Raw genomic sequence first — 576716 nt, forward strand, 5'->3', positions numbered from 1 at the left:
CATCCTCACAAGAAGGAGCTGCTGGTGACTGTGATGACAGTAATCAGGTCTGTGTGAGTCAGGACACTTCCTGGTGGGGGATGGAGGGGGGAAAAGACAGGGAAGGGAGGCAGATAGGTGATTGAAGCATATTACAGAGTTATATAACTTTGTAATGTGCTTCAATTACTGGGAAAAAGTTTTTCATGGCACTTGTCCTTTAAAGTTCAGACATAAATTTTCAGTATGTATAAAATTCATTGAAAAGCAAATGTGGCTATAAAATACTAAAGTAAGGGTGATAATAATGCTGATCAAATGGGGTTATAGGGGAATTGCTGAACAAAATGTTGGTATAATTAAAGAGCTGAGGTATTGTGTTTCTGAAGCAAATAGACAGCTATATGATGAATTATTTTGGTAATCTGATTAGGCATAGTATGATACATTTTCCCCTTAACTCAGCAGAACTAATTGGCTAAATGGTCATGATTATAATTTTGATTCCTAGAAAAATTGAAGCAATGTGAACCTGCATATTTAATCTGCAAATTTATCAAAGATGCAGATTATCGACTCTCAAACGCAATACAGCATGACTTTAGTATGCAGATGAATACACTCTTTCCCCTTGTCAATGACTTCTCTCTGCTGCAGATAGCAGCTTCTAAAAACCAAACCTACTGCCTACTGTACGTCACACTGTCTTCTTACATAACAGAGTAATCCTTGGAACTATCTATAGCAGGGGTGTCAAGCTCAAATACGCAGTGGGACAAAATTAAAAACTTGGACAAAGTCGCCTGCCAACCTTGATATTTTTTGAAAGAAAGTGCGCTATGAAACGCATTGCTGGTTGGTCTAGAGAAAGGAGGTCCTTCCTGCAAGATCAGTGGATGGATTTATATATATTTAACCCCTTAAGGACCCATGACGGACTGGTACTCTATCAAGCCCTGCAGCTCTATAAAATGAGCTCACAGATCAGTGCTATGCAATAATTTTGCAATGACCAGTATAAGCAATATAGTGATGGCTTGTAATTATTGGATCAAATTCATGTCCACATCCACTTATTTGAGTAACGAACGGACACCTGAACAGTCACGTCTCTTTGTGTGTCTGTTTGCTGTTCTTCAATAAAGTTTGTTGCACTGTCGGCAATCAGCAAGCTTGTATGCCTCACTGTTGCCCTGGATGGGATTGGTAAGGGGAGACATGTGAACCTGGTGTATAATAGTGCCGTTCATGGGTCCCACTACCATTCTGCCATTGGTGGTGCAGCAGCTATGCTAAGAGGATGAGGAGGTGGCAGGGGAGGAAGATTGGTAGGAGAAGGCAGGAGGAGGCAACAGGAGGCAACGATTAATGTCTAGCAATCCAGGGTGGTGATGGGACAAGCACAAAAATGCTTTAAGCTTGAGGCCCAGCCACCAGTACATTAACTATATGGTTGATTAGGGAGATGTAACGTCCCTGCCCGGACTAACTGGACCTTGCCAATGATGTTGTTGCACAGCGCACACCTTAACTTCTCCTCAATTTGTTGATGCCAGGCAAGGATGGCACACCTAGAAAAGTAGTGGCAGCTCAGAATTACCTAAAATAGTAAAGTGCTGTGGAGTATGTCAGCGCTGCGTAAGTAAAAATTAGTCATTAAAACAGGGCTTGTGGGTGTGAATAGGGGTACTTTTTGTTCCAATTGGGGATGGAAAGCTGAACATTTCCCTAGGATGGTGTGGAGATACTTGTTGCTGCTACTGTCACACCAGTGCCACATCCCTTATTTGCTGTGGTCTTAATTTTTTTTTTTATTATTTTGATATTCTATTTTGGTTTTGGTGTTAATATTTTAACTAATTTCTCTCATTTGCTAATTTGCTAATTTTTGCTAATTTTCCACATTTGCCACCTATTCCTACCCTAGTTGTCACCTATGTATATCTCTGCTGTTACCTTCATTTTACTCCACTTTTTCAGCCCTCGTGGTGGCACAACCTGCAGAACCAACAGTGTCTTGTTGTCACTTTGCCAGGGGAGATGCCAAGCCAGGGAGCTCCTCTGAACTTTTGTAAACTCAGGGGCTAGTACCAGCCAACCAACTGGCTACTGGCCGCTGAGTAGGGCCTGGTTGTCCATCACCGCTTCCTCAGTACTGTCATGGGCTTCAGTACATGATCGGTCTAGGATCTTGTCATCATTGTTTTGCCTCTAGTACCAGTCAACCCCTCACTTTATCTGATAAAATTGCACGGATTTTATTGTGTGTTGTTACTTTATTTTATTGTGTATTGTTACAGATCCTTACCCCAGTTGTTACCTAGCATGACCCTAGTTGTTACCTTTTCCTACCCCAGTTGCTATATATCCGTATTCCTGTGTTTTTAACCTCTTTTTATAAAAAAAATCTGTAAATCTTTACAAATATTTAGAAAACTAGAGATCATGGCGCAAAAAATATGCCCGAAAACAGCCCCATAGGTGGAAAAATGAAAACGCTATGGCTCTTAGAAGGGGAGGATGCAAAAATGAAAATTGACCTGGTCCTTAGGCCAGAATCAATTCTGCCCTTAAGAGGTTAAAACATGATTTGGGGGACTTCTACGAGACTGCTGGGGAACTTCTATGAGACTGCTGGAGGTAGGGTGAAACAATTGCTGAGTTAGGTAGCCACAGGAGGCCTAGAAGAAACCTCAGGCTGCACTGACAATGCATTGACTCCCCATGTTCTTGTTGCAGGGAGCTGAACCGAACCACTTGTACACCAATGATGCGCTGTTGTGTCTTTTAAATGCATCTAGATGGTTTAAGGAGTATACTAAGGGCTTATTCCCACGTGCCGTATTTTACTGATGCTATGGACTGGGAAGCCCTGTAGTGGAGTGTTTCCCTGCCCGACATGATGTATTGATATCATGCTGAGAGCAGGGAGAGTATGAATTTCTGCGGCACTGCAATCATAGAGCAGCGTGGCTGCTTCATTACAGTGCTGCACATATTTATACAGTTTCCCTGCTCCCAACATCATATTGGAGATGCTGCCGTGTGTGTGTGGGGTTTGGATTCTACTACAGGCCTTCCATGTCCGTGTCATCAGTGAAACGCGAATTGTGGGAATAAGGCCTTCCAAGGACACTCACGGCATATCCACAGGAGGGTCCCCCTCTCTTAGGATTGAACACTTCACGTCTCCCACTGGCCTGTGGGTGCTGCTGGATATGGTTGCTAGAGGGGCTTTGTTATAAAGTGCCCTACAAAGAATATTGCTGTACAAATGTAGGCACTCTATAGGGACTTGTATTGATATTAACATACTGCCATATTTCTATCTTTATATGATGTAGTGTATATTTTGTCCATATGAAACCATATTTTAGTAGATGTAAAGTTTGTTGAAGGTCTGTGAATTTTAAACTGAATTATTATTATAGACCATTGACTAATGACTACCCATTCCTAGCGTTTATACCTGCGCCATGCATTCTAGAGGATCACCTTTGGCTCCTAAAGTCTTTTAAGGATCCTGCTCTCTTCGTGTACTTCACTCCATACGCTGTATGGATGATCCTGTGCTGAGCTGCGGTGTTGGATTTATGTGTGATATAGTGTTGTGCCTATAATTATCGCACAACGCAATAAGATGAGTGCATTGAGGGATATTCTCTCCACGTCTTTTATTTATTTACTACAATATTGCACTAGGAAGCGCCCTTCCCCCTTTTCTCTTTTTAAACGAAATTATTAACAGAAATATACAGTAGAAATGTGATACTTTAGTAAATTATCATTCGGAGTCCACATAAAGTGCAAACTCACATCTGGATAGTTCTTCATTAGACATGTAATATGCTTGCCCTTGTTTTCAAGATCATTTCATGGAACTTGTAGCTTCTGCCACATAAAATCATTCCTGAAGCTGTGAATTGATGCTTTACACCAAGAACAGGAAGTACAAACAGAAATCAGATTTTGCTCCAGGCTGAGGACATGTCTACTGCTTTGGCATTTTCTATTTGACTCATTCACTGTACTTTGTGATCTTTACCCCTCACTTGATGAGTCATTTGACAAAAAGACTCTTGATAAAGAACTTAAATATCTCTCTTTCTTACTCAAGAAATAGCTTTTTAAACTTCTTATCAAAATGACAATTTTTAAAAGTGCTATTGTCTCTCAAATGTCTGAAAGAGACCTTACTTTATGCAAGGAACACATTTTGTCTAGTACATGATGAAATAGTTTGTTATGAGCATGTACTGTAGGTTATTTCTGTAGTCTTGATAAAACAATTTTCTTTTATATTTTATATTTTTCTGAAGGTCTCACGTTAAAAGCATCATAATTATCATAATTATTGCCGACAATTGCTAAGCAATCAGAAAAAAATTAAAAATGTCTATAATAAATCAAATTATATATCAGTGGATTATCATTCCACAAACTTTAATTACTGTAGTATGGGAGAATAAGAGAAAGAAAATGTATTATTTTTCTCAAAGAACATACAGTATGAAATATGGATGAAAATCTCAACAGTTTGTCCCACACTTTGAAATTGTCTTTAGTGTTAGATCAATATATTTTATACATACAGATGTGTCCATTCTTACCTTTCCATGAATTTAGTTAAGAACTCCAATTTTTCATTATATGAATTCAATACAATAGCGCAACCTGCTAGAAAACCCTCAACAAGCTGCTAGTCACATTACAAACACTGAATGGCTAAACTTATAAATCCAAGATGAGCAAACCCCCCAAGATTCATTTTGGAAGGTTTTGCTCAAATTGGCCATCAAATTTGTTTATGAGGGCCAATTTGGATTGAGGACTACACCTGCTTAGCGATGTGCATAGAATTGCCCCTTGCCTCCTTAGGCCAGACCATAAGTAACAATGCATATGGCTGCTGTGTCCCAGACCCCACATTCTGTGCTGCTGTACTATTGTAGGACCTGCCAAAAGTCTCCTCATTCCCCTGAGCCAATGGGTGCTCAACTTACCTGAGGCCCCTCTCCAGCAATAGCAAACTCTCCCTGTAGCATAAATATGATGGTTAGAGTAGGCCTGATGTTCTACTCTAGTTCTTCATTGTAGCCTTAACAGAGCTGTGGCTGTATCATAACCTGAGAATGAGTCTTCTTTTCAGCAGCATGGACTCTGGCTAGTGCTCATACTGTTCCTGTGCAGCTATACTACTGCATTCCAATATTCCTTAGCCATGCTGTGCCAAACACCTAAGGTGAAACTGTCGCTCAGGTTTTGCCAGTCCATGCTGTGAGGTCAATTCATCTTGTAATAACTTTACCCAGAGTGAATAACAAAAAAATTAGATTCAAACAAATGAGATTGATAGGGTACTGACACCTAAGCCCCACCAATCAGTTAGAGCCATGGTGCCATATACACAGAGAACAAAGCCAGAAGCAGACAGTTCTGTACATTCACTTAAGTGGGAGCCAAGCTGTGGTAATCCAGCACATCTTTTGCATTGAGTATAGAGGATATGATTCTGTTTTTGTTTTCTGTATATGTGTGCCCTTTGGCTCTGGCAAACAGCTTATTGGCAGGGTGCTGGGGGTTGGCATCCTACCAGTCTTATTTTGATAACATACTGAGTATCCTGAGTATACTGTGTTTCAGCAATACATATAGTGCAGGCAGCTCAGAAAAGCCCCTGAAAGAAATCCTGACCAGCCCAAGATAAAAGAGTTGAGTTTACCTCAACCATTAAATCATGGGAACCTGTCAATGAAAGGGTTATTCCAACTAAAAACTTGTTTCTGTTGTTAAATAGCCCACCCATAGGTCAACATATTGTTCAAGGTGAGTGATTATGTGTTTTGATCTGTTTTCAGGCTAAGCATGTGCCTGGTACCCTCTTCCCACAGCGTCAGCTTTTTAAATTCAACACCATGTGAAGCAATGAATGATCCATTGTGGCAGAGAGAGGCAGGAGTGGCTGGCACTAAAGTAAAAAAGATGGCGCTGTGGCAGAGGCGAGGCCCATACCAGGCACAGGCTTCCCACCCATGGGCACCGGGCGTGAATCCAGTGGATGAGTGGGGTCGGCAGCGCACACATCCTCCAGCTGCCACTGCTGTCTTTCCCCGCCACTGGGAAAAATGCCACCATTCTCTCCAAGCTCTGGGATTCCTCTTCAGGCTGCCGCTCCTGCTTCTCTTTCCGCCACAGAGGAACACTACCGCCATTTTCCTCAAGCTCTGGGGACCCCTCTGAAGGTTGCTGCTCCTGCCTCTCCCAGCCGTGTTGGATCACCTCTGCGACTGGCCCTAATTATAAAAAGTGGGCGCTAAGGTTATAGACACCACTCCTGGCTCTCTCTTTACTGCATCAGCTCTGCTACATAATGTGCACATCATCAGCTCTGCTACATAATGTGCACATCAGCTCTGACACATCATGTGTGCATCAGTTCTGCTACATCAGGCACTCATCAGCACAGCTACATTATGCTGGGATCAGCTCTACTACATCATGTACGCATCAGCTCTGCTACATCATGCACACATAAGCACTGCTAAATTGTGCAGGGATCAGCCCTGCTACATGATGGATGCTTCATCATGCATTCATCAGCTTTGCTACATCATGCTGCTACATTAGGCACGCATCAGCACAGCTACATTATGCTGGGATCAGCTCTGCTACATCATGTACGCATCAGCTCTGCTACATCATGTACGCATCAGCTCTGCTACATCATGTACGCATCAGCTCTGCCACATCATGCACACATAAGCACTGCTAAATTATGCAGGGATCAGCCCTGCTACATGATGGATGCTTCATCATGCATTCATCAGCTCTGCTACATCATGCTGGGATCAGCTCTGCTAAATCATGCGCACATCAGCACTGCTACATCAAGCGTAGATGAGCTCAGCTACATCATGTGCTCATCAGTTCTACTACATCATGTGTGCATCAGCTCTGCTACATCATCAGCTAGTATGGCATACATATTGAGGTGATGTCATGCAGCAGTGGGCAGGAAAGAAGGCTAAGGGGGTGGGTACGCAAATGGACCAATCAGGGAGTTGCATGATGAGAAATGTGGTTTACTGGCCGGCACCATCTTGGATATAGACCGCTTTTAGAAAAACTTGTAACTCAGGAATGGCAGCAGCTAGAAAGATGGAAGAAGGCACAAAATACTTAGGGGGGTGGGGGGCTTGGTGAGTAAGACCAGCTAGGTTTGGGAGCAATAAACTTTTTAGCTCTTAGCATGAGTGTCAAACTCAAATATCACAGTGGGACAAAATTAAAAACTTGGACAAAGTTGCAGAACAACCATTGAAAAATCACCTGGTGTGTCATTATGTGCACGATTAATTGTATTGCTGGCTGGTCTAGAGAAAAGGGGAATTTTATGTGAGATTAGGGGGGAGATTAAAACTTTAATTATTGGATGGATTTATGTATATTTAAAAGGACAACTCCGGCGTCAGCCAAAAAAAAAAAAAAACACTAACAGACACAGACCCTATACTCACCATCCCTCCTAAGTCGATCGCCATTCAAAAATCCAGTCGGCCGCGGTCCCGTCAACCCCGTCACATCTGGGGTCCCACGGCATGAATGAGAGCGAGAAGGCTGCCGATGAGCGTGCGCCCCGCAGCCTTTTCATTGGTTGGATCGCATCACATGGCTTCCAGCTTGCTTAGCCAATCACCAGCAGCCTTTTCGCTTTTTTATTCATTATAAAGGAAGACGCCGTAGAAGAGGATGATCAGACCCACCCCTTGCTTGTGACGACATCATCACAAAATGGGAGAAGAGGACGGGGTCGACAGTAAATGCGTAAGTATGTTTTTTTTAACTTCTGGGGGGGGGGGGGGGAAGATGCGGAACAACGGCTCCAGGCAGGTGATTAACACACATTACAAAGTTATATAACTTTGTAATTTGTGTTAGTTAAGAGAAAAAAAAGACGTGAGTTGTCCTTCAATAACAAGAATTCAAGAAAGCATATTGCCCACGCTTTAATGACTTTTATGTGCTTATCATTGCATTAACCAGCAAGGATTGAGCTGATCACAGTGTAGCATTACTTTTCACCTCTCTCCTCACTACAAGCATTCAACTTCTTGCCACTTTAAGTAGCATGGCACAGGACATGGCACAGGACATGGGTCATATTCTGCCAGCTTAATGACAAGCTGACCTTTAATACCTCTCAGGTACAGATGTCTCTTGACCAGGTTTCTCTGCAGCAAAGAGGCAAAGTACAGAAGGGTTTACAATTATGTCTTCCTATGAATTCTAATAAAACAAAGTGTTATATGAAAATGTGCAGGATAACATCTTTAATGCAGGTGCTGGCCCTGCAAATTGAGTGGCCTTCTCTATTTGTCTGGGCTTTTTGAAGAGGATAATAGACATTACTGATTTTTAGAGGCACATTGCCTATCAATCTGTGTGAGACAACAATCGGACACAGTCCATGTAAGCTGGGGTGTGATTGGTTGCTACTTGTTTCAGACAAAAATGTCAGATTTTTGAGTCAGTGTGTGTTTTGCTGCAGGTGGTAGGTATAGGCAGCTTATATCTGTTCATACAGCCTGAAGAACATGCAATCGAAGAACATATGGATCCTGGATAAGGAGTATAATATAACAAATTATGATGAAAGTTCAGATGCACAGTACAGACACTGCTAAAATATGAACTTACTCTTCTGAACATTGACAGCACATTTTTTTATTCCTAAAACACTGCACTACTTAACTGATCACCAAGGTCAATTTGCCTCAACATAGGGCAACTATTTTGTTGTTGTCACTCACAACATTGTCTACGGGAAGGCAAAGGGAAAGCCAGTTGTCTACTGTTCTCTATGTATAGTTTTTATGACCATGAATGAAAGACAATGAATGTGCAGTCTTTTAGTAGTACAATACTCTTTGGTATAATAGATAAATCTTTACATGGACTTTAGTGCTTCAACTTGTTTGTGCTAGCGGAGGTGCTTGAAGAAGTAGATTAGAGACGTAGTTGCAGTGGTGCTTGTAAAGTTAAGAGTAGAGTAGAGGAGAAGATTTTGTTGAGGGAGTCCTAACCCAATGTAGCAATGTACTCTGCTGGAACTTGAGAGAATACTTTAGAGTGAGAAGTTACTTGAACCTGTGTATAGACTTTGGTCTGACCCTCTTGTGCCCTACAGTGTCCTGTCCTAATAGGGTAATACAAGAGCCATTCGTCCCAGCTACCTGCACTGTGAGATAGGATACGTAGACCTTGGTAGCTTTGTCCTATCCAGGCTAGTTCCTCTTGTATATCAGGATACTGCCCTGCACTTTTTAGACTGGTTCATGACATGGGCTAGGATGTTCCTAGATTCTTCTCCCTTTTGTAGTGTTTAGCCCTGAATAGTAGATATAGTAGAAATACTGAAAGAAGTGGTTGTCTCTAGCTGCATCTGTACACACTTGCGTCTTAGACTAGACCAGACTGCACTGAACTGGTTGTCCCGGACGAAGGTCTTGGCATAAGCCAGACCCTAGCATGGCTGCAGCAGGGACGTTTGCTCTGAGTGTCCTTCCATGAGAATCTGGGTAAGACGGAAGCTACACCCTCCTCCACTTAGTGACTACTTGCTACAGGGGCTAAGTAATCTGCCCTGTGAGTGGTGGAAAGGAGTGTGTGCAAGAGAAAGAAGAAAGATAATATATTAGGAAAGAGCACCTCCTATAGGCTAGGACTGAACACATGGTACACATAAAACATTAATCCATTAACCTTCTCAGCTGTGCAATACACAGCAAAACACATAAAATGCAAAAAAAAATGACATTCAGTGCTGAAACTTTAAAAATACCTTCATCACCAACTGGAGCAAGAAGCTTTTTTGAGAGATGCAAAGGAGAGACCCAAAACACCTGTAGTGGGACACCACACTAGTGACAGAGAAGCTGAACATAATAATGTATCACTTACATTGTATTGTGCAGCTAATTGGGAGATATCCTCCTGAATGGACAATAAGTAGTCCTCTCCATTATGTCCATGTTCTTAGAAGTCCTGGATATTCATGAACAGCAGGAAGCTCCGCCCACCAGATGCTCATTGGCAGTTATCTATCCATGCTGTGTGCAGTGAGTTAAATGTCAATATGGAGGGCGGGGGGAGGGGTGTTAATTATATATATAAGTTATAATATATAAGTTATACATTGTTCTGTCCAGCATCTTTGCCATTAGTTTATACTGCCCTCATTTAAGGCAGCATAAACCTAGTGACAGATTTCCTTTAAATAGTCACAGGTAAATTAGTGTTCAGATTAGTGTTCAGAGTGGAATTCTAAAATAATGTTAAAAACTGTTGTATTGTTTACAAACATGCCACTACACATTGAGACTTAATTCCTTTGTATAAGTTTTATCATTAAATCCTAAAACAAATAATGTGTATCCAATACCTCATTAGTGGAACAGTAACTTCCAAAATTTTTTTAACCTTTCTGATATTCTAGTACCAAGAGAGTATTGCCAGTTCTTTTGCTTCCTGCTTTATGTGGAGGGCACCTCCACAATCATTGGCCGTTCTGTCCAGCAGCTCTGTACTTCTCAGCTCGACACTCTGCTGTTGTGGGTAGGGCTCTGCCATGCCAAGTCAGTGTAAAGAAGAATTACTGATTGCTGTTAGTTGAAAGATAGATTACTGCAGATAAGGTGGTCAGAGCAGTGAGGGAGCGAATCATCAGCGCGGCCACTTATAACAAAGAGAGGTGGTCAGGAACCTAGACAAGCAGGTGTAAATATGACAGACAGCTCAGAGTGCCTAGCAGGGAGACACAGCTAAAATAGAAAATAGAACCAATTGCAACATTTCTTAACTTTCAAAGAAATTTGTGATGAGAATGTCCCTTTAAGAATTCCAGTAAATCTAATGTACATAATGAATGTAATTACAATGTTTTCATGAAGACCCCAAAATACAGCACCTAACAGTGTGAAGAGCTAGGGTAAGACACTGTTCAGTGCATACATAAGACTGATTGATTGAAAGGGGCCTGGCCCTAGCAGTAAAAGACCCTTACCTAGCTCTAATTCCCATACCATAAGCCTAAGGTGACACTGGGACGTTGTTCATTGCTCCAGAAGCATGCAGCAGTGAGCTATATCATGACCAGTGGGTAGAGGCACAGGGCTATGCACTTCACTCCCCAGTCTTCTGCAATATCCATTGAGTTGCAGTAGATTTGCTTCAGAAGTCCATGTGACCCTCTCCTGCAGCTGAGTTTGCAATGAACTTGGGTGTAAAGGGCACACGCTTATGGTTCTCCTTGATCCCTGATTTAAACACTGTGACCCTAACCAAGCAAACCTTCGGCATCATGCAGTTGCATCTCTCCACTCCCGATGTCAGAACAGGTAGGAGAGTATCCCTATAGGATAGAGGATCTAGGAAAATACAAAAAGTTTGCTAGATCTTTGTTAAAAAAATGACATTTCTGGAAAGTTTGAATGGACCGTGCTATCTCATTTAGTTATCAGGCATTTAGTTATTGTACTGTAGTTTTGATAACTATATTATTGCATGTATGTTATTTTACACTACATGAATAGAAAATAGGAAATAACCAAACAGCAGCATGCGATAGAGACAAGTGCCTGAAATCTCTGGAGTGAATTTAAATCACTCCATGTTTTCACTTGGCACAGATTTCTAATTTACCAGCCTAATTCAATGAAATTTAACGCAGCTCCCTTCAATGTGTGACAAATCTGTCTTTGTGTAGAGTAGCGAAGCAGTGAAAAACACAGCCTCCCTAGAGACCAGTAATATTTAGAGCATTCAGATATGTATAATTGTATACAGTATAGCGTACAGTAGAAGCCATGCGGCAATGCAAGTCACCAGCTATTCTGTTGTACTTGTGCAGATAATTGTCTTCTATTGCGGTTGTTTCCTTTACTGCTTGCTATAATCTGCTTAGTAACTGGGGTTTGGTCTTCTTCTCAGTAACTGTATAAGAACGGCAATATACATTTGGTACAGAACTAAATCTATTGTTCTCTGGAAGCAGCCATGAGGAGAGCTTGGTTATACTGTTCTCCAATATAAAATGCATTACCTTTTGCCTATTACTAGATTTGTTGTCTCCCTATTTGCTATAATGAGCTGCATGAATACCATACAAGACAATGTAGGCTGAAATGCTAGAATACAGATCTGTTTTTCACCCTCCATTGTATTCTCTACTGCAAATATGGCTTGTGATAAAAATGTATCAGCTGATTTTTCATAATACTGTTAGTCCCTTTTATCAGCCTTGTATTGCTAAGCTGTGCAGCTAAGGTTTAGTCCTCCTTTAAAAACCTCTGAAGTTTTTTCCCCTTGTTCCCTTATAGTACAATGCACATTCCAAGATGCTGCAGATGCTCAGTGCTGCAGTAACTGAACGTGGATGAGAAAGGTGATTATTTCCCATCCAGCTCCTGCTCGCATTGGTTTCTCACAGACCTTGCCCACCCCTGACTGATTGGGCTCCATTAGCCATCAGTGCATTTTTCATTGGCGTCTGCATTGTAGGAGTCTATCTACTCCCTGTTTACATTTTCTATTGGTTGAAGATACCATCTGGTTTATTCCCAGCAGAAGTCTGTGATTGGATATGAGAACTGAGACATCAGTTTGCTATTGGCTTTGTGTGTATTAGAAATTCTAGCATTCTGAGAAGCAGACGGCGAGGGTTTTCTGTGTGCAAGCAGTATAAGAAGACAGCTAAGAATGCTGTGTGACACCTGGCTCCTTCACGTGTCCTCCTCACACTTCTAACTTCTCCACCGCATTGAACTTATTGTATAAGGCAGTGACTGCGCTCTCTCCTTGAGATAAGGCTGTCGTAGGACATTTCCTCTAGAGATGGGCACAGTAAAGAAGCAAGTTACAACATTGGAATCTAAAGACAAGATCACTTATGTTACTTGATGTCATTCCATAGAATAAAGGTGCTGTCATCCTTCTTTATTCATGAGAAAAGGATTCTTGGAAGCATGGATGACAGAGCCAACAAGTTGATCTTGGCCCCAGTTCTTGCTGTACTCTTTGTGATGATTGTCTACCAGTATATATGCCCCACTGGGACCAACTCATGGCGTTTTCGGGCAGGAGACTCTTTGAGAGGGGCAGACCAGTCCGCAGAGCTTCCTGCTATGGCAGAGGCTCAGTGGCAGGGGGAGGATGATGATAGTGAAGTTCCTGAGGACAACATTCCTCAGAAATTCCAGCCGACCTTCAATTTTATGGCCAAAGACCTCTATAGGTTTGTGGATTTTAACATCAAAGGGGATGATGTGATTGTGTTCCTGCATATACAGAAAACAGGAGGCACTACTTTTGGGAGGCATTTGGTGAGGAATATCCATCTGGAGCAGCCCTGTGATTGCAAGCCAGGGCAAAAGAAATGCACCTGCCACCGTCCTGGGAGAAAAGAGACCTGGTTGTTCTCTCGCTTTTCTACAGGCTGGAGTTGCGGATTGCATGCAGACTGGACTGAGCTCACCAACTGTGTACCGGCTATCATGGAGAAAAAGGACAGCCTAAAGAACCACAGGTCAGTGCACTCCCCATTATCCAAGTATCAGTCTGGGCTAAGGGGAGCAAAGTGTCCTTTACTTTATTCCCTTGCAATAAGCACGTAAATTGTATGTGTGTAGTGCACACTATAATGTACAGTTGTTTATATGTTGCCTTATAGACTAGATGGCTATATGTTGCTGTACATTGTGTGGGTTACATGTAAACTATTATCTACCATGACTGCTATTACACCACTGTAGTTGTATACAGTGCTGAAGCTGGACAACATTCTGTAATGTGGATGTAGATTTCAGCACCATGGACAGTAGCGCTGCTCGCCTGCCAGCTCTAGCTAAGGGGCTGCACTGCATTCAGTGGAGCAGAGGCAAAGGAAAGAAAACAAAATACAGCATACATGCCTTGTACAGTTTATTTGCAGATTGTGCCAGCAAACAGCTCTGACCCACTGAGGCTTTGACTCTTATATAGTTCTATAAAGGTGCCTTGGGGCATGTGGCACCAAGAAGTTAGCAGCATATCCTTTAAGTCCTATAAGTTGTGAGGTGGGGCCTCCATGGATATGACTTTTTTCCCCAGCACATATCCCATAGATACTCGGTTGAATTAAGATATGGGACTTTGAAGTCAACCCTTTTTTCCTCCAATCATGCCAGAACAAGTGTGGCTGGAGCGTTATCCCGCTGAAAATGACCACTGCCAAAGAGAGTGTACTTCTTGGTCTGTACCAATGTTTGCTTTGTTGCTTCACGGGCTGTCCTGCCTGTTTGTAGGAACCAATACTGGGAACTCCCCACAAAATATGCCATTTTGGACATCTGACCAGGCCGTCTGGTCATCACAATTTGACCCTTGTTAAAGTTTCTCCAATATCTACACTTGCTAATTTTTCTGCTTCCAACACTTCAACTTCAAGAAAGATCTGTTTACTTGCTGCCTAATATACTGTACGCCACCCCTTGAGAGGTGTTATTATTTTTCGCTTCGCCAATCACACTTGGTTTTAATGTTATGGCTGATTAGTATGTACACACACACACATTAGAGAATGGATTTTATTGGTGTCTATATCAAATATTATACCGTTTGAAATGCGCTTGTACAGTATAAATGTGTTTGTAATAGAAAGTTTTATAAAACTTACTACTGTCCCTTAATCACTTGGCTGTAACCAGTAAAATATACAGCTATATTGGGGTATCAGATATTGCTCATTAAATTGTCTACACACTTTCTAGAATGTGCATTACAGATAGAGATACAGATGGATTTTCTTTTTATTAGTGTCTGCCCTTCATGGCTACTTGGTCTAGTAGCCAATTGTGAGACAGCATCTCTGCTCCTCTATGGGAGATCATGGTGCACGTGGAATGCTTTTCCTCTGTTTCTCTGGCTGATGATGAAGATTAGCAGGGACTGTGCAGCAATGTTCAGCCACCCCCCCCCCACTGTATGTGCACTAAGCACCACAATAGCCATAGCTGTGGGTTGTAAAGTGGCTTCAAAGTCTTTCATTCAGCTATAGACTCTTGTCATAAGCTGTGTGTGCGCTCAGCACGATAATGATGATGACTGTGGGCTGTGAAGCGGCGTTTGGCTGCAGTCTTTCGTTCAGCTACAGGATCGCCTGTCTCTCGCTGGCATTGGCTATGTCTGCACTCAGCATGATAATGATGATGACTGAGGCAGGGAAGCTTGCTTGTTTCTTCCTCCTCTGTACTTATTGGTGTTTGCCCAGTATTATTTGTATGCAATGCTTTCCTGATTAGATAGATGCTAAAGTAAATGCCCCAGTATTCTTTATCCCTTACACCTCTCTTCTTCAGTGAAAATACATTTACATGTACAGTACAATGGTTTTTCTTTACGAGTTTCAAGCCTGGACTGGATTTTTATTACTGGATTTTTATTTCATTTTTTAATCATATTGATCCTATTATAACACTCTTTTAATCCTAAAGCCTAGTTTTGAAACTGTTTGGTACTCTACATCTGTATTCACACAATACATATTTACAGTATGCATATTCATAAACTTGTCACGTTTGTAAGGAAAGTTGAAGAAACCACACCTACATTCGTTATGTGTTTGATGTAAACCTCTGTAGTCAGTGCCCTAATGAACCTTTGTTGCTTGTCTTTTCTTCAAGTATCCTGAAGTGTCTTGTAGCATGTTCCACCAAGATGCCAGCAGCAGATACTTTAAGTCCTGTAAGTTGTGCGCTAGAGCCTTCATGGATGTTTTTCCACCACATTTCGCAAAGATACTTGGTTGAATTAAAATTTAGGACTTTAGAGTCCAAGTCAATCCCTTATTCCTCAAATCATTGTTCCTGCTTTCTTTCCTGCTATCACTTATGGGTGGAGATCTTTTACTTTTGTAGAATCTAAAGAATATTGGTTTCTGCTGATTGATGGTGTTCATTCTATTACTTTGCATTGGGAGAAAGCTGTCAATCAGTGGTGAGTAGATGGGAAGGCCTGCATCCCATGAGTACATCTCCTGCCTTACAGTCCTTACTCATAGCCACTAATACTTCTAGAAAGATTATAGATTCTAGAAAGTGAGAAAATGTACACGTTTATGTTAGGCACCACAGAAATCAGCATGTCTCTCACTACTTTATGCTAACTCCAGACAGGACAAGTTTGCAACAACGGCTGTTGTTTAATCACAGTGGCCAATCGCATTAACTTCTATGGAATCCCGGCTGAGTGTGGCCGAACAGAAAACTGACATGTCTATTTCGTGAGTCCGCTATTCATTGAATAGTGGCTGCACAAAATAGACTGTGCAATGTAAAGTACAGCTCCAGATGTACTTTACATTATCTGCTATAGCTAATTGGAGTGCGGGCAGTACCGGCTGGGTTGAACATCTCAGACTGCGGCCGTTCTGTGACAGGGCGGTGTCACAAAACAGCCGCTGTCTTGCCATGTGTGAACATGGCCTTAATGCTCTAAAACTGGGTAAAACTAAAAAAGCTATTATTTTAATTACATGAGAACATGGACCATCAGTCAAGAGTTTGGGAGAAAAATGTGAAGATACATGAGTAAGGGGATGGTCAAATTGTCAAAGCTAACACTGTATTCAAAGTCAATGGTACAAAGTATATGATATATTGGAATGCATTGGAATAGTATTGCTGGAGTCCCTCACTGTCTATGTATGTGACTGTGTGCCTTTTGTCCTATCACAGCTATTAATGTACCATACTATGTCACCTACACATTTTTAGTCCATATTGGTGGAAACGGGTTCTGGTAACTTGGGGCTATTTGTGCAAATGTGTTATTTTAAAACATGTAAACAAACTTAGACTTAGTACTGGTCCCACAAGTACTGAGTTTTAGAATGTAATGTTTGTGCCATTCAACTTTTTACTTAAATGTAAATGCTTCCTCTCCACCATGCAACCATTTCAGATAAATATAATTTCTAAGGACTTGCATCGCAGTGTTGTAAAAAAAAGTTGCAACCAGGTGCAAGTTAATGAGACTACTACCTGGCTCAAAGAGACTTTAAGCGTGTATAAGACAGCATGTTGTTACATACAAGTTAAAGGGGTTGTCCATCAAAAATCTTTTTCTTTCAAATCAACTGGTGTCAGAAAGTTATATAGATTTGTAATTTACTTCTATTAAAAAATCTCAAGTCTTCCCATACTTATTAGCTGCTAAATGTCATGCAGGAAATGCAGTGTTCTCTGCTGACATCTCTGGCCGAGACAGGAACTGTCCAGAGCAGGAGAAGTTTTCTATGGGGAGTCATATAAAACTGAGACAGAATTCCTGTCTCGACCAAAGATGTCAGCAGAGAGCACTGTGTCTGAATGGAAATAAAACATTTCCTGCAGGACATACAGCAGCTGATAAGTATGGGAATGCTTGAGATTTTTTAACAGAAGTAAATTACAAATCTATGTAACTTTCTGATATCAGTTTATCTAAAAGAAAAAGATATTCACTAGACAACCCCTTTAATGTGCAGCCACATGTCTTTTCCCCCAAATATCTTTTCATCTGATTGCCCACAGTAGAATAATAATCCCTTAATTTATATAGCACTTACTTATTCTACAGCACTTTACACTCAAATCCGTCCCTGCCCCCATTAGGGCACCCATTCAAAATCCACCTATCTGTATGTTTTGGGTGTGGGGGGAAACCAGTGTACCTTGAGGAAACCCACACAACCACAGGGAGAAGAGGGGGGTATTTTTTTTATATTATAAATATACTACATAAAGATACTCTTATCACGCTCAGATAGAAAGCCAAGCAGTCTGGGCTCAGTATCATGTTTGCTTTGTTTGCAGTGATTTCAGTTTATCATCATCTGCATTAAATCTCCAAAACATATTTACTTCACAGAGTATGAGTAGTAGTAGATTTCAAGTATCACTGACATGTAATTCTGTTTCTGTGTCCATTAGCCTTGAAGGGGTGGTGTCACAATGAAAATTAGGTCTATACTGATGTATTATGTTATATGTAACATATTTCACAATTACAAGCATTTCTTAAAATTTATGGCTTAAGAGATATAGACTCACTAATCCCCCCATGTGCTGCTTTGTTGGATAACCTGTTGCCCCTGGTAACGGCCCACCAGGCATCCATATTCATGGGTCACTCATGCTCAGTTCAATCCCAGTCACATGATCTGGCTGATTTTCACTCCACATGCAAGCAGGAGGGATTGTGGGAAAATGTCTGCACTGTTGCATGGCAGTAGCAGGGTCACAGTTTGGAGAGGAAACTAGGAAAAATCACATTCATAAGGAAGAAAATGGAACAGTGATGTGAGCTTTCTTACTGAAAACAGCCCATTTGTTCTCCTTTACATACATGTATGTGGTCCACATCTGTGGTTTTCATCCCAGTCCAGGGACTTGCAAGCAAAATAGAGGTTTTGAATAGAGTCTAGAAATAGACTGACCATATTGTATAGTGCTATTGACAAACGTAAGGCTAAAGAGTTAATTTAATAAGGAGCAAAGGAAACATGTCTCTCACTTAGCGGCTTATATTCAGGCTTTATTAGATGTGTGGGGACTGGGGGTCCCAATCGTTTCCCCTATCTGCCGGAGGTGTCATACTTACCTCCTTGAAGTCAGCTTCATGATCTTCTCATAGAGTCTGAGGCAGACTCTGGGAAGATCGCAGATCACACTGACACATTGATCAGTGCAAGCAATCTAATGGTTTCTTTTAATTATGATATAGCCCCTCCCCCAATAAAAGTTTAACTTTCCCCCATTTCCCATTTTAAAAATAAAACATTTTTTTTGTCACATTTTCTATTAGAAAAAAATAATAAAAAGCAATTTAAATATCTCATTTACACAAATATGATACTAATAAATAGAGATTGTGGAGCAAAGAGACTTGTAGTTGGAAAAAAAAGCCCTATCGCTCTTAGAAGGTGAAGAGAAAAACATGAAAATGCATAAATTATAATTTGCCTGGTCATTAAGGACAAAATCAACAGTGTCCTTAACCCTTAGGCGACCCTGGACGTACCCGTATGTCCAGGGTCGCCTCCATGTGTTCAGAGCGGGGCCGCGCGGCGTCCGTGCTCTGAACCGCCGCGGTCCCAGGTGCCACTCGTAGCCCAGGACCGCGGCTATTATCGGGCACGGTCCGATTGCCGTGCTCGCTAATAAAGTAATCAGATGCAGCTGTCAAAGTTGACAGCTGCATCCGATTACCAAAGGACCATAGACCAAAGGATAAAAGCGCTATAAGCAAGGGAATGGAGCAATATTTGTTAACAATGGTTTGAATTTTTTACAGGCCATCAGATACTATGAAAGTTATATATGTTACATATCGTTGTAATCATAACAACTTGAGGAACATATGTAACAAGTCAGTTTTACCCCAGGGTGAACGGCGTAAAAACGAAATACCCCCAAATAAAAGAAATGCATTTTTTTTTTTCAATTTCACCACACATTGAATTTTTTTTCTGGTTTTGCAGTGTACTTTATGAAAAAATTCAGCCTGTCATTGCAAAGTACAATTAGTGACGCAAAAAATAAAGGCTCATGTGGGTTTCTAGGTGAAAAAAATGCAAGTGCTATGGCCTTTTAAGCACAAGGAGGGAAAAACAAAAATGCTAAATTTGAAATTGGCCCGGTCCTTTAAGGGTTAAAGAGTTAAAGAGTAATTTTAAGGTCCATTTACACAAAAAGATGTTCTGACAGATTATCTGCCAAAGATTTGAAGCCAAAGCCAGGAACAGACTATAAACAAAGATCAGTTCATAAAGGGAAGCCTTAAATTTCTCCTCTTTTAAAACCCATTCCTGGTTTTGGCTTCAAATCATTGGCAGATAATCTTTCTGAGTAAATGGACCCTTAGACAGCAGACATGTCAAAACCTATTTTTAGGTGAGAGGTACTCTTTAGGGGTACATTCACATGAATAGTGTTTTCAACTGCACGTTTTTGGTGCTGTGTGTGTTGTCTTTAGTTCAAAGCACAACAATAAGCAAGTGTAAAGCCAAATATATACAGCATCACACATGCTATAAACACCTAATATGTGAATGTACCCTAAAGCTACTTGTAAATTAGCTTTCTATTTGCTTTAAGTACTAATTGAGAAGTAGCTAGTTAAGTGTACCTTCTTATAAGTGTTATTGGATTTCCAATAAATGCTAACATCAAGTTTACATAAAAATGATAGAGTAAATTTATAACATAAATCATGTATTTGCCTTTGATGGTGCATTGTAAGGTGTGCTGTGAACATGTCATAAATAGAAACACCTCTGGGATTCTCATGATTTTATTGAAATTGAGCTACCATTCAATTATCAATGACTCAAAATAGGCCACTGATGATTTGACGCTAGGGAGTGCAATGGAATGAGCTCATTTGCATAGCAATCCATTGCCAGGCAATTTACAAAGCTTTGGAATCAGTCTTGGCCAGCATCCATATGACTCTGTGCTATGATTAATTCACACTATTATGAAGGCATATGAGGATATAACTTATTATTAGGTAGATGTACCTAATAAAACTAATGTTCTAAAAGTTTTAAAAAGCAAATTATATTATAAGCCAAAATGTGATGTCTATGACGCTGTGATATTATTCTACATTTAACTAATCAGCTCATGCTGTCTTATCTCTTCAATTATTATTGTTTTGAATTAAGAGTCAAGAATTCAATATTGAGCAACCAGACTAATAGATAGATTTCAGTTAGACAGACCTATTTTATAGTAATATCTTGTGTTTTTTTCAGGAGTAAAACATTTAGCAGATAGTTTTTTTGATAGGCCAGTTATGTTTGATTATGTATCTTATTTAGGCTATGTTCAAACCTAGCATTACATAGTTACATAGTTACATAGTTAATACGGTTGAAAAAAGACACATGTCCATCAAGTTCAACCAAGGAGGGGATGGATACAGGGAAGGGGGAGGGGTGATAGGTTCTATACATATGCATCTATATTATTTTGGTCTAAGAACTTGTCTAGCCCTGTTTTGAAGCCCTCTACTGTTTTTGCTGTGACCAGATCCTGTGGTAGACTGTTCCACAGATTCACAGTTCTCATTGTAAAGAAGGCTTGTCGCCTCCGGAGATTGAACCTTTTTTTCTCCAGGCGGAGGCAGTGCCCTCTTGTCCTTTGAGGGGGTTTTACCTGGAACATCTTTTCCCCATATCTCTTGTAGGGGCCATTTATATATTTAAATAAGTTAATCATATCTCCCCTTAAACGTCTCTTCTCCAGACTAAACAAATGTAATTCTTTTAATCTCTCCTCATAACTAAGATGCTCCATTCCCCTTATTAGTTTAGTTGCCCGTCTTTGTACCCTCTCCAGCTCTAGAACATCCTTTTTATGAATCAGGTTCCAAAACTGGACGGCATACTCCAGATGGGGCCGCACCAAAGCTTTATAGAGCGGTAATATTATATCCCTGTCCCGAGAGTCCATGCCTGTTTTAATGCATGACAATATCCTGCTGGCCTTAGAAGCAGCTGACTGACATTGTGTGCTCTTCTGTAGTCTATTATCTACAAGTACACCCAGATCCTTCTCCATCAGCGACTCTCCCAGAGTAACTCCCCCCAGGACATATGATGCATACAGGTTATTAGTACCCAGGTGCATAACTTTACATTTATCCACATTTAACCTCATTTGCCAAGTGGACGCCCAAACACTCAGTGTGTCTAAGTCATCCTGTAACATCTGCACATCCTCCATAGACTGTACTGTACTACAAAGCTTGGTGTCATCTGCAAAGATAGAAACATTGCTGTTAATTCCATTCTCAATATCATTAATAAACAAGTTAAACAGAAGAGGGCCCAGTACTGACCCTTGGGGTACACCACTTATTACCGGGGACCTTTATTTAGCACTAAGTAAAATAGTGATATTTTGATGAAATTGCAGCAAAAATATCTATATTTTATCGTGAATTGCGCACTTCACTGCAAAATAGCGATAATTAATGCAAATTAAATGCAATGTGTGATGAACATAGCCTCAAGGGACCCTTCCTGATCACAATTCACTTGAATAAACTTTAGAACCAGGCTCAACTGTTGGCTATAAATTGAAGCTGCCAGCAATGAGTTCCTTTGTTCCCTTTATTATTTTGTAAACTTGATAGCTGGTTGGGTCACAAGGACCCAAGGGATTGGTCATCAGTGTTCTTCCTCTAGAATGTTCTTCAAATATATTGTTGAGCACATGAATCATGGGCCCCATGAATCCTGTATGGGTTCTCCCCCCATACCCACCTAGCTTGGTGCAGTCCCCCAGCATTCCTTTATTCTCCTAGCTCAATGTTGCATAAGTGACATCACTCATGTGTCAGGGAGCTGGGAGAATGAATTCCAGGGGACTGCTTCAGGCCAGGTGAGTATGTATATGGGGGAAGGGGCTCTTGTGGCTGGAGGTGCAATGCTGCTGGTGGCCACAAGAGAGTGCAGCAGCATGTAAACTGGGAGCGTTCACCTTGAATGCTCACAGTTAAAAGGCCAATGGCCTGTGGACTGCCTTAGTGCATGGGCCCCATAGGAGTGGCATGGTCTGCCTTTATGGTAGCTACAACACTGGTTGAGCATACTGTACTTTACTTTAAAATGTGCCTGTCGCTATGGCTGCTGACAGATCAGCAGTGAATTCAATTCTGTAGACAGAAGTTTGGTTATCCATAGCTACCAACATAGCTACCAACAAGCTATAATGGAAATGCACACAACCCTAAGGGGATTGTGCGTGCGCAATTCTGTCACAGTGTGTTTGATACCTGAACTTCCACCTGCAGAGTTGAATTAACTACTGATCTTGCAGCAGGTGTAGAGACACGTATGCTTAAGTTCCTAAGGCTACAAAAAACTTTGGTGTAATTTATCAATAGCATCAAAATGTACAAGTACAGGATTTACAAAATAGCAAGAAGTCCCAGATTTCTCCACATTTGGCTAAACACACTAGAAAGTTAGTCATTGTTCTCTTTATAATCACTGGAATACTTTTACTTTGTGGATAAAATTGACACACATTGTTATTTACACGTTATACATTCATTCTCTTAGTCATACCCCACATTTTGTTCAAAGCTGTCAAGGGATGTATAATAAGTATATAAAATAATTCATAATTTTGGTGCAAGGATTTGCACTTTGCAAAGTTCCAGTGTGTTTAATAACTAGCACAATTGAAACCCATCATAGTTTGGGGAGTCCAGGTTCACAAAATGTAAAAGTCTCTGAGTAATACCATCAGAGTTACACTGATAGGCTTAATAACTTCTTCTTCTTTTGGCTGTCGGAAAATATGTGATTTGGAAACTAATCAAGCAACCTATTCTATACTGTAATTGCTGAGGAGCAGATGATTTGATGCTCCATTAGTTGTCTTCACTTATATCAGGCTTCAGCAGTATACTTTATTTGTTCTGCTAATGATACAATTTGTTTCTTATTTTTCGAACAATGAATGCAACTTATATAGTCTATAATAAACGTAGCAGTGAGGTAAATTTCATTCTAAGAAACTTTGGAGAAAGTGGAACAGATTCTCCAGCACTATCTTTGAAAGTGTCACTATGAAAATCCTAATATACAGTAATTAGGGAAAAGTAGTTGTCTACTAGCTTTCTGCCTAAAAGTGTTGACATTTGTGTAGTGAAAACCATTCACATAAGATTGTTTTTGTAAAGAGGAAGTCCTATCAAACAAAAAAATGGCAGGGAGGTAGGAGAGTGCGGGAAAATAATAAAAAATAAACTCACCCATCCTTGTGTCTCTGTTGCACCGTTCCGGAGTCCTGTTGACAGCTGCCGGATGTCTTCTTTAGCTTTCAACCGGATACATCACATACCCACCTCTCCTTGCCGTGACATTACATCCTGGCTGAGCAACTGCCTGCTCAGCCTCTCAGTGTGGGCATTGTCCCACCCCAGTCACTGATTGGCTGAGCGGGCAATCACTTAGCCCGATACATGATGTTGCAGCTAGGAAATTTGTGGGTTGGGCCAACAATGTTCAATGTGTGTCATCATCTCACTGCACTGTCATCATCTCCTTCATTGTCTCAGCTCTGCTACTTCACCATCATCAGGCAGAAGCATTGCATGATGGGAAATGTAGTTTTCTATCTTGGATATAGATCGGCTTTTAGAAAAACTTGTAACTTGAGAACGGCAGCAGCTAGAAAGATGGGAGATGGCTCAAAATACTCAGGGGGACTTGGTGAGTAAGGCCAGCTAGGTTTGGGAGCATTTCATTTTTTTAGCTCTTGGGGGGAATACCCCTTTAAGACTGTATATGTGAGTGTGTATGTGTATGTGTATGACCATCAATTTCTTTAGTAACAAATGTCAAAAGAATTATAATGTTCTGTTAGAAAATTCAACATATACTGCGTAAGAGCTACTAGCATCTGAAAAGACTACAACATTGACAATATTGTGGAAATTGGTACCTAATGCTCTAATGTGAGTTAGTTTGCAGCAATCTAGTATGATTTTCCTTTTATTTTTCTGTTGAAATGTAAGTAACTCATAACTGTGTTCACAAGATGCCTTGATGTATTTTTTATCAGCTATCATGTCAGCACTTGTACAAATTGTACTATTGTCAAACATCTTAAAAAGAGAAATATTATGATGGATATACCAGAGGATGTTGTGCTTTAGATAAATTAGACAGTGATTGCAGACATTCTCCATGTAGGAGTATTGACACCTGCTGTTACTCCTCTACAAAGCGTACATTATCTTGAATAAACTTTGTGTAGGACTCAATCAGCTCCTGTTAAAATAGTTGAATGTGCTGATATATAGGGTTTGGTTCTTACATGTGACTAAAACATTAAGTATTTCTGTCAATTAATTACATGCCTTGTAGTGAAGCAATCATATTTTCTGTATGACTTTTCTTGTCCAAGTTGTTCACAGACCAAAGGATGACTAAACCTTAAATATGTTTTGGATCATACAGCAGAAATACTTAAAGGGAATGTATCACTTAGATTTTCTTAAACTGATTAGAGGCATGTTTTTTTTCTCCATAATTTTTTCTATTTTCTGTGTAATTTTTTGTACATTGTTATGGGGGCTACCATTTTGCCTGAGCTGTTTTTAGCAGCATTTAAAGATATGCTTTACAATAAGCCCCATAGACATAGACAACAATAGACAGGACCTGTCCCACTGAGATCAATGTGGAACATTAATGAGCTGTAATATGTTATTTTACACTATTTTTATTGTGTTCAATTAAATCATTCATATTATTGGAAACACTAAAGGAACTGCCATGAAAGCAGCCAATTGATTTCACATGGTGAGATACAAAGGTCACCTAGCCGTACATGGGATATTACCTACTTTGTAATGAGACAGTATTATAAAACATAATTTGCTTATTGAGTAGGTCAACTAGCGTCATGTCCCATTACCCTGATTTAATGGCCATTAGTGGACCCAGTCTAGTGTTTGTAATGGCTGGTGGATAGATTAAATGTACTGTAAGATAAGACACGCCACTTTACACTTTCACACTTTCTCATTTTTTAAATGAAGACTAAAGATTCAGTTTCAGCCCTATAATATGCATTAACCTTAATAATAGTTCTTGAAAATATTAATATAAAATCTAAAGAAGGTATATTATAATAAAATATAATATTTAATAATACTAATTATATCCAAAGAGGCTCTCCCTACAAGGGCTAAATTTATAGAAAGGCAAAATAGATCTGTTATGTAGGTCTATTTTTAATGTGGCATTCTCTGAAAGTGATTATCTAGGCTAGGTTCACACCTGTATGAATTCTTTCAGAAAAACATAAATCAAGATAAACAGGATTTATTATGCAGTAGACAGCAGTGCCATCTCACAGATTCCCATGCTTTAAAAATGTTTTTTATGTCAATGTCTATGCACAAGCACCTTAGAAAACCTGCCCTAAATGTGACTACATATAGACCCCTTTCATGCTAATCTATGGGGAACGAGCATGATGATTTCCGGCAAATTTGCTCTGTTCCATGCTCACAACTTATAAGAGATATTTGTTTTTACCAGATGCTGTCCTTGTTAGGGTGACAATAGTTACATTTTTAGAAATAGACAAAATGAAAACTATATGTGAGTCTACATAAGCTAATGGGTACAGCTGATAGCTTCATTTGTGTACAACAGCTATAAATTGGCCTATAACAATCCTTTCCCATATGCTATTTGAGTACTTTCTACTAAGCTTTAATGTTAACCTCATTCTAAATCCCTTTATGTTTAAATCATATTTATATATGCCCTATGCAGAGTATAAACAGCAAATCAAACCAGGCATATTTGAGAAGCTAGAAAAGCAATGTTTTATCAGAGAATATCTTGCTTGACATTTACTGCTCACAGGGACCTTTATCACTTTTATTGCTTTTCAAATAAATGTAGCTATGATCTTGTGCTTTTGTAGTTTCTTTATTGGCTGGCCAGCCTCGCCTCACATGAAAGCTCTGTGATATTACATTTGAATAAGAAGCATGCATATGTTATATTAGTGCCCTGCTTTCACAGAGATAATCAACATGTTGCAGGGAATCATTTCCTCTGTTTAACATTAGATAAAACATAATAAAATGTAACTAATAGTGTTTTAGAGCACTTCCACATACATTTTTTAAACACCCCTGCAGTTTTGTATGCTGTTTTTTAAAGCCAAAGCCAGAATTCCCTCTCTTATATTCTCCTTACCCCTTTTCAACTTTTTCCTGGCTTTCCCTTGCCTTTGTAATAAATCATTTGCAGCTATTTTCCCCCAAATTTTTATCCTGGAATTTTTTTTATGTCCTGTAGCAAAGTCTATAAGAAAATACCTGAAAGGAAACTTTATCTCTAGAGCATGCAGCATGCAGCATTAAATAAAACAAAAACACAAGGACCCCAAAAAATGCACTGAAAATCTACAAAAAAATAACTTGTGACCTGAGACATGTAGACCAAAAAGATGAGTGGGCACCACAAATAAACTCGCAAATGCAATAATCAATGTGTTAGGTGCATAAGACCTACTGGGTTCACTGAAATACACATGATAGGGAGAAAGGAAAGAAGATGTGTAAATACAAAGAAGTCTGCGCTCTCCATATAGAGTAGTTTATTAAACACAATGAAAATCAAACAGATATAAAGCTAATAACACTTAAAAACCAAGAACCATGGAGGGGACCGAAAGCAATACCCACCCCGGACCCCCCCCCCATAATCCACACTCTGGTATCAATAGTAAATCTAAGATACAATATATCTAACCATACAGCATAAATAAATGTGCAAAGCCGAGTAAAGTGCAATGAATGTAATCCAAAATATGCTATGTTAATTCAAGAAGAAATGTGCAAAAATGCATGTCTAAGTAAAGTGCAGTGGGACACGGAAAGTGCAAGTCACTCAATGTGTGGTAACTTCCACAGAGTGGGGTCCCAGAATTCCACGCGTTCCGTCACTCATGGTAAAGGGACGCTGGTTGACCTCAGGGAGATCAACCAAAACACCGCAGAGACACCATCACGTGTCTCAACGTCAGTGTATTCTAGAACATTGCCCCCTGGGAAATCGAATATGCAAAAGAACATTGCAGAGACACCATCACATGTCTCGACGTCAGTGAACTAGCCAGACCTTCCCTCCGGGAAGGAACAACCAAGCCAAAGCGTTCTCCAGTCAAGGAAACCACCTCAGCAAGGTATCCATCCACAGACAGCTGTTTCGGGGTTTTTGCCCCTCATCAGTGTGGAGTAGGTTTCTGGCTAGTGGGAGCAATGACTAGTATGTGCATGCAAAAGGACGCTGGTTGACCTCAGGGAGATCAACCAAAACACCGCAGAGACACCATCACGTGTCTCAACGTCAGTGTATTCTAGAACATTGCCCCCTGGGAAATCGAATATGCAAAAGAACACTGCAGAGACACCATCACATGTCTCGACGTCAGTGAACTAGCCAGACCTTCCCTCCGGGAAGGAACAACCAAGCCAAAGCGTTCTCCAGTCAAGGAAACCACCTCAGCAAGGTATCCATCCACAGACAGCTGCCAGAAACCTACTCCACACTGATGAGGGGCAAATACCCCGAAACAGCTGTCTGTGGATGGATACCTTGCTGAGGTGGTTTCCTTGACTGGAGAACGCTTTGGCTTGGTTGTTCCTTCCCAGAGGGAAGGTCTGGCTAGTTCACTGACGTCGAGACATGTGATGGTGTCTCTGCAGTGTTCTTTTGCATATTCGATTTCCCAGGGGGCAATGTTCTAGAATACACTGACGTTGAGACACGTGATGGTGTCTCTGCGGTGTTTTGGTTGATCTCCCTGAGGTCAACCAGCGTCCTTTTGCATGCACATACTAGTCATTGCTCCCACTAGCCAGAAACCTACTCCACACTGATGAGGGGCAAAAACCCCGAAACAGCTGTCTGTGGATGGATACCTTGCTGAGGTGGTTTCCTTGACTGAAGAACGCTTTGGCTTGGTTGTTCCTTCCCGGAGGGAAGGTCTGGCTAGTTCACTGACGTCGAGACATGTGATGGTGTCTCTGCAGTGTTCTTTTGCACCGTCACTCATGGTGACTTCATCAGGAATGACACATTGACATAATCGTGAGTCATTCTGAGTGACGGAACGCGTGGAATTATGGAACCCCACTCTGGGGAAGTTACCACACATTGGGTGACTGCCACTTTCTGTGTCCTACTGCATTTTACTTAGACATGCATTTTTGCACATTTCTTCTTGTTGAATTAAGCACATTTTGGATTACATTTATTGCACTGTTTACTTCGTTTTGCACATTTATTTATTCTGTAGGGTTGGATGTATCGTATCTTATCTTTACTATTAATACCAGAGTGTGGATTCTTGGGGGGATCCTGGGTATTGCTTTGGGTCCCCTCCCTGTGGTTCTTGATTTTTAAGCTTTTTTTTTAGCTTGTATTCTGGTCTGTTTTATTTTCATTGTTTTTAATAAACAGATTGTATTACTTTATATGGATAGTGCAGCCTTCTTTATAGGTACACATCTTGTTTCCTTTTTCCTTATCATGTCATTAGACATGTTAAAAGTTATTGATCCCATTGGGTCTCACGGTGATTAGGAGATAAAGCCAAGGAGCGAACGTGGTAGCAGCGCGATCCACTCCCATGCCACCTGTTCTGTCCGTCTAGAAAGTCTTATATATACTTCCATTGAGGGACTCAATTGAGGGAATGAATGGCATGGCTGTCGTGGTCTCTCCCCTGCTGTATCTCCTGACACCCTCTGTGATCAATAACTTTTGACCTGTCTATGGACAGTTAATTTTTTTGACAGGTACTCTAGTGTAGTGTGTTTTATCTTTCACTACTGACTGTTAATGCAGTGTTTTTGGCAACAAGCATGAAAATGCTTTTTCAATCACTGAGTGAACACTTGATGAGTATGCAGCTTGAAAATGGAACAATATGAGAACAGAAGGTTTAGTTTTCTAAAAATGAATCTGTCAGTTGTAATTTATGTTCCAAACAGCTGACAATGTTAGATATCTGTTAGGTCAACTAAATACATGGTACTGCACAGGGCCTTGGGAAAGTCACTTTCAGACATATAGACAGATATACAAATGTCACCATGCGTCTCCTTGACCTAACCGCAGCTGGCAGATCCACTTTAAAGCATATTTAAAGCGCAACTATAATTTCAGTAGCCAAAAAAAGAAAATTCCTCAAATAAAAAGCCCTCATGTTACCTTTTAAAAAGAGCCCTAAACTGCGTTGATAGCATGTACGCTCGCTGAGATATCCCCAGTTGTTTGGCTCAGAAGAATAAATGAATTTTTCTCCTGGCTGAGACAAAGTGGGCGTGGCCTATCCCTCATCTCCCTGGCTGCGTCCTTCCATTCACTGAGCAGCACCTCAGCAGATGTACCACACATAGCAGGATCAGATAGAGCCCAAGCATACAGTATCACAATGTAAGATTAGATACAGAGCCCCAGCAGATGGTATCACACACAGTGGGATTAGATACAGTCATCTGCTCTCATAACACTGTAGGATAATGTCAGCCATGGAGGTGGGGGCACCTGCTGCAGATATCTGATAATGAGTGTTATATGTACTATGGAAGGACTACAGCTGTGTTGTGCTGGGACTTGTAGTCCTTCCCTCAGTGACTCACCCACTCTCCCTCATGCAGTACATTGGAGTCATGGTGGTACTGGATACACTTGTCCCTTCATCCAGCTCTTCCCCTGCGCTGCTCCTCACACACAACACCCTCAGCTCTGCTATGTGATATCTGTGAGGGGAGGGGGGGAGAACATGCTGCTAGGAGGGGGGAGGAGGGTTTGTTTATGTCTCTCTCTGAGTCAGGACTGTTATCTGATCCTCCTGTCAGAATCCGTACACTCAGGACGGATCTGCTGGGAGGGGGCGTGTCCAGCAGGAATGCAGAAATAAGTCACAGCCAGAGAGGGCTGTAAGGGCATAATCAGCCTCAAGTATTTAAAAAACTGTTCATTTTAGGTTATTAATGTATATTGCAAAAATTCTTATCATCACCTAAGCTAACTAAAACTGAATGGTCAAAATATTTTATAGTTGCGCTTTAAATTTTCCCAAAATTTTAAAGGGCCTTGTCTTAATTGGTTTTCAGCTATAGAACAGATAGCAGAATGGAAGTTATAATTAGGCTATAAGGGACAACAGCGAAGTAAAGTCTGAGTGTTACAAGTCAGTAGATAGGACCAGGTAGAACATAGGAGCGGTCAGCATCAGAACCAAGAAATGAGCAGAAGGTTCAAATCAATAGCAGGAGTAGAACATATGATAAGAAAAAAGTTTTTGAATGTAGCACTCAAAAACTCAAAGATGGGCTGAAGAGACAGAAGATAGAACAAATCTATACTAACAGACACAATGCACTGGAATAATCTCAGGTTACTAGCTGACTTATATAATTAAAGTGACTGTTGGTAAGGTGGTGACAAGAACACAAAATTAGAGATAGGGAAACACACACAAAAAGAGGCACATAATTCCCGGAGCTAACATATATTCTGGTGACTCGGCTTCTAAAAATCAAAGGGCATGAGTTCAGTGTAGAAATCCAGAGAATAATTTATCTGTAAAATCCACATCACTTCCTAGGTTCTAGAAATACAAATGAAATCTTTTAATGTTTGATGAACATTGTGAATAATTTATCAAATTGTATTAATGTCAGTACAATACATTACAATACACCTCGGGTTGTGATTTCATCAATCTAAAATACCAATATGAAATACTGTAACCTTTCCAAACATGGCAGACAGAGTCGATCAACAAAAACAACGGCTCAGGGCTTGGCAAAAAAACATGATAGAAATAGTTAGATATAAAGTAGACAACACCACCATGAAAGTAATTGGCTGATTATTATGTGGATCTGTCGATTTGTGTGAACTCTCTATTTTGCAAACTTTTTTGTTTTTGTCACAATTAGATGCAGGTAAATATAAACTTTTACTTGAAAAACTAGTAGATCCTTTGTCCTTTGTGTTTCACTGGTTTTACTATAAAGAGAAAGTGAGATACCTGGCTAAAAATGGAAATTTTGAAAAAAAAAAATTATTCATTTAGATGGCCTTTTATGTTTTTCATAGAATTGCTGTAAAACATGTTATTCCTGGAATATGTGGAATATGTGTATTGTGACACAACAAACTTTTCAAAACATTTATTATTCTTATATTCTTTGGCAAGTGTTTCTTCTCCATTTCTATAAAGCAATAAGACTATATTGTATTACTTTATATAATGCTAGCCAACTGTTCATTGCTTTTTTGCAGCTACAATTTCAGTAAGATCTGTCAGACTGACGTCTTGATGCTGTACTACCACTTTGTTAGGATAACTACTTATTACCATAGTAACTTCTTTCCTAGCTGATCATGTAATTTTAAAGATTGCGTTAATTAGCAACATAAGTTTAGGTTACAAAGGTGTGATATAGATCTAAACACCAGCTGTTTACCATAGTATAGAAATAATTCCACCCAAATGTTCTATATTATTCTAAACATTTTCTTAGCTTAGCAAACTTTTCTCTTTCTTAGCAAACCTTAGCACTGTCCCACATCTCCTAGTCACCATATCGTACCCAAAAACAAACATTTGGTAGGCATCTAAAGGAAGGTGAGGACGTCAGATTCAACTACCTCCAGTGCTCCAATGGGCACTTGGAAGCCTATTCCAGCACCAAATTCAAAATAGATGTACTTTACAAAATTGCTATGTTGCACAATGCTGCACGATAGTCCTATCTGATGAAAGTACTTTAGGTACACTTTACAAGTTTAAGGGGGGTTTCCAGGCAAATGATTTTAATGAATTATGTTCAGCATACGGTACCAATATAAGATTCTTGGAGTGTCAACACCTGGCACCCTCTGCAGAGGCCAGAGTCTCTGTGAAAGCATGCACAGTGAAACAGAACTGGAAGCGGAGACCTCTGTAGATGGTATAGTAGCTTAGCCTCCATTTTATTCAATGAGAACCAACTGCACCAAGCAGAGTTTTCTGCTTCCAACTCTGTTTCACTGTGTAAGCTGGTGCCATGGCAAATCAGGTGTCAAGAATCAGCAACCCACCCACAATCTGATATCAACAGCCTATTCTGAGGATAGGTCATCTATAGATTTTGCCTGGAATACCCCTTTAACTGTTATCTTACAACATTTAGCAATTCAAGCTATCTCAGCTAACAAAGACTTTTTCCCTTAGTTGTCCCTTTGTTGAATAAAATGTTTGTCAGTGCTCTACTAGAGCGATTAATCATTGCCCGGAGACGGTATGTCAATGGCAATTAATTAAAGTGATAATAGAAGCACATTCTTTAAGAAAGTCCTATAATATAGTTAAAGACCTGTTTATATATACTGCTGTGTCTTCATTTTGTTTCTGTACTGGGCCTGTTTGCAAAAATGTACCGTAAGTATAGCTTTTTATGTGTGAAAATCAAACAGATGTACTTTACTTTCACAATTCCAAGGTATTAATGAATGAGATGAACAGCATGCATTACCCGTGAATATAGCATAAATGTCAGTGATTTTTAATAATTGTAAGCATAAGGTCATGTTCACACAACGTATGTTTAGTATAAACCACGTCCGTTGTTGCAATTTGGAACAACAGCCATAATTTATGCTAAACATACGCTGTATTGGAATGCATGGAATCACAGCTGGAGCATATATACACAGTATACGCTTCAGCCGGGGTTTCCGTCTGGCTACACGAAAAACTGACTTGTCAGTTTTCTGCGTCCGCTATTTATTAAATAGTGGCCGCACAGAACATTGTGTGCAGTGGTGAATTGGGGTGCCGGCACACACGGGTGTGCCCACATCCGAATTTACTAGAAATGCAGTACCCGCCGGGATGATCTTCACTAACACAGGCCGTTCTGTGACCTGGCTGGGTCACAGAACGGCCGGTGTTATATGCCATGTGAACATTGCCTAATACTGTATATTATTCTTGGTGGGGGGTTAAATTTACCAATGCCTACACCAGAAAACTGGCATAATAAAGTTGAAAATTTTTGCACAATGCTTGCATTTTTTTGCACAAAGCACAGAAAAGTTTTACATTTTTGTGAAATATGGGGCTTGGATGAAAATAGCATGCAAGTTATGATAAATCAATGTTCTTTTTTAAATTTGACATATCTACACATTAAAAATAACATGGGTTAAACATCATGTATTATTGTACTGCCTTCCAAGACCCCTCTATAGGATGGCTTAAAATGATGACATGGCTGTATACAAGCATACTTGTGGCAGGCCTGTGTTCTTTGTGGGACTACCCCTTCAGGGTATTGATGTAGATGAAAAGATATAAAATTACTACTGATGTCTCCCTATATTCATTTCTGATTTTCCCTTTAAAAACTGGACCAAAAACTACCACAAAAACTCTATTTCAGTTTGCAAAGTTGCACCCTTCACCCATCAATTCCCACTTCTGTTAAGAAAAACTGTAAGAAGAAAATAGCTTTCAAAATGCTCTTGAGCAAGCCCATAGTAATACAAACAATAAAACCATACACCTGCACATTCAATGTGTGTAAAAAGGAAGATATAGAAACTAAATATAGCACAGAGCTTTACAGCTTCTCTGTAATTCTTCCATTTTGTTTAATCTGATGATTATCCATGAAATTCTGGAATTTCTCTTCCTTTTTTGATTCTTTTTATAGCCATTTTATCTTATTTTTTACTGTGTACATCGTTCATGTTATACTTATTGCGAAGGAAGAGCAATTAACCATTCTTTCATGACACTTAAATTATACATTATCTTAGAATTTTAACAATTGTTCAACTCTGTGCTGCAATTTGTTTCTATGAACGCATCTACTTGTCTTCTAGAAGGAAAGTGCAGGCGTTTTAAACTTGATTGGGTTTTAAACAATGGTTCTTTGTATCCTTCTTTTCTAATATATAGAGTATACAAAAACATGACAATAATAAAGAAGAAAATAAGAAATAGCATGTAGACAATGTAGCGCATTGCCAAAAAAGTAATATTATCAGCAATTCCACTATTTATAAAAGTCCATCCACAAAACAACTCTATCATGTTATTTGGATTCTAATCTTGTGACATTTATCATTTAATTATGCTCTGGGGGAATTTTATGCTTATGTAGTGCAGCTTAGTATCTGCAGTCTAAACACTAAAGAAGACTACATGACAATCATGTTCACACTAATTGAAAGAAAAAGAGAAAAGGCATCTGCTTTTACGTTTTAAAATGACACCCATTATTACCACTTTTCTATTGACCTCAATGGAATACATTGAAGTCAATGGAATGACGGCCGCCCAATGCACATAGTGGTACATTTATGAAGTCTGGTGTTTTTTCCCCAGGCTTACAAATGTCCCTGGAGCTCAGGGGATTTATGTAGAGGCGCATTGCCGTACGTGCAAAAATTTTGAAACCTACGCCAGCTCAGAGCTGGCGTAGGTTTCAGTGTCATTTTTCCGCCGGAAAAATGATAAATGCGGCGCACGCAGAGGCCGCGCCCCCTTTGCATGCTACCACACCCCCCATGACACCCCCTCTCCGCCCCACTGGTGAAAGTGGCACAGATGGGGCAAAAATATTTGTGAATACCATCTGCCCCATCTGCACCTAAAAAGGCATTTAAGCCTTTTCATACATTTCCCCCATAGTGTATTAAATAATGGACAATGTTTAAGTGGGTGTCAAAATAATGATCATGGCAATTATTCCCTGATAAGTCTTTAGGCACAATCTGAAGACAAATTCTTGAAAAACAAGAAAAAAATAAACCTGGTACTTATGTGAAAAACACATAATCGAGAAAAACATTGTCGAAACATTGGGGAAATTTATCAAGGGCTTTTTGCCTATTTTTAGATTTTTCACCCATTTTTGGTCTAAGTTCTATTTATAAACCAGTATTGGATGGGTGAATAGTTTTTAGATGCGACTTTTTTTTAATCTGCCGGTTTTGAGTATTCACCCAAAAGTTTGGATAATCCAGGATTAGCGTCTAATTTATCATTTGTGACTTTTTTAAAAGTCGCAAAAACAGGGGCAAGACTACATCTTGGCGGTACCAGGTGAATATGCTTGCGCAGTTTTTGAGTTATTGCGCCTTTTTTGCGCCTTTTTACTTGGATACATTCTCAATGGCAGTGCTACATTTTAATAAATCAGTCACAAAATATTGGACCAAAATATACACCAATCCCAATTAGAAGAGTCCCACAAATTAGTCTCCTTAGTAAATGTCCCCCATTGAGTTTGTAATATTTGCTGGTACATAAAATTCTTGTTTTGCTTCTATTTAACTTTTCTAATTTTTCCAATGACTGGAGCCACAATTATTACACTGAGCTGAATAAATGTGGTATATGTGTATCCAGCTTCAGTTAGTAAATCCGTTTTGTTTTAAATGAAAGAAATAGAATATTCACACAAATACAAAATTCATTTTGCAAAGTTTGTGAATATTTGCATGAATTCGCGAACATTCGTGAATTGCATACAAACAAATTTCATAAAAAAGACAGTGGCGAGCGAACATGTTTGTACGAAAATGTCGCTAATTGTTCGTGTTTGCCGATACAAACAATTTGTTTGAAGATCGGGATGGTTATAACAATCATTTTTGAACATGTGAGCGTTTATCGTGATGTACGCAACTGCATAATGTTGACAACTGCGTAATGTACGCAAATGCGTAAGTATAAGCTAACATGTGCGGTTGCTATTGTGGCCAATAAAGACATACAGGACATGCACAACCCAATATATGAACACTAATTAGGGTGCTATAACTGGCATATAAGACCACAGGGAAGACCAAAAATAAAGAAAAAGCTATGCCATATAGTAAATATTAAATATAATATAGTAAAGCTATTGCGGCTGCCATTTTTTGCAAATCTGGCAAATTTCCGAATCACAATGAGGCGAATTAAACGCCCCATTCACTGCGAATCGAAATTCATCAGATTCGCTTTGCTTATCTCTATATAGTATGTTACACATCTTTGCTCTTAGACTTAGGTAAACTTAAGCTGTGTAGCATATGGTCTAGGCTAGCTCATGTAATAGTTTCAGTATCAAACTAAAATCATGGTCACGCTAAAGCCATCTATATAATAAAAGTGAATGTCTGCGTGCACATCTGCCTGTCTGTCCTCTATAGATTTTTGAACACTTGAACCATTTGACCCCAAATTTGACATGCAAATACATTGGGTGCCCGGGAAGAACAGAGCAAAGGTCCCGTTCTTGCCAGATTTACAGAAGATTAAGGGGATGGTGAACACCGCCCCATAGAAATGACTGGGAGAATCTCCACACTGCACACACTTTCTTTAAGAGAAAATAATAATGAACCCCGTTTCGCCCCCTCCACACCCCCTCCCCGCCCCCCAAGCGTACCCGGTGTAAAGTGCCGATTTGCAATTATTTAATTTGCAAAACGGCCATTTGCAAATAAAATCATTTGCAAATGGGCACTTTTTGCCAAAAAAATTAAATTCGCACCTTGATACATGTCCCCCATAGTATACACTCTGGCCGGGATCCCAAGCGACGCCACTGCAAAGAACTCAATCTACGATATGGGGGAGCTCACCATACTATTGCATAGCAAAAAAGGGGTGCAGCTAAGTGTCCACAAGGACAGCCTAATAAACAAAAGAAGAGAAAGCTGGACACTATGATACAGCGCACACCACTAGATCCAAAGATATACAAAGTTTTTATTGGAACAAACACAAAAAAAAAGGACACCACAAGAAGCAACAATAAAATCAATTAAAAAACCACAAAGGTATATGAAAAAACTAAGCAAGAGGACAATATACTCTCTTACTTTACCAAGGAAACAAACATATTAGTAATACTCCACATGGTTAGATATGAAATTCATAAAGTGCATAAAGCTGGCCGGCAATGTGAAGTGAAAATGAATATATATATACATCCAACTAAGTATACCATGTAAAAGATCCAAAGTGCTGTAGTGTAAGTGAGTAACTAAATTACATGATTATTATAAACACCAATATGAACCTCTGATATAACAAAAAATGCCCAACCAAATAAGCCACATAAAATAAATTACATGGGAGCAGAGACCCTGGTATAGACCCAACGCGTGTCGTCACACATGGTGACTTCGTCAGGGGTAAAGCTGCAAGGAGAATGATGCCCTTTTATAGCTAGAATAAATTACATAACACATGATTACTAGATATTATAATTACCTGTGGGGCCCCTGAGTGCGGAGAGAGCACCTGAGTGTGGACATTGGTACATGCAAAATGGCGTCGCCGGCGTCTATCATGCCTCACTGCGCATGCGCCAGTGGAACCCGTCATATACTTCTAATGCGCATGCGCGGATGAAGCGCATCACGTGACCACAGGACGCGCACATTAATTGGTACATGCAAGATGGCGTCGCCGGCGTCTATCATACCACACTGCGCATGCGCTAATAAAGCCCGTCATATACTTGTAACACGCGTGCGCGGATGAGGCGCATCACGTGACCACAGTACGCGCATATTACACAACCCTGTACGTCCCACACAGTATGTCGTCAGATCACATGATACACATCATGTGACCATATGCGTTCCACATTGCGTGTCATCCACATCATCTTAGTATAGCGCAATTGGCACACATCACGTGACCATGTGCGTTCCACTGCGTGTCACAGGATGCCAGTACCCTCAAAAGTCACATGATGTGGTGTAAGTACATCATGTGACTATATGTGTTCCATATCAAAAATCAAATTATATATTGTATATTATAAGGATATAAGAACATCCGAAAGGTAACACGAAACAGTCACATTCAATGTTAAAACGCATATAAAGTATTATCAGATCTCGAGCAACAGCTGGCATATATGTACTCCCAGACACTCATATTATCTCCGTAGATCAGAGCGCATACTCTAAGGTATATTTTATATATACTAAAAGGTATATCAGTATATATTCGTCCCCGTTAATATAGTATAATATAGACACATCCATACACCCCAGAGCATGCATAATATCACTCATCATATATGGAGTATAGGTATGGAATCATAGCTCCAAAGCATGTCTAAACATGAAATCATGGCCTCGGCGCATATCTATAGTCATAGCATATAAAATACAGGTAGAATAAATTCCTTATCCGTAAATCTACTGTTCATATTATATATATCACGTTATCAATTATGACGACCACACGCGAGCATTTGATCACAATAAGTCGATATATGCCACAATACGGGTCATGACAGATGTACGCAAGCACTCAATCATAGTAGATGTACCCTGTTACGGGTTATAGCGACTCCACACTAACATTTCATCCCAATGGGTAATTATATACCATAATACAGGCTATAACAACTATACACGGGCACCCAGTCAACTTAGGTTTGAATATGCATACCTCATTTATCTCCCAAGATGTTATTAGCAGATGCATTACTCACAAAGCATACGTATAAATATACACCGTATACACCATAATGTGAGACCACCACCTAAGCATTCCTGACATGCGTATATGTGTAGAATGCGCGCATGCATGTATAGCGATAAACAAGGCAGGATCATCCGCAGTCCAATGCGCACATGTACACTCTCCACACTCCATGGCCATATCTGGCCCCTTCCCTGTAAATGGTCCTAGCTCTAGTGAGATATTGACATGCTCTCTCCACACAAAGGCCCCACAAGGCCCTGAATGTAATGTGTTGTCCCAATAGAAAATATAAACTTAATTATACATACTTGTTAATACACAAACAAATTATTACGCATTTTATTAGTATATACATCTCTAAAAGTCAAGGAAGTCCACAAATAAGGCTTCCAAATTAAGCCAAAAGGCCAACGGAGGTTACCAGAAGCCGACAGAAGCATCCGTCGCGCCCGGGCCAAACAAGTCCCACCCAGATCCAGAACAGGGGGGGAGCAGGACAATCTTTTCCTTATCATCTTCATATCTTCTTCTCCTCTTCTCATTTCCATTTCCTCTTCTTATCACGTCCAGTCGTGCAAGTGTCCATAATCACACAATGTATCCGGGAATAATCCCTTCTTTTTCCATATAATGTCCAGAGATACAAATACTCATAGTCAGACCATCTGACCGGGAATCTAGATTCAGGCTCACGGATCCACTATCAAAGTCTGTGGTCAAACTCACAGAACCATTGGTTTGCAGAAAAATCATCAACAAAATAATATTAGAAACCTACCTAAAGAGAAAATAAAATAAAATTAAGAACAAAAACAAATCATGATCATGTATAATTACACCAAACTACCCCATTCCAGACAAAAAAAAAAAAAAAACAAAAAAAAAAAAAAACAAACCAATACAATATGTCTAAATAGTGATTATCTGTGAATTAGTGATAATACATATTAGCTAAATTAGTGGAAAAATATATATGTACTAAATACTATATAGTGTCTATGTCATAAATAAAAATGGTGTCAAGTATATATGAATGTAAGTTAAAGTCCAAATATGTGAAAAATGAATCATGTGATATGTATATATATATATATATAGTGAAAAAAAAAAAAAAAAAAAAAACCCATTAGGAAAAGTAATAAAAAATAATAAAGATAAAAATAAAAATAAAAATAAATATTAAATAAATAATAATATATAAATAAATAAATGAATAAATAAATCGGTTATTAAATATATTATACTACTCACCAATGAATCCTGTAAACAAAAGTTCCTCGTTCAGACCTCGTGGGAAAACCGTCTTCAGATCAAAGATCCATTTGGACTCCAGTCTCAACAAAGCATTTTTCATCTCGCCTCCACGTATGTCGGTGTGGAGTCGTTCTAGTCCACAGATTTTTAGGCCATCTGGTCTTCCTCCATGTTCCTTTAGAAAGTGAGCAGCCACCGAGGTGAGCATCTTGCCTTGCCTCTGATCCCTTTGTGCCAAGGTAATAGTGGAAAGATGTTTTTGTATTCTCTTGCGAAGTTGTTGACTCGTTTGACCCACATAAATCTTCCCACAAGGACATGTAATGGCATATACCACGTTCCGAGTTTTACAATTAATCCTGTCTCTCAAGGCCCAGTGTTCTCCGCTCTCAGGATGCATAAATTTAGTTCTAGCCGGCATAAAGGAACATATAGAGCAGTCTCCACATGAAAAAGATCCTTGGTGTCCAATGCCTCTATTTAGCCTTCGTTTTGATCTTTGGTAATGGCTCCTGGTAAGATTATCTTTCAGGGTAGGGGCCTTTTTGGCAACCAATTTTGGATAAGGGGGGAGGAAGGATGAAACTCTCCTATCCGCAAGTAAAACATGCCAATTCTTCTTTAACACCTGTCGCAGTTCGGACCATTGGTTATTGTAGGTAGAAATGAATCTAATTTCATCTTTTCTGTTGTTGATCTCTTTCGATTTCGTCTGTAGGAGTACCCATCTCTCTTGTTCACATGTCCTCCGATAGGCTTTAGAGATCACCTTTTTCGGGTATCCTCTATCCCAAAAGCGTTTAGTCAGATGTCGTGCCTGTCTTTGAAAATCAATTTCATCAGTACAATTTCTTTTAGCTCTATAAAATTGTCCCACCGGGATGCCTGTGAGCGTATGTCTGGGATGAAAGGAGCTGAAGTGTAAGAGATTATTCGTGGCCGTTTTCTTACGATGAAGGTCTGTCACAATATGATTCTCCACGAGACGTATCTTCAGGTCAAGGAATTCAACTGAGGAGGTAGAGAAAGATGATGTTAGGTGAATGTTAAGATCATTACGGTTCAAAAATCCAATAAATTCTCTACATTCCTCCTCAGTCCCCGACCACAGAAACAGCACATCATCAATGTACCTGTACCACTGAAAAACCTTTTTGAACATGGTACACGGGTACACGTGTGCCCCCTCCCACCACCCCAAAAAGAGGTTGGCGTAAGAGGGGGCACAACGAGCACCCATGGCCGTTCCAGACACCTGCAAATAAAATTGGTTGTCAAAGACAAAAAAATTATGTCTCAATACAAAATTCAGCAGAGTGAAGATAAATGAATTGAAATTTTCATCTACCTCCCTTCCCTGTTGTAAAAAGCATTTGACTGCTTCCGTACCGTGATTGTGTCCGATATTCGAGTACAACGACTCAACGTCACAGGTTACCAATATGGTGCCATCTGGGATAAATTTGTCCTCCAGGAGCTGTATCAGGTGACTGGAGTCTCTCACGTAAGATGGTAGTTTATTGACCAATGGCTGTAAAAAATGGTCGATGAAGGTACAAGCTTTCTCACACAGCCCCCCGATCCCGGAGATGATAGGTCTCCCTGGTGGCTCAACCTTGTTTTTGTGCACCTTCGGTAACATATAGAAAGTTGGTGTTCGGGGGTCTGTGGTTTGCATAAATCTAAACTCGCTTCGCGTGATGACTCCTTCCTCCAAAGCTGTGTCCAAAAGATCATGTAATCGCCTGGAAAAAACCACAGTGGGATCAGATGGTAATTTCTGGTAATACTGGTTATTATTCAATTGCCTCAAGGCTTCACGAACATACATCTCACGTGGCCACAGGACGATATTCCCCCCTTTATCCGCTTCTTTGATAATAAACAAATCATTGTTCTTTAATTTCTTTAAGGCATTTCTTTCTGGTAAGCTTAAATTTTGCCCTGAAATTGAATTTTTAGGCAAGGTTTCAATATCCTTTTTCACTAGTTCAAAGAAGAATTGGACAGCTGGGAAGAGAGAGAATGGTGGCGCAGTTTTGGATTTGGCTTTACCTGGGAAGCGTGCTCTTCTAGTTTCATCTTCATTTTCTTCAAGTAAGGACAGAAGATCCGACAATATCCGACGATCATTTTCTTCCAGGGAGTCGGCAGAGGAGGGCTGCAGATGTAATAGCTTGAGGGTCAATCTCCTGCAAAAAAGGTATAGGTCTTTAACAACTTCAAACTTATTCATGGTGCACATGGGGGAAAACGATAAGCCACGTCTTAACACTCTTATTTCCATTTCTGATAATACATACGTGGATAAGTTGATAATCTGTAGATCTTGACCCAAAATCCCCTCCTCCTCAGGGCCCAATATAGGAGTCCCACTTAATTGGATTTCTTCGAGCGACTGGGAGGCCCCCGATGTTGTGGGGATCTTTTCTTTGGGTTTCTTCGTTCCACGTTTTCCCCTTCTGTGCCTCCGTCGGTGTCGCTGGTACCCGACGTTAAAAAATCACTCGTACTTGAGTACTCCCTCCTTTGATCCTGATGTGATGTTGTTTGTTTACCTTTTCTCAGTCCTCCTCTCCGATTCCCCTGATGTTTCCATCTATAAGCATTTTGTTTGTCGTAGTCCTGTCTGTCCCTATTGAATTTCCATTTTTTACCATCCATTACCTCTTTTTCAAATTTGTCAATGACTCCCTTTAATTTCTCCTGAAACGGTTTAACCAGTCTCTCTTTATCAAAACTATGCAATCGTAGCTCAAGGTTCTTCAGTTTTTCTTTTGTTTCTATCAACAAACCTTTATCATGTGTCAACAACATATCCACAATTATATGGGCGCATTTAGCCAAACCTGATTCCCACGTCTCCTTAAAATCAGAGTTAACCTCCCACGAGGGAAAAATCTGGACACGTAAACCTCTTGGAAAAATCTTACATTTCACATACTCTTCAAGACTTTTTATATTCCACCACAAACGAGTGATATACTTATGTGTATCAATAATCTCTTTACACAACTGGGAAAATTCCTGGTCCCCCCCTATTTCCTGAGTGGAGCTGAAGACCTCAGACACCTGGCTACTCCACGCAGCCTCTCTAACCTCCATGGTTAAGACAGTAATCACAAAAGAAATTTATTATTATTTAATTATATGGGAACTCAACCCCCAGAAAAAACATCCAATAAGAATGTCTATACCAACCAAATCCAATCTACGATATGGGGGAGCTCACCATACTATTGCATAGCAAAAAAGGGGTGCAGCTAAGTGTCCACAAGGACAGCCTAATAAACAAAAGAAGAGAAAGCTGGACACTATGATACAGCGCACACCACTAGATCCAAAGATATACAAAGTTTTTATTGGAACAAACACAAAAAAAAAGGACACCACAAGAAGCAACAATAAAATCAATTAAAAAACCACAAAGGTATATGAAAAAACTAAGCAAGAGGACAATATACTCTCTTACTTTACCAAGGAAACAAACATATTAGTAATACTCCACATGGTTAGATATGAAATTCATAAAGTGCATAAAGCTGGCCGGCAATGTGAAGTGAAAATGAATATATATATACATCCAACTAAGTATACCATGTAAAAGATCCAAAGTGCTGTAGTGTAAGTGAGTAACTAAATTACATGATTATTATAAACACCAATATGAACCTCTGATATAACAAAAAATGCCCAACCAAATAAGCCACATAAAATAAATTACATGGGAGCAGAGACCCTGGTATAGACCCAACGCGTGTCGTCACACATGGTGACTTCGTCAGGGGTAAAGCTGCAAGGAGAATGATGCCCTTTTATAGCTAGAATAAATTACATAACACATGATTACTAGATATTATAATTACCTGTGGGGCCCCTGAGTGCGGAGAGAGCACCTGAGTGTGGACATTGGTACATGCAAAATGGCGTCGCCGGCGTCTATCATGCCTCACTGCGCATGCGCCAGTGGAACCCGTCATATACTTCTAATGCGCATGCGCGGATGAAGCGCATCACGTGACCACAGGACGCGCACATTAATTGGTACATGCAAGATGGCGTCGCCGGCGTCTATCATACCACACTGCGCATGCGCTAATAAAGCCCGTCATATACTTGTAACACGCGTGCGCGGATGAGGCGCATCACGTGACCACAGTACGCGCATATTACACAACCCTGTACGTCCCACACAGTATGTCGTCAGATCACATGATACACATCATGTGACCATATGCGTTCCACATTGCGTGTCATCCACATCATCTTAGTATAGCGCAATTGGCACACATCACGTGACCATGTGCGTTCCACTGCGTGTCACAGGATGCCAGTACCCTCAAAAGTCACATGATGTGGTGTAAGTACATCATGTGACTATATGTGTTCCATATCAAAAATCAAATTATATATTGTATATTATAAGGATATAAGAACATCCGAAAGGTAACACGAAACAGTCACATTCAATGTTAAAACGCATATAAAGTATTATCACTGCAAAGAACTGACATGTCAGTTTTCTGCGGCCGCTATTCATTCAATAGCGGCCATAGGAAACCATGTCATCGCACACTATGGAGCGAGTGGCTCCAGCAGCTTGCTTCACAGTGCGTTATGGGAAGTTCTGATGCTGGTGTGCACCGATGCGCCAGCATTAGAACTCTACGGCCATGAAGATCATTTCGGCAGTACCGGCCGGGATGATCTTTGCAGAGACTAACCGTTCCATGACCTGTCTGGGTCACGGAACAGTTGGTACAATACGCCATGTGAACATGGCCTTAAAATGTAGTGGATGGTCACCATTAGGGATGGTCCGAACCTGCCGAGGTTCGTGTTCGTATGAACCCGAACGCTCAGCAGCAGATTCCCGCTGTCTGCCCGCTCCGTGGAGCGGGCGGATCCAGCGGGAGTAACGCCCTGAAAACTAGGATACAGCCTATATCGTCTGTTTTGAAATACCAGCCTTTATTTGCCATTAAATGGCGGCCATCCACTACATTTTAATAGTGTGTGAACACAGCCTTTCTGTGTTTTCATCTACTCCTGGTTTTGGTTGCAAAATACTGACCAAAATACTAACTTAAATATACTGTGTGGGAACATTGCTTAAGGGTTTGTTCACACAATGTTTTTGAGGCTGAATTTCTGGATGGCCTCATTTTGAGATGAAAATACGTAAATAAAGGGCATTATTTTACTGCTGTTATTCCGGGCGTGTGCACTGATGGCCAAATTCTCATGGAATTCAATGTAGCTCATTATTTTGCCCTTATTTTTATTTTGCAGGAACATGGCCTTAAAGGGGTAGTCCACCAAAAAAAAAATTCTTTCAAATCAACTGGTGCCATAAGGTGCCAGAGATTTGTAATTCACTTCTATTAAAAAATCTTAAGTCTTCCAGTACTTATCAGCTGCGGTGTGTACAGCAGGAAGTGGTGTTTTCTTTCCTGTCTGACTCAGTGCTCTCTGTTGCCTCCTCTGTCCATGTCAGGAACTGTCCAAAGCAGGAGCAAATCCCCATAGAAAATCTCTCCTGCTCTCCAGACTGGAAATAATACAACTTCCTGTTGGGCATACAGCAGCTGATAAGTACTGGAAGGCTTGAGATTTTTTAATAGAAGTAAATTACAAATCTCTGGCACTTCATGGCAGCAGTTGATTTGAAAGAAATTTTTTTTTGGTGAACTACCCTTTTAAGGTATCTAAAATAAGAAACATAGAAGAATGTTGGCAGAAAAGACCACTGGGTCCACCTAGTCCACATTGACTTCAATGCAATGCTGCCACTGAAGTAAAGAACGGACGCTGATTCCATTGCAATCAGAGTCCGTTCTTTACATAACAACAACGTTGTGTGAACATAGCCTCACACACTATGTTATTATGTTACATTAGCACTACAGTGACATATTAATTGAGGCTTTCCACTTTTTATAATTCATTTTTAATTAAACATTTATTAAGCTGAAAACTGTTTCTTAGAAGTCACAGTAAGCTCTAAATTGTAGAGGGAGCTGAAGACAGCTTTTGAATTTACCTATAGTGCCACCACAGGAACAATGAGGTATTACATGATACCCACATACAGAGTTGGCTCTCTGCTCCAACAAATCGACTGAAGTCTTGAAATGGGGATCCCTCAATCCCTTATTTTTAATAAAGTGAAGCAGAAGAGGAATAATGGCTTTGTATTAAATGGAAAGTTTATGAGAGTGTGTGCTTGTTACAGAAAAAAATAAATATAAACTTACTTACACCCATAGTGGGAATATTAGTGTCCAACGAGGAGCGCTGTAGACCGCACAACAGCAAAAGAACCAAGAAAAACAATGTTATACCAGACAGTGTATACAAAATACAGTCATTTGCAAAATGTACAAGGAAATGTCAAACACTTTATATTCATCAGCATAAAGAGGAATGCTGATCCAGCAAGCACACATAGAATATTAATGATGTCTAATGATATAGACTCTATCCTCTTTTTGTCCAGTAAGATAGTTTAGTGGAGGGTTCCTCTCCATTCTTCCTACTTGCTAGTCTTTGCTAGAAATAAAATGCTTTTTCAATATTAATAACAATGGAATTGAAACTTCAATAAATCTTTGGAGACAGGAGTTGGGTAAAGTGATCAGGATGGTCGGATGGAAAACTCTGCTGAGCTGTCATATATCTTTCTGTAACTGTCAGTTGCTTAATAAACTTGGAAAGATAAAAGCATAATAGTGACCTCTTGGTGTACTGGCAATGATAACAGAACTGCAGCTACAAAAAGCACAAAAGTACTAACATTCTGATTTCATTGATGGCCTTGGTCTAGACCTTACATCTTGTAGAGGTGTAAGCTGCAGTTCTATGGTCTGTATGGGCTGTTAAAACATAATGGGTGAGATTTATCAAACCTTGTGCAAAGGAACAGTGGAGCAGTTGCCTAGTACAACCAACCAGATGTTACCTTTAAACCTATAAAAGCAAATGGATTGGTTTGATAAATTTCCTCCAAAAAGTAGAGGCTTGTGAGAGGTTATGAAGCAAAGAATGTAAAGTTAGATGTGTAATCTATCTATCTATCTATCTATCTATCTATCTATCTATCTATCTATCTATCTATCTATCTTCTATCTATCATCTATCTATCTATCTATCTATCTATCTATCTATCTATCTCCTATCTATCTATCGATCTATCTCCTATCTATCTATCTATCTATCTATCTATCTATCTATCTATCTATCTATCCTGTATATATGAATAAATGTGCTGTTTGTGGTAAAGTACCTTACATCACTGTACTGCTTTTCTTTCCCATGATCATTAAATGGGTACTCAGGCGGGGGGGCTTTTTTTCCGATCTGGCCGGGGAGGAGGTGGCTGAGGGCAGTGACGTCCACTCACCTCCCCGCTTCCAGCAGCAGGTCCTGTATCGCGGCGCTCCGGTCCCCGCTGCCAGGCCGCTTCCTGGTCTCTGACGCGGGCTTGACACGTGATGCTTCAAGTCCGCTCAGCCAGTCAGTGACGGAGGTGGGATCCACGTCAGAGACCAGGAAGCGGCCGGGCAGCAGAGACCGGAGCGCCGCGATACGGGACCTGCCGTTGGAACCAGGGAGGTGAGTGGACGTCGCTGCCCTCAGCCACCTCCTCCCCAGCCAGATAAAAAAAAGCCCCCCCCCCTGCCAGAGTACCCCTTTAACTCCCTGGTTTTCTCTCTAAACTGTGACCCTGCTGCTGCCATGCAACAGTGCATTCACTTTCCCACAATCCCCCTTCCTTGCTTGTGAATTGAAAACCAACTACTATTTGTAATGGGACAGATCAGGAGACTGCAAGTAAAGTGAGCATGAGGGACCCAACTTAGGCTGGTTTCACACTGTGTTTTTGTCTGTTTAGCATATCCGGGGCTTGTCTGTTGTCCACATAAGCCTAGTAAAACTCTGTCCAGCATGGTGTGGGGAGCAGATTGGGCACTGAGACAGAGGCCCCAACACCAGTGTGAAGCCTGATACATTTTCAGCAGTTATGTGTCCTAATTGGAAGGTGGGTGGTGGTGGGGGGGGGTGTTAGGGTAATCCACTACATTGGCCTTAGTTTATCTTCCCAAAAACAAAAGTATTTGAGGGTTAAAAATTATGGTAACAGATCCTTTACACAATGCTACAACAAGTCATGAAAACAGCATTTTTCTTAACTAAGTTATAGTATTAACTTTTTCTTTGCATTTACAGTGGTGCCTTGGATTACGAGCATAATTCATCCCGGGACTGTGCTTGTAATCCAAATCCACTCTTAAACCAAAGCAAATTTTCCCATAAGAAATCATAGAAATCAGACAAGTGGTTACACACCCCAAAAATAATAATTTATTATTCTGAATAACATGTAAAACAGATGAAACAAACATTTAGAAATATGTGATATTATAGGTTACTGTACAGTAATGGAGAGGAAGGGAAACACAAGGGCTGACAGAGACTGCAGGGAGCAAGAAGGAATGAGCAGGACATATGTGGGCACAGTATAGCATCACTTTCTGTCTGAAGTGGATCTGCCATGATTTAGAAGGGGAGGAAGACTTCCTGGGTCAGAGTACAGTGCTGTAGACCACGCTATGCAGACCATGCCCCTCCCCCACTCGCCATCCCACGCAGTACAGGGAGCTCTTAAACCAAAGCAATGCTCTTAAACCAAGTCACAATTTTGAAAAACTGAGCTCTTAAACCAAAACGCTCTTAAACCAAGTTACTCTTAAACCAAGGTACCACTGTATTGTATTTATGGAAGGCAAATAAAAAAAGTACCGTACATATGCTTTAGTGCATACAAACCTGTTATATTGCAATGTTTATTTTGTCCCCAATATATGACCATGTTTTTATTGCATGGCTGTCATTTAAAATTAAATAATGTCCATTATTTTGTTAGTGTAATGACGTCTGTTTTTATAAAATAAGCTCTATCCAATAAAAAACGTGCGTCATTTCAACAGTGTGTGAACATAGACTTTATCTGTATTTTTTGTCACAGTCAGTGTTATTACAGCATACTGTATTTATCAAGACATTTCACAAGTATATATTTTACTTCTATAGAATTATGGCTTGCACTGTTATCATGTGTATTACTACATCTATTTTAAGACAAGGTGAGAGGAGGACATTAGGATAACTGCGGGAGGCTTGCTAGAGGTTCAGTCAGACCAAAGCGAATGAAATCTACTGTCTATGGTTATATTAAAAGGAATTCCATGGCATGCAACATTTTTGTTGATTAATCCAAAATTTACGCCTGGCTTCATCCTGCCTTAAAATCCTGAAAAAACACTGATAAAACACCATGCCGTTTTTTTTTTGTTTTTTTTTTAATGCCAGCGGCCAGATGTTAGCTGGAAGTCAATGGACGTTTATGATATACCTTACACACATGACACTTTTTGGGGTGGCATTTTTCTCTTCTCTCTGCCCTTTTTGAGGCTCTGAGGCAGTTTTGTCAAAATGCAGTATGCTAAGGGGGTGGTAATTTTTTTGCAAACAGTGGTGTTTTTTTCTTTCATGCACTTCAATGGAATTGTTCTGGTTGCATTAATAACGCCACTGCTGTGTGTATGGCGTTTTTTCCTGGTGTTTTTGTCACCTTTTGTGGTCCAGCAGCTAGGTCATGGGATGGCAGAGGAAAAAAGTTCAGCACACAAAAACGCCTAAACCACAAACAAGATCATTCACACATAAAGTAAAAAACACTAGAAAAAGTGCCAGGAAAAAAAACGCAACTGCATGAAAAAACTCCATGCACAGCATTGGCAGGTTTTTTATTGGTCCCGAAAAACACGAGACAAAATGTGTGCGTGAGGTTACCCTACATCAACACACAGTGGAAAAGGTGAATTTATATAGGGCATACATCTATTGCATTTACTAGATAATGGATATATTTAGTTACATTCATTGTAAATAATGGACCATGCTTCCACATTCTTAAAGGGAACCTGTCATCACTTTCATGCTGTGTGAACCACAAGTCATCGGGGAGGTCCCTGGTGGCTTCTTCTTGCCTAACCAACCTTTACTGATAAATTTCTCCCTGTATTTAAACAGGGAGAGATCTTTCATTGGTGGGCAGGGAGAAAAAACATTTTATGTTTACTATATTATTTGCAATTCTAGTATTCTAACAGATTATCAGAAATTAGGCCTCCATATACATTATTTATTTCTCTTGTTTGAAATACATTTTTTGACAAAAACGTTGAATGCAGTGGAATCACTTATAGGAGGACATTTACTAAGGAGTCTAATTTGTGTGATCCTTCTAATAAAGATTGCTGTATATTTTGTATCAATATCTTGTGACTGATTTATTAAAATGTAGCACTGCCATAGTTAATGTATCTAAGTAAAAATTTGCAGAAAAAATTGCAAAAATGCAATAATTGCACAAGCACATTTACCTGATACTGACCAGACGTAAGCCTGCACCTGTTTGTGTAACTTTTTAAAAAGTCACAAATGATAGATTGCCCACTAATCCCAGATCATGCTAACTTTTAAGTGAATACTGAAAACAGGCAGATAAAAAAAGTTGCATCTAAAAAATAATCACCTGTCAAATACTGGTTAATAAATAGAACTTAGAAAGAAAATAGGTGAAGAATCCAATTATTCACCTAAAAATAGGCGCAAAGCCCTTGATACATTTCCCCCATAGTGTTACATAGGCCTTCACTAGGTCTTCCTTTGGTACTGATTTAGGCCATAATTCCACTTTCTGTGCACAGTCTGTATTTAAGGACGGTATGCTATTGAATGGATTATCGGATATTGATGCATAGAAACAGTACAAAGCTATGTTCACACAACATAAGCTCCATACTAATCATGGTCGTTGTTGCAACTGCCGCGATTAGTACAGAACTTACATTGTGCTATGGGCTGAGGGAATCCCGGCTGGAGTGTATACACATAGGGGGACATTTATTAAAGGACAAGTGCCATGAAAAACTTTTTCCCAGTAATTGAAGCACATTACAAAGTTATATAACTCTGTAATGTGCTTCAATCACCTATCTGCCTCCCTTCCCTGTCTTTTCCCCCCTCCACCCCCCACCAGGAAGTGTCCTGACTCACACAGACCTAATGACTGTCGTCACCGTCACCAAGCTCTTCTCTCAGCTCCTTCTCCTGTTACACTAGCCTCCCCCCTCCCCTGCCTTGTCAGGTGACAGGCTTGCTCACCTCCCATTGGCTGAACAACTGCAAGCCATCACTTGTCACATCTCACTTGCTTATCTTCCCTCAGACTGACTCTGGCACATAGGCATCTCTCCCCTCCCCTCATACCCTCTCTCCTGCTGCCGTGGACTCAGTGAAGGAGTCATGTCATTAGAGAAGATAAGCTGAGGAAGCAGAGTCACCTGACAAGGAGGGGAGGGGGGGGGGGCTGGTGTAACAGGACCTAGAGCAGCCCTCCTGCTGATGACTCATCCTCACAAGAAGGAGCTGCCTGGTGACGGTGGCAGTAATTAGGTGTGTGTGAGTCAGGACACTTCCTGGTAGGGGGTGGAGGGGGGAAAAGACAGGGAAGGGAGGCAGATAGGTGATTGAAGCATATTACACAGTTATATAACTTTGTAATGTGCTTCAATTACTGGGAAAAAGTTTTTTTATGGCACTTGTCTTTAAGTCTGGCGTTTTCTGTGCTGGACTCAAAAATGCCCCCGCAGCTCCGGCGCTATGGAGATTTATGTAGAGGCGGACTGCCTCTACATAAATCCTGTGCGCGCCGGTGCGCAAGGCAGAAAACCTACGCCAGCTGAGAGCAGGAGTAGGTTTTCTGCGTATCTTTTGGCGGAACGAATGGTGAATCATACAGACTCTGAGTCCGTGCCCTCCGTTCCGCCCCCTCCCCGCCCCCCGGCATACCCCACGGAGAGTCCTGATTTGCGAATATTTTATTCGCAAATCGGCCATTTGCGAATAAAATTATTCGCAAATCGGCACTTTCCGCCGAAAAAACACTGTACGCCAGTTGATAGATGTCCCCCATAGTGTACACTTCCGCTGGGATCCCTAGCGGCACCCCAAGAAACTCACATTTAAGTTTTCTGTGGCCGCTATTCAATGAATAGTGGGCGCAGAAAACCCTGTCAGTTCACACTGCACTGCAGTACCGAACGAGATGAACTTTTCTGACACCGGCCGTTCCATGACCCGGTTGGGTCACGGAACGGCCGGTGTCTCACGTTGGGTGAACATAGCCTAAATCTTGGCAGTACTGTACTGACACAGCCACGTGGCTATATGTTCTCCGTGATTTGGTAATGGTGTTCTGAGTAAGTACTGAATCATCACTTGGAACCAGCTTACTTTCTCTCTCTCTCTCTCTCTCTCTTCACTGCAGAACACCTACTGTTGTATATTATTATGAGCTATACTTACAATAAATCCACTCATATGGGTTGTGTATTAAATACAGTCCAATACCTGTCATACATTTTTTTTATAGCACTTTGCATTTGGGCATACAAAAATATCCAGGTTTCTTTCTATGTAAAAGTCAGTTCACACAGATTAAAAGAAATGGAACTCTGCCGCGGAATCCCGCCAGCCTTTCTATGGGAGGGCTTGTACGCCTCCGCTCTCTGCACCTCTCCTCTCAAACAATTGACATGTCAATTCGTTGAGTGGTGAGGCACGGAGAGAGGAGGTGCGCGAGCCCTCCCATTGACAGCCTGTATGACACTGAGGCTGGCGGGATTATCTTTGCAGCTCTTCGTATCCTAACCTCACATTTTTTCAGTGCAGATGTTCCTCATACAATTTTACTGGATTTATGTTCCAAATAAAAATGAAATATTTTAATCATATTAGTCTTTTGTGTGGTATGGCATAGGGACACAGGACTATTATACCACTGATAGGGGATTAAATTGGTATAATGAGTCTGGCTATGTAGTCAGGACTACCCTGTACAACATCAGTATGGCTGTGTAATATGTACTATTCTTTATAACACCATACTGGCTGTGTAGTCTGGAAAACAATATCTATAACAAGTCTTGCTGTATAGTCTGGTTGTATGGTCCAGACCCTGCAATCTAGTAGTATGGTTCTATAACAGCATTCTTACTGCCTAGCTGACAGTACTTCCAATAACATCAGTCTGACTTTGTAGTTCACACCTCTATACCCTCTATATCAGTACAGTATACAATTATGTCTGGACCAGGTTTCCATAAAAGCAGTCTAGTTTAAAAGGCTGGCGTAGTCTAGCAGAAATCTGACTTTTCGGTCTATTTTATCTGCAATAATAGAAATCTAGCAGTGTAATCTGGACTAGCGTCTGCAAGTCTGAGTATGAGTGAGTGCTCTATAGCGTTCCCTATAATTCCAGTTAGATCATTTTGTAGATTATATGGCCAAACTAGAGTTGTAGGGACCAGTTCAGATTACATAAGGCAGACTGCAGTTATAGAAAGTGGTGTAGACTAAACAGGGAAACTTTGACACAGCAGCCATCAAATTTCCATTATTTTAGTTCTGACCAAAGGAAGATGCTACAGGAGACTAAATAGAAATACTAATAAAATCAGGTGCAAATGTTAATTATTGGTGTTACCAGCTAGTAACAACAGTTTCTGTAAAAAAATGTGAATGGGACATCAATACATTAGTATTTAAGCGATCGCTATAGTTTCAAACAACTTTCCTCCATGTGATAGTCTAAAAGATTAATTTTCATAGCATCTGTGTATATCACTTTGTTTGCCATTTACTACCATAATTTACACCTATTAAAAGAGCTCTGATTTTTTGGCCGCTAGAAGTATTCCTTCCCTGCTTCTGTTATTTATTTAATTCCTGTTCATATGGTATCTTGAAAAGCTGATCATCAGTAACCCCTTTTCCTCCCACATGCCATCCATGGTAATGTACTCTATAATGTGTAAGTGCATAATAAGTGCAAGTCTTTTCAGTGCTTTTTCACCAGCACTTTTTTATGGCATAGCAAGGACTAGTATGTGATTTGTTGTGTGATTGCCCAGTAATGGAGATGATGAAATAAATGTTTTCATTTTTCTTTAAATCACACTTTTAGTTTAGTGTACAATATATTTAATGTAAAATTCCACACTGGGATTGGCTAGGAGATCCAACAAACCATGTTTTTTTTCTTAATAGTGTCTCTCTACAGTCCAACAGAACCTTTAGTCCTCACATAGTGTCTGATGAGTTGGATGCAAGCAGGAGGCCCCAATTCCAGGCTAGGTGACCCATAAATCATAGTTAGTAGGAATCCAACAGCATCAATATTCTCAAATTTATTGCATGTCCAAGTATTAATATGACTCTTTGACTGCTAGGGTCTTGATATAGTTTATAAGCTGATACAGGGTCTTTACACCATTGATGCTATTGGTGTTGTCTATGTCATGTGCCACATGTCATGCAGTTCCATACAGAGAGGGTGCAAGTTATTGGTGTTTAGATATGGCTGTATCCATTTTTTCCAGTGTTTGGATGAACCCCAACATGCTTGAGGTTTGCTCATTTCTAATGGTGTTTTTTTCTACTTCCATAGATAAAATGGTCTAATTATACATTAGTTTTAATGGATGATTTAGTAGAATTGCAGCGACACAACATTGTGATGAATGCAGAATAAATCTTCAGATTGGTTAACCAGGTGTAGAACAATTTGTGCGATTATTTGGTATTGTTGACAGAATGAATAACAAACAAATGGTTTAATCATGTAGAGATTTCTTCCTGACCTCGGCGCAGCTCTCATTTACCTCTCAAATATCTTGCTTGGGTTTTTCTGTCTGCACTAAATCATATTCATTTGAGAGTTATTTTCCTGCTGATATGCTGTAACCGGAGCAAAACTCAAAGACAAGATGGATGGCTTCTCTTCCTTTTATGAATGGTTTAGAGAGCTATCCCTTTCATGAATATTGATTACAGTGAAGTGGTGCGCCTTGTTTGGTATGCACTGTGGCCTTTGGTTTATATAGCAGTGTAAACTGGGCAAACTGAAGGGAAATGTAAAGGTCACTTGTGTCACTGCTCATCAGTGATATACGGCTACAGCAAAGCAGCTAATAGTGACATAATGCAGCACATTACAGCATAAAACAAGGCGGAAATCTAGGGCTGCTTATGGTGTAAATAATAAATACAATATACCAAGCAGGAATGATTATCTAGAGATTCCCCTTTTATAAAAATAACACAAACCATGTAAATATAAATCCTGTAATTCCTCATGATTACAGATATTTGGTGACAACCACTTATGGCAGTCTTTAAAATACTCTCTTCTCTGTAAATCATGCTTCTATTTTAGAGTAAAGGAACCGGAAAGCTTAGGGTGAACAAGTCCTTATATCCAACCTAAATAAGGGAGTGACTTCTGTGAAAAAAATAAAAGTGAATTTAAATATATATATATATATATATATATATATTCTTTTTTTTTTTTTTAAATAAAATTTGTGGTTATCTTCAGTAAGGAATGATACACCTGCACCTAAATTGATGCACATTGGATTTCCCCCTGCTAATCAACGGGTTATGTCCAGTATACCTCTAAGACATCAACACCTCTATAATATTATATAGTATATATAATACTCTATATATGTTGCAGTGAAATGATAGAATTAAAGGATTTGATCGAATACCGGGAAACTATGAAATGGCCAAGCCCTTCCATCATTTCCCTGAAGAAAGTCAGTGATTTGATCAAATCACTGACCCCTTTCTGGGAAATGATGAAATGAACAAGTCAGGAGTCGCCCCGCTTTATATTTATTAAGTAACGTGACAGTAGTCATTGAAACGAAAATTATGTATTCGAAACTAATTAACAAAGGAAACAGGGACCTGAAACAGATAGCTAAGCTGATAATTTTTAGGGAGCAGGAGGCATCATCAAACAGCACACATGACCGGAGGCAGACAGGGGAGATGAGCAGGAGGTATTGTCACACAGCACACGGGACTGGAGGCCGACAGGGGAGCAGAGCCGGGAGCAGGAGGCATCATCACACAGCACACAGGACCGGAGGTGGACAGGGGAGCAGAGCCGGGAGCAGGAGGCATCATCACACAGCACACGGGACTGGAGGCCGACAGGGCAGCAGAGCCGGAAGCAGGAGGCATCATCACAAAGCACACAGGACCGGAGGTGGACAGGGGAGCAGAGCCGGGAGCAGGAGGCATCATCACACTGCACACAGGACCGGAGGCGGACAGAAGAGCATAGCCGGGAGCAGGAGGCATCATCACACAGCACACGGGACCGGAGGCCGACAAGGGGAGCAGAGCCCGGAGCAGGAGGCATCATCACACAGCACACAGGACCGGAGGTGGACAGGGGAGCAGAGCCGGGAGCAGGAGGCATCATCACACAGCACACGGGACTGGAGGCCGACAGGGCAGCAGAGCCGGAAGCAGGAGGCATCATCACAAAGCACACAGGACCGGAGGTGGACAGGGGAGCAGAGCCGGGAGCAGGAGGCATCATCACACTGCACACAGGACCGGAGGCGGACAGAAGAGCATAGCCGGGAGCAGGAGGCATCATCACACAGCACACGGGACCGGAGGCCGACAAGGGGAGCAGAGCCCGGAGCAGGAGGCATCATCACAAAGCACACAGGACCGGAGGCGGACAGAAGAGCAGAGCCGGGAGCAGGAGGCATCATCACACTGCACACAGGACCGGAGGTGGACAGAAGAGCAGAGCCGGGAGCAGGAGGCATCATCACACAGCACACAGGACTGGAGGCGGATAGAGGAGCAGAGCCTAGAGCAGGAGGCATCATCAAACAGCACACGGGACCAGAGGCAGACAGAGGAGCAGAGCTAGGAGCAGGAGGCATCATCACACAGCACACGGGACCGGAAGCGGACAGGGGAGCAGAGCCAGGAGCAGGAGGTATCATCACACAGCACACTGGACCGGAGGTGGACAGGGGAGCAGAGCCAGGAGCAGAAGGCAGCATCAAACAGCACATGGGACCGGAGGCAGACAGGGGAGCAGAGCCGGGAGCAGGAGGTATCATCACACAGCACACAGGACCGGAGGCGGACAGGGGAGCAGAAGGCATCATCACACAGCACACAGGACCGGAGGCGAACAGGGGAGCAGAGCCGGGAGCAGGAGGTATCATCACACAGCACAGGGTACTGGAGGGGGACAGGGGAGCAGAGTCAGGAGCAGGAGGCAGCATCAAACAGCACATGGGACCAGAGGCAGACGGTGGAGCAGAGCCGGGAGCAGGAGGCATCATCAAACAGCACATGGAACCAGAGGCGGACAGGGGAGCAGAGACGGGAGCAGGCGGCATCATCACACAGCACACAGGACCGGAGGCGGACAGGGGAGCAGAGCCAGGAGCAAGAGGCAGCATCAAACAGCACAGGGACCGGAGGCGGACAGAGGAGCAGAGCCGGGAGCAGGAGGCATCATCACACAGCACATGGGACTGGAGGGTGACAGGGGAGCAGGAGGCAGCATCACACAGCACAGGGGACTGGAGGGTGACAGAGGAGCAGAGTCAGGAGCAGGAGGCAGCATCACACAGCACAGGGGACTGAAGGCGGACAGGGAAGCAGATCCGGGAGCAGGAGGCAGCATCAAACAGCACATGGGACCTGAGGCGGACAGGGAAGCAGAGCCAGGAGCAGGAGGCATCACCACACAGCACAAGGGACCGGAGGCGGACAGGGAAGCAGAGCCAGGAGCAGGAGGCATCAGCACACAGCACAAGGGACCGGAGGTGGACAGGGAAGCAGAACGGGAGCAGGAGGCATCATCAGCAGCATCACACAGCAAGCGGGGAGCAGGAGGTATGTTGCAGGGGAAATGATAAAATTTGATCAAATTACTGACTTTCTTCAGGGAAATGATAGAAGGGCTTGGCCATTTCATAATTTCCTGGGATTTGATCAAATCCCTTAGTGATTTGATCAAATCCCTTAGTGATTTGATCAAATCCCTGATTCTATCATTTCACTGCAACATATATACTAAAAACTCCTAAGTGCTATTCTTAACATTTGTGAAAGATCCACTTTATCATTTATTACTAAAAGCACTTTGCGTTTCAAGGTAGTACTGGCCTCTTCAAAAATACCTGTTACAGTCGTGTGGAGGTTTGTGGACTTGCATTTACCCCTTAGAGTAGGAGGGGGAGCAGAGAGCAGACAAAATGGTGGACCCAGTAGTGGATTATAATAGGTCAGTTTTGGGCGGTAGCCCAGGGCCCTTAGCTCCTGGGGGGGCCCATGGTCACCCAAAAAGATTTATACTTTCAGTAGTGTATTGTCTCCTGGCTACAGTTCTGCACGATTTAAAAAAAAAAAAATTTTTTACAGCAATTTTGCACAAATCAGGGCATCATGACATTATTTATTCTGTACTATAAACATCACGCTAGTGTTGCTATAATTACAGTGGGATGGGGGGCCCAGACTTGGTGAACAGCCCGGGCCTATGGTAAAGTCAATCTGCCCCTGGGTGGACCAGATGCCAGGGCATTCATATTGCTGGACTGGGGATATGCAGGCTGATTGTAGGGAAGGCAGAGTACTTTACAGGTTTATATTACTTTCACTAATGTTTTTTGGTGCTAGGTTTTTCCTAACCAGAATTCCCTTTAAATAGGATCATTTTTTCAAATAAATAATTTACTAAATCCTATACTTTTGACTTGTCTGTTTTAATTTGGTTCTCCTTATCTACTTCCACCTCCCTTCTACTCCTCTGTTATTTTCTGACAGAGTAAGTGACCTCCCATTGCCACCCTTAATTTCCCCCAAAAAATCAAATCTTAGTGTTAACGTTGGCAGCAGGATGGGATTGTACAATGCAGCAGTCAAGGATCAATGGGATTGAACACACTCCCTGATTAGCTTACTTACCTGTCATTGTTCTATTATTCTTCATCATCTAAAGCCTGACTCTGGAAAGTATAAAAGAGAACTGTTTATAAGCTATTGGGTGACAAATAATTCATATTCCTAAATGATGTTCTACAGGGTATGTTTTGCTTTGTTTAACTGAAAAATCCTTATAAATGCAGGTGATCACATTATAATTTATAAGACAGGGAATCAAACACAGAATGAAAAATGCCTTTTCTTTCCCTGAAATACAGTATAAAGTGCTTCAATCTCTGACACCTTGTTTAATAATGTAATTAGTCTTTTCATGTAAAGAGATTGATAGATTAAAAAGGCCTTTGAACTTGACAATAAAGCAATTACGATGAACAATATTGATTGTTTAGAAGAACCTCTCTGTGGTATGACATTTATGTCTGACGAATAGATAAGGGGAAGACAGCTGCAGAGGAAATTTTCAATGCAAATATCACATAATCTGAAACATTAGTCTAGACAGATGGCGCAGAGCTGTTTAGTCCCAATTCTAGGACCATTTCTGCTACTCAGAGTTTTGTGCTGACTCCAGGCTACTACCATGTTTCTCCAAAAATAAGACAGGGTTTTATATTATTTTATTTTCCAAAAAAAAACAAAAAACGGCTAGGGCTACAGAAACACTGTATGCCTCAAAACTGTAGCCTCACTCTATACAGTAGTTAGCCACCATACTGTATGTCCCACTGTTATTAGGCTACTATGCTGTAAGCTCCCCGGGAGTTAGGCGCGTATTAGCCCCTTGTGTATTCCCCATACTTTATACCTCCGTCCCACCACTTTACTTCTTCCCCATACTGTATACATCCCCCCTCTGCAGTAAGACCCCCTATATTATATACCTCCCCCTCTGTAGTTGTTCCCCCATTCTATATACCTCCCTCTCCCTCTGTAGTTGTTCCTTCATACTATATACCTCCTTTGCAGTAAGCACCCCCATTCTATATCCCTCCTCCCCTCTCTGTAGTTCTTCCCCATACTGTATACATCCCCCCTCTGCAGTAAAACCCCCAATATTATATACCTCCCCCTCTGTAGTTGTTCCCCCATACTATATACCTCATTTGCAGTAAGCACCCCCATTCTATATTCCTCCTTCCCCTCTTTGTAGTTCTCCCCCGATACTATATACATCCCTCCTTTGCAGTAAACCCTCCATACTGTATACCCCCCTCTGTAGTTGTTCCCCCATACTGTATACATCCCCACTCTGCAGGTATTCTCCATACTGTATACCTCCCTCCCCTCTCTAGTTGTTCCCCCATACTATATACATCCCTTCTTTGCAGTAAGCACCCCCATTCTATATCCCTTCTTTCCCTCTCTGTAGTTCTCCCCCATATTGTATACATCCCTACTTTGCAGTAAGCCCTCCATACTGTATACCCCCCTCTGTAGTTGTCCCCCCATACTGTATACATCCCCATTCTGCTGGTATTCTCCATACTGTATACCTCCCTCCGCCCCATTTAGTTGTCCCAGGTACACCCCCTCCCCCATATTCAATGTTCCCTACTGTGCATCTTACCATTCCTGCCTCCCTGCAGCTTATGTTGAGCAGGTAGGGGCGGAGCATGACAAGTCTGGCACTGATTGGCTGCTGCTCAGCCACCCAGTGTCAGGGATCTTGTAAACTAGCTTGAACCAGGTCTTATTTTTGGACTAGGGCTTATATTTCAAACCTACTTCAAAAAGCCTGCAAATTGAAGCTAGGTCTTATTTTCAGTGTAGGGCTTATTTATGGAGAAACACAGTGACTATATCAGTTTGTATAAGTGTTGCACTATTTTACAAACCACCTATAGAAAAGAATTGTTATTACATATGGAAGCTAGGCTGTAGAATTTGTTTCTACTTAATGAATATCTATCATTTTACAACCATCTGACTTGTCATAATCAATTAGTAAAACAAATGGTCAAAAACATTTAGCTAGGTGATTTGCTACTTTGTTTCTGCCTGGCTCTTCTCAGCTTTCCTTGTTGAGTGGAGCAAGTGGTACATAGATTCACAGAAAATCTGTAAGACTATCTATAAATCTGTACACTGCATTCTAAGGTTTTAGTTAGGGAGAAGCCAAATAAAAACAAAGATGTGCACGCTTTGGTGATCTGGGGGAAATGTAATGGGGAAAACATCTATGTATATTTTTTCCAATTTGAATGGACACTGCTACTTAAAAAAGTTTGACATGGTATAGAGACCTTTCCAAAGTCTCAGTTTTCAGAGTAAGCTGGGACAAGCACTTGGCTAAGTGCTTCTCACCTGGCATTGCTTACTCCCATTTTGCTGTAGGAAATGTCTCCATACGCTTACAATAGATCTCCTGCCGTGCGATGGAGATTGAAATAAGCCAGGGGAAGAAATATACTACAGAATTATAACCATATAGTATGAGATGTATCACCATATTGTTACTGAACAAAATAGATAACAAGGCAAGTATTACAATAAATTTCACTATACAAGGGATAATAATACCCCCACACCATGACCACGTATTGCCACTACACAGTGACTGAATAAGACCATCAAGGTATTACTGAATAAAAGCACCACACTAGGATCATTGGGGTGGGGTGGGGGACTTAATATTTCTATAACTCCCATTGACTTTAGTAGGAGTTATGCAGAAGGTACAGCCCTGCAAGCTACGTACATTATTTTATGTAGCTTCTGGAGTTCCCTTTAAGACATTGTTCTTCGCTGCACTTTAGCCCAATCTGCGGTGACAGACCAATCACAGCGATCTCCAGCAGAGGCGAGTGGTGATATAGTAGGTCCCTGGCTGCTTGGCGGGGCCTGTCACCTGTTGCAGACTTCACTTAAGGTTAAACTCTCCAATAAAACTGTGTGATTTTGCATGTATGTAGAGTAGGGCAGCAACCCCAGATGTACATGGCATATAAATTTGCGTCAAGGGGTTAAAAGATGATACTGCTATTAGTAAAGCAAATATAGTTATAGATGTAAAGAATAGTCATGAGCGAATAGTGAAATATTCAAATATTCGATATTCGTACAAATATCTCCCGAATATTCGAATATTCGATCCCATTAAAGTCTATGGGAACAAGTATTCGATTATTGAATAACATCTATTCGACCACTTGGAGGTAAAAACCGGAAGCTGGGGGATTTGAACGCTTATCGAATATTTATCGAATATTCGGCGAACTATTCGATAATATTCGATAGATATAGAATATCTATTCGTTTGAACAGTATTCGCTCATCACTAGTAAAAAAGTAACAACACTGCTGTATTCTTGTTGTGAGGTTCGCTGTCTGTATACTAATTATGCTCTTGCGTTAACAGTTTATTTGATGTTTTGCAAGCCTAGGTTATTTGGTTTATTTGTTTACATGATTGCTATGTTATAACATCTGTCTAATGTAATTGTCACCTCTCTTTGTTATTTCTATATTTGTTTGTTTAAGTGTACACATTCATTTATGACTGTAATTAGCTGTTTTGTTTATCTACCCTGTTTATAGTTAACATCACTTCAACGTCTAGATAAAACTTGTTTGTGGTTCATTTTACATTCATAGAATGTTATTCCATGTTTTTCTGGGATTTCTATTTGCAGAAACATTTCAATAGCTTTATTGAAATAATAAGCTCCCTGGGTATTTAGATATACTAACTGGTATGGTTGGGTCTAAATGTATTTGGACAGTGAAAAACCTTTCATAACTCAGCCTCTGTAAACCACCACAATGGACCTGTAACAAAGCAATCAAAAACTGATTGAAGTGTAGACTTCGCCATAGACAGAGTTTGAGAAACTTTGCAAAGTTTTTACTATAGCTTCCTTCAGTTGCTGTGTGTGTGTTTGTATCTTTCTGCTTACAGTTTTGTCTTTAGCAAGTGATAAACATGTTATATGAGAAAATAACAAGAAATGTGCTTTGTAAATGTGTGATATATACATGAATATGAATTTATATATTGATATAATATTTAATATGTATGCATTTTGTTAGAGATATGGGGGAGATTTATCAAACTGGTGTAAAAGTGGAATTGTCTTAGTTGCCCCTAGCAACCAATCAGATTCCACTTTTCATTCATCACTGGTCCCTTGGAAAATGAAAGGTGGAATCTGATTGGTTGCTAGGGGCAGCTAAGACAATTCTACTTTTACACCAGTTTGATAAATCTCCCCCATGATGTTTATATACATATATATATACTGTAAGAATTCTAGATAGCCGGTTATTTTTTTTTAAATTCCCTACCTTATTCCCTATCTCTAACAATTGCACTCAACCTTTCATTCGTTATCATTATTTGGGTTATTGGTCAGCTATCTGCACATTTGTTAGCACCATGATCTGCCAGGTGGAGGTGAGATGACTGACTCATTGTAGAATTATTCTATCCAAAGACTTGGGGTTACTTTTTGCTATGGTTTAGATTATTATCTATCTATACTGGAAATCAGTCGAATCATTTTTGCAGCATTTGACTGAATCAGTCCACAGTCACATTGTCAATAAAAACCAGTGACCTAGTTGGATTGGTAGCCATACAAACCCAAGACATAGCACTCCCTCTGCTATGATTGACGGATGATATGCCCTCCATCTGTCATCATAGGCCCTTCCTTTCCTTCCTGATACTGTTATTATCTCAACATTCTGTTACAACTTCATTTTGTTATCTCTCCATATTATCTTTTTCCAGACCTGGGCACCTCATATTTACATTTTCGAGGAAATCTCTTGATTGCGGATTTTCACAATGGTATGCTTAGCTTCTTAAAAGTCTTTCTGACTCAGCTAGGTATTTATGAAGAGGGTTTTCTTTACCAAGGAAATAATTCAGCAATCACTGACTTTAGTTGTCTTCTGTGGTCTCCCATGCCTTTTGGTCCAGGCATTTTACCTCCTTAGGGTGCGTTCACACCTACAGGATCTGCAGCAGATCTGCAGCAGATTTGATGCTGTGTTCAGTTATTTAAATGAAATCTGCTGCAGAAAATCAGCTGCAGATCCTGTAGGTGTGAACGCACCATTAAAGGGCCAATTAAGTATTAAAACTTACCTGCTGCGGTCTCCCATAGGTCCATTTGTGGCTCCTTCTAGTCCCCTGCTGCTTGTCTCTTCTCTCATATCTCTGCCTGGTTAGCCAATCACTGGCCAAGGTTGTACAACACTGCAGCCAGTGATTGACTATGGGTGCCTTTACACAGAGAGATTTATCTGATAGATTTTTGAAGCCAAAGCCAGGAATGTATTTTAGAAGAATAGAAATCTCAGTCTTTCCCTTATAACCTGTTCTCTGTTTGTAGTCTGTTCCTGGTTTTAGCTTCAAAAATCTGTCAGATAAATCTCTCTGTGTAAAGGCCCCCTTAAATGGCCAAAACAAGGGCCTCAAGGGACTGGGGTTGATAAGTATGACTTGTTCTTTAGCTTTAACAGACAATGAAACTTCTTATCAGTCCATGTAAGATGGGGGACTATGAAATTTTGTGATGTGATGATACAGAACATAGAGTGATCTTCTTGTAAAGTAAGGGCCGGACAGTATTACACAGCCCGATCACTATGGTAAACGATCTAACAAATCGGTGTTCATTTACTGAGCCTATTTAACGACTTGATTATCGTGCAGCAAGAACTGCATGGACATCATTAGTTATGTTTGTGTAGCCCTTGGTTTAAAAGTGAAGTTCATAGTGAAGCTCTCTATGATCCAACGTGTTTTCTTCACTTCTGCCCACAGCCTCCAGTGAAACTTCGGAGACTGTGTCTGCTCAGCCAATCACTGGTCGTGGTGGCCCCATCCCAGCCAATGATTGGCTCAGCAGCCTGTCACTTCAGAGACTGGCTCTGAAGTTGCATCGGTGGCTGTGGGGAATGGGGAGAAGCCAGGAAGACACCGACCAGGGAACAAGGGCAGGTATTTTATTTGCAGATTCTCTAGCCATTGGGCGCACATGACTATGACACACAGCGTTGCTTTGATTTTAGGTCAGGACCTAAATACACGATCAGCCAATGATTGTTGTGATCTGCTGATTGATGATTTTATAACCTGGAGCAATAATCTGTCTAGTTGGCCTTATTCGGCAGATTATCGCTCCATGTAATAGAGTGTAAATATATGATGCCAATGATTTGAATGTGATAAGTTTACCATAGCAAGAACCACAATTATGGAACGTCTCTCCATTTTGGCTAATAGTGCTGGGGTACGAGTGTGGGGGCACCCCTAATTGTGTATTAACAGTAATGCATACAATTTACAGTATAAGGAAGAATCCTTAGCTGTGTTTAATTAAATACTCTGTGGTTACACCCCCCACACAATGTTTGGGATACGCGCACCATTCCCAGAGGTTACCGCCAGGGACAAACCCCTTTACCTCAAAAGCAATAGAAAATAATGTGCAACACCAAATTGAAGCGCTCATTTAAAGTGCTTAGTGATGACAAAGTAGTTCAAAACATATATGAAAGCTGTGCATCAAATCTCATTGTGCAGGGGATCTGTCTCGTTCACAGAATTTGTGTGCTTCTCTAGATCACTTATCATCCAGCAAATCACTATGTCATTTAATATCTGTCTGCTCTGGTAATAACTGCTAAATATTGTAATATTTGCTAAAATAAACTAAACAAAGAAAAACAAAACAAAAACAAAACTATGTTGGTTTAGCAGTAAAGTCTACCATTTGAAATACAATAGATTTTCATTATTACTTAGTCATCTCAATAGTCAAAAACTATTGCTTCGGAAACTAAAACAAGAAGTAAAGTACAGTATTTCTGATTTATCTAAGTATTTTCATTATGGTGTGTCTTTTTTGGCAGTACTTTTTTTTTGAGAAGATGTGTATGGTGCATTAACCAGATGAGGCTTAATGAGGTCACCTAACCCTAATTCCCAAGGATAATTCTGCCGTTGATTGAGGTGCTGGCATGTCACTCCTGTTTTACCTGACCACCATTATGAAGTTCATAGTTTTCTGTAATAGCAGATGGCCTGAGAAGCAGTCTAGCTAGTTTTCCTAGCATTATGTATATCACCAGACAGGCTAAAGGCTTCTTTAATTATAGTTTTGTAATATTTCTGCATTAAATAACACCACCTTGCTGACATTACACAAAGATAATTCAACCAACATTTAAAGTAAACTTCAACATCAATATATCTAAGTTCCAATGTTCTGTACTATTTTTTTTCCATTGAAAACATACAGAGTGCTGTATCAGATACTGTACATGTGAGATGTTTTGATAAATTGAGGCTGAACAATGTTGAAACTTTTCTTCTTCTGTGATGTGATAAATGAAGCATAGTTCCTTGTATATAAGTAGTAGAATTATTCAGAACTCATTTCTGTAGTTCAATGAATAGAAAAAATGATGATGGCTCAAAACAGAGGTCCACAAATTGCAACTATTTCTGAGAGAAAAGTAATTGTACGGTCTTAAGGCCCTATTAGGCTGCAAACACACAGAGCGGATTCTGCAGCGGATTTAACCTAATAAGGATTAAACTTAGTTAAAGGGGTACCCCAGTGTCACTAATAGTACTGGCTTCAGCACAATTTTTTCTTTTTTACTTCATTTAGCCCTGACAGAAAGTTGAAAATGAAAGAACTGCACAATGTAATATTGTCTCAGCAGCTCCCTTACTCTTCTTTTTCTCCAGAAACAATGTATCCTTCTCTGCTTTTTCAGAAGGCTTGGCTTGCGGCTTAAAGCGTAACTGTCTTTTTTTTTTTTATTGCAGAAATCAGTAGTATAAGTGATTTTAAGAAACTCTGTAATAGGTTTTATCAGCCAAAAAAGCCTTTTTCTGTACTCAAGAAGCAATTTCCCATCCTCCCCCCTGACTTCTTATCTGTGCATTATCAGGTAAACTTCTTTATTACAAAGAAGCCAGTGAAGACGGGTTCTGCTCTCTCCATTCTATCCTTATGGAGGGGGGAGGGGCTGAGGGAGATGAGGAAGCAGGAAGAGGTGACATAAAGGTCAGCTGTTTGTAGACTGTATGGGCGCCTAAACCGCTGGATTCTGGGGTCAGAAAGGTCAGTGCTTATCTATGAACTTACTGAGAGAAGATTGCATGGTGTTGTGCTTTGCAAGACTGCTCCGTGCTCAGTCACTCCTAACAGCCCCTCCCCTCTCCATAGCCACATAATGGAGACAGAAATCCTGCTTCTTCTGAAGTGAGCGGGGAGGCTGGGAGATTGCTTTTTCAGTACAGAAGGAAACTCTTTTGGTTTATAAAACCTATTACAAAGTTTCTTAAAATCGCTTGAACTGTTGATATTTAATGTTTTCAAAAAAATGACCCTGAAATGACAGTTACGCTTTAAGTACAGACAAAAAACAAAAGGTGCAACAGCAACCCACAGGTGCAAGGGCTTGCGGTATATACTCCTCCCAGCGTACACACGGTAAACACCTGCTCTGTAGATATTAAAAATTAAAATATAATTTTTTTTTGCTAAGTTTGCTAAGATCCTCACTTTTCTAAAAAATAATAATAATTATTTTTAATATCTACAGGTAGCACAATGATTATAGCAAGAGACCCACAAACACAAACAGATTTTTGATTGTGTCAAAACTGGGACACACGGGTAAGCAATGCTGTATGCTATAGTATTTATTTCTTACCTGACATCAGAGTACCCCTTTAAATTACTGTGCTGGATTACTTTATTACCAACATTAACCCTGGATGCCCTGGCACATAACTTTTCCAGCTTACTGCATTATTCTTGTGAGAACAAATTGAGAAACAGCAAGATGAACCCTTTCTACCATGTATGTTAGCTATGTTTATTAATGACAAGAAGACTGATTTATTGTTACCATGGAAATGTAAAAAGTTTGTCTGAAATGATGTTGTCACTTAAAGTAATGTGAGCTGTGAAAGAAATCTACATTCCGCTAAAGTACATTTACAGGCAATAAAGATGTGAAGCATATATCATTTAATGATCCTCTAAGAGGATAAACACATTAATCAGATCCCAGGAATACACATTTCAGCTGGCATGACTACTCTAGTTAACTCACAAAGTATGACAAAAGAGACTGAGTATCTGCAGATGTCATCCTGCAAACAAGTAACAGGACAAGGGGTCAGTTCTGGTTCCCCTTTTATTCAACATATTTAAATATATATTTTTTAATATAGATGATGGGATTTGCAAATAGCACCAAACTTTACACATTACAGTCTATAGCTATGCTCACACACCATCATTTAATAACAAAAAACAGCCTTTATTTGTAACAATGGCCGTTATATGAATAATGGCCGTTTTTTTAAAATAAAATGATGGCTGTTATTTGCTGTTAAATGAGGGCTGTCCTCCATAACGTCCGTCTTCTTGACACTGTGTGGACGTAACCTGGAGATTATATTTGGACACACTCAAAGGAACATATCAACAGTGTAGTCTTGGGGTTTTGTGTGAAAAAAAAAATCACTCCATTTCTCCAAAGTTTGTGACTTTTGGTTCCTAGTCTACCTTTTATATGAGAAATGAGTGTGGTAGCATGAAGGCAAGTTTAATTTGTTATGTGTTACTTTAAACTTTTCTTTTTGCAGTCTTAGGCTATGTTCACACTACATAATATTTCAGTAAAAAAACAGATGGTGATTGCAAAGGAATCAGCGTCCGTTCTTTACTGCAGGGGCGGCATTGCATTGAAGTCATACATTGTTATGTTAACGCTTGTTCTTTAGAACGTTAAAGGGTCGTTAAAATAATGTACCTGCCTATTATTTCCAGATGTGAGTCTGAAAATTACATTGAAGTGAATGGCTAATTGATATGCGGGCACACCCGACGGTGCCTGCAAGTCAATGTTAAAATAAGAATGTTCCTGCAGCCAATACAGAGGTATCGGCTGCAGGAACGTCCTGAATCCAGACCTGTGGCCAGCAGTTTAACAGCGTCCGTTGTTATGCAATGGACACTGTTAAACATAGTGTAAAGGTAGCCTTACTTGTATGGTTTCAGTGTGGCTTTGAGTAGATTTGGTCTGATTTTTTACATGTGACTTTTTGTACATTATGCACAAGCTACGCAAAAATCTATTTGCAAAAGCAAGGTATGCCTGAAGTCAGACTGAGGCTGTGTTCCAACAATGTAAAAATAAGGGCAAATAATGGTCGTTGTTGCAAAACATGAATAACGGCTGTTGCTTTGCATTAATAGCCTTTATTTTCCCTTATTTTTACACAGTGGGAAAATAGTCCATAAAGCACATTAATATATTGAAAATATATTAAAAATTGTTGAGGTCAAATTAAATTTTCATATTAAATATTTATATTAAAACCATATTTTAGTTCATTTTAGGGTATATGAACATAGGCATAATGTGGATAAATGTATTGTTAAGCATCTGACTACTAATAACCTGCATGCATCCTATGTACTTAAGAAAAAAAAATAGAGTCACTGGTAGAAAGAGATCTTTGTGTACTTGAATGTAGAGGGCTCCAAAAATCAGCTTAGACAACTAAACTGTTAATATTTGTGATTTATAGATTGTAAGACCTCGTGGGTAGGGTCCTCTCCCCCATGTACCAGTCTGCCATTTGCCTTCATGTAATATGTTTTTGATCTTGTATTGTTCCTGTTTGTTACCCCCTATCTGTTGTATAGAGGGAAAAAAAGAGATATAACAATGTCATCTGAAAACACAATAACAATGGGGACATGTAGGTCCCAATATCAATGTATCGATTACAAAGCTATCAAGACGTCCTTTGCAGTAACCAAGGATCATCCATTTTATAACTTTTTGTGCTAATATTAATTCGAATAATAAAGCCTTAGATAAACAAAGAAAAATAGAGATTGTAAATTTCACAATCTCATACAAGAAGGAGACATACAATCTGGAAAAGAGAGCATTTAGTTCTTTTGTAAAGTCACCCATTTTTTTTCTTAAGTTTCATTCACATGCCTTTTTTCAGCTTCTCTACAGATGTATCATTAACATCATCCCCGACAAAATAATTGTGTCAGGAAGTGTATGTGACTATATGTAAAGAAAAATGTCATATTTCAAATTTTCGGAGAAAGAAGTGTTTTTAAATTCACTGGTATCAGAAAGTTATGTAGATTTGTAAATTACTTCTATTTAAAGATCTCAAGCTGTCAGGTAGGGGGTCTGGGATGACAAAGACGAGTGCAATCCTAGAACTGACACCTGCCCCAGCTGGCCCTACCTACTTGCCACAAACGCTCTAAGCAGCTGAGGGCAACTGGGTGGCATTCCCTAACCTGATGCAAGTGAAATACACAAAACAGAGACAAGACGTACAACAGGCAAAAGGGGAGGTCAGAGGCCCGAACCAGTAACAGATGGTCAATAACAGTACAGAATCCTGATTCAAAGAATAGTCGGGGTCCAAGCCAAAAGGTCAGGTAAACAGAAGTGCAAAGTCAGAGTAACGCTAGGTCAAGATACACAGGAGGAGCCAGGTTCTATCGCAGGCAAAGAATGAGAGCTCAGGGCTGATACTTATGGAGCCTGGAGTCCCAGCCCCAGACTTTATTAGAGCTGAGGCTCCAGGTCCTGTCCAGATACAGACAGCTAACTGGTGAGTCAGCTGTCAGTCAACAATCAGCACACACACAACACCTATGCTGATCAGCCAGGGGAGTGAAACCCTGGCCTCCGCTACATCACGCAATAACAAAGCAGAGTCGGTAAAAACATGAGAAGCATTATGGCTGCTATGGACGCCGAGCTGAACGCACGGCCCGAGTCCTAACACAAGCCTTCCACTACTTATCAGCTGCTGTATGTTCTACAAGAAGTGGTGTATTCTTTCCAATCTGACACAGTGCTCTCCGCTGCCACCTCTGTCACTGTCAGGAACTGTCCAGAGCAGTAGCAAATCCCCATAGAAAACCTCCCCTGCTCTGAACAGTTCCTGTCCCTATTTCATAAGGGGACAGGTAATAGCTCACTTTTATAACACTGCCTCAATGAGTCTACAATTTAGGCTAGGTGCACATAATGTTTGGGCTGTATACGGCTGGTATCAGCACCAGCAAGATGCTTCCTTGGGGGCATGGAGGAAACATCTTATGCATAACGTGTGTTTGTGTAGAAGGCAGTGCACGCATACACCATGGGTGATTTTACACTAGAATATAAATGATTGTGTTATAATCTGGCATATGTAATGTGACCTATGTTTCTGCGACTTACATGTATATGTTTTTTTTCCTTCTGTTTATGACAGTACGATAGATGATTATTTTATGCATCAGATTGTGGTGATACCACTGTTTCTGTCAAAAGGGAACCTTTGTGTGTAACCCGACTCACTGACAGCCTGTTCAGCCAATCACTGCACTGTCCTACAAAACCCAATGATTGTCTAAGCAGACGGACAGTGAGCCAGGTCAGAGAAACGGAAGCCAGTAGGCATGGTGTCTTTATTATTTTTATTATGTTGCTGTCATATTATGTTGCAACATGTAAACCAGCATAATGCCAATCACAGGAAAGCTACTTTTAGATAAGCGGCAACCAAAACATGGATAGCAATGTCTTACTGCCTCAGAGTTATTTAATATCTTGCAGTTTCCAAAGAAAATTTTTACTTTATTGTAATAACCAGAACACCTAAACCAGTCATGTAAAACTCTGGCCCGCAGTGCCATTATTTTTTGCCCGCCAACCAATTCACAAATTGAGTTGCATCTGGCTTGCCGACATCGCAATAGAATATGATATAGGGGAGGGCTGGCTACTATATAAGAGACTATGGGGGAGGGCTGGCTACTATAGGAAAGCATTGGGGAGGGCTGGCTACGATATGGGACACTTGGGGGGCTGGCTACTATTTGGGCACTATTGGGAGGGCTGGCTAATATGTGGGGCAGTTTTGGTTGGGTTGCTTACTACATGGGGCAATAATGGGGGGGTTGGCTGTTACATGGGATGGGTTTAATCATATCATAGCAATTTATCATGTCATTTATCATTGTGCACAGCGCTGAGAGATGCACACCACTGACAGTGCCAGGAACACCGCACACTGCTCTGACAATGCCAGGACAGCCGCATTCGCGCTGCAATAATTATCAAGGTTGGCCTGCGACTTTGTCCAGTTTTTAAATTTTGGCCTACTGTGTATTTGAGTTTGACACCCCTGACCTAAACAATGACCTTTACCTTACATTAGTCTACAGTATAACAGAGCATCTTAAAATGAATCTAAAGTAAAGAATATGATCTTTTTTTTCCCACACAATTGCCCTTACCTGAGTGTATACATAAAATGCTTGTGATCAAGTCTTGTAATAAAAAGAGATAATTAAAATCATTATATCAGCTGTAAATGGTAATTGTTAATGGAATATCTTGGATGAAAGTCACAAAACATATGTCATTTGCTGGTAATAAGAAATCTGGCCTGGTTTACTGTTCTTTCCTACAAAGAATTGGACGACAGAACCGAATTCTATTTATGGATTGATGTCAAAGCAATTGGAATTCTGTAAACAATGAAAAGGAAAAAAAACCTAAGACGCATGCAGAGAATTTCTCAGGGAGATGTTTTACACAATGAACTAGTGAAGGTAGCCTTAGTAGTTAGGTGGTTAAGCTGTTTTCTAAAAGTCTGTAAAAAAAACATTTATTTTTTTCTCTAGGGTTCAGAATATGTACCACAATTTTCCCTTTGCTTAGGCTGTCTTCACTGTGCCTTAAAATCCCTTCTTTGCTGGGATGGGTAAAGTATGAGATCAGTCTAGCCCCCAGGGCGTTAAGTGTGGATGCCATGCATCCTCACTTAACCCCTTGTGTGCCAGACTGTAAGCAACATCTGGCAAGATGCTGCATACTGTAAGGTGCAGAACACCTGTCAAAATGATGGGTATTCTGCCACTGCTTTTTTTGTGTGTTTTTCCCTATTGTTTTTAAAACCGCGGCATCCTGAGAATTGCGGGGTAGATTTGGTGGACTACGTCGATGACCAGCATTGTGTTTTTTTTTTGTAAATGGTGAACTAGGGGTGTGGGGGCGTTATTTTTTTAATAAAACACTTTTTTTCCCTAATTGTCTTGTGTGTTTATTTCTTTTTTTTTACAGGCTTAGTAGTGGTAGTAGTGGAAACTGTCTGATAGACAGCATCCAGTCAATCAGCGGCTGAAGAAGTGTCCCTACTCAGCGGCTGATTGCAAGAAGACAGGGAGAAGAAGGGGGGTAAGTTCACCATCCCAGTCACCCCTTCTGACACTCCCCAAGTGAAAACTTTGTGTACTGGTTTTAGCACCCTCTCCAGCAAGGAAATGGTCACTTAACCCCTTTCTTTCTGAAGCGGGTGCATTTGGGTCGGCATTTTGACCTCAACATGGACTTCAGCAGTAAAGTCCATGTTCAGATACAAATGCCGACCCGACAAAGGCCAAAAGTAAAAAAAAAAAATACATTCACACATAAAGTCAAAAACACCAGAATAAATGCCAAAAACCACAAATGCATGGAAAAAAAAAAACATGCGCTGCATTGGAGTTTTTGTAGCTTTTTTGGCTTTAAAAACGCCAGTAAATAAATAATAAGAATTTGTGAGGGCACCCTTAAAGTTTTAGTTCAGACAGATTTGTTACATGACATTTACATTTCTGCCAGTGCTTCTCACCTTTTCCTTAGCAACAGACATTGAAATGCCAGTTAGCATTTACTGTAAAAGTGATGGTTTCTAGTATGTTTCTAGTGAGTGAATGAGGAACCGACAATATTTGAATAGCATTCAGCAGATCTCTGCATGACTTATAAAAAGGTTGTTTAAAAAAAAAGGAAATTATAAAATCTTAAAATATATTGTTGTTCACCAAAAATCTATTTCTTTCAAATCAACTGGTGCCAGAAAGTACCAGAGATTTGTAATTTACTTCTTTTAAAAAATCTCAAGTCTTCCAGCACGTATCAGCTGCTGTATGTCCTGCAGGAAGTGGTGTATTCTTTGCAGTCTGACAGTGCTCTCTGCTGCCACCTCTTTCCATGAAACTGTCCAGAGCTGTAGAAAATCCCCATGGAAAACCCATCTTGCTCTCCAGACTGGAAAAATACAACTTCCTACAGGACATACAGCAGCTAATAGGTACTGGAAGACTTGACATTTTGTTATTAGAAGTAAATTACAAATTTCTGATGCTTTTTGGCACCAGTTGATTTAAAAGATAAATATTTTGGTGAACAACCCCTTTAAGGCATTCTGAAATAATAGATTTGACTCATTATGATGCTTTAAAAGAGAGTTGTGTTAAAAGACCAGACATGTCAATATATACATAGACCCCCTTTAGTTTTCAGTTGGGAGCAAGAAAAACTTTATTTGCCTTGCTAGGAGATTTGTTACTTGTTTTTAGGTCCCAGCAAACAATCTAACCACTTAGATTTATAAGGGCCCCTTTAAGAAAAGTCTGCCATCCACAATATACAATAGCTTTTCAATACTCAAGGGCTTTAGGAATGCTGTCTTAGATAAAAAATTACTGTTATAAAGTGCTAACTTTATTTGTCAACTGCAATAACATATGTTGATATAAAACAAGCTATTGAAGTAGAATTCCGCTGAAAAGGTTTTTGTACATATAACATGTAATCTCCTAGATACCTCACTTTGTAATATACACTAAGAACTCTGCACTGTTCCAGCTGCTTTTCTGGCCACTCATTCCCCAGAAATGGCAAAAAGTCTTCTCCTGGGCGTCCACTCTGTCTTGCTCCTTTAATTTTTCCCTTCCTCTCTGAGACATGGGACACATGGTCTTCTCCGTTTCAGAGGTAGGCCAGGCCTTGTATGAGAAAGCCAAGCCCATCTCTGATGTCCTATGTCCGTGCATTCAGTATTGCCACACATGTGCAGCCAGCATCACATTGAATCCTAATGACAAGAAGGCGTTTTGGGTGCTTGTAGATGTACAGTAGTTTCCTGGCTGGTGCCATCTTCAAAATAGTCACGATTTTGGGAAAAAATTCAATGGAGAAATGGAACATCTTACAAGCGCTGGAGAGGTATCTAGGAAATAATGGGGGTTTAGTGAGCAAGCCCTGTGGGTTTGGGACAATTTGGTCTGGGAGGGCATGAATGAAATACCCCTTTAAAGTAGAAGTCCAGTCTTATTTAAAAAAAAGGGAGCAAGACAGAAAGGTGCAGGAAAACAAGAAACACCCACCCATGCCCATGCCTCTGTTGTGCTGTTCTCTGGTCCCACTGACTGCCCCCAGAAGTGGTTTTTGGCTGGAAACCAGGTACATTATGTACCCAGTTCTTCCAGCTGCAATGTCAATTGCTTGCTCAGCCAGTCAGTTACTGTAATGGCGTCCCGCCCCAGTCTCTGATTGGCTGAGCGGGAAATCACTCAACCGGGTACATGACTTGGCAACTGAAAAAGATGCAAGTCACAGCGGCTGTCAACAGGACCCAGGAGTGGCGCTATGGGGCAAGAGGCATGATTAAGCGCATACTGTATGTGCGCCAAACAAGTTGATTATCTACAGCAGCATCAGCAATTTCATGCTTTTTGATATGCAATAAAAAGCTCAACTTTTAATACTTTGAAGTGCTGGGATTATCACTTGTATCTTTGTATAGTTTGTTTATTATTTTCCAGCACCATCCCATGCCCCACCCCTAGCTTATTGACTTTTTTTTTTTTTGGTGGGACTTCTGGTGGAATATGTAAAAAAACCCAATATGTATGGTAGCAAGAACACAAATAAGTTCCATTTACCCCATGCATACCTGCTAGAAATTACTTTAAAGTTATTTGTAGTAACTTTTGCTTCATAGACTTAAGAAGAAGTGAAGGAGTTGGATTTATGTTGACCTCCTGGGAGAGATGTTCACAGCCTTAAAGTTTTCATAAATACAAAACCAGAATATTCCATCTTTGCATGTTTATACTACTATATGTACAGAGAAATGTCTATAGCTGAATGCAGAAAATGACTGTCCGTCACAGTACATACCAGAGAGTAGGTCAGAAAAGCCAACAATAGACTGAATATGAAGGATGAATAGGAGTGGAATGAAGTCAATTAAAATAATGGAAATGTAGATTCAACTAGATGGTTTATATTAGCAGGAATCTTAACATTAAATTAACACTGGTACAGTTCATCGCTAACCTTCAAACAATAGCTTTGACAATGAGAAAAGCATTCCTTTAATGTGCCCTAAGTGTTATCATTTTTCTGTCTCCAATTAAAATATAAACTAGGGCAAAACTGAAGTTACAAAGTGATACATCTCAAAGCTTCAGTATTAGTCATAGCAATAAAAATAAACCTTTCATGCATTTCATAGTGTTGATTAGACAATGAAAGGAGTGGAGTAACCTATAGAAAATGTATAGTAACTGAACAATAAAGGAGAGAAATAAAACAAAACCTTTCCCCAGTCCTGTAGTATGAAGCACCCTAACCTTTGTACACAGTGCCTAGATATATGCATTCGTATACCTATAGAGTATAAGGAAAATAAAATGACATCCTGTACATTGTTTATTTTATTACACACTGAAAAGTGTGGTCGGGTCAGCTATTCAGTTCTGTTGAAATAAAGCTATTTTGACTAATACTGCTAAAACATATACCAAAGGCCCCTCTCGCTTTTTTTTTCTTCTTTTTTTCTGGGTAATAGAAGTTTTTGGACACATTACTGTAGAGGGATATATTGAGAGCATGATGCACAAGCACAATATAATGTTTTCCTGATTATTATAATATAATAATAATAATAATAATAATATGATATTATTATTATTATTATTATTATTATTATTAGTAGTAGTAGTAGTAGTATTATATATTATAATTTTAGCTTGGTAGGCACTACTGGCTGATTTGTTTGGGTTGCTTATCATAGAGTCAGACTTTTGCATATAGTAGATGTGCAGGCAGCTGAAAGGATGTTGAAGTTAGGGCCGCATGATTATGTCACCATGTCTAGCTTTTACAGTATGAGTCTTCGTTCACACACTGTCAAAATGGCGGCAGTTTTTATTGGACGGGCTTTGATGGAAAGTAACGGCTATTATTTGCCATAAAATGACATCATTCTGAAAATGTGTGAACATAGCCATAGGCTCCCTTTATATAGTGTTTTTAGCATTTTGTAACACATGTAAAAATAGCAGCAGCTTGATTTTGATTTTTTTTTTATTGCATTCTTTATTTAAAAAATGCTGCTAAATGTTGTATGTGAAACCAGCAGAAAGAATGAAAAAATTTAATATGTGTTAAATTCTATTAAAATTAATAAATAACATACTTCTAATTTCTCAATCCAAGTGGGATAAAAATTATCATAATTTTATAGGACAGTCTGCTATTCATTCTTTGTAATAATCTAGGGCTTTATTGGGAAATAGTTTTTTTTCACTTTATTATTACTATTTTTTTTTTCATTAAATTTTTTACCTTTTTTTCCTCCATTTAGGTGACTTGACGCTACAATCATCTGATCGGTAGCATAGTACACAGCAGTATATACTAACAGTTAGCCTGTGATACCCAGCCTGTGGCAGACCCAGGGGCCTTGATTTAGCCTCTAACTTCCATGGCAACTGGCACAACCCCACAATCGCAGGGTTGCTCATGATTGACAGGGATGGGAGCTCAGAGGCAGAAGCAATGCTGTTACTAACAGCTTGCTTACATCACCGATTCATTGAAGCAGAGCCATGATATACAGGTACATCATGGTGCACCCAAGGGTTAAAAACCAAAACTGGTGTTAAGGAATAAAGGTATAAAGGAAAGATCTGTACCCCTTTTCTGTGCAATTCAGGCCACTTTTGATGAATGTCTGTGGAAGTAATCCAGTAACACGTGTATTGAGTAGGGATGGTCCGAACCGAGTTCGGATCGGGTTCGTACGAACCCGAACCCTCGGTAATGATTCCCGCTGTCTGCCCGCTAGGAGGTCCAGCGGGAGGACCGCCTGGAAAAATGGGATACAGCCATAGCCATAGGCTGTATCCCATTTTTCCAGGCGGTCTTCCCGCTGGATACGCCCGCTGCACGGAGCGAGCAGACAGCGGGAATCTGATGCCAAGCGTTCGGGTTCATCCGAACCCGAACCTCGGCGGGTTCGGACCATCCCTAGTATTGAGCTGTTTTACTCTTTTAATTAAAGTGTTCTTATAAGAAATGACTTAAATGTTAAGTGTTACATAACTAAGAATATTAATACACTGGCCCAGATTTACTAATGGTTATCCTATGCTGTCTCCCAGGCAGGGTTCCGGACCTAGTTATAGCAGTGTCTGCAGTGGCACAGCATTTTTTGTCCAAGAAACAGAACAGATGTAGGCCTGCGCCAGTAGGTGCAAATTTTAAATTTTTATGCATGAGTGCATTTGCTTATCACATTTGCCTGCTGTCCGAAAATTTGCCAAGCACAAGGAGATATACAAACTAGATAAACCAACAAATGGGCCAAACCAGCACTTATTCTCTGAAAAATAGCCACAATGGGTGATAAATGTCCCTTATTGTGTTTAAATTGTTGGAAAATACTCCCCCTATCTAATTTGTAGTTATATCGTCATGCAATGAGGCAAATTGGAATACAACTGATTATATGGACTTATCATAGTGGCACTTACTAGCACAGCAGCACAGTAATTCAAGGTAAGCCCCTTCATCCTGCAGGATGGTATCCAGAAACACCATTGTTAGTGCCATCAAACAATACAGCAGAGACAATGGTTTACCAGCTCCTACTCTACACTCTAGGGCTGTCCATTCTATACAGCAATTAACAATAACAATGCAGTACATTGTTTAAACAATATAGGGGGCAAATATGAAAGTTGCAGATTGCCACCCTTAGTTTATTGCTTCCATCCTTTCCAGGTACATTTGCAGTCTTTCTTACTGATACAATAAATGTTTTCTATTAGATAAAGCGGCTAGGACTTCAGCTTTTATGTTTCTGCTATATCACACATGTACAGGTACAGTATGTCTTTCTGTATATACATTTTTACAATAACTAAATCAGAATTCAATCTTTGACATTTTCAGCATGCAGTCTGACATCGTTCCTAGTTTAAAAAGCATCATGTGGAGAGATGTTCACTAGTATATCAAGCCAATGAACAGAGAGAAAAGACTATGTGGAACAAGACATTCTTGTCAGCAAGTAGAGATAACAATAAGCCATATCTGTTAGGGCAAGGATAACAGTTATTGCAAAAGTTTTGGATCTTTGTAGAAACTGAAGTTATAGATGAGTTACTGCCTATATTATAATAATTAATAATAATAATTTTTATTTATATAGCGCCAACAGATTCCGCAGCACTTTACAATTCTGGGGGTACATACATAGACAAAAAATAGACATTACAGATATATACATATAATTATCCATACATGAGGAGTGAGGGCCCTGCTCGCATGCATGAGCTTACATACTATCATACGATCTGTATGATAGCATAAAGCAAACTAATATGTAAATCCCATTTTATTCAGTTCATACACTTCTCTCACAAAATTTGACTTACATTTTGTCAATTTTTTTTATTTATTTTGTTCCACCTTTTTAATTTTCAAGGCAAATTTTTTGAGTTTTCTATCCTGGTTCTCTGATGTCTTGAATTGTTTTCCTGTGGCTATGTTCACACAACGTCGAAGAACAAAAAAAAGAGAAAAGTCATCAACTTTTTCTATTTAAAACGTCCATTATATGGCTATGTTCACACAACGTCCAAAAAAGGAAAAAAGCGTCCTCTTTTTGTGTTTAAAAAGACATCCATTATTGCATCATTTTAATTGGCTTGACTAAAATGCATTGAAGTCTATGGAATAATGGACGTCTTTATCACACATTGTGCTTAAAGCGTCCACCTCAAAAGACGTCCGTCATTCAACACAATATGTGAAAAAGACATTCGTTATTCCTTTGACTTGAATGCATTTTAGTCAAGTCACTTAAAACGATGTCTTTTTTAACACAAAAAACGTATGTCTTTTATCTTTTTTGGACGTTGTGTGAACATAGCCTATCAGTGATGCAATTGACATCAATGCAATACATTGAAGTCAATGGGATGAACGACGTCCAATGCACACAGTGTGTAAAATTATAGACATTGTCTGCACAGACGTCAAAATAATGATCATGACAATTATTTTAGGACGTCTGCAAATACCAGACTTTATTTTTTAGTTTTTCACACACAGTTTTTCTTTTTTTACTATCCTTTGACAGTTTTTACTATTAACCCCTTAAGGTCAAAGCCAATTTTCGTTTTTGCACTTTTGCTTTTTCCATTTTATGTTTAAAAGGCCATAGCACTTGCATTTTTTCACCTAGAGACCCACATGAGCCCTTATTTTTTGCAACACCAATTGTACTTTGCAATGACAGACTTTATTTTCCCATAAAATATGCTGCAAAACCGGAAAAAAATCATTTGCGGTGTCAAATTGAAAAAAAAAAGGAATTTGTTTTTTTTTAAGGAGTTTCAACCTGGGGTAAAACTGACTTATTATGCAAGTTCCTCAAGTCGTTACGATTACAACGATATATAACATGTATAACTTTTCTTTTATCTGATGGCCTGTAAAAAATTCAAACCATTGTTAACAAATATATGTTCCTTAAAATCGCTCTATTCCCAGGCTTTTAGCACTTTTATCCTTTGGTCTATGGGGCTGTGTGAGGTGGCATTTATTGCGCCATGACATGGTACTTTCTATCGGTACCTTGATTGCACTTATGCGACTTTTTGATCACTTTTTATTACATTTTTGTGGATTTGATGCGACCAAAAATGCAAAATTTTGCAATTTGGATTTTTTTTGCGCTGACGCCGTTTACCGTGCGAGATCGGGAATGTGATAATTTAATAGTTCCAGCAATTACGCGTGTGGCAATACTTAATATGTTTATTTATTTGTTTATTTATTTATGGGAGGGGATTTTTTATTAATAAAAGAACATTTTTACTTTTATTTTTACATTAACTAAAATTCCCCCTGGGGGACTTGTATATACACAGCACTGATTTCTCATAGAGATTAATGCTGTGTATATACACAGCAAAGATCCATCAGATCGATCCCGGCCCGGCCAGAAGAATGGATCTCCCCCCCTTTGATCGCATTGCGTGGGGGAGATCCTTCCCACTAGACACCATGGACGTGCAAGCAAAGTGTCTAAATGCAGCTGTCAGCTTCATATAGAAATTTTGCATGCTGATTTAATGGGCTGAAAATGGCACAAAACTGCCAAATAACTTCAGTTTTTCCTGATTTTTTTTTGTGTTTTTTGTGCATTTTACCTTTTTGACCCTGCAGTTTTTCCTTAGGCTGGAAAGACACACAGCAGTTTTTTTTTTTGGAATTTTTATTGCCATTATTTTATTAAACGCCTACTTTAATTTCACCCTTATGATCAATTCCATTGTTTAATTTACTACCCTCTCTTTAGGACCATGTTTTTTAAGTTTCCTTTTTTAAACCCCTTCAGGCTTGAAACACACACAGCAGGGTTTTTAGATAACTGCCACTGCAGTTTTTTTGTGCCAAAATCTGAAGAGGATCCAAAAGAGAAGAGAAGTACAATTCATCCCTTTATATCGTCCTTCCCATTTAAATCCACCTCTGCTTTTGGCACAAAAATGGCAGTGACAGTTTTCCAAAAAACTGCAGTGGGTTTCCAGTCTAAGGATCAGGCCAATTTTGTTTTTTTTCATTTTTTTTTAATTTTATATATTTTTTTTATTTCCACAATCCAATACAGCATAGTAAAATACAAAAGATGCAAATTTTACACATCTTCCACATATTTCATACATTACAATCCCTCTATCCCTCTACCCTTCCCACCCACTCCCTTATTCCCCCTATCCCCCCACCCCCAGAGGAGAAGGAGAGCAAAGAAGAAAAAAAAAAAGTCCAGTACTGATATAGGCCGTAGGAGCATATTAGGACCAAAGCAAGCAAAATTCCAGCAGGATTCTCAATCCAATCGCTCCAAAGCTTATTCTACCTCTCTCTCCCTGCTGAACTATTGGCCGTACCTATTTGTTCATATCTATTGATTTTCCTTACCAAATTCTCCCACTCCCTTATGTGTGGTATCTGTGGGGATAGCCACAGCCTTAATATTATTACCTTAGCCACCATCTTCAATTTCAGGGTGATCTTGCTAAAAGTGTCCACCCCTGTGATCATCCCCAAAATCACCACTTTAGGGTCTCTCTCTGTATTTTGTTCCCCAACTTAATTTCTATTTTATCTAATACTTCTTGCCAGAAGTTCTGAATCCTAGGGCAATTCCATAATAAGTGTAAATTGGCAGCATTTTCCCGATCGCATTTGGGGCATTTTGAATGGTTCAGGTAGCCCATCTTTTGCAACCGAAGTGGCGAGTAATACAAACAATGTAAAATTTTAAATTGCATAAGCCTATGATTCGGATTTACAGATTCCAATTTAGTGCTTTTAACAATATTATACCATTCTTCTCCTGCAATATCTCCAATTTCGTGCTCCCATTTCCGTTTTATCCCTATTGGTGCGTGCTCCTTCATAATCTTAATTAATATTTTATAAATTTTGCCTATTTCCCCTTTTTTGTGTCCACTAATATTTGCCAATACATCCATAACAACACATGGATGCATGAGCAAGCACCTTTTGTCCTGTGTGTTTTTTAATGCATGTGTTAGTTGCCTGTAATAAATATTAAGTGCTTGTCTTGTACATTTTACTGTGTTTGAATTTGTGAAAATGATTGTATATTCCCATTCTCTATTATTTGTGACACTGCAATTACCCCACTATTCCTCCAGAATCCTTTATAATTTATTTTAGCGAGTTCGGGCAAATTATCATTCCCCCATAGTGGTGTGTAGCGAGTACTATTCTTATTCTTATTCTAACCTTACTTATCCTTTTAATTGTATCTTGTCCCTTTTGATCTAGCATAATCTGTAAACCAATCCCCACTGTTCTGTTTCTGCATATATTCGTTAACTGCATAGAATAGAAATACATCTCGATATCTGGCATTTGTAGTCCCCCCTGTATCTGAGTCGTTGTAAAGTATTTATATCATATCCTATTGCTCTTTCCCTTCCAAATTAGTCTATTGAACAATGATTCAATCCGTCTGAACCATTTACTAGGGATCCAGCATGGGGCAACTCTCAGTAAATACATAAGTTGGGGTAAGACTATAATTTTTATTAGTGCCATCCGATCCATCATTGATAATGGTAGGCCTTGCCAGATCTTAATTTTCTTTTCTAACTTGGATAATAGTGGATTAAGATTCAGCTCAATAAATCTTTCCACCTTTGCTGATATTAGAATGCCCAAGTAAGAAAAGGGTTCGTCAGAGGCTAGAATCTTCATGCCTAATTTGGGAAATGTTCTAAATAGTTGCATTACTCTAGAGATATTCTCCACCGGATCTCTCAAAAACAATAAAAGATCATCGGCATACAAAACAATTTTATCCTTCTCGCCTTTTAATCCGAACCCTCTAATACCTGGATCTTTATTAACTGCAATAGCTTCGTAAGTCTGTAGAAACGCCGGAAGGGGCGTGAAACAGCTGTAACCGGCAACACAGCGTGGCTAACACTGGCAATTTATGCTTTGCTATTTTTTCAATAAAGAAACGATGGAACTGGTGAGAAACTAAGGTGAAGTGGTGAGTGCCGCTAATTTCCTTTTTACTATATTGCCAATTGAGAGACTGTATACTATAGCTGAGCACCCCACAAAGTATACATTTGTTTTATCTACCTGCAAAAACTAGCTTCGTAGAGAGCAAATTATATGGGATGATTACATTGCTGTGCCGGTGCTGTGTCTTGTTATACTAAGCTTCATACTGAGCAGCTCAATACACTCAGCCATTACCATGCAAAAACCCCTTCCTGGTTGCAGAGGAGAGTAGAGTAGAAAAGCTTAGTCTGTGAAAAATTACCAGCACATATGGTAAACCTCCTTTTTTTATATCTAGACTAATGCTAAACCATGAGCCCAACTAGACAAATGAGATAAGCGTTAATGCATACTGTAGGCAATACTGTATGCAACATTGTCCTTGAACCTTAGAAGTGTAACTTGCAACAGAAATGGAGTAGCATGCCTCTGATAAGAATGGCAGCTGCCACAGCTGTGCAAACCGTCATTTTAAACAGACCTGAAAAAATGTTGTGTGAACATAGCCTATATCGCATCTACACCGGTATAAAGGTGAATACAAACTGTGGCTGTTTACTCCTAAAGTAACTGCTGAATGAGGAGGCAGTACACCTTCTTCTAATGGTCTAAAGATGGATGTTTGTTGGAGGATCAGTTAAAATTTGGTAAAATGAAAAGACTTAAGTTAATGTTTCTCAGCTCCACAGTGAGGTCTGAAACAAGATCCCCACTTGTATAACACTGGTATTTTCTTATGTGGCAGAGGTGCTTTTAGGGCAACCTTGGACACAAGTGCCTCATTGTAACTGATACCTCTGCACCCCCACTAGCTACAGGACTGAATTTCCAGAAAATGGCAGGACTTAAAAGGGCACTGGCACCAGTAAGAGGAGGTAAAAGGCTATCCGGAACACTTAGCAGGTTTGTATGCACAAACCTGCTGGTAGTCTTCCTTTAATTTGAAGTGGATGTTTTATATTTTCTATTTAGAAAAAAAAAGTTACTTTATTTTACACTTCAATGAAGTCATGTTCCGGATGAAACAATTTTCAATAAAACCAATTAAATTTTTATACCTGCCTGGCACTACTAGTTCATCGATATTACAGAACATGTCTTTTTCTGAAATACGTTTTTTGTAAGACAAAGTGTTGATTTAAAAGCAACCAGGTTAAGTATTACTCATACATAATCATACATAATTGGGCATGGCCGGTAAAGATAATTGGCATTGTTACATAGTTAAAATACAGTTAAAAAAAAGAAACATGTCCATCAAGTTCAACTAAGGAGGGGATGGATGCAGGAAAGGGGGATATACAAGGAGGGGATGGATGCAGGGAAAGGGGGATATACAAGGAGGGGATGGATGCAGGGAAAGGGGGATATACAAGGAGGGGATGGATGCAGGGAAAGGGGGGGCAGATGATGATAGATAGTTCTATACATATGCATTTATGTTATTTTGTTCTAAGAACTTGTCTAGGCCGGTTTTGAAGCCCTCTACTGTTTTTGCTGTGTCCAGATCCTGTGGTAGACTGTTCCACAGAATCACAGTTCTCATGGTAAAGAAGGCTTGTCGCCTCCGGAGATTGAACCTTTTTTCTCCAGGCGGAGGCAGTGCCCGCTTGTCCTTTAAGGGGGTTTTACCTGGAACATCTTTTCCTCATATTTCTTGAAGGGGCCATTTATATATTTAAATAAATTAATCATATCTCCCCTTAAACGTCTCTTCTCGAGACAAAACAAATTTAATTCTTTTAATCTCTCCTCATAACTAAGATGCTCCTCTTCCAGAGTAACTCCCCCTAGGACATATGATGCGTGTGGGTTATTAGTACCCAGGTGCATAACTTTACATTTATCCACATTAATCATTAATCATCCACTCATTAAGTCTTAATCATCCTGTAACATCTGCACATCTTCCACAGACTGTACTGTACTACAAAGCTTGGTGTCATCGGCAAAGATAGAAACATTGCTGTTAATTCCATCCTCAATATCATTAATAAACAAGTTAAACAGAAGAGGGCCCAATACTGGCCCTTGGGGTACACCACTTATGACCGGGGACCATTCTGAGTAAGAATCTTTCACCAGCACTCTCTGGGTATGATTATTAAGCCAGTTTTCAATCCAGTTATAGACTAAACTTTCCAAACCTATAGACCTTAACTTACCCATCAGAGGTTTATGAGGGACTGTGTCAAATGCTTTTCAAAAATCCAGATACTGCACATTATTTCTACAGCTGCCCCCTATCCAGGCTTCTATTCACCTCTTCATAAAAATATATTAGGTTAGTTTGACAGCTTCTATGCTTAGTAAAACCATGTTGATTATCACTTATAATACTATTACCCCCTATGTATTCCTGGATGTAGTACGTTATAAGCGCCTCAAATAGTTTCCCTACAATGGACGTTAAGCTTAGGGGTCTATAGTTACCTGGGGAAGGGCTAGAACCCTTTTTGAAGATTAACGCTACATTTGCCTTACTCCAGTCCCTTGGCACAATACCAGTCACCAAAGAATCACTGAATATTTCATACAAGGGTTTAGAAATTACAGAACTGAGTTCCCTAAGAACATTTGGGTGTAATCCATCAGGCCCTGGAGCTTTGGTTACATTGAGTTTAATTTACCGTGGACCATATCTATAGTGAGACAGTTTAGAACATTACACATGTTAGCAGCACTGGCCCTGCCCACCTCATAACTGGCCCCGCCCACCTCAGCTCAATCCTCTTCTTTTGTGCTGCTGTCATTATTGTTGCCAAGTGGCCATAGATAAGTATGTGAATCTTAATATATATGCAGGAACAGGGTCATTCTTCTTAGGCTACATTTACACATCCATTGTTCTATGCACAATTGCGGACAGAACATAGGACCAATGTTATTCAATGGCCCCTTTCACACGTCCGTACGTGTGTACGGGGCCACTGACCACTATGCTAATGAAGCGGCAATGTAGTGCTCCAAGAAGCACGGTGCACTACAGATGCACATTCATTATGTGGGCCGCAGGTGCAGGCTGCACTACGGGTGTCTGAATGAAGCCTTAGGGCCCTATTACACGGGACGATTATTATGCGAAAAATCATTATATCGTTCGAATTTAAACGATAATCGTTCTGTGTGATTGCAGGCAACAATCAAAAAAATCGTTCGTATGTCGTTGATCGTTGATTTAAATATAGACCCAAAATTATTGTTAATCGTTCGTTGTAATTCCACATTCGTTTGCTCAAGTTCCGCATTTTTTCACTAATTGTTCAGTGTAATTGCACATTGTCCATTGTTTTGCTGAGATCAGAAGTAATAAACGATCATAGTAATGATCAGAATAACGATCGGAATAACGATCGTGTCTAACGACCAACGCTCTGGGTAATGTGGTGAACGATTTCAGGTTAACGATAAACAATCTTGTTTGCGATAGTTTAGCGTTAGTTGTTAAAAATCGCTCAGTGTAATAGGACCCTTAGCTTCCTGTATTATCCTTTTATCTGCTTTGTATCTGTTATCACTTCTTGTTTCTGAGTGCTAAAATATAGTTATGTAATGATTCAGATACCACTAATGTGTTTATAGTAACATGTTATTGCTCATTGCTTTCAAGAAATCTTGCCTTGATCAGTAATTTGTGTGGGCTTTGTAAAGCAAAAAAAGATTGAGCAATCACTTATGTTGATAAGAAGGGGAGAACAATGATACATGGGAAAACTGTACGCTTCACTTAGAGTAATTAAGAGTGAAGCTTGAATCTTCAACCTTCCAATGCCGAATGTGTAAATTGGAGAGAGAGCTGGAGGAAGATGACAGCTGGGATAGCAGCTTGTGCACCATTTTGACAGGGTCTGGCATTGCCCTAGAATAGAGATCACTAGGCAGAAAATCTTGTGAATAGAACATTAACTTCTCAACACTTTACATAAATGTTATAGCGAAGAGAAGAGGTATATAGATGAAACAGAGACATGAATCTATCTATCTATCTATCTTTTAGAATATTTAGAATTTTATAAAATATGCAAAAACTGATAGCTCTGCAGTTGAGATCCTTTCAAAGTGACTTTTCTTGACACCCTCCAGTTGAAAAAAAATTAACAGGGTTACGTTCACAGTGTGTTTTTGCTGACCACTTAAAGGATCTGTTTAATGGGGAAAAAAAGATTAAAAACTTTGTTTGTATTTGTGTGCATCCATTTTGATCTGTTTTTCAATTGACTTCCTTTATTAAAAAAGGAATAAAAGAATTGATCAAAATGCATCAGTTTCTCTAGCGTGAAAAAAAACACGGTCAGTCACATTTTTGTATATGCTAAAAAATAGACAAGTTTTCTTTAACCTGTTGTCTAGAGAAGTACCCTCAAATACTTAAGAAAATATAATGTCATAGCTAGAGATCAGAGAGCATGCTCTATCAAGTTTAATATTTGCTCAAGTATGGGGCTTCCTGAAAGAACTTGATACTTGAGCAAGTTCTACATCAGGGGTGTCAAATTCAAATACACAGTGGGCCAAAATAAAAAAATTGTACAAAGTCGAGGGCTAACCTTGATAATTATTAAAGCATGAATTCGGTGGTCCTGGCACCGAGTGGTGTGAGTCTTCCAGCGCTGTGCACTATGATAAATGACATGATAAATTGCCATGATATGATTGAACCTAAACCCATGTGATAGCCAACCCCCCCCCAATATTGCCCCATGTTGTAGCCAACCCAACCCAAATTGCCCCACATATTAGCCAGCCCTCCCCATAATCCTTTATAAAGGAGCCAGCCCTCCCCCAAAGTCTCTTATATAGTAGTCAGCCCTCCATAATAGTCTCTTTTATAGTAGCTGTCCCACCCTGTAGTCTCATATAGTAGCCAGCCTTCCCAATAGTGCACAAATATTAGCCAGCTCCTCAAGTGTTCCTTATAGTAGCCATCCCTCCCCAATAGTCTCATATAGTAGCCAGCCCTCCCCAATAGTCTCTTTTATAATAGCCAGCCCTCCCCTGTAGTCTCATATAGTAGCCATCCCTCCCCCCATAGTCTCTCATATAGTAGCCATCCCTCCCTAGTAGTCTCATATAGTAGCCAGCCCTCCACCATAGTCTATTATATAGTAGCCAGCCCTACCACATAGTCTCTTATATAGTAGTCGGCCCTCCCCATAGTCTCTTATATAGTAGCCAGCCCTCCCCAGTAGTCTCATATAGTAGCTAGGCCTCCCCCATAGTCTCATATAGTAGCCATCCCTCCCCCATAGTCTCTTATATAGTAGCCATGGCGGGCCAGATGTAATTCAGACTCTGAATTGCCTGGCGGGCAAAAATAATGCATTTCCACAGTTTTAATCTAGTGTATCTGGTGTATCCGGATCTGTGGTGAGATTCTCTGCTAATTCGGAATGTTGGGTCTACATGGATAAAGAGATGCAATCAGATGGTAATGCATTATCATTTGACTGCATTTCTGTATTCATGGATATACGACCCCCTGGATTAGCAGAGGATCTCCACTGATCTGAAAGGTCTGATCAAAACACTTTAAAACACATGGAGGAAGGAGAGTCAGAAAAGTATACTTACCATTTGTCTTCACTATCACAGCTCAGCAAATGAGTGGCTGAAGTGATGTCCCGCCTTAGCTGCTGATTGGCTGAGCGGCAATATTGAAGATAGCTGGAAGACTGATTAGTAAGTATAATTTCCTTGCTACCCTTCCCACCAACAAGGTGCAGTCTGGCCCCTTAAGGGTTAACTGAAGCCCCAAGGGACTAGACTGTCACTTTCAAATCAACCAGATACCCTCCACTCTGCCTAACGGGGGCACCTGGTTAACTACTCGAGTCTCCCATGGTTTTTTAATGGGGCTCAAGTATTAAAAAATTCTGTGCTTGAGTAACAAGCATTTGAGTATTTTGATGCTCGCTCATTTCTAGTCATAGCTGTGGTTTAAAAAAAAGAAGCACCAAACTGAAATTACTGCCCATTTACAGTAGGTGGCAAGAAGAGTAATTCTCCTCTGCTTATTGGCTTCAACACAGTAATAGTGCACCTTTTTGTACCCCTATAAATAGCAATGCCCCAAACACATTTTACACTTATACACAGTAATAATTTTCCAGTACTGCCCTTACACTGTAACAGCATCTGTAATTTACCCTAGTCAAAATGTCACTAACACAGTGATTTTGCCCCTCACTAGTTAAAATTTCTGTAAAATACACCTTCCAAGATTAAATGTCCCCATAGCCCTCTTCCTGCCTTGCCGTGCCCCCCCTCCCATCGGGCAAGTTAGGAATATGGCAGGCATATGCCAGGGGGAAGAGGCGAATCTCCGCCTTCTCCCTGGCGTATGCCAGGGGCATAATAGTAGCAAATGTACCTCCTTGTTTTTTTTGACACCCTTAAATTTTTGCTTTATTGTCACCTAATTAAGCTTTAACACAATAAAAGTGTCCTCCCAAATATTACTTTTCTAGCTGTGTTTCCATGATGTAAGGCCAAGTCACAAGGAACTACTCCTTGCTTATTCTCCTGGATCTCTCAGCAGTGTTTGACACTGTGGACCACCAACTTCTCCTTTCCATGCTCAGCTCTCTTGGTCTTAAGGACTCTCCTGGTTTTCTTCCTACCTCTCTGACCGCTCCTTCAGCGTATCCTCCCTTACCTCTTTCTGTTGGGGTTCCCCAATGATCAGTCCTTGGTCCCTTACTCTTTTCCCTCTATTCAGCCCCCAACTGACAGACCATAAGCAGGTTTGGCATGCAATACCATCTCTATGCCGATGACCCACAGCTATATACTTCTTCTCGTGACATCACCCCTGCATTCCTACAAAATACTAGTGACTGTCTATCTGCTATCTCTAACACTATGACCTCTCTATTTTTTCAAACTTAATCTCTCTAAAACTGAACTTCTGGTAATCCCTCCCTCTAACCATCCTAAACCCAACAACTCACTCTCAGTCTGTGGTACTAGCATAACTCCTGTGCATCAAGCTTAATCTATCCTTCACTCTCTATATCCAAGCTCATGAACGCTCCTGCCATCTACATCTCAAAAACATATCCAGAATCAGCCCATTTCTCACCATTGACACAGCTCAGACTCTGACTGTCGCCCTAATCCATTCTCGTCTAGACTACTGTAATCCCTACTGATCGGTCTCCCTTTTTCTAAGCTCTCCCCTCTCCAGTCTATCCTGAATGCAGCAGCCAGACTAATCTTCCTCTCCAGCGGTTATACTGATGTCTCCCCCTGTGCCAGTCACTGCACTGGTTACTCATTAAATACAGTATACAGTTTAAACTCCTCTCTTAAGCTCTTCTACAAATCTGCCCCTCTGTACATCTCCTCCCTCATCTCCACCTACCATCCTTCCCGTGCTCTGCGTTCTGCTAATGACTTTACACTAATATCTTCCATAATCCGAACCTCACACTCCCGCCTCCAAGACTTCTCTCGTGCTGCACCAGTTCTCTGGAATGCTTTACCAAAAGATATTAGATTTATCTTCAACTCCCATAGTTTCAAGCGTGCCATGAAGACTCATCTCTTCAGGTGCGCTTACAACATTCCCTAATTTTGTTTTTCTCTCTGCTATCTCTTTTCCATCCACTCTGTATCCTCCTTGGTGCCATGTGCCTTCTTCCTGAAACAAGACAACGGCTTGTAACTGGCTCGTCCAATTACCTATGGGCACTTTGCGACTATGTACAATGACTGGAAGATTGGCAAAATAAAGCACTTACTGCTTCTTGTGTCACCTCCAGTCATCCTAGTCTGTAAACTCTTGCGAGCAGGTCTCTAACTGTTTGTATTATTTTATTCTTTTTTTTTATTTATTGTATAATGTATTATAAATATTACCTGTTTTGTACTTATATATTCTTTTATAAAAGCGCTGCAGAATCCATTGGCGCTATGCAATTAAATATTATTTATTATTATAGATTTCATTTTCTGTACTATTGCCCAAAAGAGGTGACAAATTGATTCACGCACCTTTTAAAACATTTGGTGCAATTTACTCTAATAAACTGTAGTTTTAGCATATGAAACTCCAGTCTTAACAAGTGTGTGGCCATGTTTTTTTTTTTTTAAGTGAAGGAATGAATTCATGATCTGTTATAAGGGAGCCTTTTTTCTTGGAATGGGATATATTCCAGATTATTAAGACTGTCTGTTAGTAGATTTACAAAAAAATCAGCTTTTTTATTTTGCAAATGAAACAAAATAAATAAAAGATATGAAGAAAATCACTGCAGTTTCCTTTCCTTTATAAATAATGAAAAATGTAAGGACAGACAGCAACTGGGGCTCCTGTTGAGATAGAGCTATTTATTTTTTCTGACCTTCCAGAAAGCAGCATGTAACTGTGGATCACACACCTAAGCCATATAATAATATATTCAGATTATGCTAAGAAAAATAAACAACATTGATAATACTGATATCTCAGTCAGTGTTCATGTTCTTATTGATATTGCCTTAACTTTGGTGGATAATACCTATGCTAAAAATATTAAAGAATTTATAAATCCCTTATCTGTAACATAACTTTCGACTTTGACACAGATTCATCAAACTGCGTAAAATAGAACCTGGAGTAACTTGCCCATTGCAACCAATCACAGCTTAGCTTTCATTTGCCCAGAAGAGTTGAGTTGTGGTTGATTGTTATGGGTATTTTAATTTGATATACTTTGCCTTAAGATAGTCTAAAGCTATTGCTCAGCTTCCTTTTGTTGCCTATTACAAGCAATTACAGATAACTAACAAACTAGACAACCACTAAATATATCCAATTTGTAATCAACTATTTAACAGAAGGAATAATAACAAGATCTGGGCGAGCATGCTCGTCCGAGCTTGGTACTCGTTCGAGTATTAGGGTACTTGATGGTGCTCGTTACTCGGATGAGCATCAAGCGATACACGAGTCTGGCATCATCCTCTTCCTGCATGTTTGGCGGCTTTTTCTCAGCCAATCATCATGCAGGAGACTCTTTGGGAGCTTGTAGCATCGCGTAGGAACCCTACATGTCGATAGCGGCGATTGGCTGGCCAGATCAGATGACCTAGACATATAAGAATCAAGGTCCCGCGATGCTTGCTTCAGACGCAGGCTGGATGAGCATAGGGAGAGAGCTGCTGTCTGTCAGGGAGAGTGTTACGGTTAATTAGTGTGCGGTTAGGCAGGAATCCGACATGAAGAACCCAACAGTCCTAAGGGCTTAAAATTTTTAAAACTACTAAATTTTTTTGCTACTCTTGGCTACTGACTTGGACTTGTAGTGCAGCTGTCAGTAGTCAATTTGTCCTGTTGCTGACATTCTCTTGGCTGGCTGGAATCTGTAGTTCAGCTATCCCTATCCTCACTGTGCAGTGTCCTGTGCAAGGGGTGCCTTTAAAAAAAAGAAAACAGCACCAGTTACACACATACTCTATACGACTACTCCCAAATCTGCTGTCAGTAGTCAATTTGTCCTGTTGCTGACACTCTCTTGGCTGGCTGGGATCTGTAGTTCAGCTATACCTATCCTCACTGTGCTATGTTCTGTGCACGTGGTGCCTTAAAAGAAAAAAAAAACAAAAAAACACCAGTTACACATATATTCTATACGTCTAGCCCCAACACTGCTGTCAGTAGTCAATTTGTCCTGTTACTGACATTCTCTTGGCTGGCTGGGATCTGTAGTTCAGCTATACTGGGATCTGTAGTGCACTGGGCCGTGTTCTGTGCACGTGGTGCCTTAAAAAAGCGAGGGAGGAGGTACAGGAACATGGGGGAGAGAGCTGGGAGCCCATAACTTGGCGTAATGTTGTGATTAGGCAGCCCCAGAGGCATCCATGCATGCTGCCCCTGCTGTTTCCTGTCCATTTCCGTGGTGTTTCCATCATTTTCTGAGGTTTCCAGGTTTTCACACAACCTTCCCTGTGCAGAGCTTTGGTCCCCCGCAAAAATGCTCAAGTTTTGCATTGACTTCAATGGGGTTTGTTACTCGAAACTAGCACCCGAGCATCGGGAAATATTCGTCTTGAGTATCGAACATCCGAGCATTTTAGTATTCGCTCATCTCTAATATTAACCCCTTAAGGACCAAGCCAGTTTTCGCTTTTGTGCTTTCGTTTTTCCTCTTCCTTTTAGGTCATGTTCACACAACGTAAGTTCTGTGGCAATCACGGCTGTTGGTATACACTCCTGCTGGGATCCCTAGCGGCGCTATAAAAAACCCTGTCAGTGCACATAGTGGAGCGAGCGGCTACGGCCGCTCGCTCCATTGTGTGCAGTGGGGACTTCTGATGCAGGCGCACACGGATGCGCCCGCATCAGAACTTAGCGGCACTAAAGATTATCCGGTCACGGAACGGCAGGTCTCATACGTAGTGTGAACATAGCCTTACTGTGATAGTTCGGATTAATATGCATGCGGTGATACCAAATATGTTTTTTTATTTATTTTTATTTATAAAATGGGAAAAGGGGGTAATTCAAACTTTTATTAGGGGAGGTAAATTTTTATTAATAAAAAAAACTTTTTTTTTTTTTTTTTTACACATATTAATTTGAAGTCCCCTTGAGCAACTCCTAATACAACTGCACTGATCTCTCATAAAGATCACTGCAGTTGCGTTATACAGCACTGATTCATGAGATCAGTGCGGTATTACTCTGGGCTGCAGATCTATGGAGCGTCATTGCAATGCTGAGCCCTGACTCGGGCAGAAGAACGGATCACCCCTTCATGATCCTGTGTGTGTGTGTGTGGTGGGGGGTTAAAAGGGGGAATCCGTCCACTAGACACTAGGGATGGGGCACTATAAGGCACTTAACTGTCTTAATTAGCGGGCGCAGTGATTGGACCATGTCCACTAATAGCTGTGGCCCCCAGCTGCTAATGAAATAATGAGCCCTCCAGAAAGAGCTTACATAAACAGTGGTTGCTAAAACACAATAGATCTCAATGCATTACTATCCCATTAGGGAATTTTTTAGGGGATATAAAACTGTACATCCAGTATTACTGCACGAAGGAGAGAGTGAATGTATGGTATTACCAGCAGGTATGATGTCCCCTACAAACAATTACAGCTCAGCTCTCATTTTACCAGAGCTCACTTTACATTTTGTTCTGCTATAATAAATATCTCAGGACAAAGTCTAAATAGTTTTGAAAGTGAGACCATCTGGAAAACTGTCCTTTGTAAATCCAGTCTTAGGTCCATTTATAGACTGTTTCTGCATGCACGGACATTGAATGGGAAGTGTACTACAGACACTTAGACACTCCAAGTGCTTACATATGGTACCTCTGAAAGGAATATTATTTTTGTAACCATAAAAAAAATAATAAATTTTTGTAAATTTTTGTAAGTTGTTTAACCCCTAGACGACCTAGGTCGTACCGATACGCCTTGGAATTCTGTGCCCAGACGACCCTGGACGTAACGGTACGTCCTGAGCTATGAAGCGTGCTCCTGGCGCAGCCGACACCTCACCGTTAATGACACGCTGCAGCGATCGTGCTGCAGCGTGACATTAACTCCTTAAACGCCGCGGCATTTAAGTGTAAGTGACAGGGGGAGTCCCCTGTCACTTACCAATCGGTAAGACGAAAAGAGGGGAAAAAATGCGCGGATTACCGATTTTATGTTACATTTTATATATATATATATATATATATATAAATTTTTTTTATAAAAAGTGATCAAAACGTCCGATCTTCACAAACATGATATTAATAAAAACTAGAGATCATGGCGGAAAAAATGACACCCCACACAGTTGCGTAGGTAAAAAAAATAAAACTGTTATAGGCGTCACAATAGGCCAATTTTATTAATAATTAATTGCCAAAAAAAAGGATTTCATTAAAAAAAATATATAACATTAGAGAATCTGTGTAAACCTGCATATGGTTGTGTTCGGGTTGACCTATAGAGTCAACCTCATGTCGCTTTTACCACATAGTGCATTACGTAGACACAGGAACCCCCAAACGTTACCAAATTGCATTCTTTTTTACTATTTCACCTATTTATATCTTCATAAATAATATATTTGGGATTCTGTCATACATGTTATGGTAAAATGAAATTTGCCATTACAAAGTACAACTATTCCTGTAACAAACAAGCCATTACATGGTCCTGTAGATAGAAAACTGAAAGTGCTAGAGCTCTTAGAAGGGGAGGAGGGAAAAACGAAAGCGCAAAGATCAAAATTTGGGCGGTCCATTGGGTCATTTTGGGCCTGGTCCTCAAAGGGTTAAAAACATCTGATGGTTTTTTTTTAGTTTATTATAGCAGATTTTATAATTTTGCCCATTTTTTTAAAAAAATGACAAAAATTGCGAACATGCTAATTAATTTAACAGCCCTTGAAATATATGCCATTTATTTCCCTCATTTGTGCATTAATGTCTGAATTTCCAATGACATATTATAAGAACAACTACAGATTTATAATTGAGAACATGGCCTGTCTCTGCATATAATCTGAGACACATTATGGGTCCATAGCGAGTCATGGGCACATCATTTTGTACTTGTATGCCATGGATCCGTAATATGGCCATGTCTTGCCACCAGACAACCTCTTGAATTTTAAAGCATTTGTATGATGTATTTGATGCCACTTAATGCCATCTCTCACTTAGGAAGCCAAAATATTATTCCCTAAGAAGACTTAAATAGTTAATATGTGAGCCTATTAAATCACCTTCCAGATTCTCTGGACTTAAGAATATTAAAGATGTTTGACAATAAAAGATTCTGTCTGGTGACAGATGCTTTTTGGTACAAATTATCCAATTCTTTTATTTCAGTAATGATATTTACTTAAGAATTTAAATTAATTTACAATATTTTTCCATAAAAACATTTTTATATTTTCTATAAATTTCAGTCAAACAAAACTTGGGAATAAAAGATATAATTGAGATTTCACTGTATAGAGTGTTATGCTCAAACCTCAAACAATTGACTGGAGTAATAATCTCTACCAATTGTTCAGTCTCTTGAACTAATGATGTTACAAGTTGTGTGCTGCTAAGTTACTCCCCTGCTTTTATTGCTGCCTAGTCGCCTGGAACTCGACTGAGTGAAGTAAGATAAAGCATTACGCTGGTCTTACATAATGAAGGTCACAAATTAAATTATGTTCTGATGAGGAATTGTGAGAAAGGAAATTACCTAGATCACACTTATTTCATTAAGTTCCAGCATTTAGCTAAGGAGTATATGTCACAGGGTCTTTCATTTTCTGCACATGGTCTTATTATGCATGAGTGTATTTAAATAAAGGACGGCTTATGCTTGGATTATTGTCGTTAGCTAGACATACTGCCGTTCAATAAATATCACCTATTTGAGGCTCTTCTGCTAGGATGATGACAACACAAACCTTTCTGTTTTCATTATTAAACAGCAACTATCCATTTGGAAAATGTCAATGGAAGTTTATGGTAATTAAAGTGAGTTACATCTCATCATAACATGTACAAGCGACATTACTGGAGGAAGGAAGGTGTCAAGCAACTTCCTACCTGTCATTACTATTTGTATTTAAAACAAAGGACTTGTCTCATATGCAGGAAAGTTATTAGGTAAAAACAATGGCGGGAATAACAGACATTGTATTACCGGCTGCTGGAGCAATGTTAGCATGGCTGTTGTTTTCATTTCATGAAAGAGCTTGTTACATGTTAAAACGCAAGCTTTAAAGTGTCCATCTACCCAAATACAAAGCTAATGCAGCAATATCTAAATCATGAGGAGTCTCATACTGTGTAGTAGGAGTAAACACAGTCTGCAGTAGCTGTGTTTTATTACAATATCGCTCACTCCATTTACTTAAAGTGCAGCTGTCGTTATAACTTTCAAAATCCAAATCAACAGAAAATGTGATATAAAGCAGGTTTACAATTTACATTCATAATTTTTTTTTAGTTATTAGGGAAAACACGGCACTTCCTGTTTTCTGTCTCTTTTTTTTCTTAAAAAACAGGAAACAGTCAGAAAACAAGAAGTCCTGTGTATCCCAGGCCATCTGAGTGCTCACAGAGAAAAGGCAGTCATGTGATTGATGGACACATTGAGATGTGACTCTCTGTACTGGCCGGATTTCTCGTGTTTAATTTTTTTTTTTAACAAAAAATCTGCCTTCAGGAGACTGGACCTGGATTTCTGGTAAGTTCAGCTTTGTTTTACAGCATGATAACAACAACAAAAAAAGAATGTATATTGCAAACTTGCTTTATTTCACATCTACTGTTGATTTAGATTTAAAAAGTTATAATGGAACTGAATTGCAACTAAACTTCACACCCAAACTCAGGACAGGTGATGTTTTTGGAAGAAAGCAACAATGTCTGGATATTCTCATTAAAGATGCAGACAATTTTTAGCATGGCTATGACTAGAGATAAATTAATTGTATAGACAGGAATTAAATTTATTCAGAATTTTCAAACATTTTTGGACAGGATGCCCCTAGATGCCTCTCTTATAATGGCAGGGCTCACACAGGTTATCAAATGGAGGAAGTAATTGTAGCACTTGCTTACCACTTTGTAATGCCTGACTTGGGAGGGAGGCTTTATGACTCAGTCCATAGGGGCCAGATGAACAGTGCATTTGCTTTTCTCTTCCTCTTTACGTCAGGCTGGTAAAACTGAGTTTTACTAGCTAGGTTGTTAGGGTAAAATACTCTTAAGTGTTCTTTTAGTGTTGTTCTTGGCTTGTAAAAAAATCATGAATTTAATTAGTTTGTTGATGCATTTTTTACTAGAATGTACAAAAGCAACTAAAGCCTCACAAACAAAGTCATACTGTAGCTTGTAGTGTATTTTATACACAGCATTTTTAGGTTATATCAATATAAAGCATGTACATGGTAGGAAAACAGTGAATGGGGAGATTGAGGTTACAACTAGAACACAATGAATATATATAAGCACACTGAACAAAATGTATCAAATTGAAACGTTCACTTGGCAGTTCAACATATTTGCTACAATGAAATAATGTGTCAGTTCATCGTAGCTAGAGTGCGTTGTGCTAACACAGGAAGGCACTCAGCTCATCTCTCTCATTGAGTCCCCCTGCAGCATCCATTCTCTATTTAGCTTCTTTGCGTAGCAACGGCTTGTGTCTGTCAGCTCTTGGCATCCATGAATTAACTCTCTCAATGCCAGAAATTGATAGAGACTATTGTGATGTGTTGTTATGTGGCTCATAAGCTGGTAGCCACCCACTCCTGTGCGGATCAACTGCAGATGTTCTTGGAATTTTTTTTGTAAAACTTAAGGTAAAGGTAATGTAGAATCTGTTACATGGACAGAATATGTCATGTAACTTTAAGTTTGTAATACCATGCTTTTACTGTGAATTATGGGTGACCAAACATTGCCATGGAACATAAAGATGTACTTCAACATAAGTTAAAAAAACAAAGAAAGAAACTCTGTAGAAACATATAGCATTGTTTTACCTGTCTGCCCCAATTCTTAAACCACTAAAAGTTCATTTGTTTTGGAGGTCTTAGTTCTTAATCAGTTATTCAGTTCAACAGTTCCAAGAATGCATTGCTTTCCTCAACTCTCTATTACAGTCCCCTAACCCTGCCTATTCCCCTCTCCCAGCACTTTTGCCAGTTCCCCGCCCAATGCTGTTGGAGGCCATGTGTTCCCGACCTTAAGTTGAAGCATTACTGGGTTATAGGATGATCCGAAAAACACCAGCAAGCCCACCTCGGAATGGCTTAAGAAAAACATTTTTAGGACTAGGGATGGTCCGAACCTGCCGAGATTCGGGTTCGTATGAACCCGAACGCTCGGCAGCAGATTCCCGCTGTCTGCCCGCTCCGTGGAGTGGGAGGATCAAGCGGGAGTAACGCCCTAAAAACTGGGATACAGCCTATGGTTATGGCTGTAGCCCAGTTTTCCAGGTGGTCCTCCTGCTGGATCCGCCCGCTCCGCGGAGCGGGCAGACAGCGGGAATCATTACCGAGGGTTCAGGTTTGTACGAACCCGAACCGAACTCGATTCAGACCATCCCTAATTAGGACTTTGAAGTGGCCTAGTCAAAGTCCTGACCTCAATTCGATTGAAATGCTGTGTCATCACTTTAAAAAAGTGGTTCATGCTTGGAAACCCTCCAATGTAGTATACTCATTATGCCGCCCTTAGGGGGAAGCAGAGAGGGCTCACGGTGTCGTCTTTTCTGACTTGCGCTGGTTGAAAAAAAGAGACTAAACACAAGAACTCTGGCCAGTACAGAGAGTCACGGCTCAATGTGTCCATTAATCGCATGACTGCCTTCTCTCTGTGAGCGCTCAGATGGTCTGGGATACACAGGACTTCTTGTTTTCTGACTCTTTCCTGTTTTTTGAAAAAAAAAAGAGTCAAAAAACAGGAGAAGCCGTGTTAACTAAAAAAATTAAAATAAATGTAAATTGCAAACTTGCTTTATGTCACATCTACTTTTCGTTTAGATTTTGAAAGTTATAACGACAGGTACACTTTAAAGATGTATCCCAGCCTACTGTTATAGATAGGATACATCTGGGGCAGGGGAAAATTAGAATAAAAACCCTCAGCCCCTTACTGCTTCCCTGTAGCCCCTCTTCTTTCTGTTCCCCAATTTTCTCTTTCTTCTTCCTGCTGCTGTGTGGAGCAGGACATGCCCATTCAGCCAATCAGTGGCCCAGTTGTGCTGTGGCCAGTGATTATCTAATTGTTTTTTAAGCAGAATGAAGAAACAAGATTGGGGGACCTGATGGAGAACAATTCAAGCTGTGGGAGGACTAGTGCTAGGTAAGTGTAGGTTTTTACTCTATTTCTCCCTGTGGCCCAGGAGTATTTATTATTATTATTATTATTATTATTATTATTATTTATTTCACAGCAGATTTGAATAGCTCATTAAAGGGAAAGTGCACCAAGTGCAACATTGTGTCTTAAATACCTAACCTGTAGTAACTAGATGCAAAAAAGTAAAATATTTTTCACTAGATTAATCAATTACTGACTGTCTTACAGGGTAGTATAGCGTAAATACTTTAAAGCATGATATATAATCCAGAACATCTTCAACGCCCACATACAGTTAGACCTGTGGTCTGGTTAGAGGTTAATAACATGATCAATACATAAAATCTCAACTGATCAATTACATTATTCATCTGCATGATTTCAATTATACTTTCACATTCCGAATAAATTGTACTTTATGACACTTAAGCAGAAGGTAATAAAGTCACGGAAGGTAATGATTAGAGGTGACAATGAGGCATTAAACACCATAAAATGGTATCACATCATATGTATTATTAGGCTAAAAGATCTAATTACAAAAATGCATAAAAATTAAAAATCACTCTATTATTAATCCAGGAGTCAAGCTGCCATACATGATGACAAGCAGAAGGTAATGATTAGAGGTGACAATGAGACATTAAACACCATAAAATTGTATCATATCATATATATTAGGCTAAAAGTTGTAATTACTTGTATGTCAAATACGAAAAACTAAAACCCAGTCTGTTATACATCAAGTAGTCAAGTTGCCATACAGCAAATCATATATTACAGCCAGTAGAAAACATATATCCTGAAAAGTGGGTAGAACAATATAAAATATTCTCCTCCTATTTAATTTTACTTCAAAGAAAGTGCCAATACATAAAAGAATAACTACTGGTATTAACTTATGTTGGCGTTCGGTTTATAGAATATATTAAGATTCAAATCATGTCACGAAGAAAGAAAAGCTTAAGAAAGTAGAGGAACTTGTCTAGATGACTCACAGGAGATTCTCTACAGATATTTAAATGCTGAAAGACCCACAATTTAAATGTGTTTTTTTTTTGTGCTATATAAAAAGTCTTTTTTAAGGTTTAAATAGCATTTTATGATGTGTGCTCTGTAAAGTCATCACTCGAATCATTTCCTGTTTAGTTGTGTTCCTTAAAAAATATAGGGTCAAAAGTGTGTATTCCTAGCTCTAATGCTTTAAATCATTTGTGATAGTTGTCTTGATGGCTCACAGCGCAATAGCAATGTTATATGCGGATAGGTAAATGTAATAATTCTCTGGAATAGTATTTTATGACTAGTTAAAGCGTGGTTTCCATTGAGAAATTAAGCAATATACACATTCTACACAATATTTTATTGTATTTTGTTTGTCTAAATATTTGTGCTTGGGCACCTGGCAGAGATGTGACAGGTGCGCACCTGTCAGTAACCACCTAAATGCCGCAATCACTGTTGATTGGCATTTAGGGGGTTAAATGACTAGCATTGACAGGATCACTGGTGTCAGCCATTAGCAGTCAGTGTCTGCTACAGATAGCAGCAGACATCTGCTATGTATGGAGTATGCTTAGCTCCTTAGCCTGTTCCATACTCCCCTTTCTGTGCTTGTCACAAGAATTTACTTGGGGTACTCAGAAATATTTTAAGCAGACTGATAGTATATACTTAGAATAGACATCTTCAGATGCAAGAGATTTAGCAAACAACAAAAGGTATAGTTTATTACTATTATTTAGTGTATTTGGGCCACTGTGTATGAATCTTACAATTTATATTATTATCCTTTAAAAACAAAAATGAAAAAAAAAACCAAAAAAAAAACCAAACAAACAAAAAACTAAATATCCTTTCATAGTATGACAGCTGATATGCCATTGGGTTTCCAAGACTTCATGCCAGCAATACCTTAAAGCGACTCTGTACCCACAATCTGACACCCCCAAACCGCTTGTACCTTCGGATAGCTACTTTTAATCCAAGATCTGTCCTGGGGTCCGTTCGGCAGGTGATGCAGTTATTGTCCTAAAAAACAACTTTTAAACTTGCAGCCCTGTGCCCAATGGGCATGGCTTAGAATATCTGTGCCCTAACTTTGCACCACCCCTCCGTCCCTCCACCCCACCCTCTTCATCATTAGGAATGCCACTGTAACATTTTCTCCATGCTGAACATTTCACAGGTGCCTTAACGATCCAGCCCATGTGTCGGGCTGACACAGGTGGGGAATAGTAGACAGAGAGGTTGTGCAAAGTTAGGGCACAGATACTCCCGTTTGGCACAGGGCTACAAGTTTAAAAGTTGTTTTTTTAGGACAATAACTGCATCACCTGCCAAACGGACCCCAGGACAGATCTTGGATTAAAAGCAGCTATCCGAAGGTACAAGTGGTTTGGGGGGGTCAGACTGTGGGTACAGAGTCGCTTTAAGGGGTGACACTGAAATTGTGGCTATATGTTTACTGTGACTATGTCATTGTGTTAGAGTACTTGCTGGGAAAGTTCAGCTGAGCTTTACTGTACAGCAAGACACCACAACAAAACTTACTTTTAACACTATGTTTACTACCATATAAGTATGTGATGGAATACGGAAATATCCCTGGGGCATACCAGTCATGGGGAGCTATGACATAGTTTTATAACCAAATTTTGTTACACAAAACTTTAACTCGTTTTAATTATTTGAAGGGCAAAGAAAGTGTATTTTTTATGTATTCTAATCTATAACTGAATACACTAGTATCTGGTGGCTTTTATTTACTCTTAAAGGGGAACTATCAGCAGGTAAGACTAATCTAACCTGCTGATAGTTCACTATTGTGCAGGAGGTGCTGAGGATGAAGGGAAGTCTTTTACTTTCATCCTTGGCGCCGTTCCAGTGCAATTAGTCTTTTACTTCTTGGTCCGGTAAGACTGTTTGGAGCACTGGTGCACAGTTAGGAGCATTGACCCATCCTCATAGTGCTGATCTGGCCCCAGCTAGTCCACACTTTCTAATGATTATCAATGGAGCTGGCCAGCTGGTGCCGGGCTGGATCAGCACTATGGAAGCAGGGCGGTCCCCCTAATGGTCTTACTGGACCAAGGAGTAAACTACTAACTGCATAGGAACGAAACGGAAAGGATGATTGTAAGAGACATAACTTCATCCTCTGTGCCTCCTGTGAAATAGGGGGCTATCAGCAAATTACATTTGTCTATCCTGCTGATACTTCCCCTTTAAACCTAAATCAGTCCTAAGAATCATTTTTTTTGCCATTTATAGTCTCACGGTAGGTCACAGTTCTTTTTTGCTTTGGGTGAAAAAACTTTTATGCAGGATAGGTGACGAGCATCTAATCATTGGGGGTCTGACTGCTGTGGACATGTGACGGGAAAAGTGCTCGAGGGGATGTACATCTCACCCAGGTTAATACATAGCGTGAGATGGTGAGTCCAGGAGGCATCGGTGCTCAGCAGTGTTATGCTGCTGAGCTATTATTTATTATTGCCGGGCCTGGACTTACATGGAATGGCAGATAGGTTTTGGTAGTGGGACTTGCCATTCCCTTCCCCCGATCCAGTATGGGTTTTGGGATCAGGTGAGCTCTGATCCCAATCAGCCTGAGAAGGCAAAAGGTGGGCTCAGTGTACAGGTCCTTGCTCTCAGACAGGAGTAAACAGCCTGCGTGGTCTGTTTGGTGAGAGCTGGGAAGACAGCCGCTGCTGGGGCCTGTTCACACCCTGCAATACTGCCGACTGAAGTGCCAGAGAGGTAACCTGCTTTGTTAGTTAGCGCCCAGACGGGCAAGACCTTTTGTTTTGTTCTTAAAGCACAGTGTTGCTATATTTCTGTTATGGACTGTTTATGCTGCAAATAAACGCCAAGCTGTTATTTTTAAGTCCAAGTCTGTTGTGAACTGTGTCCAAACACACCATCCCCCGGGAAGATCCCTACAATTGGTGCTGCGGAGCGGGCAAAACGGTTGCTAGGGGCAACGGTGTGCATCAACTTGGCTACAGCTGCTTATGTCCTGGGTGAAGGCTGCGGCTTCACTCCAAAAACAGACAAGCAACATGGAGGAGATGATGAAGCAGTTAATGCAAGTGAGTTTGCAACAACAACAGGCATTGGCCGCACAACAACAGGCTCAGGCAGCCGCTAAACAGGATCAGGCAGCCGCTAACCTGCGCCATGAGCAAGCGATGGCTCAACAACAGAGACTTATTGAGCACCTGATAGCAAAGCAAGAGGCGTCTGCAGGTGCTAATCCCCAGCTGGTGGCAGCAGCCGCGCCAGAGACTTTGTCTGTGAGAAGAGCTGTGCAGCGTGCGCTGCAAAAGATGACTGCTGATGACGATATTGAGGCCTACTTAACTGTCTTTGAGCGTGTGGCTGAGCGAGAAAAGTTACCCTCCACTGAGTGGGCAGAAGTCATTGCTCCCTATTTAACAGGCGAACCTCAAAAGGTGGACCAACCCCTCTCCTTCATACATGTAGCACACGAGAGACCCTATGGCCTGAGGAAGGTCCAGGTTGGACCGAAACGTTGCACAATACATTACTGGTCTCATCTCATGTACTTTCTGTCTATGGTCGGAGTATATACCTTGTATCACACTGTTCAATAAAACCTTCACCTATTCTTGCATGTAAAACGAGTGCCGTGGTCTCTACTGCACATTGTTTAGCTTACAGACCACCACTCTGCTCTAAAAACAGTGGTCTGGCTGGTGTATATATAGATATAGTGTACATATATATTTATTATACATTTTATGTACACTATATCTCAATACAAATAGGATATATATATATATATATATATATATATATATATATATACACACACACACACACCAGCCGGACCACTGTTTTTAGAGCAGAGTGGTGGTCTGTAACCTAGATAATGAGATGTGAACAATAAGAGAGAAAAAGTAGCAAATCAAGAGAAGAGAAGGGGAAAAGTTTGCTGAATGAATGTATTTGTAAAAATAGTTAACTTGATGTAGCTTTCAAGATAGGGAGGTAAAGATAAGACAAGACAGTGGACCCTGATGCTGAACCCACCCACTGTCCCTACCTACTTGCCTCAATCGCCCCTAGGCAGCCGCAGACAACCACAAAGCCGTTCCCTGTACTGGATATGTGCAACACAGAACAATACAGACAGACAAACACAATAAAGGGGAGTCAGGGAGCAAAGTCAGAACCAAACGAGCAACGCGGTACAAAGTCGGAGATAAAACGGATAGTCAAAGGTCAGGCGAGAGGTCAGGTAACAGGTAAATAGATCAAAGGAATTAGGTACAGGGATCGCAGGAATAGACAGAGGGAGCTGGGATCAGGGTATGTACCTTAATAGCCAGCAGGGAAGGACTGGCTCTGCTTTCATTTATGAGGATCAAGAGCCCGGTCCAGATCCCCATTGGACCGGCACTCTGATCCTCAAGGTTGCGGACAGGCAGAGGTATGTGTCCATCAAACAACACTGCTTAGCTGCAGCAATCAAGGCTGGCAGTGAGCAGTGTAACTCCTGCATTGCTAAGAGGCTGCAAAGCAAGCGGGTGTGTCACACAAAAAGTGAAAACAGGCCCAGTTCACACCAGGCTACTAAACATTCCTGACATATGTTAGTGGAGATGAAAATACTCTTTAACTAATAAATAAGGGCCTTGGACATGCACTTTTTGTGGCAGATATCGATGCAGTTTTTGAATAAAACTATAAAAAGAGTAGAAACTGGCTCAATACCTGCATTGAAAATTGTCAAAAAAACTGGTGTGATTCCAGCTTTATTATTCATCCTGGGTTTTATGTTTAATTATATTAAACAGACAATGTTCTTATGAGTGCAATACTAATACTAATTATGGACTGAATTTTACAGTTTACTTAGTGAGTTTATTAAAGACATATCCATTATTGTAATTAAGATCGTCTTAACAGTCCAGCCAGCAGTCGTCTGTATATCTATATCCAGCGCTAATGTCAGTAATTACTAACAAGTGTTTCCTGGCTTCTGTTACCAACTGCCTGAATTGTTTCCTATAATACCTTTTAATAGGTTATATTAGCTGCGCTAAAGCAATGCCACTTCCTATAAATGTAACAGTATAGCATCCTTTGCCTAATGCACCTTAATGAACATCTAATGTGTTTATAATTGGTCTACCAAGAAAGCTTCTGCAAGGTGGCACACCAAAGGTTTCCCTTTGTAACAGTTAGGTATGTAGCAAAATGATGCGCCTGTCATTATTTCCCCATTATCGTAATAAAACTGCCCTGTTCAGACAAATTGTGATAAAGAGCTATGTCTATATGGAAATGGATTATGTATTATTTTCAATCTTTGTGAATTTTATATGACTGACTCACTTCATTCGGTAATAGAAATAATTCAGAGGGAAACTTCAATGTTATCATGTAGTGATGGTGTTCCATGAAGCATTAATAGTTACCGTGTTCATAATTTAATTACTAAGTTAAACCATAAAGCATTGCAGAGCAAAATCATATTATAGAACCTTTCTGGTGATCTGGTCAAAAGAGCATCCAGGCTCTGTAATTGTGTCTACAGTAAAATTGTGTGTAGTTGTTTAATCCTCTATTCAGGTTCTAATGCACATTGCTCAGCAACAGGGATGTCGTTTATTGGGGGGTGCTGAATACTGTATATGTGGAGAAGTTTTAAAGTGAACCAATCATTTAAATTTTTTGGGTAAGACTACTGGCAGTTCCCGGGGGATGTGCTTAAATGCTGCCTGACCATGTGTTCTAGGTGTTGTCTGTTGTTCTGCTAAAACAAAGCCTTTTATTCCAGCATGTGAGACAGGGAAAGAGACGGGAACTAGTCATCTGGGTTGCAACTGGTCACCTCTCTCTGCCTGTCAGCGCACTCTGCAGAATGATGATTGACAGGAAAAGAGGCCAGTTAGGAGTCTCTTTTCCTGTCAATCATCCACACAGAATTCACTGACAGGCAAAGAGCCATAACTAGTTACAGACCAGAAGACTAGTTCCCATTTCTTTCCCTGTTTCACATGCTGGAATAAAAGGCTTTGTTTCCGCAGCTAAAGTGACAACAGAAGACACAGAACACATGGTAAAGCAGCGTTTTAGCACCTCTCTTGAGTGATTGGTTTGCATTAAATACATCCAAATACCGACTAGGACTGCTTAACAAGTGAGGCATAATATGAGTGAACTGAAGTAACTTCATTTTGTGTGAAGAATTAAATTAGTATTAGCATTGAGCAGTTACTCTTTATATAAGACTTCCCTCTTCTTGTCGCTATCTCTGAAAGTCCCCATGCACTTTAAGGTCCTTTTAGACGTAAAGATGCCGTAATGGGGACCAGTCAGCGAGATCGGCGCTTGTTTGCGGTGCCTTTACACGACCCGAGAAATTGAGTGGCTGGTTTGCTTGTATCCTTGTATGCAGCCCTGGAAACTGACAGCACAGATATACATCTACAGATGTAACCATGGTTAACATGATCTCTAAAGCAACAATAGTGTTAGAGAGGTATGTTAAGTCAATTAGAACTAAAAGTTAAAGTGCAATGCATCAATGTAATAAAGTTAACACAGGCAATATATATATATATATATATATTTATATATATATATTCTGTGCTGTGAGTTGCTAGATCACAGGCAGGGTATATTTAACATTTGTGCTGCTTAAGATCCGGCATTCAGCTCTACCAGCTTTCTAGTCCTATATCTTCAGACCCCGCCGCCTCTGAAGACTGACAGGCCAGATATATACACGCCTGTGCTGTCAGTTTCCCTTTATCGTTATTGACCACACATAACCCTGTTTACATAGGAAAATGTGCGGCCGAAGATCATAAATTTTTACATTAGGCACAATAGATTTAAATTAAATTTAAATTAGCCAATTATAAGGGTCTGTTATCGGGTGCAGGAGTGCTCCTGGCTGATAACCAGCCTTTGTAAAATCCCCTATAGTGACAACTTGGCAGAACCTGCCATTTTCAGTGGGAGTTGCTGCCCATCTAACATATATGGGGCCTGACGTAAGGCATACTGTATATGCACCCTAACACTAGGGCAAGGGAAGGGCATCAGACACACACACAGCTCTGATAATTTTTTTTTTTTTTTTTTTTTTTAGGAGAGATAGCTAAAATGGTAAGACATTTTTAATAAAGAATAAAGATGTGCGCAAATGCTGAACAATCGGACTCGAGTCATCTCTAATGAAGTCTATTGAGAAGGTTTCTTAATATTGCCTCCAAGAAACAAATGAAAAGTGACAGTGAACAAACATAAGACTAGATCAATACAAAGGTCTCAATAGCATGTAGGTTCATAAAAAGGAACCCTTTGTCATTGACCCTCATCAAGTAGCCAAGCCCCTTAAACTGCAGGGTAATTGATTGCTTGCAGTCCTCTATAGTCAAATTGTTTTCTGGGGATCCTTCTACTGAAAAAAAAAAATATATATATATATTGTCCAAAGGTAACTTCCTCTTTTAAGGGGTTATAAAGGATTGGAAAAAGCACTGCTACTTTATTGCAAAAACAGCACCATACCTGTCCTCAGATTGTATGTGCTATTCAATTCACCTCCATTGTCTTCAATTGAACTGCAAAACACCCAAACTGAGGACAAGCATGGTGCTGTGTCTAGAAGAAAGGGACAATGTTTTTGTAATCCTGAATAACCCCTTTAAATTTATCAGAAGGCATTAATTCAGTAAAATTAGACAACAGCAAAAATAGACATTGGCAAGGGAAATGTGTGGCCAAACTCCTCAGTCCCTTGCCTCAGTGATCAGCTGATGAACAATGATGAAATGATATATCTATTTAGCTCTGCATCTCTTGGTTGTTAGAACCCCTGGGAATGAAATTGATCCATCAACATGAAGGCGAAAAAATGTGTCTCTTGTTGGAACAACTCTTAAAGTACTTACTGCTAGCCATATTGTAAAAGAATTCAAATGAAGAACGCCGTACTGTCTCCTGCTTCCGTGTATCCTGCTTTCTGAGGCTATAAGATCATAATTTAATTTCCATAAGCTTAAAATGATCTTTTCAGTGTGTTCTTGGGTCTTATATTAGGTTTCTTTGCAACAATTTTACCTAAAATCAATGAAATCACTAAACCTTCCTCTGCTCTCCACAGTGACCTTGGCCTTTCTATCCTCATTAAATTAATTAGAAGAGCTCTTCTTAGCATGAAAAAAAGAGTCATAGGAGGATTTGGAACACTGCAATTTGGTCTGCTCACATCCAGAAGCAGAATTATAAGCACAATCTGGCTGTTCTTTTATTATTTTCAGGAAGTACATTTGACAATAATCCTCATTTTGGGAAAATTCAATGTTTTTGCAGCATGTGTTGTTTTTAAATACCATAACTGATTGTGATGGATTAAGCCCTGTTTATTGCTAAATAAACCAAGATAATTTAAAAGTGCATTCATTACTTTCATTTTAGGCATACACAGAGGCAAGGGGGACTTGAAGCAAAGGTAAAAATAGGGACTCTGGCATTACCACACTCTGAACAACTCAAGATAGGAAGAAGTAATATGGTTTAATTTCTCACACCATTACCACATGGTATAACTTTTTACTATTCATTAAAGAAGGGTAAACAGTTATTGTTGACTGGTAGCTGCATGGTCTTACTTAATTGTACATATTCTCTTGACATTACCATGATTACTTTACTGTATTTGCAAGATCTATCACTATCAATGTATTTAAAGGGTCTATCGTGGTTCATTGCCAAGTTAGATGGGGCATTATCAGTTTGTTTACAGAATTAGGCCACATTCAAACTTTGTGTCATAGAACGGCTGTTGTCTGTGTAGTTCACCCCGGCCGGTACACTGCAGTACCGGCCTGATGAGCATCACTTCTTTGGAATTGAAATGCGAGCACATTCGAGTGTGCCCGCATTCCAATTGCAGACAATGTAGAGTCTGGCCGGAGCCGTCAATTTGGTACAGTCGCTTTTCTATGAATAGGGGCCGCACAAAATAAACATGTCAGTTTTTTGTGCGGCCACATGGAATCCTGACCGGAGTGTATACTTAGTATATACACTCCGGCCGGGATTCTATAGTAATTAAAGTGACTGGCCGCTATCATTAAATATGGTAAGTAAGGGCAATTCTAGCCTCAGATATTGTTACTTCAGACACAGATGATTCTGTGGGATCCCACCACATACCTAGTGGAGAAGAGAAAGAAGCAAAGTAGCCTTAAAGATTATTCCAAGATTACAATATATCATCTATCTAAACCTTGGGATCTCTATTGATCATAAGAACAGGGGTCCCTTGCCCCTTCCATATTATTGAGTGTCAGTCAAACATGTGCATTGTTGCTGAATTCATTCACTATGGGATGTTGCAAAGTTGCAAACTTGGGATAACCCTTTTATACCATTGTTTTCTGGCATCTAAGTGATCTGACACTAACATTCAATTTCAGGTTTCTTTTCCTATGGCAGAACAGAAAACCAGAAAAATGGAGCAGAAATGAATATAGCCTAAGAAGTTTATTTACTCTGCAAATGCCATCATGATCAGTGTGTTTACAGAATCAGTCATGGAAATTATTGTCATTTTGTCAAAACAAAAATACACACACCCAAGTATTTGGGGATCCTTAGCAGAAGAAGCAAAATTACTATTGTCTATTGACCAACGATTATACTGCATCCTCATTGTTATAGTGTGCAGGTATACAATTTATAGAAAGAGGCTTTTGATTATATAATAGCTCAAATTAGACAGATAGGAACATTTTACACCTATCTTGTACTGTAAAAGGTTCTGTGCAATGTATGTTCATATTCAGGTTTAAAATGTTCACTTCTCCTGCGTAGCTTAAAGCAATGGTTAATGGTCTAGCACTGAAGCAGCTACTCTGAAAATGCTAAATTAACTTGACAGGATGGTATTTCCAATTTCTTTTTAATCAACACATTAGATCTGTTGAGTTCCTACAGGAAGAATTCTATTAAATATTAATTACCAGGAGTGACTGTGGTTTGTTGTCGTGTTTATAATCCCAGACAGCGTGTAGCGCTGCAACACTGATAACAACAAGGCCTCCAAGGAATAGCCACTTCTATATATTGACATGGATCTATTTCTCTTCCATACTACTTTTATTTGCTGTAGCATTGAAGAAAATTGCACATTAGTCAAACAAGTACAGCTATCTTTTTTTTCTATCTTCGATTTAACTGAGGTATAATACAGTATATAGGCATTAAAGTACATAGAAAAGCTAATGCATTTAACAAAATGAAGTTCATAAATGTCTAAAACTAAAAATAATTGTTGAATGTTTTTGGGATCAGAAGTTCAATTTTTATATCATTTTCTGTTTTTATCAAATGTTGGGTTGCTCAGATATACTGCATGCCTTAGCAACCACAGAAACACAACATTAACATCCCAAACCAATACTGTTTCAAGCTAGCTTATATTTAGAAATGATTTGTACCAAGGAGTCCAATGTACAATCACCCCGGACTTGCCACGCAGTTAGAGTTTGGGTCTCAGTTCCGCCTACCCCCTGGTGACAAATAATATCCAAATGGACTCACATAGGTTTGCAGTGTGTAATATCTTTATTCCACCATCAGATAACCATATAGACATACATACAGGGTCGGCAACTATTCAGCAAAAACATCCTATATGCACATTTGTATTGTTGTTCAATGATGAAATAAAGACAATGCTTTTAGGCTATGTTCACACAGAGTATTTTGCTCAGTATTTTTTCAACCAAAACAAGGAGTAGGTTGAAAACACAAAAACTGTGCACGTCTTTCCATTATATTTTTTCTCTGTTGGTTCTACTCCTGATTTTGTCTACACATTATGACAGAAAAACTGGGCAAAATACTATGGGGGACATGTATCATCCGGCGTACGGATGATTTTCGGCGGAAAGTGCCGATTTGCGTACTATTTTATTCGCAAATGGCCGATTTGCAAATAAAATATTCGCAAATCGGCACTTTCCGCCGAGTACGCCGTGGGGCGGGGAGGGGGTGCGAAGGGGGCGGAACGGAGGGCGCGGACTCAGAGTCCGCGCGATTCACCATCCGTTCCGCCAAAAGATACGCCGAAAACCTACTCCACTCCTCAGCTGGCATAGGTGCGCCGAGCGCACGGGATTTATGTAGAGGCAGTCCGCCTCTACATAAATCCCCGTAGCGCTGGAGATGCGGGACATTTTTAAGTCCGGCGTAAAAGACGCCGGACTTAATAAATGTCCCCCTATGTGTGAACATAGCCTAAGAACCCTATTACATGGCCTGATATTAAGCAAGTGAGCGCTGACTTTTCATCACTCGCTGTCTGTGCTATTGCATGCACAAACATGAAGTAGGAGGGAGCAGGGAGGAGTGGGGGGGCATGGGGAGCAGAGGGAGGGGCTTCCTGGATGATCTTTATATCGTCCGGGTGACCCATAGAAGATAGCGGCGGCAGACCATTTGTCATGATCATGCCTGAAAAGGCATCAGTGCCACCCTCTGCGGTGAAGATCCGACCGCTGCGCCAAAGATTGCGCTTTTGGCATTAAGTCCGTGCCTGGTTTTGTTATGTTCTCTGCTTGTCTTTTGTTATCCAGTCCATGTTTTCTCAGTTTTCCATGCACTTTCCTTGTTGTGGTCTGTTCACTAATTGTGTCTGCTGTGGTGTGATTGACAGGTCTCTTCACCTCTGGATTTCTTGTGTGTTTCTCCTGCTCCACCTATCCGCTTGGAGTCCGGGACTTCTGTTCCCTTATAAGCTTCTCCCTCCCTTCACTCAGGGCTCTTGATAGTTTTGCAGCTTGTCTGTCTGCTAGATCCTGCCTTTGTGGTTTTGTCTGTATTCCTAGTTCCTGATCCCTTGCTTGTTTATTAGCTTCTTTGTCTTTTGGTTCAGTGTTCTCCTTAGTCCTCAGTTTCCCTTGTTTAGTGCTCAGTTCTTCTTGCTTTATCTCTGGCTTTGGCTTCACTGTTCTGGCTTTGGCTTCACCGTTACCTGGTTGCATTTCTGGCTTTCGTCCTCCGTTCCTTGCTGCTTTCTTGGTCCTGTCCTTCTGTGTGTCTTTGTGCCTTTGCCTTGTCTGCTGTCATTGTACCTTGTTCGTCTGTACTGTGTCTAGTCTGTGTTCACACTTATTTAAGTGAAGGGAACGTCGCCCAGTTGCGGACGGTCGTTTAGGGCCTGCTCTGCAAGCAGGTAGGGAAAGTGTGGGGGGTGTTAGCTATTGGGCCCACTTGTCCTGTGTCTCTGTGTTCCCGGGGGCCCTAACATTCCCACTTGTCCTGTGTCTCTATGTTCCCGGGGGCCCTAACACCATTGCTATCATTTTAATAGAACATGTTTTAAGACGTACATCGTAAATGTCAGCCAATCGTTGCTTTTTAACATGACTTATTACACCAAACTTTTATTGTCCGGAACGGTTGATAATCGTATGGTGTGATAGGGCCCTTAGGCTGCATTCACACGTTCTGTGTTCTGGGTGAGTCAGTTACATGCATTCCACGTCCGTGCTCCGTGCAGAACATGTGAATGCGGCCATAGCCTGTGTTCATACTATGTAATAGACTGGCCGTTCCATGACCCGGGTCACAGAACGACCAGTCTCTGAAAAGATCCTCCCGGTCACTAATGCAATACCGGCCGGATGATCTTTCGGGCGGCAGAGTTCTGATGCGGGCACATCCGTGCACGCCGCATCAGAACTCCCCTCTGCACACTATGGAGCAAGCGGCCGGAGCCGCTCGTTCCATAGTGTGCACTGACCGGGATTTCTGCGGCTGCTATTGAATAGCAGCCACAGACAACTGACATGTCAGTTGTTTGCGGCGCCGCTAGGGATCACGGCCAGAGCTTATACCATGTGGATACGCTCCAGCCAGGATCCCATAGACGGCATGGTAACATATTTTTCCGTAATAATCATGCCCGTTGTTGCACTGTGCAACAACGGCCATAGTTTTACGAAAAAATACGTAGTGAGAACATAGCCTTAGACTACATAGTAACTACCGTGAATATCGTGCTGGTAGTCTGCTTTAAATACTAATAGTTAAATTCAATGTATATGAATATAGTCCCATGCAAATGGGTAAATGAACAGAGATATATTATATAAACATATAACATCAATATGGCACAATCCTGTGAATATTAATAGACGAATCTCAATCTCCAGACATACCTGCTGGTGATAACCACAATCTGCCTGTACTAGGTCAGACAGACTGCAGTGATTACCCACAGGTACATCTCGCACACAGCAGGGACAGGGATCTGCCAGATGGTTGTGTATTCGGTGTGCATTGCAATCACTGACACTAACCTAAGTGTGGTGTAGTAAAAATTCCGATGTCCAAGTAATTGCAAGCCCTTGTTCACATAGTCCAGGTAATTGCAGGAAACTGATCTGGATAACTGCAGTTAGATGGTTGCAAGGTCATTGTCAGAAGTCCAAGGGTTATGGGGAAAAAAAGGATCCAATTGCGGGTTTTCCCTGGCCGGCAGCAACACTACTACGCCTGCCATCTAAAACTTTCTCTGCAGTTTGTGGCCTCACCAATTAAAGGGGTTATCCAGCGCTACAAAAACATGGCCACTTTCCTCCAGAGACAGCCCCACTCTTCTCTCCAGCTTGGGCGGGGTTTTGCTGCTCAGTTTCATTGAAGTGAATGGAGCTTAATTGCATACTGCACCTGAACTGGAGACAAGAGTCGTGTTGTCTCTGAAAGAAAGTGGCCATGTTTTTGTAACACTGGATAACCCCTTTAAAGGGGTTATCCAGCACTACAAAAACATGGCCACTTTTGCCCCACTCTTGTCTCCAGTTTGGGTGGAGTTTTGAAACTAAGTTCTATTGAAGAAAATTGAGCTTAATTGCAAACCTCACCTGAACTGGAGACAAGAGAGGGGGAAAGTGGCCATGTTTTTCTAACGCTGGATAACCCCTTTAAGCTACGGAGGCTCCTACAGTCTAAAAATTCCAAAACTTTCTGATATTGTGCTATGTTGGTGTTATATATTTATATAATTTATATAATATTTATATAATACATATCTGTTCATTTGTGTGTTCACTTGCCTGACTAGGGGTAAATAATAATAATAATTAATGATAATAATAAATCCTGATGGTTGGCACATCATAAAAGTCTAACCCAGAATAGGATAATAGAATGGGTTTGAATCTAGCTTCAGCCAGATTTATTCTTAAAAATACAGCAACCAGTTCACAGTTCATATAACTTTTGCAAAATAAATTCTGCCCATCTGGCCTCTTACATACAGCGTCCCTAGCCAGCAGCTCCTGAGCCTGTACGCTACATTACCACACCTGTTACAGATTTTGTATTGAGGCCCAGAAGCTTTAAATTACACCTCTGACTCTCCCTTTCATGTCTTATGCTGCGTTTACACGGAACGATTATCGTTCGAATTTGCACGATAACGATCGAATTCGAACAATAATTGTACGTGTAAAAGCAGGGAACGATCAAACGACAAGCAATAAATCGGCTTAAGCGATAGCAAAACAATTTTTTCGTACGATATATTGTTCCGTCTAAACGCTGATCGTTATAAAAAAACAAAAACGTTACTTCGTAATCGTTAATTGTATGATCGGGCGAATTATTGTAAACGCAGCATTAAGCATACAATCTGAGGACCATATTAGATTAGGTTTAGGACTTTGCGATTACTGAGTAGGCTTATGAATGCGTTTACACGGAACAATATAGTTCGAATTTTAGCATAAATGATCACATTTGAGCGATAATCTTACCGTGTAAACACAGCAAACAATCAAACGACGAGCGAGAAATCGTTCATTTTGATCTTTCAATATGTTCTTAAATCGTTGTTCGTTGTTCGCTAAAAATTCGCAGATCGCTTCGGTAAACAGTCTTTCACCGATTTACCATATGTAAAAGATGGGCTTAAGCGATCTTAAAAACGATCGCAATAACGATTTTTCTTACAAATTTTCAAATGATTTTTCTAACGATTTATTCGTCTAAACACTGATCATTATAAAAACCAAATTGTTGCTTCAAAATCGTTAAACGATTGATCGGGCGAATTAGGTTTCCCTATAGGGGGAGAAAAATTTCACACATATAAAATCAGTAATATGCAGCTGTTAATGTACATGTACATTTTGTTTGCATTTCAGTTGCAAAGTTGACTTTTGGTGCAATATTTGTTTTTAACTACAGATGAGCGAACATGCTCATCCGAGCTTGGTGCTCGTTTGAGTATTAGGATACTTGATGGTAGTCTTTACGCGGACGAGCTTCTCGTGATACTCGAGAAAATGGCATCATCCTTTTCCTAAGTGAAAATAAAACAGAAAAAACTTGCCAAACTCCTAAGGTGGCCAGCGCTGCCGCGAAAGATCACTGGCACGAAGAATTATATAATGAGGATTTATTGAATATAAGCACAGATGTAACGCGTTTCAAAAGCTACCGCTTTCTTCATCAGACAAAGTGCACTTTGCACTTTGTCTGATGAAGAAAGCGGTAGCTTTTGAAACGCGTTACATCTGTGCTTATATTCAATAAATCCTCATTATATAATTCTTCGTGCCAGTGGTCTTTTGCGGCAGCGCTGGCCACCTTAGGAGTTTGGCAAGTTTTTTCTGTTTTATTTTCACTTGTGTTCACACGGGCCCCATCCTTGGGAGTATCCCGGAGCGCCACTCCTGGCTAGCTTTTCCTGCAGCCTGCAAGCACACACTACAGTCACGTCAGAACCCTGTACAAATACCCCAGAGTAGGGGTGATACGCACAAAGCCCAAGGGGCTTCAAGGTGAGCCTTTAATCGTTACTACCATCTCTCTACCAAGCACCAAAGGTATTACACGAGGCGCCGCCTCCTGCTTTTTTCTCTCTCCATTATCTATCATCCTTTTCCTGTAAGTTTGGGCGAAATTTGTTAGCCATTCAACATGCAGGAGACTCTTTGGTACAACCTGCGATGACGTGGGACCCATACATGTCCATAGCAGCGATTGGTTGGCCAGATCAGATGACCCTGGCATATAAAAATCTGGGGCGGCGGTGCTCGCCTCACATGCATGTTGAAGAGATCAGGGACAGAGTTGCTGATTGTCAGGGAGAGCATTAGGGACAGAATTAACATTCCTGTAGGCAGGGCTACTAGAGAAAGAACTCAAAAGCCCTTGTAAGGGCTTAAAATCTTTTTTTTTTTTTTGATTACTCCAGACTGCTGGCTGTGACTTGCAGTGCAGCTACCACGATTTTAGCAGCACACTGTGGTGATCGACTGCTGGCAGAAAGGGGATAGCTGGTGTTGCACACAGACCCCAAAGAAGTCCTCAGTACTATTATATTTTTTGTGGCTGCTGCTGTACATTGTATTGCCGTGATTTGTAGTACAGCTGCATAGAACCTCACATAGAACCTGGCCAACCAATCGCTGCTATGCACATCTATGGGTCCCACGTCATCACAGGATGTACCAAAGAGTCTCCTGCATGTTGATTGGCTGAGAAATTTCACCCAAACTTACAGTAAAAGGATGATGCCATTTTCTCGAGTATCACGAGAAGCTCGTCCGAGTAACGAGTACCATCAAGTATCCTAATACTCAAACAAGTACCAAGCTCGGACAAGCATGTTCGCTTATCTGCAGCCAGTCATCCGGGTTGCTTTATTATTTCATAGTGCAGCCATATCCAAGCTCACTGCTGATTGTCCTGTGTAAGAGGGTGGCATACACCATATAGCAGCACTTACACACAGACTCTATACGACAACCTCCAAAAACTAGTGTGACCAGTATATTTTCTCATCTACAGTCCGTCTTCAGGGTTGCTTTATTATTTCTTAGTGCAGCCTTTAGGGAGGCTCACCTGCTACCGCTTCTACCTTGGTCACTCTGTCCTCACTGCCATAATTTTTGGAAGGCTCACTAGCTACCTCCGTTTTAATGGTTCCCTGTGTTCTCACTGCCATGCTGTGTCAGGCTAAATTTTGGGGTGGTTCATATGCTACCTCTGTTTTAATGGTTCACTGTTTTCTCACTGCCATGCTGTGCCAGGATAAATTTTGGGGTGGCTCATATGCTACCTCTGTTTTATTGGTTCCCTGTGTTCTCACTGCCATGCTTTGTCAGGCTAAATTTTGGAGTGGTTCATATGCTACCTCTGTTTTAATGGTTCCCTGTGTTTTCACTGTAATGCTGTGTCAGGCTAAATTTTGGGGTGGTTCATATGCTACCTCTGTTTTAATGGTTCCCGGTGTTCTCACTGCCATGCTGTTGCCCAGAATTTGGCATAATGGTACGATTAGGCAGCCTCAGAGGTATCCATGCATGCTGCCCCTGCTGTTTCCTGTCCATTTCCGTGGTGTTTCCATCATTTTCGGAGGTTGACAGGTTTTTAAACAACCTTCCCTGGGCCAAGCTTGGGTCCCCTGCTAAAATGCTCGAGTTTCCCATTAACTACAATGGGGTTTGTTACTCGAAACGAGCACCTGGAAATATTCGTCTCGAGTAACGCGCACCCAAGCATTTAAGTACTCGCTCATCACTATTTATAAACATTATTGGATGTATGGAGGTTTTTGTGTTTATAAATTATTAAGTTGTATTTTTGTGCACAGTATGCTGTATTTAAGGCCATGTTCACACTATAACACTGGCCGTTCGGTGACGCGGCCGGATCACAAAACAACTGGTGTTACTGATGTGATCATCCCAGCCGGTACTGTAGAACCGGCTGGATGATCTTTACTACTAACAAATTCATATGCAGGCACACTTGTGTGCATCCACATCTGAATTCACTGCTGCACGCAATGGAGCGTGCAGCCAGAGTCGCACACTCCATTGTGTGAACTGACAGGTTCTCTGCAACCGTTTTTCAATGAATAGCGGCCACAGTAAACTGACATGCATACATTACCTGATCGGTGCCGCAGATGTGTGTGAGGCTCTCGGCTTTCCTCGCTCCCCATAAGCATGGCAGCACTGATTGGCTAATGGGGAGCGAGGGGAGCTGGGAACTTTCCTGCAGCCGTGGTGCCGAGCAAGTAATGTATGCTTGGCGCCAGGGCTGCTGGCAGGGGATTAAAGGGGCTGGCGTACTGTACATATCCGCAATGAAATGAAAATTCCACAGCGGATATGTAACCCCCATAGACCTTCACAGTACATGGATCTGCAAGGGATTCGCTGTAAACTCGCAGCGTGAAATCTGCGGATCCGGTACGTGTGAAGGTACCATTAAAATGTAATTTTTGTAGCATAGCTGCTGTTTGAGGTATGTAGTATATATTTTTAACACCTGTGTGGATGCCCAAATATTAAATTACCTCTTTTCATAAATTTTTAATGCACAAGCTCTAGTTGAAGTACATATGAACTTTGCACACCTTTGTCTATTATTTTACTTGTTTGTGTGTGTGTAAGGCACAGTATGTTTTTTGTATAAAGTACACAGTGTATAAAATGACGGACGTTGGATGTCTAAATAATAATGTCAATTATTTTTGGAAGTTTTTCATCAAACAGTGGATGTTATTTTTTTTAGTTGTTCACACACAGTTTTTCTTTTCTCACTGTTCTTTCTCGGTTTTTACTATTAAATTCATTGGACTTTTCAATTAAAGACAAATCCAAAGGCCAAATACTTCACCTAAACTAGAACAATGTACCAGCAGCTATTCTTGCACTGATGGGCAGCCAATCCTCAAAATAACGGACGTCATTCTGGGCTCAAAATGACGGACGTCATTTTAAAAATTATAAACGGACAAGAAAAAGGTTGTGTGAACATAGCCATACTCTTAATCTTGGACAGTTTTGGTTGTACTTTACAGGCAGAGCACTGCACTGAGGTCTGAACAGGCGCAGACATAACATTTAAGGCTATGTTCACACACAGTATTTTTGCTCAGTATTTTGGTCCTCATATTGCAACCCAAACCAGGAGTGAATTGAAAACAAAGAAAGGCTATGTTCACACTCTGTTGAAATTTAGTGGATGGCTGCCATTTAATGGCAAATAATTGGCGTTATTTTAAAACATTGGCTGTTATGAAATAACAGCAAATATTTGTCATAAAATGACGATCATCCACTAAATTTCCACAGTGTGTGAACATAGCCTTTCTGTGTTTTCAATCCACTCCCGGTTTTGGTTGCAATATGAGGACCAAAATAAAGAGCAAAAATACTGCAGTATCGGCCAGATGATCTTTCCGGCCGCAGTGTTCTGATGTGGGCGCATCAGCGCGTGCCCGCATCAGAACTCTCATAGCGCACAATGAAGCAAGCAACCGGAGCCACTCGCTTCATTGTGTGAACTGACAGGTCTTTCTGCGGCCGCAATTCAGTGAATTGATCCCGGCCAGAGCGTATACTATGTGTATAAGCTGCGGCCGGGATCCCATAGAACAATAGGCAGTGTTCCACAGCGTACAAAGTACGTCCGTTGTTGACGATCTTTCACGTAGTGTGAACATGGCCTTAGGCTGAGTTCACACGCAGTATATTTCAGTCAGTATTGTGGTCCTCATATTGCAACCAAAACCAGGAGTGGATTGAAAACACAGAAAGGCTATGTTCACACAATGTTGAAATTGAGTGAACGGCCGCCATATAACGGTAAATAACTGCCATTATTTAAATACAACAGCCGTTGTTTTAAAATAACAGCAAAAATTTGACATCAAATGGCGGCCATCCACTCAATTTCAACATTGTGTGAACAGAGCCTTTCTGTGTTTACAATCAACTCCTGGTTTTGGTTGCAATATGAGGACCAAAATACTGACTGTACAACGGCCGTGATTATTACGAAAATATAAGTTGCATTGTTGTCTATGTGATCCCGGCCTCGTATCACATCGTATACGCTCTGGCCAGGATTCCCAGTGGCGCCGCAAACAACTGACATGTCAGTTTTCTGTGTCCGTAATTCAATGAAAACCATGTCAGTGCACACCGTAGAGCGAGCGGCTCCGGCCAATCGCTCCATAGTGTGCTGTGGGGAGTTCTGATGCTGGTGTGCATAAATGCGCCCGCATCAGAAATCTGTGGCTATAGAGATCATTATGCAGTACCAGCCGGGATGATCTTTACAGAGACCGGCCGGGTCACGGAACGGCCCGTTTCTTACGGCGTGTGAACATGGCCTAAGACTGTGTAATATTTTCTTCTTTTTTCTGTCAAGCAGAATGACTTTGAATTTCACATACAAATTATGTCCCTTTACGGCGATTTAAAAAATAATTATAGTTTTCCTGAAAACATTACACTAGACCTGCAAATTAAACTCAATGGATAAACAGAATTGCTTTTTTTGTGCCCAAAAATCAATATGCATTTAATTACCTATCTTCTTCTAATGGGGTTTGAAATCCATAAAATGACTTTAAACATTTAGTAGAGAAAAGTCAAAGCAAATATATTTCTCCTAAAGCCATTTCCCACCAAGATAAATGAATCTCATGTAGTAAGCTCAGTAAGGATACTGGCCTGGGATTCTATTTTCTGTATAAGGCATATCACAAGATTTTTAAAAGTTATTTCTTAGATTTTTTCCTGTTTATTTATAATAATTTGCGAAATGTCTAGCTCAACCAATTTTTTTATTTAATTATAGTAAGGGTTTTATAACAATCAGGTGTTGGATTCTAGATGCTGCTTCACAGCCATCCATCTGGAAAGTCTGAAAGACAGTGGGGTGTTAATGATTTAAATAGCAGAATTGGATTGTTTAGTAGCAGGTTTAGGCGATACAATGCTGTCTGAACAGCCCATTCCAATTTCAAGATTTTTTTTAAATTAGAGATGAACAAATTTACAGTAATAATGAAGTGAATCGCTTATCTTGGAAATCTGCTCGTCAGCCTGCTGCCTTCTAACTCACTGCTCCTCCCCGGGTGCTGGAAAAAGTTGGATCCAGACCTGGGAAACTTCGGAGTGGAATGGCACTGAGCGGTAGTGAGTTATAATGCAGCAGGTTGACAAGCATATTTCACTTCATTATTACTGTAAATTCACTCATATCATGTAAATTTTTGACTCATGAAGGTTGTTCATTAAGTATGCTAAATATGAATTGGAGATGTTTCTACAGGATGTAACCTTATTTGCAAATGCTTAATGTGTGTATAGAAGTTTGTAACTTGTATTTATGACACACGTTATATTTAAAGTAAAAATCCTATTTTGCCCTCCTAGTATAAGGCTGGTGAAGGTATCACGCTTATCGTATCACGCATTCTCTGAAACCTTAATACTGATTACACAGTGCTTGCTTTTTGGAACAAATGTTACTTTTCTAATGTAACCCTATGAGATGTTCATGCAGTAATATTAACATGCAAAGCCATGCATCATCCATACAGTATGTGCATCCGTGCCTGGTAATATAGCTCAGACTTGACTCAGCTTTGCCTTCGTTCCAACTTCTGGGGAATAGACCATCAGCATATTAAAGCTCAAATAACAGCATTGACCATAGGTTGAATTATAGTTAACATTAATAAACAATTATAATAGTAAGACTAGGTTCACATTGCATAGCACAGAAAGTACACAAAAATGTGATTGACTACGTTTTTCTGTATATTAAAATTAAATGAACTGAAATGGACTCTATGCACAGATCACTGAACCGACAGGATGGCGGTAAGAGGCTTACACCCACCCATGTACATGCGATCGGGACCACCGCAGCATGTCTGTGGGGGTCCAGATCACTCAGTGACAGTTCTGTCACTGAGTACCTTAAAACGGTAAAGATTGCGGCTTTTAAGAGGTTAATGAGACGCAGCTCTCATTAACTCTGGCCTCGGACACACTAATGTGTGCGGGACTGCTCTCTCTGCAGCGCTCCCGCACACATCAGGAAGCCCCTCAGTCACCAACTTATATATACATTCCTACTGCACAGGGTATGTGCAGTAGAAATTTATATATACTGTACAGATTACTGATGGGAAGGGGTTAAAGAAATAACAATTAGAATCTTTTAAAGGTCTTAATACAAGAATTTGACTGGTCAGGACCCATGTTTACTAAATCATTAACAACAGTTCTTGACTTGAGAATATAAACAGACTTTTCCCGCTGTGCAATATGCCACTTCCACAAGCTTTTGCCATGCTTCTAGTAACAGCAGTCCAGCATTTCTTTTTTACACAAGCCATACGCTGTTATCTGTTCAATAACAATGTGGATAACATAATAAGGGCAATATTTGTGTATAGTTGACACATTTTAAATTGGCTGGTTTAAGGGTTGTTTTAGTTTTGTACAGAAATGAAATTGATATGCTAGGTGTGATTGGTGGGATGTTAAAAGGGATGTATTGCCTAAATTGTTTGTTTTTTTTAAACTAATGAGTGCCAGGTACCAAAGAATGTTCTTTTATATTAATCTCTTCATATTCTCTGATTGTAAATTGTTCAATTAAATATTTAAATTGTTTTTAACAGCTCTTAGAGGTATACTTCATAGCAACTTTAATAGTTCATGATTATTTCAAAATATAGTTGGTAAAAAAAGACAAGGATGGTCATAGAGCAATTTTAAGGAACATTTAGATTTTTTCAAAAGGTTTTAATTTTTAAAAGCCATCAAATAAAATAAAGGTCATGCAAGTTACATATCATTATAATCATACTGACTTAGGCTATGTTCACACTATGTATGTGTGCGGCTGTATTTTTATGCGGCTGTAAATGTGCGGCTGAAACTACGGCCGTGGGAAAAAAATAGACATGCGGCTGAAAACATACGGTCATTTACTTGGAAATCTGGTTCAACTAAAAATAACAAATAAAATCTTAAGAAAGTGATGCAAACACCTCTGGATGCATCTGGGAAAGCAGGGAAACAGTTTACATGAATTGCTATTACCGGGGTTTGCGATCCTCTGCAGTATAGCCGATGTCTCTCATGGTTAATATATTGAATTAATAAAACACATTTTCTTTGTAATAAAGTCCCTTTCATTGTTCAATAATTAAATTTAAACGATTCCATCATTTTGCAATTAAATATACTGTTAAAATAAATATATATATAAATAAATGTATATTTATATATATATTTATTTTTTGACAGCATATTTAATTGCACAATGATGGATTCATTTAAATTAAATTATTGAACAACGAAACTGATTTTATTTCAACGAAAATGTGTTTTATTAATTAAATATTAATTAGTACAGGAAGCTCCATGAAGCCGTTAATTCATATTGCCGGCAATAGAGCATTCTGTACTAATCATCACTTTAATTAAAACGTCAAATGTTTCTTCTAATTATGTTATCACAATAGCATTATTAGAAGAAACATTTAGAATTATATGTGCGCTCAGCTGATTGGCTGATCGGCTGAGCGCACGTATAATTAGCGGGTCCGCAGCACAGTGACTTCATTGTGCTGCGGACCAGCGAAGAGGACACATCGGGGTGAGTATACAGCTCTCCCCACCCCCTCCCCAGCACTGCACCCCTCCCAGCAAGGAAGGGGGTCACTTAACCCCTTCCTTGCTGGGATGGGTGCAGTCTGACATCAGTCTGGCCCCCAAGGGGTTAAGGGGGATACAATACATCCTCCCTTAACCCCTTGGGGGCCAGACTGTAAGCAGCGATCTGTAAAGCTGCTGCATACTGTAAGGAGCACAACACCGCTCACAATGATGGGTGTTGTGCTCCTGTCTGTGTGTTTTTTGTGTGTTTCTCCCTTTTTGTTTTTCAGATCTCAGTATCCTGGGGATTACGTCGGATTCCATGGACTACGTCGATGACCATCAGTTGTTTTTTTTTTTTTTTTTTTTATAAAATGGTCAATGAGGGGTGTGGGGGTGTTTTTATTTGAATAAAAAATTTTTTGAACTTGTCTTGTCTTTATTTTATTTTTTATTTATTTTTATTTTTTTTTAACCCGGCTGGTTATAAAAATAGGGTGGACCCTATGCGTTTTTTTTTAAATAAATAAATAATTTTAAAAAAACGCATAGGGTCCCCCCTATTTTTATAACCAGCCGGGTTAAAAACCAAACGACAGCAGCCTGGTAACACCAGGGTGGGAAGAGCCATTGTTTTAGGCCCTCCCCAGCCTAAATCTTACCAGCCTGCTGCCGCCCGGTCCAGGAGCGCCAATTTTGACGCTCCTGGACCACTGGCACCCGGCTCTTCCCAGTACCCCTGGTGGCATTGGGTACTGGGGTAATAATTGGGGGTTACTGTTAGCCATTTTATACCGGCTAACACTAGGCCCCGACTTAGTAATGGATTCCGTCTATTAGATGGCTTCCACTACTAAGTCTATAAAGTAAAGAAATAAAGACAAGACACAAGTTAAAAAATTTTTTTCTTCAAATAAAAACAACCCCACACCCCTCATTGACCATTTTATTAAAAAAAAAAAAAACAAACAACCGCTGGTCATCGACGTAGTCCACGAAATCCGACGTAATCCACAGGATACCGATATCTGAAAAACAAAAAGGGAGAAACACACAAACAGGAGCACAACACCCATCATTGTGAGCGGTGTTGTGCACCTTACAGTATGCAGCATCTTTACAGATCGCTGCTTACAGTCTGGCCCCCAAGGGGTTAAGGGAGGATGTATTGTATCCCCCTTAACCCCTTGGGGGCCAGACTGATGTCAGACTGCACCCATCCCAGCAAGAAAGGGGTTAAGTGACCCCCCCTTCCTTGCTGGGAGGGGTGCAGTGCTGGGGAGGGGGTGGGGAGAGCTGTATACTCACCCCGATGTGTCCTCTTCGCTGGTCCGCAGCACAATGAAGTCACTGTGCTGCGGACCCGCTAATTATACGTGCGCTCAGCCGATCAGCCAATCAGCTGAGCGCACATATAATTCTAAATGTTTCTTCTAATAATGCTATTGTGATAACATAATTAGAAGAAACATTTGATGCTTTAATTCAATTAAAGTGATGATTAGTACAGAATGCTCTATTGCCGGCAATATGAATTAACGGCTTCCTGGAGCTTCCTGTACTAATTAATATTTAATTAATAAAACACATTTTCGTTGAAATAAAATCAGTTTCGTTGTTCAATAATTTAATTTAAATGAATCCATCATTGTGCAATTAAATATGCTGTCAAAAAATAAATATATATATAAATATACATTTATTTATATATATATTTATTTTAACAGTATATTTAATTGCACAATGATGGATTTGTTAGAATTAAATTATTGAACAACGAAAGGGACTTTATTACAAAGAAAATGTGTTTTATTAATTTAATATATTAACTATTAGAGGCATCGGCATTTTGCATCATTGCCGGCTATTTTTGAAGTACTCCGTACGGACCGCCTGTCAATCCACGGCCGCATTTCCAGCCACAAACAATGGTCTTGTTCATTTTTTACGGGTCCGTTTACGATCGGGCCATAGATTCATACATAGTGTGCACTGTGCAGCCGTAAATCCGGCCGATGATTTACCGCCCGCAATACAGCCGCACAGATACAGAGTGTGAACCTAGCCTTAAGGAACATAGATAACATGTCAGTTGTACCATAGGGCAAAAGGTGTAAACAGAAAATCCCCCAAATAAAAAATTTCACTGCTCAAATATTTTCCGGTTTTGCAGCATATTTTATGGAAAAATTTAGTCTGACATTGCAAAGTGCAATTAGTGGCACAAAAAATAAGGGTTCGTGTGAGTCTGTAGGTAAAAAAAAAGTTTGTGCTACGGCCCTTTAAACGCGAAGAGGAAAAGGGGTTAATTCCCTTTTAATATATATGGTGATATATATGACAAGTGATTATGAAAATTATGAGGGGAGTGTTGTATTGAGAATTAGGAGCAGTTTACTTTTGCAGTTTTGCAATAAGCTGTAATATGAATGTCATAGATGTGCATCTGTACTGTGTGTGTGAGCCATAAGTTGATAAAGAAAATAATACAAGCTATTGGGATTTGGTCTTATTAAAACTGCTGAGTGTAAATGACTTTCATGTCAGGTAGATGCCAAATGACAATAGATGACTTCAGCCACCCTTAATTTGCAGATGTCAGAATTGATTAATTAGGGAAAGTAATCTCAGCAGCACAGAGAAAGGTATGAGCAACAAAGTCATGCAGTACTTGCCCACATGCAGAAAGCCGACTGTCACAAAGAACCGGAGTTCTAAAAAAATGTTTTGATTAGAATGATTTATCATAAATGGCAACATTGATGCATCAGTTTACATATACCAAAGTCCCATTGTTCTTATTGTTACACCAGGAAGAGCATTGTGTTCTAGACTTAGTTGCAGCTTTTTCTTTCACTCATCCATGTTCTGTGAAAGAAAAATGAATTGAAATAAAGGGAAACCTCCCAGTGATTGTCTAGAATTACAGTACATTGTTAAGATGAAGGCAATGTTGTAAATGCAGAGATGCTATAACACTTTAATGAAAGCCATGGCTATTCTATTATAAATACAAAACTACAATGGATCACAGCATATACAACAGTAACTGTAAACCGTAACCTAAGAAATAATAATATATCGTAACCTAACCTAACATTACGGTATATACACAAATAGAACAGAGCATCCCAGATAACTAGTTATACTATTACTTCTATAATGCAAACATTTTAGGCAGTCTTACAGTTCTTGTAAATTGCTTATGCTTGTCTTTTAGGTGTATGATTTTCTATAAGCACTCATCAAAAGGGTTTTTACTGTAGAAAGTTATAAACGTTTAGAAACGTTTACTTGGAAAAATAGCACACCTTTTCCATGGGTTAAAGGGAAACGGTCACATTGACTATGCAGTGCAATCTGCAGACATCATGTTATAGAGCAGAAGGAGCTGAGCAGAATGATGTATTGTTTTATAGGAAAAGTGTCAGGAGAACTTGTCATTTATTTCTGTAAATATCTGCTCATTCTAGGCTAAGGAGTCAAGTGGGCAGCCCTTATTCAGTGACTGACAGCTCTCTCTCTATGAACACCACTCGACTACTTAAAGCGACTCTGTATCCACAATCTGACCCCCCCAAACCACTTCTACCTTCAGATAGCAGCTTTTAATCCAAGATCTGTCCTGTGGTCCGTTCGGCAGGTGATGCAGTTATTGTCATAAAACATTACTTTTAAAATTGCAGCCCCATGCCCCACGGGCGTATCTGTGCCCTAATTTTGCACCACTCCTCTGTCCTTTTTCCCCGCCCTCCTCATCATTAGGAATGCCACTAGAACATTTACTTCTGTTTGAACATTGCACAGGTGTCTTAGCGATCCAGAACATGTGCTGTGGTAACACAGGTGGGGAATAGGAGACAATCATTCCTAATGATGAGGAGGGTGGGGAGGAGGGACGAAGGGGTGGTGCAAAGTTAGGGCACAGATACGCCCGTAGGGCATGGGGCTGCAATTTTAAAAGTAAAGCAGAATACACCACTTCCCGTAGGGCATACAGTAGTTGATAAGTTCTGGAAGACTTGGGATTTTTAGATAGAAATAAAATACAAATCTATATAAATTTCTGACACCAGTTGATTTGAAAGAATTTTTTTCCACTGGAGTACCCCTTTAAGCCACAGGTGTCTGACCATCTTTAGTGTTCTATTCAATAGGCCAGCTGATGTTCCTTGTGTAACCACACAAGCAGCTTATAAGATGATAACTCTGAATCTTGAAAATCATAGGCTATGCTCAACAATCCATCAGGTAGGAGTTGTTTCATTACGGTGAGTATATGTACTAGTCAGGATGCCAACTGCTTTTTTTAATCTTTCAGGGTAATGCTCATCTTCTTCAGCAGAAACATGTTTTACTTCTTGTAGCTGAATCCAGAACCTTTTACTGAGGTTCATAACAGTAACTTAGTTTTGCTCCATACAGATAAGCTTTTGATTTATACTGAAATATATTTGCTTTTACTGAAAGCAACATTTTCACAACTTAGGAGTTATCTCCAGCTTTTGAAAGCATAGCTTGAGCTGGTGGAGATATGAAATATAAGCAATGTGAACAGAATGAAAATAATCTACACCAGGAGCACTGAATCATTTCTAAACACTTTTTATGGCCAAATGAAACAGGAATGTCCTTATTTGTTCTATTGTGGGCATCATCATCATCATCCTCCTTACAGCAAAGTGTATATCACCTTTTTATGTTATATATGTAGAGCTTGATGATATTTGCCAGAGATCAATTTCCTCTCCATTTCCTTATGAGTGAAGATCATTTAAATTTACCATCTTCCAAAGGCCTAGTCTCTGCGGCCAAAATCAGCAAATATACCGGAAATTAAATTCTGAAAAATCATAAAAGAGATTATGCACTTACTTAACAGATATAGTGGTGCTGAAATTATTACTTAACTATCCGTTTTAGATTTTTCAAGCATTATAATAACTAAGAAGGAAGACAATTGAATAGGTTTACTTGCAGCTCAGCCATAGACCAAAGATAACACACAACATTGTTAGGCCACATCCACACATCCGGTAGGTAGCTGCAGCCATTTGCAGCTTGTCTAAATAGGCCTGGATCATTTAACACAGGGGATCTGTACCACAAACGCAGGCCGTATTATGGCTCCCCAGTATTTTTGGGGGGCGCATATCCCAACCCTAACATGAAGCTATAGAAATGAATGGGTCTGCATCTGTCTGCATTTTCAGGTGCTTAGAGTTGTGTTAACTAAAAAAAGAATCCTCTCTGCTACATCTGACAAGCTTGATCATGCAGTATCTTTATATAATCTAGATAATTTAGGCTTTGGATAAGGGGAGATAACATCTATAATGGTAAATACCATATACATATATAATAATTTGCCACACAGCCAGTTTAGCAGAGTGCCATGTAAAGCATTGAAGATTCCCCTGCTCTGCCTGCAGATAGGATGAACATCATATTTAAGCTTTGTACAGTGCTGCACAAAATGTTGGTGCCAAATAAAGACCTCCTACCTGGCCTGCTTATCCTTCTCCTCCCCTTCCTCTTCTTTCCCCCACTCCTCCTCCTGCTTCTTCCTCTTGTTATGTTCAACCTGATAGGATATCTTTCAGGAGGCAGAGCTCAACAAGTTGCATGAATATGATGATATTTTACATTCTAATTTGCTGGCATATGTGCATTAGTTCCTCCTTGGCGGCCTTGTTTCTACATTGCAAGACAGAACTGCTCAATCCAGACCTATCCCGCCACTAGATCCTCTATGAAATCCCAAGCACAGGTGAGTGGTTACCACAACCAGTGATAGACGAAGTAGAGATGGGCCATCAATTCAGGAGCACAAATACATTATTAACCCTTTGAGGACCAGGCCCAAAATGACCCAGTGGACCGCGCAAATTTTGATCTTAGTGTTTCCGTTTTTCCCTCCTCCCCTTCTAAGAGCTCTAGCACTCTCAGTTTTCTATCTACAAGCCATGTAAGTGCTTGTTTTTTACAGGAATAGTTGTACTTTGTAATGGCGTCATTCATTTTACCATAACATGTACGATGGAATTCCAAATATATTATTTATGAAGATATAAATTGGTGAAATCCAAAAAAGAATGCAATATGGTAACGTTTGGGGGGTTCCTGTGTCTACGTAATGCACTATATGGTAACAGCGACATGATACTATTAGTCTATAGGTCAGTCCGAACACAACCATCTGCAGGTTTACGCAGATTCTCTAATGTTATATATTTTTTTTAAATGAAATCCTTTTTTTTGGCAATTAATTATAAATAAAATGGGACTATTGTGACGCTTATAACGGTTTTATTTTTTCACCTACGGGGCTGTATGGGGTGTCATTTTTTCCGCCATGATCTCTAGTTTTTATTAATACCATATTTGTGAAGATCGGACGTTTTGATCACTTTTTATTAATTTTTTTATATATATAATGTAACATAAAATCGGTAATCCGCGCACTTTTTTCCCTCTTTTCGTGTACGCCGTTTACCGTTCGCAATGACGCTTGTTATATTTTAATAGATCGGACAATTACGCACGCTACGGTATATTATATGTTTATCTATTTATTTATTTTTATATGTTTTATTTATATAATGGGAAAGGGGGGTGATTTCAACTTTTATTGGGGGAGGGGCTTTGGGGTAGTGTGTTAGTGTTTTTAACTTTTTTTTTTTTACACTTTTGAAGTCCCTTTGGGGGACTTTTACATTCACTACTTGGATTTTTACACTGATGAATGCTATGCCATAGGCATAGCATTGATCAGTGTTATCGGCGCTCTGCTCATTGAGCCTGCCTGTGCAGGCTCAGTGACCAGAGCGCCGATCGGACCGCACGGAGGCAGGTGAGAGACCTCCGGCGGCCCGTTTTACCGATCGGGACCCCCGCAGTCACACTGCGGGGGTCCCGATCGGTAGGTGACAGGGGACTCCCCCTGTCACTTACACTTAAACGCCGCGGTCGCGCCGTTTAAGGTGTTAATGACACGCGGCAGCGCGATCGCTGCAGCGTGTCATTACCGGTGAGGTCCCGGCTGCTGATTGCAGCCGGCCCCCACCTGCTATGAAGCGCGCTCCGCTCCGGAGCGCGCTTCATAGCGGGAGAAACAACCAGGGCGTACAGTTACGCCCTAGGTCGTCTGGGGACAGACTTCCATGGCGTAACTATACGCCCTGGGTCGTCTAAGGGTTAATAAAGTACTTAATAATAAACTATTTGAGGTCCATCTCTACTGCGTCTTTCACGGACTGTGGTAACCACTCACCTGCGCTTGGGATTTCATAGAGGATTAAGTGGCACGATAGGTCTGGATCGAGCAGTTGTCGTACGTATTCCTGACACCAGTGGACATGGGTTGTGATCCCCTCCCTTTGAGATGTGGTGATTTGTGTATACCACAACATGCTTCTATAGAGTTGTGCCTATTTCTGCACAACTCAACTAGATGAGTTCATTTCAATATAATTTTGTGTGCTCACCTTTGCTGATTGCACTAGGAAGTGCCCTCTTGTTTGTTTCTATTGTTTCTACTTTAGCAGATTAAAGCATGTTATAGTTATGTGATTTCAGTAAATGTGTTTATTGCATCTTATTCTAATGCCTGTTCATAAAGGGGTGTTCTTATACAAAACATTTATGGCATATCCTCCTCCCCATTCACAGCAGCTGTAAAAATAGAGCAGCCGAAGCACTCCTAAAAGGTATGTTCACGCTGAGGAATGAACAAGAAATTTTAAGTGAAATCCATGCCTAAGTCTATGCGTATTCCGCTTGAAATACCACCCATAAATATTACCAGAGTGCTGACCCATTGTGTTCAACGGGATTTCCGCTCTGCTGTTCACATGGTGAAATTTACGTGCAGAATTTTCCACCCTGGAAGTGAGAGTAGGTTGCAGCAGGCAGTTAAAGGGGAACTCCGGATGAGAAAAACTTGTTTTCTATTACAAGTACATTAAAAGTTAAATATGCACAAGCCAAACAGACAGAAATGGCTGCACATCGCACCCATGGCTGACACGAAAGCTTATTCAGCTACATTTAAAACCAACATCAGAAGTTAGTATATAATTTGGCCAAACCATATTGCCTCATGTACCACGTGCAGGTCTTCTGATACACATGAGTCCCTAACCAAAAAACATCACTGTGCCGGTCAGCGACCACAATCCCCGCAAAGCGTGCGCAAGCAGAGAAGGGGGGCCACGGAATGGCCCCGCAACCCCATTGTCACAGGACCAGACCCCAAAGGGCCCCCCCAGACCCCGCAGGCGCCACCGGCGGAAAAAGTGGACGCCAAGCAACACAAGTGTGAACAAGCTCTTACCTCTCTCCATTCCTCTGCAGGTAGAATGGGAGAAAACTAGGAGATCCTCCCCTTATGTACACAGGTGCTTCCTGCTAATTTGGATCACATGGGTCTTACAAAGCACGAGTGCAAGCCACAATGAAAAAAGGGACAGAATACCTAAAATATGCACAAGCCAAAAAGACAGAAATGGCTGCACATCGCACCCATGGCTGACACGAAAGCTTATTCAGCTACATTTAAAACCAACATCAGAAGTTAGTATATAATTTGGCCAAACCATATTGCCTCATGTACCACGTGCAGGTCTTCTGATACATCTGAGTCCCTAACCAAAAAACATCACTGTGCCGGTCAGCGACCATAATCCCCGCAAAGCGTGCGCAAGCAGAGAAGGGGGGCCACGGAATGGCCCCGCAACCCCATTGTCACAGGACCAGACCCCAAAGGGCCCCCCCAGACCCCGCAGGCGCCACCGGCGGAAAAAGTGGACGCCAAGCAACACAAGTGTGAACAAGCTCTTACCTCTCTCCATTCCTCTGCAGGTAGAATGGGAGAAAACTAGGAGATCCTCCCCTTATGTACACAGGTGCTTCCTGCTAATTTGGATCACATGGGTCTTACAAAGCACGAGTGCAAGCCACAATGAAAAAAGGGACAGAATACCTAAAATATGCACAAGCCAAAAAGACAGAAATGGCTGCACATCGCACCCATGGCTGACACGAAAGCTTATTCAGCTACATTTAAAACCAACATCAGAAGTTAGTATATAATTTGGCCAAACCATATTGCCTCATGTACCACGTGCAGGTCTTCTGATACACATGAGTCCCTAACCAAAAAACATCACTGTGCCGGTCAGCGACCACAATCCCCGCAAAGCGTGCGCAAGCAGAGAAGGGGGGCCACGGAATGGCCCCGCAACCCCATTGTCATAGGACCAGACCCCAAAGGGCCCCCCCAGACCCCGCAGGCGCCACCGGCGGAAAAAGTGGACGCCAAGCAACACAAGTGTGAACAAGCTCTTACCTCTCTCCATTCCTCTGCAGGTAGAATGGGAGAAAACTAGGAGATCCTCCCCTTATGTACACAGGTGCTTCATGCTAATTTGGATCACATGGGTCTTACAAAGCACGAGTGCAAGCCACAATGAAAAAAGGGACAGAATACCTAAAATATGCACAAGCCAAAAAGACAGAAATGGCTGCACATCGCACCCATGGCTGACACGAAAGCTTATTCAGCTACATTTAAAACCAACATCAGAAGTTAGTATATAATTTGGCCAAACCATATTGCCTCATGTACCACGTGCAGGTCTTCTGATACATCTGAGTCCCTAACCAAAAAACATCACTGTGCCGGTCAGCGACCACAATCCCCGCAAAGCGTGCGCAAGTAGAGAAGGGGGGCCACGGAATGGCCCCGCAACCCCATTGTCACAGGACCAGACCCCAAAGGGCCCCCCCAGACCCCGCAGGCGCCACCGGCGGAAAAAGTGGACGCCAAGCAACACAAGTGTGAACAAGCTCTTACCTCTCTCCATTCCTCTGCAGGTAGAATGGGAGAAAACTAGGAGATCCTCCCCTTATGTACACAGGTGCTTCCTGCTAATTTGGATCACATGGGTCTTACAAAGCACGAGTGCAAGCCACAATGAAAAAAGGGACAGAATACCTAAAATATGCACAAGCCAAAAAGACAGAAATGGCTGCACATCGCACCCATGGCTGACACGAAAGCTTATTCAGCTACATTTAAAACCAACATCAGAAGTTAGTATATAATTTGGCCAAACCATATTGCCTCATGTACCACGTGCAGGTCTTCTGATACACATGAGTCCCTAACCAAAAAACATCACTGTGCCGGTCAGCGACCACAATCCCCGCAAAGCGTGCGCAAGCAGAGAAGGGGGGCCACGGAATGGCCCCGCAACCCCATTGTCACAGGACCAGACCCTAAAGGGCCCCCCCCAGACCCCGCAGGCGCCACCGGCGGAAAAAGTGGACGCCAAGCAACACAAGTGTGAACAAGCTCTTACCTCTCTCCATTCCTCTGCAGGTAGAATGGGAGAAAACTAGGAGATCCTCCCCTTATGTACACAGGTGCTTCCTGCTAATTTGGATCACATGGGTCTTACAAAGCACGAGTGCAAGCCACAATGAAAAAAGGGACAGAATACCTAAAATATGCACAAGCCAAAAAGACAGAAATGGCTGCACATCGCACCCATGGCTGACACGAAAGCTTATTCAGCTACATTTAAAACCAACATCAGAAGTTAGTATATAATTTGGCCAAACCATATTGCCTCATGTACCACGTGCAGGTCTTCTGATACACATGAGTCCCTAACCAAAAAACATCACTGTGCCGGTCAGCGACCACAATCCCCGCAAAGCGTGCGCAAGCAGAGAAGGGGGGCCACGGAATGGCCCCGCAACCCCATTGTCACAGGACCAGACCCCAAAGGGCCCCCCCAGACCCCGCAGGCGCCACCGGCGGAAAAAGTGGACGCCAAGCAACACAAGTGTGAACAAGCTCTTACCTCTCTCCATTCCTCTGCAGGTAGAATAGGAGAAAACTAGGAGATCCTCCCCTTATGTACACAGGTGCTTCCTGCTAATTTGGATCACATGGGTCTTACAAAGCACGAGTGCAAGCCACAATGAAAAAAGGGACAGAATACCTAAAATATGCACAAGCCAAAAAGACAGAAATGGCTGCACATCGCACCCATGGCTGACACGAAAGCTTATTCAGCTACATTTAAAACCAACATCAGAAGTTAGTATATAATTTGGCCAAACCATATTGCCTCATGTACCACGTGCAGGTCTTCTGATACACATGAGTCCCTAACCAAAAAACATCACTGTGCCGGTCAGCGACCACAATCCCCGCAAAGCGTGCGCAAGCAGAGAAGGGGGGCCACGGAATGGCCCCGCAACCCCATTGTCACAGGACCAGACCCCAAAGGGCCCCCCCAGACCCCGCAGGCGCCACCGGCGGAAAAAGTGGACGCCAAGCAACACAAGTGTGAACAAGCTCTTACCTCTCTCCATTCCTCTGCAGGTAGAATGGGAGAAAACTAGGAGATCCTCCCCTTATGTACACAGGTGCTTCCTGCTAATTTGGATCACATGGGTCTTACAAAGCACGAGTGCAAGCCACAATGAAAAAAGGGACAGAATACCTAAAATATGCACAAGCCAAAAAGACAGAAATGGCTGCACATCGCACCCATGGCTGACACGAAAGCTTATTCAGCTACATTTAAAACCAGCATCAGAAGTTAGTATATAATTTGGCCAAACCATATTGCCTCATGTACCACGTGCAGGTCTTCTGATACACATGAGTCCCTAACCAAAAAACATCACTGTGCCGGTCAGCGACCACAATCCCCGCAAAGCGTGCGCAAGCAGAGAAGGGGGGCCACGGAATGGCCCCGCAACCCCATTGTCACAGGACCAGACCCCAAAGGGCCCCCCCAGACCCCGCAGGCGCCACCGGCGGAAAAAGTGGACGCCAAGCAACACAAGTGTGAACAAGCTCTTACCTCTCTCCATTCCTCTGCAGGTAGAATGGGAGAAAACTAGGAGATCCTCCCCTTATGTACACAGGTGCTTCCTGCTAATTTGGATCACATGGGTCTTACAAAGCACGAGTGCAAGCCACAATGAAAAAAGGGACAGAATACCTAAAATATGCACAAGCCAAAAAGACAGAAATGGCTGCACATCGCACCCATGGCTGACACGAAAGCTTATTCAGCTACATTTAAAACCAGCATCAGAAGTTAGTATATAATTTGGCCAAACCATATTGCCTCATGTACCACGTGCAGGTCTTCTGATACACATGAGTCCCTAACCAAAAAACATCACTGTGCCGGTCAGCGACCACAATCCCCGCAAAGCGTGCGCAAGTAGAGAAGGGGGGCCACGGAATGGCCCCGCAACCCCATTGTCACAGGACCAGACCCCAAAGGGCCCCCCCAGACCCCGCAGGCGCCACCGGCGGAAAAAGTGGACGCCAAGCAACACAAGTGTGAACAAGCTCTTACCTCTCTCCATTCCTCTGCAGGTAGAATGGGAGAAAACTAGGAGATCCTCCCCTTATGTACACAGGTGCTTCCTGCTAATTTGGATCACATGGGTCTTACAAAGCACGAGTGCAAGCCACAATGAAAAAAGGGACAGAATACCTAAAATATGCACAAGCCAAAAAGACAGAAATGGCTGCACATCGCACCCATGGCTGACACGAAAGCTTATTCAGCTACATTTAAAACCAACATCAGAAGTTAGTATATAATTTGGCCAAACCATATTGCCTCATGTACCACGTGCAGGTCTTCTGATACACATGAGTCCCTAACCAAAAAACATCACTGTGCCGGTCAGCGACCACAATCCCCGCAAAGCGTGCGCAAGCAGAGAAGGGGGGCCACGGAATGGCCCCGCAACCCCATTGTCACAGGACCAGACCCCAAAGGGCCCCCCCAGACCCCGCAGGCGCCACCGGCGGAAAAAGTGGACGCCAAGCAACACAAGTGTGAACAAGCTCTTACCTCTCTCCATTCCTCTGCAGGTAGAATGGGAGAAAACTAGGAGATCCTCCCCTTATGTACACAGGTGCTTCCTGCTAATTTGGATCACATGGGTCTTACAAAGCACGAGTGCAAGCCACAATGAAAAAAGGGACAGAATACCTAAAATATGCACAAGCCAAAAAGACAGAAATGGCTGCACATCGCACCCATGGCTGACACGAAAGCTTATTCAGCTACATTTAAAACCAACATCAGAAGTTAGTATATAATTTGGCCAACATTAAAAGTTAAATATATGTTTCTATACAATGTATTACTGTATCTGTACGGTTCTGCCACACTGGTAGCTGAAAGAAATCCTGGAAGTGAAAAAAATGGCCCCTGTGCAAATCCACATTGTCTCCTGCTCCTTCTGCTCTCCCCTCCTTAGGAGACAAATCTTCCATGCCTCTGTCTCACATTGTGTGTGTGTTTGCTGAGATCAGGCTAATGATTCAGACAGGAGACAGGGCGTGATGTCCCAGGAGGCTTGGCTGACCATCTCTGACCAGCCAGAAGCAGTTGCAGAACTGATTTCTCTAATTGTGCAAAAGTGTGCAGTGAAATTAGGGCTGCGTTCACACATTTTGGAGTGTCATTGCAGTACTGCAGCATATTCACAAAAATGATGCAGTTATGCTACGTTTACATGGAATGATAATTCGCCCGATCTTACGATTAACGACTTCATAGTAACGATTTATAACGATCAGCGTTTAGGCGGAACGATATATCGTATGGAAAATTCGTTTTGCAATCGCTTAAGTCTATCTCGCACATAGGTAAAATAGGTGAACGACTGTTTACACGGAACTATCTGCGTAATTTTTGCGAACGACGAACATGTTCAAAGATCAAAATGAACGATTTCTTGCTCATTGTTCGTTGCGTTTACACGTACGATTATCATTCAAATTCAATCGTTTTCGTCTAAATTAGCACGTTCTGTGTAAACGCAGCATAACACAAGTAAATTATGCTAAGCGGCAGAGAAGATCAGAGCCTTATTGTGGGGCTCAACTTCAAAGATAACAGATGCTTGATCATAATATGTGCGTGGAAATGAAAAGAAAAAAAATATCAAAAAGTTCTTTACTTTATTTCAATATCAGCGTTACAGGTAGAGAATACAGCGTGCTGTGCAGTGTTACAGGTAGAGAATACAGCGTGCTGTGTGGTGTTACAGGTGGAGAATACAGCGTGCTGTGCAGTGTTACAGGTAGACAATACAGCGTGCTGTGTGGTGTTACAGGTAGAGAATACAGCGTGCTGTGTGGTGTTACAGGTAGAGAATACAGTGTGCTGTGTGGTGTTACAGGTAGAGAATACAGTGTGCTGTGTGGTGTTACAGGTAGAGAATACAGCGTGCTGTGTGGTGTTACAGGTAGAGAATACAGCGTGCTGTGTGGTGTTACAGGTAGAGAAAACAGCGTGCTGTGTGGTGTTACAGGTAGAGAATACAGCGTGCTGAGTGGTGTTAAAGGTAGAGAATACAGCGTGCTGTGTGGTGTCACAGGTAGAGAATACAGCGTGCTGTGTGGTGTTACAGATAGTAACAGTGTGCTGTGTGGTGTTACAGGTAGAGAATACAGCGTGCTGTGTGGTGTTACAGGTAGAGAATACAGCGTGCTCTGTGGTGTTACAGGTAGAGAATACAGCGTGCTGTGTGGTTTTACAGGTAGAGAATACAGCAAGCTGTGTGGTGTTACAGGTAGAAAATACAGCAAGCTTTGTGGTGTTACAGGTAGAGAATACAGTGCTGTGTGGTGTTACAGGTAGAGAATACAGTGCTGTGTGGTGTTACAGGTAGAGAATACAGTGTACTGTGTGGTGTCACTAGGGCAGAACAAGTGGCTGGGTACTGTGAACACAGTGTTTCACCTAATAAATCATTGGGAGCTGTGAATACATTTGCATCACAATTTTTTTTTTTTAAATGTTTCCTTCAAAAATAAATACACAATGTCCAAGCATGCCAAAAAATCTGGCCCTCATCAGGGTGTGGCCAGTGTTACAGAAGGTGGTCCCAGTAAAAGATAGACTCATGGGAGTGTTGATTGGGTGTCTGAGTCCCAATTGGAATTGCCAGAGCCGTCAGCAAGAGAGCTCCTGCTGAGCCTACCAGCTTCCCTAGACCCGAAGACACTGGATTTGGAGAACGTTTTTGAGGATTCTCCTGAGAGGCAACAAGTTGAATGAAACGTTGAGGCTCGCGGGGTTGACACATCCCAGACTGGTTAGGAAAGCTAGGCAGGGGCAGCTTCTGACTGCAGGACGAGATCATACTGCATGGCTATGGAGAATGAAAGCTTAGGAGAAGACAAGTTTATCCCAGATTAGGAAGATGATGACATTGCAGACCCCACGTGGAATCCATGTCCACAAATGACATCCTCAGCATCATCATCAGAGGATGAAGCTGTGTCTCTGCTACCGACCCAGCATCAGATCCCATCCCAAAGATTCTGAGTCAGGAGTAAAAAGGGGTAGGAGTAGTGCATCAGCCAAAAGACGCCTGAAAGGCCTTGGCACTTAACGGGTACCACAAGGAGGTAGCAGTGGAAGTCCAGAAGAGACTACCAGTGTGCCTGCTCGGAGGAATTATCCACTGGCATCAATTCTTCTGTCTTGGTGACGGAAAAGACTGTTCAGCCATCTGTAACATCTGTAACTATAAAGTGGGTCGGGTTTGAGTCCAAACCCAGGCACCACTTCTATGCATCAGCATATGGAGTGCCACCACCCAACTGACTGGAAGAAATGGAACCCCCAGGGCATGTGCCAGTCTCCATCAAAATAAAGCCCCCAATAAAATAGTCCCTTACCTTAAGTAATCTTTTTTTTTTTTTTTTTAACATGCCAAGTAATTTTACCCCTTACACCATAAACCATCATGTCTGACAGCTGCATTTAAATGCTCTTATATGCAGGCGCGGCAATCACCCGCACCCGCTAACAGCCACGGTTCTGGGCTGCAGAAAGCAGCCTGGATCGCGTTGGTTCAGAGGGGGGTCTCTGAACCCCCCTAACGGCACCATGACATATGAGATATGTCATGGGTCGTTAAGGGGTTAATCAGGCCAGTTTCTTTTGAACTACTTTGTAAGTAGAAAAGGAAACAAACAGTGCTGCAAATATGTACATTTATATGTTTACCTTCAATGATTTCTGCAGCATTTGGTGCAGCTATTAGGTGGAGCATGTTGGAGGTACAAACTGACAAGAAACTAATCACTAATAGGTTCATAGATTATTGATGAAGATTTATCGCTGCTAGCAAAGTTTAATGCACTTCTTTGTCATAAGTTAATGGAGGGGACTTGCTTTCATAAGGCACCAATGTTTGTTGTTTTGGCCATGTTAGCCCCAGCAGGAATGACATCAGACAACAAGCTAGTGGCCACATGAGTCCACCAGTACTGGGTAATAACCAGATTGAGTGCTGAGATTACCTCTGTACTGTAGAAAGTGAAAGAATATGTGTGCAGATAATGTGAAAACATGGATCTGGAAGCTTACAGGGTATTTCATAAAACATATATTTATATATATTTTTTTTATTCTAAAGGTATTTCCAACAGCAGGTATAATTGAATGGTGTGTATTATTGCCAAGACCCTGCTGCAGTAAATGTTGTCATCTTGTACATAATACAGCACCTGCATCTCAATAGAAATAATTTTTTCAAACTGTTAAATAGATTGTGTTTTATGTAGATATCTTTTTTTTTACTTCTTTTCTTTTTTTGGTAGTGTATAATAAAATGAGATGTTATTATAGATAATACATTTTAATCTCTCAAAGTGGTTGCCCAGGGAACAGAAAGGGTCTTTTTTTTCTTCCTACCCAGTGCTCCATTTCTCTATTTATGTATCTGCCCTGTCTTGGCAGTATAACTTTAGAGATGGAGGGGGGGGCTTCACCCTATTCTGACCAAAAAGAAAACACCAAAACAGACATGTTTAAAAGCAATTAAAACACTGCATGGGTGTATGGTAGCCTAAGAAAGGGGATATAATAATCCCCCACTTCACCAGGATATTAGACAATAATTTTACTCCACATGATCCAATACACATGTCGTCATACACATGTCATCACACACAGTGACTTCGTCAGGGGTAAAAGTTTTAGGGGTGTCGTGACCCCTGATGAAGTCACTATGTGTGACGACACTCATTTGGTCTACACCAGGCTATTAGCTCCCATGACTGTAGGGTGACTATATATTTATTTTATGCAAATGGTTAGGCATTTCTTTACATTCTTTGTGTAATAGTTTGTTGTTTACAGGTTTTTTCTAGCACCTTTTTTTTAGCACCATTAGCACTTTATATGTGAAAGTGTTCGTGGATTGATTTTGATTATTTGCTTTCATTAGGGTGTATTTGCTTTGTTTGTTATAATACCGCATTTGTGGGTCTATTACAAATTGTTATCATGTTTAATGCCAACTTTTCTTTGTTTGAATAATACAATGATTACAAGTAGGAACTTACCACTCCCCATGCCCGTGTTGAGTGGCTGGACCGGCCTTGGGACCCCCGCTGGAAGGCATTTTCCCCTGAGTGTTGACAAAATTCCGGTCCTGGCTGATGGACTGGCTGAGTGGCCAGTCCAACAGCAGTGTCATGACATGTCAGTGCCGGAGATCCCAGAGCCCGGCTGGGGTCCCGAAGCGGCTCTTGACACTCACCGGAGAGGGAAGTTCCTACTTCTAAACAACTTCACCCCCGCCAGCTGCCACATTTTAGAAATCACCAGACTTTTCCATTAAAGCCTCTTAGGCTACGCTTTAATCAGTAATGTGGCTTCTTTTTGCTGTCTTAAAAGATCCCATTAAATTACTTTGTGATTAGATGGGAGCACCACAAAATGGCCATTGCCTACTTCTTCTTTGGAAATCTTCTGCCCAGCTGCTTTTTTTGAAGTTGTAATAAAGGAAGCTTTTTGCTCTTTTGCATTGGGTTGTGTTGTGTTTCTGTTGTGGTTTTTCTCATTTGATGAAAAGAACAGTGCTGGCTGCTACATACTACCGATGGAGACTTGTAAAATGGGGAAATACTGCCCATCTCTTGTAAAAGGAGATGACTGACCAGCTTAAGAAATGTTTGAATAAGTATACAAAATGTAGTGGGCAAAACATCAGAACTAACTGCCCCTAGTGGGAAAGTTAAGTAGTGTTAGTGGTGAAGCTAAATATCAGCTAAAACTTTAGAAATAAAGACAACACTCAAAATCTACTGAATATATATACAGTAATTATATAGATAGGGGAGATACCCTTCATAGCTCCTAAAATTGTTTGGGGTTAAATGTAAACTGTGCATCTACTAGGTATGAAACATAAAAAATCTTGTTTGTTATGTAGCAATTGTCTTGCCATATTGCTGTTAAATCTGTCAGAATACAGTGAATACTAAGAATGATATATTCATTATATAATATCTGCCAATAAAACAGCAGGTGCTTTGTCACAGTGAAACAACGTTCTTTTTGTAACAAGTTAGGTGCATATGCTGAAAGACTCACGAGGTGCAACTGGCTTAATTTGCCGCTGAACTCCCACATGAGAAATCTCATTGGAGCTGTCTCATTAGTCAATACATGGAAGAATGTATTCTTTGATTATGTAAAACTACTCACAAATTTTTTACTATTGTTATAATTTGTTACGGGTCACAATCTTCATTTCTATTTCAATCATGAAGTGTACAAATATGACTTTCATTTGACAGAAACTTAGAAACATAGAAGATTGATGGCAGAAAAAGACCATCTGTACCACCCAATTTCCCCCTTATATTATTTTCATTTTATCTTAGGATACATATATTTTTATCCCAAGAATGCTTAAAGGGGCTATCCAGACACAGTATATTGATTACCTATTCTTAGACTAGTAAGCAAATTTCCTTTGTTTAAGGGTTACCCCCTTCTAGAATTTTCTATTGTGTTATGGTTAGTGTATATACAACCTCTGGAACCCCTGCTGAGCCCACTAATACACAGTAGCCCTTTTGGCACCTTCTTAGTATATTTTTCTTTGGTTGCTAAGTGGGAGAAGGTATTCGTTTTTTTTAAAGCAAAACAAAAAATTAAAAAGAACATAAAGTCAAGTTAAGTTTCTAAAAATAACTTTAGAAATGCAAAAAATGTGAGATTTGTATAATACGTATTCCTTTTCAGTATTATTTTTTTAATATCTAGTATATTGTGTATTCTTTATAAAAGACAGCTTTGGTTAGAGATGTGTTATTGTGACATTGTGTCCTGGATATTACAACATTTGCTTCTTCTTTACAGGTAATGCATATTGTGTTTTTATGTCAAAGAAAAGTATAGAAAGTACAGTTACTGAAGCTAATTGCAGTAAGCTTGTTAACCCCTGTGATCAATGATTACTGGTGTGGAAATCCATTTTCTCAGTGAACTGTCAAACAGGCTGTAATGGAAGTCTTACCATAGCAGTAATGGAGGCCTTTAGAAGGCTCCTGGTTGAAATGGCAACCAATCACCACCCCATATTGTGTGGGGTCAGAATGGACCCGGTTAAATGTCTGGTGTTGCCGTGGACTGTGGCTAGATGGTTTAATGTCCAGCAATGGAGCTATCTCCAGAGCTAGCTGCTCACTGACTTTGGTTGTCAGCTGCAGGGTATGGAGAAGGCATGGCTCCCAAGACCTCTCCATACAGTATTAACACTTCTGTGCCAAAGGTGTAGTGCAGAACATTATAGAGTATCTGTCATTATGTAGGTTTTCATGATCGGCGTGCTATTGCTCCTGCCATTAAAAGATCGGGTAACCATGGATACACCCATGTCAAGTGAACTCAACTGGCATGGATGTATCCATGGTTACATGATGTTATAAGGCAGGAGCGACTGCACACCGATTGTAAAAACCTACATAATGACATAAGGGTGCCTTCACACCTACCGGATCCACAGCGGATCTCACTTCTGCGGATTCGAAGCGAGAACCGCTGCGGATCTGATATCAATTCACCCCTATGATAGCACATATTCGCAGCGGGATTGACATCCCACTGTGAATATGTGCTTTAACTCCCTGGTGCCCACAGCCCCGCCGTCGCATCCCCCATCCCCGGCGGCGGCACATCCCCAACATCCCGGCCACATCCCCCCCATCAGCCCATCTCCGGCCCGCCGCCGCGAGCATACATTACCTGCTCAGCGGCGCGGCTGCAGTGTGGCTCTCGGCTCCGGTCCCGCTCAGCTGATCTGAGCGGGACCGGAGCCGTCAGCCTCACTGCAGCCCCGCCGCTGAGCAGGTACTGCATGCTCTCGGCGGTGGGATGCGGGCAGCGGCGGGCTGGGGGTGGGCCGATGGGGGGATGTGGCCGGGATGGGGGGGATGCGCCGGGGATGCGACGGCGGTCCTGCAGGCACCAGGAAGTTAAAGCACATATTCACAGCGGGATGTCAATCCCGCTGTGAATATGTGCTATCATAGGGGTGAATGGTACCGGATCTGCAGTGGTTCTCGTTGCGAATCCGCAGAAGTGAGATCCGCTGTGGATCCGGTAGGTGTGAAGGCACCCTAAGGAATCAAAATGAGTCTTCATTCAAGGAACTATGGCTGACCAATGTAATCTTTGAAAAATCTAAATCAAATATAAGAAGATTTGAATAAACTTGATACATTAAAGGAGAAGTGCGGTGTTTTATAAAAGCCAGCAGCCTGCAGGTGGAGGTGGGAAATTGATATCAAGTAACAACTTACCTCTCCTTGTGCCTCCAAAATGAGCGGCGGAAGTGAGTGGTGGGAGCAACCGGGGGACTCCTACCAGGCTCTGGGATCTCCAGGGTGTCCACGACTCAACCCGGCTGATGCACCGGCCACACTGAGGAATTTTCTAGGAATTGTAGAGGAATGTTTTCTGCTTCAAATTCCTCATCTATTCAGCTCCTCATTCCTCAGCTATTCAAGCAGAATTCAAGCAGAAGGCAAGCAGAATTCAAGCGGAATTTGAGCAGAATTTCAAGCAGAAAGATTGGGGGGGGGGGAGATTGTGGGTACAGAGTCGCTTTAATGAAATCTTTAACAATATCATCTTATAGACAAGCATGTCTCATGAGCGCCAAGCATTAAAAGTAAACAGAAGGTTGAAGTTAAAACAGTTGTTCCCATTGAACAGATATTTTAGTTTTGGGGTGCAGGTCGGGGGAGACAAACTTATTGAGCATTAAAACTACTTTGAAGAGAATGGCTATATTCCCACTATGTTGGTTTTTAGAAAAGAAAGCAATTAAATCAGCATCCGTTCTTTTCTGCAGAGGCGGCATTACATTGAATTCAACGCAATCCCGAACGCTTTGTCCCCACGTCATTATTATAATGTCCGTTCTTTAGAACGGACTTTAAAATAATGAACTTGCCTAGCACAATTCACATAATATAAAGTACGGTGGCTGTACTTTACATTGTAGTCAATGGTTTATTGAATTGTGGGCACACCCAATGGTGCCTGCAATTAAATTGTTAAAAGATAGTGTTCCTGTAGCCATACAGAAGCGTCCGGCAGTATAACACCGTCTATTACTATGCAACGGACAGTGTTATACTTCATGTGAACATAGCCTATCCTGGTTACAGTGACAATGTGAGCCAATGTAAATGAGGTTAAATGTCTGATCAGACCATTGTATAGGATTTCTAATGCCAGTGAGCGGTATCCATGTGCCATGTATCCATATTGCATGCTATAGTTTCAAATATTCTGAGGCATGAATATTGCACCTACATGGACAGGCACCATGTACTGATATGAGAATTTTTACTGCATAGTTTTTAGTGGTGAAGTACATCACTTTAATCCTGTATACCTGAAAGCGTTTAATTAGGATTAAAGCAGTGTTTTGTTCTACTATATACGGATCCATTTTTATTCATGTGTTCATCTTTAACGTTAATACAACTTGAACCATAAAAACATATCTGAAGTTGAATTAGTGGCACAACCCTATGCTTATGAAATAAAACTATTTTAGATTGATTTTGGCATGTACTGTAGAGATGTAATATATTGGATATGCAGCATTGGACATATGGCAACAGTGTAAAAAACACTGTAATAGAATATCGCTTTTGCTGTGCTTCATAGCATATTATCTATTGATTGAACACAACCAGTTCAACATTTTTCAAGCACAGTAATTTTTCTAACAACGTGATTTCTGATAATAAATGGGTATTTACACAGTCATCAGCAAAGAAAACCTTGGCAGGTCTTGAATCAATAGAATATGTGGACGTTCTCCAGGCTTTCCACTGGGAGATGTGAGATATGTTCATAAGAATGGAAAAGTTGAGTTATAAACAGAACAGGGTGGATATTATTTTAATTCTTTACATATCTAAATTTATCCTGAAAGAGCAATTCAAATAAAACTATTTTCCTATATGTTATATACACCAAAGAAGATCACATTTGAGGCTATGTTCACACAACAACAATGATCTCCATCATTTTTCTGTTTGGCCGACTGTCAGTGCAATGATGGCTGTTGGTACGTTTTAATAGTTTGGGTTTAGTAATTGGCCTATGGATGTGTATTTAATTGAAAACTCCATTGAATTTATTAATATAAAACGTTGAAAGGATGGTGAAAAAAGAAAAACGGTGTGTGAACAACTAAAAAATAACATCCAGTGTTTGCAAAAAATGTCCGCAAATAATTCCAATGATCATTATTTTGACGTCCGCACAGACAAATTCTGTCATTTTATACACTGTGTGCATTGGACGTCTGTCATCCCATAGACTTCAATGCATTGCACTGTAGTCAATAAAGTCGCGGCAATAACGGATGTAATTTTAAATAGAAAAGGCTGTTTATCTTTTTTTTGGCATTGTGTAAACATAGCCTTATGCTGTCCATTGATATTCTGAAATAATTTGAATAAAAAGGATCTATAGAAAGATTTATCTATTTGAGTACATAACATGTTGTGCTTTTGGAAGTTTATTCATTCTAAGCAAACAGTCATTATTTGACTGCTCATTTACTCAGAGTGCCATGGTAACGTAAGCATAGGGAATGTAAAGGAGAAAGTAGTGCCAATTCTTCATAGAAGTTGATTTCATTGGTGAATGTTATTTCTTAAACGTTTCTGAACACTATAAAAAAAGAAAACTTGCCATATCATAAGCACCATATATTTTGTTTTGTCAAACAGCATGCCAATATAATTCTCTTTCATTATTTTTTTTATTTTTTTGTGCCCTTGATTCGAGGATGCTGTTCAAATGATAAGGGGTTAATATACAGAATTCACACATGCAGAACGTAACATAAAACCAGGAAAAGAACTACATAGGGATAGAGGACCTTGACGGTACATAAGGATTGCTTTGAAAGGGCAGCTCGTAACAGTATGGTGCAGAGTTCACATTGTAAAGAATGAAGGCAGATTGCAATGGAATCAGCGTTTATTCTTTACTGCAGGGGCGGCATTGCATTGAAGTCAATGCAATGCCACCTGCTGTGTTCACACATCATTATTTTAACGCCTGTTCTTTAAAATGGACATTAAAATAATGTACATGCCTATAATTTCAGGACACTGTTCAATAAACAGAGTCTGGAAATAATAGCTGTTCACTCAATGTAATATGCAGCAGCGGGCGCATATTACATTAAAATGAATGGTTAATTGATTTGCGGACATACCCGATGGTGCCCGCAAGTTAATGTTAAAGAAGAATGTTGAATGATGCAGAGGTATTTGCTGCAGGAATGTCCTGAATGCAGCCCGGCGGTCGGCAGTTTAACTGCTTCTGTTGCTATGTCTTAGCAGCCTTAATGTAGCTTGTAGCCTAATCTTAAGAAGTGGGTTTCCAAGTTGCACTTTAAGATCTTGATGGTGGATGAGAGCCAGGATGTTTTGGGGGTAGTAAGTTCCAGAATATGGGGGAAGCTCAGGCAAAATATTTGAGGTGTTTGTATGAGAAGCAAAGGGGGTGCACAAGTGAAGGTCTTGTGAGGATCGGAGGTTTGTTAGGGAAAGAAGTTTGATATCAAGTAAGAGATGTACTGTAATGAGAAGATTGGATAACCTTGTATGTAATGGTTGAAAATTTAAAATGAATTTACCTTGAAGCCCCCAAGCTCCACAAAATCTTCAACAAGTCCACCATCCACCCTTTATACTTTTTCTGTTTCTTATGGGCCCCTTAAGCACAGGGTTCAGGTTTCCTTTGCATTCCCCTACAGCTATGCCCTCTATATAGACAGTATAGAGCTGCATTTTCATACTTACAAATATTTAACAATAGTGGAGTAAAAAAGCTCTAACTTAGAAGAACAAAGCAAATCATTGAACTGATGAATATGACTTAATAAACGGAGGGAACAGGCTGCTTGTCTTTCTTAACTGGCTTTGTTTATATCCATGTGAAATGCTTTCCTAAATCATACAAATTACTACTGAATACTAAACAATACATGTTTTAACAAAGCTATAAAAAAACAATCCCACATTTATCCACAGAGGTGTCATAATAGTCACATGGATGTGTGCTTGGAGAACAATCACTGAATTATTTGGTTCTCTAAAGCTTTACCAACATCAATAAGTATAGGAATTGTGTCACAATCATTAATGATTTCATTTAAGGCTAGGCAAAAAAACATCAATTTTCCACAATGAATGAGCATGAAAATGAACAATAAAAGATTTGCTTATTTAGATATTTTGTTTTAAATCCACTTTGGTAATATTGCTGACACTAAGATGTTCTTGCAAGATACGATCAGTGGGGCCTTAGAGATTGTGAAATAGTTTGTAAAGCCAGGTATTTTAGAAGCTAAATAATGATTGCAACACGTAGTGGGAAGGAAGGACACCTTATTTTTACATATTTTTGTTATTAAGTACATTTATTATGGCTGCCTTACAATGATGTTTTTCTTTAGTGAGCCTTAAAACACTGGCTTACATCAATGCCCCTGCTAGACTCTTAAAGGGGTATTTTTTTCTAAGAGTGTGCTCAGCCAGGGGAAAACATTAAAAATATAAAAAAAGTAGGTTCCTTTTTCCTGCTGTTCTACTGGAAACATAGAAACATAGAAAATTGTCAGCAGAAAAAGACCACTAGGTTCATCTAGTCTGCCCTTTAAGTATTCAATTCTTCTTATCTTAGAATAGATATATGTTTATCCCTGGCATGTCTGGAAGTTTGTTCTAAGTATCCACTACTCTTTCAGTAAAGTAATATTTTCTCACGTTGCTTCTGATCTTTCCCCCAACTAACCTCATGCTGTGTCCTCTTGTTCTTAAGTTCAGTTTTTTTTTCCCTAAAAAGCACTTCCCTCCTGAACCCTGTTATTTAGTCCTTTAATATACTTAACCCTTAGGCGACCCTGGACATACCTGTACATCCAGGGCCGCCTCCATGTGTTCAGAGCGGGGCCGCGCGGCGGCCGCACTCTGAACCGCCGCGGTCCCAGATGCCACTCGTAACCCGAGTTACGAGTCCAATCGCCGTGCCCGCTAATACAGTAATCGGATGCAGCTGTCAAAATTGACAGCTGCATCCGTTCCCTGGTGTCTAGTGGGGAGGATCGCTCCTCTGGGACATTGTCCCGGAGGAGCGATCCACACATCTTACCCCGTCCAGGGTCAGCGCCGTAGTGGCGCTGATCCTGGCTCGGCACTCGATTGCTTACGGCTGCAGCAGCCGGAAGCAATCAATGTTTCTATCTCATCTCATCAATGAGAGATCAGAGTACTTATTCTAGAAGTCTGTAAGTGTAAAAGTAAAAATAAAACAGTTTGAATCACCCCCCTTTTCCCATGTTATAAATAAAAATAAATAAATAAATAAATAAACAAACATGCTTGGTATAGCCGCGTGCTTAATTGCCAAAACTATTAATTAATCACATTCCTGATTTCGCACGGTAAATGGGGTAAGCGCAAAAAAATCCCAAAGTGCAAAATTGCGCATTTTTGATCGCATCAAATCCAGAAAAATTGTAATAAAAAGCGATCAAAAAGTCGCATATGCGAAATCAAGGTACCGATAGAAAGTAAACATCATGGCACAAAAAATGACACCTCACACAGTTCCATAGACCAAAGGATAAAAGCGCTATAAGCCTGGGAATGGAGCGATTTTAAGAAACATATATTTGATATCAATGGTTTGAATTTTTTACAGGCCATCAGATACAATGAAAGTTATACATGTTACATATCGTTGTAATCGTAACGACTTGAGGAACATGTATAAGAAGTCAGTTTTACCCCAGGGTGAACGGCGTAAAAACGAAAAAAAAAAAAGGTTTCAATCATGTCCCCCCTTCTTTCCTCCAGAGTTTAGCCATGATTAATCCTGCTTGCCGGCATAAGTTATCATAAATAAGATGCAGGAGGAGGCTATTAAGGCATACACTGAAAGTGTTGTGCAACAGGACTTGCTCCAGGAGAATAGCAATGGCAGGGAGAATGAGAAAGGTAATTGCAGGTTTTATGTTTACTTCTAGACTTTACACCTTTTAAAGAAGAAAACAAAATAAAATTTGCACTACCCTCATAGCCAAGAACCAAATGGACACCCTCCACCACTATGATGCTATGTTTTGCTACCTCAGAAGGACTCCCCCCCCCTTATTTACTTTTCAATACTCATGGGTCATTTCCCCACACCTATTATTGCTTATAATAAAGATCCTCTGGAGATTTATGTTGTCAAAAAGTAGCAGCAAATTTGCATTAAACCATTAAACATGCCTTGGACAGAGGTGATAAACATCATGTTCAAAAAACATTTGTTATGTAAAACAACGCCACAAATGTCATCTATATATAAAATGATCCTCATCAATGGTGTAGCATTTCATTTTCTAAAGAAAGACAAATGCATATAATAATGCATAATATAATGTTAGTACTTAATTAAAAGCCTGTGAAAAGATACCCTAATTCTAGTTTTACCATTACAGTCCATTGGTATACATGTTATTGAAATGCTGTATGCTGCTGTTTTCCTTTCATTTGGGATTTGTTTTCAAGTAATTCATGGTGACAGAATAATTACAGGCACAATCTGTGTGATATTTAGGTTTCTGACTAGCAGGCAAAGTGATTGTAATGGCAGCCACATTAAGAGCTTTATACCAAGTTCTTCAAAATAAAAAAGGGAGGATGTCAAGTGCTATAAAGGATTGAATCTCTCATGCAACATAACATATCATAACACTTAAGTTAGAGTTACATGTCCATCCAAAAAAAAGTATATTTAGCTATACTGTAAATAAGTATTTATTTTCTAGTAAAGGTTTCTTGCTGCTTAAACACCCAAATTACTGCAAAGAAACCTTTTTATAGTCACCATTGAGGGGTCTTGTTCCGACACAATGTTTTACAGCAGTGTACAATAAGCTCTGTGTGGGCCTTAAAGGAGTTATCCACCTAAGAGCTAAAAATGAAATGCTAGCTGACCTTACTCACCAAGTTCCCATGAGTATTTTGAGCCATTTCCTGTCTTTCTAGCTGCTGCCATTCCTGAGTTTTTCTAAAAGCCGATCTATAGCCAAGATGGTGTCGGCCAGGAAACTACATTTCCCATCATGCATCTCCCTGTTTGGTCCACATCCGTACTCGCCCCTTAGCTTTCTTTCCTGCCCACTGTTGTCATTAATACTGCACAATAAACACAGGACTATTTTCTTCAATGATTTTGAATCACATGACCCCAGTATGTATTCCATACTAGCTGATGTAGCAGAGCATGCATGAAGTAGCTATGTGCTGCATAACAGGCATCTGTTTGCTGGGGGGTGTAGTGTAGTTTTAGTAATCGAGTGCCAAATCGGGATCAGAATCATTGCCCACTGGACTCCTAATTTCAGAATGAGCAGAGGTTGAAATGAAAATTACTAGATGTATTAATTTTTCTCTTATTAAATACTTCCCACAGACTGGACTGACTACATTATTAAAGTGCAAAAGAACAAGGAGACATTCCTTGGCTTGGTTGTTCCTTCCCGGAGGAAGGTCTGGCTAGCTCACTATGTTGAGACTCTAGAGTGTCTCTGCAGTGTTCTTTTGCATATTAGATTTTTCCTAGAATACACTGACGTTGAGACACATGATGGCTGTGTTTTGGTTGATCACCCAGTGTCCTTTTGCATGCACTTACTAGCATTGCTCCCACTAGCCAGAATCCTTCTCCACACTGATGAGGGGCAAATACCCCGAAACAGCTGTCTGTGGATGGATACCTTGCTTTGTCGGTTTCTTTGAATGGAGACATTCCTTAGCTTGGTTGTTCCTTCCCGGAGGAAGGTCTGGCTAGCTCACTACATTGAGACTCTGATGGTGTCTCTGGAGTGTTCTTTTGCATATTTGATTTCCCAGGGGGCCTAGAATGTCCTAGAATACACTGACGTTGAGACACATGATGGTTTCTCTATGGTGGTTTTGGTTGATCTCACTGAGGTCACCCAGTGTCCTTTTGCATACATTATTAATGTGAGTGGTGCCCTTCAAAAGCATACTAGCATACATACTGTAGAGCTAAAGTGCCTCGTCAATGCCATGTTATACCATTGTCTTATAGATCAGCTGTCTCTAATGCATAAGTGTATTTTTTCTATTTATGACAGTGAGGAGAACTAATATCTTGGGGTTTGGGCCCCTGGCTTTTAGGAACTTAAAGAGAATCTGTCACTAAGACAATGCTATCTAATCTATCGCTATCATGTTACAGAGCAGAAAGAACTGAGAAGATTGGTGTATACCTTTGCGGGAGAAGAGATTCATTATAACTTATTCGGTTTTAAGGAGTCCAGTGGGCGGTGTCACTCAATGGACTGGACTCTAGCATAGAAACAACAGAGATTTCAATCAATAAATTACAAGTCATACTGAATCTTTTCCCTCTAAAGATATATATCAATCTTCTCAGCATCTTCTGCTCTATAACATGATGCCAACATCTTAGGTAGTATTTTCAAGTATTTTCACAGGTTTCTAATAACATCACCCCTGGCTTCAAGTGCTGCTTCAGTGGGTTATATAAGAGACCAAGACTGGTGCATTATGATCTTGAAAACACAAATTTACTAAACTATCACTCTCACTTTTTATACCACAAATGAACTAACTACATGATATGTTCTATACAAATTATTATACCCTGTGCTATGTGATGGAAACTATTAAAGTCTAAATTGTATACCAGTCTATGCCAGTCTGTTTACAGTCACAATTCTGTTGGAGGCTCAGTTCAGAGGAGCAATCTTGCCATCAAAACAATTGAAAAGACAATTATAAGTCAATGGGGCTTATTGTTGCCATTTGTCCTGTGTCCTGGAGTCTGTTATCAATGGACATCACTGAAGGAGAATGTGGCCAATGGCACCACAGTTGCATTAGGGATATTCCCCAGCATAGCACAAATGCTGTGAATGGCAGCCCACCCTGTGGAACAATGTCTGGTCTAATCTGTTATTTATCATCACTTTTTAAAGGCAAAATATACCAGAGAACGTTTAGTAAGATTCTCACCTTCTTTTCCTGACATAAACAGTATGTATTGCTTAAAATGGCCAGGAGCTTCATACATATGTTCTTGTATCCCTGCCTTATGCACTTTTCTGAAAGCATTAAATCAGATAATTTGCATGACTGCGGTAATAATTAACCCCATTGTATCAAATGTAGATAATATAAAGCAATAAATATGCAGAGAACTTTTAAGTTGATATTTTTTTTATAAAAAAATATTTTATCAAAACCTGTGACATCATCCATTTGTATTATACATTATTTACCTGCTTTACATGTGCTGCAGAACAATTCAAATTAAGGATTAAGTTATTTAATGACCCTATGTTTCCAGAGAATATAGCAGTGACAGCAAATCAGGCTGTTCTAAAATTGCACCTAGACAAGTCACATACAAAATTGTCAAGCTTCTAGTATCTGCAAAATAATGAGCTCAGATTATTGAAGCTCATAATGACAGCCCATCTTATTATGGAACAGCCTACAATACATGGAGGTAAGAACTGGCTCTTGTCTGTTTCGTCTTCTAGGAAAGAAGACTTTTTTTTTATTCCTTCATTCAGGTTTTCTTGATCTTTTTTAGAGTTAGCTCTGTAGAAAGTAGAGGGTGAGAGGACTTCACATTTTTATGGTGTTCATTTACATACTTTTATAAAGATATCATATAGCTTCCTCCTTTTCTATCCTTTTCTCTAGGATAAATAAAGTTACATTTGACAATCTTTCTTCATAACTGACATCTTATTTATTTGCTTGTCCTTTTTTGGACTTTTTTTTATGGATTATAAGCCTTTTTGCCCCTAACTCCCAACCCAGATGCCTACATAGAAGTGATTTGTGTACCCCGCATGCAGGATTAACACTCTTTTTCCTGCATCTGCGCTTCTCATTTCCAAAAACTAAGATATAGTAGGAAACATTATTAAACACCTATTGCATACTGCTGTTGGTTTTACAACTTCCATCCTGGTGACTGGTTCCCTTTAGGCTACATTCACACAACGTTTTTTCAGCCCCGTTTAAAATGTCTTCCGGAATTTTAAGTCTAAAATAACGAACGTCATTTAGCTGCCTAGCCATCCCTTAGTGCAATGACGGCTGTTGGTACATCATTCTAGCTTGGGTTACTAATTGGCCTTTGGGTGTGGCTTAATTGAAGAGTCCATTGAATTTAATAGTAAAAACGGAGAAAGAACGGTGGCAAAACAAGAACTGAACTAATAAAAAATGTCAGCTGTTTGCAAAAGACGTCCGAAAATAATGATCATCATCATTATTTTGGCGTCCACGGTAAAAACGTCCATTATTCAATACATTGTGTGCATTGGACGTCCTTCTTACCGTTGACGTCAATGAATTACCAATAACGGACTTTATTTTAAATAGCAAAATTGTCCGCCTTTTCTCTGTATTTGACGTTGCGTAAACATAGCCTTGGACACGAGTAATGACAGTTCTAGAAAAAAGCAGGACAACCTGAACAACCAATTTAATGCCAAATTTTTGGGCAGTCGAAGTTTTTGCTCCTCCTTCCTCAGGAGACAGAGTAACCCATTGGTGACCTTACAAGCTCTCTAAAACAAAAGGGTACATAGCCTATACTGTAGCTTGCTAATTATAGTGTCTAATAGGATCTACACAAATGGCAACTATTGCAGACATCCTTGCTCCATATTAAGATTTTTCTGGCTGGCTGTGAGATCAGGTTATCTTGAAACAGGTAGATAGGCACTATCATTTCAACAAACTTTGCATAGAACAATAGTATGGCTTTTGAGTCTAAAATAACAGACGTCATTTAGCTGTCTGGCCGTCCCTTAGTGCAATGACTGGTGTTTGCACATTATTTTAGTTTGGGTTTACTAATTGGCCATTGGGTGTGGCTAAATTAAAAAGTCTATTGAATTTGATAGTAAAGACAGAAAGAACGGTGACAAAAGAAAAACTGTGTGTGAACAACTAATAAAATACATCGAATGTTGGCAAAAGATGTCTGAAAATAATTGTCATAATCATTATTTTGACGTCCACTGCGATACCGTCCGTTATTCAATACATTATGTGCATTGGACGTCTGTCTTCCCATTGACTAGTTAAATCACGGCAATAATTGACATTTTTTTTTAAATGCAAAATCGCCCACCTTTTCTCTATTTTTGACATTGTGTAAACTTAGCTTAAAAGTGAATATAATTACCTTTGTATTATATCTTTAAAAAATACAATATCTGTTCTTTGATTAAGCAAAAATCATTGAATTACTGCTTTGTATGGTTGCTAATATGTTGTGTAAGGTGGCACCAGTTATAAATACATCCCCATGGTTTAGTAGAGGTTTACTTAAAATCTGACCATTTTTTTTTTGTTCTCTTATAAACAGGTCAGTAAGGGATAATGAGCTAGCGAAGAGCCACAATAAGCATTACACTGGTTTCCTAGATCATATGTCCCTCTGAAATAATATTTGCTAATTGGCCTTGAAACAAACATATCTAAGGCTCTTACATTCATGAGCATTTGCTCTCCTAAATGGTTGCTCATTATTAAATCTCAACAGTTAGTAATTGCAGTGACAGACATCAGGTTACTAAAGCAACAGCAAAACAACCAAAACGAATGTATTTACTCAGATTTACTCTTGGTGAATTTTACATGGATAATTACGTGGAATTAGAATTACTGCTATTTTAGCTCCTCTATTAATATCATCAATAGACATATTTCTTCTGAATTTTCTGCCACTAATCTTGCACAAGTGTTTCAGTTTGACAAACGCAAACATTTAAGTGTTAATATGTTTTTACAGATAGAATTACTTGTCGACAGTCTATACAGTTTGATATTACTGATTAAATAGCAGTCAAACATTATTGCAATGGTTATTGTTATTATCGGTGATAGAAGAAAGGACTTTGCTTTACATATATCTGCTGTAAAATTGGGTTTGAACTTAGAGAGTGGACAATGCCAGACTGGGGTGCCAAGAACTTACCAGTGGAATATATTCTGGGGGACTGACTACCCCACATTTACTTTACATTACCTAATGACTTTTAGGCCTGATGCACATAAATGCATGATCTTACTGTCATAATGAAGAGCATCAAGATTTAGGCTATGTGCACACTATGTAAGAGACCGGCCGTTTCGTGACCCGGTCGGGTCTAGGAACGACCGGTCTCTGAAAAGATCATCCCGGCCGGTACTGCAGTGTAAGTGTCTGCAGTGCCGGCCGGGATGATCTTTTCAGCCACAGGGTTCTGAAGCAGGCACATCCGTGCGCGCCCGCATCAGAACTCCCTACGGCAGCCTAACTCTAAACGGCCTAACTCTAAACACCCTAGCTGCCAGGAACGGCTCCAGGTTTTTGTGGGCCCTTGGGAGACAGAGCGTCAGCGGGCCCCTCATCCATCCATCTACTATGCACAATCACTTGAGACACCACTAACATACACACGCACACACACACACACACACACACACACACACACACATTACTGACACTGACTGACTGACAATGACAAACTCAGGCACTGACACACACAACAGTTACAGTTCAGTCTTCTCCCTTTTCCTTTCTGTTGGGCCGCTCCACACTGTAAGGTTGAGAACCCTCAGGTCATGTGATCAGATTCTTTAACCTGTTCTCTCTCTGTGCAGGTCCTGCTTGTGTCTTCTGATGTTCAGCCCCTGACCCTGCACTACATTGAGCGGGCTGAACATTAGAACACCGGATCCCTGGAGGCACTGGGACCCCGGCACTTGCCTAGGTAAGCCTTATGCTGACGCCAGCCCTGCTAGCTGCCCTACTGTTTGGCGGAGTCTGAGGCACTAATAATAAGGTATAAAAACCTGGATAACCCCTTAGGTTCCATACAGTGCTGTCTTTTAAATTTTATGGTATGTAAGATTGTTTATCATTCAACTTAGTAACCGAAAATAACTACTCTGAAATAGTCTGAGTTCAGAATGTACTGAGCAAAAGCTTGAGCAGCATAATTGACAGTCAGATCACACTCAGCTAAGCTGTAATCTCTAGCAGTTGCCGATACAGTATGTGTGTGTTTGAGTTTAGAAAACATCACCAAGATGAATGAATGGTTAGAAGTATGTTATGCAGGAAATCATGACAATACATAATGGTATTGTCCATAATTGCACAGATTATCCTGCCTTTTATGAGGGTAGAGAGCCTAACCACATGCTGCAATAAGAAACAGCTGTAGGTGCTGAGGACAAAAAACCCTTTACGAACACTGTACATAGTAATAAGATGGGGATGTCTGATTTTTCTTTTTGAATATTCAAATGCTGAAACTTACAATAGAGCATCTACAGTACAGTATGTGTTCTCTTTATGCTTCAAATAGAATGAACATATGGAAAAAACACAAAGATAATGCATAACTTGAAGCCACATATTGCTTTTCATGCACGAGTATAGACAATTACACACGTTAAATTGATTTGGTTTGCAGTGAAGCTCCACCTCGAGTTTGGATCGACTTTGCTTTAATACATTAGATAATCTCATAATAGCAGCGTCCTATTGGCTCCCTATAGACCCATTCTTAGCCTGGTTTAGGGAATATCGAATCTCCAAGTAGATTTTACTGGCACTATCCTTTCTAAATTACTGTGATCTGATCCAGCATAAAATTATTAGTATTGGTGTTTTCTAAAATCTGTATCATTATTACCCTTCTAAAATGCTTGTACTATTATTTAAATAGTGAGCTTTTGTTATCTTCCATTTTTTTAAACTATGTGCTTCGCAATACATTAAAGTGTCACTGTCGTGAATTTTTTTTTTGCAGAAATCAATAGTCCAGACGATTTTAAGAAACTTTGTAATTGGGTTTTTTAGCCGAAAAATTTATTTTTATCATGAAAAAGCAGTTTGAAGCTCTCCCCCCCGTCTTCATTGTTCTCCTATGGAGAGAGCTAAATAAAAGACCAAACAGGACAACAAAGAGTTAATCTACAAATACCTCACCCATTATCTCCTCTGACAGTCACCACTAACCTCTCTGAGCTCTGATTACAGCATTCACCCAGCTCAGTGCCTCTAATCCTCTGTTAACTGCTTTCTGCTGACGGCTAACTCCCTCCTTCCTCCTCCCCCCTCTCCTCTCCCTAGAACAGACTGGGTATGTCTGATGCAACAAGTCACAATTTCCTGATTTTTCACAGTGGATGGAAAAGAGGAAGGAGGGGGGGGGCTGGGAAAAGGCTTTTTAAATGCAGATAATGGCATATTTGGCTAATAAACCCAATTACAAAGTTTCTTAAAATCGCCTGGACTATTCATTTCTGAAAAAAAAAAAAAAAAAAAAGAGAAATACGACAGTGAGTCTTTAACCCTTTGAGGACCAGGCCCAAAATGACCCAGTGGACCACGCAAATTTTGATCTTAGTGTTTCCGTTTTTCCCTCCTCCCCTTCTAAGAGCTCCAACACTTTCAGTTTTTTATCTACAAGGCCATGTAAGGGCTTATTTGTTACAGGAATAGTTGTACTTTGTAATGGCGTCATTCATTTTACCATAACATGTATTATGGAATTCCAAATATATTATTTATGAAGATATAAATAGGTGAAATCGTAAAAAAGAATGCAATATGGTAACGTTTGGGGGGTTCCTGTGTCTACGTAATGCACTATATGGTAAAAGCGACATGATACTATTACTCTATAAGTCAGTCCAAACACAACCATATGCAGGTTTACACAGATTCTCTAATGTTCTATATTTTTTTTAAATGAAATCCTTTTTTTTGGCAATTAATTATAAATAAAATGGGACTATTGTGACGCTAATAACGGTTTTATTTTTTCACCTACAGGGCTGTATGGGGTGTCATTTTTTCCGCCATGATCTCTAGTTTTTATTAATACCATATTTGTGAAGATCGGACGTTTTGATCACTTTTTATTAATTTTTTTATATATAATGTAACATAAAATCGGTAATCCGCACACTTTTTTCCCTCTTTTCGTGTACGCTGCTCACTGTTCGCAATGACGCTTGTTATATTTTAATAGATCGGACAATTACGCACGCTACGGTATATTATATGTTTATTTGTTTATTTATTTTTATATGTTTTATTTATATAATGGGAAAGGGGGGTGATTTCAACTTTTATTGGGGAGGGGTTTTGGGCTAGTGTAATAGTGTTTTTAACTTTTTTTTTTTACACATTTGAAGTCCCTTTGGGGGACTTTTACATACATTAGTTTGATTTCTACACTGATGAATGCTATGCCATAGGCACAGCATTGATCAGTGTTATCGGCGATCTGCTCATTGAGCCTGCCTGTGCAGGCTCAGTGTAGCAGATCGCCGATCGGACCGCACGGAGGCAGGTGAGAGACCTCCGGCAGTCCGTTTTACCGATCGGGACCCCCGCAGTCACACTGCGGGGGTCCCGATCGGTAAGTGACAGGGGACTCTCCCTGTCACTTACACTTAAACGCCGCGATCGCGGCGTTTAAGGAGTTAATGACACGCGGCAGCGCGATCGCTGCAGCGTGTCATAGCCGGTGAGGTCCCGGCTGCTGATTGCAGCTGGCCCCCACCTGCTATGAAGCGCGCTCCGCTCCGGAGCACGCTTCATAGCGGGAGAAACACCCAGGGCGTACAGTTACGCCCTAGGTCGTCTGGGGACAGACTTCCATGGCGTAACTATACGCCCTGGGTCGTCTAAGGGTTAAGGGTGCGTTCACACCTACAGGATCCGCAGCATATCTGCAGCAGTGACTGAAATGGAATAACTTGCCTCATTCCCAGGTCCCCGAATTCCAGCTCTGCTTACCCAACCCAATAGCTTTCTCCCCACTTGAAGACACAAGACATTTGGCACGTATTAAGTTGTGACTACCATGTGCAGATTGCAGCATCTTGGTGGCACCCTAGTACAGATCAATAGTACTTAAAGATAGATACATTATTATTGTAAAGCTTTTTGTGAATGTATAGGAAAGGGCTGCTGGGAATCATTGTTTTATGTGAAAATACAAATGTTTTTTCAAAGGATGCACTAACAAATTTATTAAAGCAACATATTTTATGTTGTAAAAAAAAGCATTCTTCTGATTAGACAATGCCATTACCAGCCATATGGGGAGATTAACTTATTAAGTGTAACATGAATACAATTTTATTCCATTCCCCAGATCCTTCAACTGATGGTAAAAGGACCCAGACTTTTATTTTTATGGAGAACTGTTAGAAATATACAATGTTACATTTTATCATCAGGCTCATAAAATATTAACTAATCCCTTGCTATTTATAAGTAAGTAGCACACTCAGATTTTAGTTTGTTTTTCTCTATACAAATTCTTTAACTTTACACCATTTACAACTTTACAACATACATTTGTACACTTCCTTTAATGGATTATAACTTACTAATTGAACTTCAACATATTACAATAGATACACAGAAATATATTGATTGTGGGCTGGAATGGTCTGCCGTTGTGTTATATTTCCCTTCTTATTATCTTAGCATAGATACATGTTTATTCCAGGCAGGTTTACATTCTGTTATTGTAGATTTACCAACCACATCTGCTGGAAGTTCATTTCAAGCATCTACCACTCTTTCAGTAAAGTAATATTTTCCCATGTTTCTTCTGATCTTTCCCCCAAGTAACCTAATATTGTGTCCCATTGTTCTTTTGTTCAGTTTCTTATTAAAAACCATTTCTCTCATGAACCTTATTTAGTCTTTTAAAATATAATTTTTTTTTATCATGTTCCCCCTTTACCTTCCTTCCTTCAGAATATACATATTTAGAGCCTTAAGTCTTTCCTGATATGTTTTATGCCTGACACCCTCCACCATTTTTGTAGCCAGTCTTTGGACCCATTCTATTTATCAATATCCTTTTTTAGGTGAGGTCTCCAGAACTGGACACAGTATTCCAGATGTGGCCTCACCAGAGCTCTATACAGTTGGATCACATCTCCCTCTTCCTACTGGTTATACCTCTAGCTATACAGCCCAGCATACGATTAATTCACATTTGTGTAATAAATAATGCCTTTTAACAACCCTCTTTATTTCAAGCCTCTGGGAGAGCATCAAAAAAGGAAAGCTTGTTTATGTTAGTTATCAGCAAAGCATGTTCCATTCACATACCTGAGTCTTGACAGTCACATTTGACATTATTCAATAGCTGCTCATCAGATTAGTTATTTAATATCCTGTAAACATAAGTATCTTCTGTCAACTTTTCTTAATTTGTTTCATACTTGTATCTGTCAAAACTTGAGTGTGACAGCCAAGGAATGTTGTTTCTTAAGCCTGTTAGTGGGTGACAACTGAAGGACCTATTTAGTGTTTTATGATTTCTTCTACTTTAGTGTAAATGCACTTTAATTTCTATTAATATTTTTCCAATTACCTTTTTATAGATTTTTCGATAAAGAAAAAGCGAACAAAAGACAATCTAAGCATATGAGTGCAGACAACGTGGAATGTCAAATAATAGGGTCATAAACATTCTCCAAAAAACATTGCAAAAATATAGTTTAAAATCAGAACCCTAAAATGCTGGAAAGATGCAGGTATCAGGTTCATTATCTGCACGTGTTACATTGCATAGATTAGGTAAGTGTATATAGAACTGGGATATTGGATAACTATGTGGCCTTCTCCACTGCCAATATTCCACTGCATATTTCTCCTTATTTGCAGACATTATTAAGTGCTTTACTACATGATTTAGTAAAGTCTTTTTACCTGTTGCTTTACTCAAATGACCATGGAAAGTAGAGATGAGCGAGTGTACAGTAAAAACGAAGTGAATCCCTTCTTTATCTTGGCAGTCTGCTTATCAGCCTGCTGCCTTTGAAGTAAGAGCTGTTCTTGTAGCGCTGGATAACCCCTTTAAGAAAGGACCTATTTGCTTTACATCTTAAAAGCAAAATGATACATGAACACACCTAATTAGGTTAAGATAGGATTAGCATGGGACATAATTTCAATATAGTCAATAGAAATAAAAGCTTTGATTTATTTAATTGTAATAAATACGGCAATTAAATATTTTTTGTGTTTATGGGGATAATACTTATATCAACTAGAGCAAAAACATGCATATGTTAATTTTCCCCTACGGCTATGTTTAGATATAGTATTCTGATCAGCAATTTTAGCCAGAATCAAGTGTGGGACGAATAGAGAAAAATTATAATAGAAAGATTTGCAGTTTTTCTGTGGGTTTTTGACCCACTCTCGCTTTCTTGCACTCTGGCAAGCACAATGTTAAAGTCATCTTGATTGACAAAGTCAAATATGGTTTCTGTATTTTTATACACTACCGTTCAAAAGTTTGGGGTCACCAAAACAATTTTGTGTTTTCCATGAAAAGTCACACTTATTCACCACCATACGTCGTGAAATGAATAGAAAATAGAGTCAAGACATTGACAAGGTTAGAAATAATGATTTGTATTTGAAATAACATTGTTTTTACATCAAACTTTGCTTTCGTCAAAGAATCCTCCTTTTGCAGCAATTACAGCATTGCACACCTTTGGCATTCTAGCTATTAATCTGTTGAGGTAAGCTGGAGAAATTGCACCCTACGCTTCTAGAAGCAGCTCCCATAAGTTGAATTGGTTTGATGGGCACTTCTGGCGTACCATACGGTCAAGTTGCTCCCACAACAGCTCAATGGGGTTCAGATCTGGTGACTGCGCTGGCCACTCCATTACCGATAGAATACCAGCTGCCTGCTTCTGCTGTAAATAGTTCTTGCACAATTTGGAGGTGTGTTTAGGGTTATTGTCCTGTTGTAGGGTGAAATTGGCTCCAATCGAGCGCTGTCCACTGGGTATGGCATGGCGTTGCAAAATTGAATGATAGCCTTCCTTATTCAGAATCCCTTTTACCCTGTACAAATCTCCCACCTTACCAGCTCCAAAGCAACCCCAGACCATCACATTACCTGCACCATGCTTAACAGATGGCATCAGGCATTCTTCCAGCATCTTTTCATTTGTTCTGCGTCTCACAAACGTTCTTCTTTGTGATTCAAACACCTCAAACTTGGATTCATCCGTCCACAACACTTTTTTCCAGTCTTCCTCTGTCCAATGTCTGTGTTCTTTTGCCCATCTTATTCTTTTTCTTTTATTGGCCAGTCTCAGATATGGCTTTTTCTTTGCCACTCTGCCCTGAAGCCCAAAATCCCACAGCCGCCTCTTCACTGTAGATGTGGACACTGGTGTTTTGCAGGTACTATTTAATGAAGATGCCAGTTGAAGACCTGTGAGGCGTCTGTTTCTCAAACTAGAGACTCTAATGTGCTTATCTTCTTGCTTAGTTGTGCAACGCGGCCTCCCACTTCTTTTTCTACTCTGGTTAGAGCCTGTTTGTGCTGTTCTCTGAAGGGAGTAGTACACACCGTTGTAGGAAATCTTCAGTTTCTTAGCAATTTCTCGCATGGAATAGCCTTCATTTCTAAGAACAAGAATAGACTGTCGAGTTTCAGATGAAAGCTCTTTTTTTCTGGCCATTTTGAGCGTTTAATTGACCCCACAAATGTGATGCCCCAGAAACACAATCTGCTCAAAGGGAGGTCAGTTTTGTAGCTTCTGTAACGAGCTAGACTGTTTTCAGATGTGTCAACATGATTGCACAAGGGTTTTCTAATCATCAATTAGCCTTCTGAGCCAATGAGCAAACACATTGTACCATTAGAACACTGGAGTGATAGTTGCTGGAAATGGGCCTCTATACACCTATGTAGATATTGCACCAAAAACCAGACATTTGCAGCTAGAATAGTCATTTACCACATTAGCAATGTGTAGAGTGTATTTGTTTAAAGTAAGGACTAGTTTAAAGTTATCTTCATTGAAAAGTACAGTGCTTTTCCTTAAAAAATAAGGACATTTCAACGTGACCCCAAACTTTTGAACGGTAGTGTACGTCAATAAGATCTCCTAACAGCTATGTGGAAAACAGAGATTCAACTTTATAATATATAATTTTAATTTCCTTTTGTTAAAATAATTTTACATTTGCAGATAATGCATACTATACCATCACCAGTGATAATTTGTAAAGATTTTGCATAAATGATTCTTTCAGGATGATACATGTGCTTTTGAAACAACCTTTTTGACTCCTGTCTGTACTGTAGGTGTTAATTGCTTCATTGACATTGTCCAAACCAACAGTACATATGTTGTGTTATTCTAGCAATGTTATCTTATAATAACCTGTATATAGTAGATTTGGAATTTTTAGTTTCAATACAATTTCATACTCTGTATCTCATTTAATTGTATAGTATTTTACAGTAAGTTTTATAAAGTTTATATTTATATTTTATAAAGTTGCCTCTTTATTTTGCAGCATAAGGTTTTTTTTTTTTTTTTTAAACAAGAGGTAACTAATAAATATATATACTGGGTACTATAGAGCAGTATATGCTTCATAGTGTCCTGGTGGCATAGGCAGGTATGTGCTGGCACATTGTTTTCACAAAGGTGTTATCTAGGCACCAAAAGAGTTTATATTTGGCTAGGGTTGGTATGAAAATAATACAAAAAAGACATACCTACCTGGATCCCCTGCAGCTCCCACTGTGACCTTGTCTGGTCCCCTCAGTATGTCACTCTACATGCTTTGTTAGTGTTGCCTGCTCAGCCAATCGCTGAATGATGCAGAACATTGCAACATGCAATGGTTGGTTAAGTGGGCTGTACATGCCAAGACAAGTTGGTCTTAGAAGTAGGAGGCAAGAGCTTCAAGTGAAGGTATGGCTGACGTAACAGCAGGAGCTGCAGAGAACCCTGGTATGTTTTTGTTTTTCTTTCCATGTCGCCCCTAGCCTAATGTAAACTTTTACTGGTGCCCAGACAACTGCTTTACTTGTAGTGGAAAATACTGTATAGTCAATTACCCCAGTGACTACAAGGAAATAGAGTAGTAGAAGTAGTAGGAAATGGAGTGTAGAAAAGATATGTTTATACAATAGGAGTCTATAAGTCATTTGCAACTTTTTAAACTAAGTACATTAAATGTAACAAAGTGAACTTTCACCAAACTAGCTACTTATTTGTCTCCCCAATATATGTTATGGATGTGTATGATTAATCTACAGATATTTGTCATTAAACTAAGGTAAATTTAAGCAATATTCCTTCTGTTTCAATAGGCCATATTCATTCTATTCAATATTAATGGCTTATTCAATATCCATTAAATAGGATCACTGTAATTTATGCTAATTCAGTTAAATGGACTTTTTTTTAAAAAATTATTATTTATTTATGACCTATCTTCAGGATAGGGCATCAGTATCTAATTGGTGAAGGTCCAATATCCAGCACTCCTGCCAATCACTCTTTGGGAGAGCCCAGGTATGCATGTATACAGAGAAAAGACCCGGAAGCAGATAGCTTTGTAGACTGTGTAATGGCTATGCTTGGCTACTGCAGCTTAGTTCAGTATTTAAATGCAGGGTTAGGGGATAAATTTTTTGCAAGTCTTTGTCACAGATGGGGGCAGTGTAGCTATGATTCAAGATACAAAATTGTAACATAAAACCTAACATATGGAATGCAGTTAATATATACAGTATTTATGGCTTAACTATGCATTATGATAATAAATAGTCATAATAAAGTTTAGTTCAAGAACAGAATTGTTTTAGCCAATCTCTAAAAATAGCTAAAAGAATAATGAGATCCTACATGACAACACTAAACATCTGGTTATAGTCATATAAAGCAGGTGCTGTTTTGATAAATTTTACTAATTAAGCAGAGATTTGAAGAAGAAAACTTATTGAGATTTCGATTTGGCACATATATGCTATTAGATGGGAACAGATGTGCCAGACAGTAATGCTGTGCTGTGTCTTTAGCTTAGTCATCTGATTATAAGATGACTGCGGTCAGGTAATGATTATGTAGATTTGGTTACTGAAGAAAACAGCTGCATTGTTTGTAGAATACTCTGTGGTAGGAACAATACCTTATACAATTCTGCTCACTACAATTTCTTGCATCCTGCTGAGAAACAGCAATAGAAATGATTCATTGTATTATAAAACTTGTCTCTTATTTCTATGAAGAACCTTGTGATACAAAATAATGAACATTTCTCTACATACTTGTGCCTTTCATGTCCTTAAAATGAACATCAATTAAACAAATGTGTAAGTTTAGACTGTATAGTGCATTATTACAGTTCTAACTGAACAAATCTTTGCCATGCTGGTATATATTTCTGTACTCTATGATCTGTATTAGTTCATTGTAGTTTGTGCAGTACACTAGATAAATGGAATGCAAGCCATCGTAAACCACATTGTCGCTGCTGACAGACCCGCAGGAGACGCATTGGAGATTGAAATTCCCCTGCCTTGCAAGTTCTTATATGAATATTAATATGGCTGGTGGTATTGTTGTACATGATATTATACTATGGGAATTAAATATAATGATATTTATTGGTGGCATTTCTGGTGTTCTATGCTATGTATAACCAATGGGATGTTTTACACATAACATTTTTTTTTTTAAACTCCTCTGAGGTTTATAATTCATTTATTTTTATCTAGTCAGAATTGGATTTAAAAGGAAGGAAGAGTTTATAGAATAGATGTATACTAGAGATGACAGAAGTGGGCTTTGCTAACCATCACACAAAGCTGAACCATCAGCTTTTGAATCCCACTGTCTGTCCGCTCTGTAGAGAAGGTGGATACATCCCAAGGACCAACTCTAAAACATGGCTACAGCCATATATCATAGACTGTATCCATGTTTTCCAGGCAGACCTTGGAATGTATTCACTTTCTCCATGGAGAGGGCAGACAGCGGGATTTAAAAAGCTGATTGTTCGGCTTTGTACAAACCTTAAATTGTCACTGTCGTTATAACTTTCAAAAACAGACTAAACACAGGAATTATGGCCACTACAATGTGTCCATCAGTCAAATGGCTGCCTTCTCTCTGTGAGCACTCACATGGTCTGGGATACACAGGACTTCCTGTTTTCTGACTGTTTCCTGTTTTTTTTTTTTTTTTTGAGGAAAAAAAAGTCAGAAAACAGGAAGTGCCATGTTTTCCATGATAACAAAAAAAAAAAAATCAATGTAAATAGCAAACTTGCTTTATATCACATCTACTGTTGATTCAGATTTTGAAAGTTGTAATTACAGTGACACTTTAACAAAGCTTACTTCGCTCATCTCCAATTTATACTTCTCCACTTTACATGTGGCTTAAGGATTTATTTTGAAGAGCTGAGGTACAATATGCCAACACGCAGAAGCCTATAAGAGAAAAAACACCACTATTTCTTGGGGGGAAAAACACCAAATTCAGAGCATGCTGTGATTTTGCAAAACCACCAATAGGCTATGTTCACATAACGTTTTTTTCAGCTCCGTTTAAAATGACGTCCATTATTTTGAGTCTAAAATAACAGACGTTATTTAGCAGCCTGACCTCCCCTTAGTGCCATGACGGCTGTTGGTACATTATTTTAGTTTGGGTCACTAATTGAACTTTGGGCGTGTCTTAATTGAAAAGTCCATTAAATTAAATAGTAAAGACGGAGAAAGAACGGTGACAAAAAGAAAACTGTATGTGAACTACTAATAAAAAACGTCCGCTTTTTGCAAAAGACGTCCGAAAATACTCATCATGTTCATTATTTTGATGTCCGCAGCAAAATTGTCTGTTATTCAATACATTGTGTGCATTGGACGTCTGTCTTCTCATTGACTTCAATGCATTTTCATTGTAGTCAGTTAAACCACGGCAAAAATAGACGTTTTTTTTTTTTTTTATGAAAATCGTCCGCCTTTTCTATTTTTGACGTTGTGTGAACATAGCCATAAGCACAAAAATTTCAAAATGCCTTGGAAAAAAATGTCAAACACAAAAGTGCTATGTGAGTATGGTAATTCATATTTTCATATTGATTCACAGCTATCTGGCCAGAAAAAATACACTATGCACCAATTTTGGAATTTTTTTTGCAACATGCCCTAGTATGGTTATAACCTCAGGCTATGTTCCCATGACGGGATTCTAAAGGCGTCCGTTTATTAATAATGGATGCAAAAAATTATCATTATTCTTGCAAAAGAGTGTATAAAGCTGCCATCAAGGCAAGAAGGAACTACTTTGAAGAATGTAAAATATAAAACATGTTTAACACTTTTTGTTTGCTTATTAATTACATGTATGTTACTGCTCAGTTTTCTAGTGTTCAATATGAATCTATAAAAGTAGAAAAAAAAGTAAAACATAAAAAATGCTGTATCCAAATGTTTGCATGGTATTGTATGTCTCTGAAAGCAAAGCACCTTGGGGTTTTACTTGGGTATTTGTTGAATTATCAAGTTACTAATGTTAGTTGTTGGGGTCTTTTCACCTGCAACAATCATCCACCTACAATATATGGTATCTATTATAAAATATAATTAATTAAGGTCTAAGTTGTTTAAGGGTACGTTTGCACATGTTAAAGCAATGAAGGGCGGCTGGATGGATTAATGACTGCCTGCAGCACTGCAATGAAATGACCAATTACTGCAATGAATTTATGCATTCACGTTGCATTTTCATTGTGTTATTGCATGTGTGAACACAGCCTTACTGGATTTTCTGATGAAAGTGGCTCCCACAATCCTGTGTACCGTCACAGAGCTGGACGATAGCAGAAGTTTGTATATTGAGAGATGGCATTTTATGATGTGCACCTGTCAAGAGTCTTCGAGTGACACTTATCCTATGCACTATGTGAAACATAATAATATACAAGGACCTGCTTCAACTCTTGCAAATTAGCTCCACTGGGCGTCATTTAGTAACTTACAAAAATGTTTGTATTTGTATTTCTAGCCAATAGCTTATTTGACCTTCCTATTCATCGGCATATAGATATTCCTACTTATGAATTATTTGATATGATTGTAGGAGGTTTTAGGGATAAAACATGTTTTGCCAATTTGCTAATGTTCCCTCATTTTAAATGGTACAGATTTGCCAAATGTAAGACCGTGTACTGCCGGTCTCAGGAGCTCCAGGAATGCAGCTGGAGTCTCAATAAAATCTGATTGCAATTGTGAAAAGAGTTCTGCAACAGAGGTTACAAGCTGCATTAAAATGAACTATTTGAAAATAAAAAGTTATATCTAGAGAAGATACAATATATGATTTTGCCAAGTATTTTATAGCCACACATTAAACATTCATACGCTGTCTGTAAAGCTAGAGAGAAACACACAGCTCTGGCATTAACACAATGTTTATTTTTGAGGATATCTAAGCATCTAACTTCATACACAGTTCTTGGTTTTGCCTACTTCAACTCTCTATAATATGAAGGACAAAGGCAGGTAAAAATAATGACTATTAACTTCTGTTAATAGTATCAAATATAAAAAGATATAGAATCCTATCCAGGGTAGATAAATTTGGATGTTATAGCATGAACTTTGATTTGTCATCCTGCTTCTATATACTGTTTTGTAAGCCATACACATTGAAAACACTGACCATTTGTAGTGCGACATTCAACTTTACACAGGCACTCAAAACAGCTTCTAACAGTGCCGCATCTGTCTATGGGTTTTATTTTGTATTGCTGCCTAGTTCCATTGAGGTGAATGGGTCTGAGTTGCAATACTACACAAAACCCGTGGACAGGTAAAGAAGCCATTGTTTTTAAAATAATGATCGTGAACAATATTTATGGCCGCCAATACCAAACATTGATAACGTTGTTTTGCCTAAAAAAGACATTGAGCGAATATAGCCTTAGTGAGACCCAGTTTTATTTTTATCACTTTCTTACAGCAGTATATAGTTCTTGTTCACTATAGTATTTTTTTTTTACTTTCCAGCAGGAGTTGTATTTTCCACAGTAAGAATAAGGTAATCTTCTACACTATTATTATTATTATTATTATTATTATTATTATTATTATAACAATGAAAACCTGACAAACCCTGTTATAAGCCAACAGGATCAATCATGACTTCAAGAATATATCTATTATAGACTCTGTAAGGGCTCTATAAGGTTACTGTAAACAAGCATATAAAATGTGAAATGCCCAGCTTACTTTTCTGATGCCTCTGCTCAGAATCTTTACTCCAACGGGGTGGGCAGACAATGTAGAAAGGATGACACGGCTCCAGTAATTTCTGAAAGAAAGCTTATTTAGTTTATTAAAGCATCATCAAATGTGTACATGCAACACTCCAGACCCTAGAAAATGCTGATGGTTTTTTTTATGGAGCACCCTTACTCATGGCTAACTACTACATGAATAAGCCTGGTGTAAATATACGCATGGCCTGATGGGTAAAACTTCATCATTAAAACTACCATTTATACTCCTAGGTAGAATTACCCTCTCTTATCCAAATAACATGTGTACCCTTCACATAATGGATCATGATCATTATTAGCATCCGTCTATGTTACAAGATGGCCGCCGGCTTTTCCAATATTATTATGCACTGGGAACATAGTCTTATAAAGAACTGTAACATAACATTTATCATTTTCAGTCTGCAATATATATTCATACATTATATACATTTACATCTGTTTAAATGCATTGACGTCACAGAGAAAATAGCCAACATTATTTTAAAGATGATATGCTTATGTAGATTTGGTACTGCAGAATGAATATTAATTGTTCTTTTCGATGTCAGATGAGCACTCACTGTGTGTTGGAACTGGTCCAAGAGGATAAGCATTAATAAAGTGATTCCTTCTTGTCAAGCCATCGACTAGATTTACAGTAGTTATAGAGCAGTGTGATAAAGAAATACTCTACTTAATACCCTCGTACAGACCCAGAGCAGCGTGCGCACTTCTCAGTATTATAATAAAAATACACTCCTATCACTTTGGGGTGTATTAAATCTGCCAGCCAATTTTTCTTGCCCTTTTTGAGGGCAGCATGAATAGTCACAGGCCCATCATTTATTGATGACTATAACAGTTTGTTAGTTGTACTGTGACCTAAGATTCCAGTATATTTATGGATTGTAGGCAATTCTCACTTTCCCATCAGTCATTGAGAGCCTTCTCTATAAACAGAGCCTGTATGAAACACTGCAACCCACCATCCTTAGCAGCAAGTCTCTCTAGCCTTGTCTCACAAGCAGTCACCTTATAGATCACTGACTGCTCCTGTCACAACATAGCAGCCAAACCATCCTTCTGTAGTAACATACATTACACAAGAGAAGATCCTCCGTGCAGCTTTCCCTAAATCATGCCTCTAACTTCCAGTCCATCTCCAATCTCTCCAACGAATTAGCGTCTCACTATTTTCACACTACCAATACTTCTGATGTCCAAGCCAGATTGACTTTACCATACACCATACATTTCCAGGCAGAACAGACCGTGGTCACCAGTCCCTTTTTTAGACACCACTCATAGACCATTCACACACCTTCCGTTCCGTGCCAAATGTCCACCTTATCTTCTACTAACTGTTCTTTCCAGCAGCTACTTGTCACAGTGAGGTGAACCTGACTAAAAGTATCTTCCCAGCAATGCCTAGATTCTTCAAGGCCTGCTAGCAGTGCTAGCACAGTATTGCAACCGCCAGGGGCGTAGCTAGGATTCATGGGGCCCCATAGCAAAAAACTGTATGGGGCCCCATGAATCCTGTATGCCCACCATTTATGGCCAACTCCCAAACACACACAATGACGCACATATATACACACAGAGGCACCATTAACATATATACAGATACACCACTGACAAACACACATTCACACTAGAATGTGATTACACTAGTGCAGATGTATACACCATGAGTAGTCTGTACACAGGGAAATCATCTTAGTGTTATAAGAAATACTGAACTAGAAATATCTGCTGTATTTTCTTTTAATGGTGGGTTCTTTTATTAGAGCCCAGCATTAATAAAGGCTGCTGCAGAACATCTTTGGGAGCAAACCTGTCAATAAATTGAGACACTACTGACATACACAAACACACACATATACACCAGTGTTACAGACATTACTTACATATACACACATATACACCAGTGTTACAGACACTACTGACATACACACATATATACACAACTGTCACAGACACTACTGACATATAGACACCTGTAACACACTACTGACATATACACCACTGTCACAGATACTATTGACATATACACCCCTGTCACAGACACTACTGACATATACACCCCTGTCACAGATACTATTGACATATACACCCCTGTCACAGATACTACTGACATATACACCCCTGTCACAGACACTACTGACATATACACGCCTGTCACAGACACTACTGACATATACACACATATACATCCCTGTCACAGACACTACTGACATATACACCACTGTCACAGATACTACTGACATATACACACATATACACCCCTGTCACAGACACTACTGACATATACACCAGTCACAGACACTACTGACATATACACACAAAAATACATAGCTATAGTAGATACACTCACTAACATATACATATATAGCTACAGATACATGCATACAAACACTCACTGATACACATACATGCACAGACTCAGCACTTACATCTCCCAGGCTTCCCCCTCCTCCTCCTGTAGTCGGCTGATCTTCACACAGAAGTATTGAGGACCTTTGGGTCATGTGATAAGGTCCTTCATCCTCTCCTTCTGTGCCGTGCAGGACCTGGCAGGTCCTGCTCCTCTTTTCCTCTCCTGATGTGTAGCCTGCTCGCCCGTCACTACAGTGAGCGGGCTGAAGAGTACAATGCCGGATCCCTCTTAATCTCCGGGCCCCTGGGGGATGCGGTAGGCGGCTCTCTGTGGCATAACTACCATGAAGGCAGAGCAGGCTATTTGGGGCCCCTTTCCTGCAAGGGCCCCATAGTAGTCGCCTTCCTTGCCTTCATGGTAGCTACGCCACTGGCAACCGCTATTAAAAGGTACTGTACGAGAGAAGTAAAGGCATCATATGTACAATATATACAGTCACATATATAGACACAGATGGTAAAAAAAGCTTTGGAGCTACTTTGTGGTAGCTCAGATAACTAATTATTTAATTTAAAGAAACAGATAAGATAATAACACATCCATAGTCCATGTCCTGCAACAAGGGAAAATATAGCTTTCACTGCCTTAAAAGCTGTCAGTCACAGGTGGATTGGTGTGGAACGTCAGCTCATGATTACAGCAGACTCCTAGGATGCAGAAATCCCATTTTTTGCAACTGTTAAACGTTAAGTTTCACAAAGACTACTGTAGAAATATGGAGCTAGTATAAACATGGTGACAGTTCCTCTTGAAAAGAGTAAGCTGCATGATAAAATACAACGTAAAAAGAGGGCAGGCACTCTTTCATGTCAGCACCCATTCTGGTTTAACAGAATCCTAAAGCCCTTGCCCACATTCACCTCTTCTGATCTTTTGAAATATTGTTGCATTTTTCCTAGTAAAAGTCTGTAAAACACACAATATTACAACTCACTCTTTAATTAACATATCTTCAAGATATAAGCGTGCCTTTATAGGGTTTGCCAATACCCCTCAGCCATTCAATACAAATCAGATAATGTTTACTTATTTCATGCGTAAATTTCCCTGTGTGAATTTGCAACAGCATTGCATCAACCATTTGCAAAGCAAACATTTGCAAAACACAACAATTTGTAAAGCAAAGTTACTGAGTGACAAAAAGGGTCATGCACCAAACCTTTGCAGGAAACAGGTGGTGACTAGCTATGAGTGGACTATGCCAACTATGAGTGGACTTGCCAAACTCTGAGTTTAGCAACATTATCCAAACCTGAATGCTCTGCATTTAACTCCCAATGGCTGGAGAAGTTGGATGTCATCCTAAGGAGTCCTGGAAAACATGGATTCAGCCATAGGCTGTATCCATGTTTTCCTGGAAGCCCTAGGGCAGCACCAAACTTCTCCAACCACCAGGAGTCATATGCTGCAAGCTCAGGTTTGGAAAACATTGCTGAACCTGTACAGTTTTAAGTCTGCTGAACACTAGTGGTGACATATGTTCCCTCTCTTGTCTGGGTTATCAAGGTTGTCTGTTTATTGAGTGAATATGCTTTTTCAAGTGTTGTAGGGTGAAAGTGTGTAAAAGGGTGTGAAATTTAGACTGGTGCAACCAATCACAGCTCAGCTTTTCGCTTTGGTAAAATGAAAGCTGAGCTGTGATTGGTTGCTGTTGGCATTTTGCACCAGCCAAAATTTTACACTCTTTGATAAATCCCCCCCTATGTGTCTGATTTTTCTAGTGAAAGCTCCAGAATGACCACATCATAGGGAGTTTTGACCAATCAGCAGGCTGTGTCTATATGTACACCACAGTGAAGTGTGGTATGTGCACCAATAACATAGGGGGTATAAAAACATTTTTAATGGCAAAATAAGTGAACATAACTATATTAAGTAGTACTTACTGGTAAATCAATTTGTTGATAATCTCACAGATAATAGGCCTGCACCAGCTATCATTCCTTCACTTAACCTGATGTGATGAAATCTGAAAGAAGTAAGACAATAAATGCCACATTGTCACATTCGCCGTGTAGCTAAAAATACAACAAAACAACAATTTGAAATGTCATAGAAACATCACAAGTTTTTATTGGTCAGGATATGGGCATGGTGATCTCCACCGATTGCTAAAATTATTAGAGAAAAGTGCTCAGATAAGAGATTCTCTCCCCACTGTCTTCTGGTTGCAAGAAATGGATTCTATGGTATGCATCTTCCGAAAGATTAAACATTTTGACATGTCTCTATGTCAAGTTTTTTTTATTTTATTGAAAGTAACATTATAATTTCAAGAAGTAAATTTTTCAAATATATAATTGTAATGCTTCAAAACAAATATTATATCACTGTGCCACAGAAATCATTCATACAAATGTTAGAAAAACAATATTTATGGGGAAAGCATTCTAGTATTTTCCTTTTTCATCTTTTCATATCTCATACATATAAAATGCCACATCTGCCTTTTTGCTGTTTGTGCAGAGCTTTTTATATATTACATTCATGTGTCATAAAACAGAACAAAAATAAAACTCCATGAAAAATTGTGTAGTCACATTTTTGCACTCTTGCTATTAGAATAAGCCATTGTTAGCTCCCAGCGTCTGAAATGATAAATGAATTGTCAGTTACGTAAAGTTAAGCATGGAAACAACAAAGTCACAGTGAAGGAGAAAACAACTAAACAAAATGCCTAAAATAAAGCAATGTAAAGAATGCTAAATCCTTTCCTCTGTTTAGGAGAGCTAGGATCATTTTGGATGGGGATTGGATTCTTACATGATAGGATGACAGGTACAGTATATGATGAAAATTACATTATGATGCTTTTATAAACAACATTTATTTTTTTTTAAAAAAGACGCATATTCTGCATTCTTCTTGGCAGCTTTTCAGCAATGTATGCCCCCCCCCCCTGAAAAATACATAACATAACAAACAAACAAAAGTGTGTGTGAAGGAAGCCTTATAGTTGCAAGACATGTCCTTTTGTTTTGATTTTTTTTTCATTTGTGTTCCAGCAGTTACATGGAATGTACAATCAGAAAAGGACCTATCGTTTAAATTAAGTTTTATCTTAAGACGTGGTAAATATATACTAAATGTATATAGTACACGGCGCTGTATCAATTTGGCTCTTAGTATGCTGCTATATTGATGCAGAGCGGGGATCCCCGTAGTTCCCCGTATTGGTAATAGCAAAGTAAAGAATAATTGCATCAAGCTCTACTAAAAAGAACTCATAAATTACTCACGAAAATTCTTCTGTAAAAATGTTTTTCTTAATGGTGAAGTGTTTCAGTCCTCCAGATTCGGGTTCCAACAAGTAGTTGTAATCCACGCTGGGAGTGCGCCCCGGCCGGTAGCGCGACTTTCAACCAGCTAGCGGTGTTTCGGTACAAGTTCAGTGTGACGTCACAGAGTGTGTTACAGGGTGTAGTAAGGACCAAAGTTCCTCCAACGCATTTCAGCGTTCCTAACGCCTTCCTCAGTAAAGCAATTATGTATGGACAAAAACACGGCCAAAAGCCGCAACTGCAACGAAACCTCAGCAGCACTCCCAGCGTGGATTACAACTACTTGTTGGAACCCGAATCTGGAGGACTGAAACACTTCACCATTAAGAAAAACATTTTTACAGAAGAATTTTCGTGAGTAATTTATGAGTTCTTTTTAGTAGCGCTTGATGCAATTATTCTTTAAGTTTTATCTTAAACTGATTTTTTTAAGTCCATTTTTATACAGTGATCTTTATGCTTATTGTCATTTTGTCTTTTATTTGCATTTGCATTTCTTCTTTTCTTTCTTTATCTGCATCACTGCATGCATTTCACTAGCTTATAATCCATACAAATTCAACATGCCGGATCCTCACAGTTGCTGTAAGAAGACCCAGATATAAATTAAATCATTGGCTATTCCTTCAAATAGCAGAGAGATCTTAGCAAAGTTTTGGCTAAAGTTTATGAACACATAAAAGTTGAAACTGTCACCAGGTTTATATTGTCCTATCTGAGGATAACATAAACTAGTGACAGAGACCCTGATCCTAATGATGTTTTACTTACATCCATTTGAACAGTGGATGTCATAAAACCGTTGCTTTCTATCCAGAACAACATGCATAGAGTCCAATGATGTAGTGCTTCCCCAGTGGTTGCAGATTAACAATGCATATAGTGTGTACAGAAAGACCGTTGTCAATCAATGGCAGGGTAGAAGAGGGAGCAATGGTGCACTTGGCGCTCTGTGAATGAATAGACAGTGATTTTAGGACCTCAGCCACACGAAATAAGTAACACATCCCTGTCACCAGCATTGCTCTAATTAATTATGCTGGATAGTACAGGAGACCGGATAGCATAAACCTAATGATAGATTAATGTCTCTTTCAGATGGGACTAAGATGCAATCTACATTAAGTTCAATTGAAATGCAGTGTATTCAGGTACAACTGGCCACAGGGCCAGCAAGGCTTCAGCAATACATTTTACTCCAGCAGAATTCAAAATTAAGGTTTGGATGTACAGTAAATGGATAAGAAAATAACATGGTAAATGCCCTATTTGGTACGAAATTAACTCCTTCACGACAAACATATGACTATATACATCGGCCGTTTAGAAGGAGTATATAAAGGACTTAGGATTGCTGCTTGTCTTTCTATTTTTTGTCTGGATTAGTTGGCATCCTTGAAGTCAGATGTCTGGTAGCAATGCACCAAACAGTGTTTCCACCACTGCACTGCCCTAAGGGTGCATTCACATGTACAGAATCTGCAGCAGATTTGATGGCGCTGATTTGATGTTGCAGAGTCACAGCAAATCTACCCTTATACTGGATTTCTATGTTTGGCCAAATGAATATAGCTTCCATTAGGGTAAAACACATAAGGCTGCATTGCAGTTTTAAAATACATTATATCAAAATCCAATCGTAAGTAATGGAAGTGTTTAAAACTGCATTACAACTACAATACAACCTGATTGTGTTTTTTCACCCTTCCAGCACCCAAAGGGTTTAAGGGAAATGTTGTTACAAAGCTTGCAGATTGCTATTCAGAACTCTAGATGTTGGGTGAAAATCCCTATGAAAACCGTATAGGGGGAGTTCATGTACCCTCACACTTGGCTAATTTCTAACACTAAATTAAAATACAATGTAGGAATGTACACTCACCGGCCACTTTATTAGGTACACCATGCTAGTAACGGGTGGTCTTCTGCTGTTGTAGCCCATCTGCCTCAAAGTTCGATGTACTGTGCGTTGAGAGATGCTCTTCTGCCTACCTTGGTTGTAACGGTTGGCTATTTGAGTCACTGTTGCCTTTCTATCAGCTCAAACTAGTCTGTCCATTCTCCTCTGACCTCTGGCATCAACAAGGCATTTCTGCCCACAGAACTGCCGCTCACTGGATGTTTTTTCTTTTTCGGACCTTTCTCTGTAAACCCTAGAGATGGTTGTGCGTGAAAATCCCAGTAGATCAGCAGTTTCTGAAATACTCAGACCAGGCACTCAAATCACCTTTCTTCCCCATACTGATGCTCGGTTTGAACTTCAGGAGATTGTCTTGACCATGTCTACATGCCTAAATGCACTGAGTTGCCGCCATGTGATTGGCTGATTAGAAATTAAGTGGTAACGTGCAGTTGGACAGGTGTACCTAATAAAGTGGCCTGTGAGTGTATTAAACTGGGTGATCTTAACTAAGCCTTCCTCCCATGTCCCACCATAGATTTATTGAGAGGCCTCCAATAAATCCAGTGAATTTGAGACTGCCATGCTCTAGCCTCAGATATTTTTTACATGATTTATGCCTGCTTGGGTGCCTTGGAAGACAGTGTCACCTCTGTTCCTTTACATATCCCTCTGCCTGCCCTTCAGACATGCAGGGTTTACATCAGCAAAAAGTTGCACTTTTTTTTTTTTTTTTTTGCTAACCAGTGAAGTTGTGTGAACAATTGCAACTTTTTGCCAATATAAGCCAGGTGCAGGAACGATACCCCCTACACACTGTGGCAGAGTTATAAAAACTGATTAAAAGGAAAACTGCCTTAGTTGCCCAGATCAAAAAATCACAGTGCATCTTTCACTATAAGAGTGGAGACAGAGTGAACCAGGAAGTGAGGATTCTTAGCAGCTTTAGGAGTCAGTAAGGAAGTGCTGCAGACAAACGGACCAATTCATGAAATAGAAGCCTATTACAAACAAGCTTAGATCATGAATGGGGATTGAACAAGGTTAAAGAGGTTGTCCGACCATTTTTTTCTTATTGGAATAGAGAACCATTTGTAATCTGTCCTTTTACCTTAGTTATATCCTCCAACTTGTTTCACCTCTGTGTCTTTAGGCATCCTCTGATGCCAATTTTTAGATTTGTTTATTTACATGAATAACTTCCAGGTCACAGGGGTCATCAACTTGCATGTGGTTTTGGTTTCAGTGGGCGAGGCTTAATTGAGTTAAGATTCTGTTACCTCAACAATAAATAGGTAGAATGGTGACTGACATGAGGTGAAGTGGCCTCTCTCCTCTCCATATTACACTGCCCTAACACTATAACAATATTTTTACATAGCTCCAACCTATTCTACAATGCTGTCCAGAGATAGTAGTCACTGATATTGGTCCCACAATGTTTTGGATCCCAGGTCTCCAATACTACAAAGCAAAATGACTAACCGCTGTTCCATTTAAAACATGACTATAAGCTCCTGGTTTCCTCCATGTCATACTGCCTTTACTGCCGCAGTTTCTACTGGGCTCAGATGTTAGCTCCTCCTACAGGGGTAGGGCTAAATCAGTGTGGATGCATAACCCCACCCACCTAATGACTGTTCCTTCACTGAACAGACAGGGAGCGTGACATCACAGGAAGTAATGAAAAAACACAGGCAAAGAGGTCATGTGACTGAGCATGAGAACACAATAAATACTCTAAATACAAAATAAAAGTGTATATTGAACATACAGTACCCAAAGAAGTCAATGCAATTCTAGGTTTATTAAAAAATAATCCTGGAAACCCCTTTAAATCTTCCCTTACCAGAGTACCAGTTTAAAAAAGGACACATCTGTATTATCTGTAAATGTAAATATAGTAGAAACACATTACTTGGGGCACATTGTCCTCCAGTGTAAGAATAAAAGACACAGGCACCTGTAAGATTATTTAAAAGTACAGTATGCTCCATAATGCTGGTGGCATTGCAGATGTGTCATATAGGCTCCAGTCAGTATTAGAAGCATTTTAACAAGCTGTTCCTGTAGAGAGCTGAAAATAATGAAACAGATATCAAAATAATGTAACCTCTGCCATATCCTGCTGACAGGGATCTTCTAATATGACCAGTGGCAGTGTATTGTGACACATGGTAAGAAAGTTTATAATCATTCCTGAATTTTTTTTTAATGTCTGGTTACAATATACTGTACATTTTGCTTCACAATTGCTTTATCATTTAAAATAATCAAGATGGTAATAAGTAGAGACGAGCAAATTTACAATACAATTGAAGTGAATTGCTTTATTAGCTTTGCAATCTGCGTATCAGCCTTCTGCCTTTGAAGTCCATGTCCTTAGTGGCTGGAAAAGCTGGATCCAGTCCAGCTTGATAAAGACCAATAGGTCAAAAAGTTGCATTTTCTCTGTAGCCTGATGTGGGAATAAACACACTTGTTTCTTCCTTGGATGCTGTGGGAATCCTTTTCTTCTAAAGTCTACAGTGTGCAGATCCATACTGATCATAAGCTCCCTGCTCTGTGTCACGTGCTGTCAGGTGATATCATGTGACACAGAGCCATAGAGTATCACGCTTAGCACGGTCTTCTCTCGGCTTGTTCTCATGATCGGTCTGAACACTCAGACCAATGATGCTTCTATGACATGTCATATGTTTTTCAAAACAAAAAGGTACACCTCTTCCTACCCCTATCAGGAATGTTTGACCATTGTGTATCTCTATGTATAGATTTAGCTCTATCAATATCTAGTGCTCCCTTATGAAGTATGGGGCAACGGTATTGTAACCAATTCTCTCAATAATGGCCTCAACATTTAGTGTCATTTGGGGTAATAGGATAATGGAATTTTTTTATGTTTCATTTAACCATAAAATCAATTATGATTTATGTGTCATCAATGTAAGACACATATCAAGAGTGACCAGCTAAAAAACATTTTAGACTTTTTCAGAATTGTCTGAATTGACTCTTAATGTATATTTATAACTTTAATGTTTAAATTGCAGTTTTACTAGGTTTAACTAGGTGTTACCGGTGTTACGAAAGGTTCAGTTTGGATGGAATGGCCCATATGTTAAATGAAAAACTTGATTTCTATATAAATGCTGATATAGTCGAAACTCAAGGCAAGACTTCACGGTCTGTTTTTGACTTAAAACACTGACAAGAGCACTTAGCTCACGTTGCTAAAGTCACAGAAGAAACAGTTAAAATAAAAAGAGAACTTTTTCAGTTGACAAATCACGTAATAGAATCTATGATTTAAATATGCAAAGCCCCAGAGATGTGAGTACTCCAAAACAGCAGCTAAACCAGTTATCATTTGTAAAAGGAGTACGAGAGCCACAGCGAGGCTATGACAAAGCTCTAATATACAGAATTTATTCAATCTCACTAAAGTAGAAGATAATGTACCGACTTCCAGGACTCTTGTAATACTCATGCTCATTTTGTGGCTTCAGCAGTTACTATAAATGAGAGAAAAATTGCAGTAACATTTTATTTTTTCAATATTTTTGTTAGTTTAAACCACAAAGCATAAACCAGATTACGATAGACTAAGAAATTATGCCAGTGCTGGATAGACAGAGCTGCTCTTGTGTTTTTTCATGTAACCCCTTAAGGACCGGGCCAATTTCGATTTATGCATTTTCGTTTTTTCCTCCTTGTGCTTAAAAGGCAATAGCACTTGCATTTTTCCACCTACAGACCCACATGAGCCCTTATTTTTTGCGCAACTAATTGTACTTTGCAATGACAGGCTGAATTTTTTCATAAAGTACACTGGAAAACCAGAAAAAAAATAAACGTATGGTAAAATTGAAAAAACAACAACAAAACAACGCATTTTGTTTATTTGGGGGGTATTTGTTTTTACGCCATTCTCCCTGGGGTAAAACTGACTTATTATATATGTTCCTCAAGTCGTTACAATTAAAACAATATGTAACATGTATAACTTTTAGATTATGTGATGGCCTGTAAAAAATGCAAACCATTGTTAACAAAGATATGTTCCTTAAAATCGCTCCATTCCCAGGCTTATAGCGCTTTTATCCTTTCGTCTATGGGGCTGTATGAGGTGTCATTTTTTGCGCCATGATGTTTTCTTTCTATCTGTATCTTGATTGTGCATATTCGACTTGATCACTTTTTATTACAATTTTTCTGGATTTGATGCGCCCAAAAATGCACAATTTTGCACTTTGTTTTTTTTTTGCGCTTATGCTGTTTACCGTGCAAGATCAGGAATATGATAAATTAATAGTATGGGTGATTACGCACACGGCAATAGCAAACATGTTTATTTATTTATATGTTTACTTTTATTTATAACATGGGAAAAGGGGGGTGATTCAGACTTTTATTAGGGGAGGGGGCTTTTTATTGACAACATCACTTTTTTTTTAACTTTTACACTTATACTAGAAGCCCCCCTGGGGGACTTCTAGTATAAACACTCTGATCTCTCATTGAGATCTATGCTGTAAAGTTATACAGTATAGATCAATGAGATCGGCACTCGTTTGCTTTCAGCTGCTGCAGCCGAAAGCATCCGAGTGCCGAGTCGGGATCAGCGCCATTACGGCGCAGACCCCGGCAGGTAACAGTCACGGAGATCGCTCCTCCAGGACAACGTCCCGCGTGGGCGATCTCTGCCTCTAGACACCAGGGATCGGCTGCAGCACGTATTCGGATGAAACTGTCAACTTTGACAGCTGCATATGATTACTTGATTAGCGGGCACGGCGATCGGACCGTGTCTGCTAATAGCCGCGGTCCCGGGCTACATGCGGCACCCAGGCCTGCGGCGGTTCAGAGTGAGGCCTCGCTCTGAACTCCCTTACCGACCGCAGGGCGTAAATATACCCCCGTGGTCGTTAAGGGGCGTATAAACAAGGGGCGTTCTATGTGAATGGCCGTTGTTTAACGCTACCTATGGCCAGAATTAATGATCATGTTCATTAGGTAGGTAACAATGTCTATTTATGCGGAGCAGGCGTTTATACAGCGAGGGAACATAGCCGAAAGGAGTCAAATTCAAATAACTTATCCCTACCCACAGAATAGAGGATGTGTCAGACTGTAGAGGGGTCTAGCAGCTGGAACCCAGAACAGATCCGCAGCATTTGTCACACATGGAGCATTGAATCAAGCATTATGTGTGCTGCTGCTCCATTTATTTTCTATGAATATGCAAAAAAGAGCGCGTGGAGCCTCAAAGAGTCTCCAAACAGAGGACTAGCCAGATATCCCTCTGGGAAGGACCCAGCCAAGGGGTGACTCCTGTAAGGAAACCACCAAAACCACCATATTAAGTGGCCCTTTAAGTCAATGTAATGACAAGGGATAAACCAAGGCTTAGTAACCATACACATACAGATGTTTTGGGTTGTTGCCCCTCATCACTGTGGAGCAAGATTTTGGCTAGGTGGGAGCAATGCCTAGTAGAGCCCTAAGAGGAACAGATCGCTGATCTCAGGGAGACCAGCCAAACGACATTCCCGGCTGCTAGTGAAAGTGCTCAAAGCAGCCAAGTTCTAGGTGCATTGCCCCCTGGGAAACATGAATATGTAAAAGAATAGCCCGTGGATCCTCAAAGAGTCTCGAAACACAGGACTAGCCAGATATCCCTCCGGGAAGGACCCACCTATTTTCTATGAAGCTGCCAGAGATAGCCAGTTACAATGCTCAGCTATCTTTGGCAGTTCAATGGTCAAAGAATGGACCAGTGGCATATATGTGTAGTCAAAGTTTTCTTCATAAAATAAGTTGTCGTCCCATTTTGGAGGTCCTGAGGGGTCAGAACAGTTGAAACAACCCCCCCCCCCCAACATTGTGACACTTATCATCCCCTCCTGTGAATAGGGGATACGTTATAAAGCTCCCATGGTTTAGAACAAGTTGGAAGAAGTGCTTAGATGATTGCTTCTCTCCCTATCTCTCTCCTGTCTACAGATGATGGGCCCTTATAGGCTTTCTGTGGAACCCATCTCCTGCTGCGAGGGAAAGGATGGGGAGAGAACTGCTAATTGTTTCTCCCTGCTTATTTTAGTGATTGGCATGGGTCTGAACTCAAACTCCTGAGATCAAAACTTTTGATATGTCTCCATAACATATCAAAAGTATATAAATAAATTATATTATATATGTATATATATATATATATATATATATATATATATATATATATATACATACACACACACACACACACACACACACACGTTGTGTGTGTGCAAAATACAGCCTAGGTAGCTTCCTTGTCTGTCTACTAATGCTTTTGGTAGTTTCTATGTTTTCTACTGGTACAAAACAAATAAGCGTATTTGTATTCCCAATGGAACATTTCATAGAGTGATTACTAGTGATGAGCGAGTACTAAAATGCTCAGGTGCTCGTTACTCGAGACACATCTCACGATACTTTAGTGCTCGTTTCGAGTAACGAACCCCATTGAAGTCAATGGAAAACTCGAGCATTTTTGCAGGGGACCCAAGTTTGGTAGAGGGAAGGTTGTGTGAAAACCTGTCAACCTCAGAAAATGATGGAAACACAACGGAAATGGACAGGAAACAGCAGGGGCAGCATGTATGGATGCCTTTGTGGCTACCTAATAGCACCATTATGCCTAATTCTTGTCAACAGCCTGGTTAAAACAGAGGTAGGCATATGAACCACCCAAAAACTCATCCTGACACAGCATGGCAGTGAGAACAAAGGGAACCATTTAAACAGAGGTAGCATATGAACTACCCCAAAATTTAGCCTGACACAGCATGGCGGGGAGGAAAGAGTGACCAAGGTAGAAGCGATAGCCAGTGAGCCTCTCAAAAATTAAACCACCCACAGCATGGCAGTGAGGACACAGAGAACCATTAAAAGTGAGTGAGGAAGCAAGTGAGCCTCCCACAAAATAGGAGTGAAGCCAGGGGCTGGGATTTATAGTTAACATGAACCTAGGTGCTGACAGCTAACTGGCTAGGCCAGCTGTCAGTCACCATCAAGGGTACACCTGATGCCGATCGACCGGGGGTGGGGAGAAGAGACGAGTGAACCTATGGCTGTATCCCAGTTTTCCAGGCGGTCCTCAGGCTGTATTCACCCTCTCCACGGAGCGGACAGACAGCGAATTTGAATTTGACTTTGACTTTAGCAGTTGGAGTAACATTCCTTGCATCATGTGATATTCATGGGGTATGGCTGTCTCAGCACAATACTCAACATAACTGCAAAACTGATGTGGCTCAGGCATCCTGTTTTTAATTCCTTGAGGATCTGGCAATTGTCTCATGCAAAGGGATCATCACTTGAAGTCCTGCCTTACTAATTATGTGCTGCCCAACAACTAGAATTGTTATTTGTTTCTTTAGTTTGAGCAGGGTCAGATTTTTTTTTCCTTTTTCCTCTTTTGTTTTTTATCATTTTATGCCAGCAGACAGACACAGGTCTGTATACAGACACACACAGGTCTGTATACAGACACACACTTAAGAACAGAATACTGACAAAGTTTACCACTCGGTTTAACAGCATCTCTTCACGCTGCAACGGTTTCAATAGTGATGTACCCCGTAAGTTGCGAGAAGAAGCTAGGGATTGAATGTCTGCGGTGTGCCACTGCTCCCTCTTCAACGGGTGCTGCTGTGTCACCCTGCTCAGAATCACGGCCTCTGTCCACTGCATCGCTTGGAACCCCAATGCCCTCGTCTTTAACCCTTACCCCTGGGTTTCACCATTTTATGCACTGCACACTGCACTGGCAAGACTGAGATAGCTGCGCTACAGATCACAGGAAGCCAAGAAAATATTTAACTCAGACTACTTTTGGAGGTAGTTGTATAGAGTCTGTGTGTGTAAGTGCTGCTATATGGTGTATAGCAGCACTTACACAGAGCAATTAGCAGTGAGCTTGGATATGCCCACAGTAAGAAATACAGAAATAAGAAAATTTACTGGTGGCCAGGTCCCACTAGTTTTTAAGGGTCTGTGAGATACAATCTAGTGGTGGCTGCACCAATACACTCTCTGACACCCCCGTTACACTGTGCAAGCCAAGCAGTAGTGAACTTAGATATGCCTTGTGTAAGAAATACAGAAATTTGAAAATATAGTAGAGGGCCCACTAGTTTTTAAGGTGCTGTGAGATACAATCCGATTGTGGCTGCACCAATACACTCTGTGACATCCCCTTTACACTGTGGAAGCAGTAGTGAACTTAGATATGCCTTGTGTAAGAATTAGAGAAATCAGAAAATATAGTAGAGGGCCCAATAAAATAGTACTGAGCACTTCTTAGGGGTCTAATGTCTAAGGGGACCTAATTTCCCCTTTCTGCCAGCAGCCGATCACCACAGTGTGCTGCTAAAATCGTGGTAGCTGCACTGCAAGTCCCAGCCAGCAGTCTGTAGTAATACAATTTAATAACGATTTGAAGCCCTTCCAAGGGCTGTGTGGCTGTTTTGCTAGTATTCCCTGCCTACTGGAACGCTAATTCCCTCCCTAACGCTCTCCCTGACAAGCAGCAGCTCTGTCCCTAATCGCTTCCAGCACACGTCTGAAGCAAGCACTACCGGCCGCGATTTTTATATGGCAGGGTCATCTAATCTGGCCAACCAATCGCTGCTATCGACATGTATGGGTCCCACGTGATCGCAGGATGTACCAAAGAGTCACCTGCATGTTTATTGGCTGAGAAATAGCGCCCAAACTAACAGGAAACAGATGATTAGATTCTCCAGTATCGCAAGATGCTCGTCCGATCCATCGAGTACCATCGAGTACCTTAATACTCGAATGAGTACCAAACTCGTATGAGCATGCACGCTCATCACTAGTGATTACATGTTAGATGTGCATAGAGCAGCATTAGTCTCTATTGCATGAACTTTTATGAACATTGCAGGAATGCTATGAGACTAGCTTTGAAATCTTATTTTTCTTAATGGATTTACAAATCCAAATGTCTTTATCACACACAGTAATGTGAAGACTCAGAAATAAAGCAAGTTGTAGGGATTGCTTACTAGTTATCTTATAAGTGACTGAGAACTATATAATTGTAACAGAAGCAATTTACTCAGAATGATTACAGGAATGCTTTAATTCACTGCTTCAAATCTACAGTAATTGTTTTATTGAAAATGGATCTCTAAAGAGTGAAGACATTCCCGGCATTGTATACAAATTAAGACAGATGATACACATTTATTTTATATTGATATTTTTTCTTTTCTTGATAAAATGATCAATGTGGCAAGACTTTCATAAAAGAATGATTAAAGAAAGTTTCCAGAAGAAAAGTTTTGTTTAATTGTTTAGTTTGAGACTATATGATTATAATGTATTGCAATAGCAATGAAGTTTAACACAGCATTATATTATAAAGAACAGACTGCATGATTACAATGTAAAATTGGACTAGAATGGATCTTTGATGGGTCTTTAACAAATACTGTAGGAAAACAATATGCAATTATGATATCTATAAAATATTTATATTATTCAGAATGGCTAGGGTAAGGAACAGAGTAAGTATGCAGCTTACTAGGGTGCATGGGGAGGCTGTACAATTCCTTATTGAAGTAATGTCACTTATGGTTGGAACAAGGGATGTCATATTAGAATTAGAATTTAGTTGTAGATTCTGAGGATGGAGGCGGGCAGTTGGAGAGCTTGACCTGTGTCTCCTATAGCATTGCTGCTTACCTCTGGGCTGGTGTGCAGGAACCAGGACTTCTTTGACAGGATACCCTGCTCCTGTACATACTTTCCAAGGCATCTTACACTATGTAAATGGTTAGCATACAAGAGCAGGGACTCCTGACTTTGACAGAAGAAAAAAAAGGACCTGAAAAAAAAAGGAATTAGTATTCAAAAGGCAAATCAAAGATCTATAGAGAGGGCTTGTATTATCTAGTGGTACCAAGTCATATTTTGCAACCCAATCCCATTGCCATAGAGACACTGTATGTGAGTAATGTGAAAGTCATTTACAGACCTCTCTCACTACAGAAATAAACTCTTTCATTACATATTGTATAACCTAACCAATACAAAATGATCTTATCACACAGTGGAATTTAAAGTTACTTGCACATTAAGTGTCCCCAAACTAGGTAATGCTATAAGCAGTGGCTCTGGTAATGTATATAATATTTTTGTATAGTAAAAGTTTCAAGATTTTCTATGAAATAAGTCTGTCTTTTTTTGCCACCCTAGTGGGAAGCTTTTAGAGCAGACAGATGAAATATATTTGATTTTGCTTCATGTTGTTTCATGGTGTTTGATGTATGCACAGTACAGACCTGTGTAAAGAAGCTAAGTACTATGTAACTTTTAGGTGACAGCTATATGCGATGGTCCACAGCTATAAAACATGTACGAAATATTTAAGAGAACATTACGAATGTGTTCTTTTCATTTCTAAATCTCAACAGAATTACCTCCAGAGCTGGCTGTGTTGAAAATAGTATGTGTGAGTTTTCAGTGTGGCATAAACATAAAGGCCCTATTACACGAAACAATTAATGCCCGTATTTGGCTGATATCTGCCGTTACGGCTGTTAATCGTCTTGTGTAATAGAAGACAATGTCAGCTGATCGTTGTCTGTCGTTTGTCTTTCAACATGTTGAAAGACAAACAACTAAGCAACAATCTGTTGCCGTCGCTCAGGGGAACAGGAGTGGTGGCAGCAGACCGCTGCTATCTTCTATGGGCTGTCTAGATGATCTAGCGATCACCCTGGCTGCCCGCCCCCCCGACTCTCACCCGCTCGCAGCTGATGTGTGTAATAGTGTCGGCACTGAGCGGGGAATAAGGAGCAAGTGAGCACTGACAGCGCTCTTTTGCTTCTTAACATTGCACTGTGAAATAGGAGTTTAAGTAATAGGCAATCGTCCTGGTTTATGTAGTTAGTGATATAGTTGGGTAAATTGTAATCCAAAACAAAACAAAGAATGCTTGAGGAAGGCTTTACCTGACTATTGAGCCATAATGGGGTTGCTTTTTATTAATAAACACCTTTAGTATTAGTACATTTATTGCGCTCCAGTGTATTGCGTTACATCTGCGGCACTGACTTGTATTTGCTTAAATTGGTCATCTGACCTTGCTGTTGAATAGGAATCCCATATGTTAGCCTGGTCCTGACTAGCCCCACTGTCTACATATGATCTATGCCTCAGGACTTTACCACTGGTGGTTCTTGATGAGGAGCATTGAACTTTATCTAAACCTTAGTACTGTTGTGCCTATCATCTGCACAACCCGAGTGGACATGCACATTGTAGAGGGAACTAAAGAGCCATAGAAAATACTACACTAGAAGGCACACTTTGTGAATTTTTTTTAGCAATTAGCTCCCCTCCCTGGCTTCCCTCGCTCTCCATCAGACACTGATTGGCTGATGGGGAGCATCACACATGGCCATTGTGCCGAGCAGGTAATGTATGCTCGGGGCTGCAGGCTGTGGGCGGCAGGGGGATTAAAGGGGCCGGGTCCCATACAAGCAGCGGATCCGCTGCATGTATGGGACCCATTAAGCTTCACAGTACAGGATCCGCAGTGGATTTCGCTGCAAACTCGCAGCGTGAAATCCGCTGCGGATCCGGTAAGTGTGAACGTACCCTAAAGGCATGCATTCAAGCTTATAAGAAGCCCAGTTCTATGCCTTGAGTTTTGACAAATGGAAAGTCGAGAGGCAGCCTTAAGTTCTTAGGATTTATGTTAATTCTGATAAGCCCTTTATGATGACCTTTGATTTGCACACTGCATCAGTGGAATACAGGGACATCAGCAACAAACAAGAAACAGGGTTTTACATTAGACTTCAAAAAAGTCCAGATCTGTCCTACTTAGGGAGTGTATTTTAACAGAATTTGCTAAACATTTGTGTTCACCTTGTAACAGAAGTAGTTTGTATAAAGGTCTATTTCTTCTGAGGTAGTTTTTTTTTTTCTTCTTCCAAATAAAATTGTAAGCTACTGTATAGTGTGCCAACTGGTGTTTCAGCAGAATTCATTTGATTCTCTTGTCTAGAGGACCCTAGAGTGCTCATTAAGGCCATTTTTATAGTCTCCTGGCACAATGATGGTCATGGTATGTAGCTGGAGCTATGCTTTCAACATAAAGTATTGGTAAAAATTAATTTTGATTATAGTTTTCTGCTATGCCTTTCCTTATCTTTAAAGGGCTATGTATAGGAAGAAACAATAATAATGGAATATTATGATTATCATCATCTCAGGATAGATCTATATTTATCTCAGCAGTTTATCTCATTCAGCTACTATAAATTTATCTACCACACCTGCTGGAAGTTTGTTCTAAGCATCTACTACTACTACTTCTACTACTCTTCTTCAGTAAAGTAATATTCTCATGTTGCTTCTTATCTTTTCCCCAACTAACCTCAGATTGTGTCCCCTTGTTCTTGTGTTCAGTCTCTAATTAGGTTCAGATGGTAAGTGTTTTAAATTAGCCCTTTTGACATATTTAATTTGGGAGAGGTTTCCCAGGAATGGATCCAGCTTTTCCCAGCACCCAGGGAGGAGTGGCATGAAGCAGCACTGAGTAGAGGAACAGCAGGCTGATGAGCGGATTGCACAGATAGGGAAGGGCTACACTTTGTTATTACTGTAAATTCACTAATCTCTGATCGTAACTCAGCATAGCAACATACAATGCTACAGACAGTCAAAATCTGCAGCACGTGTGAATAAGTAGATGATCGACCTATAAAAGTGGCCATTTTAGTAGTAAAACTCCAGTGTTAGTTAAGTGCCTGCAGTGACTGGCTGTCTAGTATCTCCTCCCTACAGTACAATGTGATACACATGTCCCATGCTGCTCTTTACCAGTGCCAGATTGAGTTATTCTTTCGGGCACCAGGTGAGGGTCCAGTCTTCTACATAGAAACTACAGTACTTGACAGCTTCAAATAGCTCTTTATGACTGTTTTACATGTATGTAAGGCCTTGCTTTATCCATAGTTATCTGATTATTTTTCTTTAAAGTGCCCTGTCATTTCAATAAACTGACTCCTTAACTGCATTAACCCCTTCACTGCCTTAGAATACCAGGGAAGTATAGTAACATGAAATATTTTTTTTCCTGTTTTCAATTGTCTAAACCAGCAGTGTGTCTTTTAGCCAGGTGCCTCTTATAACATAAAAAAAATTCCTATGTATGCTTACAATGTAAATATTTATTTAGTTGTGTATTGCTACAATAATATTGTATATCCTTTTAGAAATATCTTTACATTTTAGTCTGTGTATAAAATATTTGACAAAATATTTAACTGATAAAAGATTTTAAAAAAAATCAAATGTATCCGTTTAGCAAAATCGAGAAAATCTCTCTCCTAACAATGTAATCCAATCTATAATCCATAATTCAGCCTTGTAAACACAGACAAAATAATAGTAGTTGGATGAGCTTCAAGCACCAAACCGCCTAGACAGACTGAAAAGGAAGAGAATGTTCTATAGGTTTTGTGGCTTAGATCTGATATTGCACAGAAATAGTACTATTTTTGTCACTGTAAAAATTTGTCTCCAAAATGTGGCTTCTTATAAATGTGCCCAGCTTTCTCAGTAGACTGGTAGAATAAATAATAAAATGGATAGAATAGGTAATGAAATGAAGCAAGCCTTAATTTAGCAGATGTTACAGGTTGGTTGCTGGAGACTTCTGGTGTATTGCATCCTTTTGTGCAGGAAAGAGCTCCTCTTCTTCGCATTAACACAAGCTAAGTCAATAACACCAACTATTAACATCATTTTTAGATAATTTAAAGTTCAAGACTGGAGCATGACTAGAGCCCTTTACAAAGCCAATTATAAAAGTCAGTGAGAAACCCCACGTAGCAGAAGGCAGGAAACATTAACTTTATGTCATTAGAACATTATGTACAAAAACTGACAGATATTGATGAGCTGGAGGAGTGAAATACAGGTCAGAAGGATTCTCAAATACATGGAAGGCATTCAAACTCTTATTTAATTATGGTCAGCTTATCTATAGCCATTAATTGAAAACAGCAGAATGAAAAAGACTTTATTTTCTGATGGAGCAATAAGCAGAAATGTACATTTTTTTACCAAAATTAAGAAGGTTTTTAGGATTACTGTATTATCAAAAAGTATTGAAAAATCTTGCTTACATCCAAAAGGTAAAGACCTGTCCTGATCATGTTCAATTGGCATATTAGTGCATTACTTGAGAGAGTTTTATGACCTGTTCCCCAATGTGAACAGCACATGATCAAGACAGGTTTTCAGCCTCTAAGCCTCTTACAGCATAAATGATTGGCCCTGCACACATTACTGTCCCCAGACCCAGGCATAATGGCACCAATATGATACCAATATAAACTAGAGATCCTGGCGCAAAAAATGACACCCCAACCAGCCCTGTAGGTGTAAATATACAATACACAATCTTTCAGAGAAGTATCTTATTGACAAATGGAACCAAGAGCAAAATTCACAGATGATGAAAGTGAGCATACCTGTCCTTTGGAAAAACTCTTGACATGTCATAGAGACCACAAAGAAATCCAAGATCCAACAGCATCCAAAGTGAAAAAGTTCCAAAGCTTATTCACCCAAGTGCCATACAAAGTTCTGACTAATCCAGGTCTTTTTCAAGTACTTTATAGGTCAAAACTTTGTACGGCATTTGGCTGAATAAACTCTGGAATTCTTTCACTTTGGATGCTGTTGGATCTTGCCTTTCTTTGATGTTTTGGTTCACTATATGGGATTGTAAACCCACTTGCGATTCTACTAACCTACTGGTGCTGCTGGAACCCTACAATCTCCTTGTAAGTCATAGAAACATGTTAAAAAGTTTAGATTGATCCATGTTTGAGTGTTCAGACCCATATCAATCGTGAAAACAAGCAGTAAAAGGGTCTGCGTCACTCCCCGCTCTGTGTTAGAGACAGAGTTAGGCGCCATAGACTAATATGAGTAGCACAACTCATGTTATATAGAGCTGGGAGAGGACTGACCACTCAAAACTTTCTTTATGTCTTTATGACAGTGATACTAAGCTTAAAATGAAGCATATCTCGCAGACTAAATGTGTGCTCAAAGACTGTTGTGGTATTTAGCATTCTGGGATAGTTACCAGGCTCTATAGTAATCTAAGGGCCAGTTCACAAGGTGTAATTCCGCGGCGGAGAGGAATCCTGCCATGCTCAGTGTCCTGCTGTAAGTGAATGAGAGGGTGCGTGCTTGCCCCCTCCCTCTCCTCTCTGCTCAAAGTAGTAACATTTTACTTCTTTGAGCGGAGAGCGGCGGCAGTGGACGAGCGCGCGCCCTCTCATTCACTTACAGCAGGACACTGAGCACGGCAGGATTCCGCGGCAGAGAGGTCCGCCACAGAATTATGCTTATTCAGTGTGAACTGGCCCTAATGCAGCAAAACCTTAACATAACTGACTGCCCCACTACATTCTGGGGCTCTACTAAACAGTTTACAGTGATGAGCAGCTGAATTTTGAATGCAGTTTTGGACTTTTGGACTATTACACCAGGCTTGGAGATAGATACGGGTGTTATGCAGCTGTGCAATTTTGTTTGTGCAGTTTAATGTTAAGAACAGGAGGCTTAAACTTGCCTAAGTGACTAATGCAAAACTTTGCCCGACTAATGGCAATTGGACTCCGATTCTGATCAAACATCTATGGTAATTGATTTAGGCTGCAGGAGCTGCACACTACAAAAGATTTGCTTCATAGAATGTATACTGAGGTATGAAAATGAATTATTGATTTCTAAGGGGAAATAGCTCTGCTCTTTTTATTGTCTAACCAAAACCAATATATACTGAGGCTGTTGAATAGAATAAATAAAAAAGCCTACTGTGTTTTTCTTTCAAAATATTGTGATCTGAAAGCATATACAAAATCTCATTCTAAAGTTCTTCAAAATACTTGCTTGGTAGCCTGTGTTTTGGAGCTCCTTCAAGTATTCTGTAAAGTATCTCAAAAACACAAGAGAAAAATTGCCAAGAGAAAAGAGTGATATCTTACCATCTATATATTACTTTGCTTCCATGAAAATAAAACATGTAGGCCTCTCTTTTCTATATATTTACAAGTAGTAATCTGTTATACAGATTACCAGATGGTGTATAAGTATCAGCTGACAGAAGCACACCAGACATGTTGGATTTCAACATGCCCGGTTGTTTGCTCCACTAAGAGAAAAAGAATCTACCACAGGATTACTGGTAGCAGCTTATTCCACATTTAAAAAGAAACATGCATACTCATCTGAACCAAGCATGAATGTTTATGGGATGCAGGGTTGGAGAAGATTCATTTGTCTGAGAGCTGTGCTCATTTGAGTAAATCATTTAACTGTAAATTTATGTCTGTAATAAAACCAGACTTTTGGGAAGGTTGTTTTTTTAAATATTGCTGAGGACCGTAAAAAAAAAACAAAAAAACAACAACTTCCATCAACGTCTGACACGTATACCCATGTCCACTTCCAAAGGAATGTCTATTTACAAAGTGTTAGTGTCCAGCAGGGGGCGCACACTATATGTAGAAGTCTATGGCACTGTATTGCTTCTATGGATGTCTATGTAAAGTAATGTAATGTACAGTATGCTTTGTTGATTGAATACATTTATGGAATACTTTGGGGAGCAAGTGTCCTTACTCCCCAAAGTATTTCATATATGTATTCAAGCAATACATTTGGAGGGCACTGAACAGGGAGGGAGAGAGTATCCTCCAAACTTGCTCCCCAAAGTATTCCATAAATGTATTCAAACAATAAAGCATACTGTACATTATTTTACATAGACATCCATAGAAACAATACAGTGCCATAGACTTCTACATATAGTGCGCCCACTGCTGGACACTCCATAGGAATTACAGGTTTTTCACAGAATCTGAAGACTGTCTGATCTACTAAATTAAGGGAAATATCAGTATATGTGCATTTCCCATAATTCTTGTACATAAGAAATTTTTCTAACTTTCCATAAGTAATAACATATTAAAAAATACTTTCAGCCAAACTTCTCCTTTAATTTAAACTAGCTTCAAATGCATGAACTAGAAATAGAGAATATACAGACCGTCACCAGTTACTTTGCATTGCTATCAAAATATTTACAACTGTATGGATTTTATTTTTACTGTAGTTTGCCCTGTCTTTGTCTATAGATCCATAAGAGCCACAAAAGGTGTAACAATACACAGCAGAAAGCAAATTACATGTCGGTTGTGTTAGGAATGTGACTTTGCGCTCCTCGGTCTGTGCCGGGCGGCCGAGGAAGCGCTAAATTTCTGTCTGTGTTTGCATATGAATTGTGTCTGAACTGTGTTTTACTTTTCAGCCACACCTGCCTTGCCTGTTAGACTTCTGGCAGTGCAGGGGTTACTGCACTGCTAGGTCTGTTCAGCTGAGCTTGGTGCTGGGATCATCGCTGCTCCAATCAGCTGCTGGACCTAAGCTCTGATCCTGGATAAAAAGCAGTCAGCTCCTCATTTCCCTGCTGGTTATTAGTTGTTCTGATCCCAGCTCCCCAGTTCCCTGTATTCTGCATTCTGCTCTATTCTTCTATTTTGTCTTACCTGGATTCTGACCTTTTGCCTGCCCTCTGACTAACCGCTTCTTCCTGATTTGGTACTGCGTTGCTAGTTCGGTTTCTGACTCGGCTAGTTGACCTTTCCGCATTGTGTTTGTCTGTCTGTCTGCGTTTTATGTTTTGCACGTATTCAGCATAGGGATTGTCTTCGTGGTTGTCCGCGACCGCCTAGGGTCGACCGAGGCAAGTAGGCAGGTGACAGTGGGTGGGGTCAGATTCAGGGCCCACTGTCTAGTGTCTTGTCTACGCCTGACAGAATAACCAGCCCTAAAAAAAAAAAAAAAAAAAAAATTTTTTTTTTTTTTTTTTTGCAGTCACCTTGCATCATGGACGCCATGAAGGCTCTGGTTAACCAGATGCAAGGTCTGAACACGCTGGTTCAGAACCTTGCTGAGCGCGTCCAGGAGCAAGAGACTGCACCGCGACAGGTGACTATGACCACCCATCTACCTCTAGAACCTCCTGTGCAGCTCCCTGAAAAGTTTAAGGGAGACAGGAGGAGTTTTCGAACATTTAGAGAGAGCTGCAAGTTGTTTTTTCGTTTGCGCCCCTGCTCCTCTGGAGGCGAGGACCAAAGGGTGGGCATGATTATGTCCCTCTTGCAGGGTCCTCCTCAGGAGTGGGCTTTTTCATTGTCCCCTGGATCCATGGAGTTGACCTCCGTGAATCAATTTTTTGCTGCCCTAGGGCTATTATATGATGACCCAGACCAGGCTGCAGTAGCAGAGCATCAGCTTACTTCTCTGAGACAGGGTAAGAGACCTGTAGAAGAATATTGTGCTGAGTTCCGCCAGTGGTGTGTACCATCCGGCTGGAACGATCCAGCTCTGCGTTGCCAGTTCCGGATGGGGTTGTCGGATCAGCTTAAAGATCTATTGGTAGTGTACCCTACCCCTGATACTTTAGAGGGGACCATGACATTAGCCATACGGGTGGACAGACGACTCAGAGACAGACGCAGAGAGAAAGACACCCCTGAATCTTCTAAAACCCTGTCCTCTGCTGTTTCTCCTCCTAAGTTAAGTCCTTCTGTTCCCCGATTGCAAGATGAACCCATGCAACTCGGGGTTGCGGATGCCAAGATTAGACGGGCTTACCGCCTACAACATAATCTCTGCTTGTACTGTGGACAGGCCGGACACTGGGTGAGGGAATGTACCTCCAGACCAGAACCACCTCCGGAAAAACTCCAGCGCCTGAGTGACGATCGAGGGGGTCACTCAGGTGCCCAGGTACCTCTTGAAAAGAAAAACAAATTAATGTTGCCTATTTCTTTGTTTTTGGGAGACAAATCTGTTTCTGGTTACGCTAATGTGGATTCGGGGGCCTCGGCCAACTTCATTAACTCTCCATTCTGGTCAGCTCTGGGAATATGCCTGCTTCAGCTTAGATGTCCATTGACTATTACTGGTGCTGATTTTACACCCCTGGCCCAGGGTAAAGTCAGGTACATTACTCCTTCTATGGAGGTGCAGGTTGGGTCAGTACACAAGGAGATTCTTGATTTTCTGGTCATGGATAACTTGTCTTCTGACATAATTTGGGGTTTGCCCTGGTTGGAACAACATAATCCTGTATTTGATTGGTCCACTAAGGAGTTGATTAAATGGGGTTCTAAGTGTTCTTCTCACTGTATTGCATTAAATGTCACAGACTGCTCTGCTTTGGAGGGAGAGATTCCTGAGTTTGTAGCTGACTTTGCCGATGTGTTTGATGAGAAATCTGTGGAAGTTCTGCCACCGCACCGTCCGTACGATTGTGCTATTGATTTGATTCCAGGGTCCAAGTATCCTAAGGGGAGAATTTTTAATTTGTCCAGACCCGAGAGGGAGGCCATGCGAGAATACATCCAGGATAGTCTTCGCAAAGGTCATATTCGTCCCTCTTGCTCTCCATTAGGTGCTGGTTTCATTTTTGTGGGGAAGAAAGATTGTGGACTTAGACCCTGCATAGATTACCGTGAACTTAATAAGATCACCATTAAGAACCAGCACCCCCTTCCTCTTATTCCGGATCTGTTTAATCAGATTGTGGGTGCTCAGTGGTTCTCCAAGATTGATCTTCGTGGGGCCTACAATCTGATTCGAATAAGAGAAGGGGATGAATGGAAAACTGCCTTCAATACCCCTGAAGGCCATTTTGAATACCTAGTCATGCCCTTTGGGTTAAGTAACGCGCCGGCAGTTTTTCAGCACTTTGTAAATGATGTATTTCGTAAATATCTTGGTCAGTTCCTGGTAGTATACCTGGACGACATCTTAATTTTTTCACCAGATTGGTCCTCTCATGTTTGTCATGTCCGTAAGGTATTGGAGTTACTCCGACAGAATCAACTCTATGCTAAATTGTCCAAGTGCCAGTTCGGGATCCAGAAAGTCTCTTTTCTTGGTTATATTATCACCCCTAACTCTTTTTGTATGGACCCCCTTAAAGTGACCGCTATTGAGAAATGGGAACGCCCAACTAACCTCAAGGCCCTGCAACGGTTTTTGGGGTTTGCCAATTACTATAGAAAATTTATTAAGGGGTTCTCTGTCATTGCTAAACCATTAACTGATTTGACCAGAAAAGGGGCAGATCTGGTGAACTGGAGCCCCGAAGCCGTACAGGCATTTGGACAGTTGAAGAGGTGTTTCTCTGAAGCTCCAATCCTTATTCAGCCTGATCCTGAGCAACCATTTATCATTGAGGTGGATGCTTCGGAGGTAGGGGTTGGAGCAGTTCTCTCACAGGGTCCTGTGACACTGACTAACTTAAGCCCTGTAGCCTACATTTCAAGAAAATTCTCTAAAACAGAGTGTAATTATGACATCGGCAACAGAGAACTACTGGCCATTAAGTGGGCCTTTGATGAATGGAGACATTTTCTTGAAGGGGCTAAGCATAAGATTAAGGTTTTAACTGACCATAAGAACCTATTATACCTGGACAAGGCTAAACGCCTTACCCCCCAGCAAGCCAGGTGGGCATTATTCTGTACTCGGTTTAATTTTGAGATTACCTTTCGTCCTGGTTCTAAAAATGTCCGAGCAGATGCCCTGTCTCGCAGCTTTGATGTCAGCAGTGCCCCCAGGGAAGAACCTGAGACTATTTTAACACCAGGAGTGGTCATTGCCACTCTCCAACCTGAACTTGCAGCTCAGGTGGTAAACTCACAGTCCCTAGCACCCAGGAATACTCCAGATGGGAAACTCTTTGTACCTCCTAATCTTAGACTCAGGGTTCTTGAAGAGACCCATTGTTCTGTATTAGCAGGTCACCCGGGCATTGCTGGCACAAAGTATTTGCTCTCACGTTGTTATTGGTGGCCTACTTGGGCCAGAGATGTTAAACTGTTTGTTGGGGCCTGCGAGGTCTGTGCCAAGTCCAAGGTCCCTCGCAGATTACCCGAAGGTCTTCTACATCCTCTACCTTTACATGAGAGACCTTGGACCCACCTTTCAATGGACTTCATCACTGACTTGCCGCCATCAAAAGGAAAGACTGTCATCTGGGTTGTTGTTGATAGATTCTCCAAAATGTGCCATCTCATTCCCCTTATGAAACTCTCTAATGCACGTACTTTAGCATCTTTGTTTATCAATCATATTCTATGGCTACATGGGGTGCCAGAGAACATTGTGTCTGATAGAGGGGTGCAGTTTGTGTCTAAGTTCTGGAGGGAGTTCTGTGGTCGATTGGGCACTTTATTATCATTTTCATCTGCCTTTCACCCTCAGAGCAATGGGCAGACTGAAAGAGTGAACCAGTCATTGGAACAATTTCTCAGATGCTTTGTTTCTGGTGCCCAGGACAAATGGAAGGAGTATTTGTCCTTGGCGGAATTTGCCCTCAATAATAGGGAAAATCAATCTATCAAAATATCGCCGTTTTTCTGTAATTATGGTTTTCATCCAAGGTATTCATCTGCGCATGCTTCTGAATCTGTTAACCCGTCAGCTGAAAAGACCTATAGTAGACTGTGCACAGTCTGGGCTCGAGCTCTTGAGAGCTTGGTTAAAGCCCAAGAATCTTCTAAAAGACAAGCCAACAAAAGACGCATATCTGGCCCAGAGTATTGTGTGGGTGACAAAGTGTGGCTTTCCACCAAAAACTTGAAGCTTAGGGTTCCGTCCGGAAAGCTAGCACCTAAATATATTGGTCCATATGCCATTACTGAAATCATTAACCCTGTTTCTTTCAGGTTACAACTGCCAAGAACCATGCGCATTCATAATGTGTTTCACAAATCTTTATTAAAGATGTATGTTACTCCGGTGTTGCCATCTACTCCCCCTGCCCCTCTGGTCGTTCAGGGGGATCTTGAGTTTGAAGTGGAAAAGATTCTGGACTCTCGTTGGGTGCAGAACTCTGTCCAATACCTCATCCATTGGAAGGGGTTCGGCCCAGAAGAGCGAACTTGGGTGGCGAGCAAAGATATTCATGCTCCTCGTCTCATACGCCAGTTCCATGCTCGCAATCCCTCTAAGCCGAGTCCTTTGAAAGAGGGTCCGGAGGCCCCTCATAAGAGGGGGGGGGTACTGTTAGGAATGTGACTTTGCGCTCCTCGGTCTGTGCCGGGCGGCCGAGGAAGCGCTAAATTTCTGTCTGTGTTTGCATATGAATTGTGTCTGAACTGTGTTTTACTTTTCAGCCACACCTGCCTTGCCTGTTAGACTTCTGGCAGTGCAGGGGTTACTGCACTGCTAGGTCTGTTCAGCTGAGCTTGGTGCTGGGATCAGGGCTGCTCCAATCAGCTGCTGGACCTAAGCTCTGATCCTGGATAAAAAGCAGTCAGCTCCTCATTTCCCTGCTGGTTATTAGTTGTTCTGATCCCAGCTCCCCAGTTCCCTGTATTCTGCTCTATTCTTCTATTTTGTCTTACCTGGATTCTGACCTTTTGCCTGCCCTCTGACTACCCGCTTCTTCCTGATTTGGTACTGCGTTGCTCGTTCGGTTTCTGACTCGGCTAGTTGACCTTTCCGCATTGTGTTTGTCTGTCTGTCTGCGTTTTATGTTTTGCACGTATTCAGCATAGGGATTGTCTTCGTGGTTGTCCGCGACCGCCTAGGGTCGACCGAGGCAAGTAGGCAGGTGACAGTGGGTGGGGTCAGATTCAGGGCCCACTGTCTAGTGTCTTGTCTACGCCTGACAGGTTGCTAATTTTTTTTTACTGTCGTTTAATGTAAATTATGTTAATAATCAGGTTTTGACACTAGTAGTTAATTTACCAGCAACTCAAAAGTACAAATGTACATTACAAAAATAGTCACACACATCCCAACAGATTTGGTAACTTTTTTTCAGTATCAGTGTACTCTACTAAGATCTGGCACACACATAAATACCACATTTTGTTACAAATTACAACATAATTCTGGTGCAATGTGCTTAGTTATATTGTCCCGGAATGTTCTTTTCATTACAGAAGACTACAAGTAGACTCACTACTGTAATAGTTTAACTGCAATAAATTATGATGAGACAAGATGCTAAACTTTATGCATTTATAACATGCAATTTATAATATGCAATCATAATACAGCCATATTTCACTATGGCGCTGAAGGGAACGCTATGTCAATGCCTAGTCAGTAAAGATTGCAGAGGGCTGCACTCTGGCTACGTTATTTGGCCTTCAATGGTCACATAGGCATAATTTAAAATATTCCAACATGGCTTTATATTATGCAATGCAATAGGAAGCTTGGGTCTACAGCATTCTACTTTCTGTTAAAGATCAGCAGTGCATAAAGAAGAACAGAGAGGTACCTAACAGTACATCTCACATTCCCATTTTCTTTAATTGTGTGTATAACTCAGAAGCTTGGTGATATAATTTAGACAACTTAATATGGCTGCAGTAACAACGTACAATGAAAACTCCGTCTTCATTTATCCCAGTTTATTTTGCCCTCTATAAATAAATCGTATCTTTTATGTTATTAACAAAGCCTGTGTTTGGAAACCCTAAAACAAGCTGTGATACAGTATGTGATATCCATTTCCTCTTTAAAATGGTATAGTATGATTTAGAAGATTGTTAAGAAATGCACGTTATATCTTGTCAGAGAAAGATTTACAAGGCTTTTGTGCAGAAAGTACACTATTAGGCTATGTTCACACTACGTATATTTGAGGCTGTATGTTTGAGCCTGTATAGCAACCAAAACAAGGAGTGGATTGAAAACACAGAAAGGCTCTGTTCACATAATGTTGTAATTGAGTGGATGGCCGTCATTTAATGGCAAATATGTGCTGTTATTTTAAAACAACGGCTGTTGTATTGAAATAATGGAAGTTCTTTACCGTTATATGGCGGCCATTCACTCAATTTCAACATTGTGTGGACAGAGCCTTTCTGTGTTTTCAATCCACTCCTGGTTTTGGTTGCTATGAGGACCAAATACAGCCTCAAATATACATAGTGTGAACCCAGCCTTAGGGTATACTGAATCGATTTACATTCATGTGGCCTCCAGCTAAAAAGAGGAATAGAAGAAACTGTAAACCTTACCCAGCATGGGAACAAGACATGTAAATATTAGTGATGAGCGAATAGTGAGATATTAGAATATTCAATATTCATACGAATATCGCGTGAATATTCGAATATTTGATCCCATTAAAGTCTATGGGAACAAGTATTCGATCAGTGAAAAGCATCTTTTTGACTATTTGGAAGATAAAACCGGAAGCTGGGGGATTTGAACACTTATCGAATATTTATCAAATATGCGCAGGATATTCGTACGAATATCGAATATTCGAATATCTCACTATTTGATAGAATATCTATTCGATCGAACAGTATTCGCTCATCACTAGTAAATATGTTTTTGAATAGGTCACATTTTGCTGGTGCAATATCCTAGAAAACATTCTGTTCCAAGGCAGTTCTGTTTGAAGGTCTTCCTTCAGGTGGCACCAATCAAGTTGCTTGTTCTAGCCCTGTGTCTGGGTTGGAAATCTGGAGTCAGAGTAAGTGGCTTGATAGGTGCCTCTTCATATCCTTACAACTACTTTTTCTTTATTGTTCATTATTGCCATGTCTTTGTTTATTGTTTTTTCATTCCACTATTTTGTGCCCAGATTAATCCAGCACCTCTCAGGGAAACACATTGTGACTGAATACATTAATGTTTGCATAGGGGATGCACTGCTTTGCTAAAATCCATATAGGTAATATCCATGACACCACCTTCATTCAACCTTTTTATGACATAGTCAAAGACATCAATGGGATTTGTTTGACCTAACCTACCCTCAGCAAAGCTGTCCCAACGCTCCACAGTGACGTTGGCAGAAGATTTAAACAGGCAGCTAAGGTCCCATAGCTGCCCATGATAGTTTGTGGTTCTGCCCTGCTACACTAGCATTTTTCTGCTTGTATTCCATCTATGTCTACTGATATTGGATTTGATGCGAATTGCTCTATCAATGCGCTTTGTTTTGGAAAGTGAATTCCACACAATTTGCCAAATCCGCGAAGGTGCCAAATTCGCTGAATCCACAATGGTGCATGCGCATGTTTAGTTACAGTACTGTCATTTGGTGGGAGCAAGGGATTATGGATAGGTCCAATCAGCTGCAAGCCCCACTGTTATATTAGCACCTTCCCCTCACCCTGTAGATAGTGTGATCCACTTCCTGGAGGTGGGCAGTGGGCTGTGTGTGCAGAGGAGAGAAGGATTGCAGCAGGTATTTATGGCAAGGCAGGGAGAAAAACAAAGAGAGATAGGGAGAGTGAGAGCAGAGTCCAATGCAGGTGGCTGTCTGTGTGTGCTGTGGTTGAAGTTCTCAGTGTGTGGGAGAAGTGGTCAGTGTTTATTGAATACAGTCTGTGGGTGCTGTAAAGCCAGTGTCCATTCAAACCAGTGTGTTGGTGCTTTGAAGCCAGAGTCCATTCAAATCGGATTAGTGGATAGTCATTTTATGTTTAATCTTTACTGAACTTTACTGTAAAACACACTTGACAAAAATATTACAAAACTAGTCATGAGCGAGTACTAAAATGCTTGGGTGCTCGGTACTCGAGACGCATATTTCCCGTTGCTCGGGTGCTTGTTTCGCGTAACGAACCCCATTGAAGTCAACGGGAAAACCTGTCAAACTTAGAAAATGATGGAAACTCCACGGAAATGGACAGGAAACAGCAGGGGCAGCATGCATGGATGCCTTGAAGGCTGTCTAATCACACTATTACGCCAAATTCTGGGCAAAAGCCTGGTGATCAACCTCTATAGCTGCACTAAAAAAGAAAGCAACCCTGCAGACTGGCTTCAAATGACAAAAAATACTGGTTAGACTAGTTTTTGGAGGTTGTCGTATAGAGTCTGTGTCTAAGTGGTGCTATATGGTGTATGCCACCTCTTACACAGGACAATGAGCAGTGAGGTGCTATGCAGCTGTACTAGAAATTGCAGCAATACAATATACACCAGCAGCAGCAGCCACAAGGAAAATAAATAATAGTACTGAGGACTTCTTTGGGGGTCTGTATGCACCACCTGCTGTCCCCTTTCTGCCAGCAGTCTATCACCACAGTGTGCAGTTAAGATCATGGTAGCTGCACTGCAAGTCCCAGCCAGCAGTCTGGAGTATTAAAAAAAAAAAATAAATTAAGCCTTTACAAGGGCTGTTGGGTTCTTTTACTAGGTTCCCTGCCTACAGGAACGCTAATTCCCTCCCTAATGCTCTCCCTGATTTTTATATATCCCGGTGTGTTGTATTTTCTTTTATTACTTTACAGACTTAGTAATGGATTCCATCTATCAGACAGCTTCCACTACTAAGTCAGGGCTTAGTGTTAGCCGGTATAAAATGGCTAACACTACCCCCCCCCCCCCCACATTACTACCCCAGTACCCAATGCCACCAGGTGTACTGGGAAGAGCCGGGTGCCAGTGGTCCCAGAGCGTCAAAATTGGCGCTCCTGGACTCAGCGGCAGCAGGCTAGTAATATTAAGGCTGGGGAGGGGCTACAACAATGGCTCTTCCCACCCTGGTGTTACTAGGCTGCTGTTGCTTGGTTTTTAACCCGGATGGTTATGGAAAGGGGGGGGGAACTCAAGGAATTTTTTTTTTTTAATAAATAATTTAAAAAAACGCATAGGATCCCCCCCCTCCTTTCCATAACCAGCCAGGTTAAAAACCAAACAGCAGCCTAGTAACACCAGGGTGGGAAGGGCCATTGATTTAGGCCCTCCCCAGCCTTAATATTACCAGCCTGCTGCGACCGAGTCCAGGAGCGCCAATTTTGAAGCTCCAGGACCACTTGCACCCGGCTCTTCCCAGTACCCCTTGTGGCATCGGGTACTGGGGTAATAATGGGGGGGTTAGTGTTAGCCATTTTATACCGGCTAGCACTAGGCCCTTACTTAGTAACGGATTCCGTCTATCAGACAGCTTCCACTACTAAGCCTGTAAAGTAATGAAAGAAAACACAATACACCTAAAAAAAAATTTTTATTCAAATAAAAACACCCCCACACCCCTCGTTGAACATTTTATTGTACATTAAAGTCCACTGGTCATCGACGTAGTCCAAACGAATCCGACGTAATCCTCTGCATGCCGGTATGTGGGGGGGAAAAAAAACACAAGCAAAAACAGCTTTCCCAGCATCCTGTAAGGTTAACCCTTGCAGGATCCTGGGAAAGCTGGGTGACCTTCAGCATGGGAAATACAGTCTGGCTCCCAGGGACTTAATCCCCAGGGGACCAGACTGTTGTGGCACTGCACCAGCAAGGAAGGGGGTTAAGTGCCCCCCCTTCCTTGGAGGGGCAGATGCAGTGCGCTCTGGGGAGGGGGGGTGATGGTGGGGGTTACCTGCTGCTGCTTCCTCCATTGTTGCTAGCTGTCCCAGGATGTCCCGGTAAGCCCCGCCCCCGCGACGATAAGCCCAGCTCCTGCATCGGACGTGGTCATATAGGGGCGGAGGTTATCAGGACATCAAGGTACATTTATCAAAATGTAGGAAGAAGCAGCAGCAGGTAACACCCCTCATGGAGATCGCACTACATCTACCCCAGCAAGGAAGGGGGGCACTTAACCCCATTCCTTGCTGGTGCAGGTGCAGGTGCAGTGCCAGAACAGTCTGGTTCCCAGGGGGTTAAGCGCCTGGGAACCAGACTGTAGCTTCTCTGCCGGGAATTTAAATTTCCCTCCCAAAAGCAGACCGCTTTCTGCTTCTGGGTGGGAAACTCCGCAGGCAGGGAATCCCGGCTTAATGAGGGGATTCCCTGCTCCTGTACTGTAAGGAGGGGTGCGCTATGCACCCCTCCTTACTGTACAGCCACAGAGGGTTAGTAGTGATGCTGCTGCATCACTACTTAACCCTTTACACTCTGTGGACCGGGTGCACAGCAGCCGACCCACGGAGCAAACTGGCTCCACATTATAGGTGGTGAAATACACCACCTCTAATGTGGAGTGAGTTTGTGACACATGTGTGACTGTTTTAGATAGTCACACATGATAAATCATGCCTACTTTCAGCGTAAGCTGAAGTAGGCATGATCAGTCTAAGTAGGTGAACGGTCGCAAAATTAATAAATATATCCGATTCAAACCAGTGTGTTGGTGCTGTGAAGCCAGAGTCCATTCAAATTGGATTACTGGATAGTCATTTTATGTAAATCTTTACTGAACTTTACAAAAATATTACAAAATCCATTCAAATCCCCGTCAAGCCCTTCCAACCCCTGTACAATAAACTGTATGTACAGTGTTAGTGTCCGAGGTGGCACACAAGGTGGTTCAAGGGGAACACAGGCTCGTGGGGTGTTGATCCCAACTGGATTGGAGGTAGGTTGAAGCTCCCTATAACATCTAGTAGGAAAGGGAATACCAGCAAGGCGGGAATTATTGACTTCATCCAGCAAGTGTAAAGGGGAAAGATAACTTGATATTTTTAAAAAATGGTGGGCAAATATTTTCATAAGGGACTTTTCTTGGAGAGACACAGACATCCTTAACATCTGGCACAGGAGGTGGTCCTATCTAGACTTGGTTCAATTTGATAAAAGTCAGCCTCTTCACACTGGGGAAGGACAGCCTCGTCCTCCTGAGTTTCCCAATGGCCCCTGCCGTACACAACACCCTCTCAGATGCCACACTACTGACTGGGCAGGACAGCAGGGTCAAAGCAAGCTCTGCCAGATGCAACCAGATTTGGACCCTCTGCCCAGAACAGCACCAGGTCAAAATATTAAGGGGCAAGGGTGACTCCAAGTACGACTCAACTTTTTTTTTTTTTTTTTTTTTTAACATTGCTGTTTTTCTTCTTTTTGTCACTAATATACATTACCTGAACAAAACATCTTGTCCCCCCCCCCCTTTGTCCATTTTTCCTTTTTTTAAACTTTAGCACCATTTATAATGTGCTTTGCCTACTACTGTCTAATTTTTTACACCCCTGTCAGCTACCAGTCTCATGATACCACCCAGGCTTCTTACTTTTATTACAGCTCTTACCTCTCTAGTTAAACCCCAGTGATTTCTACAAGAGTTATGATAACATCGATTTGAACTTTCGACTACTTTTAAAGTGAACCCTTAACCCCTTAAGGACAGAGCCAATTTCGATTTTTGCGTTTTCGTTTTTTCCTTAAAAGGCCATAGCACTTGCATTTTTCCACTTAGAAACCCACATGAGCCCTTATCTCTTGCGTCACTAATTGTACTTTGCAATGACAGGCTGAATTTTTGCATAAAGTACACTGCGAATCCAGAAAAAAATAAATGTTTGGTGAAATTGAAAAAAAACAAACGTATTTTTGTTTATTTGGGGGAAATGTGTTTTTACGCCATTCGCCCTAGGGTAAAACTGACATGTTATATATGTTCCGTAAGTCGTTGCGATTAAAACGATATATAAAATGTATAACTTATATTGTATCTGATGGCCTGTAAAAAATTCAAACCATTGTCAACAAATATACGTCACTTAAAACCGCTCCGTTCCCAGGCTTATAGCACTTTTATCCTTTGGTCTATGGGGCTGTGTGAGGTGTCATTTTTTTGCGCCATGATGTGATCTTTCTATCAGTACCTTGATTGCGCATATAAGACTTTTTGATCGCTTTTTATTACTATTTTTCTGGATTTGATGAGACCAAAAATGTGCAATTTTGCACTTTGGGATTTTTTTGCGCTGACGCCGTTTACCGTGCGAGATCAGGAATGTGATTAATTAATAGTTTGGGCGATTACGCACGCGGCGATAGCAAACATGTTTGTTTATTTATTTATTTACTTTTATTTATAACCTGGGAAAAGGGGGGTGATTCAGACTTTTATTAGGGGAGGGGGCTTTTTACTAATAACAATACTTTTTTTTTACTTTTACACTTATACTAGAAGCCCCCCTGGGGGACTTCTAGTATAAGTGCACTGATCTGTCATTGAGATCTCTGCAGCATAGATATGCTGCAGAGATCCATGAGATAGGCACTCGTTTACTTCCGGCTGCTGCAGCCGGAAGTAAACGAGTGCCGAGCCGGGGACGGCGCCATCTTGGATCGGTCCCCGGCCGGCTTCAGTTACAGAGATCGCTCCTCCGGGATAACATCACGGAGGAGTGATCTCCCCACTAGACACCAGGGATGACGCTGCGTCCGGTAATCGGATGCAGCTGTCATGTTTGACAGCTGCATCTGATTACTGTATTAGCGGGCACGGCGATCGGACCGTGCCCGCTAATACCGGCGGTCCCGGGCTACAAGCGGCACCCGGGACCGCCGCGGTTCAGAGCGGGCTCGCCGCGCGGCCCCACTCTGAACGTCCTTAATGGCATCAGGGCGTAAATATACGCCCTATGTCGTTAAGGGGTTAAGTTGCTATATACAAAATAGTGGTACGATTTGTTATAATAATGACTCCAAAACATTATAAGTGCCATTAACGGTACTCACTATTTCTATAAAGCAAACGAAAAAGATATATTAAATATTTAATAGGAAAACATCCCTACATGTAAATAACGTTCATTGTCATACTTTAATTTTACGATTTGCTATTGTATATTATGAGACTAAAATATTGTGCAGTAAAGCCGTTTGGATCATTCTATGTTTGTTATGATCTCTTGTGATACTTCCGTGATTGTTAAAGATAAACGCAGTGGCCCACAGTTACTAAAACTGTCTTAGTGCAAACTAGACTAGACAATCTGTAAATGTGCCAGAATTATCAGGTAGTTTGATAAATCTGTTACACTCAAAGACTGTCCAATTTTAAATGGCAGGATATAGCATCCAATACTGCTAAAGTCTCCATTAACATGGCTTTGGTGGAGGCCAATTATAAAGTTCTACTCCGTTGGTATTTGGTCCCGGCTCGTATTGCTAAAATGGTTCCTAACTATTCACCACTCTGTTTTAGACAATGTGGTGGAGTTGGTAACATGAGCCATATTTGGTGGGACTGCCCAAAGGTCAAACGGTTCTGGAGAAGAATTTTCAATTTATTATTCTCATTGACACAGTGTAATGTGCGCATGTCTCCTTCTTTTGCCTTGCTAAATGTTAGGGTCCTGGGGGCATCCAAGGCCGTACAACAGTTTGCCTCATTTCTGTTCCTGGCAGCCAAGATAGCGATTGCCACCTCCTGGAAAAAAGGGGTTGTCCCCCTGGAATTGGTGAGAGTTAAACTTAACTTGATTATGGTCAATGATCGCCTGCATGCTCTTCTCCACGATAGGGAAGAAAAATTTCAAAGGGTCTGGCAGCCCTGGATTTCTTATTTATCATCCTCTACGTAGGGTTGTTGGCCTTGGACGCCCCTGCTGTTGCACGGGCTTGGGCGGTGCGAGGGTCTTATACTACCTCCTTTCCCCCCTTCCCTCCCCCTCTTCTCCCTACTCCCTTTCCTATTTTTCATGGTATGTCTTTTCTCTCTCTCTTTTCTGTGTCTCCCCTATTGCTTTCTCGGCCCCGGTCCCACTGGACGTTGGAATCCGGGGTCTTTGTTTAGTTGAATTTAGCAGACGACGTTTGGTCTGCCCATTAGTTCTGCCACTGGGCTATGGTTAAGAATGGAGTGATCTATGTTACACCTTTTATAGAGTCAAGGATAGCTTTAACTTTGTACTGTTGGATGTATTTTATTTGATGTTTGGTTATACATTGCCGATTATGGGCTAATTTGTACACTCTATGTTCCTTCATTTGCAATTGTTTGCAGACAAAAACTAAAAAAACTGAATAAAACTTTTTGGAAACCAAAGACTGTCCAATTTTGGACAAATTTTGCACTTTGGTGGTCTTTTGCGAATACGCCATTTATCACACCATCTATTACTTGGTTTGAAGTCTGCCAGAATTTTCAGCCAAATTCAGGTGCATTATTTGTTACAAACTAGACCACACCGCATTTTTGCATAAAAGTGGTGGGAAAATGTCTAAAATGCATAATAAATGTGGAGAAAAGTCTGTTGCGCAACCTTTTTAGCCATAATTCTGGAAGAGACATCTGGGCCAGTTTACTTAGGTGTAGAGCTCAAATAGTCAAGAATATAGGAGGGGCTACCAAGGTACTTTTTGTGATGGAGTGATCGAGCAAACCATCTAATAACTGCACATATGATACATGTGATTAGTCGTAGAGCGTTTAGCCGATCACAGAAATGCTGCGAACGAGAAGCCCTCATTCAACCTATCCGGGCTCTGGCTATGCGGGTAATACATCCATCTCACCTCCTCTCTGAGAAGCATGCGATCAATATCACCCTTTCTAGAGCCATGTTTCAACTGGCATAGTCCCTAAAAGGAGAGGTCTTTCAGATTACCTCTATGTACATATTTAATATTTCTCGCTAGAGGAGTATCAGTCCAAATGGTACTAACATGTTTGGAGATGCGGCGACACAACTCCAGTTTATATAGTTTTGCTAGCACAGACACATTAGTAAATGTAAGAGCCATTGTGCTAACTGCAGAGGCCAATTGACATGACTTATTGCTAATAATTTAGACAAGAAGAATACAAATATTTGTAATGTACAGTTTTACTATGGGGATTATTGCTATTTAAATTGCAGAAGCACATGAAATGTATAGAGAGATAATAGTTCTTGGAAAATATTTCTGTCAGTAAAAAAGAAAACATATAGTAATAGTCAGTGTAATAAATATATAATAAGCCAATCTTACATAGGAAAAAATGTGCAATCTAATTAAGTGATCCGGTACCTAAATAACTTAGACACCAAATAATCTTTAGGGTCAATATTGCAGCAGATTTTTCACATTTTGCTGCGCTTCATTTACCAAGAACAGTTAATGATTTGCTTTTATTGTTACCCATTTTTAGAATTAGGTGCACGCCTTATAGAAGGCAACAGATACTTGTTATTAAAAAATCAATTTCATGCATGACTAGTCGATCTGCTAACTCTCCTGCTACATGTTACTCTGAACTCATTTGTATTTACCCAGCTGGATGGTAAAGATTTGCTCAAAGTGGACCCTCATGTGCCACTAGAAGAGGAGAATTCTAGATTTGTCTTATTATTTCTCCCTAGAACATCTGGTATTTTTAAGCCACAAGGGATAATGAAATTCCACATGCAATAAACATTCCCTGCATTTATTTATACTTATTGCATTTTAATAAAGACTGCTTCCAATAATATGCACTGCAGAATTACCTTCTTTATTAAAATATATGAAAACAAAGAACTAATACGAAATTCCAATAATACATTTTTTTTGCGATAATACTTGATTTTAAAGAGATAACGGGAGTCAGTATTGTAAAAAAAAAAAACTTTTGATTTTTTTTTACAGGTCTTAAAATGGCCATAGCGCTTTTCTTTTTTATCTACAGACCCATATGAGATCTTATTTTTTGCAACACAAATTGTTCTCTGTAATGACATGCTTAATTTTTTCATATTTTGCTAAATAGTAAAATAATAATTTGTGCTGTGCAATTAAAGAAAAAAACATTTTTTTTCATATGGGGGGTTCGTCTTTATGTCATGTATCATGTGATGAAACTTAGATGTTATATAGTCAGTATGATTACAGTGATACCCAATTTATATATATTTTATTTTATTATTTTTTTAAAAATGATAACTTAAGAAAATAAACGTGTTGAAATTTGCTCCATTCTGACTCTGACTTTATTTTAGGCTCTATACGTCTCATTTTTTGCACCATGCTCTGTAGTTTTTGTTACCACAATTGTGTACTGTACAGTTTATGCGACTTTTTATGCAATCACTTTTTATAAACTTTTTCTGGGATGTAAAGTGACCAAAAATCAGCAATTTTGCAAATTTACGCCATTTACCATGCAATATTAGGAATGTGACAGTGACAACAGGAATGTAACAGTTCGGGCAATTCCGCATGTTAACATGTAACAATTAAAAAATTATTTTTTTTTTATTTAAAGTTGGGTGATTCAAACTTTTATTATGGGATTTTTTTTTATAAATTAAAAAAGTTTTCTTTTAACACATTTTTATAGTCCTTCTTGTAGACTTCTATGAGCAATACATTGATTGCTCATAGGGATCAATGCAGTACATATGTACTGCATTCATCCATTATCTTGGCACTCGATTGCTACAGGCTGCTGAATACAGGAAGCCTGTATCAATTGCTGAATACAGGCAGCCCTGAAAGTTAAGCTCAGCCATGACAGGTATATCCATCAGAAGAAGTTAAAAAAAAATGCAGGTTAAATCACATTTCATCTTTGCAAAAATGCCACAGTAAAATGAAAGACAAAATGTTCTATTTAAGTAAATGACAAGGAACATATTGTTTTTCAAATGAAACTTCAAGATAAAATAGTTTTGCAGGCAAATCTTAGTGAAAAACATGAATGAAACACCTGCTGTGGTGAGACATATAAAGGACACAAGTAAGGTACACCGAGCACAAATGTCAAACGCTTCTGCAAAGCATTTGAAATCTGTATCATTAACTGAACAAAAAAAAAAAAACTTTGAGGTTGCAAATATTGTGGACTATATTGTGGACTATATGAACCATATTTAAGGGCAGAATCCCACCTAATAGACTTTCTCAGCACTTTCACAGTATAGGTATCGGTTATCAGTCACCTAAATGGGGGAAAAAACCACCTGGCTCTGTTCACTGTGTACTGGTTGGATCAGTTTACTGCAGCTCATCTGCCATTCAGTTGAGTAGGAACTCAGCTACAGTTATGCAACTGCTTCCATCCTCTTTCACTGTGTAGTTTGGGTGCATAGGGTCATTCAAGAATACAATGGATATCAAGGAAATTAAACAAGCATAACTTTGACCATGTCAAGGCTCACCTATTACCTGGAACCTAAAAAGGGGTATTCCGGTCAGAACCCCTTTTAGGAATGCCAGGAAGGGAGTGGTTTTACCCACCCACAGACACACAGGCACTGTGCTTGAAGGGTTAGCACTAGGTTTGGGTGAAGGTGCGACGAAAAAAATAGGCCAGCACTTCAACAAAGTGCAATACAGGTAACAATACTCAGAACAGGTACAGGTGACAGCAGTGACTAGAGAAGTATTAGAGAGAGGTAGAAGTGCTACTTGAGTTAGAAGTATGTATGGGGACCGTCTTGGGGGCCTTGTCCAATAAAGTAGTGTACTCTGCCAGGATTAGCATGGAGAATAGTAAAGAAGAAGAAGAATTGTACTCATGTATATCTGACTGCCTTCTGCCAAACCAGTTCAAAGAATGCCAGGTTGGATAATATGAGCCCCAGGACTTTACAACTGTGCGTAGCAGACTTCCCAAGGCTTCCCAGAATAGCTGTGCAAAACCAGTGAGATACTTCGGCTTGCTGTTCTTTGTTTTACTGAGGATCAGTCCCTTAAATCTGGTAATTGTCCTGACTTGTAACAAAGAATCCCTGGCATTGGCCAAGGGAGTCCCTAGAGGATGGCTACCCCTCCTTTGGATGTAGCAGTGCATCATACCTTGAATGTTTTGCTGAGGAAGATCTTAGCTGTGTCTCTATCCACCATCTGCTAACAAAAAGACTTCCCTCCAGGAACTAAGTACACTTTTATAGGTGTGGCCAGGTCTAACCTTCTATTGGTGGTGCTGTTTACAGAGAGGGAGAAAGAAGAAGCATGGTTATTTAAGAGCAGTGTATGGTACCTGCACCTGTGATGGTCAGAACAGTGAACAAACAGTGGCATAGTTAACCCTTTGTCCTACAGCTGTGCTTATACCATACAGGAAGTGCACACATCAGCTTCATCCCCTTCTGTGTGACACCTTGCAGAGTTACAGTACCTTGTCCACAGTGAAACAACACTTGGTGGACCACCTGTACAGGGACAATACAACTTATTCTGCATTCCAACTTAAATGGCAATCCTTTGCTGGCATCATGAAATTCCTGCATAAAGTACTGCGCCATGCAGAGGCTGTCATCAATTTATTCACAAAGGGGCACGATTATTCTCTGCGCATTTTTGTATAAAGGTATTTGCGGTACTTTTGAGCAGTTTGAGCCAGCTGTACCATTTAAAAAAAAAATTTTACACTCTGAGAGGACATGGCTTCATATTAGCTACTCTATTAGTCATATTTATTATGTGCATTTTTTAAGTTTTTGCGCAGCAGTACTCCACTCCTACCCTGGCGTAGTACTTTAGCCAAGCTGTTTTAGCCAAAAAATTGCACACAAAAAGTGTGCATGACTCCTCAAGGCCAGTGCACCTTTGATAAATTTTGCGCATGGTCTGGGTTTTTTGCATAGCACAGAGAAAAAAAAAAAAGTCTGTGCAAATTGCACAGACAAAACATCTGTCCCTTGGAGCTAATACTTTAAAGAGACTGTAAGCAGGTTTATGCCGTCCTATCTCAGGGCATAAACTAATGACAGAAAAGCTGAACAGAATGAGGGATCACTTAAAATTGTTCTGTGCAGCTGATCCAGGGATAACAAGTAGTCCTCTCCATTATGTGCATAAGCCCAGTAGTCCTCATTATTCATGAGAAGCAGAAAACTCCGCCCTCCAGCTGCTGATTGGCAGTTACCTATCCATGCTGTGTACAGGCAGTCAACTGTCATCCAGCAGCTAGAGGGCGGGTGGAGGGGTGTGGCAAGAATCCTATTCACCTGCATTTTAGGGGACGGCTGAACAGAATAATATAAGTAACACACTGATGTGTTCATTATTTCTGTCCTTGTTTAAGGCTTCATACATGAAGTGACAGATTTCCTTTAAGCTTTCAGGCAATATATTGCTGATATTTACTACAAACATGGATAACAAACATATCATAGTAATAACGTTTTTTTAAAGGAGAAGTCCGGCGAAATTTTTTCTTAAATTATTGCATTGCCCCCCAGAAGTTATACAAATGCTTACAAAGTGCTTTTTCCCTGCACTTACTACTGTATCAAGGCTTCACTTCCTGGATAAAATGGTGATGTCACGACCCAACTCCCAGAGCTGTGCGGGCTGTGGCTGCTGGAGAGGATGATGGCAGAGGGATGCTCAGTGTTCCTCCAGTGCCCTGTGTCCCCCTGTCACCACCCTCTCCAGCAGCCACAGCCCACACAGCTTTGGGAGTCGGGCAGGGCAGTCGTCAGCACCCGGCCAACTAGGGCAAGTGCCGAGGCCACAGCGCCTATAGGGCCCAGTCCTGTCTGTTGCTTTTTTTTTCTCTGTCAGGGAAAAAAAAGTGTAGTAACAGAGGGGACTGGGCCACTAGAGGTCGCATGGGACAGTAAGGGGGGCGTCCATACATACTGGAGTCCCAGGCACTTGTCTCTTTGCACAAAACTTCCGAGTGGCTGCTGCAACTATGGTGGATGAAGGACCTTTCATGATGTCACTGGTCATGTGATCGGACACGTGATGGAGGGCAGGTAGGCTATGGAAACTGTTTTGTATGTACTGGGGCTTCTAGTTTTCTGTGTACAGGCCCAGCTGTGATACTGTATATATAACAAGAACATGCTGAGACCTCTAGACCAGAGGGCTCAGCATGTCCATGTGTGTGTGTGTATATATATATATCAATCACTCCAGGAGCTGTATACAAGAGAACTAAAAGCCCCAGCATGTCCATGTTGTGTATATATATATACACTGTATATCACTGTGGGAGCTGTATGCAAGAGAACTAAAAGCCCCAGCATGTCCATGTTAAATACACATAGCAGGAGCTGTATACAGGATAACTAGAGGCTCTAGTTCTCCTGTATACAGCTCCTGCAGATATATTGTAGGGATCTTCCCGGGGGATGGTGTGTTTGGACACAGTTCACAGCAGACTTGGACTTGTAAAATCCCAGCTTGGTGTTTATTTGCAGCATAAACAGTCCATCAAACAAAACACAGCAGCACCGTGCTTTAAGAATAAAACAAACAAAAAGGTCTTGCCCGTCTGGGCGCTTACTAACAGGTTTCTTCACCTATCTGACACTAGACAAACAGTGCGTCTTTCACCTAGATACCGCAGGGTATATATATGCTCCAGCAGCGTCTGTATTCCTTGCTCCCAGGAGAATCAGCATGCAGGCTGTTCACCCCTGGCTGAGAGCCAACACTGGATCCTCTGCAGGGCTTTTACCTTGTCAGGCTGATTAGGGTCAGAAACACCTGACCCCAAAACCTGACCTGGATCGGGGGGAAGGGAATGGCAAGTCCCACTACCAAAAACCTACCTGCCATTCCATGTAAGTCCAGGCCCGGCAATAATAAATAATAGCTCAGCAGCATAACACTGCTGAGCACAGATGCCTCCTGGACTCACCATCTCACGCTATGTATTAACCTGGGTGAGATGTACATCCCCTCGAGCACTTTACCAGTGACATGTCCACATATCCCCCCCCCCCTCTTTTTCAGACCGGAGGGCTGAGCGTATTGTCCCCACAGGCAGTGTACTCTTGATAGGGCGTCAGCATTTGCCTGTAATTTCCCTGGCCTGTGTCCCACCATGAAATTAAAGTTTTGGAGGGACAGAAACCATCTAGTCACCCTCGCATTTTTCTCCTTGTTTAATTTCATCCATGTTAGGGGGGCATGGTCTGTCACTAACTTGAATCTCCTGCCTAGTAAGTAGTACCTCAGGGATTCTAGGGCCCACTTCACTGCCAGACATTCTCGCTCCACAATGGCGTAGTTTTTCTCGGCCGGGGATAGCTTCCTACTCAAGTACATCACCGGGTGCTCCTCGCCATTCACGACCTGTGAGAGGACGGCACCTAACCCTGTATTAGAGGCGTCTGTCTGTACTAGAAACTCTCGCCTAAAGTCAGGGGTAACTAGCACAGGTTGTTGGCACAGGGCAGACTTAAGACTTTGAAAAGCCTTCTCAGCCTCTGGAGTCCATGTCACCATTGCGGACTTACCTCCCTTTGTCAGGTCAGTTAGTGGGGCTGCAACTGAAGCAAAATTTGGCACAAACCTTCGGTAATAGCCCGTAATACCCAGGAAAGCTCTGACCTGTTTCTTTGTGAGGGGTTGAGGCCAATTCTGTATTGCCTCAATTTTATTTAGTTGTGGTTTCACTAACCCCCTTCCAATAATGTAGCCCAAGTATTTGGCCTCCTCTAAGGCTAGTGCACACTTCTCTGCATTGATGGTTAACCCTGCATCACTTATGGCATCTAACACCGCCTGGACCTTACAGAGGTGACTTTCCCAATCAGGGCTAAAAATGACCACATCATCGAGGTAGGCAGTGGAGTAATCACAATGTGGTCGCAGAATCAAGTCCATCAATCTCTGAAAAGTGGCAGGGGCTCCATGTAACCCGAATGGCATCACTACGTATTGGAAGAGCCCATCAGGGGTGGAGAATGCAGTCTTCTCTCTAGCCTCAGGAGTGAGTGGGATCTGCCAGTAGCCCTTAGTGAGATCGAGGGTAGTTATGTACCTGGCATTACCCATCTTTTCTATCAACTCATCTACCCTGGGCATGGGGTAGGCATCGAACTTGGAGATCTCATTTAACTTTCTAAAATCATTACAGAACCTCCAAGTTCCATTGGGCTTTGGGATTAGCACAATCGGGCTGGACCACTCGCTCTGGGACACCTCAATGACTCCTAGGTCAAGCATACGTTTTACCTCGGATGATACCGCCTCCCTCCGTGCTTCTGGTATCCTATAGGGCTTAAGGTTTACTCTGCTTCTAGGCTCAGTTTCAATATGATGACTAATGAGATGCGTACGCCCTGGTAGGTCAGAAAACTTGTCTTTATTTTTCTGCAGGAACTCCTTAGCTTCCTGCTTCTGGGACACTGATAGGGTGTCACCAATCTTGACCGGAGGGATTGGTGGTGACAGATGACCAACAGGCTTTGTCGCCACCAAGGATTCCCTGTCTTTCCAGGGCTTGATCAAGTTTATGTGATACACTTGGAAAGGCTTCCTTCTACCGGGTTGGTGCACCTTGTAGTTGACCTCACTGATCTTCTCTACAATTTTTCATAGGGACCCTGCCACTTTGCTAAGAATTTGCTTTCTACCGTGGGAACAAGTATGAGTACCCGGTCACCTGGGCTAAATGTCCTGATTCTTGCAGAACGATTGTAAATTCTGCTTTGGCCCTCTTGCGCCCTCTGGAGGTGTTCCCTTACTAGGGGCATTACAGTGGCTATACGGTCCTGCATTCGTGCTACATGCTCTATAACACTCTTGTATGGGGTGGACTCACTTTCCCATGTCTCTTTCGCTATATCCAACAAACCCCTAGGGTGACGACCATAGACTAATTCGAAGGGAGAGAATCCTGTGGATGCTTGGGGTACTTCCCTAATAGAAAACATCAGGTAAGGTAGTAAGTGATCCCAATCACGACCATCCTTTTCCACCACTTTTTTTAACATATGTTTCAGGGTTTTATTAAACTTCTCCACTAACCCGTCTGTCTGGGGATGATATACAGAGGTACGTAGGTGTGAGATTTTAAACAGTTTGCATAGCTCTTTCATCACCTTTGACACAAATGGGGTACCTTGGTCAGTCAAGATTTCCTTGGGGATCCCCACCCTGGAAAACATATAAAACAATTCCCGTGCAATTGTTTTAGAGGCAGTGTTTCTTAGGGGTACAGCCTCAGGATAGCGGGTCGCGTAGTCTAACACAACTAGAATGTACTGGTGTCCCCTAGCCGACTTTACAATGGGACCCACCAAGTCCATTGCGATCCGGTCAAAAGGTACCTCTATGATGGGGAGTGGGACCAAAGGACTGCGGAAATGCGACACTGGAGCGCTAAGCTGACATGTGGGGCACGACTCACAGTATTTTTTTTATGTCAGCATAAATCGCAGGCCAATAAAACCTCTGGAGGACTCTCTCCTGCGTTTTATCTGTCCCCAAGTGGCCCCCAAGGACATGATTATGGGCCATGTCGAGTACCTGACGCCGGTACGACTTAGGCACCAGAAGCTGTTCCACAACCTCATCATTAATCTTAGTGACTCTATAGAAGAGATCATTAGTCATAGAAAAATGTGGAAACTTTTTCTCAGCTTCTGGTTCCTGAGGTACCCCATTTATAACAGTGACCTGCTCTCTCGCATTTTTGAGAGTGGGGTCCTGTAATTGTGCAGTACCAAAATTATCCCTAGACACCTCTAAGTCTGGAACATTCTGCTCAGTGGGAGGAGCCTCTTCCTCACCAGCCAGCACCTGCAAAGGAAAAGCATCATTTTCATCCTGTACATTTTTATCATTTACCGTGGGTAATGCAATAGACTTAGGGGTCTCCTCACTTCTTTCAGGGGATTGTTGTTTTCCCCATAGAGCCCAGAACAATGGAAAATCACGCCCCAATATCACATTATGTATAAGGTTTTTAACCACACCCACTTCATATTGTACAGTGCCTAGTTCAGTCCCGACATTAACCAGTACTATAGGGTAAACCTTTGTATCACCATGTATGCATACCACGCTCATATGTCTTTCTGGCACAAAGTCCCCAGTCACCAGGCTGGCATGCACCAAGGTGACAAGGCTTCCTGAACAGGGAAGTTATTGACAGTAATGTGGCAGACTTGCGGTTCAGTCTCTAGTCCAGTGACCGCAACAAAAGACGGTTCCGCAAATAGCGACTGACGCCGGCTAGCGTCACACTCCATGGGCTCAGTGGTGAGAGGGCAATGGGCAGACACATGTCCCGTCTCATGGCATCTCCAGCACTGGATAGGGCCTGGTCTCCTTGTCAGGGAGTCCTTTTTAGGGCCACTTAGCCACCGGGGACCCTCACCAGTCTTTTGCCCCTGAGCGCTCTTTCCTCTATCAGCACCCCTCCACACTCCCCCAATAGATGGAAGTCTCTTACCAGCTGACGGCACAGGTCTGGCACTCCGGGGAGGTGAAGGTGCTGCAGGAACATCACAAAGGTAGTCCTCGGTCGCCTGGAACCTCTCGACAAGGTTGACAAGTTCGTCGGCACTCCTAGGGTCACCTTGTCCCACCCAGCGTTGCAGATCAGCAGGGAGTGCTCGTAGGTAGCGATCCATCACGACCCTCTCTAGGATCTGTGCAGGAGTAGAGGTGTCTGGCTCCAACCACTTTCTTGCCAAATGGATCAGGTTGTACATCTGGGACCTCGCTGACTTGTCCAGACTGTAGCTCCAGTTGCGGACCCTCCGGGCACGGACAGCAGCAGTAACTCCTAGTCGGGCAAGTATCTCTGCTCTTAGCCGAGGATAGTCTTTGACCTCTTGCTCACTGAGGTCATAGTAGGCCTTTTGAGGTTCGCCTGTTAAATAGGGAGCAATGACTTCTGCCCATTCAGTGGATGGTAACTTCTCCCGCTCAGCCACACGCTCAAAGACAGTTAAGTAGGCCTCAACATCGTCATCAGCAGTCATCTTTTGCAGCGCACGCTGCACAGCTCTTCTCACAGACAAAGTCTCTAGGGCGGCTGCGGCCACCGGCTGTGGATTAGCACCTGCAGGCGCCTCTTGCTTTGCTATTAGGTGTTCAATAAGTTTCTGTTGTTGAGCCATTGCTTGCTCGTGGCGCAGGTTAGCGTCTATCAGAGCCTGTTGTTGCTGCCGATTAGCCTGTTCATGGCGCAGGTTAGCGTCTGTCAGAGCCTGTTGTTGCTGCTTATTAGCCTGCTGGTGTGCGGCCAATGCCTGTTCATGGCGCAGACTCACTTGCATTAGCTGCTTCATCATCTCCTCCATGTTGCTTGACTGTTTTTGGAGTGAAGCCGCAGCCTTCACCCAGGACATAAGCAGCTGTAGCCAAGTTGATGCACACTGTTGCCCCTAGCAACCGTTTTGCCCGCTCCGCAGCACCAATTGTAGGGATCTTCCCGGGGGATGGTGTGTTTGGACACAGTTCACAGCAGACTTGGACTTGTAAAATCCCAGCTTGGCGTTTATTTGCAGCATAAACAGTCCATCAAACAAAACACAGCAGCACCGTGCTTTAAGAATAAAACAAACAAAAAGGTCTTGCCCGTCTGGGCGCTTACTAACAGGTTTCTTCACCTATCTGACAGGAGGAGGAGAAAGATATGCAGCAGCCACATGTTTCTTCTGCTGCAAATCTTTCCTCGCCTGTATCTCCATGATTTGCACCTCAAAGGGGCCCGCTAAGGCTCTGTCGCCCAAGGGCCCACAAAAACCTGGAGCCGGCCCTGGAGTCAGGTCGTGAAATTACCATTTTATCCAGGAAGGGAAGCCTTGATGCAGTAGTAAAAGAGCAGAGAAAAAAAGCACTTTATGTTAATTTCCCGTACTATGTTTTTTATTGGGGATTTGTATAACTTTGAGGGGTGGGGGGGGGGGAATACAATAATTTAATTAAAAAATTTGCCGGACTTCTCCTTTAAGTATGATAAGTTAAATTTTAGCACTATACTGAATGACAATAACATTGTCCTTAGGAGAATATCAGTAAGAAATATCACGACCTAATAATAGACACTAATTGAATATTCCTATCAAGGTCATAGAGTTTACAATAAACATCCAGCTTCCATTAGTATTACTTGTTTAGCAGAGCTCAGCACAAAGTCTCTTAAACTATCTATACTAATTTACTGAGGTATAGTTTGCTGTAAGTCAATGACCCTCTGGAGAGCCAGGTGATTTCTAACATAAAGTCTGCATAATTCTGAGATGTCTTCCAAGAGAATACATCTTTTAACTGTAATACCGCGTGCTGCTAAAATTGATTCCTTCATTTCTCTGAGGCATAATCCAAGTAGGTAAGCACAGGAGATATGCGGCATAAACCGCAAGTTACCCATGTGATACACTGTATTATACAGGGTATAAGTACTTATTGGGTAAATATAAGATGCTTAAATATTTTAACTTTTGCGGGCAATACAATAATTTAATAAATTTTTGGGCTAACTTCTCCTTTAATGCTAGTACTTCTATTGTGTATTCCAAAAACCGTAAAACAATGTCAACTGCGTATACTAGCTATATACCAGTACACTGTACCACAATCAATATACTGTATAATACTGGTATATTGTTTGTATTATAGTTTTTTGTGTCCCACTGCAAGACGTGTTAGCCCCTTCCCCACGTTTCTTGGCTAATTTAAAGTGATACTGTCCCGCCCCCCTGTTCTGTATGAGTACCTCTCTACACAGCTGTAAAGCCTAAATTCTGCCGTTTTCATACCTTTTTGCAGAGGGGCAGAGCCTAGACGCTGGTGGAGCCACAGAGGGGCATGACCTATGGTGACAATGTGGGCAAGGCCAAGTGGCACTGCGGATGTGAAGCCCCGCCCAGATAGCATAAACCTCCAATGATAAAAAGCATTTTTCACTGGACCAAGCACCAAGAAATCTTTAATAGAGTATGGTATAAAAACTGCTGAATTTAGGCTTTACAGCTGTGTAGACAAGTCCTCATACAAAAATGGGGTGACAGTATCACTTTAAGCCACCAAAAATGCAGGGAGGAGACTTGGTATTTTACATGTGGTACTCAAGTACTTTCAAGCACCCGGTTACTTGTGCGAATAGTAAACTCAAAGTATACTTGCTCATCTCTAGTGAGAGCAGCTATTAGTAAACCGTAAATATTATATACATCGTCTTCATTTAAAAACATTAGCAAAACAAAACTTGGATGTTGAGGGCTATGTTTAACTACATGGTTGTTATGACTACTTGTTGGGACCTTTGCGCAAAATACAACCAAGACTTTGCGTTTGGCCATGAATGTACCCTTGCTCTGTCTCTTGTTTACATTCTGAGCTCAGTCTGAACGCTGACCATTTAGTTTAGGTCCCCTAGCAAGCTGTGTTCCATATGTTCATTCTCTGGCTTTTCTAACCTCTGCTTCGTTACTCTGACTATCACGGTTTTCCACCTGCCCTGTCGCTTTGGCTTGTTACTCGACTTCTCTTTAGACTACGTTTTGGTACATCTGCTGCCCACTCATTGTGACCTCGGCCTGGTTGACCATGCCTATATGTTTGACTGTTCTGACTGCACCTGTTTGGACCTTGGCTCATAAGATATGACCAAGACCACACTTTTTTCCATGAATTTGCACTTGTTCTGTATTTTGTTTACATTCTGTGCTGGCATATACCTCAGATCAGAGACTGTTGCCCAGTTGTCCACAGCTGTCTAGGGATGATTGTGGCAAGTAGGCAGGGACAGTGGGCGGGAACAAGTGCAGGCTATACTGTCTCTGTTTTTCCATCAGGCAGTCAATAGGAATGTACAAAACGCCATACTTACATGGCTTTTTGTGGTATTTTTGGGTAGAAGCAGTTTGTGTCCCTAATAGAGATGAGCAAACCGGGTTCAAGTTCGAGTCCATCCGAACCCAAACTTTCGGCATTTAATTAGCGGAGGCTGCTGAACTTGGATAAATATTAACAAACAATAAAGCGTTGTCCCAGGTGGATATATATCATAGATGATTGTTGTCCCCACTTATCATATAGAAGCAGAACAGTATTATATAGGGGTAGAATATGTGGTGGACTCAACACTGGAAGTTGGAGTGTAACAAATATTTATTTGATGAAGGGTGGTGTTCCATATATACAGTGAAAATTATTATACAAATATACACATGATTCGCAATTAAGTTGTGCGATGCACACTGAAGGTGGGTATAAGTCTAGATAGGCTATTTCACCCTACCTTACTCTTAGGGAACCGCTTGGATTGAGCGTCCCCAGTACCAAGCGGTGGACTTACCTTACCAATAGATAGGAGAGACAGTCAAGTGAGGTAAGTATTGCCGTCACTCTGAAGATGTAGGGGAATGTCATAAAGTATATGCTTGGTTGTTGGTGAACAAGTATCTGCAAGGTTATGCAGTAAGTACTCTTCTATTGACCGGTAGATAGGCTGTTGTTTAGAACAAAGTTATGGTGATTCCACTAGTCATCCGACGCGTTTCCCCCTTCTTCCTGGTAAGGATATCTGGGTTCATCAGGGATGCGTGTGGTTTTTCAGCCAAGAGTCTAGTGAAGGTAAGTATGGATAGTGTCAGTCACATCAAATTAGCATAAAGAGCGCCAGTCATGTGATGTATGGTCCAAAAAATAGAATTAGTCTTACCGGTAAGACTGTTTCTTCGAACCTTCACAACGGCACCATAGGAGGATGGGTTGTACCCTAGGGACAGGAAAAAGCACGAGAAGTTAAAAGCCCCTCCCTTTCCTCCCAGCACCAGTGCCTTTATAACAACAACCAATAGCACCACGTGAGTATTATATTAATCATACAATACTAGGGAGGGATACTGGTGCCGTCGTGAAGGTTTGAAGAAACAGTCTTACCGGTAAGACTAATTCTATTTTCTCTCCTCACCTTCACGACGGCACCATAGGAGCAATACCAACCATTACTCTTAGGGGTGGGGGGGACCACAGCCTGCAGGACCTTCCTGCCGAAGGTCAGTTCTTCTCTTGACTGCAGAAGTAGTCTATAGTGTTTTGTGAACGTGTGGGGAGACGACCATGTCGCGGCTCTGCAGATTTGTTCCAGAGAGGCCGAAGCCTTCTCGGCCCATGATGTAGATACTGCTCTTGTAGAGTGGGCTCTGATATTAATAGGAGAAGGAAGATCTTGAGCTTTATATGCTTCTGATATTGAGTTCTTTATCCATCTAGCGATGGTACTTTTTGGCACCTTCTTCCCTTTATTTTTTCCTTGAAACTGAATGAATAGGTTCTGGTCGATTCGCCAGGGGGCTGTAGTTTCCATATACTGTAGAACTGCCCTTCTGACGTCTAGAGTATGGAATTTTTCTTCTAATGGATTTTTTGGATTTGGACAGAATGATGGGAGAATAATGTCCTGATTTTTATGAAATTCCGTAACTACTTTGGGTAGGAACGAAGGATCTGTTTTTAGGGTAATGCAGTCTTCTGAGATCGTACAATAAGGTTTACGAATAGTCAAGGCCTGGATTTCGCTTACCCTCCTGGCGGAACATATCGCAACCAAAGAGACAGTTTTGTATGAGAGAAGTTTTATGTTGATGTTTAATATAGGCTCAAAGGTGGGCTTTGTCAAGCCCTCTAGGACCATATTAAGGTCCCAAGACGGAGGAATAGTCTGAGGTTTAGGATTAATCCTAGATGCAGCTCTTATAAATCTTTTAATCCATCTATGGTCTGCCAAATTTGTGTCATATATTGCTGACAGGGCAGAAACTTGCACTTTTAGGGTGGCCGGTCTGAGGCCCTTAGATAATCCAGCCTGCAAGAAGTCCAGTATCTGGGCTATATTTGGTTCAGCCGGAAAAGGTGGTGGGGATCTACACCATGAGGAGAACACCTTCCAGACCTTTAAGTAGATGGAAGCTGTTACCTTCTTTCTGCTTTTCATGAGTGTGAATATCACATCCCCTGATAATCCTCGACTCCTTAGCATTGTCTCTTCAGGATCCATGCAGACAGATGTAGTTTCTCTGGTTCTGGATGGAGAATCGGACCCTGAAAGAGAAGGTCTGTTAATTGGGGAAGCAGAACTGGATCTTCCAGTGCTAACGTTTTGAGGAGGCCGAACCAGCTTCTCTTTGGCCAATACGGAACCACAAGAATAACTGTTGTTCCCTGGTCCCTGATCTTCTGGAGCACCTTTGGTATCAATGGAATGGGTGGAAACGCGTAAGCTAGTTTTACTTCCCAATTCTGCGTCAGGGTGTCTACTGCTGCAGGATGGTCTGACGGATTTAGGGAGTAGAAATTTGTCACTTTCCATTTTCTTTTTGTGGCAAACAGATCTATGTCGGGGTACCCCCAGCGATCCGCTAGTTGACGGAAGACTTTGTCTTTGAGACACCATTCCCCTGGATGAACCTGGTGACGGCTGAGAAAGTCTGCCTGAATGTTTTCCGTTCCCTTCAGGTGAGTTGCTGAGAGGGACAGATGGTGGGACTCTGCCCAAGAGAATATCTGTTTTGATACTGACCACAGGTGATTGTGTCTTGCACTGCCCTGATGTCTTAGGTGAGCCACTGTAGTGACGTTGTCCGATAGAACATGTACGTGGGTCTTTTTTAAGATGTTCTGAGCTGCCAGTAACGAATTTTGAACTGCCATGAGTTCCTTGAGGTTTGAGGAGTCTCTTAAATTTTTTGGGTTCCAAACTCCCTGGAAGAATTGGGTCCCTATCTGGGCTCCCCAACCTATCTGGCTTGCGTCTGTCTTTAGAATCACTTTGGGTTGAGGATTCCACTGTACCCCTTTTTGTAAGTTTTCCCTTTTTTGCCACCAGCGGAGTGATAATTTTGTCTGAGGGGTGAGGGAAAATTTTTAGTCCAAGCCTGAGGGTTTCTTGTTCCAGGTTTTTAGAATCTGAGCCTGAAACACCCGGGAATGGGCCTGACTCCATGGTACCGCCGGGATGGATGAGGTCATTGAGCCCAGCACTGACATAGCTTCTCTCACCGACGTCAGTGAACTGTTTTTTACTTTCCTGACCTTTGTGAGGATTTTTTGTATCTTTTCTTCTGGAAGAAAAGACATTTGAAGAGTCGAATCTAGGAGGATTCCCAGGAACACCTTCCTGGGTGATGGTATCAGGTCGGATTTGTCGACATTGATGATCCAACCTAGGTTTGTTATAAGGTTGCGAGTTGTTTCCAAATCCTGTAGCAGTTTTGTCTGAGAATCTGCTATCATGAGAAGATCGTCCAGGTAGGCCACTATATTTATCCCCTGGAGATGAAGGTAGGATACGACCTCTGACATCACATTGGTGAAAATTCTCGGGGCTGATGAGATCCCGAATGGGAGAGCTCTGAATTGATAGTGACATACCTCCTTCCCTATGAGTATCGCAAACCTTAGGTATTTTTGGGAATCCTGATGTATCGGGTTGTGATTGTAGGCGTCCTGGAGATCTATGGAGGCCATGTATGCATTGGACGCTATTAGCGGTGTCGTCGTTTTTATGGACTCCATCTTGAATTTTTGATAACATGGAAAATATAAAAAGAAGAGATACAGCTCACCATGAAGTAGATGGAGTGACAGCAGGCAGGATTTGGCAGAGGAGGGTGCTCGATCTTCAGGGCGTTGGCCAGACGCCGCATGCAAAGTATAGCTGGAAGGAAGTAGTGTGGAAGACGGCACTCCTGGACGTAGATACTAAAATATAACTTTTATTCGTGCATATTAAAACATTAAGGTGAGCATAGCAGGACCTACGCGTTTCGCGCTACTGCGCTTAATCATGGACCATGATTAAGCGCAGTAGCGCGAAACGCGTAGGTCCTGCTATGCTCACCTTAATGTTTTAATATGCACGAATAAAAGTTATATTTTAGTATCTACGTCCAGGAGTGCCGTCTTCCACACTACTTCCTTCCAGCTATACTTTGAATTTTTGATACCTGACATATTGGTTCAATGGTTTTAGGTTTATAATTAAACGGAAGGTGCCGTTGTTTTTTTTTTACTAGAAACAGGTTCGAGTAATGACCCGATCCTTTTTCTTTTGATGGAACTAGGGAGATTACTTTCATACGATGTAGTTTTTTTTTTAACGCTCCCTACTAACTGAAGACTGACGTGAGATGGTGAATTTGTGTGGAGGAGGGTGAGTAAGTTCTATCTGATAATCCCTCTGAAGATATTTGTTACCCAGCTGTTGTTGGTAATAGATGCCCACACACCTGAAAAGCCCTGCAGTCTTCCCCCTACAGGACCAGCGTCACTGTTTGTCCTAGGAGGTTTTGGGGTTGAAAAAAATATTTCTCCCTTTACCTCCCTTGGAATAACTCTAGCGGCCTCCTTTCCCTTTGCCGCGATAGTTGTCCTGAAACTTAGGTCGCTTAAACTGTTGTTTCTTTTGGGGGGGGGGTCTTTTCTTCTGGTAAGGCCTTCTTTTTATCTGCTGACTTTTCAATAATTTTGTCCAGGTTAGCCCCGAACACGTACTGACCTTCAAAGGGTATGCCGCATAGATTTGATTTGGCGGTATTATCCCCGGTCCAGTTTTTTTAACCAAAGCGCCCGACTGGCAGCATTGGTTAAGGCGCCATCCCTGGCCGCAAATCTGATAGACTCAGCTGTAGCGTCAGCTAAGAAGGCAGTGGCGTCCTTTAGCAGGGGTAAGGAGTCCACTATCTTCTCTCTTGGACACTTATTATTTAAATGCCCCTCTAGTTGTTCTATCCAGAGATGAAGAGCTCTGGCTACGCAAGTGGCAGCGATGTTATTCTTTAATGAGTAGGATACAGTCTACCAGGATTTCCTGAGAAGGCTTTCCGCCTTGCGGTCCATGGGCTCTTTGAGTTGAGATGAGTTCTCAAAGGGTAACAGGGATTTTTTTGTGGTCTTAGCTACTTGTGCGTCAATTATGGGAATGTCTCCCCACCTGGACGTGTCCTCTTCCCCGAAGGGTAGGTGTCTTCTAATCTCACTGGGCACCTGCAGTCTTTTCTCTGGTTCTGCCCACTCAGATTAGTTGTTGTAAAGTTTCATGAACCGGAAAAACCAATTTTTTTCTAGGTTTTCAAGCCCTGAAACATTTTATCTTTAGGAGCGACTTGCTCCTGAACTTCTTCCACACTCAGAGCATCTCTGACAGCTTTAAGTAAGGCAGAGGTGTGATCTGAAGAAAATAAATATTTCCTTATTTCCTCCTTCTATTCCGTCTCATTGTCACTAATTTCTACTGTTTCTGGAATTTGACCAGACTCACAAGAAGAGGCGGATGAGTGTCTCCTACGTTTCCTGGATGAGGTTGATCCCTCTGAGGCTGCTACTGAAGCTGAATAATTAGAGATAGTATCTGCCGGTGCGTCATTAGTCACCACCTGATGACCCGGAGAAACTTGAGGAGGATCCTGATCTATAGGAGCAGGAAGAGGAGGAGGAGGTAGTAGGGCTATAGAAGTAGCGATTTCATCCTTCGTCATTTTTCTGATATCCTCCAGGAAGGATGTCCTGTCCTCTTTTATGAAGTCCCCAATGCATGATGGACAGATGTTTTTCTTGCAGCTAAAAGATAGTTTAGCATTGCAGGATACACATCTCCTCTCTGGAATTCTAGGTTTTTCCCTCTTAGGATTAGGCTCTTTAGTCTCCTAAGGAGGATAGAGTAATCTATATGAGATCAAATATGTGTATTTATTAACACACATGTATGTAGATATATATTTACACACACACACACATCAGTATATATATATCTATCCATACATACATATACATAGACTAATCTCCCGCACCCATGCATATATAATGTGAGTGGTAGGGAACCCCCCTGTGAAATTGCCTGGCTGCATATTCAGTGTGGGGAAGACAGTAGCACCCTCAGTGGAAGACATGTCATGAATCCAGAGAGAGACAGACAACAAATGCAGAGCTTGCATTGGAAGCGTACTGATTGCAGAGTTACGCATGCGGAAGTGGCTGATGCCGGATCACTACTCACAGTTACCGCCAGAGCAGTCTTGTCGGACATGGAGGGATCCATCATCGGACAGCGAGACGAACCGACCAGTTCGCGCTGCAGTTTTTGACTGATGGTGCAGTCCCGGAAGCGCGACGCAACCTGCGGCCTGCTTCCGGTATCCGACGGCGGGGTGGAGTAGTAGTACCGCTCCCCCGCTACTCACCGCGCGCCTGGAGACGGTACGAGGTTCCCAGAACGACGGAACCGCTCCTGCCCTGAGGCCGGCTGTCTGACTGGGAGGAAGGAAGCCAAGGCCCCGATCGATCCCTACAGCCACCATGGTAATTCTTTATCTTCTAGAGGGGATCTCTCCTCGCCTTCACGCGGATCCCCTCCCTCTCGTGCCTGCCCTAATGGGACAGGAAAAAGCACTGGTGCTGGGAGGAGAGGGAGGGGCTTTTAACCTCTCGTGCTTTTTCCTGTCCCTAGGGTACAACCCATCCTCCTATGGTGCCGTCGTGAAGGTGAGGAGAGAAAAACCGTTACCTCTCAGATAGGTCTATCTGAGAGGTAAGGTTTTTTTGGACCATACATCACATGACTGGCGCTCTTTATGCTAATTTGATGTGACTGACACTATCCATACTTACCTTCACTAGACTCTTATGACGTATAAACTCTTGGCTGAAAAACCACACGCATCCCTGATGAACCCAGATATCCTTACCAGGAAGAAGGGGGAAATGCATCAGGTGACTAGTGGAATCACCATAACTTTGTTCTAAACAAAAGCCTATCTACCGGTCAATAGAAGAGTACTTACTGCATAACCTTGCAGATACTTGTTCACCAACAACCAAGCATATACTTTATGACATTCCCCTACATCTTCAGAGTGACGGCAATACTTACCTCACTTGACTGTCTCTCCTATCTATTGGTAGGGTAAGTCCACCGCTTGGTACTGGGGATGCTCAATCCAAGCGGTTCCCTAAGAGTAAGGTAGGGTGAAATAGCCTATCTAGACTTATACCCACCTTCAGTGTGCATCGCACAACTCAATTGCGAATCGTGTATATTTTTATAATAATTTTTCACTGTATATATGGAACACCACCCTTCATCAAATAAATATCTTTGTTACACTCCAACTTCCAGTGTTGAGTCCACCACTTATTCTACCCCTATATAATACTGTTGAACTTGGATAAAGCTCTAAGGTTGTCTGGAAAACATGGATACAGCCAATGACTATATCCATGTTTTCCCACATAGCCTTAGGGCTTTATCCAACTTCAGCAGCCACTGCTAATCAAATGCCAAAAGTTCGGGTTCGGATGGACTCGAGCATGCTCGAGGTTCGCTCATCTCTAGTCCCTAACAGTTTAAGATCCCAGCATACTCTGGCATTTATTCTGATTTAGTTTTTTTCTCAATCTTGCATAGATTATACTGTATGTACTGTACATGTATGTGGTAGGTTTTTTCTGGCATTCCGCCCCCCCCACCATAGTTTTCTATAGAAATCATTGAATCACATGATGAAAGAAACACATGCCTTGTAGTGAGAAAAAATACAGGGGAAAAACTAAAAATGCTAAATAACACTACTGAAGGACACCTAATGCCTTTGAATACCTCCTATGTTAATGTCTGCCAAATCCACCTAGGTAAAGGGTGGTTTACACTACGTTTTTCCGCATGTTTAACTTGCTTAATAAGTTATTACAGTTTAAATGGATTTAGTAAAAAATAAATGTTTTTCTGTAAAACATGAAAATATGTTATGTCCATTTGTACCTTTTATCGGGGGAAAATTTGGGATTTCATAAAAAGGGTTGCTCTTTTTTATTGTAGATGGTGGGAAAGAAATGTATTTAAAAAAAATGTTGATGTATGAGATATATATATATATATATATATTAGCCTGGGTGACGTAGACAGGGGGTGTTAAGGAGTAGCTTCACAGGTTACACAGTCCAAGAACTCAGGTTGTGTCTTATGCTGGGTTTACACGGAACGATTATTGTTCAAATTAGCACGATAACGATCAAATTCGAATGATAATCGTACGTGTAAACGCAGCGAACGATCAAACGATGAGCGAGAAATCGTTCATTTTGATCTTTTATCTTGTTCTTAAATAGTCGTTCTCAAAAAATCCGCCGATCGTTCCATGTAAACAGTCGTCGCGCGAAAGTCCGGCCGCTCGCAGCCCGGCCCCCCGCTCATCCGCAGCCCCGTGCGCTGGGTTGATCGCCACCCCCGCCGCCCCTCCGATCGCCACTGAAGAGGTGAACTGATTGGCTGAAGAGGAGCCGTTTGAAATTCCCGGCTCTCCTCTTCAGCCAATCAATGCGCTGAAGAGGGGAGTCGGGGATTTTGAAGACCTGCTGCGCGGAGCATGTAACGTATGCTCGTGGCGGGGGTGATCGGAGCGGCAGCGGGGAGGGCGATCGGAGTGTCGGCGGCGGGGGTGGTGATCGGGGCGGCGCAGGGGGCTGCGAATGATCGGGGGGCTGGGCTGCGGGCGGCGGGCCTGCATGCGCGCGATCACAAAACGATTTTTCCGTACGATATATTGTACCGTCTTAACGCTGATCGTTATGAAAAAAAAAACATTACTCCGACATCGTTAATTGTACAATCGGGCCAATTATCGTTTCGTGTAAACCCAGCATCACCCCAAGGACAGTCACTTATCTGGCAGGACTTTTTCCTTTCTCCTGGAGAGCCCAGCACACTCAGACCTCCAGCATCTAGCAGCTCACACACTAGAAGACATGCTGCACCCTCCCAAACTAGCTGCTCTCCTTTTATTTCACACAGATCCCCACCTGTGCTAAAAATCAGATAGGGATAAAAACCCCAATAAGAACACCCCAATAGGAGTTACCCCTCAGTAATATTTGTTTGGAGCACTACAGCACTGAGAGGAGCAGTGTCAGTGGCACATACCTCCCATTTACCACTTTGCCTGTGGGTTGGTTACAATATATATATCTCAATGGGTACATGAATGCATATATTTTCAGGCTAGGTTCACATTATGTAAAAACAACGGCTATACTGCATAAAAACGGCTGTAGTTGTGCAAACAATGGCCGTTATTTGTGAAATAACGGGCGTTGTTTGTACAACAGCTGTTGTTACGAAATATGGCCGTTGTTTTTGCATAGTGTGAACATAGCCTCATAATGTATGTTTATTGAGGATGAAAATGTGTATATTAAATACATAAATAATGCAGTAGGTACAAAGAAAGTGATTCTTAAAGTGACTGTACCATCAGGCCCAGGCTGAAGCACTGGAGGTGGGCCGACCCACCCCGAGTGTGAAGAAACCCCAGCCCCTCCATGACGTGACTCCATTAGAATCAATGGAACCCTATCATAGAGGGGCGGGGGTTTGCTCCCACTAAGGGTGGGTCGGCCCGCCTCCAGTGCTTCAGCCTGGGCCTGGTGGTACAGTCACTTTAAATATATTAAAATAATTATATTAAACATTTTTTTTTTATTTGATACTTTTCTTTAAAGTTGTAGTTTGGTACATGTTTAATTAATTTTAACTGTTACAAAATATGGTTATGAGTTGAGAAAGAATTAATAGCTCTAAAACTGCAGCTACATCTTTTGGAATAATAATTATTGCTTTAGCTTAAAGAGGAAGTACATCCTCTTTAATCTGACCCAGGGATAGAACGATGCCGTCACAGGGAAGCCGGTGCTGCAGTCCGTTTTTCGAACTGCGGCCCGGTTTCTGTGTACGGCGCCGTTCTATCCACGGGTCCTGGGTCGGAGCTGAAGCACAGGAAGCGGGCCGGCCCGCCCCCAAAGAAAGAATACCCCGGCGCTCTATGACGCAGCTCTATTGATTCTAATGAAGCCGCATCATAGAGTGAGGGGAATTCCCTCCCACTGGGGGCAGGCCAGCCCGCCTCCTGTGCTTCAGCTCTGGCCTGTGGATAGAACAGCGCCATACAAGGGTACCAGACTACGGTTCAAAAAAAATGGACCACAGCACCAGCTTCCCCGTGATGGCGACGTTCTATCTCTGGGTCAGATTAATGTACTTCTCTTCTCCTCTTTAAAATATGAAAAATATACCCTTTAGTGTAAGTAGGAAAAAAAAAAAAAAAGCATTAGGCTGGGTTCACACTATGTACAACACCGGCCTTTCTGTGACCCACCTTGGTCACAGAACAGCCGATGTTACTGAAGATCATTCTGTACTACAGTACCGGATGGATGATCTTCATTTCTGGTGAATTTGGATGCGGGCACATCTGTGTGCGCCCACGTCCCAATTCAGAGCTGCACACAATGGAGAGTGCGGCCGGAGCTGCACGCTCCACTGTATGAACTGACATGTTCTCTGCAGCCACTATTCAATGAGTGGCGGCCGCAGAAAACTGACGTGTCAGTTTTTTATGCGGCCGGATGGAATCCCGGCCAGAGTGTATACTATGGGGGAAAGTTATCAAACAAGAAAGTTGTACATTTTGGCGTAAAATGGCCTGATGCAAATTAATTTATTCGCAAATGGATGTTTTGCAAATAAAATATTTGCATCATGCCATTTTACGCTACCTTCGCGAGTGGGGCGAGGAGGGGGTAGATGGCGGACTCACGGTCCGCTTCATTTATCATAACAAGCTGGTGCAGGTTTTCTTGCGCACACACACGGTATTTATGTAGAGGCAATGCACTTCTACATAAATCTCCGTAGTGTCGGACCTGCGATGACATTTTTACGCCCGGTGCAAAAAAACACGACTTAATAATGTCCCCCTATGTGTATATGCTCTGGCCGGGATTTCATTTATTCACATACAACTTTTGTTTTGTATAAATCATGGCCATTGTTGCTAATTGCAACAATGGCTTGATATATACAAAACATATGTTGATTTTTGTGTGTGAATTGAGCCACTATAATAAGAGAATACAGCTAAACTCAAACATCTGCAGCATAAAATGGTAAGATATCTGTTAGGATAGGGACAGGGAGACACAAGGACAGGTGAGCCCTGAAGCTGGCACCCGCCCCGCTGCCCCTACCTGCTTTCCTCAGATGCTCTAGGTGGCAAACGGACAACTGGACAGCAGTCCCTAATCTACTAAAGTGCAACACTAAACGAAACCAGACAGAAAAAACACAATGAGAGCAAGGTCAGGAATCCAGGTCAGTAACAGTCGAGCAGTGCAGTACAAAATGTGTCCAAGGGGTAGTCGATAAGTCAGAAGTCAAGTTACCAGAAATACAAACCAGGGAAACCACTTGATCCAGATACACTAGCGAACTAGGCACTTTCACAGGCACAAGGGGTAGAAGACAGAGGAGGATACTTATGCAACCTGTAGTCCCAGCCCCCAGGCGTGATAGGGGCTGAGGCTCCAGGTCCTGCCCAGGTACTGACAGCAATCAGTGAAACCTACTACAGCTTATGATGATGGGCCAGAGCACCCTGGCCACTGCTTCAACAAGCAGTAGCAGAGCAGAGTTAGTGAAAAACATGCACAGCACTCCGGCTGCTATGGACAGCGTCGTTGCACCCCCAGCAACCGGCCTGAGCGTTTATTCCTAGTCCTAACAATATCAGAGTATTTAACCACGGTAATTTTTTTTCTTTTAAATTGTATTTATATCGACTGGTTGTCTTAAAAGTACATGCTGTTCGTTTGAACAGAAATTACGGATTGTATTACTGCTATGAAATCCTTTGTGCCACTAGTGCAACATTTTACCTGTAGCTGCCAACTGCTGGGCAGCCACATACAGTGTTCTCGAAATCCACTGGTTGGGGATCAATGCTACAATCTGTCTCATGTAAAACCTTTGGTATACAGATTAATTCACTAGAATTAATTCTAGCGACGATACAGTCCTTTAACCCTTAGGGGACACAGCCAGTTTTCATTTTTGCGTTTTCGTTTTTCCCTCCTCGTGTATATAAGGCCATAGCGCCTGCATTTTTCCACCTAGAGACCCAAATGAGCCCTTATTTTTTGCGCAACTAATTGTACTTTGCTATGGCAGATGTAATTTTTGCCTAAAATGTGCCGGGAAACCAGAAAAAAATTATATGTGTGGTGAAATTGAAAAAAAAAACGCATTTCTTTTATTTGGGGGAAATGTGTTTTTACGCCATTCGCCCTGGGGTAAAACTGACTTGTTATGCATGTTCCTCAAGTCGTTACGATTAAAACGATATGTAACATGTATAACTTATATTGTATCTGATGGCCTGTATAAAATTCAAACCGTTGTTAACCAATATACGTTCCTTAAAATCGCTCCATTCCCGGGCTTATAGCGCTTTTATCCTTTGGTCTATGGGTCTGTGTGAGGTGTCATTTTTTGCGCCATGATGTGATCTTTCTATCGGTACCTTGATTGCGCATATATGACTTTTTGATCGCTTTTTATTACAATTATTCTGGATTTGATGCGACCAAAAATGCGCAATTTTGCACTTTGGGATTTTTTTGTGCTGACGCCGTTTACCGTGTGAGATCAGGAATGTGATTAATTAATAGTTCGGGCGATTACGCACGCGGCGATAGCAAACATGTTTGTTTATTAATTAATTTATTTATTTTTATTTATAAAATGGGGAAAGGGGGGTGATTCAGACTTTTATTAGGGGAGGGGATTTTGTGTTATTAAAAATACTTTTTTCTTTTACTTTAGACATATACTAGAAGCCCCCCTGGGGGGCTTCTAGTATATGCACTCTGATCTCTCATAGAGATCCATGCAGTATAGTTATACTGCATGAATCCATGAGATCGGTGTTCTATTACTTTTGGCTGCTGCAGCCAAAAGCAATAGAATGCCGAGCCGGGATCAGCGCCATTACAGAGCAGACCCCGGCCCGGTATGGATGCAGGGATCGCCCCCCCGCAATCGCGCCGCAGGGGGGCGATCCCCCCACTAGACCACCAGGGATGTATAACCGCAAGTATTTAGAAGCAGCTGTCAACTTTGACAGCTGCTTCTAAGTACTTAATTAGCGGGCACGGCGATCGGACCGTGCCCGCTAATAGCCGCGAGCCCGGGCTACACGCGGCACCCGGGATCGCGGCAGTTCAGAGGGTGGTCGCCGCGCGACCCCCCTCTGAACTCCCATAGCGGCACGAGGACGTTAAATAACGTCCTGGTGCAGCTATGGGTTAAAGAAGATGCTGCAGTGCTGCATGAAAAATGTATCATTACATGCCTGTCAGTAGTGGTGAACAAACTTGCTGAATGTTCTGCTTTGGCCGAACCCGAATGCTCAGAATTTGACGGGAGATGTTGGATGCAGACCTAGGGAGTCCAGAAAAACATGGATACAGCCAAAGGCTATGTTCACAAGCAATATTTTTGCTCAGTATTTTGGTAAGTATTTTGCAACCAAAACCAGGCGTGGGTTGAAAACACAGAAACGCTATGTTCACACACTGTTTAACAAAACAAGGGCCATTGTTTTAAAATAACGGCAATTATTTGCCATTTAATAGCGGACATTCACTCAATTTCAACAGTGTGTGAACATAGCCTTTCTGTGTTTTCAATCCACTCCTGGTTTTGGTTGCAAAATAATGGGGAAAAATACTGTGTGAGAACATAGCCATAGGCTGGATCAATGTCTTTTTGCCCTAGGGTTGTATCCAACTTCTCCAGCCACCAGGAGTTGAATGATGAATATTCAGCAAGTTCAGCAAGTTAGCATCCCGTTGTTTGATTCGGATGCCGAACACGATTATAAAAGGAAATTATCGTAATCGGTTTGTGTTTGCCGAACATTCACAAATAGCGAACATACAGTAGAAGCGTACGTTTCGGTCTACGTACATGTGCACAGAATATTAGGAGAAAAGCGTACATTACGTAGTTGCGTACAGATTATCAGGTGCAAATCGTAAATTACGCCGTTATGTATGTCCGCAAGTTTGAATATGTTCGAAAATGATTGTTAGAACCATTCTTAACATTAAACAAATTGTTCGTAATTGGCAGACACGAACAATTATAGTCATGTTTGTACCAACATATGAACATGTTCGCTAATCACTAATCACTAGTTCTCAGGACTACTAAAAGTAGAGCTGCTTTTTGTTGTTCACTCTCCACTCTGTTCTAAAAACGTGGGGCCAAAACAAGGCCAGCTTTACTGAATTTCTGATATTTTAGCCACACGCAGTACGTAAAATCCAGCACACAGCCACACAATTGTCATAGGCAAACAGAAAAAAAAAGGAAAAAATTGGTCAGCTCTCCTAGAACACTGTTCACACTAGGCAGGAGCACGTTGCCATGGCTGAAATAGCAAACACAGAAAAATGCAACAGCTCACCGTAACAGCAAGATACAGACCCACCATAGACATGAAAATAATTAAAAGCAGCCCCCCCAACTGCCCAAAAAATTCCCACAAAAATAATGAGTCTCTTGGTTACTATTTGCAAACAGCGTAAACTGCCTCACCATGATAAGGTGGACTCCACCATCGTGGTGAGGCAGTTTACGCTGTTTGCAAATAGTAACCAAGAGACTCATTATTTTTGTGGGAATTTTTTGGGCAGTTGGGGGGGCTGCTTTTAATTATTTTCATGTCTATGGTGGGTCTGTATCTTGCTGTTGCGGTGAGCTGTTGCATTTTTCTGTGTTTTTGTGTGTTTGTCATAGGCAAACACTGGTACTATTATGGGTCCTGCTAAGGACCACATTTGCAATATGTCTCTTCACAGAGGGGGGCAACTGAATACTAAAGCATATGGAGCCAAAAATTGCCTAGCTTCTGTTGCATGACTCAGTACACGTGTCAAGCTGCCTATAGAAGTAACATTAGACCAAAGCTATGGTCTTCTGAAATGCATTATACCTACCATAAACGGTTATGAACAGATGGTTTAGTGCTGCTTAACCTTAAGGCTTCATTCACACAACGAATGACACCGGCCATTCTGTAACCTGGCCGTGTCACAGAACGGCCAGTTTCTGTGAAGATCATTCTGGCTGGTACTGCATTACCGGCTGAGATAAACTTCATTTCTATTAAATTAGGATACGGGTGCATCCAGGTGCGTCCGTATCCCAAATATACCAATGCACACAATGGAAAGTGCAGCTGGAACTGCACTCTCCATTGTGTGACCTGTTGTGCGGCCACTATTCAATGAATAGTAGCCGCACAAAACTGACATGTCAGGGATCCCGGCTTGAGTGTATACTATGTTTATACACTCCGGCCGTGATTCCATAGACTGCAGCACAATGTAAATTTTCTATTAATCACAGCCGTTGTTGCCGATGTGTTATAATACATTTCCCTGTGGTAGGAGATGTGCCAATCACATTTGCCACAGTTCATCAGGGATCTAACTGGATATTAGAGTGTTTTAACATACTAGATTCTTATATCTAGTTTAATTATATGGAGTAGTATACACACATTTATCACACTACAGACAACTGTGCAAGATCTAGACCAAGATCTGTGCAACTTTAATAGCCCTTTTCAAGGCATTACATTACAGGTGGCTACTGGTCTTATTTTGCTTCATCATAAGTACACTAGCCATGGGTGTTAATGGTGTTACATTTATCTTAACATTACAAGATGTTTGCCATGGGGCTTTCAGAAATGCTAATTAGGCTTTCTAAGAAATGCATGATATTAAAACTCCTAAATATATTCCAATTATCACTAATATTACTTGCAAATGAGAGAATGAGAATAATGATTTTCTGTATCATTGATGGTTAACAATGACTTTGACATACAACAGTAGCTATAATATGCAATAATTTTCATTAAGCACATTATTCCTTCTCACTGCATTAATCTCCTTAACTATATTATAATTACATTTATAATGAAAGCTTTTTTTTGTATACAAGTAATTTAATATGCAGTATAAATAAAAAAAGCTGCATTTTGTTAATGGAGCAAAACAATTTCAAGGTAACTTGAATTGGCACCTGTAAATCATTGTATTAAAATTAGAAAGGTCAAAGTTTAAAGGGGTTATCCAGCGTTTTTCCTATTTAGGCTCTGTGTCATAAAACAATCTATGGGAGGCTTGCGTGCCTCCTCTCTCTGCATCTCTCCATGCTGAAGACTGGACATGTCCACACAGAGCGATAATCATCCGAATTGGCATGATTCAGCCGAATATCATTCAGTGTATTCGAGGCAACGATTAACCTAAAAACAGAATACATTACCCATCCATGCTCCAGGGCTCCTCCTGCGGTCTGCTTCCTACCCTGTCCTGCGCGCTGCAGCTTCAAAGCGGCCTGTCTGAGCCGAGAAGCCACTCAGCTAATCACTGACCGCGTCAGCTTAGGCAGGACACTCTGAAGCTGCACCACACGGGACCTGGGAGGAAGCAGAGCGCAGGAGGAGCCTTGGAGCGTGGATGGATAATGTATGGGGGCTCGATGAATACTGTAAACGAGCGCTGATCTGCTAGCCCACTATACCCAGTTAAATTACATAGGGAAAGACTTATATGGGCTAGTCTGCTTTCTAGGTCACTGTTTCCAGGGCAAACAGTCAACCTTCCTGCTGGATGTGGGCACAAACCTAGGGGCATAGTAGGATCTACGCATTACTTTAACCCTTCGAACCAACTAATTTCTTACATTTTAATCATTTTATCCTTAAAGGAGTTATCCAGTGCTACAAAAACATGGTCACTTTTCCCCCTACTGTTGTCTCTTGTTCAGGTGCGGTTTGCAATTAAGCTCCATTTACTTCAATGGAACTGAGTTTCAAAACCCCACCCAAACTGGAGACAACAGTAGGGGGAAAGTGGCCATGTTTTTGTAGCACTGGATAACCCCTTTAATTCTAAAAAAGAGTTAGGTTTACTGTATTTTTCTTTTAGTGAATGTAGTTGATTTTAAACTGAAAACATTGACCCAAGACCTGCTCCAGGCTTTAGTGGGCTCTACAAAGTCTTTAACTGGCAGTAATCAAGCAGAAACTGTTGAAACTAAATCTATTCATAGCAAGGGGTACAATTAAAATATAACCTTTAATGATACTGCTATATAAAATACATAATAATTTGGGATGAGCGAACCGGCTGAGGTTCGGGTTCGTATGAACCTGAACTATCGCCTTCTGATTCCTGCTGTTTGCCTGCTCCGTAGAGAGGGTGGATACAACCTTGAGAAACGCCTGGAAAACTTGGATACAGCCATAGCCATACTGTAGGCTGTATCCCAGTTTTCTGGGCGGTCCTCAAGCTGTATCCACCCTCTCCACTGAGTGGGCAGACAGCGGGAATTAGAAGCCGATAGTTCAGGTTCATACGAAACCGAACCTCAGACGGTTCACTCATCCCTAATAATAATCCCCACAAAAAACAAACTACAAATATTGGTCACTCTGGACCTGCACATTTAGGGTTATAAATAGACCAAACAGAAGCACATGTAAATAAGCACTCGGCTGTGCCAACTTTAAGAAAAATATGATAACCGATGTGCTTACATTACCATATGATGTGCTGCATGTTTTCTTTGCCCGGTGCAATTAAAAAATCAGTACCCAGCTTTCCAAGGTTCTGAACGGTAATAAGGAGGAAATTAATCCCTATTGCGCCCTGGTGTGTAAGTAGGCAGGCTCTCTCTACTTGCACAGGGTCTGACAGGGCACTCGTCCTAAAAAGGATGACCGCCTAGCCCCGAGCTACCCCTTTGAGAATACCGTATGCTATGAAATGAAAACACACAATTACAAGGCCCCTACAAAAGTCCTACTCCGACGTACGTTTCAAACCAAGTTGTTGGTATCATCAGGGAGGGAAACTAGTATGGGGTAAATATACAAACATAAATAATAGGGTCTAATGTAAGTTACCTCCTTGCAATGGCTAAGGAGAGTAACCACTCACAGACAGCTGTCTGGAGCTAACTACCAGTGAGCGAGTATAAATCATGTCACAGCTACAGTGGTAGAGGGACCCCATTCCTGGTGCAGATGGGGGGCAGTGGCTCCTTAGTCTGCAGTCCAGATGCAGGGATGCAAATAGACAGGAAGCTGCTATTCCTCCTCGTAGTCCAGTGATGTCACTTCCTGTGATAGCAGAGTTTCCTGTGTTGCTAAGCAGCCCGTTCAGGGTCTGTCTAGCATTCTGTGTAGGGCTATAGGCATTGTATACTTGGGACAGAGCTTGCAATACATAAATGGTGGAGGCCTTGATTATAAGAACAAAAGATAGCAACAATATAATCCATGCTGCCATGGTAATGAATAAGATGGTTGTCATTAATAATAATAATGATGTTATAAAAAGTATACAGGGAAATAGAGGAAGAATATGATGGGGGATGTATTTCAAATAAATATGTAATAAGTAAAAGGAATGTAGGGACTCCTTTAGTGGGGACTAGTGTTCCTGGTTCATCATAGACGGGTAATACAGTCGTCCCCTATATATCTAAGTATTCAGGACAGGGGGGTTAGGTTGAGTATGAGACATGTATTTACAAGAAGCATGAAAAATTAAGCTGCTCATTCAACCCATGTGGTGTTACTGTACCTAAACGGTAGATCCACTGAGTTTTCTTCCTCAGTATCAACTTGTCCCAATTTCCTCCCCTTATAGGTTGTTTGACCAATTCAAGCCCCACAAATCATAGTGAGAAAGTGTCTCCCTCATGTTGCTCATTTATGTGTCTCAGAATAGGTGTGTCCACTTTGTGTGCGATGTCTCTAAGGTGTTCTCCTATCCTTCTCCTGATACTCCATGCCACAGCTGCATGGCGCCTTATAGACAACCCCTCTTCAGCGACAGTTAATAAAATCACGGATCGTGTCTGTATGTCCTGTTCTTATGCTACTTAAAGGGGTTGTCCGGGATTTTTCAATAATCTAGCATTGCATTGACCTCTGTGGGTGTTACATATTCTACATACACTTCTACTTTTTATTTAGAGCGCTTACTGTGTTCTCAGACTTAGTCATTTGACCACTCTGCCTGTGTTTTCTTTACTTCCTGTGATATCCTATTCCCTTTCTGTTTCCTGTTCCTGCCAGTGAGAGAACAGTGAGTCATCAGGTGGGCGGAGTTATGCCTCCACATTTCTTTAGCCACACCCCTAACATCTGAGCCCAGAAGAAACTGCAGCAGCAAGGACAGCATGATAGACTACAATCTCTGTACAGCACTGCAGCATAGGTTGGAGCTATAAACAGTAAATAAAGGAACTATGAGGGGTGATTTATCAAAACTTGTGCAGAGCAACCAGTCAGATTCTAGGTTTCTATTTCCAAGCTCTTTTTAAAAATAAAAGAAGCAATCTTATTGGTTGCTATGTGTAAATGCTCCCCTGCACAGGATTTGCTAAATCTTCCCCTATATTGTTACTATTGTAGTGTAAGGATGTACAGTGTTAGGGCAGTGCTGCTGCTGTCCATAATATGGAGAGGAGAGAGAGGAGACTTCACCTCATGGCAGTCACCATTCTATTTCTTGCTGAGGTAAACCTGCAGCAGAATCCTGCCTCATTGAGAACCCCCCCACCACCAGTAGGATGGCTACTGTAGTGTATATGTAATCCAGGACTTCAACTCCTATCATGTACATGTGTGATCAAAGAGTGAAAAAAACTAGTTGATTTGATAACATAAGTAATTGGCAGACGCTGAGCCACCATGCTGCTCCAAAGACACTTGTAGTAATACAGACATTTCCCTGCCTATGGGTAGAATAGGAGGAGCTATATTCAGCAAGGAGGGGGTGGAGCTATAGGCGTGCAGAGCTGTGATGTCACTGCTGACCCCTGTGACCTAGAAGTTCTTTATGTAAACAAACACAAATCCAAAAAGCTGCAACAGAGGAGGAGGCCTGGGGCCACAGAGGAGAAAAAAGGTTAGAGAAAACCACTAAGGGAAAGGGACAGGTTACATATTCACATTTCCTATAAGAAAAAAATGTTGGACAACCTCTTTTAGGACTTCCCCACTTGCATGTATTTACGGCTATACACTTACTGCATCTGTAACAACCAGTGGTGTGTAGCCATGTATAAGAGCTTGATTTTGTCTCAAAATGGCTCTTGAGAAGTAGTTCATGTAGACTCCGTCCTTTAGTAAAGGAGATCTGTGGTCTAGAGACAATCTTGTCCCTGATGTCTGGGTCGAAGAGTAAGACGTTCCAGTGTTTCTGGAGTATGTCTTTAACCCCTTAAGGTCAAAGCCAATTTTAGTTTTTGCACTTTTGCTTTTTCCACTTTATGTTTAAAAGTCCATAGCGCTTGCATTTTTTCACCAAGAGACCCATATGAGCCCTTATTTTTTGCAAAACCAATTGTATTTTGCAATGACAGGCATTATTTTTCCATAAAATATGCAGCGAAACCGGAAAAAAATTATTTGCCCTGTCAAATTGAAAAAAAAAAAACAACGGAATTTGTTTGGATTTCGTGGAGTTTTTCATCTATGCCGTTTTCCCTATGGTAAAACTGACTTGTTATGCATGTTTCTCAAGTCATTACGATTACAACGATATGTAACATGTATAACTTTTATTGTATCTGATGGCCTGTAAAAAATTCAAACCATTGTTAACAAATATATGTTCCTTAAAGCGACTCTGTACCCACAATCTGACCCCCCCAAACCATTTGTACCTTCAGATAGTTGCTTTTAATCCAAGATCTGTCCTGGGGTCCGTTCGGCAGGGGGTGCAGTTATTGTCATAAAAACAACTTTTAATCTGGCAACGCTGTGTCTAACGGCCGGGGCTTACATTTGTATATGCATTAGGCTGGCACCACCTCTCCGTCCTTCCTCCCCACCCTCCATCATTAGGAATGCTCCAGGCAGATTGCTTCCTATTCCCCACCTGTGTGTATAATGAACATGGGCTGGATCATTAAGACACCTGTGCAAAGCTCAAACAGCAGTAAATGTTCCTGGATCATTCCTAATGATGAGGAGGGTGGGGTGGAAGGACGGAGAGGTGGTGCCAGCCTAATGCATATACGTTAGACACAGTGCTGCAGGATTAAAAGTTGTTTTTAGGACAATAACTGCATCCCCTGCAGAACGGACCACAGGACAGATCTTGGATTAAAAGCAGCTATCCGAAGGTACAAGTGGTCTGGGGCGAACAGATTGTGGGTACAGAGTCGCTTTTGCAATTGCCCTATTCCCATGCTAAAAGCGCTTTTATGCTTTGGTCTATGGGGCTTTGTGAGACATTCGATCCCATTAAAGTCTATGGGAACAAGTATTCGATTATTGAAAAACATCTATTCGACCACTTAGAGGTTCACCATGTCCACAATGACACCTCAGAAAAAGGGAAGAGGGATTTGAACGCTTATTGAATTTATATCGAATATTCGGCGTACTATTCGATAATATTCGATACTATCGATTACCTTACTATTCGATCGAATATCTATTCGATCGAACAGTATTCGCTAATCACTATTAATTTATATTTATAAAATGGGAAAAGGGGGGTGATTTGGACTTTTATTAGGGGAGGGGATTTTTTTATTAATAAAAACACTTTTTTTTCTTTACATTAACTAGAAGTCCCCCTGGGGGACTTATATATACACAGCACTAATCTCTCATAGAGATCAATGCTGTGTATATACACAGCAAAGATCCATTAGATCGGTGATACATTGCACTGGCATTGCGACGCTGAGGCCCGGCACGGGTAGAAGAACGGATCTTTCCCCCTCGCGGGGGGGAGATCCGTCCCACTAGACACCAGGGATATGAAGTATAAAGCACTGGTTTGACAGTTGCATTGAAGTGCTTAATTAGCCGGCACGGCAACGGGACCCGCGCCGGCTAATAGAGGCGCTCCCCGGCTGCAGATCACAGCCGGGAGCGGCGGCGTTCAGAGCGGGGTCCCAGTAGGACCCCTCTCTGAACGCCCCCTGCGCCACCATGACATACCAGGTACGTCATGGGACGCTAAGGGGTTAATATATGGGGCCCCTGTGTCATATGTCCCCACAATCCTCGTCAGTTCATCCTTTGTTGTGGTCTACCGGGGTACTAGTAAGGTCATTTTCTCTTTCACTTTCGCTTTGTGGTATGCCGTCCGTAATACCTCGTCAGGGTATCCTCTGACCAGGAATCGCTCTCTCAAAATGTCAGCTTGTTTTTTAAATTCCTGATTTGTGGAGCAGTTCCTTTTCATACGAAGATATTGGCCAGTTGGGATACCTGTAGGGGTCTAGGATGATGACTATGCCATGACAAGAGGGAGTTTGTAGCAGTTCTTTTATGGTAGACTGTAGTCTCCAAACTCCCTACTGCATTATTTGTGATTTAAGGTATCCAAAAGCGCCAGATGTGTCTCATGCATCTCAAAAGTGAATTTGAGACTGATAAGGTTGTTTAGGACCTTGACAAATTCTTCGAAGGTCGACCTGGTGCCATTCCAGACAATGAATATATCATCAATGTATCTTGACCACGGGCCGACCCTCTCAGTAAATCTGCCGTTTGTATCACTAAATACTGGTGACTCCTCCCACCAGCCTAGAAAGAGATTTGCCACTGTGGGGGCACAAGGGCTCCCTCTAAGCCTAGTTACTCTTCAGGATAAATTTGAGAAAAGATACTAAAAAATCATTGTGTCTGCGACACTGACATTCCCTACTCCTTCGAAAATATTCCACCGCCTTGATCCCCAGATCATGATCTATGGAGGTATAAAGAGACTCCACGTCAATGCTCACTAATATGGAGTTTCTTTCCACAGTAATCTCTTCAAATTTTAGAAATAGGTCGGTGGTATCTCTTACATAGGAGGGTAAACTAACCACAAAAGGTTTAAGAATCTGATTGATATAAATTCCGGTGTTCTGGGTTATGTTATTAATGGCCAAGACAATCGGTCTACCTTTTAAAGGGACCGTGCCTTTGTGTATTTTCAGAAGGACATAAAATGGACATAATGGGATGTGTGGGTACCAGAAAGACTGCCTCATCTGGACTGATGATTTTGTCTGTCAAGTCATCCGCTACCAACGTTTTTAATGTAGCGAGATATTGACTTGTTGGATTGTTCCGAAGAACCTTATAATTCTGTTGGTACAGTAATAGACATAAGCACATTGTTTTATATTGTTCTGCTCTCATCACGACCACATTGCCCCCTTTGTCAGACAATTATATTACAATGGATGTGTCTTTTTCTAGATCCATGATGGCCCTCATTTCTGCTGAAATGAGGCCTTAGATTTTCCAAATCCCTAACTACCAGGTCTAGAAATACTTCTAGACATGACACATCACTGTTAGGGGGCATCTTATCACTTTTCTTTTTTAGTGTAGTGAAAGGTCCTTCTCCGGGGTATTCTCTCCTTCCTCCAATAGGTCAACCAGTAGATGTGCCCCTTGTAGCACATCCCTGGGGATCCCTTATTCCAAACACCTCCTTTTCTCCACCTGAGCAAAATGTTTGTGCCATATAAGTTTACGAATTAAAAGATGCACATCCTTCACCCAGTTAAATTGGGTATAGGTATTAGTTGATACAAATCCCAACCCCTTCCTTAGAACATACATCTCATCAGCTGTAAGTTGTTTTTTTGAGAGATTGATGACCTGAAAATTATTTTGGGGGGTTACATTCGGTTTCTCAGTGGGTAGGAAGAGATTGCTCTATCTAAAAAAGGCTGATCCGATGTTACTCTTCCCCTATCAGGTCTCCTGTCCCTTGCTCTGCCTCTTCCCCTGCCCCTGTTGTCTCTGTCAGAGTCTGAGGCTTCTGTGTCAGTGGTGGATTGTTCAAAGTCTGATTCCTTGTTTTGTCCTCTTGCTGCAAACACGTAGGCCCTATTGTCTTTAAAATCTTGTAGGTCCCATATGAACTGTTTGTGTTTTCTATCTTTTAGATGGAACTGGAATCGTTCAGTGTTGCTTTTGAGTTGTGTCTCTTGTGTGGTGTATTCTGTTTCTTAAGAAAAAGCCTTTGTCTCCAGTAGTGTTGGTGTCCTTGCACTGCGGATTTAAGTCACACCACATAATAGACATTTCTTACAATTTTATCCACTTTGCTACTACTGTATATACCATGACTAGTATTACCAATAATACCAGTATACAAGAAACAAATAATACCCCCACACCCTAATGGTCCTTTTAGACGGAGCGATAATTCGCCTGATCACACGATTAACTATTTTGAATTAACAATGTGTTGGTTTTTTTTATAACGATCAGCGTTTAGACGGAATGATATATCGTACGGAAAAATCGTTTTGCGATCGCTTAAGCCTATCTCACACATAGGTGAAATCGTTGAAAGACTGTTTACACTGAACGATCTGCGAACAATCAACGACAATTTGAGAACATGTTGAAAGATCAAAATGAACGATTATCGCTCAAATGCGATTGTTATTGTGCAAATTTGAACGATAATCGTTCCTGCTAAAAGGACCATAACTACTGCCATTACTACTATACTAAATGAAATCCTGTACTATACTTAGATCAATATTTCTCTATACAATGACCATACATTAGTAGATACCAGTTCTACACAGGTTCTACAGACCCTACAAATGAGGACAGTACACGTACATCCAGTGTCTGACAGGGGGGCTTTATCCCCCATTACATCATTTATATGTGAGCATTCATTACAAGCATTTACAGATAAAGGGCCAGGTAGGCCCCTAGACTAAACATCTTTAGAGACCCTAAATGTTCCCATTTCATAAGAATCCTGCACAGCCATGAGTTATATTTTGCTGTAAAGGAGAATGATTACAATTGACTGAAAAACTCCATAAAAGAGTTTACACTGTTGACATGCTAGATATGAAAATTATTAGATAGATGTTAATGACTCTGACATTAATGATGAAATCAAAAGAGATGTCTGTGGCAAAGATTTCTGGGAGATGTTTCTAGGTGATATGTTGTTGTGCATATTGTGCCCTCTGTATGTACACCTGCCACTTCTATCATAGTTAGATACAAAATGAAAGTCTACTTCAATGAAATGTGGGAATTCTGTCAGCAATTACTGTAGCAGTTTTACTTTGAAGTAAAAGACCTGCTGTTAACTTATCACAGATTGTTTTTCTCAAATTCTTGCAATTTAACTTGATTTTGGAAGGCAGCCAGTATATATATACACCACATTTACTATCTTAAACATAGAGTATAAACTTTTATCTTAAAGGTACACTCATATCTATTATTATTATTATTATTATTATTATTATTATTATTATTAATTTATTTACATCAGAATGTACTAAAAAAGTTGATTCCTGTTTTCCCTTTTGGATAGTAGTAGATGAGGTGAGCGATCACGCTATTGTATATTAACCCCTTAAACACCACAATCTATAGTGATCACAGCATCTAAGTGTGTCAGTGTGACTGTGGGAGTGCCAATCATTTTTCCTGACTACCAGAGGGCTCATACTTTCCTCCATGCTGTCCAATTGGCGATCTGCAAGTAAAGTCAACTAAATCCCATCTATGCCAAAGTTGTACTATTTAAACCTACAGGTGATGGTGCAAAAAACGAGCATTCAGACAGCTGAATTGATGGAAAATGTGTATCATTGTATTTAAACTGACCTACAGAATTAAGATAATATTTTCTCGATTATAATCTTGCATATATCTCAATTATCCTTTGCAGTTCTGATGAGTGGACTGGTGCACAATTCACTATTACTTCATTTGCATAATTGTTGTGTTTTTCATCACATTACATATAAACCACAGGCAAGGATATGAAAACTCATGCAAATTGTGAATTTATTTACAGTGCAGATATTTACACTTATGTATGTACCAAAGACAGCAATTTGTATATTGGTGACAGTATATAGCACTTATATAGTGAGAAATCTGGATCCCCTACACAATGCCTAACTCTTTGTACACTCCCTGTCCGTGTTCAGAGAACTTGTTCCTCATGGACATAATAAGGCAAAGAGGTTTCCATCTGCGCTCTTTCCATTGGCTCAACTCAACACGTTTCCTGTGTAGTCACATTCATCAGGAGCTGGTGAGGACAGTGAGTAAGGTACGTCTGTGGGACTCTGATGTCGGCCGTCACTCTCCTCACTCACCATCCTCACCAGCTCCTGATGAATGTGACTACACAGGAAACGTGTTGAGCTGGGACAATGGAGAGAGTGCGGCCTTCCGCTGAAAGTCTTAGCACGAGGAACTAGGCACTGTAAACAAATTCACAATTTGCATGAGTTTTCATATATTTGTATTTGATCTATATGGACTGGTGCACAAGCCTATTCATCTTTATTAATAGCCCATGGCATATTGTGTAATGAAACCCAAAGTAGTAATCCATTTATAACTCGCCATACTTTGGGTTTCTTTTACAAATTTCACAATGAATATAATGGCAGGTTTCCACAGTTAGTCAATTTACACTTGGCAAAATAATTTTACCTCCATACTAACTGTGAACCTATATAAAATTAACTCTCCTAGTTGAGCAACCCCAATGTCCAACCTCACCCTGAGTACACCTGTTACTGCCCTAAAGTGTGGTATATTAGGGTATACCCAGCTACTGTAGGTAAAGAACATCCTAACTAGAAGGCAAATCAGGCAGTTTGGCATCAAGTTATTGCCAATTAGGTAAGGACAGATATTTTAGGGTTTTTTAGGGTAAGTTTAGGGTGGTGCACTTTTTGATGTATATTAATAAAACAGTTTTAAGTGATCTCTTTTCTGTGATTTACATTTAAAAATAATAACAAAAATACAAACCCTACTTTCAGATTATAGTGAGAAAATTTAGTGAGAAAAAATGTTGGCAAAAAGTGTCTGTGTCTTATGTTCAACAGCTGGGAAAGCCCAACAAGTCTCCGCTGACTGCTTCTCTAATGACCTGTCAGGACTGGCAGTCATGGCGTCCGTGCCGTTGGTCCTGCCTCTGACTCTGCAGGTGATGTGGATGCTCGCTCGCATTCTCAATCATTAGATGCACTCCGGAGAAAGCGAGCATTGTAGTCTATCGCCATGTTGTATGGACCTGGTCACCCAAGGGTTAATTGTTCTCTGGAGTTTCTCCTCCTCTCACCTGTGGGGGTGGGGATTCCAGGCTGATTTTAAGGTCTGCAAACAGGCTGCTGGTTGCCAGTGTTTGAATCTCTCTGCACTAGCTAGTTTGGTGGTTTGTTCTCTGCAGTGCGGACCTTGCTCTGTGTTTCTGACCATCGCCTTTGCCTGATCCCTTTGTACTTTGTTACCGGTTGGTTTTTGACTTCGGCTTGTTTTTGACTATTCTTAGCTTTGTGATTTTGTCCTGACGCACCTTCCTGGTTTTGACTCTGCCTATTTGACCATTCTTCTGTGTTTGTTTGTCTGTCTCTTGTCTCCCATCCTCTACACCCTAGTCAGTGTATATTGCAGTCATCGTGGTTGTCGCCCCATGGTCTAGCGTGGGTGGGGCAATAGGCAGGGACAGAGGTTGGAGTAAGCTCAGGGCTCACGTTCCTTTGTCTGTTAATGCCAGCCCTGACATGATCTGGGCGAGAACCTTTAAAGCTCAGACTAATAATTAGGGTCAGGATCATACTTTTTTTTAAATTAAAGATATCAAGGTTATAGTGGTTGGTAAGGGGCGTGAGACATTTAATGCAGATAGATGCAAATCACTCTTAATTAACACTTTTAAGTCAAAACTACAAAAATTAGAAGCCAACTGCCTCCCCCCCCCAAGCAAAGTATGTATTTAAGCAGGGAGAACTGTGAGACTTTTATATTTACCATCTGTCGTTTTTCATAGTTTTACAATGTTGCAAACATTTTCATATGAGAATGTAATATTGCGAAATTGATTTGTATGTTACAATATTTCTAAATACTTTTATTACTTCAATGCCAAGTAACATTATGTAATAAAATCTAGCATTTTACAGTATGAAACTGATCTAGACTTGATTTGCTTTCTCAACCATGTGTTCAAATATTAAAATGTATGCACTTTTCTTGAGAAAGAACATTCTTCTCTGCTACTTCAAATGACATGATTAGCTGTTTCGCTTGTTCAATGTGTCATCTTATTGCTTTTCAGAATGATAGAATCACATTTTTTTTTCTCTCTAATGTGTTTGAAATCTCAGATTTATGTTATTTTTTGGATAAAAATGTTTTAGCTTCTTGTCAAATTTACAGCACTTCAATGATTTCAGATAGCTTCTAAAAATGTTCTTTCATAACTCATACCTTATTTCCACTGCAACCCAATTTCTCTCTTTTACATACACAGTGGTTATTAACCCCTTAAGGACAAAGCCCAAAATGACCCTAAGGGCCCTATTCCACCGGACGATTATCGTTCAGATTATCGTTAAATCGTTCGAATCTAAACGATAATCGTTCGGTTGAAATGCAGTAACGATTAACGACCGAACGAGAAATCGTTGATCGCTTTATAAGACCTGGACCTATTTTTATCGTTGCTCGTTCGCAAAACGTTCGCAAATCGTTCGCATTGAATAAGACATCGTTCGGTCGTTCGCAATAGATACGAACGCAATAGCGAATAAATACGGAAGAAGAAACGATCGCAATTACGATCATAAGTAACGATTATCGTTCCATGGAAATGAGTGAACGTTTTCAGGTCTTTCGCAATAGCGGTCGTTTGAGATCGTTAATCGTTAACGATTATGCTAACGATAATCGTCCGGTGGAATAGGGCCCTAAGGACTGAGCCAATTTTTAGTATTGCATTTTTGTTTTTTTCCTCCTAGCCTTTTTCAATCTACAGGGCCATGTAAGGGTTTGTTTTTTCTGGAACAGATGTACTTTGTATAGCCCCCTTCCAATCCACAATTAAATAATGCCAACCCCCCCCCCAAAACATAATGTATGAGTTTAATTTGGAAAAAAAATGATACAATCCTGAATTTATTTATCTATTTTTTTTTTTTTTGGGGGGGGGGGTCTGTGATTATGTAATGCACCTTATGTTAAATCCGACATGATAACATTATTCTATAGGAAAGTATGAATACAGCTATATGCAATTTATATAGCTTTTTAAATGTTTTACTGTTTTTTAACAGTAACAATTCTTTTTTTTTTTTTTTTTTGCAAATAGGTATGATTACAATGGCTCTATTGTGACTCCTATACCGATTTTATTTTCTCACCTATGGGGCCGTAATTAAAAAACAATTATCAATCCTGGTGGTTTTTACCGCTTTTTGTTTACTCTGTTCACCATGCGAGATTAATATTGTTTTATTTTAATATGTGAGACAATTACGTATGCTACGGTATAAAATACATTTATTTATTTTTATATGTTCTATTTATAAAATGGGGGTGATATAAACTTTTATTGGGAAAGGGGCTATGGCATGTTTTTTAAAACTTTTTTTAATTTTACACTTTTTAAGTCTCCCTAGGGGACTTTTCCATTTTTAAACTACATTACTTACACTGATCTATTCTATGCCATAGCATAGCATTGATGAGTGTTATCTGCATTCATTGCATAGAGCCTGTCTGTAGCAGAGCACTGACAAAACGCTAAAATGTAATATGACAAGAGTTTTCCAATAACAGCTGCCGCAGGTTAGTGGTTAAGGGAGGAGGCAGAGATGGCTTATAATTAGAGATGAGCGAGCACTAAAATGCTTGGGTGCTCGATACTCAAGATGAATATTTCCCGATGCTCTGGTGCTCGTTTCAAGTAACAAACCCCATTGAAGTTAACGTCAAACTCAAGCATTTTTGCAGGGGACCAAATCTCTGCATAGGGACAGTTGCGTGAAAACCTGGAAACCACAGAAAATGATCGAAACAACACGGAAATAGACAGGAAACAGCAGGGGCAGCATGCACAGTGAGGATATGTATAACTGAACTACAGATCCCAGCCAGCCAAGAGAATGTCAGCAACAGGACAAATTGACTACTGACAGCTGCACTACAAGTCAGCAGCCAAGCGTAGCAAAAAAAAAAGTTTTAAAAAATGTTAAGCCCTTAGAAGAACTGTTGGGTTCTTCATGTCGGATTCCTGCCTAACCGCACACTAATTCCCTGCCTAACACTCTCCCTGACAGACAGCAGCTCTCTCCCTATGCTCATCCAGCCTGTGTCTGAAGCGAGCATAGCGGGACCTTATTCTTATATGCCCAGGTCATCTGATCTGGCCAACCAATCGCCGCTATCGACATGTAGGGTTCCCATGTGATGCTAAGAGTTCCCAAAGGCTCTCCTGCAGGATGATTGACTGGAAAAAAGCCGCCACACATGCAGTAACATGCAGAGTAATAAGCACCATTGAGTACCCTAATACTCGAACGAGTACCAAGCTCGGACGAGCATGCTTGCTTATCACTACTTATAATACATACAAGTACATACAAGTATACAAGTATTAGACTGGATATCAGTAACCCTGCATCTAGGGACAGTAGATTTCCTTTTCCATTGTGGATTTTGTCCTAATTTTGCCCCAAAGTTAGATGCAATTTTGCTGCCGATTTCAAGTTTTTCATTGTAAATAAGCCACATTATAAGCACCATGGGGACCAGTGTACTTGTACGTCACTGCTGTATCTACTAAGAGATGTACACCGCTTAGTAAACCAGGTGCAGCTGCTATGATTTACTCCTGTTTGTAGGTGTAAACCATAATGAATCGGGTGTAAACCATAATGATCAGGATTAAACCATAATGAATCAACCTTACTACGCCCTCCTGCTTCGCCTATCAGGCCATCCGATCACTTTTTTCAGCAGGGAATCCACACTAAAAATCCTCAAAGGGATACTGTGGAAAAATAACAATTTTGGAAAATTTTGCAGTCAGATACTACAATTGGAACCCCTGCAGTCACACTGCAGGGGTCCAGATCAGACAGTGAAAGGAGCACAGCTCCTGTTACTGTTGTAAGTGCCGCTAGCGTGGCACTGCAGGGGTTTATTAACATTGAGGACTCGGCTGCATATAGCAACCGGTCCCCATGTGATATGATGTGAGCTCAACTCCTGAGCTCACTACAGAACGCCGTAGGACCCACTGGTGTACTGGTACGTCAAGGGTCCTTAAGGGGTTAAACAGAAATGTGAAGAGGGTGTTCTTCGCCCATTTTACTATCTCCAAGCTTATAGTTATATCAGTAAAACACTGCACAGTTTTTCAGATAAGGATTGGACAGACCCCTTTTTAACTCTGAATACCACTACACAATTAGAAGATAAACAGATTACCAAGTACTACTGATGGCTGGCCTCCAAATATCCCAATAAAATTGTAAACTCTGGCAGTTCATATTTGACATTGGTTCGTTTAATGTCAGGGATAACTAATCTCATGAGGGCCCTTCCCTTATCATTTTACTGGGAAATGTTTTATAAAATTGTTTACAGAGCCTACATCTTTCCTTACATAGGTTCACTTATACATTCTTGAATTTGTCCACACTTGGGCACTATGGCCCGCTTATAAAGCCAAGCAAACTTCCAGTTTGCCCTAGTTCCCCATTTTCTTTCAAAAACCTTAACCTTTACCTCCAATCAGCCCCCTCTCCCCCCCCCCCCCAAAAAAAAAAAGTATTTTCAAATTACATTGACACTTTAAAGCCGGTTGTAGATGATAGCTCGGCAGTCAGCTTGTCAGCTGCTGCTCTGTTCCAGATGGCGGGAAATCTGGATCCACTCCTGGGAAATTAGGATATGTTTCCCAGGACTGGATCCAGCTTTTCCTGGCACCCGGGAAGGAGCTGGACAGAGTGGCACTGAGTTAAAAGGCAGCTGGCTTATAAGTCGACTGCAGAGCTAACAAACCCGATTTGTTTTATTACTGTATTTTTGCTCACCTCTACTCATATCATTGTAGCACAATTATGAACATAATGACTTTTTGCTAGTATATTAGGATGTGTAAAAAAGGTATAGGATATCAAACTGCTAATATTATTTTAAAATTGTACTCAAAAGGGATTTTGCTTTTTTCAGTCAGGATATTCTTTGGTTGGGTACATTTTACTTGACTGTGTTCAGATTTGTGATACTCCCCGGGTCGTCATTCCTTTGGCTGTCTTATAAGACTCTGTAAACATTAAGCTGGAAAAGGCTCAGCACAGATGACACGCAGAGATATGCTGACCTGTGCATGAAGCCTTGGACTGAGTTCTAAGAAATTCTACTATGAGATCAGATGTGTAAATGAACAGCAACATTTCTAAAAAACAGCAAGAGATAAAAATATATATATATATATATATATATATATATATATATATATATATATATAAATTTTGAAACATAGAAGATTGTCGGCAGAAAAAGACCACTGGGTCCATCTAGTCTGCCCTATTTTCTTTCTTATCATTTTAGGATAGATGTATGTTTATCCCAGGCGTTTTTAAATTCTGTTATCGAGATTTACCAACCACCTCTGCTTGAAGTTTGTTCCAGGTATCTACTACTCTTAAAGTAAAATAATATTTTCTCACATTGCTTCTGATCTTTCCCCCAACTAACCTCTCACTGTGTCCTCTTGTTCTTGAGCTCAGTTTTTTTTTTTTACCTAAAAACACTCCCCTCTTGACCCTTATTTAGTCCTTTAACATACTTAAAGGTTTCAATCATGTCCCCCCCTTTCTATTCTTTCCTCCAGACTATGCAGATTCAAATCCTTAAGTCTTTCCTGATATGGTTTATGCCTCATTTGAAGGATTATGTCATGATTTTAAGGGAGATAAAAAAGTAAAAATTCTAGGACTGTGTTTTGAGACTCTTCAATGAGGCTCCACGGGCTCCTCTTTTGCATATTCATGTTTCCCAGGGGGCAATGCACCTGGGACTTCACTGCATTGAGCGCTTTCACTAGCAGCCGGCAGTGTTGTCGTTTGGCTGGTCTCACTGAGTTCAGCAATCTGTTTCTCTTATTTCTCTACTAGGCATTGCTCCCACCTAGCCAGAATCCTGCTCCAGACTGATGAGAAGCAACACCACGAAACAGCTGTATGTGGATGGTTACCTAGCCTTGCTTTATCCCTTGTCATTACATTGACTTATAGGGCCACTTTATGGTGGTTTTGGTGGTTTCCTAACAGAAGCTGCCACTTAGCTGGGTCCTTCCCGGAGGGATATCTGGCTAGTCCTATGTTTTGAGACTCTTCAATGAGGCTCCATGGGCTCCTCTTTTGCATATAAATGTATAATGGCATTGGACTGATATAATTGCAAATCAAAGAATAATATGCTCTACTGTGCGATTCTCCCATTTTGTTCTCCTTCTGAGACATCACACTGATCAAAACCCTTTTATACATCCCTAATACATGTCAAAAGTTTTTTTTTTTTTTTTTATTTATGACAGCTCCTATTTAAAATTAGAATTGAATCTTCTGTCACTGGCTTTGTAGCCTTTGGATAAGTATATGCAGTTATTGTTTCTGTAATGGTAAATAGTAAAATATAGTAGTTGCTTTTGTTAGATAAAATACATTGTGATAATATATTAGTCGCAGGTTGGTTCGCTCAGTTAAGCTAATGTCATCAAAAAGTTTTATTTGGACTGAATTAGTTAGAACCTTAAGAGACTGTGTCAGTAGGTTTATGCCGTTGTATCTCAGTGTAGCATAAACTAGTGACTTACATTGTTCTATGCAGCTGATACAGGAATATCCTCCTGAATAACATGGACAATAAGTAGTCCTCTCCATTATGTGCATGAGCTCAGTAGTCCTGGATATTCTTGAGAAGCAGAAAACTATACCCACCAGCTACTGATTGGCAGTTATCTATCCATGCTGTATACAGGCAGTCAACAGTGAATCAGCAGCTGGAGGGCGGAGGAGGGGTGTGGCAAGAATCCTATTCTCCTATATATTAGGACAATGGCTGAAAAAAAATGATGCAGGTAATACACAGATCTGTGCAGCATTTCTGTCACTAGTTTTTTTTCGTGTTTACCTAAGTACCGGCCGGGATGATCCGGGCAGAGACCCGCCGTTCCGTGTCCCGACCGGCGTCATGGAATGGCCAGTCTGTTACGTTGTGTGAACATAGCCTTAAATAGTATGGAATATACAGTTTACTATGTCTTTAACACAAAGCAGCAGGCTTAAAACTGGCGGAAGGAGACAGATATGGCAATAACAATGACATGTATGGAATGAATTTTTAGTCTCCAGGAGAGGGGATGATTCAACATGTGACAGAATCGGAGCAGATTTCACACTGCGAGTTCATAGTAAAATCTGCTATGATTTCCCTTCTATCAATTTCAACAGAACTACATACTCACAGCGCAATTGTCATCCCACTGCGGCAGGACAGCGCACTGATTAGCTGAGTGGGACGTCCAGACACTGGGAGCTACAGAACAAGCTCGAGCGTGGACCGGTTAATGTATGCAACGGGCCACGGGGGGTGAAGGTAGCTGCTGCTTATATACTCGCAGCAGGATGACAATGCCACTGCGAGTATGTAATCCTATTTAAATTGACTGCTATTCTGTTACCTGTGACCCCACCCTTAATCTTTTTACAGTTGTTACATACAATAATTATTTTCAATGCTTAAACAGAAATTGATTAAAAATATAGGGGTAGTAAAGGGTAGTAAATTCTTGGTGTACATTACAATGTAAGCTTAAACTTCATGACAAGTTTTTCCTCGTCTCTTCAAAGTATTCTCATAAATGTAACATTTAATGTAAATGAACTAGGAATCTACTTGAAATACCGAGATGCTAAATATGGGTAAAATTGTGAGCTGCTAGATAAAAAACTGTCAGCTCTATAAATAGCATCATTCTCCTATCACTATGTTGGCAATTCTGTCAGGAAGACAACACTTGGCAAGTTGTAGAAATTTCTGCTCTTTTAAAGATATGTGATATGAACTGTTATTAGCTTCTCAAGGACATGGGTTTAAAAACTTTTTTTCCTATTGGTGCTTACACTGAAATAAATTCCACTTATTCAAGAGATAATATTTTTGTACACTAGGAGGGTACTTATTAAATTGTAAAAAAAAATATATTTTTCTAAGTTTTTAGATCTAAATGAACATGCATATAACTAAAATAAAGGTCACATCCTAAGTACTACTCAGTAGAAATTTACTTAGGAAAGAGACTTTTAGGTTCACATGCTAATTAATGTACTTGTTAATCTTTACTAATGTTATTAATCAATAAAATGTTATCTATGTTGATTAGTGATTAATGAAAGGAGCAATGAATGACATTGACTTTCTCGCTTTAATGGCAATCGAATACATTAGGTAACAAGGAAAATTAATACGAAGTGGTAATGACTATATAAGGTATAAAATATAACTTTTATTTACTCATTAAAATTGTAGCCCTAACAACAATCAAAAATAACTAATGTGACAAAAAACTGTGACAACTAAATCCCGTGATAGATAGATGGGTGATGGATATAGGGACCTGTAGCCATATTAAAAGTTAGGGGAGGGAAAAGTGCACACTGCACTAGATAAAATAAATAAGTTCTCCCTACCTTTTGGGGTGATCACCTCCTTAATAGGGTGGCCCCAACCACGATGACGGTCCCTACCCTCAAATAAGTGCACGGGAAAAAAAATAACAAAGACCTAGTGTCACCCTACAAGTCCCAATCCAAACCAAAACAAATTAAACCGTGTACACACTGTGAACTATATACATTACAGACGAATTAAAAAATGCATGTTCCTACGCGTTTCCCCCGTCTATTTATTACGGGTTCATCAGGGAACCAACGGACATTAATCATTTAAATATGGGATGTAGATAAACACTTATTTCTATTGCACAAGATATGGGATGTAAACAATTATTTATATTGCACCAAATATGGGATGTAAACAATTAGCTATATTGCACTATACCAATAGATCTGCTATATAAGATGAATATATTACAAAAAGGGGTGTCACTGTGTAAACACTTACAAATTATGGATGAAGTTGCTGTAACTATGTTTCACATCGACATGAGGAGTATGCAACAGACTTATGTGCTTTACAAAGATCCGATAAAGACACCTAGGCCCCCCCGTTCTCTTATATTTAACAATGTCCCATAACAGGGATACAGACAAGCCTCTAGGATTGAAGATACATCCCAGGTATATCAATCACTAATACGCAGTATAGATATACTCATCTAGATAATGCTGTTCCACCTTCCATTCGCGGGGAGGTAACATGTCCGATAAACATAGGGGTCTCGGCCGTGCTTTCCAGAGGAGCACCCGAAATGGTATACCGATAGGTCGGGTATCGATATGGCTACTGCCTCTCACTACAAGTCATACCTTAAGTAGTCTATTCCAGCAGTGGCGCTTCTCCACGTGTGTCCCATTGAGTAAACTTCCACTTCCGCTGGGTGGAACGCAGGCGTGCGTTTCACCATGCCATTTCTCCCGGAAGTTCCGATTTTCAATGGTTCCGCCCATTGGAACGCATTTTGCGTCTCACCGGGCTGATCTAACTAGTGTCACATGATCCGGTGACCACATTGGATTGCGCAGACCTCCGTCAGATCTATGTATTCTGACCAAGCTTAGCCCTATACAAGGACCATATTGAACAGTACCGGCTTGCATAGTTTTAATAAAATAATGAAAACTATATTTAAATTGTGATAAAATGATAGATAATCCGACGGAGTGAAAATGTGAGCAACCAAAATTGCAATACGGAGATCAGAGTTGCAGGTAATTAATGAAAGCACAGAATATAAAGAATGGCCATCGGGTTATTAATGCAACAAACGAATATTCGCATCCCTATACTGGTGCATATATTTTCACCTAGATGTTGCCACAACTATGAGTATTGTATCTGATAGTTTTTGGTGACCAATGGACACCTATAGATGATGGCAGGTAGAAGGAGGTATATACAAATATTTATAGTTCATACTTATATCAGAGTTAGTATTTTAATTTTGTATTATATAAACGAGGCAAACGATAATGCCTCATTCAGGCCAGAGGGAGACACCGTTTTGAGACGGTATATCCATCTGGCCTCTTTTTGAAGCAGAACCCTGTCTGTGTCTCCACCACGCTGGGGGACTTTTACCACCTCAATGGCCTGGAATAGGATTGCAAAGGGTGTCAGTGGATGTTGTAAGCGCATGTGGGTGGCCACAGGCTTATCTCTGGAGTGAGTGATATCTCCAACATGCTCCAAAATGCGCCGGCGAAACTCACGTTTGGTCTTCCCCACATAAGATAGGCCACATGGACATGTGGCTAAATAAATTACATGGGTACTACTACAATTCGCAAATTCCCTGTTAGAGAAAACCCTATCGACATTTTGAGTCGAGAAGGTTTTCGAGACTCTTATGTGGTCACAGGCCTTACATCTGCCACATTTAAAGGTACCTGTAGGAACGTTCTTGTTTAGCCATCCAGATGGTTGTGGGGGTGGTGTAAAATGTGAATGTACTAGACGATCCCCCAGATTTTTGCTCCTCCTGTACGTGATACTAGGATTTTTATCTACCATTCTCGATACAATGGGATCAGAGGTAAGTATAGGCCAAAATCTGTTAATTACATCTCTAATCTCCTTGTGGCACGAGTCAAAGGTGCCAATTATACGAGATTTACCTTTCTCCTCTGTGCTCCTGTGTGGGATAAGAAGATCCCGTCTATCCCTTTGAGCCGCCACTTGGTATGCCTGTTTAAGGACCGATTTGGGATAGCCCCTTTTAGAGAACCGTTCTCTCAAGATCGAGGCTTCCTTTTTAAAGGATGCATTAGTGGAGCAATTCCTCCTAGCCCTCAGGTACTGCCCTTTGGGAATACCTTTTTTGAGGGCTAGTGGGTGGTGGCTATCCCAACAGAGGAGACTGTTACCTGCCGTCGGTTTTCTGTATACACTGGTTTGAATAGAATTATCTGTACCCCTTTCCAGTAGTACATCAAGGAAACATAGACTATCTTTCTGAATTTCAGATGTGAAGTGAAGGCCAATTTGGTTAATGTTCAATTCCTTAATGAACCCAGTAAATTCCAATTCCGTGCCTGCCCAAAGGATGATCACATCATCTATAAAGCGGCCCCAGTATACAATAGATTCTTGGTAGTGCCGGTACTGGTCAGAAAAGACGATGGTCTCCTCCCACCAGCCCAGGAGCAAATTGGCATAAGTGGGCGCCACAGGGGCGCCCATTGCCGTGCCCCTGAGCTGGTGGTATATCCGATTGGCGAAGACAAAATAATTATGGGTCAAGACGAACTCAAGTAGCTGTATAACAACTTCATTATGTGGCCGATGATAAACACTTCGACTTTTTAAAAAATGTGCGACAGCAGAAAGTCCTCGGTCATGTGGTATTGAACTATACAGGGCTTCAACATCAATAGAGCAAAACCAGTGATTAGAGTCCAATGTAAAATCCTGTAATTTCAAAAGCAAATCAGTAGTGTCACGTAAGTAGGAGGGTAACGAGGTGACAAAACTTCTTAATATTTGATCAAGGTAAATCCCAACATTTTGTGTTAAATTATTTATGCCCGATACTATTGGGCGACACTTCAGGGGTGATAGGCCCTTATGTATTTTCGGCAACCCATAGAAGGTTGCCAATTGAGGTGTTGAATTATACATGAACGCCCATTCATTTTGGTCTATAAGACCATTCATTTTTGCTGCGTCCAAGATTTCTTTCAGGTCTCTTTGGAAGGTTATCGTGGGATCCGATTTGAGGACTCTGTAAGTAGTGTCATCAGACAAAGTTTGTGTACATATACGTTTGTAATCTGCCTGATCCATCAGTACCAAATTTCCTCCTTTATCCGACGCTTTTATTATCAATGATTTGTCACGTTCCAACTCCTCCAAAGCTTTACGTTCAGCCCATGTTAGATTTGAATTGAATCCTTGTTTCCCATCTATGTTCTCTAATGCCTGTACCACTACTTTAACAAAGGTGTCAATTGAATCATTGTCTCCTAGTGGTGGTGTCTTAGTGCTTTTAGGTTTACAAGATGAGAATGGTCCCTGACCCACAGGTCTGCTACTTTCTTCATATAGGGAATCTAGAATGTCAATGCCTATTAAATCCTGTTCTGTAAAGGACAGATCCTCATAGCATCTCTGATTTCTCAGATAGAAGAACTTTTTCCACTTTATAGATCTCGCAAATAAATGAATGTCTTTTACCCATCCAAAGATGTCTGGGCGATTAGTCGGTATAAATGATAATCCTCTTTCTAGTAACGAGATTTCAGCATCATTGAGGATGTGGTTTGACAAGTTCACAATCTGGTTATTTGGGTGTTCTAATGGAGTCTGATTTATCACCCTATCTGTGGTCCCTTGGCTAAAAAAGAGGTGGTTGTTGAGGAGGATGATGAGGCTGCTGATGAGGAAGGTATAGATGTAGGGGGGTGTGTGGTTGGCCGATCCATATGTTGTTGTGGGGGATTGTCGTAACTTGGGTATTTGGCTCGGGGCCTGGCTCTTCCTCCTGGTGCGTTCCATGGTCCCCTCCAATTCCCTCTATATCTAGTACTGTAGGGGGATCTACCTCTAGGGGCTCTTCTATTGTAAGTTCTACCCCTCGGTTGCTCAATATCCGATTGTTCTGTATCTGATGATGATATCTCAGTGTCAGTACCCCCCTGTGATGGATTATCAGTAAATGAATAGGCTCTATTTTCCTTAAATTCCCCCAGATCCTTCACAAATTGTCGGTGCTTCCTGTCCTTTAGTGTAAGTTTAAACTTTTCAATTTTAGTCTGAAGCTCTGTTTCTTTCCTGAGAAAATCTGGTTCTTCTTTGAATTTTATTGCCGTGTCAATCGTTTCTTGTAGTTTTTTAGTTGTATTCGATAAGGTAATCTTTTCCTCATCTAATAACAGATTCATGAATCTCATGGAGCTACATGTAGCTTCCTGTTCCCATTTTTTAATTAATTGGACATTTCTTGAGCGTTCAGCTGGCACAATGTTAATGCGTAGTCCACGTGGTACTATGTTATTAGTAATGTAGCTCTCTAGGGAGCGTACTTCCCACCACGACTTAACATTGTCCTTATAGCTTTGTTCTAATTCTTTGAAGGTGGAGTGTATTGTAGGGGCCGCCTTATTGATAAATGTAATCTGTTTATCAGAAAAAACCTCCTTTGCTTCTTCCACCCAACCATCTATATTGATGGAAGTGGAAAGAAAACCTGCCATTACAGAGATACCAATATTAGGTCAAAATACTGGTTTAACGACCAGTGTATAACAACTTTGGTTCAATTACTGCAGGTACAAGGTACAGGGTCTCCTGCCGACCAAGAATAGGGTAACCCTATAGTCACAATAATCAATTTAATACGAAGTGGTAATGACTATATAAGGTATAAAATATAACTTTTATTTACTCATTAAAATTGTAGCCCTAACAACAATCAAAAATAACTAATGTGACAAAAAACTGTGACAACTAAATCCCGTGATAGATAGATGGGTGATGGATATAGGGACCTGTAGCCATATTAAAAGTTAGGGGAGGGAAAAGTGCACACTGCACTAGATAAAATAAATAAGTTCTCCCTACCTTTTGGGGTGATCACCTCCTTAATAGGGTGGCCCCAACCACGATGACGGTCCCTACCCTCAAATAAGTGCACGGGAAAAAAAATAACAAAGACCTAGTGTCACCCTACAAGTCCCAATCCAAACCAAAACAAATTAAACCGTGTACACACTGTGAACTATATACATTACAGACGAATTAAAAAATGCATGTTCCTACGCGTTTCCCCCGTCTATTTATTACGGGTTCATCAGGGAACCAACGGACATTAATCATTTAAATATGGGATGTAGATAAACACTTATTTCTATTGCACAAGATATGGGATGTAAACAATTATTTATATTGCACCAAATATGGGATGTAAACAATTAGCTATATTGCACTATACCAATAGATCTGCTATATAAGATGAATATATTACAAAAAGGGGTGTCACTGTGTAAACACTTACAAATTATGGATGAAGTTGCTGTAACTGTGTTTCACATCGACATGAGGAGTATGCAACAGACTTATGTGCTTTACAAAAATCCGATAAAGACACCTAGGCCCCCCCGTTCTCTTATATTTAACAATGTCCCATAACAGGGATACAGACAAGCCTCTAGGATTGAAGATACATCCCAGGTATATCAATCACTAATACGCAGTATAGATATACTCATCTAGATAATGCTGTTCCACCTTCCATTCGCGGGGAGGTAACATGTCCCATAAACATAGGGGTCTCGGCCGTGCTTTCCAGAGGAGCACCCGAAATGGTATACCGATAGGTCGGGTATCGATATGGCTACTGCCTCTCACTACAAGTCATACCTTAAGTAGTCTATTCCAGCAGTGGCGCTTCTCCACGTGTGTCCCATTGAGTAAACTTCCACTTCCGCTGGGTGGAACGCAGGCGTGCGTTTCACCATGCCATTTCTCCCGGAAGTTCCGATTTTCAATGGTTCCGCCCATTGGAACGCATTTTGCGTCTCACCGGGCTGATCTAACTAGTGTCACATGACACATGTCTTTATCGGATCTTTGTAAAGCACATAAGTCTGTTGCATACTCCTCATGTCGATGTGAAACATAGTTACAGCAACTTCATCCATAATTTGTAAGTGTTTACACAGTGACACCCCTTTTTGTAATATATTCATCTTATATAGCAGATCTATTGGTATAGTGCAATATAGCTAATTGTTTACATCCCATATTTGGTGCAATATAAATAATTGTTTACATCCCATATCTTGTGCAATAGAAATAAGTGTTTATCTACATCCCATATTTAAATGATTAATGTCCGTTGGTTCCCTGATGAACCCGTAATAAATAGACGGGGGAAACGCGTAGGAACATGCATTTTTTAATTCGTCTGTAATGTATATAGTTCACAGTGTGTACACGGTTTAATTTGTTTTGGTTTGGATTGGGACTTGTAGGGTGACACTAGGTCTTTGTTATTTTTTTTCCCGTGCACTTATTTGAGGGTAGGGACCGTCATCGTGGTTGGGGCCACCCTATTAAGGAGGTGATCACCCCAAAAGGTAGGGAGAACTTATTTATTTTATCTAGTGCAGTGTGCACTTTTCCCTCCCCTAACTTTTAATATGGCTACAGGTCCCTATATCCATCACCCATCTATCTATCACGGGATTTAGTTGTCACAGTTTTTTGTCACATTAGTTATTTTTGATTGTTGTTAGGGCTACAATTTTAATGAGTAAATAAAAGTTATATTTTATACCTTATATAGTCATTACCACTTCGTATTAAATTGATTATTGTGACTATAGGGTTACCCTATTCTTGGTCGGCAGGAGACCCTGTACCTTGTACCTGCAGTAATTGAAACAAGGAAAATTAGCCAAATCTGAGCAACTTGTGAGTGTTAAACATTTGGGTTTGGGTTGGAGATAGAAAAGAATAGGAGAGAGGAGAGGTAGAAAAGAATAGGAGAGAGGAGAGGTACAGAGAAACTTCTGTTATACCATATAAGTTATAACATAGAATCAATAATTATAAATATTTAATAGTGATGAGCGAATAGTATTTGATCAAGTAGCTATTCGATTGAATAGTACGCTATTCACGCTATTCGCTTGGGTTAGAATATTTGAACGATAACGCAGTAAAAATTTTGTTCGCCCTCCCACCCCCTGGCACTTTTTTTTTTCCAGCTAATAAACATGCTGGGGGGAGGGATAGGTACTAGGAATAGGCAGGACTTAAAAAAAAAAACTGTGATCGGCCGGCTAAACTATGTAACCTCCTGTGTATACGAATAGTTGATTTCAGATTCATGTCACTTGCTGGTTGGAACTAGAGAGGGACAGACTGTATACTAGGGAGAGAAAGCTTTTAGGTGAAGTTAGGTAGGAAGGGTTCCCCTAAAAGCCCTCGTTAGGGCTTTAAGTATAAAAAAAAACATATATTTAGAAGCTGTTTTGAGACAGGCAGTGTGTTCAGATATCTACTGATATCTACTGTACGCTTCTACTTTACATTTTTAATTTGATCGTGAATGTTCGTCGAACATGAACACTAACCGATCACGAACATTTTTTCTTGTTCGTGTTTGGGATCCGACCCAAAAATTGGGATGTTCGCTCATCACTAGTGTTAGATGCACCCAGGCACACTTCCGCTGGTATCCCATATGCATTCCAGAGGTGTTGCCATCATTTCCTGAGGTTTCATTGTGCACTTGGTGACCTCCTAGTGGTTGAATATTGATTTCTAGGTCCCAAGTATTTTTCTCCCATAGACTATAATGGGACTTGATTTTCATTCGAATATACGAATATCGGGAGCTATTCTAATCGAATTTCAAATTATTGAATATTTCACTATTCGCTTATCTCTAATATTTAACTCTAGGGACAATTCAGGTCAGTGGCGTAGCTACCATAGAGGCAGCGTAGGCAGTTGCTATGGGGCCCATGCAGGAAGGGGGCCCTGGGGGAGAAGATAAGAGTGTCCTGTGTCCTTCTGCTTTACCCTTTATGTACTGCAGTGTGTAAGTGACCCAATGCTTTCTCACATGCTGCAACACAAAAAAAGGGTTAACAAGCAAAAGACAGGGGCCTCTGCTTAACTGCACTGATAACCTCCGACCTATGTTCTCCAGCTGCGCCATCAAGTAGGAAAATGTGCAGAGCTCCTTACAAAGGTCATGGTTTATCAGTGCACCAGCAGTAAAGCAGATATCTCATTGTCTTCGGAACGTTGGGTCACTTACATACTGCAGTACATAAAGGGTTAAACAGAAGGCAGTCTGCTCCTGCACCTATGTATTTAACCCTTTCGCGACCCTGGACGTACCTGTATGTCCAGGGCCGCCTACGTGTGTTGAGAGCGGGGGCGCTCTGAACCGCGGCAGTCCCGGTTGCAGCATGTAGCCCAGGACCGCGGCTATTAGCGGGCATGGTCTGATCGCCATGCTCGCTAATAAAGTAATCGGATGCAGCTGTCAAAGTTAACAGCTGCATCCGATTACTTGAATGCAGCCATCCCTAATGTCTAGTGGGGTGGATCGCTCCTCCGGGACGTTGTCCCGGAGGAGCGATCCACACATCCTACTCCTGCAGCAGCAGGAAGCAATCAAAGTGCCTATCTCATTGATCTATCCTGTATTAGTATACAGGATAGATCTCAATGAGAGATCAGAGTGCTTATACTAGAAGTCCCCCAGGGGGGCTTCTAGTATAAGTGTAAAAGTAAAAAGAAAAATTGTTATTAACCCCTTAGTGACCGCCGTGCTGCCTTTTCAGGGCGGCCACTAATGGACTTTATTCCGATGCGTACGCCTTTTAACGGCGTACGCATCGGAATGAATTGCCGGAATGAATTGTACTGCAGAAGCAGTACAGTGTTTTGTGTAATGTAATCTAAGTATTACACTAGTGTACTGTAATGTACACTAGTGTAAAAAAAAGTGCAACAAACACAATCCCCCCAGCTCCCCCTCCCCATAATAAAAATGCATTACATTCACCATATATAATAAACCATTACATAAAAGTGATCAAAAACACAAATCATATACATATTTGGTATAGCTACATCCGTAAGGACCCAGTCTATAAAACGATATCAATAATTATATCGCACGACACACGCTGTAAAAAAATAAATAAAAAAACTGTACCAGAATAGCTGTATTTTATCAATCTGCTTTAGAAAATACATCATAAAAGAGATCAAAAAGTCATGTACATATAAAACTTGGTATCAGTAGAAACTACAGATCTTCCCGCATAAAATAAGCCCAAAACCAGCTCTGTCGCGCAAAAGATAGGAACGCTATTGATCTTGCAATGTGGCGACAGTTTTTGTGGGTTTTGGCTAGGAAGATAGTTTCTATTGCGCCAAAGTAGTAATAGTTGAAAAAACTTACACAAATGTGGTATCACCGTAACCGTAGTGACCCAGAGAATACATGTATTATGTTATTAGTGACCGCCGATATGAATTTTTACGGCGATCACTAATGGCCTCTATTCTGATGGCAGCAGAATAGTGCAGCAACGCTGGTAATGCCCGCAGCCCTCCTCTCAGCTACCAGAGGTCGCTGAGAAGTTGGGGCAGAGTGTGGGCTCAGTCCCGGCCAGTCCCCGCACCGACGATCGCCGTTATTACCAGTATAACGGCGGCCACCAGTACCGGGCACTGCATGCTTTCATCTCCTCCCTCCGTTAATCCGCAGTGAGAGGCGATGAATACATGTCCCCCCCCCACCCCCGTCCCCCCCAGAATAATCTTAGTGTTCACAGTGATTAATTCCTTAGGGTACAAACACTCTTGCCGCATTGGCAGCGAGTTTCTCGCTGAGGATCCCGGCCCTGTGTACTCAATGGCAGATAAACTCGCAGCAGGGATGTATATCCCTGCTGCGAGTTTGTCCAAAGGCCGACCCGTTAACCCCCCGGCCGCCGGAGACCATACATCACCTGGTCCCGACTATACATCACCTGGTCCCGACTATACATCACCTGGTCCTTCGCTGATTCCCAGCACGTCCCGCTCGGCCAATCAGTGCGCTGCCCCACCCATTGGCTGAACGGGCCGTGAAGACGTCGGGAGCCCCGTAGCCGGGATAAGGTGATGTATAGTCTCCGGCAGCCAGGGAGTTAACGGGGCGAGCTGTGGACAAACTCGCAGCAGGGATGTACTTTCCTGCTGCGAGTTTGTCTGCCATTGAGTACACATGGCCGGGATCCTCAGCGAGTCTCACTGCGAATACGCAGCCAAAAACTTGCTGAGGGTACAGCAAGTGTGTTTGTACCCTTAAAAAAGATCAAACTCTCATTCTCTCCACTACCAGAGGTGGCGGAGAGCATGGGGCAATGATCAGGGACTAGCCGATGTGGTCCTTTTACAAGTGATCAGCAGTATATACTATATACCCTTGTGGATAGTGAGGAAAAGAAGCCTGCACCGCTCCAAAACTGTGCACTGTCTGGGTGGAAGCCAGGGAACAGTCCTATATATATATGACTATATACTATATACCACTGATCACTTGTTCCAAATGCTGCCGGCACTTTTTGTCCCCTGTCACCAAAAATCATTGGTGACGGGATAAAAAGTCAAGTGCCCCGGATTACCTGTAACCACCTCGCATTACCTGTAACCACCCCAGATTACCTGTAACCACTCCGCATTACCTGTAACCAGGGCCGGATTAAGGTTGGCGGAGGCCCTGGGTGACAAGGTTGGTGGAGGCCCCACCAAACCCCCAACCCCCCCCCCCCCCCCCCGGCTTTCCAAAAAAATAAAGTATACAGCGATCTATAAAAATGATTGCGTACTGTAGGTAGCCCTCCTCGCTCCTGGCTATATGGCTCAGCATCCTCCTCTGTTCTGCATGTGTTGGTCACTGGAGGAAGATGCCAAGCTTAGAGACAGGAGCTGGAAGGTCTGAGTATAAGAGTGTGTTCTCACATTGTGTTTGTGTTGTTAACTCTATGTGAGAACATAGCACTTTCTGTGTGCTCTTACCCACTGCATTAGGGCCATATTACACAGCCTGATATCCTGGGTAAGTGGCGTCATTCTGCTAGATTGGCGCTCGCTTACAGAGCCTATTATAAGACTTGATTATCTTGCTGCACAGACATCAGCCAGCGGTCGCACATCACTATTACACGTAGCGATGCACGGCCGGTGGCCAATGAATTTTGAACACATTGAAAGACATCAGTTCCTTGGCTGATTGTTGTCTTTACTACACAGAGCGATATCTGCCAAAATCAGCAGATAATGGCTCCATATAAAAGGGCCCTTAGCCACTACAGCTAGCATATGCAGTTTTAAATCGCATCTTGAATCTAGACTTGCTATTCTAGGTCCCATCTGCAGTTACTAACCATATACACTAGCTGAAGCAGGAAAGAGCACCCACAGAGTACTTAAAGGCTGTGTAAAATCCAGCCCTTGCTAAACGATTATCAAGCTGTGTAAGGGTCCATTTACACAGAAAGATTATCTTACAGATTATCTACCAAAGATTTGAAGCCAAAGCCAGGAACAAACTATAAACAGAGATCAGGTACTAAAAGGAAAGCCTGAAATTTCTCCTCTTTTCAAATCCATTCCTGGCTTTGGCTTTAAATCTTTGGCAGATAATCTGTCAGATAATATTTCTGTGTAAATGGAATGGAGTGCCAATCTAGCAAATTAGCACTCGTTTACATTATTGATCGGGCCATCATCGGCCCATGTAATAAGACCCTAAGGGTCCATTTACACATAAAGATTATCTGACAGATTATCTGCCAAAGATTTAAAGCCAAAGCCAGGAACAGACTATAAACAGAGATCAGGTCATAAAGGAAAGCCTGAGATTTCTCCTCTTTTTAAATCCATTCCTGGCTTTGGCTTCAAACCTTTGGCAGATAATCTTTCTGTGTAAATGGACCCTTACTCAGCCTGTGCATCTAGGGGGGAGTGGATTTTGCTAGGAAGAAGCAGTGGGTTTACAGTATTATGGCTTAGAGCAGTATTGGCAAACCTGTAATACACCCCTACCTACAAAATAAAAAAAAAAACATCATTCATTGACTCACAGGGGACGTCTTTTTTGGTCTGAAGCATCACTTTCCTTTTTATCTTCCTCGGGCCCAGACCACTGTGATGATTTCTTGCGGCTACAATTCATCTCTACGGAACCTGCCAGACAAACATTTTAGGCTCCACAAATTTTCAGCAACTTCCTTCCCTTTTTCCCACCCATAAGGTTCCAAATAGTAGTAATTTAACTTTTTGGTGTCATGTCTAGTAAAGTCAGTAAACACAATTTCAGATGGCACTCTGGATAACGAAATCCACTGTGACACTCTGTACTGTTATGGCCACTGCCTATTTAACTAGTTAGCTGCCAGGCCTTATACAGCTCATGCTTACCAGTCCGCACTCCTACCTGCTTCTCAGTCTCGCGGGTCATTGACAGCCTGCTTATCCAATCAATGGCTGCAGGAGGACAGTGCACTGAGCAGGCCGTCAGAGAGCCCCCATATACCCCCATATAGTAGTAATACCCCCTACTTTGCCTCCATATAGTAATAATGACCCCTGCTCTGCTCTCACCTGCTATGTTTCCATAGTAAATGCCCCCTGCTCTGCTGTGCCCCCATAATACTGCCCCCCTATGCCCCATAGCAAAGCCCACCATTCCACTCCCCCCACTCAAACACAAAGAAAAGTCATACTCACCTAATCTGGGCATGGAGCGGGTCTTCCTCTCTTCTCTAGCCTCTGAGCCCCAGGAAAAATCACGTCCAAGCACGGCGCTGCAGAGTGAGGTCAGAGGGGGACAGAGGGGGCAGAGAAGGAAAGAGGGGGGAAGAGGGGGGGGGGAGGAAGTGAAGGGGGAAAGGAAGAGAGAGGAGGTAAAAAGGGGGGTAGGAAAGAGAAGGTAATAGGGGAAAGGAGGAGAGAGGGGGTAAGGGGGAGAGGAAGAGAGAGGAGGTAAAGGGGGTGAGAGGATGTAAAGGGGAGATGAAGAGAAAAGAAGTTTAGGGGGTGAGGGGGAGAGGAGGGAAAGAGGAGGTGATGGGGAGAGGACAAGAGAGAGGGTGAGGGGGGAGAGGGAAGAGTGAAATAGGAGGTGATGGTACAGAGGACACAAGAGAGGTGAGAGGAAGAGAGAGGAGGAGAGAGGGATAGATGAGGTCATGGGGGAGAGAGAGGAGGAGAGAGGGGTGAGGGTGAAGAGAGGGGAGGTAAAGGGGGGAGAGAGGAGGAGGAAAAGAGGTGATGAGGGAGAGAGGGGAGGTAAGGGGGATATGAAGAGAGAGGAGGTGAGGGGGGAGAGGAAGAGAGATGTGGAGGGGGCAGAGAGGAGGAGGTGATGGCAGAGAGGAGGAGGTGATGGCAGAGAGGAGGAGGTGATGGCAGAGATGAGGAGGTGATGGCAGAGAGGAGGAGGTGATGGCAGAGAGGAGGTGGAGGGGGCAGAGAGGAGGTGATAGAGAGGAGATGATGGCAGAGAGGAGGAGGTGATGGCAGAGAGGAGGTGGAGGGGGCAGAGAGGAGGTGATAGAGAGGAGATGAACGCAGAGAGGAGGTGGAGGTGGGAGAGAGCAGGTGATGTGGGAGAAACATGTGCTATTTGGGGGGGGGAGGTCTGACCAGCTCCCGGATAGGGAACCACATCAGCGAGAAGGTTGTGGTGCGCGGGGCTACCTGCAGCAGTGTATTGTGGACCGGGAGATGGGGCCCCCACGCCCACCAGCTGCCGCCCCCTCTTCTCTGGGATGCTGAGAGGCGTGACACAAAGCAGCAGCAGCTTCCGGTGCACGCTCTTCCCCAGCATGACCCGCGCAGGAAGAGAGGAGAAGCGGCGACGGCAACTGGTGAACACGAGGGGAGGTGCCACATCTCCCGGTCCACAACCCAATGCTTCAGGAGCCCCGTGCACCGCGACCCCCTCGCCGCCGCCACCTGCGCGAACATCAGCCTGCCGCCGCATCTCTTCTCTGTTTAACCACGCGGGGGAAGAGCGTGCATGTGAAGCTGCAGCTGTTGCTCAGTGTCCTGTGACTCCATCCTTCCCCCAGCAGCCTCACCAAGCCCGTTCCCCCACAGAATGCTGTTGAGCAGCTGCTGGGGGAAGGAAGGAGAGGACTGCCGCCGTGATTGGTCCCGTCACGGCGACACCGAAGGAAAAAGTTTATTCCCGCCCCCACCTCCCTGCGTACCCCCTCAACCTGCGGCGTGTACCCCCCGGGGTACGCGTTCCGCAGGTTGAGAAACCCTGCTATAGATAAACCAGTCTGAACCCGGAGACCTGCTTCCGGGTTCGGGCTGGTGGAGGCCCCCCTGTGGTGGGGGCCCCGGGGCACGTGCCCCTGGTGCCCCCTCCTTAATCCGGCCCTGCCTGTAACCACACCAGATTACCTGTAACCACTCCGCATTACCTGTAACCACCCCACATTACCTGTAACCACCCCACATTACCTGTATCCACTCTGCATTACCTGTAACCACCCCAGATTACCTGTAACCACCCCAGATTATTCATAACCACTCCAGTTTACCTGTAACCGCTCAGATTACCCGTAACCACCCCAGATTGCCTGTAACCACCCCAGATTGCCACAGGCTACCCATAACCACCCCAGATTGCCCATAACCACCCCAGATTGCCCATACCCACCCCAGATTGCCTGTCTCTCCTCCCCCAGATTGACCGTCACCACCCCAGTTTGCCTGTGACCTTCCCCCCAGGTTTCCCGTCACCAACTCAGATAGTCAGTAAACACCCCCAGATTGTCCGTTACCACCACATATAGGCAGTAAACACCCCCAGATTGTCCGTTAACACCCCTAGATAGTCGGTAAATACCCCCAGATTGTCTGTTACCACCCCAGATAGCCAGTAAACACCTCCACATAGCCAGTAAACACCCCCAGATTGCCCGTAACCAACCCAGATTGCCACAGACTGCTCGTACCACCCCGAATTGCCCGTCACCACCCCAGATAGCAAGCAAACACTCCCAGGTTGCCCGTCACCACCCCAGATTACCTGTAATCTCATTTAAAAAAAAATTTTAAGCAACTGCGCTATTCTAATAACTGATACTAGCTGCGGTTTTGCACCAGCAAAATTACACTCCTTCCCTTCTGAGCCCTGCTGCGTGCCCATACAGTGGTTTATGCCCACTTATGAGGTACTGTTGTACTCAGGAATACTTCTCTCCTGTTTCTCATGATATTGAGAAATTTTAAACACTAAACAAACATATTATTGAAAAAATTCTTTTTTTTTTTCATTTTTACTTTCTAATTTTGAATCCTTTCCTCTAACACCTGTGGGGTCAAAATGCTCACTGCACCCCAAGAAGACTTCTTTGAGGGGTGACCTTTCCAAAATGGGGTGACTTTTGGGGGGTTTCTCTTCTGCAGGCACTACAGGGGCTCTGCAAAAGCACCTGGCGCTTGGAAACTTCTTCAGAAAAATCTGCACTGCAAATGCTAATTGGCGCTCTTTCCGTTCTGAGCCCGGCTGTGTGCCCATACAGTGGTTTATGCCCATATATGGGGTACCGTTGTACTCAGGAGAACCTGCATTACAGATTTTGGGGTGTGCTTTCTCTCCCTTTCCTTGTGAAATTGAGAAATTTCAAACTAAACAAACATATTATTGGAAAAATTCTAGTTTTTCATTTTTACTGTCTAATTTTAAATACTTTCCTCTAATACATGTGGGGTCAAAATGCTCACCGCACACCAATATGTATTCTTTGAGGGGTGCACTTTCCAAAATGGGGTGATTTATGGGGGGTTTCACTCTGCTGGCATTACAGGGGCACTGCAAACGCACCTGGCGCTCAGAAACTTCTACAGCAAAATCTGCACTGAAAATGCTAATTGGCGCTCCCTTCCTTCTGAGGCCTGCTGTGTGCCCATACAGTGGTTTATGCCCACATATGGGGTGCTTTTATACTCAGAAGAACCTGCATTACAGATTTTGTGGTGCCTTTTCTCTCCTGTTCCTTGTGAAATTGAGAAATTTCAAACTAAACATACATATTATTAGAAAAATTCTAGTTTTTCATTTTTACTGTCTAATTTTGAATACTTTCCTCTAATACCTGTTGGGTCAAAATGCTCACTGCACCCCAAGACGTATTCTTTCAGGGGTAAACTTTCCAAAATGGGGTGACTTATGGGGGGGTTTCACTCTGCTGGCATTACAGGGGCACTGCAAACGCACCTGGAGCCTGAAAACTTGTACAGCAAAATCTGCACTGAAAATGCTAATTGGCGCTCCTTCCCTTCTGAGCCCCGCTGTGTGCCCATACAGTGGTTTATGCCCCCATATAGGGTACCATTGTACTAAGGAGGACCTTCTTATCAAATTTTGGGGTGCTTTTTCTCTCCTGTTGCTTGTGAAAATGAGATACTTTAATCTGAACGAACATATTATTTGAAAATGTCTATTTTCCATTTTTTTCCGGCCTAATTGTGAATACTTTCCTCCAGCCCCTGTAGGGTTAAAATGCTCATTATACCCCTAGATTAATTTCTTAGGGTGTGTAGTTTCCAAAATGGGGTACAAGCCTCCTAAACACACTTAAAAAAGAACTGGTCCCTAAAAAAATTAGTTTTGGAAATTTCATGAAAAATTTATAATTTGCTGATACATTTCTAAGCCCGGTAACACCCAAGAAAAGTAAAATATGTTAACAAAATTATGCCAGAATAAAGAGCACATATTGGTAATGTGACTTAGTAATTAATTTATGTGCTATGACTTTCTTTTTTTAGAAGCAGAGAATTTCAAAGTTTGTAAAGTGCAAAATTTTCTAATTTTTCATGATATTTTTATGTTTTTCACAAAAAACACAAAAGATAGTGACCAAATTTTGCCACTAATATAATGTACCATATGTTACAAAAAAACAATCTTAGAATTGCTAGCATATGTTAAAGCATCACTGAGCTATAAGCGCATAAAGTGAGACAGGTCAGATTTTGAAAAATGAGCCTGGTCATTAAGGCTCAAATAGGCTTGGTCCCTAAGGGGTTAATAAAAAGCCCCCTCCCCTAATAAAAGTTTGAATCACCTCCCTTTTCCCATGTTATAAATAATAATAAATAAACATGTTTGTTATCGCCGCATGCGTAATCGCCCTAACTATTAGTTTCTCATATTCCTGATCTCGCATGGTAAGTGGCGGAAGCGTAAAAAATCCCAAAGTGCAAAATTGCTCATTTTTGATCGCATCAAATCCAGAAAATTGTAATAAAAAGCGATTTAAAAAGTTGCATATGCGCAATCAAGGTACCAATAGAAAGAACACATCATGGCGCAAAGTATGACACCTCACACATCCCCATAGACCAAAGGATAAAAGCGCTATAAGCCTGGGAATAGAGCGATTTTAAGGAACATATATTTGTTAACAATGGTTTGAATTTTTTACAGGCCATCAGATACAGTAAAAGTTATACATGTTACATATCGTTGTAATTGTAACAACTTGTAACAAGCGACGAAAAAACGAAAAATAAAAATAAAAATAAAAGAAATGCGTTTTTTTTTAATTTATTTAATTTCACCACACAATGAATTTTTTCTGGTTTTGTAGTGTCCTTTATGAAAAAATTCAGCCTGTCATTGCAAAGTACAATTAGTGGCACAAAAGATATGGGCTCATTTGGGTTTCTAGGCGAAAAAATGCAAGTGCTATGGCCTTCTAAGCACAAGGAGGAAGAAACAAAAATGCTAAAATTTTAATTGGCCTGGTCCTCTAAGGGTTCCTAATGGGACCTTATAGGCAAAACTATTGGTTTGTCATAGCAAGCAGCCGTTAGCTCTCTGCTCTGCCAACCACTCTTGTGGCTGCAGCCAGGATTCTGCCTCTGGCCACAAGTGATTTTATTTTATGGCCACATCACAGTGTATATACTGTAAACATATATATAAACATATACATACACACACATGGATATAGTCATTGGCTGTATCCATGTTTTCCAGACAACCTTAGAGAGCTTTATCTAACTTCAGCAGCCCCCACTAATCAAATGCCGACCGTTCGGGTTTGGATGAACTCGAGCATGCTCGAGGTTCGCTCAACTCTAATATATATATATATATATATATATATATATATATATATATATATACACATGCGTAGTGCTTTGTGTTGTCTGTAGGGGAGGGGAGCCCCTAGCTTCGCCCCTGATTCAGGTGTCAGCCTCACAACGTATAGTACAATATACCCGCATAGTCAAAAGTTGGTCAAAGTATTCAGTAGGTGCTCAGAATAAACTAGCCTTTACATGTTTCAAAGGCAAATGTAACTTAGCACATATAAAACCCAAAGGCAGCAAAAAATAAGTTTTGACCCTTTTCCACTATAGGCTGACATTTAGTTACTCTATAGAAATGTTAGTCTCTTTTTATTTTGAAAGATGAAGTTTTGCCTTTTTTCTTCTCTTGCAGCTATAAGGAATAAAAAGTAAAACTCGCAGTCAAATGACATACATTGTTTTTTGCACATGGAGAAAGTCTTTTATCTACTTTATTCTAGTATTTAATCTAGCTGTCAGTTCAGATATTTTTGTCAACTCGTTTATTTGTAAATGTGCAGAAGGAAAAATCTTACCAACTGTCTATGTCTAATTCAAGATGTTGTTCAATACATTGTGTGAATCAATGTCTGTTGTTTGCATTGACCTCAATGCAAATCATTGCATTATGAAAAGAACGACCGTTATTTTAATAGAAAACAACAGCCATTTTTTTCATAAAAATACAGTGTGTGAACATAGCCTTAAAGTGTCACTGTTGTTATAACTTTCAAAATCTAAATCAACAGTATATGCGATATAAAGCAAGTTTGCAATTTACATACAATTTTACTCTTACTGGGCTGGGCCTCAGCATCACACTTATGCTGCCAGATCAAAGATAAGTGCAGGGAGAACTAAAAAAACAGAGCAGACAACTGAGAAGACAATTGCAAAGGACACAGAAAAACCTGGAGCGAATATTAAGGCCAAAAATGTAATCCCTGGTGAAGAGGTTGTAACCTCAACCTAGAAGATAGCACTGATATCTTATCAGCCACAGACATGACAATATTACACACCCTTTGATAAATTTAAGCCCTTATTCTTACCTCACCACACTCCCCTGTGGCATCTTCTGGTCCCCATGAACACTGCTGCCACCATTTGCAGGTGGAACTTTTCTCAGCAGTGGCAGCCTGCCAAACCAATAACTCACCGTGGCACGGTCCCTTTTTAGTCAGTGATTGGCTGAGCGGGCTGTCACTGTCGAAATGAACTTGTCTTGGAAATGGTGGAGGCAGCGCACAGCAGGGGACCCAAAGCAGGAGGAGGATCCTGGGGAGTGTGGTGAGGTAAGAATAAAATGTTTATCATGTTATATTTATATAATGTTTATTTTTACAATGTTTGCAAACATTATTCTGTAATTAATATTATAATATGTTATTTTATGTGTGATATAATTCTGGTGGCTTGTGTATGTATTTACCTATCTTTTCATTTTGTCGCGTTTTGCTACCTCCCAACCTTGATTTAACCCTTTGAGGACCAAGTCCAAAATTACCCAGTGGTAAAGGATGATCCCTGCACTCACCAATTCTTAGTGTTCTTTTATTGAAGTGTCACATAGTACAGGTACAAACAGGAGGACGAGGAGTTTTGGCTTGGGCCTTCATCAGCTGATAAAGGCCTCGAGCCAAAACGCCGCGTCCTCCTGTTTGTACCTGTACTATGTGACACTTCAATAAAAGAACACTAAGAATTGGTGAGTGCCGGGATCATCCTTTACTACTTTATGGGACCACTTCCGACCACGAGCACCACCCCATTACAGTGTGCCGTCTTGTTCCAGTAACATAAAATGACCCAGTGGACTGTGCAAATTTTCATTTTTGCGTTTTCATTTTTTCCTCCTCTTCTTCTAAGAGCTCTAGCACTTTTGTTTCTCTATCTACAGGGCCATGTGAGGCCTTTTTTTCAGTAACAGGTGTACTTTGTAATGGCATATTTCATTCTACCATAACATGTATGATGGAACACCCAAAATATTATCGGTCAAATTGAAAAAAAGCAAAAATGCAATATGGTAACTTTTGGGGGGTTTCTGTAGCTACGTAATGCACTATACGGTAAAAGTGACATGAAACCATTATTCAGTCAGAACACTACCATATGTAGGTTTACACAGATTTTTTTATGTTATATATATTTTTTTATTAAATCCTTTTTTTGTGTGTCATGGTCTCTAGTTTTTGGTAATACCATATTTGTTTAGATCGGATGTTTTGATCACTTTTTTTTAATTATTTTTTTTATATATATTGTAACAAAAAATCGGTAATCCTGGCTCTCTTTCCTGATTGGTAAGTGACAGGAGCTGCTCCTGTCACTTAACACTTAACGCAGTGTTTAAGGGTTTAATGACAGGCTGCAGTACGATCAGTGCAGCCTGTCATTAACAGTAAGGGCCCGGCTGCTGACTGCAGCCGGCCCCCACCTACTCTGCAATGTTTCGCTCATACAATTAGAGCTTTCTCAAGCAGTCTGCTTGAGGAAGCTCTAATTGTATGAGCAAAACGTTGCACCAGTGGGAGGAATAAACCTGTTTGTTTGATTTCATCTGGAGTGGTGCGGTGGTTAACCTTGTCTACACAGCTGTGCACAAGTGGTTCCACAGTGCACACTGCTGGCACCCCCCACAAGAACTTATCCGCATGAGTGCTGCTGCCACTATACACACACATATATATATATATATATATATATATATATATATATATATATATATATATATATAATTATTATTATTTTTTTTTTTCACCAACTTCAGCTACAGCACGCACAATTCAGATTTTAAAAGAAAATTAAATACAGGTTGTAATGTAACAAAATAGGTAAAAAGCCAAGGGGTGAATACTTTTGAAAGTTACTTGTTTTATTTATTTATTTCATTTATTATTATTTATTTTATTTTAAGTAAAGATTTGTTTAAACTCCATCACTTTCTTGGTTTTCGTTGCATTTTGCTAAGATACTTAGTGGGATCTAGCCCAAAAGTCTTTGTTCTAAAGATTGATTGTCACTTTTTAAAGTTTATTTTTTAAGTTCTTAACAGTGAAACACTGTAACCCAGATTCTTTCTTTTGAGTTTTAAAATCTGAACAGAAATCTGATTTGTGTTAAAAACAAGTTGCACATTACAAAAGTAATACTATTACGGTTGACATTAATTACAGTCTAGCACAGCTGATGGCTGAACACTGAAATCAGATAAGTGACAATATAGAACTGTTATCAATGTGTCACATTTTGGATGTCTTGTATTACTTTTAAATACAAGGCCTAACTACCCACGTAATGGCTGTAATTAGTCTTAACACAAGCTTTTTCTTTGTGTTATTACATGCAGACTGGAAGGTACAATGACAAATTACAATTGAACTATTCTTTAATATATGTTAAAATTGAGAAGATAAATTAAATAAATTTAAATGGAAACATGTCATGTCCTATGTTTACATAAATCATCTCCCCATGCAGCAATGGTAAAGCATTATATGGAAATAAGTTAACCTCATTCTTCCAACTGATCTTGCTACATCTGTATTGGGGAAAATATTTTAGAGTCTATTGCAAATGAGGGATACATTTTTTTAAATAAAGGGATTTTAGATGTTTATGGACTTTACTCCAGGAAAAGAGGGCAATGGCTTATTGCAGTTCAATTAAAAATGGAGGTAAAGAATTGGCCGCATGTGTGGCACTATTTTTCTACATTTAACCCTTGGAGGACCAGGCCCAAAATGACCCAGTGGACCGCGTAAATTTTGATCTTTGCGCTTTCGTTTTTCCCTCCTCCCCTTCTAAGAGCTCTAGCACTTTCAGTTTTCTATCCAAAAGGCCATGTAAGGGCTTTTTTGTTACAGGAATAGTTGTACTTCGTAATGGCGTCTTTCATTCTACCATAACATATATGACAGAATCCCAAATATATTATTTATGAAGATATAAATAGGTGAAATCGTAAAAAAGAATGCAATATGGTAACGTTTGGGGGGTTCCTGTGTCTATGTAATGCACTATATGGTAAAAGCGACATGATACTATTACTCTATAGGTCAGCCCGAACACAACCATATGCAGGTTTACACAGATTCTCTAATGTTATATATATTTTTTTAATGAAATCCTTTTTTTTGGGGGGGCAATTAATTATAAATAAAATGGGCCTATTGTGACGCTTATAACAGTTTTATTTTTTCACCTACGGGGCTGTATGGGGGGACATTTTTTCTGCCATGATCTCTAGTTTTTATTAATACCATATTTGTGAAGATCGGACGTTTTGATTACTTTTTATTAATTTTTTAAATATATAATGTAACATAAAATCGGTAATCAGCGCACTCTTTTCCCTCTTTTCGACTATGCCGTTCACCGTTCGCAATGACGCTTGTTATATTTTAGTAGATCGGACAATTACGCACGCTACAGTATATTATATGTTTATTTGTTTATTTATTTTTATATGTTTTATTTATATAATGGGTAAGGGGGGTGATCTAAACTTTTATTGGGGGAGGGGGTTGGGGGTAGTGTGTTAGTGATTTTAACTTTTTTTTTATACATACATTAATTTCACTTTCTACACTGATCATTGCTATGCTATAGGCATAGCATTGATCAGTGTTATCAGCGCTCTGCTCATTGAGCCTGCCTGTGCAGGCTCAGTGAGCAGATCGCCAATCGGACCGCGCGGAGGCAGGTGAGAGACCTCCGGCGGTCCGTTTTAACTATCGGGACCCCCGCAGTCACACTGCAGGGGTCCCGATCGGTAAGTGACAGGGGACTCCCCCTGTCACTTACACTTAAACGCCGCAGCGTTTAAGGAGTCAGTGTCCTGCTGCAGCACGATTGCTGCAGCGTGTCATTAACGGTGAGATGCCGCCTGCTGACTGCAGCCGGCCCCCGCCTGCTACGAAGCGCGCTCGGGACGTACCGGTACGTCCAGGGTCGTCTGGGCACAGACTTCCAGGACGTATCGGTCAGTGTTGTGAAATTTTTTTTCCAGAAATCAATAGTACAGGCGATTTTAGGAAACTTTGTAATTGGGTTTATTATATGCAAATATGCCATTATCTGCATTTAAAAAGGCTTTTCTCAGGTCCCCCCTCTCCTTTCTGTCATCCACTGCTCAGAAAAAGGAAATCTCAATCAGACATGTCCAGTCTGTTCTATGAAGAGGGAAGGGGGGAAAAGAGACAGAGGAGAAGCAGCGGTAAACAGAGAACAAGGGATCAGCAGGAGCTATTCAGAGTGCTATTAAGAGGTCACATAGGTCAGTGGTGACATCAGAGGAGAGAGGACAGAGGATAATGTAGCTTTTAATTAACTCTTTTTTGTCCTGTTTTGGTGTCTCTTTTCTCTCTCTCCATAGGAGAACAATGAAGACAGGAGGGAGAGCTTCAAACTGCTTTTTCATGATAAAAATTCATTTTTTGGCTAATAAACCCAATTACAACGTTTTTTTTTTTTAAATCGCCTGGACCATTGATTTCTGCAAAAAAAAAAAAAATTCACGACAGTGACTCTTTAAGTGAGTTTGGCAGCTTGACTCTATAACTTCCAAAGACTTCTGGTGAGAAGGCTTTGCCTATATGCAGCCATCTTTCCTAAAAATGGATATCGTAAGGATTTAGTGTATGTAACAGAGTAAGGCTATGTTCACACAGCGTTGCAGTCAGCAACAACGGCCATACTTTGTACAAAAAGACATGCTGCAGGTTCTTCTATGGGATCCCAGTTGGAGCGTATGCACATAGTATGCGCTCCGGCCGGGATCCCAAGCGGCGCTGCAAACAACTGACATGTCAGTTTTCTGCGGCCGCTGTTCATTGAATAGCGGCCATAGAAAACCATGTCAGTGCACACTATGAAGCGAGTGGCTCCGGCCGCTTGCTTCATAGTGTGCTATGGGGAGTTTTGATGCAGGCATGCGCTGATGCGCCCACATCAGAACTCTACGGCCATAAAGATCATCCAGCCGCTACTGCAGTAGCGGCCGGGATAATCTTTGCAGAGACTGGCCGCTCCGGTCTTAGGATGAGTGTGCCCAACAAATCTTTTGCCTAGTGGCTTCTACCAATCGTAACTTAGCTCTGTTTTAAGTAGTGACTTAACTCCTCAGGAATTGACAGAATATTTGCTCTGAATTTTCAATGAATAACAAAGCTTTTTTTTTTTTCCTAAATAGCTTTTGATAATGGTTAGACTTTTGATTTACTAAATTATGGCAACTTTTATGTTTTTGACAGAAATCCATTTTAAGATTGATCAAAAGCACATAGCCCAGTTAAAGGAGATAGTCCAGTCAGAAATATTTTAACCAGTGAAATTAAATAAATGTGAAAAAGTAAATAAATTAGTACATTTTGTGTGCATAGACTATGAGGTACTGTAGGTGTATGACACCTGGATTGCAATAACACTAGTGTAGCTGCGGAAGGAAAGTCAATCTCTGCTGTGGTTGCACAACAACAGAAATTAGCATTAACTTTTTTTACTTAAAAATTAAAATTTTTAGTATCTCTTACTTCTTTATGCCTTTGCAACCTGAAGGAGAAGGGATGAAAAAACTGAGGGCTGCTGGAAAAAGTGCAGGAAAGGGAGAAGACAATTTAATCTTCAGGGGAGAAATGCTGTGTGTCCATTGCAGAGTGCAGAGAATCTAACACTATGATGAAAAATGGACTAAAAAACTGGCATTGACCCCAGCTTCCCTCCCCCATGTCAATGCATCATCCTCTGATGTCACAGGAGGCTTTGCTGGATCTCCCACCCCCTTGAGTAAATCACCATCTCTGACCAGCCCCTCCAGACTACACCTGGGCAAAGAACTGAAAGAAAAAGAACGGCCAGTGACAGTAAAGTTCATCCTAGCCGGTACTGCAGTACTGGCAGGATGAACCTAATTTCTTTTTATTTGGAATGCAGGCGCGTTCCGGTATGCCCGCATTTCAAATCACTATAGCCAAAAATGTAGTGCGTCCAGAGCCGAACTTTACATTGTCTGCTTCGTCTGTCTTGTGCAGTATAGCACCTGCTAAAAACTGACATGTCAGTTTTTTATGCGGCTGCTTGGAATCACGTCCGTAGTGTATACATAGTTTATACACTCCGGACAGTATTCCATAGACTTTAATGTGATCTGCAATTTCACTAAATAACGTCCGTGGTTGCAAGAAGTAGTGTGAACTTAGCCTTAAGGGGTAATGGAATGTATTTCTCAGCCCAATGCAATGTAAACTGCGGATTTCTAGGAACCTTGAAATCTGGGCCCAGGACATTGACTACCATCGTGTGAGGGTCACGGGTTATAGAAATTCTTTTCAATAGATCTTGCCTTTCAGTACCTGGGAAAGTAAGGTGAATGTTGTTGTTGTGGTGCCCAAGAATAATACAGCTTAGGCACCCTAGTAGATACCCAGCTTTCCCAGGACCCTGAACAATGATCTGTTGAGTTCCTGCCTTCGTTTTGGAGTCCTGGACCCTTTAAAGAGTTTTAGGGAATAGTTCTCATCTTAAGCTGAGTCTGTTCACCAGTTTAAAAAAAGACGCATTTGTTAAATTAGACAGGACCCTGAAAATTTATGAGCAAATAATACTATTCTGAGAACAGATGTAAGTGGTGTAAAACAAAAATAATTAACTTTTCAACATCAAAAGACATACAGTATGTAAAATGATGATAAATTCCTCATTTTATCTATAGCTAAGAAGAAAATAAATGCTAAATTGTTATATGTATAGCACCTGCAAGTATGTACTAAGCTTAGGTAGTGATTTCCCTTACTGAATTCCCACACAATTTCTAGCAATATTTGGGGAAAAGCTGCACACCTTAGTGGTCATCTCTCCACCCTGTACTAGACTCAACACAGTGAATCAGTTTCTCCTCCTGAAAGCTGCTTTTAATCAAAGATCTGTGCAGTCTGTTTGGCAGGTGATGCAGTTATTGTCATAAAAAAAATATTTTAAAATTGCAGCCCCGTGCCCTACGGGCGTATCTGTGCCCTAACTTTGCACCACCCCCTCCATCCTTCCTCCCCACTCTCTTCATCATTAGGAATGCCACTGGAACATTTACTTCTGTTTGAACATTGCACAGGTGTCTTAATGATCCAGCCCATGTGCTGTGGTAACACAGGTGGTGAATAATAGGCAATCTGCCTGGAGCATTCCTAATGATGAAGAGGGCAGGAAGGAGGGACGGAGGGGTGGTGCAAAATTAGGGCACAGATACGCCCGTAGGGCATGGAGCTGCAATTTTAAAAGTAATTTTTTATGACAATAACTGCATCACCTGGCAAATGGACCGCAGGACAGATCTTGGATTAAAAGCAGATTGTGGGTCAGATTGTGCAGGGGTCAGATTGTGGGTACAGAGTCGCTTTAAACATTAATTCCTACTCTATTCTCTAGAAATCTTCGACAATTAGGTCATATAGTCTAGAACTATACTGCATTCATTTAATTAATTTTGTATAAATTGTTTACATTTGCTATTTTTATACTACACTCTGAAAGAAATGTATTCTTTTCTGACACCACATATTTCTTCATTAGTTGGACTGGTCAGATTTATTAACATTAAATGAATTGATTTCATCTTCCTAGCTGCTGATATTACCATTACCAAATGCTTCATTTGGTGCCTAATTGTCAATAAAATGATTAGCTCTGTACCATAAACTAACCACGATCTGTGAAGTGGAACATATTTTTCTGAGGATACTTTTATTGTCTGCTTCTAAATGCTCTATACAGTTTTTCTGAATATGAAAACAATAGTAAGCAGCTGTAACTTTCGCTTTTAGAAACTGTGCAGTCTGTTAAATAAACATAAACGTGTAATAAAAGGGACATATTTTCATTAAGCCATTTGATTAAGCATTCAGCAATGTACAGTTTTACAGTATCTAAATCAGACATGTCAAACTCGGGCCCTCCAGCTGTTACAAAACTACAATTCCCATCATGCCTGGACAGCCAAAGCTTTAGCTTTGGCTGTCCAGGCATGATGGGAATTGTAGTTCTGAAACAGCTGGAGGGCCTGATTTTGACACCCCTGATCTAAATTATCGTTTTAATGATTGGGGTAAAGTATAAAGTAATATTAAAAATGGATCATGGGCATGTATATGTTTTTTTTAAATTGACAAAATTAAGGCAATTTTAAAAGGAAACTATCAGCAGTTTAGAAGCATCTAAACTGCTGCTATATCTTTAAAGTCAGGGCTGTATTAGCTGCTGCTGGCTTAGGCACAAAATCTGAAGACGCCCCATCTTGGGGAGCGTGGGGGGTTTCGGCCACATGCAATTTTCTACGTGAAGAAACAATGTCTGAATTTTTTTTTTTATGCACATTGTCTGAAGAGGGTGCTGCCCTTGGCACTGGGCCACGAGTGCCTAGTAGTAAATACAGCCCTGCTTATAGTGCATGGGGCGCTAAAGATGTACTGTAGGTACATTTCTTACCTTCACCCTGGCTGCTTTTTTGCTTTGTGTATTTTGTACTTTAACCCATATGCTAATGAGGTAGTTTGATGCACTGGGGGCGGGACTATCTGGCACTTAGCAGTGATGAGCGCTAGAGTGACAACACTGCAAAGCTCCCCAGAATATTTATTGGAAGGGGTGGATCAGTGCACTGAGAGTGTTGATTTACCTTTAAGAAATGTTTAAATATATTTTATTAATGGCTTTGGTCCTCTAATTGAATTTAAAAAAAAAATAGCTTAATAGTTCAAGCAATTAAACACACAACAATACCAAATATATTGTAACGGTGGCAGGGTGCCTTGGCTGCCACCTCCCATCTGTGGTGAGCATAATCCAAGCTCTCTGCCACTGCCCTGCTCTCTTCTGCTATTCCTTTTATGGAGTAGCACTTGTCCTCTCCTCATGCAATATAGATCTGGTCACTAGAGGGGACGCATGCACACCCTTCCCTAATGTAAAGGCTCAGTGCATTAAATATCCCCACCTGTGGCTTAGGTATATGAGGAGGCTTCCTGCACATGTGCCGTGCCTGATCATCCAGGTCATTTGGACGTGCTAAGGTCTGTTCCTTACCAATATTGCAATAGCCTTCTGTACGCGTATTACCCCACTACAGTGTTCCTGCACTTTCCTTCATGGTCCCCATGTCCTAGTGTCCTAGGGCTTTCTTGCCCTGCACTTCCAGTTGGCTCCAATATTCCTGCATGTTTACATCCTGACTGTGAACCTGACCCAGCTTCTCAAGAGGTAGTGACCTGGAGTATCCTCTGGGAAAGCCTATGTCCACCATCAGGAGTATCTTGTGAAGAATGAAGGATAGGCTTAGATAATGCCCTTAGGGATAGACGGTCACGTCGGCTCAAAGCTAACATCCACACTGATCCCATTTGTTTAAAGAATTTTTTCTTAAAAATAGGAAAAGGGGGGTGATTTAAACTTTTATAATGGGATAGATTTATATATATATTTAAAATAAACTTTTAGTTTTTCATTTTTTTTACACATTTTTATAGTCCCCCTAGAGAACATCTATAAGCAGGACACTTTGACTGCTCTTAGGAATCAATGCAGTTTATATGTACTGCATTGATCCATCATTCTATGTTTGATTGCTATAGGTTGCTGAAGGCCCCGGGTTCTGCTAACAATGCATCAACTTCCTGTAATGTTGCAGCCTAAGGCCGTTAGGGGCACTGGGGCACCGTTAGAAGTATTGCCCTGCCCCCATAGCGACGATCCACCCCTGGCCAGCCCACACCTTTCTTATGATAATCAATAGAGCAGGCTGACCAGATGATCGATATGGGGGTGGAGCAGTGCTCCTAACGGTCCCCTAGTGTTCCTAACAGTCTTACCGGACAATGGAACAATCGTCTTACTTCACTGGAACGGCCCTGTTATCTGTTTTGTTTTGTTTTTGGCACTGGGTATAGCATAGGGTAAAGATATTTAGACAGAGCACCAGAAATAATAAGGGACAGTTCAGCTATAAAACTTATACCTTTAACAACTACTGTGTATGGGCAGCAAATAGCAATGGCTGGTTAGGAGACTAGAGATGTGAGGGGAATAGTGCCTGTTCAAGCTAATTTTTTTTATTTAAAAAAGCTATTAATAAAGTAAAAACACTTCAAAAAGTTACCAATGCTAAAAAGGAAGATTGGAATCCTACTTTATACCACTTATAATCATGTTTCTAGAATGTCAAAATTGAAAATATTACTGGGCAGAAACAAATTGGTTTTGCAGTTTTGTTTACAGTCCTGCACTAACAGGACTGTAGTCAGTTTGTGAATCCCAGCTCGTACAATAAGACAGACAGAGCAGCAATCCAGGCAGAGACATGCTCTGCCATACTCTTCTCCCAGCTGTATCTAGCAGTCGCTGAAGATCTTAACACCAAGACCCAACTTATCACTAATTTTGGCATGTCTGTAGGACATGTGAAAATGTTTTTAAGGTTACAGTAATGCTTTAAACATTGGGTAAGAACAGTAAAGACACGCATAGCACAGCCACCAGGGGGTATCATGGATTTTTCATAGAAGATTATGGGGGGACTGTATCATCTGTGTATTCATCTGTGTATTTCTTTTTTTTTTCCGCAGGTGTCAATTTTTATGTATTATGCATATTCTGGCTTCTTATTCATTGCACAAAATGTCCTATTAGGTACACATGCATTGATAGTTCTTGTATAATTCTTTGCATAATTACTACCTAAAACAGCTAAAAATATGCTAGGGCAGTGGTAGAGTACTACAGTGCAACGTTTTCACAAGAATGTTCAAAATTGCACATGATAAATCATCCATAACAGAAACCACACCCCTGGCGCAAAAACTAACAAATAGTGAACGTACCATAAACTGGAGAAATCTAGCTAGCTTCAAAATGACACCCTTTTCTTGGAGTTTTTTTGAATGTTCATGAACATTATTTGTTGCCGTCATTAACGAAATATGACACTTTTGCTGTCATTTTGACGGTTGTCCGAAAAGAAGGCATCAAAATGACATCATGTGAACAAAGTAATAGTAATAATAATGCTTTCATTTGTATAGAGCCAACCGATTCCGCAGCACTTTACGTAGTTTGTTTACATAGTTGAAATAGCCTAACAGATGCTTTGGTTTAGCAATCTATACATGGATCTTGTAGATCCTGTCTGGTTTGTGATTATGGGGAAGATTTATCTTGTTTAACCCTTTGAGGACCAGGCCCAAAATGACCCAGTGGACCGCGCAAATTTTGATCTTAGTGCTTTCGTTTTTCCCTCCTCCCCTTCTAAGAGCTCTAGCACTCTCAGTTTTCTATCTACAAGCCATGTAAGTGCTTGTTTTTTACAGGAATAGTTGTACTTTGTAATGGCGTCATTCATTTTACCATAACATGTATGATGGAATTCCAAATATATTATTTATGAAGATATAAATAGGTGAAATCGTAAGAAAGAATGCAATATGGTAACGTTTGGGGGGTTCCTGTGTCTACGTAATGCACTATATGGTAACAGCGACATGACACTATTATTCTATAGGTCAGTCCGAACACAACCATATGCAGTTTACACAGATTCTCTAATGTTATATATGTATTTTTTTTATGAAATCCTTTTTTTTTGGCAATTAAATATTAATAAAATGGGCCTATTGTGACGCTTATAACGGTTTTATTTTTTCACCTACGGGGCTGTATGGGGTGTCATTTTTTCCGACATGATCTCTAGTTTTTATTAATACCATATTTGTGAAGATCTGACGTTTTGATCACTTTTTATTGATTTTTTTAAATATATAATGTAACATAAAATCGGTAATCTGCGCACTTTTTCCCCTCTTTTCGTGTACGCCGTTTACCGGTCGCAATGACGCTTGTTATATTTTAATAGATCGGACAATTACGCACGCTACGGTATATTATATGTTTATCTATTTATTTATTTTTATATGTTTTATTTATATAATGGGAAAGGGGGGTGATTTAGACTTTTATTGGGGGAGGGGTTTTGGGGTAGTGTGTTAGTGTTTTGAACTTTTTTTTTTTACACTTTTGAAGTCTCTTTGGGCGACTTCTACATACAGTACTTTGATTTCTACACTGATGAATGCTATGCCATAGGCATAGCATTGATCAGTGTTATCGGCGATCTGCTCATTGAGCCTGCCTGTGCAGGCTCAGTGTAGCAGATCGCCGATCGGACCGCACGGAGGCAGGTAAGAGACCTCCGACAGTCCGTTTCAACGATCGGGACCCCCGCAGTCACACTGCGGGGGTCCCGATCGGTAAGTGACAGGGGATTCCCCCTGTCACTTACACTTAAACGCCGCGGTCATTAAGGGGTTAATGACACGCGGCAGCGCGATCGCTGCAGCGTGTCATTACCGGTGAGGTCCCGGCTGCTGATTGCAGCCGGCCCCCACCTGCTATGAAGCGCGCTCCGCTCCGGAGCGCGCTTCATAGCGGGAAAAACACCCAGGACGTTAGGTTACGTCATGGGTCGTCTGGGGACAGACTTCCATGACGTAACCCTATGTCCAGGGTCTTCTAGGGGTTAAAGTAACTTGTGTAAACTAAAACTGGCTCAGTTGCCCCTAGCAACCAATCAGATTCCACCTCTCATTTTTCAAAGAGTCTGTGGGGAAGGTGGAATGAAAGGTGGAATCTGATTGGTTGCTAGGGGCAACTGAGCTAGTTTCACTTTACAACATGTTTGATAAGTCTCCCCCTATGTTTTTATGTTGCTAGTTATTGATTTACAATATGGAGTATATTACACCAAGTGAAAAATACATGTCTGTGTGGAATAAAGGGATTAATTTGCTGAAGTGCTAGCTAAATCTTTTGTTTGCTAATATTACAGGGACTCTGGACCCAGGGCTTGGAGGGCATGCATTCTATACATTAAACTTACACTTGTGCTGTTTTTAACTTGTGCTTTTCCAAGTATATGTCTAATTCATCTGAATATATAATGGTTGACTTTTTATCATCCTTGGGCTATGTTTCCACAGTGGGATCTTAGCACAAACTAACATACATCTATTTATAATTACAGCAGCAAATAATATTTATTATTATTATTTACTGCTATCATTATTAATAAACGGATCTTATTTCATGCTAAAATCCCATAGTGGGAACATAGCTGGGAAATGGTATAGAGGTTTTTTTTTCCTTCCATCTAATTAAGTATAAATTATTATTTGATGAAGGGCAGAATCTACTGTGCAACTTCAAGAAAGTAGCATTCCATTTTTATATCAAATCTATTGAGAATTTCATTTAAGTCCAACATGTGTGACACTATAAATGCCCTACTATGGACTGTGGGGGATTACCAATTATGTGGCAGGTGCATAGAGCCCTTTGAAGTGCAAGCAATCCACAAATCACTGAACACTGTACCATGTTAAGTCAGATTTTCTAAAGCAAAACTGTGGAAAAAAAATCTGCTTTGTAAAATGCTACAAAATGACCCCCGTTGATAGCAATTCACTGAAGTGTTCACAGTCAATGTCTAAATCTTGAATTTTATAACAATTATTTTTCACATTGAAGGCAAGTCATTCAGTCTCTGCAAGTGTTGTCAGAAGTAGATTAACACTAAAAGCTAAATCAACATCCGCTGTAATAATGGTAACGGCAGAATATTACTTTATATGTTCCCGGCATGAATCCCTGTTGTGCCATTTTACTCAAGTCAACTAAAATGTCTTTTCAAAAGAGATAAATATTCATATTTATTAAATATATAAATATGTATGGATTTCTTTTTCTTAAAAAGCAATTCTTCGAAATAGACAACCATGTGTGACAAGAATACAATTGGAAGATATTTTAAACTAATGCTGCATTTACACGAAGCGATAATTCACCCAATTGATCGTTTAACAATTTTGAAGAAAAGATTTGGTTTTTATAACGATCAGTGTTTAGACGAATAAATCGTTCGAAAAATCTTTAGAAAATTCGTAAGAAAAACATTATTGCGATTGTTTTTAAGATTGCTTAACTATATTTCACATAGGGTGAATCTTTGAAAGACTGTTTACACAAAGCGATCTGCGAATTTTTAGCGAACGACGATTTGAGAACATGTTGAAAGATCAAAATGAACGATTTCTCCCTCGTCGCCTGATCGTTTGCTGTGTTTACACGGAATGATTAAGGCTCAAATGTGATCATTATTGCGAAAATTCGAACGATAATAGTTCCGTGTAAACGCAGCATAAGCATTATTAGTTTGGAATTGTGTATATGTTTTGCTGAAATACCTTGTTTGTATGTGAACTTGAAATACATTAGTTAATATTTACCTTTAATGACCAACATCAGTAATCATGCTGAAACCTGGTATTTAACCCTTTTTACTCCTCAGCCAATCTTCACTTATATGTTATCACTTGAGGAGATGAGCGAGTACTAAAATGCTTGGGTGCTCGATACTCTAGACAAATATTTCCCGATGCTTGGTTGCTCGTTTCGAGTAACGAACCCCATTGAAGTCAATGTAGAACTGGAGCATTTTTGCAGGGGACCAAAGCTCTGCACAGGGAAGATTGCATGAAAACCTGGAAACCTCAGAAAATGATGGAAACAACACGGAAATGGACAGGAAACAGCAGGGGCAGAATGCACAGTGAGATAGGTAAAGCTGAACTACAGATCCCAGACAGCCAAGAGAATGTCAGCTTCAGGACAAATTGACTACTGACAGCAGTTTTGGGGGTAAACGTATTGAGTATGTGTGTAACTGGTGCTGTTTTTTTTTTTTTTAAGGCACCCGTTGCACAGGACACAGCACAGTGAGGATAGGTATAGCTGAACTACAGATCCCAGCTGCACTATAAATCTAATCCAGCAGCCAAAAGTAGCAAAAAAAATATATGTTTTAAAAATTTTAAGCCCTTAGTGTGCGGTTAGGCAGGAATCCGACACAAAGAACCCAACAGTCCTTCTAATTCCCTGCCTAACACTCTCCCTGACAGACAGCAGCTCTTTTGATTGTTAACGAGCACCATTGAGTACCCTAATAGGCGAACGAGTACCAAGCTCGGATGAGCATGCTCGCTTATCACTAGTTATCAGTTTTTCTTCCTTGCCTTCTAAAAGCCATAACAAATTTGCTGTTTTCGAAGGAAGGGGGGTTGGAGAGAAAAGGTCACACCATTTTTTGTGTCTTCAGCAAAAAGCAGCAGCTCAGAAGCAGGGGAAGGAGACTGAATAGATAATAACAAATCTGGTATGAATTGGATTAGAGAAAACACAGCTAGTTTCTTGCAAAAACAACAACAAAAAGAACTGAACAAAACAAAAACATTGCTAAACCTGTCAGGTTGTGTGTAGTATTACAATTCTGCTCCATCCACTTTAATAGAAGTGAGCTGTTGTTCCTAAAAGAAAGTGTTCAAGTTTTTGTGAACCTTGATAAACCTCTTAAAACAACAATTACAGGACTGTAACTGCCAGTTTTTCACTAAGCTTTATAGTTTTGTAGAAGTGGAAATCTAGAGGTCATTTAATGTTGACTAATATGATTGTACATCAATATTCTGTTTTGCATTCTGCCCAAAGCAAAACATATGTCGTTTTAGTGTTCACTATTGCATGTCAAAATTAAACGCAATATAAATAAATAAGCAAAAAAAATGGTAGAAATATGTATTTGACTGAAAAGGCATTTACAAAGCTTGTAATATAAAGTTACAAATCTTTAAAACTTGTATAACCTCAAACATCCTTGTCTTAATAGACTGCGTTCACACTGCTATTTGTTTCTGTTTTACATATGCGTTTTTTACACTTGAAAAAAAAAAAAAATATATATATATATATATATATATATATTTTTTTTTTTAATGGATGCTAAAAATGGATGTTGCTATATGTCATACTGCAGAATCTTTTTCACCCTAGCTTACATTATAAAAAAAAAAAAAAACACCAAAGTGTGGTTGACCACTTTTTTGTGTACATCAAAATCAAACATATAGTAAATGGTAAATAAGAACTATACAGCATGTAGGAATGCTATTTATCAAGATTAGCCTACTCGTGTGTTGGCCTTCAATAAATCCCCGCCCCCATGCAGTTCGCAAGATTTACTAAGAGTCGTAAGCCTCTTATTAAATCTGACGGGTCAACTACATTTGGTCTGCTTCATGTTGGTTTACTTGTCCCATTTACACAGCCTTTGGCTATGTTCTCACTTAGTATAACACCTCCTGTTGCATAGCACACCTGTTGGGTTTGCCACAAATCAATTAACCATTAACTACAATGTAAAGTATGGTTGTCGGACATACTTTACATTTTGTAAACAGCTATTGTTTCCACACTGTTTGCCGAACAGCGTCCGAAAGTCTAAAGAACGGATGTTAAAATAACGAACTTGGAACACAGCAAGTGGCATTCCATTGAATTCAATGCAATGCTGCAGCAGCAGAAAGAAACTATTGCTGATTTCATTGCAATTAGCGTCCATTCTTTTCTTGGGAAAAACAAAACAAATGGCCTTTTACACATTGGTCTGCCTTTTTATCTTAGGGTACTTTAACACAGGCTGATTATCGCCAAGAGTGTTACTAGCAATGCTGCTACATCCAATAATTATCCCTTGTACAAGTGACAGCGATCAGCTGAAGACTGGGCAAATGCCAGATTATTGGCTGATCTTTTCTTTTGAGCCTGCTTTAAAATTTGTCTTTATTAGTTGCGCATCTTCCTGTGTAAACAGGTTCGTGTGGCCGAGAAAGATAAAGGTAAACTGACAGCACAGATATGTACATATCCACATTGTCAGTTTCCAGATTACAAGCAGCAGTCTATACCTACCACCCACATTGCTTGTGCTCCGACATCTGTTTCTCTGTTCCTCGGACTGCTGTAAGTTCAGGCTGCCACTAGAGATGAGCGAACCGGTTCAGCCGGTATGGGATCCGGTTCAGATTTTTCCAAAAATCAGAGTCCAATTGGATTCGGACTTTTGGAAATCCGCTCCGATTTTTTTTTTTTGCTTGCTTTCTAAAATGGCAGCCGCCATTCTAGAAAGCAGGAAGTGTTTTGGGTGGGAAAAGCGCTTTCCCATGATGCCCTGAACACATCCAATCAGCAGGGATCTTGCACTAGCCCATCCCCTGTGTGACGTTGGTATTGCTTTAAGAGGAGTGGTCACATGACCGCACCACACAGTCTGCACAGAGAGAGGAAGGAGGTTGTTACTGGCTGCAGTGCACACAGCACACAGTAGGAAAGGAAAGATTAGGAAAGCGTAGAGGAGAAACATCTAGTGATTGAGTGAGAAATATAGAGAGGGCGAAAGATAGATAGATTAGGCATAGGACAGTAAAGGGTGCACGGAACAAAAACGTGCTCTACAGATATACAAGTCCTATACTTCTGATCACATCCGTCTTATCCAGAGAGACAAAAATACCTGGTGCAGGTGTATAGCATAAAAGTCTTTAAAAAAGTGCTATACATGTTGGCCTACATATTGAATACTGTTGCTGATGCCTGTCCTCCATGTTGGCTACTGCTGCTCCTGCCTGGCCTCCATGTTGACTACTGTTGCTGATGCCTGTCCTCCATGTTGACTACTGCTGCTCCGGTACTGGCCTCAAATGACTATGGCTGAACCTCCACTGGCCTCTAATGACTACTGCTGCTTCTTCACTGAATTTGTAAGCTTTTTCCTGCATAGACCCAGTAATGGTGAATTTCCTGCATAGACCCTGTAATGGTGAATAAAAGTAAAAAAAAAATTTACTTTGAGATATCGAAAAGATAATGATGTTACTGACATGTAGAGCCCTAAAGTCAACCAAATACACTACGCCAGTATCATATAGATGCTTTAAACTATGAAATCCTAAGAAATCCGAAATTCGGTCGAACTGAAACACCTGGAGAAGCTGGGGCCTGAAGATACAACTGATGCGAGGAAGGGGGAGCCAGATACTAGATCACAAGCAGCGTAGCTGGTATACAGTATATAAACTGCTTGTGATCTGGAAACAGCACAGATATCAATCTAGCAACAAGGAAAATGCAGCACTTCCTTAGGCTATTCACACTACGTAAAAGTACGGCCGTTGTTGCCGTTGTAACAGCAGTCAGCACACTTATGAGTACAGCTCTAGGCTATAATACATGATATCTCTAAAGATTTGCACTACTAAAGTAAAAATATTGAAATTGTTACTGAAAGTTTAAGTAGATAAAACTGAAATAAACTGAAGCACTGTATGATGTTCCAGTGGGATATTTCGCTCTAAAGTGATACTGTGACCCCCTTTCTGTATGAGGACTTCTCTACACAGCTGTAAAGCCTAAATTCTGCAATATTCTAACCTTACTTCATTATATATTCCTTGGTGCTTGGTCAGTGAAAAATGCTTTTAATTGTTGTTGGCTTGTGCCACTTGGAAGGGGCTTCACATCCACTGAACCACTTAGCCCCCCCCCCCACAACTGCTCTGTAGGCTATGCGCCTCCATGATGTAATCACCACCTAGGCCCCGCCCCCTCAACTGCCATTTGAAAGGGCCGACCTAGAGGGGGTGGGGCCTAGACCTCTACGCTGGCCCTTCCCAAGGGCTTACACTGTAATCACAGAGGGGAGGGATCCATGGCAACAATGTAGGTTAGGCTAAATGGTCCTGCAAAAAAAGCATTTTAAACTGGACCAAGCACCAAGAAATCTATAAAAAAAAAAGTTAGGTATGAAAACTACAGAATGTAGGCTTTACAGCTGTGTAGAGAAGTCCTCATACAGAAAAGGGGTGACAGTATCACTTTAAGGGTATATGCACACTAAGTAAATCACATGGATAACTTGTCACGGATTCCGTCGCTTGTCCCCGCACGCTCCCGCACCGCATCTATGGTCAGGCAGATTCTGCCATCCGCCCAAAGAATTGACATGACAATTGTTTGGTTGGATGGAAGAATCTGCCTGTACATAGAATGGAGCCTATGGGACCGGCAAAACTTCAAGCTGGAGTGCGCGCGGGGGAGGGTGGTGGTTATCCTTGTGATTTCCATAGTGTGCATATACCCTAAGGCTATTTTACCCCACCATTAAAATAAGACCATTTTTATTGGAAGCCCATCATTTAATGTCAAATTATAGACATTATTTTAAAACAACTGCAGTTATTCTTGATATAAGGGGCTGTTGTTATAAAATAATGGCAGTTATTTGTTGTTAAATGATGGCTATCCAATAAAATCAGCCATCATTTTGACAGTGTTCTAACATAGCCTAAGGGAAGGATTACACAACAGGGCAACTTTTTGTCTCAAAAACAAAATGACACCTGTGCACACATTTATCAAAGGGTGTAAAACATACACTGGTGTAAACTGGCCTTAGCGACCAATTCCAGCTCAGCCTCCAGCTATGGTAAAATGAAAGCTGAGCTGTGATTGGTTGCTGTGGCCAGTTTACACCAGTGAATATTTTACACCCTTTGATTAATTTGGGCCATTGTGTGTGGTATAGTAGATTATTATTATTATTATTATTATTATTATTATTATTATTATTATTATTATTATTATTATTATTATTATTATTATTCCATTAACAGACAGGGCACTGTTTTTGAAAGATAGCAGCCATGTTTAAGTCATTTCTTAGTAAGTTACTAAAATATATAGAAAAATACAACCTGTTTAATGTAAACCTTCCACAGATTCACTTTAACAGGCCACTTACTGTATATAAAATATTACAGATGTGTTAGGAATCATCAGCTAAAAAGTAGAGTGCCCTAAACTGGCACCCAGACCTTTATCTCTGTCTACTTACTACACTCTGCCCTAAATGTTTGTCATTGTTCTCTCCATAAGTTAACCTTACTAGTGATGAGCGAATACTGTTCGATCGAATAGATATTCGATCGAATAGTGAAATATTCGAGTATTCGATATTGGTACGAATATCCCGCGAATATTTGACAAATATTCGATAAGCGTTCAAATCCCCCAGCTTCCGGTTTTACCATCCAAATGGTCAAATAGATGTTTTTCACTATTAGAATACTTGTTCCCGTTGACTTTAATGGGATCGAATATTCGAATATTTGCGGGATATTCGTACGAATATCGAATATTCGAATATCTCACTATTTGCTCATCACTAAACCTTACCCTTTTATTGCAGATGGTCTTTTCCTCTACAGCTTCTCACACTTAATTACAATGTTGTCATAGTCACAGTTTATTTTACCCATAAATATTTTCATACAGTGTGCTCATGGACAAATAATGAGCACTGTTCACAGTAGTTCAACTTCTGTTGTAATTGCAAACAATACCTTTAAATATGTTAACCCGCATTTCTTCTCGGTTATTTTCAAAACCCATTGTGTTTAGGTTCGTGACACCTATTATAATGAAAGCTCTTTATCTCACTCTATTTACCCATTACATCAATTAACGTCACTTCATGGAATGTTAGAGGACTTAACACCCCCCAAAAAAGAAGTCAGATTTTTTTCATTGCTAAGACGAGACTCCCCTGATATATTATTCTTACAAGAATCACACTTTAGAACAAACCATATCCCGAAACTCCACAACTACCCCAATACCCAGTGGGTACATAGCACCCAGACGTCAGCCTCCAGAGGAGTTAGCATAGCTATACATAAGACCACCCCTTTCCACATTACCAATAGCCTGGTAAATCCAGCAGCCGGATATATTTTTCCATTCATAATAACCCGATTTACCCTTGCTAATGTGTATGCTACCAATGCGAATCAAGCAGCTTGGTTCAAGACTGTTTTAGCCGAATTAAGCATCTTTGCCAGTGGTACGTTAATTCTAGGGGGAGATTTTAACTGCACCCTTGAACCTGAATTAAATACTACATCTAAGGTACAAAACCTGTCGTCCAAGGCGAGAGGTAGCATAAAAACTGCCCTCACAAATCTTCATGTGGTAGATAGTTGGAGAATCTTAAACTTTGACTCCAAAGATTTTTCTTTTTATTCCCCTGTTCATGGTTCTTACCATCGAATAGACCACATTTTCGTCACAGATCGGAAATTACAAGATATTACCTCGGCCCACATAGGCACCATAACGTATTCAGACCATGCTCCAATCTCAGTACATCTGAAAGTCAATAATTCACTAAAAAAAAGAGTGTACTTGGTCCCTAAACGAGACCCTGCTGGGTGACCCTTCAAACCTTTCTATAATTAGAAACAGATTAGAAGAATACCTTTAAATTCAACGCTATTCCTGAAACATCCACCCCTATAGTTTGGGAGGCTCATAAGTCTTTCATCAGAGGGGAACTAATAGCCATAGGTTCCAGAGTGAAGAAACTGAAGGTAGCCCGAGTAAACAACCTAGTAAATAAAATAACTACATTAGAGAACCAACGTAAAGCACAAATGATGATGAACTGAAAGACAAACTTTTTAAGTTGCGGATGGAACTTAAAGATCTTTTTAACTCACAAGCTGCTAAAGCCCTACAAAGATGTAGGTTTAAACATTATGCTCACGGAGACAAGGGCTAAAAAGTAATGTCTTATTAAACAAAAAAAGGATAAATCCTATATTCACAAAATTACCACTGATAATGGCAATACTTTTAGGGACACCCCTAACATAGCTAAAACTTTCAGATCCTTCTATGAAAATCTTTACAATATCCCAATAGACCAAAATATGAACCTTAACCACAAATCGGAACTCTTAAATACATTTTTACATCAAATAAACCTCCCTTCTCTATCAGAGGCCGATAAACTCTCTTTATTATCCCCAATTACCGCAGACGAAGTATCCAAAGTTCTCACCACCATACCAATAGGAAAAGCCCAGGCCCAGATGGTCTACCTATACTGTATTACAGAAAATTTTAAGATATTTTAATCCCACACTTTACGGATTTATGCAACTGCTTATTGAAAGGAGGTAAACTCCCAAAGCAAATGTTGGAAGCATATATGACAATTATACCCAAAGAAGGGTAGGACCCTTCTAAATGCGGAAGCTATAGACCCCTTTCGCTTCTAAACACTGACCTGAAATGGTAGGCTAAGCTTTTAGCTTTACGGATGAAAAACCTTATACCCAATCTCATAACAGAAGAACAGACAGGCTTCGTTATGAATAGAGAGGGAAAATGTAACACTTCTAGGGTCCTTCATTGTGTTCACTATGCCAAAAGATCCAACACCCCCCTAATCCTTCTCGGCACAGATGCCGAGAAGGCTTTCGACAGGGTAGCCTGGGACTTCCTACTGAATACCTTGCATAAATTTGGATTCCTCCAACAATTCGCTGAAGCTATAATGTCTTTATATACTGAATCCTCAGCTAGAATTAAAGTTAATGATACTCTCTCATATTCGTTACGAATACGTAACGAGACAGGGATGCCCACTCTCGCCTACCCTCTTCATATTAACCATACAAAATTCTCTTACAAAAAATCATCCAATCCTCTAACATTAAAGGTCTCCGAGTAGGTTCCTTAATCCATAAAACAGCAGCTTTTGCTGCTCCTATTTATCACTAACTCCAAACAAGCCCTTCCGATCTTACTTAATATCTTTAACCCCTTCAAGTCAGCAATCTGTATATATACGTTCCTATTGCACATGCCCCGTGCAGTAGGAATGTACATATACGTTCCTGACTGAGGGGGGCTTTATGATGAGAGTGGGATTGCTGCAGAGATAGCGATCCCGCTCTCATCTGTGTACAGCCTCGGGGGTAATAAGAGTCAGCTGCGATCCCGAAGCTGACCCCCATTAACCCCTTAGTGACCACCGAAGCGGCGGTCACTAATGGGCTGGTGCCGCCGCTGTATTTCATCTCCCCCCACCGTGAATCCACAGTGGGGGGAGATGAAATAAGTAAAATCAGACCCCAGACCAGCCCCCCCTAGTGCCCCGATCACTATCCCCCCTCCCCGCGGCGGCCATCAGATCCAAGATGGCCGCCGCCATCACTGTGAACAGAGTATATCTGTTCACAGTGATCAGAAGTGAAAAATGAATAAAAAACCCCATGCATGAGCATGGGGCAGTCATCGAGACCCCCCCTGTGGGGTCCCGGTACAAGCGATCAGCGGTATATATTATATACCGCTGATCGCTTGTGCCATGTGTTCCAGGCACTTTTTATCCCATGTCACCATGAATGATTGGTGACAGGGGATAAAAAGTGATGTCCCCCCACCCCCCAAGTCGCCCCCCACCCCCCCTGTCACCCCCGTCCCCCAGTTACCCCCCACCCCCCACACCCCTTATACATTACCTGATCCTGGAGCTCCTTCCTCTTCGGCGTCCTGGCTGGTTATGAAGTGCGCATGCACTCCACAACCAGCCAGCTCTGAAAATTTAAAGTGACAGAGACCAATTTGGTCTCTGTCACTGAACTATGATTACTGTGATAGAAAATATCACAGTAATCATAGTAATACAGTGAAAATGAATGTATAAAGTACAAAAAGTGACAAACACACAAAAAAATAAAACACACACTTTTTATTATAGTAATAAATGCAGTTTACTCCCAAATTACCCCTAACCCCCCCAGATTACCCGTAACCACTGCACGTTGCCCGTAACCACCCCAGGTTGTCCGTAATCACGTCAGATTGCACGTAACCCCCCAGATTACGCGTAACCACCGCACGTTGCCCGTAACCACCGCACGTTGCCAGTTACCCCCTCCAGATTGTCCGTAATCACCCCAGATTCCCTGTAACCACCCCAAACTACATGTACCCACCCCCGATTACCTATAAGCACTTCAGTCTATCCGTAACAATTCTAGATTGTCTGTAACCCCTCCAGGTTGCCCGTAACCACCGCAGGTTGCGCATAACCACCCCAGGTTGCCCGTAATCATGCCAGATTACATATAACCCCCCAGATTGCACGCAACCACCGCAGGTTGCCTCTGACCACTGCACCTTGCCTCTGACCATCGCACGTCGCCTCTGACCACCGCACCTTGCCTCTGACCACCGCACCTTGCCTCTGACCACTGCATGTCGCCTAGGACCACCGCACGTCGCCTCTGACCACCGCACGTCGCCTCTGACCACCGCACCTTGCCTCTGACCACCGCACCTTGCCTCTGACCACCGCACCTTGCCGCTGACCACCGCACCTTGCATTTGACCACCGCACCTTGCCTCTGACCACTGCATCTGCAAAATTGAATTTTTACTGTCAACTTTTGAATACTTTCCTCTAATACCTGTGGGGTCAAAATGCTCACCACACCCCAAAATGAATTCTTTGAGGGGTGCACTTTCCAAAATGGGGTGACTTATGGCGAGATTTTACTCCGCTGGCACTACAGGGGCACTGCAAACACACCTGGTGCTCAGAAACTTCTTTAGCAAAATCTGCATTGAAAAAGCTAATTGGCGATCCTTTCCTTCTGAGCCCTGCTGTGTGCCCATGCAGTGGTTTATGCCCACATATGAGGTACCTTTTTACTCAGGACAACCTGCGTTACAAATTTTGGGGTACTTTTTTTTTCTCTTGTTCTTAGTGAAATTGAGAAATTTCAAACTAAACGAACATATTATTGGAAAAAATTCAAGTTTTTCATTTTTACTGTCTAATTTTGAATACTTTCCTCTAACACCTGTGTGGTCAAAATGCTCATCCTACCACAAGATGAATTCTTTGAGGGGTGTACTTTCCAAAATGGGGTGACTTATGGTTTTTTTTCTCTCTGCTGACACTACAGGGGCTCTGCGAATGCACCTGGCGCTCGGAAACTTCTTCAGCAAAATCTGCAATGGAAAAGCTAAGTGGTTTACGCCCACATATGGGGTACCTTAGTATTCAAGAGAACCTGCGTTACACATTTTGGGGTGCTTTTTTTCTCCTGTTCCTTTTGAAAATGAGAAACTTTAATCTAAACCTATATATTATTGGAAAATTTTAATTTTTCATTTTTTTATGGCCTAATGGTGAATACTTTCCTCCAGCCCCTGTAGGGTTAAAATGCTCATTATACCCCTAGATTAATTCTTTAAGGTGTCTAGTTTCCAAAATGGGGTCACTTATGGGGGTTACCAGTATACAAACCTCCTAAATCAACTTATAAAAAGAAATGGTCCCTAAAAAAAATCAGTTTTGGAAACTTTCACGAAAATGTGGTAATTTGCTGATAAATTTCTAAGCCCCGTAACACCCTAAAAAAGTAAAATATGTTTATGAAATGAAGCCATAATAAAGAGGACATATCGGTAATGTGACTTAGTAACTAATTTATGTGATATGACTTTCTTTTTTTAGAAGCAGAGAATTTCAAAGTTCATAAAATGCTAATTTTTTCAATTTTTCATGATATTTTGATGTTTTTCACAAAAAACACACAAAGTAGTGACCAAATTTTGCCACTAATATAAAGTGCCATATGTGACGAAAAAACAATCTCAGAATCGCTAGCATACGTTAAAGCATCACTGAGCTATAAGAGCATAAAGTTAGACAGGTCAGATTTTGAAAAATGAGCCTGGTCTTTTAGGTGCAAATAGGCTTGGTCTTGAAGGGGTTAAGGAATACGAAACATTATCTAATTTTAAGATTAATTACGACAAGTCTGAGGCATTAAATATATCTATCCCAAAGACACAACTCCTCTTCAAAAAATAGTTCCCTTCTCATGGCCCAACATGGCAATTAAATACCTAGGTATTGGTGCTCTCCCCACTAGGAGGCACCCCTTGGCAATGGGCTTCCTTCTCTGGAGAGAGGGATATCTGGCTATTCCCGTGTTTTGAGACTCGTAACTGAGGCTCCATGGACCCCTTTTTTGCATATTCAAATTCTGTATGGGACAATCAATAGAGACTCGTAAATGAGTACTCCATTGGATTTTTTCACTGTTCTCCCTGAGTTCAGTGATTGTTGTGTTTTGTTGGTAAATACCTAGGTACCCAAATCCCAAGTGACCAAAATAAATTATACGATTTTAATTTTAAACCCCTCCTGACCAAAATAACCAATCAACTAGAGTCCCTAAAAATTCCATACATCTCTTGGCTTGGGAGGAAGAATCTAACAAAATCCTACATCTTATCGCAAGCTTTTTACCTAATCGAAACAATCCCAATTAAACTCCCGGCAGCCTTTTTTTGCAAAATGGAGATCGGTCTGTTCCAAGTTTATTTGGCAACACTCTAAACCGAGAGTAGCCCACATTTACATGAGGCAACAACAACAGTTAGGTGGCTGTGGCCTACATGACCGAAGAACCTATTATCAGGCAGCCCATTTGACAAGATGGCTATTTTTAGCATCAGTCAAGCCCACCCCTTTATATGTCGATTTAAAAAAACACATTCTAGGTAAAGACAACCTTATATGTCTGTGGACTAAAAGGCCCTATTCAGAAAAATGGGTAGGCCCCGTCCTCATGGGTACATTACATATCTGGCAGAACTACTTTTATAAGAATTTGGAGAACAAACACCCCCCATCACACATGGCGATTGGTCTTATACCATCTTTCCTTAATTGGTCAGCTATTCAGTTATCTCCGCCATGGAGCAATCTGTTGAACTTAACAATATATCCCATTTTACGAGCAACCAAAGAGATTCCTTTACTAGAAAACATTCTAAGGAAAACCCTCCCTAAGGGTCTCAATCAGATTTGTTCACTGCTGAGTGTCAAAAATGTATTAAAACATATCCCACTTATAGAGACAGCTCTTGGCTGGGATGTTACCTTGATATGGAACAATTCCCTAGAGGCTTATTCTCTAAAGTCTACAAAAATCTCCTATGCCATGAAGCTATAAGCAAACCTACTTTTATTACGTCATGGGAAAAGGAACTAAAGGTAACATTCCCAAAATCTGCAATCCTCCAAATCTTTAAAAATTCCCATGGCTTTTCTAGATGCGTTAAAATACAGAAAAATTCCTTTAAACTAACTATCAGGTGGTACAGGACACCATACGTATTAAAAAAGATGAACATCTTAGCTGACGATAACTGCTGGAGATGTAAAGCGCACCCAGGGACACTTTCACATATCTGGCTTACTTGCCCGAATTTCCAAAATTATTGGTCAGAGATAACTCGCCATATATCTATTATATGCGGAATTACTGTCCCACTGGAACCATCTCTTATCCTTCTTTAGGTCCCTACCCCTTCATTTACTCCCGCTAAAAATCAATTAATGACTCATCTACTCACTGCAGCTAAACTACTCATTTCGCTTCACTGAAGAGAGGAGCTTTCACCCACGGTGACGGAATGGATAGTTAAAGTTCAAAAGATTTCCCGCCTAGAAGAACTCTGTAGCTGGGAGACAGGTGCACATGAGAAATATGTTACTTTGGGGACCATGGAATAATTTTTATCAGAAATTTCTATTTACAACCACAAATACGTAAGATTTTAACATTAGGACTGCCATTTGATTAGACTTGTTATCAATCTATGTAATCTTTCTTTCTCCTTATTGGTTTTCTACACCTCTAACATTCCTCTCTTACTGCCTTATAAATAAACTCTGACTAAATCTGATGTCACAGGCTTTGTAAAATAGTCACTACCATATTATTAGTTACTAGTTACTAGTTCTTTGTTTAAGTTATAGCCAGGGATTTATTAGTTTTATTTAACTTATAATTTCTAATTTGGATTTGGATCTATGTTTATGGCATAACACATGTCATTAATAAAGTTTTCAGCACAAAAATGTTAAAAAATTTGGAAATTGTTATAATCTGTAAATTGTTATAATCAGATAGAATGTCCTTTTTTCTCTGTTTATATTATGGAGATCTGTGTGCCTAAGTTCACTGTAATACTTGATTAATGACATTCTTGCCTTTCTTCTCTTTTCCACAATAAAAATCTGTTTGGAAAAAAAATATATATATATATATTTATATGTAAATATTTTCATTTATAAAAGACATGAACTTTCTGTTCTACATTAATCTTAATTTGTTATTTTATTACCTTAATGTGAATATCGTACTTTAACGGTGATCAGTTATTGTATGAAAACCATATGGTACATAAAAGGAAGCTTTTAATCCCATTGTGTAGGACAATTCATCTTTAGTCACTATAACAGATGGAGAGGAGCTGGCATCTTTAATAATGAATACATAAAAATGACACAAGTAAATCAATAAGAATGATACATTTCTATTCACTTTGTACATCTTGGGGGTTATTTATGAAAAACAATAAATGTGCGTATTGTGGTCAGGCTAATAACTGCTTTCAAGCCAAGTCATTTTTAATTATCTTGTTCTACTATCATTTAGTTTTGGCTGTACTTCTTAATGGGAAATTAAAATGCGCATGATAATGTCATGGGAATGTCAGACAGCTCTAAAAAGAAACAGGGACTTTGTTTTAAATACCTTGAGGTTCTGTTCACACAATGGTAAAATACAGCAGTTTTTTTTTCAACTTTTTTTATGGTCTGTTTGAAATTACAGACACTTTTGCTTTATTTTTTAGTTTCTTACTTTTCATTTAGTGATTTATTTTTAGGGAGATGAAATTCATTTTTTAACAGATCTGTTTTTAACTTTGTACGGCTGTCAAGATAAAACCATGAATGAAAAAAAGTTCTCTCTTGAATCCTTGTTACTCGAGTGAAGTATTTTTCAATATTCGAGTGCTAAATTAGAGTAACAAACACAACTGAAATGAATGGGAGACTGTATAGCTGCCAAAACCAGGTGGTCCCCACTCGGCAAAGCGGAGAATACCTAGTTAATATGAAAATGACAGTTGGGCCCGGGTGGTTACGTTTAATCTCTGGATGTCAGATAGTGCTCTGTTGGTGGAGAGGGGGTGGGATTATATGTATGATTTTGGACTCTGCTCATGTCTTCTCTCTTCAGCTTCAGCTCCAGTAGTGTCCATTCAGCCAATCAGAAGCTGCAGTGGTCTCCCCCTCAGTATAAGTATATTTCATCCCCCCATAAGAAAGCACAGTCTAGCTGCCAGGGGTTAACCCCCTGGTGACAAGACTGTGCCCAGAATGCTGTAATGAGTTCAGTGTGTCCAACCCAGCAAAAAAGGCATGGGCGCATCCCCAGATAGCATTGTAACATATATAGTATATCCTAAAACAAAATCATATCTTAGCTAGTATAATGCCATATAACTACAGCATTGCTGAAGATGACATTGTGATATAGAAAATATTATTAAATGATAAAGAGTAAAAAAAAGCTATACAAAACGTTATTTTCATCAATTCTACATTTACAAGTTTAGCCCAGCCTCACGTGCAAACATAACTTCCAAGTAAATGTAAATTTATCCTAATGTGTTCTGTTGCTATATAGCCACAAATTACATGAATTTACACTGGACAACTAATCTAATTGTAGAAACTGCTGCCTATGATCTAAGCGCACCAGCTTTCCTTGACCTGTGGTACTATTTCCAGGGATTGTGCAAAGTCCTAATATCTTAACATTAGTAGAGGGAATTGCTATGAATGTTGGCCCGCCCTAGCAATCAATCAATGCATTATGGTTGCTTTCTTTTTCAATGTGATGTCACCCAAGGCAACCAATTTGCAGTTAACCTCGATCAATGACAATGTGTAAGTTAGTCAATAAGCGCAAATACGTCATTGACTACTCTGGATGTTTTATTGTGTTTAGCTCTTCATTTTCCCAAGGCGTAAATAGTTCTTAAGTAAAATAGCTTTGCAAAAACATGAATACATACCATTGCTACTGTTCTTTGTGTATTGCATGATACAGCTCATTCACTATACAGTCATGGCCAAAAGTTTTGAGAATGATACAAATATAATTTTTTACAAAGTCTACTGCTTCAGTTTTTAAAATGGAAATTTGCATATACTCCAGAATGTTATAAAGAGTTATCAGCTTAAAGGGGTTGTCCGGCGATAAAAAATTATTCACAGAATAACACACGTTACAAAGTTATACAACTTTGTAATGTATGTTATGTCTGTGAATGGCCCCCTTCCCCGTGTCCCACCACCCCCACCCGTGTACCCGGAAGTGTGGTGCGCTATACATACCTGTCACGTGCCAACCACGGTCTCCGATCCTCAGCAGTGACGTCTTCTTCGGGAGGCCGGCGGATCTTCCCGAGTGCCGGCCGCCCTCTGCAGCGTCATCCGAAGCGCAGCCGCGATTGGCTGAGCATAACTGATGACACGGCCACGTCATCAGCTGCTCAGCCGCGATTGGCTGAGCACAGTTATGCTCAGCCAATCGCGGCTGAGCTTCGGATGACGCTGCAGAGGGCGGCCGGCACTCGGGAAGATCCGCCGGCCTCCCGAAGAAGACGTCACTGCTGAGGATCGGAGACCGTGGACGACACGAGATGCGGTGAGTATAATGCACCACACTTCCGGGTCTAGCGTGGGTGGGGGGAAACACGGGGAAGGGGGCCATTCACAGACATAACATACATTACAAAGTTGTATAACTTTGTAATGTGTGTTATTCTGTGAATAATTTTTTATCGCCGGACAACCCCTTTAACAGCAATTACTTGCAAAGTCAATATTTGCCTAGAAAATGAACTTTATCCCCCAAAACACATTTCAACATTATTGGAGCCCTGCCTTAAAAGGACCAGCTAACATCGTTTCAGTGATTGCTCCTCTAACACAGATGTGGGTGTTGATGAGGTCAGGGCTGGAGATTAATCTGTCATGATTAGGTAAGAATGACACCACTGGACACTTTAAAAGGAGGCTGGTGCTTGGCATCATTGTTTCTCTTCTGTTAACCATGGCTATTTCTAAAGAAACACGTGCAGTCATCATTGCACTGCACAAAAATGGCCTAACAGGGAAGAGTATCACAGCTAGAAAGATTGCACATCAGTCAACAATCTATCGCATCATCAAGAACTTCAAGGAGAGAGGTTCCATTGTTGCCAAAAAGGCTCTACGGTGCCCAAGAAAGACCAGCAAGCGCCAGGACTGTCTCTTAAAAGTGTTTCAGCTGCGGGATTTGGCTACCAGCAGTGCAGAGCTTGCTCAGGAATGGCAGCAGGCAGGTGTGAGTGCATCTGCATGCACTGTGAGGCGGAGACTCTTGGAGCAAGGCCTGGTCTCAAGGAGGGCAGCAAAGAAGCCACTCCTCTCCAGAAAAAAACATCAGGGACAGACTGATATTCTGCAAAAGGTACATGGAATGGACTGCTGAGGACTGGGGTAAAGTCAGTTTCTCTGATGAATCCCCTTTCCGATTGTTTGGGACATCTGGAAAATAGCGCTACCACCAGTCTTGTCTAATACCAACTGTAAAGCATGCTGAAACCATTCATGCGGGGGGTTGCTTCTCAGCCAAGGGAATCAGCTCTCACAGTCTTTCCTGAAAACACAGCCATGAATAAAGAATGGTACCAGAATGTCCTCCAAGAGCAACTTCTCCCAACCGCCCAAGAGCAGTTTGGCGATCAACAATGCCTTTTCCAGAAGGATGGAGCACCTTGCTATAAAGCAAGGGTGATAACTAAATGGCTCAGGGAACAAAACATAGAGATTTTGGGTCCATGGCCTGGAAACTCCCCAGATCTTAATCCCATTAAGAACTTGTGGTCAATCATGAAGTGACGGGTGGACAAACAAAAAACAATAAATTCTGACAAAATGCAAGCATTGATTGTGCAGGAATGGACTGCTATCAGTCAGAAATTGGTCCAGAAGTTGATTGAGAGCATGCCAGGGAGAATTGCAGAGGTCCCGAAGAAGAAGGGTCAACACTGCAAATATTGACTTGCTGCATTAACTCATTCTAACTGTCAATATAAGTTTTTGTTACTCATAATATGATTGCAATTATATTTCTGTATGTGATAAAAACATCTGACAAATACACATAAAAACCAGAGGGCAGCAGATCATGTGAAAATATAATATTTGTGTCATTCTCAAAACTTTTGGCCATGACTGTAGACATTTTATGAGCATTGTTGTACGCAGTGTGATTTTAGCATGACATGATTTGTTACCATGTAAACCCCTTGCCTCCTTAGCCTCTTTTGGCCTTAATGCCCAGGGCCTATTTTTCAAATCTGACCTGACTCTCTTTATGTAGTGATAACTTTGCGATGCTTTTAACTATCGCCGTTATTCTGAGAATGTTTTTTGTGACATATTCCTCTTTATGTTTGTTTTATACTTTGGTTGATACACTCAGTAGTTTTTTGTAAAAAAAAAAAAACTTTTTCTCAAAAATTAGAAAAAAAAATTATATTCAAAATTCTCTTTTCCTAAGAAAGATAGTCATGACACAACATTATTATTAGTGCAACATGTACAACATGTCTGCCTAATGGTGATGTCATTTGTCAAATGTCCTTTTTCTTTTTAGGATGTTGATTCTGATTTTATTAGGGACCAGTTCAGTTCTGAAGTGGATTTGTGGGGCCTGTATGTTATCCCCATAAATCCCTCCACTGTAAAAACTGCACCCCTCAAAGTATTCAAAGAAACATTTCATAAGTTTATTAACCCTTTAGGTGTTTTGCAGAAATTGAAGCAAGTTGGAGGGGAAGTGTAAAAATTAAAAACATTTTTTGCCAGAAACTCTTTTTTAATCCATTTTTCCTCTAACACAGCAAATACTAACTGATAAATACCACTTACTATTGATTTTCTTATTCCAATGTTTCTAGAAATCCCCCATATGTGGCCGCAGTGCCTCACCTTACTCAACCACAGACCTCAGACATGACAGAGGCATGACAGAGAATTTTGGGGCCGTTTTTTATTTCATTTTTTTTCTTAAGCCATTATACCATGTCACAGAGGCCTTGTGGTGGCAAAATATTTGTGGAAGACACGTTGACGTTTCCATCGGTACCATTCTGGGGGACATGTGATATTCTGATCATATTTCATTCAATTTTTTATGAGGTGGTACAAGTTAAAAACACAATTTATCCGCTGTTTTTCATCATTTTTCATTACCACGTTTACTAAACATTACATATGACATGTTATCGTTATTCGTCAGGTCCGTACGACTACAGCGATATCCATTTTATATAGCTTTTGTTAAAGTTTATGACATTTATACTATAAATACTGAGTCTTGCATATTGTAAGAGCTGTAATATTTAAAATTTTTCGCCAATGGAGTTTTATGAGGGATTTTTTTTTGCAGCATAAGCTAACGCTGACGCTTAGTGGTACACCTTTTAGGTACAAGTGTCGTTTTGATAGCTTTTTTCTATATTTTTTAGCTGGTGGGATTAACAAAAAAAAAATCTTTTTGATTAGTTTTTTTTCTTTCTTTTTTTCTTTCTTCCTTCCTTTATTTTGCAGCGTTAATTGGGTGGGATATTTAATGTAATGGGTTAAAATAGTCATTACGGACGCGGCGATACTAAATATATGTATCTAATTTGTAGGGGATCAGTTATAAAGGGGGTATGGGGAATGTGTACATTTATTTATTTTTAATTATTTAATTAATTTAATTAATTTACTTATTTATTTATTTTATGTAATTGTTTTCTTTTTTACTTTAACTTTTTTATATATACTGTATATAATGCATTACAGCACATGATATGTGCTGTAATACATTATCTAGCGGCAGCGGGAGAAGTCTGTGTGAGACAGCCTCTTTCCGCTGCCCGATTGCCGCTAGGGACAGTAGGGGGAGGCAAGGAAAGGACGACGTTTGGGGAATGTCATTTTGCAGAAACTACCTGCATTACATGACATTCCCGGAACGTCATATTGCGGCAAGAGGTTAAACACAAACAATGGTCTAAATTTAAAGAGAACATTTTTATTTTTAATTTAACCTCTAACCTGTGTTTTTTTGTTTAAAGTCATGCAGTATAAATCCTATTATAATGTTGTTCTGTGGGTGAATCCAGTTACATTGATACCTGACTGATAGTTTGACCATCAGTCAGCATTGTCTGCAGCATTTAATGGGCTAAACATCCACAAATAGAGGTATATCCAATCTTTGTGCCATCACTCTCTGAGTTAGCTGGTGGTGTGGCCACTGTGTTCCTGTGTATAAGAAATGTATGTATAAGAGAAGGATCTAGATGAGGACAGGCGGGGAATTGGTGGGGATAGGCAGGGTAGTCAAGAAGTGTATGTGTTGGAGGAAAGTCATGCGTAGAGGGGGAGGAGATGGGCAGAGTAGTATACTGAATAGAGTGTCTGTGGAAAATGGTGAAGACGATGGTGTCATCACCATTACACACCATTAGAGCAGTTAGTATTAACTATATAGCTGTCAATAACACCCCATTCTTTGATATCACTTTTCAGCTGACATAAACACACACCCTCATAGAACTAAAAAATCTAACTCAAAAACTCAGCTTATCATTACAACTATTACATGCTACGTGCCTACAGTTGACGGACAAAACAGAGCTTATGGATGTGCAGCATCAGCAAATATTACAGCACAGGAGCACAGGTGATTTTAGAGAAGGGTTGTTGTTTTGGCAGCTTATGTCCTGTGGTCCTAATAACCTATAAATGTCTAGAGCCACTTGGAAGAATGATATGCAAAGCAATTCTCTGATGCCACCTTTTGCAGGTGGCTTTTCCTTCAAACCAATGTTTGGTCGTCTTTAAGATGCATTAAGACATGACTGGGGATTTATTAAGCCAAGCCATAAAACTTACCCAGGAATAATGACCTCTCTGTAGGCTGCTATAGACATGGGTCCCATTTCCTTCAGCTCAAGTGTTTTGGTTTGACTTATTAAATCCCCAGCCATGTTCTTAGGTAAAGCTACCTCCAAAAGGTTGCTATTAACATTCTTGTTTCTGGAATTCTCATTGGAGCATGAATGGCCTATAAGTCTTCACACACCAACTCTCCTCAAGGAAGAAAAAAAATCTCTGTAACACAAGCAATTGGCATGCTGGCTTGCAGCGTGTTCTGGCACTTAACAGATCACGATTTCTGTTCCACCTCCCCGCTGTCTGCCTCGAGCTTCCTCTGATTCTCCTGCTGCTTCTGCCATGGCTGTGTTCTTGGTTTACCTTTTAGGGCCAGTGCCCCTGTAATGTGTCCTTCACCTATCCTTATCTGGCTTCATCTATTTAAGGTGTCTCTGCCCATTCACCTGGCTCTGAGCAACAAAGTAATTGCAAGTATATCAGTCTATTGTATCCTGTATTGACCTAAGCATGTTTTCTGACCTTATGTCTGCCTGACTCATGTGTACCTCACTTATTCTCCTGTGTATGACCCGGCCTGTCAACTCTATTTCAATACTGGCTACTGGCTATGGATTGAGGCCTGATCTCCCTCAGCTGTACTGTATCTTACTCGCCAGCTTTAGACTCATCTGCTCGGTTAGTTGTTATCTTTATTGGTAGGTAACACAGTAGGTCCACAGCTGTGGGGTCGTTACAGCCCCTTTGGTCCCAAAGCCATTTTTAAGCTTGCATTGGATGGACCAATAATAACAAATGAGCTTGGCATATTATGTGATCCTGAGAGCTTAGTGATACTAATTATGATAATTTGCCTGGAACGTCACTTTAAAATCAGTCCCGTGCAGCCTCTTTTTTCCCCATACAGAATACTTCACTGTGATTATAAAAATCTATTGATGCACAGATTGATTACATCTGTTTTTCAAGAGGAGTCAGAGATGGTAATAACATGCTGACATCATTACTTGTACCTCAGATTGAATTGTGAAGGAACAATAAAGCAGGCATGCTACACAGAGTTAAAAATAGATGCATTGTTTTTTTGTTCGTGAATAATATATCTTTTAACCCTTAGGCGACCCTGGACGTACCCGTACGTCCAGGGCCGACTCACCGCGTCTAGAGCGGGGCCGCGCCGCGGTCCCGGGTGCCGCTTGTAGCCCGGGACCGCGGATATTAGAGGGCACGATCACCGCGCCCGCTAATACAGTAATCGTATGCAGCTGTCAAAGTTTACAGCTGCATCCGATTACCGAATGCAGCCATTCCCTGGTGTTTAGTGGGAAGGATCGCTCCTCCGGGGCACATCTTACTCCTTCCGGGGTCAGCGCCGCAATGGCGCTGATCCCGGCTCGGCACTCGACTGCTTCCAGCTGCAGCAGCCGGAAGCAATCGATGTGCCTATCTCATCGATCTGTGCTGCATATCTATGCAGCACAGATCTGAATGAGAGATCAGTGCACTTATACTAGAAGTCCCCCAGGGGGGCTTCTAGTATATGTGTAAAAGTTAAAATAAAAGTGATGTTATTAGTAAAAAGCCCCCTCCCCTAATAAAAGTCAGAATCACCCCCCTTTTCCCATGTTATAAATAAAAATAAATAAATAAATAAACATGTTTGGTATCGCCACATGCGTAATCACCCAAACTATTAATTAATCACATTCCTGATCTCACACAGTAAACGGTGTAAGCGCAAAAAAATCCCAAAGTGCAAAATTGCGCATTTTTGGTCGCATCAAAACCCAGAAAAGTTGTAATAATAAGCGATCAAAAAGTCACATATGCGCAATCAAGGTACCGATAGAAAGTAAACATCAAGGCGCAAAAAATGACACCTCAAACAGCCCCATAGACCAATGGATAAAAGCGCTATAAGCCTGGGAATGGAGCGATTTTTAGGAACATATATTTGTTAGCAATGGTTTGAATTTTCTACAGGCCTTCAGATACAATGAAAGTTATACATGTTACATATCATTGTAATCTTAATGACTTGAGGAACATATATAACAAGTCAGTTCTACCCCAGGGCGAACAGCGTAAAAACGAATAACCCCCAAATAAAAGAAATGCATTTTTTTTTCCAATTTCACCACACTTTAAATTTTTTTCTAGTTTCGCAGTGTACTTTATGAAAAAAATTCAGCCAGTCATCGCAAAGTTCAATTAGTGGCGCAAAAAATAAGGGCTCATGTGGGTTTCTAGCTGGAAAAATGCAAGTGCTATGGCCTTTTAAGCACAAGGAGGGAAAAACAAAAATGCAAAAATTGAAATTGGCAGGGTCCTCTAAGGCAGTGATTTTCAACCAGTGTGCCGTGACACATGGTCGGGTGTGCCGCGGGGAAAGTTCCCCAAACTATGGTGCCCCTGTGAAACAGGAGAAAACAATGGGGGAGAGAAACCTGGGGATGGGGGAGAAACAGGGGAGAGAAGCAGGGGGGAGAGAAACATGGGGATGGGGGAGAGAAACAGTGGAGAGAAGCAGGGGGGAGAGAAGTTTGGTGGAGAGAAGCAAGGGGGAGAGAAGTATGATGGAGAGAAGCACAGGAGAGAAGCATGGTGGAGAGAAGCACAGGAGAGAAGCATGGAGGAGAGAAGTACAGGAGAGAAGCAGGGGGGAGAAGTATGGTTGAGAGAAGCACAGGAAAGAAGCACGGGGGAGAGAAGCACAGGAAAGAAGCATGGGGGAGAGAAGTACAGGAGAGAAGCAGGGGGGAGAAGTATGGTGGAGAGAAGCACAGGAGAGGAGCGGGGGGGAGAAGTATGGTGGAGCGAAGCAGGGGGGAGAAGTATGGTGGAGAGAAGCACAGGAGAGAAGCAGGGGGGAGAAGTATGGTGGAGAGAAGCACAGGAGAGAAGCAGGGGGGAGAAATATGGTGAAGAGAAGCACAGGGGAGAAGCAGGGGGAGAGAAGTATGGTGTAGAGAAGCACAGGAGAGAAGCATGGGGGAGAGAAGCACGGGAGAGAAGCAGGGGGGAGAAGTATGGTGGAGATAAGCACAGGAGAGAAGCACAGGGGGGAGAAGAAAACAGGCCCAGGTTTCACACTGAGTGAGTATAAATACATTTAGAATCTATATTATTAACTATATGTATAATATGTACTGTATTAGTGTCATTTTTTGCCATTTTGGTTGGTGGTGTGCCCCTGGATTTTTTAAGTATAAAAAGTGTGCCGCGGCTCAAAAAAGGTTGAAAATCACTGCTCTAAGGGTTAAATAGAAAATACAAAATTACATTTCAGCCTCTAGGCCATTTGTAGTATTACCTGTCATGGAGTTTGCCATTAGATATTTTGACAAGTTGTACTTTTATTTTATAATGTCCATTATATAAAAAGGACTGCTATTACAGAATCATAATTAATTCATTTGTTAGAAAAACAATGCCAGGTCAACATTGCTACATTACTAGTAATTAGTTATGTCCTACTTTGCAGCTCATAACTTTTTCATGATGTGACTCTTTTCTCAATGTCTAGGTGATATATTATTCGATGGCAGCTCAGAAATGTTAATACATGCTCAGAACGTGTTCACTAATAGTTCCTTGATTCAGACTGTGACAGAGCTGCCCCATAATTCCATAAACATAAGGCAGACTAATCCCTTTAGTTGACGGATTATTAAATGGGCAGACTCGATGAGTAATTGAGTTTTTCAGCTAATACTTTGCTTGGAATTTAAATGAAGAATGACTTGATATTTATGCTTTTGCACTTCTACAGCTCTTGTAATTGATTTATTATGGAATAACCTGTTGCATTGTTGACATTTTGCAGTAAGCTGTACAATGTCTTTATTCGCAGCAAGAAAGAATTGTATTTAAGTGCTTGTTTTACAAAATAGAAACTCTAGAACATGTACCGTATTTTTCGCTTTATAAGACGCACTTTTTTTCCTCCCAAAGTGGGAGGAAAATCTAAGTGCGTCTTATAAAACGAAGACGGCTCCCAAGCAGTGCAGAGCACCGCATGGAAGCTGTCCCACCCGCCTGCCCCCTGTACTGCCGCCCGCCCCCTGTACTGCCGCTCACTATGCATATGCATAGTGAGCGGCTCTGAGCGATCCCCTCCGCCCGCCCAGCCTGCCCCTCCATCGCCGCTCAGCTGAGCTGATCAGAAGCCCGGGAAAGTGCAATGAGCAGCACTTTCCTGGGCTCCTGATCGGCTGTCAGCTGAGCGAGCGAGCGGGCGGAGGTGGTCCCGGAACTCACCTGTCCGGCGGCCCCAGCAGCTCCTGTCTCCCGTCGGCCGTGCGCACTTCCGACATCCTCCGGGCACAGGCAGCGGGGTACAGAGACTGCCTGTGTCCTGGATGTGTTCTGCAGCCTCTATCATTCATGATAGAGGTTGCAGGACACTTCCGGCACAGGCAGCGTCTCTGTACCCCGCTGCCTGTGCCCGGAGGATGTCGGAAGTGCGCACGGCCGACGGGAGACAGGAGCTGCTGGGGCCGCCGGACAGGTGAGTTACTGGTTTGTTGTTTTAGGGGGGGAAATGGCTGCTATGGGGGGCACAGGGTACTAAGGGGGTCACTGGCTACTATGGGGGCACTGGCTACTATGGGGGTCACTGGCTACTATAGGGGCACTGGCTACTATGGGAGGATTGGCTACTATGAGGGGCACTGGCTACTATGAGGGGCACTGGCTACTATGGGGGGATTGGCTACTATGAGGGGCACTGGCTACTATGAGGGGCACTGGCTACTATGGGGGGATTGGCTACTATGAGGGGCACTGGCTACTATGAGGGGCACTGGCTACTATGAGGGGATTGGCTACTATGAGGGGATTGGCTACTATGAGGGGCACTGGCTACTATGGGGGGATTGGCTACTATGGGGGGCACTGGCTACTATGGGGGGCACTGGCTACTATGTGGGGCACTGGCTACTATGTGGGGCACTTTATGGGGGATTGGCTACTATGTGGGCACTATATGCTATCTCCAAACTGTGACAATGAGCAAAATATTTTTTTTTCTATTTTTCTCCCCTAAAATCAGGGTTGCGTCTTATCAAAAGGTGCGTCCTATAAAGCGAAAAATACGGTACTTAGCAGATGACAAAAAGTTATATTTGAATAAAAGAAATACAATTACAGAAATGGTAGCCTAGTAAGGTGCTTATTGTACATACATACACAAAGTCAGTATGCACATTATTAAAGTATTTTCCATAGACTACAGATAGTGTATTCTCAACAGTCCATAATTTTTGAATGCCTGAATCTCCTAAATGGATTCCAGTATGTATAAAAATGGGACAACAACATTAACATTGATAAAACATATAAACTTCCAGCTGCCCTGCTCAGTTTGGAACCTAAGCTATAATCTCTAACCTACCTACATGACTGTGCTTCCAATATATACATTAACTCACAACTGTTAAATTATTGGATAAATTCTATATTTTCATATTAGTAAAAAAGCTCTCCCTGCTTTATCTATATCATATATTAAGGTCACTTCAATGGGCATTTCCATCTAGGGATTTATCTAATTCCAAAGCACTAAATTCTGTTTCACTAGCTAGATTGTTGGTGGGGTGTCCTCTGCTGAGTGGCAGTTCAGACAAGTGGCATCATAACACTGCTTGCCTGAACATATGCACTCCTGATGCTGATCTATAGTGTGTATGGATCAGCATTAGACATTAAAGAAAATCCCAGGAACATAACTAGGAAAGGCTGGGTCCTATTGAAACTATTGAATGGGACCTGACCAGCTAAATAAAAACACTAGTATCAGAACATTGGGTGCTGGTCACAATAAAGGTCTTATTACATGTAGCAATTTATTAGGTGAATATGCCAATATTGGCATGTGTAATATAGCCAGTGAACAGCCATCAAAAAAAGGAAATGCTTTTTTTCCTTAGGTAATTACTTAGTTCTGTCCTGTCAAAACACTGCTTGTTGGCCGCACAACTACATGTGTAATAGGGCATGTGCAGCTGATAAACACAACAGCAAAGGGCCGCATGAATGATCCAGTGATCATTCATGCAGCCCTTCCTGCATGGGGGTCAAGCCTCTAAAAGAATACCAATCTACAGCAGGGCAGTTATATGAATATTCTTATTGCTCTAATTACCTATATCTCCAAAATAGTACAAAGAATTGGGATAAGTAAGGTAACATTGAAATCAGCAGCATTCGCCCGATAGCCCCATACAAGCAAGTTTGTATGCCTAAACCTGCTGTTATTTTCCCTTTAAAGGTTGCCCAGGATTAGAAAAAAATACTGTAGCTGATTAATTGTATAAAAAAAACCAAAACAGCACCACACCTGTCCTTGGGTCACATTGAAACTTGGCTTTATTTATTTTATTGGAACTGAGTTGCAATACCACACACAGGCTGAGAGTGATGCTATTACTAGAAGAAAGCAACTATGCTTTTTTTCTAATCTTGGAAATCCCCTTAACTTCTTGAGATCAGTAGTGTTTTTTTCACGGTAAGGCCACATGGCCAATCACACAAACTACAAACACAAATGTTGTAAGGGACTTTGAAAACCAGAATTTCTGCAGAGAAAATGCATCAGGTTACGCTAATGAAAGTATGGATGGATTCTCCTGGGAAAGCTAGATGGATAGAACAAACTATCTCCCCTGTTGTTGAAGATAAATGATGCTGTCATTCAGACTTCCTCTAGTCATGGTTGGAAGTGGCATTAAAATGCCTGGCTTCTCAAGGTTGCAGAACAATCATCCAGCCTCAGAAGACGCACACACACATCCCAATACTCTATAAAAACCCTTGTCCTGTTTAATTACAATGAAACCCCATACTGTTCTTATGATAATTTTGCTTACATTAGTTCTATAACTAGTATAATGAGTAATTGGAAAATGCATGTTGCCATATCTAGTTGGAATTATGTAGGTATTTTGTGTATTACTGTATACATAAAAGTTGTGAAATAGCTTTTATCATGGGGTGTTGTATTACTGTAGTGGGCATTACTTTATAATCTGTTCTCAGTATACAAAGAAATCAGTTGTCTGTGTAGAATTGAGGAGCGTGAGACCATATGATTTTTTACTTTACCATCTGTTATCTCCACCATGACATTGTTGTTAGAATTACTGCCATAGGTATTGATCTGGGAAATGTGTACATTTAAGATTTTTTTCTCCTTGTTTGAAGTATAATGTACCTTGTCACTTTCTTTTCAAAACTTAACCCAAATATATCTGTAGATTATTAGTTGTCTTTACATGAAACTGTCACTAACATCTAGAAAAGAGAACACAACGCTCCATAATTTCCTTAGTAGAGTTGATGGATGAGTTAAAACCCGGTGATGTGCCTATCTGATTACATTGCATGCTTCACACTTCTATACAACAATGAAAGGAAAGGTAAAAAAAAAAAAGGCAAGTCCAGTCAAGCTAATATTCCGGGAGACAGATACAGTATGTATAGTTTAATCCTTTTTGCCACTACATGTTGTGGCTTTGGACTGGTGGTTTCATCAGGTACCAATATATAACCAAGGACAAGTTGAGATAAATTAAAATTAAATTGATACACCAGAATTCATTTAAATTTCATTAATACACAAATAACCAACATGTGGTCACTAGCTAGAACATAGGGGCTGCTGCACAGAAGAAAGCTATTTGCCCCTTCATCTCTGTTACTGGGAGCTGAATTTTGTACTATTAGTAGTTCACAGAGTTCAGTTCCCTGTAGCAGAGATGGAAGGGCAGAGCACCTGCTCCTGTGCAGCAACTCCTTTATTCTAGCTATTGACGGGGTTCTCAGCAGCCGGACCCCAACCGATATACACCTCTGACATGTCGCTATGACATGTCAGACGTTTTTTTAAATTGGTAGTTAAACTTTAAGGTCTATTGGTTTAGAAAGTTTAGTCTGTAACTGAATTGAAAACTGTCTTAATAATCTTACCCAGAGAGTGGTGGTCAAGGACTAAGCACAAGATACAAGGGTGAGCTGACTGCAACCTGCTTTCTACTTTTTAGTACAGTGCAGGCTGACTTTAAGACACATTAAGTGTTTGGGCGTGCACTTGGCAAGTGAGGTTCAATGTGGATAAATTTAAAGTTAAGCACCTGGATACTAATAACCCACATGGCTACATAACCCTCTTTGTCCTAGGGGGAGTTACACTGGGAGAGTCACTAGTAGAGAAGGATCTGGGTGTACTTGTAGATAATCGACTACAGAACAGCACACAATGTCAGTCAGCGGCTTCTAAGGCCAGCAGGATATTGTCATGCATTAAGACAGGCATGGACTCTCGGGACAGGGAGGAATTGTAAGGGAATTTAATCAAAAAGGTGGACAAAATGTTCATTGGGAACAGTGTTCATGGCTGTTGGTATCGTGTTTAGAACAGTATAGTTACTTCCTGCTATGCGCTTTGTAGGGTTTTTTTATATGATCTCAGATAAGTATGATTATTTTGATTACATGTACTGTATATTGCTCTGTGCCACTATCATATTCCTTGGCAAAATTCTTTTGATGTTAAATATTTATTAAAGATGATATCTATCTTTATTCTCATCATGATGCCATCTTTTGTCATTCTCCAACGGATTCTGATGTTGCCCATTTATTTTTTTAATTAATTCTTGTGATGTGTATATTCCCCAGCTGCAAGGGATTACACCCAGGCTTTTACAAAAAGTTTGGTTTGGTCATGAGCCAACTATTTTGCAAACGAACATCGATTTGGGAAGTTTGGTTAGGTTATGTCTATTTGTAATGCTTCTTTTGCCCTTTAGTGATGCTGAAGTAGAACTTAGGAAGATATATATAATGTGTGTTTGCTACACCCTACTCTGGATATTAGGAGATATTGAGGAGTGTATACTCCGAGTGCACTACTATTCTGACGCCCAACAATAATGCAAAGTGTAAATAGTATGTAGGCTCTCAAGGAGTAGGTCCTATATATCTAATGTTTGTGGAAGGCAAATTGATTGCAGAGAGGTATTTAACGTTAAAAAATATCACATCTTTATCTTCTTAAAAACAATATAAAAAATTCCATGAATTCATATCTCATAAACATAATCATGTTGAACGAATCATAACTAAGTGAGCGAACCGGGTTCGAGTCAATCCAAACCCGAACGTTCGGCATTTGATTAGCGGGGGCTGCTGAAGTTGGATAAAGCTCTAAGGTTGTCTGGAAAACATGGATACAGCCAATGACTATATCCATCATTTCCACATAGCCTTAGGGCTTTATCCAAGTTCAGCAGCCACCGCTAATCAAATGCCGAAAGTTCGGGTTCGGATTGACTCGAGCATGCTCGAGGTTCGCTCATCTCTAATCATAACAAACAAATCACAAATAGCTCAGTTTTTATGAACTGAGCTATTTGTGATTTGTTTGTTATGATTCGTTCTACATGATTATGTTTATGAGATATGAATTTATGGATTTTTTTATATTGTTTTTAAGAAGATAAAGATGTGATATTTTTTAACCTCTCTGCAATCAATTCGCCTTACACAAACATTAGATATATAGGACCTACTCTTTGAGAGCCTACATACCATTTAAACTTTGAAGTAGAACTTAACATACACTGCCAGGTCCCCTCACAGATATAGCTACTACTGGGGATTCCTCAAGTGAATGAACCAGATCCTATTTGACAAGATTAGATACATCTTATAAAGGCAAATCCAGTATAACAGGATTTTAATTAATTATACATGACATTTTATGGTATATTAGCATAGAACATTACAGCAACTATACTACAAGCACTTATTGCTTATTAAAATCTATAGTAATATTATAGACATGTAGACCAAAGCAAGCACATTATTATTTTTTATTGAACATAGCATCTTCCTAAATTAATTCATTTCTATATTTGTAATGACAGCTTCTCAAAGTCATTCAATCTGTTGCATTAATCTCAAAAAGACAAAACTGGGCTAATGTGCTCCAGGCGTGAAATATGTTATATTGGGTTGCCAAATTCATGTATTTTCACCCTTCACTGCTAAATGTGTAATTTCTTTTGATGTTCAATTATGACTATGTATGGGTTTCTGTAAATAAAATTGACATTATGTTAATCCAATACAAAAACTTTTTAGTATTCAGTAAAACAATTCCTTGCAATAAGGCGTTACTTACAGCAATCTCATGCATATGTATAGCATTCATGTATATGAATGAAATAATTAAGCTCATATGAAGTGAAAACTATAGTAGAGATGGGGTGCACAAAGTCGAGCAGTTGCCCATAGTAATCTTTTAGAGCACTTTTATTTTTCTAGAGAAAATTTGAAAAATCCTTACAGATGAATATTGTATTTTCTGGCGTATTAGACGACCCCTGACTTTTTAAAAGATTTTGAGGGGTTCTCCTTTTACGCCGGAAAATGTTAACCCCTGCCTATTTGCAGCAGGGTTTACTAGCTGGAGCCCTGCTGCGGTCAGGCAGGGGTTAACTGAAGCTGAACAATTAAAAAAAAATTCAACTCACCTGTGACCCGTTCCCGGCAGCCGCGCGTCAACTGCCAAGTTGCCAGCGCAGGCAGTGTGATCACACTGTCTGCTCCAGAGGCCTCAGACGCTCTCCCGGCAGCAAGGCATCTTATCGGAGAAGCTCGGAGACGCTCAGCTGCTGGGAGAACTTTGCGAGAATGGCAGAGGGACCAGAAGTTACTGAAGCCTCTGTCATTCTCCCTAAGCTTTTTCGGCAGCCAAGCTTCTCTGATGAGATGCTCGGCTGCTTGGAGAACTTCTGCTTTTTTATAGGGGTCGCCGCATATGGTGGGATGTGCCCGTTTTTGAGTTCCCCCACCATATGTGGCGACTATACCTAGCTTTTAAGATGACCCCCGACTTTCATGAAAATTTTTTGGAGTTAAAAAGTCGTCTTTTACACCAGAAAATACGGTAAACTGAAACCATTAAACCTGGACTTGGTCTAAACTTTGCTAAAAGTTCAGATTGGCACAAACTCAAACCTTTGGCAGTTTCTTTTAGTCGAAACTGCTAAAACAGCCCCAACCATTTGTCAATGTGGATTAGAGGAGTCACATGACCTTTAGGGTAGCCCATGATGCCTTGCAAACAGTTCTCTCATCTAATCAGGAGGCAGTATAAAAGAGATATAAGAAAACTTTAAGTGGCTATGTACATAACTTTGTGTTACATCTCTTCTGAAAAAGCATTGCATAGAGGGTATTTTGTGACTTTTGTGCAGAGTCCATATAATAACAAATTCGATTGTACCAGTTTATATTTGTAGTACACTAATTTTTGAGAAAAAGCCTTACATTGAGGGGTTTCTGTCGCTTTTATGGAAGCCAATTCTGTTGCTGCTCCCTAAAATGCGTTATGTCTTGATGCCTTGTAAAAACTGCATTTATACTTTAATTTCCAGGCACAAAACTCCCCCAAAAATCTCCCAACTTCTGAACCATTTGAAAACAGTCATTGCTTCTTACAATAATTCTAATTGCTGATTAAAAAAAAACAAAAAAACATCAGGCATCTGGCACAAAAAATCCACTACTGGAGTGTTTTTAAACAAGCTATTAAAGGGCTACTCCAGGTATTCAAATTTTTTATATATATATTTATATATAATTGGCTGAGTGGGGTATCATCCCCAAGATGAGTCTCTGAGGTAATGGGCAGGGTGTTCATCCGGGGACCCAAAGATGTGACAGGAGGCTCCAGAGGGAGTGATAGGTAAGAATACACTGTTTATTATTTCCCGTGCTGTCAAATTTATCATCTCTGCTGATGGATATTAGAAGCGGTAGCAAACCATAGCACTCCAGCAGTTATAAGATTCATTGAGTGTGAAACTTTGTGATACAAACTATACTGACTGAATAACAGAGCTTACTGGCTGCAATTTACCCCTCCTCTCCCCATAGAAAACACAGGAACGTTCAGCAGTGCTTAACGTCCATGTGTATAGGATGGGAGAGAGAACTGTCAACTAAGCTGACAGTTAAAATGACTCTGTCACCCCCTTTTTGCAGACTTCTCTACACAGGTGTAAAAGGTAAATTTAGCCGTTTTCCTGCCTTATTTTATATCATACGTCATGGTGCTTGTTCCAGTAAAAAGTGATCTTTTATCATCAGCGGATTGTGCTACCTGGGCAGGACTTTGCAACCACAGCGCCACTTTGCCCCCACCCTCCCTCCACACACCTGTATACCTGGGTAGAGAAGTCATAATGCAAAAAGGGGGTGCAGTGTCACTTTAAATAAGGGGTGTGTCCACCCTAACTCTTTGTCATTGTTTGCTTTGTGTGCTACTGTGGTGATATATTTGCTTTAATGGGCTACTAAGGAGATTCAAATCAACTGGTGCCAGAAAGTTATACCGATTTTTACATTATGCCTTCTAATAATTATCAGCTGCAGTAAGGGGTGTATTCTTACCAGCCAGACACGGTGCTCTCTGCTACCACCTGTGTCTATGCCAGAAACTGCACAGGGCAGTACAAAAATCCCATAGCAAACCTCTCATGCTCTGGACAGTTCCTGACATGGACAGAGGTGGCAGTACAGAGCACCGTGTAAGACTGGAAACCACATGACTTTCTCTGAGGTACATAGCAGATAATACAAACTTTTTTTTAATAGGGTTAATTGACAAAGTTGTATACTTTTCTGGCACCAGGTGATTTGAAAATCCCCCCCCCCCCCCCCTCAGTAAGGACCTATTGGTGTCTGAACCAGAACTGACAAACCACATGTGGTCTTTCCTTAATGGGGTACTTAGGGGAAAAAATTAAATCAATTGGAGCCACAAAGTTAAACAGATTTGTAAATGACTTCTATTTAAAAATTTCAAGTCTTCCAGTACTTTTCAGTTGATGTATGTCCTGCAGGAAGTGGAGTTTTCTTTCCAGTCTGACACTGTTCTCTGCTGTAACCTTTGTCCATGTCAGGAACTGTCCAGAGTTTTTTTTTAGGGTAGCTTCACACATACCGTATCGCAGTGTATTTTCTGCTGTGAATCTGCAGCAAATTTGACGAAATGAATGAACACTGCATCAAATCTGCACCATCAAATCCGCTGCGGATCCACAGCAGATCCGTAGCAGATTTTACAGTGCAGATTTGATGCTGTGATCATTCATTTCGTCAAATCTGCTGCTGATCCGCTGCAGAAAATCCACTGTGATACGGTACGTGTTAAGCTACCCTTATAGGGATTTGCTGTTGCTCTGGACAGTTCCTGATAGTGTTTTAACCCTGTGAGTGCTGGTGAGCAGTGTTTTGGGGTGAATTTGTGCTTTCTCTTTATTTGAAAGGTGGTGGCAGCGTGTGTTTGGAGGTGCATGGACTGTGTTGGGGTGTGATTTATGCTCAATATGCCACCTAAGTAAAAGGTGTGTGCAAGATTGGGTGAGTGGAAATAGATTAACCCCTTACAGTGGCATCCACGTACTGGTAAGTGTGTAAATGACAAGAAGTCATTTACAAAGCTTTCTGACACTAGTTGATTTGAAAACCCCTAAGTAACCCTTTAAGCAGGAGTGACTGATGCTCAATGTAATTGATGACCTGATGCCCAAAGGCTACACAGCCTAAATAATAATATTATTTTGTGGCAATATGAACATTTCTATGTCAAACATATTTCTAACTGGTAGATTGTACAGCCTTGGCACTGGGGTAAAAATGAAATCCTTGTTGCACATTCTTTGTTTCAGCTGATGCATGAAAGAAATAGTTAAATCATTTTCACTTTGCTCCGTCTTATGTTATTTTGAAGCTTACTGAACCAATGTGACCTGTGGTTTGCTGTAGATAATAGCACTGAGTGTGTCTATTCTCTACATTATTATGACACACAACTCTGGAAATGTCTCTAATTAATGTTCAATGAACCCTGACACATGTCAGTTTAGCCCTTTTCAAAATGTTATTTTGGCACAATGTCCCATGCCATCTTAGAGTCACACAATAAAAAAGGATGCCTAGAGCAATATAAAATGTTATCCCTTCATGACTTTATTGTACATATAAAATATAGCATAAAATGCAACATTATTTATAGCAAATGCCAAGAAATAAAAACTATAACCTGCATGAGCATAGCATTGCTTGAGTTACTTTGATATATATCTTGCATTAGTATTTTACATTTTTGGTGACCTATAAGATGGAAAAAAAAATATTTTTATTGTCTCTTTGCTTAACCCTTTGAGGACCAGGCCCAAAGTGACCCAGTGGACCGCGCAAATTTTGATCTTTGCGCTTTCGTTTTTCCCTCCTCCCCTTCTAAGAGCTCTAGCACTTTCAGTTTTCTATTTACAAGGCCATGTAATGGCTTGTTTGTTACAGGAATAGTTGTACTGTGTAATGGCGTCTTTAATTTTACCATAACATGTATGATGGAGCCCCAAATATATTATTTATGAAGATATAAATAGGTGAAATCGTAAAAAAGCAATGCAATATGGTAACGTTTGGGGGGTTCCTGTGTCTACGTAATGCACTATATGGTAAATGCAACATGATACCATTATTCTATAGGTCAGTCCGAACACAACCATATGCAGGTTTACACAGATTATCTAATGTTATATATATTTTTTTTAATGAAATCCTTTTTTTTGGCAATTAAACATTAATAAAATGGGCCTATTGTGACGCTTATAACAGTTTTATTTTTTCACCTACGGGGCTGTATGGGGTGTCATTTTTTCCGCCATGATCTCTAGTTTTTATTAATACCATATTTGTGAAGATCTGATGTTTTGATCACTTTTTATAAAAAAATATTTTATATATAATGTAACATAAAATCGGTAATCCGCACACTTTTATTCCTCTTTTCGTCTACGCCTTTCACCTTTCGCAATGACGCTTGTTTATTTTAATAGATCGGACAGTTACACACGCTACGGTATATTATATGTTTATTTATTTATTTTTATATGTTTTATTTATATAATGGGAAAGGGGGTGATTTAGACTTTAGACTTATTGGGGGAGGGGTTTTGGGGTAGTGTGTTAGTGATTTTTAACTTTTTTTTTTACACATTTTAAGTCCCTTTGGGGGAATTTTACATACATTGCTTTCATTTCCATCACTGATCATTGCTATGCCATAGACATAGCATTGATCAGTGTTATCAGCGCTCTGCTCATTGAGCCTGCCTGTGCAGGCTCAGTGACCAGAGCGCCGATCGGACCGCACGGAGGCAGGTGAGAGGCCTACGGCGGTCTGTTTTACCGATCGGTAAGTGACAGGCACTGTCGGACTGGAGTGCCTTGGGCCCACCAGGGGAAATCATTCTTGGGGCCCACCCTTCTGCCACCATACTTATGTATGGTAACATTAATAAGGGTACATTAATACGGCGTGATATGGGGCAGCATAGGGCTGCAAATGATTGCTAATCAGCAGGGCAGGGGATGTGCAGCCGACAGCAATGATCTTTACAGCCGCACAAAAGATCAAATCAGCCGACTAAGGGGCATTTGCTTGCATGTCAGCAGATCTCTGGCACTTTTTTTTTTTTAAACATATTTTATTAGAGTTTTCAAGGAGATACAATAGTGTAAAGAAGAGCATATATCCGTTACAATCTGGCAAAGACAGAGAAAATCTACAATTAACATTTGACAGAGAGAGAAGTTGGCAGAATGCACACAATTTATAATGCATAACTATAAACTATCTCATGGTATTACTGCACATCTGCATTAGTGAAGAGTAGCCCTTTGAGGCACCAAGAGACGCGTACACGCCCAACCTGGGGTATATAAGCTTTACCCGGGTCTCGGTTATTAAGAATAGCTCAAGTTGTCCATAAAATATAGAAATATTTTCCGCCACCTGCGGACGATCAAAAGCCAACCTTAAACCTTAACACCATAACTACAAACATAGAACCTAGTCCAGTTCATATTGCCATTGAAATAAAATTATCGTTTCATAGTACACACTCATGTATACCCAGTCTGAGTGTGCTGCGACAGATTGGCTTAGAGTGAGTGAGGCATAAATGTGTTTAAATGAAAGGAATGTGTAAGAAACCTTGGGAGGGAGGGGAGGGGGGGCAGGCTGTTGGTCGCCCAGGATGAAAACCCCAGAAGATCCTCAAGTAAGTTACGGGTAAGAATGAATGCTTGTTAGCTGGGGGCATTAAGTTTAAGGTTCCCTAGAGACGCACTTAGATCTGCCTGACAGTACCAGGTGGTCAGTTTGAAATGTTGCATCAGCTGACATCTTTTCGTGGCTGACTCCCAGGCCTGTATATATGACTGCCATTTAGTAAAGAATTTTTTTGTCAGCTTCTCCTTTTTCTGAAGTGTGGCAAGCAGCTCATGTTGTAACACTACGTCCATATATTCCTGTATCTCTCCCATCGATGGAACTGAGGGTTGTAACCAGTGTCTGAGTATGCATTTAAGAGCAACTATGAGAAATAGGTGTATCCCTTTATTAGCTATCATGGGCCTATTGGGATCCTGTAAGTCAGCAGAAGTATAGTGAAGTATGTAAGCTAGGGGATCCAGTGGTATGTCCACATGCCAGATTTTATGTATAGTTGTTTTTACTTCCGACCATACCTTCTGCACGTCCTCACAGAGCCATACACAATGCAGTAAATCCGCTTTCGGAAGTTTGCATTTCGGACATTTATCCAAATGGACAATGTGGATGTCTCTGTAAGGTAAGTCGAAAGCATAGGTTGCTTTGTGCACCAATCTCAGGTGTGATTCCCTTAATGTTTTGCTCACCGTAGCTTGGCGCACAAATAAGATGCCTTTTCTTATTTTATCTGGCAGATCATCAGTAGTGATCAGATTAGCCCATTTGGACAGTGCCTTATGAGATTCCTTTTTCTGGAATTCCTCTTTCAGAGACCTATAAATATGGGATAGGGAATCATGTCTAGTCGCAGGGCCTATCAGTGGGTCAAATTTGTTAGACTTTTCTAGCTGAGCACAATTGGCCGCCATGGCCTTAAAGTGGGACTGTAGTTGCATAAATTGCCATGATTGTGGCTTAGACAGATTAAATTTTGAGGAGCAATTCTCCCATGTCAGGAATGACCCAGCCTGGAGGTCTAGTAAGTCCCCAAGATAGTTAACATTATGATCTCTCCATTCTTTGTAAAATTTATTCGCGGTACCCTGCTGGAAAGAGGGGGCGCCCCACAAAGGGCAATATTTAGATACACTATATGGTAGGTTATAAATCTTTCTGACCTCCTTCCAGGCTGCAATGGTGTCTATCAGAAGTGGGCTAGATCTAACGGTTCTTGGGATACTGGCGAATTTGGTGTGTAGTAGTGCTCTCAATGACCAAGTTAACACTAATTGGCATTCTAGTGCGTAATTGGAATGACGACTCGTTTGGTGTATCCAGTCCCTCACATGTCTGAACATGGCTGCTAGATTGTACAACCGGATATGTGACAGTTGGGTACCTCCATCACTCTTGGGCAAAAACAAAGTCTCATCGGAAATGCGAGGCCTTTTGCCATTCCATATGAATTTAATAAATAAACTGCGTAGTTTAGTATGGTCTACATGTCTTATGAGAAGGGGGATCGTTTGCATAGGATAGAGCAATTTGGGGAATGTCATCATTTTCAACAGGTGTATCCGGCCCAAGAGCGAGAGAGGTAGGGATGTCCATCGTGTCAGTTCGTGTTCTATTTTTTTGATTAGTGGGGGGTAGTTTAGATTATACAGTGACAGTGGCGTCTTACCTATTTTGATGCCTAAGTAGGTTATGTGTGAATGGTTCACTAATATAGGAGAGGGTATGTCCCGGTGATTTAGGTTACAATTTAGGGGCAGGAGCTGGCATTTCCCTACATTTATTTTGTATCCTGAAAAAGTCCCAAAATGACTAATAGTGTCAAGAAGTGACGACAGATGTTCTCTGGGCGACTCCAAAAATACAAGTGTGTCATCGGCGAAACAGGCGAGTTTCACCTCCTGGTTTCCTATGCCTATTCCCTGAAATGTGTCAGAGTGGATGAGATGGTGGGCCAGGGGCTCTATAGCCAGATTAAACAATAGTGGGGAAAGTGGACATCCCTGTCTGGTGCCCTTCTGAAGAGGAAAGGCCTCAGACAGGGTCCCCGGTGTGTGGATCCTGGCTTTGGGGGTTGAGTATATCAACTTTAGGAACCCACAAAAATTACCTTAGATGCCAAATTTATCAAGTGTCAAGTCCAGCCAGGCCCAGCTGACGTTGTCAAAAGCTTTCTCAGCATCCACCACAAAGAGAGCCGGGGCCTGGCTGGAGTAAGCGCGATTGCCAACAGCTGTCTGGACTGCTAGTACAGTCCGTATGTTTGTGACAGCAGACCGTCCGGCTACAAAGCCTGACTGATGCGGGCCCACCAAGCCTGGCAGCAGAGAACCTAATCTAGAGGCCAATATCTTGGACAAAAGTTTAATGTCCTGATTTAGCAAAGATATTGGTCTGTAAGACTCAGGAAGATGTGGGTCTTTGCCCGGTTTGTGAAGGACCTTAATATGGGCCACGTCGCCCGATGCTAGTTTCTTCCCATCTAAGAAAATGGCATTGAATAGATCCACCAGCGCCTTTGAGGAGTGCTCTAGGAGTATCTTATTATATTCACCTGAAAGTCCGTCAGGGCCCGGGGCTTTGTGATTGTGCAGAGATTTTATAGTGATGTTGACCTCCTCAGGCGAGATGGGTGCATTCAATGTTAATAGTGCTTCCTCAGTGAGTTTGGGCAAGTTTAGAGTTGCCAGGAAGCGTGCACCTGCATTGAAGTCTAAGGGACCCTGGGAGTATAGGTCTTTGTAGAAGTCCCTAAGGATTCCAGAAATGTCTTTCGGCTCCCTGTGCAACACCCCTGAGTTGTCTCTGAGAGAACCGATGTGTTCAGGTTTACGTCTACCCCTAGCCAAGTTTGCCAGCATTTTTCCGGCTTTATTGCCAAACCTGTATAGTTCAGCGTCAAGCTGGTCTCTGCGTATATTTTCCAGCCGGTCTTGTGCTATATCAAAATTCTGCTTAGCTGCAGTCCAAGAATCTCTGTTCTCTTGGGTAGGGGTAGACAGAAACCTAGTATAGGCAAGTCTAAGGACCGCAGTAGTGTCATTGTAGGCCTGTGAGGCTTTTTTCTTGTATGCCGCTACATATGCTATTATTCTACCCCTTATAACCGCCTTGGACGCCTCCCAAAATAAAACCGGGTCTGATGTATGTTCTGCGTTATCCCTGGAATACTCTAACCACCAGTGTTGTAGGAGTTGTTGGAATTCAGTGTCACCTGCTAGATAAGTTGGAAATCGCCACAATCTGTCCACTCCTCTGGGAATGTCCTCTCTGAGAGTAATGCTCACTGGCGCGTGATCTGATATGACCAGGTCGTGGATATGTGTCTCGGTAGTTTTATCTAGGAGAGAAGGAGAGATGAGAAAAAAGTCCAGGCGGGACCAGGCTTCCCTGGCATGGGAAAAATGTGTAAATTCTCTTTCAGCAGGGGAGAAATGACGCCACACATCTATCAATGAATTAGAGGTCATTAGGGGTTGAACGTACAAGTCAGCCTGCCCACTAGTGCTGGACACCATCCTTGACCTCTTACGGTCCTCATCTGTGTTAACTACTGAGTTGAAGTCCCCACCAAGTATTTTACCGGATTCACCATCCTGTAATAAAGTAGATTCCACTTTCTGAAAAAACGGGCGCCTGTTTGAGTTAGGGGCATAAATGTTATACAAAGAAAGTCTACCGGATGGTGTATCCAATAATATCGTGTGCAACCTCCCCTCAACATCCTGGGTCTACTTAATAACAGAGTAACGGAGATTTTTATGCAATAACGGTAATGTTCCACCCTTGTTCTCCACTGCCGGGGAACCAAACGTCTCACCCACCCACAGTCTATTCATGCGGAAGAAGTCCGCCTCTGTTAAATGGGTCTCCTGCAACATGGCAATATCTGCCTTTAAGCGACAGAGATGACGTAATACTTTGATTCTCTTAGATGGGGATCGCAATCCCTTTACATTCCAAGTGATAATGTTCATACTAGCAATACCATGGGGGGAATAAGGGGTAGGGTGAGACGTTTAGTATATCCGAATCAGACCGTGAAAGAGACAGAGGGCAACATAGTGCGCAACAGATTGGCAACGTCGTGGACTGGACTGTATAAACTACATAAACGAAGAACCACATGACAAACTTAACAAACATAAGAAAAGCGAAATTGCTAACATTGCGAGAGAAGTTATTTTCTGAGACTTCACTTTTTTTGCGGAACCTGGGTGGGCCTCGCATACCCACTCCTACGTATAGTACTATGGTTTCAAGAGCGGTCACAGATCGGTCTTTGCCGTCTCCTGACAGAGAGGTCTAATAGCAATGCAGCAGACATTAAGCAGTAAGCCAAGAGGCTGCATTAAAGGTCATACGCTGTGTAGGGAAACACATACGGGTTCTAAAGACATACCCCGTATAGAAAATATAACCTAGCTATAACATGTTATCTAGTCCTATGAGAGAGTACACAAAAACATATATAAAGTGAAGCATATCATGAAATGGTGTAACCAATACTCATGCTATAAGTAGAGATTTCGGTCCATCGAGTCTTGGGATGCTGGAGGGCTATTTAGCCTGCGTCGTTTGGAGGTATCTTGTGGTGCAGTCGCTGCCTTTATACCGACGAAGTGCGCTGCATCATCAGGATTGTGGAAGATCTCAGAAGTTCCGTCTGCCCTGAAGATCCGGAGTGTAGCAGGAAACTGGAGTGCAAATCGGATATGTCGTTTGACAAGTTCAGTGCATAGAGGTGCAAAAGCTTTTCTGCGCTTGGCAACATCTGCTGAAAAGTCATTAAAGATTAACACTTTGTGGCCCCTGACAATGGTGTCTGTCTGGTGTTTCTTATATGCTTGCAGGATGGCGAATTTGTCGGAATAGTTGAGATATTTTACAATAACCTGTCTAGGTTTGGGCTGAGAATTGTTGGTAGCTGAGGTGCGGGGCGGACCTAGCCTGTGAGCCCTCTCCACCAAGTATACTGCAGACATTCCCAAAGCCTGAGGCAATTCCTCAGCAAAAGATTTTGTGGAGGCATGTAATTGCAATGGATTCCGGTAGTCAGACAATCCTCAGATTGCTCCTTCTGGAGCGATTTTCTAAGTCTTCAGTTTTGTCCTGTAAAGTTTTAATCATGCGGGCTGACTGCTGCAATTTTGCTTTAGCATATGTCAGTTCTGATTCTACTGCATCCAGTCTCTCCCCCAAGTCAGAAATCTGCCCTGTATGCTTTTCTATCTCCCCATGCATCTGTGTCAGGGCTGAGGTAATGGTCGTCTCCAGGGAGGCTCTGAGGTCTGGGGCAAGGATTTTTGCTACTTCTATGGCAAGAGACTTACATGAGAGCTGCAAGCCCGGTATGAGGGTGTCTCCCGTGTCATCCACCACCACTTCTGGAGCTTGTGAGGAAGAGAGCTGCGCCATAGGAGTCGACGGCCCCTCGTGGTCAGCGGCAGTCGGCACCATCTTGGACTTAGTCTTGGTGCGCTGCTGTAATGCTGCTGCCTGTGCCGGATCTCCTCCCCGCTGTACAAACTTCTCCATCAGGAGATTATGATGTCCGTGAGTCCTTCTCTCACTAAGGATCCCACTTTGGAAGGTAACTGCGCGGGGGGGACAGATATGTGTCAGGGTCCGGGACGGAGCTGCTCCCTCACGCTACCACCATCCGCGCGCCGGAACCGGAAGTCCATCTCTGGCACTTTTACATGGGCCGATCATCGGATGAATAGATTTCCTAGGAGCACTTGTTACCAATTATTGGCTGGTGTAATTGGGCTATAAGACAATTTTCTTTGCATGATAACACTGTATACTTGGATACAAGTCATACAGCTACCAATAACACCAGTATACAAAGTGCAAATATCCCCACACATATTACCGCTATACAGTAACTGACAAAATCCTGTATATCAAGACCGATATTACCAATAAACCAGTATACAGGAGGGAAATAGTATCACTATACATATTACCGCTATACTGTTACAGACCAAATCCTGAATACTATGACCAATATTACCAGTACACAAGGGGGAAATATTACCGCCACACCACAACCATCACTGCCATATTGTTACTGACCAAATCTGGTATACTAAGACCAATGAACACCGCATCAGATTACAAGTAACAAATAATACCACCACATACTGACTAACACCACCACATACTGATTAACACCACCGCTGCTACTGAATAAAATCCTCTGAACAAAGATCAATATCCCCTCATACAGTCATAAAGAGCTAGCCCCAGCTCTACACCATATACATTACAGTGCACATAGATTTAGCGACTCACAGGGGACGTCTTCTCTGATCAGAGTTCTTCCCGTTTCATCTTCTTCTCTATCTGCCCTGGGCCGTTATGAGAACTTTTCAAAGCCACGAATCCACAAAATCTGCCAGATAAATATATTAGGCTCCTCACTCTGTCACCATCCTCATCTCTCTACAAACTGCACATCTGTATTGGCCCCTTTACACCTTCTCTCAGTGGTTAGCCCTGACTATTTGTAGCGTGTGTGTGTGTGTGTGTGTGTTTGTGTGTATGTATATATATATATATAATGTGTAGACACCTTGTAGATGGCCCCTTGTTCAGTCCTCCATATAGATGGCCCTGTGTGCCTCTACTATAGTAGAGAGCCCCCTCTGTGTAATCCCTTTATAGTAGATGACAACCTCTGTGCATTCCCTATATCAGTGGTAGGGAACCTCAGCTCTCCAGCTGTTGCAAAACTGCAACTCCCATCATGCCTGGACAGCCAAAGCTAAAGCTGTAGTTTTGTAACAGCTGGAGAGCCAAGGTTCCCTATTCCTGCCCTATAGTATATGACCCCCTCTGTGTAGTCCCCTTATAGATGACTCCTCTGTGTAATCCACTAAAGTAGATGCCCCCTGTGCATGCCCTATTGTATACACACCGCACCCAGTATAGTTACCCTTATAGATGCCCCCCATTGTTGTCCCCCTCTGTGTAGTGCCCTTTTTTTAGATGCCTCCTCAGTGTTGTCCTCCTTATAAATTACCCCCATTCAGTGTCCCTTATAGATGGCTCCCTGTGTTGTCCCCCTTATAACTGGCCCGCTTGTGTTATCCATCCCCCAAATAGATAGCCCCCTTATGTTGTCCATCCCTACCCCCATATAGCCCCTTATGTTGTCTGTTCCCCCATATAGCCCCCTTATGTTGTCCATTTCCCCGTATAGCCCCCTTATGTTGTCCTTACCCCATATATAGCCCCCTTATGTTTTCCTTTCCCTGTATATAGCCCCTTATGTTGTCCTTCCCCTGTATATAGCCCCCTTATGTTGTCCTTCCCCTGTATATAGCCCCCCTTATGTTGTGCTCCCCCTGTATATAGCCCCCCTTATGTTGTCCTCCCCCTGTATATAGCCCCCCTTACGTTGCCCTCCCCCTGTATATAGCCCCCTTATGTTGCCCTCCCCCTGTATATAGCCTCCCTTATGTTGTCCTCCCCCTGTATATAGCTCCCCTTATGTTGTCCTCCCCCTGTATATAGCCCCCCTTATGTTGTCCTCCCCCTGTATATAGCCCCCCTTATGTTGTCCTCCCCCTGTATATAGCCCCCCTTATGTTGTCCTCCCCCTGTATATAGCCCCCCTTATGTTGTCCTCCCCCTGTATACAGCCCCTTATGTTGTCCTTCCCCTGTATATAGCCCCCCTTATGTTGTCCCCCCTGTATATAGCCCCCTTATGTTGTCCTCCCCCTGTATATAGCCCCCCTTATGTTGTCCTCCCCCTGTATATAGCCCCCCTTATGTTGTCCTCCCCCTGTATATAGCCCCCCTTATGTTGTCCTCCCCCTGTATATAGCCCCCCTTATGTTGTCCTCCCCCTGTAGATAGCCCCCCTTATGTTGTCCTCCCCCTGTATATAGCCCCCCTTATGTTGTCCTCCCCCTGTATATAGCCCCCCTTATGTTGTCCTCCCCCTGAATATAGCCCCCCTTATGTTGTCCCCCCCTGTATATAGCCCCCTTATGTTGTCCTCCCCCTGTATATAGCCCCCCTTATGTTGTCCTCCCATGTATATAGCCCCCCTTATGTTGTTCTCCCCCTGTATACAGCCCCCCTATTTTGCTCCCTCTGATAAAAATAAAAAAAAACACAAGACAACTCACCTAACCACACGCTCCCCCGTCGGTTGCTGGCCTCCTCTTCTCTGACAGATGAGCAGCTCCGATGTGAAGTCCCGGCAGCGCCATCACTGAGCTTAGTGTGCGTCGCTGTGGCTGGGACTTCTGGTATGTGCTCCATGAACCGGAAGTCCTAGCTGCCGCGGCGCACACTGAGGTCAGTGGTGGCGCTTGTTAAATTTTTCATTTTCAGGAACAATCAGTATAAGGTCCATTAAAACGATACTCAGTCTATAGAAGACCAAGTAAACAAAAAAATATTTAAAAGTTACCTTAAATCTACAGCTGATTTATTCAATAATATTTTTTAACCAGTTTAAGACTGAGAAGTTTCCCTGTACACAACCAGTCACATTATGATTTTTTGGCTCACACAGTTTTTAAAGTGCTGAGATTTCTTTTATTTCATTTGGTTATTCAAATAATTTCTCCTTGTTTCTTTTGTGTTTGTGACCTTGATTTTTCTTTTTGCAGTGGATTGTACTTTTCCAAGCAGCTACAGCATTTTGTTATAAATGCAATAAAACTTTTCTCTCATTTTGTGAGACTGGAAAATAATGCACCTTAACCCCTTCCTGACATTTGGTTTATAAAGTAGGCTTAGGAGCTATGAACTACAGTTTAGACATCAATGGCCCGGATTGGAGATAATTCTAACCCATGCTGATAAACCCGGTGGATGCCACAATCAATAGCTACCATGACATCTAGGTGATTAAACAGCAGTGGCAGCTTTTACTCTCCTCCAATTGCCCTCACAAAACAAATGCACAGCATCAGTTAATAGAGATGGCAGTCAGAGGTGTACTAATATAAAACAATAATACTAAGGATTTAAAAAAAGATCCAACTTCAATAATATCTGTAATATAATGTGATTTATCACACATGGCAAATGCCATCAGAAAAAGTTGGCTAATCCCCCCCCCCCTTAGTTTTCCTGCAAGTGTATGCTAATGGAGCCATTAAAGCGATGGTGTATTCAGCTACCCACCACCCTAAACTGCAGGTCCCATCTGTCTGCTGAGCTCCTTCCCGGTCGTGTGTTGGCAAAAAACGATCTTCAATTTACAGAGTCAATAGCTGAGTTTTTGAGGTGTGGCCTAGGGTGTCCAGGTCTGCTATGTCACTCCTTCCTTCTCTTCTTCTCCACCCTCCTCATCATCTCTAACAATCCTTGTAAGTAGATCTCGCCATTGTATACTCGCATATGCACAGTAGCATCAGGGGGCAATACAGATGATGAGAGGTGCGAAGAAAAAGGTGAAAGTAACTAGCATCAGGGGGCTGTAAGGAGACAAAGAGGAGCATTAGGGGAGTGGGAGTTTTTTTTAAAGCCTCAGCAATATTATTAGATTTATATTAGTTTTTGATCACAGGAATACCCTCTTTAATTCTATCATTACTATCCATATCTCAATGCTACCAAAGTGTGTTCCCATATATTGGCTGTGTTCGATAGTATATGAGTTTCTGGCCGGAAGAATTGCAATCTTGTAAGAAACAGTCAATGCCAGACCTGCACCTGTGTGTCTCCCTTTTCCTGTTGTGTGTTCTCAGAACGCAATAAAAAAAAAAAGAAATGGCTGGAATGGTGAGTGCAGAGTTATGTTTCTTTCTACGAATATATGAAATGTGTAGTGTTGATGTATGCAGCCTGCATCCATCAGTTGAGACACACATATCCTCAGCACTTAATGTCCATTTCCACTAAGGTGTATAGTGAAGTGGATTAGTGTAGTGCAGACAGCTTTTTCTGTTACATAATGTATACATTACTTCTTTAAAGTTATAGAAAGGCTTAAAGCTATGGCCCTCCAGCCTTTTTCCCACATGCATATTTTTAGTCTGAATTACATCAGTTTTTTTGTGGTCCACAATATTAAGCATATGTTAATCTATAGAGCAAAGACTATGGTGAAGCACTTAAAAATGAATACATCTATTTTTGATACATATTGCATCAGTATTTCTATTCATTTTACCATTTATTTTTCAAAGTGTAATTTACAGACTATGTCGGAATTTTGGATCTGTATACCAGACATATTTCGATACACTGATGTGAAACTGTCCTAGTCCCAATTTAGAGAGAGATGACTTGGAAAAGTCTTAGCAAGACATACCTGCAGGGTGGCACATATAAGCAAAGAAAGCTCAAAGTAAAAATAATGCTATTCTTCTCATATAGTGTTTATTTGAATTTAACCTGACATGTTACATTACCACTGGGGTTGGTAGAGCTATTAACCCGCAATAATAAATAGCCCAAAGAGAAGAAATATCAAGCAAATAATTGCATGCAAGCACAGGCCTACTTTTGTGCTTTCATTGTATTCCCTTTTAAGTATGTTTATCAGGAACAATCCCATATATCTCTTTAACACTCATGGGAATTTTAAAGCTGTCCAGGGTATTTGTCAGTTTGTATATACGAGGCAGAGGAAATTGTAGAAGAACCCTTAGAAATAGATACATATAATGCAGCAGTAGGTCTTCTCTTGTATTGCCTCTGACATCTCTTGTCTTTACTGAGCTGATGAATGAATGCTTGCTCCTGATTTAAATCTGCATTGTGATCTTTCACACAGTGACTAGCTCCTTTAGTACAGAAATTACTGTATCCATCTGCCTCATTTGTTGAACTCTTGTTCTTCAGAGTTTCTCATCAAGATGGTTATCTGTGAGTAGGATAGAAAGCTAAATGGCTCCAGCCAAGGGTGCAACAATTCACTCTGAAACAGGAGTAATGTTTTAACAACCTCTTTTCTAAGTTGGAACACTTTCCAGAGAAGTTATAGCTATTATTACAGATGATATATAAATATAGTTAGCTTATACTGCACGTGAACCTAACTTTCCTTACGTATTTGGCTTGATAGTTGTAGTTTAAGTTGGTAGAATAGAGTTACATGCAATTTAATGTAACAGGTTTAGTAAATATTTATTGATTCAGAAGTGTAGTTACATTTCCTATGTAAATAGACATCTTCAAAAAGTATCAGACCCCAACCCCTCAGGAAAAAAAATAAAACATGAAATGATAAGTTGTGAAATATAAAAATGTGTTTGTTTATTTGTTTTAAAACTCTAATCATGAGATTGAATAAAGTCTATGGAAAAATGTTTACATGTTCGTTTAAAAAAAAGGTTTGTAAATATGCTATAATATAATTAAAATAGTTCAATATTACCTTTTTTTTAACCCCTTAAGAACACAGTGGATTTTGACCTTAAGGACCATGCCAGTTTTCAGTTGTGCATTTTCACCCCCCCCCCCCACCTCACCTTTTAAGACCTCACCTCATCTTCACCGTATATTTTACTAAATTGGACAGTTGCGCGAGCTACAATTTCAAATATGTTTATCTATTTACTGTCTAATTTGAAAAATGGGAAAGGGAGTGATTTAAACTTTTGTTAGGGGAAGGGCATTGTCAATTTTTTTTTTAAATTGACTTTCTACATTCCTCTAGAGTAGGTGCTTCTCAAACTTTTTTTTACTGGAGCCTCACCCAACAGACCAAGGCAATGCCTGGGCCTCACCAGAATGACCAAGAGGGTGCCTGGGCCTCACCAAAGTCTATTTAAAAGCTGAAAATAATGCTAGGGCTACCTTTCACCCATAATAAAGCAAGTAATAAATAAATTAATAATGTTGCTAAAATGGAGATTTTTGCAAACCGCAAAAGGACTGTGCAGATTATAGTTACTTTTCTTAAAACTGGCTCCCCAGCTAGGCCTCACCAACAACTAGGGGGCGCCTCACTGGTGAGGCTCGCCTCACAGTTTGAGAAGCACTGCTCTAGAGGACTATTACAAGCTATCATTAGATTACTTATACTGATCAATGTTATGTCATTGCATAGCATTGATTAGTGGTATCTGTACTCTACTTATAAAGTCTGCCTGAGGCAGACTCTATGAGAAGACTGTCAATTAAAGGTATTATACCTCCTGTAGTCAGGGAAACTGATTGGGACCCCTGCAATAACACTGCAAATGGACAGTGTCAAGAGCCACCTGACACTTAAAGACCACAATTCACATCTTTTAATGGGTTAGTGATGGGCAGCAGCGCAGTCTGTCATTGACGGTGATGACCTGGCTGCTTACAGCATTTGGTCCTTACCCTCTATAAAGCAAGCTAAGCTTGCTCCTCAGCCTACAGCTCGCTCCTGAGTTTGCTTACTAGAGCCCTTGGACTTACCAGTACGGCATGGGTCCTTTATTGAAGGCTCCCATGGCATACTAGTACGTCATATGTCCTTAGAGGTTAAACAATGTATGCAATGATGGACATTTTTTGCTTGGACTTTGATATAACACATTTTTTCATTTTACAATGCGTGAGCCTTAGAAATGTAGGATCCATTTTTTTCTTTATTCCCCATGGGCCAAATCTGCAAGCAGTTGTTGTATGTTCTCCACATGTTTATGAGGGGTTGTCTCTGGGCCTCTCTGGGTTTTCCCCAGTTTCTCTATACACTCCAAAATATACCGAATTTAGAATTTAGATTGTGAGCCCCATTAGGGGCAGGGGCCACTGTGAGTCTCTGTACAGAGCTACAGAATATGTTGGTACTTCTGTGTATAATTATTGTTGCCCTCTAGATTTGCCGTGATCTATGAAGAATTTTACTTCCATGTACAACAGCTTGCAGTACTTTGACTGATACATTGCAAACGATACCTTTTATGATGCATATAAAGCATTTAAAGGACAACTTCGGCGAAAACATTTTTTGGCTTATTTAACACACATTACAAAGTTATATAACTGGTGTGGTGCTTTTTTTTCTTTTTACAAGAAAGTGGCTGTGCTTTTATCAATCCTGGATAATTCCTTTAAATTATTTGAAATTCTCTAAACAATTAAGGTAAACATTTTAATCATACAAAAAGTCTAACATACATACATTTAACCTTTGTTCTCTACTAGAAATATTACATTGATGTATTGTCTTTATTATTATCTCACTATATTCTCACATATATTCTTTAACTGTACTCTCTCTCTCTACTTCCAGGTTGGTGCTTTTGCACATTGGCCCAGCATTAGTGTATGTCTTAGTGTTCACTGGCGTCTGTCAAAGGCTACGTTCACACAATGTACAAAAAAGGCGTCTACTTTTTGTTTTCAAAAAAGTCTATTGCATCATTTTAATTTACCTCAATAAATTGCAGTGAAGTAAAGATCAGTTTATTTATTCTACTTGGACACAGTGATAATTGTACCAGCATCTATACACAAGGCTACACCATCCTAGGGTCACTTTCCCCTTTTTGTTGGTGGCTGCACTGACAGTCCGGGTGGGTCATCTCTCCACTCTAAACCACTGTAATAAGAGCCCAAGGGGCCCATAACAACCCAGCAGGTCACCTACTATTGGGGGTCAATATGGCTAGCCACATAAACTAAAAGCAGGTACAACACCATACCTGTGTTCTGAGTTTGCACTGGCATCACAACTATACCATCACTGGCTGAGCTGTATTCCAACCACCAACATAACATAATCCCGGCGGTTGGGCACCACACAAACTGGTGTAGGCACCACACAGTTACATCCAGTGGCTCACAGGGACGTCTTCTCTGATCAGAGTCATTCACTTTTCCTTATTCTCTCCATCCAGCCTGGGCCATCTTGAAGCCTTTTCTTGGCCATGAACCCTCTCTCCAGATTCTGATAGAGAAACATTTTAGGTCCTTGCTCCAGCACATATAGTAGTTAGATCCAGTGTGCCCCTATATAGTAGTTTGGCACGTCTGTGAAGCCCCTATATAGTAGTTGGCCCACTCAGTGCAGTCTTCATATAGTAGATGTCCCCCATATGTGCCGTGCCATCCCTTATAGTAATGCCCCCCAACCCAACCCCTCTCTTCCCTTGTGTTGTCCCCTATAGTTGGTGGCCCCCTCTGTGCAGTGCCTTATGGTACTGGCGTCCTTTGTGCAGTTCCTTATAGTAAGAACCCCCATGCAGTCTCCATAGTAGATACCTCCTCTGTACAGTCTCCATGGTAGAGACCCCCCTCTCTGTAAAGTCCCCTATAGTAGATGCCCCTATGCAGTCCCCTATAGTAGATAACCCCTGTTTCGTCCCAATAGTAGATGCCTCTCTCTTTGTATTTTGCAACATAGAGACCCCCTCTCCATCCAGTCCCCTATAGTAGATGCCCACCACTCTGTTTAATCCCCTATAGTAATGCCCCCTGTGTAATTCCCTTATAGCAATGGCCCCTTGTGTACTCCCCTCATAGTAATGGCCCCCTGTGCTGAGTACTTCCCTTATAGTAATGACACCCCTTGTGTTCTCCCCTTATAGTAATGCCCCCCCCCTCGTGAACTCCCCTCCAGATAGTAAGGTCCCCATGTATACTACCCTTATTGTAATGGCCCCCTGTGTATTCCCTCATAGTAATGGCCCCCTCTGAACTCTCCTTGTAATAATGGACCCCTGTGTGCTCCCACTATGGTAATGGTCCCCTGTGTGTTCTCCTTATAGTAATGCCCCCCATGTGCTCCTCTTATAGTAATGGCCCGCTGTGTGCTCCCCTGTGTATTCTCCTCATAGTAACGGCCCCCTGTGAGGTCCCCCATAGTAATCTCCCTGTGAGCACACCAGAAACATGCCGGCAAAAAAAACCCCTCACCTTTCTAACGCTCCACAGCAGCAGCGTCCCTCCCCATGCACTTCTCTTCTATCGACCGACACAGACATCGCATCAGAGATGCCGCCTGTGCCGGAAGTACTAACTGCCTGCACAAGCACAATTGAATGGGACAGGTGCCCTGGATTTCCAGGATGGCCCTGCAGCCATCAAGGCTGTAATTAAAAAGAAGGTGCCACCGGGTTGCATCTTTGGTTCCATTTACACAGAAAGATTATCTGACAGATTATTTTACAGTGATCAGGTCATAAAGGAAAGCCTGAGATTTCTCCTCTTTTCAAATCCATTCCTGGCTTTGTCTTCCTACAATTTTAGCATCGCTCATGGACAGTGTCCACGAGTCTCCCAACAAGGTGGCCCGGCTTTGATTTTTCAGGGCTTTTTTCCTGTAACAATTAGCCCTTGAGACTAGGTACAAATAAGAATTTAATAAATAATCCTGATTTTTGTCAAGCTATAAAATAAGAAGATAGTAGACAATGGAAAAATGTATCTACTCACTGTATGTAATGTATATTTTCACACATGATCTTATTAGTTGTCATAGAATGCAAAACTGATTAGATTTGATATGTTGCATTGCAGGTGCTGGGTCATTTTATAGACTGTGATACTATGTAAAGCTGAGAAATTAAAGAGATGATTTCTTTGGAGACTCTGAAGATTATTCCCTCTGGAACCAAAGACATTTTAATAGAATAGCTTCTTAATTACACAAGTGTCCTTGATAACAGCGAGGAACAATTGGGTAGGACAGTATTGATTCTAAGCACTTCTTTTCCTCTTAAAAGATACTCTGAGCCAGCAGAATACTCACCAATAGGGAGATGAGTTGGAGCTTAACATAATTTAATCAATATGAGTCTTCTTTCATGGCACATAAAGGTGTCTGTATTCATTTAGCAATAAAATTTGTCATTATCGGATTATAATGATTTCAGAGGGGAAATAGTCTGGCTATAATGGCGATTCATCATTTTTATAAGTTGTAAAATATATCTAGTTATGTAGAATATGTAAATGCTTTTGTAAATCTTTCATTTACCAGAATGAAAAGAGTATTGCTCCACCGGAACATTTTTTTGAATTTGCTATGTCACAATGGCTTATGCTGTGTTAATCATCTTAAACTGTATAATACCAGTGAGAAGTGATATGAATTTCTGCCACTTACTATATCAGCTCAAAGGGATATATACTTCAACATACAGTACACTAGACACTACAATGCCTCTGTTCAACCATAAATATTGCTTTACCAGAAGATCTTCAATGTCCTTGTCAAAATGAGTTCATTGACGTACATTTACTAAAGCTGCCTAATCCTTAGTGCAAACTTAGAAGGACAGTCTTAAGATTTATAAAAGTGTATCAGGCTGACTAATAAATCTGGTGTACAGGATCTGAAGAGTTGAAATTTAGTCTACTAGTTAGCTCACTTCAAACCAGAAGCATGCCAAAAAAAAAAATTCCGCTTTTAAAGCCATGTTCCAGTATTTTTGATATTGGCATTTTCTTTTCTTTTTTTTTTTTGTCATTTTAGGAGAACATGCAAGGGGAAAAAAAAAAACAGATGACCCACAGAGTTTCTGCCATGGGCCACCTTGAGTCACAGACTGTGCACACAATAGGACTGAAAATTCAGACCACATTCTGACTTGTCAGGACTTTTTGCAGTCTGGGCTCTGGCAAATGCACAGACCTTGGAAACACAGCCATGTGCATAAGCCCATAGAATAAAATGGGTCCAAATGAGTATTTGGACCATTTTCTAAAGCTGTGCCAAGTGTCTGTTTTTCATATTTATAACAAATTGATGCCCCTGGTTCCTATGACAGGCATAAAAAGCCAAACAACTACAAAGAATCAAATAGTCTATCGGGACCAATAGTAAATTTAGAACCTTGCTCTTATTATTACTATTAAAGAAAAAAGAAAGGTTTGAAAGTTATGGGACTACTAGGTTGATATATGCTAGATGGTAAAGAAGACATTAAGTGGTAAGTACAGAAAGAGCATGGCTTTATCAGATTGATTGATTGATGTATATATCAGAGTGATTGTGGTGTATATACACTTTGGGCACTAATATTCAGCTGTTGAGCTTTCACTGTATATTTAGCTGAATATAACAGCCTGAACAGTATATATATTACAATCACACCAAGTCTGATTAAAGCCATCCTCTTTCTGTACTTATCATTTAATGTGCAACATCCGCAAGACAGTGACGGTCTCCTTAACCAGCTAGCATATACCTACCTAGTAGTCCCATAACATTTAACCTTTTCTTTTTTCTGCTCACTTTAATAGTAATAAAAAAGTTAAAGGAGAAGCCCCATAAAATTGAAAAAATGCAGACAGGCAGGGTTGTGTGAAAAAATAATAAACATTGTAAACTTACCTATGCTTGTGCCCCGTAGTGCCGCTCCTGGGTCCGATTGGCATCCACTGGTGTCCTTCAGCTCTCCTAGCTGCAATGTCACGTACCAAGCTTAGTGATTGTCCACCCAGTCATTCAGTCTCCTGCAGCCTCACCCTGCTCCTTATTGTATGTTTGGCCTCTGACAGTCTTGGCTCACTAACCATATAATAGAGGCTTCTTGCCACCTGATGACCGCAATTTCTTTACCCTGTAATAAGTGTCATGCAGCTCTCCCCATAAGAAATCCCCTAGTTAGTTTTACAATGTGCCCCCTGCTGGACGCTTCATAGGAATTACACCCAGCCCTGCTCTCGTTCGTGACGTCACGTTTTTTTTTTTTTTTTAGAGAAATTGAAGTCTACCTGAACTACTAAATTGAGGGAAATAACAGTATATGTGCATTTCCCATAATAAGTGTATATTAGAAATTTGTCTAACTTTCCTTATGTAATAACATATAAAAAAAACTTTTGGCCAAACTTCTCCTTTAATTTTAGTTTTTACTTTTCATGTTTAAAAGGCCTAAGTGCTTGCATTTTTCCAGCTACAGACTCACACAAGCCCTTATTTTTTTGCAACATCAATTGTAGTTTGCAATGGAAGACTTAGTTTTTCCATAAAATAAGTCCAGTGATCACTATACATGCCCCCCCCCCCCCACCCCCATACCATTCCTGGTAATTCCGTGGCAGCCTAGCTGACATTGACATTATTTTATTTGGAAAGGAAGAAAGGCAGCAAACATTTACATTTTAGTGACTCTGCATTTACCTGGTGTTTTCTGAAAAAAATTGTTATTGTTCTACACATTTTCTTTAGGTCCTCAGCTGGAGTTTGCACTGGACCATGACTAGAAAGCAATATTATCATGCACAGCATGATAGTCTGGATAGAAAAAAATCTATCTATCCTGTTTAGCATGCAGAAGGTGCATTTCTGATACAGACTTACTTTGCCTTGCATTACAATTCAAATGATAGATTATTCTACCAAAAACAGCTTGCACCTTGGAACTACTATTCAGCACCTGTAACAGAAAATATTCCCAGGTTTTGTTATTTAGTGATTTTATACAAATGAGTTCATAATACATATACATTTGAAAAGTTCCCTTACAAATGTCTCTGTAACCCATATACTCCCCCTATTGGCGGATAAAGATTGTAAGAGTTTTAAAATTAAACTTTACTCTTGTAGTAAGTCCTTTGAAGTTCTATAATAGAACAACAGTGTGCAATAGATATGCATGTTGATTAGAAGGAAATTGCAGACTCCCCCGGTGTCGGTATATACTTTACCTGTCTCCTTGCTGCACTGGGTCCCAGCATCCAGCTTTCCCGCCCAGCCAATCAGTGGCAGGATGCCAGTGGCAGAGCAGGATGCCAGGACCCAGTGCAGCAAGGAGAGAGGTAAAGTATATATAGACAGCGAGGGAGCCGAGCGGCAGCCGAAGGGATTAAGGGGGTGGCTGCATTACATACTTGCACCAGTCTTTCAGACCGCTGTAAGTATGTATGCACAGGGGCCTGCCAGAACCTTACCTCGTAGCGGATGTCGCTGCAAAACTCGAGATTTCCGCTGTGAGTCGGTACGTGTGAACACACCCGAAAGGAGAAGTCCGGCCCAATTTTTTTTTTAAGTTTTGTATTGTCCAACAAAAATTATACAAATTCCCAATATATTCTTATTACAGGAAATGCTTATAAAGTGCTTTTTTCCCTGCACTTACTACTTCATCAAGGCTTCACTACCTGGATAAAATGGTGATGTCACTACCCGACTCCAGAGCTGTGCAGCTGTGGCTGCTGGAGAGGATGATGGCAGAGGGATGCTCAGTGTCCCTTCAGTGCCCTGTTTCCCTCAGTGTCCCCCTGCCATCATCCTATCCAGCAGCCACAGCCCGCACAGCTTTTATCATTTTATCCAGAAAGTGAAGCCTTGATGCAGTAGTAAGTGCATTTCCCGTAATAAATGTATATTAGGGATTTGTATAACTTTTGGGGGGCAATACAATACTTTAATAAAAAAATTTGCCAGACTTCTCCTTTAAGGGGTTAAACGGATCAACCTGTCTTGCAAACGCAATAAACACCCACACATCTTATTGGTACTGTCAATGGGGGGAAAAAAGTTACTATGTCTTTCAGACACAAAGGAGGAAAGGGAAAGATGATAATGCTATCACCTGAAATCAATACAGCAGGAAGGAGTTATAAGTGAAACTATTTTTTCTTAATTCCTTCTATTATGACCTTAAAAAACTTGCATAATGAGCTATAGTAGTGATATATGCAACAAGTTAATTAGTCCTGGCATCTTAAGAGCCAAATGTGGAAAATGATCAGCATTTAATCATGGATAACTCTGCTGCACATACACCATGCTGGCATTTTGACATCAGAAATTCTTGGAAAAGAATTTAAAGCAGGAAATTGCTGCTTGCCAGGAGGGCTACTTTTGTGCCTTTTTGTGCCTTTTATAGAACGCCAATGCTAGTTCAGATATCACATTCTCTGAGGCTTTGATGAAGAAGTGTGTAGAAGAACATTGGACAATAATTTCATTGACTCTGCTTTGTTAGCATTTTCCCGTGTTACATTATGCTTTCATCCATAATTCTGAATCAGTGAGCTAACTTAAAAAGTTTAATCCTAGTTACCATGTGACCATAAAGTTCCAAAAAGTATGCCCAAGCCAGCAATATTCACTTTATCAAATTACCTGACTTTGGATTCAGACCAGTGCTTGGAGCTTATGCCAGCACATAAACACCTGGTATCTCGAAAAAGATTTTTCTAATGCTGAAATTGTGTTTTCTCTCACCTTGAAGGACCTCAATGTGGAGACTTGCCACACCATAAGAAGGAATATACTGAATTTCAAAATATAAATAGCAGATTGTGAAATATTTAACACCCCTCAGTGTTTTAAACACATCCACATCAACACATCACAAGTCAAACAGCTGCAAAGTTAAAGTATAAAAAAGACTTGTACAGTGCATTGGTCATTATCTTTGTCAGTAGCCTCTATCTATCTATCTATCTAGTAGTATCTATCTATCTATCTATCTATCTAATGTACACACATTATTATTATTATTATTATTATTATTATTATTATTAGCATTATTCCCTCTGATAGCATGGCCCTATAAGTTTTAGCCTATTGATCTACACAGACTATATAATTAAATCAAGTTTGTGCAAGAATTATCTATATGGTAAAATTAGTGTACAAAACTAGTATTGAGACTGTACATGTGCTTGAGGCTGTACAGTATGCCATTTTCCCAGGCAGTTCAGAAGGCTGTTGGTTAAATTGCAAACAGGTTTACACGGGACAGCTAGAGAATAGGGAATGGGATTGTTTCCCCACAGTCACAATGTGGACAAAATGTTGGAACTCTTTAAGGAAGATATGTAAATCAACAGGGTCAATAAATGAAAACTCCGTTGTGGGACAATCCTAATTTGGAAGAAATCTATAAAATTAGGGATGTACAAGAACTGAGAAAGGGGGGTATAGAAAGAATACAGGATGCCTTTGTAGAGGGGAAACTTAGAACCTGGTTAGATTTACAAAGGAAATACAGCTTGAAAGGTATAAGTTGGCTTGAGTATGGGAGACTACAATACGCATATATGTCATCAAAAGAGAAGGGTTTATTTTTGGTGCAAGAATCCCCAGAAGTATTAAGTTTACTGGCAATTGAAAATAGGAAAAAGGGAATATCAAGAATTTACTCTAAGATTAGGGACTATGTATATAAAGATATGCCAATAAAGAGTCGGGATAAATGGGAAAGTGATCTGGGTAAATTCTCGGAAGAATGGCATAGAATTATGCAAAATATCAAATTAGTCTCCGTAAACAGTAATCACCAAATGATACAGTTTAAGGCTTGGTTCACACTACGTATATTTCAGTCAGTATTGTGGTCCTCATATTGCAACCAAAACCAGGAGTGGATTAAAAACACAGAAAGGATCTGTTCACACAATGTTGAAATTGAAGGAATTTGGAATATTTATATTGAAGTTATTATTGAAATAAAAAATAAATAAATAAATAATATTATATAACCGGTGGTGGAACTACAACACCCAGCAGAGAGGCCGGAGATCACAAACATAACATATATAGCGAGATCTGATCACTTAATGCACTACGGAGAGGTTCTGATGATGTCAGGTGCAGCGATGACATAGATCCAAATCACCATTCACATCAATAGCTACATCCTGATTGGCCTAAATAAGTGAATGTGTGGACATTGATGTGGATGCTGCTTAGAATAAATGGGATCAATGACATGTAAGTCCATCAATATCTACATCTTGATTGGCCTGACTAAGTAGATGTGTGGACATTGATGTGGATGCTGATCAAAACAAATAAAATCATTGACATGTAAAAAAAAAAAGTTAAGTTTTGTTCCAAAGACAGAACAGTATTTAAAATTATATTCAGAAAGTTTCGGCACATACACCTGGAGATCTTTAGATCCTGGAGATCCTACTTTCAAGAGGATTGTATTATGTGCTATGCATACAACATTTATAAGTTTGAATCCAAATATACTGTACACCTCTGTATTCTTCTCTCTGCTTAATTTCAATCGAAATAATGCTATGTGCTGCATACAGATTACCCCGATTGCTTCCACATAATCCATCTTTGGCTTCTTGGAGTTTTTTATCATTTCAATGTTAATCCACATGTTTCTGCTAAAGTGCCCTGGAACAAGGACCTTACCTTAGAATAATAAAAGGAATACTACAGTTTCCCTTCAACAGTCATAGACGTCCAGAACACAGTCTTCAATTCACATAAATGCCTTGCAATTCAGATTATCTTAAAATAGCTGTGCCAATGTACCCACAGTACATTTTAGAATTATTTCACCATGAAATTAGTTTTCTCCATCATTGCCTTACTTGAATCCTTCATTTTGATCAATGCCAGGGCATTAAATGGAGAAGTCATGGATGCATATGCTATTTTTACAACTATCTGTCAGGATGTAGATTGTAGTGGCATTTCCTCCTATGTTTATTTTACTGATTAACTTAAAAATGCAGGCATATATACAGGACATCCAATACATCTATACATAAAGAGGATTCATACACCTTGAAGTATTTGCATGAAAAAGGCAACTTATTAGATATGCCAAGCGTTACATGCGGCACAATGCTATTACCTCACGTCTGTATGAGCTCCCTATAGGCCAAAACATGATGTGCATTTAATGTGGATTGCATCTATACAAGTCACCATTTTTGGATTGTGTAGATTGCAAGTCACCTTTTTTCTGCAAAAACTTTAACCCCTACACGACCCTGGACGAACATTTACGCCATGGAAGTCTGTCACCAGGGCGTCCTGGGTGTTTCTCCTGCTATGAAGCACCCTCCGGAGCGGAGCGCGCTTCATAGGAGGTGAAGGCCGGCTGCAGTGAGCAGCTGCCACCTTACCGTTAATGTCAGGCTACAGCGATCGCGCTGGAGCGTTACATTAACTCCTTAAACGCCGCCACGGCGTTTAAGTGTAAGTGACAAAGGGAGTCCCCTGTCACTTACCGATCGGGACCCCCGCAGTCACACAACCGATCATTAAAACGGACCGCCGGAGGTCTCTCACCTGCCTCCGTGCGGTCTGATTGTCGATCTGTTCACTGAGCCTGCACAGGCAGGCTCAATGAGCAGATCACCTATCACACTGATCAATGCTATGCCTGTGGCATAGCAATGATCAGTGTGTGTAATCAAACTAATGTATGTAGAAGTCCCCCAAAGGGACTTTAAATGTGCAAAATAAAAAAGTAAAAATCACCAATACACTACCCCAAAGCCCCTCCCCCAATAAAAGTTTAAATCACCCCCCTTTCCCATTATATAAATAAAATATATAAAAATAAATAAAATAAAAATATAATATACCGTAGCATGCATAATTATCCGATCTATTAAAATATAACAAGCGTCATTGCGAATGGCGAATACGAAAAGAGGGAAAAAAAGTGAGCAGATTACCGATTTTATGTTACATTATATATTAAAAAAATTTATAAAAAGTGATCAAAACGTCCGATCTTCACACAAATGGTATTAATAAAAACTAGAGATCATGGCGGAAAAAATGACGCCCCATACAGCCCCGTAGATGAAAAAATAAAACTGTTATAAGCGTCACAATAGGCCCATTTTATTAATATTTAATTGCCAAAAAAAAGGATTTTATTAAAAAAATATATATAACATTAGAGAATCTGTGTAAACCTGCATATGTTTGTGTTCGGGCTGAGCTATAGAATAATGGTATCATGTCGCTTTTACCATAGTGCATTACGTAGACACAGGAAACCCCCAAAAGTTACCATATTGCATTCTTTTTTACGATTTCATCAATTTATATCTTCATAAATAATAACTTTGGGATTCCGTCATATATGTTATGGTAAAATGAAAGATGCCATTACACAGTACAACTATTCCTGTAACAAACAAGCCATTACATGGCCTTGTAAATAGAAAACTGAAAGTGCTAGCGCTCTTAGAAGGGGAGGAGGGAAAAAAGAAAGTGCAAAGATCAAAATTTACGCGGTCCACTGGGTCATTTTGGGCCTGGTTAATGTGTGTGAAGTCCTGTTTACATGTTTACATGTGCTGTGAAAATTCAGCTTTTGCCCCCAATTTACCGACAGTGTGCCACAAAGAGTGGACCGCTAGCTATAACAGCCCACCGTTTAAAGCGTGCATTGGATTTGCTTTTATCTCTGGCTGTGGGCTATTGCACCTAGTAACCGCTAGCTAAAAAATGGCAGCCACCATTTTAGAAAGCAGGAAGTGTTCTGGGCGGGAAGGGCGCTTTCCCATGATGCCCTAAACACATCCAATCAGCAGGGATGTTGCACTAGCCCACCCCCTGTGTGGCGTCGGTATTGCCTTAAGAGGAGCGGTCACATGACCACACAACGCAGTCTGCACGGAGAGAGGAAGGAGACTATTAGCAGTGCACAGAGCTCGTCAGTGAGAAAACGCTGCTGCTGCTGCTGCACTGAGAAGATATTGTACAAAAGCAAAGACAAAAAGATTATTAGGAAAACGTAGAGGAGAAACATATAGTGATTGAAAGAGAAAAATAGAGAGGGCAAAAGATAGATAGGTAGATAGATTAGGCATAGGAGAGCAAAGGGTGGACAGAACAAAAACGTGCTATACAGATATACAAGTACTATAGTTGGACCCTTGGAAGAGTGTATATGACATAGGTGTTTTCCTGAGGCACAAATATATACCTTGTGCATGTGTGTAAAATAAAATTCAACCAATTACACTACCCCGGTATCATACAGATGCTTTAAACTATGAAATCCGAAGAAATCTGAAATCCGGTCGAACCGAACTTTTCAAAAAAATCCGGAAGTCCGGTCGGAACGAACTTTTGAAAAGTTCGCTCATCTCTAATCACCAGTTCCTAGCCAAGCACACTATAACCTCCACTTGTTGTGTCCCTTCTCCAGCAACTTTCTATGTCAGCTAACAGGCCGCATAAATCGAGCATCAGGTGAACCTGGGTCTACATACACTCAGATCACCTGATGTGGCTGGCCAATCACTGCTTTGCTTGCAGTCTACATGGCTGTGGCATAGCAGGATCTCCCAGCCCTTTTCCCATGTGTTTATTGGCTAATTATAGCTGACAAACATGCAGGGAGTAGACAATTTTTACTCGAACACCACGTGGTACTCGGTCTAGTATTGAGTACTTTCAAGTACCCCAATATTCTAGCAAATTGTGAGCTCAAACTAGCATGTTCACTGATCTCCGTTTTAAACTAATCATTATGGTAATTTTTTTTTATGTATAGCACCCCCAATGTTCCAATGTTGCCAGGCAAATATTTCTTCTTTATTATATAAAAACAGCTATTTCACTTTTTTTTATTAAATAATTCTGAAACATAGATACGGCCCCTAAATCTAATGAAATTAGAAAATAATATTAAACTGAGACAGGGAAAATTGGTAGCCATGTAAGATAACTTAAGTGGTAATTGGTTTACATGCTGCTGTGAGTCTACAGGAATGTGGTGCATACAGGCAGTTCTCCTAGCCTGGAATCATTAGCTAATTAATTAGATATAAAAATCAAACTTCATTAGGAGGGGAAATGGAAACCATGGGACGCACCAGCTGGAGAAAGCATTATCTAAAAGATTAGAAATGCTTAAAATCCAAATATAGCCAGATGATCTTTTATTGCATATTTTACAGCCATGATAGGTTACACATCTTTATATCAGATAGAGCTGGTCATGTTTTAATAATAATTTGTATAATGGAAAATGATATGATGTTAAATATTGACACAATATTTTGACCCAACATTAAACTCTCCTTTTCTTTCCTTTTTTCACATGCCCTCAATCTTTGTGGTCTTCCACATTATGTATGCGGCTACTCCGATTCTAAAATTCACTTGACAGGTAAGAATTATATTATCCTCTAATTAAAAGTAATCTGTTGTAACATTGTGACAGTATAAAGATATCTTGTGTCTAAGTTATAATACAGAGTGCCCCGGATAACCAATAATCTGGGCACTTGGCACGGTAGCAGGTTGGGCACACAATGATGTTTCCTGTGGCCATTTAAATAGTCTGACTGGAGCAACAAGTATGATTACACCTCATTGCCTGTAATATGTATAGGCCTGACAGTTTTGAGGCCTAAAAATTATAACAGATTACCCCTAAGGCCCCGTTCCCACTGAGCAAAACTAGCGGAATTCCGTTAGCCTCCCGCTCATAATGGGAGTCTATGGGAGGCGCGCGCTCCTGCCCTGTCCGCGCTGAAGAATAAATTTGTAATTTACTTCTATTTTAAAATCTCAAGTTTTCCCATACTTATAAGCTACTATATAACCTGCAGGAAGTGTTGTTTATTTACATTCAGAAACAGTGCTCTCTGCTGACATCTCTGGCCGAGTCAGGAACTGTCCTAAGCAGGAGAGCTTTTCTATAGGGATTTGCTGCTGCTCTGGACAGTTCCTAGCTTATAAGTATGGGAAAACTTTTTTAAATAGAAGTAAATTACAAATCTATATAACTTTCTGACATCAGTTGTTGTTGAACAACCCCTTTAACTACAAGAAAATATGCTCCAAAATTGTCATTTCATTAGGAATACAATTATTTAGTAAAAAAGGTCAGAAGTGGCCTACATGTCTTCTTTAAATCTTTATACCTTTACAAATGTGTTTGCATACATTTTATGACTGTCTAATAATCTGGAATGAATTTTTATTTACTTTATTTTTATTAATTTTTTTGTTAAAAACCATATAGATCCCAATGAGCAGACAATTAATCTACTCTAGATGAGGTTTGCACTTTGCAGTTTTCATCTATTTACTTTAAAGTTATACTGTCTACTCTATGTGGGGTGTCTCTGCATCATCCACAACCTTGAATGCTTTACATTCAATATAGACCTTTATTATACTTGTCTGTGTCTTCTTTCTGCTCTAAAATTGCTTCATTTTATCAGTGGACAGTGTCACCTAGGTGGGGTTTGATGACCGTTGGGCCCCCTCCTCAGCTGAGAGATAGGGCCCAACTGCCATGAAGCCCCATCTAGTCAACACTCTCAACCCCTTAATGACGGAGCCAATTTTTGTTTTTGCGTTTGCGTTTTTTTCCTCCTCGTATTTAAAAGGCCATAGCACTTGTATTTTTGACGTTGTGTGAACATAGCCTAAATGTGACTTTTTGATTGCTTTTCATTAAAAATTTTGGGGATTTTATGCGACCAAAAATGTGCAATTGGGCACTTTGGGCGTGTTTTTGCGCTTACGCCGTTTACTATCCAAGATCAGGAATGGAATAATTAAATAGTCTGGACAATTACGCACACAGCAAAAACAAACAGGTTTACTTTTTTATTTTATTTATAAAATGGGAAAAGGGGGGTGATTCAGACTTAGATCCCCCCACTAGACACCAGGGAAGGCCACACACAAGACTTTTAAATGCAGCTGTCATGTTTGACAGCTGCATTTAACAGTCTTAATTAGCAAGGGGCGAAGATCGGCCGTGCCCACTAATAGCTGTGGTCCTAGGTTACAGAGAGCAGTCAGGATCACGGCAGTTCGGAGCAGGGTTGCGGCTCAGCCCCCCTCTGAACTCCCTTAGCAACGAGATGGCGTAACTGTACATCATCCATTGTTAAGGGGTTAACAGAAGAAATGAAGTAAGGGGGGGGGCAGTACAGTATTATTTTAATTTAAAATGTGTTAAGAAAATGTGTTAAAGAAGATGTTCTTCATCTCCGAGGGGGAGGTGAAGGAGCAGGAGACAAATGGATTCTATGGGGGCCGCTTTCACCACTTTGTTAGATGGAATGGTGCAGAGAAGGGTTATCATTACTAGAGATGAGCGGACTTTTCGGATTTCTGGTTCGTGAGAACCAGAACGATCGGCGTCGGATTCCCGCTGTCTGCTCGCTCCGTGCAGCGGGTGGATACCTCCTAAGGAACACCTGGAAAACTGGGATACAGCCAAGGCTAATGGCTGTATCCCAGTTTTCCAGGCGTTCCTTAGGAGGTATCCACCCGCTGCACGGAGCGAGCAGACAGTGGGAGTCCGACGCAGATCATTCTGGTTCTCACGAACCAGAAATCCGAATCGTCCGCTCATCTCTAATCATTACATAGAGTCGTCTCTGTACCTTTGACACATTTGAAAAGGCGAGAATTTTTCCTATCCAGAGTTCTCCTTTAAAATCACAAAGTCAATTTTTCTGTAACTCGCAGGGTTTAAGAACAAAATCCTCCAACGTTTTCTAAATTGAAGGGCTTTTCAATTTCACAATTTTTCTTTTTTCACAAAAAAACTAATTCTGTCACCAGAGATATAAACCCTACAAATTGTGGCCACACTTTAAAACATATCAGGGACTCGTTTAGGGAAATACAGTTCTCGGGAATGTATGCTTGAGAAAACTTAACACTAAAATCATCCATCTTTGGCCAAATTCAAATTCCGATGCCTATGTTGGCCTTCTGGATGTGATGATAAACCAAATGGCATCATAAATTGTATTAAAAACATGTATGTTTTGGTTTGTGTGGGATTTTTGTAAAATTTCTATTTACTTTTTGTTTCCCCTTAGGGTACTTCATGCTTGTTACTCAGTTATTCACTAACAGTTAAAGCCTATGAGGCCTAGTTGGAGGCTTCCATAGGTGGCACACTGGAGGCTCTGATCCAGCTTGGGGCTGCAATGGCAACCATTAAGACCCTATGATCTCATTGCGGGCTTGCCAGTGAGCTACAGGGGGAGCCCCCTCCCCCTGTCAACATGGCAAATACAGCTTTCACTACTGACTGCAGCATCTACAATATATCCTCAAACTTCCACCACTAGAGTGTCCGCCAGTGTCAGCATATGCAGAGAGAGCTCAGCTTTGACAGCAATGTACACTTGGCATTACATGTGATCATCATATCATCATGAAGGATATATCCATCATGGTGTAGGAATATATTCATCGCTAAAGGGTTAAAATGAGTTACTCTGTATGTGGCACAAAGGTGGCCAGCTGCTTGATACACAGTGTGCCTGTGTAATTTAATAAAACTGCTGACAGAGGCACTGTGTATCGGTAAAAACCTGAAACCACGACCCACACACACACCTTGCGCCCAGGACAAATGTCCCCCTGCCCTCACTCCTTATTCCTCTGGCCCAGCCTGTAGTAGGCTACATCTGCATTTCACAGAAAACACAATATGTAAGAGTAACTATTTCCTAGCTACAGTTTTTATATGATAATTGAGAATATAATCTTTGTGGAACCGAACATATTCACAGAAATCTCAAGAGAAAATTTTCCCTACAGATAGCAGACTTGGGATTGGATTGTCTATATGTCTTCAATATGCATGAGTAAAGTACATCTCTAAAACACACAATGGAAAAGGTTTTGCTATTTTTACCGTATAAAACATTCATAAATACTACTAAAACTAAAGATCTCCATAATGAAAACTACAATAAAGTCTGCAGACACTAAAATATTTGGAGAAAAAAGCTGTTAATAAATCAAAGAAAAGACCGTGTTGTTTTATACTGTTTTAAATTTACTTCAAGTAAATTTAGTTCACTTTAAACTCTCGGGGAAAACTATTAAAGAGATCAATGCTAGCAGCAGCGGAGGCAGAAATGTATTTTCTCTATTAAATACCTCAATACATTGAAACTTTCATAGATGTATTATTCTTCTGTAGACAATAATGCTGTTATATTTCCAGCACAGCAGTCCCATGAATTACAAAAGAGTCTAATTGTCCCTTTTTTTCTATTATTGAAGCTACACTTCTTCTTGTTACATGTACAGTTTATTAGCTTTACTGTTTTTTATATTGGATTTGTTCAGTAGATTTTTCTTCAAGAACAATAATGATCAGATTGTAGAAAATAATAACTTATATATATAGTCAGCAAATGGTATTTTGAAACAGTAACAGTAAAAGAAACCAGCCCCCAGGACACAATACTACATTCAAATTATATCACAGAGCTAAAAGGTCCTAATAATCCATAGAACAACAAGATTACACCCTTATATTGAGTGACTGTTCCATTACATGTTTGTCCTATGTTACTATGAATCACTGACACTAAGGGGGACATTTATTAAGTCCGGCTTTTTTTAGCCGGACTTATAAATTTCCCCGCATCTCCGGCGCTAAGGAGATTTATGTAGAGGCGGACTGCCTCTACATAAATCCCGTGCACGTCGGTGCGCACAGCTGAAAACCTACGCCACCTGAAAGGTGGAGTAGGTTTTCGGCGTATCTTTTAGTGTTAAAAACGATAAATCGCGCGGACTCAGAGTCCGCGCCCCCCATTCCATCCCTCCCACACCCCCTACCCGCCCCCCGGCGTACTCGGGGGAAAAGGGCGATTTGCGAATATTTTATTCTCAAATGGCCGTTTTGCAAATAAAATATTCGCAAATCGCCCCTTTCCGCAAAAAAGGACGCAGTTTTGCCTTGATACATGTCCCCCATAGCATTAATAGAAGTACACAGTCAAGTGACTAGCTTTTTGGCCAGTATAATACAAAGTGAATAATTATAAGTGAATACATACTTAGCTCGGTTCAGACGTTGTAACTGTGCGGCTGTATTTTTTATGCGGCTGTAAATGTGCGGGTGAAACTCCGGCCGTGGGAAAAAATAGACATGCGGCTCAAAACATACGGTCATTTACTTGGAAATCTGGTTCAACTAAAAATAACAAATAAAATCTTAAGAAAGTGATGCAAACACCTCTGGATGCATCTGGGAAAGCAGGGAAACAGTTTACATGAATTGCTGTTACCGGGGTTTGCGATTCTCTGCACTATAGCCGATGTCTCTCATGGTTAATATATTGAATTAATAAAACACATTTTCTTTCTAATAAAGTCCCTTTTATTGTTCAATAATTAAATGTAAACGATTCCATCATTTTGCAATTAAATATACTGTTAAAATAAATATATATATAAATAAATGTATATTTATATATATATTAATTTTTTGACAGTATATTTAATTGCACAATGATGGATTCGTTAGGATTAAATTATTGAACAAAGAAACTGTATTTATTTCAACGAAAATGTGTTTTATTAATTAGTACAGGAAGCTCCATAAGCCGTTAATTCATATTCCCGGCAATAGAGCATTCTGTACTAATCATCACTTTACTTTAATTAAAACATCAAATGTTTCTTCTAATTATGTTATGACAATAGCATTATTAGAAGAAACATTTAGAATTATATGTGCGCTCAGCTGATTGGCTGTTCGGCTGAACGCACGTATAATGAGCCGGTCCGCAGTACAGTGACTTCATTGTGCTGTGGACCAGCGAAGAGGACACATCGGGGTGAGTATAGAGCTCAAACCCACCCCCTCCCCAGCACTGCACCCCTCCCAGCAAGGAAGGGGGGTCACTTAACCCCTTCCTTGCTGGGATGGGTGCAGTCTGACATCAGTCTGGCCCCCAGGGGGTTAAGGGGGATGCAATACATCCTCCCTTAACCCCTTGGGGGCCAGACTGTAAGCAGCGATCTGTAAAGATGCTGCATACTGTAAGGAGCACAACACCGCTCACAATGATGGGTGTTGTGCTCCTGTTTGTGTGTTTTTTGTGTGTTTCTCCCTTTTTGTTTTTCAGATATCGGTATCCTGGGGATTACGTCGGATTCCATGGACTACGTCGATGACCAGCGGTTGTTGTTTTAATTTTTTTAATAAAATGGTCAATGAGGGGTGTGGGGGTGTTTTTATTTGAATAAAAAAAATTTTAAACTTGTGTCTTGTCTTTATTTCTTTACTTTATAGACTTAGTAGTGGAAGCCGTCTAATAGACGGAATCCATTACTAAGTTGGGGCCTAGTGTTAGCCGGTATAAAATGGCTAACACTAACCCCCCATTATTACCCCAGTACCCAATGCCGCCAGGGGTACTAGGAAGAGCCGGGTGCCAGTGGTCCCGGAGCGTCAAAATTGGCGCTCCTGGACTGGGGCGGCAGCAGGCTGGTAAGATTTAGGCTGGGGAGGGCCTAAACCAATGGCTCTTCCCACCCTGGTGTTACCAGGCTGCTGTCGTTTGGTTTTTAACCCGGCTGGTTATAAAAATAGGGGGGACCCTATGCGTTTTTTTGTAATTATTTATTTATTTAAAAAAAAAACGCATAGGGTCCCCCCTATTTTTATAACCAGCCGGGTTAAAAACCAAATGACAGCAGCCTGGTAACACCAGGGTGGGAAGAGCCATTGGTTTAGGCCCTCCCCAGCCTAAATCTTACCAGCCTGCTGCCGCCCGTTCCAGGAGCGCCAATTTTGACGCTCCGGGACCACTGGCACCCGGCTCTTCCCAGTACCCCTGGTGGCATTGGGTACTGGGGTAATAATAGGGAGTTAGTGTTAGCCATCTTATACCGGCTAACACTAGGCCCCAACTTAGTAATGGATTCCGTCTATTAGACGGCTTCCACTACTAAGTCTATAAAGTAAAGAAATAAAGACAACACACAAGTTAAAAAACATTTTTATTCAAATAAAAACACCCCCACACCCCTCATTGACCATTTTATTAAAAAAATTAAAACAACAACCGCTGGTCATCGACGTAGTCCATGGAATCCGACGTAATCCCCAGGATACCGATATCTTAAAAACAAAAAGGGAGAGACACACAAAAAAAACACAAACAGGAGCACAACACCCATCATTGTGAGCGGTGTTGTGCTCCTTACAGTATGCAGCATCTTTACAGATCGCTGCTTACAGTCTGACCCCCAAGGGGTTAAGGGAGGATGTATTGCATCCCCCTTAACCCCCTGGGGGCCAGACTGATGTCAGACTGCACCCATCCCAGCAAGGAAGGGGTTAAGTGACCCCCCTTCCTTGCTGGGAGGGGTGCAGTGCAGGGGAGGGGGTGGGGAGAGCTCTATACTCACCCCGATGTGTCCTCTTCGCTGGTCCGCAGCACAATGAAGTCACTGTACTGCGGACCGGCTCATTATACGTGCGCTCAGCCGAACAGCCAATCAGCTGAGCGCACATATAATTCTAAATGTTTCTTCTAATAATGCTATTGTCATAACATAATTAGAAGAAACATTTGATGTTTTAATTAAAGTAAAGTGATGATTAGTACAGAATGCTCTATTGCCGGGAATATGAATTAATGGCTTATGGAGCTTCCTGTACTAATTAATATTTAATTAATAAAACACATTTTCGTGGAAATAAATTCAGTTTCGGTGTTCAATAATTTAATTCTAACGAATCCATCATTGTGCAATTAAATATACTGTCAAAAAATAAATATATAGATAAATATACATTTATTTATATATCTATTTATTTTAACAGTATATTTAATTGCAAAATGATGGATTCAATAGAAATAAATTATTGAACAACGAAAGTGTCTTGATTACAAAGAAAATGTGTTTTAGTAATTTAATATATTAACTATTAGAGGCATCGGCATTCGGCATCATTGCCGGCTATTTTTGAAGTACTCCGTACGGACCGCCTGTCAATCCTCGGCCGCATGTCCAGCCGCAAACAATGGTCTTGTTCATTTTTTACGGGTCCGTTTACGATCGGGCCGTAGATTCAGACATAGTGTGCACTGTGCAGCCGCATATCCTATACTTCCAAGCATACACACGAACCACCAAAAATACCGCCGCACAATTACAGCCGCAAATACAGCCGCACAGTTACAACGTCTGAACCGAGCCCCAAAGCGGGTATTTACCTTTTCACATTATGTCACATTCATTTTTTTTTTTAGATAAATTTATTAATACTTATTGTATGTATGTCTGGGATTATCTGCAATGCGGGGGAAAACTGTAGGCATGGTTTCCACAGCTTTCAGATCATATTGTAAAAGCATATGTGTAAGACCGGTTTGAATCAAGAAGTCAGTCAAAATCTGCTCATTTTAGGGAGTTAGAAATAGCACCTGTGTGCAGTGTTCTGCTTTAGCTCTATTTAGTCTATCGACCTTTTATTTATTGGTTTCTACAGCTAAAAAAAATATTTTTAGGTTGTGAATGGGGATGCTTTTAAAGGGGTAGTGAGGCCCTAAACATTTATTCACAAAATAAAACACATTACAAAGTTATACAACTTTGAAATGTGTGTTATGTAAGTGAATGGCCCCCTTCCCCGTGTTCCCCCCCTACCCCGGAAGTGTGGTGCATTATACTCATCGCATTACTGTCCACCACCAGCCGCCATCTTGGGACAATGACAACATATTCGGGAGGCCAGCGAACCGCTCCAGCCGTCCCTCATGTCGGCCCCCCTCTGCCGCATCATCAGCTGCTCAGCCGCGATTGGCTGAGCACAGTTATGCTCAGCCAATCATGGCTGAGCAGCTGATGACCCGGCAGAGGGGGTGCCGGCATGAGGGATGGCTGGAGCGGTTCGGCCGGCCTCCCGAAGATGTCGTAATTGTTCCAAGACAGCGGCCGGGGGTCGACAGTAATGCAATGAGTGTAATGCACCACACTTCTGGGGTGGGGGGGAACACGGGCAAGGGGGTCATTTACTTACATAACACACATTACAAAGTTGTATAACTTTGTAATGCGTGTTATTTTGTGAATAAATGTTTAGCGCCGCGTTACCCCTTTAATACAGTCTTGGGACGAAATAAAAATGTGACCTTATTTCCTTTCAATGAACTGCATTGCTGCCACTGAAGACAATGTATATTAAAATAGGAATCTGTCTTCATCTGTCTCAGCACCTGGGCCCTACCTGAGGTGCTGACAGTGTGCTGTAGCTTTCAGTCCCATTATAAGTATGTTACCTAATGATAATTTGTCTGTAGAGTGGATTATGCACATTCTCAGGTCTCCTACTGTATTGAAGAGTCAAAGAGGAATGTGGCTCAGCGTTTGTGCCACACTCTGGCACATCTCACCACTCCTCCCTCTTCTTCCCAATCAGGTCCAAATTGGTTTTAAAATTAATTTTTTATACAATGATGAGAAGAAAAAAAATAAAAAAATAACTATATTCAATTCTATTAGAGGAATTGAACCCAGGGGGGGAAATGTTATTGGCCTCTAGGTAAGTGATTTACTCCTAGACCACAGCTCCAACACAGATAGGATGGGGGATTCAACTATATCTGATTGCAGATTAGTGCTCTGTAGGTAGTTTATGACTGAAGTAAACACTCAGAGACACTGGCTGACGGCAAGAGCAAGCAGGGGGCCTGGCAACAGAGATTTATGAAGGGGAGGGAGGAGGAAGAAGTAATCAGGTGTGCCAGAGTGTGGCACATACGCTGAGCCACAACTCTTCTTTGACTCCTTATTACAGTATGAGACATGAGATTGAGCATAATCCACTCCACGGACAAATTATCAAAAGATTACCTGCTCACAAGGGGACTGTTAACCAGAGCACACTGTCAAATCCTCAGGTAGGTCCCAGGTGCTAACAAAGTCCCTTTAAAGGGAATCTGTGAACTGCAATTCATAAGTCAAACTGCTGACACTGTTAGATAGCTGTTCAGCTGGTCAGAGAGACACCTGGTACCTTTCATTTATCCATCTGTGCTACCAGAATGTAGAAAACTTAATTTATTATATAGCAAAAGATTTAAAGAGGCTTTCCTGAGATACTGAAGTGCAGCAAGCTGTAACACCACATTACTCCACCCTCCCATACCAGACCCTGCTTGGGCTTCCAGTTGTTAATCGGGGAGGGGGAGTTAGGAGGTGTTACAGCATGCTGAACTTCACAAGGCTAGAAAAGCCGCTTTCACGTCTTGAACCAGAGAGTAAGAACATTTCTCTACATTCTGGAAATAGAGCTGGATATATTAAAGGCACTATGGGGGAGATTAAGCAAATATGGTGTAAGGTAGAATTGGCTTAGTTGCCCATAGCAACCAATCAGATTCCACCTTTAATTTTCCAAAGGTTCTGTGAGGAAAGAATATTGGAATCTGATTGGTTGTTAGGGGCAACTGAGCCAGTTCGACTTTACACCAGTTTGATAAATCTCCCCGTGTGTCCCCCTTCATCTAACAGTGACAGCAGTTTGGACAATAAATTACAGCTGACAGATTCCCTTTAAGAGCCCTAAGGGAAAGAAATATAGGTAAAAAAATAAAATATTGTATAATTGTCACACAGTTTATCTATGGCTGCCAGATTCTGAACCCAAAACATGTAAATCTACATATCTCTATAACAATATATGCCTTAGCATGTTCTGTGTCCGCTTGTAACAGAAATACTGCCAAAAGTAAGACTTTTTGACATGCTAAGGCATGTATATACAGTATATGGGGCAACAGAAGGGGATACCTAATTCTTTTGACTGTACAGGGCACTAGAACCTGTACTCACCAGCTTGGGGTGAGGATTCAGAGGAGAGCAGCTCTTGCCACTGTACATTGACAGTCACTGACCACAACAGTGCCATGCATTTATCAGTGTAGTGGTTTACGACACCTGCTGCACTGGCAGCCAAAAAGCCTACACAGCCTTACGCTATGTTCACACAACGTCAAAACTAGAGAAAAGGCGGACTCTTGTGCAATTTAAAATAACTTCCGTTATTGACGCGATTTAACTGACTTCACTGCAATGCATTGATGTCAATGGAAAGATGGACATCTAATGCACACAATGTATTGAATGATGTACCAACAGCCGTCATTGCAGGGAAGTCCAAACATCTAAATGACATCCATTACCTTACACTCAAACTGATGGACGTCATTTTAAGGCTGAAAAAATGTTGTGTGAACATAACCTTAAAGGGGTTTTCTGAGATTTTTCAATGAACAAGCATTGCTTTGACTGCTGTGGGTGTTGTATGTTCTATATACACTTTCCTTTTTTATTTAGAGTGCTTATTGTGTTCACATGACCACTCTGCCTGTGTTTTTTTTTATTTCCTGTGATGTCCCATTCCCTGTCTGTTTCCTGTTCCTTCCAGTGAGGTAGTGCAGTATAGATACTGCAGCAGTAAGGGCAGTATGACATGGAGGAGACCAGGAGCTTATAGCTATGTTGTGGGTGGCACAGAGGTTAGCCATTCTGCTTTGTAGTGTTGAGTCCTGGAATAAAATGCCACCAAGGACAACAGCTGCATGTATGTGCCCCCCCCCCCCCCCCCCCAATTTTTGTATGGATTTTTTATCACACACACTCCAAAACATTGTGAACCATTGGGGATGGGGACCAATATGTGTGTCAGTCATCATTCTAGTCATTGCTGAGGTAAACTTGCATCAAAAATGCATTTATAGCTAGATCTGAAGGAGGAACCAAACAAAACTAAAATAAGCAAACACCAATCCAAAAACCATCAGTAACAGATAACCAAGTTAAAAGAAACAACTAAGGGAAAGGGACCAATTATAAATGATTCTTTATTCCAATAAGAAAAAATGGTCAGACAACCTCTTTAAAAAAAAATCCCACCAGTACCTAAAAAGGTATGCCTTCAAGATTCCACTCAAAAGAACTCCATGTTTGTTGGCTGTGTTTTGTGAATTTCAAATAGCTGTAGCCTTTGCATTGTTACTATTACTAATAATAAAGCTAAGTATCTTTTGTGAGCATGGGTATTTTCAAATCTAAATTTCAATAATTCTACTGGGACAATAATTCTGCTCTAAAGTGGAGGCATTTGATGGGCTATATACCAGTATATCATACACAGGCTGCCTTTGGTATTTTGTACTATTGTCTTTGTACCCATTATTGATAGTAAATTATAGAGAGGGAGCTGGGGAGCAGGCGGAATAGTGTGCCCTCTGTGTGTTGCATTTATAACAATTTATGCTGGCTCACCAACACGGGGGGCTTTGGATTTATGTAGAGGTGTACACCTGTACACTGGGGGGGGGGACTTTTTAGATGAGTGTAAGATATGCCAGTTTCAATTTACCTTCCCCTTGGAGTGTAGTTGAAAACCTTAAAGAAAGTTCACGCTTAAGTAGCAAAGATTCGAAATGAAAGCTTATGCGGATTGATTATTGAATGATCCAGAGAGCATTAGGGGAATTAAAATATATAACAATGACAAATCCTACTCAAGTGAAAATGCAAGGGCCAAGGGTATATCACATTTCTTAATGTGTAGAGGCAGGTGAAAGTATAAAGCGGTTCTTGAATAGGGGGAGACGTCTAGTAGCCAGACAAAATGATAAAACCCTCTAGGAACTGGGTGGAGAATCATGACATGCTCGATGTTCACTGTAACCATGTTGTTCCACATTCTGGAATATAGGATAACATGGTTTTGTGCAGAAACATATTGCTTATTGTGGCTATCCATTTTGAAAAGAAAGGTGCTCATTGGGTAAGCCAATGTGTGTCTCAGGAGTCAGATTTATCAGGATCAGGATGGAATGGGAATAAAATAGGGCAATATGAGATGGTAGTGCCCATGTCTTCTGTAAAAACTTTTAAACTGCCTCAAAAAAATGACCACAAAGAGTGGAGATAAAAAATGTGTGGGGTTTAAGGTGGCATTTAGGACGTATACTGTAAGGAACATACTGAGCCTAAGGGTGGATTAATATGCTGTATGTAAGTATGAATATCTTCTAACTGCCTAAAATGTATTTCATTATTGTTTGTTGGTATTGTTGAAGTAGTTTGTCACATGATTTTCACGTGAAATACATACCTTTTCATAGCAGAAAAGAAAATTTAGGCTCCCATGCCAATTCTAGATTCTTCTGTTTGAATAGCAAACCATTTGAAGGACAAACGTCTTATCAGAACAAATGGAAATCTACCCTTGGCCTGCTAGTCTGGAAATCTGTTTGCAACTTGCAAAGTATGATTTTTTTTTTTATAGTGTCAGCTTTGCACATGAAAAGCAATATATAACAAATATTCTGCATACAGCACATAAGTATTAAAAAATATATACTTTTATATAGACTAATATGTGGTATATAAAGTATAGATATACAGAGCTTAATTGCTAAATTGCTGTATTTAGGCCTTAAAGGGGGTTCGCTACTAATATAATAGGTGTAAATTTAAACTTTGATCATCTATTACCCTAGATTACATGCATCTTACCTGCCATAAAAAAAACGAATATACATGGCAGAAGTTTACAGCTACCTGTAGAATTTATGTTACATACTTTGTTGCATGATTGACAAATACCAACAACATTTGACAATTACAAGCAATTTTCATTACCATAGTTCAGTGAATCGTGATGTAAATGTGCTTTAGCACACAAATTATTCCATCAATTAATCTATCAATTAAAAATGACATTTAAAACAATGCAGTATGACTAGAAAAACATTTTCAACACAAATATGCTCCTTATTTTTATAAAATAGTTTGAAAATGCATGACATTTTGAGAAAACACAAACATACCAAATATGTTTGTAGAAGAAAAACATGCACACTAATTCACAATTCATTAGATTTCAGTCCTCTAGGCATTCTTGAAAATAACATTAAATATATTTAAACCCAATTTTCCTAGTTCACTCAAATCTTCTGTAGTGTTCCCCTAGGTAAACCTACTGATGCACTGCTCTTCTAGAAAACTCCCAATAAAAACTTTCCATGCTTTGTAATCTATAAAATCCACTTTCAGGTATCAAGGGCAGTTTAGCAAATATATTTTTGTGAATTTATGATAAATAGAATATAAATAATTTAGTCTGAAAAGTTAAACCAACACACCAGTTTATGAAGTCTACAAGATACAGTACATTTAGAAAACAGAAATTAGCATGGGCAGCTCATTTCTACAGTGTAGAGAGTTTTCTTTAGGGTGCCTTCACACCTACCGTATCGCAGTAGAAAATCCGCTGCGGATCCGCAGCGGATTTAACTAAATGAATGAACACAGCACTAAATCCGCACTTACAAATCTGCTGCGGATTCGCAGCGGATTTGACAGTGCGTATTTAATGCTGTGTTCATTCATTTAGTTAAATCTGCTGCGGATCTGCCGCGGATCCGCAGCGGATTTTCTACTGCGATACGGTAGGTGTGAAGGCACCCTTATAAGGAATTAAAAGGCTAAATTGCCTTTTTTTAGGCGCATATGGTCCCCATCGGCATAAAAATATTCACAAAAAGTCTATTTGTGTGCACATGGGGCCCATCTGGGCCTCTTGCGCCAGAGGGGCAGGCAACAGGCTTTACAGGGGGTGTGTCAGCACTTTATGTGCGCCTCTATGTGCGCCGCATTTATCATTTTTAAGTGAAACCTACACCTGCTCTGAGCTGGGGGAGGTTTCATTTTGTCCGCACAGAGGGGCTCCGTGCATACAGGATTTATGTAGAGGCTTTGTGCCTCTACATAAATCCTTACAGCTCCGGCGTTGCGGGGACATTTGTAAGCCGGGTGTAAAAAAGGCCAGACTTAATAAGTTTAAATCAATTTCTATGTTAAACATTTTTTTAAAGATTTTTTAGTGTCACTCATGACATTTTTTTTTTACCCAGCACCATTTAGGAGATGCGTGTTTCTGCACCTCTGGTGGTCCTATAAGTCACTTAACTCTTATTTGCTCCATGTCTTCCAACTGTGCAATACTAATATGCAAATCCTCTGCAACTCTATTCTCAGAAGATGCATTACTTACCCACCTCCCAGTAGACAAAACCTTTGGGCATGCTAGCCTAATTCCCTTTTTACTAGCGGCTTCCAGACTTGTCATTCTCACTAAATAGTTGTCTACTGACAGGGGATCCAAATTAATTAAAACATGAAAACAAAAAGTAGAACAACTCTACTGCCGAGAAGAACTCTCACACCAGGAATTAGGATTCAGACAAAAGTTTCTATACTTTTGGATTCCCTGGGCCTGGTAAAGCATCACTACTAAATCTCTACTAAACTCTACTTAGTGTTAGCCAGTATAAAAGGGCTAACACTAAGCCCCCCATTATTACCCCAGTACACAATGCCACCAGGGGAACTGGGAAGAGCCGGGTGCCAGTAGTCATGGAGCATCAAAATTGGTGCTCCTGGACTGGGCGGTACCAGGCTAGTATTATTAGGCTATGCAGGGTCAAAATAAATGGCCCTTCCCACCCTGGCACTACTAGGCTGCTGCTGCTTGGTTTTTAACCTGGCTGATTATGGAAAGGGGAGGATCCTATGCGTTTTTAAATAAATAAATAATTTAAAGACCCCCGCATAGAACCCCTCTTTCCATAATCAGCCAGGTGAAAAACTAAGCAGCAGCCTAGTAGTGCCAGGGTGGGAAGGGCCATTTATTTTGGCCCTCCCCAGCCCAATAATACTAGCCTGCTGCCGCCCAGTCCGGGAGCGCCAATTTTGACGCTCCAGGACTACTAGCACCTGGCTCTTCCCAGTACCCCTGGTGGCATTGGGTACTGGGATAATATTGGGGGGGGGAGTTAGAGTTAGCCATTTTATACCGGTTAACAGTAATTCCCGACTTAGTAGACGGAATCAATTACTAAGTCTGTAAATTAATGAAAGAAAACACAACACACCTAGAATTTATTTTTATTCAAATAAAAACACCCCACTACCCTCGTTGACCATTTTATTGAACATTAAAGTCTGCTGGTCATCGACGTAGTCCAATCGAATCCGATGTAATCCTCTGCATGCCGGAATCTGAAAAAAGAAAGGGAAAAGAAAATGCTCATTACCTAGGAGGCAAACCAGGGCCAATGAGACTATTTAGAGACAATTCTGAGACAAACAAATCAACACCACAGAAAATAGACCAGGCTTATCCCTGATAGTAAATTGCACTTTAAATTGACCAGTGTATTCTTGCCAAAGCAGAAAAAGACCACATCTAGAAAAATCCCCTATTGATAAATGTTCCCCTATATCTCCCTTCACCACCGCCACCCCCCCCAAACACACACACACACACTTACAAACCCTCCCTCTTTGAGCAACCCCCCATCCCTTACCTATATTTCATATTTAGGAATACTTTTATACTTCAATACCCGCAAAAATGTCTAAAGAGCATAGTTTTTATTATACAACTATGCAGTGAAACCTTTTAGAGATGAGCATCCAAAATTGCATTAGGAAGTGGTTGACTCAAAGAAGATGCCCAGCATACATAATATGTGAAGAAATAGGAAATCTGTCACACTAAATCTTGTCTAAATAAAGAATTGGCCTTTTGTAGAGGTTTCAGGGTATACACAAGGGTCAGTAGAGCTTATAAAGGGCAGAGCTATATTACAACTTAACACCTGTCCTTTCCAAATGCAAACTTGCCAAACTTTACTTACCAGCTTCCATTGATTTACTATGCACACACGTTTTTCTCTGCTTCAAGGCTCCCCAAAAGGGTGTTACCTGTGAGTGCAACTGAACATGTTATAATAGATTTCATTTATTTAATAGTGTTGCTTGATCTGAAAAACTATTTCTGCCACAGCCCATTGCCCATAAGACAGCTGATCTTATGCCGTGATGGAAGTTTCCGAGCTCAAATCCCCAAAAGAGATGTCGGCTAAATAAATATAATGACCCGCATGTCACTTTTCAAGACACATCTTCTACTTCTGACAATACATCTAGTTGTTTAATATAGTATTTTTTTCTGCTTATGTTAATTAAACTTTTTGTTGATGTCAAGCGTCACAATATATTTTAAGCCGTGATTGACAATACATTGCAAAAACAAATGATGAATATTATTCTGATCACATTAGTATACAGAACTAAAGATAACAACAAAAGCTCTGATATACTTGTTTCTTCTTCATTTCAATAATATGACATTTTAGTACTTGACATGGAGGGTTGGGAAAGCGAATCTATCAGTGAACAGACAATGAAAAATTAATTTGAGCTGCTGGTAGACATTGTAACGTACACGTGTTAGACATTAGAACAAATTGTGTTTGTAATTTGAGTTATCTTGCAGCTATATGTCAGACTTCATTTACTCTTTTCAACAAGTGATGTCAGGAAGGATTGCTATGATAGCGCCAAGTTTTCATCCTGAGATCGAGATGTATAGAAACTGCACAAGAATCCACTTATCCTACTCAGACTTTAATACAGAACATAATGATGTGTGTCACAATCTGAATGTACCATTGCTGACAAAACTACATGTGACAGCTTTCATATTCAAAGCTTAGATTCCCATTGTAATAACCAGAGAAAGTGGATGTGGCCTTTACAAGATGGGACTTATATCTTGTTTCTGCAATTTTGTTGTCTGTCTCTTTCATTTACTTGTCTACACTGTAACTTTTTTTAATTATTAATTCGCAAAAATCAATCAATATGTGCAACTAGCTACAAAGTTTTTTTTTAAATATGATGTGATTCATTGCATGAATTAGGCTATGTTCACACAACGTCAAAAATATTGAAAAGGCGGCCGGTTCATTTTTAAAAAAACGTCCGATTTTGCCGCAATTTATCTGACTACAATGTCAATGCATTGAAGTCAATGAGAAGATGACATCTTATGCACACAGTGTATTAAATAACGGACGTTTTTGCAGCAGTCATCAAAATATTAAACATGATCATTATTTTCGGACGTCTTTTTTGCAAACAGCGGATGTTTTTTATTATTAGTTCACACACAGTTTTCCTTTTGTCACCGTTCTTTCTCCGTCTTTACTATTAAATTCAATGGACTTTTTAATTAGGCCACACCCAAAGTCCAATTAGTAACCCCAAACTAAAATAATGTACAAACACCAGTCATTGCACTAAGGGGAGGCCAGGCTGCTAAATAACGTCCGTTATTTTAGACTCAAAATAACGGATGTCATTTTAAATGAAGCTGAAAAAAACGTGAACATAGCCTTACTTTTATGGGTAAAGCAATTGATGCCATTTACCAGCAGGAGAAGTACAAGGGGTAGGCAAAGTAGCTGGGTGTCTAGGGCTCAGTTGAGGCAATGGGAGGAGCTATATGAATTTTGTTTGTTTTCTTTTTTCATTTTTTTTACGATGATCTGACATTTTTTACTAATCAGTGTTCCACTGCATAAAAGGAACAGTAAAAAATCAAAGACAATGGAACTTTGCCAAGAAGTTGTCATGGTTAATCTACTAAGAGTTTAACCCTTTGAGGACCAGGCCTAAAATGACCCAGTGGACCGCGCAAATTTTGATCTTTGCACTTTCGTTTTTTCCCCCTCCCAAGAGCTCTAGCACTTTCAGTTTTCTATCTACAAGGCCATGTAAGGGCTTGTTTTTTCAGGAATAGTTGTACTTTGTAATGGTGTCTTTTATTTTACCATAACATGTATGATGGAACCCCAAAATTATTATTTATGAAGCTATAAATAGGTGAAATCGTAAAAAAGAATGCAATATGGTAACTTTGGGGGGGGTTCCTGTGTCTACATAATGCATTATATGTTAACATGATACTATTATTCTATAGGTCAGTACGAACACAACCATATGCAGGTTACACAAATTCTCTAATGTTATATATTTTTTTTTTTTATGAAATCCTTTTTTTTGCAATTAATTATTAATAAAATGGGCCTATTGTGACACTTATAACAGTTAAAATTTTTCACCTACGGGGCTGTATGGGGTGTCATTTTTTATGCCATGATCTCTAGTTTTTATTAATACCATATTTGTGAAGATCGGACGTTTTGATCACTTTTTATTAATTTTCTTTTATGTATAATGTAACATCAAATCGGTAATCCGCGCACTCTTTTCCCTCTTTTCTTCTACGCTGTTCACCGTTTGCAATGACGCTTGTTATATTTTAACAGATCAGACAATTACGCACACTGAGGTATATTATATGGTTATTTTTATATGTTTTATTTATATAATGGGAAAAGGGGGTGATTTAAACTTTTATTAGGGGAGGGGCTTTGGGGTAGTGTAATAATGTTTTTTTACTTTTTTTACCCATTTTAAGTCCCTTTGGGGGACTTTTACATACATTTGTGTGATTATTCACACTGATCACTGCTATACCATAGGCATAGCATTGATCAGTGCGATAGGCGATCTGCTCATTGAGTCTGGCCTGCGCCGTGGCATTTAAGGAGTTAATGACACGCTGCAACACGATCGCTTCAGCCAGTCATTAAAGGTGAGACGCCGGCTGCTCACTGCAGCCGGCCCCCACCTGCTATGAAGCACGCTCCGCTCCGGAGCACGCTTCATAGCTCAGGACGTACTGGTACGCCCAGGGTCGTCTGGGCACAGACTTCCAGGGTGTACTGGTACGTCCTTGGTCATCTAAGGGTTTAAAGGGGCCTAGGTACATTTCTAGAGTGCCATTTCTTTAGAGGCTTAGTTAATAGACCGGAAGAGCAGTGGTTCCAGAGAAATATTCTGTCTGCTAAATTTGAAATAATTTTTCTTATTAAAATAAGGAAATATGGCTGTGACCTCATGTTGGTTTTGGCCTTCCTATAGATAATAGGCAGAACTGGATGGACATGTCTTGTTTCAGTCTTACAAACTATGCTGCTGTGTTGATATTTATCCATTTAACAGCTAATATATAGAGCTCAGCTTTATGAAGATAAAGTAATAGATTACACACACCACTTTTTTTAGACAGCAAGAAAGTTTGTTCTGTCAATTATTTTCCATCACTTTAGATCAGTCTGTAGATTGTCGTCAATTAATAAGCTGCATAATTTCTTGAAATTTTATGGGTTCCATATAAGACATGACTGCATTAACAGCTTAAACATTTTAGGTTTTGAAAAGTCCTGGACTCTGTTCATACCGGCTTGACTGCTTTCATTTATAATGGGACCACAAGCAGTATTTTGGATTTATCCTTAGACAGATACTAATCTTCATTTTTTTATAGGATCTGTCAGGTTTTCATTATGGATTTTGTTTACAACCCTATGGAGTCATGGCTGGAGATTTATCAAACATGGTGTATAGTGCAACCAATCAACCTAGCAACCAATCAGATTCCGCTTTTCATTTCTCACAAATTCTCTGGAAAATGAAAGGTGGAATCTGATTGGTTGCTAGGGGCAACTGAGCCAGTTTCACTTTACTCCAGGATGATAAATCTCCCCCATGGAATCTGGGAAAAGCCTATGTTACATAACTAAGCTTAAAAAAAAAAGAGAGAATTAGGAAAAACTAGTCATATATATGTATGTATGTGTATATGTATATGTGTATATATATATATATATATATATATATATATATATATATATATATACTACCGTTCAAAAGTTTGGGGTCAGATTGAAATGTCCTTATTTTTGAAGGAAAAGCACTGTACTTTTCAATGAAGATAACTTTAAACTAGTCCTAACTTTAAACAACTCTATACATTGCTAATGTGGTAAATGTGGACTATTCTAGCTGCAAATGTCTGGTTTTTGGTGCAATATCTACATAGGTGTATAGAGGCCCATTTCCAGCAACTATCACTCCAGTGTTCTAATGGTACAATGTATTTGCTCATTGGCTCAGAAGGCTTATTGATGATTAGAAAACCCTTGTGCAATCATGTTTACACATCTGAGAACAGTCTAGCTACAAAACTGACCTTCCTTTAAGCAGATTGTGTTTTGGAGCATCACATTTGTGGGGTCAATTAAACGCTCAAAATGGCCAAAAAAAGAGAACTGTTATCTGAAACTCGACAGTCTATTCTTGTTCTTAGAAATGAAGGCTATTCCATGCAAGAAATTGCTAAGAAATTGAAGATTTCCTACAACGGTGTGTACTACTCCCTTCAGAGGACAGCACAAACAGGCTCTAACCAGAGAAGAAAAAGAAGTGGGAGGCCGCGTTGCACAACTAAGCAAGAAGATAAGCACATTAGAGTCTCTAGTTTGAGAAACAGACTCCTCACAGGTCCCCAACTGGCATCTTCATTAAATAGTACCCGCAAAACACCAGTGTCAACATCTACAGTGAAGAGGCGGATGCAGGATTTTGGGCTTCAGGGCAGAGTGGCAAAGAAAAAGCCAATAAAAGAAAAAGATTAAAATGGGCAAAAGAACACAGACATTGGACAGAGGAAGACTGGAAAAAAGTGTTGTGGACGGATGAATCCAAGTTTGAGGTGTTTGGATCACAAAGAAGAACGTTTGTGAGACGGAACAAATGAAAAGATGCTGGAAGAATGCCTGACGCCATCTGTTAAGCATGGTGGAGGTAATGTGATGGTCTGGGGTTGCTTTGGTGCTGGTAAGGTGGGAGATTTGTACAGGTTAAAAGGGATTCTGAATAAGGAAGGCTATCACTCAATTTTGCAACGCCATGCCATACCCAGTGGACAGCGCTTGATTGGAGCCAATTTCCTCCTACAACAAGACAATGACCCTAAACACACCTCCAAATTGTGCAAGAACTATTTACAGCAGAAGCAGGCAGCTGGTATTCTATTGGTAATGGAGTGGCCAGCGCAGTCACCAGATCTGAACCCCATTGAGCTTTTGTGGGAGCAGCTTGACCGTATGGTACGCCAGAAGTGCCTATCCAACCAATCCAACTAGTGGGAGCTGCTTCTAGAAGCGTGGGGTGCAATTTCTCCAGCTTACCTCAACAGATTAATAGCTAGAATGCCAAAGGTGTGCAATGCTGTAATTGCTGCAAAAGGTGGATTCTTTGACGAAAGCAAAGTTTGATATCATTATTTCTAACCTTGTTAATGTCTTGACTCTATTTTTTATTCATTTCACTACGTATGGTGGTGAATAAGTGTGACTTTTCATGGAAAACACAAAATTGTTTGGGTGACCCCAAACCTTTGAACGGTAGTGTATAATATATATATATACACACTCACCGGCCACTTTATTAGGTACACCTGTCCAACTGCACGTTACCACTTAATTTCTAATCAGCCAATCACATGGCGGCAACTCAGTGCATTTAGGCATGTAGACATGGTCAAGACAATCTCCTGCAGTTCAAACCGAGCATCAATATGGGGAAGAAGAGTGATTTGAGTGCCTTTGAACGTGGCATGGTGGTTGGTGCCAGAAGGGCTGGTCTGAGTATTTCAGAAACTGCTGATCTACTGGGATTTTCACGCACAACCATCTCTAGAGAATGGTCCGAAAAAGAAAAAACATCCAGTGAGCGGCAGTTCTGTGGGCAGAAATGCCTTGTTGATGCTAGAGGTCAGAGGAGAATGGGCAGACTGGTTCGAGCTGATAGAAAGGCAACAGTGACTCAAATAGCCAACCGTTACAACCAAGGTAGGCAGAAGAGCCTCTCTGAACGCACAGTACGTCGAACTTTGAGGCAGATGGGTTACAGCAGCAGAAGACCACACCGGGTGCCACTCCTTTCAGCTAAGAACAGGAAACTGAGGCTACAATTTGCACAAGCTCATCGAAATTGGACAGTAGAAGATTGGAAAAACGTTGCCTGGTCGGATGAGTCTCGATTTCTGCTGCGACATTCGGATGGTAGGGTCAGAATTTGGCGTCAACAACATGAAAGCATGGATCCATCCTGCCTTGTTTCAACGGTTCAGGCTGGTGGTGGTGTCATGGTGTGGGGAATATTTTCTTGGCACTCTTTGGGCCCCTTGGTACCAATTGAGCATCGTTGCAACGCCACAGCCTACCTGAGTATTGTTGCTGACCATGTCCATCCCTTTATGACCACAATGTACCCAACATCTGATGGCTACTTTCAGCAGGATAATGCGCCATGTCATAAAGCTAGAATCATCTCAGACTGGTTTCTTGAACATGACAATGAGTTCACTGTACTCAAATGGCCTCCACAGTCACCAGATCTCAATCCAATAGAGCATCTTTGGGATGTGGTGGAACGGGAGATTCACATTATGGATGTGCAGCCGACAAATCTGCGGCAACTGTGTGATGCCATCATGTCAATATGGACCAAAATCTCTGAGGAATGCTTCCAGCACCTTGTTGAATCTATGCCACAAAGAATTGAGGCAGTTCTGAAGGCAAAAGGGGGTCCAACCCGTTACTAGCATGGTGTACCTAATAAAGTGGCCGGTGAGTGTATATATATCATATACATATGAATGTAGTAAAGCCAACTAATAGTTGGTCTAAACTTAGAGAAGAAAATCTACAGATATACCAGATTTAACAAAAAGCATGAGCAATTGTAATAAATCTGGTGCATTTGAAGACCGTCCACCTGAATTAAATTGTGGACTGCCCAAAAATCAAGGTTGGAAACCTATATGTTTTGTATTGAACTTGTTGTTATTGTGTCAAATAAGGGTTGTTTGGGGGTATTTAAAGGGAACCTGTCACCCCCCGTGCCGGGGTGACAGGCTCCCGACCCCCCGCTACAGCCCCCTATACTCACCTGATCCCGCCGGGTCCCGCTTCTGGATCAGGTGAGTATAGGGGGAGATATCAGCCGCTGCAGCCCGGCGCGCGCTGAGAGATGAGTCCAACGCTCATAGAGAATGACAGGAGAGTCCAGCGCTCTGTTATTCTCTATGAGCGTTGGACTCATCTCTCCTCATATCTCCGTGACCCGACCGGATCCAGAAGCGGGACCCGGCGGGATCAGGTGAGTATAGGAGGCTGTAGCGGAGGGTCGGGAGCCTGTCACCCCGGCACGGGGGGTGACAGGTTCCCTTTAAGGTTAAAAACCATGCCTGCTATGATGTCACAGTAACTAAACTCTCACTTTGCTTTGTTTCTGGACTGACTTACTGTATACTTTATATTTATTTCCAGCCAATCAATGACAATGGCAGGCTTTTTTTTACAGAAAGGCCTGGCTCAAACAATCAGAATACAACGGCCAATTACTTCTCTCAAACTACTTTTTTATGGCGGTGAGGTGTAGGAAACAATTAACTAAGAATTCCTAAGACTGTAATGAACTGACAAACAAATAATGTACCTAGAGGCCATGGCAAGATTCCCATTCAGGGATCAATGCCAAGCACAAAATGAAATGTCTGCCTATTAGCCACAGTTAAAGTTATACAAGATGGAAAAGTGATCTGGTCTTGGAGATTGCAGTACTGAAAGTGTGAAATGTCATTCACATTGAGCTGAGGGTTAGCTAAATGGAATACAGAGTCTGCAGATAACAACCTAAGCCATAGACTCAATAAGTCTGAGCAATATCATCTCACCCAGTATAGTGCAGAATTCAGAAACACACAATGGCTGGGACAGACAAGTAGCCTAAACATCTTAAATGATTAGCTTTTGTTAACCCCTTAAGGACACATGAAATACCTGTACCTGTCCGCTATGGGGATTCAGAGAGGGGTCACAACGCGAGCCCACTCTGAATCCAGCAGCTCCCGGCTGCTATGAGCAGCTGAGGACCACAGCTATTAGCCGGGGCCGTACAGGAAGCGCAGTACAGAATCAGTAAACAATCGGATAGTCAAAAAGTCAGGCAGGAGGTCAGATAACGAGTCGAGCAAACAGAGGGATTAGGAACAGGGATCGCAGGAGAAGACAGGGAAGCTGGGACCAGGGAGTTAACCTAATGGCCAGCGCTGGGATTCTGCCTTAGCTTTGTTTTATGCTGACCAAGAGCCCAGTCCGGGGCCCAGTCTGATCTACCAGGTTACAGACAGGCAGAGAAACCCCCTCAATCACAGAGACAAGACAGGTGCTTAATCAAGTACAGAAGCTTCTCAGTTTAACTCCTGCATTGCCGTAAGCTGAGAAGCAATTAGGTGTGGCACACAAAAGCAAACACCAGGCCCAGTTCATACAAGGCACTGCTGATTCCTGACATAGACTGACCAAAAGACTGACAGAAATAATGTGTGCTGACATAGCCTCAAGGTGCAATGACAAAAGTCTATATGGAATTCTTGTCATGAGTTGATGGGTCAATTCTAAGGGTATATTCACACGGGCGGGCTCGCAGCGAGATTCTCGCTGCGAGCCCGGCAGGTTCTGGCAGTTCCCATACACTACATACTTGCTGCGGTCTAAACGACCGCAGCGAGTATGTAATTATACCGCCCTTAACCCCTTCTGCTCCCCCGCTGTAAGCATACTTTACCTGTCCTTGCTGTCCGGCCAATTAGTGTGTTGCCCACTGATTGGCCGGGTGGGAGAGCAGGACGCCGGACCCGTGCAGCAAGGACAGGTAAAGTATGCTTACAGCGGGGGAGCAAAAGGGGTTAAGGGCAGTATAATTACATACTCGCTGCGGTCGTTTAGACCGCAGCAAGTATGTAGTGTATGGGAACTGCCAGGACCTGCCTGTGTGAATATACCCTAAAAGTAGAATTGGAATCCTGATGACAATAATGGTCTCAAATTTCCCATTGAATTCAATGTTACTTGGATACCATTTTATGTGGCTTCTGAGGTGGAATCCATGCGGAAATCCATTTAGAATCCACCTCACATTACTTATTATAACCATACTTTAAAGCACCAGTGTTAGAGCACTAGCTGGTAAGGAGCTGCGCACCTGTGTGTCTACCAAAGACAGAAGTTTTTTCCCCTAGGGAACAGACAGGGTAACTACATAAACTGTAGGTATCACTAGAGTGACACTTGTTCTGCTTCTGAGGGAAAGCTACTAGCTTTTGTTACAGATTTGTGTAACCTGATCCCGTAGGCTGTGATACCCCAAACCACATTGCATCACTGCAATTCACTGTATCACCTGTACCATGAACTCCTTAGCATGGTGAACAGTGCATACGGGCTCTCTGACTGACAGATTCCCTCAACCCCAAAAACAATAACACTTAGGCATGAATGTATCTATGACAAAAGGTACGTTCATGCCTAAATGGTAGTTTAATTTGGAAACCTTCTACAGTATGTGGGTTTGAATGGTTTGGGGTATCAGTATGAAAGAAAGCCTATAAACACTGTTCACTCTGGGATACAACAGAGGCACTACCTGTGGGGCCGGATGACACACATTGGAACCTCTTGATGATTTTTTGATGTATGGTTAGAAATACCCACTAATAGAGCTAGACCATATATTGTTTTCATTGATGTACATACATGATCTGTGTATCTTTCACGCTTAGCTTTCTTTACTTATCTCTATGTAGCATGGCAGTTTCCTTTATATTATTCTGCCTCAGACACTCCTTTGAATATAAGGTCTAAATCACCCCCTTTGTAGGTATGAAGTAACCTCTGGTGTATAATAAATACCTGTTGTAATGTAATGCATAAGATCATAACATGTACTGCATATGGCTTTCCTCCCACCAGTTACTTTATTTTAGTACTTTATCACTGGATACCTGGTACTGGTTTTCCAGTTGCTAAGATGGTGTGTAGCAATTTGTGGCTGCTAATACATATGCACCAACGATGGCACGGCACAGAGCTACTTTGCGGATTTGCGTCTAGACGAGCTGTAATGTTGTGGCCTGTAACGTCAGCTGTAACTGTTGGGGCATGTTATTTCGATGAATAAACACTGATGATTTCTCAGAGGAATTAGTGTGCTGCCCCTTCCTCTGATGTACGCTTCAAGAGCTGTTTTCACACAAATTGGAATAATTGGTTTATATTTTCTGTATCTTCAGATTTTTGTTCAAAGTATTTCAATGCCGATTCCTATAAAACACTTCAAAAAGAATGAAATGCACATGATATTAATATGAGCGCCACTGTGCGTAAATATCATAGCCAGGGAACAGATGATAGAAACTGAACTCTTATCTAGACACTTAACTGATTTGTAAGGAAATACAAGATCTCAATAGCTTTGTCTCTAATTCTTTTATAGCAGTACTTAACATATTTTACACTATTGACTGAACACAGCAGTGTGGTAGTTGCGTTCTCAACATACCATCTGGCTTGTTTAGGAATTTGTGTATTGCTTGTGTTGGAGCCATGCTCCTTATTGCTGCCAATGTTTACCCATCCTGTGTCCCCCTGCAGCTAATCGCCGGATTCCCCAGGACACCAGCTGCTTTGTTTTATGAACCCTTCTTCTCTATTTAACAGTTCATTTTCCCTTATACATAGCTCAATCGAAAACCCATTCTAATCCATGGAGCTGTTGACATTTTAGGTAATCTTCTATTGTCATTAACACTGACCCAACCTTTGACTTGCTGGACCAGAACTTTAAGTTATGACGTTAGTAAAAAATGAAATACGGTAGTTCTAAAGAAAATCATTTTCACATTAACGGGGTTAACCAGCCCTTACAAATAATGACCTATCCTCAGGACCAAAGATTAACATTAGATGGTGTTCTGAGTCACACCACTCCAACAGGTCAGCTATCTAAATAGGAAACACAGCATTGTGCAATTGCTGCTGCCTATTCCATTTTCACCTGAACTCAGCTTGCGAACACAATACAAGAACCGCAGCCCACTTCACTGGTTTAGACTACTAATACCCACTGAAATACAGACCAAAATACTAAGTGTGAATATAGCCTAATGCCCTGTGCACACAGAGCAAGAGTGGCGGAATTCCGCAGAGGAATTGTCCGCTGCGGAATGCCACCAGCCTCTGTGTCATAATGACACTCTATGGGAGGCTCCCGTGCATGTTCATTCTTCAGCGCGGAGAGAGGAGCCGCACAAGCCTCCAACAGAGTGTCATTATGACACAGAGGCTAGCGGCATTCCGTGGCGGGAATTCCGCCTCTCTTGCTCTGTGTGCACTGCCCCCCCCCAGCACATTGTAGACATTTTAGAAGCAAAAAAAATAAGAAATACAATTAGTTTATTTTGTACCATAATAAGTACAAAGCAAAAATAAAATGTCCTTAAAAAAGGTATAATAAATTATACTGGAATCAAGGATGCAACTATTGTCATGACAGCTAAAGTCAGGCCTGGAGGCTGGAGAGGCCTACATAAATGAAAGAATGTTATTATCTGTGCTTAAAAAAGAAAGGATTCTTTTTACAATATTGCACCTATTGCTTCTTCAGATCGGTCCGTGTAATAGGCTCTTTAGTGTGTGCTCTCCTTGAGCAACTTTATCAATTTTCTCCCAGGACAGCAGTGGTAATTGGTAAATGAGCAATGTAAAACTTTCTCCCAGGACAGCAGTGGACATTAGTGGACCAGCGGCATCAAATCAAGTTGGTGAATCAGTGGTGTATACTTAGCTTTTTTCCATGGACATCATTGGACCAGTGGATCAGCGGCAAAAAATGACATTTTCTCCCAGGACAACAGTAGACATTCTAAGGCCCCCTTCACACGTCCGGAAAATCTGTCCGGATTTCCTATCAGGAAATCCGGACGGATTTCCGGACGCATAGACTAACATTAGACACGGACACCCTTCCGGATTTTTCCGGAAGGGTGTCCGTTCCGGAAAATAGGACCGGATTTTTTAGATCCTGTCCTATTTTCGTCCGGAAATCCGGCACGGACGCCCCCATAGAAGTCTATGGGAGCGCCGGAATCACGGGCATTTTCCTGATGTATATCAGGAAAGTGCCCGCGATTCCGGACTGGTAGAGAGCCAGCCCCGGCCGCCGTCCGATCACCCGCACACCCCCATCCCCCCCGCACCGCACCGCACACTCTGCCCGGCACTACAGGGCTGGCCGGCCAGATTGCGGTGCAGATCCCCCCCCCCGCCGCCGCCTACCCCCAGTACCCGCTAGCCCCCGACAACCACCCCGTGCCCCCATACCCGCCGCCGCTCACCACCGGAACACCGGCTCTCTTGCATCTGACCCTCTTCCCCCCCCCCCCCCCCCGGGAACTCACCACCGGGCCGCCCGCCGGATGCTCCACACCTCCGACCGCCACCGCTGCCCGGACCTCAGCACTGCACTCTGACCCGGACCCGGACCCCAACCTCGCGGCCCCGACAGAGCAGGATCCGGGACAGGTGAGATTACCCCTTAGGACTACTACTCCCACCATGCTCTGCTGGCAGGCCATGATGGGAGTTGTAGTTCTGCAGCCTGTGGCCATCCAGGTTGCAGAAGTACAACTCCCATCATGGCTCTGCTGGCAGGCCATGATGGGAGTTGTAGTTCTGCAGTCTGTGGCCATCCAGGTTGCAGACGTACAACTCCCATCATGCCTTGCTGACAGGCCATGATGGGAATTGTAGTTCTGCAGTCTGTGGCCATCCAGGTTGCAGACGTACAACTCCCATCATGCCTTGCTGACAGGCCATGATGGGAGTTGTAGTTCTGCAGCCTGTGGCCATCCAGGTACACGGGTACCTGTGATTTATGTTGGCATACTAGACAATATTATCTCATCAGGAAATCCTGAAGATTTTTCCTGATGGTTTCCTGATGGTAAAAACGGATTACTGTCAGGAAATCCTGATACTTTCCTGATGACATTTGAGGTCTCCTGATCAGGATTTCCTGACAGTAAAAACTGACACGGACGTGTGAATGGGGCCTAAAGCAGCAACCCCATCAAGGCCTAAAAGGTTCTAGAAGAGAAATCCTTGATGTGGCAGGAGCAGCACTGTGACCCTCCTCGACCCTGAGGAGTATAGGACATACACTGGGAAGTGGCAGGAACAGCACTCTGGCGCTCTTCGACCCTGAGGGGTCTAGGACAGATACTAGGAGGTAGAAGCGGCAGCACTCTGATGCTTTTTGACTCTAAGGGCCTAGGACAGACACCGGAAGGCGGTAGTGGCAGAATTCAAATTCTCTTCAACTTTAAGGGGCCTAACACAAATAGTTTCGGCTTTTTAATATGCCAAGTAAAATTACTGGCAATTCAACTGCCAAAAAATGGAAATGAAAACCTAGTCAATTGGGATTCACTTAAATAGACTGGAAAACCCCACCCACAAAAGCATGTACAATTTGATGGAGAATGGAAAAGAGAAAAGCCCAGATTCAAGAAAGCTTTAGGGTATATTCACACGGACGGGCTCGCAGCGAGATTCTCGCTGCGAGCCCGGCAGGTCCTGGCAGTTCCCATACACTACATACTTGCTGCGGTCTAAACGACCGCAGCGAGTATGTAATTCTGCCGCCCTTAACCCCTTCTGCTCCCGCCCCGGCTCCCCCGCTGTAAGCATACTTTACCTGTCCTTGCTGCACGGGTCCGGCGTCCTGCTCTCCCGTCCGGCCAATTAGTGTGTTTCCCAGCCGCAGCCACTGATTGGCCGGACGGGAGAGCAGGACGCCGGACCCGTGCAGCGAGGACAGGTAATGTATGCTTACAGCGGGGGAGCCGGCCGGGAGCAGAAGGGGTTAAGGGCGGCAGAATTACATACTCGCTGCGGTCGTTTAGACCGCAGCAAGTATGTAGTGTATGGGAACTGCCAGGACCTGCCGGGCTCGCAGCGAGAATCTCGCTGCGAGCCCGTTCGTGTGAATATACCCTTAAACTGATTGTATTAATTAAAAGAGTGTCAAATTTTCCAACACCCTTAAGTGGCAGAAGATTTCCCCACTGTACTGTATTTTATTTTTTTTAAAATGGTGGAAATACTGTGTTCAAAAACCCGGATTAATCTGAGCTGAGCCTCTGGCTTTTTCCAAGACATATCAATACCAGGATATTGATTCGACAAAGTACACAACAAATGTGTGCATCTCTTGGGGTGTTTGAGCTGTCTCCAGCTTAAATGAACAGGGAAGGGAGATACCCCTTATGGGGTATGGCAGTAGAACTGGTTAAGTTGCCCCAAGCAAGCAATCAGATTCCACTTTTCATTCTCCACAGATTCCTTGAAAAATGAAAGGTGGAATCTGATTGCCTATATATATCCGAATTGACTATGGGCATTTGATACAGGATTATCCTATTAGGTTTTGGTGTAAGGGATAAGATTACTTGGCATGTTGAAAAAAAAATTATCTAACGTGGGTGAATATTTTATTAGGGACTTTACTTTGAGGGAGACTGGTATATGCCCAGGGAGTCCTGGTTCTTCCAGATAGTGAGGTGGTGGCGCTCCATATACCGACGCATAGAAGTGGTGCCTGGGTTTGGACCCAAACCCTAACCCACTTTATGGTTACTGATGATACATATGGCGGAATGGTCTTTTCCGCCACCAAGATGGAAGAACTGCCACATTGCTTATCTAAGTGGGTGGTTCTTCCAAGCAAGCACACTGGTAGCCTTTTCTGGACTGCCACTGCTGCAGCTTGTAGTACCCGTTGGGTGCCATGGCCTTCCAGATGTCTTTTGGCTGATGCTGTACACCTACCCCTTTTCCCTCCTGACCCAGAATCTGTGGATGGGACCTGACACAGGGTTAGTGGCACAAACACAGCTTCATCCTCTGGTGCAGTGGCGTAGGAACCGCGGTCACAGCGGTCGCCGAAGCAACCGGGCCCGTGAGGTCCCCCCTTGCCACCACACTGCCCCTCTCCCACTCCCTCTTGTGACCGCAAGCAGTATTTTGAAAAGGGAAGAACTCTTATCAGAGAAGACGTCCCCTGTGAGTCACTAAATATATCTGCACTGTAATGTACAGTATATGGTGTACAGAACCTGTGTAGAGCTGTGTCTGCCTCTATATGACTGGATGAGGTGATAGTGATATGTGTACAGTGGTTTATTCAGTAGCAGTGGTGGTGTTAGTCAGAATGTTGCAGTGTTAGTCAGTATGTGGTGGTGTTAGGCAGTATGTGGTGGTAATATTTGTCTCAGGGTCTAAGCAATCTGCTAGGTTTTGAAGTATAAAAACAAGCAGCAGTGATGCCAATAACATGCAGCATCGAACATGTTGCAATTAGAGAAGAGCGAAGCGAATCTTGGGAAGCAAGATTTGCTGAGAATCACGTTGTCAATTCCATATACTCTGCAATTCGAATTCACACGGATTTGTTAAGGAAATTTGCAATAAACATGGCGGACGCATATGTTAGCTGTATGGAGCGTCACTGGACAGGAGAAAGGAATTAACCATAATCCCTAGTGCCTGTCCATTCGGCTGCAGGCCTCTCTGTGATATCAGCACCTCACCGTCTATATAAGGTGATTCGTTTACTGGAGTTTGCCAGTCTGTGTGTATAGTGGAGGTGGAAACAGACAAAAAGAGCAGAGCAGGGAGAGAATTATAGTGTGATGTCACGGCCGCGGCGGCGTCCCGTGTTCCGGGCCGCCGCCGCGACCTCCTCCTGCCCCATGCAGCTGCCGGGGTCCTTGTGCAGGGACCCGGCGCTGCTGCTAGTTCGGCCCCTGGGGGCGCCTCACCTCTCCTCCGCTCCTGTCTCCATCTGTGCCGGCCGGCGCGCGCGTCCCCGCCTCCTAGGGCGCGCGCGCGCAGGCTGTCTCAGATTTAAAGGGCCAGTCCGCCCTCAATTGGTTAATTGCACCAATCACTCCCTATAAATCCCATCATGCCATGTCCCTTGTGTTGGAGCCTCTACATGCTTCCCATAGCGTTTGGCCCAGCCCACTGTTGTTCCTGATTCCTATCCGCTACCTGGTCCCAAGTCCTTGTTCCTGATTCCTGTCCGCTACCTGGTCCCTAGTCCTTGTTCCTGGTTCCTGCTCCCCTGTCACTTCATTGCTCCTGTGTTCAGCCTGTCACCTGCGGTTACGCCTTCAGACCTCTGCCAGCACCATCTCCTGCCTACTACTCCTGCCACGCCTCGCCTGCCGTCACTAGCAACCAAGCCAGGGGTAGCGACCTGGGGGTCGCCTGCCGCAGCAAGTCCATCCCGCCTTGCGGCGGGCTCTGGTGAAAACCAGTGGCCCCTTAGACTCCGCTCCCTGGTGAGGTTAGTGCCATCGCTGGTGACGGTCCAGTGGATCCACTACTCCAGGTGTTACAGTAGGCTCCAACCATGGATCCCGGCGAGGTGCCTGATATCCGCGAAGTCGCCCGAGTGGTCGCCCTACAGGCGCAACAAATCCAGAAACAGTCGCAGCAGATCCAGCAACTCACTGCCGCCTTACAGCAGCATACTACAGCCCAGCACACACCACCTCCTGCTGCTTTTTCTACACTCCGACTGGCTCTCCCAAGCAAATACTCTGGTGACTCCAAGTTGTGCAGAGGATTCCTGACTCAGTGCACCATGCATATTGAACTTTTAAGTAGTCAGTTTGCCACCGAGCGCTCTAAAGTGGCTTTCATCATCAGCCTATTGGAGGGTAGAGCTCTGGCCTGGGCCACAGCACTGTGGGACCGTGATGATCCTGTGGCTGCTAATCTCCGAATTTTCCTGGCCGAGTTCCGCTCTGTCTTTGAGGAACCTGCCCGTGCGTCTTCAGCTGAAACTGCTCTCCTCAACCTCTCTCAAGGGAGCTCCTCTGTTGGTGACCACGCCATCCAGTTCCGCACCCTGGCGGCAGAATTAGACTGGAATGAGGCCGCCCTAATAGCCACCTTCAAGAGGGGTCTGTCCAGTCGGGTGAGAGACGTGCTTTCCGCCCGAGACCTACCTACCTCCCTGAACGAACTCATCCTACTGGCCACCAGGGTCGATACTCGTTTTTCTGAGAGAGAGGAGGAGGTCTGGCATGAACGGCGACTAGGCCTGTCCCGTCGCCATCACCAGCTGGCGCCAGTCTTCCAGAATCCTGACGTTCCGGAGTCCCAGTCGACTCCTGAGATTCCTATGCAGGTGGAACAGGCTCACCTGACGCCTGATGAAAGACTTCGTCGTCTGGAGCTGAATCTCTGCCTCTACTGCGGTGGTTCGGATCACTTTCGGCTGAGATGTCCCCAACGTCCTAAAGCGTCCGGCAAACTCCAGCACCTAGGTCCGGTGGGAGAGGTCTCCCTGAGTGTGAATGCCACCTCTCCAAGTTTGTCTGTGCCAGTTTCCATCCAGACACCCTTAGGACAAACTCACCAGACTACTGCCTTTCTCGATTCTGGGTCAGCAGGCAATTTTATTGCAGCTACATTGGTCCAGAGATGGCGGCTACCCGTGACCCCACTAGCCAAACCCCTGACTATCTCCTCGGTCACGGGCGAGATTCTTACCGACCATGTGTACTACCAGACCGCACCTCTAGTCCTCCAGGTGGATCCTTTACATCAGGAAAAGATCTCCTTCTACGTCCTGCCCCATTCTTCTTCTACCATCCTCCTGGGACTCCCTTGGCTGCAATTACATGCCCCTAAACTGGACTGGAGAACCGGGAAGATTCTCAGTTGGGGTCAGGACTGTTCCAACCAGTGTCTGAGGTCACCTCAGCCCAAGCATTCTATGTTGTCACCCGAGCCCGCCAAGCCTTTGTCCGGCCTACCGGCGGAATACCAAGATTTGCCTGATGCCTCCTTCTGCAGGCAAGAAAGAGGGGGAGGCCAAACGGGGGGGGGGGTACTGTCACGGCCGCGGCGGCGTCCCGTGTTCCGGGCCGCCGCCGCGACCTCCTCCTGCCCCATGCAGCCGCCGGGGTCCTTGTGCAGGGACCCGTCGCTGCTGCTAGTTCGGCCCCTGGGGGCGCCTCACCTCTCCTCCGCTCCTGTCTCCATCTGTGCCGGCCGGCGCGCGCGTCCCCGCCTCCTAGGGCGCGCGCGCGCCGGATGTCTCAGATTTAAAGGGCCAGTCCGCCCTTAATTGGTTAATTGCACCAATCACTCCCTATAAATCCCATCATGCCATGTCCCTTGTGTTGGAGCCTCTACATGCTTCCCATAGCGTTTGGCCCAGCCCCCTGTTGTTCCTGATTCCTATCCGCTACCTGGTCCCAAGTCCTTGTTCCTGATTCCTGTCCGCTACCTGGTCCCTAGTCCTTGTTCATGGTTCCTGCTCCCCTGTCACTTCATTGCTCCTGTGTTCAGCCTGTCACCTGCGGTTACGCCTTCAGACCTCTGTCAGCACCATCTCCTGCCTACTGCTCCTGCCACGCCTCGCCTGCCGTCACTAGCAACCAAGCCAGGGGTAGCGACCTGGGGGTCGCCTGCCGCAGCAAGTCCATCCCGCCTTGCGGAGGAGCTCTGGTGAAAACCAGCGGCCCCTTAGACTCCGCTCCCTGGTGAGGTTAGTGCCATCGCTGGTGACGGTCCAGTGGATCCACTACTCCAGGTGTTACAGTGATATAGGGACAGAGAGGAAAGGATAGAAGGGCTGATTGTGGTCAGATTTTGGGTAGATTGTAGGCAGATTGTTGGCTGATTGTAGGCTGTGAATAGATTCTGGGTAGACTGTAAGCAGATTGTGGGCTGCTTGTGAGTAGATTGTGGGCAGATTGTGGGCTGTTTGACCACTATTTAAAAAAAACTTTAAAAAAAATCAGACCTTCAGCCAGTGTCAGCCTTCAGGGTGCAACTGCGGGCCCAAGACAGATTCCTGGCACTGCAGTGACAGTGCCATCTGCATGGCAACTGCTCCTAAGTTTGTCAGAATGGCTGGACCCAGACACGTTAGATGTTGAAGATCTCATGAAAGCACAGGATGTTGAGCCAGCACATGACAGACCAGAGAGCAGTGAGGGGAGAGAGGCAGGGACAGCTTGTAGCCGCAGTATGTGACCCCCAGGACAAATTCCAGTGTGCCCTCAAACCAAGTCCCTAATAAATTATCCCCCCCACTTTAAGTAACCTTTTTTTTTAAACATACAAAGTAATTTTAGTCCTTAAATTATTAGTATCATCCTTAAAGCGTAACTCCGCTTGATGAGATATCTCCCGTTGTTTGGAGAAATGAATTTTTATCCTGGCTGATAGAAAGTGGGCCTGATCTCCCCTCTCCTCCCCCTCCCTCCTTATCTCCTCCCTCCTGCCCCTCCCTTCACTCCTAATGAACATATATGCTACCGCTACTACTGAACTGAGAGTGATGATGAGAGGGAGAGGGAGGGTGAGAGTGATGATGAGAGGGAGAGTGATGATGAGAGGGAGAGGGAGAGGGTAGATGAGAGTGATGATGAGAGGGAGAGGGATGATGAGAGTGATGATGAGAGGGAGAGGGATGATGAGAGTGATGATGAGAGGGAGAGGGATGATAAGAGGGAGAGGGATGATGAGAGTGATGATGAGAGGTAGAGGGATGATAAGAGGGAGAGGGATGGTGAAAGTGATGATGAGAGGGAGAGGGATGATGAGAGGGATGACGAAAGGGATAATGGGAGGGAAAGGGATGGTGAGAGATGATGAGAGGGAGAGGGATAGTGAAAGTGATTATGAGAGGGAGAGGGATGGTGAGAGTGATGATGAGAGGGAGAGGGATGGTGAGAGTGATGATGAGAGGAAGAGTGATGATAAGAGGGAGAGGGATGGTGAGAGTGATGATGAGATGGATGATGAGAGTGATGATGAGATGGATGATGAGAGTGATGATGAGAGGGAGCGGGATGATGAAAGGGTTGATGAAAAGGATAATGTGAGGGAGAGGCTATGAAGACTAAGAGAGGGCTGCTGTTCGTTATTTTTTTTAATTTTACCCAGAATTTTAAAACAGCTGATCTTATTGCCTTGCATTGATAACAATCACAGTGATATAACAGAACTGCTGACCTCTAGCAATAACAACTAGCTAAATTGGGTGATGGCTAGAAAGCTGAACCCAGCTCTGCTGCTGCTCCACCTGTAGGGATGTCTCTTACCTTCATCCTCATTCTCTTCTGTTGCAGTTAATAGTTTGCTCCTTGGTGCAGTGAGACCATTAGGAACACTGGGGCACCATTTAGAGCAGTGCTTCTCAAATTGTGAGGCGGTTCTCAACAGTGAGGCGCCCCCTAGTTGTTGGTGAGGCTCAGCTGAGGAGCCAGTTTTCACACAAGTGACTATGATTGGCACAGTCCTTTTGCTGTTTCCAAAAATATCCATTTTAGCAACATTATTAACTTATTTTGTACTTTCTTTATTAGTATATAGAGCTTAGGAGATGGGTGAAAGGCGGCCCTAGCATTATTTTCAGCTTTTAAATGGAATTTCACCACAGATAGTGAGGCCCAGGCACCCTCTTGTTCAGTCTGGTGAGGCCCAGGCATTGCCTTGGTCTGTTGGGTGAGGCTCCAGTAGAAAAAGTTTGAGAAGCACTGATTTAGAGCACTGCCCGGCACCCATATTGACGATATGGCCTGCCCACTCCATTGATTATCATTAGAAAGGGGTGGACCGTACAGGTGCTGGTCAGTGCCATGGAGATGGGGCAGTGCACCTAAAGGTCTTACCGGAATGTGGAGCAAACGACTAACTGCACCGTAACAGTGCCGAGGATGAAGATAAAAGACATACCTATATTCTTAACGTCTCCTGCACAATGGGGAGCTATCAGCAGATTAGATTAGTCTAACCAGCTGATAGTTCCCCTTTGAAAGGAACTGAGTTGCAAAACCCCACCCAAACTGGAGGCAGTAGTGGTGCTGTCCATTTACATTAGTATAATGTTTATGACTTAGCAAATGTTTATGACTTGGTGCACATATTAATGGCTATGTCCCTTTAGCTTATTGTTTGTCTTTCTTTGGTCTGAGGTTTCACTACAAAAGAACATAGCCCTACATTAATCACATTTATCTTTTTGAAAAAAAATTTTTATTATCTGCACATATTGCTTGTCGAGTAATGTGACATTTGTCACTAGCTAAATTGAGGATGAGACAAGTTATTTTTCCATGAGATTTGAAATGATACTTTTTTCCTCTCTTTCTCTTAAGAAGCAGATATTGTATGGATGAGAAATAGTCTTTCCATGTTCAGAAGATTACAGATTTTTTTCCCCAACTCCTCTGTAATCTCTTATCTGCTTTGAATCGTTTGTGAGTTTCTGGCAGGAGCTTCAAAAGTTTTAATACAAAGGAGATTCATGTTATCTTTCAATTGATTAGTTTAAAAGTTTCTGACAGACAAATTAGCCCATTTCTGTCATTACAGGGGGCATATGAGGCAAATGCATTTGGTATTGCCCTGTACAAAGGAAATAGCAGGTAGCTGTAATGGTAAAATCATTTTCAAAGTTAAGCATCAACTAGATATTCTTTGGATTATATTTGGACGAACCCTGGCAAAAACAGATCAAATGTAAACTGTACATAAAACCACTTGGCAGTTGGAAGAGAAAAACATGTTTCAGTGATACAAAGCACAGTATTAGCCTTTAATAACTTATTACATTACCCAGGTTCCAAATATAACTACTGTCAGGTCATGAATTATTTATTTCTGATATTGGCTATGTTAACACTACATTAAAAAAGAGGAAAGGCGGACGCTTTTTCTATTTAAAAAAACATCCATTTTTGCCATGATTTAATCAACTTCAATGCAATGGATTAAAGTCAATGCAATGACGGACGTCCAATGCAAACGGTGTTTAAAAAAACAGACTTAGTCTGCGCGGATGTCAAAATATCATTTTCGAACATATTTGAACTTGTGAACGTACGCAACTGCCTAATTTACACTTTACACTTGATAATCTGTACACATGTCTGTAACTTTACAAAAAATACACAATTTGTACGCAAACTGTACTCTTTGCACCTTATAATCTGTATAATCTGCATAGACAAACATATTCTTCTACTGTATGTTAGTTATTTGTTCGTTATTTGCTCATGAATGCTCGGCGAACACGAATACAAACCTATCACGATAATTTTTCTTTTATGTTTGTGTTCAGGATCCGAACTGAACATCAGGATGTTCGCTCATCACAAGTTGCATTTAAGCAACTCTGTAACCACAATCTGCCCTCCCAAACTACTTGTACCATGGGATAGCTGCTTTTAATGCAAGATCTGTCCTGGGGTCCCTTAAGCAGGTGATTAGGTTATTGTCCTAAAAAACAACTTTTAAACTTTCAGCCCATGCCAAATTGGTGTGGCCTAGAGAACCCATGCCCTAGGATTGCGACGCCCCTCCTCCCTGCTCTTCTCATCATTAGGAATGCCCCATGGCAGGACTTTTCCTATTCATCACCTGTCTGAATACTGTACAGGTACCTTAACCATTAAGCTCATGTGCAGTGTTCAGACAGGTGATGAATAGGAGAAATTGTTCTAGTGGCATTCCTATGATGAAGAGGGAGGGGAGGAGGGATGGAGGGGTGTGGCACTCCTAGAGCATGGTTACTCTAAGCCACGCCAATTTGACACAGGACTGCAAATTTAAAAGTTGTTTTTCAGCACAATAACTGCATCATCAGCTGAACGGACCCCAGGACAGATCTTGGATTAAAAGCAGCTGACGGTACAAGCAGTTTGGGGGGGTCAGATTGTGGGTAAAGAGTCGCTTTAACTGATTGTATTGAGTAAGCATACTCCAATGAAGCCCCTTTGAAGCACCATACAGGACAGTCGAACACAGCTGCATTTAGGATTGTAATACAGATCCACAGGGGCATATCTAAGATTCCTGGGGCCCCATAGGAAAAAACTGTATGGGTCCCCATAAATCCAGTGTAACCCCCCCACACACACACACCACCACACATACCCTACCTGCAAACTGGTGAATGCCCAGTCACATACTGTACCTGCAGTGTGCAGCTCCTCACTCCTCACTCACAGTGCAATGACTGGTGTTTGTACATTATTTTAGTTTGGGGTAACTAATTGGCCTTTGAATGTGGCTTAATTGAAAAGTCTATTGAATTTAATAAAAAAGACGGAAAAAGAATGGTGACAAAAGGAAAACTGTGTGTGAACTACTGTACTAGAAAAAAAACCTCCACTGTTTGCAAAAGACTTCCGAAAATAATGATCATGTTCATTATTTTGACGTCCGCGGCAAAAACGTCTGTTATTCAATACACTGTGTGCATTGGACGTCCTTCTCATGGACTTCAATGCATTGCCATTGTAGTCAGTTAAATCGCGGCAAAAACTGACGTTTTTTAATGAAAATCAGCTGCCTTTTCAATATTTTTGACGTTGTGTGAACATATCCTTACACAGAACAGGTTATTTTTCAATCTTGGTTGCATCACCTAATTCCACATTAAGCCATTTTATAAACACTGAACACATTATCCGCCATCAAACAATAAAATATATGACCCTGGTACCTACTGGGTAATGATGTCATTCATGATGCAAATGTCATTATTCCTGAAGAACAAAGATATTAAAGAAAAGGTTAGATCCCAATGAACACTTTGAAGTCATTTTCTCATGAATAAGGTCCTGTCTTTCAATTATATGAAACTATCTATCCTATTAAACTTTCTGCATCGAAAATAGAAGTTCAGTTTTTGAAAGGTGCTCGGAGCCTTTCTGCTTCATTCATATATACGGTATTTAAGGAGGAATCCTTTCATTCATTGGCTTTCATGATCTTTTGTTTCCTTCAGAGAGCTAATTGGATGTGCACTGGGCACATTGTAACAACTTCATTCAGGTTGTGTCTGTACCACATTAGTTGGATTTTCCTCTATGTGAGGAAATAATCAAAACACTCAGGCCCAAATTTATCAAAGTGTGTGGTATAGAAACTGGTACCATGACACCTGAGCTGTAATTGGTTACTATGGCCAGGTCCCATATAATTTGATATATACACAATGGAAAATTGGGACTTGAAATAAAGGGACACACACGCTCAACTTTACCATAGAATGAACATGAATCGAAGGTTGATTATGATCTATGACTAAAAATAATTTCGTTTCAAACCTTAAGTCACAGAAAAAAAGAAACCACTCCATTCCAGTCCATGTTAGAACAGAGGATATGGTCTCCACATATAAGGTTAATATAGGCAACAGGTGTGTAGTGTGTTTTTTCTAGTCTTTTTCTAGCCTTTTTTATCCACCACATCATGTGTTCTTACATTGATTTAAATACACTTTCTTCTTCCTTTTTATTCTTCCTTCATCTTTTTGTTCCGTTTCAGGCTATGTTCACACTGCGTATGATTCCGGCCGCATTTCGTACGCCGTCCGTACATGTGCGGCTGAAACTACGGGCGTGGGAAAAATAGACATGCGGCCGGATGCGTACGAACTGCGAACATACGCCCGTAGTACAGTTATGCTTCCCTAGCTTGTTTCGAAGCGATCTAAAACAGGTCATTTACTTGGATATCTTCGCCCAGCCCCGTAAACCACACAGAACCTTTTGGATCGAAAAATCAAGTTCAATTTGGCTGAAATAAGTACTTCGTACGGGACCGCATGGAAATCCACTACCGTGAGTTTCAACATTTCCGTCCTCAAACAATGGTCTTGTTCATTTTTCACTCATACGTAGTGTGCATTGTGCAGGCATCTATTGTATACTTTCAAGCGAACGCATCAACCTCAAAACTACGTGCGTATATTCGCAGTTTGCACTACGGCCGGAATCATACGCAGTGTGAACATAGCCTAAAGCTGTACATGTAATTTAATTAGGCTTTCTAGCCGATAAATAGTTTCCCTTTAAAGAGGACCTGTTGCCAATTTTACTACCACTACAGTGTACCTCCACAGTACTCCTTTAGTAACTCCTCTAATGTAAATCTTTTTAAATTTGGTGCTGGAGTAGGTTTTCCTTGGGGACCCATATTCCCCACCGAAGTCAGGGCCAAAGTAAGGCCCTACTATATGCCAAAGGAGAAAGTCAGCCTTATTGATTTCATAACACTACCTAGTGCTTCATATTAAGGCTTCTGCAAGGCAACCAAGGATAACAACTAAATGGGGGAGATAGGATTCTCAGAGTTCAGCTCATTGTTGTGGGACCATTTCTCAACTATGGGTTTTCTGAACTAGACCAAGATATTAAAGTTATTACAGTTATATTAGAGTTAATTCTACACCTGCATACACATGATGCCTAGAAGTCCATGCCAACTATGGCAATATAGATGACTGGATGAATGATCCATCCTCATGGATGGATAACTGAGTGTATGCTTGTACACAAAAAAACCTTGAACTGCATCTCCAGCATACCAGAGAGCAAAATTAAAAGATGATAATCTGGCTGTTTTTTGTAATGTCTTTAAAGGTTAAAGTTCTTTAATTCATTTCAGTGACATTCAACAAAGGCATTGACTTGCAGACTAAAAGGTCATATTTCAGTAGTGTAAATCCGATAGCGAGCATTTAATCAAAGGTTCTTAGCCCCTGATGCTACTCTGATATACTGCATATTACTTCTCTTGTCTTATAGCTAGATTATTATAGCTTGTAGTCAATGCATCGTGGCCATGAGAGTAAGGGCGACATACACTTTGACAGCTAAAATAAACGCAAAGGTCAAAATTGCATAATAATTTAGAGCAGGTAAGCCAAAATGGCTTGATGGCATTGTTTTATTTGGGTTTGTGTTGCACATACAGTAGGAGTTGATCGCTACAAAGAGAAGAAATGTCAAACAGCTTATTCAAAAGTAATCACAGCAACAACAACTTTAAAAAAGAGTATTGGTAGGATCTGTACATATGAGAATGAATATGCAAGACAAGAACAGCAAAAAAGTACATTTTTGTAAATGCAGGGACAGAAAGAAATATTCTACTGCATTAAGAAAGTAAAATAGGAATATAAGGTTTAATAGGCTGAGACATGGATCATGCCTTTATTTCATCGAAAGGGTAACTATGTTAGTGAACTGACATAGATGTAAGACTCCATTCATATGACTTTTAATCATTGTTTTATTTGCAGGACATGTGTAGTCAAAGAAGATTTCATATCCTGCAAATAAAATGTCTCACAAATAAATTCATTGATTTGGGTCACATACTAAAATCATATTCTTTTATTCTAAAAACCATTTTTTTACACCAAAAGAAAGGCACCCACTATGTATTATCTCAAATTGGTATCTTGTCTATATTATCTATTATGTCTATATTATGTAATCATACTACATAACCACACCCAGTTTCCCACTCTTCCCACCTTAAATAGGGTGAACATAGAGACCCCAGAAGGTATGAGTGTGAGATCGCCCCTTGTCCTATTATCCTTAGTACTGGGCTAATATAGGGTAAGAAAGGCTGTTAATTACATGTGTACTACTCCTTTGTTACAATCTCAGTATAATAGTGCGTATTGCATTTTTAGGTGTGGTATATATTTAGTAATGTAACCCCAACAGAACAAAAAAGCTTTGTTATCACATGCTTAATTGCTGTTAATCGACAAAGCCAAGATGAAGAAGGGGTTGTTCAAATGCTACTTCTAGTATTCTCTGATAATGAATTTTACTGTATTTAAAAGAAACCTGTCATCACTTTCATGCTGCCCAAACTAGTCATCTAGGGGGGGATTGTCAGTTTCTCCTTGTCCCACCAACCTTGATTAACTGGGTTCTCCGACATGAGAAAATATCATTTAAATTAAACTATCACCCCAAGATATAAAACTTTCTAATATAATGTTATTACCAATAGTCCTGGCTTCAGTGGTTTTTCTTTGTTTCACCACTGAGAGGAAATGCAAAATAGAAGGACTACAAAACTTGTATTGACCCCAGCTTCTCTCCCCTGGACACATCATCTCTGAAGTCACAGTAGGCTTGGCAGGATCCTCCTCCCCCTTAAGTGATTTACCATCTCTGACCAGCCCCTACAGCCGACACCTGAGCAGGCAAGGAGTGACAGAAGTAGCTGCTGCAACTTCACTGATTGTGCAAAAGTCTGCAGTGAAATTATGTTTAAACATGTTGAAGTCTCATTGCAGTACTGCAGTGTCTAATTCAGTACTGCTATGAATTGATGCAGTAGCACAATTAAATAATGCTAAACAGCACAGAGAATCAGAGCCAGCACTGCCAATCCTACCAACTTAAAAAATGAGGCATAAACAGTGTAAGATAATATCCGATAAAGTCCTTATCATGGGTCTCAACTTTAAAGAGAAAATATCATAATTCGTGCATGAAGAGGTGGTGTTACAGGTAGAGAATACAGTCTGCTGTGTGCTGTTACAGGTAGAGAATACAGTCTGCTGTGCGGTGTTACAGGTAGAGAATACAGTGCACTGTGTGGTGTTACAGGTAGAGAATACAGTGTACTGTGTGGTGTTACAGGTAGAGAATAAAGCGTGCTGTGTGGTGTTACAGGTAGAGAATACAGTGCACTGTGTGGTGTTACAGGTAGAGAATACAGTCTGCTGTGTGGTGTTACAGGTAGAGAATACAGCAAGCTGTGTGGGGTTACAGGTAGAGAATACAGTGTACTGTGTGGTGTTACAGGTAGAGAATACAACGTGCTGTGTGGTGTTACAGGTAGAGAATACAGTGTGCTGTGTGGTGTTACAGGTAGAGAATACAGTGTGCTGTGTGGTGTTACAGGTAGAGAATACAGTGTACTGTGTGGTGTTACAGGTAGAGAATAAAGCGTGCTGTGTGGTGTTACAGGTAGAGAATACAGTGCACTGTGTGGTGTTACAGGTAGAGAATACAGTCTGCTGTGCGGTGTTACAGGTAGAGAATACAGCAAGCTGTGTGGGGTTACAGGTAGAGAATACAGTGTACTGTGTGGTGTTACAGGTAGAGAATACAACGTGCTGTGTGGTGTTACAGGTAGAGAATACAGTGTGCTGTGTGGTGTTACAGGTAGAAAATATAGTGTGCTCTATGGTGTTATAGGTAGAAAATACAACGTGATGTGGGAGAGGGGCCACAATGAAATGATGCAGTACCGAAAATTATGTGTGGTACTAGGCCAGTAGTTGAGCTAACCGTGATGCCAATTCTGTGGTGTACGGTTAGGGATGTTTGTTGTTGTGATGCCAGTGCTATTCCAGCACACAGGTGTGGGTTGGTACCTGTTTTGTAGATGGCCGGTTTGTGTCCCCAAGAAGGTCAGTAACCTGCCAGTTTGTTGTGGGTCTCTTGGGCTCTTGTCACGGCAGTCCTCAGTGGCAACTATCGGTACCGCCACCCACAGAAAGGGAAAAAATTACCCAAGGTGTGCAGTTTGTGTGTATGAGTGTTGGTGCGAATAGAATATGACAGAGTCCCAGTAAGGTGAAAATATAACAACTTTACTGTCAAGTTCTTCAATATAACAATACACTTTCACAGAATAGAAAAATCTTTACAAAGACTTTTAGTGCTTGACTTTGCTTTGCTTGAGGAGGTGCTTGAGAGGAGAGGTAGTTGTAGCCGTGCTTGAAGAGTAGAGGAGAGGGTTGAGTAAGAGGAGTCCCAACCCAATGTAGCTGTGTACTCTGCCGGTACCTGAAGATATACTTTGTAGTGAAGTGTTTACTTGTAGTTGTGTTTAGACTTTGGTCTGACCAGCTTTTGCAAGCTACCCGTCCTGTCAGGGTACTACAATCCTCAGTCGTGGTTATCTGGGTGTAGCTAAGTGACAAGGGGTGTCCCAGTTAGCTGCACTGCGCGAAAGGATACGTAGGCCTTCACTACAGAACTATTGAGGATAGTTCCTCTTGCGTTAGGATACTTCCCTGCTCTGTGTAGATGTGTTCTTGGCGTGGGTTAGGGTGATCCTCTCGCTTTTAAAGTGCTTAGCGCTGCATAGTAGATATGGTAGTAGTTGTGAAAGAACTGGTTGTCTCTTGCTTCTTCTATACACACTTGTGTCTAGACTAGATTGACTTTGTTGTTCCCAACAGGGGTCCTGGCATCAGCCAGGCCCTGGCTTAACTACAACAGGAACAGTTGTTTTGTTATGAGAATCTGGTAGGAATTGAACTGCACTTCCTCCACCATGTAACTTCTCCTACAGGGGCCTATAGTGTGCCTCACTGTGAGTGGTGGGGATGAGTGTGTGCAGGAGAAAGTTGATAACAAACACATTGTATACAATAAATATTAACCCAATACCGACTTCAGCTATGCAAAAAATAGACATGTAGAAAAAACTGACACCTAGTGGGAAAACCTTAGAATATCTCATCACCACTTTGACCTGAGAGAAAAGGCTTTTGGACAGGTGCAAAGGAGAGAGGAAAACATCTGTGGTGGAACACCTCAGATGCAGTACTGCAATTAAATAATTCAGTAACACAATAAAACTGCAATGAGTGAACACAGCCTAGACAGCCTGCAACAGATTTGGGCGGGAATGGGCAGGGTGGAGAACTGCAATGTAAAGCAATGTATTCTGGAACTTGTAGTACTGAGCAACTGCTCAACCAGGAAGTACAGCCACACAATACAGACCCCCAATAAATAGATTTTTGGTAGTTTGGGTCAGAACTGGGTCAGACAGGTAAGCAATGCTATATGCTTCTGCAGCTAGTTTATTTTTTTTACCTTTAGTTGGAGTACTTCTTTAATATGTATTTTTAATAGTTTTTTCTTCTTTTATTTCCATATAAGGAGAAATAAATGAATCATGGCTAAGAGTAAAAGAATAAATTACTAGAGACCACCCGGATGTATTTCAGGCAGCATTAATGTTATATCAAGTTCCTTTGAAAAGATTGCTAGGTGACATGAAGATGGCATGACGTTTTTAATCCTGTGACATTGACTTAGATTTGAAATGGTTTATTCAGTTTAATTTCTAATTTGTTAATATTATTCCAAACATCCAGTCTAATTGGTAAATTAAGAAGGATAATAGTCTATTTTTCCCCTCATTTCCTTGCTCTTCAAGGCTGGCTTTGAGTACTACATGGACAAAGTCAGTCATTTACTTAAGCACTAAGTGCAAGGCGAAGGTTCTTCAGCAGCTTGTTGTAATGGAGCTTGGCTTTGTAGCCTCTTAAAAGATTATATTAAAAAAAAACTGCTTAATTGGCAATTTACTGATATTATATGGCTATTAGAACTGCTTACTTTAAAGCAAGCACTATCGATCCTATATATTTGAAATGTGATAAGTACTGAGGTCGTCATAATCTGCAGATGGAGCTAACTGATGATAAATGATACATCTGCATCAATCTACATCTTAAATTTAATGTCCACTATTTTCTGATGTGTTATTTAGAAATGTAAGTAACTTACACTGATAGGGTGCAGTGGCTGGGATGCCCCTTAATGCTGTCAATAAAGGGGCATTTTAATTAAAGGTGCACTATATTTCTTTCAAAACAACTGGTATCAGAAAGTTTTATAGATTGTAAGAACTTATTAGCTGCTGTATGTTCTGCAAGAAGTGGTGTATTCTTTCCATAAACTGTCCAGAGCAGTAGAGGTTTTCTGGACAGTCTGTGTCACAGATGAAGGTGACAGCAGAGATCACTGTGGACTGGAAAAAATCACTCAGACTGGAAAAAATACACCACTTCCTGCGGGGCATATAGCAGCTGAGAAGTACAGGAAGACTTGAGATTTTTAAATAGAAGCAATTTGTAAATCTGTAAAACTTTTCTACACCAGTTAATTAAAAAACTTTTTTTTTTTTGGGAGTACCCCTTTAACCAAATACCCATTAGATATTATTTGACTATGAAGCTTCTGTACCAATGCTACTGTCATTTCCTCACATGTAAGGAATAACTTATTTTAAAGAATCTGAGTCTACATTCTATCTAATAAGGTTAGTCTGTGCATATCAGGGCAACACAACCGTGTAACTTTCATGATATACATTGTGATGCTACAAAGATAATAAGGAAGAACTTGATTAGAGGGTATTAGCACCAAAGGGTTTCTATAGAAATGTTCCTGTGCTTATATATTAGACATGGATAAAAAAAAATGCTACATGGACTTTATCACATGAGGAACTCATGGAATAACATAGATTTAAGTTTTTACTGATCCCTAAGTTACAGTATAAGGCTATGTTCACACTACGTATATTTGAGGCTGCATTTGGTCCTCAAGTCAGATCCTCATAGCAACCAAAACCAGGAGTGGATTGAAAACACAGAAAGGCTCTGTTCACATAATGTTGTAATTGAGTGGATGGCCGTCATTTAATGGCAAATATTTGCTGTTATCTTAAAACAACGGCTGTTGTATTGAAATAATGGCAGTTATTTACTGTTATATGGCGGCCATCCACTCAATTTCAACATTGTGTAAACAGAGCCTTTCTGTGTTTTCAATCCACTCCTGGTTTTGGTTGCTATAAGGCCTGAAATATACAGCCTCAAATATACGTAGTGTGAACCCAGCCTTAGGCTGGGTTCACACTACTTATATTTCAGTCAGTATTGTGGTCCTCATATTGCAACCAAAACCAGGAGTGGATTAAAAACACAGAAAGGCTCTGTTCACACAATGTTGAAATTGAGTGGATGGCCGCCATATAACAGTAAATAACTGCCAATATTTCAATATAACAGCCGTTGTTTTAAAATAACAGCAAATATTTGCCATTAAATGGCGGCACTCCACTCAATTTCAACATTGTGTGAACAGATCCTTTCTGTGTTTTTAATCCACTCCTGGTTTTGGTTGCAATATGAGGACCACAATACTGCTTTTAAGCAGTTTATGACTTTTCTGAGATGTGGCCTAAGTGCTACATCATGTGCCAAAATTGCCCAACTTATTGGGCGTGATTCTGGCCTAAAGTAGGCCAATTTGTAGTTGCTATCAATGTACATTACAAACTGGGCAGTGAATTTGTCAGCAACAATTCAGATTCCAAACTGATAACACCATCAGATATCTGTTAGGTAAATGAGACTCATGTGGGGAAACTTAAGGGCTTTACACCTCTTTTTAGGTGACTAATTGGATTTTTCATCCACTTTTGGTCTAAGTTCTCGTTTTGACTCAGTATTTGATGGGTGAATATTTTTTAGATGTGGCTTTTTTTTTAATCTGCCTGTTTTGAGTATTCACCCAAAAGTTCACATAATCTGGGATTTGCAGCCAATGTATAATTTATAACTTAAAAAGTCGCAGAAAGAGGTGAATGCCTACGTCTGGTCAGTATCAGGTGAACTTGTTTGCATATTGTAAAAAAACGCCGGACTTAATAAATGTCCCCCAATGTCTTTTTTTTTTTTTTTCTATTTTCTGCAATTTAATGAAAATTTAAGGTTGAAACCAGCCTAAGTGGCGTAGCCCAAGGTTCAGTGTTGGGTCTGCTTTTTTTATTTTTACTTATAGAGGCTTGGATTAGCAGCAATGTGTTTGGATGACGCTAATGGTGCGTTTACACAGACAGATCTATCTGACAGATTTATGAATCCAAAACCAGGGACAGACTATTAACAGAGAACAGCTCATAAAGGAAAGACTGATATTTCTCCTCTTTTGCAATCCATTCCTGGGTTTGGCTTCAAAAATCTGTCAGATAAATCTCTCTGTGTAAACGCACCATAAGCTTTGGACCGATAAAGAGACTACTGAACCTCTAATATATTCCAACATGTATAAATTTTATTATTAAAAACATAACACTATAACAATTCATGATAAATGAATAAACAATGAACCAGGGCTGAAAGAATGTTAAAAACAGCGAACGTACAAGAGGGGACAGCAACAGATGGACACAACTAAATAAATAAATAAATATGGACACAATGTAAGCATATGATGAATCATTTATCAGTTAAAGTGCAAAGTGCTGAAAAGTGATACATAGAAACCTATCAATGCATAAACAAGTCCATAGTAAACATCCAATAGTGATGGAATGTCCAGGTGTCCACTGGCTGCCCCCAGCCCAAGGCACGTTTCAGCGAAGCCTTTTTCAAGGGGTAACTAACTGCTGGAGGGTCACGCTATAAATACCTACACTGCTGTATGACTAACCAATCCCACTCCCACTCCAGACGTGAGACATATCATTACCTAAACCGCCGTATAATCTCCAGACCACCAGTTCCGGGTCCGGCCTATGTCAGCACTGACGCCACAATGTGATTACGTCACGGTGACAAGTCACATGACACGCGCCGCCAACACATCATGGCGACGCGAACACGCGCATGCGCATCATTGTCGGAGCGGAGGATAGACCCTGCTACCATCTACTGGCGAGCACAATAATCATAGGTAAGAAAGAAGGGCCAACATTGAACTGTAGTATTGTTGCCATCAGGTGGACAAACTTATATATACTGACACGGCAAAACAGCCATGGATGTAATCTAGCTTTAAAAAAATCTACCACTTTAAAAAATCTGCATATCTGAAGTTTGCACAGAATTAGACAGTTTTACTAAATTTTCCCATTGAGTGTCTGTAGTCTCCTAACAGGTACACACAAATAAAAACGCTAGTAAAGGAACCTGCAAGATTTTGTCTTGGATGTCTGAAAGTGTTCTTTTCCCACTTATTCTGTTTATTATGTGCTTTATTTCGGTACCTGGTCCCTGGATAGATTAGCACCTGAGATTTCAGTGATTTTACCGCCAACAGCATTCTTCCTTTGCATTCCCTGCAATAGTGATGTAGCACAATACTAAAAGGTGAGTGTCTGTAATCTTTCCTTGCCTAAAAAGAAATATTTTTCAGGATGTACTCACTTACTTGTAGAGCCTGCATGTCTTTTTTTTCCCCTTAGGGTGCGTTCACACGTACAGAATCCGCAGCAGATCTGCAGCAGATCCGCAGCAGATTTGATGCTGTGTTTAGTTATTTAGATGAAATCTGCTGCGGATCTGCAGCAGAAAATCCACTGCGGATCCAGTACGTCTGAACATACCCTTAGCCTCCTACAGGCACCTTGCAGTTAGTATGACCATGTACTGTACATAAAGCTTCATATTGTTGCTTAATTTGAGAGCACAGTCTTCCTTTAGGCATACAGGGAAAAGAAAACTTGAAAATGTTAGCAATGATTGTTAAATAATATGAATGCAATAACCATAACATGCAGCCAGCAAATGTTTGTAAAGGGACAATCTAGGGAACAAAAGATCAAGAAGGTGACACAAATACACACAAAGAGGTTTTCACAATTTGATTTGTCAGAAAATCTTTAGCTACAGGTAAAATCTTTTTCATTCTTCCACAACATTGACCAACCTGCTTCAGATCTGTTTGTCCTTCAGGTGCTATTTACTGCCAGCTCTGCCTGAGCAGTAACGTTCAATCCTGCAACATGGATTGTGCTGTTCTTTTTATGTTTCACTTTCATCTTTCCCTTGGCGGCTAAATATACTGCTAACTACGCCTGTGGAATAGAGGGAAACATAGAACTGACAGAATTCTATTTTAGTCTAGCTGTTTATTGATGGAAATTCTAAAGTTTACTTAATTTTTTTTTTCTTTATACAGCCTAATGAATAATATGGTATTTACCAAGCATCTTATTTATTTTCTACTTTTATTTACAAATGAAATCATATTATTATTGTACAGAGATGCAACAAAGTTAAAAAGTATTCTGCCTCTGGCTTATTCATGAGCTTGAGAATATTCCTTCCCTAAGAGCAGAGAATTGATAGCTTATCTGTATAGAGAGAGAATGAAGATACAGACAGGCACACTGCATTGTTACACATTTTGCTTTGGCAATTTCTACTGCAATTTTGTGTTTTTTTGAATACTGCTGTCAGTTTTAAATTTAAAGTCTATAGTAAAATATTGTTAAGCCTGCATACATATCAGTTTGTGTTTTAGCCATTGTGGAGGATGGGGAGGGTTTTGGTGGATTTTTTTCTTGTAAGAACACAAGTCATAAAAATTTCTGCATGGTTTACGGCAGGCATAAACTATGATAACTTAGGTGTGCGAGGAGGCCATGCCTGCTCCCTGCCTTTCCATGCCCCCTGCTGGCCCATCAGGAGAGCAGAGGTTATGGCTGCCATACACGACATATGTGACATATGCCAAGGGCACAATGTTCATAAATGTCCCCATAGAGAATTTTTTGACTTTCCACCATAGATTATGCTATTGGATTTTCAGAAGTCCATAAAGTTTTACAAAGTGTAAATAACAACAAAAAAGCAACAGGATTAAGAAAAAAAAACATTAGTACAATGCTACAATAAAAAAAATTACATTTCCATGGATAAAAACATTACAATGCGCAAAATTCGAGCACACATTTTGGCATCAAAGTGAGCCATCTAATAATTGATTCAAAGTTAGACTAGGCAGTCTTACAACATGAGGCGCCATGTTAAATCTGGTGCATTTTTAGATTGTCTTGTCTAAATTTTCACTAAGAGTTAAACAGTTTTCAATTTCATTATTTTTATTTTTTGTAAAAAGTATTACTGCAGTTTTTGTCTTTTGCAAGTTATCGAAACATCTACATACACATCAGTCGGCTTTTTGCTGTTTTTGTTGCATTTTTGAGATCGGTGCCATTTTTTTTTTTACAAATGGTGTTGTAGTCATGTTTCTGTAAAAGCCAAAGCCAAATAGAGTTTGAAAGAAGGAAATAGTCATTATATATTGTGAGGCTGTTACACACTGACTAAGAGTCTCAAAGTGCTAAGTTAAAGGACATACAATGAATTCTAAAAACCATATGTTCAGGGTTTCTGTATGAGACAGGTACAGAGCTTAAATTTGCTGTAAAAGAAGGTGACCAGGTTTAGAGAAGAAATCCCCTGCAGCTTATAGAAGGAGAATAAAGAGAGACAGCACATGTTTCCGTTATTTATTAGCATGACTTTTATGGTGTACAGTGGAATCAGATTGAAGTTTGAAGAGAAACTGCGGACTCTCCTGACATTTCTGCTTCTGTAAATACTTGTATTTCCCATGAAATAACAATTCTACAGCATAGGAACTATAGTTTTTTTTCTTGTGTTCTTCCTGTTATCCTTCCTAGAAATGTTGGACTGAATAGTCAATTGGGTGTTACCAGTAAAAGAGGGAGGTTGACATGTTTATGTACAGAGCTCACAGAGCCATTTCTGTATTTATTTTTTTGGGGGGCCATGTTTTGTTTTTCAATAGACTACATATACATAACCCTAAGGCTACGTTCACACAGAGCAAAAGGAGCGGATTACGCAAGGAAATATTTCCGCCTGAAATCAACTGACGCTGAATTCCGAGCAGAATATAAGCAGAATGTAAGCAGAATCCCTGCGTATTCTGCTAGGAAAGTGTTCAGCTCGTAATCAGCTCTTGACAAATTCAGCGTGGAATACTCGAGGAATCCGCGCTGAATCCGCATGCATTCAGCGCTGAAATTCAGCGAGTATTTGGTGAGTAAACTAGACTATACCAGAACATATACTAGAATCCTCCTCCCCCCCCCTTTTCCCCATTTCCGCGCTGATTCAGCGAGTAATTTCCGCTTGTATTACGCTTGTATTCCGCGCTGAATACACGCGTATTCCGCGCTGAAACAGAAAATCAGGGCCCCATTGATTTGTATAGGCTTCAGCTAGCGGAAGAATGAACATGTTCATTCTTCTGGCGGAAAGCGGATTAGTTCAGTGCGGAAATTCCACTGTGTGAACTGCAGAGCAGAATTTCCATTCAACACAATGGAAATTAGCTCTGCACCTATTTTAACGGCTGAAATTTCAGCGCTGATTCAGCGCAGAAATTCAGCTGCTTTTGCTCAGTGGGAACGAGCCCTTAGAAATGCCTGTACAATATTTCAGATTCGTTTTTAAGATGCTTATGTGAACATTTATATCCTTGGTTTTAAGAATGGAAAAATTGTCAAAAAAGTGTCATTGTCATCTAACAAAATGTTTCACAGAAACAAGTTTTAACTGACAAATCTATGTGACATGTCACAAATATTGTGTTATGACAGAGGCTTTTGAAAGTGGCAGTAGCTTACACACAAATAATCAGTTAAAAAATTTAAAGGGCACTTCGGCAATTGTATAAAAAAAAATAAACAGCTCCCAAACACCCCTGTGCTCACTCACCACTAGAGATAAGCAAATCTACAGTATGAATAAAGGAAAGCACTTCTTTACGCTCAGCTCATTGATCCCTGAGGAAGTCCATGTGATGGAACGCTTTGGATGCCTGTCCTAACCCACTGAGTGATGGCCATGTCGGTTTTCTCTGTGATCATGGTCATAACATGAAGATATTGTATCAGTGGGTTTGGTTCCACATGACTATATTTGGGCCAGTGGTCTGTCTGTATTTTAATTGGTTTTAACAGTCTTTTGTCCCCGGCACTTATGTATAATAAAATTTGCTATTGATTTGAATTATCTGTGAGGTGCAGTCCATTTTTTCAGTCCTTGTTTTGGGGGATGTCTTTACGCTTAGCTGTCAGAATGTCGGCTGCCTTCCTTTAAACTCCAAACTGTTGCAATTGTCTAAAATAGCTGGATGCAGTCCTGGGAAAAGCAAAGTTGAAAGACAGCCAGCTGACAAGCCAATGGCAGTGGAGGTCTGGGTGTGTTGATCATTACTCTCTATGCTATGAACAAGTGAGACAGGACTTATTTAGTTATGGCAAGTCAGTGATCAGATATCACTTCATTTTGTTACCTCAATACTGCAAGCTAGGAGCTGCCTAGCAATTGAAGTGAAAGTGAAACTCAAACTGAATAGGGACTTGTAATACCTAACTACTGACCTTTCAAAGATCAGCTATCACACATTATTTGATCAGTTCAGGTATAAGTCAGAAGTCAGTAATCAAAGTCAGTAGTCAAAGTCAGAAGTCAGTAGTCTTGTAATGGACACTGTATAATAGAGTCAGTAATGAACACTGTATAATGGAGCCCTATGGAATTTACAGTGATTGCTGTAGCAGAAGTTCCATAGGGTCCCTGTCATGACTGTACCTGATAAGCCCTTGGTCTCAAGCTCTGGTCGCCAGCTAAGGCTGTTGCTTTTGCTGGTTGTTTCATGTTTGAATGTGAATATGGTTGCATTCTGTCTTGGCCTAATTTATCACATTCTCGTAAACGCCCTGCATCTTCTGGAGTGAATTTACCAGCACCTTAGAAGTTAACTCTTTGCCTTGCGAGTGATTAGCAGCCCTTCCCTCCTGTCTTAGTTCTTGTCTGTCTGTCCAAATCACCTGAGACCGGGACATGACTTCCTTTAAAACTCAAGTCAGTTACTTGCCTGAGGCCTGCTATAGTGTTACCTTGTGTGCCTATACTCGCTTTGTACTCGCTAGCTATCCTGATTTATTGGTTTTCTGACTTTGGCATGTGTCCTTGACTATGTGTTGGCCTTCTGATTTGGTCTACTCTGGTTTACCTCATTGTCTCTATTCATTGCCCAGCATCTTCTGTACTAGTTTCTGCCTCTCCTGGTTTTACCCTAGCTTGCTGACCCACTGCCATTGTGTATTTTTGTCCTTAGAAATGTCCAACACTGGTTGGAGGAGTGTCACTACGAAACATATTATCCTGGCCCCCTTAAACCCAAGTAAGCACCTGTGAGACCACCATGATTGTTGTGTTTGGTTTATAGATCTTTCCCCACTTGGGTTCATTGACAAGGGCCTGCATTGGAACTAGGACCAGTCTGCTGCTGTATGGCTCCATATGTGGCAAGCTGAGATGTATTTTGTGTTCTGACACTTTTTTTTATAGCCAGTGTTTATAGTTTCAGCAATTAGGATGGGACCTGACTGGCTGACTTTCAATTCCCTTGCATATCAATGATCCTTGGGTGCCACTGGTAGTTACAGTGATATTCCTTCCACCAAAAATGAATGGTGCTCAATAGTCCCCCAATGTAAAAGGCAATGATTTTTGTTGGACTCCAGTTTTTTTAGTATTTGCTGTATAATGTATCCAGCACTGCATTATGGCTTTCATTAGCCACAGGAGCAATGATACAAACATGAACATAGTGTAATTCAGATTTTTTTAAGTATTAGAGATGAGCAAGTAGTAAAATATTTGAAAGCTTAAAATTTGATATGAATAGACCGTAATGCTCGGCTATTGGATCGAATATTGAACCCCATTAAATTCAATGGGGAAAAAAATGCTTGTTTCTTGGAAACCTAAATTCAACTACTTGGAGGTCACCCAGTCCATAAAGACACCTTCAGAAAATGATTCAAACACCTCTGGGATGCAAATGGGAAGTAGTATTAAACCACTATCACAGGTAGCGGTATTAGCAGTCCCCGGGAGCAATATTTAATTAAAACAGCAAATTTTCATTTAGCTATTTTTCATTTACAATAGCAAAACTTAAATGAAAAAATGCTGTTTCAATTAAATACACTGTAAATAAATATATATTAAATATTTATTTATTTACTGTATATTTGAAACAGAATTTTTTTCATTTCAGTTTTGCTTTTGTAAATGAAAAATATCAATATTACAATGAAAATTAGCTGTTTTCATTACATATAGACTATTACAGGGAGCGGTATTATTGTGGGGATACCGATAATACGGTTCCCTGTAACAGTTAATATTTAATTAAAATAGCAAATTTTCATTCTAATATTGATATTTTTCGTTTACAATAGCAAACAAATCATCCCCTTACTATTTGTTTACAATAGAAAGGGGATCCTGTCTTTTCCATTATAGCCCCCAACAGGTTATAAGTTAGTTTAGATTCGAATTTTTGATCTGATACTAGATAGAAAACAAATCTTTTGAGTAGTGCAATACTTGATTGAATAGCTATTCGATCAAGTATTGCTCGCTCATCTCTATTAACTATCATACTTCATCACTGAACACTTGTTGGTTTTCAAACCATTTCCCTTTCACAGGGTTAATTTAAAATTCCCTATAAATGTCAAGGTATTGCTGAAGGCTAAAATGTATGTGTCATCTCACATAAAATTAATTCAATCTTTTAAATATCTTGAAATGTCAATTATAGAAGAAAATCTAATTTAATTAAAAAGGTTCACTGAATACTCTGTGATATTTACCACTTCACTGTCATAACTATGTGCCCTCTTCTATTTGAAATTTGAGTTTAATTTTGACACATTTTGTCACAAATTGGTGAAAAGGGATTATATTGAAATTAAATGATTTTTTTATCTTACTTGTGGACTTTAATTTCTAGTAAGTGACCAAATTCCATTGACTCTACTCCTGACATTAACAGCTTTCAGACTATTGACGTCTGTATCATAAGTTCACTTAATTAAAATTTAAGCTTGCACTGTGAACCGATTTTAATTACTGTAAACCAGTTCTTGTCCTGTCATTTAAATTGGCAGATCTTGCTTTTAGTGCCACATAATTCAAGTCTTTACAGTGCACTTCACATCAATTTAGGGACAGATAAAATGTATGTAAAACTATAACTTGCAACATCTGCATCCACTTAAAACATAAAAACTATAAATCCATAAGATTAGCAGAGTCCATAATTAGAAGTTGCCCCAATGAATTATTTCTTAATTTGTATATAGGTTGCTTCTATGTTTGTTGTTGCGTCTTGATAAACTCAATAAGTGGTCATGCTTTTTACCCCCTCCTGTTTGTCTGATTTATTTTTTTCACCAAAAGTTGTAGTTTTTAACCCCTTCCTGCATCAGGGCATAACTGTACGTCCTGATGCGGGAGGGGGTGTTCAGAGGGGGGCCGCGCGGCGACCCCCCTCTGAACCGCTGCGATCCCGGGTGCCATGTGTAGCCCAGGACTGTGGCTGTTAGTGGGCTCGGTCCGATCGCCGCACCCGCTAATTATACTTTTAAATGCAGCTGTCAAAACTGACAGCTGCATTTAGAAGTATTACTGGCCCCCTTTCCCTGTTGTCTAGTGGGGGATCTCCCCCCCCCCCCGCGATGTGATCGCGAAGGGGAGATCCCTTCTGCTTACCGAGCCAGGGCTCAGCTTCGCTCCAACGCTGATCCCCACTCTGTATTTGATTCCTTTGGTCTGCTGCAGACCAGAGTAATACACTACTGACTTATCGTACTGACTTGAGGAACATGCATAGCATGTCAGTTTTACCCGTGTAAATGTTGTCGGGTAAATGGTGTAAACACAAAACCCCTAAAATAAAAACAAATCCCTTTTTTTATTTCACTGCACATTGCAAAGTACAATTAGTGGCACAAAAAATAAGGACTCATGTGGGTCTGTAGGTGAAAAAATGCAAGCGTTTTGGCCCTTTGAACACAAGGAGGAAAAAATGAAAACGAAAATGTGTCCGCTCCTGAAGGGGTTAATGGCACACTTTATTTAACCATTGTGATGTGACCAAAAATGCAACTTATTTACAGCATTTAACGTGCAGTAATAAATAACAATATTTAATGGTTCAGACATTTATACATGCAGCAATACTAAACATGCTAAGTTTTGGTACTTTTGGATATTTCTGTAAAATTGGGGAAATTGAGTGGTCTCAAATTTCTTACAAATTATTGTTTTATTGCAACATAGCCTAATTATTTTAAGGAGGTTTATTTACTAAATCCTTCTAAAATGTAACAATTTTTAAATTGGCACAATGAGGGGAAAATCCTTGTTTGTCTAAATATTGCTACATACATGTTAGGGCACCCTCATAAGTTCTTTTGATTCCCTCTCTGAATAGCATGTCCCTAGCATGTCCAACACCAGTAAACGTGCATGTCAGGAGCTCTTCCCCAGTTGGCAAAGTGAATCCTGCTATTATACTAGTATAAAATGTGCTTTAGAAGAAAAAAATTAAATTAAAAGTACACAATGAAAAATCAGGAATTTTCCTTTTAAAAAATAATTTATTCATTGCAATGAAATGAGGAAAAAGGGGTGGACATGACATTTTGGCACATACTATGTTAAAAAAGTGGCGCACCTGCATCTGTGTGCACTATAAAATATATGAATAGTCTGCATGTAAATGTAATATCTCATAAAATGAAGGAGAAAGGAGACCTTAAATACTTATGACCATAAGCTGTAAAGGAGTTTTAATATGTGCAGAGCCACTCTAATATGAGCAGCCCCACAAACATTACTGTCCCAGGAGCTGGGCATGAGAGGCAGCTATGATCACGCAGATGTCTGCATAAGCCCCTTAAACGTCACAAACTATACATAGTCAGTGACAAGATAAATACCTGTCAATGACTGCAGGGGTCCCGATCACTTTCCCTGAATGGCGGAGGTTTAATACTTACCTCCATTCTGTCGGATTAGCAATCTTCTCTTAAAATCTGCCCGCATATTGCCAATAGTACTAATCAATGCTATTCAGGGGGCTTATAAAATGTAAAAAGAAAAGTTTTAAAAAACATGGCAAAATCCTACAACAGAAGTTTAAATCACCCCCTTTCACATTTTACAAATAAAAATATGTTAAAAAAAAAAACATTTATAGTGTAGTGTGTGGAATTGTCAAATCTATTAAAATATAACAATATTGTTGATTGATTTATATAACACATACATTGTGTGAACATGGTCTTGAAATGCGAGGAGAACGTTGCTTCATTGTGACCTGGACATCCCTGTATTTATGACCTTTGGTCATGGAGGTTTTTTTCTGAAAAGATGGCTTTGTTTGGGGCATACAAAATAAAAGTTTACGCATTGTGCAAAATTAAGTTTGGTTTCACTTTAACTTCATACATACACTATATGGAAATAAAAAATGGTCCACAGGACATAACTTTTTGCATACAGTATGCACCAAGTTTCTATGTGTGTACTGAAATACCTTACAATTTCCCTTTTCATTTTAGGTGCAAAAATCTCCACCAAAACATGATGAGCTGTGTGTGTTTATAACCTGGGTAAAATTTTCATGCACTGAGCTACACTGCTATCTGTGTACAAGTTGGGTCTGATGGGAAAATTCGATTTAATTAAAAAAAAAAAAGTTAAATTTATATGCTGGAAAAAGCAGGAAAGAAAAGTTCATCCCTTATATCTATTATTTCATATTTACCTTAGTCACAAAACAAATTTATGAAAAGTTGGTTTCTTAAATCCATGTACATCTGGAGAAAATTATTAAAATGGCTAGGGGCTGTTTTATTTGAATTTGCCCCCTGTTCTTGCAGGGGCATAGGAAGGGGGGGGCTCCTCCGGCTACCGAAACCTGGAGTGTGCCTACTACAGTGTTTAATTCTATAGACAGCGATCAGCTTGCCACAGGGACCACCCAGAATCCCCATGACAGTGTTGCTTGTGCTGTGTGTCCTGTGCCAGCTGCATTCCAAACTGAATTTTTGCCCTAGAAGAAAGAATAGCTGGCTACACCTCTGCTTCTTGTTAATTTCGCCAATGAGATACTGTATCGGCCAGAAGAATTTGATTACATGCTTTATCATTCCCAAACTGTTATCTCCTACAGACTGTTTTCATTTTAGGCTCATCCCCAAAGTCATCTACAGTAGTATGAAGCTAAGTCTAGAATAGTGTAAAAATGGAGGTGGTCTTAGACTACTAGACCCCTCAACCTACTACTGTATCCAGCTGCATGCTGCAGAAGTAATAGACCTGTTTAACCCCCCATCCACCACCAGACACCCACCCACCCTAACTGGCACCCCCAAAGGCTATGTTCACACAACGTCAAAATGAAAGAAAAGGCGCCCAATTTTGATATTTAAAATAATGTCCGTTTTTGCCGCAATTTAACTGACTGCAATGGCAATGCATTGAAGTCCATAGGAAGATGGACGTCCAATGCGTTGAATAACGGACGTTTTTACTGGGACCGTCAAAATAATGAACATGATCGTTATTTTCGGACGTCTTTTGCAAAGAGCGGACATTTTCTATTACTTGTTTACACGCAGTTTTTCTTTTCTCATTGTTCTTTCTCCGTTTTTACTTTTAAATTCAATGGACTTTTCAATTAAGATACACCCAAAGGCCAATTAGTAATCCCAAACTAGAAAAATGTACAAACACCAGTCATGTGCACTAAGGGGAGGTCAGACAGCTAAACGACGTCTGTTATTTTAGACTCAATATAATGGACGTCATTAAAACCATTGTGTGAACATAGCCTTACCAAACAAAACTTCAATTCTTGTAGAGGAATAAAGATATTTTTTAAGTAATAAAATGTTATGATTTATATTTTTTAACATAGTGATGATAATGGTAAGAGGTGTTTTTTTTTTACTGCCTTTGTTGTTAAAACCCTTACCAAAGTATTCCCCAAACTCATTTCATTTATTTGCTTTATTCTGTCATGTATTTGTCTTTTTAGCCCCTAGTTCTTTGCTCATATTTATTACCATTTTCCAATTTGAAACTTCCTCCACATTTGTAACCATCATTGTTCCCTATACAGTAACATATTCCTTATTGAATTGCAGCCAACATAAGTACCAGAGGCATAGCTTGCAGCTCAATTTCTGGGCATTGCAGCTAACCAGAGATGACTGAACACTCTGTCATATTTGATTTCATCAAGCTTTATGGAATCTATATACACAACAATAAAAATCCCATATTCATTTGAATAGTTAGATGGCTTTGTACCAGGACTGGAGCAGCTCTGACACACAAACCCTACGAGTCTACATATAATAATCCCCCCTTCCTTTATATCAAAGCAAAAAAGGTACACAATGAATATTGTGTCATACTCTCACTAATTCAGTAAGAGACAAATGAGTGCTACCAATATATCAGCACTAGAGATGTGCGAACCTGGAGCATGCTCGAGTCGTTCCGAACCCGAACTTTCGGCATTTGATTAGCGGTGGCTGCTGAAGTTGGATAAAGCCCTAAGACTATGTGGAAATCATGGATATAGTCATTGGCTGTATCCATGTTTTCCAGACAACCTTAGAGCTTTATCCAAGTTAAGCAGCCCCAGCTAATCAAATACCGAATGTTCGGGTTTGGATCGACTCAAACCTGAACCCAGTTCGCTCATCTCTAATCAGCGCTAATACCATACAATGATAATATAGGGGTCAGATATCAGGGGAGAATACAGTATTGATTAAATCAAAGACAGAAGACATAATAAGGTAAGAGGTCCATTCACATAGTGTAAAGCAACGGGGGGAACCTCCGGGCCGTGGGCCGCATCTGGCCCCTGAGACCTCCTGATGTGGCCCACGGCTCTCCTGTGATGTGTGCCGCTCTGGTGGGGTAGGAGCCAGCATTCACAGCATCTTCCTGTGCCTGTGACAGCTGCCTGACACAGGAGGATGCTGTCTGTGTCGGCTCCTTCCCCACCACAGCGTCGCACATCTTCCGTCTCCTGCGGGCTGCTCGCGATGATGTCATTTCATCGTGCGCCGCCTGCAGGAGAAGACTTTCACAGGCTAGAGGGGAGAGAAGAGGACCTGGGCAGTGTGGGAGCGGAGGAAAGGTGAGTGGCATGTTTATTTTTTTTTTATTTGGGACAGGCACAGGGGGCTAAGCACACTACCAGGCACATGACTGGGGGCTTAGTTAGACTACCAGGGCATTATTGGGGGGTTAACTATGACTAGCAGGGGCATCACTGGGGGTTAACTATAACTAGCAGGGGCATCACTGGGGGTTAACTATAACTAGCAGGTTCATAACTGGGGGTTAACTATAACTAGCAGGTGCATCACTAGGGGTTAACTATGACTAGCAGGGGCATTCCTGGGGGTTAACTAGAACTAGCAGGTGCATCACTGGAGGTTAACTATATTGTAACTAGCAGGTGCATCACTGGGGGTTACCTATGACAAGCAGGGCATCACTAGGGGTTAACTGTAACTAGCAGGGGCATCACTGGGGTTTAACTATGACTAGCAGGGGCATCACTGGGGGTAAAGTATGACTGCCAGGGCATCACTGGGGGGGGGTTAACTAGACTACCAGGGACATCAATAAGGGGTTAACTACAGCTACCAGTTGCATCACTGGGGGTTAACTCTGGCTACTGGACATCACTAAGGATTCACATTAGGTACAAGTGCATCACAGAGGGTTAACCACAATAGCAGGGGCATTAGGGGAACAATACTGTACTTTGCCTTGCCCCGGGTGCTGCGAACCCATGCTACCGCGCACAGTATAACATTAAGTCCGGCCCTTAAATGATTTTATTAATGCCTGAATGGCCCTCGAGCCTGGCTCCCGGACGTATTTTACACTGTAGTCAATAGTTAATTGGATTGTGAGTTACAGTCAATGCTGCACTGTAATACAACGGCCGTTCCCATGCTGTAATACAACGGCCGTTGTATTACAGCATGGGAACATAGCCTTAGGCTATACTCACACACTGTACACAAAACGATCGTTCTGCCATGAACGGATGCTGTTTAACGCTACCTAGGGCCAAAATTAATGATCATGATCATAATTCCGGTCGTAGGTAGCATTAAACAACGGCCGTTTACATGAAACTCCCGTTGTTTGTAAAGTGTGTGAACATAGCCTAATAGGGGTGAAATTTGATAAATTAAGGGTTTTAGATATCAATCTTAAGTAAAACCCTTCTGGTATAAAGGCCGTATTACATGGCCCGGTCACTAATGTAAGCAGATCTGCTAGATCGCCACTTGCTTACTGAGTCTATGACAAGGCTTGATAATCTGCCGCAGGGGCTGCCTGCAGCTTTTACTTTAAAAGAGTAAAATAAAGTTCATGCTCCCAATATTCTCCTCGCTTCTGCCTGCAGCTGCAGCTGGAACTTCAGAGCCTGTTTCAGTGACAGGCCGCTCAACCAATTATTGGCCGCGATGGTCCCATCTAGGCCAGTGATTGGCTGAGTGTCTTGTCCCTTCAGAGACCAGCTCTGAGGTTCTAGTGGGGACTGAGCAGAAGTGAGAAGGACACCAGGAAACGTGGACAGGTATGTATAGCGTTTAATATTTTTTCTACACAGTCATCAGCTGTCGACCACACATCACTATTATATGTAGCAATGTACGCCTTGTGGCCAAAGATTTTTAAGCAGGCATAAATGATAATGATCAGTCTCATCAGCTGATTGTTGTCTTTATTACAGAGTGATAATCTGCCGAATCTGACTGATTTGGCAGATTATCGCTATATGTAATAAGGCCCGTAGATTTGCCATACTTTTTAAAAAGTTCATAAATATTGGTAAATCTACTGGAATGCTGTGGCACGTCCCCTTTTGTGCCAAACTTTGCTCACTTTTTTCAAATTCCTTAACCACTAAAAAGTCACAAATGGTTGCGCAACTAAGCACTGTACAAATTTTTATTTTTTGTTTTGCAAAATCAGGTTTAAAAAAAGAAGAATGTTAAATTGCCCAACATTTGCATTTTTAAATGTGCCATGTGAATACAACTTTGACTACTTTTGTCCATTTATTCTCATTATTTCTTATAATCTATGTATAGCAGACTCTCAAGAAGTTCTTCCCCCCCCCCCCCCAAAAAAAAAAAAAAAAAAACTTGTATAATTTATATAGGGAACAGAGCTTATCCAACACATTGTACAGACACAATATTATAAAATACACTGGTACTGCAAGCCCCTTGTAGAACAAGATTCTCATACTAATAGGGTTAAAAGATCGTCCCAGAGTATGAGAATGTTCTGGAGTTGACACCTGTATATAGTCTTGAATATGTTACATATTAGTTGTAAAGTATCAGTTTATATAGCTTAGTAGATATTAGTTATTAGTTATAGATATTGGGGGGAATTTATCTTCTTAGGAAGTGCAGATACGCCTTGCAATGCTTGCACCAGGCAGAGGGTTGGATGGATTTACTAAGAGGCATGATATACTCGGTTTCCAGCTAAAGATGAAAGCCGGCTGATGTGAACAGGACCCGCAAGTGGCGCATTGGAGGCAGGAGGACAGGTGAGTTTAGTTGTTTATTATTTTCCTGCCCCCACCAGCCTGCCTGCTGTTTTTGTACTTCCGTGGGACTTCTCCTTTAAATAAATATCATGATAATTTATTACAGCTGTCCTTCAAATAACAGCTGTTTTTGTTTTTTTGTTTTTTCATTTTAACCCCTTAAGGTCAAAGCCAATTTTCGTTTTTGCGCTTTTGCTTATTCCATTTTAAGTTTAAAAGTCAACAGCGCTTGCATTTTTTCACCTAGAGACGTATATGAGCGCTTATTTTTTGCAAAACCAATTGTACTTTGCAATGACAGGCATTATTTTTCCATAACATATGCTGCGAAACCGGAAAAAAATAATTTGCGCTGTCAAATTGAAAAAAAAAACGAATTTGTTTTGATTTCGGGGAGTTTTGCATTTACGCTGTTCGTCCCATGGTAAAACTGACTTGTTATGCATGTTCCTCACGTCGTTACGATTACTATGATATATAACATGTATAACTTTTATTGTATCTGATGGCCTGTAAAAAATTCAAACCGTTGTTAACAAATATACGTTCCTTAAAATCACTCCATTCCCAGGCTTATAGCGCTTTTATCCTTTGGTCTATGGGGCTGTGTGAGGTGTCATTTTTTGCGCCATGATGTGTTCTTTCTATCGGTACCTTGATTGCGCATATATGACTTTTTGATCACTTTTTATTAAATTTTTTCTGGATTTGATGCGACCAAAAATGCGCAATTTTGCACTTTGGAATTTTTTTGCGCTGACGCCGTTTACCGTGCGAGATCAGGAATGTGATAGTTCGGCCGATTACGTGTGCGGCGATACTAAATATGTTTATTTATTTGTTTATTTATTAATTTATATTTATAAAATGGGAAAAGGGGGGTGATTTGGACTTTTATTAGGGGAGGGGATTTTTTATTAATAAAAACACTTTTTTACTTTTTTTTTTACATGGACTAGAAGCCCCCCTGGGGGGCTTGTATATAGACAGCACTGATCTCTCATAGAGATCAATGCTGTGTATATACACAGCAAACATCCATGAGATCAGTCATAGATTGCTATGGCCTGCTGCAGGCCATAGCAATCTATTGCCAAGCCGGGATCAGCGTCATTCTGACGCTGAGGCCCGGCACGGGCAGAAGAACGGATCTCCCCCCCGCGATCGCATCGCGGGGGGGAGATCCGACCCACTAGACACCAGGGATGTTGTGCATAAAGCACTTCAATGCAGCTGTCAGGTTTGACAGCTGCATTGAAGTGCTTAATTAGCCGGCGCGGCAACGGGACCCGCGCCGGCTAACAGAGGCACTGCCCGGCTGCACATGTCAGCCGGGATCAGCGCCGTTCAGAGCGGGGTCCCGGCGGGACCCCGCGCTGAACACCCCCCGCGGCACCATGACGTATCAGATACGTCATGGGTCGCTAAGGGGTTAAAAATGGTGTGAACATAGCCTTGTTTTACCAAAATGTAAGCTCTTGTTTGGATTTTTTTTTTTTTCTGTAATGTCTATATTTCTTCTTCAAAATGTACATGCACTTTTTGAAATGTGAAGTGATTTGGAATACACAGGTATTATGTAAATACTTTGACAGAATATTATTTTTATGTTTCTCTGAGCAGTTGCATTTAAAAAAAAAATGATCTAACTGTTTATTCTCAGAATATCACTTTCTCTTGTGTGTTACATGATTTCATGCTTTATTTATCCAATTGGTTTATTTTTAAGCAATTCTAAATTAAGGATTACCATGATGATAATTGCATGAAGTCTTCTGTCTCCTGACCCCATAACAGATGTTAAAGTACTATGTAATTATTCAATTAATATATAAAAGTAGTCACCACTTGCATTAAAAAAATAGAAGGAATTAATAACAATACATAGACTTAATAACACCCTCTATAGTGATCCCCTCATACATCCAGGTTTCTTTTCTTGAGCAGGGTACAGAATGCAAAAAACTTGTCCGAAGAGTAATAGCTGCAACTGTTTTCTTTAGTACAAAAACAAACAAGTTTATCTTGGCAGATGTTGCATCCCTTCTAGCAGAACAATTGTGGAGGGATACCTGCTGAATGAAGATAAGCTTACTTGCCTTGGCTGCAGGCTAATCAAATATTACTCAGTGTCCTATGGAGACTGTCACCAGAGCTATTACTAATTTACTACAAAGGAATACATGTGGCAGGCCTTGCAACAATTAGAAACCTAAGTAGGGGAATAAGTCTTAGTTTACTAGATAATGTCTAAAGGGTTTTAGGTTAAAATATTAAAATACAGGACAGTAAACACTATTACTTGAAAAAAAAAAAGTAATAAGATACATGTGTATATATATATATATATATATATATATATATATATATATATACACACACACACACACACTACCGTTCAAAAGTTTGGGGTCACATTGAAATGTCCTTATTTTTGAAGGAAAAGCACTGTACTTTTCAATGAAGATAACTTTAAACTAGTCCTAACTTTAAATAAATACACTCTATACATTGCTAATGTGGTAAATGATATTCTAGCTGCAAATGTCTGGGTTTTGGTGCAATATCTACATAGGTGTATAGAGGCCCATTTCCAGCAACTATCACTCCAGTGTTCTAATGGTACAATGTGTTTGCTCATTGGCTCAGAAGGCTAATTGATGATTAGAAAACCCTTGTGCAATCATGTTCACACATCTGAAAACAGTCTAGCTCATTACAGAAGCAACAAAACTGACCTTCCTTTGAGCAGATTGATTTTCTGGAGCATCACATTTGTGGGGTCAATTAAACGCTCAAAATGGCCAGAAAAAGAGAACTTTCATCTGAAACTCGACAGTCTATTCTTGTTCTTAGAAATGAAGGCTATTCCATGCGAGAAATTGCTAAGAAATTGAAGATTTCCTACAACGGTGTGTACTACTCCCTTCAGAGGACAGCACAAACAGGCTCTAACCAGAGTAGAAAAAGAAGTGGGAGGCCGCGTTGCACAACTAAGCAAGAAGATAAGCACATTAGAGTCTCTTGTTTGATAAACAGACGCCACACAGGTCCCCAACTGGCATCTTCATTAAATAGTATCCGCAAAACACCAGTGTCAACATTTACAGTAAAGAGGCGGCTGCCGGATTTTAGGCTTCAGGGCAGAGTGGAAAAGAAAAAGCCATATCTGAGACTGGCCAATAAAATAAAAAGATTAAGATGGGCAAAAGAACACAGACATTGGACAGAGGAAGACTGGAAAAAAGTGTTGTGGACGGATGAATCCAAGTTTGAGGTGTTTGGATCACAAAGAAGAACGTTTGTGAGATGCAGAACAAATGAAAAGATGCTGGAAGAATGCCTGACGCCATCTGTTAAGCATGGTGGAGGTAATATAATGGTCTGGGGTTGCTTTGGTGCTGGTAAGGTGGGAGATTTGTACAGGGTAAAAGGGATTCTGAATAAGGAAGGCTATCACTCAATTTTGTAACGCCATGCCATACCCAGTGGACAGCGCTTGATTGGAGCCAATTTCATCCTACAATAGGACAATGACCCTAAACAAATTGTGTAAGAACTATTTACAGCAGAAGCAGGCAGCTGGTATTCTATCGGTAATGGAGTGGCCAGCGCAGTCACCAGATCTGAACCCCATTGAGCTGTTGTGGGAGCAGCTTGACCGTATGGTACGCCAGAAGTGCCCATCCAACCAATCCAACTTGTGGGAGCTGCTTCTAGAAGCGTGGGGTGCAATTTCTCCAGCTTACCTCAACAGATTAATAGCTAGAATGCCAAAGGTGTGCAATGCTGTAATTGCTGCAAAAGGTGGATTCTTTGACGAAAGCAAAGTTTGATGTAAAAACAATGTTATTTCAAATACAAATCATTATTTCTAACCTTGTTAATGTCTTGACTCTATTTTCTATTCATTTCACAACGTATGGTGGTGAATAAGTGTGACTTTTCATGGAAAACACAAAATTGTTTGGGTGACCCCAAACTTTTGAACGGTAGTGTATATATATATATATATATATATATCATATACATATGAATGTAGTATTTGAATTTTTTTTATATTATTATTATTATTTTATTTTTTTAATATATAATTTTGTAACATAGTTTTTCAGATCCCTGTGTCATTTTGCATCTATTACTTGCTCTTGCAGCTGAACAATATTTAACTCTTTCTGGTTCTGGATCTGCTGCTTTCTGTTGTTAAAGAGCTCTTTGAGTGCTGCTATTTAAAGGGGTTGTCCAGCGAAAATCTTTTTACTTTCAAATCAACTGGTGTCAGAAACTTATATACAGTAGATTTGTAATTTACTTCTATTTAAAAATCTCAAGTCTTCCCGTACTTATCAGCTACTGTATGTCCTGTGGGAAATGTTTTATTTTCATTCAGACACAGTGCTCTCTGCTGAAATCTCTGTCCAAGGCAGGAACTGTCCAGAGCAGGAGAGGTTTTCTATGGGGATTCCCATAGAAAGCTGTGGATTCCCAGCTTTGCTGGGATGACCATATTAGAGAGATACTCTTCTTTCCTATAACTGCATACACAGTAGAGATGGTTTTATGGCAGCCAAAATGAAGGAGTGTCAATTGAAAGAAAAATGCTACAGATTATTTTTAACTCCAAGGACTGACTTCTTCCTAAAATAAGATGACATTTTCTAGAAATACATTTTATAGGTAATATTCTCTGTTAAAGTATTATTGGCAAAAAATGTTCAAAAATGGTACTGATGGGCTCAGGCAAAACAATGAGAATAAAGGAGGGATGTTGAGGTAAATATTTACAAGCAGGAAACAGGCTTTTCTAAGTCTGTGCAGCCTGTCTTTTGTAATCATATGGACTTGGGTCAGCAGTGACGCCTCAACCTAAACTTTTGAAAGATTTGTCAGAGCGGATACAGAGAAAGCTGGTAAAGGTCATTAAGGGAATAGTGGGTTACAGTAGCAAGACAGGTTATCAAGCTTGGGGTTACTTCGTTTAGGAAAAACAACATGTAAGGAACGATCTGATCACAATGTACAAATATATAAATGAACAGTACAGAGATCTTTCTATTGATCTTTTTACACCTAGGTCTGTAACTATGACAAGGGGGCATCCTCTACGTCTAGAGGAAAGAAGATTTCACCACCAGCAGATTCTTTACTGTAAGAGCAGTGAGACTATGGAACTCTCTGACACATGATTTTGTCATGGCCGATTCATTAAATAAGTTCAAGGCATGCCTGGATGCTTTTCTCGAAAAATATAATACTACAAGTTATGAACATTACATTTCTACTGGTAGAATATTGATTCAGGGATTTATTTTAATTGCCATTTAGAGTCGGGGAGGAATTTTTCTCACTGTGATGGGGCAATTGTCATCCTCTTTATGTAGGGTTTCTGTTGGTTGAACTTGATGGACTCTTTTTTTGACCTTATCAACTATGTAACTACTGTATCTGTGTGGCAGATTTGTCTATGTGACATGTAACAGTTGATTTAAATGACAGTAATGCTTTATACAACTACGCATAAGTCAGGTGAATATTAACTGCATATAGCAGACAATGGTAACATCACTTTATAATGCAAATATGAATTGCCTGGAAAGAGGTCACCTAATATGACACAATGTTAAAAGAAAACTTTAATGAAAATGAAGGGATTAAGTAAAGAATAGATAATCTAAGTAATAGCCTACATGAAGTAATACTTAACAACCACTACTGTTTTATATAATAACACTTGGCTTCTACTTTTAGTCCTGGTGAGATATACCTTCAATCATCTAATTACAAACTCTTGAAATGTATATATGTATGTCATTTTCCTAATCCACATCTAATGCGAGAATTGGTATTATCACTTGCAGATAAGAACCAATTTACCTCCTATGTATTAAATCTATTTTGTGGCTAAATCATCTTCTTAATCTTTTTTTTCAAAATCACTCTTTCCTCTACACAAGCAGTATAAAATGAATAAAATCAACTATGCAGGAAGACATATTATGATTAAGTGTGCGATAGGCTGGCTGCAAAAATACACCTTGTTGCTGTCATGGGTAAAAGGGAAATTTTTTGCAAAAAGGAATGATTGTTAGCTTTAGGACCAAGGGTGGTAACATTTCTGAAACTGCACAATTTGTAAACTGTTCCCATGTTGCTGTGGTGAAAATGTATTGTGAGCGGGCAACTGGCACCATTGTGAATATGCAACATAGAAACTTCAGAGAACCATGTACCATTGACGTAAAAGGTGGAATTTGGCAACAGAGGTGCGTAAGGTCAGATCGGTAGGCTACAATGGAGAAGCTTGCTGCTGAAATGGAGTCCAGGGGTCTACCAGACATGGGTCTAAAACAACAGTTCAGCAAACCCTACAGTATATGGGGCTCTAAGACAGATCGATGGTCACTGCACCTCTGCTAACAAAGTTGCATTGGCAGAACAAACTTAAATTTTCACAGCAGAATCTGAATGTGATTTTTGCTAATTGGCAAAGGGTTGCCTTTTGCAGGGAGTGACGTTTTCTACTTTTTTGAACTTTGGAGTGTTAGAAGTGAAACGTAAGAGAACAACCACCCTACGTCCATTGCTGGAAGAACACAAGCTGGCGGTCACAGTGTTATGGTCTGTGAACTGTTTTTATGGCATTATCTGGGGCCACTCCGTGTGGAAGACACTTTCATTTAAGTAGGAATCCATGCTTGCACATCACGTACACCCATGGGAATGGTATCATACAGCAAAACAATGCAACATTTCACACAACCAGAAATGGCCAACATTGTTTTAACCCCTTCCCTCCAGGGCATATTTTCGTTTTTTCCTCCTCAGGTTTAGAAGGCCATAGCACTTGCAATTTTATACCTACAGACCCACATGAGCCCTTATTTTTTGTGCAACTAATTCTACTTTACAATGGCAGAGTTTTGTGTTTACGCCATGCGCCATATGGTACAACTGGCTTGTTATGCATGTTCCTCAGGTTGTTATGATTACAACGATATGTAACATGTATAACTTTTATATTATTTGATGGCTTGTAAAAAATCTAAACCTTTTAAAAAAAACTAAATATTCTTTAAAATCGCTCTATTTCCATGCTTATACCGCTTTTATCCTTTGGTCTATGGGGCTGTGTGAGGTGTCATTTTTTGCGCCATGATGTGTACTTTCTATGGGTACCTTACTTGCATATTACATGCAACTTTTTGATCTCTTTTTATCACAATTTTTCTGAATTTGATGCAACCAAAAATGTGCAATTTTGCACTTTGGTATTTTTTTGCGCTGACGCCGTTTACCGTGTGAGATCAGGAATGTGATAATTTAATATTTCGGGCGATTACGCACAAGGCTATGTCAAATGTTTGTTTATTTATTTATTTTTATTTATAAAATTGGAAAAGAGGGGTGATTTAAACTTTTATTAGGGGAGGGGATTTTTTATTATTAAAAACACTTTTTTTTTCACTAACAGTAATTAGAAGCCCCATTGAGATCAATGCTGTGTATATAATAGAGCACCGATCCATCAGATCGGTGCTCTATTATAATGGTCTGCAGCAGACCATCTAAATATGTTTCATTCCGACGCTGAGCCCCGGCCAACTCAGTACACCGGATCCCCCCCCCCCATGATCACATCGCGGGGGGAAGATCCGGCCACTAGACACCAGGGAGAGGGGGACACAAGACAGTTAGAGGCAGCTGTCATGTTTGACAGCTGCATCTAACTGTCCTAATTTGCAGGCGCGGACGATCGGCGGCACCCGCTAATAGCGCAGCCCCTCTCTGAAGCCCCCCCAGCAGGACGTGCCGCTACATCGTGCGGAGGGAAGAGGTTAAAGAGTATGACCAAGACTTCCAAGTTCTACCCTGGCCCCATAAATTCCCAATTGAACATTTGTAGGAACACTTCACTCATCGTGATTGCTGTATAGATCCTCCCCCATACAACCCCCAGAAGCTATAGGATGCACAACAGTCAGCATGGCACCATATACCTGTGACAACCTACCAGGATCTTATGGGGTCACTTACAGCCCATCTAGCTGCTAGTCATAATAATGTGACCTGACTGTTTATATGTCCTAAAACTATGTATAGTGACATTATGAATGTTTCTTACATACAATAAATATTAGTAATATAGTAGTATGTAAGCAATATTCATATTCATGTTTTTTGCCTATTCTTTTAGTTTGCATATTTTTTCTTCTCACTACAACTTTTTTGATCACCAATATTTTGCCATTTACAGATCGCTCAGGGGATGGAAATGATGCAGAAACTGCTTATTGGTCTTAAATTCTTAGATTTTGAGACTTGGTTTCATATTTCAAAATCACTCGGCAACAGCGTGAAATAAATAAAATATAATATAAAGTGAGGCCTCTTTCATTTACAATAAGTGAAATAAAGGTCTCAGCTGACAGGACACGTTTAAGGCAAGTGAACTTAAAATTAAAATGGAGTAGTAGCTTTAGGAAAAATGTGCATTGCTCCATTGTAATGTAATGTTTAATACTTAAAGTTGCTCCTAAGAACCCTCAGCTTTCCAGGTTCTCCATGTCTCAGCAGAGTTTGTTTTAGATTTTGATTTTTACAGTGCATTGCACAGATAATGCTACTCAGTGTCCAATTATGGAATTTCTGTGACTTTGTAGTTTGTCAAGTGAAAAATAATAACTGTGCTTAGACTCATGCAAGGTTGATGTGGAATATATTTTACGGTAACAAAATGTGTTGTTTACATACAGTACTTCTTTGAAGGAGTCTAGAGAATCATAGCTTTGCTTTAAGAATATTATATGGTATTGCAAGCCTAGAATGCAAATGCCATAGACTTTTCACCTCCAAGCTGCTAGTTGGGGAAATAATGCCAAACACCACTGAATTTCTTATTTAAAAAAAAAAAAAAATTAAAATGTCTGTAGTGCATATTTTTCTACTGTAAATAGTTGTTTAAAAGGCCTAATATTCCCTTGTAAAATCGAGCCTCTTTATTTGTAAACACCTGAATTAAATTAATCCACACAACGTGACTACATATGTTTTACACATGTGTATGTGTTCCCTGCTGTCTTGATATACAGAACAGTAAACTAATGGTGATAGCTAGAGATGAGCGAATCACTCGGAAATTCGTTTCACGAAGTTCGCGAATTTTCGCACGAATATTAAACTATAGTTAAACTATAGTAGCTAAAATAGTGGAACTATTAAAAAAAGGCGAATTTTTCACCCCATGTTGCTGTGACAGTGTCAAAAGTTGAAAAATGTAGATTTTTTTTTAAATGTCAATCAGCCTGTCAATCATTCAATTTCCGCCATGGACAGCAGTGGATGTCTAATTTTTTGTTTCTGTGTTATGTGTATTGTACCTAATTTGTGTTATGTAATTTTTCTGTGAGTCTGCAACTCAATTGCATACTATGGGGAAGATTCATCAAACATGGCGTAAAGTGAAACTGGCTCAGTTGCCCCTAGCAACCAATCAGATTCCACCTTTCATTTCTCACACACTTTTTGGAAAATGAAAGGTGGAATCTGATTGGTTGCTAGGGACAACTGAGCCAGTTTCACTTTACACCATGTTTAATAAATCTCCCCCTATGTATCTACAAATAATTTAAAAGAAAAAAAAAAGTTGAAAAATGTTGATTTTTTTTTTTTAAATGTCAATCAGCCTGTCAATCTGTCTAAATGCTGTCTTAGCTTCCCAGCCACACCCGCATTGCCTTTTACACTCTGGCAGTGCTGAGGTTAATGCTTCTTTAGGCCTGTCCAGCTAAGCTGGGTGCTAAGATCAGGGCTGATCCAATCAGCTGCCGGAACCAGTTTCTGATCCCAGATAAATATCAGCTAGCTCCTCATTTCCCTGCAGTTATACTCTGCTACAGGTTTTACCTCTGCTATTGTCTGTGTATTTCTGACCTTTGGCTTTGTTTCCCAACTTCCCTGTTATGCCGCCTGTCCTGACATTACCGCCTAACTTTGACTACTCTTTTGGATCTTGATTTTGCACTTTTGCTGCCTGATGTTGCTCACTCGGATTGTCTACTCTGGCTTATTGTGTTTGTTTTGTCTGTCCTGTGTTACACTTTATGAGTGTAGGGACTACCATCGTGTTGTCGGCTGTTTTGGGCCGTTGAGGCAAGTAGGTAGGGACAGAAGGTGGGTTCTAGTGGCTAGGGCTTACTGTCTTGTCCTGTTCCCTACCTCGGTCCAGCGCTTTTGTGACAAGAGGGCTCTAGAACAGACACTTTTTTTTAAAGACAACCTTAACGAACCAGGTAATGCTTTAGCAAAGCGCATATCTCTTGCTGTAAGCCATCTCTAGCTTAAATGAACAGCGAACAGGGAAACCCCTGATGGGGTATGGGAGTGACCGTCCCACCCTCGCTTTGGTCACTCCCAAAAAACCTCACCCTAATGGTGCATTTACATGTTGCTCCAGGGCTGCTGCGTAAAACCAGCAGCGGATTGTTAGGCCAGTCAGTATTATGTAGACTTTAGGAAATACGCAGTTTCAGAGTTGAACTAGGTAGTTCTGCACTGAACTTTGTGCTGACGGTGGCTGTAAAATGGCAGCCCATCCGCTACTGGTTTTAGGCAGCAGAAACTGAAAAGCAACTATTCATAGATAAATGTACTCTAAACAAGGCAAAGGAACTTGCCTTTCAGCAACAGATAGCTGTTGGTAGTAGCTATTTAGGTTTCTTATATCACATTTAGTGAACATTAGCCTCTGTGATATATACCCCGTTAAGAATCACAAGAGCCATTAAAACACCACAAAACAATTACGTTATCAGTAACCAATGTGCGAGCTCTAAGAACGCTTGTGATATCTTAAAAACCCAAAGAACAGTCACTGTCCAGTTACCATGCGCATCCGGAAAAATGGGACACGAAGGGTAAGATTCCTTGGCCCAAGTGCCAATGTTGAAACCCCACGGCTACGCTTAAAAAAGTGAAATGCCCTCTTTATGAAACATAGTTGTGGGGATGTGTGTCTAGATAATAGTGTTTTTGGGGCATGGGTTTCCAGATAGTTCTTTGGAAAAGCATTGTCAGGACAGGGGAGGCAGGGACAAGACAAAACAGTGAGCCCTGATGCTGAACCCACCAACTGTCCTTGCCTCAATCGGCCCTAGGCGGCCGTGAACAACCACAAAGACGTTCCCTATACTGAGTATGTGAAACACAGAATAAGACAGACGGACAAACACAATATAGGATAGTCAAACAGGCAGGGTCAAAACCAAACAGGCAGAGCAATACAAAACAAGTAGCAATTGGATAGTCAAAAGTCAAAGCCAGAGGTCAGGTAACACAAAGCAAAGGGAGTTAGGACGGGGAGCGCAGGAATAGACAAGGGGGAGCTGTGATCAGGGTTTTACTCTAATAGCCAGCGCTTATATTCTGCCTTAGCTTTGTTTTATGCTGACCAAGAGCCCGGTCCGGATCTGGCACGGCACACAAAAGCAAACAGCAGGCCCAGTTCACACCAGGCTACTGCACATTCCTGATATATATATATATATATATATATATATATATATATATATATATGCCAATTAACTATGGGTATTTGTTACGGGATGATATTAAGAAATTTTTGACATAAGGGGTCAGATTACTTGAAATAAATAAATAAAAATAATCAATTAAATGGAGCCTGGCACCTGCCTGGGTGCTGGCTTCCAGCTAATTTTTTTAATCGTCAGGCAGGGGGGTGGTGAAATCCAATTCTTTCCATGCTTGATTCATTCTTAGAAAACAGCAAGATGGGGATTCCTTGTCCCAGTTCTTCCAGGCAGTCGGGTGGTGACGCTCCATGTGCTGTCGCATAGAAGTGGTCCCTGGATTTAAACCCAAGCCATGACCCACTTAATGCTCACAAAGGCGGCACACGGCTGCATTGTCTTTGCCACCGGCAACGAAAAACTGCCACACCGGTAAGTGGGCGTTTCTTGGGAGCAGGCTCACTGACAGCCTGTTGTGGAGTGCTGCCGCTGCCTTCAGGTGCTGGTTTACTGCCTGGGCACTGCCCACGTGAACTGGCTGACATTGTCCGCCTCCCTCTTTTTCCTCCGGAGCCACGAGCCGCAGATCGGGGCTGACACTGGGTCGGTGGAACAAATACAGCATCGTCATCCCCTGACAATGATGACGAGGATGGCATCTGTTGGACCACATTCCACATCGGGTCTGCGACATCATCGTTTTCGCAGTCCAGGATGAATGTCTCCTCTCCTAAGCTTTCCTCCATAGTTATATGGGAGAATACTACACTTTGACCCGAAGCTGCCTGGCTCTCCTGACTCCTTTGGAGCCTGTCCACTCCAAGAGTCTCAAGGCCTTCTTCAAGGTCTTGCCTGTCAGGCAATTCCTCTAATAGATCCTTTAAAAAAAGGGGCTGAGAGCACGGGGGGGGGGGGGGGAGTATTAGGCTCGCCAGTAGCTCTCTCGCGACGGGCATGGCAAGTGTGATTGTGTGCGGGACCGATGATACATCCTGACCTTGCCAGGGAATTGTCGTGGCACTACTCTGGGATGACCCTTTCGTTGGCTGCTCTCTCCGTGTTTGGGTACTGCCTGATGTAGAACTGGAACTTTGCAGTAGCCAGTCCACGATCCCTGGTTGACTAGTGTTTACCTGCCCACTTTTTCTCACAGGTAGCTGCAACCTTCCTCCACATCCACGACTTCGTGCTCCACTGAGGCCACCTCTGCCGCTGACACCTGACATATCCTCTGGAGGCCGGGTTTTGTTGAAACGCTTGGACATATTGACAATATAAATGAAATGACTCTTTCACAGAACACCTTTTATTTAGATATAGCCACACACTGGATTCTATGTGTAAGGGCTTTTTCTGCACCCAAACACTGTTAAGCCAATGAGTTAGCTTAATTCAATTACTTTAACAGTAGACACCTTTATTTATATAGCCACACACTGGAATTACTTTAGACACTGTTTTCTCAGATACACAGTGAATAGTAATAGCTTCCAAAAACACCCACAGACATGTACTATCCCCAACTCAACTACCTAAACTGCCCTTTCCTATCCTTTCCCTATCTCTTCTCTGAGCTCACTCTCCCTGCTCCTGTTTCCTCGCTATCTACAGCCAGAGTGCCGTCTGCTTCAACAGGCGGGAACTGTGTAGAGGGGGAGGGGGGGGGGAACTACACAGAGCTGCTGAATAGCGATTTTTACCTTATTCTATGGGAGAAAGGGATCATTAATAATCCCTTTCTTCCATAGAGTAACCATATAACTGTATAGCAACACGGACAGCCGCAATCGCGTCCTCCATGTTTGGCAAATTTTTGAAGCGAATCGGGTGAAATTTGCTTGGCAATGCGAAGCAAATTTATCCCCGGATTCGCTGTGAATCTGGCTTCGCCAGAATCGCTTCGCTTATCCCTAGTGATAGCCCATTACCTGTGATATTTATAAACAGATATGGAAAGAAGAGCTACACTGCATGCCTTCAGGCCTACTCTGCTAAGGAAAGCCCTGTGGTTTGTGTATAGGGACATATATCATATATCTGACATCTATATCATATTCAATAGACCCTCTAATCAAGCTGCATATATGGCTAGTGTTTTTTGAGGAAAAAATCCTCATAGCTGTAATACATGAAAATGACATCAATTCATGCTGTGTAGAGAAAGAGAACATGTTTCTAACTTTAAAGATACAAAAACTTTCATGGTTAAACAATTTGCGTCTTTAGAAATCACCTCTGTGAGAAGGAAAATCTTTTTTCATTCCCACACCAGACATAAAAGATATGTCTCCACCATGTCTTTCACAGATGTGTCTGGATAGGGATGAAACATTACCTTTTTAATTCCTTGCATCAGTGATATGTCATCTGAAATGCTTTTTCAGTAAAGTCTTTTTCCAAGAGGTGCCTCCCAGTGTGGAGATCACTTAACCACCACGTAGCCCCTTAAGTCCCACTCGGTTAGCCAGAGTCATACTCCACACTGACGAGGGGCAATAGCCCAAAACAGCTGTCAATGGATGGATGCCTGGCTTTGGTGTCTGCCTTGTCATGTTGCAACACTTGCAACTGGGGCCACCCTGGTATTTTCCTATTTGTGTCCTAATATGTGTAACCTAGTGAGACTTAAGGGGCTACATATCAGGGTGGTTTGGTGATCTCATCACTAGGAGTCATCCCATGGCAAAAGAATTTCCTTCCCTGTAGGGATAGCTGGGTATTCCCGTGTTTTTTCAAACATGCACCCGGGGGTTCCACTGACCTCTTTCATGCATATTCAAATTTTATTAAGGAGTAATGTATCAATGGAGACTCTTAAATGAGTACTTCATTGGATTGTATTTTATTTTTTTGCTGATCTCCCTAAGCTGGGTGATTGTTGTGTTTTGGTATTTCAGTAAAGTGGACATGCAACCAGGAAAAAGGCAGGTTGTACAAATGGCAACATAAGTCATATTGCTATTAATATAGCTCCTAATATGATATCTGTTACCATTAGAGCAAGAAGTAACCTGCTTAGTTATGGACATTTGTGAACACATTAGACACTTCTGATGTCCACACCTATAGCTGCCAATTTTGTGAGCCAGTAAGGAGAAAAAAAATTTCATCTACAAAATTATCTAGTGGTCATTGTAGCCATACATGCAGTCTGAGTTGAGGATCAGCTGAATATGATATAGACTGCAGGTATATTTATTTATTTACTCCTGTATGTATATCCAGTGCTTGGAACCGGCAATACATTCATATAAATGAGGGAAAATTAATTAGGTGACATAAGCCCCAGAAAAAGGTAGGAAGTAGCAGTAGGAAGGTAAGGGAAAGAGAAGGTCGGAGTGGTGAACAGGGTAGAATGTGAATGATAGGACGTAAGAATGATGGATAGTGGTACCTGAATGTGATTAACAGCTGGTGTGCAATAGTATATTAATTTAAACACAAGGAAAGGGAAGCCTCAGACAGTATGGACTGGAGACCTGCTTGGCCCATAGGGCTCTATTATATATGGACCTGTAGACCTGTAGTTCGGGTCCTCATCAGGACTGCCCATCGATAGTTCCAGGTTTGAGGCCTGAGACTTTGATCTGGGTCAAGAAAGTGAAATATGAATGGGAGGCTAAAAGTGATATAAAAAAATATATATAATGGAATGTGGAGGAGTAATTTGAAGAATGGATGGTGATGACCCTGTCTTTTTAATTTTGTTTCCTTTCTTCTTGTGCTCTGGTAGATAAAGGGGCATTTGTCGAGATTTAAAGTAGGATATAAAGGAGTAGGGTGTCAGAAGTGAAGTGGGTATAGAGTCGAGTAATGTATTAAAGGGTGTGTAAGACCGATGAAACCAGTCCTGCCTGCTGGGAACTGTTGAATGGAAATAGTTGGATAACCTTGCCTAGGATATTAAACTAATTAATATACTGAAAGGAGGTAATGTCAGCTAGTGAAGCTGTGGTATGGAAGTATATGACTACACTGCAGGCTCTCCCGAACCCCCTCAGCACCGCTGCCTCTTGTAAGTCTTCCCAGCTGAAGCTAGTCAGCCACTTAAAACCAATACATTGTAATGAAGTCAAATACACTGTGGCAATAGCGGACGTCTTTTTAAATAAAAAAGGTGGCTGCATATTCTCTTTTTTTGATGTTGTATGAATATCAATATCACATAGCCATTTACTGTCTTCATTTTTCCTCTGCCAGCCAATACTAAATATTTTTGCCAGCCACAATCATGAACACAATCTCAATGTGATATGTAAAATATTTAAAAAAGTGTATATTACTGTGTAAGGCAATACTTAATTAATATGTGACATACAGTACGGTATGTGATCTATAATGGTTTGGTTATTTCAAACATATATTTATATTTCCTATTTTATTAATTGCAAATAATTTCATGCATTTCTAATCCAAATAAGACACGATTTTTGAAGACAAGTTTTCTTCCTACAGCATATTAGCATAGCAGGATAACAAATCTTGAAATAATTATAGTAATAAAAAAGAATATTTAAAGAAAGAACATTGTAGGCTTGAACATAAGTATAGTAATTTCCCTCCTTATTTCACAGACTTTCACATATGTATTAATTCTTCTTGTAAAGTTATTTATATCGCAATCTGCTGGGAATGTAGCTTTTTTCTTGTATATGTTTATGTCACGTTAATAACACCTGGCTAGATTTACTAAGTAGTTTTTCTTACTTAATAACGCCTTTGTAAGATATTGCCCAGCTACATACAATATGTCACCCATATATTAAGTCTACATCTTTTCTGAAATGTTCAACAATTTTTTCCCTTGGGCGTTTCATTTTTCACTTCTTTTATAGTACTTAGAGTATTTATGATATTATATACCAATAGAAACTAAGAAAACATGTTTAAATATTGTCTAAAATGTATGGATCAGAAAATGGATCAGACAATGGGTTATTCTTTTGAGTGTAAAGGATACTTTCAGTGTCCGAATTTGTCCACAGTGTATATTGTTGTTAGAGGTTTTATACCATACGTAAATAATTGTTAGAAGCTTATTTCAGTTATTCATGCAGAATTTCCTGAATACATATGTCTCAGGGGTTAATACTATGCTTTTTAAACTGACTACATTTCATTACTTCATTTACTTGGTATATGCATGGTAAAAGTAGTCACCCTTAAGTGCCTAATTCATGCACATGTACCTGTCTAGGGTTGGTGCCCGTTAGTGCAACCCCACGTACATGTATGTCAATAAGTTAACTCCTAGACGACCAAGGACGTGTAAGTGTGACAGGGGCAGTCCCCTGTCACTTACCGATCGGGACCCCCGCAGTGTGACTGCCAGAGGTCTTTTACCTTCCTCTGTGTGGTCTGATCGGCTTTCTGCTCATTGAGGCTCAATGAGCAGAACGCCTATTACACTGATCAATGCTTTGCCTATGGCATGGCATTGTACAGTGTCTGCAATCTATTGATTGCAGATAAAAGTACCCCAAACCCCTCCCCCAATAAAAGTTAAAATCACCCCCTTTCCCATTCTATAAATAAAACATATAAAAATAAACATATTATTCACCATAGCGTGTGTAATTGTCCGATCTATTAAAATATAACAATCATCATTGCGAACAGCGAATGGCATAAATGAAAAAAAGAGGGAAAAATGTGTAGACACAGGAACACCCCAAAAATTACCATATTGCATTCTTTTTTTACAATTTCACCAATTTATATCTTCCTAAATAATATTTTTGGGGTTCCATCAAAGTACAACTATTCCTGTAAAAAACAAGGCCCCACATGGCCCTGTTGATAGAAAACTGAAAGTGCTAGAGGTCTTAGAAGGGGAGGAGGCTTGGTCCTCAAAGGGTTAAATTGTGGCTTTGACCAATTGCAGACCAATCACAGAGAGAATTTTAAGGAGGGGCTGGCATTTGACAGCTCTCCCAACCCTGATCTTCTCCTTTGTGTGTGGGAGGAGTTCAGAGGCAGGAAAGAACAGTAGCACCAGCGCAGTAATGTTAAACATAAGCACAGAGATTAACCCCTTCAAGCCCCAATCATTACCCCCTCCCTGTTGCTGTATCTACTATTTGTCTCTGACCTGTTGCTATACTTAATAGTCACCCCTGTCCCCTGCTGTTGTACCTAATAGTGTCTCCTTCCCCTTGTTGCTGTACTTGACAATCTACCCTGTCTCCTGTTGCTGTATCTCATAGTCTTCATTGTTCTCTATTCCTGTATCTCAGGATCACTTGAATAAGTTAAAGTGTCACAAGGTTTCTAGCACATAAAACGAGGTCAAATTTGAAAAAAGGGGCTTGGTCCTTAGCAACAAAAGTGGCTATGGAGGTAAGCAGTTATAGAACTTTTTGTATCTTGCTGTCTCCTATTTATGGATTAACCCCTTAAGGACAGAGCCAATTTCGATTTTTGTGTTTTTGGTTTTTCCTCCTTGTGCTTAAAAGGCCATAGCACTTGCATTTTTCCACCTAGAGACCCACATGAGCCCTTATTTTTTGCGTCACTAATTGTACTTTGCAATGACAGGCTGAATTTTTGCATAAAGTACACTGCGAAACCAGACAAAAATTCAAAGTGTGGTGAAATTGAAAAAAAAAATGCATTTTGTTTATTTGGGGGAAATGTGTTTTTACGCCATTCGCCCGGGGGTAAAACTGACTTGTTATATATGTTTTTCAAGTCGTTACGATTAAAACCATATATAACATGTATAACTTATATTGTATCTGATGGCCTGTAAAAAATTTAAACCATTGTCAACAAATATACGTCACTTAAAACCGCTCCATTCCCAGGCTTATAACGCTTTTATCCTTTGGTCTATGGGGCTGTGTCAGGTGTCATTTTTTGCGCCATGATGATACGTTTTTTCTATCGGTACCTTGATTGCGCACATACGACTTTTTGATTGCTTTTTATTACAATTTTTCTGGATTTGATGCGACCAAAAATGCGCAATTTAGCACTTTGGGATTTTTTTGCGCTGACGCTGTTTACCATGCGAGATCAGGAATGTGATTAATTAATAGTTTGGGCGATTACGCACGCGGCGATAGCACACATGTTTATTTATTTATTTATTTACTTTTATTTATAACCTGGGAAAAGGGGGGTGATTCAGACTTTTATTAGGGGAGGGGGCTTTTTACTAATAATGACACTTTTTTTTTTACTTTTACACTTATACTACACGCCCCCCTAGGGGTCTTCTAGTATAAGTGCTTTGATCTCTCATTGAGATCTCTGCAGCATAGATATGCTGCAGAGATCCATGAGATCGGCACTCGTTGTCTTTCGGCTGCTGCAGCCGGAAACAAACGAGTGCCGAGTCGGGGACGGCGCCATCTTGGAGCGGTCCCCGGCCGGCTTCAGAAACTGAGATCGCTCCTCCGGGATAACATCCCGGAGGAGCGATCTCCCCACTAGACACCAGGGATGACGCTGCGTCCGGTAATCGGATGCAGCTGTCATGTTTGACAGCTGCATCTGATTACTGTATTAATACCTACGGTCCCGGGCTACAAGTGGCACCCGGGACCGCCGCGGTTCAGAGCGGGGTCGCCTCGCGTCCCCGCTCTGAACTCCCTTACCGGTATCAGGGCGTAAATTTACGCCCGATGTCGTTAAGGGGTTAAAGGATAATTATGTGATAACAGGGAGTCCATCCACTGGGGCACATGGCAATATTGAAAATGACCCAAGTCTTCTATTATAATGGAGCAGTGGGTGGCACATGCTCTTTGTAGGTCTACTCATTCTCTATGGGAGCCTTGGAGACAGCTAAAGACTGCACGCTGCTAAGTCCTGCAGCTTCTATCGAGAATGAATGGAGCGGCACACTGCACGTGCAACCCACTGCTCTATTATAATGGACTTAGGTCTCTGTTTTTAAGAATGTAGGGATAATTGTGGATGGCGATAACTTTGCAAAATGTGGAAACCCCTTTATAATGCCCATACAGTATATGTAAGAGGAAAGTCACCTAAACCAGTTGATTTTGGCTGAATGGGTCAACTGTTGTGTACTGTATATGTGTCGACTCCCCATCACGTTAAACAGGATGGCAAGGTGGAGTTTAATATTATTGATCTTTTATTCCCACTGGGAATAAGTCACTATCTGTGTCTTGTTCTCCTTTCCCACTAAAAACACATGCATGCTCTGCCAAGTGTGCATTTGTATGGGGAAGTCAGGAGAGGATATGCAAAGCAGCTGGGAGGTAGATTTCTCCTCAAGTCAATGATTAACTGTTTTAACAGTAAGCCAAGTCAGAAACTTCTGCTCTCCTCTTTGAGCCTATGGGAATGACAGGAAGAATAGCTTCTGCTAAGCAAAACAGGAAGTCCTGTGTATCCCAGGCCATCTGAGCACTCACAGAGAGAAGGCAGTCATGTGATTGATGGACATATTGAGCTGTGACACTTTGTACTGGCCGCAATACCTGTGTTAACTCTTTTTTTTTTCTACCAGCACAAGTCAGAAAATTTGCCTTTAGGAGACTGGACCTGGATTTCTGGAAATTTCAGTTTTGTTTTACAGCAGGATAACATAAAAAAAATTATAATGAATAATAAAGTGACACTTTAAGTAAAGTAATTATAAAATAATAAATAAAATAAAAATAAAATAAATAAACGGTGAACAATGAATCCCCTGGCCTTTCCTTTCCAGTATTAAGGGGAAAAAAAATCACCCTACAATTCTTACCTGGCACTGGATGCAGACTACCAAATTGTTAGCATGAAAATAGAGACCCTAAAGAAAATCACTCTGTAAGGCTATGTTCACACAACGTTAAAAATAGAGAAAAGGCAGCTGATTCTGATATTAAAAAAACATCCATTATTGCCGCATTGACGTCAATGGAAAGACAGACATCCAATGCACACAATGTATTGAATAACAGACGTTTTTACAGTGGACATCAAAATAATGAATATGATCATTATTTTCAGCCGTCTTTTGCAAACAGCGGACGGTTTTCATTAGTTGTTCACACACAGTTTTTCTTTTGTCATTGTTCTTTCTCGGTTTTTATTATTAAATTCAATGGACACCAGTCATTACACTAAAGGGAAGCTAGACAGCTTATGATGTCTGTTATTTTAGACTCAAAATTACAGACATCATTTTAAATGCAGCAGAAAAAACATTGTGTGAACATAGCCTAACAGTGAAGCGCTGTAAAATTGTGTCCTTTTTTTTGTGCATGCTCTGCCTTTACAAGAACATTTTGCATAAAGGGAGAGACATGACAAGGTAAAAGTTAAAGGGGTATACTCATTTGAACTAACATAGCTAAACTTGTAAAACTCATCAAGTTTAATACGTTTATTTGGCAAATTTTCCTCCTTCTCCTGATATGCTCCTTTTTCTCTCCCATTGTTCACAGCAATAAAAACAGTGGCCTGGCTGGTATATATGAAGCTATAGTATAGATGAATAAAAATATAGGTAAATATTCTGTATAATATACTGTATATAAAAATATGTATACTTTAGCTATATTGACACCTGCCAAACCACTGTTTTAGTGGTGTGGTGGTCGGTAACCTAGACAAAGTGCTGTAAACAATAGGAGAGAAAGCATAGCATATCAGGAGGAGGAAATTTATTTGAAATCTATGATGAGAGGAAACCCTTTACCATTTGATCTAGGATATAAAAATAAAATGTGTCAGCTCTCATCATCTGATCTTAAGAAAATGAATAATAATATAGGAAGTTACGTGCGACCAACAAATGAAAAAATACAATGAGAGATTAGTATTGAATGTAAAATGTGCATATAATCTATTATTAAACTAATTTTCATTTTAATAGCAACTAATAGCATGAAACACTGCTCCTAAATTATTTCATACTTTTTCATCATCTCTAGAACCTAGGCATACAAAATTTCTGCATATGAATTTGTTATTACCTGCTGTTTTATTGATCATCAGGGAATCAAACCTTTGAATTGCACCCAGTTTGACTTAACATTAATATTCCTTAAAATCTGATTACAGCAGCTTGATATAATAATTCTTTTCCAGATTCACAGTCTGCAACTGAATTTTACTTTTCTCTGATTCCATGCAAGAACTATTGATTTACTCCTGATATGAATTTAATAGGTTCAACTGAAGAGCTGTTTTAAGTGATGTACACTTTTTTTACTTCACAAGGCTCCTGCATATACTCTTGCCATTTTTTTTTCAGACAATGTAACAAAAGCCTGGCATGATTATGAATGTTCTAGTTTTCTATCCTCTGGGGAAGTATAAAGTCAATATGGCAGCAATAGATTTTAACTGTATAACTTTTGAGAAGGTCATTTCAAAGAGATAGAATGGTGGTTGAACATTTCAATATTAAGACATTCAATACTGGAATAAAATGAATTTCAATCCATGTCTATTTTTCACTTGTTTGTATAAAACACACGGCTGCATACATGTGGAAACGAATTCTGTCTCTGCTTCATATTAGATATAATTTCAGAGGATGAGTCAAAACCTTGTGATCTACATAGCAAATTCCAAACAGCTGCCTTTTACTTCTTCCTGCTCAGAGAAGATATAGATAGATACATTAACTTGAATATGTTACCCAAGCATGGAACTAAAAGTGACCAGGACCAGGCTGCAGATCCACTATTTATGTAACGGCACCCAAGGATAAGAGATTACTGCTAGTGAAGCAGGAGGAAGAAGTGGTTTGCAGCTGAAATAATTGGGAAAGGCTATACATACAGTATGTACTCTGTATGAGAAACTATGAGCGGTGGAGACATTGCTTCTGGGCTACCCTGCAGTTATGTCTGTGAATGAACTCCAAGACTCAGATTAGAAATAAAAATCAGGGGTCTTAGAGGCATGCAACAGGGGTCTTGGGGCCTCCTTGGACTATTGCTAAACCTGCAACTCTTATAGAGCAGCCTCTTGCATTGGGGTAAAAGGGGCTAGGGTTTTCGGAAGCAGCTAGCAATGCTATTTATTGCATGTCTTTTTTGAGTTCTACTTAGCGTGAAATATATTGGGTATGTATTGTATTATGCATTCAAAGTTGTGGTATAAAAGCTAGGATTAAAATCAGGATTAAAAGTCACTGTTTTAGACAATGAAGTAATGCTTTATTGCATGTGCTATGACAATGACTTTGGGATGTTTTGTCAGGTAACATATTCAATCAACTCAGACACTTTAAGAATCATTTAAAGGTATCTTTTTAAGTACAATTGAAGGGATTGTTTGGTTGAAAGAACTGTTTTACACATGAACAGTGACTGTGTGCTTTTAAAATGATTGAGTGTTTGATTGCCAATAATTTCCTCTAAAGCATTTCTGCAGTTTTACAGTAGTTGTCATACAATTTTCCACTTCAGTGGTTTTATAAAATGAAAAAACATGCATAAAGCACTTAATGCAAAAAGGGGAATTAGAACTCTCCAAGGTTGTGCAAAGCTGTATGTAGGTATAGATGCAACCTGCCATTAAATGCTATACCCAAGTCTATTTGTTTTCAGGTGGCATCTGAATGAACTGATAATAAACTAATATGACATCTATTTATTTACAAAGCCGATCCTGCTAATGCTAGGTTCACACTATATAAGAAGCTCTATCTCAGAATCCGAATGGCACGTCTGAAGCAGTGTGAACCCAGGTTATTACTCACTAACATATAAGCTCATACATGTACTTACCACTGTATAACCTGACATTCTGTTTCCTTGACAGCACATATTTACATGCTTATAGTATGTCTGGTAATGACCTTATAGTAAAACTAACTTATAAATACACTTCTAGTTACCTACAATACCATTAATGTACCATCCATCAATAAATATATAAATGAAAAGTAAAGCACTGGGTAGCAATGCCTTATCTCCATTGAAATTATAAAACTCAAACATACATTCTAATTTCCCCCTTGCGTTATTCTCTGCAGTGCTTTACTCAGCATAGTGGCTTGGAATTGAAAGTTATTCTTCTTATTGTAATTGTAAACAGGAGGTCATGACCACAAACCCCAATTGAGTGTTATAGATATACATATGTGTGGCAATGTCGCAATTATGGAAGATGCCAATCTGACTGTCTTTTGGCTGTTTTACATGGTTTTATTAGTTGTGTGTGGTTAATACTTCATCTCATAGTTAACACATAAACAGATTAAAGAGAATCTGTCATCTGCAATTCACATTACAAACTGCTGATGCTGTTAGATGACCGTCAGGTCTTTCCCAAGCCCCCGATTTGCTATAAGCTTGAATGCCTTCTCCCCCCCCCCCCCCCCCCCCCAACCATACCGCTTGTTTATTAACAGCTGAAAGCTGAAACCCAAGCAAGATCAGAAATGGGAGGGGAGAGAAGAGGAATTCCGGCAGCAATTATTCCTAGCATTCCTAGTAACATTTATCTGATAATTGGCCCATGTAAAAGGACAGGCAATCTGCCATCTATCAATAAAACACTTTCTCATCGGCTGATTGGATCTGCTGTGCAGCCAGTGAAATCATCTTTAAATTGCTTACACCGGGTGAGTCAAGCTCGTGGTCCTCCAGTTGTCGCAAAACTACAATTCCTATCATGCCCAGACACTCAAAGCCAAAGTTATAGTTGTCCAGGCATGATAGGAATTGTAGCTATGCAACAGCTGGAGGGCCGCAGTTTAACACCTGTGGCTTAGACAGAGAGATGTGTGGCTAAAATGGCGCATTATAATATGGGTGGGTTACTACCAGGCATGTACTACAGCAGCACAGCACTCTAGGTGGTCCCTCTGTGATGTTCTAATGCAGCAGCGCTGTCCTGGGAGTCTGGGCCCCTCCAGCTCAGGATTCCCAGGTGGGTAGACTTTTAAATCACTTTTCCCGACCTCATTGCACTCAGCTCGGTTCGCTGCTCAGAGCGGACTGAGTACCACAACAGAGAGAAGGGGCCAAGGAGGCTAAACAGCAGGAGCAGCCGCTTCCAGCCCAAAAGAGCAGCATGCATAGTTGCCAACAGTCCTGGTTAATGTCCTAGGTATGTCCTGGTAAACCCCTCCGCAATCCCAACAATCACCATCCACCCACCCAGTGCCACCAAGGGGAGGATATTACCTCACTGCCAGAGTGCACAGGACCTGAGGAGGAGAGAGGGGCTGTACAGCAGGAAGGATGGTGACTCTATCTTTACCAGTTGGAGGTCACTCAGCTATCCTAGCATCTGGTATAATGGAGGTCACTCGGCTTTCCTAGTATCTTGTATAATGGAGGTCATTCAGCCTTCCTAGCATCTTATATAATGGAGGTCACTCAGCTTTCCTTGTATATTGGACAGTAGTAAGTATAATGGGGTCACCTAGCTTTCTCAGCATCTTGTAGTCATTATGATGGAGGTCGACCAGCGTTTTCCCAACATCCTACACTAGGTGTAATTGAGGTCACCCAGCTTTTGCCACTGGCGGTGGGGCCAGCGGTGGGGGGGGGGGTGCAGGTTGGGTAGACAGCCTGGGGCCCAGGGTACATTTAATCCATAACTTTGTGGCTGATAGCAGTGCATTTAGAAACTGCACATATGCTGCAGCGATCATTTGAGCAGCTGCATGATTAATCTTGCCAAGTAAAGGCACTGCAAGTGGACATCAGGCCGTGTCAAAAGTTGTCTGAACCTGCTAACTTCGTTTCAAAGTTTTCTTGATTACCACTTTGTTCTCAGAGAGATAAACCACCGCCAGAAGTATCCTGCAGTAGTCTTCAGCATCTCTCCATTAAAAACACTTAAACATCTGGCATGCCAAATGTTGTGTGTATGGAGGAATGGAGAAGATACTGTAGCTGTTGGCCAAACGAACATTCATGAGACAGCTGTTAAGGTGTATGGCCACCTTTAGAGAGGTAGGGCAGAGCAGAGTTCCCATATGGAAGACTACATAGTCAAATCCCCGAACCAGTTCGGCCGGTATGGGATCCAGTTCGGATTTTTCCAAAGGCCTGAGTCCAGTCAGATTCGGATTTTTTTTACTTGCTTTCTAAAATGGCAGCCGCCATTTTAGAAAGCAGGAAGTGTTCTGGGCGGGAAAAGCGCTTTCCCATGATGGCCGGAACACATCCAATCAGCAGGGATGTTGCACTAGCCCACCCCCTGTGTGATGTTGGTATTGCTTTAAGAGAAGCGGTCACATGACCGCATGAGGCAGTCTGCACAGAGAGAGGAAGGAGACTGTTAGCAGTGCAAATCGCTGCTGCTGGACGCTGCTGTACTGAGAAGATATTGTACAAAAGCAAAGACAAAAAGATTATTAGGAAAGCGGAGAGGAGAAACATATACTGTAGTGATTGAGAGAGAAAAATAGAGAGGGTGATAGGTAGGTAGATAGATTACGCATAGGAGAGCAAAGGGTGCACAGAACAAAAACGTGCTATACAGATATCCAAGTACTATACTGTCACCCTTGCGAGAGTGTATATGACATACAGTAGGTGTTTTGCTGAGGCACAAATATATACCTTGTGCATGTGTGTGTAGAATAAAACTCTAAAAAAAAAAAAAAAGTGCTATACAGATATCCAAGTACTATATTTGGACCCTTTTTCCTGCATAGACCCTGTAATGGTGAATTTCCTGCATAGACCCTGTAATGGTGAATATTGAAGTCTAAAAAAAAAAAAATGACTTTGAGATATTGAAAGATAACGATGTTACTGAGATGTAGAGCACTAAATTCAACCAAATACACTACCCCTGTATCATATAGATGCTTTAAACTATGAAATCCGAAGAAATCCGAAATTTGGTCAAACCGAACTTTTCAAGAAAGTTAGGTCGGAACGAACTTTTGAAAAGTTCACTCATCTCTAATGTTGACTGAAGAAAATTCTGAGTTAAAACAATGTTAATTTCTACCATTTTTTCATTAAACGTTGGCAATTTTTAAAAGAAAATGATAAGTATATTGGCCACATTTTACCACTAACCTAAATACAATATGTCATGACAAAAATCAGAAGTCTCAGAGATGCTTGGATAAGTTCAAGCATCATGCAGCTATTACCGCATAAAGTCAGATTTAAAAAATGGGTTCTGGTCCTTATAGGGGAACTCCACATAAGGAAAACTTGTTAAAAGTACATTAAAAGTTATATAGATGTGTCTATATAATGTATTACCATATCTGTACAGTTCTGCCACACTGGTAGCGGTTTAAAATCCAGGAAGTGAAGAAAAATTGCCTCTATGCCAATGCACATTGTCTCCTGCTCCCACTGGATGATGGTGATGAGGGCAGGGCTTGATCTCACAGGAGACTTGGCTGGATCCCCCAATCCCCCGAGTGATTCACCATCTCTGACTGGCCAGAAGCAACTGCTGCACTGATTTCACTGCAAAAGTCTGCAGTGAAATTAGGGCTGTGTTCACACATGTTGGAGTTTCATAGCAGTACTGCAGCATCTTCACAAAAAAGATGCAGTAACATAAGTAAATTATGCTAAATGGCAGAGAGGATCAGAGTCGGCACTGCTCAACCTCAAAGATAAAAGATGCTTGATCATAATATGTGCATAGAAATGAAAAGAAAAAAAATTAATTCAAAAAGTTCTTTACTTTATTCAGTGTATCAAGTAGAGAATACAGTGCTGTGTGGTGTTACAGGTAGTAACTAGGGATGGTCCGAACCTGCCGAGATTCGGGTTCGCACGAACCCGAACTCTCGGCAATGATTCCTGCCGTCTTCCACCTCCATGGAGAGGGTGGATACAGCGGGAGGACCGCCTGGAAAACTGGGATACAGCCATAGCCATAGGCTGTATCCCAGTTTTCCAGGTGGTCCTCCCGCTGTATCCACCTGCTGCACAGAGCGGCCAGACAGCGGGAGTCCGATGCTGAGCGTTCGGGTTCATACGAATCCGAACCTCGGCAGGTTCGGACCATCATTAGTAGTAACTGAGTGCTGTGCAGGTGGGACCACAATGAAATGATAAAGTACTGCAAATAATTCAGTAATACAATGAAACTGCAATGTTTGAACACAGCCTAGATGTTCTGCAACAGATTTGGGTGAGTAATAGGCAGGGTGGGGGACTGTGAGGAACAGCTAACGGAAAGCAATGCATTCTGGAACCAGTACTGCATTCTGGGAACTGCTCAGCCAGGAAGTGAAGAAACATAATATAGAACAAAAACCCCCAAAACAAATGGATTTTTGGTAGTTTCAAAACTAAATAATGCTATATGCTTCTGCAGAAGTTTAATTTTTTTAACCTCTACCTGGAGTTCCCCTTTAAGGGTGCCTTCACACGTACCGTATCGCTGCTTATTTCTCGCACAAAACTCGCATAAAAGTAGCTGCGTTTTTTGTGGTGTTTAACTCGCCTGTGAAAATCATATGAGAATCAAAACTTGCATGTAAAAATTGCACCAAACACGCAGTGAGAATACACATACATTGACTTGATAGCAATCAGTATCACTGTGGATTTATGTGCAAGAAACTCACAGAGATAAATACACAGCGATACGATACGCGTGAAGGCACCCTAAGGCTGTTTACACACCGATTTTCTATGGCCATTATTTGATACTCAAAATAACGGCCATTGTTTTGAGCACTAAACAACAGACATGGTGATTACAATAATGTCTGTTGGAACATTATTCTAGTTCAAAGTCAAAGATAGCCCTTTTGGGTGTGTCTTTTAAACGTCCATTGATTTTCAGACAAAGGACAGTAAAAAAAAAAAGGGACTATGTGTGAAAAACTTAAAATAACCGCTGTTCACGCAATATTGGCAGGAAATTAATGACACAAACAATAATTTGATTGTCGCTTCAAACAGCAGACGTTATTTATACATTGTGTGGGAAATGGCCATTGTCTCCATTGGCCCGGTCTCTTATATTTCCCAGGGACAGTATCACAAAGGCATGTCTGTGACACTGCTGGAGCCTGCCCCACTGTCCGAATAGTCTGTTTCACCAACATATATGTTTTGTTGTAGGTAGCTTATATGTAACTTACATTCTCTGTTCTCTTCAGTATATATTCTGATTCTTGTAATGGAAGATATTTTAGAAGTAAAACAAAGCAACAATATCGCAGAGGTTAATTACCCTAGTAATTAAAAACCATCAAGTTATTTGGAAGCTGTCAGCTGGGATAAACTGTTTTGTATCATCTCTACACTTGAATTAATTTGATGGGAAAGACTGTAGGTCAGTGCAATATTTCTTACAGGATTTTTTTTCTCTTGCTTGCATTTTTCCCTGCTGCTCGAACACTGAGATAATTATGAGGACATGGTTCCTTTGATGATATATCTACAGCGGCAGTTTTAAATTAAATAAAACTAAATGTAAAGTAGTTTGTGCATGCAGATGTAAAGAAAATATAGCAATTTATTATATGGCCACATTGATTGACCATAATGGACTTTATAGTCACATTTATGTACATTTTTTTTAATGCTTACTTATTTTTTACTTGAATCTGTTAGGCTGGAAACACACAGCAGTTTTTTTTTTTAAACTGTCACTGCAATTTGTATGCCAAAACCAGAAGTGGATCCAACAGGAAATAGAAGTACAAGTCCTCCCTTTTTATTTCCATCCGTTTTGAATCCATGTATGGTTTTGGCACAAAAAGTGCTGTGGCAGTTTAAAAAAAAAAAAAAAACTCCTGTGTGTTTTCACACACAATTATTTACAATTAGTCAATGGTGGTTATATTAAATGGTGTGCAGATAACACACATGGATGACAAGAAGATTAATAAATATACAGTACATAATAAAGTACAATGATAAAATAAAGGTGTTCCTATTAAAGGCAATGCGTCACATAGTTTCACAGCCAGGAAAGGTCTGCTGAGCCATTGTTTCAGTTAACTGTTGGGCAAGGAATTTATTTATTTTACTTTTAAAAATGTTTAATGAATTTTTCTGTACAAGTATTATAAACAATGCCAATGCCTGTATTTTAATAGTATGGCAGATAGGTTGGCAGTGGAACATGTTATACCCTACCACTTTGATACAGGTCTTTCAACCAGTCTGCAGACAGAAGGGGAGAGGGAAACTAGAGCCTGAAAGGCCACAGACATCTGCTGTTATGCATTATACGGGGGGGGGGGGGGATCTGTACTTTGAGGTTTGTATGGAGCTTAGGTGAGCAAAACCTGTGTGTGACTAGCACCTAGATAGACAGTTGTTATTTTAATGTTTAGGTTTTTGTTTTGTTTTTTTGCATACCTGAATTGTGCACATACAGTATATTATGCAACAACAGGCAAACATAACAACCTATATACAGTGTTTAGTGTGGCCTACACTATGGAAACATACCCCATAATCTGTACCTTTAGCCTCCTGAGATAAAAATCTGGTGCCGATGTCCCTAATAGGGTTCCCTCAGGTGCTTAACCCCCTACCTTGCTGGCATGGATATAGTGTAAGATCAATCTGGCCCCCATGAGGTTAAGCGTGGATGCCATGCATCCTCAATTAACCCCCTGGGGGCCATATTGTTCAGTCCGGCACCCAAAGGGTTAAGTGTGGATGCCTCACTTATAGGGGAACTATACGGCAGGTTAGACTAATGTAACATGCTGTTATGGTGTTTTTTTATGGTTGTGGGGTTTTTTATGGTTTTTAAATGGTCAACGAGGGATGTGGGGGTGTTTTTTTTTAATAAAACACCTTTATCTATTGTGTTGTTTGTGTTTTTTTTTTTTATTACAGGCTTAGTAGTAGAAGCTGTCTCGTAGAATTGGTGCAGTGCTGGGAGAGAAGGGGATGACAGTTTATACTTACCACCGACATCTTCATTCTCCACCAGAGCCTGGCACACTTAGAAGTATTTTAGAGTTAGAAGGATGCCGGGCTCTGGCTCTTTAAATGTGGCAAGCGCAAATCAGCTGCTCCAGCCGGTACATCGATCCAGCTGCTGATTCGCTGAGATGACAGTGCACAAGTGTAATCTCAGCCAATCAGCGGCTGCAGCCCGTCCTGACGGAGAGAAGACCAGGGGTTAAGTAACCATCCCCCAGCTTCTCCCCCCACCAATAGACCAAAGTCTGGCCCACAGGGGGCTCATTTATACCCCTGTGGACCAGACTGACATTCTGCCCCCCTTCACTTGCCCCCCACCCCAAGTAACCAGGCACATGAAAAACTCTGTGTGCTGGTTCTAGTGCCCCCTCAAGCAAGGAAGGGGTTAATTAATGCCTTCCTTTCTGGAGTGGGTGTATTCAGGTCGGCATTTTGACCAGAACACAGACTTCAGCAATGAAGTCCATGTTTGGGTAAAAACACGGACCCCAAAAATGCCAAAAAGACAAAAGTACAACTGCATGTGAGTGCAAAAAATCCACTCGACAGGGGAGAGGATGCTTAGCCTCCAGTTATGTCTAGTGCTCTGTTCACACGCAGCCAAACTTGTACTACTGCTTACAAATAAAGAGAAGTCGAAGTGAAGACCATACATCGTACGGTTAGGCTGTTACCAGCCAAGCAGGCGGTAATTGACGGTATCCCTTGGCAGCACACACTAGTGTGAATATAGTGGCACCTGACCAAAACTTATTGTATTATTGTATTGTATTTAAAAAGACGAAAGTAAAATTCACACATAAAGTAAGAAACCAAAAATGCATTGGCATTTTTTGTGTCATTCTTTCTTTTTTTTTGCCTATAAAACGCTAATCAAAAAGGATATGGGAAGGCACCCTTAAAGAATTACCAAAACTGTGCTATATTGAAACTACAAACATACTGAAAAACATAAAACTGCCCTAAAAAAACACCAAACAAAAAAATGTCATGTATGTATTGCATTTTATTTTTTCCCACTGACTCTCAACTAACATCTGGGCACAGCCAAAAAAAAATTAATGCACCAATTTTTTTCATTTTTTTTATGCCCAGTTGAGCATAATTTACTTAAAGTATGAAACTGAATCTGAAACTAAAAAAGAAATACTTCTTATACTGTAATTCTACAGAATGTTTTTGCCTGTTATAGCAATACATTCCATACAACCATTGCAGTATTGAGTTCTTAATAAAGCCAGAATCTGTAAGGTAGGTTAATTGACAGTGTAACTTGGCTTGACATTTTATCTGTTGGCATACACACAACATATAATTCTGCACATTTTTAACACATGTAATCTTCCATCACTCACTCCTTTTTTTTTCTTTTTTTTTTGCATCATCGAAGGACTCGGTTCAATATTTCACCAAATTAAACCTGCTGCAAGCTTTCTCTGCAGTTATACATGGGTTTAATTTTAACACAGAGAGAAATTCTTGAGACTAAAATATGAGCACTGGAGAAATTTACCTGCTCAAGAAACATGTTCCAAGTTGATTTATTAATATTTTTTATCAAGCTCCAAAAGTTAAGAGAAAGCTTACTAAATTCGGAGGCCAAAAATTGGTAATTTCTTATGAAAATCTGATAATTCAGTTATTTTCCTACTAAGACAACAAGGCTTACGAATTCAGATTTTATGCCAACAATTAAAAAAATATATATTTTGCTTTCTGGTATAAATCTACACATGTGCAAACATATCATATTGATCATATAGGATCAATGGTATTGTATGTGTACACAGTGATAATGTTATGCAGGTGACATACAGTTTGGCACTTAGTGTAGGCCAAAAAGGATAGGAAGGGTTATAATCAAGAAAGTGTAGAGAGATAGAGTTGGCTGAGTTACTGGCTAGAGTGTCCAGTACACAGGAACAGGAAGCATTAATTGCATTAAAAACTACAAAAGCATGAAAGGTAGTAAAATAACCCTATTTACCAACATCTGTCCATTTATTTAGAGGGACAACTGGTTTAAGCCTCACAAAAAAAAAAAAAAGGTACAAATGTATGGTGTATCATAGAGATTACCCTTGTACATCTAGAAGATGCAATACAGGGATTGGTAAGACTAATGCAGATAAGTGCCAAAACATACACAGTACCTGCTTTTAGTACATTACTTGGCAAGACAGGCAGGAGTTAATTAGAGATTAGCGAACTGCTCGGACTTTTGGTCCGAAAGCAGTTCGCTCTCTCGGCATGCCTTTGATCCCGGCCGCAAACTTGCACTCACGGGAATATGCGACCAGGATATTCCAGGGAATCCCTGTTGATTTCCCTAGAATATCCTGGCCGCATATTCGCAGGAGCGCAAGTATGCGGCCGGGATCAAAGGTATGATGAGAGAACGCTGATGCCGCCGGACCAAAAGTCCGACGGTGCGCTCATCTCTAGCGTTAATACAATAAGGCTGGGTTCAATCAAAATTTTCCTCTCTGCTTAGCATGTATTGTAGTATGGAATGCTCCAAACATACTAGTTAAACATCTATATAGGGGTCTGTTCTTAGATGGAAGCCTAAAGAGTGTCCTCATAGCCTTAAAAAAGGGATATATTACACTACATAATTTCTTCTAGCTTAGTTCTATTTGCTGCACAAAGTAAAAATATTTATACAAAAGGCTTTGACTATGACAATGAGTAGGATATCTATCTATCTATCTATCTATCTATCTATCATATTGTAGGTATTATTTGCAAACTGCAAGGGCCCTGCAGTGTTGCACTACATATACAGTATTTCTCAGGTTTTACTTATTTATTTTTAACATTTTAAGTATATTCTAAGTATATTTAAGGCATCTTGTTTATTTACTTTATTTTACCTGCGTGAAAAAATTTGGTAATAAGCCCTATATACAGTCTCAATTCTATTAATAAGACACCTGGAGAACTTACCATATATGTACAAGGGTAGCTTTACACTTACAGTACCATATTGCAGCGAATTCGATGGTGTGGATCCGCAGAGGATTCGAAGCAGATCTGCAGCAGATTTGATCTAAATAACTGAACACAGTATAAAATCTGCACCTTCAAATCTGCTGCTGATCTGCTGCAGATCCTGTATGTGTGAACATACCCTAAGGCTATGTCAGACATGGTAAGACATGATGACCGGCGGTAAGACCGGATGATCTTTTCCGACGCTGAATTCTGATGCGGGCGCATCAGTGCGCACCCGCATCAGAATTCCCTACTGCTCACAATGTAGTGTGCAGCCGGAGCCACACGCTCCATTGTGAGCACTGACAGGGTTTTCTGCAGCCGTTATTCACTGAATAGCGGCCGCAGAAAACTGGCATGTGTATACACTCCGGCCAGGATTCCATTGAAGGCAGCACTACGTAAGCTACGTAGAGATCAACGATCGTGATTATTACGTAGCTTACGTAGTGTGGACATAGCTTGAGGCTGGGTTCACACTACGTATATTTCAGTCAGTATTGTGGTCCTCATATTGCAACCAAAACCAGGAGTGGATTAAAAACACAGAAAGGATCTGTTCACACAATGGTGAAATTGAGTGGATGGCTGCCATATAACAGTAAATAACGGCCATTATTTCAATATAAGAGCCGTTGTTTTAAAATAACAGCAAATATTTGCCATTAAATGGCGGCCATCCACTCAATTTCAACAGTGTGTGAACAGAGCCTTTCTGTGTTTTCAATCCACTCCTGGTTTTGGTTGCTATATGAGGACCACAATGCTGACTGAAATATACGTAGTGTGAACCCATCCTGCAGGTGTATTTATACATAGCAAATATAATCAGCAACAACTGTTACAAATCATTAATTAGTGTCACATAGCAATTCAAAACAAAAAGCACGTGTCATAGTGTGGAAACACATATTTCCACAGTCTAAGTGTATACAAGTCCAATGTGCTATTTAATATAGAATCAGCCTCCACTCTTGATTCGTGCATCAATCTATAATCAAGTTCATAAAAAGTTCATTTAAGTTATATTCACATATACAAAAGTATTCTGCAGGGATCCTCACTCTCCTTGATGCTCATTTTAAATGGACTTTGATATATGTGTATGCAATGCCAAATTAACCTGATCGATAAATTCTTTCTACTGATTCTGTGACGTCATGATCATCAAAAATCGTGAACCCATTTGTCACACTGACGATACTTAATTCCTTACTATTAATTACAGATTAACCTCCCAAACAACTTTTGAGGGGAGTGCATTCATTCTGCTATATTGCTTTCCATCATAGATTAAAGCCATATTCTCATTATCAGAAGTTATCCCTTATCCACATAGTCAAGCACTGGGGCTTTTGAATACTGCTCAACTTGGTGCTTGGATATATTCTGAAACCCTGAAGAGAATTAATAAAGCTTTGGACATGCTGATTCATTAATTCAGAGGACTTTTGTCCTTTGTTTTGGGGATTTGTGGGGACCCAGAAGTTATACCCCCACTGGTCTGCTAGTAATTCCCCATCACGAGCACCCTGCACTCACAATTATTAGCCATGTACAGGATCTGCAAACCTACTAGATTGTCACTCATATTGGACATGTCCACACAATTAAAGAAACAGACAGTACTCCCGAAAGGCAGCGAAAGGCGTGGATACTTTACTCAGCCATATGTGCAATGATTTAGCCCTACTTCATGGATCCTTTCTGAAGCAGTGTGAAATGAGCTGACTCATCTATTTAACGTACATTAAAGCGTAACTGTCATTTCAGGGCCTTTTTTAAAACATTAAATATCAACAGTACAAGCGATTTTAAGAAACTCTGTAATAGGTTTTATGTACTAAAAGAGTTTCCTTCTGGACTGAAAAAGCAATCTCCCAGCCTCCCTCCTCACATCAAATGAAGCAGGATTTCTGTGTCCATTATGTGGCTATGGAGAGGGGAGGGGCTGTTAGGAGTGACTGAGCACGGAGCAGTCCTGCACAGCACAACACCCTGCAATCTTCTCTCAGTAAGTTCATAGATGAGCACTGACCTTTCTGACCCCAGAATTCTGCATTTTAGGTGCCCAGTCTACAAACAGCTGACCTTCATGTCACCTCTTCCTGCTCCCTCATCTCCCTCGGCCCCTCCCCCCTCCATAAGGATAGAATGGAGAGAGCAGAGCCCGTCTTCACTGGCTTCTCTGTAATGAAGACGTGTTTGCCTGATAATGCACAGATAAGTCAGGGGGGGAGGCTGGGAGATTGCTTCTTGAGTACAGAAGGAGGCTTTTTTGGCTTATAAAACCTATTACAGAGTTTCTTAAAATAGCTTATACTACTGATTTCTGCAATAAAAAAAAAATAACAGTTACGCTTTAACCTCTTAAGGACCCATGACGTACCGGCACGTCATGGATCACTGTCACTTAAGGACCCATGACGTACCAGTACGCGGGTCCTTTAAGAGGGCGCTGCGGCCGGCCGGGTCCCGATCGGGGGAGATAGCCTGCTATAATACATAGCAGGCCATCTCTCCCTGTCGGCATGGAGGGTTGTTAACCCCCCCCATGCCGACGATCGCCGCTATTTGCTGATAAGCCCATAGCGGCGATCGGAACCTTTCCGGGCCATCGGTGGCCCGATGACCCGGAAAAAAATGGCGGTCGGTGCTGTCCGAGGACGGCACCGACCGCCATTACTGTAAAAAGTAATGGTGGTCACGGTACCACCGTCCCGATCGCCGTGAACGGCCGGCCGGCCGCCCGTTCACGGCGATCAAAGTCCCCCCAAGTAATAAATACCTGCTCCGGACCCCTCAGCTAGGTAGCTGAGGGGTCCAGAGCAGGTATTTGTACATTACTCACCTGTCCCGGGGTCCTGATCGGCGTCTTCCGGGTTCCCGGCGTCCTCTTCATCTTGTCGGGTCTTCGGCTTCTTCCGTGAGTCCCGATCGGCTTTTTCCGGCTCCAGCGTCGTCTTTTTTTCGTATTTTTCCGGCTCCAGCGTCGTCTATTTTCGGATCTTGTGCTCTGCTGCCCCCTAGCGGCTGATAAGTGTAATACACGTATCAGCCACTACAGGGATGTTCAGAATGTAGTAAAAAAAAAATTTTTTTTCCCAATTTTTTTTTTTTTCTATTTTCCGCACCCTATCGCCGCTGAGTGTTGATCAGCATCGCACAAAAGTGCGCTGCTAATCAGCAACTCCTCCTTTTTGGCGTAGGGTGTTTTTTTTTATATCCTACTGCCACGGTCTGCTGATAAGTGCCGAACATAAGTGCGGCATTTATCAGCAACACCATTTTTGGCGTAGGTTTTTTTTGTATACTTACTGTAAAAAACACGTAAAAAAACACTACATTACACCACACTACATTGAATAAAGTTTTACACTACACCACTACATACCCCATATACCAATCCCCATATAAAGATGGCCCCCAGGGTGTTTTCGGTATCGGACGCATACGTTATTATTGCCTCCGACACCGAAACAGCCAGTGAGAATGAATGGGGGGTCCTTTGTTCCTCCATTCATCCTCATCCTCCTCATCATCCAGTGACGTGTCTGGGAGTAGCGTAGCGTACGCTGCCCCCCAGACACGTCTTTTCTGCCAGTACCGTCCCAATAAGAGATGACGGTATGGCGTGAAATTCTACAAACTCTGTGAGAGTACCTCAGGGTACACTTACAGATTTAGGGTACGTGCACACTGCGGAATGGCGAAGGATAACCCTTCGCGCATTCCGCAGCTGGCACCCGCCGGCGGACTGATGCAGGGGCGCGTCTCCGCCCGTGTCATAGACTCTATCCTATGCATGGGCGGATTCCATCATCCGTCATTCCATCAACACGTTGGACGCAGAGCGGAATCCGCCCGTGCATAGAATGGAGTCTACGACACGGACGGAGACGTGCGCCTGCATCAGTCCGCCGGCGGGTGCCAGCTGCGGAATGCACAAAGGGTTATCCTTCGCGATTCCGCAGTGTGCACGTACCCTTAGAGTGTATGAAGGAAGGGACACTCGAATCCAGCCCCCAGATGCCCACTCCCCCCCCATCCTCGGAGTTAGTGGGGACATCGTCCGGGAACTGATCTTCCCACTGCTGGATAAAGGTTACCACCTGTACGGGGATAACTTTTACACCAGCACCCCCTCTTCCGGTCCCTCGCTGCCCGAGCTACTGTAGCTTGCGGCACGATCCGAACATATCAGAAGTAGTAATAGAGCCCTAATATTTAGCAGCCATGGAGCAGACCCAGCGCTTCTGCATATGAAGGACCCCGTATCGCACCAGGGCAACATTTTCCAGGTGACGTCCCCCACACTGGAGAAAGGGAGACCCCAGAAGTGCAGAGTGTGGCGTAACAGGGGGATCAGGAAGGACACCATTTTCCAGTGTGCCACCTGTCCTGATCCCCCCGGCCTCTGCATACTGGATCGCTCCAAGGCGCACCACACGTCATTGGGGTTCTACATTATCTAAATTCTGTCCCTTATTCCTATTTCAGGGGTCACGTTGATCCAGGGATTATTCTGATCGCCATTATGGAGTCGGGAAGGAATTTGTCCCCTGTGATGAGGCTACTGTCGTCTGCCTCACGAGGGGTTTTTGCCTTCCTCTGGATCAACACAGGTTGAATTTGATGGACACCTGTCATTTTCAACCTTATAAACTAATAATTGGCCTAATACCCCCAAATAAATTAGAATTGTCCCTTTTCCCCAGCTAAATAGGTATGGCCGCCATTCCCATTAGAGGATGCCATGATGCAATTACAAAGCCTCTGTGCGGCCAGGACAGTAGAAACCCCCCACAAGTGACCCCATTCTGGAAACTACACCCCATAAGGAATCTAACAAGTGGGGCAGCGGGTATATGGCCCCCTGGTGACGGCCACATTTGGGACGTGAAAATGAAAAAAATGGTATTTTTTATTTTCACGGCACATGTTCTACACATGTGCCCATCACTAGTGGGGTCCATATGCTCACTGCACCCCTTGTTAGATTCCTTATGGGGTGTAGTTTCCAGAATTGGGTCAATTGTGGGGGGTTTCTACTGTTCTGGCAGCACAGGAGCTTTGTAATTGCGACATGGCCTCCATCCCCCATTCCAGCCTCTAAATGGCGCTCTGTCCTTTTGGTGACTTGCCCTGTGCCCATATGGCAAATTATGTCCACATGTGGGGTATTTTCGTACTCAGGGGAAACTACACTACACGTTTTGTGTTCATTTTCTTTTTTAACCCCTTGTGGAAATGGAAAAAAAATCAAGGCTAGACCAACATTTAGTGTAATTTTTTTTTAATTTTTACTCTAAATCATTGATCTTGTCTTGATTTTTTCATTTTCACAAGGGGTTAAAAGATAAAAAAAAACACAATGTGTAGAGCAATTTCCCCTGAGTACGGAAATACCCCACATGTGGACATAAAGCGCCATGCGGGTGCAGGGTAAGCCTCCAAAGGGAAGGTGCGCCATTTGGTTTTTGAAGGCTGGATTTGGATGGAATGGATTTCGAGGGGCCATGTTGCATTCAAAAGGCCCCTGTGTTGCCAAGACAGTTAAACCTCCCACAAGTGACCCTATTATGGAAACTACACCCCTCAAGGAATGTAACAAGGGGTGTAGTCAGCATATGGACCCCACTGGTGACGGGCACAAATGTGGAACAATGTGGCGTGAAAATGAAATATTAAATTTTTTACACTATAATGTTGGTCTAGCCTTGAATTTATCATTTTCACAAGGGGTTAAAAGAGAAAAAAAACACAAAATGTGTAGAGCAATTTCCCCCCGAGTCCGTAAATACCCCACATGTGGACATAAAGCGCCATGTGGGTGCAGGGCAAGCCTCTGAAGAGAAGGCGCGCCATTTGGATTTTAGAGGTTGGATTTGGCTAGAATGGATGATGAACGCCATGTCGCATTTACAGAGCCCTTGTGCTGCCAAAACACTGTAAACCCCCCACAAGTGACCCCATTCTGGAATCTACACCCCTCAAGGAATCTAACAAGGGGTGCAGTGAGGATATGGACCCCTGGATGACGGGCACATTTGTGCCATGAAAGTGAAAAAATGAAAATTTTCACTTTCACGTCACATTTTTCCACATTTGTGCCCGTCACCAGTGGGGTCCATATGCTCACTGCACCCCTTGTTAGATTCCTTGAGGGGTGTAGTTTCCAGAATGGGGTCACTTGTGGGGGCTTTCCAGTGTCTTGGCAGCACGAGGGCTCTGTAAATGCGACATGGCCCTTGAAATCCATTCCATCCAAATCCAGCTTCCAAAAGCCAATTGGCGCTCCTTCCCTTTGGAGGCTCGTCCTGCGCCCGCTTGGTACTTTATGTCCACATGTGGGGTATTTCTGTACTCGGGAGAAACTGCGCTACATGTTTTGTGTTTTTTTTTTTCCTTTTATCCCTTTGTGAAAATGAAAAATTGAAGGCTAGAACAACATTTTAGTGTAAAAAATACTTTAGTCTTTTTTCAAGCCATATTGTTTGGAAAATCTGTGAAGCACCTGTGGGGTCCAAATGCTCACCGCACCCCTTGTTACATTCCTTGAGGGGTGTAGTTTTCTAAATGGTGTCCCTTTAGGGGTGTTTTTTAGGTTTTGGCACCCCAGAGCCTCTGCCAACCTGAAGTGGTACAGTCAAAAATGACCAAATATAACGGAGCCATTGAAATTCACTAGGCGCTCCCTTATATCTGAGGCTTGTGGTTGCGTCAAATAGCGCAATAGGGCCACATATGGGGTATTTCTATAAACTGCAGAAACGGGGCAATCAATATTGGGGTGCATTTCTCTGGTAATAGGTTTATAATTATGAAAAATATTGGATTACAATAAAATCTCTGCACAGAAAATTAAAATTTTCAAATTTCTTACACACTTAGCTTTTATTTCTGTGACTCCCCTAAAGGGTTAAAAAAACTTTCTGGATGTGCTTTTGCAGAGTTTAGGGGGTGCAGTTTCTGAAATGGGGTGCTTCGTGGGGCTTTCTAACACACAGTCCCCTCAAATACACTTTAAACCTGAACAGTTCCCTAAAAATATCTGATTTTGAAATTTTACTGAAAATTTGGAAATTTGCTGCTAATGTTTTAAGCTTTCTATTGTCTATAAAAAATGAAATATAGTTTAATAAATGCCGCCAACATAAAGTAGACATGTTGCTAATGCTATTTAATATATAATTTATGTGGTATAACCATTTTCTGTATAAGCAGAAAAGTTTTAAAGTTGGAAAAATGCATTTTTTCACAATTTTTCACGCTATTTTGGGTTTTTTCATAAAGATTTGTTATAAGTATCGACTCCAATTTACAAGAAATGTGAAGGACAATATGTCACGAGAAAACAATCTCAGAATCAGCCGGATAGGTAAAAGCATCCCGAAGTTATTAATGAATAAAGTGACACTGGTCAAATTCATAAAATTTGCTCCGGTCCTTAAGGCCATTTCAGGCCCAGTCCTTAAGGGGTTAAAGGGGGTCCCACCAAGTCAAGTTATGACAATGCAACAATCCTCATCTTCATGTATCTCTAAACAAACTAAGAGACTATTATAACTATACAGTCAGGGAGGCCAAACTGTCATCAAATGTATTACAACTGTACGAAAGAAACAGCCCGGGTGATCGCTAGATCGCCCTACCCCCGCGGTCCCCCCTGTACTCACCCGCTTGCTGCCAACGAGTGTAATAGCGCTGACAGCGCTCGTTTGCTCCTCTCAGTCTCCCCGTGTAATAGGGGCTTAAAAAGTTCTGCTGGCTAAGATGATGACCCCATTGAGAGCACAGTACAGTTAGGTCCTGGGATAACACATGGCGCAGGCACAGTAATCAGGCACGTAATCAGGCAATAACACTGTTAAGTCCTCATGGTGAGACAATAAAATAAAGTTTAAAAAAAAAACACACACACAAAAATATAAAGTAAAACACACATGATCCCCACAGTCTCTAAGAAAGAAAAAGTACACATTTAGTATTGTCGCATGCACAACAACTATCAATAAATGATTACATGATTAAACCTGCACAGTGAACGCAGAAAATTTAATTTAATTTTGTCACATTGCGATGCCCTGGCCCCTGGGGGCCACTTCCGCAGTGCTGATGTTATGAGCGGGCAATTACCGGGGCAGCTGCAGGGGTTATACTTGTCACGGTATAGGCCTGAGGGCGGCACATCTGTAGGGCCGGTCTGTGGAACCTGCGGGTGATGATGGGCATGCGATTCTTCGCTGCACCTAGTCAGGGCACCAGTTAGTAGACACCAATGCCAGGGTTCAGTAACAGCGGTTTTATTAAAGTTGAAGTAACTTGTAGTAACGAGTTCCTCCGGTTGCAACCGGGTATATAGCAGGCTTAGACAGTTAGTGCAGGAGTGATGCTGCATAGGCTGCGGAGATACGTGCCGGATATTGGGAGTAGTAGTATGAGAAGAAACTAGCGTTGCTGGGTGGACGAACTTGGGAGTAATACTTGCTGTGGGTACTTGTAGAGATGAGAGAGATATCCGCACGACACCCAGATGAGAGAGAAGATGACTCTGGACACTTGTATAGGCAGGCAGCCGTTTACTGGAACGCAGCAGCAGAATCAGTCACTCTTCTTATGGTGAAAAGGCTGCAGAGACGCTTCTGTCCTGCCTGCCTACAAGAACCAGGGAATATCAGGGGGAAAACTAGCAGCAGTTGCAGTGTGCACAGTTACCAGAACCAGCATGGACTAAGTGATAGAAATGAGCATGATAGGAGTAGTAGTCCTTGCGTTCTGGGACACTGCAATATTTTCATGCAAAATTGTAATTTTCACAAAATAATTGTATGGATATTGGCCAAAATTACCACTATCCTAAAGTATAATATGTTGTGAGAAAACAGTCTCAGAATGGCATTGCACAGGTTATAGCATCACAGTGTAATAACCGCATAAATTGAAAAAGGTCACAAATGAGCTCTGGTCCTTAAGGCCAAAATCAACCCTTTCCCGAAGGGTTAAGGCAATACCCCTTTGTGCAAACCTCCTCTCTATGGTTCAGTGCATCCATTTGGATCTTGCTGGGAGATCTTGAGGAATACAGTATGGCAGTCCTTTTATGCCAGTGCATACTCAGGAAAAAAAAATGGGGGGGAGGGTGGTCTGATAAAGTGTGTTTGTGTATTTTTTCTCTTCCCAGAAGCTTGATGATTATTTGGTGTCTGGAAAACCTTTTCCATGGCCAAAATCTATGTCTCTGGCAATTTGAAATTACTCACTTGTGTGCCTCTTTTTTTAACCAAAAATGCACCACTTTTGTGCCAGAAATTTATTTCGATCAGGTATTTTTAGTTTTCCAGGAAATTGCAGTGCACCAAAAATCGTCATAAGGGACAAAAAAACTAAATAATTTCAGCATCAGTTATTTTTATCAACATTGAAATAGCAGAACATTGAGACTCAGCATTATATATCAAACTACTTATCAAAGTAACTGCTGGAGGTTGACCCAGGAAAGGTGACAGCTAAAGCTGAAGCCTGGTTCTGATATGATAACAGGAGCTCTGAAACTTTTAAAATCTTTACACTACTGTTTTGGAGCTCCCAGCATAATAATGAATATCATAATGAAATTCCGGTCCGTAGATGATATGGTTGTGAAATGTGTTGCACGTACTTTCAAGTTACGAAAGTCTACTGGCACCATTACTAATGACAATATCCTATATAGGGGCCAGTCTTCCATGTTTGTAAGGTATGGGGCCAGTGAACATTTTGGTAAGGTGTGGATGCCATCAATCTCTGTATACTTTCTTAAATGTGCAGTAATACAGGATACCAATTATGTTAATATTTATCACTCCTGTATATTGCTTGAGAAAGCTCCATGGTGCCAAAACACTGCACATACGGGTGAAGAAAGGATCCACTTGTTTCACTGCATCAAATGTGGAGTGCTACTTTTTAATACATTTTTTCCTCAGGGTTGCTGACTTGAGTTTAACACTATACATTCAGTGCAATAGGCATATGGGTCTGTTTTGTTTTAGGTTCTGCTATAAGCTGGTACTTGTCCTTCCTGGAATATGAGCTACCATTGCCTGTGAGAAGATTTATAGAGTAAACAGGTGACAAGTGATGGAGGGAAGCCTGGCAGCTATGCCTACAAGAATAGTGTTTTACAGAGAGATCATTCTAAGACTGATATTGATTAGGGGAAGATGGATGCATCTTAGAATGGTATTCTTTGGTGGATCATTAATCTTCATATAGCCTCTCTATGCTTCCCCAAGTGTTTAGCTCTTGATACCAGGTGATAAATAAAATAGCACTAGTCTGTCACACACAGCTGTTTCTGTTGTAAAAACCTAATATGTCACAGCCATAAAAGTTTGGACATTTTAAAGGTTTTACTCAGACTGCGTATATGTAACCATTGGGCAGGAAATATTAGCTATTTTCATATTAAAATATCTTAGTTAAAATATTGTTAAAATAAAAACCTGTACGATAAAACAAAAACTGTCTACAATATCTGAACAAAATGATGTATACACTTGAATGTGTTTCTATATGTTCATATATCATATATTCATTAAGTAATGTATAAGATCAGTATCCAAAGTGCAATCTACTTCCATGAAAAATGTAGCTGTTTTTACACAAAAATGTGTTTAAGGTTTCAGCCAATTGAATTTGCAGTTCACCGGTGGTTGTTGTTAGGTTTAATCAGTCTCTAGTAACAGAGACATTAAGATTAAACAAATGATGTATGGATGGGGCAATCATCAGAGGTTTACTGCAATGTACAGAGAGGCTGCTTATGCTGCCTGCCTTAGGATTGCTGACTTTGCTACCAGCCATAGGATTACTGTTTTCCTGCCTCTGCAACCAGCCATAGAATCTTCTGCCTCTGCTATCAGCCATAGGACTGCTGTTCTGCGCAATATATCTGATTCAATGTTCTCTCCTTTTATGGATCTACAGGCTGCCTGTGTGAGTTTTGTGAGCTGTTTACTAATCATAAATCTGCACCCTTTACATGGCACACTCCAAGGGAGCATCTTGATAAATGTGCCCCATAATTACTATAAGCATGTATGCAGTGTCCCAGAACAGATGTTCCACTGCTGTTTTTTGGCTGTGTAGGTCAGTACTAAAGTATTCCTATGCTCTGGAATAGAAGGTGGTAGTTTGCACTTCATTTGATGTTTTTACATTATCTAGCACAGCTGAGCTGTGAATGTGTATTACTGCATGCATTTTCTACTGTGAATGCCACTGTATGTATTACTGTCTGGAAACTAATTCCTGAGCTGGGTACTTCACAGTGTCTTACTATCCCTGTGACCCATAACAGCACAGCTTCTTAGCCTCCCCTCCCATTCAGGTAGCCCCTTGGGGTATAAGATTTGAGGTTAAGGCAGTTTGGGACAAATAAGTACCAAATTATTCAGAGTGTTCCTGAGAAAATCTGTATACCAGAGTTCCTTCTGCACACTAATCCAAAGCCTGGCCTGGAGGCCAGGACCTATTTGTGGGACTATATGTTGAGACACTTTATTTTCTTCAAGTACCTTCACCCTAGCCATAGGACAGGAAAACAAAACCCTATCCTTGCTGGATAGCTATCTTCTTTTGATCCCTGGAAACTGAGACATGAGAAACATCAGTAATTAAGTAAGCGTAACTAAAAACGAAAAACTCTACTGCAATGCACTAGGTTTCCTTAGTAATCCCCCTGATGGCTACCTTAACTCACTAGGTGGGGCGTGCATTCCTGATTGTCGTGTCGCTGTGTGCTCACAGACAGTGATAGTCGGAAATTCATACCCATTGATGTACAGTAGGTACTGTTCACTAAGCCCTCACAGCTGAGTACCTAGGGGTCTGGATAGGACCCCTTACATCCCCTACCCTGCAGGCAGTCCTCCATCACCACCACTAGTTAAAGCCACAAAAGTCTCTCAAGGTTAAGTCTAGTCAAGTATTAAGAGACTATATATAAGCATTATTCATCAGCGAGAAACTGTGATTTTAACCTATATTTCACCAGCGAAAAGCTTTAAAACAAAAGTATATTTGAAAGTCTTCTTAAGTACCCAGCTTATTCAAGGGATCTCAGTCAGTAACGTATTACTTGTATTGCAACTTATTGAAAGAAAGATTGTTATATTTTGTACCATGCCTTTACAAAGTACAGTAAACGTTTCAGCTGGTTAAGTTAATTCTGGACCCATTTATTTCTCTGCACAAACACCTGCATTACAGCAACCTATTAACAGGCGTGTGTCAGTACATCCAGGTTTGGGTGCATACCACTCCTGGCAAACGTGACAAGTGCCATCTGCCCTAGCTAACACCACCTGGCTCCTCATGTACACATAAAGGAGACGCATTTAGTTAGTGGGTCTATTACATGGGCTGTTCAAACAGCTGATATCGCCACATGTAATAGGGCTGTCAATCAGCCCTATCTGTCTGTGCTTCCATAATGCAGAAAAAGGGGTTTTATTTTCCTGTCTAAAGTGTCAAAGAGGCAATCCCAAGCTCCTGAACTGCTGCAAGCTGTAATGCTTTCTATTCCTATCCCTGCCTTAGATGCCTGTTAAGCAGGAATATGGAGGGGTGGGAGGGTTAGGAGGCATTCCAGCTTCCATCATATAAAGTGCTTTGGAAAACTTTTTTAATAAAAAAATTATTATTATTTTTGTTATGGAGACACGGACAGATATGAAAGGTACATCTGTGTTCTTGACCTAAAATCTCTATAAAATTTATTTGAAACTTGAATTGCAGCTGACTGACAGGAATAATAATCCTTATCTGAAAGTGCCATCCAGTCTTTTATTCAAATGTATTGTCCCATTTTGTCTTCATCCCTGTAGGTTTGTGTTATGTAGTTTGATAGCGTATTTATCTATATCTAGTAGTGCTATCTAACTATTTACTGTGCTACAAAATTTGTGCTGTGCATTATAGGAGTTTTTCCACCATACACAATGGGAGTGATTGCTAGGGCTGACTATATTATGCATGGACACATTATAATAAAAGAAGGTGGAGGATATGGATATATGCATCAGTTTTAAATAATAGTACCATGAGTTGTGGGGGTTCCTTTAATTGTGCAGTGTATGATAGTTGTTATCCTGTCATACATAATGGGAGTGATTGTCATGACTGATTTTATCACACATGAGCAAAGAGTGTTTATTTCTTCTTTTGTTTTTTTTTGTTTTTGCAAAGTTGGAGGAAGTGTGTGTGTGTATATATATATATACATTGTGGTTTGGTACATTATGACTACATAGACCCAAAAATAAGCAGCTGCTATGTAAAAAAAAACTCATAAATAACAATTATTTTTCACATACACTTAATGCAATCATGTTTGGTTTGAGATATTGAAGGCCTGTAAAACCTGTTGTAATTTGTTTGGTTTTTTGACCTTTGACACAGGAAGTACTATACAGTGTGCTATATTTAAGAATGTGGAATGTGGATTGTGTCTAATGGTATACCTGTGGAAGGTTCCCCCTGAACTGAAATGCATTATCACAAATACATCTGTTATTTTTTTTGTGGTTTTTTTTTGACTCGTGAAGTTACAGGGCCTGATGACACAAGGTGTCTTCTGGGTCCAACTAACCCACCACATTTATTGCGTGACTATGGATATGATGCAAACAGTAGGGTGGAGAGTAGTTGAAATAGGTCCCTTAAAAGAGTTTGACCAATTAGCATTGGTCAAACATTCATCCACTTTAACCAGTGGGACAGTGTGTCCAGACTGTACCACACTCTCTTATCATTGTTTTTAGGTGAATAAAAATTATTAAAATCCAAGGGGCTAAAACATGTTTGTATGTAAAGGAGACCTGAATAAAAATATTTTATCAGGAGTGAATTTACTACTTTAGAATGGAAAAGTTATAAAATATACATTGGTGCCTTGGATTACGAGCATAATTCATTCCGGGACTATGCTTGTAATCCAAATCACTCTTAAATCAAATTTTTCCATAAGAAATCATTGAAATGCAGAAAATTGGTTCCACGCCCCAAAAATAATGATTTTCTGAATAACATGTAAAAAAAATTAAAAAAAACATTTAGAAACAGCTAAGTATGTAATATTATAAGTTACTGTACAGTATACTGTAGCAACAAGCATTGGGAGTATAATGTATAGTAAGTGCATAACCCTGATAACCGCAGCAGTTGGTAGATACAGGATGGAACTGCAGATCTCCATAATGCAGTAGCGTAGTACAACAGACTAGAATAGAGAAGCAGGGCTGCTGTCAGAAGTCTGTTAGGTCACATGACCACAATGAGGAAGAGGTGTGTGTTCAGCATGGACCAATCAGGAAGTGAGAATAACAGAGCTGTGCAGGAGGACAGTGACAGAAACTTTTCTATACAGCAGTGTAAAAGGCTGAGTTTAAGTGCAAGCACATTATAGCAGGAATGGAGAGAAAGGAAAACACAAGGGCTGACAGAGACTGCAGGAAGCGTGAAGGAATGAGCAGGACATATGTGGTCACATACATGCAGCAATCTGTCGGGGGAGAGAGGGGTTACAGCTATGAAGTCCTGTCCCCTAATGCAAGCCCCAGCTTGAAGTGGATCTGCTATGATTTGGAAGGTGAAGGAGACTTCCTGGGTCAGAGTACAGTGCTGTAGACCTGCTATGCAAAACATGCCCCTCCCCCACTCCCCCTTCCACCCAGTACAGAGAGCTCTTAAACCAAAGCAATGCTCTTAAACCAAGTTACAGTTTTGAAGCTGCGAGCTCTTCTTGCAAAACACTCTTAATCCGAGTTACTCTTAAACCAAGGTACCACTGTTTAACAAAACATACAAAATATAGATGTTATACAGTAGATGTAACATATTGAAGAATAATAAAATACTATAATATTTCAAATATTATTTCAAAAGCCATGGTATTATTTTTTAATAAAAACTTTGCAGAATCTTTTCTGTGTGAGTGTAGATTACACATCTGCACATAGTAGGGGGCTAATTATTTTTATCAACAAGACATTTATATAGAAATTATGGTGATTAATAATTGTACATAACTTGTTCCTTTCCTTTGCTTTCCTATTACAAGTTATAGGAGTCTAATTTGATTGTCTTCCCTTGGAGACTACTGTATGTTCCCACAAACAAAAGCATTAAAGTACAATAAAATGTGCCAAGGTATTTCTCAACTAAATGCCATCCGAGATTGCTCCGGTTGTGCTAGAGACTGAGAATTAACAACATTCATCAGCACACAGGACAAGCAAAGTATTAGAAGGTAAATATAGTTCATTGGTTCATTAGTATACAAACATATTTTTTACCTTCTATGGACGAATATTCTTTGCACATTACCTCATTGCTAGTTTGATGCATATACGAATTATACATACTACTATATTATTATGTGTGATAAGGCACTGCCACCTATTGTAATAAAAGGCTTTTTTTTGCATCAAAATGCTCTATTGATTAAAAAAGTATAGCAGTTACTATTTTACTATACAATTAAAATGTGCCATACACAACTTCTGATAAAAAAAAAAACATAGTATATGTGTGTTATCCAAAACTGAAATGCTATAGCTTTTAATTTTACAGATTTTTACAGATATTTAGATATAAAATTGCATATTTGTGGGCAGCAAAATCTAATACTGAATTTTCAAAAACATATAACTTTACCCTGATGTGACCAAGTGATGCCTAAATTACCCAGCTCTGCCCACATTTCAGTGGTTGGTTCTTAAAACCAAGGTTGTTCAGTAAATGGCTATGTTTACACAACGCCAATGAAAGAAAAAAGGCGGCCGCCATGACTGAATTCATTTTAAACTCAAAATGACAAAAACAGAATAAAAAACGTTGTGTGAACAGTCAATATTGGCTTTGCAGACATGATTCTTGTGTTTTAGTTTTTAATATAGATCGCTACCTGTGCTTATTTTAACCCCTCTCCGCCGAATCACGTACCGGCACGTACAATTCTGCATAGCTTTCCGGCAGATGGATGTGCTGTTATGTCACAGGGATGACATGGGCGCAGGGGCGGCTGTCAGTGATAGCCGGGCACCCGTTACAACTGCCGAGATCCGTGATGAGCACAGATCTCAGCAGTTAATCACATAGGTGTTGCGATCAGTGTGATCGCAGCACCTATACTGCTAAAAGGGGGGAGAATCCCTTTATTCCCCATTGGGGTTGTGCACTGTGACCCCGAAGCCTTTTGTGTCACAGTTATGGTGGCTGATCAGGCTCAGCCTAAGGCTGAGTCTGATCAGCTTTGCCTGTTACAGGCACATTGCATTGCAGTTGAGATAAGCACTGCAATGCAATATGCCTGTAATCTTGCAATTGCACAGTAAAGTCCCCATGGTGGGACAATAAAATAAAGTGTAAAAAAAACTCACACACACAAAAATATTAATAATACAGTTAAATTTACATATAATCCCCATAGCCCCAATACAATAATAAATGTTGGGGAAAAAAAATTTAAAAGTACACATACTTAGCACTGGCGGACGCTGGCAAATAAAATTATTATGCAATTAAACCTGTGTAGTGAAAATTTTAAATGAAAAAAATTCTCAGAATCAGAAAGAAAAGTTATAGCGTCATGTAGCTACAACCACATAAAGTGAGACCTCTATAAAGAACATGTCCACATTGCATCATAAACTTTGTTATCATAGTGCTCACAAAATGTGTCATCAGTAATGTCAAATTCGTTATATAATAATAAACCCAAATACAACCCAGTGGTAAGTATAGTTGACGGCTTATTTTCTGTCATCTTAATGTGTTCTTATTTGGGGTTGACATTTTGGGACCAGCTTTTTTACAATATTTGTAATGTTCTGTTTGTCACCCCCAATCTCTTGTGCTCTGGCATTAGTTGTTTCTCCCACCCATTGGTAGAGCGTTTGTGTGTTCTCTATGGGGAGGGGTTTTTATGTGCATTTTCCATCACACCCTACTCCTATCACCACTGACATGATCTGTTAGTGGTTGTTCTAGAACACTCCATACATCTTAGATTGACATCCAAATCCCTCACGAGCAGGTGGTTCGGCTGACTAAACTCTAAAGTGTATGAGAACCTTTAAATTGTATCTTATGGCACCACTTCATAGCAGAAAAAGCAATTTGAGGTTTAGGTAGTAACTTAAGACCAATCTTAAGACCAATTTGCTTATCAACAAATATCTGCAAATCCCTGCAAATTTGCTTGGGTATTAGGTACAAATAAATTGATCAAAGGAAATGTTTGTCATCCTGGATATTTTCTTATGGCAGGTACGTAAACATTGACCTTTCTAGTTTCAGCCACTTTAGTACAAAACAAAAATGCACATTTTTATAGTCCATAGTTTATTTAACATAGTTTAATTATTCATTGTTATTCTATGATTAATTAATTTAATTCCCCAGGTTTTAATGCACTGCCTCTTGTCTATTTAGTTTAACATTCACACGTTTGCTACTACAGCTCTTTGATGTATGAGTTTAATCTATTTTTATTGTTAGGTTAGTCATAGTGCCATGTGCATGTAGCAAATTATTCACCTTACAACCACATCTAAGGGTTTTTTTTTTTATTCTCTATTTTCTACTTTCTTTGCATTACTTTTCACAGTTCATCTTTTTCTTATCTTTCTTTAACTAATTTGTATAACTAATTTGACTTTGTATTATTTCTAGATGAACTGGTGAAAACAATAAAGATTCGATGCAGAGTATGTTAGCCAGGTCATTTAAACAAGAAGCAAATGTTGTAGCCTAATATTTTACATTGGAAAATGTCAAGGCAAAATGGCAAGCATAATCATTGCTATAATATTAATCCAGTGGGAGAATAAAGAGCAGGGAAGAGTTAGCTGGGGCTGGTATGTGAATAAATCCAATACCAAAGACTCTTCTGTTTTATGTGTCTCATTGTACAGATAAATTTACTTGTATTATTCAGTTTCTTATTAAATGATCAAGACCTTTATGTTTGCATTATTACACTCTTTATAACAACCACCTCTACATTAGCCAGCTGATATTGACTATAATCATTCTGTTCTTTACCCAGGTGGCCTTTTGGCAGGAGAAAACAATATACCTAACTATGACTATTCCTAATAGATATCAGCTATAAAGTGCAGCAGTTGAAATGAACTTGTAAAAGACTATCGCTGGCAGGTTATGAAACCGATTTATAGGGTCTTATATAATTGTAAAGAAATTCTAAAATATTTATCATCTTTCCTAATGCGCTATAGACATCATGTATTAAAACAGCCACAGTGAAAAAAGTTCCCTGTCTGCCTTAGCAACAAATTAGTGTTTGTGTTTAACACCTTATTCACAGCTCAGCAAAGAGTTATGGAGCTGCACGTTGGGTTCCCAGTTGTCGCTGAAAGCTAGACAACTTAGAGAGAAGGTCAGAATGCCTTTTGTCCTCACTTGTCCTCAGCTTAGTTATTTTTACCGTTTGAATTGGAGAAGAAATGAAATTTGAAAGAGATAAATATATATTCTTACATTAGTAGCATAATAAATGTATTATTTGTTTATTGCCGCAGAATATATTGGCGCTATATAAATATTTTTATACTATTATTATCATTATTAGATTTTCTTTGTGGAATATTAGTTCAATTCTCAACCATCTAATTAGGGGTGGGCAATTTATTTTCCATGGGGCCACATGACAAATTGAAATGTTTTTTGAGGGCCAGACTAATATACAGTATAACACTCTGTGGGGGGGGGGGGGGGGCGGTACATAGGGATTCTCGACATTTCTCAACATTTTCCACCTCAGGGTACTTCTACTAAATAATGTTCTACAAAATACAAAAAAATTCATTTAGCGACTCACAGTTAATGTATTCTTCTGCTAGACAAACACCTTATGCCTGCCACTTTTCCTTCAACTTTCTTCCCCTATTCCTTCCTATAGGCTCCCATACAGTAATAATTCTGCTGTTTGGTGTCATGCACAGTAAAGTGAGTTGGTATGTGGGTTGCTCTCATATACAGTATCCTCCATATAGTAATAATATCCCCTTCTATAACACGTAAATAGTAATAGTTTTATATTGCCCCATCCTTTATATAGCCCCCACCCATAGTAATAATGCCACCTGCTGTATACAGACCCCACCTACCACAGTAATAATACCCCCTGCTGTATACAGCCCCCCACCCATAGTAATAATGCCCCCTGCTGTATAAAGCCCCCACCCATAGTAATTCCCCCTTTTGTAAACAGCCCCCCCCATTGTGCTCCAGCATAAATAAACACACATTATACTCACCTATTGCAGGAAAGCAGTAACTCTTCCCCATCTTCTGGCTCCAGTTTGTGAGCCATAGGAAAGGATCCTCCAGCAGGCGCAATGAAGTCACACACCACACAGCCTAGAAAACGGTTGGGCTGCAGCAGTGCTGGCACCTTTATCCTTCTGACCTTGAGTGAAATTAAATCATATCACTGCACCTGCTGAAGAGATCATGTCCTAAATGCTCATATGCTGCGGGCACTGTATGACAATGAATAGAATAGCAGGAGGCTGACAGGTCCTGCTGCTCTATTCTGTTTTTTATGTTTAACCCGCTTACACTGCACAGCTTCTAAAGATGCTGAAAAGGGATGCAGGTTTCAGCAGGTTTGAAGACAAAGATCAGCCAATGATCAGCCAGTCTTTATTAGACTGAGCAATAATCTGGAGAATAATCTCTGTAATCTTGTAATTTCGTTTTTTTTTTTTGTTTGTTTGTTTTTTGTTTAGTTTTGTTTGTTTTCTTTCCCTTTTGTTTGTTTTCTTTCCAGTTTGTGTTTTTTTTTTCTCTCCTCTTTTTCTTTCCCCTTCTTCGGGGGGTGAAATGTATGCAAGGGGAGCAGAGCTCTGCTAAGGGAAAACCGAGTCTGCTGGCTAAGTGTTGACTTTATAATTTTTCAATTAAGTTAGTTTGTTGTGCTCTCCTGGCGGTGTCTGGATTCTGCGGTTAGTAGGTTAGTATAGTGGTAAGATAAGTGATGGTGTTAGTAAACTGGGATATACTGATGGTAAGGGGAAGATGTTAGATTTTAGATAATACCTGGTAAAGGGATGGATTGAGCCCCCTGGTGAAATCCCCTCTGGACCATAATGCTGTTTGGTTATGTTTTATAATGGATGGTAATGAACTAGACCGGGTATATTTAGCAAATGGAGATTGTATGGGGTAAGATGTGGATAATTGAGGTTTTAACATGATTTTGTATTATGGAAAAATGAGAATTAAAAAAAAAATAATCTGGGCAGGTAATCGCTCCGTGTTATAGGGCATTAAGAAAACCTTAAAGGAAACCTCCTAACGCCTTATTCACACGTTCATTGTTTCAAGGACAACACCAACATGGAAGGCCTGTAGTGGAACTGGTAGTTGAACAGGTAAAAACAAAAATAAACACTGCAATCAGAATCCAGACTAGGACATGTCATATTTATTCACAAAACAGATTGCGGATCCGTGAAAAAGCAGAATGTGTGAATAGCACTGTGCTGACATGCCCCTTTTCCATCATATAGAGGCATTCTTTTTTGTATAAATGTATAATAAATATGTCTTACATAGAGTGCACCGGAATTTTAGTAAAATATATCCCTAAAATATGTCATAAACTGACTGATTAATCCTCGCAGTGCTTCTTAACTCCAGTCCTCTCAATTTTCAGTGCTTAAAAGTAAAGATGAGTGAGCTTTTAATAAGTTCGGTTCATTTGGTTCACCGAACTTTACCGCGAAGTTCAAAGTTTGTTTAGGTTTGAGCCGAGCCTAAATGACCCACATTATAATATCAGTACTATTGTAGCTATATTAGTGGTAGTATTACAGAGAATAGGTTTGTGAGGAAGCAGTAGCTATTACCAAGAAAAAAAAAGTAAAAATTTCATAGTGTGAACAATGTCAATCCTCAGGCTGGGTATTTAACAATTATACAACAATAAAACGTTTCGCAAATTGTGTTTCCCACTTTGGAATGCTATTTCTTACTGTACTGTATATCTGCAACAGTTGTAAATGTTTAGGGCTAAGGGACACTTACTGTACATCCCTTTACAGTCAGCTCAAATTTGTTGATGTACATCATGATCGGAAAATAAAGTCATCTCACCACCCACTGACCCAAGCTGATAATGTTAGGCCAAGATATTGTGCAGTTTAAGAATTATACTTGTATTAGATTTTCGAGTCTTAACCAACAAGTATCCTTTACATGATGTTAGCATCATTGCTTTAAGGGGTTATCCAGTGCTACAAAAACATGGCCACTTTCTTTCAGAGACAACACCACTCTTGTCTCCAGTTCAGGTGCGGTTTGCAATTAAGCTCAATTCATTTCCATGGAACTGAGCAGCAAAACCCCGCCCAAGCTGGAGACAAGAGTGGGGCTGTCTCTGGAAGAAAGTGGCCTAGTTTTTGTAGAACTGGATAACCCCTTTAAGACTCTGCCTAGTACATAGATTAAAGCTGAATTAAATGATAACCCATGCAAGAGAGACCAGTGATAATTCTATTATTTTCCAGAGCTTTTATTTCTATTAACAATCCAGTGACACATTTTATGTGTTTCCACCTGCAACATACATATTTTACCAGACTGTCATATTTAACAATCTCAATTAAATTACTCAAAATGTTTGCAAAATTGTAAATTGTATTTTAAGATTTAGATAAAATGTATTTAATAAAAACAATCCTTGTAAATGCCATCATGTATAGATGTTAAATACATCGATTTAATAAAATAAATACCTGGCAGTCATTTCCATATAAATATGTTTCCTACTTTTTTTCTAACATTATTTTAAAAAAAAGTTATGTTTTTACCAAATAAACACTAAAAGCCACTGAAATATATTGACAACAAACTGTAATATGTTTTATGTACTGTGCTATATAAGCTGCCATTTGTATAATATTTATATGTTGCTTTTTTAGGAACTTCTATTATATCACAATGCTGAGGGATCCTGTATCTCGCTACCTGAGTGAATGGAAACATGTCCAGAGAGGAGCAACCTGGAAGGCTTCACTCCATGTCTGTGATGGAAGAAGTCCGACACCTGATGAATTGCCCACATGTTATCTTGGGGACGATTGGTCTGGAGTCACATTACAGGAGTTCATGGACTGCAGCTACAACCTGGCTAATAACCGCCAGGTGCGAATGCTTGCCGACCTTAGTCTCGTTGGGTGTTACAACTTAACTTTTATGAATGAAAGTGAAAGGAATGATATTCTTCTACAGAGTGCCAAGAACAATCTTAAAAACATGGCTTTTTATGGTTTGACTGAGTTCCAAAGAAAAACACAATTTCTGTTTGAGAGAACATTCAATCTCAAGTTTATTTCTCCATTTACTCAATTTAACACTACCAGGGCCTCAAATGTGGACATAGACGAGCGGTCACGTGAACGCATTAAAGAACTTAACTATTTAGATATGCAGTTATATGAATATGCTAAGGACCTTTTTTTACAACGATTTCAATATACCAGACAACTAGAGCACCAGAGAAAAAGAGAAAAGCGAAAGGAAGAAAGGAGGCTTCTTAGGGAGCATAAAGCCCATCAACCTCACAAGGAAGAAAGACCTACAGACATTGCTACTACTGAAGACTATAACAGTCAGGTGGCAAGATGGTGACATTCACTACTTTTTATTTCAAAATCATTAATAGGCAACCGTACATGAATTTGTTATGAAAAAAATTTCAAATCTTTTCAATTTGAGCTTTCAAAAGAGAAAAAATTCTATTCCTTTGAAAATATTTAATATAATGTGAGGAAGTGGTGGCAGACTTTTACAGCCATTTGCTGAATGAGTTGCACTTACATTCAATTTATTTGTTCTATAGAAAGTCAACATTCAATGTGGGGGTTATTCTTTCTACAATTTCTTAATTTTGTGACATGGTCTTGTTGTCATCTCCCATTACAGGTTTTTAGACATAAAATGTCAACATAAAACATTCAGGTAGAATTGTGGAAATGTCAAATGGACTTCTGTGCACTCTCAAATGTTTGCTTGTTTCCTTTGCAGTAGATCAAACTCTACATTTTTCAATGTAAAAAATGTAAACTATTTTTAGGTGGTGTGGTAAGATGAAAACTAATGTTGTGTTTCATGCAAAGAAAGTGTATGGATAATAAAAAAATATTTACAGTAATTCTTAATGATTCCAGTACTCAACTCCTATATCACATGTGTGATTTTCAGTGTACCACATGATAGAAGTAATAGCTGTTTACTATTCTTGCTGAGCTTTTGAAATCTAATTAGTAACTATAAATGTGATTTATGGTGACTACAGTCTTTTATTCCACAAAAAAAGAAATGTGCATTACATATTCTAGTTCTCTGTTCTAACTGCACCATTATCCTAACCTCAATGGCCTTATTAGATTTCTTAGGCTAGGTTCACATCTGTGGTGTCCTTTATGTTCATCTGCTCCACCACTGGAAATGGAGCTGGCCTATCTGCTGCAGGCCAAACACCAATAGCATCCACCTGACTCCATTGCCCTATTTTGGTCCATCAGGTTTTTGGCATTGTTTCTGTCATTTGACCAGATAAATTAGCACATAATGCTGTAATATTTTGTCTGGTATTTTGGATGAAACCTGCAATGGAGGCCATCAATGGAGACTCCATCACGGATGTGAACATAGTCTTATTTACTAAACAGCATGTTCACCATGAAAAATCAAATGGTAATCTGGGTAAGTTGATTGTGCTTATTTTGAGAAAGTATGAAAGTATTTTTTTTCTATGGTCAAAATAGGCCAGACACGTCAAAGGTTACTGATTGTACCAAGTCTCGCTGCTAAGATACAATCCGGAGATACTGTACCGCTAGGAGAGTGTGCATGGCATTTTTGCTCTAACTTGTTTGCCCCATTAGGGTATGTTCACCCTCGTAAATCAGGCAGAATCAGCAGCTTGTGCGCCTCCGCTGCCGGCGCCCTCGCAAAGTTCCACCGAGGAATTACGCCTGATTTACTCAGTGTGAACATACCCTTAGAATCTATATAGCAAAAAAGTAGGGCTGTGAACTCCACCGGGCTGTATCTCAGGAATGCAGCAGGTCTGAGAGGACCCAAGCAGTAACTTTTGAAAAGTTTGCAATCAGCAATTAGTCACTTTTAACAACTTTTAGGACATATGTCCAAAGAAAGTCCTACAGCATCCATTTGTGTTAAATAATCATCATAGTTTTAGTGTGGAATCTAAGCACATGGACATGTCAACAGTTGCTGTAAATGACAGTAATTATTAAAAGCCAGTTATCAACCTTCTGAATCCATAACATTAATGAGGTGAAGAATAAACTGATATTCCCCAAAATCATCATGCACCTCAAAAGACACACTTGATGGTTTGTTGGTGATTGAATTAACAATTGCTAAGAACCACTGGTTCCCAAAACTTTACTAAATTTACCAATTAAACCTTGGCTTGAGAGTACAGTTTAGGTCACATTTTTGTATTCACTTTCGAATAACACCAGAAAAATCCCTCGTAGAACTGATTTCTCTTGTGATATCTTGAGATAAATAAACTTAGAGTAAGTTTATGGCTGTATCCATGTTTTCCAGGCAGCTCTAGGGCTGCATCCATCTTCTCCAGGCAGGGGGATGCAAACGCAGAGTGTTCAGGTTCGTGCAAACTTACTGTAAGTTCACTTATCTCTACTTGTGATGGTCACAAAGCTAGAATCCTCTTTTGCACTGCAGCTTCTTGGTAAATGTCATCACAGGATAATAAGGAATTTGTCATTGGAACCAAAGCACGTTACTCCATAAATGGTAAGTAAATCTGGAACAACTGTCAGCAATGATCACAGGTGCTCAACTGGAAAATAATTGTTACATATTTCTCCTTACTCCCATGCTATTCTCTTGCTATCCTATCAGGTAGTATGGTGTGTCGCAATAGCAACTGGTGCACAGTGATTATATAACTTGCCAGGACATCCAGTTACCATGCCAGCCAAATACAGACAACTACCAGTGGTCAATTTAAATCTGAGAAGGACCTCCTTGTCTACTGAAAGTTGGTCTGTTACACTGGGGAGAGTAGGCCTGTTTGTAAATCAGGCGGAGTGCATGGGGCGGGACATTAAGTTAGACCAGTGGACTGCTCTTGATTGATTCCTACCATGGATTCTACATTTAATTCCATATGCAAATTCCACTAAATTTGCACCCAGGAAAAAATTTGTGACATTTCACTCATTGTTTTTGGTTCCATTGTGATTCTGTGCAAATACTACATGGGGTAGCCATAAAAATAGGACTAAATTCACACTAAAAATGAGATTTGCAACAGATGCCGTGGCAGAATTTCTCACAGAAAAATCCACTATTTAAAAATCCCCTTAGACTTTATCACCATTTTTCTTATATATACAGTACATTTGTATTGATTTGATATACCTCTATAGTATGTGCAGCCAGAAGATTAAATTTAAGATTCTGTAAACATATATCACTGGTTGTTTTAATGGAATTCAGCTTGTTCGCCACTCATATTCATGCTGTACTAAATGGAATAACTCAGATAAACTCATCAAGCAATTAGACTTCGGCTTCATATCCCTGCACCCAAATTTAAAAAGCTTTTTAATTTCTAGTTGTAAGAGATTCTCTGGGCCATTACTTTAATGTCACTCTGTCAGTGACATGAAATACAGTGAGGTGCCAAGTCAATTAACATGTTCTGACTGTCACTGGGATGGAAATGCAAACAATATTGGTTTATTTATAAATGAAGTAAAATGCCTAATCAATGTTGACTAGTATATACATTATAAGAAGCCTATCTGTCAATGAATTTAGACAGTTCTGACACCAGAATATGCTTTGTCACTAGTTAATTAGCTTTGACAGCCACTCTGCAGTGCCCCGAAGCCGGGCAACATTATGTTTTTCTAGAGATGACGGTACATAATCATCTGTTAAGTTGATGCGTGCTGCATATATACTGACATCACTGGAGCACTTGGTGATGGGTTCAGTGCACAAATTGTTATACAGTAAGCACCATGAGTGTGTAGCCATAATCATTATTGAAGGGCCTCTCTGACATCTACAATGACTAAATATTACCACCATATCCTGACTTAGTACCTCTGCCATAACATGACTGAATATCCATACTTTGACTTGATAACCATGCTTTATTTTTACAATACAACCAAACAGTGATCGGACAACACCACAATACAGCTACTAAATAATACCACTGTACCATGAATCGGTAACACAATTATTGTATTACCACAATATGTCTTATCCACAAAAAGTCTTATCCAAGTATATTGTGGTTGCATCCAAAACTAAACAACACCATACCAATACTGAACAACACCACACCCCCACATGGTTGCAAAACACAAAATTATCTTCATACTATTACCTGACTTCTGTAGAAGCGTACCTACGCTATGCGAAACAGCTGTCATGCTGCTGCACTGATTAGAAGGATCTGGCGTCCTCTCCCATGCTTGTCCTGCTATGGCGTTTTTAAGAAGAAAATGAATAAAGAATATGTTTTTAATGGTGAGTGCCCTCTACATTTTCCTCTTTTTTTTGGATGTCTATTATGATACACTATATTTTCAGTAGAAGTGAGCACCCCACATTAGTATATGAACTCATACCCATCAACAAATCCATATTCAAAGAAAGCCTGTAACAGAGAAAATTCCCAAATCTGCATATCTTGTGGCATTATACTCAAGAAGACTGGAGGCTTTAGATTCTATTTAAAAGTATAAAACATTACAACAATAACAGACAATAGCCTAACAACAATATAAATAACACATAACTGTAGAATATAGTCAGGGCCGTATTAACAGCTGCTGCCACCCTAGGCACTAAACCTGCAGACACCCCATCTTCACTCATCATGATTTTCTAGTTTCTTAACATCATATTGATATCTGATCAGTTTTAGGCCGCGTTCCCACATTTACTGTACGTCACCACATGCAGCCGAAACCAGACCCTCTTGCGGTAACCAATAGGCGTATGGCCAATAATCCTCGTAACAGCACATGAGTGCTGAGGAATGGGAGCTTCGTTTCGGCCACATGTATTTCTCTACATGTAGAAACATTGTCTGAATCGTATCATTCATGGTTTTTAACTGCTTAAAACATAAACAAATTTCCACATTGAATCAATGATTAGAGCCATCTGCATATTGTCTAAAGGAATTCTCACCACAGGATTGGTAGGTTATAGCTCCAGGTGTCACATTTACCACCGCCACACCAGACCTTAACAACAGTACCATACTGTGACCAGATAACACCGCCATACCAGACCTGACCAATACCACTATACTGTGACTGAATAACACTGCCACACCAGACCTGACCAATACCGCCATACTGTGACTGGGTAACACTGCCACACCAGACCTGAACAATACTGCTATACTGTGATCGGATAACACCGCTATACCAGACCTGACCAATACCACCATACTGTGACTGGATAACACGGCCATACCAGACCTGAACAGAACTACCATACTGTCACTGGATAACACCACCATACCAGACCTGACTACTATCACTATAACCCCCCCCCCCCCCCCCTCTCAAAAAGACACCAGATTTACTGGCAAGTCTGAACAGGAGGTGGGAGACTAAAAAAATAAAAAAACAAAGAAAAAAGTTACTTCCTTCTTCCTGCTCCCTGGTGCTGCCCCCTGCAAGGTGCTGCCCTAGGCACCGGACCACGGGTGCCTAGTGGTTAATACGGCCTTGAATATAGTCCATAAAGTCCATAAATGTATTGGCAGGTTAAGCCTCATACTTACAAAACACACCATATATGCAAACTAGAATAGTTTTTTTAATACAGCACTAATATTAACACTAATAAAACTCATAACAACTTCTGTTTTCGGCTACTGCCAGTTTACTGTTATGTCATATATAACATAATATCTAACCTGCTGTGAGTTCCCTATAGTGCACAGGACACTGATGAAGGTTTCTGTGATATTAGGAATTTATTTACTATGCCAATAGGTGGTTTTGGTGCACTGGGAGCAAGACTACTGACCCAAGTGCACCAATCCACCAGTCATTAGGAGGGGTGAGCCAGCTGGGGGTGCAGTAATTCTGCCCCAGTGCACCAAAACAACTTATTAGCATAGTGAATGAACTTAAAATATTACCAGAACAGCACGGAGGATGAAGGTAAGAAACTTACCTTCACCTTCAGTTCCCCGTGCACTATAGGGAGATATCAGCAGGTTAGATACTTCTAACCCGCTGATAGTTTCACTCTAAAAGTTTTATTAGATGTAGTCTATGGGAGAAATTTATCAAACATGGTGTAAAGTGAAACTGGCTCAGTTGCCCCTAGCAACCAATCAGATTCCACCTTTCATTCCTCACAGACTCTTTGGAAAATAAAGGGTGGAATCTAATTGGTTGTTAGGGGAACTGAGCCAATTGTACCTTACACCAGTTTGATAAATTTCCCCCTATGTGTTTAGACCTCTACCATCATGAGAGCTATGAGCAGAGCTTGGCTAACACATTACTCTCAGCTCACTACATTTTCTGTTTCACGGCAGGGGATATAAAAACATAGAAACCATTAACTATTAAGACAATTTCTTGCAAAGAGAGAGATCACAGTGATTCAGGGAGTGAGTTTCCTGGCTGTATGGACCTAGACTCCCAAGTGATGTCTGTAGGACATGTCAATTACACCATAATTGTAATAAGGCCTGGTAGCACAGGAAAGCTAAATGGGAAAGGAGATGGGCAGTAGGGTAACAGTCACACTCATGTGGAGCCCAGGAGGGTCCAAGCCTGCCTGCTACATAAGAAGATGACATCAGTAATAATAATGTCATATAGAAGGTTACAGATTTTGCACTGAAGCCTATTTAGAGCTGTAAGTTGTGCCCCTGCCAGGCAATAACTAACTAACGATGAATGGCTGTCTGGCAAAAGATAAAGCAACAGGTAAGTGAAACCGCTTGATCTACACACTGGAGGTATGTTATACAGGAGTATTCTGATGATCATAGGCGGATTATAATGAGGGCAATCTGGGCAAATGCCCGGGGCCCTGAGCCCTAAGCTCCAGGGGGCCCAGTGAGATGGCCCCTTATTATAATTCCATCGCTGTGACCATCACGTGACAGAGCCCCCCACCGATCAAATGCAGCTTGGTTATGTGATGGTCAGGGAAGAATGGAAGCTGCACTGCCTTCCTACAGCAGCCTTTTGGGTTCAAGCTGTTCCTGAAGAAAGGAAGAGCAGCTCCAGCAGCCGCCAGGACCCCCACTAGTCCACTGACTGCCGCCAGGACCCCCAGTAGTCCACTGACTGACTCAGGACCAGGTAAGTTAACAGTGATATATATATTTATATTGTAGGGATACCCCGGGGATGGTGTGTTCCGACACAGTTCACAGCAGACTTGTATTCATAAAAGAGCAGCTTGGCATTTATTTGCAGCATAAACAGTCCAGCAAAGAGAAATACAGCAGCACCATGCTTTTCAGTATAAACCAAACAAAAAGGTCTTGCCCGTCTGGGCGCTTACTAACAGGTTCTCTCACCTATCTGACACTATAACACAGCGTCTTTCAACTGGATATTGCAGGGTGTATATTAGCTCCAGCAGTGGCTGCATTCGCAGCTTCCACCAAACACACAGGCTGCTCACTCCTGGCTGAGAGCAACCACCTGCACACACTGCAGAGCTTTTACCCTCTCAGGCCCATTAGGGTAAGAGCACACCTGATCCCAAAACCCAAACTGGATCCGGGGGAGGGAATGACTGGTCCCACTACCAAACCTACCTGCCATTCCATGTAAATCCAGGCCCGGCAACAATAAATAATAACTCAGCAGCATAACACTGCTGAGCAGCAGATCCATCCTGGACTTACCATCTCATACTGTGTAGTAAACTGGCTGAGATGTACACCCCCTCAAACACTTCTCCAGTGACATATCAATTTCTAATATACTTTTATTACCCCTTTCTTGTGACCTAATCCATATCATCTAGACTTTCATCTCCCTCTCCCCACATGTGTACACTGTATCTCTGTTATAGCCGTCTTCACTTAGTCTGCCTCTGTGAAGACGCTTCTCTCAGCAGTAACATCACATGTTCGTGCCTGGGAGATCACAATTTAAACTTTACGTGCCAACAGTCCAGCAAGCAAGGAGTTAATTAACCCCTTCATTGCTGGGCCCACCAGAGGAAATTATCCTGGGGGCCCACCAATGAAGAACCAGTGACAAGCAACATGTCAGACAGTGTTTGTGCAAGTTCTAAAGCGGTGAGCCCACTGGAGGATCCTTCAGTCCTCCGGTGGGCCAGTCCAACACTGTCCCTGCTGGCCGGGACTCCTGGTCACTCTGCAGCTGTCACCTGAGGTCACATCCCACTGCAGAGGAAAGAGATCAGGGATATATAAGAATGGGAGTTATAGATACAGACAGGTCAATTAACTCCTTGCTTGCTGGGCCAGTCTGTCAACATGTAAGGTTCACATAGTGATCTTCCTGCTAGCACCAGCTCTTTATCTGCAGTGGGATGAATGCCATTAGGGAGATCAGACTGTGAGCTGGATGACCTGGGAACCCAGAGAGGACAGCTGCAGATATACACTAGTTACAGGGATAGATATCATTCCCATCATACTCTGGAAGTGAAAGCATGATGATGGGACTTGGAGTGGTAGTCTTATCACAGCTGCAGATAACTTGGTTGTACCAGTAGATACAGGGATATATATGTAATAAGGTCCAGTATCTGCAGCAAAACTACAACTACCATCATGCTCTGAAAGTGAAGGCATGACTGGAGTTGTAGTCTTGCTACAACTTTACATACAGTACATTAGTTGGAGATAGTCAAAGAGTAATGGGATTTAGAGTAGGGAGAAAGTGCTGGATATACATGACGGGGCGTAGCTAGGGGTTCAGCCTAGGGGGGGCAAGTGAGTCTGAGTGGGCTCCCAACCAACCTTACCCATAGGGAACCTCAGCAGGTGACAAGGCTTTCTGAATAATAAAGGGAATATTCTTCTACATTACTCATAGTGGATAAGGATAAAGAGCAGTGTAAGAGGCTTCTGTACATTTCACATATAAAACCACAAAAAATTTTAAAGTGCTTAAGATTAGAAAAATATAGCTGCCTTCTTCCACAGACAGCACCACTCTTGTCCTTTGTGTGTGGTATTCGACTGAAGTGAATAGTGCCAAGCTGTGATACCACACACAACCTAAGAGCAGGGGTGGCGCTGTTTTGGAAGAAAGCAACTATGGTTTTTTTCTTAATTCTGGAGAACCCTTTTAACTAGATGATCTTTGCCTAAAAATAATAGTGGTACAGTGTAGGGATCTTCCCGGGGGATGGTGTGTTTGGACACAGTTCAGGCAGCAAACTTGGGCTCATAAAACAGCTTTGGGTGTTTATTTGTAGCATAAACAGTCCATAACAGAAAGATAGCAACACTGTGCTTTAAGAAGAAAACAAAAGGTCTTGCCCGTCTGGGCGCTAACTAACAAAAGCAGGTTACCTCTCTGACACTTCAGTCGGCAGTATTGCGGGGTGTGAACAGGCCCCAGCAGCGGCTGTCTTCCCAGCTCTCTCCAAACAGACCACGCAGGCTGTTTACTCCTGTCTGAGAGCTTAGGACCTGTACACTGAGCACCTTTTTGCCTTCTCAGGCTGATTGGGATCAGAGCTCACCTGATCCCAAAACCCACACTGGATCGAGGGGGAGGGAATGGCAAGTCCCACTACCAAAACCTACCTGCCATTCCATGTAAGTCCAGGCCCGGCAATAATAAATAATAGCTCAGCAGCATAAAACTGCTGAGCACAGATGCCTCCTGGACTCACCATCTCACACTATGTATCAACCTGGGTGAGATGTACATCCCCTCGAGCACTTTACCAGTGACATGTCCACATATCCCCCCCCTCTTCTTCAGACCGGAGGGCTGAGCATTTTGTCCCCACAGACAGTGTACCCTAGATAGGGCGTCAGCATTTGCCTGTAATTTCCCTGGCCTGTGTTCCACAGTGAAATTAAAGTTTTGGAGGGACAGAAACCATCTAGTTACCCTCGCATTTTTCTCCTTGTTTAATTTCATCCATGTTAGGGGGGCATGGTCTGTCACTAACTTGAATCTCCTGCCTAGTAAGTAATACCTCAGGGACTCTAGGGCCCACTTCACTGCCAGACATTCTCGCTCAACTATGGCATCGTTTTTCTCGGCCGGGGATAGCTTCCTACTTAAGTACATTACCGGGTGCTCCTCGCCATTCACGACCTGTGAGAGGACGGCACCTAACCCTGTGTTAGAGGCATCTGTCTGTACTAGAAACTCTCGCCTAAAGTCAGGGGTAACTAGCACAGGCTGTTGGCACAGGGCTGACTTAAGGCTTTGAAAAGCCTTCTCGGCCTCTGGAGTCCATGTCACCATTGCGGACTTCGCACCCTTTGTCAGGTCAGTTAGTGGGGCTGCAACTGAGGCAAAATTTGGCACAAACCTACGGTAATAGCCCGTAATACCCAGGAAAGCTCTGACCTGTTTCTTTGTGAGGGGTTGAGGCCAATTCTGTATTGCCTCAATTTTATTTAGTTGTGGTTTCACTAACCCCCTCCCAATAATGTAGCCCAGGTATTTGGCCTCCTCTAAGGCTAATGCACACTTCTCTGCATTGATGGTTAACCCTGCATCACTTATAGCATCTAACACCGCCTGGACCTTACAGAGGTGACTTTCCCAATCCGGGCTAAAAATGACCACATCATCGAGGTAGGCAGCAGAGTAATCCCGATGTGGTCGCAGAATCAAGTCCATCAACCTCTGAAAAGTGGCAGGGGCTCCATGTAACCCGAATGGCATCACTACATATTGGAAGAGCCCATCAGGGGTGGAGAATGCAGTCTTCTCTCTAGCCTCAGGAGTGAGAGGGATCTGCCAGTAGCCCTTAGTGAGATCGAGAGTAGTTATGTACCTGGCATTACCCATCCTTTCTATCAACTCATCTACCCTGGGCATGGGGTAGGCATCGAACTTGGAGATCTCATTTAACTTTCTGAAATCATTACAGAACCTCCAAGTTCCATTGGGCTTTGGGATTAGCACAATCGGGCTGGACCACTCGCTCTGTGACACCTCAATGACTCCTAGGTCAAGCATACGTTTTACCTCGGATGATACCGCCTCCCTCCGTGCTTCTGGTATCCTATAGGGCTTAAGGTTTACTCGGCTTCTAGGCTCAGTTTCAACATGATGACTAATGAGATGTGTACGCCCTGGTAGGTCAGAAAACTTGTCTTTATTTCTCTGTAGGAACTCCTTAGCTTCCTGCTTCTGGGACACTGATAGGGTGTCACCAATCCTGACCGGAGGGATTGGTGGTGACAGATGACCAACAGGCTTTGTCGCCACCAAGGATTCCCTGTCTTTCCAGGGCTTGATCAAGTTTATGTGATAAACTTGAAACGGCTTCCTTCTACCTGGTTGGTGTACCCTGTAGTTGACCTCACTGACCTTCTCTACAATTTCATAGGGACCCTGCCACTTGGCTAAGAATTTGCTTTCTACCGTGGGAACAAGTATGAGTACCCGGTCACCTGGGCTAAATGTCCTGATTCTTGCAGAACGATTGTAAATTCTGCTTTGGCCCTCTTGCGCCCTCTGGAGGTGTTCCCTTACTAGGGGCATTACAGTGGCTATACGGTCCTGCATTTGTACTACATGCTCTATAACACTCTTGTATGGGGTGGACTCACTTTCCCATGTCTCTTTCGCTATATCCAACAAACCCCTAGGGTGACGACCATAGACTAATTCGAAGGGAGAGAACCCTGTGGACGCTTGGGGTACTTCCCTAATAGAAAACATTAGATAAGGTAGTAAGTGATCCCAATCACGACCATCCTTTTCCACCACTTTTTTTAACATATGTTTCAGGGTTTTATTAAACTTCTCCACTAACCCGTCTGTCTGTGGGTGATATACAGAGGTACGTAGGTGTGAGATTTTAAACAGTTTGCATAGCTCTTTCATTACCTTTGACACAAATGGGGTACCTTGGTCGGTCAAGATTTCCTTGGGGATCCCCACCCTGGAAAACATATAAAACAATTCCCGTGCAATGGTTTTAGAGGCAGTGTTTCTTAGGGGTACAGCCTCAGGATAGCGGGTCGCGTAGTCCAACACCACTAGAATGTACTGGTGTCCCCTAGCCGACTTTACAATGGGACCCACCAAGTCCATTGCGATCCGGTCAAAAGGTACCTCTATGATGGGGAGTGGGACCAAAGGACTGCGAAAATGCGACACTGGAGCGCTAAGCTGACATGTGGGGCACTAATCACAGTATTTTTTTATGTCAGCATAAATCGCAGGCCAATAAAACCTCTGGAGGACTCTCTCCTGTGTTTTATCTGTCCCCAAGTGGCCCCCAAGAACATGATTATGGGCCATGTCGAGTACCTGACGCCGGTACGACTTAGGCACCAGAAGCTGTTCCACCACCTCATCGTTAATCTTAGTGACTCTATAGTAGAGATCATTAGTCATAGAAAAATGTGGAAATTTTCTCTCAGCTTCTGGTTCCTGAGGTACCCCATTCATAACAGTGACCTGCTCTCTAGCATTTTTGAGAGTGGGGTCCTGTAATTGTGCAGTACCGAAATTATCCCTAGACACCTCTAAGTCTGGAACATTCTGCGCAGTGGGAGGAGCCTCTTCCTCACCAGCCAGGACCTGCAAAGGAAAAGCATCATTTTCATCCTGTACATTTTTATCATTTACCGTGGGTAATGCAATAGACTTAGGGGTCTCCTCACTCCTTTCAGGGGATTGTTGTTTTCCCCATAGAGCCCAGAACAAAGGAAAATCACGCCCCAATATCACATTATGCATAAGATTTTTAACCACACCCACTTCATATTGTACCGTGCCTAGTTCAGTCCCGACATTAGCCAGTACTATAGGGTAAACCTTTGTATCACCATGTATGCATACCACACTCATATGTCTTTTTGGCACAAAGTCCCCAGCCACCAGGCTGGCATGCACCAGGGTGACAAGGCTTCCTGAGTCCAGCAACGCCTTAACAGGGAAGTCATTTACAGTAATGTTGCAGACTTGTGGTTCAGTCTCTAGTCCAGTGACTGCAACAAAAGACGGCTCTGCAAATAGCGACTGACGCCGGCTAGCGTCACACTCCATGGGCTCAGTGGTAAGAGGGCAATGGGCAGACATATGACCCGTCTCATAGCATCTCCAGCACTGGGGGCCTGGTCTCCTTGGCAGGGAGTCCTTTTTAGGGCCACTTAGCCACCGGGGACCATCACCAGTCTTTTGCCCCTGAGACACCTCCTGAGCGCTCTTCCCTCTATCAGCACCCCTCCACACTCCCCCAATAGATGGAAGTCTCTTACCAGCTGATGGCACAGATCTGGCACTCCGGGGAGGTGACTGTGCTGCAGGAACATCACGGAGGTAGTCCTCGGTCGCCTGGAACCTCTCCACAAGGTTGACAAGTTCGTCAGCACTCTTAGGGTCGCCTTGTCCCACCAAGCGTTGCAGATCAGCAGGAAGTGCGCGGAGGTAGCGATCCATCACAACCCTCTCTAGGATCTGTGCAGGAGTAGAAGTGTCTGGCTCCAACCATTTTCTTGCCAGATGAATCAGGTCATACATCTGGGACCTCGCTGACTTGTCCAGACTGTAGCTCCAGTTACGGACCCTCCGGGCACGGACAGCAGCAGTAACTCCTAGTCGGGCGAGTATCTCTGCTCTTAGCCGAGGATAGTCCTTGACCTCTTGCTCACTGAGGTCATAGTAGGCCTTTTGAGGTTCGCCTGTTAAATAGGGAGCAATGACCTCTGCCCACTCAGTGGAGGGTAACTTTTCTCGCTCAGCCACACGCTCAAAGACCGTTAAGTAGGCCTCAACATCGTCATCAGCAGTCATCTTTTGCAGCGCCCGCTGCACAGCTCTTCTCACAGACAAAGTCTCTGGCGCGGCTGCTGCCACCAGCTGGGGATTAGCACCTGCAGACGCCTCTTGCTTTGCTATCAGGTGCTCAATAAGTTTCTGTTGTTGAGCCATCGCTTGCTGATGTGCAGCCATTGCCTGTTCATGGCGCAGATTAGCGTCTCTCAGAGCCTGTTCATGGCGCAGGTTAGCGTCTGTTAGAGCCTGTTGTTGCTGCCGATTAGCCTGCTCATGGCGAAGGTTAGCGGCTGCCTGATCCTGTTTAGCGGCTGCCTGAGCCTGTTGTTGTTGCAAACTCACTTGCATTAACTGCTTCATCATCTCCTCCATGTTGCTTGTCTGTTTTTGGAGTGAAGCAGCAGCCTTCACCCAGGACATATGCCGCTGTAGCCAAGTTGATGCACACCGTTGCCCCTAGCAACCGTTTTGCCCGCTCCGCAGCACCAATTGTAGGGATCTTCCCGGGGGATGGTGTGTTTGGACACAGTTCACAGCAAACTTGGGCTCATAAAACAGCTTTGGGTGTTTATTTGTAGCATAAACAGTCCATAACAGAAAGATAGCAACACTGTGCTTTAAGAAGAAAACAAAAGGTCTTGCCCGTCTGGGCGCTAACTAACAAAAGCAGGTTACCTCTCTGACACTTCAGTCGGCAGTATTGCGGGGTGTGAACAGGCCCCAGCAGCGGCTGTCTTCCCAGCTCTCTCCAAACAGACCACGCAGGCTGTTTACTCCTGTCTGAGAGCTTAGGACCTGTACACTGAGCACCTTTTTGCCTTCTCAGGCTGATTGGGATCAGAGCTCACCTGATCCCAAAACCCACACTGGATCGAGGGGGAGGGAATGGCAAGTCCCACTACCAAAACCTACCTGCCATTCCATGTAAGTCCAGGCCCGGCAATAATAAATAATAGCTCAGCAGCATAACACTGCTGAGCACAGATGCCTCCTGGACTCACCATCTCACACTATGTATCAACCTGGGTGAGATGTACATCCCCTCGAGCACTTTACCAGTGACATGTCCACAACAGGTAATACGTTTTTAGACATTAAGGCTATGTTCACACTGCGTATGAGTCCGGCCACATTTTGTATGCCGGCGTACATGTGCGGCTGAAACTAGGGGTGTGGGAAAAATCGTCATGCGCCGGATGCGTACGAACCGCGAACATACGCCCGTAGTACAGTTATGCTTCCCCAGCTTGATTCGAAGCGATCTGAGGCAGGTCATTTACTTGGAAATCTTTGCCCAGCCCAATAAAACTCACAGAACCTTTTGGATCGAAAAATCAAGTTTAATTTGGCGAAATAAGTACTTTGTATGGGACCGCACTGAAATCCACGGCCGTGAGTTTCAACATTTCCGTCCTCAAACAATGGTCTTGTTCATTTTTCATGGCGCCGTATACGATCCGGCCGTAAGCTCATACATAGTGTGCATTGTGCGGGCATATATCGTATACTTTCAAGCGAACGCATCAACCTCAAAACTACGTGCAGAAACATACGCAGTGTGAACATAGCCCCAAAGGGGTGAGCTGGTTGTGATCATACATGTACAATCCAAGATATGTGATGAGCTGCTAGATATCCATTTCCTATCTATCTATATCTATCTATCTATTATCTATCTATCTCCTATCTATCTATCTATCTATCTATCTATCTCCTATCTATCTATCTATCTATCTATCTATCTATCTATCTATCTATCTATCTATCTCTCTCCTATCTATCTATCTATCTATCTATCTCCTATCTATCTATCTCCTATCTATCTATCTATCTATCTATCTATCTATCTATCTATCTATCTATCTATCATCTATCTATCTATCTCCTATCTATCTATCTATCTCCTATCTATCTATCTATCTATCTATCTATCTATCTATCTCTCTCCTATCTATCTATCTATCTATCTATCTCCTATCTATCTATCTATCTATCTATCTATCTATCTATCTATCTATCTCCTATCTATCTATCTATCTATCTATCTATCTATCTATCTCCTATCTATCTATCTATCTATCTATCTATCTATCTATCTATCTGTCTCCTATCTATCTATCTATCTCCTATCTATCTATCTATCTATCTCTCTCCTATCTATCTATCTATCTATCTATCTATCTATCTATCTAGCTATCTATCTTCTATCTATCTATCTCCTATCTATCTATCTATCTATCTATCTATCTATCTATCTATCTATCTATCTATCATCTATCTATCTATCTCCTATCTATCTATCTATCTATCTATCTATCTATCTATCTCCTATCTATCTATCTATCTATCTATCTATCTATCTATCTATCTCCTATCTATCTATCTCCTATCTATCTATCTATCTCCTATCTATCTATCTATCTATCTATCTATCTATCTATCTATCTATCTATCTATCTATCATCTATATATCTATCTCTCTCCTATCTATCTATCTATCTATCTATCATCCATCTATCTATCTATCTATCTATCAATCACATTACAGGAGGAGATATAAGAGGACAATGATCACATGAACTTCATGCACCAGCATCTTCTCAGCCCCGCCCCCTCATGACATCACCACAGGCCCTTCATCCACAAGAATCCTCTCCAGTTCTCAGCCCCGTCCCCTTATGACGTCACCACAGGTCCTTCCTCATCGCTCTGCAGGCTGTCTGCAAAAGAAATATAGCTTTTGCAGACAGCATTAAGCCTCTGAGACCTCAGTGGGCCCCTGCCAGTGTGGGCCCAGGAGCCACTGCCCCCCCTGCACCCCCCAAATTTTGCTTATGCTTCCACTGCTTTGAGGTGGATTGTGGGTAGCAAGTGGGGGCATGGTTATCAGGTAATGTTAGTTGGGGCATGGTTAGTGGGGTCGGGGCAGGGCTAGAGGGGGCGTGGTTTGCAAAGGGCCCACAATTTCTGAACAGCCCGGGGTCCCTGGTACCCTAATCCGCCCCTGCTGATAATACACATATTGGGGGAGATTTATCAAATGGTGTAAAATTTAGACTGGTGCAACTGCCCTCTGCAACCAATCACAGCTCAGCTTCCAGCTCTGGTGAAAGGAAAAGAGGAGCTGTGATTGGTTACACCAGTCTAAATTTTACACCCTTTGATAAATCTCCCCCCTAGTGTACGACAGGTCACACTTCATTTGTGCTTAGTTCCCCTAAATATAAGAAATGGAAACAGATGCATGACTGCACTTGGCTGACTCCCATTTGTATACCATTTTTGTCACCACCAACAGAGACTGGGACCCACACATACCAAAAGTGTATTATCATAAAATCCTTTTAACCTCTAAACGACGCATGATGGGTATACCCGTTATGCGGCCGTTAAGGGTAAACAGAGAAGACTCCCGGCGTAGTAGTAGTAGTAGTAGCCCTGATATCCTGATCCCTTGTACTGAGCCAGCCAGGGCTCAGCGCCGAATGACGCTGATCCCGGCCCTGCAATCAGTGTATCTGGTCTGCTGCAGACTATAATAATAGAACACTTATCTGATGGATCTGTGCTCTATTATAAACACAGCATTGATCTCAATGGGAGCTTCTCCCAGGGGGCTTCTAATTAATGTATGTGAAAAAAATAATAAAATGTTTTTATTATTAAAAAAAATACCCTCACTTAATAAAAGTTTAAATCACCCCCCTTTTCCCATTTTATAAATGATCACATTCCTGATCTCGCACAGTAAATATCGTAAGCGCAAAAACCAACCAAAGTGCAAAATTGCTTATTTTTGTTTACATCAAATCCAGAAAAAATGTAATAAAAAGTGATCAAAAAATCACATATATGCAAACAAGGTACTGAAAGAAAGAACAGATTGTGGTGCAAAAATGACTTATTACACAGCCTTATAGACCAAACAATAAAAGCGTTATAAGGATGAGAATAGAGCAATTTTAAACACATTTTGTTTTTTTTAAAGGTTTTATTTTTTAAAAGCCATCAACTAATATAAAATTCATGCAAGTTACATATCGTTGTAATTGTACTGGCTTGAGGAACATAGATAACATGTCAGTTTTACCATAGGGCGAAGGGCATAAACACAAAACCCCTAAAAATAAAAGGAATTGCACCTTGCCTAACTATTGTGTTTGAATAACTCCTTAAAGAGAAAAAGAAGTATCAAACCTGATGATATCTCCCTGGACACTGAAGATGATCACCCTTGGTGATGTTTATGCAATATTAAGAGTTTAATCCATATGCAAATATGTTATTTTGGTGCACTGGGGATTGGCCTACCTATCGATCCTCGACAGGCCTTTTATTCCTTAGCAGTGGCGGGCCAGTCTGGGGTGTATCGGTGCACTAAGGCTGGCAGCCCCACCCCCAATGCACCAAAACTACCTATTTGCACATGGATTAAACTCTTAATATTGTGGAAACGATGCCGAGGATGAAGGTAAGAAACTTCATACTCAGTGCCCTGTGCTCTTTAGGGAGATATCAAGAGGTAAGGTGCTTCTAACCTGCTGAAAGTTTCCCTTTAAAGTGTCCCTCTTATTCTATTCTAAATCCTATATAGACCAATATCATATACACTATGGTGTGGCTACCCACTTATTATACAATCCTACAAAAAATGGTATCCACCCGAAATAAAGCTTATATACTCCAATATTAAACAATGATTCCTTTGTTGTAAACAATTTTTAAACAACACTATTATAAAAGCAATTCACTATAATAACAGAAATGCAGAAATGGTATAGATAGACCACAAACAACACCTGGACAGTACAGTTAGAGGAAGCACACAGGCATCAGTAGGGAGTAATGGATAAAGTGCAAGTGCTACATTAACATGTCCAACATTTGTCTCCCATGACAGGATTTTACTATCATGTGGATATTCCCCCACCCCCACTGCACCAAAACTACCTATTTGCACATGGATTAAACTTTGAATATTGTTGAACGATGCCGAGGATGAAGGTAAGAAACTTCATACTCAGTGCCCTGTGTTCTATAGGGAGATATCAAGAGGTAAGGTGCTTCTAACCTGCTGATAGTTTCCCTTTAAAGTGTCCCTCTTATTCTATTCTTCCACCTAATCTAACATCAAACATGGAGAGGCACACAGTGTGCGGTAGTATCTATTCCCACTCCACACTAACACTGCTCTTTTGAGCTGTGGGTTTAACTACCACACAGTATATACCTTTGTAGTATATTCCAATATACGACTGTCGTTACCCACCCAGGTCACTTTCCCACATCTATTTATTATTACATGTCGTAGTAGGAGACTGCATCTCCTGAGGGTGCATGTAACACGTACAGGACCTGCTAGTTGCATTACAAATGATTACCTCATTAGCCATGTTTTCTAGCACCAGGTGTGTGTTTATGTGTGTGGGGGGATTCAAACGTCCTGGCCGCTCACCACCTGCAGTCTAAATTGGGAACCAGGGTCAACTCTGCTATTAAGCTTGTTGGCAGAGGCATCCCTGTGAGAGTCCTTACAGTTAAAGATAGTTTCCCAGCCTCTTCTGGCCTGATTGCAGCCACAGGAGGAGGTCAAAAAGCCAAAAACATTCATGTGCATATTTGTGTAAAGCAATTTGCCTAACTCCCATTGACTTTTAGGGGGGTTCAGGCCTACAGCTTAAGAGCCACCAGGAGCTGATTTCCTGTTCTGGCCACCACGATGATATGACATCATTGTGCCTACACTCAAATTTACCATTGACCACAGTGTACAGTATGCCCGGGAGCCATACTCTACACTGTGAGCACAATCTATTTCCTAGAAAATAGACCTTTCAATTATTTTCAGCAGCCGTAGTGTATATAAGGTGTATACACTATGGCCGTTGTCCTATTCAGTACACTGTTGTTGAGCACTGTTAATAAATAAAGCCTGTTGTTACAACCTGTATTAACAGCCATTGTTTTACTCAAAAATACAGTGTGTGAACTTGACCTAAGGCTGTAGGACATTTCATGTGTTTCATGCCTCTTTAGAGAACACTATGCCAGGTCTGTTTTCTTCATTTAGCATTTTTTCTTAAATTTTAGAACACTCTTTTAACTTCCATATATTTTAAATGAGAAATGCCTCTTTTTAATTCTTTATATATGTTATATTCTATTATCTCTGAACCAGACAAAGCATCCCTCCCTAATGCAGTCACTATCATTCTTATGCTTGCAGATCCCTGTGTAACACAGCATATGAACAGAACATTGGTGCCCTCTGCTGGTCTCCACATGGCAGAGCAATACATTCAAATTATAAAGACTGCAAAATTATTAAATCAATATCTGGAATTATTTAAAGAAAAAAAAAGTTTATGGAGATAAACTACTACTATGCCCCCACTCTACTATGATCCCATTCACTAATAATACCCCAGTGGTACCCTTACACATTAATAATGCACCCTATGCCCACTTGTAATGCCCTTCTTTGCCAATTAACAAGATCACTTGCTAAATTCTTTATATAGTAACTTTGTACATAACAATCTTAACAAGACATACATCCCCACTGTGCATGGTAAAAGGCACCATCCTGATAGAGCCACCTGTGGCCTTCCCATATAGCATTGCATGGAGAAACATCACATGATGGTGTATTTTACAGTGTACAATGGTGATGTGTGTCTTTTTAAGACTGCAATGTACAAAGTCACTAAATAAAGAATTGAACAAGTGATGTAAGTGGTGGTGTGCATTGTTTATTGGATTACGTTGTGGGATAGCAAGCTTCCATCCACACACCTATGAGGATGGATTGCAATGCTGCTAATTAACCTGTTACTCTTGGATGCCCCTCTGTACCCCCATACAGTAACCCCTGGGCGACCCTGGACGAACCTGTACGTCCAGGGCCTCCTACAGGTGTTCAGAGTAGGGCCGCGCAGCGGCCACGCTCTTAATCGCCGCGGTCCCGGGTGCCGCATGTAGCCCGGGAACGTGGCTATTAGCGGGCACCGTCCGATTGCAGTGATTGCTAATAAGGTAATTGGATGCAGCTGTCAAAGATGACAGCTGCATCCGATTACCTGATGCAGCCAATCCCTGGTGTCTAGTGGGGTGGATTGCTCCTCCTGGATGTTGTCCCGGAGGAGCAATCCACACGTCTGGCTCGGGCCGGGGTCTGCGCCGTAATGGCGCTGATCCCGGCTCGGCACTCGGTTGTTTCCAGCTGAATAAAAATGAATAAATAAACAAACATGTTTTTTATCGCCGCGTGTATAATCTCCCGAATTATTAATTTATCATATTCCTGATCTCACACTGTAAACGGCGCAAGCGCAAAAAGATCACAAAGTGCAATATTGCACTTTTTTGGTCACATCAAATCCAGAAAAATTGTAATAAAAAGCGATCAAAAATTCCTATATGTGCAGTCAAGGTACCAATAAAAAGAACACATCATGGCGCAAAAAATGACACCTAACACAGCCCCATAGACCAAAGGATAAAAGCGCTATAAGCCTGGGAATAGAGCGATTTTAAGGAACATATATTTGTTAACAATGGTTTGAATTTTTTACAAGCCATCAGATAAAATAAAAGTTATACATGTTACATATTGTTGTAATTGTAACGACTTTAGGAACATATATAACAAGTCAGTTTTACCCCAGGGTGAACGGTATAAAAAAAAATACCCTCCAAATAAAAGAAATGTGTGTTTTTTTTCAATTTCACCACACATTGAATTCTTTCCTGCTTTTTCAGTGTACTTTATGAAAAAATTCAGCCTGTCATTGCAAAGTACAATTAGTGGCGCAAAAAATAAGGGCTCATGTTGGTTTCTAGGTGAAAAAATGCAAGTGCTATGGCCTTTTAAGCACAAGGAGGAAAAAATTAAAACGCAAAAATTTAAATTGGCCTTGTCCTCTAAGGGGTAAATATGCCCTCTGTGTTTCCATGCAGTAATAATGCTCCATAAACCCTATTAAGGAATAATGTCTGCATACAGTAATAATGCCCCATGTGCCTCCAAACGAATAATGTCCCCTGTACCCCCATGCAGTATTAATGCCTTTTTTGCCACCATACATAGAAGATTGTCAGCAAAAAAAGACAACTTGGTCCTTCTGGTCTGCCCTTATAATATTTCCCTTCATAATATCTTAGGATAGATATATATTTGTCTCTGGCAGGTTTACATACAGTTACTGTAGATTTACCAACCACATCTGCTGGAAGTTTTTTCCAAGCATCTACTACTCCTTCAGTAAAGTAATATCCAATGTTGCTCGTAACTCTTTCACCCAACTAACCTCAGGCTGTTACTATACAGACTATACATATTTCAGTGGCGGAGCTACCATAGAGGCAGGGTAGGCGGTTGCTATGGGGCCCCTGCAGGAGGGGGGCCCAGGGGAGAAGATAAGAGCCTTCTGTGTCCTTCTAACCCCTGACCTTTGTACAGAGCAACAGAGGTCAGGGGTTATCAGTGCACCAGCAGTAGAGCAAAGATTTCCTTGTCTTCTAAACATTGGGTCACTTATACACTGCAGTGCAGAAGGTAGTCTGCTTCTGCACCTATGTATTTATCCAGATGGGCTCCTAATGGGCCCTCTTAGTTAAATACAGTGGACTGACAGAGCAAGCGGTCATTGGCTCTCTGCTCTGTCTGCCCATTTTGTGGCTACAGGCAGGATTCTGCCTCTGGCCACATCACAGAATATATATATATATATATATATATATATATATATATATATATATATATATATGCATGTAGTGCTTTGTGTTGTGCGTAGGGGAGGGGGCCCTTACAGTTTTTTGCTATGTGGCCCTGTGAATCCTAGCTACGCCCCTGACAGATTTATATCCTTAACCCCTTGAGGACCCAGCCCAAAATGACCCAGTGGACCAGGCCAAATTTTGTGATTTTGACCTGTTTCACTTTATCCATTAATAATGTCTAGATGCTTTTACATATCCTAATGATTCTGAGACTGTTTTCTCGTGACATATTCTACTTTAAATTACTGGTAAATTTGAGTGGATATTTATAGCGAATACTTATGAAAAATCACAAAATAATGTGAAAAATTGGGAAAATTTTCATTTTTCTAACTTTGAAATATTCTGCCTGTAAGGAAAATAGTTATACCACATAAATTAGACACTAAATAACATTAGCAATATGTCTACTTTATGTTGGCAGCATTTTTTAAACTTGCTTTCAATTTTTTAAAACACTGGAAAGCTTAAAAGTTTAGCAACAATTTTCCAGATTTTCGAGAAAATTTCAAAATCAGCTTTTGTTAGGGACCAGTTGAGGTTTGAAGTGAATTTAAGGGGATTGTATGTAATAACCCCCCCACAAATCACCCCATTTCAGAAACTGCACCCCCTAAACTGTTCAAAATCACTCCCAAAAAGTTTTTTAACTCTTTAGTTGAGTCACAGAAATAAAAGCTAAATGTGTAAGAAAATCGAAAATTTCAATTTTCTGTGCACAAATTATATTGTAATCCAATTTCTCTCATAGTAGAAAACCTATTACCAGAGAAATGCACCACAAAATGTATTGCCCTGTTTCTGCAGTTTAGAGAAATACCCCATATGTGGACATAAACTGCCAAGTGGGCGCTAGGAAAGCCTCCAAAGGGAAGGAGCGCCGTTTGGATTTTGGAAGCTGGATTTGGCCAGATTGGAGGACGGAGGCCATGTTGCCTTTACAAAGGCCCAGTGCTGCCAAAACAGTAGAAACCCCCCACAAGTGACACCATTATGGAAACTACACCCCTCAAGGAACGTAACAAGGGGTGTAGTGAGCATATAGACCCTATTGGTGGCAGGCACAATCTGCTAAGAAAATGAAAAATTACTTTTTTTTGACCAAAAAGTTAGTCTAGCCTCAAATTTTTTATTTTCACAAGTGGTTGAAAAAGAAAAAAACCTGCTAGACATGTAGAGCAATTCCCCCTGAGTACGGAAATACCCCACATGTGGACGTGAAATGCCAAGTGGGCGCTAGGAAAGCCTCCAAAGGGAAGGAGCGCTGTTTGGATTTTGGAAGCTGGATTTGGCCAGATTGGAGGACGGAGGCCATGTTGCCTTTACAAAGGCCCAGTGCTGCCAAAACAGTAGAAACCCCCCACAAGTGACACCATTATGGAAACTACACCCCTCAAGGAACGTAAAAAGAAGTGTAGTGAGCATATAGACCCTATTGGTGGCAGGCACAATCTGCTAAGAAAATGAAAAATTACTTTTTTTTGACCAAAAAGTTAGTCTAGCCTCACATTTTTCATTTTCACAAGGGGTTAAAAAAGAAAAAAACCTGCTAGACATGTAGAGCAATTCCCCCCGAGTACGGAAATACCCCACATGTGGATGTGAAATGCCAAGTGGGCGCTAGGAAAGCCTCCAAAGGGAAGGAGCGCCGTTTGGATTTTGGAAGCTGGATTTGGCCAGATTGGAGGACGGAGGCCATGTTGCCTTTACAAAGGCCCAGTGCTGCCAAAACAGTAGAAACCCCCCACAAGTGACACCATTATGGAAACTACACCCCTCAAGGAACGCAACAAGGGGTATAGTGAGCTTATGGACCCCACTGGTGACCGGTACAAATGTGGAACAATGTGCCGTGAAAATGAAAAATTTTATATTTTTAACTAAAATGTTAGTCTAGCCTCACATTTTTCATTTTCACAAGGGGTTAAAACAGAAAAAAACCTGCTAGACATGTAGAGCAATTCCCCCCGAGTACGGAAATACCCCACATGTGGACGTGAAATGCCAAGTGGGCGCTAGGAAAGCCTCCAAAGGGAAGGAGCGCCGTTTGGATTTTGGAAGCTGGATTTGGCCAGATTGGAGGACGGAGGCCATGTTGCCTTTACAAAGGCCCAGTGCTGCCAAAACAGTAGAAACCCCCCACAAGTGACACCATTATGGAAACTACACCCCTCAAGGAACGTAACAAGGGGTGTAGTGAGCATATGGACCCTATTGGTGGCAGGCACAATCTGCTAAGAAAATGAAAAATTACTTTTTTTTGACCAAAAAGTTAGTCTAGCCTCAAATTTTTCATTTACACAAGGGGTTAAAAAAGAAAAAAACCTGCTAGACATGTAGAGCATTTCCCCACGAGTACGGAAATACCCCACATGTGGACGTGAAATGCCAAGTGGGCGCTAGGAAAGCCTCCAAAGGGAAGGAGCGCCGTTTGGATTTTGGAAGCTGGATTTGGCCAGATTGGAGGACGGAGGCCATGTTGCCTTTACAAAGGCCCAGTGCTGCCAAAACAGTAGAAACCCCCCACAAGTGACACCATTATGGAAACTACACCCCTCAAGGAACGTAACAAGGGGTGTAGTGAGCATATGGACCCTATTGGTGGCAGGCACAATCTGCTAAGAAAATGAAAAATTACTTTTTTTTGACCAAAAAGTTAGTCTAGCCTCAAATTTTTCATTTACACAAGGGGTTAAAAAAGAAAAAAAACCTGCTAGACATGTAGAGCATTTCCCCACGAGTACGGAAATACCCCACATTTGGACGTGAAATGCCAAGTGGGCGCTAGGAAAGCCTCCAAAGGGAAGGAGCGCCGTTTGGATTTTGGAAGCTGGATTTGGCCAGATTGGAGGACGGAGGCCATGTTGCCTTTACAAAGGCCCAGTGCTGCCAAAACAGTAGAAACCCCCCACAAGTGACACCATTATGGAAACTACACCCCTCAAGGAACGTAACAAGGGGTGTAGTGAGCATATGGACCCTATTGGTGGCAGGCACAATCTGCTAAGAAAATGAAAAATTACTTTTTTTTGACCAAAAAGTTAGTCTAGCCTCGAATTTTTCATTTACACAAGGGGTTAAAAAGAAAAAAACCTGCTAGACATGTAGAGCATTTCCCCACGAGTACGGAAATACCCCACATGTGGACGTGAAATGCCAAGTGGGCGCTAGGAAAGCCTCCAAAGGGAAGGAGCGCCGTTTGGATTTTGGAAGCTGGATTTGGCCAGATTGGAGGACGGAGGCCATGTTGCCTTTACAAAGGCCCAGTGCTGCCAAAACAGTAGAAACCCCCCACAAGTGACACCATTATGGAAACTACACCCCTCAAGGAACGTAACAAGGGGTATAGTTAGTATATGGACCCCACTGGTGGCAGGCACAATATGGGACAATGGGTTGTAAAAATTAAAAAATGAATTTTTTCATTTTCACAGCACATTGTTCCACCTATGTGCCTTCCACCAGTGGGGTCCATATGCTCACTACACCCCTTTTTAGATTCCTTGAGGGGTGTACTTTCCATAATGGGGTCACTTGTGGGTATTTTCACTGTTTTGGCAGCACAGGCGCTTTGTAAAGTCAACATGGTGTCCGTCCTTTATTTTCGCCAAATCAAGCTTCCAAAACGGTGCTCCTTCCCTTTGGAGGCTTTCCTTGCGCCCGCTTGGCACTTTAAGTCCACATGTGAGGTATTTCCATACTCGGGGGCAAATTCTCTACATGTTTAGGGGGTATTTTTTTCTTCTAACCCCTTGTGAAAATGAAAGATTCTAAGCTTGACCAACATTTTAGTATAAAAAATTAAATTTTTTAGACTAAAAGGTTGGTCTAGCCTGGAATCTTCCATTTTCTCAAGGGGTTAAAAGTGGGGTGGATGGGGAATGAGCAGAGCAATTTCCGCCGAAGGGGGAAATACCCCACAAGTGGACATACATTACTAAGTGGACACAGGACAAGCCTCCAAAAGGACAGAGTGCCCTCTTGAGGCCGGAAAGGATCATTGAAGCCATGTTAAATTAACAAAGCCCCCAGGTTACCAAGACAGTAGATATGCCCCACAAGTGACCCCATTATGGAAACTACACCCCTCAAGGAATTTAACAAGGGGTGTAGTGAGCATATGGACCCCACTTGTGGGGGGTATCCACTTTGCATATAGGTGTGGAAATGAATTGCTATGTGGGCACAGGACAAGCCTCCAAAAGGACAGAGTGCCCTTTTGAGGCCGGAATGCCCTTTTGAGCCCTCATGCTACACGGACCTCACTGGTGACCGGCACATAGGTAGGGTTAAAAGAGAAAAATAAATTAGACATGCACGGAGTTGGCTGACAGTTGCAGACATTCTCAGGAAAATAAATAGAAAAATGCCCAAGCAAAAGGACGCCATTACAGAAACTACACCACCCAAGAAATGTATTTAGGAGGTGTAGGGTGCAAAAGCATTTCAAAAATTTATTTTCCTGGACTGAATGTGCTGCAGTAGTTGAAAATTAGAAATGCCAATTTTCACACTGCTCAACTGTAAGGCCAGTATGACTCTCCACGTCGGCATTTGATGCCGTCATGGAAAGTCTGCCCTCCACTAAAGGGCCAGTTCACACTGAGTAAACACGGCGTTATTCCGTGGCGGACCTCTCCGCCGTGCTCAGTGTGCTGCTGTAAGTGATTGAGAGGGTGCTCGCTGGTCCGCTCCCTGTCCTCTCCGCTCAAACTAGCGTGCGTCCTCTCATTCACTTACAGCAGCACACTGAGCACAGTGGGATTTACACCGTGTTTACTCATTGTGAACTGGCCCTAAGGGTGCGTTCACACCGAGCAAAAACGTTGGAATTCCACCTGCCCCAGTGTAAACCAGTGTGTCTATGGGAGGGCTTGCACGCCTCCGCTCAAAGAACTGACATGTAAATTCTTTGAGCGGAGACGCGCGAGCCCTCCCATACTAACACTGTTTGAGACTGAGACAAGTGGAGCTCTGCTTTGGAATTCCCCCGATTTTGCTCAGTGTGATCATGCCCTAATTATGCCGTGTATGTTCCTTCTAGAAAAAAAAAATCTAAATCTGGCTCTAATTATAAGCCTGCAAATACAATGGGCCTTGGGAGCCCATGTGTATTTGAGGTCTAAATTAGGAGATAGGCACGGCATTGGCTGACAGTTGAAACATAGAAGCTCAACTGTCAGGCCAGTATGACTTTCCACATCGGCATGTGATGCCGACATGGAAAGTCTGCCCTCCACTAATTATGCCGTGAATGGGTCTATTTACACAGAAAGATTATCTGACAGATTATGTGCCAAAGATTTGAAGCCAAAGCCAGGAATGGATTTGAAAGTGGAGAAATCTCAGACTTTCCTTTACGACCTGATCTGTTTATAGTCTGTTTCCAAAGCTGGATCAGAGATCAGGTCATAAAGGAAAGCCTGAGATTTCTCCTCTTTCAAATCCATTCCTGGCGTTGGCTTCAAATCTTTGGCAGATAATCTTTCCGTGTAAATGGACCCTATGTACCCTATATAAAAATAAAATAAAATAAAAATAAACCCTACATGTGGCCAGTAGAGATGAGCGAACTGTTCGGACTTTTGGTCCGATGGCATCGGCGCTCTCTCGTAATGCCTGTGTTCCTGGCTGCATATTTGCGCTCCCGGGAATATGTGGCCAGTATATTCCAGGGAATCCATGTTGAATTCCCTGGAATATCCTGCCCGCATATTCGCGGGAGCGCAACTATGCAGCCGGGATCACAGGCATTACGAGAGAGCGACCAAAAGTCAAACGGTACGCTCATCTCTAGTGACCAGTGACCAGAAGTAGAAAGGACAAATTTGGGAATTTTGAAGATTGGCAATTAATACTCCATGGACGTATGGTACGTTTTGAAGCATTCTTTTATACAGAGGCCAGGTTTATCAGGACATGTATCACACTGAAAACACGTGTCCTTTCTAAACCCCCTTTTGTAGCACACGCGACACCTTTTCTGGCTTTTGCCCTTCTTGCCAGTGTGAGGGACTTCGCCAGGAAAGTGCTGCCCTGGCACGATACGGGGACCTCCAGTTGCAGCTGCAGAAGTACTAGGCCCTCCTCCTTCTCCTCCACAAAAAATCAGGGCCTTGACAACTGCCTCCTGAAACTGGAGGTATTTCCCAGGGTGGCCGGCACAACGGTAAAGTACAAACGCGTTGTACATTGCCGTTTGGACCATGTGCACGGCTAACTTTTTGTACCAGATGTTTGTTTTCCGCAGAGCACTATATGGCTTTAGGACTTGATCTGAAAGATCAACTCCTCCCATATACCGATTGTAGTCCAAAATACAATCGGGTTTGAGTGCTACTGCGGTGGTACCGCGGACAGGGACAGGGGTCGTGCCAGGACCATGGATAGTAGTCAAAATAAGGACATCGCGTTTGTCCTTATATTTGACTAATACCAGGTTGTCGCTACAATGGGCCTTGAAGACACCCCGTCGCAGTACTTCTGCCACAGGAGATCTTGGGAGGCCTCTCTGATTTTTCCTCACAGTGCCGCAAGCTACAGTAGCTCGGGTACTGAGGGATTTGAAAAGAGGGAGACTGGTATAAAAGTTATCCACGTAGAGGTGGTAACCTTTATCCAGTAGTGGGAACATCAGTTCCCACACAAGCTTCCCACTAACTCCCAGAGTGGGGGGACATTCTGGAGGTTGGATGTGGGTGTCCCTCCCTTCATAAACTCTAAATCTGTGAGTGTACCCTGAGGTACTCTCACAGAGTTTGTAGAGTTTGATGCCGTACCTTGCCCTCTTACTTGGAAGGTACTGGCGAAATTGGACTCTCCCCTTGAAGCTGACAAGGGATTCGTCAATGGAGATATATTTCCCTGGGATATATACCTCCGAAAATTTGGCCGCAAGATGATCAATGACCGGCCTAATTTTGTATAGGCGGTCGTAAGAGGGATCATCTCGGGGGGGGCACCTTGCATTATCGTTGTAATGCAGGAATTTGAGGATGGCCTCAAAGCGATGCCTTGTCATGGCCATCCGGTGTATTGGAGTGTTATATAAAATATCCACACTCCAATACTGCCTAATTCGGGGTTTTTTAACTAGCCCCATGTGCAGCAGAAGACCCCAAAACGTGGTCATTTCTGCTGCATCAACTGGGGTCCAGCTGTGGGATCCCGAAAAAAAAGAGGAGACGGGGTGCTGAGCCAGAAACTGCTGGGCGTACAAATTAGTTTGCACGACCATCAGACTTATCAGTTCATCACTGAAAAAGAGCTTAAAAAAGTCTATTTCAGTGAAGCCTGAGGGGTCAAATTGGATTCCCGATTGTCCCACAAAATCGGGAATCTGTGGCTCAAAATTGGGGGGGACCGGGGTCCAGATGGGCTCACTTGTATGGGGGGCTGGGGTGGAGATGGGGTCACTGGGGTGGAGATCGGGGGAGGCTGCCCGAGGCGTTCGCCTTGGACGCCTTCGGCGCCTTGGGGGTTCATCATCGCTACATGATGAAGAGGAGGAGGAGGAGGTCGAAACGAGGAAAGTAGGATCTTCCTCTTCTCCCTCACTGGCTGTATCGGTGTCAGAGGCAATAAGAGTATATGCCTCTTCAGCCGAATACAGACGATGGGACATTTTTGTAAGATTTAGATATGGGGGGTTATGTAAATCAGTAAAATTTATTTATGTGTAGTGTGTGTGTTTTTTACACTTACACTTTTCAAGGGAAAAAAAAACTGTGCCCACTTGTTGCTGATCAGTGAATAGTCACTGATCAGAACAAGAGAGACAGGGGGGATGGCAGAGGGGTGGGCAGGTGAGGGGGTGGGTGGCGGAGGAACTGTCTGAGTGGGCAAAGAGAGTCAGGGGGGAGAAGCTGGCACAGGGGTGGGCAGGTGAGGTGGCCAGGTGAGGGGGAGGGTGGCAGAGGAACGGTCTGAGTGGGCAAAGTGACTCAGGGGGGAGAGGCTGGTACAGGGGTGGGTCGGTGAGGTGGGCAGGTGAGGTCTGAGGGGGCAAAGAGAGGCAGAGGTACTGGGCAGCACGGACGCAAAAAAAGGGGGAAAAAAGTATTTGTTAGAGAAAAAAAGGGGCACACTTGTTGCTGATCAGTGATTAGTCACTGATCAGAACAAGAGAAACGGGGCGGTGGGTGGGGGTTGGAGGAACAAAGAGGCAAGGGTGGAGGATGGCACAGGGGTTGGCAGGTGAGGTGGGGGGGAACTGTCTGAGGAGGCAAAGAGGGGCAGAGAGGATGGCACAGGGGTGGGCAGGTGGAGGATGGCACAGGGGTGGGCAGGTGGAGGATGGCACAGGGGTGGGCAGGTGAGGCTGGTGGAGGAACGGTCTGAGGGGTCAAAAAGAGGCAGGGGGAGGCTGGCACAGGGGTGGGAAAGTGAGGTGGGCAGATGAGGGGGCGGTGCGGAGGAACGGTCTGAGGGGGGCAAAGAGAGGCAGGGGGACCGCTAGCAGCACAGAGGATGCTGCTAGCAGGATCTCCCTGCACACACTATGCCACCGACGGATGCGACAGCACGGGCAGCACGGAGTGGCGCAGGGGAAAACAAAAAAAAAAAAACTTGTGCCCACTTGTTGCTGATCAGTGATGAGTCACTGATCAGAACAAGAGAGACAGGAGCAGCAGCAGCAGTAGAACTACTGCTGCTGCACAGTCACAAATTTCAGGAGATCAGCCAGGCAGCACACAGTGGGCACTGCTGGCTGATCACCCTGCACTATGCCACCAACGAGGCTGGCACAGATGGGGGGGGAGCACAAGAACAGTGGGAGGGCACAGGGGAGAAGGAGAGGATGACAGGGGGGGAGAAGAGGATGACAGGGGGGGGAGAAGAGGAGGAAGACAAGGGGGAGAAGAGGAGGAAGACAAGGGGGAGAAGAGGGGGAAGACAGAGGAGGAAGGGGGGCAGTAGCTGATGGGAAGAGGGGGGGAAGATGGCACAGGGGGGAATGGGACAGGGGGGCAGATGGCACAGGGGGTAATGGGACAGGGGGGCGGATCTCACAGGGGGGCGGATGGCACAGGGGCGGATCTCACAGGGGGGCGGATGGCACAGGGGCGGATCTCACAGGGGGGCGGATGGCACAGGGGAGTGATGGCACAGGGGGGCGATGGCACAGGGGGGGGGGGCGATGGCACAGGGGGGGGGCGATGACGGGGCAGCAGCGGGCAACTCACAAACACCCTCTCTGCTCGGCGATCCTGACGAAAAGGAGGGCGAGCAGGGAGGGATCAATATTTTGAAACGCCCGCCTCGCCCGTGATTGGCCAGTTACTGGCAAACGGCCAATCCGGGTGATCGGGGGGCGGGGGTCACGTGGTACACGCGGGGGTCACGTGGTCCGGCATAACCGTGATTGGTGCTGTCTCTGACAGCACCAATCACGGTGTTCTAACGTCATACCGGCCCACAATGCACCGGTATTGCTGTGATTGGCTGCCCTTAATTGGCCAGCCAATCACAGCGATCGTGATGGCGTGGGGGACGCGATTCCGCGGCTGCAGGTGAGTAAAAGGTCGCTGCTGAAAGGATCAGCAGCGATCTTTACTTTATATGTTTTTATTAACCCCCTGCAGCGCGGAATGCCCATGACGTAACGTTACGTCATGGGTCGTCTGGGGACAGACTTCCATGACGTAACGTTACGTCCAGGGTCGTCTAGGGGTTAACCCTTTAAGGACATGGCCCATTTTCGTTTTTACGTTTTCGGTTTTTCCTCCTTGTGTTTAAAAGGTCATAGCACTTGCCTTTTTCCACCTAGAAACCCACATGACCCCTTATTTTTTGCGTCACTAATTGTACTTTGCAATTACAGGCTGAATTTTTGCATAAAGTACACTGCGAAACCAGAAAAAAATTCAAAGTGTGGTGAAATTGAAAAAAAAAAACGCATTTCTTTTATTTGGGGGAACTGTGTTTTTACGCCATTCGCCCTGGGGTAAAACTGACTTGTTATGCAGGTTCCTCAAGTCGTTACAATTAAAACGATATATAACATGTATAACTTATATTGTATCTGATGGCCTGTAAAAAATTCAAACCGTTGTTAACCAATATACGTTCCTTAAAATCGCTCCATTCCCAGGCTTATAGCGCTTTTATCCTTTGGTCTATGGGGCTGTGTGAGGTGTCATTTTTTGCGCCATGATGTGATCTTTCTATCGGTACCTTGATTGCCCATATACGTCTTTTTGATCGCTTTTTATTAAAATTTTTCTGGATTTGATGCGACCAAAAATGCGCAATTTTGCACTTTGGGATTTTTTTGCGCTGACGCCGTTTACCGTACGAGATCAGGAATGTGATTAATTAATAGTTCGGGCGATTACGCACGCGGCGATAGCAAACATGTTTATTTATTTATTTATTTGTTTACTTTTATTTAAAACCTGGGAAAAGGGGGGTGATTCAGACTTTTATTAGGGGAGGGGGCTTTTTACTATTAACAACACTTTTTTTTTTTTTTTTTACACATATACTAGAAGCCCCCCTAGGGGACTTCTAGTATATACACTTGGATCTCTCATTGAGATCTCTGCAGCATAGATATGCTGCAGAGATCCATGAGATCGGCACTCGTTTGCTTTCGGCTGCTGCAGCCGAAAACGAACGAGTGCCGAGCCGAGGACGGCGCCATCTTGGACGCGTCCCCGGCCGGCATCAGTAACGGAGATCGCTCCTCCGGGACAAGGTCCCGGAGGAGCGATCTCCCCCACTAGACACCAGGGAAACGTTGCCTCCGGTAATCGGAGGCAGCTGTCAACTTTGACAGCTGCCTCCGATTAGCTAATTAGCGGGCACGGCGATCAGACCGTGCCCGCTAATAGCAGCGGTCCCGGGCTACTCGCGGCACCCGGGATCGCGGCACTTCAAAGCGGGGCCGCCGCGCGGCCCCGCTTTGAAGTGCAAGTGAGGACATAGGACGTACCGGTACGTCCTATGTCCTTAAGAGGTTAAAGAGTCACTGTCGTATTTTTTTTTTTTTGCAGAAATCAATAGTCCAGGCGATTTTAAGAAACTTTGTAATTGGGTTTATTAGCCAAATCTGCCATTATCTGCATGTAAAAAGCCTTTTCCCAGGTCCCCCCCTCCTTCCTCTTTTTCATCCACTCCAAAAAATCTGAAAATTGTGACTTGTTGCAGGAGACGTCCCCTGTCTGTTCTAGGGAGAGGGGAGGGGGGAGGAGGAAGGAGGGAGTTAGCCGGCAGCAGAAAGCAGATAACAGAGGATTACAGGCAGGGAGCTGGGTGACAGCTGTAATCCGAGCTCAGACTGGTCACTGGTGATGGTCAGAACAGATAACGAGTGAGGGATTTGTAGATTAACTCTTTATTGTCCTGTTTTGGTCTTTTCTTTAGCTCTCTCCATAGGAGAACAATGAAGACAGGGGGGAGAGCTTCAAACTGCTTTTTAATGATAAAAATGCATTTTTCGGATAATAAACCCAATTACAAAGTTTCTTAAAATCGCCTGGACTATTGATTTCTGCAAAAAAAAATTTCACGACAGTGACACTTTAAATTTTTCCCGATATAATTTTCTGCCTTACACCTTTCACCATTTTTGAAGCCTGTCTCTCAACCTGTTTTATATCTTTTTTGTAGGTAAGGTTTCCAGAACTGGACTGTCAAACATCACTAATTCCTCATCCCCAAGAGCTTTATTTTACATTTGGAAACATTGATCTGCAGTTTCCATTGTTTTCATCATTTATCTAGAAAATCTACATTATTTTGCACATTACTGACACCTCCAGGAATATCAACCCTATTGCACACTTTTGTGTCATCAGTAAACAGCTTACCTACCAAAACTATCTCCTATGTCGCTTACAAACATATTAAAAAGAAAAGCACCTGGACCCTTGCACAGTTATAGAGCCCCCATGGCCACTTCCAATAATAGTGCCCCTTTATAGTAATAATGCCCTATGTGACCCTATATAGTAACAATATCCCATGTGTCCCAAACAGTAATAAATACCCCCTATGCCCCATTAAGTAATAATGCCTTGTTGTGCCCTCATACAGTACTGTCCCGTTAACTTATACAGAAATAATGCCTCCTGTGCCACCATAAAATAATAGATCCTCTTTGGCTTGGTTCTGTAATAGTAAGAATGCTACCCTGTGTCACCCATATTGCAATAAAGCTCTCTGTGCACCATATAATAATAATAATGCCCTGAGTGCCATCATACAGTAATACCCCAGTACACCATTTAGTAACTCTGCACCCTGTTCTACTTCCTCTATTTTGTAATAAAGCCCCCATAATATATAATGCCCACTGTGCCCCTGTACTAATAATAAAAATAATAATAATACTCCTAGTCCTGTATCAAATGTACTACCCTGTCTCTCCCCAGGCTTCCAGTCTGTGCACTACAAGGACAGGATCCCCTGCAGGAAAGATGATGCTGATAGCTCCCACACACCATTCCACTTCACTGCATCTATGTCTGGAGGATGCAGACACAGTTGAGAAGGTGGCCACCTGGAAATGTCCAATGCTCCTCGGATTCCCAGTGCTAGTGACACCCCTGAGGTCCCCTGCCCTATGAATAGGCTGTTTTGTTTTTCAGAAAAAAGTCAATGGCAGAGATGCATGATATAATAAATGTACCTAATACATCATTATATACATGGCAATTTGTCCACTGCAAGATAGATAGATAGATAGATAGATAGATAGATAGATAGATAGATAAAAGATAGATAGATAGATAGATAGATAGATAGATAGATAGATAGATAGATAAAAGATAGATAGATAGATAGATAGATAGATAGATAGATAGATAGATAAAAGATAGATAGATAGATAGATAGATAGATAGATAGATAAAAGATAGATAGATAGATAGATAGATAGATAGGAGATAGATAGATAGATAGATAATAGATAGATAGATAAAAGATAGATAGATAGATAGATAAAAGATAGATAGATAGATAGATAGATAGGTAGATAGATAAAAGATAGATAGATAGATAAGCTTCGTTTTAACTTAAATATTCATTAAAATCAGGTCACACTACCATGATCTTTCCTTCCCTTCACCTTCTACCTTCCCCATTAAAAAAACTGTCCTGAAAGGGTTAACTTTGAAGTTTTCAAAACTTATTTATGAAATAATAAAGTATTAGTAAAATATATGTGCTTTATAATCCTGTTATTTTGTAAGCGAGTGTATTGAGGCACAACTTATCATGCTATGCACACAACTCGCTGAACAAAGTATGACTAATTTGCAGTATGTCTGCAATGTGAAGTTTATGATTAATAATTCAATCATTTGAAATACTAATATAGCCAGGAAAAGTTTCCCCACAATATTAGCAATGCAGTAACTGTAACCTTTATCTAATTACATTTTAATATCGCAATGCTTACACTGTGATTAAAAAGGTAGCTTTTTGCTAAGCTTTTTATTGACTATAGGGAAATGTTGCTGTTTTATTTACATACACTAAAATATATTAAAAAAAAAAAAAAAAACAATTATTCCTTATTTACCACCTCTTAAGCCAGACTCATTAATTTTACATGAACTTTTTTACCCAGTATAGGTTTACTGCCATGGTTCTATTTAAATCAGTCATCACCTGTGTATAGTGTATTTAGCACAATGTATCCCATGGTAGCAGATTGCAAGTTTACAGAAACCTTAATAGAGAACAATTACTCAGGCTGTGTTTATTAGTCCCTACTGGAAGGTCTAAACCATCAGCTTATTCCCCATTTAAATAAAACCTTATTGTCCCTTCTGTAGCTTCTCTCTTTCATGTCAAACAATATCTTGGACCTCTGCCAAAGGCTGGTAGTACATGTGCATAGAAGGTGGCACAGACTATACATCTAACATCCAGTGGTCACTGGGAAGGCAATGTACAATTTGTGTTGCTTTCTAAAATTCCCTGACAGCATCATTTTCATGTTTAATCTAATAATACACTATCAGTATTATTACTCTGTTTGTAGGTTTATGGTACTGCTAATATGTTCTCTCATCATTGCTCAGTATTTTGCTCAGTATTTTGCAACCAAAACCAGGAGTGGATTGAAAACACAGAAAGGCTATGTTCACGCACTTTTGAAATTGAGTGAATGGCCGCCATATAACGGCAAATAATTGTTGTTATTGTTAAACGAAGGCCGTTATTCGCCATTTAATGGCGGCCATCCACTCAATTTCAAAAGTGTATGAACCAAGCCTTTCTGTGTTTTCAATCCACTCCTGTGTGGGAACAGAGCCTTACTCTGAAATGCTGAAATTGGGTGAGCTGTCTGGAACGTGGTCTCCCTGGCTTCTCCCCACTTGGCTTAGTTTGACCGATTAGTCTATGCGTAGAGAGAATCCTGTCAATCAAGGTGAACCAAGAAAAAAGATGCTGAATAAAGATGAGCGAACCTCGAGCATGCTCAAGTCCATCCGAACCTGAACTTTGGGCATTTGATTAGCGGTGGCTGCTAAAGTTGGATAAAGCCCTAAGACTATGTGGAAAACATGGATATAGTCATTGGCTGTATACATGTTTTCCAGACAAACTTAGAGCTTTATCCAAGTTCAGCAGCCACCGCTAATAAAATACCGAACAATCGGGTTCGGATGGACTCAAACCCTCATCTCTAATGCTGAACAAACTCCCAGTGCCACAGCTTGGTTTTAAACTTGCTAATGTTGAAGGAGCCTCTCAAGATTTTTTGCTGCCCGTATACAGGGCAGCATAAATTTACTTACTAAATCCCTTAAAAAAAAAAAAGTCTTGGAAAAACTCAAATTCAAAAAATTCAAATCAGGTCTGTTAGCAGGAAAACAGGGGTGTAGATTAGCCCATGGCTTCTGATCAGGATTCTGGGCATACCTTTTTTTTTACCTCCATTATCTAAGATTTAAGTTATGTTCACACACCATCTTTTTTCGTTAAATAACAGACGCCATTTTAAAGGAGTTATCCAGCGCTACAAAAATATGGCCACTTTCTTCCAGAGACAGCACCACTCTTGTCTCCAGATTGGGCGAGGTTTTGCTTCTCAGTTCCATTAAAGTGAATGGAGCTTAATTACAAACCGCACCTGAACTGAAGACAAGAGTCGTGCTGTCTCTGAACGAAAGTGGCCATGTTGTTGTAGCGCTGGATAACCCCTTTAATGTAAAAGAACAGCCATTGTTTTCAGTCCTCATTGATTTCTATTGCTGAAAACAGCAATGTATAGAATAACAGCAATGTATAGAATAACAGCCGTTAATGTTCTTGTCATTAATTTGCTGCTGGTATTTAGCAAACGGCAGCCGTTATGTTACGTTGTTCACATACAGATTTTTTTTTCAGCATTCTTTCACCTTAATTTACACAATATTGAATGGAAAGCGGCCATCTCAAACCTAAACTTGAATAACGTACCAGCTTTAGTAAACAGTTAAACAACAGCCTGTTCCTGACGACTTTTAGGAAACAACAGACTTCTCCTTAAACTACAAAATACTTTAGCACACTATACTTTTTTCATGGGCGCTTTAAGGGAATCACATTGTCAGTCAAATGAAACCAAACATAACCTAAAATTAGCAAGACTATAATTGTCATTAATTTTTAAAGTATTGTGTTTTTTTTTCTCCTGCTTTTAATAGTTCAGTTCAAACCACAAGAGACATGCTAAAGCTGATATAAAACAAAGGCTGGACTGGTTTAAACCATACATCTTACTGTCTAACAAGTAAAAAGTATCGCCCCACTAGTCATGATCTCTGGAACATTAGTTCTATTTGTTGTATACAAAATAGTGGAAGTTGCATAATTTATGTAACAAGTTATACTCTGGTAATGGGTGTGGCTACATAAAAATTATATATTTTCTGATGTAACAGAAAAATGACATAAAAGCAGCACTAATGCAGCCTAATACTTCCATGTAACTGTCATTTAACTGTCACTTTGCAGTAATCAATAACAACTCTGTAATAGATTTTATTAACACGTAACTATAAAATATTTTGTCAATCTTGTTTTAGTTAGCTTAGGCCATAATAAGAATTTGTGCAATATACAGTAGATTAACCCCTTAACGACCGCGGGCATATATTTACGCCCTGCGGTCGTTAAGGACGTTCAGAGCGGAGCCGTGCGGCGGCCGCACTCTGAACCGCGGCGGTCGCGGGTGCCGCTTGTAGCCCGGGACTGCAGGTATTAGCGGGCACGGTCCGATCGCCGTGCCCGCTAATACAGTAATCGGATGCAGCTGTCATCCCTGGTGTCTAGTGGGGAGATCGCTCCTCCGGGACGTTGTCCCGGAGGAGCGATCTCCGTTACTGAAGCCGGCCGGGGACCGCTCCAAAATGGCGCTGTCCCCGGCTCGGCACTTGTTTACTTCCGGATGCAGCAGCCGGAAGTAAACGAGTGCCTATCTCATGGATCTCTGCAGCATATCTATGCTGCAGAGATCTCTATGAGAGATCAGAGTGCACATACTAGAAGTCCCCTAGGGGGGCTTCTAGTATAAGTGTAAAAGTAAAAAAAAAAAGTGTTGTTATTAATAAAAAGCCCCCTCCCCTAATAAAAGTCTGAATCACCCCCCTTTTCCCAGGTTATTAATAAAAGTAAATAAATAAATAAAAAAATAAATAAATAAAAAAACATGTTTGGTATCGCCACGTGCATAATCGCCCGAACTATTATTTAATCACATTCCTGATCTCGCACGGTAAACGGCGTCATGGCAAAAAAATCCCAAAGTGCAAAATTGCGCATTTTTGGTCGCATCAAATCCAGAAAAATGTTAATAAAAAGCAATCAAAAAGTCTTATATGCGCAATCAAGATACCCATAGAAATAACACATCATGGCGCAAAAAATTACACCTCACACAGCCCCATAGACCAAAGGATAAAAGTGCTATAAGCATGGGAATGGAGTGATTTTAAGGAACGTATATTTGTAAACAATGGTTTTAATTTTTTACAGGCCATCAGATACAAGAAAAGTTATACATGTTGTATATCGTTTTAATCGTAACGACTTGTGGAACATATATAACAAGTCAGTTTTACCCCAGGGCGAAAGGCGTAAAAACACATATCCACTAAAAACACAAAATGTGTTGTTTTTTTTTCAATTTCACCACACATTGAATTTTTTCCTGCTTTTGCAGTATACTTTATGCAAAAATTCAGCCTGTCATTGCAAAGTACAATTAGTGGCGCAAAAAATAAGGGCTCATGTGGGTTTCTAGGTGAAAAAATGCAACTGCTAGGGCCTTTTATGCACAAGGAGGAAAAAACGAAAACGCAAAAATCAAAATTGCCCCGGTCCTTAAGGGGTTAATAAGCTAGAGTGAACAGTTTTTAATACATGTCTCTATATTACTTGTCAATTCTTGTTTGCCCCACCACCCTGGAAATTCAGACTATTGCTGAGCTTGGGACAGATTCTCAGGCAGCAACAGATAACAGGCAGTCCTAACACTGTATGGAAGCCAGGAGCATAGCGAGGGGGGGGGCAGCTGCCCGGGCACAGAGACCAGCCTGCACCCTAACCCCTCCTCCTCCCCCAGACCTCACTGACATCGGCACCAACCCACAGCCACCCCCCGGACTGCATTGACAACGCTGCCAATCAACTCCCCCCACTCCCAGACCCCACTGACATTGGCACCAAGCAGCAGCCCGAAGAGACCCCACAGACATCGACACCAGCCAGTCCCCCCCCCCCCCCCTCCAATTTTACTCTGCATAGAAGCCTCTCTCTGATCTGTGACATCATTGCACCTGCTGGAGGATCAGTCCCCACGGCTGACAGGCTGTGGAGAAGTGTAACGCCTGGAGTAGTGGATCCACTGGACCGTCACCAGCGATGGCACTAACCTCACCAGGGAGCGGAGTCTAAGGGGCCGCTGGTTTTCACCAGAGCCCGCCGCAAGGCGGGATGGACTTGCTGCGGCAGGCGACCCCCAGGTCGCTACCCCTGGCTTGGTTGCTGGTGATGGCAGGCGAGGCGTGGCAGGAGCAGTAGGCAGGAGATGGTAGTGGCAGAGGTCTGTAGTCGTGACCGCAGGAGACAGGCTGAAGACAGGAGCAATAGAGTAACGGGGAAGCAGGAACCAGGGACAAGGACTAGGGGCCAGGTAGCGGGCAGGAATCAGGAACAAGGACTGGGGACCAGGTAGCGGACAGGAATCAGGAACAACAGGGAGCTGGGCCAAACGCTATGGGAAGCATGTAGAGGCTCCAACACAGGGGACAGGGCATGCTGGGATTATAGGGGAGTGATTGGGTGCAACTACCAATTAGGAGCGCACTGCCCCTTTAAATCTGAGACAGCCGGCGCGCGCGCGCCCTAGGAGGCGGGGACGCGCGCGCCGGCCGGCACAGCGAGAGACAGGAGCGTGGAGAGGTGAGGCGCCCCCCGGGGCCGAACGTGTAGCAGCGCCGGGTCCCTGCACAGGGACCCCGGCAGCTGCATGAGATGGAGGGAGGTCGCGGCGGCGGCCCGGAGCACGGGACGCCGCCGCGGCCGTGACAGTACCCCCCCCCTTTGGCCTCCCCCTCTTTCTAACCTGCAGGAACCTCTTGATGAGATCTTGGTCCAGGATGTTAGCCTCGGGTTCCCAGGACCTCTCCTCAGGACCAAATCCTTTCCAATCCACCAGGAAGAACCTTCTCCCTCTGACAGTCTTCATGGCCAGAATGTCTTTAACAGCGTAGACGTCGTCAGAGACGGCTTGAGGAGCAGAGAACGAAGACTTATCTGAGAACCGGTTCAGAACCACTGGTTTTAAGAGGGAAACATGGAAGGAGTTCGGAATCCGCATAGTGGGGGGTAGGCGGAGCTTGTAGGTGACAGGGTTGATGCGTCTTAGCACCGAGAAAGGACCGAGGAATCGAGGACCCAACTTGTAGCTGGGAATCTTGAGTCGGACATATTTGGCCGAGAGCCAGACTTTGTCACCTGGGAGAAAATTTGTGGCAGGTCTCCTCCTCTTATCAGCCTGATCCTTCATGCGTTTAGAGGCTTTGAGTAATGACTGTCGAGTTTGTTCCCAGATCGATTGCAGGTCAGATAACAACTCCTCCACGGCTGGGACTTCGGAGGATGGAGAGAGAGGCAGAGGAGGACGAGGATGATGCCCGTAGACCACATAGAAAGGAGACTTGCCTGTGGAAGTCGAGTCCAGATGGTTATATGAGAATTCTGCCCATGGGAGTAGATCGGCCCAGTTGTCTTGGCGGCTGGAAACAAAATGGCGTAGGTAGTTACCCAGAATCTGATTGACTCTCTCCACTTGCCCGTTAGTCTGAGGATGATAGGCCGATGAGAAGTCCAGCTTCACTTGGAGTTGCGAGCAGAGGGCACGCCAAAACTTAGAGACAAATTGAGAGCCTCGGTCGGACACAATGTGAAGAGGAAGTCCATGCAGGCGGAAGATGTGTCGGAAGAACAACTGAGCCAGACGAGGAGCAGAGGGCAGACCAGGAAGGGCCACGAAGTGAGCCATTTTGGAGAAGCGGTCCGTCACCACCCAAATGACTGTATTGCCCGCAGATGGAGGTAGGTCTGTGATAAAATCCATCCCAATGTGGTGCCAGGGATGGTCCGGGACTGGCAAGGGCAAAAGTAGGCCGGCAGGTCTTTGACGGGGAGACTTATTCCTGGCACAAACTGCACAGGAAGCCACAAAATCCTTGACATCCTGGAGGAGATTGGGCCACCAGTAGTGACGGGAGATCAATTGCCCGGTCTTTTGGGTTCCTGGATGCCCGGCTACCAAGGAGGAATGCCCCCACCTCAAGATGCGTTTACGGAGTGCGGGGCGCACATAAGTCTTCTCGGGAGGCAGTCTCTGCAGAGCAGAAGTGGCAACTGGTACTAGGCGGTCGGGAGGTATTATGTGACGAGGAGATTCCTCTTGCCCCATGACATCGGATGCTCGGGATAATGCATCGGCCTTTAGGTTCTTCTCGGCTGGACGGAAGTGGATGGTATAGTTGAACTGAGAAAAGAAGAGGGACCACCGAGCCTGCCTGGGATTGAGGCGTTGAGCCGATTGGAGGTAGAGGAGGTTCTTGTGGTCCGTGTAAATGTTAACAGGGTGTTTAGCCCCCTCTAGTAGATGACGCCACTTCTCCAGTGCCAACTTAATGGCCAGGAGTTCGCGGTCCCCAATGGTATAGTTCCTCTCGGCAGGGGAGAAAGTCTTGGAAAAGAACCCGCAGGTTCTGGTCTTGCCTGATGTGTCCCTTTGCGAGAGAATGGCTCCTGCGCCCACAGAAGAAGCATCGACCTCGAGAGAAAACGGCCTGGAGACATCCGGGCGGACTAGAGCAGGAGCAGAGGCAAAGGCAGACTTGAGGCTATTGAAGGCTTGTTCGGCCTCTGGAGGCCAACGTCTGGGGTCCGCCTTCTTTTTAGTGAGAGCCACAATGGGTGCGACCAGGGTAGAGAAGTGAGGGATGAATTGCCGGTAATAGTTGGCGAAGCCCAGGAAACGTTGGATAGCTCTAAGTCCCACAGGGCGTGGCCATTGAAGGACAGCTGCGAGCTTGGCTGGATCCATTTGTAGGCCCTGATCGGAGACGATATAGCCAAGAAATGGAAGACTGCGCTGATGGAAAACACACTTCTCAAGCTTGGCGTATAGATGATTGGCCCGTAGTCTTCGTAGAACCTGACGCACTTGTGCCACATGAGTCTGCTGGTCCGGGGAGAAGACCAAAATGTCATCCAAATAGACAATGACGCAGACATAGAGGAGGTCTCGGAAGATATCGTTCACGAATTCCTGGAAGACCGCTGGGGCATTGCATAGGCCGAATGGCATGACCAGATATTCGTAGTGCCCATCCCTGGTGTTGAAAGCGGTCTTCCATTCGTCTCCTTTACGAATTCGGACCAAGTTATACGCTCCCCTGAGATCCAGCTTGGAGAAGATCTTAGCTCCACGAAGACGGTCGAATAGTTCCGGAATAAGCGGAAGGGGATAGCGGTTCTTAACAGTCACCTTATTTAAGCCCCGATAGTCTATGCATGGGCGGAGGGAACCGTCCTTCTTCTGAACAAAGAAAAATCCGGCGCCAGCTGGAGACGTGGATTTACGGATGAAGCCCTTTTGTAAGTTCTCCTGGATGTAGGAGGACATGGCTTCAGTCTCGGGCACAGAGAGAGGGTATACTCGACCACGTGGAGGAGAAGCCCCTGGAAGGAGGTCTATAGGGCAATCATAGGCCCGATGGGGTGGTAGTGAGTCCGCCTCCTTGGCCGAGAAAACATCGACAAAGTCTTGGTAGTCCTCCGGTAGCCCAGATAGAGGCTTGACATAAGCAGGTGACCTTGTAGAGCACTTGGGTTGAGGAGATCTCAGACACCGGTTATGACAGTCCTGACCCCAGCTGAGAACCTCCCCAGTTCTCCAGTCCAGCTTAGGGGTATGGAATTGCAGCCAAGGAAGACCCAGCAGGAGGTTGGAAGAGGAATGGCGCAAGACATAGAAGGAGATCTTCTCCTGATGTAAGGCGCCCACCTGGAGGACTAGGGGTGCCGTCTGGCTGTACACAGCTTCGGAAAGAATCTCCCCCGTAACCGAAGAGATAGACCGGGGTTGGGCAAGCTGGATAACGGGTAGCCGCCATCTTTGGACCAACGAAGCAGAGATGAAACTGCCAGCAGAGCCAGAGTCGATGAGGGCAGTAGACTGAAAAACTTGCCCTGAGGGTGTCTGGATGGAGACGGGCATAGTCAACCTTGGAGAGGTGGCATTCACACCTAGGGAGGCCTCTCCCACCGGACCTAGGTGCGAGCGTTTCCCGGACGCTGAGGGCGTTGGGGACATCTCTGCCGATAGTGATCCGCGCCACCGCAATAGAGGCAGAGATTTTGGGCCAGTCGACGGTTCCTCTCATCAGTCGTCAGGCGAGCACGTTCCACCTGCATAGGAACCTCTGGAGGCGACTGGGACATGGGAGCCACGGGATTCTGGAACACCGGTGCCAGCCGGGGATGGCGACGGAGCAGAGTCAGACGCTGTCCCTGCCGGACCTCCTCCTCTCTCTCGGCGAACCTGGTGTAGACTCTGGTAGCCAGTAGGTTAAGTTCGTTCAGAGAGGTAGGCAGGTCCCGGGCAGCGAGCACATCCTTCACTTGACTGGACAGGCCCTTTTTAAAGGTGGCAATCAGAGCGGCCTCATTCCAGTCTAGCTCCGCAGCCAGGGTGCGGAACTGGATGGCGTAGTCACCAACGGAGGAAGTACCTTGGGATAGATTGAGAAGAGCAGTCTCAGCTGAAGACGCACGGGCAGGTTCCTCAAAGACAGAGCGGAACTCGTCCAAGAAGATTCGGAAATTGGCAGCAACCGGATCATTACGGTCCCATAGTGGTGTGGCCCAGGCCAGAGCTCGACCTTCCAATAGGCTGATAATGAAAGCCACTTTAGAGCGCTCGGTGGCAAACTGACTGCTTAAAAGTTCGATATACATAGTGCACTGGGTCAGGAATCCTCTGCACAACTTGGGGTCACCTCCATATTTACTTGGGAGAGCCAGTCGTAGTTTTGAAGAGGTTGCCGGGGGTGATGACTGCTGAGCTGTGGTATGCTGCTGTACGGCTGCAGTCAGTTGTTGGATCAGCTGTGACTGTTGCTGGATCTGTTGAGCCTGTAGGGCGACCACTCGGGCTACCTCACGGATATCAGGCACCTCGCCGGGATCCATGGTTGGAGCCTACTGTAACGCCTGGAGTAGTGGATCCACTGGACCGTCACCAGCGATGGCACTAACCTCACCAGGGAGCGGAGTCTAAGGGGCCGCTGGTTTTCACCAGAGCCCGCCGCAAGGCGGGATGGACTTGCTGCGGCAGGCGACCCCCAGGTCGCTACCCCTGGCTTGGTTGCTGGTGATGGCAGGCGAGGCGTGGCAGGAGCAGTAGGCAGGAGATGGTAGTGGCAGAGGTCTGTAGTCGTGACCGCAGGAGACAGGCTGAAGACAGGAGCAATAGAGTAACGGGGAAGCAGGAACCAGGGACAAGGACTAGGGGCCAGGTAGCGGGCAGGAATCAGGAACAAGGACTGGGGACCAGGTAGCGGACAGGAATCAGGAACAACAGGGAGCTGGGCCAAACGCTATGGGAAGCATGTAGAGGCTCCAACACAGGGGACAGGGCATGCTGGGATTATAGGGGAGTGATTGGGTGCAACTACCAATTAGGAGCGCACTGCCCCTTTAAATCTGAGACAGCCGGCGCGCGCGCGCCCTAGGAGGCGGGGACGCGCGCGCCGGCCGGCACAGCGAGAGACAGGAGCGTGGAGAGGTGAGGCGCCCCCCGGGGCCGAACGTGTAGCAGCGCCGGGTCCCTGCACAGGGACCCCGGCAGCTGCATGAGATGGAGGGAGGTCGCGGCGGCGGCCCGGAGCACGGGACGCCGCCGCGGCCGTGACAAGAAGAGAGACAGAAGATGGAGGGACCCACTCCATGCCTGGATTAGGTGAGTATCCAAGTTCACCATCCAACCTAAGGGAACTTGAAAGAATCTGCCAGGAAAAATGGCAAAGGGTCCACAAATTCAGGTGTGAAAAACTTGTGGCACCATTCCCAAGAAGACTCATGTACTAGCTCAAAATGTTGCTTCTATCTAATCCTGAGCAAAGGGTCTGAACACTTAATAACACTTATAATTAATAGATTTGCAAAAATATCTATATTTGTTTGTTTTTTTCTGTCAAGATGGGGTGCAGAGTTTAAAGTAAAGAGCAAAAAATTAACTTTATTGAACTTACAAAATGGCTGCAATGAAAAAAAAAAAAAAAAAATTTACAGGGGTCTGAATACTTTCCCTACCCACTGCAGATAAGATGTCAGATTTATCACATGGCAAACAGAGTAAAAACAAAAACCACCTGAAATTTCAAAAATACATTACAAAGTACAATTGATGTCACAAAGAAAAGACCTCAAATGGGTCTGTAGATGAACAAATGAAAGAGCTAATACTTTTTATACATGTGGAAGAAAAACAAAAGTGCATGCCTTTTTATATATGAATAATAAGATTAAACACCATGTTAATTTTATTACCTAAACATCACTGTACTCATCTACTGCAGGTAACAAGAAAGTAGAAATGGGACTGTCACATTGGTGTAATATGTTATACCCAAACTTTAATTAGTTATGATGATGAAATACATTTTTAATCTGCATTTATTAAACAATTGAACGTTTTAATCAACTTACGTGGTTGGGAAAAAGTCACTAAATAAATAACACATCATAAGCTTCAAGGCTTATAAACTGTTCATCTCATTACAACTTAAATATATACAGTGGTACCTTGGTTTAAGAGTAACTTGGATTGAGAGAATTTTGCAAGAAAAGCTCACAGTTTTTCAAAATTGTAACATGGTTTAAGAGCATTGCTTTGGTTTAAGGGCTCCCTGTACTGGGTGGGAGGGAGAGTGGGGAGGGGCATGGTCTGCATAGTGGGGTCTACAGCACTGTACTCTGACCCAGTAAGTCTCCCTCACCTTCCAAATCATAGCAGATCCACTTCAGGCTGCGTCTTACATCAGAAGACAGGACTGTGGAGGTAATCTCTTCATATCTGTAACCCCTCTATGTGCCCACATCTGACCTGCCTATTTCTTCATGCTCCCTGCAGTCTCTGTCAGTCCTGATTGGTCCATGCTGAACACACACCCTTTTCCATTGCTGGCATGTGACCACACAGACCTCTGACAGCAGCCCTGCTTCTTTATTCTAGCTTGTTGTAGTACACTACTGAATTATGGGGATCTGCAGTTCCATCCTGTATCTACAAACTGCTGCTGTTTCTTCAGGTTTTTGCACTTACTATACATTATACACTACATGCAGATCGCTATACTGTACAGTAACTTATAATATCACATATTCAGCTGTTTATAAATGTTTGTTTCATCTGTTTTACATGTTATTCAGAATATAAAATCATTATTTTTGGGCTGTGGAACCAATTGTCTGCATTTCAATTATTTTTTATGGGAAGATTTGTTTTGGTTTAAGAGTGGATTTGGATTACAAGCACAGTATCGGAACGAATTATGCTCATAATCCAAGGCACCACTGTATTTTAAAATACAAAAAACATATACCATGATGGATTTTATGTTTCTCAATAAGGAGGGAGGCATAATAATGTTTCTATTAATGTAGTTCTGTCTCAAACTATATCCTTAGCAGTCATACTAGGTTAGGAAGCCCACTCAGAGACAAGAACAGTATTAAACAATTCCTCCCTTCTTAGGTCATAATGGAAGTAGAAAACCCATCTTCACTTTGCTTCTCTTTAAGGGCCCGTTCACAATAAGTAATTCTCATGGAATTTCAAGTGGAGCCCACACTGCAGACTCTGCTTAAAGTTCTGCCTGACCTATTCATTGAATAGGATGCCTCATGTGCCCTACACTCTCTGCTGAAAGAATTGACATAATCGATTATGTAATCAAATCAATGACATCATCGATAATCAATGACATAATCAAATACACCAGCGATTACATCATTAATCTGATGACATCATAGATCCACTGACATAATTGATGACGTCTCAACGCAGCATTGTGATGTCTCAAGGCAGCTCAGCCATTCAGCAGTCATATCGGAGTCCCGCCTCGGCTGCTAAATGGCTGAGCTGCCTTAAGACGTCACGTCTCAAGTCACAGCTCAGACCAGGAAGCAGCAGCTGGATGGGAGAACGGGGTGACGCAATCCGGGACCTGGCGCTGGAATCGTGGAGGTAAGTGACCGGCAGCTTCTATATCCACCCCCTTCCCGGCCGTACACTGAAAATGACCCCAGCTTGGAGTACCTCTTTAAGGCCATTTCAGGCCCGGTCCTAAAGGGGTTAAAGTTACAGTACAGAGTATAATAACCTCTTTTAATAAAGGTGCAATGTAACAGACTTGTCTGAAATCCCTTGAGCTGGGTACTTGAATAACACATGAATATACTGGAGACAATAGACCTGAATAAATCAAAGCTTCTTGCTGGTGGAATAATACACGTTTGAATATCAAGCCTCTGGCTGGTGGAATATATATATATATATATATACTTGACAAAGTCTCTGAATACTTAACTTAAGTTACTTCACTGACAACCTGAGTAGTAGTGGACTAACAGCTAATTCAGGGTTAGTGGGACCCTATCCAGACCCTATGGTACTTAGCTGTTGGGGGCTTTAAGAGACCGAGTACCTACATCCACGGGTATAAACATCCGCCTATTGCTGACTGTGGGTGTGGAGTGGCACTAATCGGGAACTTAAGCTCCACCTTGTGGGAAGAGCTAGCTGTCAGGGTTACCCTTAAGGAAACATAGCGAGAGCAGTAGATTTTTTAACTATCAGGGCTTACCTTACTACTGACTGGATCCTTGAGTGATATTCAGCATGAAGAAGAGAGAGTAACTGCCCAGCGTATATAGGGATGTCCCTTTGGTCACCTTTGGTCACCACCTTTGGAACTATCCGCACCTGGTAAGACTTGGAAGAAGAAATATAAGCTTTTGCATAAAGTCCTGCACAGGGGACCTGGCCTCCAGGCCAGGCCCTGGAAGTTACTGCAGCAGAACTCTCTTTTAGCACACTTTCTTTCTGGAAACACTTTGACTACAACCTCCCAAAACTTCAGTTACCTTAATATATATATTGCAGAGGGGCTCTGTAATAAGTGGAGACTGCATGAGGTACCCAGGTCGAGGATTGGTTAAGCAATAAAATTACAGGAACAGTGGCATTATGACAAGATAAGGCAGACAACCAGGACACAGTTAACAATTTTGTTCCTTCCTTCAGCTGTGCTATATTAGATAAAAGTTACAGTGATACCGAGTGGTAGGAGTAGCATACTACATACTCCATCCCCATAGCATATAAATACATGAGCACTGACTTACACATGCTGCTCTAGACAGCAGTGGATACCTGCTTTGGGACCTTGCTACCGTATGTACCTTGCTATCCACTTCTTATGTACTGTGCTGCACACTCCATGTGTACCCTGATATCCCCTCCATATGTGCTCTGCTCCACCTTAGAAATAAATTAACAAAAAATCACACACAAAAAAGCTAACAAAAAGCCTTGCCAATACTGTACATATAGCTGCAGGCCTATTCATGACTATTGTCGGTCTTTTTTTGCACTTGTATACTTTTTGTGAGAATCAAAAGCATAGCATACCATATGTTTGACATTTATACAAATTAAAGTATATATTCAGGAAATAGACCAAATGCAGTCAATAATGAACCACACTCAATGCGCCCACCATAGGCATACTGTGATAGGTCAGCATTTCTTTTTGATGGTATATGAATAGAGACAACATAGTGCCTCATCATGTTACATTTTTAGAAAATAACAAATAATAATAATAATAATAAAACACATAAACATAAGTAAAAAAAGAAAATATGTGATTTATTTAAAGGTGTATAGGTTGCCAATATTTTCAGTATTAGACACTGAGATTACTAGTTTAGTATTGTTCAGGGTGCAGTCTGTGGCACTACTACCTTCAGGGGGTACAGCATGTAGCTTAATATGGCAATATTATATTTAGCATCACAGTAAGGGGCAGTAATATATATAGAAATCACAGTGTAAGGCCCCGCTCACACTGAGCAAGAACGGCGTCCCGTTGTCTTTAAATGAGAGGTTGCGTGCTCCTCCGCAGCCGCCTCTCTCTGCTCAAAGAAGTGACATGTCACTCTCTCGAACAGAGAGCGGCGGCAGCGGAGGAGCACGCAACCTCTTATTCACCCACAGCGGGACACTGAGCACGGCGGGATTCCACTGAGAACGGCGAAATTCCACGGCGAAGAGCTCCGCCGTGGAATTCCGCCATTCTTGCTCACTGTGAACAGGGCCTTAAGCATTGTTATAATCAAGGGTATGGTAGTGTTACATTTAGATGGACCCCTTTGTATTACCCAAAGATAACAATTCTAAAGTATTTTTAATAAACCTTTTGAGACATTGAGTTTCATAAAAGCTTCTAAGCTGTGTCTTTTAAATCCATAGACAATATCAATCAGCAGTAATAAAGAAAGTTTCCGCATTGTCATTGAAATCCCAATAGTATGTGTCCCCACACAGTCTGATACTCTCAGTAATGAGTGAATAATGTCAGACTGTGCAGGGAAATTGTAACCGCCAGTTGTTAGTATGTTCACACATTTCTAGGATTAATACAACACAGAGTTCTAAGAAAATATACTCCAGAATTGTCATTTCTTTGATAATAGAAGGTGTTATAAAACAACCAGGTCTGCAGAGGTGACATCACCTCTGTATTTGTTATGTGTTCTAACTATGACTGTGTCTGATCAGTGCAGTATTTTCCTGTATAGTCTGCAGGGTGATTAGTCTCTGCTTGTTTCTTCTGTAGAGCTGGTATCTGCCCAGTATAGGGTCACCATGTGGTGGTAGTTTCTGTATATTAGTACTTGTATTGTGATAGAGTCTTTCTGACCTTGTAATAAGCTGTTTACGTGTACTACATTTATTTTCTTACTTACGTTTATCCTTAAAATATTTGGTGGAGTGCCATAACAGAATTAAGCTAATTGTGCCACAAAGTTTATAGTAGGTTGCAATTTTAAAAGATTAAAAAAAAAATTGGTAATAAAGACATAAGAAGAACATTTTTATCAAATAAGTACAGAGCAAGTATGAAAATGCATTCAAAGGCATCAATATACTTTAGTACTGTGTAGGCTATAATATTGTGCTGACTCCCTTGTGCTGCCAAAACAGCTCAGACTCATCAAGGCATGAACTCCACAAGACCTGACTAAAGAGATCATGGGCCTAGGACCCAGGATCCTAAGGACATCGTCCGGACCATCCATATTATAATCTTTTAGGTGGAAGGCAGTTTTAGAATGTGCCCAGCGCAGTGTGAGTGTGATGGTGTCACCAAGATGCCTGTGCTAGGACGCAACACTGTCTTATATTAAATAGAAGATGCAGTCATGTCCTTGCCAGGGCCGTATTTACCACTAGGCACCCGTGGTCCAGTGCCTAGGGTAGCACCTTGCAGGGGGGCAGCACCAGGGATTAGGGGAAGGAAACAACTTTTTTTGTTTTTATTTTTTTAGTCTCCCACCTCCTGTTCAGACTTTCCAGTAAATCTAGTGTTTTTTTCGAGAGGGGAGAGGGGTGTGGTGGTATTTTTCAGGTCTGGTATGGCTGTGTTGTCCAGTCACAGTATGGTGGTATTGGTCAGGTCTGGCCGTGTTATCTAGTCACAGTGTTAAGGGACATTTACACAGAAAGTCTATCTGACAGATTATCTGCAAAAGATTTGAAGCCAAAGCCAGGAATGGATTTGAAAAGAGGAGAAATCTCAGACTTATCTTTATGACCTGATCTCTGTTTATAGTCTGTTCCTGGCTCTGGCTTCAAATCTTTGGCATATAATCTGTCAGATAATCTTTCTGTGTAAATGGATCCTTAAATGTGATAGTTATAGTTATGCTCAGCCAATCTCAGCTGAGCAGCTGATGACGCGGCAGAGGGTGGCCGGCATGAGGGACGGCTGGAACGGTCCGACCGGCCTCCTGAAGATGGCGTTGTTGACCCAAGATGGCGGCCGGGGTCGACAGCAATTGAGTAAGTATACTGCACCACACTTACGTGGTGGGGGGAACACGGAGAAGGGGGCCATTCACTTAAATAACACACATTACAAAGTTGTATAACTTTGTAACGTGTGTTATTTAGTGAATAAATGTTAAACGCCGCACTACACCTTTAAGAATGTATCAAGGTTGACCCATGACTTTGTCCAATTTGACACCCCTAGTATATACAATAAAGTAAATGTTTTATAATGTATTAGGTGTTTTCATTTACATCAGAACTTCTGTTTGGTTTGTCTTTTTATTTGTTCAGTAAATTAGTAATCTGGATCCTTAGTACAATAATGTGTCTGAAAACAAAACCAAACACTGATGCTTATGAGAACAAGATTAGTTTTGTACATTCAATGATTATCACAATTTGTAGGGGAAAAGTTATTACTTTTAAACAAACAAATGATTTTATTCTAACATTTTCCATTCTGTCACGGCCTCTATTAAATTTAATTAGTTAGTAGATTAATTAGGCAAAAATATACATTGATATACAGCTTTACCGTTTCCAACACATGTAATGTTCCTCCAAAGATTTACTAGAAAGACAAAGGGAGACATTTATCAAAGGGTGTAAAATTTGCAGTCCTAAAAGAAAAGCTGAGCTGTGATTGGCTGCTGTGGGCGGTTTGCACCAGTCTAAATTTTACACCCTTTGATAAATCTCCCCCGAAGAGTCTCACAAGAACATGTTTTCATTTGGCAGTCTAACATTACATCCCATCGGTTCCAAGTTTGAACTTTTCAGATTGGAAAGGTCAGATCATTATCCAAGCAGATGTCTTTAAATTTAGTATATGTTTGTAGATCTAGAGCTGTCTGGAAGGAAATAGATTATGTTTATAGTTTATAGAGTGCTCGTCATTTAAAGAGAAGTCAGTTCCAGTCCTTACAAAACTAATTTACAAACCTTATCTTCAGGCTAGATAAAAAAAAAAAAAAAAACATCAAAATACTATTACCACCTATAGAACATAATTGAGGCCTATAGAAGAAGTATCATATCATTTTTTTTCAGCCATACAAACTATGAGGGAGATTTATCAAACTGGTGTAAAGTAGAATTAGCCCAGTTGCTTGCTTTTTACATAAAATATCTGTATGTTTTATAAATCTGATTTTACCACCTTTATTTCATAGCACCGCCCCTTTAAAGAGTACCATTACTTTATTCCGTTGTGCATAGGCATAATTAAAGGGAAACTAACAAGGCATGAGCCCCAGGTGATGGGTTTCAGGAGAGGCACCAACAAGACCCCCAGCCTTGATTACAGTATTTAAATACAGGGTTTAGCGCAACATACTAAGTTTTTGCATGTGTAAAGTATAGTTCACTACTGAATTTTGTATGACAGAATACTTAGAAAACAATCTAGTGATCAAATCTAGACTCCAAAATTAAACTTAAAAACAGATTTTGCTGAAAAAAAGTGTTGCACAACAGACATAGGTTATATAGGTATATATAAATACATATAGGGAAATATTAATAGAAAAACTATTCCTTTTACCTTCTGTTAAGGGACAGTTTAAAAAACCTTTCCCACAGCTATGCCAATGTAAGATAATTCCTTTAAGTTATCACTAAAGACCCTCACAGTACTGTTTAATGCAGTGTTTGCCAGTAAACCAGTGAGTCACCTGTCAGGTGGTCATAGAGGCGCCCTTGCTGTTGGTCAGGTGCAGCAAAAATCAGTAAAAAAAAGTAAGGCATGAGAACTGCAGTATTTAGGCTTTACAGACGTGTAAAAAGGTCCTCAAACATAAAGGAATGACAGTATCACTGTCAGGAATCGGTTGATACAGACACGACAAGACAGTGGGCCCTAGGTCTGAACCCACCCACTGTCACCTGCCTGCTTGCCTCAATCGACCCTAGGCGGTCGCGGACAACCACGAAGATGTTCCCTACGCTGCATAAGTGAACACACAAAACAATACGGACAGACAAACACAATAGAGTGTAATGGAACAATCCGGGTCAAACCACACGAGCAACAAAGTACAGAATCAGATATACAAGGAATAGTCGAAAGTCAGGCGGAGGTCAAAACACGAGTAAGTCAAGCAAAAGGAATTAGGACAGGGATTCACAGGAATAGGACTGGGGGAGCTGGGACTAGAACTAATCTAATAGCCAGCGAAGTTCTGCTGGTTAGGGCTGAACTAAATACTAGTGGCAGGAGGCCTGGGCCAGAGCTGATTGGCCCGGCCTCCTGATGAAACTAGCACAGCAGCTGCAGCACTACAGGCGGAGCGGCTGGCTCAGCCACTCACCCTGAGCGCAATGCAGCTCAGCTGTGTGTCGGCCGGCCGGCAGCCAGTCACGTGACCCCACGGCGTCCCCGGTTGCTAGGGACGCCGTCGGGTCTCCGTGACGTCACTCGGCTCCGGCCGGCGGAGGCGGAGCGATGCCGCTGCGCTCCAGCCGGGACAGACGTCGCTGGAGCGCGGTCAGGTAAGTTGCTGACATTACCCCCCCCTTCAGGAGGGGCCTCAGGACCCTTATTACATGGACCAGGTTTAGACGGGTTCCGAGTATGGTATCGTCGGACTAGATGAGGGGCATGCATGTCCCTGGTTGTCACCCAGGTACGCTCTTCTGGTCCGTAGCCCCTCCAGTGGACCAAATATTGTAATGAACCTTGAACCCAGCGGGAGTCCAGAATTCTCTCCACCTCATACTCCAATTCCCCCTGAATAACAATCGGAACAGGGGGAGGTGACGGAGAGACAGGTGGAATATATTTTTTCAACAATGCTTTGTGAAATACAGAATGGATTTTCAACGCCGTAGGAAGTTTGAGTTTGAACGTAACAGGATTTATAACTTCTGTAATAGTGTATGGCCCAATATATTTGGGCGCCAGCTTCCCTGACTGTACCCTCAATTTAAGATTCTTAGTAGCTAGCCAGACCTTATCACCTACTGTATATTGGTGGCCAGATATGCGTCTTTTGTTAGCAAATTTTCTGTAAGCGTTTTGGGCTTTGACCAAGTTCTGATGAGCTTGGGCCCAAACTGTGCACAGTTTAGAGAATATGGCTTCAGCTGAAGGATTTAGAGAGTCGGCGAAGTGAACCGAGGAGTATCTGGGGTTAAACCCATAATTGCAGAAGAACGGCGACATTTTAATGGAACGTTGTTCGTGATTATTAATCGCAAATTCAGCGAGAGAAATGAAGTCGCGCCACTTGTTCTGGGTATCAGATACAAAACACCTTAAGAACTGTTCTAATGACTGGTTGACCCTCTCTGTCTGCCCATTAGTCTGGGGATGGAACGCAGAAGAGAAGGACAATGAGATACCTAGTTTACCACAAAACTCTCCAGAAACCAGCAACAAACTGGACACCTCTATCCGAGACAATGTCCTCCGGAACCCCATGCAATCGTAGGATATGGTTAATGAACAAAGTAGCTAGTAGGCGAGCATTGGGGAGTTTGCGCAGCGGAATAAGGTGGCACATTTTAGAAAAGCGATCCACCACCACCCAAATGACCGTCTTCCCCTTAGATACAGGTAAATCAGTAATAAAATCCATAGACAAGTGCGTCCAAGGTCTCGTAGGGGCCGGCAGGGGATGAAGAAGTCCCTCTGGTGGTCTACGAGGAACCTTGGACCGAGCACAGATTTCGTAGGCCTCAACAAATGCCTTGACATCTTGGGCCCAGGATGGCCACCAGAAGTGGCGAGAGAGCAAATATTTAGTGCCCGCGATACCCGGATGACCAGCCAAAACAGAGCTATGAGTTTCTTCCAACACACGGAGGCGAAGGTTCGGCGGCACAAACAGGAGAGACTCGGGAGTGTTAGGTGGGGCCACATCTTGGGACTCTGCGATAAGGGTCACCAGATCTGGTTGTAACACTGACACCACCACACCGGGTTTAAAGATCGTATCGACCTGACTCTCGGGGATATCTTCCGGGCTAAAGCTGCGGGAGAGAGCATCAGCCCTGACATTACGACAACCAGGTCGGTAAGTGATCTCAAAGTAAAATCTAGTAAAAAATAGAGCCCATCTGGCCTGACGTGGAGAGAGACGCTTAGCTGTATCGAGGTAGACCAAGTTTTTGTGGTCCGTCAGTACAGTAACCTTATGTTTAGCGCCTTCTAAAAAATGCCGCCACTCATCAAAGGCCATCTTGATGGCCAACAGCTCTCTATTGCCAATATCATAGTTGCGCTCAGCTGGAGAAAATTTTCTCGAGAAGAACGCAACAGGTCGGAGATTGGTCAGGGTACTTGACCCTTGAGACAATACCGCTCCAACCCCCACCTCGGATGCGTCCACCTCTACCACAAATGGACGCTCAAAATCTGGGTGAACCAGTACTGGAGCTCTTGAAAAACACCGTCTAAGAGTATCAAATGCCCTCATGGCTTCGGGAGACCAATGTACCAGATCCGCCCCCTTTCTAGTCAGGTCAGTAAGGGGTTTAGCAATAAGGGAGAACCCCTTAATGAATTTTCTGTAGTAGTTGGCAAAGCCCAGGAACCTTTGAAGGGCTTTGAGATTGTTAGGTCTTTCCCATTTTTCGATGGCCGCTACTTTAATAGGATCCATACTAAAGGAGTTAGGGGTAATGTTGTAACCTAAAAAGGAAATCTCTTAGATACCAAAATGACACTTAGATAATTTGGCGCATAGACTGTGTTGTCTCAAAAGCTCCATCACTGTACGTACGTGTTTAACATGCAAATCCCAATCAGGAGAAAAGATTAAAATATCATCCAGATATACGACCAAAAAACGTCCTAGATATTCACGAAAAACATCATTTACAAACCTCTGGAATACTGCTGGGGCATTACACAACCCAAAGAGCATGACCAGGTACTCAAAGTGGCCCTCTGGGGTATTAAATGCGGTTTTCCATTCGTCTCCTTCCTTGATACGAATTAAATTATATGCTCCCCGGAGGTCAATTTTTGAAAACCACTTAGCTCCACTTATCTGATTAAAAAGATCTGGTATCAATGGCAAGGGATGCTGATCTTTTACAGTAATTTTGTTTAGTTCTCTGTAGTCAATACAGGGCCGGAGACCCCCATCCTTTTTACCAACAAAAAAGAATCCGGCCCCCATAGGGGAAGAGGAGGGACGTATGTGACCTTTACGTAAACTGTCCTTGATGTATTCCCGCATGGCCTCTCTCTCAGGACAGGACAGGTTAAAGATTCGCCCTCGAGGGTATTTAACACCGGGAACTAAATCAATGGAACAGTCATACGGTCGGTGAGGCGGGAGCCCCTCCACAGCCCTTTCGTCAAAGACATCAGCAAAATCACATAAAAATTCTGGAATCTCCTCCTTACCTGGAGAACATTCCGCCAAAGAAACAGTAATACAGTGAGACCCACATGCTGGGCCCCATCGTACAAGTTCTCTGCTGGACCAATCAAACACAGGGTTGTGTGTCTTCAACCAAGGCAATCCCAATATCTCAACATGAATCGAGCCCACCTTGACCTCTAGACAAGGGGGGACATAACGTACTTCACCTTGCACAAAAGGCGCAGAATCAGCTCCTGTGACGTTTACAGGACGCTGAAGCAGGATGGGACATACCTCTAGACTGGAAAAGAACGTGGAGTTAATAAAATTAGCAGAGGATCCAGAATCAATCTGGGCATATCCATTTATAGTTTTATTTCCCACGGACAGGCAGATAGGTAATAACAATTTATTTTTAAAGGGTACCTGTGCGCCTGAGAGATCCCCTTGATAATCTCTCAGGCGCTGGAGTTTTCCGGCGAGGATCTTGGTCTAGAAGGGCATTGTCGAAGCTGGTGACCGGTCTTTCCACAGTAGAAACACAGGTTGTTTTGCATCCGGTGGGCTCGCCAGATCTTGGCATCAGTGACGTCTACCTGCATAGGTTCTACGGGTGATGGAAAACCGGGATGGGAAGGTGGGGAGCCCAAGGTCCTGGAATGATCAGGGGTACTCTTTTCCTTCTGTCGGTCCCTCAGTCTGCGGTCAACCCGGATGGCCAAGGTCATACTATCCTCCAGTGACTCAGGAGTGGGGTACGCAACTAACATATCTTTCAGGCGGTCGCAAAGACCTACACGAAACTGGTACCGGAGCGCAGAGTCGTTCCATGTGGAGAGACCGCTCCATTGTCTGAACTCAGAGCAGTACTCTTCCACTGGACGACGGCCCTGTCTCAAGCTTGTTAACTGACGTTCTGCGTTAGAGGCACTGTCAGGATCGTCATATAATAACCCCAGCGCAGCAAAAAAATTATCAGTAGTCAGGAACTCAGGCAAGTGAGAAGGTAGGAAAAATGCCCACTCCTGAGGAGGACCCTGGAGAAGGGACATAGCAATGCCCCCCCGCTGGGTCTCATCTCCTGAGGATCGGGGGCGCAATCTAAAAAACAATTTGCACCCCTCCCTAAAGGCACGGAACTTCTTCCTGTCTCCAGAAAATTTGTCCGGGAGTTGAACAGGTGGTTCCGGGGGTACTGGGGAGGTCACGGTAATCTGTCGGGGTGCCGTCTCCTGGTCTTGGACCCTAACCGCCAGCTCCTGGACCATAGTATTAAGCCTCTGCATCTGCTCCACAATATTAGTCATGGCGGTCCTGTTATCCATAGGCAAGTGGCAGTATTAGGCTGGCTATTCTGTCAGGAATCGGTTGATACAGACACGACAAGACAGTGGGCCCTAGGTCTGAACCCACCCACTGTCACCTGCCTGCTTGCCTCAATCGACCCTAGGCGGTCGCGGACAACCACGAAGACGTTCCCTACGCTGCGTAAGTGAACACACAAAACAATACGGACAGACAAACACAATAGAGTGTAATGGAACAATCCGGGTCAAACCACACGAGCAACAAAGTACAGAATCAGATATACAAGGAATAGTCGAAAGTCAGGCGGAGGTCAAAACACGAGTAAGTCAAGCAAAAGGAATTAGGACAGGGATTCACAGGAATAGGACTGGGGGAGCTGGGACTAGAACTAATCTAATAGCCAGCGAAGTTCTGCTGGTTAGGGCTGAACTAAATACTAGTGGCAGGAGGCCTGGGCCAGAGCTGATTGGCCCGGCCTCCTGATGAAACTAGCACAGCAGCTGCAGCACTACAGGCGGAGCGGCTGGCTCAGCCACTCACCCTGAGCGCAATGCAGCTCAGCTGTGTGTCGGCCGGCCGGCAGCCAGTCACGTGACCCCACGGCGTCCCCGGTTGCTAGGGACGCCGTCGGGTCTCAGTGACGTCACTCGGCTCCGGCCGGCGGAGGCGGAGCGACGGCGCTGCGCTCCAGCCGGGACAGACGTCGCTGGAGCGCGGTCAGGTAAGTTGCTGACAATCACTTTAGGCATTTTTTCTCCTTTTTGGCTAAAAAATAATGCAGTATAGCACCACTATGAAAAATCTTTCCAATAGTATTAAACAAATGATGCGTTACTTAGAAACATTGTTAATAATTATGGATGCTGAGAAATAGATGTTCTGTTCATAGGTGCGTCATCTAGCCCTTTCACAGTGTTCTTTGTAAGTGTAAATCACTTTATCATGGTCACTTGCTTACTGTGGGTAATAAGTCACTGATTACTGATTTGTTCTTACCTGTAAGTAGAAGGTAATGCAAATAAGCAAAACAGTTATTAGTTCCTTACCGACACAGCCATTTTGGTATTTTTGTTTCAATTGTCATAGCCATATGAGGGTTTTTGAAGGGTAGTATTATTTAATGGTAATTTTTTTAAACACTTCTTGTGAAACTGTAAGCAGGTCCAAAGTATCTCTTCTGTTGTTATGTTTCCACATTGTGTGGGACACTGGGAATCAGGGTAATTTTTTTCACCCCCAGCAAAGTTGTTAAATCTTTAGTTTGATTATTATGTAAATGAGGTTTTGTTCACTGGGGAGGCAGGACTACCACCTTCAGTGTACCAATCCCCCTCCCACTGGCTCATGAATATTAAAGGGGTTGGCCACTTTATAGTAAAATTGCTCAGTGTACAGTATAAGTAAGTGTACTCACAGCACTTACTGACAGCAGCTCCCAGTGTACCTCATAGAGCAAAAATCAGGCTCCCCTCCTCCATGCTCTGCTGCCCTGCTCTGTGGTGTTTTGGTCCATAGGATTGCTTACATGGAGGAGCATGTGACCATGCCCTGCCCCCCAGTGTCCACCACTGAGCCTGTATATGTCTATGGAGGACACAGGGGAAAGGGCCTGGTCACATGCTCCTCCATGACAGCCATTTTATGGACTTAAACAAAACAGAACAGAGCAGCCCAGCCTGGAGGAGGGGAGTCTGATTTTGGCTCTATGAGGTACACTGGGAGCTGCTGTCAGTATATACATTGAGCACACTTACTAATACTTTGTACTGACCTATTTTACTAAAAAGTGGCCAACCCCTTTAAGGGAACTCTGCAGTGACATCACTCTGGTGCTTATCACTGCAGAGCATTGGATGAATATTAATGATGAGGGGTGGGCTGGCGGGATGGTGCACCAAACTACCTAATTCGCATATTAATTAAACTGAAGATTTATCGACAAAAGTGCTGAGGAGGAAAATTACCTAAAATTACCTAAAATTACCTAAAAGTCCTATGCATTATGGTAACATAACAGCAGGTTAGAGTCTTCTAACCTGCTCTTAGTTTCCATTTAAGTCAGGTAAAATGGTGCTTTACGGTGTTTTTAATGATTGCGCTAATAAATGTTTGAATTTTTACAAGTTTTTTTTTAAATTAAATTGACATTGAACCTTCCCTGGTGGTGTCAGACATTCTTTTCTTGAAAGCTTCATTTTGGCCTATACCTCTTCTTTAGACACCTTGCCAGAAGTTCCTGGAGCTTTGAGCAGGTGAGAAATTGTGTTTGTGAAGTTAACATTACACTGAAACGGTGTTAGTGCTACCGTTACCTTACATACATACATAGTGTCCTAATTAAAGATAAATATTTATAATCACCACCTTCAAAGTGCCCAGATTTAGGCCATTCCATTACCTATAATGGTTTAATAATGGTTGTAGTTGAGAGAAGAGAAAAGGATGTCAATTAAGGTGAATGGGAGCTGTGGTGGACTGGGGCTATTACGTATGTTGTATTTTTTTTTCTATTTCCCCCTATCCTGGCAGCATATTAATTTTTATTGTAGGGCCAGAATACCCCTTTAAATTTAAATTGTCTGCTATTTGTAAGCATTCAACCAACCCAGATTGCTCCCATGACAATAGTATCTGTAGACTGGTAGCATTGCAATGAGAGCTAAAAACAAATTTTAATGAATATCAAGACAAAAGTTAAAACCAATAATGTTCATATAAATACAGTGGTGCCTTCGATTACAAGCATAATTGTTTCCGGGACCGTGCTTGTATTCCAAATCCACTCTTAAACCAAAGCAAATTTTCCCATAAGAAATCAATCATATTCAGACAATTGGTTCCACACCCCAAAAATAATGATTTTTTTTATTCTGAATAACATGTAGAACAGATTAAACAAACAATGAGAAACAGCTGAATATGATGTGATATTATAAGTTACTGTGCAGTATAGCAATCAGCATGTGGAATATAATGTATAGTAAGGGCATAATCCTAAAAAAAAAACCAGTAGCAGTATGTAGATACTGAATGGAGCTGCAGATCCCCATAATGCAGTAGCGTAGTACAATCGGCTAGAATAGAGAAGCAGGGCTGCTGTCAGAGGTCTGTGTGGTCACATGACAGCAGTGAGGAAGGTGTGTGTTCAGCATGGACCAATCAGGAAGTGAGAAGCTGTGCAGGAGGACAGTGACAGAAACTATATATAAAGCAGTTTGAATGGGTGAGTACAGGCACATTATGGCAGCAGTGTGTATAGCTGGGTGTAAGTGCAGGAACATTGTAGCAGCAGTGTGTATATCTGAGTGTGAGTGCAGGCACATTATAGCAGCAGTATGTATAGCTGAGTGTGAGTGCAGGCACATTATAGCAGAAATGGAGAGGATGGGAAACACAAGGGCTGACAGAGACTGCAGGGAGTATGAAGGAATAAGCAGGGCATATGTGGGCACATACATAAAGCACTCTCTGTTTGTGGATAGAGGGGTTACAGCTATAAAGAGATTATCTCCACAGTCCTGTCTCTTAATGCAAGCCCCAGCCTGAATCTGCTATGATTTGGAAGGAGAGGGAGACTTCCTGGGTCAGAGTACAGTGCTGTAGCATGTGCAGGCCATGCCCCTCCCACACATCCCCTCCCACCCAGCACAGGGAGCTCTTAAAACCAAAGCGATGCTCTTAAACCAGGTTAAAATTTTGAAAAACGTTGAGCTCTTCTTGCAAAACGTTCTTAATCAAAGTTACTCTTAAACCAAGGTATCACTGTGGTGTCAAAATATGAGAACCCGTGCTCACAGTTAAAAGAAACACACAGGCATCTCCCAAAAAGAATTCATATTGATAACAAACATTACTATGTGAGCAAACAGATGGTTGAATAGTGGATAAGAGAAGGATACCCTGGATCATTGTGTTAGTAAATGGTGTTAGGCAAAGGTGAGCCTAAAATCCAAAGCATCAATGTCTAATGTCCTTGTAATACGATCTGCCTTGTATACATAAGGACAGACCATAAGTCCAGAATATCCAAAGGATTGCTCTGAGGCAATACCACACAAAGGCATACAATGAAACAGGGAGCCCCACCCGTTTACCCGACGCATGTCTCGCTACAATGCAGCTTCTTCTAGGGCATTAATGCAGTTGTAAAATTTAGTAGCCCTCCCAAAGATTATAAATTTACACTATGATCTAAACCCTCCTTGCTTTTTGAACTTGTTTCTTATTTCAGAATAATGTCACATGGTTCACAAATACATACTTGGCACACGTGTCAAATTAACTCTGACCTGCACATTACAGAAATATGAGAACAAAACCACCCATAATAACTATTACAGCTACAATGATTTACATGTCAACATCCCATCTGCAAATGGAAAGGGTAAGGCTATCAAAGCAGCACTTTCAGATGGAGCAGTGAGAATTGTGCCTTTGAAGCACATACACTATATCTATTTTGGGTGATTATTTGCTTTATCACAGTTGAAATGGCTACCCCAAAATTTTCTACTGGATGACCAGTCCTAAAGTGCAGGTGATTAAACCCATCAAGGCATCATCTTGAGACAGGTAATGTGTTCATTTTTGTTATCCTTTCCTAAACTACATTCACATGTTCTGTACTTTTGTCCGTAAATGCGGATTTGTAATTATGGACAAATTTAGGGCCCATTGATTTTAATTGGGCTGTTTACATTGTCTGTAGTTTTATGGATCCCTAATCAATTGGGGTATCCACAATTTTTGTGTTCAATTACTTTTTTCTAGTAAAGGGGGGGGGGGCATAATAAGCAGTCTTACTTACCTCTCCTCGTGCCTGCCGTCACTGGCCCCACCGGAAGGCATTCTCCTGCATGTCATCACAACTCAGGAAAAAATGCTTATCCCGGCTGATTGGACGTTTAGCCAATCAATGACTGCAGTGACGTCCCGTGACGTCAGCTCTGGTTGAGATTCCTGAGCCCGGCGGGGGTCCCAAAGCAGCAATCCGGCGCTGAAGAGGCACAGGGAGAGGTGAGTTGAGATAGGTTTTTTATGTGCACCTTCCCCTTTTTTTGCTGATCCCAAAAAAAAAAAGGATTAGGAATGCAATACAGATGTATTACAAACAATTTTTGGCAGATTGCTGATGATGGCAGACATCCTATATGAATGTGTGAATGTAGCCTTAATACAAGAAACATTATTACACCAATATATAGTCCCAATGTCCCTATTCTTCTCCTTCTGTTGTTGCTCTCCTTTTCTTCTTCTGCTAGAGGCTATCTAGGCCTTTTTCTTCCTTTCAGTACTAAGTGCCTTTACACGTATTCGGTGGATAGAGTGGATGCGCATCTTTACACACAGTACATGTAAAGTTTTATTGAGTATAGCAAGGTGTACCAGAGACATATTCTTTACTCTTTGTTCAATTGCTTTATTGACAGTTTGGATGACATTACCATGCTTGTGCATAACAGTTTTTGTACTAGTTTGTATGACTGCACTAAGATGTCTTTGTATAACATTCCTTTTTGGGGAAGCTACTCCCTGTGCTGATTGTACTTTTCTCAATATGTTTAATAAAAAGGAGATTCACGAATATAATGCATGCAATGCAACCTCATAAATATGTGAAATATATACATGTATATGGCTATTTTCACACAACGTCAAAAATAGAGAAAAGGCAGCCGATTTCGCTATTTAAAAAAACATCCATTTTTGACGCGATTTAACTGACTGCAATAGCAAAGCATTGAACGGCAAGACGGACGTCCAATGCACACAATGTATTGAATAACGGACAATTTTACCGCGGATGACAAAATGATGATCATGATCATTATTTTCGGACGTCTTTTGCAAACAGCTGATGTTTTTTATTAGTTGTTCACATGCATTTTTTCTTTTGTCACCATTCTTTCTCCGTTTTTACTATTAAATTCAATGGACTTTTCAATAAAACCACACCTAAAGTCCAATTAGTAACCCAAAACTAGAGTAATGTACCAACACCAGTCATTGCACTAAGGGGAGGCCAGGCTGCTTAATGACGTCCGTTATTTTAGACTCAAAATGAAGGACGTAATTTTAAACGGAGTTGACAAAACGTTGTGTGAACATAGCATATGGGTTTAAACTATTACTAAAAGTGCAGATGAAGAAAAAAACTTTGTGGGTTTGTGTAAATAAATTTGAAATCAAACATATATATATATATATATATATATATATATATATATATATATATACAGTGTACTGTATAATGTTACTGTTTCTATGGTGGTTTCCTGCTGCAGTGATTGAGATGATAGATAGATAGATAGATAGATAGATAGATAGATAGATAGATAGATAGATAAGAAGAGCACTGCTGCTGTAGTGGAGGGTGCTGACTTGGAGACTTGACACTGAGGTCTCCGACTTTAATAGTAAGCAGAAAATCATTCCAGGATAAGTGAAAAGCAATCCGTGTTTATTCCATAAACTGCCAAGGGGTGGGTCAGAATTGCAGTTATAGCTCAGTATGAGCCCTTAAACAATGGTAAATATATTTATGTTACTATTAAAGGGGTTACCCAGCGCTACAGAAACATGGACACTTTTGCCCACTCTTGTCTCAAGTTCAAGTGTTAGCGATTAAGCACCATTTACTTCAATGGAACTGAGTTTCAAAACCCCACCCAAACTGGAGACAAGAGTGGTGCAAAATTTGCCATGTTTTTGCAGCGCTGGATAACCCCTTTAACCATGAATGGTAGAAGTGTTAAACTAGCCAGAATCATCCAACATCAAATGTATATAGGGGAGTTGCCACCCACACTAATGGTAGATGGAGGGGAGGGGAAGGCCATGTATGTTGGATTTCAACATTCCTGATTGTTTTGTGCTTGGGAAATAATTTGCCAACAGAGGTGTCTAACAGCGGCTTATCTAAAGTGATCCTGTGGAAACTATACACAAATCTATTTAACTGTTATTTTAGTATTATTTAAATGCATAGTCAACCTCAATTTCAATATACTTGTGACTGCGGGAACCCAACATATCTGGGCAATATGCATGGCATAAGGACACTACTGTGTGCTTTTTATACTCTGTGGGCACACTATCGTATACATTGGTATATGGTATATCATATACATTTACATATATACAGTAGATATAAAAAGTTTACAAACCCTGCATTTTTTGTCATTTAAAAAAATCAGACCAAGTAAAAATATTTCAAATTTATTCCACCTTTAAGACTATGTTTGCACACCGCAAAATAAAGGTAAGACACAGCCGTATTTTCAACATAATAATGTGCTTCATTCAGGTCTATGAGCACATATTGTATATATCACAATGCACATGATAATACATATGATATTTTCTACTCATTATACTTCTTTTTGTCAACAGAATGACAATGAACAATGAATCGGAATATGACTACAATACTACTTTTATGCCTTTCACCATACCGGCATTAACAAACTGTACAAACCCTCCAGTGGACAGGTTAATAAAAATATACTTTCTACCCACATTGTACAGTATCATCTTTATAGTTGGATTTCCAGGAAACATTATTGCAATTTCAGTATATGTTATGAAGATGAGACCATGGAGAACAAGCATCATTATTTTGCTGAACTTGGCTATCACAGATCTCCTACACCTAAGCAGTCTTCCTTTCCTGGTTTACAATTACGCTAATGAGGAGAAGTGGACTCTTGGAGATTTTATGTGCAAGCTCATCCGAGTTGTTTTCCATTTCAACCTATATGGAAGCATTCTTTTCCTTACCTGCTTCAGCATCTTTCGCTACTTTGTCATTGTTCATCCAATGAAATTCCACTCCATCCACAAAAGAAGATGGGCAGTCATAGCTTGTGCTGCTGTGTGGGTAATTGCCCTAATTGAGGTCCTTCCAATGGTTGTACTCATGAAAGATGTTCAAGATACCGTGGCTTGCATGGACTTTGCTGCATCCTTTAATACGTATAACGTACGTTGGTATAATGCTTTCCTCACTTCTATTGGATTTGCATTGCCTTTATTAGTAGTGACTCTTTCCTATACCTGCATCAACTGCAGCCTGGCAAACGGACCATATACCAATGATGCTCATAAGATAAAGGCTCGCCGTCTTGTTGTCATTCTTTTAGTAGTATTTTATGCTTGTTTTTTACCTCTACACATTTTAAGAGCTATTCGGATTGAAACCCGTCTGTATCCAGTGGGCTGTACTTATGAGAAAGATATCCATGCCACATATATAGCATCTAGACCAATAGCTTCACTCAATACATTTGGCAATTTGTTGCTTTATGTTTGTGCTGGGGGTAACTTTCGTGAAGCTATTCAGTCGATTTATAAATCAAATCCTTATAAAGAGCAACCGTAACTCAGATGGCCTTTAGGCTATATTCACACATAGTGAAATAATGTACTATATGGGGTACTGAACTTCATTGCACACACAGTAGAGAAAAACATCTGTAATTGAGTAGGGACGTAAAAAAAAATATGAACATTTTCATTATTTACCACCTGGTTGTTTTCTATTTTGATTTGTTTTTTTTTCAACTGTTCACACAGTTTTATTTTCATTCAAGATTACAGCCGTATTGGTTTTATTTTACTGTGTGTGAACATAGCCTTACACTTTAACTTCAATGTTATATATTGCAAGGATTTTAGCAGATACTAGAATTTTGATTTTTAATACCAGTGGCAAGTTATATTAATATAATGTGTGTTATTTAGAAGTGTTTCCTAAAGTTTTTCTAAATATAGATAAATAAGTAATTATTCCGTCTCCTTTGTATGACTTTGCATTTCAGACAAAAGAAAAATCACAGTGACTAGCCACAACCTCATGTCTTTTTGGACTTTTTTAGACGCCTGCCATTTTGCTTCCAAATAATAGCTGTTATTTCAAAATAACTGCTATTTTTTAAGAAATGGCTGTTATTTGTGGAATATTGACCATTGTTTTGGTGGTCATCCCCAAAAAATTGAAAAAAAAAATGTGTGGTCGTGGCCTCTGTGTTGTCTCAAAAGACTAAAAAACATACCAACCATTGGAAAATCAAGGGACTCCGACTATTCTTTATTATAATCAAAATAAAAAAAGTAAGTACACCTAAATTGCAACATCATAAACAAAAACACAAAAAAGAAACTACACATAGTTAATACAGGGCTAATATTAGGCCAAAATTGGTAAAAAAAAAAAAAAAAAAAGTACAGTTGAGTACTACAGACGAAAAATTAAATCACAATTTGCATAAAGTTTTTAATATTAACATATATACATTCTTTATTACCAGGGTATGTATAGAATATTTGATACAAGCGTCGAGATGACCTCGAATGCCTAGAATTGCTGCCCTAGCAAGGATAATCCCTCCTAAGTATACCTCTTAACTTTTGCTGGGAGGAAAGAGGGACAGTCACGGTAACGCACCACGTCCCCCTATAGCCACGCCCTCCCCATAGCCACACCCTTATGTCCACATCACCTATTACCATTATATAAAAAAAAAAAAATATCACCACATCTTCACCACATAGTGACTTATACCCCCATACCATTACTACATAACATCCACTATACAAAGACCAGTATCCCCTCTACACTGACCCATATGGAGATAGATGCAAATGCTGGACAGGCTCTTTACACCATATACGTGATTACAGTACAGCAACATTCAGTGACTCACAGGGGGCATCTTCTCTGATCGGAATTGCTCACTTTTTCTTTTCTTCTCCATCTGGTACAGTCCATCATGAAAACCACTCCTGGCAATGCCTCGTCCCTGAAGAATCTGCCAAACAAATATTTTAGGCTTTTTGCTTTTGCACCATTCTCACCATCTATACAAAGTCTACAAAGTCCCAATCTATATTGCTCCTTACTGTAACAGTGCTCACTCTATGCCACCCTGTAGTGTTTAGGTCTACTGTGGACCCTCAAATAGTACTTAGGCCCCTCTGTTCCCTTATATAGTAGATAAGCCACCTCTGTGCCCTCATATAGTAGATACACCACATCTGTGCCCTCATATAGTAGATACACCACCTCTGTGCCCTCATATAGTAGATAAGCCACCTCTGTGCCCTCACATAGTAGATAAGCCACCTCTGTGCCCTCATATAGTAGATACACCACCTCTGTTCCCTTATATAGTAGATAAGCCACCTCTGCGCCCTTATATAGTAAATACGCCACCTCTGTGCCCTCTTATAGTAGATACACCCCCTCTGTATGTTCATATAGTAGTAAGACCCCTCTGTCTTCCCCATATAGTAATCCTCTCTGTCCCCTGTTAGTAACACCCCTCATGTAGCCATTGTTCCTTAGTAGGAAGCACCCCCCATGTAGCCATTGCCCCCCGATAGAACCCCCACCCATGTAGCCATTGCCCCCTGGTAGTAAGCCCCCCTCCCATGTAGCCATTGCCCCCTGGTAGTAAGCCCCCCTCCCATGTAGCCATTGTCCCTTGGTGGTAAGCCTTCCCCTCCCATGTAGCCATTGCCCCCTGGTAGTAAGCCCCCTCCCCTCCCATGTAGTCATTGCCCTCTGGTAGTAAGCCCCCTCCCCCTTAGGTAGCCATTGCCTCCTGTCCTGGTAATACACCCCCCAACCCCATGTAGCCATTGCACCCTGGCAGTAAGCCCCCTCCCATTCATGTAACCATTGATCCCTGTCTTGGTAGTAAGTCCCCCTCCCTGTAGCCACTGTACCCTGGTAGTAAGCCCCGCTGGAAAACCTACTGTATATCCAGTCCTGTATACAATGTATCAGTATAGGGAACCTATATCCAGTCTTGTATACAGTGTACAGTAAAACCTCGGTTCCCGAACACCTCGGAGTTCAAACAATTCGGTATTCGAACTAAATTTCCCCCTAAAGTTTTGCTCAGTACTCGAACATTGCTCGGTATCCGAACAAAATCAGGGGGATAACTGTCAGCTGAACTGAAGTTCAGCTGACAGTTAGAGGTGTTCAGGAACACTGAGAGGCAGGAAAGGGCTGCTATTTAAACTTGCCGCCAAGCTCCTGCTCCTCTCAGCTGTGGGGGACACCCTGTAAAGAAGCAAAGAATCCCATCATTATGATGGGATTCCCCACTTCTTTACAGGGTGTCCCCGGCAGCTTAGTGGAGCAGGAGCTTGGCGGCAAGTTTAAATAGCCGCCCGCTCCTGCCTCTCACTGCTCCCTCTGACCTGCTCTCCGCATCCCCCCGCCGTCCCGGATCGCTTCCTGTATGCATCTTTAGCACGCTGTACATCTGTACTGTTGCGCCCGTGGCCCCGCTCATCAGCTCCTTAGCCGCGTGCTCCTACTGCTCCCTGCCATCTCTGCAGACTCTCCTTCACCCTTCAGAGGTGGAGGGGAGCAGCGGGAGCAAGTGGCTAAGGAGCTGATGAGCGGGGCCGTGGGCACAACAGTACTTCTTTACAGGGTGTCCCCGGCAGCTTAGAGGAGCAGGAGCTTGGCGGCAAGTTTAAATAGCCGCCCGCTCCTGCCTCTCACTGCTCCCTGGAGGAGAGTCTGCAGAGGCGGCAGGGAGCAGCAGGAGCAAGCAGCTAAGGAGCTGATGAGGGGGGCCGCGGGCAGAACAGTACAGATGTACAGCGTGCTAAAGAAGCATACAGGAAGCGCTCCGGGCCGGCGGGGGGATGCGGAGAGCAGGTCAGAGGGGACAGGGAGCAGTGCGAGGCAGGAGCGTTCCCCGCAGTGAGAGGCAGGAGCGGGCAGCTATTTAAACTTACCGCCAAGCTCCTGCTCCTCTTAGCTGCCGGGGACACCCTGTAAAGAAGTGTGGAATCCCATCATAATGATGGTAATCCCCGCTACTTTACAGGGTGTCCCCCACAGCTGAGAGGAGCAGGAGCTTGGCGGCAAGTTTAAATAGCCACCCGCTCCTGTCTCTCACTGCGGGGAACGTGGAGCGTTTTTACGCTCTGTGGGCCGAGTACTCTGCATCTGACCCACGGAGTGTAAAAACCAATTAATCAGTTTAACATTGTTCCCTATTGGAACTGACAGCTCGGTTCTCGAACTGCTCGGTTCTGGAACAACCGAGGTACCACTGTATCAGTATAAAGAACCTATATCCAGTCCTGTATGCAATGCATCAGTATAGGGAACCTATATTCAGTCCTGTATACAATGTATCAGTATAGAGAACTTATATCCAGTCCTGTGCTGTACAGTCTCAGATGTATACAGTGTACCACTATATGACATGTAAAAGGCAGCCAGCAGCAGCTCACAGAGCATTGTCTGTGTCAAGCTTGCAGTCCTCCTGCTGTTGAAAAACTACTATTCCCATCATACCTGGACAGACAAAGCTTTAGATATCCAGGCCTCATGGGAGTTGTAGTTTTGAAACATTTGGAGGGCTGCAGTTGGGTTTGTAGTTGTGGAGCAGTATGCAGCTGTCAGGAAATGCTGGGAGTTGTAGTTGAGCAGCATGTAGCTGTCAGGACAAGCTGGGGGTTGTAGTTGTGGAGCAGTATGCAGCTGTCAGGACATGCTGGGGGTTGTAGTTAAGCAGTATGCAGCTGTCAGGACATGCTGGGGGTTATAGTTGAGCAGTATGCATCTATCAGGACATGCTAGGGGTTGTAGTTGTGGAGCATTATGCAGCTGTCAGGACATGCTGGGGTTTGTAGTTGTGGAGCAGTATACAGCTGTCATGACATGCTGGGGTTGTAGTTAAGCAGTATGCAGCTGTCAGGACATGCTGGGGGTTGTAGTTGAGCAGTATGCAGATGTCAGGACATGTTGGGGGTTCTAGTTGAGCAGTATGCAGCTGTCAGGACATGCTGGAGGTTGTAGTTGTGGAGCAGTATGCAGCTGCCATTTTCCCTGGGAGGAAGACCCCTCAGGTTTCCATTGCCCCCTGGTGGTAAGCCCCCCTCAAATAGCCATTACCCCCTGGTAGTAAGCCCCACCCCAAGATAGCCATTGCCCCCTGGTATGCAGTCCTCCTCTCTCCCATGTGGAAAATGCTCCCTGTACAGTAAAAAACAAAAAAAATCCATATACTCACCTCTGGAGCTGGGCTCCTCTGTCCTCCAGCGTCTCCTTTCCCTGCTCTGTGTGCATGAGTGACGTCGCTCATGTGCCGGAGTAATGCGGGAGAGAGCAGCCTCTTGTGGCCGGAGGCAGAATGATGCCTTCGGCCACAAGAGTTTTGGCAGAGCAGGAGACATTGGCTTCCTGCTCTGCCAGTGTCACTGTGAGCGTTCACCAGGAGCCCTTACAGTGAAGAGGCCCCAGCCAGCACCCAACAGCAGCTCTTGATGCAGGGTGCAGGGGCTAGACTTGGGGGTGGGGGGTAGTGGGATACATGGGGGCTGTCACGGGACGGCGGGACATGACCACAAAATCGGGTCTGTCCCGCTGGATCCAGGACAGTTGGGAGGTATGCTCCTTACACTAAATAATGATAATGGGTTGGTATGGGACAAAAAAAAGATTTCAGTTTACATATATTCTTCAACCTAAAAATCAAGGCATATGATATTTTATTTGATATAATGCAAAAAAAGATGATATACAAGGTTGTTACCCCCAAAAAGAGTCTACTTTGTAAGAAAAAGATGGGTGGATAAAATATTTTGATTTGGTTAGACTAGTTATTTATAAGTTGATTTATTACATACAAAAGTAAATTGGGAAGTCATGTATCGTTAAAAGCATAGTATGCTTATAGTTTATTCATCAATCAGTGTACAATCTCAGGGCACATTTCAACCTTTCTTAGCCCTTTTACAACTTTGGCAACAATCCAGGAGAGGCAAGCATCCTGAGATTTCTACAAACTTTTAGCATTCTTTTGTATATTTCACCTGGTAACCAGTGGCTATACCAGACTAAGCAGAGTGTAACACACTCATTGGAAGAAGGCTCATGGAAGGGGGTGTTTAGTCGTTTAGCCTTATCTCAACAGAAGAAGCAATTCTAACAAATTGAATAAAATAATAAAAATAATAGAACAACTCGACATTTATGTAACTGTCCCTGAGAGTTGTCACAGGTTCCGTATTCACAGTGCACACTGCTAATGACAGGTAATGGTAATGAATGGTTTATTAAATATTATGTTACTAGGTTTGCACTTGCAAGAAGACGTAAGAAAATACTGTATACAAAACATAGTCTGAATGATAAACTGTAATTACAGGTTCTGTCCGTTCACCCCTGACATATAGTCTACTCTAGTTGTTAATTATATTTGTCCAACATACTGTTATAATGTACTCATGCCAAAGTTGTATCCATAAACAAACTGGCTGAGTAGTAATTATTGTACTCCACCTACGTCTTATAACAGGGGTGTCAAACTCAAACACACAGTGGGCCAAAATTAAAAAATTGGACAAAGTCGCGGGCCAACCTTGATAATTATGGAAGCGCAAATTCCTGGCACTGTTAGAGCAGCGTGCGTTGTTGCTGGCACTGTCAGTGGTGTGTGTCTCCAAGCCACATGCACTATGATAAATGACATGATAAATTGCTATGACATAATTGAACCCCAACCCATATAACAGCCAATCCCCCAAAAAATTGCCCCACATATTAGCCAGCCCTTCCAATAGTGCCCAAATAGTAGCCAGCCCCCCAAGTTTCCCATATAGTAGCCAGCCCTCCCCCGTAGTCTCCTATAGTAGCCAGCCCTCTCCAATAGTCTCATATAGTATCCAGCTCTCCCCAATAGTCTCATATAGTAGCCAGCCCTCCCCAATTGTCTTTTATAGTAGCCAGTCCTCCCCCATAGTCTCTTATATAGTAGCAAGCCCTGCCCCATAGTATGTTATATAGAAGCCAGCCCTCCCCCATAGTATGTTATATAGTAGCCAGCCCTCCCCAAAAGTCTCATATATTAGCCAGCCATCCCTATAGTCTCATATAGTAGCTAGCCCTCCCCAATAGTCTCTTATATAGTAGCCAGCCCTCCCCATAGTCTCTTTTATAGTAGCCAGCACTCCCCAGTAGTCTCATATAGTAGCCAGCCCTCCCTTGTAGTCTCATATAGTAGCCAGCCCTCCCCAACAATCTCATACAGTAGCCAGCCCTCCCCAACAATCTCATACAGTAGCCAGCCCTCCCCAACAATCTCATATAGTAGCCACCCCCCCAATAGTCTCATCTAGTAGCCAGCCCTCCGCATAGTCTTATATAGTAGCCAGCCCTCCCCATAGTCTTATATAGTAGCCAGCCCTCCTCCAAAGACTCTTATATAGTAGCCAGCCCTTCCCAATAGTCTCATATAGTAGCCAGGGCTCCCCAATAGTCTCATATAGTAGCCAGCCCTCCTCCATAGTCTCTTATATAGTAGCCATGGCGGGCCAGATGTAATCAAAACTCTGAATTGCCTGGTGGGCCAAAAATAATGGCACCCTGGTCCAGATTTGGCCCACGGGCCAGAGTTTGACATGACTGTCAAACATCTTAGGTTTCTCGTACATGATGCAGTGTACCGTTGGTAGCCACAGTTTATTAGGAACTGCTGTGGTTCCTGGAAAGCACAGGTAACACATATTGTTACTTTGTGTTTTACTTAAAGAGTACCTGTTGTTAAAATTTTTTATTGTAATGGCGGGGATGGGGCATATCAGCGGGGTCGGGCTTACCAAAGGCACAGGGGGGTTACCATTATTATTGAATTGTATTTTGATCCTCTCTGCACTAAAAGAGCACACGGAGGGGACAGCAATACACGCTGGGACGCAGCTCATTGGCCTTTGGCATGTGTAGGGGCTAGTGAGAAATGTAGCCTTTTCAGCTTCCACTGACAGGCTACATCATTTAATCAGTACCCATTCCCCTGTGAGATTGAATGCCAAATAGGTGAGCAGGGAGATGGGGGAAAAATCCACAAAAAATATACAACGGCAACAGGACGCCGAAACGTCCTGTTGCCGTTGTATATTTTTTATGGATTTTTTTCTACAGTAAAAGCTTATGAAGCATGATGGTGAGTGCCGAGAATGATCTTCTATAATACTATTGAAATTTTTTCTTACTACGAGCACCACAGAGCAGGGTACCGTCCTTACTTCCTGTGTAATATACAGTACCTGAGGGGAGGCTGCCTGTCCCAGCATGAACATTGGTGGCAGCAGAGGGGCCTGTGTCAATCCCTTACAGCTGCCAATCAACCGAACTTGTACATAAAGAAAAAATATCCATTTATTTTCATCTCGTACTACAGAAAACAATTGATATAAAATCATCTGCACTGCAGATTTTTTAGAGATTACCCCCACTGATTTCAGTGGGTGTAACGGACAGAGAGTCCGGCTTTAGGGCACACCAGGGAACTGAGTCAAAGTGCCCTCTAGATCTTCACCCTTTATGCTGCGCTAGGATTTGGAAGCTGGACTTCTGCTGCTAGAGGACACCAGGTTCCCAAGAACCAGAGTCAAGAACCAGGCCACAGATATGTGTTCAGCAAGCGCGGCCATCAGTAGCAGAGTAAGCACAGTACCAGGGATAAGACAGATATTGTAGCCAGAAAGGCAAAGGGTAGGCAGCTTCAGAGGCAGGTTTAACAATCCAAGTATGCAACAGGAGAGGCACATGATACAGGGCTCAGACAGGGCTCAGGCAAAAGCATAATCCTAAGAAAAGCATGAGTCATGATACACAGGATTACAGCAGAAACAGCAGACAGATGCCTTCTCTTGGAATGCTAGAATACAACCATAAATCACACAGAAAATAGCATGGCATGCTGGTTTACATAGGTACAGGTGGCTCTGAACTGGCAGACAGCAATAGCAGGAGGAAACAAGCTGCCTCTTTAAATCCAGAACAGTTGCCTGCATGCACACCCTAGAGGCCAGAGGTGTCACTGCAGCAGATGGTAAAAGGATACACCGAAAGACAGGAGCAGCCCCAGGCCACCGCTGCTGGTGAATCTTGTACAGGAGCATTACTACGGGAAAGCCAAAATCCACAACAAACCAACAAACTTCAGATTTTGCTGTATAAATGCTGAAGTTCCACAGCAAAATCCACAATCCGCAGATTTTAGATACATAAACTTTATTGCAATTGTCTGAATATCTATACTAAGTTGTCTGCAGGGGCGGATTAACTTTACCATAGACCCCAGGCTGTTCACCAAGCCTGGGGCCCCCCACCCCACTGTAACTATGGCAGCACTAGCCTGGCGTTCATAGTACAGGACAGATAATGTCATGATGTCCTGATTTGTGCAAAATTGCCATAAAAAAACAGTGATTTTTTTGCAAATCATGGCGGAAGTGTAGCCAGGAGACAGTACACCATTGAAAGTATAAGTCTGTTTGGGTGGTCATTGGCCCCCAGGAGCTCAGGGCCCCGGGCTGCCGCCCGAAACGCCCCTATTATGATCCACTACTGGTTGTCTGTAGTGGAAAATCCAAAAATCATCAACGATTTTGTGGAGATTCCACCACGGAAAGGCTATGGATATTTCACCTAAGAAATTCAGCAACATTTTCATTGTGTGTGGCCATATTCTAAAGGTACACTGTGGGTACACTGTGGTTTTTCTGCAGTGACAAATCACTTTTTAAGGATCCACAAAAAATAGGGAATAGAGAGGCACTACAATACGTTGAGATTTTTTGTGGATTGTGGACAAAATTTGCAGACATAATATATGACTCACATGCAGGGCCGCTTTAACCAGAGGGCACATGGTGCACGTACACCGGGCCCACTGATTAAAGCCCCCCCCCCCAGCAGGCCGGCCGTTGCTATGTGCGACCAGTGCGGTTGCACAGGGCTCCGGCCACCAGTCTCTCAGGGGGGAGCACCATGGATGGGTAATCTACTTACCCCTCCATGGCGCCCCCTGCAGGGCCCCCCCGTTCGCCGCTGCCCCCGCCCGCCCGCTGCTGCTGTGGCACTTCAGCGCTTCAGCAGCAGCGATACTGACAGAGAGAGAGCCATTGGCTCCCTCCCTGTCAGTCACAAGAGGCCGCACTCTCCCTCTAGCGCCCGACGTCACTGGAGTGTCAGTGCGAGGGTAAGGGGAGTGCAGCCTCTTGTGACCGCAGGAAGTGCGGCCACAAGAGGGAAGAGAAGAGGAACGCGTGGAACTAGGTGAGTAAAGGTGTTTGTTTTTTTAAATGTTATATGGGAGGGGGAGCGCATATACTATTGGGGAGCACAGGGGGCTATATACTATGGGGAAGCACAGGGGAGCGCACATACTATTGGGGAGCACAGGGGGCTATATACTATGGGGGAGCACAGGGGAGCTATATACTATAGGGGAGCACAGGGGAGCTATATACTATGGGGGAGCACAGGGGAGCTATATACTATGGGGAGCACAGGGGCTATATACTATGGGGGAGCACAGGAGAGCTATATACTATGGGGGAGCACAGGGGGCTATATACTATGGGGGAGCACAAGGGGCTATATACTATGGGGGAGAGTACAGGGGGCTATATACTATGGGGGAGCACAGGGGGCTATATACTATGGGAGAGCACAGGGGAGCTATATACTATGGGGAGCACAGGGGGCTATATACTATGGGGGAGCACAGGGGAGCTATATACTATGGGGGAGCACAGGGGAGCTATATACTATTGGGGAGCACAGGAAAGCTATATACTATGGGGGAGCACAGGGGTCTATATACCATGGGGGAGCACAGGGGAGCTATATACTATGGGGGAGCACAGGGGGCTATATACTATGGGGGAGCACAGGGGAGCTATATACTATGGGGGAGCACAGGGGAGCTATATACTATTGGGGAGCACAGGAAAGCTATATACTATGGGGGAGCACAGGGGTCTATATACTATGGGGGAGCACAGGGGAGCTATATACTATGGGGGAGCACAGGGGAGCTTTATACTATTGGGGAGCACAGGGGAGCTATATACTATTGGGGAGCACAGGGGAGCGCATATATTATTGGGGAGCACAGGGGGCTATATACTATGGGGGAGCACAGGGGAGCTATATACTATGGGGGAGCACAGGGGAGCTATATACTATGGGGGAGCACAGGGGAGCTATATACTATGGGGGAGCACAGGGGAGCTATATACTATGGGGGAGCACAGGGGGCTATATACTATGGGGGAGCATAGGGGGCTCTATACTATGGGGGAGCACATGGGAGCTATATACTATGGGTGAGCACAGGGGAGCTATATACTATGGGGAGCACAGAGGGCTATATACTATTGAGGAGCACAGGGGGCTATATACTATGGGGGAGCACAGGGGGCTATATACTATTGGGGAGCACAGGGGAGCTATATACTATTGGAAAGCACAGGGGGCTATATACTATTGGGGAGCACAGGGGAGCTATATACTATTGGGGAGCACAGGGGAGCTATATACTATTGGGGAGCACAGGGGAGCTATATAATATGGGGGAGCACAGGGGAGCTATATAATATTGGGGAGCACAGGGAGCTATATACTATTGGGGAGCACAGGGGTCTATATACTATTGGGGAGCACAGGGGTCTATATACTATTGGGGAGCACAGGGGTCTATATACTATTGGGGAGCACAGGGGGCTATATACTATTGGGGAGAGCACAGGGGGGCTATGTACTATTGGGGAGAGCACAGAGGGGCTATATACTATTGGGGGGAGAGCACAGGGGGGCTATATACTATTGGAGAGCACAGGGGGGCTATATACTACTTGGGAGAGTGCACAGGGGGGGCTTTATACTAATGGGGGAGCGCACAGGAGGGCTGTATATAACTGGAGGAGCACATGAGGGTCTATATACTACAGGGACACCTTAAAACTATGGAGGCACAGAGGGGTGTAACTATGTAGGGGTACAGAGGAGTGTAACTACTGTATAGGGGTACAAGGGACCTAACTACTGTATGTGTTGGAGTCTAAAATATTTGTCTGGCAGATTCTGGAGAGAAGATTCACAGCCAGGAGAAGACTTCAAGGTGGCCCAGGCTGGATGGAGAGAAAAAGAAAAGGTGACAGACTGATCGGAGAAGACGCCCCCGGTGAGTCACTGGATGCAACTGCACTCTGTTATAGGGTTGTAGTGTTAGGGGTCATGATGTGGCGGTATTATGTAATGGTATCATTGGAGATATCTTTCTGTTTTGTTTAGTGCAGTTTTTATGTAATATGTAATCACTGTATGGTGGAAATAGTGTTATAAGGTAACTACTGTATGTATTGGTGCTCTTGATACAGTGTGGGGCCAAATTCAGTACATTATACAATGTGCCGAAAGGAAAGGGGGGGGCCACTCTTGAGGGCTGTGCACTGGGCCCACCAATGTATTAAAACGGCCCTGCTCACATGTGCTGTGTCTATCTAGAGTCCTGCTCACCATTATTGGCACCCATGAAATTTAAGTACATAATGTGGAGTATCTCCTTTAAAAAATGAATCAAGTAAAACAGCTCTTTTGGTTAGATAAACCCTGTTCCTGTGCCACAATGGTAAAGCCAAAGGAGCTGTGTGAGGACATCAGAACTGCTATTATTTGCAAACAAATGGGGTAATTGCGTCCCACCACAGGTCACTGCTGCTAGTACCGAGTGATCTTACCGATGTGTCTACCGATATTGCATGCACTACTCCACATCGGACCGGTAAGCCAGCAATTACGAGCGCCAATTACCATAAGACGATAGATGTTTCACATGTTTCAGTTCTGAACTGGAAATTAGACAAGAGATGTCTTGGAAGGTTGGTGGGGGGAAAAACACCCCATCAAACATAAACCAGCTTAAGGCCAACCTGGAACAGTCTGAGGTCATAGCTTCAACAAGTACTAAACACTGCGCAATAAACCAAGCTTTAAGGGAGAAGACCATGGAAGAAACCATTGCTGAAGAAAAGACATAAAAAAGCGGGTTAGGAAGGAGTATTTTATTAATAATAATACTAATTTACAAAAAAAAAATGTTTTGGCATCGAGTTTTTTTTTCTTACAATATTCTCCATGAGAGATATATAGCTATATATTTTAATAGTTAGAACTTTTTAACATGTGCTGATACCAATTCTGTTTCTTTGAACATATTTTTGAAAAAAACTGGTAAATCAGTTGTGATTACAATTTTTATGGCCACCTTTTCTTTTTAAAAAGATTTTAAATGAGTTGCCCTATAATTGCTTCAGATTACACTAAGGCTCTAGAAATGAGCGAACCGAGTTCGGGTTCGAGTCCATCCGAACTCGAACGTTCGGTATTTGATTAGCGGGGGCTGCAGAACTTGGATAAAGCTCTAAGGTTGTCTGGAAAACATGGATACAGCCAATGACTATATCCATGTTTTCCAGATAGCCTTAGGGCTTTATCCAAGTTCAGCAGCCACCGCTAATCAAATGCTGAAAGTTCAGGTTCGGATTGACTCGAGCATGCTCGAGGTTCGCTCATCTCTATTAGGCTCCTTTTACACACACAGATAAATCTCTTCATCGCTTGTTTAGCGAACAACAAGCGATTATTTTTTCTTTTAAATGATAGGTGTGTAGCTGAGAAGATAAATTGCTATGAAAAGTCGCTAATGCGGTCACAATTGCGTTTGTATATTTTCTGCGAATATTCCTAATTGTGTTTTTATCTATATAATGTGAACGATGAGTGTTTACACTGAAAGACTAGAGAACGGTTAACAATGATTTTGAGGTCAGCTCAGATGCGATCAACAACATACAAACGATTTTTCGTTCATAGTTTGATCAATTTTTGCCTGATAATTGGCCGGTGTAAAAGGCCCCCTTAGACACTGAAAGTGACTGGCACACAGCTTCTCACCGTCCAGATACTGCAATTACCATTGGCTGTGGCATCTAGGTTTTTGAAAGACTAAGGGTGCCTTCACACTTACCGGATTCGCAGCGAGATCCACTGTGGATCCGGTACCATTCACCCTAATGATAGCACATACCCGCAGCGGGATTGACATCCCGCTGTAAGTTTGAGCTTTAACCCCCTGGCGCCCGCAGCCCCGCCGCATCCCCGCCTCCTGCAGCTCCGCCACTGCCCCCATCAGCCCCGGCCCCGCATCCCCAATCGCCGCACGCAGCCCGCACGCATTCCCCATCATCCCCGCAGCCCGCACGCATCATCCCAGCAGCTGCCCCGAGGAGCAGGTAATGTATGCTCTCGGCGGCGGCCGGCGGGCTGCGGGGACAATGCAGGCGGGCTGCGGGAAGCGATCAGGGATGTGTGCGGGCTGCGGGGATCATCGGGGATGCGTGCGTGCGGGCGGCGATTGGGGATGCGGGCGCCGGGGCTGCTGGGGGCAGCGGCGGAGCTTCAGAAGGCGCTGCAAGCTCCAGGGGGTTGAAGCTCATACTCACAGCGGGATGTCAATCCCGCTGCGGGTATGTGCTATCATTAGGGTGAATGGTAACGGATCCGCAGTGGATCTCGCTGTGAATCTGCAGCGTGAGGATCCGCTGCAGATCCGGTAAGTGTGAAGGCACCCTAAAGGTGAGTTAGCTTAGGTGATAGATAATGACAGCATTTGTTAGATGCTCATAGCAGCCAACAGTCCCTGGGTATGGAGCAGACTCCTGAGCATGCTCCATTCATCCTACATTACATATACGTACTTCATATGGTATTAGGGGGATATAATAAATGCTATATTGAAAGCACACAAATCATGAATTTTATCTGTTTATATATTGCAATACTTACATTTTACAATGTTATGGACATTTTCCAGTGTAGTTGCATCAATTTGTCAGTGAAGGTGCAAAACCACTATTTACCACTGGATGTCACTGTTGTTTAAAGCATTATGTTTAGGTTACTTTGCCTATAATATGCACAATAAATACTAAACTGAAAGTAAGACATAATGGTTTAATGCTTGAAATAAGAATGATGACCAGAGAGGACCGCGACAAATTAATATAAATCACATAAAATAGTGTGGTCAACGAATTCATTTGTTAGGTTTGAAAATAAAAAGCTCCCAATTTATTTAGATAACTTAATTTATATAAAGGCATTCATACCTAAATATAATATTATGAGAGGCAAAAATGTCACTCTAAACTTAATAAGATGAGGTTGCAAACAAGAATACAAGTATCATGTTTCTCATGTGCTGGAGCATCGGCAGCTACTCCCATGTGACTTCTCTTTAGGTATCTATTTATTAGGTTTCTTTCTGGTTCAATAAATTTTTATTGAAGAAAAGTATTTTTCAAATTTTTCAAACATAAATAAAATGCAATAAGAAGATACCATAACAAAGGTAAGCAATACAGTAAGCATAATAAATGCAAGTACGGAGCAAAATAAGTAGCATAGGGAAATGCAAAATTATAGTCGCCACGAAACGCGAAAGGACAGAGAGACAAAGGAGGGTGTAAGGGAGGGGAGGTAGGGAAAGGGGGGAGGGGGGGGAAGGGGTGATGGGATCAGGGGGTACAGACGGGGGGGAGAAGGGTAGGGAAACAAAGAAATGCAGAGAAAAGAAAACCATGAATTACGGTCCCTAACGAAAGAAGGGATGCAAACAACCCATATGCTAACAGTATAGTCCAAGGAGCAGTACTGAACAATAGTAATGATGAGCAATAACATGCAAAACGACTGCAAAAGAAGGGTATTAAAGTCGCAATTAGAACTGCACATGTTCAAAGAAAACAGAATAGCTTTAAATCATCATTGAAGATAATAAAGAGTAAAACAACAGGCACAAGAATGCATAACAGGTGCTACACAAAACGCTAATACGGATACAGGTACGGGAAGCCAAGCAAACCAAGGGAGAGGAAAAGGGGAAGGTGGGAGACATCACGAAAAACATATAGGACCGACAGGCAAACTACAAGTAACGGACAAGAGACATCGACAACCAATGAACAAGAACAGATACACAGTCGCCTAGAAGTATTATACTAGGGTGTGTAAGGTAGCTCCAGATGGAAAGAGCTACGGGGATGTAGGGGGCACTGAGTCCAGCGACAGCCAAGGAGTAGAAGGGCGTGTAGGCTAACAAATTCTCTTAACCATAGCTGCGAGGCCGAACGGTCAAGCCGCAGGAAGAAATATCCAAGCCAGATAAGGCAGAATGGGCTGCAGAGACCTGGGGCTTGTGTGGCCAAAACCGCAGCTGCGAAGCATTAGGTCCTCATGCAGTATGCTCAACTCCTCCAGGATCAGGAGGGAGAGTAGATCCACAACTGTCCGGCATTATATTCCAGTCTCTCAGAAGCTGCATCCCTTCGTCCAAATCCTGGACCGTGAAAGTCTCAACACCTCTAGACACCTGCAGAGTCGACGGGGAGCTCCACTTATAAGAAATAGCATGCTTTCTCAGTTCAGAAGTAAACGGGACCAGAGATCTGCGGAAGTTTAAAGTGGTGGATGAAAGGTCCGGATATACAGATATCGCCACGTTCCTGTGAACTAATCCCTTGCTCTGTTTAGTTGCGGCAAGGAAAGCAGTCTTCGTGCGGAGCTGTTGAATACGGACAATGGTATCCCTAGGGACCTCAGTAGGCAAATTTTTGGGCCGAGGTACCCGTCGTACCCAGTCAATGCTAGAGTCCTTGGAGGCGTAATGTGGGGTATGATCATCCACGAGGCTCTGAACAAATTGTGGGAGATCTGGAGCTAGGATAGTTTCGGGGATGCCCCTGATTTTTACATTATGTGCCCGAGAGCGGTCGTCAACAACTGCCAAGGCAGTGCGAAGGTGGTCCACTTCCTCATGTAAAGTCCAATGCGAGTCAATCAGAGAGTTGTAGTTAGTAATAAATTCAGCCATTGCCCCTTCCAGCTTATGCACTCTCTTTTCCATAACAGCGACAGAGTCTTTAATGGCTGCAATGGTGTGCTGAAATCCCTCCTGCATGAAACGCTGCATTTTTAACAAGATAGACTTCAGTGATGGAATAGTTAATGGCGATGAAGAGTCAATCAACTTGTCTACTCCAATTATGTCGCCAAAGACAGGGGCATCACCTCCACTGAGCATACCAGCACACAAAGCTTGTTTCGTACCTCCAGAAATGCCAGCGGTGTTCCTGGTAGGAGGCGATGGAGAAGATGTTGTAGAAAGCCGGGATGCAGCCGTCACGGAAGATCGTGGAGTCTGCGGCTGCTGTCCCTGTCGCTGAATGAAGTCCGGGGCCGAAGGAGAGAGCCTGGTGCGGTGCCGATTAGAAATGGGGCCATCCCCTCCAGAATCCCCCCTTCCTGGCTGCTGAGAAGCCGGACCTCGAGGAGGAACCTCCGGTGTCCCCCCCCGTCCGTCCGCTGACGAGTCAATACCTGCCGGAGAAGTCTGCCACCCGTCCCCGGCAGCTGCCAGCAAGTAATCCAGGAAAGGGTCCGTGCGGGATCCGGCGCCATGATGAAGCGATGGCGCAGGTTGTCGGGAGGCCTGTTGCCGCCTCCGGGCGGCCGCAGATGCTTTCTTTGATGTCTGCCTTGACATCAGGGACGGCACCGGGAGTCAGGCTTACCCGGACAGCGATTAAAATTAGTGAAGAAGCGGGTTAAGTGTCGCTGAAAGGCCGCTGCAGCAGGAGCTCAGGTCCGACACGTCCTCTCTCCTCGGCAGCTAGCTCCGCCCCCCCTAGGTTTCTTTCTATTATCATAAATATTTTTTCTATTGGTTATTTTCTCGCTAGAAATACCATTTTTTTCAGCAGCTGCTTGGCATTAAATGGAACTTAGCAGCTTAGCAGGATACTCAAGATAATAAAGTATAAACAAGATAAATAGTCATCCTAAAACTAAAATGCATTACGAGTACAGTATAGGAACATAAATTTAATGTACATTCCCTACCTAATCTGTCAATTACAGTCAATGGCTGCGCTTTCTCTGCTGTCCCACAAGTCTGCTGCCTTGGGGTCATCTTCTAATCTGATCTCTCATTTAAACTGCACATCCAGACCCTTGCCACCTACTGCTGCCTTCTCCACTTTAAAGGGGAACTCTAGATTATTTTCTATTAAAGAAATACATTGAAAGTTATCAGATGGCATTATATAATGTATTATCATGTATGCACAGTTCTAGCACACTGGCAAGCAAATATCACTGCAAACTGATAATTAGAATTTCCCACAAATAGCCATATGACAGAATGGAAATTAAAACATAACCTTTATTTTATGACAATATAAAACCGACAATAGTCAAATCATAAATCATATAAATACAAAAGCAATGTCACTTCCATTGTATTCAGCAGGTAAAACAGTGGTGAATACCAGCCAAAACACAATGCATTCAAGATACATATCACTAGAAGCACAGACAAATATATTTAAGGTACCAAGTGTCTTCTTGACCTAACAGCATCATCAGTGTCAGCAGTTTGGAACACGAATTACAGCTGACAGAAGTCTCGTAACAAATGAAAGGCAGGCAAAGGAGTGCGGGAAGATAATAAAGAAACTGTACTCACCAATCCCCGTTCCCCTGGACCGCTCTATCTCCCACAGCCACTAGAAGTCATTTACAGTCATTTTCGGCCAGGTTCTGTGTATGTCACGGCCCCAGCTCAATGTCACATACTCGCCTGATGGATTGCCTGCTCAGCCAGTCAATGACTGCAGTGGTGTCCATTCCCCTGTACTCACCAATCCCTGTGCCCCTGGACCGCTCTATCTCCCACAGCTGCTGGAAGTCAATGACTGCAGCGGCATCCATTCCCTGTCAGTGATTGGCTGAGCAGGCGATCCATCAGCTGAGTATGTGATGTTGCAGCTGGAGGAGCTGGAGGAGGCCTGTGGCTATTGGATATCATTATCGAAGAGCTTCGGGGGCAAAGGGATGCATCCCCCTGCCTACCTGAAATTTGTTAGTTTCATGGGACTTTCAAGAAACTTAAGTGGCACGTTATGCTGTTTGCATAGAGTGACTGACAAGTTACTTGGAAGTTACATACAAAGTTCTGTTCAATGTCTGCTGCAACCTCTGTCCATGTCAGGAACTTACTTTTGACAGTTCCTGACATGGACAGAGGTGGCAGCAGATATCACTGTGTCAGACTGTAAAGAATACACCACTTCCTGCTGAACATACAACAGCTAATAAGTACTGGAAGACTGGAGAATTTTTGATAAAAGTAAATTACAAATTTCTGGCACCAGTTTATTTGAAAGAATTTTTTTTTGCTGGAGTACTGTGGACTATTTTACTTTTAAACAGCTAGATGACCCCTTTTGTACAGCCAACGCAGTTTCTCCATCCATTAACTAATCGGGTGATCACTGATTTCCTATGACTGCCTGGGAAATGTAGTGTTACATGCCACCCATACTGCTTGTCTATACTCTGGAGGATTTCCAGGTAGTAATACCCTCCTTCTCCATTTATTTCAACAGCTGTATGTATAATACTCTTTGGCAGCCCTTTCAGCATACAATTACAACAGATTGTCAGCAGTCTCCTTCATGGTAACAAATCCACCATATATAACCGTATACCAGTGGATTCTAAACTGAGTGACCGGAAATGCTGGGAATTGTAATATATAGAAATGTCTGTGAACCACAAGTGTCCCTCCAAAAAGTTGGGAGGTATGGAGAAAGGGCTGACTGCAAAGCATTATGGGGAAGCTTGATGTCATGTGTTTTCAGTCATCATCATCATAAACTTTACAGCAATGGGGCAGCTTTATCAATCTGCCAGAGAAAAAACACAGTTTGATTTGCCCATAGCAACCACTCACAGCTTATCCTTTATACCTTATAAAATGAAATGTGAGCTCTGATTGGTTGCTATGGGCAGATTAGACTGTCTAAGTTGCGCATGGAAACCAATCACAGTTCAGTTTTTATTATACCACAGTAATCTGAGAAACAAAAGCTGAGCTGTGATTGGTTGCTATGGGCCACATCAACCCATATTATTTAGTGTTCTTAGTGCGGCCTAACCATAAGCTGTTTGCCTGATCACAAGTGTATTTAGTGACCTCTGCAGTAAAGCGCATCACCAGTCAGTATTGGGTTAATGCTTCGAATGTATTTGCCTGAAGTAACCATGGCAACCGTGCACTGTGATGACGAGCGCTTATGTCATAAAGAAGGTTCTATAAAACAATGCACCGAGCCCTGATCAGTGCCATCTTGGATGCGCCGGAGGACCTTGAGCTTGACCACTTTACTGCCCCCTACCCTTGATGTAATTTGGAGGTTCTATCAAAGGAAAAGGGGTTGTCTGCTTTAGACTACCTCTTTATCAAGTCTTCACCTTCCTGAGAAGTGGACCTGGATCTGTGAGGGAGAAGAGATACATCCGCCTGGCCATCAATAAGGTGACAGATATTGTCTCTCACATCCAGTTTATTATATTTATAGTATGGTATTACCCTCTAAGCCCAGGGAAGGGGCAACTCTCCAGCCATGGCTCCCTTGAGTTTTGCCCCACAGGGTTTTTTTCCTCGCTTGAGAGTGATTCTTCGTGAGTCGGGGGTCTGCCATTTTTTGTGTCATGTAATTTAAAATAAAATCGGGACCCTTTGACACCTGATTACAATGTGTTGTGTCTTTATTTTGCGTTCTTTGGCTTAACCTCTTAAGGACATATGTCCTCATTAGCACTTCAAAGCGGGGCCGCCCGGCGACCCCGCTTTGAAGCGCCGCGGTCCCGGGTGCCGCGTGTAGCCCGGGACTGCCGCTATTAGCGGCACGGTCTGATCGCCGTGCCCGCTAATTAGCTAATCGGAGGCAGCTGTCAAAGTTGACAGCTGCCTCCGATTACCGGAGGCAACCGTTCCCTGGTGTCTAGTGGGGGAGATCGCTCCTCCGGGACATTGTCCCGGAGGAGCGATCTCCGTTACTGATGCCGGCCGGGGACTCGTCCAAGATGGCGCCGTCCCCGGCGCGGCACAAAGTATACAACTCCTGGCAAAAAGTATGGAATCACCAGTCTTGGATGAGCACTCATTCAGACATTTCATGCTGTAAAACAAACTCAGATCAAAAACATGATACAATATTAAGGTCATTCCAAAGTGCAACTTGTTGGCTTTCAGGAACACTCAAAGAAATGAAGAGAAAACATTGTGGAAGTTAGTGAATGATACTTTTATTGACCAAGCACAGGGAAATAAATATGGAATCACTCAATTCTGAGGAAAAAAGTGTGGAATCACTCAAATTGGAGGTAGAAAAAAAGGACACACCCAGTCTATTTCCTTTCCCTTGCCATTTGTCTTGAAAACCGAAAAAGTACAACTAAACAGATGAAGCACAAATGGGTGGAAGCTGGAGTCAATGTATGTGACCGAACCATAAGAAATCGCCTAAAGGAGATGGGATTTCTATACAGGAAAGCTAAACGAAAACCAGCATTGACACCTAAACATAAAAAAACAAGACTCCAATGGGCTAAGGAGAGGCAATCATGGACTGTGGATGACTGGATGAAAGTTGTCTTCAGTGATGAGTCAAGAATCTGCATTGGACAAGGTGATGATGCTGGAACTTTTGTTTGGTGCCGTTCCAGTGAGATTTATGAAGAGGCCTGCCTGAAGAAAACAACCAAATTTCCACAGTCCTTGATGATATGGGGCTGCATGTCAGGCAAAGGCACTGGGGAGATGACTGTGGTTAATTCTTACATCAGTGCACAAGTTTACATTGACATTTTGGACAGTTTTCTCATCCCTTCAATTGAACAGATGTTTGGAGATGATGAAATAATTTTCCAAGATGACAATGCATCGTGCCATAGGGCAAAAACAGTGAAGGCATTCCTTGAAGAAAGACACATTCAGTCGATGTCATGGCCTGCAAATAGTCCAGATCTCAACCCAATTGAAAACCTGTGGTGGAGATTGAAAAAAATGGTCCACAAGAAGGCTCCAACCTGCAAAGCTGATCTGGCAACTGCTATCAAAGAGAGTTGGCACCAAATTGATGCAGAATACTGTTTGTCACTCATCAAGTCCATGCCTCAAAGACTGAAAGCTGTTATAAAAGCCAAAGGTGGTGCAACTAAATACTAGTGATGTATTTTGAATGGTCTTTTGTTTATGTGTTTTTCATGATTCCACACTTTTTTCCTCAGAATTGAGTGATTCCATATTTATTTCCCTATGCTTGGTCAATAAAAGTATCATTCACTAACTTCCACAATGTTTTCTCTTCATTTCTTTGAGTGTTCCTGAAAGCCAACAAGTTCCACTTTGGAATGACCTTAATATTGTATCATGTTTTTGATCTGAGTTTGTTTTACAGCATGAAATGTCTGAATGAGTGCTTATCCAAGACTGGTGATTCCATACTTTTTGCCAGGGGTTGTATATACTAGAAGTCCCCTAGGGGGGCTTCTAGTATATGTGTAAAAAAAAAAAAAAAAAAAGGGTTGTTTATAGTAAAAAGCCCCCTCCCTTAATAAAAGTCTGAATCACCCCCCTTTTCCCAGGTTTTAAATAAAAGTAAACAAATAAATAAATAAACATGTTTGGTATCGCCGCGTGCGTAATCGCCCAAACTATTAATTAATCACATTCCTGATCTCGCACGGTAAACGGCGTCAGCGCAAAAAAATCCCAAAATGCAAAATTGCGCATCCAGAAAAAATGTAATAAAAAGCGATCAAAATGTCGTATATGCGCAATCAAGGTACCGATAGAAAGAACACATCATGGCGCAAAAAATGACACCTGACACAGCCCTATAGACCCAAGAATAAAAGCGTTATAAGCCTGGGAATGGAGCGATTTTAAGGAACGTATATTTGTTAACAATGTTTTGAATTTTTTATAGGCCATCAGATACAATATAAGTTATACATGTTATATATCGTTTTAATCGTAACGACTTGTGGAATATGCATAACAAGTCAGTTTTACCCCAGGGCGAATGGCGAAAAAAGACAGTTCCCCCAAATAAAAGAAATGCGTTTTTTTTTTTCAATTTCACCACACTTTGAATTTGTTTCTGGTTTCGTAGTGTACCAAATGCAAACATTCAGCCTGTCATTGCAAAGTACAATTAGTGACGCAAAAAATAAGGGCTCATATGGGTTTCTAGGTGGAAAAATGCAAGTGCTATGGCCTTTTAAACACAAGGAGGAAAAACCGAAAACGCAAAAACGAAAATGGGCCCCGTCCTTAAGGGGTTAAAGAGAACCAATCATGGACGAAAGTTAAAAAAATGTATTCCCTAATTAGATGCAAATCATAATTTTATTGACATTTGCAAATATAATTAATTATTTTTATTGTCACGTTTTTTAATTATTCCCTTTTTACTTTCCTGTCTCGAGCCGGCTCTTTTCAAAAGAGTCGGCGCGAGACAGGAAACTCCCGTCATGCAGAGTGGCAGGAAAGGTTCCCATGATCCTTTGCCTGCCGCTCTGTTAATACACAGTGATCTTGCGCTATACAGCGCAAGATCGCTGTGTATTATCTAAAGTCCCTCTTCTCTAATCTATTTATGAAGATACAGACTTCCTCTGCAGTCTGTATCTTATACTTTACCTAATCCTCTTCTTCGGTGCAGCAAGGCCGGCGCCGCCATCTTGATTACGTCACTTGCGTTCCAGCGGTGGAACGCAAGGCCCGTAATCAAGATGGCGGCGCCCGGCCTTGCGGCACTGAAGCAGAGATAGGTAAAGTATAAAACTACAGACTGCAAATGCAGTCTGTATCCTCATGAAGTCTATCTATGAAGATACAGACTGCCTTTAAAGTCTGTATCTTTATACTTTACCAGATCCTCTGTTCCCTAGCTGTTCCGGCGGCGCCGCCATCTTGATGATGTCACGCTGGAACGCACCGCTGGAACGCAAGTGACGTCATCAAGATGGCGGCGCCCACCGGAACATCCAGGGAACAGAGGATCAGGTAAAGTATAAAGCTACAGACTGCAAATGCAGTCTGTTTCCTCATGAAGTCTAACTATGAAGATACAGACTGCCTTTGTAGTCTGTATCTTTATACTTTACCAGATCCTCTGTTCCCTGGCTGTTCCGGCGGCGCCGCCATCTTGATGACGTCACGCTGGAACGCACCGCTGGAACGCAAGTGACGTCATCAAGATGGTGGCGCCCACCAGAACAGCCAAGGAACAGAGGATCAGGTAAAGTATAAAGATCCAGACTGCAAATGCAGTCTGTATCTTCATGAATAGACTTAGGGAGAGATATACTTTCATAATAGGGACAGTTATATTTAGGTGATTGGTTCTCTTTAACTTATAATGCTTGGGAGTTGGGGATCCATTACATATTGCAGAGTCATAAAGCTGGACATCTGCCTGTAACACGGATCCATTACCTGCACAATGCGCACAAGTAGGATGGAGCGGTGGCTAGTAGAACTCCTGCATGTATATGTATATTCCTGGAATAAAAGCACACTCAAATCTTGAAGAAAAAACATGCATCTGCAAGGCTTGTCAAAAGATTTTTTCAAGTGACAGGGTCACTGCAATACTAGCTTATCATAGCAACATGGACACCACCATAAATATACATCATATATACACAACCCAGTGGCTCTTTTTCTGCTATGGTGGTTTTTTTTTGTGTGAAATCATAGCAGGCTATGTATACCAGAAATTGTAGAGAAAATTATCATGCGCTCACCAAATTCCATGCAGATTCTTTAATTGTGCATAGTAACAGATAAAATAACCTTCAGTGCTGTACAGGTTACATGGCAGGCGCAGGTGTGCTCCACTAAAACGACAGCCGTTGAGCAGTCTTACGCATCAACGGGCTTTACCACTTTGTTAACAAATATATGTTCCTTAAAATCGCTCTATTCCCAGGCTTATAGCGCTTTTATCCTTTGGTCTATGGGGCTGTTTGAGGTGTAATTTTTTGCACCAATTTGTGTTCTTTCTATCGGTACCTTGATTGCGCATATGCAACTTTTTATCGCTTTTTATTACAATTTTTCTGGATTTGATGCGTTCTAAAATGCGCAATTTTGCACTTTGGAATTTTTTTGCGCTTACGCCGTTTACCGTACAAGATCAGCAATGGGACAAATTAATAGATCAGGCGATTACGCACACGGCGATACCAAACATGTTTGTTTATTTATTTATTTTTATTTATAAAATGGGAAAAGGGGGGTGATTCAGACTTTTATTAGGGGAGGGGATTTTTTATTAATAAAAACACTTTATTCTTTTTTTACTAACAGTAATATGAAGCCTCCTGGGGGATGTCTATATACACATCACTGATCTCCCATTGAGATCAATGCTGTGTATATAATAGAGCAATGATCCATCAGATCATTGCTCTATTATAATGGTCTGCAGCAGACCATCTAAATAGATTGCCGATCCGGGATCAGCGTCAGCTCATTAGAACGGATTTTCCCTTCCGCGATCGCATCGCGGAGCCCTCTCTGTTTACCCTTAACGGCCGCATTCTTTTTTCCTTGCATTATCTTCATTCAAAATATATGAGGGTACATTTGTACCTATGCAGCTTGTTATGGATGCAAAAATATCTCGACCCCTTATCTCGGAAGGGGGTGGAGATATTTTATTGAAATTTAGCCAATATTATGGACCAAAACTGCAGAGATGTCACGAAATTTCACCCCTCTACGTCTTTTCGAAAAAAAAGTTATTGCAATTTTAAAACGCAATAGTACAATTGTACCTAGTCAGCCGGACAAAGGTTTATGAGTAAGCCATGACAATATAATGTGGCAGAGAGTTCCATAGCCTCACTGCTCTTACAGTAAAGAATCCCTGTCTGTGCTGGTGGTGAAATCTTCTTTACTTTAGTAAAAGGGGATGTCCCCTTGTCATGGTTACAGACCACTAGAAAGATCTCTGTACTGTCCATTCATATATTTGTACATTGTAATCAAATTGCCCCTAAGACGTTTTTTTTTTCTGGAGTATTTAACCCCAAGCTTGATAACCTGTCTTGGTACTGTAACCCACCCATTCCCTTAATGACCTTTGTTGCCCTCCTCTGCACCCGCTCCAGTTCAGCTGTGTCCTTCTTATATACCTGTGCCCAAAACTGTACACAGTATTCCATGTGTGGTCTGACCAGTGATTTATAAAGAGGCAAAACTATGTTCTCATCTTTAGCATCTATACCTCTTTTGATACATCCCATTATTTTATTAGCCTTGGCAGCTGCTGCCTGGCACTGATCACTAAAGTTGAGTTTACTGTCCACCAATACCCCCAGGTCCTTTTCAGTAGCAGTTTTACCCAGTGTTTTATTATTTAGCACATAACTGTCCTTATTATTTCTATGGTCCAAATGCATAACCTTACATTTATCCACATTAAACTTAATTTGCCATTTCTTCGCCCAAGCCTCCAGCTTCTGCAGATCCCTCTGTAATATTATATTGTCCTCCTCTGTGTTGATTACGTTACCCAGTTCAGTATCATCTGCAAAAAAATATTAAAAAGAAGTGGACCCAAAACTGACCCCTGTGGTACCCCACTAGTAACTGTGATCCAATCAGAATTTGTTCCATCAATCACCACCCTCTGTTTTATATCACTCAACCAGTTACTTACCCATTTAATGCTTTTAATGCTTTTATTTGTATAGCACACACAGATTCCACTGTACCTTACATATCTGTATGTTTTTTTTGGTTGCATATTGTAACGCCTGGAGTAGTGGATCCACTGGGCCGTCACCAGTGATGGCACTAACCTCACCAGGGAGCGGAGTCTAAGGGGCCGCTGGTTTTCACCAGAGCCCGCCGCAAGGCGGGATGGACTTGCTGCGGCAGGCGACCCCCAGGTCGCTACCCCTGGCTTGGTTGCTAGTGACGGCAGGCGAGGCGTGGCAGGAGCAGTAGGCGGGAGATGGTGCTGGCAGAGGTCTGTAGGCGTGACCGCAGGTGACAGGCTGAACACAGGAGCAGTGGTGTAACAGGGGAGCAGGAACCAGGAACAAGGACTAGGGACCAGGTAGCGGATAGGAATCAGGAACAACGGGAAGGCAGCGGGCAAGGACCAGGGACCAGGACTGGAGACAGGAACAAGGAACAGGGACTAACGTCAGGAGCAACAGGGGGCTGGGCCAAATGCTATGGGAAGCATGTAGAGGCTCCAACACGAGGGACAGGGCACGCTGGGATTTATAGGAAGTGATTGGGTGCAACTACCAATTAGGGGCGGACTGGCCCTTTAAATCCGAGACAGCCGGCGCGCGCGCGCCCTAGGAGGCGGGGACGCGCGCGCCGGCCGGCACAGACGGAGACAGGAGCGGAGGAGAGGTGAGGCGCCCCCAGGGGCCGAACTAGCAGCAGCGCCGGGTCCCTGCACAAGGACCCCGGCGGCTGCATGGGGTGGGAGGAGGTCGCGGCGGTGGCCCGGAACACGGGACGCCGCCGCGGCCGTGACAGTACCCCCCCCCCCTTTGGCCTCCCCCTCTTTCTTGCCTGCAGATGGAGGCATCAGGCAAATCTTGGTATTCCGCCGGTAGGCCAGACATAGGCTTGGCAGGCTCGGGTGACAACATAGAGTACTTGGGCTGAGGTGACCTCAGACACTGGTTGGAACAGTCCTGACCCCAACTAAGAATCTTCCCGGTTCTCCAGTCCAGCTTAGGGGCATGTAATTGCAGTCAAGGGAGTCCCAGGAGGATGGTGGAAGAAGAATGGGGCAGGACGTAGAAGGAGATCTTTTCCTGATGTGAAGTGCCCACCTGGAGGACTAGAGGTGCGGTCTGGTAGTGCACATGGTCGGTAAGAATCTCGCCCGTGACCGAGGAGATAGTCAGGGGTCTGGCTAGTGGGGTCACGGGTAGCCGCCATCTCTGGACCAATGTAGCTGCAATAAAATTGCCTGCTGACCCAGAATCGAGAAAGGCAGTAGTCTGGAGAGTTTGTCCTGAGGGTGTCTGGATGGAAACTGGCACTGACAACTTTGGAGAGGTGGCATTCACACTCAGGGAGACCTCTCCCACTGGACCTAGGTGCTGGAGTTTCCCGGACGCTTGAGGACGTTGGGGACATCTCAGCCGAAAGTGATCCGAATCACCGCAGTAGAGGCAGAGATTCAGCTCCAGACGACGAATTCTTTCATCAGGCGTCAGGTGAGCCCGTTCCACCTGCATAGGAATCTCAGGAGTCGACTGGGACTCCGGAACGTCAGGATTCTGGAAGACCGGCGCCAGCTGGTGATGGCGACGGGACAGGCCTAGTCGCCGTTCATGCCAGACCTCCTCCTCTCTCTCAGAAAAACGAGTATCGACCCTGGTGGCCAGTAGGATGAGTTCGTTCAGGGAGGTAGGTAGGTCTCGGGCGGAAAGCACGTCTCTCACCCGACTGGACAGGCCCTTCTTGAAGGTGGCTATTAGAGCGGCCTCATTCCAGTCTAATTTTGCCGCCAGGGTGCGGAACTGGATGGCGTAGTCACCAACAGAGGAAGTTCCTTGGGATAGGTTGAGGAGAGCAGTCTCAGCCGAAGACGCACGGGCAGGTTCCTCAAAGACAGAGCGGAACTCGGCCAGGAAAATTCGGAGATTAGCAGCCACAGGATCATCACGGTCCCCCAGTGGTGTGGCCCAGGCAAGAGCTCTACCTTCCAATAGGCTGATGATGAAAGCCACTTTAGAGCGCTCGGTGGCAAACTGACTGCTTAGAAGTTCGATATGCATGGTGCATTGGGTCAGGAATCCTCTGCACAACTTGGAGTCACCAGAGTATTTACTTGGGAGAGCCAGTCGAAGTGTAGAAAAAGCAGCAGGAGGTGGTGAGCGCTGGGCTGTAGTATGCTGCTGTAAGGCGGCAGTGAGTTGCTGGATCTGCTGCGACTGTTGCTGGATTTGTTGCGCCTGTTGGGCGAACACTCGGGCTATGTCACGGATATCAGGCACCTCACCGGGATCCATGGTTGGAGCCTACTGTAACGCCTGGAGTAGTGGATCCACTGGACCGTCACCAGCGATGGCACTAACCTCACCAGGGAGCAGGCCGCTCTAAGGGGCCGCTGGTTTTCACCAGAGCCCGCTGCAAGGCGGGATGGACTTGCTGCGGCAGGCGACCCCCAGGTCGCTACCCCTGGCTTGGTTGCTAGTGACAGCAGGCGAGGCGTGGCAGGAGCAGTAGGCGGGAGATGGTGCTGGCAGAGGTCTGTAGGCGTGACCGCAGGTGACAGGCTGAACACAGGAGCAGTGGTGTAACAGGGGAGCAGGAACCAGGAACAAGGACTAGGGACCAGGTAGCGGATAGGAATCAGGAACAACGGGAAGACAGCGGGCAAGGACCAGGGACCAGGACTGGAGACAGGAACAAGGAACAGGGACTAAGGTCAGGAACAACAGGGGGCTGGGCCAAACGCTATGGGAAGCATGTAGAGGCTCCAACGCGAGGGACAGGGCACGCTGGGATTTATAGGAAGTGATTGGGTGCAACTACCAATTAGGGGAGGACTGGCCCTTTAAATCTGAGACAGCCGGCGCGCGCGCGCGCCCTAGGAGGCGGGGACGCGTGCCGCCGGCCGGCACAGACGGAGACAGGAGCGGAGGAGAGGTGAGGCGCCCCCAGGGGCCGAACTAGCAGCAGCGCCGGGTCCCTGCACAAGGACCCCGGCGGCTGCATGGGGCAGGAGGAGGTCGCGGCGGCGGCCCGGAACATGGGACGCCGCCACGGCCGTGACACATATGTTTTCCCCTAGTCCCAGCATCCTCATTTTATGGACCAACCTTTCATGCGGCACAGTATCAAATACCTTTGAAAAGTCCAGATACACAACATCCACAGCTTCCCCTAGGCCAAATTGCAACACAATTTGTCCAAAAACCTGACAAACTCTTAGTTTTTGTCCAAAAATCTGTGGGTGTGTCATGAGTGTGTCCTTTCTAACTGACCACAGCTGACAGATTTAATAAGCAAACAGTAATTTTTTTTACGGGTTTTCTATTAAAAAAAAAAACAGCCACTTATAGTGTGGGGGATGGTCGGGTTTTAGTTTTGTCCTGTGATAAACCTTCTAGATTTACATAGGGTGTGCACTACATTAATGAATTTGGTGTGAAAACAACAGACACAAACTACAGAAAAGAGGTCTAAAATTGAAAAATTCCACTACACCATCCTGCTTCTCCTGTGCACTGGAAACTTCAGTCCAACTTCTCAATGAGAAATTAAGCAATCCAGCAACAAAGGAGTCAGCAAAACATTCCTTTTATTGCAAATCACCCAGACATAAAAGCAGCATGAAAATACAATGTTTACATGTTTCAGCTAGGTGCCTTAATCTCTCTTTGTAAGGAGCAAGTTCACATTCAATAAATCACATGACGTCACTTAAAGGGAACCATTCACCCCGTGGCCCCCGGCAGAAACTGACATACAGTGACATAAAGGTCAATATACTTACCACATCACTCCCGGTCCCGTCCCGAAGCCCGTTGTTAACACGGAGAAATCGACGATTCTTCTTCTCGCGCCCATTATGGTAATGAGCGCCGCCGGGTCCGAAATCCAGCCTTCTCCCCGCCTCCGACACTTGATTGACGCTAGGTCCTCTTCCTCCTCGTCTTCTTTCTTCTCGCCGGATCCCGCGCAGGCGCCGTGACAGTCGTTTTCGGCGCATGCGCAGTTCACAATTGAAGCCGCTCTGTGGCTTCACTGTTTACTGCGCGTGCGCCGATTGGCTCGAACACGTATCCTGTTTACCGCGCAGGCGCAGAAGAGGTGACGAGACCATCGCAGCGGCGCCTGCGCGGGAATTCGGCAGAAGACTGAAGACTGAAGACGTCAATCAAGTTCCAGGAGGCGTGGATGGGCGGCGACGAGAAGAGGACCTCATGAATAAGTTGGACTCGTCCGTCGTTTCCTATGGACGTTGGACTCATCTCAGCTCATTACCATAATGGGTGGGAGAAGAAGAATCGGCGATTTCTCCGTGTCAACAACGGGATCCGGGACGGGACCGGGAGCGATGTGGTAAGTATATTGACCTTTATGTCACTGTATGTCAGTTTCTGCCGGGGGCCACAGGGTGAATGGTTCCCTTTAAAACTTGAAGACTAATTAAAAACAATGGAGATTTATCAAACTGGTGTAAAGTAGAATTGGCTTAGTTGCCCCCAGCAACCAATCAGATTCCACCTTTTATTTTTCAAAGAATCTGTGAGGAATGAAAAGTGGAATATGATTGAAACATCTTGCCGACTTTTTGTTGCTAGATTGCATACTTTCTCAGCTCAGCAGTCTGAAATTGACACATTGTTAGTAAATTAAGTCTAATATCTTTGTTTGTTTATTTATTTTTGCATATTTTATTTGTAAGTTGGGAAAGGGGTGGTGATTTAAACTTTTATTGGGGGAGGGGCTTTGTCATATAAGTCACCTCCCCATTCTGTGTAAGAAAAAAAGAGTCGGGTTCTAAAGACTTACATTATGATTGTGACTCTTTTTTCTAGCACAGAGCATGGAGAGGACACACTGCAGCGTGCCTTCTCCTGGCTCGTTCTCCCAATTGGTACAATCAAACCCGGACCACTCAAAACTTTTGATATGTCTCAATGACATCATTTTGCATCAAAGGGTTAAAGCTTATATGTCATAAGAAAAAAAAAACTTTTGACATATCACAGAGACAAAAGTTGTCAAAAGTTTTAATAGGTCAGACTCTTTGGGGGAGATTTATCAAAGGGTGTAAAATTTATACTGGTGCAAACTGCCCACAGCAACCAATCACAGCTCAGCTTCCAGCTTCATTTTTGATAAATCTCCCCCTTTGTGTTCTGATCACAGCCAATCAGGAGAACCAGCAGAAAAAAATGTGCTTCTCTCCCCATTCTGTGTCCATACAACCTGGAAGGCTTCATAGATATGCATGATGCTGCCGTCCAGGTCACATAGCACAGAGATAATTTCCCACTGACTTCAATGGAGCATATTATTATATTGAATATATGGCTACTTTTCTACCTGTGAACAGAGCCTTAGTGCCCTATTATACCACTGCTACTGCTGTAGCCGCAGCTGGTATGCTCTGCGAGCTGCACAGTAGTTCTATACTGTGCTGCAGGGAATCATATCAGCACAATTGTACTGATTGGTTACCTTTAAACTCAGGGACATACTTCTAGTTTGATGAAATACCGTATATTCCAAATATTTCAAAAGGCTTACACTGGATATTTGGTAAATTTATTCATATAATGTTTGTATGAAATAAATTTCTAAAGAGTTCATTTAAGGAGAAAACACATAAAAAGGTCTTTAAAGTGATGTGTTTGTCTCATAGAGAATATTTATGGACAGCAAATGTATAAGAAATGTTATAATCTATAAAATGTGCTTGTTATTCATATGCAGATGGTTGACATTTTAAGTAAATATGTAGCTTGACGTCTGTTGTTTCTACAGTCCTGCTGTAATGTATTCACACTGACTTGCAAATTAATTTTATTTGGTTGTTGCTAAGGTTTCCTAATCGAACCCACATTATTATTTAACAAAGGGCATGGGATAAAAGGGATTATGCAAAAGTAATGTACAAACAGACCAGACAACAAACATTCTGTACAAGATGTCTTAATACATTTAAGATGTCACATAATAAGTTTCCGCATGTGCTGTGCTCACACTTACTTATTTCTGTATTGTTTGTCCACAGAAAAGTAGCACAAAAACATGGTCGACCACCTTTTTGTGTACCCTTAAAAACGGATGGGTTTTGATCCTTTTCTTGAGCTGTTTTTTTTTTTATAATGGAAGTCAATGGAAAAACGGATGCACACAAATACATCAGGTTTTTTTGTTTGTTTTTTTGCATAAAATGGAATGCAAAAATCACAGTGTGAACCCAGTCTTAAGCCTGTTGTACCTAAAACAAGACCTGTATTTGGAGTTCATGCTACCCTAGGCACTTTGAGTTCCGATGCCCCAAACTGATGTCCCCGGGAGTGGGGAGGGGTGAGAGTTAGGCTGTGCTCCCTCATTGCATTTATGTTAAAAACGCAATGTGATAACACAGTCTTTACCACTTTATGGATGGACCCTGCTGCGCTATCCACCTGGGTTACCACATGCAAACTGTAGACAGGACGTGCAAGTCCAGGTCCCACCTGCAGTTTACGATCACATGTGGTAGCCACCAACACAGAAGAAAAGAGCACCATTTACTCAGAAAAGACAGAAAAAAAGATAAAGGGTGCTCTTGCCTATGGCGCTATCCATGACAGCTTCTGGATGTGCTTGTGAGCTTCAGGTGGGACCTGGACTCGTTAGTCCAGGTCCTGTCTGTGTTATAAAAACATATATGCTAGCGCAGCATGGAATAGCAGTCATCCTAACCCGCAGTTTCACCAAAAACAGAGTTGGGGAGTTATTCTAGAGATTGCCGGAGAACCCAGAGGTCGGACACCTGCAGTCTTATATTTGTCCCAAGTCCAAATGCAGTGTGCTCAAAACAGCAGGTGGGAAACTAGACCAAAATGTGCACTGCATCCCCCTTTAATCCCTTCCTTGTAAAGTGGACAGGAAGCATACAATGTATGCCTCCTGCTCAGCCAAACTAGCCCTACCCAAAATGACCCTCCTCACCAGATATCAGTCTGGTTGTGCAGCAGGCGGCGCTCCTCTCCCAGAGGATACTTCATTCTTCACCCTCCTCCATGGGCTGAAAAGTTCTGTTTAGTCACTGGTGGAGCAGACTGCCTGGGAATAAGTAAATAAGAGAAACAGATCACTGTTCTCAGGAAGACCAGTCAAAGATAACACTGGCTGCTGGGTATTGCTCTCAATGCAGTAAAAAACCTCGGTGAACATGAATATGCAAAAAAAAAAAAAATAGCCCGAAACAGCTGTCTGTGGATGATACCTGGCCTTGTTTTTTCCTTGTCATAACATTGACTTAATATCGTGGTTTTGGTGGTTTCCCTACAGGAGCCACCCCATGGCTGAATCCTTCCCAGAGGGATATCTGTCCAGTCCTGTATTTCAAGACTCTTAAATGAGGCTCCATGCGATCTTTTTTTGCATATGATATGAGAATAAGTAAAGGAAC

General features: G+C 41.5%; 3 protein-coding genes across 4 annotated transcripts; 2 read left to right on the plus strand and 1 right to left on the minus strand.

Moving 5' to 3' along the window:
- The first annotated feature begins 13001 nt into the window (after nt 1–13001).
- HS6ST3 (heparan sulfate 6-O-sulfotransferase 3) lies at nt 13002–476838 on the plus strand. Its single transcript, XM_069972345.1, has 3 exons — nt 13002–13104; nt 13168–13561; nt 475683–476838. The coding sequence occupies exons 1-3, from the start codon at nt 13002–13004 to the stop codon at nt 476389–476391; spliced, it is 1206 nt and encodes a 401-aa protein (XP_069828446.1). The 3' UTR covers nt 476392–476838.
- A 27531-nt stretch (nt 476839–504369) lies between these two features.
- Nucleotides 504370–506142, minus strand: LOC138794172 (piggyBac transposable element-derived protein 4-like). The gene is made up of 2 exons (XM_069972942.1): nt 505298–506142; nt 504370–505072 (listed from the first exon to the last, which is right to left on the minus strand). Exons 1-2 carry the CDS (start codon nt 506140–506142, stop codon nt 504370–504372), a joined length of 1548 nt encoding a protein of 515 aa, XP_069829043.1.
- Nucleotides 506143–536440: 30298 nt separating this feature from the next.
- On the plus strand, nt 536441–543525 carry OXGR1 (oxoglutarate receptor 1). 2 transcript variants are annotated; one of them, XM_069972346.1, is made up of 2 exons: nt 536441–536495; nt 542178–543525. In XM_069972346.1, exons 1-2 carry the CDS (start codon nt 536491–536493, stop codon nt 543163–543165), a joined length of 993 nt encoding a protein of 330 aa, XP_069828447.1. In that variant the 5' UTR covers nt 536441–536490; the 3' UTR covers nt 543166–543525. The 2 variants fall into 2 exon arrangements, with proteins under 2 accessions (XP_069828447.1, XP_069828448.1); XM_069972347.1 differs by lacking the exon at nt 536441–536495 and adding an exon at nt 539216–539357.
- Nucleotides 543526–576716: the final 33191 nt, after the last annotated feature.

The sequence above is a fragment of the Dendropsophus ebraccatus genome, chromosome 5 (assembly GCF_027789765.1).
Source record: "Dendropsophus ebraccatus isolate aDenEbr1 chromosome 5, aDenEbr1.pat, whole genome shotgun sequence".
In the NCBI taxonomy this organism is placed as follows: domain Eukaryota; kingdom Metazoa; phylum Chordata; class Amphibia; order Anura; family Hylidae; genus Dendropsophus; species Dendropsophus ebraccatus.

Excerpts from the sequence above, each read along its gene's own strand:
- HS6ST3 (XM_069972345.1), top strand. The coding sequence starts at position 13,002 with ATGGATGACAGAGCCAACAAGTTGATCTTGGCCCCAGTTCTTGCTGTA. Across the intron at positions 13,105-13,167 it reads CACTGGGACCAACTCATGGC|AGGCTCAGTGGCAGGGGGAG; the intron begins GTTTTCGGGCAG and ends CTGCTATGGCAG. Across the intron at positions 13,562-475,682 it reads GACAGCCTAAAGAACCACAG|GAACTTCTATTATATCACAA; the intron begins GTCAGTGCACTC and ends TTGCTTTTTTAG.
- LOC138794172 (XM_069972942.1), bottom strand. The coding sequence starts at position 506,142 with ATGTCCCATCGTCTGTATTCGGCTGAAGAGGCATATACTCTTATTGCC. Across the intron at positions 505,073-505,297 it reads CTTCCAAGTAAGAGGGCAAG|TACCCGAGCTACTGTAGCTT; the intron begins GTACGGCATCAA and ends CAAATCCCTCAG.